The 484,579-nt window shown below is 39.1% G+C and overlaps 25 protein-coding genes and 4 pseudogenes across 31 annotated transcripts; 19 read left to right on the forward strand and 10 right to left on the reverse strand.

Annotated features, from left to right (window-relative positions):
• Positions 1-444: 444 nt before the first annotated feature.
• On the forward strand, positions 445-7,918 carry LOC139943189 (uncharacterized). The gene is made up of 7 exons (XM_071940005.1): positions 445-1,099; positions 1,732-1,893; positions 2,777-2,881; positions 3,707-3,821; positions 4,630-4,742; positions 6,039-6,278; positions 7,440-7,918. The coding sequence occupies exons 1-7, from the start codon at positions 877-879 to the stop codon at positions 7,523-7,525; spliced, it is 1,044 nt and encodes a 347-aa protein (XP_071796106.1). The 5' UTR covers positions 445-876; the 3' UTR covers positions 7,526-7,918.
• An 846-nt stretch (positions 7,919-8,764) lies between these two features.
• LOC139943190 (uncharacterized) lies at positions 8,765-13,249 on the reverse strand. Its single transcript, XM_071940006.1, has 2 exons — positions 12,754-13,249; positions 8,765-11,630 (listed from the first exon to the last, which is right to left on the reverse strand). Exons 1-2 carry the CDS (start codon positions 12,868-12,870, stop codon positions 10,938-10,940), a joined length of 810 nt encoding a protein of 269 aa, XP_071796107.1. The 5' UTR covers positions 12,871-13,249; the 3' UTR covers positions 8,765-10,937.
• Positions 13,250-18,526: 5,277 nt separating this feature from the next.
• Positions 18,527-20,786, forward strand: LOC139942981 (uncharacterized; annotated as a pseudogene).
• Positions 20,787-21,473: 687 nt separating this feature from the next.
• Positions 21,474-24,613, reverse strand: LOC139942976 (uncharacterized). The gene is made up of 2 exons (XM_071939795.1): positions 24,434-24,613; positions 21,474-24,166 (listed from the first exon to the last, which is right to left on the reverse strand). The coding sequence occupies exons 1-2, from the start codon at positions 24,542-24,544 to the stop codon at positions 23,342-23,344; spliced, it is 936 nt and encodes a 311-aa protein (XP_071795896.1). The 5' UTR covers positions 24,545-24,613; the 3' UTR covers positions 21,474-23,341.
• Positions 24,614-30,026: 5,413 nt separating this feature from the next.
• On the reverse strand, positions 30,027-33,451 carry LOC139943152 (uncharacterized). The gene is made up of 2 exons (XM_071939966.1): positions 33,141-33,451; positions 30,027-31,913 (listed from the first exon to the last, which is right to left on the reverse strand). The coding sequence occupies exons 1-2, from the start codon at positions 33,252-33,254 to the stop codon at positions 31,323-31,325; spliced, it is 705 nt and encodes a 234-aa protein (XP_071796067.1). The 5' UTR covers positions 33,255-33,451; the 3' UTR covers positions 30,027-31,322.
• Positions 33,452-36,638: 3,187 nt separating this feature from the next.
• On the reverse strand, positions 36,639-46,152 carry LOC139943105 (splicing factor 3A subunit 2-like). Its single transcript, XM_071939922.1, has 8 exons — positions 46,098-46,152; positions 44,908-45,112; positions 43,680-43,798; positions 43,287-43,399; positions 41,521-41,570; positions 40,046-40,186; positions 39,537-39,605; positions 36,639-39,199 (listed from the first exon to the last, which is right to left on the reverse strand). The coding sequence occupies exons 2-8, from the start codon at positions 45,031-45,033 to the stop codon at positions 38,411-38,413; spliced, it is 1,407 nt and encodes a 468-aa protein (XP_071796023.1). The 5' UTR covers positions 45,034-45,112; positions 46,098-46,152; the 3' UTR covers positions 36,639-38,410.
• On the forward strand, positions 44,074-55,201 carry LOC139943103 (putative GTP-binding protein 6). 2 transcript variants are annotated; one of them, XM_071939921.1, is made up of 8 exons: positions 44,074-44,125; positions 47,144-47,965; positions 48,357-48,446; positions 49,265-49,494; positions 49,952-50,160; positions 51,647-51,795; positions 52,832-52,990; positions 53,963-55,201. In XM_071939921.1, the coding sequence occupies exons 2-8, from the start codon at positions 47,232-47,234 to the stop codon at positions 54,117-54,119; spliced, it is 1,728 nt and encodes a 575-aa protein (XP_071796022.1). In that variant the 5' UTR covers positions 44,074-44,125; positions 47,144-47,231; the 3' UTR covers positions 54,120-55,201. The 2 variants fall into 2 exon arrangements, with proteins under 2 accessions (XP_071796022.1, XP_071796021.1); XM_071939920.1 differs by lacking the exon at positions 44,074-44,125 and adding an exon at positions 46,161-46,250.
• A 17,096-nt stretch (positions 55,202-72,297) lies between these two features.
• On the forward strand, positions 72,298-97,607 carry LOC139943064 (RUN domain-containing protein 1-like). Of its 4 annotated transcripts, none has more exons than XM_071939875.1 (15): positions 72,298-72,428; positions 73,499-73,645; positions 80,388-80,532; positions 82,422-82,514; positions 83,210-83,317; positions 84,541-84,693; positions 85,207-85,359; positions 86,168-86,269; positions 86,899-87,038; positions 87,998-88,106; positions 88,987-89,082; positions 90,197-90,316; positions 91,342-91,532; positions 92,090-92,184; positions 93,261-97,607. In XM_071939875.1, the coding sequence occupies exons 2-15, from the start codon at positions 73,527-73,529 to the stop codon at positions 93,365-93,367; spliced, it is 1,731 nt and encodes a 576-aa protein (XP_071795976.1). In that variant the 5' UTR covers positions 72,298-72,428; positions 73,499-73,526; the 3' UTR covers positions 93,368-97,607. The 4 variants fall into 4 exon arrangements, 3 of the variants coding, with proteins under 3 accessions (XP_071795976.1, XP_071795975.1, XP_071795974.1); XR_011786743.1 differs by lacking the exons at positions 72,298-72,428; positions 73,499-73,645 and adding an exon at positions 77,650-77,816 and having other exon boundaries at positions 93,261-94,629; positions 94,768-97,607; XM_071939874.1 differs by lacking the exons at positions 72,298-72,428; positions 73,499-73,645 and adding an exon at positions 77,650-77,816 and having other exon boundaries at positions 93,261-93,370; positions 93,547-97,607.
• A 5,315-nt stretch (positions 97,608-102,922) lies between these two features.
• On the forward strand, positions 102,923-106,207 carry LOC139943083 (uncharacterized). Its single transcript, XM_071939898.1, has 4 exons — positions 102,923-103,150; positions 104,216-104,362; positions 104,758-104,986; positions 105,808-106,207. The coding sequence occupies exons 1-4, from the start codon at positions 102,977-102,979 to the stop codon at positions 105,903-105,905; spliced, it is 648 nt and encodes a 215-aa protein (XP_071795999.1). The 5' UTR covers positions 102,923-102,976; the 3' UTR covers positions 105,906-106,207.
• A 6,271-nt stretch (positions 106,208-112,478) lies between these two features.
• Positions 112,479-117,490, forward strand: LOC139942534 (uncharacterized). Its single transcript, XM_071939358.1, has one exon. It carries the CDS (start codon positions 114,138-114,140, stop codon positions 115,854-115,856), a length of 1,719 nt encoding a protein of 572 aa, XP_071795459.1. The 5' UTR covers positions 112,479-114,137; the 3' UTR covers positions 115,857-117,490.
• Positions 117,491-117,666: 176 nt separating this feature from the next.
• Positions 117,667-124,072, reverse strand: LOC139942537 (tubulin beta chain-like). The gene is made up of 3 exons (XM_071939364.1): positions 123,805-124,072; positions 121,894-122,229; positions 117,667-121,356 (listed from the first exon to the last, which is right to left on the reverse strand). The coding sequence occupies exons 1-3, from the start codon at positions 123,859-123,861 to the stop codon at positions 120,409-120,411; spliced, it is 1,341 nt and encodes a 446-aa protein (XP_071795465.1). The 5' UTR covers positions 123,862-124,072; the 3' UTR covers positions 117,667-120,408.
• Positions 124,073-129,523: 5,451 nt separating this feature from the next.
• LOC139942536 (tubulin beta-4B chain-like) lies at positions 129,524-138,631 on the forward strand. The gene is made up of 3 exons (XM_071939363.1): positions 129,524-129,710; positions 135,124-135,459; positions 135,998-138,631. Exons 1-3 carry the CDS (start codon positions 129,654-129,656, stop codon positions 136,943-136,945), a joined length of 1,341 nt encoding a protein of 446 aa, XP_071795464.1. The 5' UTR covers positions 129,524-129,653; the 3' UTR covers positions 136,946-138,631.
• A 4,576-nt stretch (positions 138,632-143,207) lies between these two features.
• Positions 143,208-160,572, forward strand: LOC139943438 (inositol-3-phosphate synthase-like). Its single transcript, XM_071940249.1, has 13 exons — positions 143,208-143,318; positions 143,706-143,867; positions 148,432-148,561; positions 149,524-149,700; positions 150,347-150,420; positions 150,690-150,941; positions 151,636-151,794; positions 154,136-154,219; positions 154,960-155,040; positions 156,352-156,544; positions 159,080-159,218; positions 159,992-160,045; positions 160,329-160,572. Exons 1-13 carry the CDS (start codon positions 143,208-143,210, stop codon positions 160,570-160,572), a joined length of 1,860 nt encoding a protein of 619 aa, XP_071796350.1.
• Positions 151,656-205,879, forward strand: LOC139942530 (uncharacterized). 2 transcript variants are annotated; one of them, XM_071939352.1, is made up of 23 exons: positions 151,656-151,794; positions 180,124-180,299; positions 182,861-182,962; positions 183,599-184,009; positions 184,883-184,999; positions 185,730-186,077; positions 190,143-190,250; positions 191,093-191,209; positions 191,689-192,087; positions 192,493-192,603; positions 195,990-196,103; positions 196,718-197,053; positions 197,635-197,757; positions 198,271-198,618; positions 199,467-199,610; positions 200,289-200,411; positions 200,629-200,749; positions 201,479-201,550; positions 201,661-201,732; positions 202,006-202,077; positions 202,883-202,954; positions 203,197-203,295; positions 204,400-205,879. In XM_071939352.1, the coding sequence occupies exons 2-23, from the start codon at positions 180,218-180,220 to the stop codon at positions 205,595-205,597; spliced, it is 4,689 nt and encodes a 1,562-aa protein (XP_071795453.1). In that variant the 5' UTR covers positions 151,656-151,794; positions 180,124-180,217; the 3' UTR covers positions 205,598-205,879. The 2 variants fall into 2 exon arrangements, with proteins under 2 accessions (XP_071795453.1, XP_071795454.1); XM_071939353.1 differs by lacking the exon at positions 151,656-151,794 and adding an exon at positions 167,276-167,296.
• LOC139943440 (kappa-type opioid receptor-like) lies at positions 175,939-180,218 on the forward strand. The gene is made up of 2 exons (XM_071940250.1): positions 175,939-176,116; positions 176,218-180,218. Exons 1-2 carry the CDS (start codon positions 175,939-175,941, stop codon positions 177,087-177,089), a joined length of 1,050 nt encoding a protein of 349 aa, XP_071796351.1. The 3' UTR covers positions 177,090-180,218.
• Positions 205,880-217,342: 11,463 nt separating the features above from the next.
• On the reverse strand, positions 217,343-236,317 carry LOC139942532 (kelch-like protein 15). Its single transcript, XM_071939355.1, has 6 exons — positions 235,991-236,317; positions 231,450-231,569; positions 228,370-228,717; positions 226,965-227,225; positions 222,652-222,811; positions 217,343-220,950 (listed from the first exon to the last, which is right to left on the reverse strand). Exons 1-6 carry the CDS (start codon positions 236,300-236,302, stop codon positions 220,157-220,159), a joined length of 1,995 nt encoding a protein of 664 aa, XP_071795456.1. The 5' UTR covers positions 236,303-236,317; the 3' UTR covers positions 217,343-220,156.
• An 18,572-nt stretch (positions 236,318-254,889) lies between these two features.
• Positions 254,890-276,182, forward strand: LOC139943441 (scavenger receptor cysteine-rich type 1 protein M130-like). Its single transcript, XM_071940251.1, has 25 exons — positions 254,890-254,912; positions 255,800-255,976; positions 256,624-256,820; positions 257,662-257,797; positions 258,475-258,677; positions 259,326-259,490; positions 260,797-260,967; positions 261,486-261,812; positions 262,092-262,325; positions 262,943-263,044; positions 264,944-265,130; positions 265,845-265,990; positions 266,981-267,289; positions 268,004-268,330; positions 268,602-268,749; positions 269,147-269,340; positions 270,412-270,490; positions 270,779-270,853; positions 271,216-271,287; positions 272,016-272,087; positions 272,582-272,653; positions 273,414-273,485; positions 273,708-273,779; positions 274,307-274,518; positions 274,985-276,182. Exons 1-25 carry the CDS (start codon positions 254,890-254,892, stop codon positions 275,929-275,931), a joined length of 4,719 nt encoding a protein of 1,572 aa, XP_071796352.1. The 3' UTR covers positions 275,932-276,182.
• Positions 276,183-278,470: 2,288 nt separating this feature from the next.
• Positions 278,471-279,409, reverse strand: LOC139943442 (QRFP-like peptide receptor). The gene has a single exon (XM_071940252.1). It carries the CDS (start codon positions 279,407-279,409, stop codon positions 278,471-278,473), a length of 939 nt encoding a protein of 312 aa, XP_071796353.1.
• A 6,038-nt stretch (positions 279,410-285,447) lies between these two features.
• Positions 285,448-345,360, reverse strand: LOC139942987 (uncharacterized). Its single transcript, XM_071939801.1, has 20 exons — positions 345,311-345,360; positions 344,187-344,300; positions 342,735-343,127; positions 340,458-340,565; positions 339,347-339,466; positions 299,685-300,074; positions 298,218-298,331; positions 296,837-296,950; positions 295,620-295,970; positions 294,612-294,734; positions 292,824-293,171; positions 291,028-291,174; positions 290,473-290,592; positions 289,378-289,498; positions 289,014-289,085; positions 288,697-288,768; positions 288,245-288,316; positions 287,330-287,401; positions 287,048-287,152; positions 285,448-286,733 (listed from the first exon to the last, which is right to left on the reverse strand). Exons 1-20 carry the CDS (start codon positions 345,336-345,338, stop codon positions 285,518-285,520), a joined length of 4,200 nt encoding a protein of 1,399 aa, XP_071795902.1. The 5' UTR covers positions 345,339-345,360; the 3' UTR covers positions 285,448-285,517.
• On the forward strand, positions 323,355-336,483 carry LOC139942992 (cholesterol 7-desaturase nvd-like). Of its 2 annotated transcripts, none has more exons than XM_071939806.1 (7): positions 323,355-323,974; positions 324,864-325,052; positions 326,988-327,166; positions 327,600-327,652; positions 328,491-328,620; positions 334,567-334,737; positions 336,206-336,483. In XM_071939806.1, exons 1-7 carry the CDS (start codon positions 323,524-323,526, stop codon positions 336,362-336,364), a joined length of 1,332 nt encoding a protein of 443 aa, XP_071795907.1. In that variant the 5' UTR covers positions 323,355-323,523; the 3' UTR covers positions 336,365-336,483. The 2 variants fall into 2 exon arrangements, with proteins under 2 accessions (XP_071795907.1, XP_071795908.1); XM_071939807.1 differs by having other exon boundaries at positions 334,567-334,722.
• On the reverse strand, positions 345,340-359,147 carry LOC139943443 (uncharacterized). The gene is made up of 5 exons (XM_071940254.1): positions 359,102-359,147; positions 348,308-348,484; positions 347,385-347,498; positions 345,459-345,721; positions 345,340-345,369 (listed from the first exon to the last, which is right to left on the reverse strand). The coding sequence occupies exons 2-5, from the start codon at positions 348,387-348,389 to the stop codon at positions 345,340-345,342; spliced, it is 489 nt and encodes a 162-aa protein (XP_071796355.1). The 5' UTR covers positions 348,390-348,484; positions 359,102-359,147.
• A 9,121-nt stretch (positions 359,148-368,268) lies between these two features.
• LOC139942991 (uncharacterized) lies at positions 368,269-376,488 on the forward strand. Its single transcript, XM_071939804.1, has 6 exons — positions 368,269-368,378; positions 369,388-369,837; positions 371,194-371,424; positions 371,894-372,031; positions 373,075-373,248; positions 374,096-376,488. Exons 2-6 carry the CDS (start codon positions 369,471-369,473, stop codon positions 374,614-374,616), a joined length of 1,431 nt encoding a protein of 476 aa, XP_071795905.1. The 5' UTR covers positions 368,269-368,378; positions 369,388-369,470; the 3' UTR covers positions 374,617-376,488.
• Positions 376,489-381,229: 4,741 nt separating this feature from the next.
• LOC139942990 (uncharacterized) lies at positions 381,230-391,619 on the forward strand. Its single transcript, XM_071939803.1, has 6 exons — positions 381,230-381,355; positions 383,532-383,928; positions 385,306-385,536; positions 387,151-387,291; positions 387,688-387,861; positions 388,718-391,619. The coding sequence occupies exons 2-6, from the start codon at positions 383,586-383,588 to the stop codon at positions 389,263-389,265; spliced, it is 1,437 nt and encodes a 478-aa protein (XP_071795904.1). The 5' UTR covers positions 381,230-381,355; positions 383,532-383,585; the 3' UTR covers positions 389,266-391,619.
• Positions 391,620-391,763: 144 nt separating this feature from the next.
• Positions 391,764-479,273, reverse strand: LOC139942994 (uncharacterized). The gene is made up of 38 exons (XM_071939809.1): positions 479,246-479,273; positions 477,080-477,235; positions 475,634-475,737; positions 474,623-474,748; positions 473,124-473,249; positions 471,898-472,012; positions 470,982-471,305; positions 469,543-469,809; positions 468,689-468,796; positions 465,752-466,712; positions 464,406-464,592; positions 463,333-463,462; positions 462,173-462,259; positions 461,151-461,351; positions 460,262-460,537; positions 458,338-459,618; positions 455,764-456,027; positions 452,580-454,811; positions 451,257-451,480; positions 450,114-450,265; positions 443,079-443,197; positions 441,078-441,337; positions 439,385-439,691; positions 438,154-438,326; positions 435,996-436,231; positions 434,055-435,081; positions 408,708-408,816; positions 407,720-407,835; positions 406,896-407,039; positions 406,368-406,432; positions 405,090-405,291; positions 403,664-403,877; positions 403,118-403,153; positions 401,963-402,047; positions 401,218-401,398; positions 395,505-400,830; positions 394,660-394,920; positions 391,764-393,896 (listed from the first exon to the last, which is right to left on the reverse strand). The coding sequence occupies exons 2-38, from the start codon at positions 477,186-477,188 to the stop codon at positions 393,808-393,810; spliced, it is 16,224 nt and encodes a 5,407-aa protein (XP_071795910.1). The 5' UTR covers positions 477,189-477,235; positions 479,246-479,273; the 3' UTR covers positions 391,764-393,807.
• On the forward strand, positions 411,820-412,824 carry LOC139943301 (microfibril-associated glycoprotein 4 pseudogene; annotated as a pseudogene).
• Positions 414,896-418,499, forward strand: LOC139943367 (microfibril-associated glycoprotein 4 pseudogene; annotated as a pseudogene).
• LOC139943335 (ryncolin-1-like) lies at positions 421,657-422,784 on the forward strand. Its single transcript, XM_071940167.1, has one exon. It carries the CDS (start codon positions 421,792-421,794, stop codon positions 422,782-422,784), a length of 993 nt encoding a protein of 330 aa, XP_071796268.1. The 5' UTR covers positions 421,657-421,791.
• On the forward strand, positions 426,455-427,426 carry LOC139943172 (microfibril-associated glycoprotein 4 pseudogene; annotated as a pseudogene).
• A 224-nt stretch (positions 479,274-479,497) lies between the features above and the next one.
• LOC139942993 (uncharacterized) lies at positions 479,498-483,462 on the forward strand. Its single transcript, XM_071939808.1, has 6 exons — positions 479,498-479,668; positions 480,233-480,639; positions 481,109-481,258; positions 481,572-481,658; positions 482,152-482,210; positions 482,875-483,462. Exons 1-6 carry the CDS (start codon positions 479,617-479,619, stop codon positions 483,038-483,040), a joined length of 921 nt encoding a protein of 306 aa, XP_071795909.1. The 5' UTR covers positions 479,498-479,616; the 3' UTR covers positions 483,041-483,462.
• The last annotated feature ends 1,117 nt before the right edge of the window (positions 483,463-484,579 follow it).

Here is a 484,579-nt window from a genome sequence, read left to right on the forward strand (position 1 = left end):
GGAGAACGTGTACAAAACCAATGAAAGCTGTTGCAAAACAAGTTAACAAAAGAGGGGAGTATGGTCCATGGTTCGAGAAAGGTCCACTGTTGGAAAACGTGTACAAAACCAATGGCTGTTGCAACAACAAAAAAGAGTTATGGCGAGTTATTAAAACAAAAGAGGGGCAAAAGGAGGTCCACGGTTGCAGGCGTATAAGAGCTTGCGTGTGTACAGTGACAGTACAAAACGTATGTCAATTTCCCGTTTGTTTGTTTGTTTCCTTGTTTGTTTGGGTGCCTTTTAGTTAATGTTTATGTTTTTTATTTGTTTTATTTGTTTGCATGCAGGAAATGCAGGAAGGCAATCCACCAGCCTTGTTACAACCTCAACCGACCTTGTGAGTATTGAGGTGTTTCCTTTTGGTAAAACTACCAGTCGGTCAAAGCTCGAGATTTTAAAGATATTCAACCAAGTTCAAGTCATGAGGATACACGGAGCCCCTTGTTCTTTCTAGTTTCGCAATTTTGGCCTGAAAGCCCAATAATTGAAAGTCTATTGTGTGTTTTTAAATGTTTTTAATGTTGTTCTTGCAGTGTGGAATATTAACATTCGTATTCTTCGGGCCATGATGGTGGGATTGACTGATTTGATAAGTAGATAAATGCGTACAAGGAAAAACGTGCTAGATACCAGCAAAGGTTTTCGATGCCATCGATCAAACCGGAACTTTCTGTATATGAACACAATATCTTTTAGAAGTACTAAAACGGAAGCAGCAGCACAACTAAGCTAAAAGTTGAAGGCCAGTAATAATAATTAGAATGAAATAAAAACGTCCGAAACAAACAGCTCACCTTACTTTACCAAGGTGGACGTGTCCTCTAGCGCATCATAATGGCGTTTCATGTAGTAATTGTTCTTATGATGGTGGTGTGTCTCCCCAAGCACACCATCGCTCAGCCGTCTGTGGATACCACTAGCACTTGTGCCACTAGCTCGGGAGGTGCGTCTGGTACCCGCGGAACGCACACCATATCCACGGTCTTGGAACTATCTACTCCAAACGGGACTTCAAACATAGTCGCCAAACAGAAAGCAACGTGTAGCTTCTGCGGAGGTAAGAACGTCGCCATGAATGAATACGGGTGTTGTTAAGTATAGATTGTATAAATATAGGTAGAAAAGGGGAGTGATTTTAAAATGTCTGTATCTAACCAGGGCCCAATTTCATAAAGGTGTTTGCCGGTAAGCATATTTTTTTGTGCTTACTGTAGCAGAAAAATGTGCGTAAGCATAACCGTATTTCACCATGATTTCACAGGTTAGCAGAACATTTCTAGGACGCTCCGTAAGCACAAAATGACTGCTTTCATGTTTTATGAGATTGGGCCAAGGAAACAAAGCGTGCGTATCATAATAAATGTTGGAAAATATATATGATTTCCCTTGGACGTATTTTTGTGTAATTTTATTATACAACACGATTCGCTATTTTGTGATTTACGTTATTTTTGACTCGGCGAAATGGTTGACCGTATGTTCCGCAATGTGGTTAAAGAGGCAAATTTATTGATTGTTTTAATCAATATTCACTAATTGAAACAACACTGTGGGTGTTTTATACATGTGCAACTCTGGTAAGGGTTTAAAAGCAAACCAAAAACATATTTCTTGAAAGATCTGAAGGCAGTGTGTGCCCCCTTTAAAGTCAGGATATTGTCAAGTAACTTTGCATCTTTTGACATCCAGAGAATGCGCCGCCAACGGTGGAGGAAACATCATGTTCGTGTACTGAAAGTGCTCTGGTTCGGGAACTGAATGACGTCATAGCAACACTACGCGAGTCTGTCGATCGACTTACTGACCGCCTTGAAGGTCAACAGGTCGCTACCGTCCGGACAGATATTGAAGGTAAGGATAGACTTGGTTTCAAGTCTGCGATCGTGGCTTTTAGTCTACCCGATAGCCAATACATTATTGGCTTAAATATCGCCCTCTTGTTAGATTAACCTCCGTCATTAGCCTACGATCACAGAGAGGTTGGGGGGGGGGGGGGGGGCTTTCGATTCAAGACGGTAGAGCGTACAAGACGGGAAGTAACCGAACGCGGCTGTCCGGGCGCTCACGGTGACACGGCAAGAATCACGGTTCAGTGCAGTGCATAACAACCATAACCAACAACAACGTGTACAAAATGAAACCACTCTTTCGTGCTTACAGACCGGACGTTATTTCAACCCAAGACCGTTCTCAAACTCTGCAGATCGGAGACATATTCAGTTTCGCACAAGCGCAGATCGATATTCCGCTTCATTCCCGTACGGTCCCCTTCCTCCTCCCGTCCCGAATCGAAAGCTTCCTATTATATTGCGAGTTGTGGCGCGTGGTAGATACTCTGTGCGGGCGTTTTTCTTGGTTGATGCCGATGAATAACAGCGACCTCAGACTTGATATCAAGTCTAGTGTAAGGACAGCGGTGTGACCATTTTGTTTCTATGGGGTGGGGAGTGAGAGCAGGCAAAGACATAAAAAATGCTATAATATGCACCTGGGTTATTTACTGAACACTTCAAAAGGAAGAACATCGGATACTTCTTGTCGAAGAAGATGTATGAATGTATCAAACATTTTATTAGAACATTATCTTTCGATCTCATTTGGTTGGGGCAGTGGAACAGTTGCTCTGAGCTCGTCAGCGTGCGCGCTGTCATTGTTTACCATCAAAGATCAACGGGGCAATGGACGCCGTCTGTATGGCCAACGCCTATATTAACGTGTGTGTGTTTATATTTAGATTTCGACTACCCAGTCATTGAACTTGATGGGGCCCGTTGGAGACGATTCTGGTGGTACACAGCAAACTCAGCCTGGCCGGAGTCTGCCACGGACGTCTTGCAAGGTGAGTCTCTTAAAGACCTCCTATGGAAGCCCTTGTAGTGCCACGTCGAGTTTCTATTTTATATGACCAGTAAAAATTAGTGTTAATAACATGAGCGTGACACGCGAGCTTGCACCTGTGCTTATAAGACAGTTTCTTCATTCCTATTGGTCGAGAACAACGGCCGGGACAGTTGTGCAACATCACGCGATACGCGCGACGCGCACAGCATTCTCTTATAACGAGTTGTTTACCCGAGGGCCTTGACTGGGCCTAACCATTTCATAGCTGGAGGGGTGTTGTGTTGAATGAAATCATTGAACAATTACAATTTTTGCATTTATTTTACTTTGTGACCAAAAAATGTTGATGTATTTTTTGACCCAAAAGGTATTTATAAAATGGGAATCAAAGTGTGTTGAATTGGTTGTCAACTAGTGGTTTAAACCCACCGGGCCTGGTTCTTTATAATTTACCTCGACTTCGTCTCAGTAAAGTATCAAGAACCAGGCCTCGTTTGGTTTAAACAACTAGGTGAAAACCTCTTCACCACACATTGATTCCCTTATTTCTCAAAAACTACAGCCCCTCAGCAAATAATGTTTTAAGGGAAGGTTTTTTACTATCAAAATCTTCAAACCATGTCATTTTTATATGCATAATTTGAAAATTGTATCTTGTGTCCTACAGAAAGTATCCAAACCCTCTAATTATGGTGTTTCTCTTCTACGTCTTTCATGTGTAGTGTTCCTCTTTCACTGTTGTATGTTTAACTTCAACGTTGTAGTGTTTCTAGGAAGGACTCTTCATTTGATTTGCCTGAATTAACACTTTTTCTTTGTATAGATGCATACGGTGACTGCAATGCTAATTCGTCGTACTGCTTCAGTCGTCTGCCAAGCACACTCAATGAATATTCAACGGAAATGCTTGGAAGGGACTCTGCTGGAACTGTGTACAGGTGAAACACAATCAATTGAAAATATTATGATCGGTTTTAAGGCAATGGACACGATTGGTTATGTTGTCAGAGACCAGTATTCTCCCATGGAGTATCCCAACATAAGCATAGTATCATGTGAAAATTTTGACTGATTTTATCATCGACTTTGCGTGAGAACAAGGAAAGAAGAAGAAAAAAACACCCTTGTTACATACTTTGCATGCTTTCAGATGCATAATAAAAGGCTTCAGCTGCTTAAGTATTTTATTATTTGAGTGAAAAGTTACCTCAAAAACTACGTTACTTCGGAAGGATCCGTTTCTTATAATAATATTTACTATCAATAGCTCTCCATTGCTCGAATACCGAGTAAGTTTTTAACGCTAACAGTTGCTCTTTTGAGTAATTTCCAATAGTGCCTTTAATAACGGCATTTTTCTTATTTTAGTTTACATGTAATTAGGCCTAATTCCTTCATTCTGTAAAATGGTGGTTGTTTGGTAACTCTCCGTATACCTTTTGAGATATGTTCATGCAAAAAAAAATACACTTAAGTGTTTTGAAACTAAATGTAAGTTTATAATAAAAAACATGGCCTCCTTGAAATACAACCAGGGGAACATATGAAACACGGTCAAGTCAAAGGATTGGTTCTATAAGACAGTAGACCGCCTTCCGTCATGAAAACTATACAAACAACACAGAATTTAAAGGGATTTTTATCTGAATAACTCTGATCTTATACTTTTAAAATATCTTTCGAAACCAAAGTCATTTCAAAACAAGCACATTTTATTGCCCAAATCATAACATTGGTTTATTATAGGTGGAGTTTTAATCCCAACAATGACGTCGCTCATGCAGTTTGGCAAGCATTCCACTCTCACGAAGAAGTGAAGATCCTGAACGGGAATGTCTGGGCCCCAAAGGTTGTCAGCGGTAAGGGTTGCTTATAATACTAATAATGAGCAATTATAATTACCCGATATTATACAAATATTGAGTGGCTCAGAGTGGAATGGGAGGAATATTATCGAGCGATAACATTCCTTCCATTCCACGAATTAAAGCCACTCAATATTTGTTTTATATAACTGATATATAGATCTTTGTCATTTGATGTATTTTAATAAAAGTATAACATTATGAAAAATCACACAAATTACTTACAACCAAAAATCATATAGCGCCGCGTAGCGGCAACAATGCACAAATCGGATCACAACCTTTTGCACAGGTGCTCCTTTGTTTTAGCAGCGGCGCGGCGGCGCTGTACTGCTCAAAAACATTGGGAACAAGGATTATCCTAACTGTTGAATGGGAAATGCTATTTCCCATGGGCGAATAGGTCTTTTTGATCGCCGGTACGGATGGGAGTAATAGTGAATGTCACGTGAAGTAAGTTCCACCAATCAAATGACAAGGGTCTGTATGTCAGTTATATAACAATCTTTAACCATTACTGCGCAACACTGCTACTATAGCAACTGGCTATATTAAGTGTTTTTCAAAAATACTAGAAAAAGGTTCAATGACCTGTGAAACCACGGCTAAAATACCAAGTAAAAGCATCATACTACTGAGGATTATGAACAACCAATCCACTAGTGTAGACATTCTGATCTAAGCAAGGAAATTCTGTCGATAATTAATATACGAATAGGGGGGTCATTGTGACAGTTAAATCCTTTTTTTTATTTTTTTTATTATTTTTTTTAAATTATACGCTTTAAAAGAAAAACAATTTAAAGATCGTTAACCCGCTGGATTTTGTACAACATAAACTGGTCCGGTGTCTCGGGGTTAGGCGTAGTCTGTGGTGACTATTAAAACACTGGACACAATTGGTAATTGTCAAAGACCAGTCTTCTCACTCTTCTCAAAAACTGTGAACATTTTAGCTCAATTGGTCGTCGAAGATGCGAGATAATAATGAAAGACACAACACCCTTGTCACACGAAGTTGTGTGCTTTCAGATGCTTGATTTCGGGACCTCAAAAGCTAATTATGAGGTCTCGAAAACTACGTTACTTCAGAGGGAGCCGTTGCTCACAATATGGCATACTATCAACAGCTCTCCATTACTCGTTACCAAGTAGTTTAAAATGTCCAGTGCCTGTAATTAATCATGTCATTTTTAACGTTTCGAGGCCTACACAAAAGACCTTTTGCAGTCTGAGTATTTAAAAGTGATAATCTTTCATAGATAATACTTCGCCATTGTTTCGTTTTAGGACCGGCCCCATCAGCGGACCAGGACTCGTTCCAATATCGGGAAGAACACGGCGTGAAGTCCCTCCAAATTGATGACGACACCTGTGACTGTTTGACGTCACTCAGCCTGGGCCACGGTATGTGTTTGACAGGCTTCAGCACCGCCTACGGACCGGAAAACGTATATGGAGTGGATCTTCTCTACGATTCGCATTGCCAGACACCATCCCCTGCTAACGGTCTGTCCTTGTACTTTAAGGGTACGTATACACGCATCTCATATACTTTTAAAAGCAACGTTTTGGGAACCGTTCGATTGTTTTAATCCTTTACAAAATGTAGATTCATATACAACACATACTGACATTTGGAAATTACTTGTCAAAAGGTTGTCGTTTTTTTTAGGTATCGCCGAAAATCCGAAGCGAATAATTACATCAGGAAGAATAGTCCCTTTAATACAAAAACTGAGAAGCGTTACTGCAGCACCGCTTCTAATATGTAGGCTTTTGCTTTTAATTTTGTTGTATTTATATATTTTCACAGTCGTTCATGGTGGTCTGTTTCTGTTCCCTATTTTATTTTATTTAATCTTCAATGTATGCTTTAATTTTCTTTCCTAAGATGATTCTATTTTAATTGTTAACTTTGTACATATCAGATTGTTTTTATATAGGCTATATTATGAATATTTCTAATTGTTTTTTATCCTTTCCTGTAATTGGCGGCTCGTCCGCTGTTGGTTTGGTCAATAAATATAATATAATATAATATAATATAATATAATATAATATAATATAATATAATATAATATAATATAATATAATATAATATAATATAATATAATATAATATAATATAATATAATATTCAAAGTCTGTTTCATAACCACACAACTTCTAAGTGGAATGTTTTTTCAAACTGCTTAATAATTATTTCGAAATTTGGCTTCAACTCCTAATCAAAGGTATTTATTGCCATACATTTTAAGAGTGGTTACCAAACGTAACTTCCATTTAAAGACACTGGACACCTTTGGTGTATCTCAACATATGCATAAAATAACAAACATGTGTGTGGAATGTTATTCATAACAAATCTTTTTAGCATTATTATCTCCTATAAATCATGTTCACGTGGTAGGGCAGACAAAAGTCATGAGATATTATTTGATTCTAGGGACATCACGGATATGTCTTGAAATGGGGAAACAAATAGACACAATAAACCTTATATCAATCACCGACGTCTTGGACCTAGACTATAGTTAGGACTAACTAGTTAGGACAGTAACCACTGTCATTTATGGCGAGCTTGATTGGACACTAGAGGGCGCCGACTCAATTCATGATGCATTATTATTCTCATAGCACTAATCTAATCTAAACTAACTTTATATTTCTGGTCTCTGTATCAATTCAGATGATGACGATTGCACCGATGCACGATGCCCCGATGGCTTCCGATGCTCAGATGGTATCTACGCGTATAACTGCATCAGTGCTTGATATAATAATGAGAGAAGGGCCAATAGATTATATATAAGAACTAGAGAGCGCACTGGCCTATATACGCGCCCCGGTATGTGCGCAGGCGGCCATTTTCTAAGTTGACAAAACTGGCATCTTAGGCCGTGTCCGAAACGGCGACTTCGGCTACAGCTACGGCTAGATCGCGCGCGTCTGCCCTTCTTCAACACTGGTAGACGCGCTGATCTAGACGTAGCTGTAGCCGAAGTCGTCGTTTCGGACACGGCCTTACAGCGTGTGTTTGTGCTGCCATTTTGTAATTTGAACAAACAGCATCGCGTGAGCGTTCAATAAAAAAAACCTCAAACGTATGGTGGCCCTGAAGGGACATCGCATATCGCAAACGTGTGCGCATACGTATGCAATGTCGTGAAACAATTCGCAAATATGTGCGCACACGAATGCAATGTCGTGAAACAATTCGCAAATATGTGCGCACACGTATGCAATGTCGTGAAACAATTCGCGAATATGTGCGCACACGTATGCAATGTCGTGAAACAATTCGCGAATATGTGCGCACACGTCTGCGAATATTATTTGCGATGTCGTGAATTTTATTGCATACCATGTTGCATACCTTTGAATAAAATGTCTAATGATCTGGGGGGTTTCTTTCCAACAGTGAGATAAGCGGTAGTCATTGCAGCAGTAGTCTTTGCTGTGAGGCAAGCGAGGCGTGTGGTCGTCCTTGGCCTTGTGCCAAGTTCCTGGGTATACACATGCTTTACAGAGGGAGCCTACTGTAGCGCCACAGTACTCCCTAGATTGGTAACAAATTATCCACAACTATGACATCATCCTAATGGTATGCAACATGGTATGCAATAAAATTCACGACATTGCAAAACAAATCGCACTCGTGTGCGCACATATTCACGATTTGGTTCACGATATTGCATACGTGTGCGCACATATTCACGATTTGGTTCACGAGATTGCATACGTGTGCGCACATATTCGCGATTTGTTTCACGACATTGCATACGTGTGCGCACATATTCGCGAATTGTTTCACGACATTGCATACGTGTGCGCACATATTTGCGAATTGTTTCACGATATTGTATACGTGTGCGCACATATTCACGATTTGGTTCACGAGATTGCATACGTGTGCGCACATATTCGCGATTTGTTTCACGACATTGCATACGTGTGCGCACATATTTGCGAATTGTTTCACGATATTGTATACGTGTGCGCATATATTCGCGATTTGTTTCACGACATTGCATACGTGTGCGCACACGTTTGCGTTATGCGATGTCCCTTCGGGGCCACCATACAAACGTGTATTTCATATTCAACGCGCGTGCAGAATGTATCGCTTGTCATCTTGCAGTCCCGTGGCGTTTGTGCACGAAGCATCACACGTGCGCCCTCTAGTTCTTTTTATAACTCTATGGAAGGGCCTAATTTCATAGAGCTGCTTAAGCAGAAAATATTGCTGAGCAATTTTGTCTGCTAAGCAGTAATACCAGGCACTCATTGTACATGTGACATGGAAGTGGGGCTGTAACCTTATTTTGGTAAGCATGATTCCGTTGTGCTTTGCTACTTTTTGTGCTTAAAGGAACACGTTGGCTTGGATCTGTGAAGTTGGTCTACAAAAAGCGTTTGTAACCGTTTTTTATATAAAATGCATAATGGTAAGAAAGATGTTTTAAAGGTAGAATACAATGATCCACACAACATGCCTCGACACTGCGTGTTTTTTGTTTACTTTGCAAACTAATTACAAACGCTTTTCAAAGACCAACTCGACCGATCGATAAAGACTCTGCTAGGATCGAAACGTCAGGCCATTAACTATTTTGCAAATAATAATTAAAATAATACAGATTTGTTATGCGCACATATCCACCCTGCTGGGTGTTTAATAAGGCGCAGTTAAACCAAAAACAAAACGAAAGAAAACAGACACAATAGATAGATTATAGATAAAAAAAGTTTATTTAAAAAAAGGTGTAATCTCAGCACAGAGGCTGAATTATGTGTACACTTAAAACAAATTATAGCTACATTACGAAAATAATGGAATGAAGCCGATAGAAACAAAGCAAATAATATTAACATCAGGTAAATCAACAATAATGCAATAGAAACCCAAACAGCTATAAAGCATATAGTGTATGTCATCAACAGACCTTTATCATGCTGCAGCCATCTTGAACTTTTCCCATTGATATCAATATTACCAAACAGATCGGCTGGAAGAACACAATAGTCTGGTTCCTATTTGCAAAATGATTACTATCATCCATTATTGTCATTCGATGTCGAGAAACATGGCCAAGATGGAGGCAGCAATTGGTCTTTAGCATCATCTTGTAGAATTGATGTATTATTGTTTGTTTTGTTGTTGGTGTGGTAAATAAATGAAGCGGTAAAGCTTCAAAGCAAGAAAGATAAAAATAAAGCATATAGTGTATAATATACAAACAATTATAACCACGGAGAAACATACCTGGTGCTTTAAACAAATATATTTCATTTGAGCTCATCAAGTTCATGTGTTGAATGTCTGTATATAATAATTATACTTGGCGGTAACCAACTGCAGAAACACGCAGCAGAAAGCAGGGACTTGAAGAAACTCAAGCACAGCTGCTCCCTTCGTTCCGGGTGGGTTTATATGTACAAGGATTGCCGTAGCCTTTTGTCAAGGACTTCTTTGGTGGACAGCTTCGTAAATACAGCTATACTTGGTCTAGGTTACATCCAACAATGGATGAACACAGCCTGGGATAACGGCTTTACGAAAACGAAGTCACGAAAGTCTATACAAAAGGCTAAGGATTGCAACTGCTTCTTTGTATATTATGACTAGTATTTCTGCATCTTGGGTTTGCACTTCAGCTGAAGCCTTCTATGCATCTGAAAGCACAACAAGTTGTGCAAGAAGGTTGTTTTTAAGAGATGTTAAATTTGCATCGGGGTTAAAGAATATTAATTTTGTTTTTTACCCATACACCGATGTGTGTTAGCACTGTATACTCAGTACTTTCCCGATTCCTGTGAAAAAAATATCACAGGCATGTTCCTCGGGTGGGATTCGAACCCACGACCCTTGCAATTCTAGAGCAGTGGCTTACCAACTAGACTACGGTAGCTAGAGGCAGTTCGAATCCTATGTTTTGGCTGCGGGTACCGCAACGATATAAGAGATGTTAAAGGTTGTTTTTCTTGTATCATTCTCTTGCACCTCAATGACCAACAATTGAGTTCAAATTTTCACAGGTTTGTTATTATGCATAATGTTGAGATACACTAAGTGGGAATATCGGTCTTTGACAATTATTACCAATTAATGGTCCAGTGTCATAGATTTTGTACACAAAATGTTTTTGCGGAGCACCCAGTCTTTACACGCCCAGATGTAAGACACCTAGGAGCCAGACCATGACTGCATATAGCCCGGGTAACTACTGGAATGGTCTTTGTAGTCATCCCCGTCATCGCTGCTGGGGATCCATTCACTATCAGATACATCCGACTCGTCTCCATACTCTTGATCCGAAAGGGCGCCCTCTCCCGATAACTCAGAGCCATCTCCTGATGCCTCAGATTGGAGACTGGTATCGGTATCGCTCTCCTCTTCCCCAGGTGGATCGCCGACACCTCCGCGCATGTAGTACCCACCGTGAGGGAAGGACGAGCTGACCCAATTCCTCAATCCCTGGTAATAGTCATTACCTTCCGACGAGGAAGGGTCTGACGAGGACAAGGAATCTGGGTAGGAAAAGCTGTCGCTTGAGGGCGTGGGTTGGGCTGATTCGTGGACGGCCGTGTCGTCATCAACGTCAGAAAGGTCAGGGGTCACGGTTAGCCACAGCCCGGTATCACCGAGTTTGGTTCGTTTCGTTGGTTTAGGGAGATGGGTTGGGAAAAGGTTGCCCGCTACAGACTTGTGATCGGATGGCTCCGACTCGCTGGTCCGCATCGGTGTATCGTTGTATGCGGACACGATAGCGATGGCTCCAAGGGTACCAGCGACCAAGATCAGAACCGTCAGAAGGAAGACGCATGCGCAAATAGCCGCTCGTTTGACTCGCCATTGTCTATCGTTCTCAACAGCAACCTAGAACAAAATTCCAAATACATAGTTCAATGGCCTGTAAATACAACTTTACAACAGGATGCAGAGATAACATGTTTAAAACTTCAACAAGACCAAGATCCACGATCCTCCAACGCCTGATATGACAAGAATGTTCTTTTAAAACCCTGTACGGAGGCAAAATATGGCACACCAGGCAGTGGTTTTATATCATGTTTCCTTATTAAACCACTGGATGTATTTCTATTCCCCCTTGGACAGGATGCAAGTTCATTTCAAGTTACTCCCCACAGCTATTCGCTTGTAATTTGTGTTTACTCCTGGGTAGAGAGAAGCAATTATGGTGAAGTGCCGTGCTCAATAACACAAGTGTCGCGACATCACCAGACCATGATGCAAACCATACTATTTTTTATTTATTTTTAGAACTTGATGAGTGTACCGCCGTTTGCCAATACCCCCCCCCCAGGAAATATAGAAAAGTATACACAAAACAATCTTACAAAGTTGTGTACAATTACGCAGCCCGTGTCAACAATACAAATCATCAATCCTAGGTGGAAAGAAGCAGTTTATGGTAAAGTGCCTTGCTCAAGGACGCAAGTGTCGTCACTGGCCATACCGGGGTTCAAATCCACATTAGGTCAATAAATTACTGAACTTGAGAGTCGCTCGGCCACGGCACCCGATCCATAAACCCATTAATGGGATATCTTCTATTAAAGGGCACTGGACACCTTTTGGTAATTGTATTCTCACTTGGTGCACCCAATTCAAATATAGCAACCCTTCGAAATTTTTTTGACTCAATCGGTCAGCGAAGTTGCAAGAGAATATTGAAAGAAAAAGAAATACCATTGTTCAACAAACTTGTGCGATTTCATCTGTATATTATAATAAAAGGCTTCAGCTGAAGTTTGTTTATTATTTGAGTGAGAAATTACCCCTCTCCCCAAAACTACGTTACTTCAGAGGGAGCCGTTTCTCACAATGTTATACCATCGACAGTTCTCCATTCGTCAAGTAAGCTTTTATGATAACAATAATTTGGGGGTAATTACAAATAAGGGCAAAGATAAATTGATTGAATGTTCATGTACAATGCGGAAAATAACGTAGTAACAACCACCGATGTTTTGTTTACCTGTGTGTTGTCTACCATGAACACCACAGTGTGTTTCTGATCCAATGACGTCGTGCCTTTGTGCGCTTTCTCGTCCGGAATGGCGACCGATCCCGCAACAGTATGTTTCGGGAACATACTTGCAAGTTCAACAAGTTACTGAACAATATAATGAAACACACCAAATCGTTGGGTCAGGCTGTTTTCAATGGAGACTGTGATAGATGTCTGACTTAGAGCCACTCTTGTAAGAATGTTGGAGCTAGATGTAGGTCTGCGAAATAAATGCACCTACGCAGACGAATGACAACCTGCGCAATGGCACTCTGATGTGGGAACTTCCTAACTATACACAAACATAAACGGTTGTACCATCCCAACTTCGAATCGCCTGAGTTGAAGTTGTGACCTAACCCAGTTTGATGAGTGTTACAGTTGGGACAGCCCAACTACATCTGGGATCCAACAATGATCAATATGCACTGGCAGAAGAATCGGACCAGTTACACCATGACAAGTAGCCTTTTGTCAAGCCTTCTTGTTGGCTTTTACAGCTTCCAACCGGTATCCCGACCAACTCGAAAGAGAGACCACGCACAGAGTGGAGCATGCAGCCGACGCCAATCGGCTCGAGCCTATGTTCCCCCCTTCCAGTCGCTTGCGGGATCGCGGCTACATAGAGCTACATAAATTTAGAACAAAAATGTTAAAGCGAGGAACTGTGGGTGCGTTCGTTTAGCTTCCCTGGGTCTACCCCGGTGTGTGGTGTTTTCTTTTTCCAGGACGAACGTGTGCATATAATTACCCTCAATCGTCCTGGAAAGTTCCGCTACACACCGGGGTCAACCCAGGGAAGCTAAACGAACGCACCCATAAGTTGACTGTTGTCGACCATATTGGAATATAGTCTGGTACCCGGGATGGCATATAACAATGAAACATTAAATACAGTGGTCGACTGATGGTCGCTGCTCGAATTTGCCCAGAGCTGTCCAAGCAACGAATGCCTTGACAAAAGGCTACGTAGGCCACTTAAAGGTGGCGCAGTAGTGCGGTTGCACGATGTCTCGTGGGCATGCAGTAGTGGATTATGAAATTATTTTCCTCGTTTATAAAAACAAATTACTGAATATCACGTACACCCCACGCTAATCAGGAAAAAGAAACATTAGATGGTTGAAATTGGCGTTAGAGCCCACTACATCACAGAATCACTAGTTGGGGCCGTGTGTACCAACTTTAACACTAAAACTGGAACTGGGTCCAACTATAGTTGGGACGAGTCTACAATTGGGAATGAACTAACAGGGGGTGGGCTTACCATAACAGGGGGTAGGCAAATTGTGCAATAACGGAATACCCCCATTTCGGATCCGGAAACAGTTTGTATGGTGACTGGTATAATTCTTGCGGGGAAAAGTCATTCAACAATGACACAATTCCAAAATCCAATTGGTGAAAGCGCTGTATGTATATGTGTGTGCATTCTGTACAATGTCACGATCGAATCCCATGTATGTACATTTACAATTGCTTTTTCGTAGGGAAACTGGTATTGAGTCTGGTTTTACGATCAGTGAACTTGAACCATGAAAGTTTACTGAACTCAAGCAGGTCATAACTTGATCCCGAATTTAAAGCACGCCCAGCTATTGCACATAGTTGTACAATAAAGGTATACATTTTCATTTGTTCAAGTGAGTATCCCCATATGAGTATTCGGTTTTATTTAGTTTGTTCAAGTGGTCAATTTTTACCGGTTACGTGCATCAAAATAAAAATAAATGTTAAATAGGACACTCAAAAGAAAACAGAATTACCGGAATATGGTTGTCTCGATCATTGCATAAAGGACAGTAAATGTCGGAACACACAAAAACTATGTTTGTTTCCATTTATTGTGTACAAAGATAATCTGCTTTTTCTTAGTCTTGGTGCAAGACGTTTGCATGACTGAACTGACCTATAGGCCTAACTTAAACCAAATTGTGTAGTGCCACATCTTTGAACTATACCTTAAAGCCATTGGACACTTTCGGAACAGCAAAAAAGTTCACAGATTTACAAATAAAATACAGGGGCTTAAAGAAGGTAATAGTAAAAGACTTCTCTTGAAATATTACTCCATTGCTCTACTTTTTTAGAATTTATTTTAAATTAAAACAATTATCAATATCTCGATATTGAGTATTACGGATTTGTTTTAAACACGAGTCTTGTCATGACACGGCGAAGGCATGGTTGTCCTTTTACGTCGGGAAGAAACACGGTCATTTTTATTGAGTCAAAAATTCCTTACATAAAATGGCCGACCGTGTTAGTTCGCGACTTTAAAGAAAAACAGTGCAATTTCGAGTGATACTTGTTTGGATCATATATATACTTTGAAAATACCTTTCTAACCACATGCATTGCACAGCAAACGCTTTCAAACGCTTTTCCAAGACCAACTCGTCCGATTTAAGGCAACGTGTTCCTCTCAAACACGCACTTAGAACGATTGCACTAAGGCTAAACCCGGGCCCCTTTAAAAGTAGCCATTGAAAGTTCATCTCCTACTTAGCGACCTCACATTCCGTTCTAGGTGGGGGTCATATTAGAGGGTCACATACTAGCAAAGAGGTATCAAAAACAAGTGGAAATTTAGTATTGTATCCTACATCATCAGAGGTGACTGCTCAGGCTGTCGAAAATGATTATTATAAGAAAATGTTAGATGCTCAACGACCGTTGAAGGCAGTGGACACTATATTGGTAATTACTCAAAATAATTATCAGCATAAAACCTTAGTTGGTGACGAATAATGGGGAGAGGTTGAAAGTATAAAACATTGTGAGAAACAGCTCCCTCTGAAGCGACGTAGTTTTCGAGAAAAAAAAAGTAATTTTCCACGAATTTGATTTTGAGACCTCAGATTTAGAATTTGAGGTCTCGGATCGAAATTAAGCATCTGAAAGCACACAACTTTGTTGGACAAGGGTGTTTTTTCTTTCATTATTATCTCGCAACTGTGACGACCGATTGAACTCAAATTTTCACAGGTTTGTTATTTTATGCATATGTTGAGATACACAGAGTGATAAGACTAGTCTTTGACAATTACCAATAGTGTCGACTGTCTTTAAGACGCTTATCTGATTTGTGAAATGTTTTTGCCACTACCTAAGTATTAATGCCTTGGGAAATGAAAAGTAACATCCAGAGAGAAAAATCAAATATACTGAGTTTCAATTTTTCCAAAACTCAACTTAACTGAACTGGACACTCTTGTTGAATTACTTATTAAGTGAAGCCAGTATTCTCACTTGGTGTATCCCAACATACGCATAAACTAAACCTGTAAAAAACTTGGCTCAGTTTTGGTCATCGGAGTTGCAAGAGAATAATGAAAGAAACAAACTTGTTGCATAACTTTGTGTGTTTTCAGATGAATATAGAAAGGCTTTTAATCAGCTGATTTTATTTGGGTAAGAAATTACAATTTTTATTAAAAAAAACTCAGAGGGAACCAATTGTCACAAGTGTTATAAACAGCTCTCCATTGCTCGTTACCAAGTCACTGGCGATCAATGGTGACAGGTGGTGACTGGCGGTACCTTACACCGTTGTGGTACCAACGAGGCGAAAACCTTGTGCTGACGTTGAGAATCCTGACCCCCCCCCCCCCCCAATCCCACCCTAAGAGATATCGTGACCGTGACACAATCCCAGTTTTTCCTCAAAGTCTTGAACGCGGCACGTGTGGTGGCCTTAAAGGTACTGGACGCTATTACTAATAATAATTAGCATAGAAACTTAATTATTTGGTAATGAGCTGTTGAAAACATTGTGAGAAACAGCTCCCTTTGGTGTATAAAATGTTGTTTTAGGCAGAAGTGTTTGAAACAAAGCAATGTGATATATTTTATCTCGCTTGATTTTAAGCAAGGGACCCATTGCTAATAAATAGCTGTCGTGTAGTTAAAGGGGATCTTAGGAAAGACACCATGGACGACATGGCTTCTGTCCAAGCGTAATGGTACAAGTGTAAACGATACTTTGGCAGAGAATGAGGATTGGCAAGTGTCCGGTATCAAAATAAACTTGACTTCCTCTCATGGATGCAACACGGATGTGCCTGGTGGTGCCTTCCTCCATATGATACCACCCGATTTCCTAACTGGTAACTGGTGGCGTTTTCCTGCTAAAGATGATACCACCCGATTTCCTTCTGTAGGTGAAGAAACTTTCATTTGACGTTGTCGCAATAGCTTCCCCAGATTGCAAAGCAATGACCTGACCTCATTTTCATAGAGCTGCTTAATCATCAAAAGTTGCTTAAGCACAACCAAATTAAGCTAACAAGAGTTGAGGTTTACCAGCTAAAATAATACTGGTTATGTACAAAGTGTTAGTGGTATTCCGCTTGGTTGTGCTAAACAGAAAATTGTTAAGCAATTTTGTCTGGTATAGCTTTTGGAAATTTGGCCTTGAGTCGTAAAGACAATGGACACTTTTGGTAATTGCTCAAAATAGTTGCTACCAAGAACACTTGGTGAGGAGCTATAGAGAGCATTGTTGGTAGTATTAAACATTGTGAGAAACGGCGCCGAAGTAAATGTAGTTTTTGGTAAAGAGGTAATTTCTCGCTCAAATACATATTGAAGACTTCAGGCCTGGAGTCTTTTTAGGTGTACGTCTGTGCGCCAAGGGTGTTTTTCTTTAATTTCTAGGAACTTCGATAACGAACTGATTCCGGGCCCTTCTTGAAAATTGCCAATGGTTTTTACAGCGACTATAAATCACTATTAAAATGAACCGCAATACAAACTTACTTGGTTTAAAAGCAAAGAAAACTTTCGATAAAAGCATTTGAAAATCATTTCGAAGGTTTGTGGTTAAATAATATCAGTTTTTTATTCATTAAGATAAAATATGCGAAACGTTACTGTCAGAAATGTTTATAGGATTGTGTAATCCATTATGGAATACTCTTCCTGTATGGATATACTCCAGACTTTCGAAGATATCCAAGTAAAAACGCTCCCGCCTTTTGGGAAAGAAATGCTCATAGTTTAAATGAAATGGAAAAGTGACCTTTCCATTAAAGACACTGGACACTGGTAATTGTCAGAACCAGTGTGCTCACTTGATGTATATGAGAATTATGCATAAAATAACAAACCTGAAAATTTGAGCCAATTTGGTCGTCGAAGTTGCCACATAATAATGCAAGAAAAACACCCTTGTCACACGAAATTGTGTGCTTTCAGGTGGTTGATTTCGAGACCTAGAACTCTAATCATTCTAAGGTCTCGAAATCCAGTTAGTGGAAATCTCGAAAACTACGTCACTTCAGATGGAGCCGTTCTCACAAGGTGTTATACTATCAACAGCTCTCCATTACTCGGTACCAAGTAAGGTTTTATGCTAAAATTATTTTGAGTAATTACCAATAATGTCCACTATAAATTACTAGTTTACTTATTCATCTTTTGTTTGTTTGACACTACGAACAGTTTGTTTTCCCTTGTAACGTCTTTGACTATTATGGCTAGTTGTGTCGGACGTCTTGTAGACATGATCAAGGTCACAGTCATATGACGTCTTGGAAAAACTATTATGACTACGTCAACAGTTTTGTATTTCACTTAATATTGGCTTATTAGGAAATCGGCTGGCACCACCAGTTACCTCCTACCATTCTGGTGACCTTCTCCGTGGAAATCGGTTTGTTTTTCTACCGGACATGCGCCGGTGGCGTTATAGGAAACAATGACGTATGGACTTTCACTACAACGACATAAGGTTAAACACTTCCACAGTGCTTATAAACCCCGGTTGGAAATTGAACCACTGTTGAGTTTGTTGTTCGGAGGAACTTAAGTTTGTTTTGGTGGTCCACTGATTTCTTAAACTGAAGTGATGTTCCCCAAAGGGACCGTGTCAGCGGCGGGTGCACCTGCGAGAAAGCACCGGTCACTGCCCAGAAAGAATCCACTGTAGTCTACATGGTCGACAATACAGAGTCACAGGTACGTTCAATCATCCGGTGATTGTTGAATCGGTTTTAAACTTCCATCAAGAGTTAATTTTTCACTGTTCCACTTGGTTATCGATTCCTTTTTGCCGATACTACTGCTATAACAGTTGTTGTTGTTGATGATGCTGTTTTAGCCGTTGTCGGGTAATATTTTGATATCATCGTTGTTTTAGTTGTTGTTGATGTTTTTAATTATTGTTGTTGTTGATGATGGTGTTTTTGTTGTTGTTGTCGCTTTCGCTTTCGCTTTCGCTGTCGCTGTCGATGTCGATGTCGTTGTCAATATTGGTTGCCAACTTTCGGAAAAAACAGGCCATTCAACTATGAACACAAACTCCATGAACAAATTCGCTAAAGTGCCTTTGTTTTTCGGAAACCCTTTTAGTTTTAAAGATGTGTTGACCAGGTACTACAAATAGAGGATTTAGGGGAATACTAAGTCTAGTAAATATTCTAAAAACAAATTATTGTGTAAGCTGTAAACGGGTTGTATCTTCAATGTCAAGGCGTGTGGCTGTTCATGGAATTATGAACTCTCAAAGATTAAGCAGCTCTATAATATTTGGCCTAGTAAGTAATAACCGAGTATCCGTAATTCATATAATTGTTATGCACCTTTTGTTTCAAGTGTTGTTTCTGTCATCATCTTTTTATAGGTTGATGCTGTGAACGAGTCCTATTGGCGTACCCAACGAGCAAGGATTTGCGCATGCGCTGTCGTTCTGACTACCCTCATCCTGGTCGCTGGTACCCTGGGTGGGATATTCATCGTACTAACATATACGAAGGAAGTGGCAACCATTGACCCCACCCCAAGCCTCAACCAAGACCTTGAGCCTCTAATCAGTAACGAAGCGCCGTTGCCGAAGCTTCCCGAGTCAACTATCCGCATTAAGATCGACGATGGTGGACTTGTACCGCCAACGGAACCAACGACCCCTGACCTCATAGCTATCGATTACGTCACAGATGAGGTCTTGCTATCAAGCAGTATTGATTACGATGGGTCTTCACAACCATCTTCGGTCGCTTCTTACAACCGCCCAGGCAAGAATTACATCAGTTCATCCTACCCATACGACGGCTGGTACGCAAACGGACAAGAAGGTATTCCACCCTGGGATCGGAGCGATTGGATCGGTCCATCGGAGCGGGAAAGAGAGGAGGCCGAGGAGAAGGTTTCGGGAGATGATCAAGGGGAGACTGACTATGGCTCCGGTGAGGAGACTGTCTATGGCTCCGGTGAGGAGCCGGACTCACCTAGCGCTGATACAAGCGTCTGGTTCCCAGACAGCAGTAGCGACGCGTACCATTGGCGCTCGCTTCCCTCCGATGGCATCGTGGCCAGCAGCTTGGACCGCTCCGATTACGACATATCCGCATAAATTTTGAGAATGAACTCTACTCTTTATAAACTGTGTTAGAGTTTAAAGCCACTGGACACCTTGGGTGGTTGTCAAAAGCCAGTCTTCTCACTTAATTTATCTCAACTTATGCGCTTGTGCGCTTTCAGATGCTTGAATTCGAAACCATTGCTGAGGTTTCGAATCATTCCAAATGCTGTTGTGACAAATTACTTCTTTCTGAAAAACTACACTACTACAGAAGGAGCTGTTTCTCACATTGTTGTACTATAAACAGCTGTCCGTTGCTCGTTACAAAGTAAATTCTTATGCTCACAATTACTTTGAGTATTTACCAAAACACAATTATTTTGAGTAATTACAACACATGTTGTTTTTACGTTTTAAACATGTTTAAATTATCTTAATTTGTTTTTCTCCATATACACCGATGTGTGTTATCACTGCATACTCAGTACTTGCCCAAGTTCTGTGAACAAGGAAATCAGAGGGAAATATCTTTTGGGTGGGAATTTTCTTTCATTTTGCGTCATTGTGACGCACATTGGGTCAGTTCGACATGGTATCCAGGCCACACTGACCCAAAAATACTCAGTTTAACTGTTGTAAATACTTCTTAAAGTTCCATGTGAATAAAAGCATTGAAAAATAATATTTTAAACATTAACACTTGGCTATTCCGTTTATGTTTGACGTGTATAATAAGGGAAATGTGTTTTTAAACACATAAAATAATATTAGTGCATTTTTAACACGGCGCTTCAATTCGCTTATGTGCTTTTAGTGCCCTGTTTCTTGGGTCAAACATTTTAATTGTCAGTCTTTGTCAGCTCCCTGTGGAGTATACAACCAATGGGCGGCAACCTAAAAGATAGGTGGGACTGGAGCTTCCCAAGAAAACCTGTCCGCCTGAGATCCAGTCCCCTGCATACTAGATATGGTCTAATGTTTGGGAAATTAACATGGGCCGTTGGAGGGCGCTATCAGAAGTAAGTTGTACACAGTTCACCGTATGGGGGGGGGGGGGGCAGAATCACCTGCCACTCATATACCTCCCAACAAAATGTTCGTTTTAAAAAGTACCACACAAAGACGTCAGTTTGTTGTCAACAATCCCCCATAGAGGGCTTTCGACCCCTACCCCCCCCCCCCCCAGAAAAAAAAAAATATATATATATAAAAAATGTTTACAAACTACTTCTGAAATCGCCCTCTTTTGAATCATCCTCCTCCAGCCCATGTTGTATTAGAATAATCTGTCAAATTTACTTGGGAAACATTTCTGCAAAATCATGGGGGGGGAGGGGGGATGGGGCGACGCCTCGTTGGGGGTTTGGGAGGCAAAGCCCCCTGCAGCCGATTTCACGAAGCGCTAGGATTAATCCCATCTCGAGTTAGGACGAGTAACCCGTCCTAACTTAGGACGAGTTCAATGCGTCCTACGTATTTTGATACGGAACTGAACCCGTCCTGCGTCCTAAGATTAATCCTAAGTCAGGAAGAGTTTGGTGAAATCGACGGCAGAAGCTCTTGCGAACTAGATGACGCAGCGTTTTGCACGTTTACATGTTCATTTCCACAGTAGACTTGATTCAAATACATCATCACAACACGATGGTCAATTTCACTTTGCCAAACATTATAGAATTGACTTTATTATTAACATTGCTACAAGTGTTTAGACCATTGAACTTAACATAATAATATCCACACGGGTACTCACAGGCATGACACATAAGGATTTGATCCATACATGCTTAATTATCAAATAAATATCAATATGAGGATACCCGTTAGATAATAATAATAATATAATAATAATTAAAGATGCTATGTCAGATTTTTGGCCTATTTGACCCAAACATTTTGAATTAAAATTCAATAGGTATTTTGATGGGGATCGAGAAAGTTACAAGCTTTCATTTGAGCTATTGCTCGAAAAAGTCCGCCAATTTATAGTAGCAGTGAAATAAAGTGCTAAAAATTAATTTTTGTCGGGATCCCGACAATATATCACGTGACCAATTCTTATGTGTTTTATAAGAAACGTTTTAAATTTTTGTCATGTTCCTGACCATTAAAAGTAAAAGTTAAACTTTTTTTCGTTAGAGCGGGTGATACTCTTTGAAATACCATTCACTCAAAAAATCTATTTTTTTAATGTTTTGGGCCAAAAATCTCACATTAGCATCTTTTACCATTCTTATATAGCACATAACACACAGTAATAAAACATGTCCCTAAAGCGCTCTTGAGAAAAACGCAACAGAATACAAAGACAAGATGGGTAACAAACAAAATGGATGAATTAGTGTTAAATAAGTGCGTCTTTAAAGCAATCTTGTATTTGTGACAAGGTATAATAGCTTGAAGGCCCTGTCCCACCGCAGCGATAACGAGAATGATAACGATAACAACGCAAAGAGAACGCATTCTATTGGTTGAATGAGCGTGTGCGTATTCTGCGTGGAGCAATTCAACCAATGGAGTGCGTTCTCTTTCCTTTCGTGACTCGGCCTTAACTCTGTTTAGCATAGTTGTTGAGCTTAGCTATTTGTGTGCTAGGCAGCTCTATGAAAGTAAGCTCAGTGAATTAAGCTTTTAGAAATTGCCCATTGAGAGGGATTCTACCAGTTTTAAAATACTGATATAAAACAAATTAAATTTCAGTGTAGGCCCTATGCTTAAAGACTGTACAAGTGACACCCGAATTATTTCTGTGAACCTTGCTTCATAATAGGGAGAAAACAAATCTCGCGATAACACTGGTCCTGATTCTCAAAAACGAGCGTTACTTGCAAAACACAAATAGTCAATTTTTTAGTAGACCCTACTGGTAGTTTTTACTTAAAGGAAAGGTACACGTTTGGTAATTACTCAAAACAAATGTTAACTTATAAACTGACTTGGTAACAAGCATTGGAGAGCTGTTGATAGTATACAACTTTATGAGAAACGGCTCCCTCTGAAGTAGCATAGATTTTGAGAAAAGAGGTGTTTCTCACTAAAATAATAAAAGACAGAAGTATTTTATTCCTATCTGAAAGCATACAAATTCGTCCAACAAGGGTGTTTTTTTTTCTGTCATCATTTTCTCCCAACTTCGATGTCCAATTTAGCTCAATTTTTCACAGGCTTGTGATTTTATGCTTATGTTGGGATACACCAAGTGAGAAGACTGGTCTATGACAACTATCAAACGTGTACCTTCCCTTTAATTGTTTATTGTTTATTGGAGCTATCATATCGACCCCAGCTTCCCTCATCAAAACGGCCCCAGCTGCTGCTGGATTCAATGGTGCCAACGGAAAAACGTGAGCGCCAGAGGGCGCTACTACTGCTGTCAGCGTCAGGAGAGTCGTTGGCGCTAGTAACAACGCTAGGTAAGCCTGGCTCCTCACCGGAGCCATAGTCAGTCTCCTCACCGGAGCCATAATCAGTCTCCTCACTGGAGCCATAGTCAGTCTCCTCACTGGAGCCATAGTCAGTCTCCTCACTGGAGCCATAGTCAGTCTCCTCATCGGAGCCATAGTCAGTCTCCTCACTGGAGCCATAGTCAGTCTCCTCACTGGAGCCATAGTCAGTCTCCTCACCGAAGCCAAAGTCAGTCTCCTCCTGATCATCTCCCGAAACTTCCTCCTCGGCCTCCTTCTTTTCCCGATCCGAGTAGGCGATCCAATCGGTGCTCAATCCATTAGTGCTCAGTGAGACTGTGGGCAGAAGCTCAACGTCATATGTGACGTCATCGATAGCTATGAGGTCAGGGGTCGTGGGTTCCGTTGGCGGTACTAGTCCACCATCGTCGATCTTAATACGGATAGTTGACTCGGGAAGCTTCGGCAACGGCACTTCGTTACTGATTAGAGGCTCACGGCCGTGGTTGAGGCTTGGAGTGGGGTCCGTGGTTCCCACTCCCTTTGTATGTGTTAGTACGATGAATATCCCACCCAGGGTACCAGCGACCAGGATGAGGGTAGTGAGAATGACAGCGCAAGCGTAATTCCTTACTCGTCGGTTACGCCAATACGACTCGTTCAAAGCATCAACCTATAAAGACAGAAACAACACTTGAAATCAATATATTAACAAATCCTATATATTTCGGGTGCTCAGTTAATCTCTGGGCCGCAATAAGTCTACATAATAACTGGGTTTTTTTTTTTGTTCGCTTAACAACACAAATAGCGTCAACAACAACTTTATAGTAGGCATTTTGGTGAAACAGAATAAAGTAACCAAGCAGAACAGTGAAAATTTAACTCGTGGTTTAAGTTCAAAACCAGTACCAATTCTACGGATGATTAAAGAACGTACCTGTGACTCTGTATTGCCGACCATGTAGGCTACAGTGGATTCTTTCTGGGCAGTGACCGGTGCTTTCTCGGCAGGTGCACCCGCCGCTGACACGGTCCCTTTGGGGAACATCTCTTCAGTTTAAGAAATCAGTAACAAACTTTAGACATCACAATTGTAGAGCTCCAAACACCAAACTCAACAAAATGAAGTTGCTTTTACTCCAAACAGGGGTTTAGATAATGTAGGGCCTACAGCCGCCTACGTTTTGTGGCCAACAGTGAACGGTGCAAGTCCGGTTTCAAAGCAACAAGGATTTCCAGTCATGAGGTCATTATCGTCGGTGTGTAATTACTGTTGGTACCAAACGATGCCTATTGGACTTATTGGTAAAACAGAAAACTGTTGACGCAATAATTTCCCAGAAGTCATGACCGTGAATTTATGGTAGTCTTCAAGACTTTGGCACTGGACACATGTTGGTGGTTGTCACAGACCAACCGTCAATTTAACCAAACTCCTTCCTTACTAAGAATTCATCTTAGAGCGAGTTTAGTTCCGTATCCGAGGACGTAGGACGCATTGCACCAATCTTAAAGCCATTATACACTTTCGGTACAAAACCAATAATAAAAGTTCACAAATGTACAAATAACTTACAGGGTTTACAGAAGGTAATGGTGAAAGACTTCTCTTAAAATATGGTTCAATGAAATGCTTTACTTTTTGAGAAAACATTAAAACAATATCAATTCTCGATAGATAGAATTACGGATTTAGAAACATGAGTGGGTATTCCCGTTATTTTCTCCCGATTCCGATGACCAATTGAGCCTAAATTTTTTAAAGGTTTGTTATTTTAAATGTAAGTTGTGATACACGAAGTGTGGGCCTTTGGAAAATACTGTTTTTCCGAAAGTGTCCAATGGCTTTAAGGGTAGCATTGATATATTCCACGTAAAGGGAATTTACAGTTGTGATGAAAAACAGCCGGATTTTTCTTGTGAAGAAAGTATGACATTTTGTCGGAGCAAAGGCATAATTTATGTTTTAAATAAACATACCTAAAAAAGATAGAGTAAACCAATGTTCATCAAAAGTAAGAGATTGTCCTAAAGACACCAATGTAAAATAAAGTAAATAAATAACTAAATAGAGTGTTTGCTGCTTTTCAATGTATTTCTAACTGTTTATTATTTTGTCGATTCAACAGAGCAACTGACATACGTGATAGTGGTGTACCTTTAGATGTAGAAACACAACCCATGACGACATGTTCACAGAGATGCCAAGTCCAGAGGCCAGCTATGCGTGAGATTTTTCAAAGCTCACCACCATCCCCCCCCCCCCCCCCCCCCCAGTTTGCCAGTTTAGAAGGCCTTTTGAGATCGCCGCCCAACCTTTTTTTTTAATAAAATAAAAAAAAACTGCAGAAATTTAATTGAGGACAAAAAAAGTGTTCCAAAATGCATCAAAAACCTCTTCAGAATAATTAAACTCACGTGAGGTACACAGGAGATGTTGATGGTTAATGTGAAAGTACGATTGTGTCAGATTGTTTTCTGCCCAAAAAAAAAAAAACACTACAAATGATGTCCAAAATCCACCGCTCACTTCTTTTGCCTGTTGTGTCTTCGCTAGTGGAGAGCATTTAACGAATGTGCTAAACGAATTTTAGCTGAACCTGCTGGGAGAGCAAAAGCGTGCACAATCTGCAAATTTGTCCCCTGTTTGTAGGGCAGCTCAAGTTGATGATTCTGATAAACTGCGTGCAATCTGAAGATTGTGCAAACATTGTAGATCGTGTTTTTTGTACACACGAGCGTGATTTAGCATTTCATTGTCGTAAATTTTTATTTTTTCCCCGGTCTGGCCCCAATGCGTGAGAAAATGGTTGATGTGCGTGTGAGCGTGAGACAGAGCCCAAATGCGTGAGTCTCACGCCTAGGCACCAGATATCCAGATTATGCTTTGAGCAAAGTATGTAGACCTAATTCATTGGGAGACTTTTGGTACGCTTGGTGGCAGCAGACTTACCAGGTAAAATCCATCGATCTCGGTAATGTGCGCACGCTCATAACTAGTGAACAATGGAAATTTACCTGGTAAGTTTGCTGCAACCTACCTTTCCAAAGTCTCCAATTGGCACAAGTTCAAGTGAACATTTCCATAATCCATAATTTCTTTTTAATGTATAAAACTCTTAACTTCAAACTGCAAATTATGCAATGTTTGTCAATTCCTGTTACACTTTGCACACCATGTTCTACTGCAGTTTGTAGGTATTAACAGTAGGCGTTTTAGTCACCATTTGGGGAAGTAAAAAATTGTGTGTTCATTGCCTTTGAAAAAAAAATGACCTCGTTTAAATTGAGCAATTAAATAGGTCAAACAAACACATGAACAACAATAAATTTATTGACAATGTTTTATAAAGAATAAGGGATTTTCCTTTTGAATTATTGGAAAGCTAATTATACAAAGTTTGTATAAATTAAAATACATTTTTGAAATGTTTGTTGCTTTACAAACTTAATGTATTTTCTTACAACAAATATTTTTCAGGTTCAACCCAGGTTACGTGGGATTCTTTTGACGACGAACCAAGTATTGAGGCCACGGATTTCCAAACAGATGAGCCAAACGAGATCACGAAGGGTAAGGTCAATAAATGCAAATTACATAATTATATGAGAATTAAAGATGCATGAAAGTAAACAAAATAACATAATGAAATAGTTTATTATTTTGTTTTTATTTTATGTGTTATTTTTTTTATTATTAATTTATTTCAAATAATTATTTGATTATTTTTGTTTTCTTTCTTGATGTGGAGTTATACTACTCCGTTTATTCAAAAACAAACATCATCAACAAACATACATCAATAAAACAAGCTCCAATAAATACTGCTAATATATAAAAACAAGTTTGTATAAATTAAAATACATTTCTGAAATGTTTGTTGCTTTACAAACTTAATTTATTTTCTAACAAACAATATTTATCAGGTTCAACCCAGGTTACGAGGGCTCCTTCTTACGCCCCCAGTATTGAGGCCATGGATTTCCAAACAGATGAGCCAAACGAGATCACAAAGGGTAAGGTCAATAAATGCAAATTACATAATTATATGAGAATTAAAAATGCATAAAAGTAAACAAAATCAAATAATAATAATAAATTATTTAATTTCTAATTCATTTGTATTTTTTTCTGTTGTTTTTCTTCAAATATTTATTTATTTATTTACTTTTTTGCGGGGGGGGGGGGGTTAGAAAATTGGTTTATTCTTGGAAAGAGGGCCGCAGTTATGAATGTTTGAAAAGGAAGAGCGAATTCATACATGTAGCCTGCAGATAAATTGTGTGTATGGGGAAGACAGTGTGGCCACGAAAACAGTTCGGATAGGTTTTTTTTTTCACCAGGAAATGTGTGCATCAAACAACCTTTTAAGAGTAAGTTGAGGCCTTGAGCCAAACAGAGAAACGTAAAAAACCGGTGCACACTCACAATGTTTCAAATATCTAGAATGGTTTAGGCGCAGTCAATAGAAAATGAACAGCGAACATTTGGACACAAAAAAAAAGAGGGGGGGGGGGGGGGTCGGTGAGTGGTAGGCCTGTACGGGGTATTTAAGGGGGTGGGGTAAGAAAGTGTGGTGAGGAACAGCATACATCTTCCAGTTTTAAATCAGTTTTATTTTGTCAGTGTAAAATTACTTTATTTCCTTATGTTTTAACAGAAGTCTCTCTAAAGGATGTATATAAAGAGGTCGAGGAAATGAAAAGTCAGATTCAGAAACACAAGCTGCTGCTCAGGAAAATATTGAGTCACCTGCCAAAAGACTTCCCCTTAAAGTCATATGGGGATTTCGACTGAGCTGGAAGGGAAACTAGAAGACGAGACTGAAACAGCTTGCAAGACTTGCAATCACAAGGTTATGGGTTCGAATCCCCCTTGATTGAATACATTTGAAATAAAATTCAGCGAAGATCACGACTTTGCCATTTTCGCTCAAGTAGGGCCTACCTGTTCAAAAAAAGCAGATATTAAAGGCAGTGGACACTATTGGTAATTGTCAAAGACAGGCCTTCACAGTTGGTGTATCTCAACGTATGCATAAAATAACAAACCTGTGAAAATTTGAGCTCAATCGGTCATCGAAGTTGCGAGATAATAATGAAAGAAAAAACACCCTTGTCACACGAAGTTGTGTGCGTTTAGACGGTTGATTTCGAGACCTCAAGTTCTAAATCTGAGGTCTCGAAATCAAATTCGTGGAAAATTACTTCTTTCTCGAAAACTACCTGTTTAAAAGCAGATACTAATCATCGTCTGATTTTGAGAACATAATAATGATTTTCATTTAATAATGTCTTTTTCTGGTTTCCTAGTATACACGAGGTAGTTTTACATGCAAATGTTAGGGGTCAGATTTTGGGAGGTTACAACCAATTTATAAAACTAATTTTCTTATAATACATATTTTAAACTTTTTGTGTAAAATGTTGTTTTACCTAGATAGTGTATAATTCAATTGTTAACGTTTTTTACACTTCGACAAACTATGTACTTGACTTTCTCCTTATGATTAATTTGCAGAATTTGTATAATATTACAAATAGTGTGAGTCTCTACATTTTTATTGGTGTACATTTATATTTATATTCATTGTAGTTAAATGAACGCGTTGCCGGCCCGGCCTTGGATCATGCGAGTTGGTCTTGAAATGCGTTTGAAACCATTGGTAATGAAATGTTCAATAATGGTTAGAGAGATGATAATAAGGGAGAATAAAAAAAAAAGTAGTTTTGAGAAAATTATTGTTGGATCAGTCCAGGTGTCGTGAGGTTACAGCGGGTACCAGCCGCATCTCTGTCCGCAGAATTTGCGAACGGACACTAGAGGGGGTGAGAACACTGAGAAATGATTCATAGACCTTTTCGCAAATACCGGGGCGCGTGCGTAAAGCTTGGAATTAGGTGCATTGTGGTCTTGCTGGTATCCAAATTTGATCCATATATATCCCACAATGCACCTCATTCAACTGTCTGCGCTTGCGCATTGGTGTTTGCGATAAGGTCTATGCATAAACTATTTTCTTAGATTCAATTTGGTGGAAATTGGTCAAAACCTTATTTCTTCGAAACTAAGTTTAAAATCAATAGCTGCAGTGCCTCTCAAGGAGCAAGTTTGAATGATCATTAGGCCTAACGTATATGCTTAAAGGCAGTGGACACTATTGGTAATTGTCAAAGACTAGCCTTCACAGTTGGTGTATCTCAACACATGCATAAAATAACAAATCTGTGAAAATTTGAGCTCAATCGGTCATCAAAGTTGCGAGATAATAATGAAAGAAGAAACACCCTTGTCATACGTTAAGTTGTGTGCGTTTAGATGGTTGATTTCGAGACCTCAAGTTCTAAACTTGAGGTCTCGAAATCAAATTCGTGGAAAATACTTCTTTCTCCAAAACTATGGCACTTCAGAGGGAGCTGTTTCTCACAATGTTTTATACCACCAACCTCTCCCCATTACTTGTCACCAAGAAAGGTTTTATGCTAATAATTATTTTGAGTAATTACCAATAGTGTCCACTGCCTTTAAATAAACTTTCAGATTCAAATATGTGTTGATGGAAATTAGCAACACCATTTTTATTACTTTGAAAACTCCTTTCTCAAAATATGTTTCACCAACTCTCTGAAGTATTTACAAATTTGACGCCTCCTGTAAAGTCATAATTACTCTCATTGGAGACAATACGGGACCAACTGGGTCATGAACTTTTAGCGTATTTATAAATCTACGACGCCTCCTTTAAAGTAAATTTACTCTCAATCGATGACGTAATACGGATACCGAGTAGGCCTACGTGTTTATGGTAATTAACTTTTGGAGTATTTGCAAATAATTATATGACGCATCCTTTAAAATTAACTACTCTCATACGGAGACGTAAACGTTCACCAAGTTAGTTTGTATTGTCATTAAAGTTTGTTTGGAGTATTTACAAATAATGACGCCTCCGTTAAAGGCAACTTACTCTCAATCGGAGACATAATACGGTGACAACTAAGTTTTTATTGTCATTGAAGTTTGGAGTATTTAAAGATGCTACGTCAGATTTTTGGCCCCAAACATTAAAAAAATAGATTTTTTGAGTGAATGGTATTTCAAAGAGTATCACCCGCTCTAACGAAAATAAGTTTAACTTTTACTTTTATTGGACAGGAACCATGAAAAAAATGTAAAACGTTTCTTATATAGCACATACGAATTGGTCACGTGATATTTTGTCAGGATCCCGACAAAAACTAATTTTGAGCACTTTATTTCACTGCTACTAATAATTGGCGGACTTTTTCGAGCAATGGCTCAAATGAAAGCTTGTAACTTTCTCGACCCCAATCAAAATACCTGTTGAATTTTAAATCAAAATTTTTGGGTCAAATCGGCCAAAAATCTGACATAGCATTTAAACATAACGACGCCTCATTTAAAAGTAAATGTTAGTCTTATTCCGAGACGTAATATATGGTCACCAAGTAAAATTTTATTGTCATTAAAGTTTGGAGTATTTACAAACAATGACGCCTCCTCTAAACTCAACTTACTCTCAATCGGAGAGGTAGTACGGTCACCAAGTTAGTTTTTACTGTCATTAAAGTTTTGAGTATTTACAAAATGGACGCCTCCTTTAAAGTCAACTTACTCTCACTCGAAGACGTAAGACGGTGACCAAGTAAGTTTTTATTGTTATTATTATTAAAGTTTGGAGTATTTTACACAAAATGACGCCTCTTTTCGATCGCAGACGTAACACGGTGACTAAATTAGTTTTTATTGTCATTAAAGTTCGAAGTATTAATACACATAATGACGCCTCCTTTAAATGTTTGTCTTATTCCGAGACGTAATACGTTTCACTGTAACTGCTGCTCCTGCTGCTGCTGCTGCTGCTGCTGCTGCTGCTGCTGCTGCTGCTGCTGCTGATGCTACTAGACACACTGTCACTCAAAGTAAAGTCTGAATCAGTGGAACCATATTCGCCGTCCTGATCATCTCCCGAAACCACCTCTGTTACGTCACCGAGGTCAGAGGTCGCAGGTTCCGCTGGCAGTAGTCCATTGTTGTCGATCTCAGCGGATCCGTAGTCGCCCTCTTGGTCATCTCCGGAAGTGACTTCCTCGACACCGTCGACAGCTTTGAGGTCAGGGGTCGCAGGTTCCATTGGCGGTATCAGTCCACCGTTGTCGATGATTCGGATTGTCGGATCGGGAAGCTTCGGCAAAAACGGCTCTTCGTTTCCGACCTGAGGCTTACCGTCTCGGTTTGGTAGCGGGTCCGTGGTTACCACTCTATTTGTGTGTGTCAGTACGATGACGATCCCGGTCAGAGCCCCAGCGACCAGGATGAGTGTCACCAGAACGACTGTGCATGCGCAAATCCTTGCTCGTTGGGTACGCCAATATGACTCGTTCACAGCATCAACCTAAAACGACAGAAACAAAACTTGAATTAAATCATCCATAACCAAATTCAGAGGGTGAGGAGTTCAGCGCAAGGTACAGTGTAAAAAAAAGAAACAAATTATAATTTGGGTTTGTAAATTATTTGTTGACATCAAGGGTTGCGTTTTCGCGGTAGTAACGAGTAACTGTTTCGGTTGAATTGCCCATTGGTTAATCACTGGCCAATAACAGCAATAAACGGTTAACGCACCAGACGAGTTGGCTGTGGTCGGTCTTCACGGATCGGCAATTATATATTTTTTTGATGTTCCAAAACTGGCTTTTGTGTCGATGCTGGATGCTGGCTCTTGACAGTCAGAACCATGTTGCTTTATGTAACATTTAAGAACAAATAGTGTAAGCTAAAGCACAGAGCAAGAAAGAAAACCTTGCTCGCTTTTCCTGAAAGAGAATTTGAAACCGTTCTATTGGATATAACAATAACATCTAACCTGAGAAACACAATAGATCGGTGTTTTAACACAAACACAAAATATATCACCTTAGTTAAAAAATCCAACGGGTATGACACAAAAATACAGTTACACCATAAATAAATAAATACGATAGTTTGCCTATGGCAACGATGATGTAGTTTATTGAGAATAATGCCACATGGAGGTAACATCTATTTCTACCTGCTGGCAATCAACATTTACCCATAGTGTCCGTATCGTTTTCCGTACAGGCTTGGGCAATTAAAAAAAAAAAATAAGACGGCCCGATGTTGGGCCAACTTCAAAGGGTGTCGGTAACTTCGTAACTTTACCACTTTGTACACTGGACACTTCGAACCCAGACAGCAACATACTTCGTTGGGCAAATGTAGGACCAACAAAATTATATAGTTAAAGCATATACGTGACGTCAGACTTGATATACATGGATGTTGATCAATCAAATAACTCGACAAAGGGATGTGTCGACATTTCGTTCTTGACCACTTACACCTCGTACCCTGGACACTTCGTACCTTCTGGTCACTCTGTATCTTGAAATTTGTTAATCACTTCGTATTATATGTAAGTGATTAAAAATTTCAAGATACAAAGTGACCCGAAGGTACGAAGTGTCCACGTACAATGTGAAGTGGTCAAAATACGAAGTGTCGATACATCCCTTTTGTCGACTAATTTGATTGATCAACATACAAGCCTAGCGTATAAATGATCTTTGACAATTTAACTTGTGATGGAACTTCAGCCTACCTGTGCCTCTGCATTGTTATAGATGATATTGTCGACCATGTAGACTTCACTAGCGGTGACCGGTGGTTTCTCGGTCGGTGCACCCGCCGCTGACACGGTGCCTTTGGGAAACATCTTTTCAGTTTAAGAAATCAGTGGACCACCAGAACAAACTTTAGACGTCCCTGCAGAGCTCCAAACAGTTAACACAAAACTCGACGAATGACTGTGGTTGTTATTTCCTTTTGGTGTTTATAAACGTGCGTTTACCCACGCATCAGTTTCCTGGTTGCAAATGCATTGTTGTGCGGCGCAACTGGTGTTGAATATAGATCAGTACCCGTAGCCTTCAAGTCAACTCGTTTTCAAACACTTGTAACCAGTGCGCACTCCATTACATAGTGCAGCGCAGCGTTATTCGTTGGCAGACTTGAATTCAAGACTAATGGTCATCGGGTGGAGGTTTTGTTTGGGCATGTCCCAATCATGGTTACTGGGTGGACGTAACCGTAGCCTTCATACAAATCGTTTTCAATTCGGTATAGCGCAAATTCATTACATAGTGCACCGCTTCCTTGTCAGGCTTGAATTCAAGACTAACGGTCATCAGCTTGAAGGTTTCTAATAACAAAATTCACCAGTGAAGGTCGGTGGGTGGTGGTAACTACCAACCGGTTTCCTAATACGGGTCAAATACCTTCCTGTTGACGTTATTATAGAGCTCCTTGCTGGGGCGAACTTGCATAACGTTCGTGCCATGCAGTACCGGTACCATCAAGTAACCCCATTGGGTGCACCCCATGGAGAGAAGGCCATACGACAACTCAGGGGGAAAATATCGACCCCCAAAAAAAAATTCTTAGAAATTAAAGACATAAAGGCACTCCTGACTTGGTAATGTTTAGCATAAAAAAAAGAATATAATGAGCAATGGAGAGATATGTATTGTGAGAAACAATTCCCTCTGAAAGTAGTTTTTGAGAAGGAGGTTGAACTCACTCAAACATAAGACTTCAGGCCTGAAGCCTTTTACTTATAGGCATCTGAAAGCACACACATTTTGTGAAAAAGGGATGTTTTTCTTTTGCTATTATCTACCAACATGACAACATCATTGTGGAGTCCAAATTTTCACAGATTTGTAATGTTATGCATATGATTTACTCAGTGTACGGTCTTTCATATTACCGAATAATAGTGCTTTATTAAGTCGTGGCTTTCATGGCCAGGCTCCTTGGTGGATGAAACCACATGTCTACTTCTCGGACTGTGAGGCTAGGGGGTAACACTGTTTTAGCTTATTATTATTAATTATTGTTATTAAGCCGTCTACGGTTCTATGAGCTAGGCCTACGTGTAGCCTGGACTATGACGTCACACTTCGAGGCTCGTGATTTAATACGCCTATAATCAACTTTGACCTCCCATTCATTTCATTATGGCAACAACGGTCCTGGAGATTCGTAGTTAAATCCGACGTACATGCGTATATAAAGCCAAAACCTGTCTTTATCTTTGCTGATAAATATAGGGGACAGTAGGCGTAGTTCGGATAACTTTTTGGAGAGAAAATTTTGCAAAGCAACCTTTCTCTGAAATCGTCTTTTCAAAACAGAGATAAGCCATGGTTTCCTCGTCGGTTTACGTGCACTTCCAACATTGTTATATATAATAGCGGCTACAGAACGGGAAATGTTTTTGTTTGTTGCCACACACAATCTTACGGATCCGGTTTGTGGGGATGGGCCGGGATCTAATTGCTGATGTTGAACTAACTCTTGCTGAAATAATTCCATTGAAGGGTCCGGGCTGAACAAAGAATTACTCCCTTGTGGGGTCCTTGTTGATAAATAATTCCCCTGTGGGTTACATTGTTCTACTGTGTACAATACCCCACAATGGCACCCCCGTGAGCTCTACTGGGCGCTAGTAGGCTTGTGTGTATATTACTGTCAATAAGTTTGTCCGTAATGCATGCATGTGCGGAATGTACACAGTACACAGTCAACCCTCCTAATGTTAGTACAATATTTGTAAAGCGCATTGTACATCAAGATTAAAGCGCTGAAAATAGCAAAACCAATGGTCAGAACTATAACATACGACAAATTAAATCTGGGGAAAAAAACAGAGTTTCGAGGCTAGTCGCGAGGACGGCGAGACTCGTCCTCGAGATAAGACATAATTTTTTATAGTCTTGTGAAACCTATGCCCAAGCGCATAAGTCCGACACATATCGAAACTTGTTTATTTTATTACTTGTTTTTTTTAAAAGTACAAACAACTGTGACTGTTATGAATATGTGAGTGGTGGCATCCGTACACCGGATAAAGTTGCAAGACAAATATCCTCAATGTGGGTTATTTATCTGATGCATTTCCGTTAGCCCGATCAACAAGAATAAATCCTGCCCACCATAAACGAGGAAACAATGGCAGGAAAGATAATATGGGGCCTTTTTTAAAGTCCCGTTACTACAGTGCAAAATGCTATATATAAAAAAAAAAACACAAATAAGGATAGACCTTTTCGCAAATACCCATTGCACACGCCACACCAATTTCACAAAGCAATAAAATTCATCGCAAGACAAATTTTCAGTATCACCATGATCAATCTTAGATCTTTGTGACAGGTCGATTTTAGTTAGCGATCAAGCTTGATCGCTAGCTAGACCAGCATGTACCCTCATTCCACGCATATGCACCGAGTATTTTGAGATCAGGTAATTATTTGTCATGCTTATTAAAAAATATACGGAAAATATTAGTCTCTGAGCTTTTTACAGTAAATGGGAAATTATTCATTTGCTCTTGAACGGTAATCTTCTGCTCAATTTAGTATGTGGACTACTCCCTGGGCATCATGTCGATTTATTCCTCATCCTCCTCCACTACAAAACCAGTGTAATTTCCCATACAGCCGAGTTTACTATTGGACCATACACGACAGAAGGCCATCTTGTTTGTTTAATCGTCATGAGGCTACTTTTAGAAATAAAATAGTGACGCGAGCTCAAAGCCAAGTCTTAATTGCTGGTACACATTGCATTTTATCGAGAAACGGCCAGTATATTTGAGGCACCACAAGTTTGATCAAATATCTGGCAAGATTGGTCGGTGAACTTGGCTGCCAAGCACAATCCCAAGTTAAAGTTGCTCGTTCAAAAATATACACAGCTTATGCATACGATGTCACAAGCTCATAACAGTCCCCTCACTGAGGTCAATAAAAAGCTTTCATTGGCCAAGAGACGTCAAAGCGCGTACACGTTTCTATTGTTTGACATCAAAGATGGCGGCCATTGCATGGAGCCTTCGTTTAATAAAAGGGGAGTATAGTATAAACTATACCGCCCGTAATAGACCTATGTCATTTGATTGGATGATCGTAGTTCTCGTGACATTCAAATAATATAACTTATTCGTCCTGCTTGGCGACATCTTTATTTAAAAACAAAAACGCTACCACCATTTGAGATGAAGTTTTCACAGATTAGTTTTATTATCTACATTGATAACGAATTAAAACACTCGAAAGGATCCGAAATCTAAAGGTATTCTTTGCCTTTTAATCCTCGTTAAAAAAAAAAATGGATTGAAACTACTCTAATTTAAGTACAAAATTAAACTCAGAGTGGAATGTTGTCCTCGGGAGGACGTATCAAGATAATACACCCTTAACGTAATTACCAACTCACACCTGTTATCTCCATGTAATTCCTTTTCCAAACAGTGGACCATGGTGTTTTTAATTAGATCTTTAACAAGCCGTTAGTACTGCTGCCTGACCCAAGCAGACTGATAGCTAAAGAATTTAGCTTAATGACCAAGTAGTGAAAATGTAAACACGTACAATGAAATGTACAATTACTCACTAAAACAATGTACATGTATAGGGGTTAGCTTTTGAATGTTGTTTGCCAAACTGAAAAATCCTTCACTGGAGCTTTCCCGAAGGCCAAGATCAGGGACAACATAAGCCATTTCTCTAGTTTTTGAATGTTGGTTGCCAAACTCGAGAGACAACTGCAGCCAATTCTTTAGTTTTTGAATGTTGATTGCCAAACTCGAAAGGCCAAGATCAGGGACAACAGAAGCCAATTCTCTAGTTTTTTAATGTTGGTTGCCAAACTCGAGAGACAACTGCAGCCAATTCTTTAGTTTTTGAATGTTGATTGCCAAACTCGAAAGGCCAAGATCAGGGACAACAGAAGCCAATTCTCTAGTTTTTGAATGTTGGTTGCCAAACTCGAGAGACAACTGCAGCCAATTCTTTAGTTTTTGAATGTTGGTTGCCAAACTCGAAAGGCCAAGATCAGGGACAACATAAGCCATTTATTTAGTTTCACTCCATGGCCTGGTTTCATAGAGCTGCTTAAACACAAAAACTAGCTAAGCACAACAAATACATGCGTACCATACGGTCATCAGCTAAAACACCATTTCACATGTACATATGTGACTGGTATCCTGCTTAATTTTGTTTAGCAGAAACTTGAGCGATATTATCTGCTTAAAAAGCTCAATGAAATTGGATCCAGACCTGGAGACTTAATAATTGATTTAACCATGTTAACTGTACACATAATTCGCACGACCATGGTATTCAATTATATGGGTAGGTTATCAACTCAAAAAGGAAAATAATACAAAGTGAATTTAGTAACACAGATAAACAACTACAAAACAACAGACTCCGTTTCCTGTGGCTCTACATGTTTACAAAAGAGCCAGAGCCTGGACTTCCTGCAGGCACGATTTGTTCAATTGTGTCTATTTTACACTGACGATTTTATGGGTAAAAACCAAAATGAATATTCTTTATCCTCAAAACAAATTTAACATCTGTTAAAGGCACTGGACACTATTGGTAATTACTGAAAATAATTGTAAGCATAAAAACTTACATGGTAACGAGCAATGAAGTACTTTTGACAGTATACAACATTGTAAAAAACAGCTCCCTCGGAAGTAACATAGTTTTTGAGAAAGAGTTCATTTCTCGCTCAAAAAAATGAAAGACTTCAGACATAAAGCCTTTTATTATGCATTTGGAATCAAACAAAGAAATGCAACAAGAGCGTTATTTTCTCTCTTAAGTCTCTTGCAAATTCGATAAGCAAATAGGCCAATTTTTCACAGAGAATTTTCAAATTTTTTTTAATAAATTTTATTCAAATGTTGGTATACTCCAAGTGAGAATACATACATGTACTGGTCTTTGACTTGTTACCAAACGTGTCCAGTGCCTTTAACGGGCAATTCAATTAACACAATTGTATTATCATCTAATTCTCATCGTCATCATCTTGTTCCTGGAAGTTCTTCAGGAGTGCCATGGGTGTCGGGGGAGGAGGAGGTGGTACCGGTAAGGGTAGCCCACCCGACATCAAATTGGGTGGGGGAACTCCAGGAAACCCAGGGGGCATTGGAGGGGGCTTCATGCCAAACATGGGAGGCGGAGGCATATTGGGAGGAGGTACAGGAGGGGGTGGAAGAGAGGCGCCTCCCGAGGTTGAAAACACTGGAGGTGGCGGGGGAGGTATGGCCATCATTGGAGGTCGCTCCATACCCGGCGGGAGATCCTGACCGGGTGGTGGAGCCAACGATGGGGGGCCCATCGATGGAGGGCCCAATGCTGGGGGACCCATCGATGGAGGACCTATTGAAGGGGGGCCTATCGATGGGGGTGGTATTGGGGGTTTAGGAGGCGGTGCCATCAAGCTGGGTGGTCCTGAGGTTGGCACACCTGGAGGCTCAGGGGGACCCCTCATCTGAGGTGGCGGTCCACCCATGAGGTGGCGCGGAGGAGGACCACCTCTTGGACCCAGGAAACCATCGGGAGGTCCAGGGGGTCTGGGCGGTCCCCCGAATCTCGGCGGAGGGCCGCGGAAACCTTCTGGAGGTGGCGGGCCACCTTGTAGGGGTGGAGGAGGGCCACGCATGTCGGGACGCGGAGGTCCTTGTTGGCGATCGTCGGATGGTGGAGGGCCTCTCAAACGAGGTCCGGCTCCGGGGCCATCATTTGAATTTTGCATCGGCTTTGGTTCCATCTTGAAATGGAACTGTAAGAAAAACTAGACAGAAAAAACAAAGAAAAAAACACATTAAAATTGCATTCATGTTTTCGAACACTTAAGGTTGAACCTTTTCTAAACTTCCAAAACGAAAAATTAAAAAAGGCCACAATTCTGTAAAACACTTCATTTCCTCATGGTTGTACGTGTATATGATCAGTAAGGGAAAAAAAAAATGTTTAATTTTAGATTTTCCTATATTTCAGATTGTCCTACACAATAAAACAATTTTTAACAAAATGGGCATTTTATGACTAGGGCTATACAAGCAGTGACTTGGTCTAATGGCCTGTTTAAAACCTTCACTGGGTCACAGCCAGCCAATAAAGGACCTCACCTGCTTCGTTTCCTTGTTCCAGGAGGTCCAGAATTTACTGTCTGCTTTGTCCACTTCACGGCTGGGCACCTGTACAAAAACAAAATTGGGACATGATGTAACAAAAATTAGTGAGCAGTCCCATACAAGCCAACCATGCCTCCTGAGATGGCCAGACTTCGCTGTGGGAGAAGAGGTGCATCGACAATAACTACATGGAAAATATCTTCTTCTTTTTTTCTTTTTTTTTGGGGGGGGTGGGGTTACCCATTCACCGATGTGTGTTAGCACTGTATTCTTAGTACTTTCCCCGGGTCCTGTGAAAAAATATTACAGGCATGTAACTCGGGTGGGACTCAAACCCACGACCCTTGCAATTCTAGAGCAGTGTCTTACCAACTAGACTGACAAGATTGCCCGGTAGCTAGAGAATCTTTCAATTAGCTCTTGTCAGGGGCTCACCCACTGAGCACCACAGGGTTGACACGGGGAAGCTAATTGAACACACTCAATATAAAATATTGACTCACCTTGAAAGCAATGGTCTCATAAGGCTCTGCAGCAAACAGCAGGTACTGCCATTTCTTATCAGGGGGTTCCACTCTTTGTTCATACGCAGACATGAACCGATGACGGGGGTTCACACCCTCAGCAACTTCCGGGTAATCAATCTGGAAAATTTACAGCCAAAAATGTCAGAAAATTTTTCCTTTTTTTAGTAAGAACAAAATATAAGCCGAGTACGCATTTTTTAATTTGATTAGAAGGATTACATTATTTTTTTTTACATAAAGAGGACTGGAATTTCATCTTTGAAAGGGTAAGGTCGTTTTTATTTTGCGAAGGGTACTTTTAATGGACACTCATAAAAAGTATGGGAGTATTTTTAAGGGGCACCAAGGCCCAGACAAGGGCAACGGATGTCATGGCTATTGTGTAATTCTAGGCCTGAATACATGATTCCCTGCATTATACAAATTACGAATAATTGAATGTTTACGAGTGCATGGTGACAATATTTAAAAAAAAAAAATTGAATGTTCCACTAAAAGCCAAGGCTGAATGTATCCTCACCATACATGTACACTACCCAATGCAAAACCTTTATAGCTGTTTGTATATCATTAATAATCTAAAAAAGAAATCAACACTAGTTAGCATCTACCCCTGAATACAGAAATTGGTTAAAAGTTAAACGGACAACTGTATGGAAATTTGTTAATCATTTAAGATAATAATAATAATAGCAACTTATTTTTGATAAAGCGTCTTACATAAAAACATCTCAAAACGCTGTACAGAATTTGTTTACATAATATAAACATTAAGCTAAAAAGAGATAAGCAAAATACAGCAAGATTACATGTACATTGAACAATAAGAACAACAATACAAAAAATGAGATAAAACAGTAACACAACTTTGAGATACAGCAACATGGTGTAATAACTGAAATAAAACAGTAAGTATAAATTCACATTACACCTGTAGTAATAAGAAGATGAAATGAAATATAAAAGAGTGAAACACACAACTACATTGATCCAAGGATAAAATACAAACGCTAAAACATTATTACATTAACATAAAAACTGTAAAATAACTGTGTTACATGTATAATGTAGCAAGCTAAAAAGACACATTGCATTTAACTAAACATCTAAATAGCAATTAGCATAAAAGTAGAAATATTCGGTTTGCAATAGCACTCAAATTTTAGTGCATTCCAAGATTTATAATTTATTTACCGTTTTGGTTATTGAATAAAACCTTCAGAGCAAACAAAATGTCCAATTAAATAGTCCATTGATTGTCGATATACATATATTCGGCTCAATAAGAGGCAAGTTCGAGCTTTCTGTGATTCAAGCATTCCGTCGGAACGTTCCGATGGTCCAACAGAACCGTCCATGCGTTTACCATAGAATGCTTTTCCGATCCAATTATAGTGCTCCTACAATTCCGACATTTGAGATGCTCACTAAATTGAAAAATTTACACTTACCTGGAACAGAAGACTCTGTTGACCGGAGTTTGAATCCCGTTGTTTTGTCACTATGGAAACAAAAAGAATACATTTTACTCTACAGCATGTGAAGCTTCTTCGTGTTTGTGAACAATAATTTCATATTCTACTTATTACATGTGTATTGAGAAATAACAATGGCTTTATTGTTTAAGGTAAAATTAAAAATTATGTTCTGGTTGAAAGAATAAAAGATAAGAATAACTAGTTCTAACATCACACTTTACATTAGTGCCCTGGTCATATGTCCAATAACATTCCTTCACATAATCGTTCCTCAATTCCCTGGGGAGTATACAGCCCAGTGGTCGATTTCACAAAGAGTTAGGTAGGAGAAATACAAATTGCATGGATAGTTCTAAGTTAGGACGAGTAACTGGTCCTAACTCGAGATAAGACTAGTCCTAACTCTTTGTGAAATCCACCCCTGGGCTGCTGAGGTGCTCCAAAGGCATTTTCATACACAATATCAACCTCTACCCCCACAGGTACCCATTTATACCCCTCGGTGGAGCGAAGTTAGCAATTATAGTAAAGCATCTTGCTCAAGAAGTGTCATGACCATAGAGCTATATATATTGACTAGAGCGCTAACTTGCTTTGCGTTTTGAAGCCACCCTGGGCGCAGACATGTTTGGTGTGTTGCGTGAATTCAGAATTTTAAGAGAACACACATTGCCGCGATTATTTTACATTCGGCATGTGCGTATACGTACGCAACTGTCCACTCGCGTGCGTCCACGCTGCGAAAACTGTAACTTCGACTTGATTGCCGTACTATAAAAAAAGGTAAACGCGCCTTTTAATCATGACGCACATGATGCTCGCAGTTTGTGCGCCGATCAGCAGATTGTGCGTTCACATTCACTGCATTTTTTGCTTCGATGGCACATAAAAAAGAACAGACGCACGATCATGCAAATAGCCGTACAATTGCCGTACAAAATTTCAAGCTTTTGTATTGTTTGTACATAAACATGGATGCGCCCACACGGCTTCAAAACCTTAGTGCGTGTATAACGGGGTGTTAGCGCTCTAGTCAATATATATAGCTCTATGGTCATGACTGGGATTCAAACCCAAGCTCCCATTACTTAAAGGCACAAGACACGATTTGGTAATTGTCAGTATTATAAGTTATCACACAAGCGCGAGTGGAATACGGAAAAATATAGCGCTTCTGCGTCCCATATTCAACGAGGCCGAATGTATTTATCTTCAAGCAAACTTGGCGCGTGACATAGAACACACAAGACGCATGGTAGTGATATTAGCCGTGCAGTATAGGTTTTTATCACCACTCCATTCTGCCAATCTGATTGGAGAATTAGCGCGTACTTGAAGATAATCTCACTTGGCGTGTTCCAACATATGCATACTATTAACAAATCTGTGAACGATTTTGGCTCAATTGGTCATCAAAGTTGCAGGAAAATAATGAAACAAAAAATCAACTTTGTTGTGTGCTTTCATATGCCTGAAATGGCCTCTGGCCTGAATTTTTTTTTCAGATTCAAATATTTTAGTGAGTTACCTCTTTGTTTTAACTACATGTACCAAACTGTATGTTACTTCAGAGGAAATTAATGTTGTTATGCTAACATGTCCCTTGTAGTGTATTCTTGATGTATTTTTTATTAATCTTTTTATCTTCTCCATTTTTTGAGGTTTTGAGGAAATAAATAAATAAATAAAAATAAATAATATTATTGCAAGACTATATAAATACATGAGCTGGTGCTAACCTTTGTATCCAGGTCGTCCAATCTTGACAAACTTTCTGATGTCTACTTTTGCCTTCTCTAGCAGAGCTGGCTGGGCCGGAGCATCCTTGGCTTCCTTTGCTGCTCTCCTCGCTCTGCCACAAGAAATAAGAAATAATAATAGTGGCTTCTTGTATAGCTTGCACTCAGTGATGCTCATCTTTAGAAACGAAAAATTATGTGACTTGTTTTACTCATTTCTCAAAAAAATACAGCATCTATTAGCAAATAATATTTGAAGGGAAGTTTTCTACTGTCATTATTTTCAAACTGTGTGAGTTTAATGTAAATCTGTGGACATTTTGTTTCTTGTCCAAAAAAAGTACCCAAACCCTTTAAAGCAATATGTAGTATTATTCATGTTATATAACTCACAGATTAGACTGATGTTTCTTGCCCTGTGTATGGGCCAGATAGCTCCCTTCGTTATTATGTAAAGTCAGGCACAGCTTGCATTCATAAGAACCCAGATGATTCTTCATGAAATAAGGATCCTGAAATAAAAACCGAACACACATGATAATAATAATATAATAATAGTAATTATGTTGAACATTTCTAAAGCGCCATGTCTGTCAATGATGACACTCCTGGTGCAAAAAACAAGAACTCTGCTAATATACAATGACACAACACAACCAAAAGTTAGAAGACTATTGTTTCCGAAATAGATATGTTTTGAGATTATTTTTGAATTGAAGTGGGATGCTGTTCCAAAGAGATGGCCGGCATGTGCAAAACAGCGATCACCCCAGGAGTGCACGTAATGTAACGTGGAACGTTCAGGAGCAGATTGTTTGAGGAGCGGAGCTGTCTGGGAGGTTTGTACACATGAACCAAGTCATTGATATAATCAGGTGATGTGCCCTTCATGGAGTGGAAGATTACATGACATACAATAGATTCATTCCTGCACTCCAGCTCTTATAGATACAAGATCGCTGGGACTGGCCAAATAACCTCTTTATATAACAGGGCAGCTAAACAAAGAAGCACAAAGCAAAAGTGTGATTGTACATGTACTCTTTATTTATTTAACTGCAGAACATCTTTATATTAGTGGTCTTTTTCAAGGTTGTTACTACTTGTAGCTCACAGACCAATATTAGTGGTGTGCGATACATGTAAGGGTGAGCGGATTAACAAAATTAATCATGTTTTAATGTGCCAGCTTCAGGAATGATGTCAGGTTTCCAAACTGTTTGTGTTATGGGGCCATGCAATAACATGAATAAGTTGAATGGCCTTTTGACTGCGGATGTTCTTTTTTTTACATTTGATAGGGCTCCCTACTCCTTGTCATTACAATGTAGAGATGTCTCAGATCAATGCACAGTAGAAAACATTTTTATTTATTCTAGGGCAAATCTGTACTGGGTTACATGATGTATTTTGCTCATGAGAGTGCTGTGCAAAAATGGTGAGTCCTTGGCAGGCCTATGGCAAGCCATATGCCCAATAATTTGATCACCAATAAACACTGTTTATCAAATTATTTGGCATATGGCTTGCCATACAGGCCTGCCCAACATCGCCCACCGATCCATGGCTACAACAGTGCTCTTTATAAAGAGGGTTGACTGTACTGTCCCCACCCCTGTACCTTGTTTAGATCGATTGTTTCCAAGGCCAACTGCCTGAGTCGTTCCCTCCTGTCTCGGTTACTCTCAGACTCAGAGGCAACCCCTCCTCCTCCCGTCTTGCCTCCTGCTCTATTCTGAAAGTCCATCTTGGTCTTTCTTCAAGACTGATGGATGTAGAACGTTGGAAGAACAATGTCCTCGGGATAATTGGTTGAATGGTCAAACCTGCGGGGAGAAAGAAAATAATCATAACACTAACTTATCACTAAATCGGGGTAAAAAAAGTAAATTTTTGAGAGTTAGAAATACAACTGTTTCAACAGACTGAATGAAAGTAATATAGAAACATGACTCTTCCACGTTAATTGTTTTATTATCATGTTGAAATGTTGTTATAAAGTGCATTTAAAATTTGTTGTCCTCAGTTGTTGTCAGTTGTAATACTAATACGGTAGGCCAAATGCAATCATAGTAATCATCAGGGACAGGGGGGGGGGGGCAGAGAATGAAAGTGATCACTTGTGTAAAAAACACTGTGTGTGTGATTGTGACACCATGCATGGAGGTACTTAGAGTGTAGCCCCACTTGCGTGGCCAAGGCTAGCTGAATCTTGGCCACACAAATGGGGCTACGTACATGTAGACTGGTGTGCCCTGTGTTGTGTAGTGTGTCTACTGTGTGTGAGGCCCTGCCTGTCCCCTGTGATTTTTTTTTTATATTAATTATCCTAATAAATACTATTAATATAAAATAGGGGGCCTAAGTAAATCTTTATAATTTAATTTTTTTTATAAAAAGGGATAGAAAATATAGGTAGCATTTTTTGTTCATTACTAATACTACATGTAGCTCATGATTTGAATTCAATTAAGGGCGGATAATTGGTGGCGACGTGCGGAAGATTATCCGTTGATCGTATCAAGGCAGGGAACCAATCTACTATACAGCTGATTAAAACACATAAAATCGTCTGGTGCCTCGCTCATTAATCGTTACTAGTTAGTTCATGCGCGCTATGGCCTTCGCTTCAACAACAAATCTTCAAAAAAATAAAAATTCATCTTTATGATCTTAGGTTTATCAAACAAATTCTACAATTAAATGGCACAACTGGTAGTTTAAATGAAGCTATATGAACCTTCGAAATAATCATTTGCTTGCATGGTAACCATTTAGTTCCACCAACTCCAGTAAATAGCTAAAACTTACCAAACTTTCTTTCGTCCGATTCACGTTTACACGTGTGCCAAACGTTGAAGACTCACTGTTACTATCGCAAGAGGGCGCTTTCAACTCCCGAGCTAGCTAGCTCGAGAACTCCAATATTAAAGTTAGATTGAGAACAAGCTTGCCAAAAAATGGGTAGGTTTTTATTTTAGATTTTACGATTTTATAACCTTATGAATGTCATTCATTGCCTATTAAGACATGCATTATGTTGAGCATTAACGTCCCCATTTCACATGGGAAATTGCAGTGGAAATTGAGACAAAAAGGGGTCAACTTTGAGGTGTTACTGTTGGGTTGGGGGGTGGGGCGGGGCTGGGAACTATTATTAGGGGTGTGGGGGGGGGCTGGGGTAAGTGTTGATTGGCAAGTCAGTGCATGTGCACACCAGGGCCAGGAGAGGGGGGTGGGTGTATACACTGTAGTCAAGAAATAGTCCTCTAAATTGCATCATCAAGTCAGTGTCACTCACACATTGTTGCATGTACATGTAGGCAGCCACATCCAAATCCAATGGTATCACCATTTTAATTTGTTTTGTATTGTTTGTTTAGTCACCTTACAAATGTTACAAAGTTCATGATTAAAATAATTTTGATTCATACTCGAACTCACTCCAGTCTGCCAGTCCAGGGGACAGGTTGAATTTTGTGAAAAGTGTCTGTATCCTGCCATGTGCACATTGCACGTTTGCCGTTTTTCATTCGTTATGAAATAAAATAGTACTGTCCAGGGGTGGACTTCACAAAGGTAGTCCTAACTTAGGACTAGTCCTAGGCAATGCTAAGAGATAGGACTGGTCCTAAGTTAGGACCAGTAACTCATCCTAACTTAGGACTGGTCCTATCTCTTAGCATTGCCTAGGACTAGTCCTAAGTTAGGACTACCTTTGTGAAATCCACCCCTGATCTCATTTATTCAGAAGTGTGGTGACAGAAGTGTGCGGAAAGTATTCCCTATATTGTGCTTCCACCATTGTTGAAGTCAACATTCTACTAAATATATGCACCTTCTATTGTTCATTCCAGGTTTCCACTGTCTGATCCTGACTTTTGACTGTACCTACATGTAGCATCAGAAAAAAGAGAGAGCCCTCCCTTGTCATCCGTGTAAAGAATGTCTGCTGTGAGGAAACTACTCAGCGTGACATCTGCTGAAGTCAGAAACATACCTTGGAGTACAGTCTTTTGTCGTCAGCATGCCCCCCTAACTCGTTGCTTGAACAGCTCAGCAAGCCTCCAGTCTCATCGATGCCTAGTCACTCTGAATGCAGCTATCTTTCCACTCTTCCAAATCTCAACGACTCCAAATGCGTCTCAATTTCCGTCCCTCGTCTCAGCATCGTCATTCCACTCTTCCAGATGTCAAAAGAAAAAACATGTCACCAAGAAGCTGAAGGGTCAAGACTCTCTACCTAGCAAAAGAAGAAGCCAGGATGAGGATGATGGGTCCTCCTCGGACTTTGAATCTGATTGGGAAGCAATCCTCTCGCAGGAGGACCCGATCAAAGATATCGACCCTCCTCCTCTCGGAGGTCATCGCTTCTTTGTCCTTCAGCCCGACTTAAGACGCGGTCATGGAGCAAAGCGCCACACGCACCCTGATATGCAACTTGAGGAGGCCATTGCCCTGGTGGAGACCATTCCAGATTGGACGGTCGTGGACAGTCTGGTGCAAGCCGTTAAGGACCCTGCCAAGAAGTTTGTTTTCGGGAAGGGGACGTTTGCCGAGCTAACTAAGATTATCCGCTCACGGCTGGAGATCACAGGCGTTTTTCTGAGTATTGATAGACTTAGCGGGGTACAACAGAGGGAGCTGGAAGATGCTTGGGGAGTACAAGTCTTTGACAGGTGTGAGTTTAAAACTGGGACACTTTTTTTATTATTTTGGTGAAATGACGTTTGACCTTGACCTTGACCCTGACCTTAATCTTGACCTGTGTAGTTTACTGCAGCTCCAAGGGTAGGGTTAGTGCAGTTACAGGTTGAATGGCTTCTGACTGGCACTCCTGATCAAAGATATTGACAAAATTTGAAGGTAGAGTACCGGCACAAGAGTACAAAGAGTACACAGGTTCAAGTCCCACTCTGATTAAGATTTCTTTGTTCAACCAAGAATGTCTTAATTGACATTTATCCACATACCTGTGGTCAATTGATTGGTCACTGTTATTTCCTCCCATTCCTTTATTTCAAGATTGAAAATGCTCACAGTGCTACTCTTTCTCTCTATTTCTTGCAGATACGCCGTTGTTCTAAAGATTTTTAAAGACCATGCCCGCACAAGAGAGGCCCAAATGCAGATTGCACTAGCAGAGATTCCATACCTCAGGTACGAGACTTCATTTAAAAACTAATTGCACTTTCAGTTGATTTCTTAACAATGAAGTTCAATTCAGTTGCAACAGGTATTGCTTTATTTTTAAAATAAAAATAACACATTTCTGGATGATTGTTTCTGGTTGGCGTAGTGGTATCTTTCCACCTACTAGGATTCTGGTCCGAATCATGCCGGCGGCATTATGTGGATTGAGTTTTCAGTCACTGTGTACCTGAAGTGCGCTTGGGATTTTGCCTGGAATACTTCTCGTGGGTTTCATCCAAAATCTCAAACTGAAACTTGCTTGTTTAGGATGTTCTTGGCCAGTGTGTACTGGTAAAGTTTGTTCTTTTGCAAGTCCTTGGCTAACCAGAGTAATTAAATGAAATGAAACTCACCAAGTAAACACAAAGACATGGAAGGTAAACGAATAGGGAGCCAGTTACTTATTACCCCTCAACACTTTTATCTCTCAGGGCTGCAACTTTGACTTTGGGACAACTGTATGAATTAAGTGTTCCTGTGCACGTTTTCTCTGGCCGAGCTCCCAAGCCCCCTGGATTCAAGCTTTGGTGTTTTAGATTTCAGCAAAGTGTGGGTCCCAGTCTAGACACTTGTGAAGATCAGGCTTTTCCAAGTCCCGGTCTTGACACTTTTAAACATTATTATTTTAGATGGGGTTTACAATGCAAAGTTGTCGGTTCTGTGTGTTTTGTAATGCACATCAAGAATCGTAAAACACTTTAAATATATCACTTTTATCTGTCACTTTTATCTACCAGTCCTGTGTGATACCTTTAAATCTTTGTTTACCCATCCACATTCTCCAGATCCCGCCTCAGAAGACAAAACGACAACATGGACCAGCAAAGAGGTGGCCACTCTTTCATTAGTGGGGGCGGAGAGACCTTCTTATCGGTTCAGCAACGAGTCTTGAAAGAGCGGGAGCAGAAAGTCAGAAAGGCGCTGGACCAGCTGAAGATGAAGCGAAGTTTATTGCGAGGAGGAAGGGCTCGGAGAAACTTCCCCATCGTTTCTGTGGTAGGATACACCAATGCTGGTGAGCTGTTTAATAGAAATACAAACCGATGAAATGGAATAAATATTTATTATGGGAGAGAACAGTGAAAAACCATGCACACAATTTTCAGATGTAAACACATATGACTCGGACAATCTCGGACAATCTCTAGCTACCGGGCAATCTCAGTGGTCTAGAATTGTTTGAAAAAAAAACACCCTTGTCACACGAAGTTGTGTGCGTTTAGATGGTTGATTTCGAGACCTCAAGTTCTAAATCTGAGGTCTCGAAATCAAATTCGTGGAAAATGACGTCTTTCTCTTAAACTATGGCACTTCAGAGGGAGCCGTTTGTCACAATGTTTATACCATCAACCTCTCCCCATTACTCGTCACCAAGTAAAGTTTTATGCCAATAATTATTTTGAGTAATTACCAATAGTGTCCACCACCTTTAAGAGTTATTACCAAATAAATACTTTCCCTTTGAATCTCAGGGAAGACCACCCTAATCAAATCCCTGACTGGAGATGCAACAATGCAGCCTAAGGATCAGCTCTTTGCAACGCTGGACGTGACTGCGCACGGAGGTACCCTCCCTAACAGAATGCCTGTTATCTACATGGACACTGTTGGCTTTATATCTGATCTACCTCACAGTCTCGTAGCTTCATTTGCAGCAACGTTGGAGGATGTGCTGCTCTCTGTGAGTAGACTGGGCTATGGGTTTTTAGACATTGTGAGGTGTCAATGTATACTTGGTTTGCAGTTACACCATGCATGCCATGTGTATGATTTGAGACATTGCATGGAATCAATACATATTTGTTTGCAGTCACACCATGTGTATATTTGATTTTAGACATTGCATGGTGAAGGTATACATTGGTTTGTGGTAACACCATGTGTATTATTGATTTGAGACAATGCATGGTGAGGTATCAGTATATATTGGTTTGCGGTAACACCATGTGTACATGTATATATTTGATTTTGGACATTGCATGGTGAGGTATCAGTATATTGGTTACCGGTAACACCATGTGTATAAATTTGATTTGAGACATTGGTGAGGTATCAATATATTGGTTGCGATAACACCATGTGTATATATTTGATTTGAAACAATGCATGGTGAGGTATCAATATATTGGTTTGCGGTAACACCATGAGTACATGTATATATTTGATTTGAGACAATGCATGGTGAGGTATCAATATATTGGTTTGCGGTAATATTTGATTTGAGACATTGCATGGTGAGGTATCAGTGTATATTGGTTTGCGGTAACACCATGTGTATATATTTGATTTGAGACAATGCATGGTGAGGTATCAGTTTGCGGTAACACCATGTGTATAATTTGATTTGATGTCTACATGAGGCTTGCTGGGTAGATAATGTCTAGGAGACTTCTCTACTACCCAGGTCAAAATTCCAGTTGAACCTAGTTAACTGGGGTCAACTGGTTCAACTGGATAGTGACCAAACTCGTCCATTTTCCATATAAACCAACTGGTTTGGACTAGGTTTAACTGTGTTCAACTAGGTTGAAATTATAAACCAGTTTTTCCATACTAACCAACTGGTTTTAAATGTGTTTATCTAGTTTATCAACCGGTTTCAACTAGTTCCAGTTAAACCCATTTTAACTAGGTTCAACTGGAATTTTGTCCTGGGTACTGGAGACTTCTGAAATCTAAAAAGCGCTATCCTACTCATTAGCTTCTACTGCATGACCTGGGCGGAAGTTAGAAAATCGGCAGGGACTACTACTTTAGCCTAGTGGATCGAGGGGACTTCTCATTAGTAACTTATTTAACATGTATATGTACAATGTACATGTAGGTCAGCCCTTCTTCTTAATAAAGTGTTCCTACTCTTTTTCCATGGGCCAAATATCATCCTGCGGAGGTCGCAAGTTCAAGCTCTGCTCTCTAGTAATTTTTTTCGTTCACCCTAAATTAATTGTTTAGTTGAAATTTAGTTTACTCACTCTTTGTTTAACCCCAAATCATTTCAAAGTTTCCCTTTTTGGTCTCTTCAAGAGACCATTGCCTTGGATAGGGCGAGTTGGTCTATGAAACAGTGCTTGTATCCTTTTGTTCTGAAGTATCAAACATGTTCTCTTTTAACTTCCACTCTACGTTGCAAGTTTTCAGCACGATCTGTTTTGTTTTTCTCTCAGTAGGACATTATCGTTCATGTTCGTGACGTTAGCCATCCAGACACTGTAGCCCAGAAGGTGAAGGTGCTTCAGGTCTTGGCTGAGTTAGGCGTGCCCGAGACACTCATGGACAATATCGTTGAAGTCTGCAACAAAGTCGATAAAGTTGAAGGGTAATAATAATAACAATAATAGTTGGTTTTGATGTAGCACTTTATACACCAGGGCGTCTCAAAGCCCCTCCACATTATTACCCCTGGACACTGGGACTTAAAGGAACACGTTGCCTTGGATCGGACGAGTTGGTCAAAACAAAAGCGTCTGTAACCGTTTTTTTATAAAATGCATATGGCTGCAAAGATATTGTAAAAGTAGAATACAATGATGCACACAAACATGCCTCGAAATTGCGTGGTTTTCCCTTTACCTTGTCGACTAACACGTCGGCCATTTATGGGGGTCAAAATTTTGACTCCCATAAATGGCCGACTGTGTTAGTTCGCACAGTAGAAGGAAAACCACCCAATTTCGCGGCAAACTTGTGTGGATAATTGTATTCTACTTTTAAAACATCTTTCCAACCATATGCATTATATAAAAAACGGTTACAAACGCTTTTGTTTTGACCAACTCGTTCGATCCAAGGCAACGTGTTCCTTTAAACCATTCCTTAAATCATCTCAGGAGTATGCAGCCTGTGCTGCCAAATATGAAGCGCACTAAAGCTAAGTCAATCACAAAAACCATCTCTGCCTTTGCAGGTACCCATTTACTCATGGGTGGAGAGAAGCTTATGGTTAATTTAATCTCTTCTACTGGCCACTACCAGTTTTACAAAAGGAAAGGTGTTATTATTATGACAGTCAATAACTGACAAGTTAAGATAGAGTGTATAATGCATTTTTATTTATGCACAAGGGGCCAATTTCATTGTGCTGCTTAAATGTCGGATAGCAAATTACTGTTTGACAAAATACAAAGAATAAAATACTATGCTAACTGAAGACGACAAATATAAATAGATAGGTAGTAAAACATTTTTTTTTCTACTTATCTTTTTACATTTGTCGTCGTTAGTAAGCCTGCATGGTGTTCTTAAATTGATCCACGGATGGCATTGTTATTAAATCATTGGAGATTCTTTGCATGTGCCAAAAGATTTAACGTTTATTATTATGCATGTCTCATGCACAAACTTTTTCTCGATAGGGCGATCGACGAGGAGCTGGTAGAATCAGGACTACAAACATCTGCCGAGACAGGCTCAGGGCTGGACAAACTTAAAGACTGCCTCCAGAAGAGAATTCTTGAGACTACTGACATCACTGGCTGTCAGTTGGAAATACCGATGAGTAGTCCCCATTTAAGGTGAGTTGGCTTCAACATACACAGTAGATTTTTGGTAACCATTGGATAGGGGGAAGAAATACTGTATAGACGTTTTTATTGCAAAGTTTTTGCCAACCAAGGTTGGAAATATCTTAATGAAAAGCTATAAATACAAAGCAAAGGCAATGCCAACAAGCAGGGTTAGTTGATAGAGCCCTTGCATGTTCATCCAGAGACAATCCACTATAAAAAAAATTGTCTTTGTTTCACCCCGAATTATTTCAAATTTACCCAGTCAGTTATTATTGATGTTTGGCAGAGATTTATCAGTTGTTCTATTGTACGCTGTTTTCAGCAAATTGCTCCTACCATCATCTTTAGCGTATAAGCCATGGCTTAAACGTTGATTTTGCTCCTCAAAAGGTATCCTGTGAATTCTATGCCAAAAGGCTCACACAGGAAGGGTCCCTTGGTAAATTGTATGTAGCATGGATGTGAAATTTTACAATATGTTCCTCAAGTGAAAGGACAATAATTGTTTCTACTGTCAAGTTCTCTTGCAAAATATTTTCAAACATTGCTCCATTTTACAACCATGCTAAAATAAAGCAAGGGACCCCAGTTAAATTTCTGTCCTGTGAATAACACTTTATATGCTAATGGTTACTGTAGTCTTTGCTCATCATGAGTGTTCGATTTCCCCCATGAGCATCATGAGCATCTCAGCCTTTCGGTTTCCCCCTTTCGTGTTTCACACAGGAAGGGTCCCTTGGTAGTAGTATGGTTGTAAATTTAAAAAAAAATTCCTTGTGTGAAAGGACAACTGTTTCTACTGTCAAGTTCTCTTGCAAAATATTGTCAAACTCTGCTACATTTTACAGCCATGCTAAAATTAAGCAAGGGACCCCAGTTAAATTTCTGTCATGTGGAATAGCACTTTATATACCAATGGTTACTGTAGTCTTTGCTCATGAATCTTCGATTTCCCCCGTCGTTTTAATCTTCTTACAGTTGGTTATACAAGGAAGCCACAGTAACATCAACAGAAGAAGGAGATGATGCTGATATGCAGATGATGAAAGTAAACGCCATCATGAGCGTCTCAGCCTTCGCCAAGTTCATTGCAAAGTTCGGTGATCTAAGAACTACTGTCGTTGAAAAGTCATGAAGTATTTTCTCAAAAGAAAACAAAACTAATGCATGAGTCATTTCTCAGATTTATGAGGGTTGGTGTTCATGCGTGAATGCTGTATTCAGCGATGTGGTTTGTATCCGCCGTCACCTTGCTAAACATGGATGGATTTGAAGTTCTTGTGAAAGTACTGAAAACATTTATTGCTGTATTCAGCTGAACTTTAGCATGTTGCCTTTCATTTCATCTTTCTTGACAATTTACCTGTAAAGAAAGCTTTACGACACAAATCAAAATATAACTAGGCATCAAGGCACCGCGTGATACAAGAATGATGTTTTCGGGCTGTATTGACACCCATGCTTGGTATGGTTGGTATGGTAAAGATATTTCCCAGCCCTTCTAAAAAGCCCTAGGACTGACTCCCTCCCCCGCTTTTTTGTGTCGAATGGTCCAGTTTAGGATACCAAAAGGGCGTTAAACTTGCCTTGGGTATAGAAACTGGGGGAAAATATAATACATACTGATCATAACTCTTGTTTGTCAATGAGGACATGCGGCTTATAACTTCAAACTTCAAAGGGCGTTAAACTTGCCTTAGGTATAGAAACTGGGGGAAAATATAATACATACTGATAATAACTCTTGTTTGTCAATGAGGACATGCGGCTTATAACTTCAAACAAATAAATATGGTCTACATCAATAAACCATCAGTTTGGACAGTTCATCTTGTATTTTCATCCCAACCTGTTTAATATTACCTACAAGACCACACCATGGGTTAACTCGGCAGTTCAAAATGCCCAAAGTGATTGCAAGAGTAGAGTCTTGCAGTCTGGTTATCCTTACTTTTTAGCCTCCAAACAGAGTGAAATAATTCTACTTGGATGTTTTCTAAAACTTAAAGTGGTTGTTTTGCATTCTTGCAATGGATTGAGTGAATATTTTCACTTGTTGAAATGATGGAATATGTTTCAAGCTGTTGAAATGATGGAATATGTTTTATATTTTAATCTGATGAGATATTTTGTTTAATATTGTGCTTTTAAATACTGATTTATTTGTACACTCACTTTCATCCGGCAGTAAGACATACAGCAAGTATAGCCCGGAAGGCAGACAAAGAAATTTAAAATAAAAGATTGTGAGATTTCCTGTGATTGAGGTTGTCTATTTACTTGATTACTGACAAAATTAGATAGTAAACAAAACTACACAAAATGCATGACATAGTTTCCTTTGTAACGGAGGATCATGCTGGTCCTCGTTCTGTATTAAAAACCAGTAACCCTGGGAGTTACACAAGTGCATACAGGAATACATATATGTCCGCACTAGGTATTGGTTTCACCAATAGAAGTGTTAGAAGCTTGATTGTCATGGGGTTGGGGGGGGGGGGGGGGGGGCTTAAACCAGCACAGGCCATCTTTAGACCTGAAAGACCAGTAGCTCATTCTTGTTTAGAGTGTAATTGTGGGCAGGTCTCTGTGTAGCTGAGAAAATTTTGTGCACAAAGAGTCTGAGTGAAAATATTTTTCAGCCCCTCAAAGAAATAAATTTAAATAAAGACCCCGCACTTGGATTTGCGGAATGGTCCCTTGACTCGGTTCTGTTGTAACGTACCGGAGTTGGTAGTCATAACTGAAGTGGTAGGAAAAGGGGTTCCAAACATCCACCATCTGAGTGGATTTGGGATAATTGTTTCCACTCCAACATCATTTTAAACCCAGCAACTGTATTGATATTAATTTTCACTACACATAAGGGGTGCCTCTGTGCCCCTGACGGTAGAAAAAAAGTGTTCTTGCACAATCAAAATTATAATTTAAAAATTGAAATTATTGTTGAGGTTCTCAGCAGAGATTAATCATTTTAAGGCACTGGACACTATTGATAATTATACTCAAAAATTATGGACACATGAAGAACAAGCTTTGTTTTGATTGGTCCGCGGTGATGTCTGTCGGCTCTACAAACATCGAAACACAGACGTTTTTGGTCACTGCATTATCCAAATAGAAAGTACACCTGTAATTATCCTTGCAGATAAAGCTATATATGGGCCCAGTCTAATAAGCATGGTTGAGTCCCCCCCACCCCCCCCCCCCACCCACCTACTCCAGCCCCACACCTCTCGAGAGAATGAAAAACTCGCAAATGAAGATATCATCCCTTAATTCTTTGCTCCGCGTGCCTCCCTCCCTCCCTCCCAAACCAATTGCTTACGTCACTGGTATTACGTGACCCCCAATGCAATACAACCACCCCCTCCCACACCTTCCAAAATGCTAAAAGTTTCACGGACAACATTTCCACGACCGCAGAACATAAAATTCCTTCCGCGCACCGGTGAAAGTAGTGCGCCTATCCCGTGTAAAAATTGGAAAACGGAGGCCAAACGCAATGTAGTTTGCACAATTTATTTTATTTTGGTTACTTTTGAAGAAACTTATCTTCACTTTAATTATAAATGTACTTTTGTCTACATTTTTTTAATAACTAAATGACTCGCGAAGGAATATTATCATGAGTAAACGGTCCACGGAGGCAAATTTGGTGTTTTTCAATTAGTGATTAACACACGTTAAAAAGGATGTGACAACATTGTGCTCCTTCGTAGTTTTCTGTCATATTTACGGCATTTTTTCTCACAATTTTGTCTAGCTGTGGATTAAAGTGGACGTCTTAAATTATAGACCAAATGGAAATAGTCTGAAGCTGGAACTGGACGAATTTAAGGCTGAATTTCGGAAGTGAAAATGCTGCGCCATCTCACCCTTTCGCCCAAGTGCCGTGTGCCAACCGCCACCATGCAAAAGCACGGCAGTTAACCTAGCTGTTCGAGACAGTGAGACTGGCAACAAAACTGTGAGCAAAGACATTGACTGTTGCTTGGCGGCGAATGTTGTACTGAAACTTGCATTCAAACGTTTGTGCAACAGAAGAGACAGTTTTACTTCCAGAAGTTCTAGCAGAATGAGGAATATAATAGTATCGTCTTGGTCGAAAGCTTGCATCGAGTTCAAGACAAGGTCAAGCCTGACCAGGAAGGGGTGAGTCAATGAGTCGACACAAAACGGTTCTTTTTAGAACCACCTGTAGCCTACTCAGTAGGGCAGACAACTCTCATACAGAAATAATTGTCTAAATGTTTTTTTTTTTACTTTAAATCTCATAGGACAAGGTGTTTACAAGTCAGGCAAATTTCTCTCAAACTGTACTTTTCATGCTCAAAGTTTTGTTGGTTTAAAAATAACTAACACAGCACTATGGACGATTTTTGAACAATCTCTTGTAAAAACACTTGGTTTAGCTGCTACTAGTTTGTTGTCAAATAATATAAAAGCCCCCGACGTAAATTGTTGTGACAATGAAAATGATTGGTACTCATTTGCAAGGTTTCGCAATAAAGGAACAGCATGTACTGCCAATTTAAACTTGTGTTCAAGTAAATTTAGTTTAGCAATTCATTATGTTGAGACAGGGTTCGAAAGATGTTTTAACAGATAAATGGAAAAAAATGAAAAGTTTTAAAAAGGGTATTTTTATTCTTTTTACCTCATTTAAAAGGTGTTGATCTTTTAATACAATCAGACCATTATCACATTATGATGTAATGTTTGTACAAGTGTTAAAATTAAAAAGAAATACGTTTTCGTCGTAAAAAAAAGAAAGAAGGAAGACAAGTTTATTATAGTCTGAATTGGAATGTGGTATCCCTGCTCAGCTACTGTTGAACTCGCAGTGCACACGCGCCCGTCACTCACGAACTGAACAATGATGCGGAAAGGTTGTGACCATCTATATGCCAATAGCTTCCAGCAAACGCAACACTTCGTTTGGAACTGATGTCATTCATTACGTCAACAAAAGAAATAGTAATACATTTTTCAAAGGAGATGAGAACAAGAAGAAAACTACATTTATCTTCAACGCGCCTAATCAGGCTAATAGGATTACATACATGGTCTATTGAATTGCACAACTTTCAACGACTATGATAATAAGAAAACTGACTTTGGAACATTTCAGTTTGTTTATGCGCAGTGCGATGCAAAGGCAAAACTCAACACCAACATTACTGGACCAAACAATCAATTCAAACATTGAATTATACACACTAGACTTTAAATATAAATAAATGCCCCTATAAAGGGGAAGTTTAACAGCTGAAATATTATTTCCTTTTGAAATTAGAGAAAGTAGTATAAAAACGAAACCAGTTAATGGGTGCTTATCATAGTTTCCTTTTTGTTTTAACTCAAGTTCCAAGTGGTATACATGGAGTGAATGATTGAGATAATACTATTGGATGAACATGTAACCTCCTGTGGAGAGGGAATGTTTGTTTGCTAAAAGAGTGGATACATGAGAATAAAGCAACCACATGAAAATAACTTAAGAAGTAGATAAATACGTAGTAATTTAAATACAGCATTCTTGCTATAGGCTTACTTATACAGTTTTAGTATAGAGTGAATGATTGAGATACTTTTGGGTGAAGTGGCCTCCTGGAGAGGGAATGGAAGTTTGCTAAAAGAGTGGATGCACAAAATACTCTATAAAAGAACAGCAACATGAAAATGGATTGATGAAGTAAACTACAATTATTCTTTAAGGCCTATAGTTTTTTAGTCTATTCACTAGGTATTGTGTCTCTTCTCAGACTAAATCTTTCAAATTCTTCATTCAAAGTCTTGCTTCGAAGTCCTTTCCTCCTCTTGTTCATCGGTTGATGTTCTTATACTGAAGTTCATGCTGCCTTTCATAGCTTCATCAAACCACATCATCTTTCTTGGCTCTGAGGTCTTTAATGCACAGTATCCTTTCTGTGATCATGTCTCATTTAGACTCTTTAGCTTCATGTGGAAATATTTGTCTTCTGTGTGAATCGGGTATTCACATGTTTGTAATCAGCAGATAATATAAAGTTTTTCCGTACATAATGTTTAGAGTTGGAACAGTGGAATTATTTGTTTGATGTAGTCTGCCATTTGCCCCCTGGAAGTCATGAGACCCGCTGACATTTCTCTCTCTGCTCTTATGTATTAATCAACACAAAAATCTTCTTGTGTTTATTTCTACTGGATGCAGTTGATGCAACTGACACCATAGTCTATTGTTTGAAAAGAATTGCAGCATCCTTTCCAGTGAGCCCTATCTATAACTTATAAGTTCAAAATATTTAAGAGGTAAGTAAATAAACTAATCTGTGGTCAAGTACTTTTCTTCCTAAATACCATCTCCTTCTTAGTTTGTTGCATATTCATATGGATTCATATTTGTTAGTAGGTTTGGTAAATAAGTTTATGCAAGTAAAAAAAATAAGTGTCTGTGAGTGTAATAAGGGTAATCTATAATGCAGTTTACTCCGTGACATTTCAAAACAGCGTTCAATATAGGGACGTCCTTCTCACCTGTGGATGACTCTACTCACACACCCCCCCCCCCTCCAAACACTTCTTATAGTTCCCCATCTCTCTGCAAGTGACCCTCAGTCTCGTTTTCTGAGACACACTCCCCACCCCATGACATAATGTTGTGTCAGACATAAAACCACCCAAGGTAAGTGTAAGTGTCTAGTCTGTATATTACATGGTTATGTTTGTGTCAGAAATACTTACAACTTGTTACGCGTTTAGTGGTTAGCATTTTTGTATTATTAGTAGTTAATAAGGTACAACATATTAATAAGCATGATAGTTAAGCTAGAATGGTATTTGGTACATATTAATTTAACTATTTGTTTGTTTATGCATTTTTTTTTTTTTACATTTCTTGTGTCAGCCCCCATGACTCTTGTCTCATTGATGATGTAGGTAATATTTTTGGGTGCTGTCAATCCTTACTTCGTAAAAAAAAACCTCTTCTTCTTATCTGTACTGTGTAATTTGATTTCTTTTTCTATATTACACTTTCACGACAATCTGTTTTGTCAGGGGTAACAACTCAATGTAAGTTTCTGTAGCTTGGTATGGTTGCCAATGTCAGTTATGTCTTATAATTGTGATAATATCTTAGGCGTGCTCCGGGTGTAAACATAATATTGGTGTTAATTATTTTGTAAGTAGTAAATAATGTTCAATTATATCGGTATTAGCCTGGTAAATAAGTCCGTGTAGTCTATGGTGCAAATATCTATTGGGTTTTTTACATTTCCCCCAATTTGGAAAATTTTCCTTTCTCATCCCAACATCTCCTTTTGTGTGAAATGCTGAATAGGGAATTTCTTCTTGGAAAGCCTTTCTTTTGTCTTATCTTAAAAGTCTCTTCTCAATCTTGGGACTCTGTATCTCTTTGTCTAAGATGCACTCCCGCGTGTCAGGGATAACAAACTCAAGGTAAGTTTCTGTACATGTATGGGTTTGTTACAATAGTGTCAGAAATAATTATGTACAACTTGTTCTGTCTTAATCTTACTTGCGGTCTGATACTAAAACGGTATAGTTTTAGAGGTTAATAATTTTGTAAGTAGAAAATAATGTACAATTATAGCATGGTAAACAATTAACTTAGTAAGTGTACGTAGTTTATGGTGCAGATAACTATGGGCCTTTTACATTTCCTCCAATGTTGATACTTTTCCTTTCTCATCCCCAAATCTCCCCTTTTTTGTGTGAAATGCCGAAGAGGCATTTCTTCTTGGGAAAACCTTTCTTATGTCTTATCTTATAAAAATGTCTCTTCTCAATCTATGGTCTCTGGAACTCCTTGTTTAAAGGTGCACTCCTGATGAAAATTTACTTGTGTCAGGGATAACCAACTTAAGGTAAGTTTATGTACAGAATGTGTTGGTGTGTTTACCAGTGTCAGACATATTTACAACTTGTTCTGTCTTACAATCTGGTAATATCATATGTGTGGTCTGAGTATAAAACAGTATAATTTTAGCGGTTAATATTTTTGTAGGTAGTTAATAAGGTACAAGTTTATCAGTATTAGCATGAAGTCCATGGTGTAAATAGCTATTGGGCTTTTAATATCCCCCCCCCCCCCCCAATGTGGACACTTCTCTTTTCTCATCCCAACATATGTCTCTTGTCCTAAGCCTATTTGTGTGAAGTACTGATACTAGGGAATTTCTTCTTGGAAAGCCTTTATTTTGTCTTATCTTATATCAATGTGTCTTCCCAATCTATGGACTCGGTATCTCTTTGTCTAAGGGGCATTTCCGCATGCCAGGGGTAACCAACCCAAATCCTTAGTTTTTCGGTGTGAGATAATTACCAAACAGTTTCTTCTTATCTTATTTTTCTTATCTTACAAATGTTTCTTCGCTTCTCTATCTATAGATAGAGGAGAGAAGAGACGTTCTAAAAATAAGAAAAACATAGACTCCGGATCTTCTAGATGCAATACCCACCCAATGACATTATTTTGTGTTGTCATGGATAACTGATTCAAGATAAGTGTCCGTTTTTGTACAGGTGCACATAATTGTCTCAAATTCTGGTAATTTTTTATGTGTAGGCCTTTATGTATACTTTAATAATATCAGATATAAGTTCATTATTGTTAATACTTTGGGTTTTTATGACACACTTCCTTTTTTATCCATGTATTGTCCTCAATGGTCAGTGTAAGACCCTCGGTTTCCTTAGCTGCCACTTGTTTGTGCATTTATTGGTATGTTTAGAGAGTAAAAGGTTAGGTACAAGTCAGTATTACGGTATGGTAATAGTAGATGGTGCAAAGTGTTGTGTATTTTTTTTGATTCTCTTCTCCCCTTTTGACCAATTTCTTTTTCTCATCCCACTTGACTCTTGTCTTCATCGATGTAAGATAGTTACGAGACAGTTTCTTTATTTTTCTTATCTGCAAATGTGTCTTCTCTTCTCTATCTATAGATAGAGGATTAGAGACATTTGAAAATAAGAAAAAGGTGGACTCTAGACCCCCCCCCCCCCACCACACACACGAGATGTTGTGTTGTCATGGATAATCAATTCATGGTTAGTGTCTGTACATAAGGTACACATAATTGTCTCCAATTCTTGTATTTTTGTTACGTGTATTGTACATTGTACAGTATAAGTTCAATTGTTACGATTTTTAAATAGTTAAGTATAATTTATAAATACCAAGTATATCAAGTGTGATATACGAATAAGTGATTGCTTTTGTTTTCTCTCTGGTCAACTTTTCAACCCAATGCACCAGTGTCCTCCCTTTTACTTCAATAGGTATCTTTTCGGCTGCCCTAAACCACAGATCCTCTCCTGTCCTTATAAAGCCCACCTTGATGGATATGAATTTAGAAAGAAATAGATGGTGCACAATCTATTTTCTTCCTAAATTCAGATTCCTACTTCTCTGCTACCCTCTTCCGTCCATTTATTTCCGAATCATTGGCCTTGTCATGAATCAAGTGTGCGAATAAGGAACAAAGGATACTCTACACATTGGATGCTTCGCTTTAGAAAAGTAAACGGAGGATTAATTATCATCTTGAGATTAGGGAGATCCATGAAAATGACAACATTGAAGGACAGTGATAAACTCTTTGAAGACACTACTTTTTTTTCTTCAAAAGCTAAATATAGTCATAAATTATTTATTGTATTTATAATTAAATAAGTTCTCATATAGGCCTAATTAATTTGTAGCTCAATAGTTAATTAGTTAAATAAAATAATGATGAGTGAATGAGCATCGGTGAGTTAATGGATGGGCGATGGATGCATACAGGTTGCTATACAACAATAAAATGGAACTTGAGTCAATTATTCTTAAAATAAAATATATGTAAATAATAACCATGGCCACCAAACATAATACTTCCAAACAAACATTCACGCAAGTTACAACAGCAAACGCATCGCATTGCTAAATGCTAAAGCGCAGCTTTGGACATAATTTAGCATTCGCACGCTCAAAGATGGAAAATGAGACGAGGTTATCATTAATGTCTTAATGATACCCAAAACTTTTATTGACTAAGATCACTGATCTTCAGACTGTGAAACCACGCCCATCAAAGATATCTCCGACATCAGTGTTCCACGCCACGCCCATGTATGGGTTTTTCGTCACAGCCACCAAGACGAGTGGTTCTGCATGCACGTTGGACTATAATCAGCAGTGGAGATGCGTCATTTAACCATCAATAAGGATACAACATTTAACCAAGCCCACCGAGAAATACAGCCAATTAATCATCAATGTGATTGTGTCATTAACCCACGCCCAGTAGGATCACGTGAATGCATCTCTTGAAGGGAAAGGATGACAATTGAACATTAATTTGACTTTATCAATATTGCTTATATATATTCCAACTGTTTAGTGGAGCTTAACATGCTTAACATGTTGCTTTAATGTAGGGTAATCAATATTGTGTTAATGATGCCAATGCATGGAAGACACTATGTGCAATGTATACAACTCTCCGGAGCCAATGGGCCACCACGATCGCAATGTAACATCGAGGGAGCACCTGTCACCTGGAAACAACTTTATTATTCTAAAGGAGAAAACATTTGTATGTATGCAAATAGTGAACAACTAAGTACTTTAAAAGGAACGTTTTGAACAATGGGCCGCATAAATATCATTCCGCTATGCAATGACAAGCAAATCCAATCACTAAACATCGTACCATACCCAAAAACATTTACACGGACAATAAAACCGCTAAATTAATAATGTTCTTAGTTTGTTTTTAATAAACTGATTAAACAAAACATGTATGAAGTGATGAATGGTGAGAATTGGAATGTGGCTGTGTAAACAGTATGATAGTAAACATAGTAATAGTAAACATATATCTTTATTTGTAAACGAATAAATAATTGGTTTATAAGAAGCAGCTCTTGGAAAATAACTTTTTACCGAAGGGAAATTCTAGTAGTGCGAGGTTCTGGAATGGTCTTCGTGGTGCCGAAACTTGGGGTTGGAAAAGAGATCTTCCAAAGCTTCTTCGCGCTTACCAACCTGCGGAGAAGATGAGAAGGGCTGCCAAGTTGGCGTAGTGGTATCTTTCCACATCTTCCACACCTCTATAGGACCCTGGTTCGAGTCACGCAAGGGACACTACAAAAACGCAAAAGTAGTGCCGAGACTACTACGAGGATTTAGGTTTTCTGTCCCTGCCTGGCTAATTGGGTTTGTCATGGATTCATTTTCTGAGGTGTCCTCCCACATCTAATAATGAAACTCTTCTTTCCAGTTGGTTCTTGACTGGTATTGATAATTGGGTTCATTCTTGTCTTCTTCTGAGAGATAGAGTCATTATCTTCACAATCAGAAAAAAGTGAAACGATCAATCAAAGGTCTGATGAGGAATGTGTAAAGATAACTTGAACTTCTCTTGTCTGCTCAACTGTTTACATTCTGCATTCATTTGAAGATAATTTTATTTTACAATGGAGTAGGCCTTGCCTTAAGGCAAAATAATATCAGTTTAAAATAAAGTAGCCTATGTATCAGCATAAAATATAAACAAGAGTGCGTGCATGCAGTGTGAATGTTTAACTGGTTGGTTGACTGGTGGGTGACATTCTAATTTCAATAAACTGTTTATTAATAGTTGTTTTAACCAATACCAAGTTCATGCAATCAAACATGTTTCATTAAAACACAATTCATCGTCAACACGCGTGCTAAGCGAATGTTACATGGTAAATGAACAATATAAACATTAACTTTTGGACCATTTTGACACTCGATGGATTTAAACTTTAAGGAAATCAGGAATAGTATGCGCAAATGGATAAAGCTTGTTCTACTTTGCTTTAGATTCAAGACATTGACACGTTTTAACTGCACTGGATACTTCTGTGGATATACCTCACCGGACATACCTCACTGGATATACTTCAATGGATATACCTCACTGGATACACTTTACTGGATATACCTAATTGGATATACCTCACTCGATATACCTCAATGGATATAACGCATAATGAATACCTCAATGGATATAATTATCTCACTGGATATACCTCACAAGATATACCTCACTGGATATAACTTAATGGATATACCTCACTGGATATATCTCAATGGATATACCTCACTGGATAAACTTAACTGGATATACCTCACTCGATATACCGCACTGGATATACCTCACTGGATGTACCTCAATGGATATCCCTCACTGGATATACCTCACTGGATATACCTCACTGGATATACCTCACTGGATATACCTCACTGGATATACCTCACTGGATATACCTCAATGGATATCCCTCACTGGATATACCTCACTGGATATACCTCAATGGATACTCCTCATTGGATATACCCCAATGGATATAACTCACTGGATATACCTCACTGGATGTACCTCAATGGATATACCTCATTGGATACACTTTACTAGATATACCTCACTCGATATACCGCACTGGATATACCTCAATGGATATACCTCAATGGATATACCCAACTGGATGTACCTCAATGGATATCCCTCACTGGATATACCTCACTAGATATACCTCAATGGATATACCTCAATGGATGCTCCTCATTGGATATACCCCAATTGATATAACTCACTGGATATACCTCACTGGATGTACCTCGATGGATGTACCTCATGGATATACCTCACTGGATAAAGGTCCTACCTCACTGCAAGTACCAAGCAGAGATGGACCACAGCATCCACAATTTGTGAACCGTATAAACCACCAAGCCTTCGTTGAGAAAGAGCAGCAAATCACGAACAATAATACATGTAATAGTAAAACGATACCATCACATATTATTTTAAATGTGTTTAAAACAATAATCAGTTTAAACCACAAAGGAAAAAATCACCTTAAAAAATATCAATGTGAAGCACAAGGGAAAACATTATTTAAAAAAATGTACCATGTTATGTTATGTTGTAGTTTTTACAGTTTAGGTTAATTATTTTAAGGAAAAGTTATTTCCCAACAAGAAACGGGTGAACAACGGAATCGGGACATTTGAAAGTGAACAGTTCCTCAAATCAAGACTTTGCGCCTTCTACAATGAAGTTAAAAACAGCAACCAAATCTTCAAACGAGAAACTGAAAGTGACAGCACGCGAAAACACTCTTGCAAGTGGTTTATTTTATTGAACACTCGATAAGTACAATGGCAAGGACAGTATCCCGCCCCGAACAAAATCAAGCGCATACAAAAAACATGCAACACTTTTCAATTTAATACAGTCATAAAAACGCTAAGAAAAAAAAGAAAACAACATTTAAATTGTCGTTGATAAATTTAATATTAAGTTTAATAAAAACGTATGCGAGACATTGAGATGAGTTGAAAGAGATGGGTTTCGTGTGACGTGTAAGAGTGGATAAAAAAGGGTTTAAAAAACCAAACTTATAGGTAAAAATAATAAGTATATAATGTAAACTTAGGACTTCGGTCAGAGGTCAGAAACCAGATTGTTATTGGTGGGATGGAATCGCTCAAGGAAGGGAGCCTGTCTTCGCAGTCAATTTGTTCATCACATCTTCTCCTTGGCAAGGGATTTATTCCTCATCCTCAAGAATGTGTGGTCTGATTTGTTTTTTATTCAGACAACTTTTTCTTTCTAAGTCGTCACAATTCTCAAACTCTTTTCTGCTGTCTTTCCGTTTGCAAAGTACTTCAGTGTTCCAAATCTTTGAAATCATGGTGTCTTGATTCAAAATCACATTCAGCCTTTCACTAATGTGGATAGATGCACCAGGTAAGTTTCCTGTTATACTATGGAAAACTATAGGCACCAATTTTCTTCCTCTTGTGATCTTAAATTTATTCGTCTTTATGAAAGAGATTGAAGATACATAGACAAGTGTCGGTTTGTTGACCTTGAAAGGACAACTTTATGTTGCATAAACGGTAAGTGTGTATAGAATACGGGCACTCTTCATGCCAACTGCGGCACTATAGGCATGACTTTATTATCTTCTTCTTTGCAAAATACTCTAATGTTAAAACTTCTTTTGTTTCTGGCTGTGAATACAGACTTTATTCATCTTTGAAAATGGCTCAATATTATCCTTCCGTCTGTATTAAAACTTGAAACATTACATGAAGGCTCCAACGCCAGAAGGTTAACGTCAATGAGGGTTCTACTTCAAATCCATGCTCAGCGAAAAGATGTTCGCATGTAGACTCAATATTATTGTCAGTGTTGTCTTTCATCTTGTCAAAGGGAGAGTAAATCTTCAAGATGACAAGGATGCGGGCTTGTGGAACAAAACGTTTACTTTCTTATCACAGTAAAACGCATCTCATTGCATCATTGTCCAGCTCGGAAAAATAATGTCAACGAAACAAGGCCTGGCAATACATGCCTTTGAAACAAAAAGGAACCATTTTGGAAAGTGAAAACGTCATCTTTGGTAGTGGCACATAACCATCTGCAATTTTGAGGTCTGTTTAATGTAGAATATATTAACTAATTATGTCTAGGTCTAGTTTAAACGTAACACATCTTGGAGTGAGAACATGATACGACATGAGTGTGAGTGAGTGATACGGATGAAATGGCTGTATCAGCTGAATGAAATTTGATTGGTTGAAGGCGGAAGTGTGATCGAAATTTTCAACGAACACAATGGGGAGGGGTTAAATTAGTTTAAACGAACACGATTAAACTGACACTACATTTACAAACATCAAACACTAACCCAATCAGTCAATCAGATAACAACGTCTTGCGTGAACACGTGACATCCTTTAGAGTTTGCGCACTGCGAACAGGAATCAAGAACATTACGTCATCGCATGAACATCAATGGATACACCAATCAGGATCGTGACTCAGAGGATTCAGCGTCAAGTCATGAATAACCATGACCCGCTCTGGAAACTAAGGAAACTGTCTGATGACAGTGGATATAAGATCATGGAATACTGAACTCTGTGTCGAGGTTTTATATAACATTTATCGCCATGGAAAGTTATAAGTAAGTAATGCAAGGATAATGATCATAAGCGAGAAAGCTGTCGACATCATGTTGTGCATGATAATATCATCGAGAAAAATGTGGAAGCTTCAGTAAAAAAACTGTTTTATTTATTTATTATGTGAGTTCAGCAAAAGTCGACAATGGAAAAAGCCGCTGACAAACGGTTTCTTTAAAGAAATCTTTTATGGAGGCTTTGTGCAGCCAAATTTTGCTATTGTTTGCTAAAATAATGTTGTAGTGAAATTGTTCATAATTGGACTTTGAGTGTCAAAAGTGGGAAAGTATAGGTTGGCATGGAGGCTCTGTGCAGCCAAATTGTGTATTTAATTTTGTTTTATTGAAAGTATGTTGTTTATGAGTTTTTATTATATATTTATTTTGTTATTATATAGTGGTCTTGTATTTATGTTGAGTATCATAAGTGTGAAAGTCATGAAGCAGTTGTTAGTCGATGGGAGGTTCACTGACAACTGTTGTAATTCAAAAGGCCTTCGTAAAACATGAGTTACCAGTTACGTCGACATTGGGAGAAGTCACTATATATAAGAGAATAAAAATTCTTCCGGCGATAAAATTATTTGCCAAATTTGTGTGTTTTGTGTTTTGTTAGAAAATTGTGTTGACTGTGTACTGTGTGGGAGTCATAAATATTATGACGAGTGTGAAAATTATAAATAATATGTGACTTTTATGGTTTATACTAATAGTATGGTCAGTTCTATTTCAGGAAATATCAAAGAGGACGAAGCGTCTACTGAAAATTGCAAAATTAGCGCGAATAAAAAAATCTAACCTCTGCAGAATGCGGGGCTATTCGCTATCGGATAGGCCTACTCTACAGGACAATCAGCTCGGAACTTGTTGGAAAACCAGCAGAATTGTTGGTTAAAGCACAGTGTACTTCATCCAATTCAAGGTACTAAATTTGACATAAACCTATGTTTGAGTTATCCTAGGCCTAATTTTAGTGTTCGTATTGTCTAGGCCTATTATAGTTTTTCAGAATTAAGGCCTATGCAATTTTGTATCACAGTTAGGCCTGCAGGTTATTATAGTTTATAATGGGTAGTATGATACTTTTATGTTGTTTGTTTAAAAAAGATTTACTTAAAGAGGGAAAGATTTACTTGAAAAAGGAAAGAACAAATCGGTCAGGACAACATTGTAAGGTGAGGAAGAGGCGGCTATGTGGGGAAATGGAGGAGGCCGTTTGAAATATAAAAATGGTAGGCTTAGTTTATAAAATTGCCTAGCATAGCTATAATAATTGAGACATTTTTAGTAGTTTTAGGGAAGAACAAATCGGTCAGGACAACATTGTTAGGTGAGGAAGAGGCGGCTGTGTGGGGAAATGGAGGAGGCCGTTTAAAAAAAATTAGGTCTAGTTAATATTGGGTAGTATACATTGGTATACTGACTGGTACCTTTTTAACTTTTTTTTTTAGAATGATTTACTTTGAAAATGATAGAACAAATTGGTCAGGACAACATTATTAGGTGAGGAAGAGACGGCTGTGTGGGGAAATAGAGGAGGCCGTTTAAACAATAAAATAGGCTTAGTTTATATTGGCTGTAACATATTTATATATTTTTGTTTAGCACTTATCAAATTAATTTACTAGTTACTGAATAATTATATTTTGTAGTATACTTTTTTGAAGAGTAGGCCTATTTTTAGAAGATCATTCGAACACGAAATGTTTGCAATCTTTGAAAAATTTCTGTAATAAAATTCCTTTACGGAAAACAGATTTACCAATATTTCTCCTCTAAATACAATTATTTTCCCCGATACTAGGAATAAAGAGTAAGAGTGCACTGGAATGTAATGCTGTGTGCAAGATGTACTTGTGATGTGTTACAATAGCCCACTATCAACTTGTTTTGAAAAAAAGTAAGTCAAGAAAAGTAAGCATAGGAAATAATATGCACTTTGCATAAATTAAAAATGACAATTTTCGCCTTTATTGTTATTTTTGTTTATACAAATGTTTGTATGCATAATAGTAGTAACATTAATAGCTTTCACATCAATTTGCATACAAAACTCTCTTTGCAAAACAAAATATAAAAAAAGTGGAAAAGGGAAGTAAGGAACATAACAATATGCATAATTTGCATAACATTAACAAAATAAATACAATTTTCGCCTTTATGTTTACTATTATAAGTGCACTTTGGAGACTGGATATCATGTCACATCAAATTTTCATGATTTCTTGAAACCAGGAACCCCCCCCCCCCCCCACAAACAATATTTGTTTAAACATTATTCAAGGAATCAAAGGTGCCAATAATATATTTAAATTCAATTTGTTTAATTAAAATTACGTGCGTTTTAGGCACTTAGTGAAAAATAAGTATTAAATTATTGACTGCGCCTTTCAATGCTGTTCGACGGCTTTGGACTTGGCACCATGGGTCAGAAGGTGTTAGGGGGTTCACAGTACTCTACAAAAATTATTATGCTTAGCCCTGTCTTAGTAGGGGCTCCAGTATAAATGTATTTAGTTAGGATTACGTGCCGATTTCAATACACTAAAAATTAATTAAATATTTGACTGCCCCTTTAAAGCCATTATACACTTTCGGTAAACAGTATTGTCCAAGTCCCACACTTCGTGTCTCACAACTTATATATAAAACAACGAACCTGTGAAAATTAAGGCGCAATCGGTCATCGGAGTCGGGAGAAAATAACGGGAAAACCCATTCTTGTTTCCGCGCGTGTCGCCGTGTCATGACATGTGTTTAAAATAAATCCGTAATTCTCGCTAACGAGAGTTTATACTGTTTTACCGTTTTCTCAAAAAGTAAAGCATTTCATGGAGTAATATTTCAAGAGAGTCTGTCACCATTACCTTCTGTAAACCCTGTAAATTATTTGTAAATCTTAGAACTTTTTTTTTCTGTACCGAAAGGGTCCAATGGCTTTAAATTACTTGACGCCTTGGACCGGGCACGACTGGGGGTCAAAAGATGTTAGGGAGCTTGCAAATTTTACAAAGTTATTATGCAAATCCCGGTCAGGGGTTCCATAGGTTTACTTAAAGGCAGTGGACACTATTGGTAAAAACTCAAATATTAATCATCATAAAACCTTTCTTGATTACGAGTAATGGGGAGAGATGGGTGGTATAAAACACTGCGAGAAACGGCTTCCTCTGAAGTAACGTAGTTTTCGAGAAATAAGTAATTTTCCACGAATTTGATTTCGAGACCTCAAGTTTAGAATTTGAGGTCTCGATATCAAGCATCAGAAAGCACACAACTTCGTGCCACCAGGGTGTTTTTTCTTTCATTATTATCTCGTAAATTCGACGACCGATTGATCTCAAATTTTCACAGGTTTGTTATTTTATGCATAATTATGTTGAGATACACCAACTGTGAAGACTAGTCTTTAACAATATTACTAATAGTGTCCACTGTCTTTAACTTTAATTATGTGCGAAAATGAAATAATTATATTACTGTCCTGGCCCTTCGAAAATGTTTGACGCCTTGGACCGGGGGACCACATGTCAGAAGGTAAAAAGGGAGGTCCAATTTTGACCCAAAAAACAAATAATATTATGTTCCAGTATATTTGAATTACATGCACATCGATGAAATTAAAGTTGTGTAAAGTGTTGAACCCCCTACTATCTTTGGACCCGTGCCCAGTCAGTCCAAAAGGTGTCAAACATCGCAGGAGCAGTCGAATATTGAAGTTCTTGTTAGTGCTTAATACGATAATCCTTTTGAATTAAATATATTTAGTTTCAATACTTGTTGGTGCCTTTGATACTTTGAATAATTACCTTTGATACTTTGTTTTGAAAGTGTTATATATAAATGTTGACTAATATCAGGGTGTCTGATAATAGTGACCAGAGGCGAAACGGCACCTTTCTATATATGCAAATTATGCATATTTCCCCTGCTTACTTGTTTCTTCTTTTTGATATGTTGTTTTGTAGGGTTTTAAGAGACTGTTGCAAACGAAATCATTTCTGTTGCTTCTTTTTTTTCTAGTAAGGCCAAGCCATTTTTTTCGCTATAAGTTAAATAGCGCCCTCAATACTCCCAAAATTTGCGTGGGCACGCCTAGTCTTTTATACAAGCAGCTTATATTATTAACAATATTGGAAAATGTGTCGCAAACGAATAACAAATGAGTTAACTATTTAAAATACTTTTTTTTTTTTTAAATGAGACCTGTTTTGAAAATAACCTGAGGTGTTTTAGATTTATGTTGAGTTTGGTTTATTTTTATATTTAACAATAGACAAGTGGACTTGGCAAGTCTAAATCTTATCTCGAACAGAGACTGTTGCCGTCCGTCTGTTCGTGGCAAAACAAATTAAAATGTAACATATTTCCATGTTTTCCATAGAAGTGACCGCGAAAAAGTCCATTAATTCATGAAGGTTGGCAATTCTGTTGGTTACTGAAGTGGCAGGTAAGTTTTATTTTGTCATCGGTCATTGCTTATGTACAAAAATTACAATAAAAATAATAGTTTTTCAAGTTGCCCAGTTCTCGGACACATACATGTATTGATTGCAAACGAAACGTAACATAATAACGGGTTATCAAATATCAGTTAATTACTATTTTCTCTGTATAAAGTGTAATACTTATAGTTACGATCTATACTATCAATCATTCATAGAGCCAGCCAAGACAGAAAGAATCAAAGGGTGTCCAGTCAGTTTATTTATTATTAATATTAATTTACGCCTGTATTTTTGTACGGATACACAGACACAGAGTCACAAGTAACACATTCAATAAATGGGATTGTAATAAGTATTGTATGACCTAGTTTAGACCCAAGGATACCCCCCCCCCCCCATGCAATTTTTTCCCTTTTTTGCAATTTTTGTGCACCCTTGTTCGCGATGATTTTGTTATGGCATCTTTTTAAAAATTAAATTCAACTTACTCACACATTGTGACATTGTATTTTTGTATCAACATTATTTATGCAATAATTAAAAAAAATAGCACTAGTTCCACTAGGTTAGGGTTTAGCATGGTTAGAAGACTGGCTCGTTCCAAAAAATCTTTACAGATTTTAACCTGATAACGGTAACACATGGCTCTGGCTGCTCATCTCATGCCACGAGTCAAATTTTTTACACATATAATTATTTATAATTATTATTAATAATACTAAATTTGATTCACCAAGGATATGTTTGTTGCAATGTACGTCACTAATGTGCTAACCGCGGGTTAGCCAGCATTTACCCTTGCTTACGGTTACACTAAACTTAGTAATTTACTAACCATGCTAACACTAACTTTATGAAATACCAGAAATTCTGCCACTTCTAAGGTAGGGCCTTTTAAAATTAGGGGGCGCACCGTGATGTTCACGTACACATGTACAGTACATATGTATGTAAGCACAAAACGGCTGCTTAATTGTTTTATGAATTCGGGGAAGTAATTTCAGTTTCATTACCAAACAGACCCCTACAATGTACATGTAGATATTAAATTATTATTATCTATTTGTTGCAGGTGATCTCCAGAACGGACTAAGTCCAACATGATGGAAGAAACAGTCCTAACGGATGACTCCATGGACGATCAATACGATCGACCCAAGACTCGATGGGGACCGGTCGGAGCAGTTGCCAGCCCACCTGCTTCAGTGGGAGAAGAGAGGTAAACAATGCATTAGTGTAGGATAGTTATAATAATAATAATAAAGACTTGTTATGCCCACACACAAATCTGAGATCTCAGCGCCTAGAAACCCACATATAAAATAGGCCTACACCCTGCTGGGTGTTAAAGGTGCAGTAAGGTTTGCGGTTACACCATAATGATCTCTAAACGAGTTGGGGTGGTCCTGAAAAGAATCGTAGGTTTCAACTCAAAGTTTCAATGAGTACATGTACGTATGCTCTGATCGTACTCTGGAGAAAGGTGGACTCTGATGCTGCATGCTGCTTTGCACTGATGATGCTGATTAGCTTGGTGATGCTAAACTGACAAATGACTGAGTGTGTCAGTAGGAACGAGCACAGGGGAAATAAAGTTGAGTGTTTAGGGCACAGTACAGACGACCCAAAGCGTGTAGGCATGGGCGCTTAGTGGAATTTATTACTTGACTAGTCATGCCTCAAACAGTCGTGACTTCGACACTAGTCGGGGCTAATTTTTAATTCCCAAGTTGCACTGCGGCAAATGTTTGCCACAGGCGCAATTAGTAAAATTCTCGCTGAAAGAATTGAAGGATTTTGTCACTGATACAGTACACGTACGTCTGATTGTGTTTCGTAAGTAAAATATGTTGTCGTTAATAGTCTCAAGTGACGCAATTAGTTTTCAAAACAGGCACATGTAGTCGCAACTATTATTGTAGTAGTAGTGGTGGCACGATTAACCAAGTAGTTAAAAAGGGTAGTCTCTGCTCGGCTAAACAATGAAAAGTCGCGACTACGAAACCTTGTCGCCCAGGTTTACTGCACAGCCACAATCATTGGTACACATTTTGTTTGTGTTCCATTTTTATGAACAACAGTTTCAAAACCACTTAAAAGTACTAATCCCCTATGTGTGAGCGGTTCCTCAGTGTTGTTTGTACATGGATTTAAACAATCGCTGTGTCAATGTAATCGCTGTGTCAACGCTGTGTTGAGTAAAATGTGTTTGAGTTTGTCCAATACAAAGAGTTAGGCCCTACTTAATGTTTAAATTGTTCATTTTGGTGTCTTTGTATTGTAAAGTGTACCCGTGATTATGGCCAGGATTATTATACTAAATACTCTGTGATGGGATCAAGGGGTCCAATTTTACAGTGGGCCACAGGCTTGCAACCAGTAGTTTTAGCCTCGGGCCAGTAAAACTCACAACTGGACAAGATACATTTGTAAGTACAGCGGTCTTGAGTCTCCAATTGACTGAAACTACCTCTTTGTGTATTGAAGAAAGAAAATTATGTTTAACAGGAGGCTGCTCAACGTGTTACAAACTTTCAGGTCTGTAGTGTCAGTGATAATACTTTAAATGAATTGTTTTTAATTGCAAACATGCCCTATGGTTATGTTACAATGGCTAACCCGTAACTTAACTGATTATCACCCCTTACAAACATTCTGTCTTTTCATTGGTTTAGAGTGAATCACATGATACATGTATGTACAATGTATGTCTTAGTTTTACTGGAAACCTGGTCGTTTGCCATGTAATAGTAGACTATTAGGGCAATTCCACGTCATGGACATTACGTTTGGAGACATTTTTAGAACTTTGTTGGTCAATTAAACACACCAAGTAGCTTTGATTTATAGTTTTGTGTTTGATACTAGTATCTTGTGTCCTAGTAAGTCAAATGATATTATGTATTTGGAAAAGTTGTAACACGTTGAGCAGCCTCCTGTTAAACATAATTTGTAGACTATTAGATGGCACACCTAGTACCCAAACGTCTTTTTATCCTCTTGAACCCAATTAGTTGTGCAACTGTGTAGGCCATACATTTACATTGTACATGTACATGTATCTGAAATGCACGTACGAACAGTACTTGTACATGTACATGTACGAGGATGACAAATAGTCAGTTGGGATGTTATGAAACAAATCGCTTTTACTCCTGCTACAGTTAAAACTCCGCCTCCCTCTGTGATCCCTGGACCACTCTAGTTTCCGTCTGCTGCGCCTTAGGAAGATAGAATGCTCCGAGGATCACCTCGGAAGTCGAAGTTTTAACCATAGCACTCGAAGCAGTCAATATTGGTATAATACGGTTGTATGGCTTCTGACTGGCACCCCCAAACAAAGATGTTGACAAAATAGGGACACAGCTGACTAGCGCTTATTTGGTCATGGTGGTAGAGCGCCAGCACGTTAATCCGGTGGGCTACTACATTAATTTACAAAATAAGTGAACAATAAAATTATGTACTACATGTACGTACATGTAATGACCTGGACTATCATGAAGGTTGAAGCAATAAAAAGTGTCCATATTTATTGCATGCAAATTATCTCCTCTGAACCAGAACACCGTACTGTGTAGACAAAGGGGAGAATAAATTACAGTGTTCCCACCATATGGTTAGAATTTGTATAATTAAAAGTCTAACCAGTATAGTATTTTTCATGTGAAACTATTAATAATTGTTTTTAAGAACACATGGAACATGCAGACTGTGCTGTTGGACACACTTGATGTCTAATATCGAATTTATGATGAACTAGTATTAGCAATGTGCTCTCATGTGTTTGCCGTTTGGTTTTTGGAGTCACAAGCTGATGGGTCCATATGGTTTTAAAATTGCTAGACTTTCTGTTAACTGAGGAAAAGTTGATTGGTAAAAAGAGCACAGTGTGAACAATTGCCAACTCCAGGCAGCAGACCATGTGGCGGAGGACTGATGACTGACCCACACTTGGATAGGGCTGGAACCCCCTGATGTTACAGGCCTGAAGACTGCTAATTTCAGAGCTGAACATCATGTTCAGTTGGAGACAAACACCCTACCCAACATGCCCAATCCCAGTGGGTTTCAGTTTACAATGTAGGTTGGGTCTAAGCTCCATCCTGCGCGCTTCACCGAGCTACATGTAAGCCCAGCTAACATCTTCCTGTTCCCACACCATCAAGCCATGGAGGAATAAATTAACCCAACTTTTGTACCAGTTAATCTCCAAGGCAGCAGTACATGTACTTCAGCAGCATCTATGTAATGTATACAATCATTTAGCAACATAGTCCAGCATTCAGTCAATCAATCAGAGGGAATTTATTTAGCGCCAAAATCAACCAAAGTTGTTCAAAGGCGCTCAAGACAGTTGGATGAAATTAATTTTGATACACTTGTTGGAATAGAAAACATTTGTGGAGTTTATTGAAAATGTGAATAGTGTTAGCAACCTTGATGTGGTTAGGGAGAGTGTTCCATTTTCTCCTGAAGATGATCAGAGCATACTGATAAAAACATTGAGTTGTCAACCACTGCTTCCTTTCGGACGTTACTACATTGTAACACTACCCAAAACGATCTATAGTGTTTTCAAAAACGGTAACCCCAACTTCTGAAAAACCAGAACTTCTGAAAAACCAGGAGATATGCTAATTCATGTAGCTCAAATTTTGTCACACTTGGAGCGAATGGCTCCATATGGTCTTGAAACCAAAAGGCATCTTGTTGTGCTCGCGGAATTGGATAGAATGAGATGATTGATCAATCAACCAAGCATGGTGTCATCCAAAGTCAACGTCAATAACAATGTGTACACTACTTGATTGTAAATGTAGTACAAATGGCAGAGGCTGGTGAAGCATCATCAGCAATACTGAGACCGATACCAGACGTGGTTCAGTACCGACCGGAAGACTTCTGCCAGGTCACCTATTTGCCATAAGTTTAAAGAGAAGGTCGATGATACATGTACATTGTAACTTTGCATCCATAGCATAGTACTTTTCACCGCCATCTATGAACTTCTGAATTAACACAGCAAAGAATGCTTCAATTTCCTAAATTTTGTCAAACTTCGAGCTAATGGGTCCATATGGTCAACCAAAAGGCATCTTGTCATGCTCGCTGAATTGGATAGAATGAGATGATTGATCAATCAAGCATGGTGTCATCCAAAGTCAACGTCAATAACAATGTGTACACTACTTGACTGTAAATGTAGTACATGTAGTACAAATGGCGGGAGCTGGTGAAGCATCATCAGCAATACTGAAACCGATACCAGACGTGATTCAGTGTCAACCGGGGAGACTTCTGCCAGGTTACAGTCAAGGGGCCTTGCAGTCTTGCAGGTTGTACCTGGAGAACGTTCTGAAACAGAGAGAACATCAGAGCTGCAGTGTGTAAGTGGTTTAGGGAGAATCTTCCAATGTGGTCAAAAAAATTGTTCACTCTATGTACAAAATGCACACTGTGAAAGTGCATAAAGTAAAAGGAAAACAACATAATTTTGAGGGGGATTTAGGCCTACATGTGTATTTGTGTGGATCATTCTACTTTAAACAAAATCTTTCTAGCATCAATTTATTTCATACATGTAGCCTAACAAACGCTTTTCATACTCATAGCACTGCAGTCCTGCAGGTTGTACCTGGAGAACGCTTTGAGACGGCAAGAATATCAGAGCTGCAGTGTGTAAGTGGTTAAAGACACTGGACTTGGTAATTGTCAAAGACCAGTCTTCTCACTTCGTACAATGTATATCTCAACAATGTGCATAAAATAACAAACCTGTGCAAATTTGAGCTCAAATGGTCGCCGAAGTTGCCAGATAATTTGAAAGAAAAAAACACCCTTGTCACTCGAAGTTGTGTGCTTTCAGATGCTTGACTTTGAGATCTCAAAATCTAATTCTGAGGTCTTGAAATCTCATTTGTGGAAAATTACTTCTTTCTCAAAAACTACGTTACCTCAGATGGAGCCGTTTCTCACAATGTTTTATACTCAACAGCTCTCCATTACTTGTAACCAATTAAGTTTTAATGCTAAAAATTATTTTTAGTAATTACCAATAGTGTCCAGTGCCTTTAAGGGAGAATCTTCCCAATGAGGTCAAGAAATTTGAGGACTCCACAAAATGCTGACTGCAAAAGTGCACAAAGTAAAAGGAAAACAACATAATTTCGAGGGGGATGAACATGTAGGCCTATTTGTGTGGATCATTCTACTTTAAACAAAATCTTTCTAGCCCATCAATTTGTTTCATAGCCTAACAAACGCTTTTCATATTCATAGCAGACAATCTAAGGCATGTCCCTTTAAATGCACCGTCCAGATGTTTGGATGAATTCCATGAGGTTTATTGTATGACGCATTTGTAGTACAAAGTATACATTTGTACACGTTCAAACAGCGAGCCTACAATGTGTTAAATACATGTAGAGTACATTAGGGCTGGTCCCCAGTTATACATATAGGTCCCGAGTTGGAAAGTGTGCCCAAAACCAATGGGAGCTGTTGCCAAAAGTTAAAGGGGAAACAAATGACACAAGAGGAATTATAGGCCTAATTAATAAGAGACCAAAAATCCCAATTACAGATCGTGTGCACATGCTCTATTGTAGGCCTAACGATTTTGTTGTAATGATTTGTTAAGCTTTATTTGGATTTGCATGAATGTGTGTATACACAGTGTAAAACTGGTCAATATTGATTTGTCTGATTGAATAAAATATAAGCCCACATTTGTATTGTACCCTGGGAATAATGCATGGCCGTTTCTGACTACAATACAATGGCTATATTTGTTGACTACACATGTACATCTTTTAACAAACTTAGCTGAAAATCGGGCGCTTGCCCTGCAATCTAAGAGTTACTGCAGAAGTACATGTATGCCCTGAACTGAAAGCAGAGCCACAAAATAATGTGCTCATACATGTACGTGTAGATAGGAATGATGGAGGTAACAAATTATTCACAGACGGTGTTCATGTCTTTTAGTGATCTATCATGAAATAGGCATTAGATCAATCCTGTGAATATTGAAGCTTGTCCAATGTGTGTGGGAGCAGAAAATAGTAAAACCAACACGCACAATTTTCATCATAAAAACATATAAAATTGATCTTTTATTTTATTGGTTTCCAAAATTTTAGTTGTAATAACTGACATCAGCTGTGTTACATGTATTTATTTTTATTTGTATACACTTTCATTGATATGACTTGTTTCAGAAGAAATATGTCGTACAGTAAGAAAACTGGTTCGGTCTTTGGTCTGAACTGCTGAATTTTGAGGGGTACTAAAAACTACACCGCATTTATTTTGCAAGACCAGAAATAGAATGAGTTAAACAAGTACTAAGGACTAAGAGAAGCATGATACATAAATCTCACTTGTCTTATGTAAACTGTAAGTGTGTACTTTGATACTTAAGATAATTAAAATACATAAAATTCAATTAAAAAACACAGGACCACCAGGCTTGTCCTGTTCTTACATGTAGTTTACTGGGCCTTTGCTAAGATTCACTGGCCTGGGGCTAGCTGCAGTCAGTTCTAATTTTTGATTATTCTGCTGGTCAATACTTTGTTTTTTGCAAGGGCAAGGGCACCAGTGCATTTTCTCTTTGGTAAAGGCCACCCTACGTATGAGGAAACTTTAAATTTGTACCGAGCATTTCAAGGGCACCAAGGCAATCGCCTTTGTTGCCTTCGTGAAGTACGTACGTTTACAAAGCTTACTGCATTTAAATCAAAAGTTGTGGTACGTACGCAGCCTACATGTACTTTTGTTCTTTCCTTTCCCCTTTGTTGCATCTATAGGTCGGGTTGATTGGCCTTGTTGAATAATTTGACCGTGAGAGGGCGCACTACTACACGTTATCCAAAGAGTCGCGCCATGCATGCGATATGCAGATTCAATGCAACAAACTCATAATCAACGCTGTTTTTATTTCTCTTTGTTTACAGCCATGGAACAATGGTTCAGCAGTTGCAGCATCTTGAGGAGGAACAGGACCAGTTGAACTCTTCCCTCCTAGCTCTTACCACACACTTTGCCCAAGTCCAGTTCAGACTCAAGCAGATTGTTAACGCCCCAATTGATGACAAAGAGGTGAGACATGTACATACACAATGTAGAACTGGGGCCGATTTCACAAAGCAATACAATTCATTACAAGACAGATTGTCAGTATTATACATTGGTGATTTGTATTGTGACACCACACTTTGTTTAGCAACTATGATTGATTTGCAGTTTAGATCATTCTTAAAAATAATAATAACGACAACTTAGGCCCTATCTAACGCCAAAATCCGCCTAAAAGAAGCTCAAGGGGCTTCACAGAGAAACAATTTAAAAAGCAAAGGCCAAACAATGAAATCTTAAATCTTTGTAAAATCTGCTGATTTCACAAAAGATTGATCAATCTTAGTTGCTTAGTAAAATGTGATGTCACAATACAAATCACTATGGTGCTACTGAACATTTGTTTTGCGATGAATTTTATTGCTTTTTGAAATCTGCCCCTGGCCTCGTAATATCCCACAGCACCAATAGAAATTACCATGGTGCCATGTGGTGTTGCTGTGGGGCACTTACGTAGCAAGTTTCTGTACAAATTTACGTTCATGAAGTTCATGGCCTGATTACATGTACTTGTAGCTGTAGACGTTTTGTTATACATGTAGCAGGGCATTTACTGGCAGGCAAGATAGTGCACCTGAGTCTTATTGGGAAGTTTGTAAACCTTTTGTGCCATAAGCCTGCATACAAAGCACATCTATGTAGTTTGACTGTTAAAAAAAACAAATGGCTGAACCAGTTTTGACATGTTTGAGATGAACTTTTCTTCACATTAACAGATTAAACGTTTATAAAAATCCTGGCAAAGAAACTTGACTAACGACAATAATCCAATATTTTAAAAGAAACTACTACTTACTCATCTTTTTTCGTAATAACCCACAGCACCAATAGAAATTACCATGATGCCATGTGGTGTTGCTGTTGGGCATTTAGCAAGGTTTCTGTACAAATTTACGTCCATGAAGTTCATTGCCTGATTAGCTGTAGACCATGTAACTTTTGTTACATTGCAGGGCATTTACTGACAGGCAACTTAGTGCACCTGAGTCTTATTGGGAAGTTTGTAAACCTTTTTTTGCCATAAGCTTGCATACAAATCACATCTACATTCAACATGTGTAGTTTGACTGTTAAAAAAACAAGTGGCTGAACCAGTTGTGACATGTTTGAGATGAGCCCCCTTTCTTCACATTAAAAGTTTATAAAAATCCTGAAGAGACTTGACTAATGACAATTATCCAATATTTTAAAAGAAATTACTACTGTACATACTCATCTTTTTTTATGTCGATTATTTTTGGGTTTTAGCCTATATTTTAATTGGTCTTGTTTTTTGCCTTTTAGTTTTTATTGTCAGGCGCATTGAGGAATTTTTTATTCATAATGCGCCTCATAAATGCTTTTTATTATTATTATTATTATTATTATTAAAGTCTGGTGTTTTTCACTCGAGACATTATACTTGTATCTCACTGTGTAATATCTTTAACAAACGAGAAATGATCTTCAAAGGTCTACATTGAGTCAAGTTTGGTTCAGTATCAAAGAATACTAATTCATTTACTAGCTAAAGACAAGCAAGATAATTCTCTTACAACTCGTAATGAAAAAAAAAAATAATAATTCATCTTAAACTTTATAGAAAAGTGTCTCTCATTAGTTTCTTTTCTTGTAAAATAAATTCTTGTCTGGTAAAAAGAAATATTTTAGTTTCAAGCTCCTGCAGTCTTGTAGTATTTTACCCTACATGTAAATTTGAGCCCTGTGCTCCATGCAACGGTGGAGTCCAACTCGGGTTAGGCTGTTGCCATGTTTTTATCCCCTTATGGGAGCTTTGCCGAGTTCTTTTTTTGGGGGGGTCAACTACATACATATATGTACATGAAACAATAAGCTTGTCTTTCTGATTGTAGAATTTGCTGAAAGATCTTGAAGAGTTTGCCTTCAAGGGTTGCCCAGACGTCAGAGGTTGCCGGTCCCAAGACGCCCAACTCTTGGAAGATGCTGTGAGTATACCTTTGTATTACTATTTATTACCAATCCAACTCTGGAATATAATACAATCTAAGCCTAGGCGCCTAGTGCGACTAGTGCTGTTATTGCGACTATTGATTGTTAAGTCAAGTCACGACTACTTTTTTTCAATCACTCGGTTAGTCGACCACCACGTCTACTACCAAAAATTCACGTGACCACTACAAAAATAGTCGGGACTACCTGGTTGGTGAACCAATTGTATAGCTCGAGATTATTCAGGACAACATAATTTACTTATGAAACATAATCGGACATCAGTGACATAATCCTTCAATCCTTTCAGCACAAGTTTTACCATATTGCGCCTGCGGCAAACATTGTGTCGCAATGCATCTTTGGAATTCAAAATTGGTTGCCTAGTGTTGAAGTCGTGACTGTTGGTGTTGGAGGCCTGCTAATCAGTAACGCTCAATGTATCCCTATTCAATTTTATGCCCAAATGTTATGAGTGAAAAAGTTTGTCAGCCCCTTCTAAACCACTGCTTTTGGTTGGGCTTCTGGCTTAGGCTCTGTCTGCCTGTTTGAAGCACGATTTCTGGAAGTCCACATTACAACAAAAACTGACAGAGCCTTTAAGCCAGAAACCTTGCCCAAGCCGTGGTTTCGAAAAGAGCTTGTCTGTAGTCACACATTTGATAACCTTTGACCCTTGACCCCTGCACAGAGTGAGAAGGAGCATGAGAGTCGTATTTCTGAGCAGAGAGAGAAGCAAATGGAGCTCATCAGTCAATTGAAGAACCAGCTGGACGACTTGGAACAATTTGCCTATGAGGTAAACTGAATACTATTGCTCAATACAGTGCAAAGTTAGGCCTTCTGCTTAAAGTCTTTGGGCATGTTGGGTACTTTGTAACACAAAACACAATGTCCACAGAGTTACATAAAACTTACACCGTTTGAAGATAATGGTAGAACGCTCACCTTCAAATATTACTTGCTGAGGTGCTGTAGTTGTTGGAGAAATGAGTAAGACAATGTCACCAAAATAACTGTTTTTCTCAACTTTAGCATGTAAATTGTATTTTCGAGTCCTCAAAAACTACAGCACCTCATCAGCAAGTAATATTTTAAGGCAGTCTTTCTACCATCATTATCTTCAAACTGTGTAAGATTAATGTAATTCTGTGGATTGTGTAATGTGTTATGGCCTACAAAAAGTACCCGTACACTTTAAAGGCATGGTACACACTTTTGGTAATTGTCAAAGACCAGTATTCTCATTTATTTTGGTGCAAATATTTTTAAAAACATGTGCAAATTTGGGCTCAATTGGACACCAAAGTTGCAAAAGAGCAACAAAAGGAAAGAAAACACTTATTATTGTATATGAATGTGGCTGTCATGACTGTGTGTGCTTTCAGGTTCTCAGATTCAAATTTTTGAAAATTATCTCTTTCTCTAAACTTCATAACTACAGAGGGGGGTTGTTGTTTACAAAAAATGTTGTATATAATTTACAGCTTTCCAGTGCTCTTTACCAAGTAATTTTGTATGGACATTAAAGAAACATTACAGATTTGGTTTTGCTACAAAACATTTTCTGGCAGTGTGAGCACTTAATGTAATCCACCACATACATAAACTGACAAACTTGGAGAAGTGTGAGAGCGATCAGCCAACTTGGTCACGAGAGAAAAGAAACGGATTTGCAAAAAAAGAAGAAGAATAAAACGCTCACTGAGCGATAAACTCGAAACTAGATAAGTTATTTCTCATCAAATATGACATTTCAGACAGAATAATTGTCGCATCGCCTAAAATGCACACTTCACTGAATATTGTCAAAAATGCGCACTTCACTGATGACATCAGGTGAAAAGGGTCAATAGGATTGAAACAAACAGTGGGTTCCAATTACCAAATGTAAACAATCTCAAGCTCATTTGACGTTTCAGTCAGTTTGCTCTGACCGCCTCAGGAAAAACTGTTTTGCTACTAAAAATCTCCTGTCAGTGTTAGACTTTACATAGTCCTATTCTTGTCTGTCCCCAACAGGATGGTAGTGGTGAGCTGCCCCAAAACAAGTTAATGGAGAAGCAGGGCGTGATCATAGAGGAGCTGAAGCAAAAACTGGAGTTAAACATAGAGGACTTGGACAAGTTGAGCCCAGATGACCTGAGGCAATTAGTGGACAGTGCAATAGGAAGGGTAAGTCCCAAAGTTTGAATTTATCATTTGAAATACAACTCTTTGTTCAACCCAAATAAATATTTATTCACAAATAAATATTAAGTCCAGTTGACTTTATTGTAATCTATCCCAATATTATATTCATAAATATTTGAAACCAAATCCTGAAAATTGCCCTTATGGTTTATTGCTTGATATTTGAATTAGAAAAGTTACATCCTCTTTTAAAGGTGATCCCCTGGCTGCCGTGATGCTCTCATAATGACCACTCGGCCATGACACTCTATTAAATGACACTATATTACCCCATCAGTTAGGGAACTTCTTTGGCTATTGATCAGGTGATCACAACCAAAAGGAGAAATTAGTTAAGCGACCCTGTTTTGTTGCCGTTGGAGATTGGTTTGTCACTTTTATTGGCACCCAAGAAACAGTTAAATGGAAGTCACAAGTTTCACTTGACCATTAAGGAAAAAAATGTCAACACAGGACTCTAGTCTTACATAAAGGTTTTTGTTTTTAATTTCTCAGATTGTGAATCCTGCTAAGGTGAAGGAAACTGTGATCCATCAGCTGAAGAATCAGATTGGTGACCTTGAACGTTTCATTACATTCCTGCAAGGGGAGGTCACATCACCGGGACCCTTCTCTGCTGAAGAGTGTACATGCCCATTACACAGCAAGGTCAGACAAGATGTTTCAAACTCTCTTTCTCTTTCTGCCCCTCACTCTCTTTCTCCTGTCAAAGTTTTGGTGCAATCTGCAGTATGAATGCTGCGTGAGAGCGCTCTAAAACCTATTTTTATCACTTCCGAGTGTATACGCCTTTATCGTCTGCACAGTTTAGTTAACTGTCATATCCAATACTTAAAGGACCCTTGAAAACCCACCCCAGAAGCAACTGAAAAGTATGTTATTGTACACAGAAGTGACAGATTGCCAACAATTAAACTGTGCAGATGATAATTGCGTATATCCTCGGAACTGAGAGCACCCTTCACACTGCCAAAAATATGGCGAATTACAAAGCTGCCTACTCTCCTTGTTTCTGCATGAAACTCCCTGAAAGATATACCAATCTAGCCATGTTAGTATTAACAGATTTGAAAATGTTGTTGCTAAATCTTAAAATGGTGTTTGGAGCTTGGAGAAAAAAAAGTGGGAAAAATACAAGGATGAAAATAGTTATGCATGAAATGTCATTGCAGTACAATTAGGCCTACACTTTGTGAGAAAAAAAGTGTAAACATAATTTAATACTAGTAGTTTTTTAGATGAGGTTAATAAAGGCAATTTATGAAACTAAGGCACTTTATGAAACTATGAATAATGAAGGAGGAATGAATTCCACCAAGGAATTTTCTACTTCTTTTAATGTAATAACGGTACCAGTTACTCAAGCTTGTTTTATTGCACATCGTAAGCTTTGTTACTGTTATATTGATAAAGGTACATTGTTATTCATGTGTGTGATTTCTTTTACAATTTTTAGGAGGATGGTAACTCAGATGTTGATGGAGAGACACAGGGCTGTTGTGCTCATCCAAACTCTGCAAAGATTGGAAGTAAATTCTCAACAGCAGAGAAAATTAAGGTTCGTAAGAATTAGTCAACAATAATGCAACAATAATAATATGTTCCTGTTTGTCTCATTCCCTGATAAGACTACTTTCCCCACTAACTTCTATGGTCAAAGAGCCTTCCACTTTATTGCACCTTCATTGGCCATGCTGACTCTCTTCAGATTTTCATGGGACTCTTAAAGTCTCATCTTTTTTTAATCCATATTTTTTGTAACGGTCGCTTTTCGAATTTCGTTCTTTGATATATGATGTATTTAAGTTACATGTATGTGTTGCATGTGTTAAAGGAATATTATTAGCCCAACGAGCAGGGCATTAATGTAAAGTGCTTTGAGAGCAAGTAATGAATTCTGAGACCCAATTATGTGGCACTTGAAAAGGGTTACAAGGTGCTACGGCGCATTCAGCAGTCACAGCCAGGAACATCGGGGCGAATCCCTTCTCTATTATCTATGCCCTATTCGTTGAGCGCCTGGGCAAAAAATGTTGACAGCGCTCAGCACGACAGCACTCCCCAAAACAAGCAGTAATCAAAATGACCCTCATTTAAGTGGAAAAGCAGTCAAATTCAGCATCAATATATCCAAGGTCTATATTGAACAATATTTTATGTTTCCATTTTCCCTTTGGACTCTAACAGAACATGCGTGAGTCGCACATATCATCCATGAAGAAAGCTCTAGCCTTGCTGCAGTACATCGCCATCACACAGCTTGGATGCGGAACGGACAAACTTAAAGAGAGGAGGGCTCCCAAAGCAGATGCAACTACAGATTATTGGTATGGCTCTCAGCATTGCATTGTACATAAAAGGATTTGGGTACTTTTTTTTAACACAAAACATAATGCCCACAGATTTACACTCAACTTACTCAGTTTGAAGACAATGATGATATAAAGCTTTCCTTAAAATATACTTGATGAGGTGCTGTAGTTTTTGAGAAATGAGTAAAACAATGTCACACAATGACGAGCATTCGCCAAAATACAATCAATAATAAATAAATGCCAGTCAATGACAGCTAAAATATATCAAATAAACTTCTCATGCATAGGTTTAATGGTAACCCATAGCAAACAACAAAAAGTTACAACACTACAGTTTATACATAATACATACATGCCATTACACAGTACACAGTAAAAGTTCACAAAAAGGTCAAACATGTGGCTTCCATGCGACACACACACAGACGAACGCATTACACACGATTTATAAATAATCTGACCAAAGTAGAACCCTAAAAATCACAGTATATTCAGGTATATAAATGAGAGCCAAAAACAAAAAAATACTCACAGATAGCTCTATAAACTTATGCCTCCCAGATAAATGGGTTTTTGGAGCATGGCCAGAGCCATGCTCCCTATAAAAATAGAGAGAATTACCACTCAAATAAAATGTGCTCTTTCAAGAACGAAGCTATTGAAAAAGAGAGAGATCATCATGTGACAATCCTAAAAGTAAACTTTTTAGAAGTTCAACAATGATGGCGCACTTGGCGGATCATTACAGTTTGATTGCATGTAATTATTGTTGTAAAGCGTTGTGGTAACTTCGAGTACAAATTGTTTATAACTACTTAAATTATTATTATTATTATTGTCATTATTAAAATGAGGAGGGCACATGTTCAAGCTTGAAAAAAAATGGAATCAGTATGGAGGATGGTGGTTGTCCGGGGACTGTTGACATTCAAGTTTGATGATTAAAAAGAACTATTTGTCATTATTTGTAGTGATATGCTGAAAGTGCTGGATGCAGCTGTTAATCGTGTGATTCTGTTGGCACGGCAACAGCAAGATCAGCCTCCAGACGACAGTGACTACACCAGTGACTCCTCAGATGTAAGTCAAATTAGTCGTCCAACCATTTTGTTTATCATACATGTATGTATACACAAACTATCTGTCTCATGATTCATAGGCCTGTTAAAGGGAAATTATAACTTTGTTTTTTGGAACCGTTCGATAGTTTTAATTCTATATAAAAAAAGGTATACATAGTTATTGTAAAATACAAAGTTCCTCTTCATTCAGCATCCATGGTCGCCTTATCCTCAAATTGTAATGGGGGCGCACTCCTGGAGTCGCAGCCATCACCTCTTCTCTTTCAATCGCTGCTCTTCTAAGCTCTTCTACGGATCTACCAATCCAGCGCAGCTTAGGGCGGCCTCTGCCTAGAATTGTACCTTTAGGCAGACCATCTATAACTGCGCAGGGTAGGCCTCCTTAATACAACTAAACTGTGAAAATTTACTTTCAAAATATGATACCGTTTGTGAGACATCACAGTTAGGTACATACATTATGGAAGAAAGTATAGAACCTAATCCCTAACTGGACTACACAATCTGAGAATCGTTTCATGCAAAGCAGTTCGCAGATTGAATTGTTTTTGAATATCCTCCAACTTAAAACCACAAGAGAATTATTTTTAAAAATCCACAGCTGCAGTGCTTCTTAACAAGTAAGTTTTTATGGTAAATATGATTGAAGTAATTTTCCTATGGGATGATATAACCAACTCTGGACACTGCTACAAGTTCACAGATTTGTCAAATTGTGCCAAAATCCTTTAATCAACTCTGGACCCTGCTACAAATTTACAGATTTGTCAAATTGTGCCAAAATCCTCTAATCAACTCTGGACACTGCTACAAGTTCACAGATTTGTAAAATTGTGCCAAAGCTCAGCCTCAAGACCTTTTTTCTCTTGACACTACAGAGCCCAGTCAACAGGCCTCTAGACGACGTCACGGTGGCCGTCAGGAGGGAACTTGCCCCAGCACTCAGGAGTCTCCTCGAACATGGCATGGTTAAAGTAAGTTTATTTATCTTTTTGTTATTGCACGACAGGTATAAGAATGTGTTAGAATGTGCCATGGCATCGTAAAGTTTTCTTTGACATTCTCCCTGAAACAATAATGAGGCGAGCAGCTCAGCCTCTCCTATGTTATGTTCACCAAAAACATTACCTTTGTGTTTATTTATTTTTTTAAATTTGTGTATTTTTACATGAGAGAAATTAAGAAAAGCAAATAATTTCCTAATGTAAGAATGGAGTTGCATTTTGTTACTTGGGTCTGCAAAATATAGCAAAAGGTAGCAGAAAACCCTATGCTTGATGTACATGTACGCTAACTTTTGAGGTTAGCAAGCATTGTTTGCTCCAGTCAAGCAGACTCTATGTTTGTAAGCACTCTTGACTACCCAGATGGGAAAAATACCCATGTGAGTAGTGTGTGGAATACATTGTTGTTCATTTATTCATTTTTGTGAGTAATTCTTTTTAAATTTGCATCTTAATTACATCAATGTTCATTTCTTTATCTTTGCTTGTAAACTCCTTATATTAGTGTCTGAAATACATTGTTGTTCATTTATTGATTTTTTGCATGTACGTATGTAATTCTCTTTAAATTAGCATCTGACATGTCTGACGTCCATCCTTGTCAATTTGATTTTGTTTGCTTGTACATGTAATTCTCTAAATATTAGTGTCAAAAATACATCATTTATTTATTTATGCGTGTAATTCTCTTAAAATCCAAAATTTTGAATTTGTTATTTGTTTGTGTGCAGTTCTCTTTATACATGTGTTAGCGTCTGAATACGTGTACATCGCTGTTTACTTGTTTATTTGTGCTTGTAAGCCTAATTCTATTTGCATTAGCATCTGAAATACATTTTAATTGTCTCTAAATTTACATGATACACGTAAATGTATCGTTGCTCATTTATTTATATATTTGTGTGTGTGTGATACTTTTTACTTTAGCTTCACACTCACACAGCTTTACACTTGTTTTTTACATTTGTTGTGCGCCTTTGATCATTTTGTATGTAAGGGTCGCAATATAAATTTTAAACATTGTTATTCCAAAGACATTGCTCTTCATTTATTAACTTGTTCGTGTAATTCTCTCTGTATACAGCACAGTGTCACCAGCGGTGCTTTGATGACACCCATTACAGCATGCTTAGCAACCCATCGAAGTGCTTCCAGTCAAAAGGGCCATGCTTGGGACATCTTCGTCAAGTATTATGACATCAAGGTAATCAACCGCCCCCCCCCCCCCCCCCTGCATGCAAGCTTTCTGCCATTTTCTTTTCCCATCTGCTCTCATTTTGAAGCCACACACATGTACTATCAGAAAAGCAAACTAATTACTGTACTAGCCAATAACCCTATGGAAAGAAGTCAAGGAAGTAAGTACCATGTAGGCATACCTTTGAAGGAAAGCTTTGTGTTTTTGTAAGATTGTGTGCTTCATGCTTTTGTAAGATTGTGTGCTTCATGCTTGGTTAGTCAACAAAATAAGTATTTGGTACCGAAAGGGTTGGTGTGTATCTAATAGATGTTAAATTTGCATCAGCGATAAAGGAAATCTTAGGTTTTACCCTTACATGTACACCTACGTGGTACTTTCCCGAGTTCTGTGAAGAAAAAAAACACAGGCATATTTCTCGGGTGGGATTTGAACCCATGACATTTGTCACTCTAGAACAGTGTCTTACCACTAGACCACCAAGATTGTCTGTTAGCTAGGGGCAGTCGTATTCTATCTTTTGGCAGTGGGTACCACAGCAATGTTATTTTCATCAGGGATGATGAATATTATTTTGTTTTACCTTTACATCAATGTGGATGTTAAAGCACTGTATACTCAGTACTTCAAGAAAGACTTAAAGTCTCATTAGTTTCGCTAGTTTTTCTCTTCACTCGTTCTGAACATTACTTTTGTGCCGCTCCTGTTGTTTGTGTGTGCTTTGATTGGTTTTTGGGAGACGTTCGATTGTAAGATAATTATTGGTATTATTATTATTTATTACTACATTCCTGAAGGCCGAGTAACACTGCAGCAATAACAAAAACATAATCGATCACGACGCAAAGAAAACGCAATCTATTGGTTGAATTGCTCCACGCAGAATACGCAAATAAATGCCACATGTTCATTCAACCAATAGAATGCGTTTTCTTTGCATTGTTATTGCAACCGTTTTCGTTATCGCTGCATTATGACTCGGCCTTTGATCCTTCATAAAGTAACATTGATAATTTTCTCAATGGTTCCAGAAAGGAAAAGCCTTCGCTGCTTCCCCAGCCAGAAAATTGTCTCAAGCGTTTGACATCGACATCGTTGGAGGGACGGCAATCACAGCCAAGCAGACCCTACTGGCAGCCATTGATTACGTCTGTGGGTCACATGATCCATTAAAGAGAAGTCGAGAGGCGCAGTTCAAGGCTTTCGTCTCGGAAGCACTAAAGTAAGGAAACCATTTTTAATCAGTAATTTTTGCATTTGGAATAGGGATTATTCTTCTTGCATGTACATAATTGGTCCAGATTTTTGGCGAAAGTAATTTTTTTTACAGGTTAGTTTTATTGTACAATATCTATATTTATATAGTATTAAAACAATCAAGTGGTTCCAATAACCAAAATACTTTCCCTTTAAAGGAACTGGACACGTTTTGTAACTGTCAAAGACCAGTATTCTCACTTTGTGTATCCCAACATATGCATAATAAACGAGTCTGTGAAAATTTTGACTCATTTGCATCAAAGTTGCAAGAGAATAACGAAAGGAAAAACACCCTTGTTGCAAATTTGTGTGCTATTAGATGTCTAAAAATAAAGGCTTCAGGCCTGAAGTATTTTATTTTGCTGTGCAGTCTGTTTTAGGGCTTGGCCTGTGATTATGATACATTGTAGTTCTTCATTTTGTATTGCATTTGTTGTTGTTTTGTTGAGGTTGAACAATAAATAAAAACTAATAATAATAGTCTGCACTTCAATTTATTTCCTTTCTATTTTGTCACAGTGGGCAGAAGCTTGCTATTTGGTGTCGTCTTCTGAGTCGGACAACATCTCTGATTGATTACTACTACTTCCCATGGAGCTACATGATGAAAACCGGTAAGCAGCCATGTTTGATTGTTTGTTTTGTTTGTTTGTTTGTTTGTTTGTTTGTTTGTTTGTTTGTTTATGTGTTTGTTTGTTTGTTTGTTTATTTGTTTCTTAAGATGATCTTCCCATCAAGGGAACTTGGCAAACTCCCTCAAGGGGATTTAAACGCTCAGCTGGCTACAGCCAATCTCTCTCAGACATGTACAAACATTTTTTTGTACGCACTGGACACGTTTGGTTCTTGTCAAATACCAGTTTTAGTAGTAATAACAATGACAAAGTTTTATAAAGCACACATATCCATAAAAGTGCTCAGGGCGCTTTTACAAAGAAAACTCAAAGAAAATCACAAAGAACAAAAAACAGATCTATCGACATTAGGTGTGTTTTGAGAGATGTTTAGAAAGAGTGAATGGAAGTGGATGTTTTAATATGAAGCGGTAGTTGATTCCAGAGATGTGGTGCTGTAACAGAAACAGATCTGTCCCCCCCCCCAAGTGCGATAAGATGTGATTTCTTGAAGAAGATATTTAGTGTGATACGATTTGATTTCTTGAAGAAGATATTTGTTTGCAGAATGAAGGTTGCGAGATGGTTTCCCACTTGTTGAATCCCAGATACTGTTTAGATGGTCTTCCTGTCAAGTCAATGGAACTCGGCAAACTCCCACAAGGGGATATTAATGTTAAGCAGGCATGAGCCAATCTCTCTCGTCATACACGTCATACAAACAATGGTTTGAAAGCACTGGACACTATTGATAATTGTCAAAGACCACTTGCTCACTTAGTGTAACCAAACACAATTATGCATAAATGCTCAATTGGTCATCAAAGGTGCAAGAAAATAAGGAGAGAAAAAAAACCCCTTATCGCACAATTTGTGTGCGTTCAGATGCCTTGAAAAATGACTTCTCTTTGGTATTGGCCTACTATAATCAAACCTTGTAGACCCTTGTGGGGCTTGGTTTACCGGCTTGCACGATTTCTATTAGACATTTTGTTGTGTGTTAGTGTTAAGGGCGAACCATGGTTTAGATTTAAATTAGTTATCATTTATTTTTATTTTGCACATTCTCTTTCAAGGTTTTGACGGTGCAATGCAGATTCTGGACAAGTTGAGCGAAGTTAAATTCAAATTGAATGTAGACATAGCTGTTCAGCAGTTCACTAACATCAAAGACGCCTTCTGATTGGTCAGTGTTTATTTTGAAAGAGTGTAATTTTAAACGGTATTCTTGATTGGTCTAGAGATTCAGCAAACCATGTGGGGGGTTGGGGTGGCTATTACAAATATTTCACTCAGCTGCTCTTTTCAGAGTCAACGCTCCTCCCAAAAGAGATTTTAAACAGTGTTTCTTATTCATTGCAGGAAAGCTCAATTGAAGAATTTCACAGTTTCGCCACAAAAACTAAACATAATGTTTTACTGTTAGGTGTGCTTACAGGGTGAGTCATTAAAATACATACAAAGCAGCGACGGGCTGATATGTAAAAAGAGATCTGAAGTGCCCATTTAAAGAATCGTACACAGTGATTAAATTGTTAGGCTCCTGTAATAAGTAAGCGTTCATTATTGTTTAAGGGCTGTAACAGGGATGTTGTGTTCTTGCAAACGTCTCGTTAATAACCATTCACCTCTACCAAAGCTAACGCAGGAATTTTGCGTGAATCCTAGATGTTAAGAACAGTAACAATACGTAGAATTCAGCAGTAAAGCAGAGCCATGGAAATCGGCTCTGATATTTATGATTTAAATTACCTTGATTCACAATGAAGTTGTATTCAGAAATCTGTATATTTTGACTATTTATTGCTGCAATTCTTGCAATGTTTATTTAGGTATAGTACATTAACTGCCTGATATTGTTGTTGTTTTTATTGTTGTTGAGGTCATAACCCTTGCCTTCACTGTGAGGGATTTGGCGTAAACATTTAGGGAATGGAGCTGTAATATTTCGTTGCTTCATTTTCATAGACACTTTTAAATTGTTTGTTTTTGTGTTGGTGCAATTCGAAATCTACAAATGGTTTTTAAAGTGATGTGTCAATTTGGCTCAGCCTCTTTGTCGTATTTGTGGTGGCCCAACAATTGGATGGGTCTGGAGCTACATGTACTTTAGATTGGCTGATGCTAACAACAGTCGCGTAATTGTACAGTTTGACAGATTGTACAGTTGAGCAGATGGCTCAGTTGGGCCGATTGTACAGTTGGGTCGTATATACTGTAAGGCTGAATGTACATGTTTACATATAATGTACAGTTGGACCGATTGTACATGTACAGTTGGACCGATTGTACAGTTGGACAGGTTGGACAGTTTGGCCGGTATACAGTTTGGCCGATTTTACAGTTGGGCCACATGTACTGTAAGGCTGAATGTACATGTTTACATATAATGTACAGTTAGGCTGATTGTACATGTACAGTTGGACCGATTGTACAGTTGGACAGGTTGGACAGTTTGGCCGGTATGCAGTTTGGCCGATTTTACAGTTGGGCCATATGTACTGTTGGGCTGAATGTACATGTACAGTTAGGCTGATTGTACATGTACAGTTGGACCGATTGTACAGTTGGACAGGTGGACAGTTTGGCCGGTATACAGTTTGGCCGATTTTACAGTTTGGCCGATTGTGAAAGTGGGGCCATTGTACAGTTGGACTGACTGTAGAGTGGGGCCGATTGTGAAAGTGGGGCAATTGTACCGACGGGCTGATTTTACAGTTTGGGTGGAAACATTATGTTTGTACAATACAATTTATTGACCCTTTAGATCATAATGTCAAAGCATGTTGCTGAAACATCCCTTCTTAAAAAAAAGTGAGAACAAAAGAAGCTTGTTCAGCCAAAGATGTAACAAATTCCAACTGATGTAGTTTTTTTTGCAGCAGAACTTGCATTGTGCTGAAACGACTTAAAGGTGCACAGCGTTCATTTTTCTTTACTTTTTAAGTTTAATTTAAAAGTAGATTTTAGAGGTAGAAAAACGATTTTCTAGCTACATGTATTTCACAAGTTGAGAAACAGAATCTGTGTCAAAAGGTTGTGGTTATTGCGCTTTAAGAAGCAATTCGGAACAAGCCAATTGTAAATTGTTAGCTTGGCACATTAAAGTGTAACAACTTAAATAATTTTGTGCACCGAAAGAGACTGCAGTTTAAAAAATAATAATAGTATTCGTTGCCGTAACAATTTACAGATTTATTTGATAAAACCTGCACAAAATTAGCAAACATAAAGTAAATAAGAGAACAACACTGAAGGTTATGCTAGTTGTTTTTCCATACTAGCTGTTACACAGGAATGAAATAGTTATTGTAAAAATTAATTGATAAAGAAGATTAATATACTTTCAACATATCATCAAAATTATTTATGTTCTTCGCATTTCTCGAGCTTGAATTTTGCTTCTTTAAGATTGCATCAAACGGTACTTTTCTTTGTCTTTCTTCAGTTCTTAATTCTTGCAGCTTGAAATGAATTTAAAATTGACCTACATGTGTAGGCTGCCTTTTGCAGACTGACTGAATATATATTTTAAACACAGTCTTTATTTAATTGTCCAAGTCCACTTTGAAATGCTAGCAGTACTTTTGAATTCCAAGTTTTTTGTCCGGCCATACATTCTTTTAAATTGATTATCTTCAACAACAAAATGTTGAAAGTTAATGCTATACAGATGTGATTTGTGTTGTCACACAAAGAACTTTCTAAATCCACCGTTTTAAACATGTTTCTTGGTGATGGTTTTGTTTTTCATCTACGATTTGTTTAAACTTTTTTTTTTCTCAACAGAAATAATTTGAAGAGATTTGTTTTTCCATCCAAATGAACTAAAAACATATCGACAATTGTTTTTTTTTTGTTTTTTTTGCAGTACTTTGAATTCAAAGAGTACTATCTGTGCTTGATAACACTAACAGCGAGTGAAACATGTCGTTATTCACATGTTAATCATTTGTTCTGTGTCGATGACGTACTTGGTTCTTTCAAAATACTATACATACCTTGATGTTAATGTGGAAAACATTAGCTATGTTATTTAATTGTATATAAAAACATGAAAAAAGGTATATTTATGACCAAAATAAATGGTCTTACCAAAATTGAATTTTATTTATTAAGTAATTACTATGAATCTATTTAATTAAGACCGGTATTCAATTGCTCGTATTTGTAAATGACTTGACATTTTTAAAGGGGGTGTTTTCTGTCTTATACAAATAATGCAAGTCGACCTTGCTGATCAGGTCATCTCAAGGTCAAACATTGACCTCACTGAGGTCAAAGGAAGATCTATTGTTGGTTAGGTTGGGGCGTGAAGAAGACACTCTCTTCAATCATGTCAATTGTTTGACCTCAATGAATTGTCTGTGGTCGGCTTGAAACGTGAATGAAAAAGGCACAGAAACACATCATACAAAAATTGGGCACTCTGTCTTAACAAAACTGTCTTATTATTAACAGACCTTGAACTTTGAAGGGGCACTGCAATTTATTTTGTTTATGGTTAAAGACATTGGACACTATTGGTAATTGTCAAAGACCAGTCTTCTCACTTGCTGTATCTCAACATATGCATAAAATAACAAACCTGTGAAAATTTGAGCTCAATCGGTTGTCGAAGTTGCGAGATAATAATGAAAGAAGAAAAAAACCTCGTCACACGGAGTTGTGTGCGTTCAGATGCTTGATTTCTTCGAGACCTCAAATTCTAAACGTGAGGTCTCGAAATCAAAATTCGTGGAACATTACTTCTTTCTCAAAAACTACGTTACTTCAGAGGGAGCCGTTTCTCACAATGTTTTATACTATCAACCTCTCCCCATTACTTGTTACCAAGTAATTTTTTATGCTAACAATTATTTTGAGTAATTACCAATAGTGTCCACTGCCTTTAAGGGGCACTTGTATGAGGTGAGCTTGTATGGAACTTTGCAAAGGGCACCGTATAAGGACAGGGTACCATGACAACTGTCCTGTGGTTGTGGCTTATTCCGTGGCCTTTAAATGGTCAACTGTTTTCACTATTGCTTACTGCCCTCAAGTAGTAAATTCGTATTCATTCCATTTGCAAACTTATAACCAATTTTCGATGAGCCATGTTCGGCAATTTGTTCGGCAATTTGTTCGGCAAATGTTAGGTAACTGGTTACCCTTTGGATTGCACCAAGTACATTTGTATTATACAGTGTGAGGACCTACTGTAATTTACAAATTATTCATTAAGATTGTCTCAGTTCCTTTGGAAATTACCGCATTCCAAATTCTTCCATTGATATTTTGATCACAAAGTGCAATATTTTAAATAACTAGAGGGTATTTAGAGCTGTATTACTATTAGTGTAATTATTGGTATTTTAGGGTAGTATAATGTGCAAGTGAAAGAAGAAATGTATTTTCTGTGCCGGAATAAATATTGTGTTAGAGCAAATCAATGGGTGTCTAAAGTCTTGATTTCTGCTGTCTGCATTATTTGCTGAGTATCCTTACCAAAGGTTGTGGTGATACTCTGGCAAAAATTAAATAAACATTATGCTTTATTGTTGTTGTTAATTATCGGTTTTTTTCACTGCGAAAGCGCAGTGAAGTTTGTTAAATACAAAAGCATATGTAGAAAGAGTTCTCTAAGTTGAGATTCCGAGTCCATGGGTCATACAAAGGGTCACAGGGCATGTCAATCGGGCCTGTCTGTGGGGGATAGCACTTAGGGAGTGCAGACAACTTTTTTAAGGCAACTTTATTTTGTAAATAATGTCTTCTTATTATTGTTCGTACCAGCTTTGAAAGCAGTGCAAAGCAAAGATTTATCAATAATTAAACAATTATTATTTAAAAAGAAAATGAATTCGTGCCAGTAGTAACCATGTGTTTGGATTGGATGATGGCTCGGTTTAAGTAAGTGTGATTTATAACCACAATCGGCGACAGAACAGGATTAAACAATATGTTTTATATCAAAACCAATGTTAACAGCGACAAATCAGGTAACCAGCATTATCAAAAAAACAACTGTCCCACAAACGTGCACCAATTGTGCGGATTAAAGCCAGTGGCAATTTCAGGAAAACAGTGTTGTCTAAGGTCCACACTTCGTGTATCACAACTTATATATAAAATAACAAACCTGTGAAAATTTAGGCTCAATCGGTCATCAGAGTCGGGAGAAAATAACGGAAAAAACACACCCTTGTTTCCGCGTTTCGCCGTGTCATGACATGTGTTTACTATAAGTCCGTAATTCTCGTTGTCGAGAATTGATGGAATAATATTTCAAGAGAAGTCTTTTACCATTACCTTCTGTAAACCTTGTAAGTTATTTGTAAATCTGTGAACTTTTATTTTGTTCTGTTCCGAAAGTGTATATTGGCTTTAAACGGCGCAAGTGCGGTATCGTGCATTATGTGTGATGGTAAATTTTAATTTATCTTTTGTGTAGGGTTGATAAGCATGTTTTGCTTAACACCCTCCTATATATTTTGTACACAATTTTGACACCAAATATTGACAAATCAGAATATAAACCGAAAAGCATGTTTATGTGATGTTATAGAGATCCTAAAGTCTATACACTAATCGGACCATTGATGGTTTTGAGTCGGAATAATTGTTTTGGTTGAACCCTGTATCATTTGTAATATTCATCAAGTCTGCAACTGCAAGTATTGACCCCTTGCACGCGTATCGCACGCGGCGACCAATGCCACGCTCACCCATAGATATAGAATTAAATAACTAGATCGGCCGCGCGTACATACGCGCCATTACCTGTGTAGAAAATAAAATTGTTCGCCATGGACGCGGTAAAAATTTCACGTTCGAAAGGCGACGCGCAAAAATGAACACGGGAGATAGGCCTTTGACGCGCTAAATGTCACGTGCTGACGGCAAAAAGTCACGTGCTGACGGCAACGCACAGAAAATGTACACGGGAGATAGGCAATGGCAGCCCCCATGCCAGAACCTGCGTATTTACGCGCGGCCGATCTAGTTATTCTATTCTATATCTATGCGCTCACCATGTTGGTGGGCAGTTAGGTTTACGTGTATTAACGCCGCGTCGCCTAAAATGCATACTTTCACTGCATAACGCGCAGCATAGAGTCAATATAAAAACGCACAGTGAAATTGCCCACCAGTATGGCGCATTCAAGATTTTGCTGCTGATGACGTCAGGTGAAATGGGTCAATATAACACGGAAGAAACACATGCAAATTCACTCGTCTTCTATAAGAATGTATTCTATCAAAAGTGTTGCATTGGCGGACAAGGGGCGAGACGAGTCCTGCACGGAAGATAGGCCTGACTGCTGGTAACCACCACAAAAGCATTTATTTAAACTACATTGTATTTAGCACTTATACGCGAATGATGTACAATTCATAAATACCTCGCACAGTTTCGCTATTCCTATTGGTGGAGAGCGCGTCACGTGGGTGTGCGTAAACCTTTTGTTAATGCACAGTAAAAAGTGTTAACAGCATGGGCGTGACACGCGAGCTTATAAGACAGTTTCTTCATTCCTATTGGTCGAGAGCAACGGCCGGGACAGTTGTGCCACATCACGCACACAGCATTCCCTTATAAGGAGTTGTTTACCCGAGGGCGGCGGAGGGCTATTCCATTTCATAGCTCGAGGGGTGCTGTGTTGAAAGAAATTACTGAACAATTATAATTTTTGCACTTATTTTTCTTTTTGACTAAGAGGAGGCTCGGCCACACAGGCCCCGATAACGAAAATGAGAACGAGAACGAGAACGATAAAATTGCACGCCCTCGATTGGTTTAATAAGCATGGGCTTATTGCGTGGATTCAACCAATAGAATGCGTTCTCTTTGCGTCGTTATACAGTTACCATTGTCGTTACCCATGCAGTGTGACTTGGCCTTAATACAGCACGTTTTAGTTTGCGGATACGTCAGCACAGTTTTTGAATGAAATAATTTGAGTTTAATAACATAATTACCAGGTAGATTTCCATTGTTTACGTAGTTCTGAGCATGCGTACATTATCGAGAACAATGGATTTTACCTGGTTAGTCTGCTGCCACCAAGAGTTCCAAAAGTCTCTCATTGTTCTGGCGGAAATTTGGGTTATTTTAACAACCTATGGTGTTAATTTTGAATCTCAGTTCAGTATCTGTATGTTATAACACTCATGGTGTCAATATTAGCACGCCAGTTTTTGTAGTGTGGGAAATAGTATGGTTTTACCATCAGTTTTACTGTAGATATTAAAAATAATAAGTACAATTATTGTAAACAAAAACGGCCTTTGACTCTAATTATCCATTATCATGATTATCAAAATGGTGAGCCGCCGCGATGCCCGATAACCATGGGAAAAAAATATAGTCTTGCCATCAGTTTCTCTATAGAGAAACTTGTAATCATTTTATCAGATCATTTTTAACGAAAACAAGATTTCATTGTTATAGGGACAGCTAAGTCATTGTTGGTTGATGATTAAAATGTTGCATTTGCAAAAAACGTTGTTTTAAAACTTTCTGAAATAATAAATAAGTTTTTGTTTATAAGCTGCCAATTCTTTTTTCCTGGATAATTATCTGACTTTCGCAGCTGAAACGACGTTGAATTCGTTCATTCTTTCACTTGCACGAACCTAAACGTACAAAAGTAAATGGTCGCAACGAAAGCATTTCAACTTCTGCTTGTGGTCGGTACCATAGTTTTTTACCACAAGAGGCTAGATCAACGTTGTTCTACTACATCTAAAAGGGAAATCCGTTTGACTAATGGCTCCTCCTATAATATTGTATCTTGCGAACGAGTTGTCATCGTTGTTAACGTTTGAACCTAGTAACTTATTTCCCTGTATGGAACAAATTTGGTTGTTATTGTCTTTGTTACACCTAGTATCTGGTACATTTCTTTGAACCCTTCTGACCCAAAACGGGTGCTCTGGTCCGAATGGGACTCCATACCGACACACAAATTACTGCACCAACTTAAGCGCTGCTGCACTTGCTGTTACATCTGGCAATGAAAACCTTTCAATCTATTGTATACATGTAATCTCCTGTGTCCAGGATCCACTCATTCCCATATCTGTCTTGGGCAGTGGCCGAAGCAAATCTATTACCCGATACTGCTGTAAGGGAGCAATCCCTTTCTTTGAAGGGGACTTTCTTCTGGAACACCATTGTCACATCTCCTTATGAAGGAGCGTACATCTCGGCCAGAAGTATCTGCTAAGCTGTCCATCGTGTACTTCTTCAAGTGTCTCTTTCCTCAAATTTTGAGGCACCAGTAGCAGCAATCTTACTACTTAACTTCCCCATCGTCTGACTCCCGTCTCCAATTAACCAACCCATCTCTCACACATAGGCCCTAGTTGGTTTCCGATCAGACCAATGTGTCTTATGAACCGCTGTCAGGTGGGAAATTATCCTCCAAACCCGGACGGTCCTTGCCCTCCTTTTTGGCACTTACGACCAAACGTATGGTCTCGTTCTCCACTGAGCTTTTCTGAGAGCCTCCACCGGTATACATGGTTGGGCCGCTATGTCCCTGACTAAAAGTTTATCTCTAATTTAACCTCAATCTGACGCCCTCTCTGACGTCCCCTCTGACTCTTTCTTTTCTATAACTTCTTCCCGGCCACACTGCTTAAAGGGTCGTCTTGACAACCCATCAGCGTTGCCGTGCTTCTTTCCAGCTCTGTGCTGAGTCTCCATTAGAAATGAGCTCTCTGTCCCACTGCAGAAACTATGGGCTTACAATCTAAGTCTCTGCAGCTCACCCTCACACATTCTCTCTACTCATCTATGTTCTCTTCAGTTGCCTCTAAACCGCAAACATGTATCTCTTATAGGTTGCTCTCTCAACCTCAGAAATTTCTTTTTCTGATTTCTAAGAAAACCCAAAACTTAATTTCCAATGCAATTTGACCTAATCAGCACCAATCATCCCACTTATGACACAATTTTTTGCGGGTTTCCCGCGAGACTCAAAAAAACCTCTGGGCTCTCCCCTTATCTTGAACTAAATTGTACCTCAGGCCCGGGATTCAGGGAAATACATTTGAGTAGTCTCGGGCCAAGGGGATGCAGGCTCGTTTTGGTGGAAATCTACCACCCACATCGATACCTGGCTGTCAGTACACTCTGGGCATAGCGGGATATCTACTAGGGTTGGGAGAACACAAATAAGGTGACTCAGGCACAGCTCTTTGTGTAAGATCTATTTTGTTGTCTCCTTGTCCGATGGAAATTGTATTTCCTTTCTCTATTCTTTAACCAAACCTTATAACATCACCGGCAATTCACGCCGTGCATGTGCGTCGCATGCACACCCAGGCATCGCCCAAGTACATCGTGATTGGCCGCTGCCTTCCTGCCGTGTCTACGCCCGACAGCTAGCCTCCGGTAGCCCGCTCCTACCGGATTGACCACTCACGCTGCCGACCTCTCCGGCCTACTTCCACAGTGCAAGTTCATGAACCCTTCAAAATCCAGAAGGTGTGGATCCACCCTATCTTGTCACAGTATTTGTAGATGAGCTACATGGCAAATATTACCCAACATCTGCTACTAACTAAACTCTACCCTTAAAAAGGGTCAGCAAAAGTGACAGTGTCAATCATCCGCCAAACCACGCCCATTTTATGATGTATTTTGTGTACATTATCAGTACCTAATCAACTACAAGGTCAAAGTCTTTGAGACAACAAAATTACTATATCAATAAAAATGTTTCCACGACGATATAAAAGCAGGCATATAACTTTAAGTAAGACCACTTTCTCACAAAGTACACTCCATCTTGCTCCCAACATGAATGCCTTCATTCTCCTCGGCCTGGTGGCGGTCATCGCTGTTGTTTATGTAGATGCTCATGGTCGAATGTGGGAACCAGCGGGTAGAGGATCAGAATGGAGACGAGGTTTCCAGGTCCCAGAAGAGAAGAAAGATTACAATGATATGGAAGGCTTTTGCGGAGGAAGAACGGTAAGTAACACTATAATTTGCATGCCGGTGTAACGGTAGTGTCACGGGGAATTATGTGCCCCCCCCCCCCCCACCCGTTCAACGGGCTGAGGGGACATAATTTCCTAGGGGATTCTGTCCAGCCCGTAGGGATTTCTTTCCGCCAGGGGAATAACCTAACAAGAGACAGTTTATCCTAGGTGATACTGTCTCGGTGCGTTGTACCCTAGACATACAAAAATTGGTTGGGGGATTCACCGGGGGGAGGGGAACCTCCGTCCACATCGGTGTCATGAATCTTACTGTGCGTGTGTGGCCCATAGAGCTGCATATAAACTTATTAGACACGATGCTACTATTCAGTTGTTTCATTGATTTACAGTTTAGTCCGTGCTACTCCCAGACCAATTAAAATGCTACTGGTCAGGAAAATAATAACGGGAAAATTAACGAAATGCACGGGTTCACGTGGGACGGGGAGAGGAAGGGGGCATGGAGATTTGGACACGGTGATACGTGGGACGTGGGAGGGAACGGTACTTTTTGTTACGGGGGAACGATGGCATGTGGACATTAACTTATTATTTTAAAACGTCGCCGTTTTTTCCAACAATGTTACCATCACGCCCAAAGGTTTCCCTTTGCCACGGTAGTTTAGCACTGTACAATTATAGAACTCTGCAATGAGGACTATAATCAATTTGATGGTTCGCCCCCCCCCCAAAAAAAAAAAAACGCACTCAAAGTATAGGCTCAAACTGTCTTTGGGTTAGTGGAGTAATTTTGAGTGGGCGACACAAACGTAAAGATTGGATTAGGCCCCGCCTCTCTGTACACTCGGCCTATTCAACTATGGAAGGGGTGAATTATGTTTAATCAGTTATAATATTTAAAGTAGTGATCTTTTAATAGCGCCCTCAGAATCAGGAGGTGGACAGGGATTTTATAGATCAGAAAAAACTCATGATTACGTCATATCGAAGCTTTTCGTTCCCCAACAGCGATGTGGGGACTTGACAACGCCTTTTGTTTTAGCCATGTTTAACACTGAAAATAATCATATCGACTGTGTTTATGCTCTATTAGGTACAATGGCAGCATAACGGTGGCAAGTGTGGTGTATGTGGAGACAACTGGGCCGATCCAGAGCCACGTGAACATGAAGATGGTGGGAGATATGACGCTGGTATTATCACAGGGACGTACGCGTCCGGAAAGGTCATCGAAATCCAGGCAAGCTATAATGGGCATCCACCTTAACCAAAGGCGCTGGGATGGGCAAACGTATCGAAAGCTGCAAAACAAAATGCAATTGTACGATGTTATTTATTTGATTTGGGGGGTTGATCAAACAATTGACTAGAGTGGGGTTCGAACCAACGACCTCCGGAGTAACATGACGGCGCTCTACCAACTGTGAGCTATAATGCAGCCCTATGTTGGTGGTCTCTCTATTTTAGTTTTGTCAATATCTGCCGTGTAGCCAGGGATCACACACAAACTACTATAATCTGGGAAGCGGCAGCCAGGGGATCATCTTAAAGGGGATGCAACATTTTGTATAAAATGTAACCATTCAGTTTCCCTTGTTGTTTATATTGATGTTATTTATTTGTATACAATTTCAGCCGGATGTTACAGCCAATCATCTTGGTTGGATTGAGTTCCGTCTGTGTGCTAGAGATAGCCGAAGCACTCCTCTTACCCACCAGTGTTTGGACCAACACGTGTTGGCGGACGTGAAGGGGGAGACTCGTTTCTGGATAGGGAGTGCTAAAGGAGTGCTCAAATTCCAAATTCAACTCCCTGCTGGTGTCAGGTGCAAAGAATGTGTTATTCAGTGGAAATACAACACAGGCGAGTGCATAATCAATATATTAGAAACACTAAAGGGCCAGTCACACTGCAGCGATAACGAAAACAATAACGATAAAGACGCAAAGAGAACACATTTTATTGGTTGAATTGCTCCACGCAGAATACGCGCACGCCCATTCAACCAATCAAGAAGCGTTCTCTTTGCGTCGTGATCGTTATCGTTTTCGTTATCGCTGCAGTGTGATTCGGCCTTAACATTAAAAATCACAAAACGCCGTAAAGACAGTTTTTCATAAGTTTAAACGAGATGAGCAAAAAGACAGTTATAATACGTACACAATTATATTGTACAATAAAACCGACACAAAAACAATAAGAGTCGTTTAACACTTTAACACCACAAGTAAAAGCAATACAGAATAAACAAAAGATTCAAAGGTAACGCCTTCTTAAACAAAAAATGTTATTTAAAATTCCACAGTTGATACTGTCCTCAACTGAGTAAGAAGCTGACTTTAGAGAGCCGGACATCAACACTATAAAAAAAAACAATTAAAAACTAAAATTTAAAAAAATTAAAAAATTACGAAGGCAGAAATTGCTTTGCGTATAATGTTCTTTATTCATCAGATAAACTTTCATAATATTCGAAATTGTTTAAACGTTATGATATTTATTCATAAGCAAATACTTCTCACATTGCCCCTCATTGTGAATAATAAATGTGTTACACTTATTGACCGTAGAATAAGTTGAAACATTTTTTTACCGAAAGTAAATGTTTCAAAGGTAAAATGTATCAAACTTGACCATAATATAACAAACATATTAATAATGTTTTTTTTTCTTGTTTAATTCAGGTAATGACTGGGGTATCTGTCCCAATGGAAGCGGGTTGGTCGGCTGCTCTGACACACCAGAACAGTTCTACGCATGTGCAAACGTCGAAATTGTTTAAACATAGCGATAACTATTCACAACATTATTAATAGCAAATGGTAAAATGGTGCAAGAATGTTTGAAAAATTGTTAAAAACCAAATAGATTGGAGTTTTGATTTAATAGTTTATATTTGATTTTTGTGTGATGTTATCAAGGAAGAGACGAGTCTTGGGTTGGTCAGATTAATGTTCACCTTATCTGGAGTTATAATATATGTTGCAGATTAACAAGAGTGAATAAATTGTACTGTTGTTTAGTATTCAAATGTAACCAAAATAATTTCACCTGCAACAACATTCTAATAAAGAAAGCAATCCAAAGCATTTATTGTCTCCATTCATTGTGTCCTGTTTGATGACCCAAACTGGTTACAAGTCATCCACCAAAATTTGTGAAACTTGTTTTCGGTTATTGGGTTATCACAGAAAGGCTTTGCTTGAATTATTATTATTCCGTGAAATGCTTTACTTTTTTTAGAAAACAATAAAACAATTATCAATTCTCGATATCGAGAATGAACGGATTTATTTTAAACACATGTCATGACACAGCGAAACGTGCGGAAGCAAGGGTGGTTTTCCCCGATGACCGACGAGCCCTAAATTTTCACTGGTTTGTTATTTTATATATTAGTTGTGATACACGAAGTGTGGGCCTCTGGACAATACTGTTTACCGATGTTGTGCGATTGCTTTAAAGGGGACACTCAATTTGCGAAATCCGGGCCATGATCAAGCAAGCCTTCCTTCTTCCAGTTTTCGTATTTTTCCTCTTTTCCTCTTCTTATTGGGCTCCCTAAAAATGTATATATAAGTGGCACATTTATTGTTTCCTTAAAGGCAGTGGACACTATTGGTAATTACTCAAAATAATTATTAGCATAAAACCTTTCTTGGTGACCAGCAATGGGGAGAGGTTGATGGTATAAAACATTGTGAGAAACGGCTCCCTCTGATGTGCCATATGTTTTCGAAAAGAAGTAATTTTCCACGAATTTGATTTTGAGACCTCAGATTTAGAACTTGAGGTCTCGAAATCAACCATCTAAACGCACACAACTTCGTGTGACAAGGGTGTTTTTTCTTTCATTATTATCTTGCAACTTCGACGACCAATTGAGCTGAAATTTTCACAGGTTTGTTATTTTATGCATATGTTGAGATACACCAAGTGAGAAGACTGGTCTCTGACAATTACCAATAGTGTCCAGTGTGTTTACCCAAAGGCAGATACGTTATCGTTGAGAGCATTGGTTTCTATATTGTTTTACTTTGTCGCCATGCAGTTGTCGTTATAAATCACATTACTTCTGCATTCAAACAACATAGTTACCTTCTTTACGAACGTTGTATTGTTCAATTTCGAGTTCTCTGTTTTCAGCCTTATAACTACACATGGTGTACCATAAAGCAAATACCCAAAATACCTATTTTGTCGCGCAACGCCCCCTGTTGAAATAAACTGCTAGTCCAGGAAGCTAACTAGAGAGCGCTGGCTCTGGACGGCCTTACCGGAAAAACCCCGAGCGGCTAGCACCATTGGGACTGATATATACCGTCCCGATCTGATACAATTACACGGGATCCGAAATAGCATGCAAGTAGTTTCATTGAAGCGCTGCAATGGTTTTCTTTGAGGAACTAAAAATTTAGATTTCGCAATGTGCACTAAGACAACACTGTATCCTGTGGACCATTGGCTCGATATCCGTCTCACACATTAGGTCTGTAAGGATGTCCGGCCGACCATCGTTTTAGAACGAATCAAACTTTTCCCTCTAAAAGGACTGACAAGGACCTGGCAAAAAGTCTTTTACTACAAACATTGGAATAATAATGCACTGTCCGTCAAGGAAGTAATTTCGGTTGAACGATCTTACATGTATATCAACATGTACCGCGTATCAACTAGAAATCAAACCGTTGGAAACCAATGACGTCATTTCATTTTTGAAATGGCAGCTCAATTTCCTTACGAAGGTAAACCATTAGATACAAACTCCAAACAAACCGACTAAATAATCGGGTAATTGGTATCGAAAAATGACAGAATCGATCCCGCATCCAAATAATTCCCATTCAAATCATTAGTACGTCAGGTGAAAGTTCAAATTTCTTCACGTCCCGTTCGCAAATATTAAAAATATCGCTTCTTAGTTCAAGTTCGCTCTATTTGGTCATGGAATTGCACTCATTCTTCTGAGACAGTCTGTGAGAGTGCACTAAATCGTTTGTATGACAGTTCATGAAAAATAATAGATAATAATAATAAGACTTGTAATGCGCACGTATCCACCCTGCTGGGTGGGAAAGGCTAATTTCTCTTTCAGAAACAGACGATATTGTGCTATTTTTTGTTAGAATATTCCCACTCAAATAATTATCCTTATACTCTGACTGTACATTTACACGCAAACTATAATCGTAAGATATATAATGTACAAGTAACATAGATGATAAGTAAAGATGTCGTGCCTACATGACTTTTCTGCCGTTGTCGCGGTCTCAGATGTCCGCCGTGCTAGAAGCTCCGGATTACCGAATACGGCAGTATTGCGTCATTTCATACCTGCGCATAGCAAGCGAAAGTTGTCGATTTTAGTGCCTCGCTGAGTCGACTTTTTGGCTCGAGCTCGTGTAGCTGTCATTGCGACGTCCAGAATTAAATCGTGTGATGAACAAGTGGAGCGTCTACGAGCGTCTGTGGATATTCTGCCACAGCAAAGGGACTTTTCTGGAAACCGGACTGCTGCTAATTTTACCTTAGATATGAGGTTTCGTTTTCGGCTTCTCGATGCTCGTCCCTGACTAGAAATGTTGTGATGACTATGCTCATTTAGTTATATGCTGAAAACGAAAATGCTCATCAGTGCTTCTGAATGAGGAAATGACAGCACAAATATTTGCAGTAAGCATCAATATACTTTGCCCAAGTGTTGTGGCACAGCGTGGCACGAAATATTGCACTGGATGCATTGTTAGCCTTTAGACTCGGGTTGTTTTGTTATTGTAAAGAACAATTGTTCAGTTACCATTGTTCAATTGTCCAACACCATATAGCTAGAGGCAAACAGTTTAACAATCTTGATTAAACAATTTTTTACATTGCTTCAAACAGAGCCTAAACAGCTTCGCCTAAACGAAATAGTGAGATATCGTCATGCATTTGGTGGCTCTGCAAAGTGTGCTTGTCATCACTGGGTTTCTTGGTGGTGTTGAAGGGCAACTTTCAACAGTAACTTTAAGTCCGTATGAAGCAAATCCACCAGTTGAGTACGTAGAAGTGACTGAAGGTGACAATTTGACCATGACATGTGCTGTTGCGAACTATTGGCCACGGAATGTGTATTGGGGAAAAACTGAATTCAGTGTTTGGTTGACGAAGGACTCGGACGTTTATCCCGATAATTCACGTGTATCGGTGAGAATATTTCAGGGTGAGCATTATAACATTTATTCTTTGCAGATATCCAACATTTTAACTGAAGATTCTGGGACGTACTTTTGCCATGTTCCATGGAAAAATTGGGCAAACAGGGTAGGATATGTTGACATTTTCGTTAGGAACTTTCCCAAAGACAAACCTAGTTGTTATACGATTCAAGCTGCAAGTTCAACTTCCGTCTATTGTGACACGGTGAACAGTTATCCCGGAGTCAACGTGACATGGACGATTAACGGAGCAGGGGACGACGATATCCCGAACGGCAACGTTTTTTATCACTTTTACAGAGGGCGCGTGCGGACGGAGCTTCGGTTGAACTCCAATGTTTTGGGGAACCGCCGCACGAGGAAGTTTGTCTGTACCGTCACCAGCTCCGAATTCCCGGGGTTAAATCACACTTGCTCGGTCAACGTGATTTTAGGCAGAGACGTAACAACGGAAGCGTACTTCGTTGGGACTGTGCCATCCACTGCAACCGGTTCTCTGGACTCTGGTTTCACTGGTGTCGACAATGAAGAGACAACGTCAGAATCTCTGCCTGAAACTAAGGGTTCTGATGTCACACAAATCCCATCAGGTTCACCAGTTGTAGTTACTGATAACACGCTAGCTATTGCCTTAGTGATTCCTGCTCTTTTCATCGTACTTGCCACTGTACTGATTTGTGTTTTGAAACGCCAGAGGCAAAGGAAAAACCAACGGGGTTTTGGAACAAACAAGACCACATCACCGAACGACCAGACCAATCCCAGTGCAGGAGAAGTTGTCGACCCTTTTTCGTTGGCACAGCTTCAAAATGACACTTATGCTGACATTTCAAACTCGTCGAACAATACAGGTTTAAACGGGAAGGACGTATCCCCGCGAGCCGGTCAGTTTGACCCCACCAGCCTGCCTTATTCCGTCACCCCGCTTCAGAAACAGACTATCGACAGTGATGCCGGTATTCCAAGTTTGTCGTGTAAACCAACAGAGGATGTCGAGAACCATACTTTATTTCCGTTTGAAATCGAGTTAGACCTCAACGGCGATTGTGTCGTTTACTCACAGATACCGGATGAGTCTGCGAAACGTGACCTTAAGGGCCGGAGTTCTGATCACAAAACGGTCAAAGCAGAGCACTCTGAGGAACGCCAAGAGGATACTGGTTATGAACTTCTGAAAATTGACTGTCAGGATAGCAGTACATCCGTGCCGAAATTAAGGACGAACTTGCCTCGAAAGATTGTTGGACAAGCGCAACAAAATGGTTGGCCTGCAGATGAACTTGAAGGAGCCGACGACCATTTCATTCAAGATGAATCGGAGGAAGGGAGTGTCGTTAATCCTATATACGAACCTTTTGAGAAGGGGTATAAGAGCCAGTACCCTGTCCCTACAACACAGGATGAGAGTGGGAAATGGTCAAGTCCTGAAAACGCATTGGTCAAATCAGACAACCCTGCGGAACATCAAGTGGACAATATTCATTACGAAGTTTTAAACGGGGTTCGTATGGATAGCATGACATCTGCGCTGGGCATTCAGACGAACTCGTCACAAAGTCGGGCACCTCATCATGACGAATACGAAGGAGTCGACGACTATTTAATTGGAGACGAATCGGATGAAGGGAGTGTCGACAATCCTATTTATGAACCTTCTGGGAATGGGAAAACTAACTGAGATTCAACCTAGTTCAGAATTTATCTCAAAGAAATCTAAGCCGTTTGAAAATGACTTCAAACTTGCTGAGATTGAAAGTGTCGCTTTTAAGCACATCCATGTATTTTTGGATGATAATTAATCTCAGATCAATCTGACAACTTGAAGATGAAGTATTCGCTTCAGCACTTCGAGAAAACAAAGTAATTTTCAACGAATTTGATTTCGAGACCTCATAATTAGATCTTGAAGTCTCGAAATCAAGCATCTAAAAGCACACAACTTTGTGTAACAACGGTGTTTTTTCTTTCATTATTATCTCGCAAATTTGGCGACCATTACCAAACGTATACAGACCCTTTAATTCAGTGATAACAACTATAGTAAAGATGTCAGATCTTTTGCCGATTTGACCCCAAAATTTTGATTTAAAATTCAATAGGTATTTTGGTGGGGGTCGAGAAAGTTAGAAGCTTTCATTTGAGCCATTGCTCGAAAAAGTCCGCCAATTATTAGTAGCAGTGACATAAAGTGCTCAAAGTTAGTTTTTGTCGGGATCCCGACAATATATCACGTGACCAATTCTTATGTGTTTTATAAGAAACGTTTAAAATTTTTGTCATGGTTCTTGACCATTAAAAGTAAAAGTTAAACTTTGTATTCGTTAGAGCGGGTGATACTCTTTAAAATCGAAAGCGAAATCGAAATCAAATACATGGAAAATTACTCGAAAACTACTCCACTTCAAAGGGAGCCGTTTCTCACAATGTTTTATACTACCAACCTCTCCCCATTACTCGCCACCAAGTAAGGTTTTATGCTAATAATTATTTTGCGTAATTACCAACAGTGTCCACTGCCTTTAATGTTTGGGGCCAAAAATCTGACGTTTTTTTTTTTTTTTTTGTGCGAAAACAACCAGGAAGTTTGGCATCTATAGGTTAGGTTTCACAAGGAACTAAGTGTCAAAATACCACACCATACAAGACAAAACAGAAAGCTTTACGCACAAGCTATTTTTATGTTTCCTGTTTATATGTAACTTATTTTCAGTTATTAGTCTTTGTTCACTTTTTCGTTTACAGTTTTACAGAACAAAGAAAACACAAAAGATGAAGAAAAAAATTATTACAGGTAATAAACTGTCGAGGAATTAACACCATTTGTAATTTGTACTAATCCAACAGATAGTTAAGTAATATGTTAGTTTTCGATATATCTATTAATCGAGATTGGTCATTATTAAAAACAAAAATTATGTTCGGGACTATTAATTATCGATTGGTAATAATAGCCTATATTGTTAATTATCGAGATTGGTTTATCGAAATGGGTAATAAACAATATTGGTAATTATCGAGAGTTTTCAGTTTTGGTATCGACTTGATAATCAGTTAAATAATCAACAATATTCAATTTATCTTTTTTGTCTCACTTGTATTGTTTCTATTGACCTTTTCATCGACACCTCGATCCAACATCGATCCAACATCCAGCAATAACTGTTGCCACACCCGATCTTTACTAACGGTCGCCAGTTACTTCTCTCGCTCTTTCTCGTTATGAAACATAATTATGCCCTTGTGTATTATAGCCGTTTGTACTATTGCTAGTATTCAGCAACATTTGTTACACAGTAATTTTCTAAATTATATCTACCGTGTTTACGGTTTCGGTCATGCAAATAATCAAGTTCGGACCAGCAAAATATCTGTTTTATTGACAATAATCTTTGAAGTGGATTGAATTTAAATAAATGTTCAACATACAAATGTTTATGTACGGTCTTGGTTTGGGGATTGAAACTTCAATTTCCTTTTCGTCATAAGATAATCACCCGATCTTGAAATCGAACCGACATATCCGGGTAGAATGACATCTGAAACTGATGATAAGAAATCAGTTACACGACCACTGATAATACTATTTCCATTCGAAATACCGGTTAGACTTGTATACAAGTCGTTAATGGTTCGTCACGGTGATAGTCGAGTCGTGGTGAGTGGCGTGTACTGGTTCAGCCTCCGTGATCGAGTACTGTTCTCGCGAGATCACTGCTCCCACGCGGAGCTCGCCGCTGCGCACACACTCCCTACTCACAGCGCCAGAGCAGCAGTCTCCCTGCTGTGGGCCAGCAGTCTCGCTGTGGGCCAGCAGTCTCGCGAGAATACTAACCAGTGTTGCGGGAATCGCGGAGAGAGTTGGACCGCTGTCACCGCGACAGACAACGACTTGTCAACGAGTTTAAGTACCGGTTTTGGTTCCTCCATCACGAGTAAAAGTCTCTTTCAGTTCAAGGCCGTTTCATTCACTGAACACGGACGAACGAACTCTGTGTGGTGGTGGGTTTTTTTTATAGCCCACGTAACTAGCAAAAACAAGTGTACGTTCATCTATTGTCCGAGTACTCAGCTGTAAAGTGGGAGTTACCGATTTTGTTGACCCGTGTACGGTGCACGTAATGCACCTTTACGCACATATACAACTACATTAGAGCACATAAGTTGCTGCTTTTTCTGTTCTATATTCTGGAGTATAGCATGAAAAGTGCAGCCCTCATATTGTGCATGTCATAGAAGCAGTCCCAACTTCGTAAACTGATACTGATGAGACGCTAAGGCACTGCTTGACACCTGTGTTAACATGATACATGACTACTACTGCTGTAAGTTTGTATCCGTACCATGTATATGCAGTTGTGACTATATCACGTGCACCGTTCGACACTGTCAGACAACTGATCATCATGGCGTGTGATGATATGGACATGCAAATATAATGATCCGAACTCTGTGTTTAGAGCTCCATGGTTATAGAGAGCATAGAGAAAGCTTATAGAGTAAGAACATCAATAAAGCAGAGCCCCTGCGGTAAAAGGAACACGTAACCGAAGTTTTGTGTAAGCATTGGAGCATAGAGCAATAAACCCCTATGTTAGGGGGAGCGAGGTGAGTCTTCACACAAACTACTGTGGTTTAAAATATCGCTTTTGCGAAGTTTTGTTGAACGGCACAAAAAACTGCCATGAAAATTTCAAACCATTACCAAATAATACACACGTCACAAACCGTAACACCATGACACTCCTTTAGAACAACTGGCTTTGTGTACTGTACCGAGACTTGGGAGGAACTCACTTTGTACATAGGGAAATGTCGCCATGCATTTAGTATTGGCATTGCAATGTGTGCTCGTCATCATTGGGTTTCTTGGTGGTGTTAAAGGGCAAACTGTAACAGTGAGAAGATGGCAAGATGCTGGAAATCCTCCACAGGAGTACGTAGAAGTAACTGAAGGTGAAACTTTGACTATGGATTGTGCTGTGTCGAACTACCGGTTACGGGATGTGTATTGGGGGAAAAGCGGCAACATGGGAATTGTTTGGTTAACGCATAACTTGAACCGTGAAACAAGTGATTTACGTGTATCAGTGAAACGATTTAGGGGTACTTATTATAACAGGTATTCTATGCAGATATCTGACATTACACAGGATGATTCCGGAAATTATATTTGCTATGCTACATGGTCCGGTAATGCAGACCGAGCAGGATATGTTTTCGTGTCCGTTAGGAACTTTCCCAAAGAGCAACCAGTTTGTTCTACGAATGAAACTGCAAGCCCAACCCATGATAGTGTCTTCTTGAGGTGTGACACTGCGAAGGGTAACCCCGGAGTCAACGTTACATGGACGGTTAACGGAGCGGGGGATGACGAAATCCCGAGCGGCAATGTTGTTGAGTACTCAGACGGCACGGGGCGAGAGCGCGTGCAGTCGGAGCTCCGGTTGAACTCCACTGATTGGGAGAATCGCCACCAGACGAGGGAGTTTGTCTGTACCGTCACCAGCTCAGAATTCCCCGGTTTAAATCACACTTGCTCTGTCAACGTGACTGTAAGCAGAGACGTAACAACGGAGGCGTGCTTCGATAGGACCGTGCCATCCACAGGAAGCGGTTCCTCAGACTCCGGGTTAACACAAACAACCGAAACGACATCGGAATCTGCACCTGATCCTGAGGGTTCCGGTGCTCCACAAAATCCTAAGGGTTCCGACGATCCGCAAACTCAAGGTTCATCAGCAGTTGATAGCACACTTGCTATAGCCATTATAGTTCCAGCACTTTTCATTGCACTTTGCACTATACTGATTTGTGTTTTGAAACGCAAGAGGCAAAGAAAAAACGAACGGGAAAGGAAGACGAAGGGAACCCCATCCACAATCAACCATAACAAAGCTAGTGCTGGTGAAGTTGTCGTTCCTTACTCGGTGACACAGTTGGAAAATGACACCTACGCTGACATTTCAAGCTCAGCGAACGATCTAGCTACCAAGGCATCTCCAGGAGCAGGTCAGTTCGATCCACACTGCCGGCCGTACTCCGTCACCACGCAGCAGAAGCAGAATGTCGACAGTGGTGTCGACTTTTCCAATTCGTCGTACGAGTCGTATCAACCATCAGGGGATGTCGAACACCGTGTTTCCCCGTATGAAGTCGAGTTGGACCTCAATGGCGATTGTGCCGTTTACTCACAAATACCGGACGAATCTAAAACACAGGACATTAACGGGCAGCAGTTAAGTACTGATTATGAAGCGGTCCAATCACCGATCCCTGAGGAACACCAACAGGACAATGTTTGTCTATTCGGGACGGAAACACGAACGAACTTGTCACGAAGGAGCGGTAGTCAATCACCACAATCTGTTACGCTTGCAAATGAATTCGAAAGAGTCGACGACTTTTTCATAGAAGATGAATCGGATGAAGGGAGTGTGGACAATCCTATATATGAACCTATTACAAATGGACACAGTGGGGCGAATGTAAAGCCTGAGCCCAAGACTGATGACCAACATATATATCAAATGATCTGATCATGTTAGGGTTGGCATTGTTCAGTGATCGCTGATTGAGAAATGCTCATTAAAGGCAGAGGACACTATTGGTAATTACTCAAAATAATTATGACCATAAAACCTTACTTGGTAACGAGTAATGGGGAAAGGTTGATGGTATAAAACATTGTGAAGTAGCGTAGTTTTCGAGAAAGAAGTAATTTTCCACCTCAGAGATTTTGAGGTCTCGAAATCAAGCATCTGAAAGCACACAACTTCGTTTGACAAGGTTTTTTTTTCCTTCGTTATTATCTCTCAACTTCGACGACCAATTGAGCTAAAACTTTCACAGGTTTGTTATTTTGTGCATAATATGTTAAGACACACCAAGTGAGAAGACTGATCTTTGACAATTACCAATAGTGTTCAGTGTCTTTAGGTTTAACTGTCTCACCCAATGCTTGAAGTGTTTAAACCCACAGTTGTATGATATCCCAAAACTAACCTGTGATAAATTCATTGAAAAAGGTGATAGCAGTTTTTTTTTAGATTGTGCCAAATTTCTGCAATAGGTTATGTCCAAGAAGTAAGACAATTTGCTACTGGAACACACACTTTGAGAAACGTTACTGTCAGTAACGCTTCTCAGATTCAAATTAAGGTACAAAAAGGTGATATTTTTAGCTGCTGTACTTCTTACCAGTATTTCGTTGTTGACTTTAATTTCAGGGTCATATTACTAAAGGTATACAGACCCTTTAGGGGTCAATTAGAATGATGTGTTGATTTTGTTTTATTTTTTACCCACCTTCACTCCCATATGTTCAGTTTGAAAAGTGTACAAACTATAGACAACAAACGTACCCATCACGACGAGAACAAACTAATGCCACGAAATGAAGAAGATATTTATAAATCAATGCTCTTTAACACAGTGTAGGACTTGCCAATCTTGTGCTGGCTTTAAGCTAGACTTGTGGACATGTCGTTAAATGTTAAATGTTGCGAATCGACCATCTCCCAACTATCCCACGAGAGGGCTGCTCAGCGCGAGACTACAAATTACTGCTCACATGACTTGTTCGCAAGTCTAACTTCCGGGATGTAACCTTGGTATAGTTGAAACGGAAGAGGAAATTGCCAGATATTAAAAAACAAAGTTCTCAGTTTGTTTATGGTATATACAAAAAAAGGAAAAACATCTCAAAATAACAGCAACACAAAATAGCTTTGTTGATATGTAATTGTGTACCACCTTTTTGGATAAGACTTTGACAAAATGTGTACAAAGGTGCTCTGCCCTTCGTATAGAATGCTCGCGTATTATCGCTGTTGAGAAGGCACTGGACACTCTTGGTAATTACTCAAAATAATTGTTCTCATAAAAACTTACTTGGTAATGAGCACAATGGAGAGCCGATGACAGTATAAAACATTGTGGGAAACGACTCCCTCTGAAAAAGCTAGTTTTTGAGAAAGCTAGTTTTTGAGAAAGAAGTATTCTCACTAAAATAATAATTTGAATTGAATTTGAGACCTCAGCAGCAGCTGAGGTCTCGAATTCAAGCACAGCTGAAAGCATACGACTTGTGCGACAAGGGTGTTTTTTCTTCCATTATTCTCTCGCAACTTTGACAACCAGTCGAGTTTAGATTTTCACAGGTTTGTTATATCATGCAAGTGTTGAGATGCACCTAGTGAGTAAACTGGTCTTTGATAATTACCAAATGTGTTCAGTGCTTTGAGGTTATGTTTTGTGCTTTTTAGTTTTTAGGTTTTAAACCACGAGTTACACTTATAGCCTGTATTATTTTTTTAGATTCGTGATCATTGGTGGTTTTTAAACCATAACACGAAAAACAAGAACAGTCTTTATCTGAAAACAATGGTTATGACGTCGTGTGTTTGCTTTAATTTTCCATGAAAATGCACTATTTATTCCCAAATCATAGCTTATGAACCATGATATTTAACGCGTCGTAAAACATGTTATAAAGATAAGGCAATAATGAACCATGAACAAACGTGAAGTTTACACTTGCATTTGTGTCCACTTTTAGAAGTAGGACAAATTAGTGCACCGCTAAACGGTCTGGTGAATCCACAGAGGGCGCTATTGCATCGGTCGGCACCCCGACCCTAACACTCCTTGGATTCGCCCTGTCTAAATTCAACTGATTTTTTTGTATGAGCTTTCAACCGACAACAGCTAGGTCTGCCTTATTTGTACTCGTACGAAAACCATGCGCAAGCGTCATCTTAAGAAAAAAAGAAAGGAAAAAATCAATAATTGAGGGTTCCCCTTGACGGAAAGATTACATTTACATTTAAATAAACAGATAAACAAACAAACAAACAAACAAACAAACAAAAATACCTTTGGGCATATCCATCAAGGACTAATTGGAATGTTATTCGCTGAACATTATTTTAGTTTAAATAATAAAGAGAGGAAACTGGAAGCCAACAAAATAAACGACGTTTTCATAGTTTTGTGAATACTTAAGTTTTTTTAATTACTTTACCAAACTTGGATATGCCATATAAAAAGCCACCGAAAGAAGGAATAGGAAAAAGTATTTTTAAATTGTTAACTTTTTCAAATACATAATCATATTGATAAAAATAATATCACTGTTACGTTAATACGTTAATAAAGCACCACCATATTGTAAAAGCAAAAGTCTGAAGATCTTCATTGTGTTACAAATATCTTCACGTAGTACCAGTTCCATTATAACTGGTAAGCTGTAAGAACTGTGACAATAGTTGTTAAGCATTATTTACCTATTGATCTAAACTGATCTGTGGTGTACTGATGCCGTTTGTGTGGTTGTATTTGATGTTTAATGAACTCACTGAACCCGCTGTCTAGTCAGTATAACTGAAATCAGTTTGTTTACCTGATGGGAACCAGTAATTACAAGCATTTGGTTTTGATTGGTAACCCAACACTGCTATGGAAGCCGGTTTAATGGAAGTGCACATTCATAACGTTTATCATGTTAAAAATCCATAGTGAAAATATGTACGCCTTTGTCATTCTTTCTTAATGAAAAGGGAATATTATCTGAAAGTGTTAAATTAATGGAGTGTTTCTTGGTGGTTTGCGAATGTTCAGAATTATGTGAACATGAGAATGTCTGCTGACCAAATCTCGCATAACACTTTACATTGACAGATTAAAATATTTCAACTAGAGCAATAGTTTGAATTGTTCCGTATCGTGTTCGCTCTACTTGATCGATTTTCTTTCATAGCCTAAAGCGCCCGATCCAAAGGCAACAGGCCCACCCCTTTTAAGTACTTCTTTATTTTATAGTTCATAAAAAAGAAAAGGAAGAAAAGGGACGTTCAGACCCCGTAACAAAGTATAGGCGAGGGATCAGGCCAAGCAAGTTTTGGCCGGGATGGTCACACACAAAGAAAGTCAATGACCAGGGGCCCAATTTCATAGAGCTGCTTAAGCAGAATATGTTGCTTAGCAGTTGTTTGCTAGGCAGAAATGAACAGGATACCAATCACAAATTGTACATGTGACATGGAAGTTTTGGCTGGTAACCTTATTTTGGCAAGCGTTATTAGATTGTGCTTAGCTACTTTCCGTGCTTAAGCAACTCTATTAAATTGGGCCCCTGGTTATCCACTAAACGTAGGCAGCAGTAGCCTCGAGAATTTGTTTGGCAATACCGTGGGCATACACAGATTTGATGGTTCTGTACTTTGACAGACAAACTTTCACTTTAATTGGAATGTAGTCAGTGTCTGATTTGTGTCAAAAAATAATAAGTTGATACACAACATTTACTTAATATTGATAATTAATTTTTGGCCACTGCATTTGCCGCTGTCGCAATTGCTGATTATAATAGTTACCAATAGGTTAAACCAATGTTACGTACACATTGCAGAGCACAGAAAACACATAAGTTGACTATAGTTAAGGCAAACCCGAACGCTAAGCAAAACTTGGCGTCACAAAATGTTGTTAATGTGTGGTTTTAGACTAAGGGGATCCCAGTGGGGATCCCAGGGAGATCACATGGAGATCCCCTGGGGATCCCAGGAGGATCCCCTGGGGATCCCAGGGGGATAACATGGAGATCCCAGGGGAACTCAGTAGGGATTCCAAGGGGATCACAGGGAGATCTCAGGGAGATCCCAGGGGATCCCAGTGGGATCATTCCCAAGAAAATTACCCGGAAAGTGGTTTCAAAAAATGGGGAGATTTAAGAGTTATTTTCATAAGACTCCTTTTGTTGGCTAAGGCCACCATCACTGAGGCCAAACAATGGAAATGCGAATCTGTGTGCCGTGCCGGGCACATTATTTTACTAGTGATGGGTCTTCCCTTGACCTTAGTGAGGGCGCTGTTTGGGCTCGGACGTCATAAGGAATCTGTAGCCTAAGGCCATTTTCGAATTCACGGCTTTGGCTTTGGATTCGGCTTCAGGCTCCGTTCTATCGTCTGAAACCGGCTTTGAGCTTGTACGAAAAGCACGGGCCCATGGGGCCAACCTAGCCTGGGCCGAATCTGTAGCCGAAGCCGTGGTTTCGAAAAGGGCCGTAGTATTAACTTGACGCTGTTGTATTAAGCCTCGGCATCACCTTCCTCCTCCTCGTCGAACTCTGCCTCTTCTTCGGCCACGGCGTCTTGGTACTGCTGGTACTCGGACACTAAGTCGTTCATGTTGCTCTCAGCCTCAGTGAACTCCATCTCATCCATACCCTCACCAGTGTACCAATGCAAGAAAGCCTTACGCCTGAACATAGCGGTGAACTGCTCTGAGATGCGCTTGAACAGCTCCTGGATGGCGGTGCTGTTGCCGATGAAGGTAGCGGCCATCTTGAGTCCACGTGGTGGGATGTCGCAGACGGCAGTCTTGACGTTGTTTGGGATCCATTCCACGAAGTAGCTGCTGTTCTTGTTCTGGACGTTCAGCATCTGCTCGTCAACCTCCTTCATGGACATGCGTCCACGGAAGATGGCAGCCACGGTCAGGTAGCGGCCGTGGCGCGGGTCGCAGGCAGCCATCATGTTCTTGGCATCGAACATCTGCTGGGTCAGCTCTGGAACGGTCAATGCCCGGTACTGCTGGCTGCCTCTGCTGGTCAGGGGAGCGAAGCCGGGGATGAAGAAGTGAAGACGGGGGAAGGGGACCATGTTGACAGCCAGCTTGCGCAGATCAGCATTGAGTTGGCCGGGGAACCTTAGGCAGGTGGTAATACCACTCATGGTGGCTGATACTAAGTGATTAAGATCACCGTATGTTGGAGTGGTCAGCTTGAGAGTGCGGAAGCAGATGTCGTAGAGTGCTTCGTTATCGATGCAGAATGTCTCATCTGTGTTCTCGACGAGCTGGTGGACAGAGAGGGTGGCGTTGTACGGTTCCACGACGGTGTCTGATACTTTGGGTGATGGTACAACACTGAATGTGTTCATGATGCGGTCTGGGTACTCTTCACGGATCTTACTGATGAGTAGTGTTCCCATGCCTGATCCAGTGCCACCTCCAAGAGAGTGAGTCAGTTGGAACCCCTGCATGGAAAAAATACAAACACAAAATTAATGTCCATATTAAAAAAGTGAAGTGTTCTGTTTGAACTTTAGCGTATGCCTACTACCTCTCGAAATGACATATAAAGACTGCAGTGGCAGGAGTGTCTGTCTCACAAGACATGGTAAACTATGTGAAATAACTGTTTCTGGTATAGTAGCGACCTCTTTTGAAAATATACCTCCTTCAGTAATCGTTAACTTTCCATGAAGGAGGACAGCATCACCGGGACAGATTTTCCTAGACCACCGATAATTCCTTCACTACTTTTGTTACACTTTTGAATCCCGGGTCAGAACTGACCCTGATTTGGGGTCCTATCCAGTGGGCCTGACCAATTTCTGGGTCAGGCTGGGTCATTTCCGAGTCAAGCTAATCGGGGTAGAATTATGGGTCTCTTTTGACACGGATTTCAGTTTTAAGAACTTTTTGCTTAAACTTTGGAGTAATATAAGCAGCGGCTAATAGAATATTGACAGCTTGACCGAAGAATGTGGCAACGTATGGTCTGAACTTACCTGAAGGCAATCGCATCCTTCTGCTTCCTTGCGTACAACATCAAGAACAGAATCTACAAGCTCAGCTCCTTCTGTGTAGTGACCCTTGGCCCAGTTGTTACCAGCTCCGCTCTGTCCGAAGACGAAGTTGTCCGGCCGGAAGATCTGACCGAATGGTCCGGAGCGGACCGAGTCCATTGTGCCTGGCTCCAGGTCCACCAGCACGGCACGGGGTACGTACTTGCCTCCGGTGGCTTCATTGTAGTACACGTTGATTCTTTCTAGCTGCAGGTCTGAATCGCCGTGGTACGAGCCAGTTGGGTCGATGCCATGCTCATCTGATATCACTTCCCAAAACTGTTTTAAGGAGAAAAAAATCCATAAGTGTTAATTTTTTTCCAGAAAATTGTTCGGTTGTGGTGTAGGCAAGTAGGCAGGTAGGCCTACATGTACATTGGCAGTTGTTATTAGTGTTGTTGTTGTTGTTGTTGTTGTTCCCCTTTTAAGTAGTATTTAACTAGTAAAATGTTCATTGATGTCACATAATTTTTCATATGTCGATTACATGCACAGTGTTTTACTACACCATGATAATAGTCAAATTATTGTGCAATGCAATATTATAAATCGCAGTCGTGAACAAACTATGATAAATAACCAGCATCATCGAAATAAATAAGCAATGAGAAATGCTGGTCAATAACAGTTCCACTAACAGTTGAAATGATTGTATAAAGGGGGATAAACCAACAATATTGATGCACTCTGAAAGCAATTATTGTCGACAAAAAAAAAAAAAAAAACCTGTTAATTATCCTTTTTATGAATATCGACAGCTGAAAAAGTATACACGTCAGCCACAAGCAGCTTGTTCAAAAATGCGCAAATGTGGCTGTACTTTGCAGTAAATTTTAAAATGTGACCAAAAAGGAAGATTAAAGAATGACCCATCTAATGTTTTTGAACGTTTTCCATGTTAACATAATCTATACAGTGTAAGCTTTACGAGGAATTACTGTCCCCAAAGCAACCCCCGAAAAAAAATTACAAACAAGCAAACAACAAAAAAGCGACAACAACAGCAACAAGAGCAGCAGTATATGTCAACAAATGTACATACAAATCAAATACATAGTATTATTAGGGCATATGATGATGATGATGATGATGTCTTGTATAAATCCATAACAAAAAAACAAAAACAAACAAACAAACAAACAAACAAACAAACAAACAAACAAACAAACAAACAAACAAACAAACAAACAAACAAACAAACAAACAAACAAACAAACAAACAAACAAACAAACAAACAAACAAACAAACAAACAAACAAACAAACAAACAAACAACAAACAAACAAACAAACAAACAAACAAACAAACAAACAAACAACAAACAAACAAACAAACAAACAAACAAACAAACAAACAAACAAACAAACAAACAAACAAACAAACAAACACACAAACATACAAACAAACAAACAAACAAACAAACAAACAAACAAACAAACAAATAAATAAACAAACAAAAACAACAACAGCGACGACAAACATAGTGATTAATGTCTGCTAATTTTTGCATCACGGTTTACTTTTAAACGAATTCATTATAGTAATAATTATATCATGTCCAAATATTTAGCAAAAAATGTGCTTATCCTGCCAATAGTACCCTTCGAATTTTTCTAACACATATTTTTGGGCAAAATTTCTCCCCCCCCCCTCCCAAAAAAAAGGGCACATTTCCAAATGATTCACAAGCTAGCCACACTTTATATCACTCGACACAATACGCCCTAACTGTTTATGATAATGAAATTCACCACAAATCGAGGCTATTCCACAATAGCTGTATTCGCCACAAGGATAAACCATAAAATCCTCCTTAAAAAAAAACCAGATCTTCATCAAAGAAAAAATGCCTACCTTGGCTCCGATCTGGTTGCCGCATTGGCCAGCTTGGAGATGGACAATTTCACGCATTTTCTTCTAGTGGTATAAAATATTATCTGTTGTAGGTTTTCTAACGCAGTGGTTTTTAATCGAAGCTACTCTACTGATGCCGCCAGACAGTGTGAAAGATGCATGCACGACTCACAGTGAGAGATGTTGCATCTCATTGGTACAGAGAACTATGATTCATTCAGAAACATAGTGCGAAATATAATTAAACATCCACATAGAAGCTTCAGTCAAACCCAATTTTGTGTTTTTAAATGGAGTCTGGAAATCGTAGTTTGTATATTTCGTTTATGTGTGTAAAATCAGCTTAAGAGTGTTTAAAATTGGAATGAAAATTATGGCGTTGGGGATGTTATATCCATCCGCCGTGAGATGATGTTGGATGCCCTCTCATGCCGTACATAAGCGACGCAAGACGGCACAGTTGCCTCGCGTCTACCACGCCCTTAAGATGGGCCGAATTAATTATTATAATGCGGCATCATCTGTCATGTGTCGCGCGTGACTCACCGGCGAGAAATTCACCCCGGCACGCGTTTGGAGCAAGACTCGTGTGGCCTGATCTAATAATGCATCCGTGCATGCATGGATTTATTAAAAAGACAGCTCCATATGCTGTATATGTAGCTGATATTATAATACTTCCTGGTTAAATTTTGTGATGGGCTTTCAGAAATAATATTGTGAATACGTGCTAGTAGAGATACAGAATGTGTACCCGATTATGCCTTACAATGTCTGCATTCGAAGATTTGACTTATATAGGGCCATTTTGCAACATTTATCGTATCCATTAATTCATCTTCAATACACACATAAAAAGCTGCTCCACTCAAAATGGCCCGATTTATAGAGCTGCTTGATGTTTTATTGTTATATGTTTGGCATGTCTCCTTGTTTGTAGTATGCCTGTCTAGACTGTATTTTAAAAGCCTTGGTTTAATCTGACAGCCTCATGCTCTCTTTATTGTGGTTTACATAGATTAACTAATTTATTTTACCATCATCATCTGTGCTTATATTTTTGCTTAGGCCTATCTATATAATTTTGTGTATATAAATTATTTGTTATATCTTAAGAAGAGTCGGTGAATATGAAATGTATGTTGATTTGAAATAAAATAAAACAATAATAAGCCACAAATATACACATACGAAGAGTAAAAAACAAATTACATTCTTTATCCCCGATACAAATATAACATCTATCAGAAAGTATTGCTCAAAATTGCGTATGGGATGGAATGAAAATAAAATAACTCGAACCTCCATCGATTCAACCAAGATGGGCCAGAATTACATTAATGGGCGGTCAAACAACGGATCCATAGGCCCTTTTCGAAACCACGGCTTCGGCTTTAGCTCAGGCTAGCCAGGCCCTGCGGTTGTTTTGACAACTGCGCGTACTTCGCGTACGCGCTTATGTATGGTGGCCCTGAAGGGACACAGCCAGTCGTGAATATTTTCGCGACGTCGTATATTTATTCACGACAAGTCGCGAATATTTTCGCGACGTCGCGAATATTTTCACGACTAGTCGCGAATATTTTCGCGACGTCGTGAATATTTTCACGACTAGTCGCGAATATTTTCACGACTAGTTGCGAATATTTTTTACGACGTCGTGAATAATTCTGCGACTAGTCGTGAATAAATTCGCGACTAGTCGTAAATATTTTTTCCAGTAGCTTGAGTGTGTAATTCTTACACGGCACGCGTAGAGAGCCAATCTATATGACGATTGTAGCCAGTCGGTTATGTGTAATGGGCCCATGTTTTATCCAGTAGAATTGTTATCATAGTTCGAAAAAACAGTGTCTGATTTTCATCAATATTTCGGGGGTTTTCCAGGTTGAATTACTCCAAACCCAAATAATTCTGAATGCTAAAGGGATTAATCTTTCAGTTAAACTTGGTGGGGGATTACGTGATGCGTTGCACCCTGCCGTTACGGAACGAATTCGCGTTTCAAGTTGGAAATAACAACGCAAATTGCTCTAACATTTCAGGTAAAGATTTTCAAATTTATTTGCTGAAATTGTCAACACATTATAACTAAACTTATCATTGGGTTGTTTGTAAAATTTACCTATTGTTGATCCGACTACGCCGGGGTTAAAAATTGATGTTTTCATTTCGTAAAAAAATAGTTGTTTTCATGAGTGGGTGAGACGTCGCACTTTTAAAAGTAAGTTTTTCTAGCTTTTGTGTTTTTCAAAACGGGTCGTAAAATTTATGGTGTCAAGGTCATCGAAAATTACATATTATTTTGGACAGGAAGGTCGTATGATCATGATTTTTATTTTATTTAAAATGTTGAGATTTGCTTGTTGGGATTATTATGATATAAACTCAAAAAATGAAATGTACTCGATATTCATCATTAAGAAGGAGCGGGTGACATATAACGTTATGTTTTATCTGAAGAGTGAAAGTGCCAACGTTTATTGCCTAGCATAGGATAGCCTACTCCTGCTAAAGTACTAGTAAAACTATAACGTTAGGCCTAGGCCTACCGTAAGGGCCATACGTCAACGTTAGTTTTGTTTAAATAACCCACCATCGATTTGCAAGAGTCGGAATTCTCCTCCGGATCCATCATCGCACGGGACAGCTTTCAGCTTAGTCTTACTAAGCCGTCAACGTGAATACAGTAATTACACACTCAAGCTACTGAAAAAATATTCGCGACTAGTTGCAGAAATATTCACGACGTCACGAAAATGTTCGCGACTAGTCGTGAAAAAATTCGCGACTAGTCGTGAAAAAATTCGCGACTAGTCGTGAAAAAATTCGCGGCTAGTCGTGAAAAAATTCGCGACTTGTCGTGAATAAATTCGCGACGTCGCAAAAATATTCACGACGTTGCAAAAATATTCGCGACTTGTCGTGAATAAATTCACGACGTCGCAAAAATATTCACGACTGGCTGTGTCCCGTCAGGGCCACCATACTTATGGCTTCAGGCGAGGGGACGGAGCCTGAAGCCGAATCCAAAGCCGAAGCCGTGGTTTCGAAAAGGGCCATAATACACGCAAAAGAGTATTCAATACGACGTGGAGTGTGTCATGCATGAATATACGCGGTTTGTCAATATAGTCTTCATGTTTTTTTGCATAAACAAAAAAATGGTTGACTCATAGAGTATGTTAAAGGCACTGGACACTATTGGTAATTGCTCAAAATAAGTGTTAGCATAAAAACTTACTTGGTAACAAATAATGGACAGCTGTTGATAGTATACAACATTGTGAAACGTCTCCTCCTGAAGTAAAAACGTATACTAGTTTTTGAGAAAGAGGTAATTCCTCACATTTCAGCTGAAGCCGTTTATTATGCATCAGAAAGCACACAAAGTTATGCAACAAATTTTTTTTTTTTTTTCAATATTTTCTTGTAAACTCGATGACCAATTGAGCCCAAATTTTCACAAGTTTGTTGTTTTATGCATGTTGTGATACACCAAGTGAGAATACTTGTCTTCTTCAACAATAATTATCAAAGGTGTCCGCTGTCTGGTGCCTTTACGTGCAACAAACGGACAAGAATAATGGAATGGCACCCAAAGACAGGGAAAGGAAAATATAGGTAGACAGAGAAGAAGATGGAGAGATACATCATCAGGGTCACATGCAAAAGAAAACAACGTTGACCGGAGCTGCACGGAATATAAATGAATTGGCATTTATGTGAGGAAGGCTACATCTTACACTGGATGAACACAGCCTAATATCATGGTGATGATAACAATACTGTAGTATACATGTCTGGATGGTGTTTGAACCTTTGTAAGCTCAATAATCCATGTTAAATACCCATAATCTTTTATAGCACACGTATCCACCATGAATGTGCTCAAGGCCTTTGAACAAAGAGAAATTTTGAGACAGGTCTTGAAGTTTTTTATAGGAATTATGAGACCGATTTTTTAAGCACCTTATAAGGGTTACTCAAGGGTGATCTAGACGGGTTGCTATGATACTAGAGCACAATGAGTCAGTGTCATCCTTAGTAACAGACATGGCGCTCCAGAAATGTTAATTAATCTTCTCATTAATACAATTTGGCTGGGGTAAAGTGTCTGAAGGCACCCAAACCAAACACCCATGGCGTCCACCGTCAAAAGGGCAATAATGGCTCCAAACCGTGATTACCTTCACAGTAGGCAAAGAGAGGATATTATTTAGTATTATTAATTCGGCCATTAATTTTACAAAGTAAAATAACAATATTTGCTAAAAAAATCTTAGTTTTAGATTGTTTTTTTAATATGTTGGACAGAACTACATGTAGGCATACGGGCTAAATAGCATATAATGCACTGGTCCTGATTGGAGATGACTGGCAGCAATGATTTGATGCAAGGAACATGTGAAGGAGAGATGAGGGTAGATTTGGTGAAGAACAGAAATGGGGTGAAAGATGGCACAGCGGAGAAGTAGGAACAGACTGTTCAGTTATTCCATAAAGCAAACCCAAGCTTGCTCTATTTTTGGTTTTGGGTAAATTTGTCTGCAGACGCCCAAACCAAACAGTGGCACTCCCCGCGTTCACCATCAATGATTAATTAATGGCAGATGGTTCATCTGCTGATTGGTCTTTCTGACTTTCTGTCTTTCTGACTTCACAACAGTCTTACTTTCTATATTAACAAATGCCCAGAGGGAATGTTCAATTATTCCACTATAAAGGAAATACCTTGCTCTATGGTAATTTTTTCCATGGACAGACATGGACACTTTAGAAATTTGCAATAATTGTTAGGTTACAATACAATCATTATAAATTTGGTTTGTGTCAATTTGTCGTAGACCATGGTGGTGGTCAATTTGTCTGTTGTTAGACCATGGATGTGGTTAGACGCCCAAACCAAACAGTGGCACTCCAGCGTTCACAATCAAAGGGCTAATGGTTCATGTGACCATGGAGGTATTTCTACCTTCATGATGTGACGGTCTTATCGTGGAACTAGACAAAAAAAAACCTCAAACAACTCTAAAATGTGTTTCCTTCAGGGCTCTGCCACAGAGCAAAGACCTTGCTTTAAGGTTTCTATCAATGGAGGAAAGAAACACAGTGGCTCAGTGGAAAAAAAATCCTACACACTCTTTGTAGCCCCTGATCATTATGCTAATCCGTTGTAACAATATTTATGCTAATTGGTAAAATATTGATGTAACCTTGAACTTGTACCAGACTTGTATTTATTGAAATTCTCTGAAACCGCTGGTGGAAGCATTGTACCATGAAAATTCAGCCTTTGTCAAGAAACAACGCCAGTAGAATCCAGAATCCAATTCTCAATGTGTTATTATAATCAGGTCTGGCAGCTGGTTCTTTATAGACCCAACACTGTGTATTGCAATGCATTTTCACTGGTTCGCGACCGGACGTTATACAGCTCTATCTAGACGAGGAAACACCCGTGTAGGTTTTACCATAGCGGATGAATACCACATAATAATTACTTTTTCCTAAATCCCACTCGAAACATTCCTTAACTACCACACCATGCACACAAGGTGTTAAATTATGCTTACAATAAATATAATCCACTAAACTGTATTTCTATGTTGGTGGTTCAACTACAAAATCAAAGCAGGGTTGTAAACTGAAGACCTACTTTAATCTAACGGAAGCGCAAAGGGGAAAATCGTTCGCTGAGATCTGCAGACAGCCGCATACGCAGCAGGCTGGGTATTCCATTCACATCATTGGCATCAGGAACCATATTCACGAGTAACTATCTGAGGCTGCTCGCTCGTGTAAGAGATCATTTTAAACAAACAAGAATTCTTCTCACATAAAACAGAATGAGGGAAATTGTACATCTTCAGGTGGGGCAGTGCGGTAACCAAATCGGAGCCAAGGTAAGTTAATTTTCTTAATTATTTGTTAAATTCTTTTGTGGCCATCATCAGTAGACATATGTTTTTTATTGTCTTCTTTTTAATATGTAAATAAATTATGATAAGCAAAGAGAAAACCAGACAATATTTTAACTGTCAATGGCTGAGCGACCTTGGAGTACGTTCATGGTTTTATTACTGTTTCCAGAGCATCAGACGACCTGCCTGATAAAGTGCTTGTTATTTTATAGGCCTTACACATTTTTCACTACTGGAATTTCACCAAGTACAATTGGTTGACGTCTCTACTGGAGTGTTATATATTTCTCACAACAAATATCAGTCATTTTATTTTGAGCTATTTCCTGGTCATTGATCACTCTATATAGTTTCATATTTACTTTAAGTTATTTACTCAAAAGAACAAGTTAGTGTAAGGATGTGCCTATTGTTTCACATTACGGCCGGCTAGTAGGCCACCTACTTTCAATAGAGAACCACGTGGACAGACAGGTATTATCATGGTATTATATACTTGTACACTTCACCAGAGATGACCAGAGGGTGTCCACAAAAGGTATCATTGTGCATTCCTTGGCACGCAGGCAAGGAACTACACAATCTCCCGAAAAAATTCCTTTTTTAGTTGTATTAGCAACTTCTGCACAAAACAAGGATATCATGCAAATCTTGTGGTGAGAATCCCTTTAAAATCGTCCCTCGATCTGTCCTTGCTATATCATTATGCTCTGTTGTCTGTGTGTGTGCAAGATGTACTTGGAAAGTCCTGTCTTATCTGCCTGTGTCGCTGCTATTCTAAGCTTGTGACGTCATTATGACTGCTGCACAGCATGTATCTACCCATTGTTCGTTCACTTACGTCGAGACTAGTTTAGACATGATCATGTGCATTTACATGTGCACAGTACACGAATGTACACACGTGTATGCCTTTTACATGTGCGTGGATCATTATAAATTCAATGTCAGTTGGCCTGTCATCATCAGTAGGCTGCACCATAGAGCTCTATGGCTGCACGTACACCCCTGCGGCCTTCTCGTTTTGTAGTACACTCGAGGAAGCTTGCTATAAATGTATGCCAGACTCGTGGGAATTCCATTCACATATTCATTTGAAGGAGCGCATATATAGAATTCAAGGCTCTCAAATGTCCATGTTTGAAATCGTTCCCTTTTCCTTCTTAGTTGTACATGCAAAAAAAAACGCCGTCTCTTTGTGGAGTCAGACCAAATGTTGCTGTTTGGAATGTGTCTCCCCCCCCCCCCCCCTTTTGAGCTTTGAGATGTTCTTGCATGTTCTTCATGACAAATTTGTTAAAACACTTCCCTTTTGTGGAGTTTTACACAATTTGTGTTCTACAAAAAAAAAATACCCGAATATAATTATGTCACGAAATTTGTTCAAATTACATACAAAACATGTGAATATCTTAGGCCTTTCTTTTCATAGCTCATTAATTTGTTTATTGTGAATTTATTGTTCAGTGCATTGATAGGCCTGGTGTCTAGGATAGGTGCGCAACTCTGTATTAGTATTACTACTATTTACATGCAGCTAGCCATAGCTTGCTCTAACAATAGGCCTATTTAAAGAAAACAGCTCTACAACAACAAAGCCCAAAAGCACCTAATCTGAAAGCAACATGCCCCTTTAAAGTACTTGTATGAAGGCCTACTGTGTTCTTTTGAGGCTCAAGGTTGCCATTGAATACGAGTACTATTGCATAGTGATGTGAACTGTCCCCACAGGCTTGTACTTTCACACACAAAGCAAACCAGAAGAAAAAAAAACTCAAGCGTAAAAACATGTTGTGGTTTTTGGATAGTGAATTGTCCACTGCTTTGTGCAAAAGATATGAGGCTTTGCAAATGTGGAGGAAATATAAAATTACAATATAACGGTACGAGTCGTGTTTTTGAAGTGTTGATTTTGCTTTTTGGTAAAAGAAGCTTATTGTGAAAGAGTTACCAGTATTACAAACAGCTTCATTTACATCTACAGTGTTTTCTTTTTCACTTGTTTTTATTTTGTTTTTATTTATTTAATTTTTTTTTTGCTGAGAATTTGTGGGCGTAAATGTTAATAGTCGTTGAAACTAATTCCGTATAGTTTTAAAACAAAGCACAATTATAAATAGTAACATAAAATGTTATAAATAACTGTTAAAATAGTTCGCTCTTTTTAAAAACCGTTTTCGTCCAAAACATAATTCTTAAAAAAAATGCAATTTTAACTCTTCCCCTCAATCTTCGGTGTTTACTGTTTTATTTATCCATGAGAATTTCTGGAGTCTAATTAGGGCCGATATGGAGAAGACTTGTTGTAGAAATAAATGTTGGCTTGAATTAAAAGGCCAGGCAGGGTGAGTGTCCACATGTTTTAAAAAGTGGGTGTGAATTTTGGGATCGGTCAGTAAAATTCACAGAAAAAAAATACCTCGGTGATGCTATATAATGAACGTCAACGGAGTGCATGACTGTACTAAGTGTTATGCAGAGTAGCGATATTTCCATAGTGACTCATCCGGTAATACAATCGTGCAACTCATCATGCAGCCGATTCCAACGCAGCAACCACATAATGAAAGAAACAAAAAATCTTCAAGGCTGAGTGGTTTCAAAATAACAATTTTTACGTCTTAATGGCGCTGGACACGTTTGGTAATTATTGTCAAAGACCAGTATTCGCACTTGGTGTACCCCAACATAATGTATAAAATAACTAACCTGTGGAAATTTGAGCGCAATTGGCCTCGGCAGTTGCAATGCAAGATAATAATGAAAGAAAACACACTCACTTTGTGAAGGCTTCATCAAGCCTTTTATTATTTGAGTGAGCAAACCTGTCTCTTTCTCGAAGACTACGTTACTTCAGACGGAGCAGTTTCTCACAATAATTTATACTATCAACAACTCTCCATTACTCGTCACCAAGTCAGTTGTTATACCAAAAATTATTTTGAGTAATTACCAATAGTGTAAGTGCCTTTAAGTGGATTCTGCTAATTGCTCCTTCAGTGTGTTGGTTCCACGTTCCGCCAGCTTTTACTGATGTACTTGTTGATTTGTTGATTGTGTGACGTCATAATGGAGCTTGACGCACCTGCCACGTTATAAGTTGTTTTGTAATAATGGTCAATACAGTCATTATGTTTATGTCACACTCAAAATTCAATGACCATTACAAATCACTTGGTAAGATTGAATTGAAGCACATGCAGCTGTTGGTGTAGAAACTATTTCGACTGAAAGGATTTCCAGTTAATGATTTAAAGGCACTATGGATACTATTGGTAATTACTCAAAAATAATTTTTAGCATAGAAACTTATTTCGTAAAGAGCAATTGTTGATGGTTTTGAGAAACGGCTCCCTCTGAAGCAACGTAGACTTTTAGAAAGAGGTTATTTCTCAGTCAATTAAATAAAACACCTCGGGCCTGGAGCCCCAAGTTGTAGACATTGAAAGCAACAAGGTTGTTTTTCTTGTATTGTTCCCGCTGGCAAATTCGATGACCAATTGATTCAAAATTATCACAGATTGTTATTTTATGTATTTAGTATACAGCAAGTGAGAATTCTGGTCTTGGACAAATACCTTAATAAAAAGTTTTTGTGCATTTTTGTTATCTTAATTATCACTTTTGTTGTAGGGGCCGTTGGGTCTCTGTGCCCACCACCGCCAGTACCCGAATGGTAACACCCGCGCCTATACTTCACACGTTTTCCGTGGTCTTTTTTCAATATTATGGTATAATTTGACACCCGAAATGGCAGACCGTAGGGCATGCAGTTTGAGCCCCGTTGATTGTGGTTTGGCACTCCCCTCTGTGAGCAATTTAATAGCCACACTTTACTCGATCGAACCATGGAGCTAAGGAACTATGTACTCCAGTCGATCTCGTGTGAAATTAACTGTGGTAGTTCGTTGATGCATCATGCATCAATACATAGACCATACACAATCCAAGTTGAAACCCTTAGGGGAAATCCGGTACAAACAACTTTTTGTTGGGTTCCTTACTCCCTAAGGGGATAATAACAAGCAAATCCAAATCGCAAAACAGTATGAGAGATTTGAGGGCACCGTGCCCCTTCAAAGTGCCACACACAGTGGGACTGGCGGCCGAGCGCTAAATGACCATGGTCATACCGTATACTACTTAGTAGTACCACTGCGGATACGAACAGGCTGGCCCAATTTCATAATAAAGCTGTTGTTCAGCAGAAAATACTGCTTGACAAACTTCTTTGCTAAACAAAAAATTAGTGGGTCACCAGCTGCTGCATGCAATGCAAATCAGAGTAATTTTGGCTGGTAACCTATTTTTGCTAAGCGACTACTCTGAGCTTATTGCAAACTTATGTGCTTACAGGCTTTATGAAATCGGGCCCTGTGCAAACCATTTCGGGAAGTTTACATCCGCCCTAGAGAAGGAAGTTTACTCTTTTACAAGATCCTGAGGATCTAACCTCTTGATAACATTTTGACCTATAGACCTACTTTGAAAGTTTTGAATGTCCTATTATGATAATGCGTTCCCAGAGTTAACGGGATTCCAAGCTATAGACCTTTATCATGCTGCCAACACCTTGGTCATGTTCATCGTATTGAATAACAATAAGGAATGCTTATAATTATTTGAAAATAGGAACCAGACTATTTTGTTCTTCCAGCCTCGGATTGGTAACAGTGATATTAATGGGAGAAATTAAAGATGGCTGCACCGTGATGAAGGTCTATAGCGACGGTCGTTCAGTTTGGTGTACAGGGTTATGAGCAAAAGTAATGAACCACCGAATGCGCAAAATTGGCGAACTAGAGCTTTATCTCCTAAGTGTTGGAACGAAAAAAATAAACTCATGTGTGCCATTTCGGCAAGCAATTTTTTGTTGCTTGCTGAAATGGCGTCCAGTGAATATTCCACCTTTTAGCCAGTTGTACTTGCGCGTTCGGCGCTCTAAATATCTTTAGAAACTCTCGGGTCATCATTGACCCGGATGATGGGTCCCTTTGACTTTGAGCCTGATCCACTTATGAGTGCGTATGACACTTATAAATCTGTGTCAAAATGACCCAGAAAATTATTCAAACTTAGGCAGGATCCGAAGCATAATTCCATTTTAATGTTGACAAAATGAACTAATTTGGCTTGTAGACCAGTGCCTGTGGCCGATTTCACAAAGATCTTAGATTGGTCGTAACTGCAAATCAATCATAGTTGCTAAGTGAAGTGTGATGTCACAATACAAATCACTATGGTGATACTGAACATTTGTCTTGCGATGAATTTTATTGCTTTGTGAAATCGGCCCCAAAGATATGTGACCGGGGAACAACACCCCATACAACCACGACGCGGTAACTAATTGACTTACACTGACATTTTGTTTTCTCCTAATGTTGCATTGCAGTTCTGGGAGGTAATTTCTGACGAGCATGGCATTGACCCTACCGGCACATACCACGGCGACTCAGACCTGCAGCTAGAAAGAATCAACGTGTACTACAATGAAGCCACCGGAGGCAAGTACGTACCCCGTGCCGTGCTGGTGGACTTGGAGCCAGGCACAATGGACTCGGTCCGCTCCGGACCATTCGGTCAGATCTTCAGGCCGGACAACTTCGTCTTCGGACAGAGCGGAGCTGGCAACAACTGGGCCAAGGGTCACTACACAGAAGGAGCTGAGCTTGTAGATTCTGTTCTTGATGTTGTACGCAAGGAAGCAGAAGGATGCGATTGCCTTCAGGTAAGTTCAGACCACACACTGCCACATTTTTCGGTCAAGCTGTCAATATTATATTAGCCGCTGCTTATATTACTCCAAAGTTTAAGCAAAAAGTTCTTAAAACTTAAATCCGTGTCAAAAGAGACCCATAATTCTACCCCGATTAGCTTGACTCGGAAATGACCCAGCCTGACCCAGAAATTGGTCAGGCCCACTGGATAGGACCCCAAATCAGGGTCAGTTCTGACCCGGGATTCAAAAGTGTAACAAAAGTAGTGAAGGAATTATCGGTGGTCTAGGAAAATCTGTCCCGGTGATGCTGTCCTCCTTCTTGGAAAATTAACGATTACTGAAGGAGGTTACTTTTTAAAAGAGGTCGCTACTATACCAGAAACAGTTATTTCACACAGTTTTACCATGTCTTGTGAGACAGACACTCCTGCCACAGCAGTCTTTATATGTCATTTCGAGAGGTAGTAGGCATACGCTAAAGTTCAAACAGAACACTTCACTTTTTTAATATGGACATTAATTTTGTGTTTGTATTTTTTCCATGCAGGGGTTCCAACTGACTCACTCTCTTGGAGGTGGCACTGGATCAGGCATGGGAACACTACTCATCAGTAAGATCCGTGAAGAGTACCCAGACCGCATCATGAACACATTCAGTGTTGTACCATCACCCAAAGTATCAGACACCGTCGTGGAACCGTACAACGCCACCCTCTCTGTCCACCAGCTCGTCGAGAACACAGATGAGACATTCTGCATCGATAACGAGGCACTATACGACATCTGCTTCCGCACTCTCAAGCTGACCACTCCAACATACGGGGATCTCAATCACTTGGTATCAGCCACCATGAGTGGTATTACCACCTGCCTAAGGTTCCCCGGCCAACTCAATGCTGATCTGCGCAAGCTGGCTGTCAACATGGTCCCCTTCCCCCGTCTTCACTTCTTCATCCCCGGCTTCGCTCCCCTTACCAGCAGAGGCAGCCAGCAGTACCGTGCCCTTAGTGTACCAGAGCTGACCCAGCAGATGTTCGACTCTAAGAACATGATGGCTGCCTGTGACCCGCGTCACGGCCGCTACCTGACCGTGGCTGCTATCTTCCGTGGACGCATGTCCATGAAAGAGGTCGACGAGCAGATGCTGAACGTCCAGAACAAGAACAGCAGCTACTTCGTGGAATGGATCCCAAACAACGTCAAGACTGCCGTATGTGACATCCCACCACGTGGACTCAAGATGGCCGCTACCTTCATCGGCAACAGCACCGCCATCCAGGAGCTGTTCAAGCGCATCTCAGAGCAGTTCACCGCTATGTTCAGGCGTAAGGCTTTCTTGCATTGGTACACTGGTGAGGGTATGGATGAGATGGAGTTCACTGAGGCTGAGAGCAACATGAACGACTTGGTGTCCGAGTACCAGCAGTACCAAGACGCTACCGCTGAGGAAGAGGAGTTTGACGAAGAGCAAGAGGAGGAAGAAGATGTTGAGTAGGCTCCCAACCAGTGCCTGGATTACAGAAGAGTCTGCAACAAATCATACCCTCACAAAATCCAAAGAGAAGATCAATAAACGCCAAAACACCAATCGCTAAAATCAAGAATACCGACCCCTTTAGGAATGTGGGACTCATGAGACGCTAGGTGGCAGCAGACTTATACCAAGTAAATCCGTTGTTATTTGTAATGTGTGCATGCTCAGAACTACTTAACAATGGAGGTTTACCTAGTTAGTCTGCTGCCACCTAGCGTTCAAAAGTCTCACATTGAAATCTAGTTGGGTCGATTGTAATCAAAGCAGTGAAAGTATCCGAGTTTACAATAATTTTAAAATCACAATAAAGCTGTAAGTTTATCTTGTCCTTTCCTGTACGTGTGTTTATTAATTTTCACAATGACTTAATGTTTTGAAAGTATTTGTTTTCTTCTTCAAGATACTTTTTATTTTTTTTCTCGCTGGTGAAGCAATATTTCTCAACCAGCTCTAAGACGATTGGGATAAAGAATGTTGGCATACCATAAACTCTGTCATTAACCAATCAGGGTTTCAGCTATGAAGCCCTGTACTGTGTATTGCAGGATATTTATTAGTACTATCTTTTTTAGTTTATAAACACGTTTTCCGTTTTGCTTATTGAAATCAAGTGCAACGCAGTCTATTATTTATCAATTAATTATTATTTTATAAGGTACATGTTACACAACTAAATGTCTTTCAAGTGAGACTTGAGGGGGGTTGGAAGGGTACACTTTTGAACCATGTGCTTAAAACGTTGCAGTGAGGTCCGCTGTCGATACATGCTGACACGTCCATCCGAACCACATCGGACACATCAGTAAAGCTCACACGCCATGATATCCTAAATTAGACCATGCCACACATCCACACATATCAACGTGGAATTTGGATAGGAGGGGGCAAGACAATTGCCAGATTCCTTTTTATACCAAAACGAAAATGGGCTATCGGATCCATCTCGCTAGAGGGTTTTGAGTGAGTGGTAGTGGAAACAAGTAGACCCGAATGTATAGGACTTTAATGAATTAATAACAAACATGAACAATTTAGGCTCAACCGGGGATAAACATCACCACAAGCAGATAGTAAGACCAAAAAACAAACAAACAATAATATTTGCAATGTTTTAGAACAATCAAGTCTTGGTTATACGATACCCTGTTTTTACCTCATTCACAGAGGTAGTCAGGGAATTAGGTCAAGAGAAGTTTTTTATCGTGACAATCTTTACACCATTTTAAATTATGTGCAAAATCCGTAAACAGTAAATTAGTATTTTTTAAATCTTACCAATGTTGTGCCCATCACCCTTTTAGTTTCATTAAAGCATTCACTAAACAACTACATGTATATTATTTTATTGCCTTAACATTGTCGACACAAGCAACAGCAAAACGACGGCACGAAAACAACTCATGAATCTTGCCTATTTTTATGCTTCGTGCCAATTTTGTGAAGTGTACTAAACAAATAATGGCAACACAATGTTCGGACATCCCTATGTTCCGAAACGTAGTATAATCCTAACCAATCCGGGCGTTTAACACGATTGGTTTACGGAACATAGTGGTGTCGGAACGTAGAGCAATCACCATCGTTTATTGAAGACTTGTATCCTTTGTAGCTATGCAATGTAGAACAATAAAGCAGCCAAGGGAATCACGCTATTGTTTTGAAATCATGTTTTTGTTGTTCTTGGTTCCGGGATGGCCGGGCAGGGGCTAGCTTTACCTTTAACACCTCCTTTTCCCTCAGGAATTATAATTGGTTTTATTTTGGAGGCCAAAGGCAGGGGAGATTTGGGCTACAATAATCCCGGCCACAGATGTTTTCTCGTTACGTTCAAAGTGGCTCTCATTGTGCGGTCTGCGCTGCAAATGGGGAACTTTTAGGGCGCTTGGTGGCAGCAGACTCACCATGATTTAATATTGTTCTTAGTAATTTGCGCATGCTCAGAACTACGTTAACGATGAAGATGTTTCCGATATGTCTTCTGCCACCTAGCGTTCTTAAGGGTTAACATTGAGTTGGGAACAGTAGGGAGCGTTGTCCTGCAGTTTGGCCGGGACGTGTGTTTCCACCCAATTCTTTTCTTCTTTCAAAACCAAACTGAAGTCCGACGATGAGCACTTTAGTGTTTTATTGGGTGTGGGCAATTCAAATTCCTCACCGTTGTCCATTTTGTCTGTCATAATAATAGCCTTTGTCCCATGTGGGTGGGTGGGGGGGGGGGGGGGGTAATAACGTAGAAAACCATTAATCGAAGTCTAGCGCACGTATCTACCAACAATGTACTCAAGGCGCTTATACACGAGTGTAAGTTATGCAATCCATTCCGAGTCCCAATTGTAGCTAGGTTTACAAGGTACTACGGTGCATTCAGCAGCCACAGCCAGGAACCCTGCATCCACAAAATGGGATGGGCGAACCCCTTCTCTTTTCGATATAAAAAGTGCACTGGGCTTTTGGCTTTAACGCCCCATAGAAGCAATGGTTAAAATGCCTTGCGGGTCACACGGCTTGGGATTCGAACCCACTCTGCTGCTGACCAGAGTTTGCGCCGATTCTGTGCTTCGGTAAGCAGAGTGAAATTGGGCTTGATTAGTATGAAATAAAATGAACAAATGATTTTGAATGTAAATCGAATTGCCTGAGTTACTAGCGCCCTCTTGCGGCTAACTTTCGCTCATTGTCGAACGTCAGGTCAGATCAAGATCAAGTTTGTCTGCCATGCCAAAGTTGAATGGTGCGGCAACGGGTCAATTATTATAAACGTCAAATCGTTTGAACTCCAAATCATGACATTTTACGTTTAGTTTCCTTGTGGTTTTTAATTATTTGATAATAACATCGACATTATAATTACGGCCGCTGCAGTACACCGTACTACCCCGTACACAAAGTTAATCAAAATGAGTAATTAACAAATTAACATCCCTTGTATGATTTAAAAGTAATTTACAAGCGCTTTTATATAATTATGTTTAAATCTAAAACATAAAAAATATTAATTTTTGTTCCTTTTTATAATCCTTTGGAATATCACTCCGTTATCTTCCTTCTACCAGTTTTCACGGTATAATGCCTTTTTCTTTGAATTGGGAAAAAATAATGATGCTCCATATCATCAACCGATACCCTAATTATCGTAATTTGTTCATATGAAGTATGCAAACATTTATTAAAACTTGATGGACATTGAAATGATCACACACCGATCTTCGATGACTTCAACTGGCCCCATTTGTTTTGAGTTTTTCCTGTTTTCACAGCAAACGAGAAAGTATGGTTTCCCGGTGAAGCCATACATGGAAGAAACATCTGCAGTGACTACAAGTGTTCTTTGAGACTCTGTGTATGACTCTTTAGCCAGCAGTTGTCTTCATTTTATTCAAAATATCTTTTTATTAAATTTTTAAAATTACCATAGTAACTTGCAACAAAAATAATAATAATAATAAAAAGTGTGAATAATTACGGGCTTTCAAATCTGATTTTTCTTTATTTTTTTCTTTATTTTTTTCTTTATTTTTTCCTTAATATTTATAATAAAGCGTATAAATAAACAGTGACAATTGAATCAACAAGCTGATGTTTAAATTTTAATATTAATAATAATATTGATCGGAGGGTTAAAACAAAAATCTCAAAAAATATTAGAAAATGATATAAGGCACATAGCTTCTTAAAGCCTCTGTATTTTTTTTTCCAGAATGCTCAGCAAAATATTCAGTCACATGATTTGATCATCATGAATTGTGAATTGAAATAGTGTTTGATGAAACTTTTTCGGTGGGCAAAATATTTTTTATTAGGCCTCAACATTATGACATATTTTTGTACCTGGTAGAAATGCCTAAAATACAATTTTTTTTGCATTTACAAGTGCAAATAACCAGTGAAGCCTTACGTGTTTCTAAGTTTTGGTCAAGGGAGAGGAGACTCTTTGCTTGGCAAATAAAACCACACAATTGTTATCTACGGACTGTTTACATCGCGCACAGAGAGGTAAAAGATTTCGGGACACCTCGAAAACAGAACCTCCTATGAGTATACGTCTTAGCGATTATGTTGCACATCTCGGGAGAACCTTGGGGCCTTTAATAAACCACGTAGGCTGTGTTTCCAGCTCCGGTTAGGTGCTGTCATGGGGAGGTGTCCGGACATAATCCGTTTTCCTGCATTAAACGGAGCCCGCAGCCCGGAGCGGAGTTTAGAAAACGCCCCTTGTGAACATCGTACGATACTGTCTGAGGTAATCGATGTTTGACGTCTATGATGTGAAAATAGTGTATTGAATACTAGGAAAGCAGACTATACACTGTCACGCGTCCACGTTGCCTTAGCTAATGAATGTCGCGGTGACACTAGAGAGTTAGCCACATACACGGTGCACATTGGTTGCATAAGGACAGACGATTCTATTTTCTATAATATTATAAATAGATAGGTCTTTCTCGTACAATCTTCACCATTGGTTCACAGCAAATTTAGGAAGGCTCAGAGATTTCCAGTCCAGTGAATGTTACCGGAGGAGGATAGTGGTCGGAGCAACTCGCATTCAACCCATTCAGTTCAGTTCACAATATTGCGTTGCAGTCAACGGAACTTGGTGATTATACATTCTTGTTTTGTAAGTCATGTCAGTTTGTGCCATGGTTTGTGGGGACTAGCCCCTTTTATCTAGGGTAAGGGTGTTCTAGTTTGGATTTCACAAAGAGTGAAGACTAGTCTTAGCTCAACTAAGAACGAGTTACTCGTCCTAACCATGGAGCTATAAAAGGACTAGCCTAGCCCACCTTGTTGAGCTGTAAATGGCTCCGCTTTTAACATCAATCAATGGCTCCGCTTTTAACATCGGTCTTCTCATCCGAGACCGATGTTAAAAGCGGAGCCATATATACAGCTCTACAAGGTGGGCTAGGACTAGCTATACGTGTTTAATAATGTATACTCTAGCTATAGGACTACTACTGAGTAACCGACCCCAGGCCTTTCATTTTTTAGCCCCACCTGTGTCGTGTGGTCAACCCTCTACGTAAGCTTACATGTAGCTTGTTGGCCACACCGTGATGAACGAAGTTTCTTTCGTGAATTTCAATATTTTATACCACTTAAAGTTAAAGGCAGTATAGTGTAGAGTATCTGGCAGTAGGGCAAAATCTACCATGTACACATGTTACTGTTACTGTATTTACTGTAGTGTATAGTCTACATTTATGTATGTGTTTAAAAAAAAAAAATGACATGATTATACCCATGATTATTTGCTATGCAAACATTTTGGGCGAAATCGATCCCTCTCCTGCCTGGTTATGTTCTTATTAATTTATACATTGTAATTATACCTCAAATCAAATGTTTCAGATGTTAGATCAAAGGTCTCCAACATAGTTTACAATTAAGTAACAATCCAGCTTTTCCGGGCTTTCAGCAGGTGTTCAGTTTCACAAACAACTTTTACTTTTGTAGTTACTACATGTAGTACTAGTACTTATGTAGTAGGCTTAGTTGAACTGGGAATGAAATCGATGATCTTGAGTTTCTTGGCCAGCTGGACCTGGATTTTGTCTTCTTTTTGTTTGTTGATGCAGTGTATCCTTGCCCAAAACAACAGCAAAACAACAGTGTTGTTTTCCCCAGTTGGGAGTTTTCCGCAAACTTCTTAAAAATGAATTTCTCCCTGGGGAGTTTCCTCCCACATTTAAAAAATTAATTTGGATTTTCAGTTGTTTCTCTTGACCGGTTTATGACCCCCAGGAAAAGAGTCCTTTTTTTGTACATGGCTTCACCACTTTTTCATTCAATATGAAATAATACAGTGTCTAATTTACCTTCAATGAGATATCCCTTTTTGTAAAAGATAGTGAAAAAGTGGTGGCGCAATACAGAAAGTTATCCTGACCCCCACCCACACACAACTTGATAGAGAAACAAAATTTAAAACATTTGTAAGCATTTTTGAATGGCCAGAAATTTGATTTCAATTTTTTGTATTCATATTCTGCCCAGATAGAGAGCTGAAGACATTCTGCAGCCTAGATAAAGAGAGCTGTCATTCTGTAGCCTAGGGGTCAAGAGCTGTCGTTTTGTAGCCTAGGGGTCAAGAGCTGTCATTCTGCAGCCTAGAGAGAGAGAGAGAGCTGTCATTCTGCAGCCTAGAGGTCAAGAGCTTTTATTCTGCAGCTTAGAGAGAGAGAGAGCTGTCATTCTGCAGCAGGAGAGAGCGTGGTTAGGGATGGAAGCCTTCACTGTCGAGAGTCCTCTCGTCAACTACACAGATGAGTTCATCGAGTCCGACTACAGTTACCAGACGACGCGAGTGCACAAGGACAATGGAAGGATCAAGGTGGGTTTCGACAACTTCAAATTTGTATGGTAGAAATTGTTAACCTTTTCCCTACTAGTGCTAAAGACGATCAAGGTCAACCAAGTATTAGTACCGCAACGGTTTAAGTTAACATCAGGGATAAAGAATATTGTTTAGTTTTACCCTCAAGGCGCGGTCACACAGGCCGCAATAAGGAGAACGAACACGAGAACGTTAAAAATGCACGCCCTCGACTGGTCGAACAAGGTTGAAGGGTGTAGAGTAATTCAACCAGTGGGATGTGTTCTATTTGTGTCGCTATTGTTATCATTTGCGTTATCGCTGCAGTGTGACTTGGCATTTACACTGATGTGTGTAAGCATTGTATACTCAGTACTTTCCCGTGTTTCTTGTCTTGTCGTGTAGGTTGTTCCCGTAAACACCCAGGTGAAATTTCGTACCGAGAGGCGGAGGCCAAGGTTAGGGTGTATGCTGGTTGGATGGGGAGGCAACAATGGCTCAACAGTTACTGCGGCTGTCATTGCTAACCAGAAAAAGATGAACTGGCATACCAAGGAAGGAATCCAGGTAGGTGTTCATGGTCTGACCTTAAGGCCCTATGCGAATTGACGACTACGGCTGTTGCTAAGGGTGTTGTTGATAAGTATGGATCATACTTCCAAGCATAATGACGCGGAAATCTAGCCGTAGCTGTAGCCGCTAATTCGGACATGGCCTAATTTGTTCAAAGGCTTGCCAGCAGGACCAGTTAGCTTTTCATTTCCCTGGCCAGTCGGCTTTTGCACTAGTCCAAAATTCATGGATGCTTTTCAACACTAAACCACTAGCAAGTAGTAGTCCCAGCCAATTTCCTACATGTGTACCTTCCACAAAGGTAATAATTAAAAAGCAGGACATTCCTTTCCAGAACTTAAATCGTCTCCCTGTTTCTAAAATCTACTCCGCGGCAGTAGAATTTAAAAAAAAAGCAGGACCTTCAATGTAGTCAGATGTGTGGTTGGTATCCGGTGTACCTTGGTAAACCTCGCCTGACGTTGACAGGTTTTTGGGTGATTTTCTGCAAGTACTAGACACTGTATACATCTGTTTACAAATTTTCATTTCAGCCTTAAGCAGGACAAAACCAATCTATGACCTTTTCTTTATTAGTACCTGAAACAATCAACATTTTCGAGTAGATTCATTTGTTGTTCATTTGAAATCACTATCAAATTTCGACACAATAGTATCAGCTGAAAAAATGTACAAAAAACAAACAAAGGAAACAATGTTGCCCGTTTTGTACCCTCCAAAGTCACAGTCCAAAGGTTATCAGACCCATCAGTATGGCATTTACCCAAGTACATGCAGCAACAACATGATCAGGGAGGATATTCGTGATATTCTAGTTTCTACATCTATTTTTATCTTATTACTGATTTTGTTGATGACTCTTAGAAAAGCAGTCAGATTTGTGCCAAATAGGTGAACAATCTACATTCTTTAAAAGGCAGTGGACACTATTGGGAATTACTCAAAATAATTATTTGCATAAAACCTTACTTGGTGACGAGTAATGGGGAGAGGTTTATAGTATAAAACACTGTGAGAAACAGCTCCCTCTGAAGTGACATAGTTTTCGAGAAAGAAGTAATTTTCCACGAATTTGATTTTGAGACTTCAAATTTAGAATTTGAGGTCTCGAAATCAACCATCTGAACGCACACAACTTTGTGTGACAAGGGTGTTTATTCTTTCATTATTATCTCGCAACTTTGACGACCAATTGAGCTAAAATTTTCACAGTTTTGTTATTTTATGCATATGTTAAGATACACCAAGAGAGAAGACTGGTCTTTGACAATTACCAATAGTGTCCACTGCCTTTAAGGGAAGGTGAACTGTACGTTTGGTAATCACTTTTAAATTGAATGGCAATAAAAACTTGGTTATGATTGTTTATTAATTAGCATTCAATAGTATTAAATCACATTGAGAATCATTTTTGTTTTTAATTAATGCGGGTAGGGAAAAAGTTTTATCCCACAAAATTGTCTATTCCAGGATTATTCCTCCTGTGTGAACATAGCACTTCCTGAAATCTTAGAAACATGACCACTTTTTGAAATCAAGTTTCCACAGGTTAGCTTTACTGTATCTTCATTTATATGAAAAGCGCCCTCACTGGGGTGAAAGGAGGCAAATGATTGGACGAAAGGGCTCTGTTATTTTTTTGTGCGAAAACGTGCACATGAGCTCAGCAGCCCTGTTTGCATGGGGTCTATAGGATTCAAACAATCAAACTGTTCCATAAACCAAACGTATAGTTTCCCTTGAAAACATTTTTTAGATCAGACTTTGTACTAAATTTGTAAATATTTGTGTGTCTTGCATCATGTTGGCGAGGAAATTTCACCCCAATGTTGAAGGACCAATAAACTGAAAATAAACATTTTCAAATTGTGTTCAAGGATCAAATATCACTCCCCTGATAAGTAAAAAACAAATAATGATGCAACAATAAAGAAAACAGTACACAAAACAATTTATAAAACTTAATGACACAGAATCCAAAAGAACAAAGCAAGGGTGGGGGGTAGTGTATACACTGTCAAGCACCAATTTTTGATTGTTTGACTAATGATCTGACTAATGCTGATAAAAGAATTAGCGATTTCGGGCAATCATGCCCCCGATCAGCTGCCCACATCACCGGTGACTGTATTTTGAATCAAAGTACTTGATCTGAATTATGCAATTGAGATCCAGTATTTTCCAGGATGTGTCTTCTTCTTGTTTTTACCCCTTGCAATTATCATTTTTCCAAATTTCTTTAGACCCCCCTCCCCCCACAAACACCAAGTCCCACCTCCCCATCACATGGTGCTACCAAGTCTGAAATTTCATCTTTGAGAGGGCAAGGCCTTTTTCATTTTAAAAAGGTCACTTCCATTGGGAAAAAGTTTGAAACTTTTGAACCAAGGCGAAGACCAGGGCAACGGAGGGTGGCCTACATATGTACGGTGTACGTGAAATTCCAGGCCTGTGCTACGGGTCTTTTACAAAAATTCCAATATACCACTGTACATCAAACAGCAACACCATTTTGGCAAATGGTCAGACTGTATCATACCACCCACAACAAACTTTATTCACTCACCTCGAGATCTACTATACAGACACTGTACAGAATTTTCTAGATTGATCTTGTGGAAGCGTACACGTGTACTGTAGTAATTCAATAAATGTACATCAATTTATATGCAAATGTAGAACAATTAAAACAGAGACCTGTCAACGTCAATCAATCAATAAATTGATGAGTTTCATATTATTTGTCATAAGGCACAATGCCAACAGTTTTTCTCAATGTCTCCAAATGATATTGACTGCTTTCTCAATCAATGTTATTGATCTGATGGTTCCTGATCATTCCAAATATTTAACTAATCCAATTTCAAATATTTGCCTGAATTTATTTGCAATGGAACTGTTTGCTCTTAACGATTTAGTCAATAAACGGTGAAACATGTAATTCAAAACACATGTTGCATTTATTGACTAAATGTGGGAGTGGGATAGTTGGGGGGGGGGCTTACTTTTGGCTACAATTTTAATAAAGACTGCATTTGTTTGAATGATGGGCTCCGCTCCGGTCTCCAGTAGAGTGTGCAATTTTTGCAATGGTCGGGTCATGCTTGGATACTTTTTGTCAATATAATGCTTGAAAGTATGCACAACTATCCAGAAAGATAAAATTAAAGTACATTTATAATAGTGGAAGTTTTAGTTGACTGCAGTGTCTCCTTGCGGATAAAACAGCAACAAACTGTCATGTCATTTTACATCAAAGCTATGAACCCATTATGGGAGAAAATTCAAGATGGCTGCACCACGATAAAGGTCCATTGTAACAAGCCTTGCACTCTTGTGAATTTTCCCCAAAAAATTGAGCCTGTGGACAAATAATCTTGTGTTTTTTAATTGGAATGATATCATTAAAAAACAAACAAGATGATCAAATGTTGACTTTGACGCTGATAGGTATTGTTAAATTCTGTTGAGTATCAAAGTATATTTACAATATACAGATAGCAGATAACAATGTTATCTTCTCTATAGTGCTTGTTCAAATAAAAACAGATACACTAAAGGCTCTGGACACTATTGGTCGCTCAAAATTATTGTCAGCAGCAGGGCTGTATGCTTTGTTTTTGAAAGGGCAGAGGCACCATTTCATTTTCTCTTTGGCAAAGGGCACCCTATGAGGAAATTGTAAATTTCTACTCAAGCATTTCAAGGGCACCAAGGCAATGGCAAGGGGCAACGGAGGCAATCGCCTTTGTTGCCTCCGTGAAGTATCGAGCATGCATAAAAACTTACTTGGTAATGAGTGATGGAGAAACAAAACATTGTGAGAAATGGCTCCCTCTGAATGTACATGTGATTTCTCACTCAAATATTGAAATACTCCAGGGGTCGACTTCACAAAGAAAGTCCTAACCTACATTAGGACTAGTCCTAGGACTCTTTAAAAAATGTTAAAGGAACACGTTGCCTTGGATCGGTCGAGTTGGTTTATAAAAAGCATTTGTAACCGTTTGTTATAAAATGCATGTGGGTAGAAAGATATTGTAAAAGTAGAATACAATGATCCACACAAACATGCCTCGAAATTGCACGGTTTTTCCTTTTACCTCGTCAACTAACACGGTCGGCCATTATGGGAGTCAAATTTTTGACTCCCATAAATGGCCGACCGTGTTAGTTCGCAAAGTAAAAGTTAGTTCGCAAAGTAAAAGGAAAACCACGCAATTTCGAGGCAAACTTGTGTGGATCATTGTATTCTACTTTTAAAACATCTTTCCAACCATATGCATTTTATAAAAAACGGTTACAGACGCTTTTTATAGACCAACTCGTCCGATCCAAGGCAACGTATTCCTTTAACATGTTTAAGGCTAGTCCTAACTATTGTAATTTGAGATAAGACTCGAGATAGTCTTAACTTTTTTTGAAATCCACGCCAGGCCTGAAGCCTTTTAAGACATCTGAAAGCACACAAATTTTAGCAACAAGGGTGTTTTTATTCCCTTATTTTCTTGCATCTTCGATTAACACATCTGTGCTTTTGTTCCCCTTCCATTTCCAGCATGCCAATTTCTACGGCTCACTGACACAGACATCGACATTATCACTTGGCAGGGGCGAAGATGGAGACGTTAACATCCCCTTTAAGGACATTCTGCCAATGGTTGAACCAACAGAGATTTTGTTTGATGGTAAGCAGTAGGCCCTTAACTTGGGCAGCTACTGCGACTAATAATAGTGGCTTCTTACTTGTATATAGCGCTCAGGTCCAACACGCAGTGACGCTCATGGCACTTTAACATTATTACCCCTTGTCACTGAGCCTAGCTCCATGGGGAGTATACAGCCTGTGCGTCCAAATATGTAGCCCACTAAGCTAATCAATCACAAGAACCAACTCTACCTTTACAGGTGCAGGTACCCATTTACCCCTGGGTGGATAGAAGCTTATGGTACGGCGTCTCGCTCAAGGACACAAGTGTCACAACCGGGATTCAAACCCACACTTAGCTGAACAGAAACACCAGAGTTTGAGTTCGGTCCTCTTATCCACTCAGCCACGTCATCCCCTATTGTCGAAGGCGTGACTATTGATTGTTTTATTGAGTCGTGGCCACCGTTATTTAACTACTCGGTTGGTCGTGCCGCCACGACTACCTCTAAAATTGGCGCCACTTCCTGCTTGGTGAACCAGTTGTGTCGCTCACGACTATTCACAACAACATTACTTACGAAACACAATCACACATCAGTGACTTAAGTTGGAAATTACACAGACATGACAGAGGCCTTGGTCTCTGTTGTCCTGCAGCTGGTTTCGCAAAGCGCTGGGATTAATCCTATCTCGAGTTAGGATGAGTAACTCCTCCTACATGTAACTTAGGATACATGTAGGTTCATCGGGTCCTAACATCTAAGGATACGGAACTTAAGTCCTCCTAAGTCTTAAGATTAATCCTAAAGTTAAAATGAGTTTGGTGACATCGACGGCAGGTCTTGGCCATTGGTGCCCCTTAAACATTTGTTCAAAGACTTTAAGATTTTCAAATGGAAGTGCGCTTTGCAGAATGAAAATACCCTTGCCCTCTCAAAGATTAAATTCCAGTAATAAAACGACGATACAGAATTCACCTCTTTTGATTTTTTGTTTCAGGATGGGATATTTCGTCAATGAATCTAGCGGATGCCATGAGCAGAGCCCAGGTCCTAGAGTATGAACTTCAGCAGAAACTGAACCCCTACATGAAGAACTTGAAGCCTCGACCCTCTATCTATTTCCCATCATTCATTGCAGCCAATCAGAAGGATCGAGCAGATAATGTGCTTACAGGTGGGTGGCAGGTTATCCTGCGTCTTGTTTTTCTGTCGCCTTGTTGAAAGGAAGATTCCATCTTTCAACTTATAAAGATATTCACCCCATTGCACTCATTAAAAGTCATTATTTATAATACTGATCATAAAAATATTGACTCTTATATTTCGCAGTTCCAAAGAATGATCATTGCACTTCAAACATTCATACCTCTGGTCACTGGGCCATTTATTTCATTCCTTAAACTATCTCAGCTCCCTTGGGAGTATACAGCAGTGCTGCCAAATATGTACTGCACTAAGCTAATCAATCACAAGAACCATCTCTGCCCTCCATGCCCTAACAGGTACCCATTAACCCCTGGGTATTAAAGGAGAAGCAAATATAGTTTTAAAGTGTTTTGCTCTAGGACACAAGTGTCATGACCGTGATTCAAACCCAAACCCTGATGACCCAGCAACCAGAACTTAATTCCAATACACTAAACTACACATAGTTATTTGTGGATTATTCATTCTTCCTCCCAAAAAATAAATGAAGCTGTTACATATTATTTTAGTTACATTTCTATTAGGCTAGAAGCTTGTTATAATGACAACCACATCAATGCACAACTACGTTGTATAGCTGCTCATATATTATATTATATGTTGTTTTATTCCAGGCACTAAACAAGAGTTGCTGGAGACAATCAGGAATGACATCAGAGATTTTAAAATGGCTAAGAAACTTGACAAGGTGAGCTTTATTAAGGGTTTCTTGGCCAATTTTAACACAAAACAAAAGTTATTATACTTTGCTTTGTATCAGTTTTTCTGGTCCAGACTTTAATTGTTATTCTTTTCCAGCGCCTTGAGGCAGATTCTTTCTGCAATTGTTTCTGGGCTTAATACATTTTTCTTTGTTATTATTATTGTTATTATTATTAAACAATTTTTTTTCTTCAGCTTTTGCAAGAATGACTGGGTTGAGAGTTTGTAATTTTTTACTTTCTTGTTTGTTGGCAGGTGATTGTTCTTTGGACAGCCAACACAGAGAGATTCTGTGCTGTGGAGACGGGACTCAACATGAATGCCGAGGAACTCCTGAGCTCAATCAACAGAAACACCGAAGAGATTTCTCCATCTACACTCTTTGCAGTGGCCAGTATCTTGGAAGGAGTAAGTCGACTCTTGATTTTGATCAGTGAATGTGGTGTGGAGTGGCTGGAACAGTCAGGCACACTAGACTCGTGCTCTGGTGTTTGTGATCAGCAGAGTGTGGGTTCAAGTCCAGGTCTTGATTCTAGTCAAATTTGTGTCCTTAAGGAAGACACTTAACCATCCTTTAACCTTCAGATGAAACGTAAAGCTGTTGGTCCCGTATTTTGTATAATGAACGTAAACAAAAAAGTTTCAGGGTATCATGCCCGAGGGGTTGAGAGCATCAAATTCAAGTTCTGGTGGTTAAGTCATCAGAGTGTGAGTTCGAATCCCGGTCGTGACCATTGTGTCCTTGAGCAAGATACTTTACTATAATTGCTTCTCTTCACCCAGGGGTATAAATGGTTAATATTATTGGCACAGAGAGCTAAGACTAGTCTTATTGCCTAACTTAGGAGTAGCCTAAAGTTTTTAATACCCTACGTGTAAGTTCTTTTTGAAATCGACCCCAGGGCACTAAATGTATTAAGTGCAATGATACCCAGGATATACATAGTGCAGCTAGTACACCCATTAAAAGAGCTACCTAAATGTGTTTTGTTAATTCTGTGTTTTACTATCCCATTGTAGCTTTTACTAGACTAGACAACATGATGTACATGCACACCCTGCTTGTGATAACTGGTTAAGTGTAAACCCTGTTGTATCATAGGATTTTCCGTATTGATGGCGGATTCCAATGATTGAGACTTTCCGGGTAAACAAAACCTTCCCGAAACTAACTTCAACTCTTTTTCCTCTCAATCTCTAGTGTACCTACATCAACGGCTCTCCCCAGAACACGTTCGTCCCCGGAGTGGTCGACCTTGCCACCCAGAAGGGTGTGATGATCGCTGGGGACGACTTTAAATCAGGACAGACCAAACTCAAGTCGGTGTTGGTTGACTTTCTTGTGAGCGCTGGAATCAAGGTAAGTTTCGGAATTAATAATAGTAATAATAATAATAATAAATAATATCTATAGAGCGCCTTTTACAAAAGTTATAAAGCGCTGTACGATAACTACTAATAAATACAAGTTATAATAACTAAGCTTAGCATAGAAGTAAATGAGTCTTTAACATGGCTTTGAAGGATTCAAGAGATGAAGCCTGACGGATGTGAAGAGGTAGATTGTTCCATAATGTAGGTGCGCTGATGACTGTGAAGGCTCGTTGGCCATACCGGGTGTAGTTGTAAATATTATTTATTATTATTTATATCAGGCTTCCAGAGGCAAAAACATATCAGCGTATTAAATGCTTTTGTAAAAAGTGCCCGTATGACAGCAATATAGTGTCAGTAAAATTTCCCGGAGACAGCAATATTGCTTCAATATTGCTCCAATATTGCTCCATCCGAGCATTTTAACAAGTTTCGCTGGTTCCCATATAGTCAAGAGCGCCATCCGAGCATTTTAACAAGTTTCGCTGGTTCCCATATAGTCAAGAGCGCGCGCGCTCACTGTTGTTAACCAGTGAACGGAGCTGCAGATAATAATCCACAACAATGGCTGCTTCTACTAGCGACGCGAGATTCGCTTCGGTTTCCAATGAAGATTTTGATGAACTTTTGAAGAACAAAGACGCAGAAAACACCTTGAAGGCTACAAAACAAGCAGTACATGTTCTGAGAGCTTACCTGACGGAAAAAACAATCTTCAAACGAATTTTGAAAGAGTAGATAGCTTACGCTTGCGAGTGTTTTGTCAAAATTTAATGTGAAAGTCAGAAAAACAGACAGCAAGCACTACAAGACAGCGTCATTGAACAGCATTCGAGCAGGAATTAATCAGGTGAGCCAAAATAATGTTGCTTTGATCAAGTCCTCCGCCTGATATAAATAATACAAATAATAATATTGGATGGCTTTTTTCGGGGGATACAAGAATATATTGCACTCGCTATGACAATATATTCTTGTATCCCCCTCAAAGCCATCCCATAATAATCATTATAATTATTATTATTAATAATATTATTATTAACAATAAGGACAAAAACAGCAGTGGTCGTTTGTAGTGCACAAAGACACTCTTGGTGCAGGAGAGATGCAAAAGCAATGGGCCCTACAATGAAATAAACAGTTTTCAGATAAGTTTTAAGCTGGTAAAAGTAGTAACTTTTCAGATAGGTTTTTTAAGCTGGTAAAAGTAGTAACTTTTCAGATAAGTTTTTAAGCTGGTAAAAGTAGTAACTTTTCAGATAAGTTTTTAAGCTGGTAAAAGTAGTAACTTTTCAGATTAGTTTTTAGGCTAGGTAAAAGTAGTGACTTTTCAGATAAGTTTTTAAGCTGGTAAAAGAAGTAACTGTTCAGATAAATTTTTAAGCTGGTAAAAGTAGTAACTTTTCAGATAAGTTTTTAAGCTAGGTAAAAGTAGTAACTTTTCAGATAAGTTTTTAAGCTAGGTACAATGTAAAAGTAGTAACTTTTCAGATTAGTTTTTAGGCTAGGTAAAAGTAGTAACTTTTCAGATAAGTTTTTAAGCTGGTAAAAGTAGTAACTTTTCAGATAAGTTTTTGAGCTAGGTAAAAGTAGTAACTTTTCAGATAAGTTTTTAAGCTGGTAAAAGTAGTAACTTTTCAGATAAGTTTTTAAGCTAGGTAAAAGTAGTAACTTTTCAGATAAGTTTTTAAGCTAGGTAAAAGTAGTAACTTTTCAGATTAGTTTTTAGGCTAGGTAAAAGTAGTGACTTGTTGGTTTTCAGATGAGTTTTTTAGCTGGTAAAAGTAGTGACTTGTGAGAAGTTGGGAGGGAATTCACTCCTAAGTGATGGGCCAAAGTGTTAGAAGGATCGGGTTCCCCGTGAGTGGGGTGTATCTGGAATATGTAGAAGTTTGGTGTCTGATTATCTGAGCTGCCTGGGTGGTGCATGAGGCTCTGAACTAAACAAATTTTTAAGAGGTTCATCAATCGTTTACATGCTATTAATTGTAATACATTCTAAACATTGCGGCAGGATTGACTTGTAGAAGGACTTGTATTGATTATTGTTCTCGTAATGTACAAGTGTAATGTGTGAAAATTAACATTGTAAGCTGCCTCTTCACTGGTTGTATTGTAAACTTGGATGTGATCTTTTCACCTATTCAATAACTTGCTGAATAGCCATTTAATGTGGTACTTGTCTTATTTATCTTGTAGCTAGAGGCAGTTCAAATCCTATGTTGGTAGAAGTGGGTACGTCCACAATTTAATGTTAATTTGCATTGGGAATAAAGATGCAGTATACTGCCATGATTATTGGAATAATTTTTTATTTTATTTTATAGCCAACATCGATTGTGAGTTACAATCACCTTGGCAACAACGATGGCAAGAATCTTTCAGCTCCGCAACAATTCCGATCAAAAGAGGTATGTTAATAAAGTCAAATCTGGTAACGTCTGTATAACTGTTTTTCCCCATAGTATAGTGCACAATTGACTCAAGTCACCATTGCAGCTGAACAGGTTGAACACAAATTTTAAGATGTGTGCCATACATAAACACCTTCATCAAATCTGTTCATCTGGTTTACACATGTTTCAGTGTGTGTCTGTATCGCTCGGCTTGGCCTGCACGTTCATAGAGAGACCTGCTTTTGAAGGACTTTTTTTGACTTAATGCTGCGGGCCTAGTCATGGAGTACTTTTCGAGAAAGAAGTAATTTTCCACGAACTTGATTTCGAGACCTCAGATTTTGAATTTGAGTTCTCAAAATCAAGCATCTGAAAGCACACAACTATGTGTAACCATGGTGCTTTTCTTTCATCATTATCTCGCAACTTCAACGACCGATTGTTATTTTATGCATAGGTCATGTAAGTTGAGATACACCGAAGACTGGAAGACCGGTTTTTGACAATGACCAATTGACCCCTTGCACGCGCGTCACATGCGGCGACTGATGCCACACTCACCAAGTTGGTGGTTAATAGGTTTACGTGTAAACGTCGCGTCACCTAAAAATGCGCACTTCACTGAATAACACATGTTGACATTGACCACCAAAATGGTGCATCCAAGAATATTCTGATGATGACGTCAGGTGAAATGGGTCGATAGTGTCCCGTGTCTTTAACTCTGTTATACTGTTTTACAAAACTCTCTTCAGATCTCCAAGAGCAATGTAGTGGATGACATGGTAGAGTCCAATCCAATCTTGTACAAGGACAACAAGAAACCAGATCATTGTGTAAGTATCCTATCATGTGTGCATCATTTTATTATGACTGTACATCAATCAGGGCGCGCACCGGGCACGCGACTGTTGAGCACCGCGCACCATTTGCTGCGGTGTCTTCAGTGCCTAGATTATGCACAAAGACACTGTGTTGTTAATTTTTTTAATAGAGGGCGCGCCAATTTTGTAATGTCGGATTGGTCTATAGACCAAGTGACCTTTGTTTACAATAAGTGCGACCGTGCAATCTCCATAAAATAATATAAGACTTTATGTTATCTTCCATTAGGCTGTGTACAAATTGTGCCTGCAGGAAGTCCAGGCTTGGTGGCTCTTTTGTCTATACATACATGTACAACCTGCTAACAATCATGCAAGGTCATTTTGGCTCAAGCAAAAGAAATGTCCCAAGCATTAACTCAAGAAGGACTAACGGACTTAGCATATCTGAGTCTGACAACACAAGCCAAACTAGTAAAGGCGCTTTACAAACATTTAGTTGTATGTATAATATGTACATGCATATGTATGTATCTCAATTCTGGCACACTGTGATACTGTGTCATACAGGGCATAAGACTGGTTAAAGGAACACGTTGCCTTGGATCGGACGAGTTGGTCAATAAAAAGCGTTTGTAACCGTTTGTTATAAAATGCATATGGATAGAAAGATCTTTTAACAGTAGAATACAATGATCCACACAAGTTTGCCTCGAAATTGCGTGGTTTTCCTTTTACTGTGCGAACTAACACGGTCGGCCATTTATGGGAGTCAAACATTTGACTCCCATAGACATGATAAATGGCCGACTGTGTTAGTCGACGAGGTAAAAGGAAAACCTACAATTTCGAGGCATGTTTGTGTGGATCATTGTATTCTACTTTTACAGCATCTTTCTACACATATGCATTTTATAACAAACGCTTTTCAAAGACCAACTCGACCGATCCAAGGCAACGTGTTCCTTTAAGGATCATCCCAATGATCTCTTGCAAATGAAGAGCTGTCCATTATCACTGCAGGCCTGGAATAACAATCAGGCTAAGGGGGCAATGGCCTCCAATGCCCTGGGTTTGGCCTGAATGCCACTTCAAAAGTTTCCTCATAAACTTTAAGTTTTTCCAAAATACATGTACAATGTAAGTGCCCTTTTTAAAATGAAAATGGCCTCCGTTGCTCTTGGTCTTGGTGCCCCTTCAAAAGTTTTCCATTGACTTGGTGATTTTCCAATGGAAGTGCCCTTCGCAAAATTAAAACGACATTGCCCTATCAAAGATGAAATTCCAGTCCTGTCACTGTTGTGTTCTATAATCTTCTGCCAGGTTGTCATCAAGTATGTTCCCTACGTCAGTGACAGTAAACGTGCCTTAGATGAGTACACATCAGAGATTATGATGGGAGGGCGTAACACGTTAGTCATTCACAACACGTGTGAAGACTCTCTCTTAGCGACACCAATCATCCTAGACTTGGTGATTCTTGCTGAGATATGCCAGAGGATTTCTTTCAAGACAGGTAAAAGTCGTCCTCCCATTGGACTTTTTTTGTTAATAATAATAGTAATTCTGCTTCTATAGCGTAGGTATCCACAAAAAAGTGCTCAGGACACTTGCTCCATCAAAACGTTCCTCCTTGGTTGTCCTCCAACAGTGCAAAGATCAAGAAAAATTGAAAAATCCAATGTCTAGTGAATGTTACTGAAACGCTGAAATGTTTTTGAAAAAAGATGGGTCTTCAGGGTTGATTTGAAAGTGTTACATGTAAAATTTTGGTTTGATGGGTTCTAGAGATCGGAGTATAAATGGAACTGGCTCGCCATGTTATGATGTTCTCATGATTGCACAGCTCCTTTACTACCATTGTGTGCCAACTACACGTTCACTAATGAGATGCAAGTATACTTCGTGCATACATGTATTACAACAGTTAACGTACCAGCCGTTGATTTCACCAAACTCTTCCTAACATCCTACATTGTAACTTAGGATTAATCTTAGGACTTAAGACGAGTTATGTTCCTTATTCATACAGTTAGGACGCATTGAACCCATCCTAAGTTAGGACAAGTTACTTATTCTAACTTGAGATAGGACTAATCCTAGCGTTTTGTGAAATCGGCTGCACGACTTTTCTGTAGATTTACGAAATTAAATCCAATTGGGATGCATGGTAAACTTTTTAGAACATGTTGGTTCAAGCGCTTTGAGTACATGTACATGTACCTTGGGCGTAATGGCACAAGCTGCTTGCAGCCGCAATGTGTTTAAAACTTGTGTTTAAATGTGTTGATACTTGTATTCTAACTTGTATTTTTTTGCATTGATAATGTACCAAAAATATTTTTTAACTCTGTTTGCCATTCTTGAATCGATATGTAAAAGTGTTAAATCTCTGAAACACCTATTCTGAATTTGCAATTTGTATTTTCATTTATTTTATTCATGTGCATGTGTTTCTATTATTTGATTGTGCTTTTAAACACTTCCACTGGACTATTATGTACTTTTTCCATGTTAAAAATAACTGCATGTTTTCTAATTCTTGATTGCAGGCCAGTCCTTCTGTATATGACCACCCCCCCCCCATCCATTTGTGTTTTTGCTTTTTCTTGTATTGTCTTTTATATATTGTATAGACGATGTGACCTATGTTTACATTCAAACCGCCCTCTGCTGACAAAACACTATATACGTCATGTTTCGCCGGGCACTGAGTTGCGTAGTCATAGTATGATTGCGTACACTTTCTAGCTGGCTGCCAAAACACAAAGGTTTTGCCCGGCGGTATGCGCGCGAATCATGTTATGGTTTTCGTGTGACGTCAGAGGTCACATCGTCTATACATTGATACCTCACCATGCAATGCCTCAAATCCTATACTTTTATATATTATTACCATGTATTGATTAGTTTGGAATCACCAATCAATGCATGGATATCAGGGTTTGCTCTTAACTTTTCCAGTAAATACATGTAGGCCTATGACTTTATTTCAGAGGGAATTTTTCAACAAAATCCTCTTCTAGTACATGTAGGTCCTAGGGGTTTGTCTTTAACTTTTACAATGACAAGCCAGCAGGACTGGTTAGCTTTTGTTTCACTAGTGTTATATTTCAGTTTCTTGTTTTTTATTTTGTCCATTACAGTACCATGATTACTTATGCTATGTTAGCGCCCTAGAGCATGTCTACATGGCTAAGGCGCTATTAGTATTGGTATTATTATTATTATCACTAGTATTAAAGGAACATGTTGCCTTGGATCGGTTGAGTTGGTCCTTGAAAAGCGTTCTGTAACCGTTTGTTATAAAATCGGTATGGTTAGAAAGACGTTGTAAAAGTAGAATAAAATGATCTACACAAATATGCCTCAAAATTGCGTGGTTTTCGTTTTACCTCGTCGACAAACACGGTCAGCCATCTATGGAAGTCAATGGTCGACCGTGTTAGTCTGCGACGTAAAACGAAAACCGTGCAATTTTGAGTGATACTTGTGTGGATCACTATATTCTACTTTTAAAACATCTTTCTAACCATTATGCATTCCATAACAAACGGTTTCAAACACTTTTTATAGACCAACTCGTCCGATCCAAGGCAACGTGTTCCTTTAAGCATGGCTCATACTTCCTGCGAGTGCGATACAAACTTTGATGTCACAAAGTCACAATGAATAATTCCCATCAGTTGACTTGTGCTGAACTCCTGCGAATCATTCGCTGCGAAAACGACATCAAAATTCTTTTTCGCCTTTTTTTAATGTATTCGCAGGATAATAACCTGGGCTTCATGCTAGCTTGTGAACTAGTCTGTGCTTTATGTTTAATAGAGATGCTTTTTAACACTAAACGACTTGTAGTTAAAGTTCCACTGGTATATACATGTATATTCTACCTGGCATTTAGTCAGCGAACCAAAAGAAGGGAGAATGCTAATCTAGTATGACTTTCATAGGCCTAGTCAGTAAGATTATAGTTTAAAATTAATTATGAATGCTGTTTACTCTAATACCAATCCTGTTTATTCTAATACAAATTTTTATTTTGTTGAAGATGAAGATGATGAGTACCAGAGATTCCATCCTGTGTTGTCCATCTTAAGCTACCTGTGTAAGGCTCCGTTAGTCCCCAATGGAACGCCAGTTATCAACGCCTTGTTCAAACAGCGCGCCTGTATTGAAAATATATTCAGGTACAGCCAATTTTACTGATATTAACCTTTTAGAGGGGTACAATTTATTTCTGTCTATTCATCACCATATGCCACAGTCGTTACTTTTATAAATTATATTTTGTTTTTCTTTTGAGAATTACAATGTTGAAGGCACTAGACACCTTTTGGTAAATGTCAAAGACCGATCTTCTCGCTTGGTATCTCAACAATTGTATGCATAAAATAACAAACTTATGAAAACTTTAGAAAAAAATACCCTTGTCGCACAAGTTGTGTGCTTTCAGATGCTTGAATTCAGCTGAGACTTCAGCTGAGGTCTGAAAATCAATTCAAATACTTTGGGAGGAATTTATTTTTTTTCCAAAAACTATGTGGGAGCCGTTTCTCACAATGTTACATGTATTATCAACAGCTCTCCATTGCTCGTTACTAAGGAAGTTTTTATATCAACAATTATTTTGAGTAGTTACCAATAGTGTCTAATGCCTTTAACTAAGATGTTAAGTGTAGATGAGTTGTTTATAGTAAGCCTTATAGAGACACCCCTGCTGTTTTCCAGTAGATACCCTCTACTGTTTGTTATAAATGTGACATCAGACGCTGTGATGTTATCCCATGGTTTGTTCCCTGACATTTCAAATAAGGTGATAGTTATTTGCTGGTTGTCCGGACTATTTCTGACTAGGTCCCTAAAATGGTGGGTAATAAGCCATTTGCGAGTTAGATTTAAATATTGTCTTGTACAATGCCTCGCTTTATTACTATGCATCGCTTACATTTGAATTCCTCAGACTATCGAGACAGTTGCTACGCAACGTGATTAGGAGCAAGCTAAGAGACGTTGTGTAAGAGACGGTGAACACCCATACACAATTCTGAATAAGTGTTAGTGTGTATGGAACAATGACACCAGGGTTTGCTCTTCCTGGAGGTTGCTATACAAAAGCTTGCCCCTTACCGTGACGTAGCAACCGTCTCGACAGTCAAAGGAATTCAAATATAAAGGGTGCATTGTAATGAAGCAAGTCATTGTACCAGACATTAATCAAATTTAACTCGTAAATGGCTTGTTGCATCAGGTGAATGTTGCCAATACTCACAGTTAGGAAACTGTTTCTATCTTTTCAGGGCATGCGTTGGATTGCCTCCTCAGAGTCACATGACACTTGAACACAAGTGTGGCGCCCTCTCTGGACTGAAGAAGGTCCATCACACGAGGACGAGCCACAAGCAAGTGAACGGGCACGTAAACGGAATGACCAATGGCAAAGGTGTTTCGGACAAACTGACCAATGGGGAAGCTAGTGAAGCAACTAATGGCCATGCGCATTTGTCTAATGGTTTAAACTCCGTGAGCAATGGTGTTGTATGATAAAAAGCCATAAAAACATAAACAATATTTCTTTATACATATATTTAAAGATATGGATGAAAATTTTATTGTGATTTTTTAATATCGTTTCCCAGGTTGTTTCGCAAACTAGGGTGTGATCCCTGGCTAATCAGCAGTGTGATAAGTTGAATGGTTTCTGATTGGAACCCTCCAAACAAAGATATTGATAAAATAGAAAGACCGCCAACCTATGTAGGGCTAGATAGATCAGCCGGCTCATTAATTCAAAGTTTGCAGGTTCAAGTCCCACTCCAGTCAAGTCTTTTTTGCTCAACCAAAATTATTAAAAACTTAGTTTTTGTCAAGCTTTCTGCGTTATTAATTTGTACAGTTTCTCCTAGATGTTACTTACATGTAGATCAGCAGATCTCAACAGGGCCTAATTTCATCAACATTTTAATAACCTTATTTATATATAATAGCGCTCTTTACAATAGTTAATACTAAGCGCAATACATAAAATTCTGCTTAGCAAGTTTCTTGGCTAATCACGAAATGACCTGGGTACCAGTCCCAGCAATGGTGACTCTATGATGTTCTGGCTGGTAAACCTAAGCTAGCTTTTTTGTGCTCGGCAAGTTTTTGTGCTTACAGGCTTTTTAAATTGAGCCGAGGACTCGCTTTCATTTTGTCACCTACCACGGCGTTCTGGCACTTCTAAAGCATGTCTCTTTTGGCTGTAAGTGCAAAGTCCATTGTGTTTTGAGCATAGTATCTTTCCGCTGCTCTTTCACTTCTAGAACCCTGGGTTAAATCCCGCCGGAGGAAGTGGAATGGTACTTCAGTCCATATCTGACTGCTTGGGTTTTCCCTGGAATAATTTTCTGGGGTGTTCCTCCCAAATCTCAAAAACTGTACGGTAACTTCCTTGTCTTCTCTCCATTGGGTTCTTGGCTAGCATGTGATTCTGTTAACTTTGGGAGTCCTTCGCTTCACAACCAGATTAAATAAATACAATGATATTACAAAATGAACCAACAGCCATGCAATTTGGTAAGTGTCTGGACTTATGTGAGGTTTGGACTATAGTTAAGTCTCGTTTTTAGCTGGGACCAATGATGAAACAGTAACCTACGTATATGTGTGCTTCATGGCTTTATTAATAATAATATATTGTGCATAATATGTAATACTTTAAAATACTCTATGCGCTTTACAAAGAGTATTTATGGTTAACAATCACTTTGTACTATAAATAGGACAAATACCACCATTACATGCACATAGTTCTCTGAATGTTTTCGATAAGGATAAAGACAGGCACTGGCCTTCCAAACCCAATAGTCTCATTGGATGCTATGGGGTTGCGTGTACTGGTGTACACTGGCGTACACATGGGCATGCAAGGTCAAGGGTCAGTATGGCAGGAAACCACCAGTTTGTAACTATAGGCCAGTATCTGGTGTCCCGAGGAATGTGAGATGTTCTGGCGAAAATGCTTTTTAATGGTGAAGCCAACTTGGCTTTCCATCAAATGTCCCACTTGAGGGCGCTGTTGCCATATTATATCACTCAACAAATTATGCACCTGTCATTCCCACTTAAATCACTAACTAAATGGGTTTCAAAGTTCAAAAACAGCTCCGTTAATCTATTGAAAACAAATAGGTGCGTTTTCTGATGCGCCGTAAGGGATAAAACGCCACAAGTGAATGTAACTTTAGTGTACTCATTTGTACATCATAGCATGGTACATTGTAACCGTCTGGGGTGCCAATACTGACCATTTCAGTTCCACTGTACAGAATCCTATGCTGCAATTCTTAGCAGGGGTTTTCGCTTTGACTATGTTGCCCACTTTTTACATTCTTTGGCAGGATTTGTCTTTACTGCTTCACATTTTATGCGTAAAGCCCGATTCAATATACATGTACTTCATGTGATCTTGAAGCGAATTTTGACGTCACAATTTGGCGTCACACAGCGAAAGTGTATTAATTAATGTGAACTTGTGGTGACGTCAAAGTTCATATCTCATTCGCAGGAAGTATGAACCAGGCTTTAAGCAGGGACCAAGAAAAAACTGTTTTAGTTTACGGTTTGTCCAGCTTGCTTTGATAATGTTTGGCATAGTTTGCTAAAAATCCGCAATCATATTGTTAAAACAGTAATTATGGACGGTCGTGTGTTGGACGCCCACTGTCTTTTCGGCCTGTGCACCACAATACTTAAAGATGCTATGTCAGATTTTTGGCCGATTTGACCCAACAATTTTGATTTAAAATTCAATAGGTATTTTGATGGGGTCGAGAAAGTTACAAGCTTTCATTTGAGCCATTGCTCGAAAGAGTCCGCCAATTATTAGTAAAAAAAATTAAATTTTTGTCATGGTTCCTGACCATTAAAAGTAAAAGTTAAAGTAAAAGTTAAACTTTACAAAATTACTTTTTTTAATGTTTGGGGCCCAAAATCTGACATAGCATCTTTAAAGTTTTATTTTATTACTTCAAAACATCATGTGTTTATAAGATATTTATTTGAAAGTTTTACTTCAGCTTTTAATTCTCAGTAGATACTTTGTGCGTGAAATATTATACTTTGTCATTGTTTTACGAAACTTTATTTTAGTTTTCGCTTGTTTGTTGTTTTTGTCTGTTCTGATATTTTCATTGACAGCAAGATATTTATTTATACTTTTGTTGGACATGCGATTTTGTTAGTAACTTATTCAGAGTGAAATGTGAAACATTGCCTTAGGTCTGGACATTACACGGATATGTTGTTTTGTTGAAATTCAGCACAATTTATAATGTTATTATAATTCAGGATTGAATTATACAAAAAAAGCTACCACATACCGATCGAGAATTAGTTCCCTTAGGTTGTTTTGTTGTATATTCGGCCTATCTACATTTATATTGAGTTCAAACATATGAACTGGTAAAACAAAAAAAGATATAGGTTCCCTTGAACACACATCTCTGTAGAGCAACATCTGCGGTTGTTTTCTCAAAATGATGAAGATCTAATAATGTCAAGGTAAACATTATTTGTTTGATTTTGTGCATTCGTTCAGCTCATAAAAATGTTTTCACCATTGCACTTTACCACCGGTGACTTTACATCAATTACTTGTGTAATTATTTATTATCACAAGTACTTTTCAGGTATTTCGTGCATATCTGTGTGTGCAATGTCGCATTATGTAATAATATGAAATGTGGACATTTCCATTTCAGCGAAGTTGAGTATTATGGAAAGGCCAGATTCCACAGAGTCTCGCAAAAATTAACGAACGAAATCATTCCAATAGTAGTGTGTAACTCGCAAAGAAATCGAAGTCGTTTGATATTGTTTTCCAATAAAGGAAAAAGAAGAAAAAAATACCACGGGAATGTGTCACACTGTAAAAAAAAAAAAAAAAAAAAAAAAAAAACGCCCTTCTAAACAATGTGTATGGCGTCAACTGACACCTTCTGGCATATTTTAACTTTGAAAAGTTGCGATGCGCTCAAAGTGTACTATATTTATCAATATAGAATTCTTATTTCAATAGTTGAACCAATAAAGACAAAATGACAGATAATTATGACATGTGTGTGCGGAACATAAATCTACGAAGAATACTTAATGTGCATAGAGCTAACAATGAATTGGACAATATTTATTGAATGCTAGGTGGTTTGTGATGAATTGTTTATATTGGCAATTACCAATAGTGTCCAGTGTCTTTAAGTTTATTAAGAACTATTGGGCGGTTTTTATAATTTGTTTGTGTCATTTGTTATTCAATAAAGTACGGCACATACACAACAGTAGGTTTTGCTATAGTTTGGAGTGTTTCTTGCATCTGTTGCAGAGTTCTGTGCGTCAAATAATCTAATATGAATACGCAATTGTTGTTAAACACACAATGTTCGAGTACACCCGAAGGAACAAAATGTATGCTATTCCAATAATGAGATATGATTTATTCCAACTTAAAAAAAAAAAAAAAAAAATAATAATAATAATAATAATAATAATAATAATAATAATAATAATAATAATAATAATAATAATAATAATAATAATAATAATAATAATAATAATCATAATCATAATCATAATCATAATCATAATCATAATCATAATCATAATCATAATCATAATCATAATCATAATCATAATCATAATCATAATCATAATCATAATCATAATCATAATCATAATCACCATCATGTTCACCATGTGGTGTCAAAAGAAGAAAAATATCGGATAAATAATAATATAATAATATCGAAGTCTTATATAGCGCACGTATCCACCAAACAAGGTGCTCAAGGCGCTGAGTATATATACAAACTTTCAGAAAGATAGGTTATTGCAGTGATGAATTCTGAGACCCAATTATTTAGCACCTTATAAGGGTTTACAAGGTGCTACGGCGCATTAAGCAGCCACAACCAGGAACACCGGGGCGAACCCCTTCTCTTTTCGATAAGTGCACTGGGTTCTTTTACATGCGTTACACAACACATGGGACCAACGGCTTTACGTCCTTCCGAAGGACGAAGCAATGGTAAAGTGTCTTGCTCAAGGACACAGTGTCACGGCTGGGGATTCGAACCCACACTCTGCTGATCAGAAACACCAGAGTTTGAATTCGGTGTTCTTAACCGCTCGGCCACGACACTTCCACTAAAAAATTAAATCGAAATGTAAATTGTTTTTGAGGAAACAAAATAACATTTGGAGGAACGCAAAATAATTTTGTGAAACTAATTTTGTATGAACTTGCATATATTTCGAGGGAACGAAATCCCCCATTAATTAATTTGTGATTATTCCTTTGAGGAGTTCTATATTTTGATATTCGCGATTTAAGAAAGAATAAACGGCTCTTTCATGGCAAGACAGACTTCAAATATGATTTTGTTGTTAAAGCAAGTACGTTATACCTGTTTGCCATCAACAAAAAAGGACAGATATGTAAAGCGAGGCAGATTTAGATGATTTTAATTAAATATTCACACATTCAAACATCTCTTTGAAACTTTGAATTGGCAAAGTGGCATCAGTTTACTATCAAACAATATTGAAAAATGAACTAAAAATAGGAATTCAGAGTAGCGTATATATATATACTCATCTTGTTTTTACAATATTAATTTCTGCTCAACTTGTAGTATCATATTGGTTCAGGAAAATGCACTAAAAATAATAGTTATTGATTATCACATTGTGTAAACATTGCTGAATATTAATATTGACTCATCTAAGTGATAATTTTAAGATACCATCCTTAAACCACCTGTTTATTTATGAGGCCCATCTATTAATTGACTCCACGCGGTTTTGTTTGCATACACTTTTTTTTTTCCTTTTTGCTTTGAATCAACATTTCTTATCTCATCATCATTTATCACAACCCGCATTAAAATGAACATTTGTGTACAAACATAATTTAAGAAATTAATAACCATTGGTACTTAGGTGATGTACTCGTAACAAAAAAGTGAACGCTAATATCAAGTTAATATTACCAACTATAATTGGGAGTTTTCAGGGGGGAGAAGTCCCCAATTACACAAACTATTAATGATAAATAGATACCATGAAATTTGAACCTAAAACAAACAAATAAATACCACTGAAACAAATAAATACCTCGGTACGTCACTTGTACATAAATGCTGTACGTCAATCAAACAATGTAAAATAAAATAATAAAACATTAATGACCATTTATCTTCCCTCTTAAAAAAACGTATTTGAATAATTGAAATAAATTACTACATAAATATTAGCACCATTAACTAAACCAAAAGTTTATAGTTAGCCTGGCACTTTACTGACTCGTTGTACATCGTCCATTGGTCGTGCTGTTCATCCTTGACGACCAGGCTAATTAATCAACTGAGCAAAGTTCGACGAATATTCACATGCGACAAAGGGCGTTGTGCGTTAATTATGATATTTTTATTGCTGTGATATTGAAGTTGAAGTACAAGGTTGTGAGCCGACCGCACTGCCCTGTTTTTAACAACTCACTTATTCGGTCTATGGTCCATTGAGAAGGACGGTGGTAAACCAATTACGATAGAGAGTGCGTTCAGTTATAGGGAAGCAGAGCAGATTGCAGATCGAAGTTGGTTTGGTCAGAAGCTGGAATAGAAACACAGCAATATTTCTAACACGAAAAAGATGAAGGGAGATTTGTTTTAACAAGTTGTGCAATGTTAGCAAGGTTGGCATTTGTTGTGTTCTTGAGGTGCAGGGACATCACAACCCTATTACCGGAAAGACAATTGCGTCGATCGAACGTCAACTCAAGCTTAAAAAGCTCATGGTTTAACGGCTTTGTTGCACAGTTTTGTGTTTCGACAAGTTGAGGTTCGTGGACATTACAACTCCAAATCGGAAAGACAAGCGTCAATTGAACGTCAATCGAACGTCAACTCAAGCTTAAAAGCTCATGGTATAACAAAGACAAGCGTCAATTGATCGTCAACTCAAGCTTAAAACTCATGGTATAACGGCTTTGTTGCACAGTTTTCTGGTACGACAACGTGCGGTTCGTGGGATTCTCACCGTTGTCAATGGAGGTTTGTTTAGAGTTTGTCGTTTCTTGCAAACTCAACACTAACTTTGACTAGTTCATTGAAATCGATTAGTAACACTAAGAAACTCAACTTTACATCCTCAATAGTACGTTCGCACCTCCGAACAACATCCGCAACCTCGCTGTTCTTTCTACTGCGCATTCTCGTAACGTAACCAGGTAGGCAATCTACGTTTGTGTTTTGTAAGTACTCCTGTTAGATTTAAACACACTGGCAATAATACATAATTATTTGGCGGAGAGAAGGTGGGTGCACGCGTTAATATTGGTTTCTTTTGATAACATGTTATTTAAAGCCATTGGACCCTGTTGGTAAACAGTGTTGTTCAAGGCTCACACTCCGTGTATCACAACTTCTATATAAAGAAACAAACCTGTGAAAATTTAGGCTCAATCGGTCATCGGAGTCGGTAGAAAATAACGAGAAAACCCACCCATGTTTCCGCACGTTGCGCCGTAACATGACATATATTGTATTTAAAATAAATCCGTAATTCTCGCTAACGAGAATTGATATTGTTTTACTGTTTTCTCAAAAAGTGGAATAATATTTCAAGAGAAGTCTTTCACCACTACCTTCTCTAAACCCTGTAAGTTATTTGTAAATCTGTGAACTTTTATTTTTTTTGTCTGTACCGAAAGGGTCCAATGGCATTAAAGGTATTTTTCCCTATTTCATTTTTCTTTTTCTTCATAGTTTAATGGAAATCATTGGGGTGGGGCTTTTAAAGGCAGTGGACACTATTGGTAATTGTCAAAGACTAGCCTTCACAGTTGGTGTATCTCAACATATGCATAAAATAACTAACCTGTGAAAATTTGAGCTCAATCGGTCATCAAAGTTGCGAGAATAAATGAAAGAAGAAAACACCCTAGTCACACAAAGTTGTGTGCGTTTAGATGGTTGGTTTAGAGACCTCAAGTTCTCGAAAACCACTCCACTTCAGAGGGAGCCGTTTCTCACAATATTTTATACTGCCAACCTCTCCCCATTACTCTTTACCAAGTGAGGTTTTATGCTAATAATTATTTTGAGTAATTACCAATAGTGTCCACTGCCTTTAATTTTTTGCACTATTCATTGTGTGCATTTCCGTTATTTTCGGGTGGGGTAGGGGGCACCTGAGTATTTGTGTTTTGCAAACTCAAGGTTGGTTTGGTTGCAAACTTGAGAAGAACCGTAATATAGCAACATGTCTTTAAACGAAACAAAATTATAGAGACTTTTTTAACAAAGTTGGACAAGATCGTCCATCGATCGTCCTTCAAAGTTAGTCCTTCGGATGGGACGTAAAGCCGTTGGTCCCATGAGTTGTGTAACGCATGTAAAAGAACCCAGTGCACTTATCGAAAAGAGAAGGGGTTTGCCCCGGTGTTCCTGGCTGCGCCGTTGCACCTTGTAAGGTGCTAAATAATTGGGTCTCAGAATCCATCACTGCAATAACCTATCTTTCTGAAAGTTTGTATAAACTCAGCGCCTTGAGTACCTTGTTTGGAAGATACGTACGCTATATAAGACTTTGATATTATTATTATAATTATTTTTATTATGTTAAGCAAAGTTTTTATAATGTACTCTTGAGCTTCGTGGGCTTTCCCAACAAACCAAACAGTAAAGACAAGCGTCTTGGTGGCACGGTTTGCTTATGCGTAAAGCGGATCGCCTCTCACCGCAAGGTGACACTGGTTCGATACCCGACCAGGGCAACATTTGAGTTGAGTTGTGCGTTTGTTCTCTGCTGTGCCACGAGGGTTTACAAGACTATCCGGTTTGCTCCCTCGGGGAAAAATCAAACACTTTCGATTTCTGGCTGGGTTGATGTGGCTGGCATCCAAAGGCGCCCTTGCATGCTTGCTTCTCGAACACGTTGTGGCCGCGTCCGTCGCAAGTAAGGATGATTAACAAATATGATGTTATTATTAGCAACCGTGGCAAGCGTGAGTCGAGCGTCAGTACAGTTTACGAACTTATTGGTTTAGCGGTTTTCTGTTGCAAGATGTTCTGGTACGATAACGAAGAGGGTTCGACAACAGCATTATGCGAACTGTTTACTGTCGTCATTAACCTGTGTCAAGAAACAAGACGTGGTAACGACATATGTTTGCTTAGAGCACGGAGTAAACAGAAGACGCGGAAGACGAAGTAAATGAATCTGACGTTAGCCGAGATGGATGGTATTGCGAGGGACAGAGGGGACGTATTGAACGAGAGGATGAAAGTCAAACATCCTCTGCCATTAAGGATAGAAAACGGGAAACAATCACTTTCCTGGAAATTGATACAGGTGACATGCTTATCAGGCCTGCAGATAATACATTTTTTCAATTATTCTCTGATCAATCCATTTCAATATGACATTACTCCAATAATCTTTGGGGACAAAAATAAATGAGAATGTATCAGTACATAAAATGGTAACAAAGTCAAAAGCAAGTATACAAAATTATAAATAATGTTAAAGTAAATAATAAATAAATAACTAGGAATGAACTATGTACAAGAGAGGAGCGCGAGGAGGCCGTTAGAGTAAGGCGAGGCTTGTAGAAAACGGCCTTTATACAAGACAAACGAACAATAAAACAGCGAACCACGAAACAAAAACAAGACAACACAAGTGGATGAGGTTGGCTCGGTGGTTTCGTGCCCTGCCTTTCATCTCTGTGGACCCCATTTCGAATCAGACAGAGCCCTCCCTGCTTAGGGACTTTTGTTTTTCAGTCCCTACGTGATTGCGTGCTTTCCTCCCACATTTAAAACTGAGCGTTTCATATATAGTTTATGTTTCATCCTTTGTATGACACTAATAATTGTGCTGTTGGTTTTTGGACGCGTAATCAAGAATTAAAACTAATCAATCAATCAGGCTTTTTGTAGAGTGCTATCTTTCCAGTTGCCGATTCCAATGCGCTCTTATCAAAGTTAAGGAAACGTTTAAAGGCAGTGGACACGGTTAGTATTTACTCAAAATAATTATAAGCATAAAACCTTATTTGGTAACGAGTAATGGGGAGCTGTTGAAAGTATAAAACGGCTCCCTCTGAAGTAACGTAGTTTTCGAGAAAGAAGTAATTTTCCACGAATTTTATTTTGGAGACTTCAGAATTAAATTTGGAGGTCTCGAAATCAAGCATCTGAAAGCACAAAACTTCGTGTGACAAGGGTGTTTTTTTTTCTTTCATTGTTATCTAGCAACTTCGACGACCAATTGAAGTCCAATTTACACAGGTTTGTTATTTTATGCGTTGATGAGATACACCAAATGAGAAGACTGGTATTTGACAATTACCAATAGTGTCCAGTGTCGTTAAGACAGAGGAGTTTGCATATCTCATGCGGAGATGAAAAGTGCTATAGACAATTTAAACACCCATTGTTCGAAACACACCATAACAGTTCAATTCAATCAAAATATAAAACTTTATTCCATACTCTTGTAGAAAAAAAAACAATTGTGGGAATTAAACAGTACATAGAAATTTAACGAATCTAAAGTGCATTAAATTATACAAAAACAATATAATATAAAAGCAAATAATAAATTACTAACTAGGAATTAACTATGTACAAGACAGGAGCAAGAGAATGAGGCTGTTAGCTAAGCCGTGACTTGAAGACAACAGCCTTTACAGACGAGAGAACAAACAAAAACAAAACAAACAAACAAACAAACAAAAAAACATCGAAGAAGAAACAAGGACAAGACAATTACACAATGACAACACAAAATGCTGACGACAAAATACAAAGAATATTAAACCAGGCTAACTGAAGACGACAAAAGAAAATAGTATAAAGAAAATCTTCAAACTGAAACAGTTGCATGTTTACCGAGTATAAAAGGCTTTTCACTTTGTCCTCTGCTTTGTCCAACTTTAATATTTAACTCGGCCACATTTAGGTTTTATTTGAAATGGGTGATTTTCCAACCGATTTATTTCTTCACAGCCATCACGAAGCACAGATTGATCAAGACTTAGACAGGCTAGGTGGCGATATTGCTTTTGTTCATGCAAAGTGCTTCTCACTCGGCAACCACGGTATTTGTGTCTGAGAGCGACTACACGATTTACAAAATTATGTTTGTTTCACTGGAAGATAAATGCAATATTGCCGATTAAGATTGATGTGTTACTTTCATACACTAGGTCTACACATAGATTGCTTTTCATTAATGTAGGTACATTTATCATAACTTAAAGGCACTGTCTTTCAACTAACCATGTTTACAAGATTCATCATGGACTAGTAAACATGCAGTTCCAATCCATCGTCCAACCAGCACAATTTCTTGGAAGATATGACCAGCAGTTTAAAGACACTAAACACTGGTGGTAATTGTCAAAGACTAGTCTTCACAGTTGGTGTTGCTCAACATATGCATAAAATAATAAACCTGTGAAAGTTTGAGCTCAATTGGTCGTCGAAGTTGCGAGATATTAATGAAAGAAAAAGACACCCTTGTCGCACCATGGTCACACGAAGTTGTGTGCTTTGAGATGCTTGATTTCGAGACCTCAAATTCTAAATCTGGGGTCTCGGAATCAAATTCGTGGAAAATTACTTCTTTCTCGAAAACTACGTCACTTCAGAGGGAGCCGTTTCTCACAAAAATTGTAGCAATCCCTAGAATATTGCATAACCAATACATAAATACCGACACAACGACGAACGGAGTCTGGCATATGGAAAATATGACACAACGACGAACGGAGTCTGGCATATGAAAAATTTGACACCATTCACAACCAGCATTTTGGCGACTTGGTTTCTGATTTGCAACGCCCTCTTGTCTTTGTTTAAAATTCCGTCAGCACTCCCGCGTTTATTCAGCATAATTATGATTCTTGTGTACATGTAAATGTGTACATGTAAATCATAACAGTCAGATGGGGAATGCCAGTCAACGGGCCATCAAAGTAATTTACCCAAGGGTAAACTGGTGAACAATTTGTTATAAGAACTGTTGTCAACTCCGGGGGTGAACCAATATCAGACCATCGTAGACAGGATGGTTGAAGAACAGGATGGTTGAAGAAAAGTCAAGATTGCATCTGCAATTCCTACCAGCCAGCAGCACGTGACTATCTTTAAGGTTCGGCGCCGTCCACACATCTTGAGATGTGTCAGAGGATGACAGAGGGCGAGATATCTTTCGTAAGACATCATTGTTATGAGTGGCATTTGTGTATAGTAGCCAATAAATGCCACAAACGTTATACGATGCAATGTTCTGAATGCGTACAAGAGTAATCTGGCCGCACGGGTGACGAGAAATACCAGAATATAGAAAGAAAAAAAAAAGTGATCAGGAAGACGCAGTCTGCAAGTGCCAAGTGTACCAAGTATATAGTCGTGTCCGATCTTACTTTTGGAACGCGGAAAACTACAAACAAAAAAGTAGAGTTGAATATGACACCGAGACACAGGATAACGGGTAGGACGATAGTGACAATGATGCTATCAGTTGGGAGTATAAAGCAACTTCATCCACGGTCATATTAATCGTGTCCACCACACTGCACTTGTCTGATGCTACGTCTGATCACATGATGTCTTAAAGGGTATACGTACTTGTTTCCTAACAAAAAACCACAATTTCCACAGATTTACATTAAACTTACACAATATGAGGTTTATGATAGTAGAAAGCTTATCTTGAAATTTTACTGACTGAGGTGCTGTAGTTTTTGAGAAATGAGTAAAAGTAATAATTTTCGTCTCAGTTTTAGCATGTAAAAACGTATTAACCAGTTATGCTGTGGTTTTGGTATAATATCATAACTGGTTAAGGGGATTTTACATAATTAGTCTCATGAGACCAAAATTATTTGTTGACTTGTTTTACTCATTTCTCAAAAACTTCACAACCTTAGTTAGTAATATTTGAAGGGAAGCTTTCCACTATCATTATCTTTAAACCCTGTAAGTTTAATGTAAATCTGTGGACATTTTGAAAAAAGTCCCCGAATCCTTTTAGCTAGCATCAGCTCAACCATGAACGAAAAAGTCCTTCTGTGCTTAACAAAATGTTCAGTTTGCAGTCGGCAATGTCTCACAGCAAGTTCCACCGTAATAAACATTTAGGCTAACTATGACTGGCTCTCAAAGTCTTCCTCAATAAATGCCTACAAAGTCACCATCACAAGAAGAATTTCCAACATCTCGTGAACGCTCAGACCGGACAATAATTTTAGCTGCGCACTGACATTATCGTTTTCAAACAAATTAAGGGCTCTTGCACAATCGTAGACTTGAAGCCCATTAGAATGCTGTTGTGTTGTTTACCTAAAGCTGTTGCTTATTTCTGTCCTAAGTGACAAGTGTAAAGCTGGATCGATTTTAATAATTGCATGCTAAAGATGTCCTTGATTGTTTACTCTTAGAAATGACAATTAAGGTGATATCCATTAGTAAACTTAGTAAACAGAGCTTGGTGAAACAAAATGCCCTTTAAGCAATAAGTAAACAGCCAAAGTCACCACTCTTCTATTTCATTAGGTTGTTAAACATCGTGTTGTGGCATATATGTCACGTTCTGGTGTCTTACGCCTCAATTGTTTTAATCCACATACTCACACAGGTGTCGTGAGCAAGACAATTGTGACCTCGACCGAGCCGCTTGTATCATTGAGCAAGGCACAAGTAGGTCCCTGAGCGAGCAACTTTGTGCCCTCGACCAAGCCACTTGTGTCCTTGAGCAAGCCTATTGTGTTCTTGAGAAAGAAACGCGTGTGTCCCAGACCGAGCTACTTGTGTCCTTGGTGAGAAAGCCACTCGTGTCATTGAAAGAAAACAAAACAATTGTGTCCTTGAGCAAGCCACTCCTGTCCTGTACCAAGTCTACTATGTCCTTGAGCATAGCACGTGTGTCCTTGATCAAGCAATGTTGTGTCCTGAGCAACGCACGTTGTCCTTGAGCAAGGCATTTGTGTCCTTGAGCAAGACACACGTGTGTCCTTGGGCAAGCTACTTGTGTCCTTGAGCAAGACACCCGTGTCATTGAAAAAAAGCAAATTGTGTCTTTGAGCACGACACACGAGTGTCCTTGAGCACGACACACGTGTGTCATTGGGCGAGCTACTTATGTCATTGACCAAGCCACTTGTGTCTTTGAGCAAGACAAAATGTAATATTGACCATGCCAGTTGTGTCCTTGAGCAAGACACAAATGTGTCCTCGACCAAGCAACTTGTGTCACTGAGAACGAAAAGTGTGACCTTGACGTAGCCTCTCGTGTCTTTGAGCAAGACACAAGTGTGTCCTTGACCAAGCCTCTTGTATCCTTGAACAAAACAAAATGTGACATTGACTAAGCTACTCGTGTCTTTGAGGGAAGAAACAAGTGTGTCCTTGACCAAGCCACTTGTGTCCTCGAGAAAGACAATTGTGAACTTGACCGAGCCGCTTGTGTCCTTGAGCAACACACATGTTTGTCCTAGAGCGAGCTACTTGTTTTCCATCACGACATTAATGGCATGGAGTAAGAGACTGAAACCATGGTCAAAGACATTTGTGTCGTTTGGCAAGACATTTGTGAACTTGGTCAAGAAACTGGAGTCATGGACCAAGTAACTTGTGTCATTCGACAAAAGATTGATGTTCTTGGTCAAGAGACTGGTGTCCTTGGACAAAAGATTGTTGTCCAGGACAATGAACTTGTGTCCGTGAGCAATAGACTTGGGTCCTGAATCAAGACGCTTGAGTCATTCGGCAAGAGACTGGTGTCCTTGGTCACGAGACTGGGGTCAAAAGATTGTAGTCCAGGATAAGATACTTGTGTCCGTGAGCAATAGACTGGGGTCTTGGATCAAGACGCTGGAATCGATCAGCAAGAGCAAGAGATTGTAGTCCAGGACAAGACAATTGTGTCCTTTGGACTGGAGCCCTGGAACAAGGCACATTGTCTTTGGGCAAGAGAGTGGGGTCACGGACCAAGATTGTGTTGTCATTTGGCAAGAGACTGGCGGACGGACGAAGACACTTATGTGTCCTGGAGCAGTACACTTTTGTTTTGGCAAGAGACTATCATCTTTGGGCAAAAGACCGGAATCCTGTTCTAAGACACTTGTATCATTTGGCAGTGTTTTGATTAAACACAAATAGGCCTACGTCTTGTTTAAGGAAACATTTGTGTTTATCTGGATTCGAACCCGTGATCTGTATGCCCAAGCTATAACGTGACAGATCGTTTTGCCACAGCATGATGTTTGGTATCCCCATGTTACAGAGGGGTAGTACCTTGGGATGTTTACTTAATACTTGAAGTAAACTTTGTACTAAGCTGTTGTTCGCTGACACAATCTTTAAGTACTTACATTTCTGGATACCACATTAATTAAAAGTGAACAATTTACGTTGCTAATGGTCAATTAGTTTAATCGATACAGGTATATGCAGATACACAAACATTACATAGGAGATTTTGAGAACCAACTGTTGTAGTGATATTTAAGCAACGCAACTGCAAATTCAATAGGTTTTTAGTATACGATTGTGTAAGAGCTTAAAGCATTTTTTTTATTTTAGTAAAACCACTTATAGAAAAGTGTACACAGTCTACTGTTATATATTGAGCTCATGGATTACTTCAGAAGCGAAATACATGTCATTGTATGGTTCGTTCTGAGCGTTGATGAGTTGCTTGAGGAAAGCATTGAGAGCCAGTCATAAGTTGGTCTGATTGTTGTAACGGGAGGAACGTGCTGCTATAGACTTCCATGAATACGACCTGAGCGTTTTCGTTTAGCAGAGAAGGGCTTTGTCGTTTATGGTTGGGTTGATGATAGACTCGGACATCATCATGAAATCAGACGTAGCATCAGACGAGTGCAGTGTGGTGGACACGATAAATATCACCATGGATGAAGTCAATAAATTGCTTTATACTCCAACTGATAGCATCATTGTCACTATCGTCCTACCCGTTATCCTGTGTCTCGGTGTCGTATTCAACTCTACTTTTTTGTTTGTAGTTTTCCGCGTTCCAAAAGTAAGATCGGACACGACTATATACTTGGTACACTTGGCACTTGCAGACTGCATCTTCCTGGTCAGTGTAGTGTGCGATCGTATGTTTAAGTATTTCTCTTCAACCTTGCGACACGGTTGCGACACGTGTATTCGTTTGTGGTATTTGTTGGCTATTTTACACCAATGACACTAACAACAATGATGACTTTTGAGAGATATCTCGCCCTCTGTCATCCTCTGAAACATCTCAAGATCCGTGGAAGGCCCCGAACCTTAAAGATAGTCACATGCTGCTGGCTGGTAGGAACTGCATGCGCAATCTTGATTGTGCCCAGCAGTGCTGTTCTTCAACCATCATGTCTACGATGGTCTGATGACGGTTCGCCCTCAGAGTTGACAACAGTTCTTATAACAAGTTGTTCACCAGTTTACCCTTGGGTAATTTACTTTGATGGCCCGTTGACTAGCATTCCCTATCTGGCTGTAATGATTGGTAACATTTACATGTACACAAGAATCATAATTATGCTGAATAAACGCGGGAGTTCTGGCGGAATTTTAAACAAAGACAAGAGGGCGTTGCAAATCAGAAACCAAGTCGCCAAAATGCTGATTGTAAATGGTGTCGTATTTTTTATATGCCAGACTCCGTATGTTGTGGTGGTATTTATGTATTGGTTCTGCGTTGTTCTGGGCATCCCTACCTCTTTACAGACATTGTTTGACTCGACCGAAGTTTGGATACTACTCATTCCGACACTCGTCAATACTATTGTAAATCCCTTCATCTACGGTGTGATGAACGCACAATACCGGGCAGCGTTTCTTCAAGCTTTCGGGTGCAAAGCTTCACCAAATGGTCAGTCATCACGTAGTGCTCAACAAATGCGGGCAGTAAGTGCAACACTCGGCACTGCCACGCGGGACAGTGATACTGCAGATCCTAACACCACCATCGAGTCCAGAGGAACACGACTTTGAAGCCACGCTCCACCAACGAAAAGTCGCTGACAACTAGGGGCCTCTCCCGGGCCTCGGCTTGGGCTCATAGTTTTTCTCATATTTTTGAGCGTGCACCTAAAATCCAATCACGCATCCCTGTATAAAAAGGTGTAATGTTTCTCTAAGTGATTAATATTCTCTTGACTTTGCATTTGTATTTGCTTCGTCCTTCGGATGGGACGTTAAGCCGTTGGTCCCATGTGTTACGTAACGCATGTAAAGGAACCCAGTGCACTTATCGAAAAGAGAAGGGGTTCGCCCCAGTGTTCCTGGTCCGATCGGCAACAAATTGCGCCACAGCACCTTGTAAAAAATTACATGCAATGCATGGTGCTATCAGAATTAGGTCTCACAATTCAAATGTAGTCCCACATCTGGCAGGAAATACTGTATGTTACAGCGCCAGGAGCGTCACAGAGTGACGGACATGTGCGCTATTAATAAGAAGCCACAATTATCATTATTATTATTGCGAACATTGAACAATTGTACTAATATATGGTAATTTGCACCGGAGATAACAATTAATGTAAATTTTAGTTTAACCATTCACAGAGCTCGGGGAAGTACTGAGTATACAGTGCTAGTACAAATCGGTGAATATGAGTACATATACAAATAATTATTGTAAATAAATCTTTTGTATTAATTAGGATGTCCCCGTGGCTACTGTTTTACAATAATTGTCTTTAATCCAATGTAAGTGTATTGTTAAAGGTATTGGACACTAATGGTAATTACTTAAAAAAAAAAAAAAATTAGCGTAAAACTTACTTGGCAAAACTGACTTGGTAACGAGCAATGGAGAGCGTTGATAGTTTACAGCATTGTGAGAACCGGCTGCCTCTGAAGTAAAGGTACTTTTTGAGAAAGCGGCAATTTCTCACTCACATAATAAAAGACCTCAATTAGGAGCTGAAGCCTTTCATTTACGTATTTGAAAGCAGACAAAACAATGCTATAGTATGAGGGTGTTTTTCTGTCGTTATTCTCATGCAAATTTGATGACCAACTGAGCCAAAATTTGCACAGGCTGGTTATTCTATGCAAAGTGTTGGGATACACCAAGTGAGAATACTGGTCTTTGACAACTACCAAAGGTGTCAAGGCTTTTAGAAGCTTCCGGTAATGATTGCGATGTAGTCACAAAGCTGTTGCCACAAGGCAAATGACAGGCATCCATGCGTTCCTGACATCGTCCAAAAAGAAGTATTCAATCACATTATTCTGGTTCCAGTTGAATGAGCTAAATCAATGAAAACCTTAAGTGTCATAACTTCATAATTGTCAACATCCCTACCCCTGTGACCATCAGCTGATCAAATGATTGGTTTTTCTGTCAGTCATTGGTTCTATCTGGTGATCAGCAGCTCGCCATGGCAGCTTCGTTGTTCTAGTTATATTGTATCATTAATTTTGTATCGTTGGCAGGGGTCTGGTTTTACACATCTTTTGGTGACAGTTTTTATACCTTTGACAATCCCTGTACAACTTGTAACTGTTGTGTATGTCTCAAGAAAAAAAAAGAAAAAAAGAAAAATAATAAAAATAAAAATAAAAATAATCATAATAATACAGATTACTCAATATTTTCTAGGGGATATTGAGTCGACACTTCAAACAAATCACCTGTTGCAGTGTTTCTTTCTTCAACAATGTTCTCTCCATTTATCATCGCGACAGCCGACTCCATAACTGTATGACACAACAACACTTACTCCCCCTATAAGAAAGTGGTTGGTCAGGGTGCCTTTGGTTATAGCGGCCCCAACCTATGGAACGACCTCCCTCTAGAAGTCAGCCAGTCTGACTCAATCATGACATAACAAAAACTATCGAAGACTGAACTGTTCAGAGCTCATTACTTTTTTTAAATTCTTTATTTGTTCAGTGCCTTAATCCAGTGTATACGATATGTGTGCTTCAAGGAACGTTATATTATAATTGTTATCAGTGCAGTTGGTTGCCTCAAGTTCTCCCCCCAAAATGTCCTGTGTAATTATAGGTACTTTACCAAATTGTTAAATATTAACGCTATTTAATTTGTCAATAAAAAGGTGTTTATCAATTTAAAAATGTAATTTATAAAGTTGTTGGAAAATGGCCAGAATAAAACATAATTTTTCTCTAGCAACTCACACCTGTTACCTTCATGTAATTCCTTTTCCAAACAGCTAACAGTTGGATCTTACACAAGCCAGGGGCCAACTTCATAAACCTTCATAACAAAATTTTGCTTACCACGTTAAGGTTTCCAACTATACACTATGACTAGTATCCTGCTCATTTCTGCTTAGCAGACAATTGTAAGCAAAATAAGGTCTGCTCACACAGCCCTAGAAATTTGTGCCCAGTATGGCTTCTGACTGCCCCAGACAGTTTAAATTGTTCATCCATTACTTTTAATGGCTTAAGTAAAAACGCCCACTTGGTGACAAGGATGTTAACTGTAAATGGACGGTTTTGTCGTCCGTCTAAGATATCATCAACAAATAAAGCAAATGGAACACTTGTCTTCATATTTTGAAGTGTTTTAGTTAAACACGAAATGTTTGTTTGAAGTTTAGTACAAAATCATAATGAGCAACTTGTTGGAAGCTGGACGACGTGGGACGAACGCAAAGGACACACCCGAGCCTACAGCGCAGTACATTTTTACTAATTGGTAGTACATAATACCCATAAAGGTACTTCTATCTCCATCCATTAACCATTTGAATATAGATAAAATAGGCAACTAAAATATGAAACTGTTTAGCCAGTGGCTTTATTACGCAAAAGAAATAGGTCAGGATGTCGGGGTCGCAGTGTGCAGATGACTGTTAAGCTTGCGTTTGAAAATATTCATAACAATTTCCTCTCGTATTTCCAATATTCAGGTCAAATTTAAACATAGATGGAAGGACTGAGAGCCGGGTAATATTATTATATTTATTGTGAGGTGGCCGAAATGTTGCCCAGGTTGAAGATTTACAACTTGTAATTATCCCTTCTTCACATCTCTTCTTACCAGAGAAACTAACACAGGAACTGCTAGGATCATCAGCTCTGTTTGACGGAGCTGCCAGCACCAGACTATTTCTGGTACAATTAGAGCCACTGTTGAAATGAAAGGAGGTACCTACTTAACATGGACGTCTGTTGTCCTGACCAGTGTGGTGATGCTTCAAATGATGTGTAATACACAAGGTAAGGCTTGAGATGATGAGTTCAGGGTCATGACACATGGTTGGTAGAGCAGAATGTACTACCTTCCACACTTTTTACGGAGCAATTACCGAAACAGGGTTCCCGGCTTCACCGTAAGAGTGTTGTCATGGGACTGAGCATTTGCTGGTTATTAAGCAGAATGCACTACCTTCGCGACCTTTTACGAAGCAATTGTGGTCATAGTGCCTTGTTCAAGGATACAAGTGCCATGACTGGGATTCGAACCCACACTTTGCTGATGACAACACCAGAGCTTGGGTCTGGTGAATTAGACAGCTCGGCCACGACACGCTAAACATGTCATTGTAGACGATATGCAATACACAAGCGTCACTCGTGCTTGTTCTGTGTTCTGGTTTGCTGAAACACGGTCACGTGGGGTGAACTCCGGCGATCGCCTGGTTACAGCGCCCCTCTTGGCGTGAACCGTGAACAGCAGCTACAAAACTTCCTTTCTGTTTCAGATTTATGTTCTTATTTCCCATTAAAAACCGATGTGTGTTATAACACATATTGACTAGCATAATTTGGTAACTTGTGTGTACATCTATTCCCCCTCGGGCCTGTGAGTGACCAAAAGAGGGACCCAAAATAGGTCCCTTTTCTGGTCACTCCAAGTCCCTCGGGGGAATAGACGTACACTAGTTACATCATTGCCACTCAGTAAGTATTTGTCTAAAGTCATGGAAATCCCAACTATGAAAAACTACACTTATTTGTGCTTGGTAATGTGTGCTTGCTCTTACTATGTTTATTAATTGAGCTGTACACAAAATGTTTTGACTGCCTGAAGTCATTGCTGCAATGTGGCTTTTTTGTGAACATTGTCGTGAGAATAGTAAGGGTACATACCAGATAGGCTATACACTGTAAAAGCTGTCTTTGGAGTTTCAAAAACACATGTAAGCATACGGTTTGTACCCACTTTTTCACACATTATAACCATGACGTCCCCCACCCCATTAGGCAGAATCATTGTGTGTGTGTTTGAATGCTACAAACCGTTTGAGCCGGTTCCAAAATTATTAGTATTAAATTTGTTTAAAAATGTGTACAACATGTGTTTGAACTCCAAACACTTTTTTAGGGTGTAATAAACCCCCCCAAAAAAACATTTTGAGCAGGTGTCAAAATGTTGATCATGCTTATCAATACAAACTTGTTTAAAAATCGGGTACTACTCCAAACACTGTTCCAGTATGTAACACCTGAATCAATGTTGCTATAGTTTGAATTTGAAGTACTTTGAGATCGTGCGATTGGTTGCCAATAAGATCCCGATCGGGAGTTAATAAATGACTTTGCCCTTAGCGCAGCTTTACAGCGAAACGCAAGAATGCTGTTAATTAAAAAAAAAACAAGCTGTGGTTGAATGATCGTGCAATTGTGACCTCTTTCATTATTATCTTGCAACTTCGACGACCATGATTGAGCTCAAATTTTCACAGGTTTGTTATTTTATGCAGATGTTGAGATACACCAAGTGAGAAGACTGGTCTTTGGCAATTACCAAAGTGTCCACACAGTGTCTTTAAAGAAAGGGGGATCTGTATAAACAAAAAAACGAGGGAGAGCAAGAATTATCTTGGTGCGTTGATGGTTCAGCCTCAGGTTAATTTAGACTGAAAGAGTGGTGATACATTACATTTTGGGGAATTTAAAGGAATGTTACAGTTGTGTTTGCTAATAACAAGGTTATGCAATCCACCATCATGTAAATAAACTGGCAAGCATGTATAAGTTTGAGATTGATCGGCCATCAGTGTCACAAGGAAATAGTAAAAAACCGAGTACACATGTTTTTATTCAACAACAAAATAATAAAACGCTCGCTAAGCGATGAACTCCAAATCTTCAAAACTTCAGATAAAAATATGTTTAAATTGATGTTTTATACTATCGTTATCATTAGACTGTGTAAGTTTTCTGTAAATATGTCATCTTGGACGAGTTTTTTCTTTCTGTAATGTTCCTTTAATTGAATTCAATACCATTGGACTCCCGCCTTGTAAATGTGCAGGCCATGCTGCAATGAGTGTTCAACACGGTATATAATTTCCATGTGATTCAAATTCTGTATTGTCTGAGTAATAGGTCACAGTTTGAAAGATACGCCAACAATTCGTGACCACAACATCAAAATATATAAACTTTGTGCAAAGCATGATATTATCAGGGTTTGTTTTGTTATTAAAACTCAATTTAAAGATTTGAAAATCTACCGACTTTCACCCATTCAAAAACCAATTTTCGAACTTAACCTTCAAAGGGACCACCAGACTCATTTCAAAGTCGTTATGTTCGGCATTTTTGTTTTAGCTCATTGTTTTGTTTATAAGTGTTTGCTTAGTATTCTTTGTACACTAGCATTATTCATGGACACTTGCCATTAAATGTTGTTCAGTTGTGGCTCGAATCGTCCACGAACCTCTAAGGTTGACTTAACAATATTTTAGTTCTAAGCACATGCAGTGTGTTTTTGTTTTTGAGATGAATAACGTTGGTTGTGTATTACGTTTCCTCCTGTTTTTCCCTGCTAGATATTCAAGTAAGCACTGCTGAATCCCTTTTTGCCGACTTCCCAAGTGAGTCTTCCGATTGCTCGTCAAGTTTCAGTGAAGGCAGCTCTTGCACGAGAAATGGTGAGAAAAACATTTCATTTAAATTGAGTTCAATAGAAGACTTTCTGTGACGATAGGTGGCAGCAGACTTACCGGGTAAAGCCGCTGTTCTCAGAATTATGCGCATGTTCAGACTACGTAAGCAATGGACATATTTTACCCGATAAGTCTGCTGCCACCTAGCGTTGGAAAGTCTCCAGTTAAATTCAGCTAAATCAATAGAATTAAATTCCAATATAATTCAATAAGGTTTAATTCAATTAAAATTCCATTCAATCTTCATGCCAGCATTTAAATCATTCCTTAGTTTGCGCACATACAAATACTTACATTGAATCATTTACAGTAGACAAGTAAGCAGGATAATTAAAACATCACCAGTAACAAACGGTTTCATTAAATTAATGGAAAACCACTAATAATTAAAGGCCAATGCATATGACGCTGAAAGAAAGGTGACATACTAGAAGAGGGTGAAGGGAAACACTATATAATGACAATTAGGAGGGGCTGGAAAACTTGATACCAAGCAGATGTGCAACATCATTGCTCAATTTCAACATTTCATTGAGCTTTGTGTTCTATGACGTTATATAATCGCCACGCGTAATTCCTTTATGACATTTTGTTCATGGTGTTGTTGTGTGCTGTCATCAGGGGCATCCATTGTATACCGATGCAACAACAGCACCGTCTTCCTCTCGAGCAAGACGCCGAAACTTCTCGTCCGGACCCCGCCATCCGACAACACTTGCATCTCCACCATGACCGACTGTGTGTGGACAATCACCAGCGACCCGGGCACAACGGTTTACATCGGGTTCGCCTACCTCTTCATGAATGTCAACTTGTCTTACACGTTTGTGGTAGGAGAGGGTTCTGAACCCACGAGCTCCAGCAGTGAACTATACAAGCTTAAATTCAAGTACGGGGATGGCTGCGACGATGGTAGAGAGTACTTTGTGGGGAGTAACCGAGCCTGGGTCCGGATGTCTGTGAACACCTCGCCCCTTGAGTTCCATGACTGTATTGTAGTTTCGTTGGCGTTTACTCAGAAGGCAGGACCAGGTGAGTCGGGATCGTTTGTTCTTCTTTCAATTGCCTGTCTCTTTTATAATATTATTATATAGGATTTGTGGCATTACATGGTGATGTATCAAGGTATACTGAATACGAATACGTTTGTTATTGGCATTGAACATTCACATAAGTTTTTAAATAGAAATGTTGCTGTTTTGATATCACACATTTTACAACCCAGTATGTTTTTGTATAGCAACGTCTACCTTGTACACAGCCCTGGTGGCCTTACACGTTCGTATTATTATACTACAGTAACTGTCTACCGCACAGAGGAATAGTATACAAATATTGACTGCTTCGAGTGCTATGGTTAAAACTATGACTCCCGAGGCGAACGTAGTTTTAACCAAAGCACGAGTAAAAGCAATATGTGTTTTATGACACCACAAACATTTCTAAATACTGTACTATTATAAGTTACAGACCTGAAAGGCTAAATGCTACAATCCACGGACGACGCAAATACAGATTGCAAAAACTTTTACTGTGCTGCTTGTTTATAGTGTCGTGCAATCCGAAATGGTTACAGAATATTAATTTATCATCCCCGAACACGCAACGGACGTCTGGGTACTGTACGCCGTGTGATAGTCTTCGGACTAGCGCACGGCAAACCGATGCACTATCACACGGCCGTCGTCTAGCAAAACTAAGACATGTCATGTGACGCGCTCTAAACCAATGAAGAGGCAGAATGTTTGTAAGGGGTGTTGTAATCGTATATAGAGCGACCTTGTACATTGATATTGGCTACGAGAGATTTTGAACAGTTTATTTAAATTGTCTAATATCAAATTTACTGCCATTGGATTAAAGGCAGTGGACACTATTGGTAATTACTCAAAATACTAATTTCAGGTATTTGTAATGAGGGGACACGTGAGTTATGCAGTGAACCTCCCGGCTGTATGCCCTATGCCGCAATCTGTGATGGGCGAATGGATTGCGAAGACTTCTCCGACCAAGTTAATTGCAGTAAGTTTTCTGAATGAAGTTAAAGGCACTGGACACAATTTGTAATTACAATAGTTGTTATAACCATAAATACTTGTAATACTTGGTAACGTATTTTTCGTTGTGAAATCAGCGATTGACTGGGGATTCAAACTTAAAACCTTGTAATTTCAAGTTCGGTGTAGTATAAATTGAACTTGACAATTGTCTGCCTGTTCCCCTAGTTAGCAGCTGACCGACAGCGTCTTCTCACAGTATTTCATTTTTTGGGGGTCTTAAGCCCCTTGTAATTATTTGCAGCTCTATAAATACAGTATTATTATTCCTACTATTAAAGGGCAGGTTCACGCGTTTGGTAATACGCAAAACAAATGTTAACTTTAAACTGACTTGGTATTAAACGAGCATCGGAGAGCTGTTCATAGTATAACACATTGTGAGAAACGGCTCCCTCGGAAGTAGCATAGATTTTGAGAAAGAGGTAATTTCTCACTAAAATAAAAAATACTTCTAGCCAAAAGTGTTTTATTCATACTGAAAGCACACAGATTTGTCTAACAAGGGTGTTTTTTCTCTTATCATTTCCTCGACGCAACTTCGATGACCAATTTAGCTCAAATTTTCACAGCCTTGTCAATTTATGTTTATGTTTGGATCACCAAGTGAGAAAACTGGTCTTTAACAATATTACCAAACGTGTACCTTTCCTTAAATAATTTGTTTAACTAAAAGTATCTTCACTGGTGCACAGAATACTGCGGGCTTACTGATGTGAGTCTAAACACCGGGGTACCAGTCACACTTCATTTCCCGTCCAGCGTGGATGATCCAGCACAGATCGGGCTCACTACTGACTGTATATGGAACGTCACTGCTCCCCAAAATAGCATCATAGAGATTAACATGGTAGCTACTGCAAAGTACGGACCTGATATCTATGTGAAACCCACCGCTGGGGGCGCTGACGACGATAGTCTGATTGTTTTGAGGAGTAATACCTATGACGTCATGTACAGTAATGCCAGCGCTATCAAGATTTATGCAGATGCTATTGCGGCGATCTATTTTAAGATTCAATTGACTGCTTATACGGAGAAAGGTATACCTTTTTATGTTTGTATGTTAAATAGTCTAGGCGATGGGTGCAAAATACTGTAACAATTGCTCAGAAAGTGATAAAAGCATGAAACTTGGCACAAGTATTTTTCAACCCATACTGATTATTTTTAGGGGTGGAGCCATTGAAAAATGCATTTTCCTTAGCAACGGTTGCTAGGTAACTCATTTACCCTAGCAACAGCGCTTTTAAGTCTCCCTAGTGCACCCGGATAGCCTCGTCCCATGTTCCAGAACATCAGAACTATCAGTGGACATGTTTCAAAGACAGTCAGTGTCATCAGGAAACAACACAATACTGTAAGTGTCACCAGAAAACAAAAGAAACAATTGTTTTGTTGCTAGGGAATGGATAAACAGAACAAATAGTCTATCCACTGTTTGTTAGAATGTTTCTTCTATTTCACATTGCCTCTTGTCTATAGAAGAGAATAATTAATGGGTAAAATAAATTTCAAGGTTGTCATAATTGTTATACAAAACAATTTTTTTAAATATTTAGTTGCTTAGTAACGTGTTTATCATAGCAACCATCCGAGTACACATAGAAGACTGCCTGTGAACACAGGTTTCACTTTCACTGAACTCATTTATTCTAATACTGAAAAGAACTGTTTACCTTATACGTGTACCAGGAGAGCAATGGTATTTTACACCTTAAGCCTACATGGAATCCAAACATTGTTGCTACGTACTAAATCAAAGGTATCAAAAAGAAACTGGCAACTGACAATGTTGTCACTGCTTGTGCATTAAACAATGCATTGATAATAAATAACACTAAACAGTGAAATTGAGGGTATAACAGTGTGTGTATATGTAGCCTTTTGGCCCTTTCACACTGTATGTATATGTTATCCCTGTGTGAAACAGCCCCAGGATGCCCCGAGACTTGTTTTACCCTGCGATGACCCCATCTCACTTTCACTCTGTGTATTCCATGTGGTTCCGGTTGCATGTTTAAAGAGTACCCCAGGATTTTACGGCTTATCCCTGCTCCAGAGCAGTTGGAGCAGGGGTGGCTTTTCACCAAGGTTTGCCCATTCGCAGCGGTAGACAGACTAGGGCAGACTGAGGAATAAGCAACCATAGTGTGAAAAGGCCAGCCGTTAATCCCTGGGGGCAAACCCCGGTGATTAGAGTAGTGTGAAAAGGGCTTGGCTCCAAAACGAGTCGGTGTGGTCTCGACCAGCAAAGTAGAGCACAATTGGGCAGAAAGTATCCAAGTATCCAATATGTTGATCGGTGATGCTTGGGAGTTGTCTGCTGGCTGGATTCGTTTGCGCTGGTGTGTATCAGTATGGTGGTCAGCTGCTGCTGCAAATGTCATTGATGAAGACAATGAAGTGTTTTGGAACTATTTTGCAAGCAATGATCTTGACTTCCAGTTGATGAGATGATCTTCTTGTGAATGCTAGATGGTTGCTTATTTTGTTCAGGTGTCCCAGTATGCCATGTGATTGGTGCTCATTGATTCTAGATATGTAGATATGTGACCAGCCTCCCCGGTGCATACTTTCCCATATAGGCAGTGAGTGCAGTAAAAACAGTCTTGTCTTGGGTGTCTTGCTTTTCCTTGAGTGTATGAAGTGCTGCATGAATCAAGTTGGGGAATGTGTGGAAAGTCTTGACTTAAGCTTGACTGAAGATCACGTTGGAGCTTGCGTGATGGTCATTCTGGTGGGAGGATTGTCTGATGTGCAAAGATCTTGGTTCTCGATCGTTCAAGCTCTTCCATGAACAAATTCACCAGGGGACCGAGGATAGAGGGATCTCGTAGCCGTCCCATAGGTTTGCTCGTACAACCGGTCCCTCAATTGGAAGCTTGGTGAAAAAACGCAGGTGATGAACATATCAGTGACTTCTTGAAGAGTGAGGCTTGTACAGTCAGTCATTGTGGGATCAGCTTGAAGTGTTGTTTGGCGATTATGTGCTTCTCTCGTATGTTGGTGAAGAGAGAGACTTCCTCAAAACTGACAAGAATGTCGGGTTGACTGAGTTGAGTGTCCTTATGGTGTTGACGATCTGCCAGTTGGTGATATGGTGATGTGTGAGGCCCACTAAGGGTGAGACTTGAGACGTCTGATGTTGGTGAGACGTTGGTGAGACAACTGGCTGTGTTGTAGGTTGGTGAACCCCCTCCCTGGATGCAACGTTAGGGCAGAGAGAAACATCAGCATTGTGTATCTTGAGTTGACCGAAGAAACGAGGGCAGGAGGACAGTACTTTGGTGTGTCTTTGGCTTGGGACTAGAAGTGAGCAGGGAGCTGGTTGAGGGATATGCAACATACATGCTTGCTAAGAGACTGACCTGTGCCCCTGCGTTACAAGACCTTCAATGGAGCTTCGACATCCTCCTGTGTCAATTCAATTATTGGGCAGTATCAGTGTTGGTTCCTATCAAGATTACACATATCTCCTATTGGTGGACTGACAATAGATGCACTGGTTAAGAGTCGTACAACTCAAAGTCAGCCGTACACAATGAACGAACCAACACAAGTAGTTTCAGTTCAAGACATGTGGGCTTGTTGGGCATGTTGGGTACAGGAGACATAGGATACCTTCAAGATTGATTCCACAATGTCAGGGGCTGCCACTTCTGCCTCTCGGAGAGTTTCCCACCAACCACTATCTTCAAATCAATGACCAAAGACTTTGTTAAAAGTCATCTGTTGACGTCCCTAAAACGTAGGACAAACTACATGTAGTTCTCACCACACAGCCTCTTTATAGACAATGTACTGCTCTCATCTTGACAAACGGGGCTGATAAACAGTTATAACTGGAATCTGGCTTAGGGTTGACATGTTGTATGCACGGCTGTTTGAATAGCTTTAAAGCAGTGACCCGTCATTGAGGGGTGTGGTCACCTAAGCAAAAAGGGGCGGCATAGTGTCGATGGATGATGTCTGCTATTAGGGGCTGATAAACAGTTATAAGAATCTGGCTTAGGGTTGACACGTTGTACGCACGGCTGGGTGAATAACTTCAAAGCAGTGACCCGTCATTGTGGGGTGTGGTCACCTAAGCAAAAAGGGGCGGCATAGTGTCGATGGATGATGTCTTCTATTAGACTGGCGTGTTGATACCAACATGTACATGTTGCTTAGTAAAGTAATTAAGCAATCTATAGTAACATTTTTGAGTGAAGTAAGCATCTAAGGATTTTTTTTTTTAATATTTAAAATGCTTATTGCATAATAATCGTTGTAAAAAATAGTATGTATAGACATCCTATGTACTGGTTGCTAAGGAAAATGTGTTGCCTAGCACCCATGTTAAGCCTTCTGTATTGAATTTGTCAATCGCTCAAGATTGATATTAAAATGAAATATTTAAGTTACATTTGTCTGTGGGCAGTTTTTGTGCTGGTTGCTATGGAAAACTTAGTCGCTGTGGGTAATATGTTGCCTAGCAACCATGTTAAGCCTATTGTATTTGCCATTTGCTCCAGATTGATGTTAACATGATGGGTAAAGATAAACATGCATAAAAAGTTTAAATTTGTATTTTTAAATTGTCTGTGGGCATGTTTTGTTTTAGTTGCTATGGGAAATATGTAACATAGCAACCGTTGCTATGCTGGATACAATTCTCGGTGGCTCCACCCCTGAAAAGGTTGAGAATGTTGTTATGATCATTTGTGCCAAGTTTCATGCTTTTATCACCTTCTGAGCAATTTTTTCACCAATCGCCTAGACTAAAAGGCAAATGATACATTGTTGCTTTTGGGACCGTTGCATTGTTTAATCCCGTATTATATTTGTGTTAGATATCACCGAAATCGAGAGCAAATAATTAAATTTTCACGCAGAAAGAATAATCCCAAATAAGAAAACGCAAACAAGGAAGGAAACATATCTACTTTAAAAAAAGAATGCCAACAACCCTCTTTAAAGTGAATGCACAAGAGTAATACGTTTGGTCGTATCAAGGATTTTCCCTAGAGTTATTTTATCCTGCCACTACAATCATGTTTCTAAATTGTTGAAATGTTTGCGTTCTTGTAACATCCCCTCTTTGTCTTTGTCTTTTCCCCTTTAAGTTTGTCATGCGACTGACTTTCAGTGCCATAACCAGCAATGTGTAAATGAGACCTCTGTATGTGACGGTATACATGACTGTGCGGTTCTAGAAGACGAATATGGTTGTGGTGAGAATCATCATTTTATTAAAGGAACACGTTGCCTTGGATCGGACGAGTTGGTCTATGAAAAGCGTTTGAAACCGTTTGTTATGAAATGCATATGGTTAGAAAGATGTTTAAAAAGTAGAATATAATGATCCACACAAGTATCACTCAAAATTGCACGGTTTTCATTTTACGTCGCGAACTAACACGGTCGGCCATTTATGGGAGTCAAAGTTCCATAAATGGCCGACCGTGTTTGTCGACGAGGTAAAACAAAAAACACGCAATTTAGAGGCATATTTGTGTAGATCATTGTATTCTACTTTTACAACATCTTTCTAACCATATCGATTTTGTAACAAACGGTTACAGGGCGCTTTTCAAAGACCAACTCGTCCGATCCAAGGCAACGTGTTCCTTTAAAAAAAAAATATTTATTATATATTATTATTGGTTTATTAAAACACATTCAAACATCGCAGCTACAAGCTGAATTGAGTTTAAATAGAGAGATTCATAAAAAATCGAAATATAATTTGAGAAAATGACTGATAAATCCAATAAGTGATATAATTCGGGCTTGTCCCTATTAATAATACTCGGTTATTATGTCCCATAAGGGGTGTATCAAAGCGAGTAGTGTTTTTCCTGCAAGGTGTGTGAAGCTACAATTTGAAGTATGAGCACCATGTAATGGTTTACAGGGGACTGTGGCGCAATATAAAGTCAACTAAACCGGGAACACACGGGACCAACGGCGTTTTAGTCCCAGCCGAATTCTAGAGCACATAGAAAACAACTAATGCGTTAGAGGGTTAAACGCCCACTTAAAGCATGTCTCTATGCTCTTTTCCATACATGAGATAATTGCTCCACTACCGATAGCTACATGTGCCCAGGGGATCAGAGTTGCATCAATTCCAACTTGGTGTGTGACGGTACGGGTCATTGCCCAGGATTTACTGACGAGTTTGATTGCGGTGAGTTCAACATTGCCCATGATTAAACACACCAACAGATAAAGCTGCAAATGAACCCTATCTTAAAATATTTTTTGTTAGGAGGGGTGGATTGGGGAGATGTCACCACGGTCAGATGCAAACGATGGAGACAAAACAAGTCTCAAAGCCTTCCGTAAATACGGTGTAACATGTCATTCTATTTTGGACACTCTTTCAGAATGAATTTGGAAAAATAAACTTTTTCGGATATCAATAGAAAATTGATATCGAAAGTTTATCTTAAAAACTCTCAAAGGATTTTTTTTTGGCACCAATCATTCGGTCAAACCTTACACCTTATACCACAATTCTGCCTACTGGTTTTGAGAATTATTTTAACTTAATATAGCCCAAAGTATCCGCCCCCCCCCCTCCCGAATATCCGAAACCCAATAAAGCAACCATTCCGAAGGCAACATGCCCATTAAACGTTTGACTCTAAAACGTATCTAATTCAGGCAGATGTGGTGACCCGTACATTGAGCTGAGCAGTGAACCGGCTCGAATCGTTCAACCGGTAAGCGTTACGGTCGACTGCGTCTGGATAGTCTCCACCTCAAGCCGTAAATTATCCCGCATCAGGCTCGACATCCTGCAACTGATGATGACTCGCATACATCGGACATCATCACCGATCTCGAAGGTTTACCTAGCGAGTCTAACTATTGGCACTGGGAGTGTACCGTACGTTGGGGGCAGTGTTGTCCGCAGGCTGACCCGCACCAAAGCCTATCCACCGGTATTGACCTTCGATGGCCCCGCAATATGGATAATCGTCGATGTAGATAACAATCCAAGTCGACCTACGCGAGGAGTACCGTCCATTGAGCTGAGTATCATACAACAGGCGCCCCATAGTACGTATCACATTTTGACAGTTCTTTAAAAATAATACATTCATTTTACCAATCGTTCATTTTAGTTGTAATCTCAAAATTGCAGCTTACAGCTATATTAATCAAAATAATTATTGCTAATGTAGATTGCTACATATTTCTAAAGCATGCAAAGTTTCAAACCCTACTGGGACGTGCCGTACACAGACTTTGATAGAAATGCTACCCATCCATGCCTATACCTATTTCAAGAAGAAAAGTGGATTTAAAATCATTTTTAAGTCAAACGATTCTATAGTGTAGACTCTGTTTCTTTTAATGGGAAACAAAATGTGTTTTCGGTCTATGGGATGCAGACCCGTTAGGAAGAAAGAAAAAAAAGTTCCCTAAAACAAATGAAATAAAAAAAAATATTGTGTATCCCAGATTGCAATGAGAGTCACTACGCATGTTCATCCGGGTTGTTGTGCATTCACAAAGATAGACTTTGCGACGGTCAGGTTGACTGCCCAGAATTCGACGACGAAATTGGGTGCGGTAAGTCTGAGGTCGTTTATATTTACTATATTTTTGTACAGACCATTAAAGACTCATTTGAAAGGAAATGGCAAATCGTGATCTTTGTTGAATTGCATTTAAAATGTTTCTTTCAATAAAGAAATTTGAATCATATGAGTATAAATAGATCTTAAATGTGTATATACAAAAATCATTTCGAGTACCATTATCCTGTGTATTTCTGAAAGATTCGCGAAAAGCTCCGTTATTACGTCTCCACTCGTGTTACGTCATTATGTGGGAGCTCTAACTATTGTATAGCCGCTTTGCTGCAGCGTAGAGGAATAATAAAGCAAACTTCCACACATATGACGCCAAAATATTGTTTCGTGTTCCTAGTTTTTCAAAAACTTGAGGTTGGTGCCCAGTGGCGTAACTAGACATTTTCATTTGGTGGGGCAAGTGGGGGCAAAGATTAATTTTTTTTTTTTTGGGGGGGGGCCAAAGAAGTGCAAGATTATTATTAAATGTGTTAACTGATATATAGTTGATACTCACCAATGCAGTTCTAAAACAGTCTACATAGTTAGCAGGTAACAAAAGATTGCGAAAACAACAACATCTTAGAGAACTTGTCATTTTGTATAAGATAAAACTTTTTGACTGTATAAAAGGATGAAATTACCAACTGTGGTCACCAAGTACCAACTTAGAGTTGTACACGGCATTCTCAAATAGGCTTTGTGGGTGTGTAAATACCCAAAACATAATAATATTAGGCCAAGTAAAAATAGAAAAATAGAAATGTTTAGCGTCCCCGCCCGCTTCCTTTTTACAGGACACCTCTTTTTTTTTCTTAATTTTTTTTTATGCAAATTTTTTTTGTTTTTTTTTTGAAAAAGGGTTATTTTAAATGATCTCAGCAAAAAAAAAATCTGAATGTCTTGTCTGAATGCCTTGACCAAACTGTTTCATTAATGTTTTGTGTATTTCAGCAGCAGAAAAAACAGTTGATATTTGACATTCATGGCGGCCATCTTGAAATAAAAAATAAAAAGCCCCTCCTTCCTTTTTTTTGAGAAACCCAGACACTAAACATGTTTCTTTTTTTTACTCGGCCTTATTGTAACAAGTGTAAGCCATCAAAAAAAAAAATACAGGATCGAAATTGTGGGTGTTTAATAATCACATTTTAGTTATGAAACGGATATTTAAAATAGGCCTACCTCTCAATTGCACCGCTTGCTTCAAAGGAGAAGAAATGGTCTAAGCAACCTTTTTCGCTGGCCATTGTTTGCTGTTGTAAATTTCTCTGTAGTGCATCTGACCATTGAGGTAGAAATTTCTTCCTCCATGATCTGACTTTGTGTTTACGGAGCTATTAGTATTGGTCTGCATTCAGACCACCACGTATTTAACAGAACTTTGTCACATCCTGCACTCTCTGTAACCGCAAAACCACAACAAACATTTACCGCCAATACAATCGCGCGCGCGTTTCCACGCATTTTTCATGTTATAGTCCACATAGGGCCTACTGATATGAATAAAAGTTTTCCTTTTTACGACAGCATTATTTTGTGCAGCCTTAAACGATTTATATATAAGCCCTATGTATAAGAATATACTTATCTCTGATTTCATATGGGGGGCAAGAGGGGGGGCAAGGGTTCTGAGCGGGGGGGGGGGGGGCGCCGGCCCCCCCTGCCCCCCCCCCTGCCCCCCCCCCCCCTCTGGTTACGCCACTGTTGGTGCCTCATTTTTTGATAGTACGAAAATGTACAAGTAGCCATAATGAAATTTAAATGGTATTCAACACAATATAAACAGGTTTAGAAAGAGATAAGATCAACTATAAATATAAATAATTTTAATAGTAAACTTGCGGGTACAACCATGGGTAAAAACTCTTTTGAAGGAGTGGTGGCTCTGAAAAGAGCCGGTTTGGTCTCGACGTTTCGAACAGTATACTCTGCTCGTCTTCAGGAGAGGTATAGAAAGCATTCCCGTGAAAATAAATTGCTCAAGTACCTGTTTAAAACGTTTTACTTTACGCAAACAAAGCAGGATACCGTTCATAGATTGTGTTTTTGATATGGTAATTTGGCAGACAAAAATTGTGTTATGCTTTGGGGGTTTTTGTGCTCTTTAAAATTTGGTAGTGATTTTTTGGAGCATCGGCTTGAATTCACAAAGCACCAATTTGTTCGCTCTGCCCCAGCGGTCAGTCTATCAATGACCGCTGGAATGGGCTAATCAGCTGGGGCAGATTCATGACCAGGAAGTTTGTCATGCATGGAGTGCGTTTTGGCGACCCCAACCAAAAACTGTTTCGGTTGTTGGTCGTTGGTTCTGCTGTTCTGACTGAACGATAACCGAGTTGTGAGCTCAGTTACCGTATTGGTTATGACGTCAGAAACAGTTTTTGGTTGGGGTCGCCAAAACGCACTTATGAAGTGCTCAGCAATAATGGTGCAGTGTGAGTGTGATGCATGATGTGACTGCGCATTTCTTTTTTGATAGGCCAATGAGCGTGCTTGATACGTGTGCCCATCCCAGCGCCTTTTGTTAAAGCAAGGCGCTGGGGACAAGCGAACAATAATGTGTAACATGACACCAAACTTTCATAAGCAAGATTGATTGATACTCATCATTTTGATAAATATTTGCTCTTTGTAAAATAGAGCCCTGGTGTAAGTGCCACTAACCGCTATAATTAATCATTATGATGACTTGCCTCCGTGATTTGCTTAGCCGTAAGACTGACAAACTGCCGAGGATTAATCTTTGCTTTTAATTTAATTTCTGGAGTTTCATTTATAATCTGACAGACTTCGTACACTGTTTATATTAGTATTGAGGACATTGGACACTGTTGGTTATTACTCACAATTATTGCCTTGAGGAAGAGGTAATATCTCACTCAACCAATTAAGCCCACATTATAACATGTTTGTTTTAAGGCATGTTGGGATGAAAACTCGTCTTTGACAATAAAACAGTGCCTTTAACTCTCAAATACTTGGGCGCTGGGGAATTTTTCACAAACCACTGAGATTCGTCATCTGAAAGTGACAAGGCAATGGTGCCCTAGTTATTTGTATTTGTAACACTACATTTTGCACACTGAGCTCGGGAAAGTACTGAGTATGCAGTGCTAGCACACAACGGTGTATGTGGGTAAAGCCAAAATTAATAACACCACTTTGCTTAGCAACACATCTTGACAAATATCCAAAGACTAATCTTAGCTTCGAAATTAAATTGTGTAGTGTCATCATACCATGCCAGACTTGGTGCACTATTATTAAGTATATAATCTCAACCTGTTGACTTTAGTAATAATAAAGCACGAACAAAACACATCCATCCTTTATGGACATCAATCTCCCTACTATACAAACACTTGTTCCCCGCTCTTCCAGAACCATGCGATGGAAATCAATTTAAATGTACCCGTAGCAACGGCTGTTTGGACCCGGCGTTGCTGTGTGACGGAGAAGCACAGTGTCCGGACAGTTCCGATGAAGGGAAATGCGGTGAGTATTTTTTCTGGATTTTTATAATAAATAAAAACCCAAACGCCACCGTGTTGCTGTGATATTATTTAAGGACTTGCGAAATGAACGTACATTTTTCTTCAATGACTATAGGAAAGATTAGAATTATTTAGAATTATTTATTATTTATTCAGCCAACGTTAACAAGTTAAAAACCTAAAACATCGGAAATTGTAGTGTACCTCGAGCTCTCTAGATTAACAATCACAAAATACATTTAAAAACATTGCGAAGAAAATACAAAAATATATATATATATATATACAAATATACATAAAGATTAAAAGTTCAAGGTTCATAAAGCACTCATTCAAATATTCACAACACAGGTTTGAAGAAGTAAATGTAAAGCAAACGAACAGTGGGAAGTGACCTATTCCGCACTTGGGGTATCCCAACATTATATGCATAAAAAACAAACCTGTGCGATTTGTTTTACTCAATTATTGGTCATCGGAATTGCAAGAGATTATTAAATGAAAGAAAAAACACCGTTGTCGCACAAATTGATGACTGCAGACATGTAAGCCATCAGAGTCTTTTAACAACTTGTTAAAATGTTTTGATTATTTTTATGTTTTATCGTTCATCAGCCCCGTGCGGAGAAAACTACATTGACGTATCGTCGAGTCACCAGTCTCTGACTTCACCGTTTTACCCATACCACTACCATAACAACATTCACTGCGAGTGGTTTGTCCACGGGGCACCAGGCTATGACGTCGTCGTCGTGATCCTAGACTTCTACACCGAGAGAGACTTTGACTATCTGTTAGTGGAGTACAATTCGTCAATGTTTGTCAAACTATCAGGCAAGAGTCACCTTCGGAGACTATCGTTATATACACAAGAAGTGAAGCTGTCTTTTCTGTCAGACTTTACCGTAGCTGTTTCCGGTTTCTCTCTGAGGCTTGTGCAAATGGAAACAGGTATGTATACACCTTTACCATCCTGCCGCCATATTGGTCGAGTTTCCGTATCAACTGACAGTAATAGTTGCCTATAATAGTCTCGTGCGTATAGGAACCAGACCATTTGTTATACATCTTCATCATCTTGGCACCATATTGGCCATGTTTCCCGTATCATATAACTGCGATGGGTGCTAATAATCATTGCCCACATAGGAACCAGACTAGTTTACCCTCCCATTATCGGTTTGGTCAAGCTGATTTTGTGTAATGTCTTTAATATGAAACAGTCTTTCCCATTGGTTATTATTTGCTCCCCTATAGTTACGATTAACCAATCATCGTTCATGTTACACCTGATTAAGATTGAGATTTAGAAGCATTGTGTTTATTACTTTGCGCATCCATGCAACACCGGAGGGAGTAAACCGCTGTGCCGTATACTCATAGCTCAGTTGGTAGAGCATCTGCCCGGAGTATCAGGGGTCTTGGGTTCAAATCCCAATTTGATTTTTCTCTCATTCCATGTTAGGTTAAAGTGTTCAATGTTATATAATTTTGTTATTTCTTTGTGCATGTGCACCTGTTTGATATCCAAGCATCATGTGGTGATCTAGAGGTCCCGTGTAACGGTACGACCCATCTACAGTGTATATTGGAAACGCTGGTGTGCAATGCTGAAGGAGATTGCCCTGGGGCTACAGATGAAGTCCACTGCCCAGGTCTGTATTCCATGATGTGTTATTATATGTGCCGTATGTGTTCCCAGTGAAAACAAAATGCAATTTTTGTTGCTTTAATGGGGGACCTTGGAACGCTATGTGGCATAAGACTCACCGGGTAAATCAATTGTGCTCGGCAATCTGCGCATGCTCTTAACTACGTAAACAATGAAAATTTACGTGTTGAGTCTGCTGCCACCTAGAGTTTCAAAGTCTCCCAGTGAACCTGAATAACGTTTGGTAACAGCGGACCAGTCAGTATTGTACAAAAAACAGTAGGTAAACGACCTTGCCCTTGCCCCTCAAACTTAACATTATGTTACCCAGGCGTTTTCTCTTAAAAAAAACCCTTAAAAAGCCAGTTGCTAGCTGACAGCTAGCTCAGGCACTTAAAGTTACCAGTATGTGCCTATAGTTACTTCAGCAACTGTCCCTGGTGTCTTCAATCTGAAATAACTTAGTTTCCTGAACTCCATAAAACTCCAACTCCTCCTTTTCAAAAATATATTGTAGATTTTTGTGGCGAGACAAAAATCCACCTCGGAGTAGACCCACACAACATCACGTCGCCCAGGTTCCCCAACCTCTACCCTTTGGAAACAGAATGCATATGGGAGATCAACGCAGCCGATACAGACGTTGCCATCAAACTCGAGATTCATGAGTTCCATTTGGAGCGGGGCTATGACTATTTAGAGATTCGTGACACGAATCGGAGTGAACATCATACGTCAACCGTGTTCCTGACCGGCACTACACGAATATCCGCCATTCTGTACCGTAGCAGATTCCTCACTATGCGTTTCACCAGTGATGAAATAATAGCAAAGGGAGGCTTTCTGATTACTCTAAAAACAGTTGGTAAGAATTCTGCTTGTTTATTTGTTGTTTTTTGTTGGGGTAGGTAGTTAAGTGGTCGAAGAGGTTAGGAGATAGTTGGGAGAGTTTGGAAAGTTGTTGCGAGAGTGTTGGAAGTTTTCGGAGAGCGTTTGTCATTCTGTAACGTAGCAGATTCCTCACTATGCGTTTCACCTTTGATGAAATAATACCCAAGGGAGGCTTTCTGATTACTATAAAAACAGTTGGTAAGAATTCTGCTTGTTTATTTGCTGTTTTTTGTTGGGGTAGGTAGCCAAGTGGTCGAAGGGGTTAGGATATAGTTGGAAGAGTTTGGAAGGTTGTTGCGAGAGTGTTGGAACTTTTTCAGAGAGCGTTTGTCATTCTGTACCGTAGCCGATTCACCAGTGATGAAATAATAGCCAAGGGAGGCTTTCTGATTACTCTAAAAACAGTTGGTAAGGATTCCGCTCGTTTATTTGATATTTGTTTGTTGGGGTAGGTAGTGTTGGCAGTGGTTGAGAGAGTGTTGGGGTAGTTTCGAAAAGTTGTTGCGAGAGTGTTGGACGTTTTTCGGAGAGCGTTCTTTACCGTTGCCGATATCTCTCCATGCGTTTCACCAGTTATGAAACAAAAACCAAGGGATGCTTTCTGATTACTCTAAAAACAGTTGACTCTGCTTGTTTATTTGCTGTTTGTTTGCTGGATAGGCAAACATATACTGTTGGAAGTGGTTGGGAGAGTGTTGGGAGAGTTTCGAAAGTTGTTGCGAGAGTGTTGGAAGTTTTTGTTAAATCGATTTTTCTCATCGTGCTACCGCAAACCTGACGTAACAATTAATATACTAGTAATGTTATACTTATCTTTCTCAGATAATGACTACACTTTGTTCAAGACATGCCCTAATCTCTATAAATGCCCGGCTACGGCAAACCCTGTGGATTTCTGTCTGGAAAAGGACGCCCACTGTGATGGTTTCGGTGACTGCCCGGACAGCAAAGATGAGATCAGTTGCGGTATGTTTTGTGAGACTTTTGGTGACAGGAGGCACAGAGACTTAAGACGAATAAAATTCCTCCATTTCCACAAGGATTCTATAAGTGAAAACTGATTGCATCATAAAACAGAAGTTTACCTGCAAAAGCCCGTTTATGGACCGAGAGAATACCACGTTTGTAGAAGAAAAAAAAAAAACGTTTACTCCTGTGGTTTTTATAACTGTCGGTGCGATAGCTTCCGGTATCGAGAGTCTCCTTTTTATGTTAAAGATGCTATGTCAGATTTTTGGCCACCCGCTCTAACGAAAAAAAATTTAACTTTTACTTTTAATGGTCAGGAACCATGAAAAAAATTATTGGCGGACTTTTTCGAGCTATGGCTCAAATGAAATCTTGTAACTTTCTCGACCCCCATCAAAATACCTATTGAATTTTAAATAAAACTTTTTGGGTCAAATCGGCCAAAAATCTGACATAGCATCTTTAACCTCCTCCACTAGTTCTTTGTATCCTCTTTGCCCAACCCCCGTTCCTTCCCCTTCATTTAGGGTACGATGTCTCTGTTTGTGTTACTTAATCCTTTGAACATTTGTATATCCTATGTTCTCTTGAATTGTCCATGTAATTTTTTTTTCCCATAAAATGACAAATTAATTAAATTAAGAACACAACTACAAACTGCACTTGTTTCTTCAGGGACTGTTGATTGTGACGAGAATGAATACCAGTGCGATGGGAGGCAACAGTGTCTCATGTGGGGCTCTGTATGTAACGGTATCCCAGAATGCGAACTCTTCCAAGATGACGAAACAGACTGTGGTAAGTATTGTATGAAACTTTGCATGGTGTGGATGAATAAGAGAAACTATAAATAAGTAGTAAACTTGCGGATACAACCGTGTGTAAAAGGATGTTTCTATTAATTAATTAATTAAATGTCTGAATTGTTATGATGCGGACAACAAAGTCTTAAATGTTAACTTCTATGACATCCAAGGTCAGTTTTGATTCATCATCCATTCCTATTTTCCTGTAGCTACTCGCGGGTGTCCTGAGCACTGTACATGCTTCATTGGTGACAAGGGTTTACACGTAAAATGCAATAATGGCTGGACGCATGACACAGTGGAGAAGCTCGTTGTTATAACAGGAGTATTGTGAGTAGAATATTTGTTTTTAAGAGGTTTAAACAGATAATAATTATGTAGACACTAATAAGCTAATAGACAATCGGCAGAAAGTTTTTCCAATTCGTTAATTAAGTTTTAAAGACACTGGACACTATTTGTAATTGTCAAAGACCAAACTTCCCACTTGGTGTAGCTCAACATATGCATAGAATAAACTACCTGTGAAAATTTGAGCTCGATTGGTCGTCGGAGTTGCGAGATAACTATGAAAGAAAAAACACCCTTGTCACACGAAGTTGTGTGCTTTCTGATGCTTGATTTCGAGACCTCAAGTTCTAAACTTGAGGTCTCGAAATCAAATTTGTGGAAAATTACTTCTTTCTCGAAAACTACGTCACTTCAGAGGGAGCTGTTTCTCAAATCGTTTTATACTATCAAACTCTCCCCATTACTCGTTACCAAGTTAGGTTTTATGCTGATAATTTGTTTGAGTAATTACCAATAGTGTCCACTGCCTTTAAGGTTGAAGCATACTTTTTCCCCCTTTTGTTAACAAAAGTTTAAGAAGAAGGCCTTTGTCGAAAAAAAATACTTATGATAAACGAACCACCACATTATAAACATGCTTTAAAACTAGCATTCCCGTAAAAAGATGACGCCTGAAATAAGTTACTGCTACGAAGTAAAAGACCCAAATGTTGTGAGGATTTTATTTAAAATGCTGCTTTTTGTTTGTTCTCTTTTTATAATTAACAGAGACTTGATAGGTGGAAATATAACGACACTGGATGAAGGGATCTTTAAGAGATTGGTGAATCTCAAAACATTGTAAGTCTTTTTACTTGTTTGTCTTATTTCTTCTCTACTTGTTAGAACCCTCATTATGCAAAGTATATTTATTATAATTATCATTGATTGCTGTTGTTCTTTCGTGACAGGTCTTTGAGAAATAACAATATATCCAGAATTGAAATGAACACCTTTGCAGGTCTGAGTAATCTGACATCATTGTAAGTTATAATTATTTTAAATTATAAATTATTTTAAACACTAAACGCTACTTGTAAAATGTATTGCTTTATTTGTATATTTTATTACTACTAACGTTACTAACATTGTGACCCCGACCTCTTGTTCTCTGCCTAAAATGAATGAAACTATGTTCATGAAATAATTTTACGATTACCAGTTTTATATTTATATGTTTTTACAGGGATATATCGGAGACTATGTTCATGAAATAATTTTACGATTACCAGTTTTATATTTATATGTTTTTACAGGGATATATCGGAGAACCACTTCACTAGTTTACCAGGAGGTATATTTGAACAACAGGTTAAGCTTACTGAGTTGTAAGTTATGTAATCGTTATGTTATCGTTATAAAGGGGAAAGCCCCGCTGCCTAATTATCCCAAACCAGTTATGCTTTTGCGCCATCTTTGATTGTGTTGACAATGTCATTCAAAGACTGACTGTGGATAGTAGCTCCTTTACCCATTGGTGTCCTTGCTCCTTTGAAATCTGGTATTTTTAGATTAAAATAACCATTGGTTTTACTTGGCAAATGAATTGTTACCTTTATTACCTTTATTAATTCGTGTGATTTTCCCACTAGTGTGACTTAGTGTGATTTTGTTGTGACTATTAATTTTGCCGTGCTATACACACACAGACAATAATTATATAGGCCTGTCATACCCAATTGAAAACTACAAAGAGTGCTGAAGTGATTATTGTTTGTTTGAAAAACACTGGTGAAAATTACATAATTTGGTCAGAAGTACCTCCTAAACAAAACTGGCTTATCACCCAGCGATCCCTTCACATTTGAGCCTTAGCACCGTGAAAGCTATGCAGCTGTTCCCCTGCTTTTGCTTGTTTCTTCGAGCCAAGTCCAAATTAACCATCATCGTTATCGTGATGCCCCCAGGCTGGATCTCAGGCGGAATCTCAACCTGTCCTTTATGCAGGCAGCCAACTCTGTTGTGGGCTCTGCCCCAGCATCTCTCTGACATAGCTCAACCTCTGTCTTCCCTTCACCTTCACCCAAAGTAGTGGATTCAAAAAGATGAATAATAAAGAATGTGATTTTTAGATTGACTGTAATGTTTGTTAAACAACTTCACCGTTTTCACAAATCTCCTTCTGTTTTGCAGAGGCTTGCGTTCAGTGCCGATTCATCTGATTGAGACAAACGCCTTCAAGGGATTGAAGTGTTTGGAAAAGCTGTAAGTTACCCCTGGACACAGTTCAGGACAATAGGCTTTGCATTTCTCGTGCTTATAAATATTGAAAACGTGAGGAAAACAACAGCAAAAAAACGAACACTCCAGAGATTATACTTTTTTGTACACAATTTTGTGGACAAAAAAACCCGAGCAGTGTTTTATTATTACAATTTCAAACTAAATATATATGTTTTGTTTAAATTAAAATCTGATAACTTGGAAACCACCATCATTCATTTCAGAGTTTTGATGCACGGCAATGGCTCAATAGATGACACACATGAGTTTGCAACAGAGGTCGAGGCTGGAGCTCTGACAGACCTACTTGCTCTCCAAACTGTGTAAGTACTTATCTGTGACTCAATTTTGGTCCATAAATTCCAGGTTTGAATTGACCAGGATCCGATCCTCGTGGGATCTTACTCATTACTGGGTCAGTGTGACGACCCAGTGTCCCAGGGAATTCGGTGTGCTATGGGCCATGCAACTAGGTCGATATCACACTCTTGTTATTATGGATCGACCAATTAGAATCAATGATTAAAGCCTACTTATAAATACAACTTTTTTTTGTTCTTTTTTTTCTTTTAAATACAACTTTTGTTAAACTCTTTTGGGGTCAGCCTGACCCACAAATTTGTCAGTGCCCCTGGAACCAGGAATCCGGTAAATTCTTACCATTGCTTAATTTTAAAAAGTCCGTAAGCACAAAATAATGCTAAGCACAAAATAGTGGTGCATAGCAGCTTGCCAAAAATTAGTTATGTGTGCATTGGTGTTGCTGGTTCACCAATCAGATTTAGTTTAGCAAGTACATTTTGTCAAACAAGTACTTCTTGTGAGAAGCTTGATGAAATTTTGCCCGTCACCTTTCAGAGAATGTTGAGCACAAAACTTATTTTGTGGGTCCTTAGAATAAAGGAAAAAGCGATAACATAGGAGACATGTTGATGTCCCAAACCATTATACTTTATACCCTGAGACCATGACACACATAGCGAAACTGTGCCCAATATTATAACGCCTGAGCAAAACAACATTCTAATGTTTACATTGATTTACCTTGAGCCCTACTACACTTTTCGCTTCAGCAAAACAAATCGCTAGGCAGTATACACTCTAGAAACTCCCGGGTCAGAATTGACCCAGATTAGGGTCCCAGGGGGCCAGACCCACTTCTTGGTCAATGTGACCCGGAATCCATGTCGTTGTGACCAGAAATTTGGTTAAAAGCGGGGATTTTGACTCGGATACCGAGTCACATTGACACGGATTCCGTGTCAAACTGACCCAGAAATGGGTCTGGCCCTTTGGACCCAAATCCGGGTTAATTCTGACCGGGAGTTTTTTAGTGTATTTTCTACAGACTTATGAAACTCGGCCCTGTCCTCATCAGCCAAAAAATTTTCACTGCAACATCATGAAGACCTTCTTGATTTTTACAGATATGTTGACGACTACAAGCTTTGCTGCGACTTCAATGCCTTTCTCAACAACAGTAAAGACTGCGTCACCACTCAGCTCCAGTCTCCCCTCTTCAACTGCGGCAGGCTCATGCCCAATGCCGTCCTCCAGGGATTCATGTGGCTTCTTGGCTTTAGCGCCCTCATCGGCAACGCAGTGGTCATTGCCTGGCGAATCAGAGAGGACAGTGGGAAGGGAAGCAAGTACGTACACTCGTTCCTCGTATTGAACCTCGCCATCTCGGACTTCTTTATGGGAGTTTACATGATCATCATCGCAACAGTGGACGAGATCAAGAAAGAAAGCTACTACCTGGTGGCCACACAGTGGAGAAACAGCGCCCTCTGTAAAGCAGCTGGGATCATCTCGGTGCTGTCGTCTGAGGCATCGGTGTTCTTCATCACCTTGATAAGCATCGATCGCTACATGTGCATCGTGCACCCTTTCAGTCGGGTCCGGTTGAGGGAGAGATCGGTGTGGTTCACGGCAGGGTTTATCTGGATCATGACGCTCGGATTATCCGTCGTTCCTACTGTGTTGATCACCAAAGACTCCAACGTATATGGACTGTCAGATGTTTGTATTGGACTGCCTCTGCTTACAACGCCATCGGGGTATACCTTTAAGGAGCAGGATATTGGAGACCAGTTGACTAATGATACCTACTTGATACCGGTGCCGGAAGGGAGCAAGCCGAGCTGGTCCTACTCCATTGTGCTCTTCCTTGGCGTCAACCTCTCCTGTTTCATCACCGTGACGTACTGCTACATCGCCATCTTCGCCAAGGTCAAGAGGTCAATCCGCCGCGTCAAACAGGGCTCCCATAAAGAGGAGGAAATCAAAATGGCCTCCAAAATGGCCATCATCGTGGGCTCAGACTTTCTCTGCTGGATGCCGGTCATAGTGCTTGGTATCCTATCACAGACCAGTGTGATTAAGATCGAGCCGGATGTATACGCCTGGCTAGTGGTGTTCGTCCTTCCTATAAACTCGTCCCTCAACCCGTATCTGTACACTATTGTGACAGTCATCAGCCGTCGTCGACAGTCGTTCCCTGCCTCCATTCGAAAAAGCTCTAAAGCTAAGCACGGAGCCACGGATGTAGATCTCGGGGGAAAAAATGACCTTTTTACCTTAACAACCAAGACAGGGACTTTGTCCACGAGTATGGATTTATAGGAGAAAAACTGCACACGTTAATGAATTCTGTCTAATCTTTTTGGAGAGTCGACTACTGAGAAATGGATTCAACATGTGCATTGATGGCTGTTATGTGAAGAAGCTACAGGAAAGTGATATGTTGGCTGCCCCGTACATCATAATGCAAGGATTACATCAAGCAAAACCTGAAAGACTGTTGTATCACCTGGGAGCATCTATCTGCCAATCATGAAGCCTTGAGATCATCTATAAGGCTGGGCAACGAGACGGGCGCAGAACTTCAATGATCTACGCTGGATGCTTTCTTTTGCGCAATAGACCTTTATCATGCTTTCACCTTGGTCATGTTCCTTGTTTCCATAACAGTAATGAAAGCTAATATGCATTGCGCAAACATGGCACCAGACTATTATTTCGTCCAGCCTCAGAATGAGTTGAATGGAGTAAGATCAAGTTGGCCAGTGCACACCGTGATAAGGTCTATGCCATTGCAGCTACCACGTTGAGATTCGGACCTTCACCCAGTGGTAGGAGGCGTGACTGTCTGACTGACTGCAGAAATGAATTCAAACTAGTCATGCTTTAAGAATGTGATGTACTGGTCCGTCCTGTTCAACTGCAACTGCGATTGACCTGCCCGCTGCCAGAACAAGTATTCGTGTCGCTGTTGCGACCCGCTTCATAGTTTGTATTTTATAGTAGTGGTATAAACTGGGCCAAAAATTTCATATTGCTGCTTTTTTGCGTAACAATATTTTGCTAAGCACATAAATGAGCACTGGATACTAGTCAAAAATTATACATGTGATTTGTGGCTGTTTGGCTGGTAACCCTTTTCTGGTAATCAATATTGTGCGCGTAGCTACTGTTGTGCTTATAAGCAGCTCCATAAATTAAAGCCCTGGGCCCAAATTTATGCTAAGCACGACATTAATATGCTTAGCATGAGATTTTTGCCATGATAAAAACAAGATTACCAGCCTAACTTCCCACGTGATTTTCAGGATAAGCAATTAAACAACAGCTGAATACCAGTAACAAGCTTTATGCACCAAATGGAAATTTTGGTTGTTAACCCTGTTTTTATGAAGAAAGAAATTTCATGCTAAGCAAAATGTTTGTGCTCATATAACAGCTTTATGAATTTGGGCCATGGTCATTTTGGCTTTGCTCGTTAAACCGTGACGTCAGCATCAGAAGGTTCATCTGCAAAATGTCGCAATTATTCGAATGTATAATAAAATCATTGTGAGATATTTGTGTATTCCTGTATGATTATACCAAAGAGTAACGAGGGCTTTACGTTAATATAATAAGGTCAGATTCATGTTGAAGATGCACTAGGTTTGCACCAGACAGGCAGAGTTGTTGTAGAAGTTGGAGAAACAGAGCATTTTTAATTCATAAATATTTTGATGACATGTTTAGCTTGCCAGTAAAGTTAATGCGTATTATGTGTTGTGAAGTAGGCTTACTTATCTAATCGTTGTTAACCTAGTTAAGTGTTAAGGGTGATTTGCGTACAGTTTGCATCCTAATGAAAGTATGTTTTATGAGTCGCTAAACATTGTTTTAAGCACCGTACATGTATCAATTAAACGTAGGTCTACATGGGCTTAAAGGACTCAAAAAGTTAAGATTTGTATTCAATGTCACAATACACAGCATTAGTGTGTTCGAGGCGATGGATGGAGACACAATGAATGTACTGTACTGCTTAAATTTTGGGTGTATACAGACACACTTTACCAAAACCCAACAGTACCAAAGTATTGTGTCCACCATTATCTCAAAATTACCTTTTTGTGATAAAAATAAGAAAATTCTTTTAGTGCTTCATGTCAATGTGTCCAGGCAATTACCATCCTCCCTTTGTTCTCTCATTGAACTGCTACTATTTAAGGTTACAAGAAACTAATGGAATTAATAAGTTTGTTCACTGTTTGATGAGACCCTCATTAACTGTCAGATTTTTTCAGGGAACATGACCGAGTGAGGGCGGTACATAGGCCCGCTGAACACGGCTACTATGAGTAATTTGTTAGAGAACACCAAGACCCAGCACGTGGCCCCCTACACTGCCCACCGTTTCGGTAGTTTTCAAACACTAAAGCCCACTTTTCTCTATTAAGTTCTAGATTTAGGATACAAGTGGTTGTTTAAAAAAAAATTAATTTTACGTGTTGAGTATTTGTTTTCGTTAATTGTTTTTAAAGAAAAACCGTACGGCATAAGCATTGCTATAGTTATAAACTGCGCCAATAAAGTATCTAAACACTTACAAATGGTCAGATATATCGGAACCTGAAATAGTATGCCAAAAAATAACTATTCATTTCGATTCGCCGTTAATTTCTGCACATTTTGACACCTCTTGTGTTGCGCTACGATGTTGTTAGGTGGATTTATGGGCACTTACGTGGCTTAAGGTTGAGTTTCAAAAGTTGCAAAAGCCCCTATTCAAGCTAAATCGTTGTATTGTGACGAGTAAGATCAGCCTTTATTTTACCCGCTGATTATAAACGATTTTTTTGTCGCATGTTGGATAAATCGGTTGCGATGAACATCAGCAACAATATTGTCAGTAACCAAGCAAAGGGGTCAAAGATGGGAGGCATACATCAATATGGGTTAAGAGCCAGAATCCCTGATTATGGTAAGACAGTGAAAGGTGTTTTAAGATAACATGAAAAATGGCTCAACTGACCAAACGGGAAAGGGGACGGATCGTTGGTTTGATAGAAGTCGGTATGTCGATGCGAGCTGCAGCTCATCAGGTTACAACGTCACCACCGACAGTCAGTAAATGGTGGAATCGCTACCAAGATCAGGGAAATGTGGACGACCTGCCAAGGATTTGCCGTCAGAGGGTGACTTCTGCAGCAGAAGAAAGTGAACAAGTCCATCAGGCCTGACACCACTCTCGAGGGATTGCGACGCATCCTGATCAGGAAATGGCAGGGGATTGACCAGGTACAGATCAGAGGTCTCATTGGGAGTATGAGAAGACGACTCCTTGCCACTCAGGACAGTGTGATGGAAGACACTAAGTACTGAGGACAGGATATCAGCAGTTTTAGAGTTAAAGATACGACAACAAATTTCATGGTCAAGTAAACGAAACGAGTTTGTGTCTTTTGTCTTGATTTTGTCTGTGTGTGTGATGCTTATGTGATTCCTTTCTGGAATTGGGGTGAATAGGGGCTTTTGCAACTTTTGAAATTCGACCTTAAGCCACTTAAGTGCCCAAACAACATCGTAGCGCAACACAATAGGTGTCAAAATGTACAGAAATTAACGGTGAATAGAAATGAATAATTATTTGTTTGTATACTGTTTCAGGTTCCGATAAATCTGACCATTTCTAAGTGTTTAGATACTTTATTGGCGCAGTTTACATTGGTGTGGTTTTAACAACACAGCGCATCAATTATGACTATTACTTGTTGGCTACAGGAATAACAATAATATTGTAATAAAAGTAGATTTGACCATGATGTATTAATTATATCGCTGCTGCATGCTCTTAAATTGTTTCATTAACTAATTTTACTTCTTGTATAAAAATACCGGAGAGAATTAGGGCTAGCTGTTTGAAATGATGATAGGTTTTCTTTTAAATCGTCCAGTTTTCGTCAATTTGCATGTTCCCACCTGCCCTTTTTTCCTAAACACAGGAGGCACAACTGACGCCAGTAGTATGCATTTAAATAATATAACTTTACACTGTGCTGTATCTTTGTGTTGTGTTGTATTATGAAGTACACGTTCAATTGTTATATCATTAACTGCAAGGTGCAATAATAAATAACTCGAAGATGGCCGCCCCCATGAACGTGTTGAGAGCTGTATTCGGTGACTTCGTTTTGATAACTTATGTTGTGGTAATATATCACACTGCTTGCCTTGCACATTTTCAGGTGCACAGAGTTATAGCTTTGTTCACATTTTTAGGTGCATAAGGTTTAACAGGCCAGGGGTGGATTTCACAAAGAGTTAGGACTAGTCTTATCTCGAGTTAGGACGAGTTACTAGTCCTAACTTAGGACTAGCCGTACGTTTTTGATATCTCTTAGGACTAGTCCTAAGTTAGGACTAGTCCTAACTCTTTGTGAAATCGACCCCTGTACACATTTTCAGGTGCACAAGGCTATACATTTTAAGGCACAAATTGACAAGAGCACTAGGCTATAAACTTGTTCACATGGCTGGCTGTGATGGTGGTCCAACGTCGGCAGCTGACAGAGAGCATAAAAAGGGCAAATTGCCTCAAAATTTAACTGAAGGAAGCTCTTCATGTGTATAAGACAGTCTCCAAGTTACAGAATGTTGGAACAATAGGATGGGTCTCAAATGTTCAGTTACATCTTGATTTTAAACCGTCGTTATATCCGAACTAAGGCATTATCTCCAAAAGTAACCATCGTAGACGAATAAAACCAAGATTTTCTTGCTCCTCGCCCTCTGTTACACCTATATATCAAATTTCAGGCGATTTGGAAAACGACAATTTCGGCCGATTTTTGAAAAAACGACAAGGGGGTAAGCTTGACGTTTTTTCAACCTCGAAAACTTTTTCTCTCCGAATTGCCTCAAAATTTAACTGAAGGAAGCTCTTCATGTGTATAAGACAGTCTCCAAGTTACAGAATATTGGAACAATAGGATGGGTCTCAAATGTTCAGTTTACATCTTGATTTTAAACCGTCGTTATATCCGAACTAAGGCATTATCTCAAAAAGTAGCCATCGTAGACGAATAAAACCAAGATTGTCTTGCTCCTTGCCCTCTGTTACACCTATATATCAAATTTCAGGCGATTTGGAAAACAAAAATTTCGGCCGATTTTTGAAAAAACGACAAGGGGGTTAGGTAAGCTTGACGTTTTTTCAACCTCGAAAACTTTTTCTCTCCGAATTGCCTCAAAATTTAACTGAATGAAGCTCTTCATGTGTATAAGACAGTCTCCAAGTTACAGAATGTTGGAACAATAGGATGGGTCTCAAATGTTCAGTTTACATCTTGATTTTAAACCGTCGTTATATCCGAACTAAGGCATTATCTCAAAAAGTAGCCATCGTCGCCCTCTGTTACACCTATATATCAAATTTCGGCCGATTTTGGAAAAAACGACAAGGGGTTCTTCGTGTGTAAGTTACAGGTTGATGGAATAATGGTATAGGTCTCAAATATTCAATTAATCTCTCTTGATTTTTAGGCACTGTTATAATAAAGAAGTAAGCAAGATATTGCGACAAGAAAACGAACAGTCGGGTACCCTATAGTTGGTCTTATACCAATGCTTCGTACAAAGCAATTTGCCGCGTACACATGTGTTTTCGAAATCGTCTCCAAGCATGCAGTTGACACTGGCTGTCTCCGTGGACGATATTTAGAGCAAATTTGACGTGGTTTAATCTTCAGTGAACTGTTCAGGCAAGACTAACGTATACTCGTTTATTCTGATTCAATAATAAGTCTTCAAACTCCCTAAGAACGTTGGTAATAGCAATGTCTGTTATTTATGTTTCTAGTACGAGTACATACATGTACTGTACACTGCGTCTATTATAGCTGGTGCTTTTGTATGTAGGTCTACTGTTCACAACATAATGGGCGATGGTGTGTTATCACTCATAATTCTCGGGGGGGGGGGTCAGTATAGTTTGTTGTCTTTCCGTTGATTATTCAGGGATTTTTTTTATTGTATTTAATTATTCACTGCAGACGTGTACGTGTACATAGCCTATCTTCATCCATGTTCCAAAATGTATACTTAGAATGGGCTTTAAGTCTGGCACTGTGACTATGATAATTTCATAATAATTATTGTCAACATTTGTGTTACTTACAACAGCACACAATTATATACACTTGACGTTTTAATTATTGTAATGATTAAAATAATATTGTGTACACACTGTTTTCGCTGCTTAAATTTGAATGAGTTGATTGTCTGGTTTATTTTTCTCTTGACTAAAAGAGCATTTTAATTAAAGTGAAACGTAGAAACTTGAATATTAAACAAATAAATGGAAACATAAGAAGAATCCGTGTCGTTTCTTATCTAGAGTAAATAACCTAGATTATCAATAATTTATTACTACAGTAATTAATTATGGTTTTGTTGGCCACCTGATATTTTTTCAGTTAGGTATGCTGATTCTAGTCCCGTGCATTTTCTTTATCCCAAACACCGTCGCAGTGCTTTAACTCTGTTGTACCCAGTCCCAATCACGACATCGTATCCGTTTATAACGGTGTGTTTTGAGCATGATGCTATATACTATAACAAAATGCAAAAGGTACGGGTTCGACCCAGTGCTCTTTTTTCTACGCATAGAGTTGTTCATTCTACGGTTATCGTTAAACTCGACCCCATTGTTCATAAGAAGAGACGTGGCCCGGTGGTAGAGCTCCAGATTCTGAAGCATAAGGTACTGGGTTCGAGCCCCGGTGTGTGTCTTTTTCTACGCATAAGAACATTGGTTTACGCAGTACCCTATGGCATACGGACATAAATTACGAGTGAGTGGAATGCGTAAGCTAGAATAAGTTTTGATTGAAAGTTGTTAATTTTAAGGTATACATTTAAACTCGAACGCAACCAAAGTAAGATGAGTAGTGGCCCAATGGAAGTGCTCCCGACTCTACACCCAACGGTACGGGGTTCGAATCCCGGTATGTGTTCTTTTTTCTACGCTTGAGAACAAAGGTTTACGCGGTGCCCTATGACAGAGGGAAATCCTTGCTTTACACTTGGTAATTTGCGAGTGGAAGGCATAAATACGTTTTTATTTAAAGTTTTTAATTCTAGGATGTACAATTAAACTCGTACGCAAATGAAGTAAGAGTGGTGGTGGCCCAATGGAAGGGCTCCGGACTCTACACCCGATGGTACGGGGTTCGAACCCCGGCCTGTGTCCTTTTTTATACGCTTAAAAACATTGCTTTACGCGGTATCCTATGGCGAAGGGAAATCCTTGCTTCACACTTAATAAATAATTTGCGAGTGGAAGGCATAATTAAAATAAGTTTTGATTTAAAATTGTTTATTATAGGGTTTAACATTAAACTCGAACGCAATTGATGTAAGAGTAGTCGTGGCCCAATGGAAGGGCTCCGGGCTCTACACCCAATGGTACAGGGTTCGAATCCCGGTCTGTGTTCTTTTAGTACGCTTGAGAACATTGGTTTACACGGTATCCTATGGCATGGGAAATCCTTGCTTTACACTTGGTAAATAATTTGCGAGTGGAAGGCTAAAGCTATAATACGTTTTGATTTTAAGTTGTTCATTTTAAGGTATACAATTAAACTCGAACGCAACCAAAGTAAGATGAGTAGTGGCCCAATGGAAGTGCTCCGGACTCTACACCCAATGGTACGGAGTTCAAATCCCGGTATGTGTTCTTTTTCTACGCTTGAGAACAAGGGTTTACGCGGTGCCCTATGGCAGAGGGAAATCCTTGCTTTACACTTGGTAAATAATTTGCGAGTGGAAGGCATAAATACGTTTTTATTTAAAGTTGTTCATTCTAGGTTGTCTATTAAACTCGAACGCAAATGAAGTAAGAGTAGTGGTGGCCCAATGGAAGGGCTCCAGACTCTACACCCGATGGTACGGGGTTCGAATCCCGGTCTGTGTTCTTTTTCTACGCTTGAGAACAAGGGTTTATGCGGTGCCGTACGGCAGAGGGAAATCCTTGCTTTACACTTAAATAATTTGCGAGTGGGAGGCAAATAATACTTTTTGATTTAAAATTGTTCATTCTAGGGTATAACATTTAACTCGAACGCATATAAAGTAAGAGTAGTGGTGGCCAAACGGAAGGGCTCCGGACTCTACACCCGATGGTACGGGGTTCGAACCCCGGCCTGTGTTCTTTTTACACGCTTAAGAACATTGCTTTACGCGGTATCCTATGGCATAGGGAAATCCTTGCTTTACACTTGGTAAATAATTTGCGAGTGGAAGGCATAATTAAAATAAGTTTTGATTTAAAATTGTTCATTCTAGGGTATAACATTAAACTCGAACGCAACCAAAGTAAGATGAGTAGTGGCCCAATGGAAAGGGCTTCGGACTCTACACCCAATGGTACGGGGTTCGAATCCCGGGTGTTCTTTTACTGCGTTTTAATTAAACATTTTTCATACGAAGGTTTAAAATTTAACTCGAACACAATTTAAGTAAAAGGAGACGTGGCCCAGTGGAAGGGCTCCGGACTCTACACCCAAAGGTACGGGGTTCGAATCCTGGGGGTTCTTTTACAAAGTTTTGATTTAAAGTTGTCTATACGAAGGTTTAAAATTAAACTCGAACACAATTTAGGTAAGAGGAGACGTGGCCCAGTGGAAGGGCTCCGGACTCCACACCCAAAGGTACGGGGTTCGAATCCTGGCTGGTCTTTTACAAAGTTTTGATTTAAAGTTGTCCATACGAAGGTTTAAAATTAAACTCGAACGCACTTTAGTAAGAAGGACCAGTGGCCCAGTGGAAGGGCTCCGGACTCTACACCCAAAGGTACGGGGTTCGAATCCTGGGTGTTCTTTTACAAAGTTTTGATTTAAAGTTGTCCATACGAAGGTTTAAAATTAAACTCGAACGCACCTAAGTAAGAAGGACCTGTGGCCCAGTGGAAGGGCTCTGGTCTGAGAACTGAAAGGTCCCGGGATCGAATCCCGCTACAGAAAAGTTCCAGACGTTTTAAAAATATTTTTTTAATGAAAAAAAATAAATTTATATAAAAAAGAGCATAGGTTCGTTTTAAGTTTTAAGTTTAAAGTTTCTTTCCTCAGCGAGTGCTAGCGGTGAGTGCCACTGCGCGGTGGGTGCCACTGTCTGGCGGGTCGAGACTTCTCGGACGGCAACCGCGCTGCCACCACCGGGGTTCGAACCGGGGACCCTTCGCTACGGAAGCCGACACCCACCTACGACACCCACTTGGGTCCCCCCCAAGATCATTCGCATTTTAGACCTGATAAACCTTCGGTCCATACTTTACATAGAAAGCTATGGCATGGGATTTCAATGCTTTATACTTAGTATATAATTTGCGAGTTGAATACTTTTCATACGATACTATGGCATGGGAATATCAATGCTTTATACTTAATATATAATTTGTGAGTTGAATACTTTTCATAGGATACTATGGTATGGGAATGTCAGTGCTTTATACTTAGTATATAATTTATACTTGGTATATAATTTGCCAGTGGAAAACCTTACACACGATGCTATGGCATAGTAAAATCAGTACTTTATACTTAGTAATTTACGAGTGGCCTGCGCTGTTGGCATGGTTGTAGGAAACATATAGGCATATGGAGGACTCATTGGTTCGGACTTAAAAAATATTTGAGTTGAAGGAACACGCTGTAGGTATGGACCATTTACTTATGAAACATAGTCATATGGGGAACACTTTGGTTTGGACTTGGACAATATTGTTGAGTTGAAGGCACACGCTGTAGGCATAAGTATAGACAATTTAGTTTAATTGGGAGGCACGGTTCGCATGGTACTATGGCATAAGGAAATCCTTGCTTTATACTTGGTAAATAATCTGCGAGTCAAAGCAAAGGCATATGCATTAACTTAGGAGTAGGTATATGGGTAGACAGGGGGACTTAAAAATATACTGCGATCGGAAGGCATACACTGTAAGTATAGGCACACAATAATAACCAGGAAACATAGGCATACAATGGACTCTTTTGTTCGAACTTAGAAAATAATTGAGTTGAATACACACGCTGTGGGTTAGAGAAAATAAGTTTACGGGGGAAACGGTAATGTTGTGAATTATCGGTTTGACATTATGGGAATTGGGGATTGTTGCTGGGGAGGGTGGCGGGGTTTGGGGTTGGGTGTAGGCTAGCTGGGATCAACATGACGACGGGAATAAATAAAAGTGTTGATTCCACCAGTGTTCTTGGTGGGTACTCGCCGTGTGTCGTAGTATTTGTTTTAATGTGTACAATAGTATTTGAGACACCGTTATATAAAAATATATAAAAAAATTATAAGGTGGACTACTCAAATACTACACTGTGAAATTTCAGGCGATTTTTGAAGTTAAAAATTTTCGGCCGATTTAGGAAAAACGACAAGGGGTATAACTTGACGGTTTTTCATGCTATTCGCCTCAAAATCTAACATTATGTAGAAGACAATATACAATTTACAGGCTGCTGGAACAAATTGGAAAAGTCTCAAATATTCACTATAATCTTGGTTAAGCTTAAGCTACCGTTACATCGAAAACATTGCAATAATTTATAACAAAAAGTTGCTAAGTTTACGACTCAAACCTCCACTACACCTTTGCATGAAATTTCAGGTGATTCTAAAAGGAAGTGTTTGCGATTGGTTTTAGAAATAAAATACGCCTGTATTTAAACTATAAAAAATACTTTATTAATAAAAAAAAAATTAAAAAAAAAATTTTTTTTTATCTATACTATAAAAATTACTGTTGTCATAAAAAGAAAAAAACAACAAGTTGGGCAGTTCAGAGTATAGTAAAGGACTGCAGGTGCCAAACGGTTTTACCATCATCAATTCTTTGGATAATACCACAGCACCGGTCATTTGGGTGAGTAAAGTTTAAAAAAAAAAAAAAAAAAAAAAAAAAAAAAACTAACATTTTAGACTTGAAACAAGTAGGTCTGGCCCCTACAGATTTATCCAAGATACAACAATCTACGAATTGAAGAAAAATTTAATCGAAAAACTAAGCTACTCAGGAAAGTCGATTGTTTCCTCTGATTGACAGCAAGTTGTCATTGTTATGCAATGACCGACCAGTGGGCACAACTTCCGGGTTGCCGTTGTTTATGTAAGCTTCGGAGGGTGGAATAGAAATGCGACAAAATAACCCGTGTTATGACAACCCAGGTGTTTAAACGTCTTCCACGAAGCCTACTCCTATTCTACACTATGAACTTAAATAAACTACATGGTAAAGCTTACCCATAGAGACATTAAATCACATCAAATCATCTTAAGTATATCCACGGTATTGACAACTTCTCAAGCATGGCTGGTGGCCATTTTGAATCTCGCGTCACGGCATGAAGCCGTCGAATACCCAGACCTCTACTGTGCGTTTATAGGGTGTTAAGCTGTCGTCGGGTACCTTTCGTTTGCTTTGGCTGGTTCCAATCACCGGTGCCTGTCCAAGACCACATGGGTACGCAACTGGCTCCCGCAAGATCTCGCGGAATGATTCAAAATGAGAGAATTGAAGACTGGAATAATTAAAAGTGATAAATAAACGTCGTTGTTGTAATAAAAGGTGGTATTAAACCAAGTAGCTTACCGCTTGTTAGAAATTTGAATTAATTTAGCGCAACGATGACAGAACTTAGGTATAGGGGTCTATTTTTTGAAATAGTTTATTTATTATTTGCAGGAATAGGTAAGGGGTAACTTTCCGTATGGCGCCACCACTTTTTCACTCATTTATACAAACAATTGCGGAAGTATTGACATTTAGAAACCAGGCAAAATTTAATATTTAAAATATCTAGAGGTCTAGTATTCTTTATCAAATGTTGGGATTAAAAATATGAAAATATTACAAGACCCAAGTCCAGGATTTGCTTTCTCAAATTGTGTTAAAACATTGAAAATATCCCAAGGGGTAAGTCCAGCATTTCCATCAAGTATAGGTTCAAATTGACAAGATACAAGGCCGAACCAACATGCTTTTTTAAAGGGGTAGGTCCATTTTAATCATCATTGGGTCAAAAATGTTAAATATTAAATGGGTACAAAGTCCAAGTTTGACTAATTATTGGGACATCTTCGACAGGAGGAGAAATAAACAAGAAACAAGATGTTTTTTTACTGCATTTTTATTGCAAATTTATTATTATATTAATTGCTATAGCCTTCTACACATTTTCAGGCAAAATTTGAGTACACAAAGCATTTTTTCAGTACACAAGCTATACAATGTAGCCTGAAAATGTGGATTTGGTGTACTTGTGTACAAGGCATTGTACAGTTTTTCAGGCAAAGATTTACACATTTTCAGTTGCCTTGTGCACTTTTCAGGCAAAATTTGACACGACTCAAGTTGCACAAGGCCACGACACTTTGACATGCAAAATTTGACAAGTCCACAATGCTAAAGCCTTGTTCATGTTTTCAGGTGCACAAGGCTTTATATATTCATAGCATTGTACACCTTTTTCAGGCTAAATTTTACACATATTTCAGGTGCACGTGGCTATAGCCCTGTACAATTTTCAGGCAAAGTTGACACATTTTCAAGTGGCTTGTAAATTTGTTTAGGCAAAATTTGACACATTTTCTTATACCCTTATCAGGCAAAATTTGACAAGTACACTTTTGTACACTTTCCAGGCAAAATATGACACAACCCTTGTACACATTTTCATGTACACAAGGCCTTCTACACCTTTTCAGGCAAAATTTGTACACTAAAAGCCTTGTACATATTTATCTACTTTTCCCCTAAAACGCCTTGTGTGTTCATCAATTTTTGCCTTAAAATAGTGCATTTTAGGGCACAATTAGACAAACACACAAGGCTTGTGCATTTAAGGACAAAATTAGATAAATACACAATGCTATAACATTTTAAAGCATTTTAGGGCAAAATTTGATAAAATTTGACCCATCGAAATTTTAACAGATTTCAGCCTATTATATATTAAACATACAATGGCAGGCTTACCACAACACAACCACCAAAGAGAGCCATAGTCTTATCTTCTAACGTACCTGTTATAATATAAGTCACATCAAAAATGCTTTACCTTTTTAATATAGATTATTAAAAAAAATTGTAATACAGTAAAAATATGTACATTTCAAAATTGAAACTTAAAAAAAGGAAAATAGATTGCTCTCTATGTACATGTATGAGGAACCAAAGCTGTCGCTAATACTGGTATGGCACACTTATTAAGACCTATGCCAAATTCATCGAGCTGCTAAGCACACAAATTTGCGTAGCATGACATTTTTGTCTTGATAAACTTGATAAAAAAATGTTATTGATAGTAACAAACAATATGCAACGAATGGAAATTTTGTTGGATCCTGTTTTTATCAAGAAAGAAATGTTATGCTAAGCAAATTATTGTGCTGACATGTACATGTAGCAGCTTTATGAAATTTGGCCCTGGGCTAAAATATGCAAAGCATTCAGACTCATATTTTAGATGAGTTGGCAATATCACCATTGTGGTGATTTCAATTGTGCCATCGTACTTGCAAGCACTATGAAAAAACTCAATTGAAGAATTTCCAATTTGGGCCAAAACAGAATGTATGTATGCTTTTCAATAATGCTGTGTGTTTACTTTGCATTTATTGGGTCATTTAAATGGATGAACAGTTGATCTGCCTGGGCAGTCAGCCAGCCTTGCTGATAATTAAGTACAATTCAGTCAAATTAAGTCCACTGTTTGAATAAGGAAATTACATGGAGATACCAGGTGTGAAATGCCAGAAAAAAAAGGGTGTATTTTTTCTGACCTCTTTCTTTTAAAATGGAGCTTTCCGATAATTGATAATTTCATCTAGCTTAAGATCAATCTTAACTGTTTGTGAAATTGGCCCCAGATCTTCCAATTTACACCTATACATGTACACCATGATCAGTGTAATCTTGATTGCACCACTTTGGGCGTCATGGGTTAGTATACAATTTAGGCGATGCTACGTTAACATGCTGAACATACATGTACATGTACACGTGTTGTACAAATTGGGAGTGTACTCTAGCCGCATGTGACATGCGTAAAGCGGGGTCAATAATGCACATTTTGTACTGTACTATGGCTACGACTACGAACAATTTGAAAGCATCTAAATAAAGGAACATTTTACAAGACTATTATCATCTCTCTGGAACCTTATTTTGGTAAAGTTCACTACAAATACTCAACACAATGTAACAGACAACATGAATGGCTTAAAGACAGTGGACACTACGTGTGTAATTGTCGAAGACCAGTCTTCTCACTTGGTGTATATCAACATGCATAAAATAACAAACCTGTGAAAATTTGAGCTCGATTGGTCGTCGGAGTTGCGAGATAACTATGAAAGAAAAAACACCCTTGTCACACAAAGTTGTGTGCTTTTAGATGCTTGATTTCGAGACCTCAAATTCTAAACTTGAGGTCTTGAAATCAAATTCGTGGAAAATTACTTCTTTCTCAAAAACCATGTCACTTCAGAGGGAGTCGTTTCTCACAATGTTTTATACTATCAACCTCTCCCCATTACTCGTTACAAAGTGAGGTTTTATGCTGATAATAATTTTGAGTAATTACCAATAGTGTCCACTGCTTTTAAAAGTACTATGTGGTCATGGGGCCTTTAGTGCCTCAGGGGACACTTGTACCTAGGACATAGGGACCAATTATGTCCAGAGTCTGGGTGACAATAGTGCAAGAGGACCTATGGAAATGGAGCATTGCAGCAAGGGCCTACAGGAACACTGGTGCTGTAGCCCGCATTATAAGCTTGAAAATAAGAAAAAAGTTATTTCCATAAACCTGTGCCAATCCTTTGACAGAGGGCTAACTAAGACATATCAGACTTTTTAAACCTGTGTGCATCAAACGTAAACAGCGTGATGCTAGCGCCCTCTGTCTGCTTAATGAGTTTACTCCATGAGTTCAGATTCACGTCATACACCTGACCGTCCTTGACATCGATCCTACTGTCCAAACACTTCCCGTTGACCATCAAGTAAACACGCTTCCCAATACGGAAGGGCCTCAGTTCACTCTCGGGTACGTGCGATTGATTGTGAGTGTGAAGCTGATCTATAACGTAAGAGAATCCCTGACTCTCATCGCGTGTTATTATTTCATTCACAATGGGGCAGTAGTCCCACGGCTCCTTCCTCCCAAGTTTGCTTGTCTCCGTTTTGTAAGTTACTAAATACAGCGATGAGTCCAGATAAACAAGTTGTCCCGGCTTTCCGGTAGTTACAGAGTCACAACTCTTCCATGTGTTCGTAATTGGATCTAACGAGTAGAGATGCTGACCAGATTGGTCTTCATTTTGAGAAGTGACAAAGATACGTTCGTGATAGGCCACTGCGGAGGGATGGATCCCTGACATGTCGACTGGTATTGGAGCCACCGTTTCCCATTCGCCCCGACGTAGATCGTAACGTTCCGCAGACTGAACCCAAGCGTCTTTATCATCCTGTCCACCAATGGCGTAGATGTAGCCGTTTAGATGGACCACGGCAACGTGTCTGCGAGCAACCTTCATCGGTGGAAGGCGTGTCCATTTGTTTGCGACAAGGTCGTACACGTAGAAATACTTCTGAGTGCAGGACTTGCGATACTCTGTGAAGACTCCTCCTGTAAAGGCAAATTAAATGGAATTAATGGTTACAGATCTATTCCAATTCAACTCAATTACACATTTATTTACTTCCATGACAAATATCAACAATTACATGTAATTAATATGGGGTAAAAGCAAAATTTATTACAAGTAGCAGTAAACACATAAATGTATAATAAGATCATGGGGCTGTTTTAATAAGCAGAAGCTTGTAAAAAAAAACAGACAGACATGCAAACATAAGAATAAACGACTTTGAGACATGACAACTACTCTGACAGTGACACAAGTAGATAAATAATATAATAATATTATTTGGTTTTTATGTAGCGATTTAATACACCATATCTCAAAGCGCATCCAACATTATGACCCTTTTCACTGGGCCATTTTATTCCTTAAACCATACCAGCTCCCTGAGGAGTATACATCCTGTGCTGCAAAATATGTAGCACAGTAAGCTAAATCAACCACAAGAGCCATCTCCCCTCACAGGTACCCATTACCCCTGAGTGGAGAGAAGCAATTATAGTAAAGTGTTTTGCTCAGGGACACAGGTGTCATGACCTGGATTTGAACCCACACTCTGCTGAACAGAAACACCAGAGGTTGAGTTCGGTGCTCTTACTTGCTCGGCCAGGACACCCCAGATTAGAGGAAATACAACAAGTAAATAATTAGGGCATGCACGAAAATAGCTCGCTTATTTTTCACATGTTAATGGCAAAAATTTCATGCCATATACATTGCTTGTGACTGGTATTTAGCTGTTGTTTACTTAGCATAATAATTGAGTGGAGTTTTGGTCAGTAATCTGATTTTACTACATGTTAAGCAAGGATTTTTTTGCTTAAGCAAAATTTTGTGCTTAAGCAGCTCTATGAAATTGGGCCAAAGATTGAGAAGACTAAGGGGATGTGATTGAATTACTTAGGGGGGGAAGCTAAGCTCTATGTTCTGACGTCAAACTGTACAGGTTTTTTCCAAGTATGCCTTGTAATTTTGGCAAACAGTTCTTAATATATTCCAAAATCAAAAACAGCCTGAAGAGGACTTTGGAGGCATTCTGATCGACAGCAGCACACTACACAATTGTTGCACTCTGTGATGGATGTTCAATAAATTTAAAATATTGTAAGTGTACATTGTACATGTACATGGCTACTGAAACAACTGGGGCCAATTTCATAGAGATGCTCTTAAGCAAAAAATTTGCTTAAGCACGAAAATAGCTCGCTTATATTACACAGGTTACTGGCCAAAATTTCCTGCCATATACATTGCTTAAGACTAGTATTAAGCTGTTGTTTACTTAGCATTACAATTGAGCAGAGTCTTGGCCGGTAATCTGATTTTACTAAGCAATGATTTTTTTGCTTAAGCAGAAATTTTTGCTTAAGCAGCTCAGGTAATCATGGTAATGTATGAAAGGTACATGTAAAACCCATTGGTATGTACCCAAGGGGTCACTCAAGTTCCCCTGGGGTCGATTTCACAAAGAGTTAGGACTAGTCCTGGGAGATATTAAAAACCTAAGGCTAGTCCTAAGTTAGGACGAGTAACTCATCCTAACTCAAGATAAGATTAGTTTTAACTCTTTGTGACACCCACCCCAGGGCCATGTACATGAGTCTATCCCAAGAGGGGTTCTCGAACGATATGACTACCGTGGTATAATAACCCTCTATGAAGAAAACTTTGTTGACGGCACTTACCGACAAGGAAAAGTTTGCCGATGACGGAGATCAACCTGTGGTACGACACCCCATCAAACGGCAAACCTGGAAACCTTGGCATCTGCAGCCATTCCTGCTTGTCCTGGTTGAAGAATCGAGCAAATCCTGTTGTTGTTTGTCCTCCTAGTGCCAACAGTGACTGCAAGGATGACAACAAAAGGAAAGTTTAGTCATTAACCCCCAAAATTGAAGTTTTAAGGTAGACATCAATGACAATAAAGTTCAAGTTCTGAAGAACCATCCTTGCGAGCCAACTCAGCATTAATTTTAAGTAGAAATCAAGACAACCACAGATAAAGCTTGGAGTTCAAAATATTACCTACATGTAGACCAGAATCTTGCGTATATTGAATGAGCAAAGTTTGGTAAAGTTTAGCATTCTTGCGAATATGTATAAGGGAAAAGCGGGTAAAGTTGCTCAAGGAACAGTTGTTTACAAGTAATAACCTTAAAAGAATTTTTATTTGCCAAATTGTATTCAACAATTTTCTAGAGTTCCATTCACTTTATTTTGTATTTGTATACGGCTAAGGTCAGATGCTAGCCGTTGTCGTTGTACAAGGTTAAATTGAACTATGACCCGAGAATTTTCGCTTGTGTAGGGCAAACAACTGTGGTACGATGAGTTGCTTACATGTACAAGTGCAATGTACTTGAACCTCACCCCACAGAAGTGTGGGTGGGTCTACGAGCGAATACTTACCTGTAGAGCGAATTCTACAATTGCATTGTTCCCTATGCCGGCAAGCAATTAGCTAAGAGTTTTACACACAAGAGAGCCCTCAAGAGTCCTATTCCCGACGCCCTGTGACATGCACACCATGTCGGCGTCCTCTTTTTTGTCAAGCGTTAAACGCCCAAGAACTCAAGAGTTTGTATAGTGGGGAAGGAGGGAGGGTGCTCTACAAGTAAGTATTCGCTCGTAGACCCACCCACACTTCTGTGGGGTGGGGGTCTACTTCACTCTACTTACCTGTAGAGCGACTACTACAATTGCATAGACTCGCACCGAGTAGGCGGTGGGTATACTCAAGCTATCGTATGTCTACAGGGGCATAGGACATGGGGCAAGCCTAAGAACCCCAAATGGGGGGCCCAGTGTTCATCGCAGGCAAGCGGAAGCCATACATGTAGGGTCCGAAGGCGGGCCACGCAGAAGAGGACCGTACCATAATCAACACGTCGGCCCAGACGCGTGGAACCACGAAGCGAGGCGCGCGGCCCTGGGGGCCCGCGAGTCGTGCGCAAGCGGAGTATCGCCATTATGGGATAAGAACATAATAGGTACACCTCGTTAAATTTTAAATGCACAAAGGAATATATATAATAATACATGTATATAAGACGAAAGTGGACTCACCAGTTTTATAGTGATCTGCCGTCTGCCTGGAGGACGCCTTCAGGTAGAGTTCGAAAACGTGTTAGGGCACTTCCAGCAGGCCGCCTTGGTTATGTCAGCTAAAGGAACACCTTTAAAGGAAGCCCAAGAGGCGGCTACCCCCCTAACATCATGCGCTGGAATCGGATCTTCAGTCGCCCGGCATGGAACGGATGGTGGTTACGATCCAGCGGGAAATGGTACACTGCGATGCCGGCCGAAAAGGGGGTGTTGTTGTTTCTAAAGGAACTCAAGAGTTTGTATAGTGGGGAAGGAGGGAGGGTGCTGTAGTTGAGGTCCCAAACCAGTGCACACAGGTATCCCGACCGGATGCCCCCCTGGTGATCGATGTAAGCCACGACTGTGGCGTTGTTGCACCTCACCAGGACCGCACGGCCCCTGACTGGAAATGCCGCAGTGCGTTGGAGACTGCCAACATTTCCAGAACGTTGATGTGGGATGATTGGTTTTCGGAACCCCACACACCTGCGATCTGTCGCGGGTTGGCCCCCAGCCGAGTAGCGATGCGTCGGTCGTGACTGACACTAACTAGACACCAGTAAAAGTGGGGGACTAGTGGTTTGGCACCGGGTGGTGGATAGGGTGTCGGATGGGCCTGTAAAAGGAGAGCAGGTGAAGTTGAATAGGTCTCTCACTCAGCCTGAAAAAATCCACCAAATCCACCATACTGGCCATGAGGCCCAACAGCCTGAGCCAGGCCAGGGCCACCACTGCCGGGAGGAAGAGGGCCACGCACTGCCGATGGTTCAGCAGGCGTGCCTCTGATGGGCGGGCCAATCCCTTGCGCAGGTCGAGGGACGCACCGAGAAAGGTGGGAACCTGCGAGAGGATAGGGTGGGATTTCTCGGTGTTGATGATAAACGCTTCGGATGGATGAACTTGTTGTGGGGTTTCAAGTTCAGAATTGAGTGCCACATGCCAGCCTCCTTCTTGGGAGTCAAGAAGAAGGTTGACATGAAACCCGTCCTTTAAGAGGAGGGCGTCTATTTCCCCCTCGAGGGAGCGACGCTTTGCCAAGTCGGACGGTACAGTTGTTGACCGACTTGAGGGGGTAGTCACATGCCCTTGACCATACGGGTTAGTGGGTGGGTGTTACAAACCGGGAGGTGGGGGGGGATCAGGTCCCCACCCTTGTGGCGTTTGCCATGGTGAGACCGACTGGAGGTCGAGCTGCTCGAGCTTGGGCTGTGAGGGCGGGTCTTCTTGCCCTTCTTTGAGGGGCATCCCAGAGTGGGCTCCTACGTAACATCAGAGGCCGGGTTGCGGGGCGGCAATGCCTGAACAGCGGGTTCCGACAGGGCCCCAAAGGAGCTGTTCCCCGTTGCCAATCGCCCCGGCGGCTGAGCCTTATAGCATAGGCGATGGCTGCCTGGTCAAGCCGGCCGTACACTTCACCCCAGGACCCCAAGAAATTCTGGAGGCGGCCCCCCCGCTGGTCGGTCGGTTGCGCCACACCCCAGTATATCGGGGGACGGGCGCTCGGAAACCACGGCCATCCCTGGGTACCGCGGTACTTGCGTGTGCACTATGGGGGGCCAGGTGCACTGAGCCGTGGTGGGGTAACCCCTCCGGCTGTGCATACCCTGTACGCAGCCCTGGGTGCACCGAGCCGTGGATGGGTACCCCCTCTGGCTGCGTGTGCCCTGCTGGCTGGCCTGGGATTGATGGGCAGGTTTGGTAGTGGAGTCCCGTATTCCCACTCGTCCCTTTTTGATTGTTGCCCCGGTACTTGGCGATTTTTCGGCCTTACCGGGGCGCTTCCCCTTCTGTCGGGTGGATCCCGCTGGGGACGGTGAGACCGTAAGGTCCCCCGCCCGGCTGATATTTGATCCATCCGCCCCGACAGCCGACGATGGCTGGGGGGGGGGCTGGCTGGGGAATTGCTTGGGCGGCGACGTAGTGTCACCGCCGCAAACCCCCCGAGGACTCAGGCTGTCTCGGAGGGATGTAGGTCCCTCCTACGGCGACAAGCCCTTTCCTCCCAGATTTTGTATATGAACTCATAATAAACACTTCTCAAAACAACTCAACTCTTCAGGCTATCCTCTACCGGATAGCTGCTATTAATTTACTTCACTTAACAAGCACAAAGGCACTACTAAATCTTACCGATTTATACAGACTTTTCATAAAATTTATACAAATTTTTCACGTCAGATGGCTCTGCCTGCTAAGAGAAAAAGAGGACGCCGACGTGGTGCACATGTAACAAGGCGTCGGGGATATAGGACTCTTGAGGGCGCTATTGTGTGTAAAACTCTTAGCTAATTGCCTGCCGGCATAGGGAACAATGCAATTGTAGTATTTGCTCTACAGGTAAGTAGAGTGAAGTAGACCCATGCTTTGTGCTAAAGGCGCAGTTGGATGAGTTACATGAGTTACCGTCGTTAACTTCACTGTTGTGTGTTAATAGCAGTGAGCATTCACATGACTAATGAATAGTGCTGTTCTTTCTTGTTAAGTGCTCCCAGGCTACATTTATTTGGCCGATGGTTTTTGAGAAAGAGGTAATTTCTCACTCCAATAATAACATATTTCAGCTGATGTTTTTTTATGAAAGGTCTATGCATCTAAAAGCACAAAAAGAATTGTGCAGCAAGGGTGTTTTTTTCTTCAGTATTGCCTTAGACTAACAATTGAGTAAAAATTTCCACAGGTTTGCTTTTTTTTATGCATATTACATGTATGTGTTCGGATGTAGACCAAGTGAGAATACATCTAAGTCTTTGACATACTAAACGTGTCCAGTGCCTTTAAGTCTGCTTTTTAGTGACTCGAACTTGAGGAAGCCAGAAACACAAATCAAACCCTGCTACTGACAATTCCCGGGCTTGGGTCCGGATCTTGGATCACGCAAGTCTCTATTTCTACAACCAAGGGTAAAAAACCTTACCTTCGTTGAGACACGAGCGGTAAAGAACTCGGGATGTTTGTTGACAAGCTGGCCGCAGACTGGGCTGTTTAACGCAATGTGTTTAATCAGCTGGTCAAACACTGACTTGCATTGTGGAATGGACAGGATCTTGCTGTCCATCAAGTCATCAAGGTCTTGAGCTGAGATAAGACCCAGGCGTACTTTCTTAACCAGGGCTGCGGCGTGGTGGAGACGCGAGGATGGTTTGTGGTGAAGCCAACTTACAACTGCCTTGAGGACCTTAAAATTGAAACAAACAAGAGCAAAAAATGTCATGGAAGATACAAATTTGCCGCTGTTAAAGTTGTTTAAAAGAATCTTAGTTACCCTTCACCTAGTCTTGAAGTCAATACGGTAATTGTAAAGCGCGGTGTGTAGTTACAGCGCAGTGTAGCTACGGGGACGATACACACACCCTCGATCCCAGTATGTTTGTGTGAGTCAGTCACGACTGTTGCATGTGTAACATCGCACTGTGACTGTTGCATGAACGGCAGACAAATAGGCAGCGTCTAACGACTTGTCATCAAGTCTACCCTTCACCAAGCTGCAGTTACGAAAAGAGTTCAAATGGTGACAGTATGATTGACTGACTTATAGACTGAATTTAGATAGACCAACAATAGCAACAATATGATCAAAAAATATGGCGCAGATTGACCAAATGTGTTGAATGATTTTTTTCTTCTAAGAAACAAAGACCTTGTCCCCATCCCCACGGCAAGCATTAATGTCTTACTTTTTAAAAATTTTAAAAACCTTAAAATCATAATAATTTGGAGAAAGACTTCATCACAGTTGATTTGCCAACCCGCAAGACATCCCAAACCAGTTATAAATGTTGTGGATAAGTTTGAGAGAAAGTATCAACCAGACTAAGCAAGTGTTTTACAAGATAACTAAACCACAAGCCTTAAGATTCTTATCTACTGGAAACCAGGTTAGCCAAACAGCGGACTGCTCAGAGGCATCTTTCAACATACTTGCGGGACAAAATGAGCTTAGTGCGGTGCAAACATATAACCATGAAATCCTTAACGGGCTGTATCTACAATGACCTACCCTTTGGAGATAAACTTTCCCAAAACAAATCCTAAAATAGTTTTGAGAAGGTGCCAAACCAGATAGTTTTCTTCCTACATGTTGCAGCCTATATTCAATGGCAGGAAGCAACTGCATGTACTAGCTCTGGGCCCCATTTCAAAAATCTGTTAAGCAGAAAACAATGCTTAACAAAAGAATTTGCAACAATGTAAACTTTATGGTAATCAGTTTCTATACAGCTACGGCTAGATCAGTGCGTCTACGAGTGTTGAAGAATAGGCAGACGCACGTGATCTAGCCGTAGGCGTAGCCGAAGTTGCTGTTTTGGACACGGCCTTACCTGAACTTCACCAGAAACAGCCAAGTCCTCTCTCATGAGAAACAGGCCCAGATTATGAGCAGTCATGTGCTCCAGAAAGTCCTCCGTCTGCGACACCTCACCGAAGTTACTCGCTATGTGATGATCTGCGACCTTCTTCAAGTCGTCCAGAGCGTAGTTTCCTGCCATCGAGGCAATCTTGAGGTAGTCGTCGAAGGAGAGTTCTCCATTTTGAAAAGCCTGGTTGATGAAGATGATGCAACTGTCGATCGCCACTTTGATGCTGAGGTGACAGGCACAGGCTAGTACTTCAAAGACGTTATCCATGCTGAGGTTTAGGTTTGCTGAGTACGCAAACTCTAGTAAGATCTAGCAGGGCAAAAAATAAATAAAGAGAAAAGATGTTAAGTTTAACATCGGGGATTGCTTTAACCCTAACACTTGATGTCCCAATTTTAGGCTCGTAAATAACGCCCGCAGTTCAGCCCCTGAGGTCAATCCCCATTCATAATCACCTTTCACATTCAGTTCACATGGATAATCACACATGGCAAGCATAACTTTCCATTAGGCCTGTGCAACTAGGGCAACTTGTGTTGTAGTGTCGACTACATGTACCCCTTTTCAACTACTCGGTTAATCGTACTGGTACGACATGTTACGACTACAACAAAAATAGTCACAACTACTCAAAAATAGTCGCGACTACCTTTTGCCTCTTTGGTAAAATTGTGTCGCTTACAGCTTTTCCCAAAACACAATCGGACATCAGTTGAACAATACTTCAATCATTTCAAAATTAAAAATTAGTTGTGACTAGTGTCGAAGTCGCACCTATTTTACACGCGACAGTTCGAGTTAATAAATTTCACTCGTCACCCAGGCCTACTTTCCATATCTGTGCTATGATTGGTCCGTGGCGATGTTTGTCAGCTGCACCCACTACACCTCGGACCAATCAAAACACACATGGAAAGCTTCAACACTGCACGCTTATACAATGAAATCATTATATCCAACGAAATCACTAGTTCTATAATACCAATACCTGTCTTATCCTTGCGGACAAAGACATGGAACCAGTAGACTAGTATTGCTAATGCCTGCATGTGAATTATGGTCGTGTCCGAAGCTGCAACTACAGCTACGGCTATAATTAGGGCCTCAGCCTATTATACAAATATTGACTGCTTCGAGTGCTATGGTTAAAAACGTCATAGTTTTTAACCATTGCACGAGTAAAAGCAGTCAATATTTGTTTTTTATAACACCCCTTGCAAAGATTCTGCCTGCTCATTGGTTTAGAGCGCGTCACATGACATGTCTTAGTTTTGCTACACGACGGCCGTCGGTTTGCCATGCGCTAGTCCGAAGACTAGCACATGGCGCCGTGCGCTAGTCCGACAGACTAGCACACGGCTTGCAGTACCCAGACGTCCGTTGCGTGTACGAGTATGATAAATTAATAGTCTGTAACCATTTCGGATTGCACGACACGACATGCAACACATTCAGCAAAAGTGTTTGCAATCTGTATTCGCGTCGTCCGTGGATTGTAGCATTCAGGTCTGTAACTTAATAATAAAAGTACAGTATTTAGAAATGTTTGAGGTGTTATAAAACAAATATTGACTGCTTTTACTCGTGCAATGGTTAAAAACTATGACTCCCTCGGTGATCCCCGGAGCGTTCTATTTTCCCTCGGCTTCGCCTCGGGAAAACAGAACGCTACGGGGATCACCTCGGGAGTCATAGTTTTAACCATAGCACTCGAAGTAGTCAATATTTGTATAATAACACCCCAAACATTTCTAAATACTGTACTATTATTATTAAATTACCACCTGATAAATATACACAGACACGGATACAAGGATTTGTTGTTGTAGTGAACTCTGCCAAGAGTTAATTTATTCCGTACTCTGAATTCGGTGGTAAAACGCCCATTCATAATTATATAAGGGATTTCCCTTTATTTAATTCCATCCAGTGATATCCACACTCATAAAGAAGTATACCAGTTCCCATTATAATACACTTTGCGACCAATTCGCAAAGGGTCCCAATCCCTCACTTTGCGAACGGTAAATTTCCAATCCGCAAAGGTTCCCACTTCTCGGCGATTTGCCAAAGAAGGTACCAGACTAATTACAATTATTATAATTATAAATGCACTCATTGACTGGAGAAAACTCCGGGTCAATGAGGTTCCCACTTCCAGCGAGTTGCCAAGAAGGTACCAAATTAATCTACTTCTTTATATACAATCACATCATTTTATTACCACCATATTTATCCATATCAATTCACATAAATGAATTTACCACTTCCTCACAGGCTACAATGCCTATTAGCTTCTTGTTTATAGGAACAACCTAAACTTACCGCTTTAAGTGTAAGTTGTAAGATTATCAGTCATATCAATCTGTACCACGTATTCCGTAATACCCTGACCCTTCCATTAACCCCAGGGAGGGAGGGAGGGAATTTTGCGAAACTATACAATCTATCTTAACTCCTCGGTGGCAGAATATTCAATGACGGTTCCCAGAAAGACAAGCACCCTTTCCCCAAATGCATTGCTTTGGTTGGTTGAAAAGAACAATGGAACCACGTCTGAATGCGCCCTGACAATCCCAATCGCTTATAGCCCCGACTGTGCAACCTGACTATAATTATGCATATTTCCTGGTGTTAAATCGGTTTACTGCGTTACGCATTAAACCCTATTACAGACCCGAATGCTACAATCCACGGACGACGCGAATACAGATTGCAAACACTTTTACTGTGCTGCATGTAGTGTCGTGCAATCCGAAATGGTTACAGACCATTAATTTATCATCCTCGTACACGCAACGGACGTCTGGGTACTGCACGCCGTGTGCTAGTCTTCGGACTAGCGCATGGCAAACCGACGCACTATCACACGGCCGTCGTCTAGCAAAACTAAGACATGTCATGTGACGCGCTCTAAACCAATGAGCAGGCAGAATACTTGCAAGGGGTGTTATAATCTTCAACATACCAGACGCGCTGATCTAGCCGTAGCTGTAACCATCTGTAACCAAAGTCACCGTTTTGGACCTGGCCTAACTTACCTCAAAGCCCTCTGCTGATAGGTCTACGTCATCCTGCAGCGTGATCTCTGATTGGCTGGCTTCCTTAAGACCTCCCATAAACATGGCTCGGAATACATCACTCAGTGCTGCCAAAATTATCTGTAAAACAAGGAAGGGAAATTAAACCAGTTCTGAATGAAAGACTTTACTCTGTAAAGTCCCACATCTTGCAGGAAATACTGTATGTTACAGCGCCAGGAGCGTCACTGAGTGACGGACATGTGCGCTATATAAGAAGCCACAATGATAATATCATTAATTCTTTGCTTTTTGCCCAAGTACCTTCAGGTAAAATAATTTCACCAAACAAAATCCATGTTCGTGTCATGTTCAAAAATGTTTGGAGCAGGCAATCACCCAATAATCATCGTCAACATCAAGATAGTTAGACATTGCCTTTAGGCAATAATAACAAACGCTGAATTAATTTGCTGGAACATTCTTTTTCATGTCGCTAAAAATATGTTTACACCACATGTAGCCTAGCTCAGTTTCACGATCGTTCCACAGTACTAAGTATTAGTGGTGCTGTAAGCAAAGAAAACTGCCTTGACCAAAGACTACTCGTTGCGATTGCACATCCCCAATAATCATGTCGCTGACTACTCCTACATGAGCCTAGATTAGAACTACGAGGTTTGTTCCGTTCTTTTTTGACAATAGCGGAACGAACCTCATAGTTCTTAATCTTAGCTAGGTAGGAGTAGGTGCTTGCAATGTTCATTGAGTGATTACCTAGTAACTGTAACTGGTCTGAAATTTGAATATAAATAGGCTTTGTTGGTGGTTGGTAGTAAAGTAAATCTTGAGTATTTTATTCTCATAAAAAAAATCTTTCCTTGAAAACCAGACCCGGGGGGGGGGGGAGGGAATCGTGAGGGAGTCAAAAGCGTCCTTGTGAGAATGTATTTTGAAATGTAAGCGTAGCTGCAAATCTTGAAACGTAAGCCTAGCTTGACTCGGGATTGAAAGTGTAATTTTTGATTTTAGCAGAACAAACCTAAATGATGTATATGGATTGTATGGATATGGAGTAGCTGCGTGCTTGGAACGTAACCATATCTTTTGGAACGTAAGCATATCTTGGAACGTAAGCATAGTTGGGTATCTTGGAGTGTAAACGTAGCTGCGTATGGATCGTAAGCATAGCTGAGAAGCTGTGTAGCTTAGAACGTAATCTTATCTTTTGGAACGTAATATCTTGGAACGTAAGCGTAGCTGGGTATCTTGGAACGTAAACGTAGCTGCGTATGGAACGTAAGCGTAACTTGACTCAGGATTGAAAGCATACCTTATGTATATATAGCAGAACTTGAGAAGGAACGTAAGCAAAACTTGGAATGTAAGCATAGCTTGGAATGTCATATTTTGGAAGGTATAAGCGTAGCTGGATATCTTGGAACGTAAACGTAGCTGCATATGGAACGTAAGCGTAGCTTGACTCGGGCTTGAAAAACGTACCTTTTTATATTATAGCTTAACTTGAAGGAACGTAAGCGTAGCTGAGTAGCTGCGTAGCTTGGAACGTAACCAAATAATACCTCAACAATCTCAAAAATAACACTTCATTCACAGAATTAAAAAATATTTTTGTTGACAAAATTATGCTTTAAAGGGAATTTTTTTTATCATATTTTTTTCAACCTTTTATACAAAATTATTTTTCACCTGTTCTTTTTTCGATCGGGGGCTCCGGTTTTTTTAATCCTTTTTTTCTTCTTCATAAAAAATGTTTTAAGCTACTCACACAATAACACTGTCAATATAACAAAATGCGGTATTCCTACGTTTTGACATCATCAATCTTTTTTTATTGTTTCCTGAAAACTCCAAGCAAAAAGAAATTAGGAGCCATGAAACAAAACAGAGTATTGGAACATTGGAACGTTGCGATCATAAGAAATAACGGATTTGACACGAGGTGTACCGACTGACAAACCCACGATGACAAACATGTACTCTGATGTCTGGCTCCCAACCCCTCCCAAGCTCACAGCGAGACCCGTAAGCTGGTAGTTCATAGCGCCCGGGATTACACGTCCAGCCCCCCATGAGACACGGCATGTGCGGTACGTGATATGCCCCGAGGCTTACGTTCCGATTGCTCCACGCTGTGGGGCCATATAACAAGGTTCCGTTACACGGACTCTTTGAATGCGAATCTTACGTTAGATTTTTCACCATTATTTACATTTTGTAGCGATAATTTGAACACATGATCTTTTTCGTCAATTACTTGTTAATAATTTTGTAAAAAAAAGATTTAAATTTGGTTTGGTAAGTTACTTTTAGACGGCTGGAAGTAAAACTAGCCCGGAAGGTCACGTGATTGTTTGTACCACTTTTTGGTTAGAACAATCACGCGACCTTCGTTTTTGTTTTAAAATGCTCAAAAACGGCCAAATTTGATGATTTTTTTAAAGGACTGTTCTTCTTCATTCCTGGAAACCCATTGAATACATTTCTTAGTCTATTTTGTAGCCCAAATAGCCCAATTCGGCCGGTGTGTCCCTTTAATAACAATACTGGTGTCATGACAAAAACTGTCCGCTGGCAATAAGTGTCCGCTTATCGTGTTCTGATTGGTCAAGCGTCCACGAAGCACATTGCTTGCGGAAGCCTGCTAAATAGTGTCCGCGGTTAGCGTGCATCATCATAGCGTGCCTTTTTAACCTTTTAGTTTTAGTTTTACATTTTTTTTTTTTTTTTTTTTTTATGCTTTCCTGCTTGTGTTTGAATATAATATTCGTATTATTTATGATCATTTGGCACTTTCACAATTCGTACTTTTAACCTGCACTTTTTAATTACTTATTAAGTAAAATAGTAAATACTAACCATGACATACTTTTGACGGTCTTGTCTTTACTTGAACGCTTTCTTCGTTGTATTTTATTATACATGTCTTGTATTTACTTGAACGCTTTCTTCGTTGTATTTTATTGTAAATAATTCGTAAGAACATTTTAGCACTTTCACAATTCGTACTTTTTAAACCTGCACTGTTTACATGATAAGATACTAATCTTGACATACTTTTGAGTGTTCTGTTCGTCTATTTTTGGCTTGTATTTACTTTTAATATAAATCAGCACTGTGCAGCAGGGCGCCCAGACAGTTTTTGTTGGGCGGACACTATTTGTCACGTAATAATACATGTCAAATAGTGTCCCGGGTCTACTGCGCATGCTCAGCGGACACTTATTGCCAGCGGACAGTTTTTGTCATGACACTGGGTTTCCAACGGGCTCTGTATAGTCACCTTTGCAAAAAAAAAAAAAAAAAAAAGGGGGGTGGAGCTGCGAGTTTGACCGGATAACTAAAACGACATATATCCTCTGCTTACCAGTTTTCACGCTATTATGCCTTTTTCTTTGAATTGGGAAACAAATAATGATGCCATATATCAACCGATGCTCTAATTATCTTCATTTGTTAATACGAAGTATGCAAACATGTATTAAAACTTGATGAACATTGAAATGTTCTCACCACACACCGATCTTGGATGACTTCAACTGGCCCCATTTGTTTTGAGTTTTTCCTGTTTTCACGGCAAACGAGAAAGTATGGTTTCCCGGTGAAGCCATACATGGAAGAAACATCTGCAGTGACTACAAGTGTTCTTTGAGACTTTGTGTATGACTCTACAGCCAGCAGTTGCCTTCATTTTATTCAAAATATTTTTTTATTAAATTTTTAAAATTACCATGGTAACTTGCAAAAAATAAAAGAAAATAAAAAAAATATAAAAAGTGTGAATAATTATTGGCTTCAAAATCTGATTTCTATTTATTTTTTTTCTATTTTTTTTTCTTAATTATTTATAATAAAGCATATAAATAAACAGTGATAATTGAATCAACAAGCTGATGTTTAAATTTTAATATAAATAATAGTATTGAATTGATACGAGGGTTACAAAATAAAAATCTCCAAAAATATTAGAAAATGATATAAGGCACATGGCTTCTTTAAGCCTCGGTATTTTTTTTCAAGAATGCTCAGCAAAACATTCAGTCACATGATTTTGATCATCATGAATTGTGAATTGAAATAGCGTTTGATGAAACTTTTTCGGTGGGCAAATATTTTTATATGTCCTTAACATTATGACATATTTTTGTACCTTGTAGAAATGCCTAAAATACAGAACTTTTTGCATTTACAAGTGCAAATGACCAGTGGAGCCTTAGGTGTTTCTAAGTTTTGGTCAAAGAAGAGGAGACTCTTTGCTTGGCAAATAAAACCACACAACTTTTATCTAGGGACTGTTTACATCGCGCACAGAGAGGTAAAATATTTGCCACGATTTTAGGGACACCTCGAAAACAGGACCTCCTACGATATAAACTGGCATGCCATGGGAATGAGTTTGAGACACTGCCGACATGCAATGACGGAAAACAAAATATTATGTAGCCTCTTTAGTCTTTAATAATGCTGCTTATTTTTCTTTCCTGTGATGGGTGACCCAGTTACAGCATTGACAATAATCACTCCCGTAATATGTAACCAACCTTATGTGCTCCAAACCGTTTATCGTCCACCGTTACAAACACATCACACAAGGCCCCCTCTCGGTGGAGAATGTCCAATTCTGTAGCCAAGGCAAACATTTGTTTCTTCTTTGCGGATTCTCTCAGCTCCTGGGTCGTTGAAACCATTTTGCCGTCCAGAATTCGGTCCACATTCATCTTTAAGAACTGTCGCAGCAAACTTATCTGTTTAATGTTGGGAATGGTTCCACTGTAACAGAAAAAAACATGGTTAAAAATCGGGTACACGGTCACCGTTGAACTACAGTGCTGAACGTAGAAGAAACTCGGCATGCATTACTTCCGGTGTGTGACCTCGTCCCCGTGTGACCTCGCTTGACCTCATTAATATTTATAACAAGCGTGTTGCATATTTATGAGCAGAAGTGGTGTTGCGTTTTGTACAATAAATAATTCGCCCAATCTGCTTATTCTCTCCGCCCGAGGTCGAGAAAGAACATTTTGGGTCAACATATTAGTTTCAGAGTATCCCCATCTATTTTGCTAGGAATCAGTAACTATTTCGCCTGCATGATCCTCAGGGATTTTGACTAGTTCTGATATTATCTAGCAACTTTGAGGGCACAAAAAGACTTAGGCCCGAGATTGCACATTTTTAGGATTTTGACCAGTGTCATGTGTTGTATAATTATCAAGTGCAGAATACACTATTTTTTTCCATAGTTTTTCAAATTTTCCAACTTCACAGCGCCTTGATGTATTATAACAAAGTCTTATAATAGCGCTAGTAGGCCTATACATTTATACAGAAAAGGGATTTACAAGGTTTACAGTGTAGGCAAAAGACTCATACTATTTATTTTGTCTAGACCACCACTTATAAAAAGGAGCACTAAAGCGAGTTGTATATTTTCTGTTACACGAGTTGTGTTTTACTTGTTATGTCTCCAATTTAGGCCTACCAGACAAATTTGGGAGGGGCGGGGGCACTTAGGCTACCCTTGCTGCCTGCCGCTTGCCCCTCTACTTGCGACCACTTGTCAGTACCAATGGTGGTCACCTCCATACCCCAAACCCCTGCTCACAGTGCTTGTTTTGTGTTGCAGGTCTACCCGCGTCTGCTTGCAACATAACCAACTGGAAGAAATTACAATTGGAATTCACTCAAAACAGATATGTATATTATTTTGTTCTTATGTAATTAATTAGGCAAGAGCGCGCCATCCCATACACCCATAAATAAACGTACAGTGATCTAACAGGGGCACTTCTTTGCATTATTATTGGTCAGTAACGGGCCTACTTCATGTGCATGCGCAGAAAATTAACTGGTTTCTCTGCAAATAAACAAAAACGCTGTTTGACGATTCACATCTCAGTTCTGAACGGAGAAGTTTAAGATGAAGATGCCGCAATGAAGTCTCTTCTTCTAATTCGTAAGTCACACCATTACACTTTGTTTTATTTTCATATAACTGTTTTACTGTTGAGCTAAATTGTGTTGGCCTATATCAAAAAAAAAAAATCATACTGGGGCTAGTTGAGTTTCTTTCTTTGACCGTTTCGGCAATTCAGCAAGTTCACTAAAAGTCAGCCACGAGGGCTAATACTTTGGTTTTCAATGTTGTGTCCCATGATCGTGTGCACAAACTAACGAAAGTGTTTGTTCATGATTTTGGCCGTGTTTCAAGTATTCTCATCATTGTTGTCTTCATCATGTCTGTCTTTGTTCTATTTGTAAGTCCGTTCGTTCTTGTCCCCGTTTATTGTCTGTCCCCAGGCATCCCTACATAAGCATCGGCTTCCAGATGATGCCTCCATACTCTATTTTTCTAACCCTCATTAAATAGCTTTGTTTATTGGTTATTCCTTAAAAACATTGTTTGTACTCTGTTTTCACGAAGTATGGAAATAAATAGTTTGAATGAATGAATGAATGTTAATGCTTTCCTCCGCGAGGCCTTGTCGTACTTTTGCGTTATGTTCTCATCAATACAAGAATTATCACGATTGTGCACCCAACTAGCAATACTGTTTACGTTTAAAGGCAGTGGACACTATTGGTAATTACTCAAAATAATTATTAGCATAAAACCTTTCTTGGTGACGAGTAATGGGGAGAGGTTGATGGTGTAAAACATTGTGAGAAACGACTCCCTCTGAAGTGCCATAGTTTTCGAGAAAGGAGTACTTTTCCACGAATTTGATTTCGAGACCTCAGATTTAGAACTTGAGGTCTCGAAATCAACCATCTGAACGCACACAACTTCGTGTGTCAAGGGTGTTTTTTTTCTTTCATTATTATCTCGCAACTTTGATGACCGATTGAGCTCAAATTTTCACAGGTTAGTTATTTTATACATAATGTTGAGATACACATCAACTGTGAAGGCTAGTCTTTGACAATTACCAATAGTGTCCACTGCCTTTAAATAAATCCATTGAACATCCGTGGCAATTATTACATGAAGCTGTTTACGATAAGCAAACATTATTTTCAGTGGTACCCTATTGACCTATAAGCTGGTTGAGAAAAAAAAGTTATTTCATCAAGAAGACGTTTGTCAGAGTGTATCTGAAATGGACCGTTGTTGCGTCACTTTATTTATCGCTTAGCCTACATCGTTTTCGCGGTCGTAACAAAAACGTTTTTGTTAATCACTGCACCGAGTCATAAATATTGGTTAGTGAAAGTCACGAAAACGCAGCCCTAACATCGGGCAAGTTTATCCGCCTTTTCTTATTTGATTTTAAAGGCAGTGGACACTACTGGTACTCAAAATAATTATTAGCATAAAACCTTACTTGGGAACGAGTAATGGGGAGAGGTTGGTAGTATAAAACATTGTGAGAAACGGCTACCTCTAAAGTGGCGTAGTTTTCGAGAAAGAAGTAATTTTCCACGAATTTGATTTCGAGACCTCAGGTTTAGAATTTGAGGTCTCGAAATCAAGTATCTGAAAGCACACAACATCGTGTGACAAGGGTGTTTTTTTCTTTCATTATTATCTCGCAACTTCGACGACTGCTATGAACGAGCCCAAGTTTTCACAGGTTTGTTATTTTATGCATATGTTGAGATGCACTAAGTGAAAAAGACTAGGCTTTGAAAATTACCAATAGTGTCCAGGGTCTTTAAGTAGTGAGCGAACATAAACTGTAAGCCTATTTACAAGAGCTACTCCGTGTAATCTGACTAAAAATCCGACCACTTTAGGTTTCATAAAAATGCCCTGCGCGTAACAAGAACCGACAACAAGGAGCAAAATGCGAAAAAGATGGAAATTGTGGTCTTTGTGAAAAATATAAAAGTAGGTAGATCAAAGAGAATAATTCTTATTTGTTTCTTAATTAAAATGTATGATAAAACATACACTGTATCAAGCGCCACTCCGTGTAAGTCCACACAACATCCTTTTACTTACTTAAGGCGTCTTGAAATTGGCCACCGCATACAAGAACTGACAGCAAGCTTTTTTTGCTTTGACATAATAATTAAAAGAAGCGATTGCAAAACAGAAAAAACAAGGAGCAAAATGTGGAAAATATGAAAGTAGGTAGATCAAAGAGAATAATTCTATTTTTTTTTTCTTAATTAAAATGTATGATAAAACATAAACTGTATCAAGCGCCACTCCGTGTATAAGTCCACACAAAATCCTTTTACTTACTTAAGGCTTCTTGAAATTGGCCACCGCTTACAAGAACCGACAGCAAGCTTTTTATGCTTTGAATGTAATAAGCGATTGCAACTGACAGAAAAAAAACCCATAATAATTATGTTTTTCTTTTCTTCAAAAGTCACTCTGAGTAGGTAACTCAGGGAGCACAATTCACGTTTGATTAAAATGCTTAAAAAAACATAAACTGCTCAAAGGGCCACCCCGTGTAAGCCGAAACAACAGTCGACTAATACTTTTAGTCTTAATGAAATTGGCCTCCAAAAAGAACCGATAGCAAGCCAGCATTATTTATTTGTTTCTGGTTTAAAAAGAAGCGATTGCTCAAAGGATGAATCAATATAAAAGTTAAACAAAAATGGTTGCCTATATTGGCATAATTTTGTTTGTTCGATTACAATGTAGTTATAAAACATAAACGTATCGAGGGCTACTTCGTGTAAGCAATCCGTCTACTTACTTTTAGCTTCAGTCAGCCATAATTGTTTTTACTTTGACTTAAAGCAGCGATTGCAAAAAAAGATAAAACAAAATAAAATTTGGTCAAATTATTAAGTTTGATCAAAATGTAGTGATAAAACTGTATGCTTTGGCCACTCCGTGTTAGCCCACACGAAATCCGTCTACTTACTTCAGGTTTCATGAAATTTGCCCCCGCTCACAAGAACCGACAGCAAGCTTTATCATTATTTTATTTTGCCTTAATAAGAAGCGATTGGCGAAAAAAGTGGGTAGAATGGTTGCTTAGTTACCACAATTCTAAATGTTTTATGAATGACGTGGTTTTAAAACTCCGTATCGTGGCTGCTCCGTTAAAGTCAACACCAAGTCCATCTAGCTCTGTTTTAAAGCAAGCTAGCATTATTGTTCTTGCGCCTTATATTAAGAAGCGGCTGGCCAAAAGATAAAACAAACATACAGGGGGTCAAAATGGTGGCTAGCCCAGTTATCTATTCATCGCTAAATTTTATTCAAAACAGCGTTTCAAACGTTTGAATAATATTAAGTGATGAACTTGTGTACTAGAACACACACTGTCAACAATTAAAAAACTTAAGTATGTTTGTCTTTATAACAAGTTTTGGCTCGAACAAAAACAAGTGACTGGTGCAGGACTTGAACCAACGAAATCCGAATTAACGTACCAACTGAGCTATCTAGCCAGGCCAGATGTTCCTTTGTTCTAACACGAAGTATTAAAAAACCACACAGTTTCCCTAATGTTTTATTACTTGCTGCAATATGGGCCCAATATGGCCTTTATAACACCCCCCCCCCCCCGATTCCCGGTAGTCTGTATTAATTAATAAGATACTTGTTTGCAAGACACTTTGCAGACATTAATTTACAGAATCTCTGCCCAGACTTCATCACAATGAAGTTACTCAAGGCAAAAATTGTTATATTATTGACAAAGGTAAACATTGTAATTTTGCTGACAACAAGACGCTCTATACAAGCGATGCACGCGGCGCCCCTTTGTTTTTTCGAAACAAACTATTATGTATGCACGTACAAACAAAAGAGCAGCATTAATGATATTGACATATTATTATCAGCTAATAAAAAAACACAAGCAAACTCTCTTAATGGTTTTTGCGTGGCACGGCGGAGCAATATTAAAGGAACACGTTGCCTTGGATCGGTCGAGTTGGTCTTTGAAAAGCGTTTGTAACCGTTTTTCACAAAATGCATATGGGTAGAAAGATGTTGTAAACGTAGAATACAATGATCCACACAAACATGCCTCGAAATTGCGTGGTTTTCCTTTTACATCGTCGACTAACACGTCGGCCATTTATGGGGGTCAAAATTTTGACTCCCATAAATGGCCGACCATGTTAGTTCGCACAGTAGAAGGAAAACCACGCAATTTCGAGGCAAACTTGTGTGGATCATTGTATTCTACTTTTTAAACATCTTTCCAACCATATGCATTTTATAAACGTTTTATAAATGTTACAAACGCTTTTGTTTTGACCAACTCGTCCGATCCAAGGCAACGTGTTCCTTTAACTGTTTCGTTGAGACACGCACGGCTGGTTTTACATGTGATTTCCAGGCACTGCACATGTTTGGTAATTTTCCACGACCAGTATTCTTACTCGGTATATCACAACATAAAAAAGCATAATTAATCAACAAATCTGTGGAAAATTTGACTCAATATTGGTCATCGAACTTGCAAGAGGATAATGAAAGATAAACGCCCTTGTTGCACTAACTCTGAGCTTTCAATAATACGCATAATAAAACACTTCAGCTCAAGTATTTCTCTATTTGAGTGAGGAATTACCTCGTTCTTAAAAATAACATTTTCTTTTATAGTAATAATGTTACTCTAGATGGAGCCGTTTCTTATACTGTTTTATACTACCAACAATTATAACACAACTGCGATAACAACTTATTCAGAGTAATTACCAATGTCTTTAAAAGCCATTGAACACTTTCGGTAAACAGCATTGTCCAAAGGCCCACACTTCGTGTATCACAATTTATATATAGAATAACAAACCTGTGAAAATTTAGGCTCAATCGGTCATCGGAGTTGGGAGAAAATAACGGGAAAACCCACCCTTGTTTCCGCACGTTTCGCCGTGTCATGACATGTTTAAAATAAATCCGTAATTCTCGATATCGAGAATTGATAATTTATTGTTTTAATGTTTTCTCAAAGAGTAAAGCATTTTATGGAGTAATATTTCAAGAGAAGCCTTTCATCATTACCTTCTGTAAGCCCTGTAAGTTATTTGTAAATCTGTAAACTTTTATATATTTTTTTCTGTTCAAAAAGTGTATAATGGCTTTAAGGCACAAACAAAATAACGATAGCTCGCTTTAGGGCTGGTTTTATTTGATTGGTGAATGTAATTTTGTTCATAAATCTACTTATAAGAAGAGGCAGCTCGTTGATGGGCAAAATGTCCAGTGTGGTTATACAGCAATCAAGTCACAAGCCCCTTCTTTGTTATTTGTTCCTGGGAATAGACATGCTCATCAAGCCCTCTTAAACATTAAGCTTTGCAAAATGACATTTTGAAAATGGCAACAGTGCACTTTCGCTTCTGTCTCCTTCAAGAGAAGAGATCGGATGGACGTACAACCCGTGCATATATAGCCTCAATTAAACAGTTCATTGCCCTGAGCTAGCAACACAAACACCATTAAAGCAGGATTTGCATGTAGTTTTTGCAATACATTTGTAAGGAATTCACCTGCGTTTTGCGCGTAAATTCATGTCTGTGTAGTGAGGTATTGCTGCAAAATGCTTATAAATTATATGGTAAAAATTGGTGTGATTTAATGTCGCACAGCCATGGGCCATGCCGTTTAGGATGTGCACGCGGCGACCTGATGTTTTCCCCCTCTAAAGTGATTTTATTTACGCATTTACAAACAAAAGAACGACATTAATGATATTGACATAAACGAATAAAAATCAATTACGAGCAAAACCTCCTCTAATGGTTTATGCGTAGCACACGTGAAAATGAACTGTTTAATTGAGGCTTTGAGCCTTTTCGAAATAATTACGGTTTCGGCTTTAAAATCGGCTCAGTCCCGCAGTTGTTATGGCGATTTGAGCGTGCTTTGTGTGTATATACGCGCTCATGGCTTCAGACGACAGGACGAAGCCTGAAGCCGAATCCAAAGCGAAAGCCGTGGCTTCGAAAATGGTCTATGAAAGCGCGGCTAGTACGTCGTTATCACTTCTCAGCCTAAATAGGTTGTTGAAGGAGAAAAAAGCAACTTGCTAAAGTACGCCATTTTTCAAAATGTCATTTGCAATAGCTAAGAGCGCTTAAAAATATCTGATTTTTGAGGAACAAATAAGAGAAAAGGGATAAGCGCGGCTAGCACTTCAGTTGATCTCTTCTCTGCCTATTTGGTTGAAGAAGATAAGCGACTGCCCCATTGTAATTACCAAAATGTCATTGTACTAGCTTTAAGATTATTTTGAGTAATAACAGATTAAAGTACCGGCGCTCCAACTGAGCTATCCAACTCTATATGTTTCGTTTTGTCTAAACGCAAACTACAGAAGAAAAAAAAAACCAGTAGGCCTATAGGCCTGTTTGCAAGACGTAACATTTTAGTAATTGTACAGACTCTCTCGTAGATATACTTCGTGTAGAATGAATGCAGACCAAAATACTTATAAATAACGAGGTAAACATTATTGTGATTGATTTGTGCAGACAACCATAGTAGTAGGGATGCAGTGGTGCACGCGGCGTCCCTTGATCTTGTCAAACCAAAGTCGTTCTATTTGCGCATAATAAACAAACAAAAGATTACATTTAATGATAATATACACACACAAAAACACATAATGGTTTATGCTTAGCACAGGGCAATGAACTGTTTTACTGAGGCTATGTAAGGCGCGGCTCGTACTTGCGTCACTCTCTCCTCTAAGTCGGTTGAAGGCATAGAGTTATACATAAGAACTAGAGGGCGCACGAGTGATGCTTCGTGCACAAACGCCACGGGACCGCAAGATGACAAGCGCGTCATTCTGCACGCGCGTTGAATATGAAATACACGTTTGAGGGTTTTTTTATTGAACGCTCACGCGATGCCGTTTGTTCAACTTACAAAATGGCAGCACAAACACACGCTGTGAGATAGCTGTTTTGTCAACTTAGAAAATGGCCGCCTGCTCGCGTACCGGAGCGCGTATATAGGCCAGTGCGCGCTCTAGTTCTTATATATTTATTATAACTCTATGGTTGAAGGAGATAGAAGCTAGTCTCGAAGTACTTGCCATTTCCAAATGTCATTTGCAGTAGCCTTACAGCACTTGAACATGTCAGATTTGGAGGAACTGACAGCACAGAAAGGATTAGTGTTCGTGATTACTGTTTTCCACATTCGCCCTTCAGCCAGCTGCCTCTTCATGTAAAAGATAATACATGAATAATGAATACGTTCACCTTTCACGTGTTTAGTGTAGAAAGGGACGAATCGCAACTTCAATTAAAACTTAAAGGAACACGTTGCCTTGGATCGGACGAGTTGGTCTTTGAAAAGCTTTTGTAACCGTTTGTAATAAAATGCATATGAGTAGAAAGATGTTTTAAAAGTAGAATACAATTGATCCACACAAACATGCCTCGGAATCGCACGGTTTTCCTTTTACCTCGTCGACTAACACGGTCGGCCATTTATGGAAGTCAAATTTTTGACTCCCATAAATGGCCGACCGTGTTAGTTCGCAAAGTAAAAGGGAAACCACGCAATTTCGAGGCAAACTTGTGTGGATCATTGTATTCTACTGTTAAAACATCTTTCTAACATATACATTTCATAACAAACGGTTACAAACGCTTTTTATGAACCAGCTCGTCCGATCCAAGGCAACGTGTTCCTTTAATGTTTTTTTACGGTGTAAGCTGTGTAAAGGCAAAGTATATCTCTGATTTCCAAATCCATTTAATTGTTTCAATCCTATATAAATGTAAATGTACACGTTTAAACTTATATCTGAAGATATCATTTGAAAAGGTGGTATTAATTTTTTTAAATGTCGCCGACAATCTTGAGCGAAAATGTCCATGCAGGAATAATGACAATACAATTATTTTCTCCTGATAACGAGCAGAGTGTACTGTTCGAAAAGTCCAGTCCACACCGGCTCTCCACACCGGCTCTTTTCAGAGCCAACACTCACTCAAAAGAGATTTATATTACACAATACAATACAATACAATAAATACAATCTGCAAGTTTGCTATTAATATCGATGGTTACTCTTATTCTTCACACCATTCAAAGCTTCAAACCCAATCAACACCTAACATGACACCAAATTAATTAGGAAAAGCGTAACGCGGTAACGCTTCTCAGATTCAAATTTCCGGGCATGCTATCTTCATAACCACATTGCTTTAAAGTGAAACTTTTCTCATGCTTTATATGCTTTAAATGCTTTATAACGCTGACGTAATGCTTATAACCAAAGCTTGTATTGCTATTAATTTTAAGAGTTAATTACTCAACGTATACCGTCCATATTGACACAAACTAATAAAACAACTTAAGCAAGCACTCCTTTATGGTTGCTATGTTTACATGGTAAGAGGCTATCGTGGCTTGTGCTTATGTCAGTGTAATCTCTTCAACATGTATATTGAAGAAGACAGCGACTTGCTAAGTGCATATTGCCATTTTTAAAATGTCATTTGCAATAGTTTAAGAGCGCTCAGAAATTACTATAAGAAAGACAGTAATAAAAGAAGGGATAAGTGTTTGCAGTTGCTACTTACATTCGCCCATCAGCCACCTGTCTTTTCGTATAAAGAACAATGAATAATAAATACATTCACCTTAAGAAAACATGAATTATAGGCCTAGTGTACCAAAGGGATTAATTGCAACTTTAGATGAAACTTTATGTTTGCCTTTCTAGCGGAGAGCTGTTTATAAGGGCACTCTATAATTATAAGTCCGTGCTTATTATTATCTGTTAGTACTACACAAGCTAACGATAAAACCATCTATACTTTTAGAACGATACGTGCAAATGTCAAAAACAATAAAATGTTCTTTCTTTATTCATGGACTTTCACTTGGACTGCTACTGTCACATTAATTACTACACGCCACATTTATGAGATTATCTGGTTTAATAAATAAAACTAGTGCGGGGAAATGACCTCAGTTAAACACTTCGATTCCAACCGGATTTCTTTAGAGGCATGAACAAGCCCAAACAAAAGCATCAGTTTAATTATAGCAAGACAACGAAGAGTGCAGCAACAAAAGCGGCGAAATTTTAGTCAAACGGAGTTGTTTAATACAAACAATAATAAGTTGTATACGATCTAATAAGGGTAAAAGAGTGAGGCCAAGGGGGTGGTTAATAAAGGTCGGTTACTTGACCAAAGAGGTGGTAACTGTAATAATAATAATAATAATAATAATAATAATAATATGGATTTATAATGCGCACTTTTCCAGAAAACCGATCAAGGCGCCTACACAAAATGAAAACACTATACAATGGAAAATGAAGAACAAACAATACATAATGAAACCCAATGAAAGTCTAAGTGAACAAGTGTGTTTTCAGTTTCCTCTTAAAGTTGTTGAGAGATGTTGTTTGGCGAAGTGAGACTGGGAGCTTATTTCAAAGGGCAGGAGCAGCTTTGGCGAAAGCACGGTCTCCGTAACGAATTGCTCTAGACCTTGGCTCTACCAGCAAGTGAGACCCAGACCGTAGAGCACGACTGCTGTGCTTAGTGAAGATGAGTTCACAAAGATACTGTGGGGCTTGTCCATGCAGAACTTTGAACACAAGGAGGCAGATTTTGAAGGTGATCCTCTTTGCGATGGGGAGCCAATGTAGGTGTCTTAGGACTGGCGAAATGTGATCGTATTTTCTGGCTTGGACAACGACTCGAGCGGCATTATTGTGAACACGTTGGAGACGAGAAGTAGATGTAGCTGGAAGCCCAGGATATGAGCAGGCTGTATGCAAGATTCATTGTAATGCGACTAACGTATATGGTAACGAACAATTAAGAGATGTCGATAGCATAAAACATTGTGAGAAACGGCTCCCTCTGAAGTAACGCAGTTTTGCGGAAAGATGTAGTTTCTCACTCAAACAATCAAAGGCCTCAGCTGAAACCTTTAATTGTGCATCTTAAAGAACACAGTTGTGCAACAAGGGTGTTGTTGCCTTTTCTTATTCTTTTGCACTTTCGATGACTAAATGAGCCCAAATGTTCACAGGTTTGTTATTGTATGCATATGATGGGATACACTAAAAGAGAATACTGGGCCCAATTTCATGGCTCTGCTTACCGTAAGCACAGAATCGGCGCTTACGGAAGCAGGGAATGATGTGCTTACGGCAAGCGTATTTCACGGGTTAGCGGCGAATTTTGGCTTGAGCGCGTGCGTACTCCACGTTACTAGGCATTCTACGCTTACAAGGCTAGCGCAGAAATTCGGTGCTAGCACGTCAAGCGGGGAATCGTGATCGTAAGCGCAGAATTTGGCGGTAAGCAGAGCCATGAAATTGGGCCCTGGTCTTTGGCAAGTGTTGAAGAGGTCCAGTGGTTTTAAAATCACTACGCCACACCAGTTTCATCTTTCCAAAGCATTCAATTCAACACAGACGTGTAAACTTTGTGAAGACCTACGCATCCATTGAAGAATATTATCACATACAGACCTAACATGTAAAACTCAAGTCCAATTCAAGACTTCAAAAAGAAAAAAACTAAATCGATGCATTATTTCGGTCTAGTGGTTCGAATCTTCGACTCGGTTTGTGTGAAAAGTAGGTGACTTTATAAAGTCATACAGTTTCATTACGTCACATTTTGCCGACTGGTGTGTTGTTTTTAGGTCAAGGTCAAGTCCTTCAAACTGCGAGACATTTAAAGTGGCGAAGGTAATCTTTTGATGGGGAATTTAGGCCGAAAACGACAGCATTTTCCCATTCTATTGGGCTTAAATCCTTAACAGACGAAGGACGACCGATATAAAAGACGAGTTATATTTTGGCCAGGCGAGCTGCTTTTTAGTAAAAAGACACGTTGCCACCAGTGTGACTAATTCGTAAACAAAAAATCCAGTGCAAGGGTTCGATTTCCCCTTGAGCCGGTGTTTTTGCGCAGGGTTACGTGTTGCGGCATTACGGCAATCATCTGTATGTGAAAACTCAACTGTGCATTTTGATGATGCAGGATTGACAATTATTTTGCGCACAGTCAGAAAATGCCATCAGAAAGATATTTGGCTATAGGTTGATCGGATATTAAATTGTCTAATACAATTTGACTTTTGATTCGGTTGTCCTTGCTTGTTATATGACGCCTATACACTTCAAGGACGAATCTTCAATGACCATGTCGCCAATATTGTTCTCATCCATGCTTTGACTGTTCTTCATGATGCACTATAAGTCTGATACACTAGCAGCTTTATTGTTTTTATACCATTATTTTACGTGACTTGGTTTGTAAAACCTAATTTTGCATAAACAGGTGACCTTGAATTATTGGGTTCTTTTTCGGGGTAATGGTAATTGTCAAAGACCAGTCTTCACACTTAGTGTACCTCAACATTATGCATCAAATAACCAACCTGTGAAAATTTGAGCTCAATTGGTCGTCGAAGTTGCGAAATAATAATGAAAGAAAAAACAACCTTGTCACACGAAGATGGTGCATTTAGATGCTTGATTTCGAGCACTCAAAATCTAAATCTAAGGTCTCGAAATAAAATTCGTGGAAACTTACTCCTTTCTCAAAAACTACGTTACTTCAGAGGGAGTTGTTTCTCACAATGTTTTATACTATCAACAGCTCTCCATTACTCGTAACCAAGTTAGTTTTTCATGCAAAAAAAACAAAACATTTTGAGTAATTACCAATAGTGCCCACTGCCTTTAAGCTGCAAGTGTTGAAGCCGTCATGCATAGGTTTAGCGCTTACACCAATATGAATCTGAAAAAGACTTCAGGCCTGAAGCCCTTTTTAGGCATCTGAAAGCACACACATGTCTTTTTTCTTTCATTGTTTTCTTGCAACTTCGACGACCAATTAAACCCACATTTTCACAGATTTCTTATCTAAGCATATGTTGGTATTCACAGTTACTGAAGGTGTCCAGGGGTCGATATTTCACAGAGAGTTAGGACTAATTATGACTAATCCTCGGAGATATACAAACAAACCAAGGCTAGTCCTAAGTTAGGACGAGTAAGTCGTTTAACTTGAGGTAAGACTGGTCTTATAACTCTTTGTGAAATCCACCCCGTGCACTTATGCACACAGGGGTCGATTTCACAAAAAATAGAACTAGTCCTAACTTAGGACTATAGTCCTAGGAGATATACAAATTTCATGGATAGTCCTAAGTTAGGACGAGTAACTGGTCCTAACTCGAGATAGACTAGTCCTAACTCGTTGTGAAATCCACCCCTGCATTTATGCACACTGCTTTATGATGAGTGAACCCCACCCTCGCCCCTTATACCAAAGGGTCCCAATACTTCAATTTACGCGGGAGACTTGCACCCCCCAAAATGTGGTTATACATTGGTGTCTAATTGTCACGACAGTGAGCGACATGGTGTTTTCTTTATATCTGCTTAGAGACTTTCCTCGTTATTAATGTTTAGCGAACAGGATTTGGAGCTGCTATGTAACATTTTGTTCCAGATTGAAAGTAAGCAATTCATTATTAAGAGTACAAATCATATGATCTTTAAAAAAATATTGGAGCCTTATTGCAGACTGTAATAGATGTTTACTTTGAAAACAGTCTCTGTAGAAATTTTAGTTTATCTAAACATTTCAGTCTCTCATGCATGTGAAAGAAAACATGGAAACAAGGCTATGACTGCCGTACTGTTTTGATAACTATGTGGAAACCATTTTCAGGAATTAAAGTGATCGGTATACGTTTTGGGAATTATTATTAAAACTTATGGTAATACAATCTTTTTGTTAGAAGCCTACAGCGGCTTCGATAGTATAAAGCATTCATTTGAGAAACATTTCACTTTGAAGTAATGTGGTTTGAAAGTTTTTATGCAACAAATTTGAATCGGAGAAGCGTTTTACTCGGTAACGTTTCACAGATCGTTTATCTCCATAAGAATTATTATTCCCCTTTGTCTCAAAAATGCAACTACCTTTTGAAGTGAAACTTTCACAAGTTAATTCCAATGTTACATTTATACATTCTAACTACAATATGTATGAAGTTAACATTATCCCAAAAAAAAAAAAAGCTAGACTGTGTCTTTAGAAGTTGTACCAACTCAATGATATAGCCTAGAGATCATCTATTTAAAACAAATTGATAGTTATCTATACAACAATATAAACAACAACAACACTTGTCTGATTAATATTTAAAACAAAAAATCAACAATGACATTGCTGTATAATTGTTGTATTAAAGTGTATGGTTATGTCGCCTGAAAAGAAAAAAAAAAACAGAAAAAAACAACACTTGTTTCTAATATCAAGATAAGAAATGTTTTAGACCGTGTAGTGTGTCATGTCACTGCCTGGAAGAAGAACTTATAAATAATAAGCAAACGACTTTAAACCAGAGGTCGTTGGTTCAGGTCCTGCTCTAGTCATTTTATTTTTTTTTTGCTCAACCCCAAATCATTTAAAACTTACTTCTCTTGTGGAAAGGCTATACATTAAAGGGAAGGTACATGTTTGGTATTTGTCAAATACCAGTGTTTTCACTTGGTGCATCCCATCATAACCATAAAATAACAAGCCTGTGAAAATTGGGCTAAAACGGTCATCGAAGTTGCGAGAAAATTATGAAAGAAAAAAAAACCTTGTTGGACGAATTTGTGTGCTTTCAGATAGGAAAGAAAACTAGAAAACTAGTTGAGTGAGAAATTACCTCTTTCTCAAAAACTACATTACTTCAGAGGGAGTCGTTTCCCACAATGTTTTATACTATCAACAGCTCTCCAATGCTCATTACCAAGTAAGTTTTTAAGTTAATATTTGTTTTCAGTAATTACTAAACGTGTACCTTCCCTTTAAATGAATATTACAGAATTGGTAAGTAAAAACTCGTCTGAGATCACATGTTTACATAAAACTCACACTGTCTAATTGTGATGATAGTAGAAAACATCCATTACAATATTTCTGTCTGAAATGTAATATTATTTTACTAGCAAAAAAAAAACTCATTCCCCGATACGAGTTTCGCTCAGTGAGCGTGTTATTCGTTTGTTTAATCGATGTCATGCAAAATGTGTTATCGGTTTTTCACTATTTTCTCGTGATCCAGATGGCCGATCGATCTCAAACTTCTACAGGTTTGTCAGTTATGTATATGGTGGATTACATAGGGTGCTTACACTGCCAGCAAATGTTTTTTTAGAAAGAAAAAAACCCTAACCCTAACCTTATGTAATGTTCCTTTTAATATTAACGAGTTCCGATGATGTGTTTTTATTTCAGTTGGCGTTGTGTTTCTTTGTTCGTGTTCTGATCGCAGTGTGCTGGCAGATACAGATGGTGAGTTTTTTTTATTAAAGACAGTGGACACTATTGGTGAATGTCAAAGACCAGTCTTCGCACTTGGTGTATCTCAACATATGCATAAAATAACAAACCTGTGAAAATTTGTGGTCAAAGATGCGAGATAATACTGAAAGAAAAGATACAAACGAATGATTCCTTTTTTGTGACATTTCTCACCCGTCCCCTTGAACAACGCTCTAGCCATAATTGACATAAATATCTATGTCTCACTTTCTTTCGTGAAAAAAACCAAAACAATAACAATATCTTCCACTCTGACAATTTAACAATTATTTGCATCATTAACCACGCTCCAACCAACGGTTTAATAAACAAAAGCAATTAATTATCGTTGATGGTTGATTGGATTTGCTTTTAACCCACGAATCGCTCGTTACATGTACACAAACAATTCCCCCTCTTCCATCCAGTTTCATTCAATTATTAATTTTTTATTTGGAAATGACTAAAACAATACAAAAATTAAATAATAAAAAGTCTACACCCAATCATCTAAGATGACGCTGAAAAATTAATAGATAAACAAATTGCTTGTGTTCCATCAATGACTAAATCAAACAACATCTCGTCGCGATTGAAAGAGGAAACTGAGCAAACAATGCCCAATCGCCAGAGAGAGACACAAGTATAACCCAATAACTGTTTGACTTCCAGAAAAGAATAAATAAAACTGCATCAGAATGTTAAGACACAAAACGATTCCCAAGAAAAATGAACACTATTAGTAATTGTCAAAGACCAGGCTTCTCACTTGGTTTATCCCAACATATGCATAAAATAACAAACCTGTGAAAATTTGAACTCAATTGGTCGTCGAAGGTGCGAAAATAATTGAAGAAAAACGCCCTTGTCGTACAAGTGTTGTGTTTTCAGATTCTTCAATTCGAGAGTCCTAAAAATATAATTTTACAGTCTCGCAAATAAAATTCAAATATTTTAGTGAGAAATTACTTCTTTTACAAAAACTACGTAACTTCAGGGGGAGCTGTTTCTCACAATGTTTTATACTATCAACAGCTCTTTATTGCTTGTTACCAATAGGTTTTTTTGCTAACAGTTGTGTAGTTACCAATTGTGTCCAGTGTATTAAACCTATCTAATGTTATGGGTCTAGAATCAGGGGAACCAATGCCTGTAGGCTATGGGATTTTCATTAAATGTCACCTATGCATGTATACAAACAAAGAGCTATCACATAACACAATGTAAAGAAGCACAACCCAGAAATTAGGTTGTTTTATAAAAATGAATCAACATGGCGTTCAAAGTGACCGAACGGATTGGACGGAGCTAAAATGTACAACCTAGAAATTACACAATTTTAGTGATATATCTTTTCATTGTTTAATTCAAATTGGGTCGGTATATAAAGAGCATGTGCGTGGAGAACTGTTCCTATCTAGTTAAATGCTTATAACAAAATTTGGTCCATCACATTCAGAGAGACTTGAATGCCTCTTCTTAAAGGCTCTGTGTACTTCTGTTCTAGCACAAAACACAATGTCCAGAGATTCACATTAAAAATACAGTTCAAAGATAATGGTGGTAGAAAGCTTCCCTGAAAATATTACTTACTGAGGAGGTACTGTAGTTTTCGAGAAATTGGTAAAACAAAGTCACGAAAATAATCTATGACGAATAATTTATTCATAAAATTAAAAAGTATGAAAGAATTCGACAATACTTAAAGTTTCTTCCTTCACTTTCTTTGCTTGCACAATGCACAACGTATAAATACAAATAAGTAAAAAGAGGAAGAAAGCAATATACATTGCGTGGTTTATTCAAACGGAACAGTTAATTCGTGGCCAAACCGTACGCATAACTGACCAGAGGCAGAAGTCGGAGATTGAAGGCCTATCCAATCGCAAAATGAATTCTTAAATTGAAAGACAATTGTTAAAACAACCGAAATTAAGGAGGGGTTGGCTTGGTGCAGCTCAATTATTGCATACAGTAAACCAGTAGACTTTGGGAATTGGGAACCCTTGTTATTTTTAAATTGTTTTGTTTTTCTCGTCAAACCGGTAATTTTTATTGAACAGATGTGCTTTTTCCAACGACACTCTGCATGTGTACGAAATTTCTTTAAAGGAACACGTTGCCTTGGTCTATTACAAGCGTTTGAAACCGTTTGTTATGAAATGCATTGGTTAGAAAGATGTTTTAAAAGTAGAGTATAATGATCACACAAGTATCACTCGAAATTGCACGGTTTTCCTTTTACGTCGTTAACTATCACGGTCGGCCATTTATGGGAGTCAAAATTGTGACTCCCATAAATGGCCGACCGTGTTAGTTAACAGGGTAAAAAGAAAACCACGCAATTTCGAGGCATATTTGTGTAGATCATTGTATTCTACTTTTACAATATCTTTCTAACCGTATACATTTTACAACAAACGGTTACAGAACGCTTTTCAAAGACCAACTCGACCGATCCAAGGCAACGTGTTCCTTTAAAGGCACTGGTCAGTTTGGTAAAGACCATTATTCTCAATTGGTGTATCTGAATAATGCAAAAATCACAACAAACCTGTGAAAATTCGGGCTCAATTGGTAATCGAGTTTGCAAGAGAACAATCAAGGGGAAAAAAACTTACAATACTTTGTGTGCTATCAGATGCATAAAACGCTTCAGTTGAAGTATTTTACTATTTGAGTGAGAAATTACACTTTTCGCAAAAACTCCGTTACTTCAGAGGGAGCCGCTCCTCACGATGTTTTGTATTATCAACAGCTGCGCTCCATTGCTCGTTACCAAGTAAGGTTTTATGGTGAAAACTATTTTGACTATTTAACAACAGTGTCCGCTGCTTTAAGGTACATCAAAGTAAATTTTATTTACAAACCAACAACACTCGAAGTACAAGCAAAAGTACCACAACAAGCAAATGGAAGAAGAACACAAATTGCCGCTGCAACGAGCACTCACGACGATGAAACAAAATTAAACCTTGATGCTGATTAGTATTTTTATGAGATAGTATCACTCATCACTCCCTACAGAAACAACCTTCAAGTGACCGCGCCTATAGACCTTTATCACAGTGCAGCCATCTTGAATTTATCACAGTGATATCAATGTTACCAAACCGAGGCTGGAAGAGCAAATTAGCCTGGTTCCCAATTGCAAAACGATTATGTACATGCATTGTTGTAATTCGATACGAGGAACATGATCAAGATGGGGGCAGCTTTGCTTTTACGGCAAGCATTGTTTATAAAGAGCAATTCTGCTAATAGCCGCCCTGTAAGCAAAACAACATCTGCTTTCATGGTTTAGGAAACATATGCTTATAGGCTTTATGAAATTGGCTTCATGTAAGAAGAAAACAAAAACCAACCAAACTGCAATAGTGTTCCTCTTTATTTATATTTGTTCCATTTCCTTTATTTTATGTATTTTTACACAAAAGGACAAGTTGGACAGCGGCTGTCAATGTGTACAAAAGTATTTTTTTTAAACTGTCATCTTAAGATGACTGTACAACCAGGCCCCTAGCTGCCAACGAAAATGGAGATTGCTCCAAACGCTTTCAATAGACATTAAAACAAAAGCAAATCCTGGCAAAAGCAAGATCTCTGCACTTATCGTATGCAGTAAAGTTTGCTGCCTCTTCCCAACCTGTGTGAAATTGCCTCGTGTGAATGGCTTTTGGTGATTATTATCAAAACACTGTTCATACATAACCCTAACAAATTGCGACCTCGGCGTTAAGAGCATGATTCCATAATTGAATCAGTGTGTTTGAATGGTTGCCGTTGTTTTGAATAAGAAGTTGTCATTGTGAATTCAAAGCACGTTCTGATCCTTAACAAAATACGTAATTCCCACTACCTATCTCACTGTAGTTGTTCTTAGTTGTAATGTGTATGCTTCGGATTACTCGTACCTTTTTGGAATTATTAGATGGCACTACACTAAAGTGGGGGAGGGGCAGGGTTGAACGTGCCCCTCCAATTGATGTATGTTGTATACTCCTCAGGGAGCTGAGAAAGGTTAAAGAAATGACCAAGGCACTAAAGTAAAGCGCTCCAAGACGATCATTGTGAAATTTGCCATTAAAATAACTTGTTGTTGTTGTTGTTATTAGGCATATTATTAATTATAGCAACCCATTGTTAACAGGTACCTATGTAAATGGTGATATCAGACTGACGGGTCATGGCGAGGCCCGTCACTATGGCAGGGTTGAGGTGTTTATGGAAGGCCAATGGGGCTTGGTGTGCAGAGATAGATGGGACCTCGCCGATACCGATGTCTTATGCAGGTCAGTAATGGGTTTTTGCGGGTTTTGCAGCAGAGGTTCTGCAAGCGTGCGGATACAGATACAGATACGGATAATATCCGTAGCTACATGTATCCATATTATTATGATAACCGTATCCGTTCACGTTCACGACAAGCATGACGATAGAGACCCCGCCTTTTATATATACACTGCATTTTCTCATCGTTTTGCTTGCAAATGCCTAACAATTTTCTATATATATCAAGCACGATACCAGTAAAAGCAATTCTGTTGGAAATGTTCTTGCGATTAATTATTTGAATTTCGCGGTGAATTAGTCCAGAAATAGCGATTGGATAGTGAATATTTTCATCCCGGTCTCATCCCTTGGTTGGCCCTCTCCTTGCCAATATCTTACGAATATATTACGATATGTTATTATTATTTATCATTATTATTATATTACGAATTCTTACCAGCGCTTGCCAATGCATTTACAAACGGTTTACATCTCGCTTCAATCTTAATAGGAGACTTTTGGGACTCTTGGTGGCAGCAGATATACCAGGTAAAATCCATCGTTCTCGGTAATGTGCGCATGCTCAGAGCTACGTAAACAATGGAAATTTATTTGGTAGGTCTGCTGCCACCTAGCGTTTCAAAGTCCCCCATTGTTTCATACACAGACAACTCGGATACCCGGCTGCCCTAGCGTTCTTCGTACCGGATATTTTACCAGAGAGCTCGAACCTAGAGTTCCTACTCAGTGATTTCAACTGCAACGGCGATGAGCAAAGCCTTCTCGAATGTGACCACTCAGGACTTGACGACTGGATTTTCTGCTTCAGATTCGACGTGACTGGAGTTATATGCGATGCACCAGGTTAGTATTAATTGTTTACTGGTTTCATTTTATATTTTTCTGTTGTGGATCTTAGGGTAACTTTTTCAGGATCTTATTATACATGGTTTTTACTGTTGCAATTGTTTGCTTATAAATACCTGTATTGTTTTTATAGACACATTTAGTAATTCTCATTTTCGTGATTTTACTTTTTGTGGTTCAACGTTATATTTATTCTTTTTGTGAAACGCCTGGGAGCAATGGCGTTTTTGTATTCGGTCCACTACCAGTTGAACAAAGCGGATTTTGACGTCATATGATTGTTTTTACTGCGAGATTTCCGCAGGAGTTGACCACAAGTCAACAGATGCAAAATATTCCTCGCGAATTTGAAACGTCAATATTCGTATCGCGTTCTCACAGGATGTAAGAACCGGGTTTTAGAAGAAGAGACGGGAGGTGGATAAAAGCACGGACTCAAGTTCTGGTGGTTCATCGGGATGTGGGTTCGAGTCCCCGTAGTGACACTTAAGCTTTGAGCAAGACATTTAACCGTTGCTTCTCTCCACACAGGAGTAAAATGGGTACCTGTGAGGGCAGTGGTTTATGTGAGTGATAAGCTTGGAGCGCGGTAACTCGCATCACCGGCTGTACACGCATACTCCCCCGTAGCAACTGTTGCGTCGTCGTTCGCATTCGCAGGAAGTATGAGCCGCGCTTTTAGACCCCCCGGTGAAAACTTCATGCGAAGCGATATGCCTTGCGTCACAATTACCCAAAACAGTACGTACCAATTATTGCGTCATCATTCGCATTCGTTCACAGGCTTTCTTCGTATACGTAGCCTTACGAAAATTGTCCATTGCCATGTACTTTACAGGGTACCCCGAAGGTCAACTGGAGCTGTTCGGTTTCAATGTCGACTATGCGGGAATTATTAAGATGCAGATGGCTGGAGTTTGGGGCTCGTTCTGTGCGAACGATTGGAGTATTAGCGAAGCAACTGTGGTCTGCAGGTAAAACATTCAAACCATATAATATATGGGCATGGACTCTTTCAAATGAAACTTTCAAGGCGAGGCAAACTTTTTTTGTTTTTTTTACCATTCGATTGTTCTAATCCTAGATACAAGTAGATAAATGCAATATGTAATTAAACTGTGCACAGATTATTTCAAAAGATAGTTTTTCTGTTTTTCCGTTGTTGCCTTTGTGTGTACAGGCAGATGGGTATCCTGTGGAACTCGTGTATGGCCAGGAGATAATACGAAAACGATACCTAAGGATTGATCAAAACACACAGGACAAACATGGTCACCAGAGGGCGCCTCTAGCCTTGTGTGTTTGTTTGTTTGTTGTTGGTTATCGTACAGGCATACTGGGTATCCTGTGGTACTCGTGTATGGCCAGGAGCCAATACAAACGATACCTAAGGATAAATCAAAACACATAGGACAAACACGGTCCCCTATTGAGGGCGCTTTAGACTTGTTTTAGTCCCCTTACTCAACAGCACGCTGTTTGTTGTTTCGTATTCACACAGCTTGGGTATCCTATGGCACTCGTGTCTCAAGGCCAGAAGCCAACACGAAGACGGTATATCATGATCAATCAAAACACATAGGACGAACATAGACTTATTTAAGTCCATTACCCAAGAGTTTGTTTGTTTGTTTGTTGTTGTCGTATACAGGCAGCTTGGATATCCTATGGCACTCGTGTCTCTGACCAGGAGCCAATATGAAAACGATACTTCGTTGTATGATGGTACTGAGTATTTTCAGTTCGCACCGCAGTGCCAAGGCAACGAAAGCAGACTCATCGACTGTTCTTTTAAGAACATTTTTCCCCAGTGCAGCTTTTTCAAGACGTCAGGTGTTGTATGCAGTACAAATGGTAAGTTTAAGTGAGAAGAGTCCGTTATAATTTTTAGGGGATGTTAAAATATATCCTGCCATTTGACAACTGGCAATGATTATCTCAATCTACTAGTCATATACCGAGAGATAAACTAACTGATAGCAATGAGAGACCTTCCAACGCTAGGTGGCAGCAGACTTACTGCGTAAATTTCCATTGTTTACGTAGTTCTGAACATGCGCATAATTCTGAGAACAATGGATTTTCCCGGAAAGTCTGCTGCAACCTATCGTCCCAGAAAGTATCCTATACCAAACTCTTCCAGATGTTCTAATTATAGGCGTATGTCACTAATATAGGGGCAGACCAGCAAACATTCGCTTAATATGATAATTTGTGACAACTTCGTGTGACAATGATGTTCTTTTCTCTCACTATTCTCTCGCAACTCTCGAAGTTGAGCTAAAACTTTTCACAGGTGTGTTTTTTCATGAATATGTTGAGATACACCAAGTGAGAATACTGGTCTTTGGCAAAATACCAAAGGTGTCCAGTGCATTAGAAGGCAAACAAGCCTTTCGTTGGATGATATTGCCCTAAGGCACAGGCATTTTCATAGGTTTTGTTGGCCCAGTAACTCTCCACCATAAAATACAATTAAAATTCTACTATTTTTTTAATCAGATACTGGTGATGCGAAGCCGACTATAGACATCCGACTCGTTGACGGTCAAAACGAGCAATCGGGCCGAGTCGAGATCAACGTAGGAGGTTTGTGGGGGTCGATATGCGATACTGACTGGGACATGGCAGACGCCATGGTCATTTGCAGACACTTCGGTTGGAAAGGTACAGGTGGCTATGTATATACAATCTTGGATGAATCAGCTTCAAGGGAAACTTCAAAATTAACTCGCCCAAAATCAATAGAGTACATTCACAAGTCGGTTTGCGACGCCCACCACAATAGACATTCTCAAAAATACATCCTTGTGGACCATTGATTTGTTCCTTCATTTGTCTTTGCACTCAACAGTTTTCCATAGACTTTGCACACAACATTTCTTCATGGAACCGGTTTGTGGGAAACTGTACTCTTCAAAGGAACCCTTTTTCAAAGAACTCCCATGTGGCGTCCATTGTTTTGAAATGAGACTGCCTTGTGGGGTCCCTTGTTTAAACTGAGATGCCCTTGTGGGGTCCAGTGTTTGAAAGGAGATAAACTTTTGGGCTACATTGTTCTGGTGTTGTCAAGAACTCACAAGTTTCAGTGTTTAAGAAACACATGCCAATCATACAATGTTAAAGCCAGCCACTATGGTCACGCCAAAATATACGTAATAATATATTCGGTTTTTATAAGCGCTTTATACACCGTGTATCAAGGCGCTTCCAACGTTATAACCCTGATCCCAAGGCCTTTCCATTCCTTAAACAGCTACCTGAGCGGAATGTTTTCAACAGAAATTGTATTTTTACTTGTTTATAATGAACTTGTCCACCGTTTTAATGTAATTTTGATATGTGTACACTTCTGAACTTTTCGTAATTATCGATTAAAAAGTTAGGCCCCTACCTAAAGGTTTTTTGAAAAAGTAAAAACACTTCTGCCGTTGAGAGCGGGCGTCAAAGGACAATGCCGCTGACGTCATTTGTGGGAGTTTGCGTTGTTATACATCCACGCTACAACAAAGCTGCCTTATCTACTTATGACGTTTTGAGAGTGATTACGTAACGGTGCTTTTCGCAAATCTCGCATAAAAGCTCTGGACAAGGGCGTACAAAATGATTGTTTTTTTTACACAATTGAAACCTATTTATAATCATATGACTCGATTTCCTCATTCATCGAAAACATTTGAAATGGAATTCAGCAAAGTTCACGACTTGACATTTTCGTTCAAGCAGGTCTTTAAACCATCTCAGCTCCCTGGAGAGTATACAGCCTGTGCTGTTAAAAACAACATCTTTCCCCACCCCTGGGTGGAGAGAAGCATTAATAAAAATAACAGGGACTCAGGTGTCACGACCGGGATTTGAACCCACACTCTGCTGCAGAGCTTATCCATTTTGCCATGACACCCCATTTAAATTAAATTTAATTCTTGCAAATACACTTTTTCTTGTTCGTGTGTTTGTTCGTTTTGACTTGAAGCCTCAAGAGCTGTGCCCGAAGCAAATTTCCTCCAGGGAAGTGGGCCAATTCTTTTGGATAGACTGGGATGCTTCGGGAACGAGTCCTCAATCTTAGATTGCGAACATCGAGGTCTTGGCATCAACAACTGTCGGCACTATCAAGACGCGAGTGTTATCTGCACACCAAATGGTTTGTTTTGGAACAACTTGTTTCTTTATATTAATTTTGGTTTTTACCCATACGCCGATGTGTGTTAGTACTCAGTACTTTCCCGAGTCCTGTGAACAAAGTGTCACACAGGCATGTTACTTGGTTAGGATTCGAACCCAGGACCCTTGCAATCGGGAGCGGTGTCTTACCGACCTGAATATAGAGACAGTTCGAATCATATGGTTTGTCAGTGGGTACCGCAACGTACCCATATCTTATATTGCTAAGTTGACTCTTCAGATTTTAAAGACCCATTTGTTTCAATCTTCACTTTATGAGAAATGGCTTGATATTATATCATTTCATTGTTTATGTTTATTTTTCATGGACCACTAACTGAAAAATGATAAAATTGTCGAACTCAGGCCCGCTTGTAGCCTTTGTAAAAGACGTCCCTTTCCCAATTACTCGAATTCCGCCGTGCCAGCAATACTGAGCTTTTGACAAAGCCTGAAAGAACACCACTCGTCACACTTTTTTTTTTTTTTTTTTTACAGAAACTACATACGATTTCCGTTTGGTTCCGACCCAAGAAACCAAATCGTCCGGTCGACTCGAGTACATGATCAGTGGGGTTTGGGGACGCATCTGCTCGCTATATTGGGACGAGTTTGACACGGCAGTTGCCTGCCGTCACTTTGGCTTTAAGTCCGGCTATGCGGTACAGTGGGGCACGGTGTTTCCGGTGATGGGTCATGTGCCAATCCTTATAGATTACTTGACGTGTAACGGAACAGAGACATCACTGTTTGATTGTGGAAAAGTGGAAGACAACATTTACTGTACCAATGAGGAGGACATTGGCGTCATCTGTAGTGCATCGGGTACGAAAACGAAGCATATAGTTATTGTCATTCATTTATGATGTATCAATAAGGCAGCTGACGTCCACCTTCTGCCTACAAGATCTGTGCAACGGATAGGGCTTTTTCTTTTATTGATCTCCTGTAACTTCGATAACCAATTGAGTCAAAATATTCACAGGTTTGTTATGATTTATCCATAATGATGGGATAGTGACAAAACTGGTCTTTGACCACTTTATTACCCAAAGAGTCCACGCCTTAATAAGTTGAAATTGATTTAACCTTTTGTTCGTTTAGACACACCACCGCCATGGCCGCTACGTCTGGTAGGCGGACCTAGCAATGCCTCCGGAACATTGGAGGCGAAGGTGAATTCAGTCTGGTTTACAATCTGCCATCAAGGTTGGGATATCCGCGATGCAAACGTCGCTTGCAGGCAGCTTGGATTTCAAGGAGCATCCGGAGCGATGTGGAGCGCTGCATTTGGCCCCGGAACCGGCCGGATATTGCTGAATGAGGTCAATTGTAAAGGTGAATTTTTATATAACCAATAAGTAATATTTATGATAACTCACCTTAAGTATCCCTGCTTTCTGCACCTTTTGTGTTGTCAGTGGTACTTTACTGGACACGCTGCGCCGTTGGTAAATTTTCCCTCGTGTTCGTTCTTTCACCTTCAAAAATAATAAAATAAAAACAGTTTGATGTATTGATAGATTCTAAAGATGTTGAGCATATCAATTATAAAGAAATGCACCGTCTCACATGTTTCGTCAGTATAGTTTTTTAGACACTCGACACTATTGGTTATTGTCAAAGACTAGCCTTCACAATAGGTGTATCTCAACATATGCATAAAATAACAAACCTGTGAAAATATGAGCTCAATCGGTCATCAAATTTGCGAGATAATAATGAAAGAAAAAAAACACCCTTGTCACACGAAGTTGTGTGCGTTTAGATGGTTGATTTCGAGACCTCAAGTTCTAAACCTGAGGTCTTGAAATCAAATTTCCAAAGAGCCGTTTCGCACAGTGTTTTATACCATCAACCACTACTCATCACCCAAAAAGGTCTTATGCTAATAAATATGGTGAGTAATTACCAATAGTGTCCACAAAAATATTTTTTTTTTGTTTTTTTTCTAGGTGACGAAAGCAATTTGCTAGACTGCAACCTCGGTGTTATTGGAAACAACCTTTTCACTTGTGGACAGAACGAAGACGCTGGTGTTATTTGCTCATCAAGCAGTGAGTTTCATAACTAAACACAAGTGCTTATTTCGACCTGTAAAGACTGTTAGACACATCGCCTACGCAAGTTAACACAAAATGGGATAGCATTTTTGGTTGTCTTGTTAAAGTTAAAGATACTTTGATCAATGTTCACTCGACAAAGTTTTTAGGAGTTTTAATTGATGATAAGCTGACCTGGAAAGATCACATATCCTCTGTTTCGAAAATTGTTTCTCGCAACACAGGCGTTTTGTCTAAGCTTCGTTCCTTTCTTCCCACACACACATTACTTTCTCTCTACAACACTCTTATTCTTCCCTATCTTAACTATTGTAATATTGTTTTGGCTCATTCAAGCACTAGCAAACTTCATTCTCTGTTCTTAATCCAAAAAAGGGCTATCCGTATCGCTTCTATGTCTCATCGTCGTGACCATACCGCGCCCTTGTTTGCTAACTTGAATACACTCACACTCACGGATATCAAACTTCAAACAGCCATTTTCATGTTCAAATACACAAAAAATATTCTGCCCCACACTTTCTCCAATTACTTTCCTTCTGTCAGCAACACGCACCTTTATAACACACGCTCCTGTAACAATCTCTATATCCCTTTTGCACGTACTTCTTACACAATGAACACTCTTCGCTATCATGGGCCCCGCCTCTGGAATTCAATCGATAGGCGAATTCGCTCCCAGTCCTCTGTTGGTCGATTCAAAGCATCCTTCAAAAAACACATTGTCTCCCATTATGTAACATAGTTGTTATTCTGTCATTATTTTGGTTTAGTTCTATCGTCGTTGCCGTCTTATGGTAATTGTATTGTTTGTTTGTTTGTTTGTTTGTTTGTTTGGTTTTGTTTGAGGTGTTAGTTTGAGGTGTTTGTTTGTCTTGTTGGGTGTTTTGTTTTTGCGTTTCGTTTATCCGTCTCGTTTTGATGTTATTGTTGTTACTATACGCATTGTTTTATAATTTAAATGATCTTATTACCTTCCTTTGTTTTGTAAAGGCATCCCAGCTTACAAGCTTTGCTTTAATGGGCCATGCCTCCATACAGTTTTCAGTCTTGTAACATCCTATTGTTTGTATTTGTATATTGTGTTTGTATGGAAATAAATGTTGATTGATTGATTGATGGCGATTGCTGTTTTCATGTTAAATACGAGTCAAGTCTTAGAGAATATTTTTAACAAACATACCAGGTAGCTATTGCCGATGTATTTTGATGTGGTGCTAGCCATCACTCCTTACATCAACGTCTCACGCTGTTATTATGTCTGGTATCGCTTGCCATTTCGGGAGTCAATGGGTTGCGTGTATTGCCGATGTGACAGGCATCTATTCCCCCCTGAATTGATGTGCCCACCCTTACCCATTACATCGAACTGTATATCATTCTGTCTTGTCTGATAGCGCCATCTCTCGGCTCTATTCCATGTGGGTACTATTGTTTTATTGTATAACAGACCATAGATTCTCACACACGATGCATTGTATAACTTTTTGTATAATTTGTTTATCAAATTTTGTATTGTTTACCCTTTATTGTAAATGTTGCAATTCAGCATGTGGCTGCTTGTGACATTTTTTTTATAACCCATTCTATTTGGACCCAAAATTGGCGCAACTATGATTATTGTAACGATAAGGTAAGGAGAATAAGCCATTTTGAGATATTGAGATAACATTACAATTTGCACAACTTGATTTTGGGTTAATTTGTCTGTATACACACCCAAACTGAATATTGCACTCATAGTATCCACCATACATCCACAAAGCTATACGGGTCAATGCATTTTTTTATCTTGTATTAATTTCATATTGGAAAATGGGAGGAGCGGACGGGGAGGGATCAGTCAGGGGGAAACATACCTTTTTTTAACTATTGGTTGCTAATTGCTTGCAGTAGGTTCAAGCGCAACGTCCTTGCGACTCGTCAACGGATCCACAGATGGTTCGTCTGGACGACTTGAGGTCAACATAGAGGGCGTGTGGGGAACAGTTTGTAGCAATTCTTGGGATATGGATGATGCGCGGGTCGTGTGCAGGCAGCTGGGTTACCCGTCCGCTGTCAGGGCTACCAGGGATGCTAGGTAGGAAACATCAACAGTAGTTTACATTAATAATACTTTTAACTTTTTGTAATTGTTAAGAAGGGATACCTGCACATGTTGTCTCCATTTTGAATAGGGCTAAATCTACTTGGGTATTGTTTTGTTTTGAAGATGACATTATTTTATTTGGTACCTCGCGAATCACATCCTATCTAGAAATAATAATTAATGAATGGGTCGACTCCATTAATGCTCATGGTCATTTCATTTAACGTATTGTCTTCAGCCCTATGATTCCCAAGACAACACCTAAATACTTTTCGAGGCTCCAATTTCAAGCGAAAATGGCAACCCTAACAAGTGCACACAGTAAGTGTGAACAAACGTGCCCAAATCTGGTTTTGGTCGCACTTCCGCACCATTTTGCAGTTTGCTCCTGTCAAAAAGAGTATGTAGTGGGCGGTTACCGGTTATCAGTTCCCAAAATGGCCGTTTTGCCCCTAGACAATTTCCTTCATTACGTGTCAGGCTATGTGCTCTTGATAACATTGAGGTTTATAACGAAGACAATGCATGCCTATATGAGTAGGTTCATGTAGCGGGCAGTTACAAGCGTCCCGTTGGGTATAGGACACTGGACCCCTTCCTTCATTTTGTAATAGGCGATGCGCTGTTGATAATTTGTACAGAGAGCACGCTACGAAATATTGACCCAACTGTTAGTAGCATTATTAATATTATCGAAATCTTTAGTTTCGGTGAGGGCAGTGGATTTGTACTTCTAAATGAAGTAGAGTGTTCCGGTAAGGAGAAACATCTACTCGAATGTCCTCAGAGTGATCCTGGAGCTAACAGATGCAGACACCGTTCGGACGCTGGCGTGGTGTGTACTTCAACAGGCAAGTCGGCTCAATATTAGACAAACCTTGTGTGTATACGTACAGGGCCCAATTTCATAGAGCTGCTAAGCACAAAAATTTGCTTAGCATGAAATTTCTTTCTTGATTAAACATGATTATCAACCAGTTTTAATTTATGCATATTGCGTGTTACTGGTATTCAGCTGTTTTTTTTTTTTTTTGCTTATCCTGAAAATCATGTGGAAATTTGGTTGGTAATCTTGTTTTTATTAAGGGAGAAATTTCATGCTAAGCAATTAATGTGTGTGCATAGCAGCTCTTTTAAATTGGCCCCAGGTGGGTCTACTCTCTCCCCAGTTCCAGTGGTTTTGAAATCAAGGAAACGAAACAGCTTTGCTTTTGATTGATTTCATATAACACACACGTTTCAGTGCGGTACTCGTGCAGTACACTAGTAATAAACACTGTCGGAGATCTTTGGCTCGGCAGCGCGGCCCAACAACGCCCTTCTAAACTACCCATGACAACGAAATTAGTCGTCCGGCGCAAACAAAAATTGTAAATAGGGGCGCCACCGGGACGAGGCTACAGAATACCTCACTACTGTAAGCCATAATTATGCTTACCAAAAAACCATGAGCGATATTATTAGGTGAAACTATGGACATATCAATTAGATCCATCGTGCTTGTGCATGTGCGCATGTTAGAACATTCTAAAATACAAACTCTTTCCATGTATCAATAAGTCTGCTGCCACCTAGCATTCCTAATCATCCCAATGTTCTACGCTGACTTTTGGTGACAACTGTATGTATTAATATGCAGTGCGATTAGAGAACGACAAGTCGGGCTACAGTGGCACTACATACTCGCCAATTACATACAATGTTCTTTTGACTGTGTCATGCTCCAAACTGCCCACATAACCGAATTTCTACTGGCATTAGTCTGCTGCCACCTAGCGTTACTAACTCGTACAGTGTTCAATAGTGACCTTTTTGTGAATGTTTGTATTACTTATTTGCAGTGCGGTTGGAGAACGGTGACGCGGATTCCAACGGCCGTGTTGAGATCAAAGTGGACGGCGTCTGGGGGACAGTCTGTGACCACGACTGGGACCTCAAAGACGCCGATGTTGTCTGCAGGGAGATGGGGTTCCCATCGGCAGTGTGGGCTCCTAAGGATGCATGGTACGGACAGGGTGATGGCCCAGTACACAAGACCAGACTGGCATGCACGGGGGACGAGTTGTCACTGACGGAATGTCCATTTTCAACCGCGACTGGTGAAGATTGCCCTCATGGTCGAGATGCAGGGGTTGTGTGCTCCGCAGAAGGTGATATAGGCCTACACTGGTCCACTGTTCTGATCATTTTTTTTTCTTTTCTTTTTTTACCTATATTAAACATCGCATGTGCCGGCATCATCCAGGAATCTCACACAAAGTCATGTTACAACCTATGAAGCGGCAGCCAAGTGATCACCTTAGGGTGATGCGACTTTTTATTTCAAATATTCCAAAAGGGAAACCATGAATGACATCGGAAATTTGGGTTCATGCTGCCTAAAAAAATGCTGTATTCGATAAACTTAAGTGATATCAGCTCTGTGTGGTAGGCCTACTCAAAAACGGCTGTTTATGTAAGGAACCGTTTTCAACGCTAATTAGGGCGTGGTAGAAATGTCACTTACCAGTTACTATTATGGGGAGCATCCTCCACTTCAAAAGCGCCCATCTTAACGCTCTGTAAAATAAAAGAGTATAAAAATCGGTTTGACATAATGAAAATACTCGTTGGTAGAAAATATAAATATATAGTAAACAACCGTGTGTAAATCTCTTTGGTGGGAGTGTTGGCTCTGAAAAGAGCCTGTTTTGTCTCGACGTTTCGAACAGTTTACTATGCAGACGAACAGAGCATACTGTTCAAAACGTCGACACCTCACCGGCCCTATATTGCCCCCCCCCCCCCCCCCATATGGGTAAAACCAACGTTAATAATCTTTATCACCGAAGCAAATCAATTGAAATATATTGTAACATTGACAGAGGATGGGCTGTCGGCATCCCAACGATTAATACGCCTCATAGACGGCGAGGAGTCAGCCTCTGGTTTCGTGAACATGTATCGCAACGGGAAATGGTTCTACGTACTGACGGGATTCGGAGACACATTCGATCTAGAGGTGGCTCACATAGCCTGCAGGCAGGCCGGGTACTCGTCGGCCTTGTCGGCCGAGACACAGGACGTCGACACGGAGATCCCCTTCGCGTTTATCACGTGCTATGAAAACGCCGCAATACTTCAAGATTGCCACGTGCATTTGACGTCACTTCTCACCGCACCAATGGGATGGGTGGTCTGTGAGACGAACGGTGAGAAACATCTTCCCGGGTTAAACATTAACAAAATTTCAACTTATAGCCTTTATGTGCTCATCTCCTTATTAGTGAAATCGTCAAGATATAAGACTCTGAGGCGAAGTTGGATTGAGACAATAGTCTGGCTCCGAATCTGGCATCCTTAGTTTCTGAACATAAGTGTTCAACAATCTAATGCTATATGCACTTATTTGCAGAAATATTGTTTATAATAATACAGCAATAATGACATTGTGATAATATTGAAATTTGTTTTATATAACAGTGACTTCAATTGGAGACGTCCCCTTTCGTCTTGTAGAGGGAACTACTACCGGGAATTCCTCCGGGCGCGTTGAGCTTCGAGTCAATGGCCAGTGGGGAACAGTCTGCCAGGACGACTGGGACATTTCAGACGCCACTGTCATTTGTCGGTAAAAAAAAAAGTATTTACAGAAAAGGAGATAGCATCGAATGCATTTTATCACCAACTGTTGTGCTTTTAAATAGCTCCATACGCACACTTTGTGCAAATGTTGGTTCTTGTATCACGTCTTCTGTGGCGCCGGTATTTAAAAAAAAAAGTGCTCATGGCGCTTGCTTTCCCTTTTGGTTGTCCTCCAGCGGTGCAAAGATCTAGACAAATTAAAAAAATCCAATGTCTATTGAATAAATGTTTTTGGAATGAGATGGGTCTTCAGGGTTGTTTTGAAAGTGTCTATAGCTGTCGCACGTAAGCCTAATGGTGAACGGACCAGTGATAATTCGGCGCTCGGCTGTGAATTTGTACAGCAATATTTACTCAGACACATTTTTCCCCGTTTTGATTAGACAACTTGGCTTCCAAGCGGCTACGGCCATCGTGTTAAATGCCGGGTTCGGTCCAGGGAATGGCCCGATCTTCATGGACGATGTTCAGTGTGACGGCAGCGAGTCGTCACTGCTTGACTGCCAGCTTGGACAGCACCTCGGGAGCCACGACTGTTGGCACTCCAAGGATACGGGTGTCGTTTGTACTGATGAAGGTATGGTAACCATTGTCCATGACCTTCACAAAACCACGGCTCAAGGTTCGGTTTAAGCTAGCTTGGCCCCGCTAGGCTTAGTAATTGCGCGTGCTTTGCGCGCGTGCTAAGTTAGGGCTTCAGGCGCGAGAGATAACGGAGCCTGAAGCCGAATCAAGAGCCATGGTTTCATAAAGGGGTCAAGTTAGCTGGCCTGGCCATGCCGCCTCCGTCCGCTAGGAGCAATTTAGAGTAAGTTCGAGATGGCACATTTAGTCGACCCGTGGTTGAGTACTGACCAGCGACCTACTCGTGCAGTGACGCACTCACTTGAACGACTCGTTTAGAAGCCTAGTCAATCATCGGTACCACGGTATCCAACACTTACATCGGCTCCGCATTTTCACTATAATCCCGCATCGAAAAGAGTGAAAACCACCCGTTTTGTCAGCAACACCAGGTTTGCAAAGAGCCATTTACCTGGCAACTCTTTTTAGAGTAAAAGACGGGTACTTCAACTCGATTTAGAGTTAAATTCGTTCCAATTTCACTGAAAAAGAGTGACATAGATTGACTTTCACTTTCAAAAGAGTGGAACTGACACCACTCGGACAAGAGAGTGACACTTTCACTCTTTTACATACGGGTATAGTGTCACTGGCCCCCCTCTTCGCTTTACACATGTTGGCATAGAACAGGCTTATGGGGCCAGTGAAGAAACCATGGCCATGAGGCTGATTCCAAATGGTCGACCAATAGTCAACCAATAGTCAATCATCCTGGGTTCGAGTAAACAAAAAAAGTAAACCTTTAAAGTTAACCATGGTGCACACTCAAACATCCTCTATATTGTACGCGTTCAATATAGACTTTTATTACTGCGGTATTCGTTTGCTTCATGACCACCGAATGATCATGTGACTGATATGCATAACTTGGACTGTCGTAACAAGTTAACATGCAAGTTTCGCGTAAACAAAAACAATGTTAGGACTTTGGTGGCAACTTTGAGTGACGAACGATTGCATTCCTTCATCCGTGGATGCTTAAAGCCATTACAATAATATTTCAAATATATCTTTGACAAAACAGATGGAAATGGACATTACGTGGAGTGCATGACGAACTGCTCCGATCCGCTTGTGGTGTACCCAAATTCGACATCTTATCTGTAAGTAGATTTGTTCTCCCTTGTTTTCATTTGACTGTGATATATCTACTTTTGATGCGTATAATTTATTTGTTGTTTCGCTCCTTATTCCGTGGCAGTAGAAAAACGGTCAAAGACAAGGTAAAGCAACGAAAGGGATCGTAGGACATCGTTTGACTCCTTTGCTACTTGCCCTATGCATGCACTGTAGTTAGTTGCATCCAAGATGCCCGTAAAAAGGTGTCTCTTGTGACAAGCCCCTCACAGTAATTTCTGTATTTATCATTTTTGTTCTATCCGGTTACACAGAGATATAGCGGGTAGGTCTTCTATTCCGGTCGTGTCTGCTGGAGATTTCAAGCGATTCTTCACTCTCCAGTACATGTAAGTAGAAATACACTAACTTTTTAAACGCACTTTAACCTAATGTTGGTTTACAAGTAAATATTATATAAAAAAAAAAAAAAAAAAAATATTAATAATAATAAACAATGCGTTTTTTCATGGGAGCTAATGATGGCCTGACGCATTTGTCGGTGTGTTTATTGCACGGCTGAAGTACAGCGTGCGTGAATGTGTTTAGCATATTTTGATGGGAGAAGCTTCAATCTTCAGTCTTCAATGGTGGATTCCTTATTCAGCTAATTGCATTCGCAAGGATTTATAATGTACTTTACACCGTTTGTGCGACCCAATTCCTGTGAGATATTGTAATACTAATTCTAAATAATTGTTTTTATTTTTAGCGATTTAAGCCGAACGAGCATGCAAACTCTTGAAGCTGGCTGTTTCGATGGACTGACAAACCTTTACTCTTTGTAAGCAAATAAATTTGAACATTTGTCTTTTTCTTACCCCACAAAGGTTTCTGTAGACAAAATGCCTAAAAACCCACACGGGTTTGAAAAATTAGATTCCTTTAGAATTAACAACAGATTCTTCATCAGTTATTTTTTTTTAAATCACAATTACATTACTGTAAGATTATTACAGTTTTGTTAGGGCTGTATGAAGACAAGAACCTAATTAAATCAGAAAGATTGTTTTCGTTGCAGTTTTTTTTTCTTCTTAAAACCAAAATGTCACTTGATAACAGAGAAAGATTGCTTTAAGTGTTATTGCTTACGTAGAGACACGGGAAGGAAACCAGTCCTCTAATTATTAAAGGATGATCATTCGCCAAAATACAATCAATAATAATGAAAAGCAAATCAAATGACGTCTGTGCGGCACCTAAATGTAGCCCGAGCCCTAAATGTAGCCCCAAAAATGTACCTTAGGTCGGGGCTACATTTAGGTACATGTTTGGGGCTACATTTAGGTCAGGCTACATTTAGGTCTCGGGCTACATGTAGGTGCCGCACAGACGTCTAATACATGTACATAAAAAAACTCTCCTGTGAAAGTTTAATTTATCCAATATACAATAACACAGAATATGCTAAACAATGCAACAAGTTGAACAATGAGGGCGCACCATGGGACCACTATATTTGTTTCAGTGGATTTACAAACAAATTGTACTTAATGTTTTTGTTTACTGTAGGAGACTCGATGTCAACGATATTTCAGCTCTCAACTATGGTGCATTCAATGACTTGAAATACACTCTGCTGCTGTAAGTCATACTAATTTAACACAGTTACAGATTAGGTATACCCAGTGGCAAATTAAATGCGGTAGTAGACTCTTAGAACAAACTCTATCTGGCAAGTAGATACACACATGGTGTTACCGCAAACCAAAAATATTTTAATACCTCACCATACAATGCCTCAATTCCTAAGTACCAAGTATGTTCGGCTAAAGTTTCAGCGACGAAAACAGTCATTGTTTCCTACCGAAATCAACATCAGACAAAGGTTGTAGATGGACAGCCTGCGATGAACACAATGGTTCGCAGCCGACAGCCAAATTAATCTGCAATATTTGTTTTACTTTTTTAGGCAAAAATGGGTAGTTGAACATGGCGTTCATTTTTAAAGAGCATTTCTGCAAATTCTTTGATTGTCTTTGATAGCTTCTGTAGCAATGTAATTATACATTTTACGGACATTTATGTTGTGGTTATTATAATCAATCATTTTATTTTCTGTTGTCGATTTTCTACAGAAATTTGACAAATAACTCCATCACAACAATCGACAATGGAGCTTTCGATGGCCTGTCTTCACTTGTTGTCCTGTAAGTAACAGTTATACCCGTACTCGGTACTCGGTACTCGGTACTCGGTATTCGTGTACTACTCGTGTACTACTCGTGTACTACTCGTGTACTACTCGCGTGCTACTCGTGTACTACTCGTGTGCTACTCGTGCACTGCACGTGTACTGCTCGTGTACTACTGGACAACATTACTAACACTTAAAAGTACTTGATACTCTGCCGTTGGATCCTGTACTCGATATCACAATTCTCGGTATTCGGACACGTTGCCCAGGTACCTGTACTCGAGTACTTATACTAGGTCACTTAAGCACTTGACAGTACTTGATACTTCACAGAAGAAAACAAATGGCTCATTATTATCCATGTGCAACGGACAAGAATAATCAGGCAAATGAAGAGGCCATTAGTGGCAATAATCAGACTTGTTCAAACCATCGAACAAAAGCCATTGAGAAATTATATTTTGTTTTTGTTTAGACCTTTCGCTCTGACGTCATCAAATTGCCTCTTGTGGTCAACCAGTGTTGTGACAATAGAAAACACAACCCAAGATGGGCCAATGAGCAACCTTTCGCGGAGTGCTCCCCACTCTGACTTTAAGTGGATGAGGTTCATTGGATATGAGATGAAAACAGAGAAAAATACCTTCTGTCAAAGACCACAGTCCAATGTTCAAGACAGTGCGCCGTACATTACTGGTTTCCTATGAATTCATTCTGTAAATTATAACATTTTATAAAACGCTTTGTTTTTGGGGTCTTTGTTTATTATCCAGGTTCCTCCGGAATAACAAAATTACGAGACTGCACCGTTACGGACTCACCGGAATGCCACGTCTTGCTCATCTGTGAGTATAAACGAGAAAAACCTACGTACATTTTCTATAGAAAAAAACTACAAGCATACTACTCGGGTGGGGTTCGAACGCAAGTCCTTTGAAATTGAAGATCAGTGTCTTACTATTTAAAAATGATATAGCTTAATACCGTTGATCATTATTTCTCTAATTGATATAATATTATTCAAAATATGAACTTTAACTAAAGAAGAATTTCTTTGAATTCGACAGATTTCTTGAAGGAAACTCTTTTCAAACTCTAGACCAAGATGCATTCCAGGATCTGCCGAACCTCCAGAAGGTGTAAGTTTTCTTTCGTTCTCAAGTCATAATTTTGCTGCTCTCCACCCAGGAGTACAAACTAAGCTAGTTTTGGGTAGGTTGAAAGCTGGAAATGGCTAGGCCACGTATACCAAAGAGAACATTGATTGACTGCCTGACATGCCACCAGAGGGCAAAGGGAAAATTGAAAGGCCGTGAAAAAAAGCATGGTGGTGTTATAAAGAAGAAGGTATTTGGGCAGCTACTCAAACGACCTAGGCGGTAGCCTCACTTTGTTGCCTTCAAACTTTGTTAATAGTACGTGCATACAGGCACAGGTCGAAACCTATGGTTCCCAACCAATGGAAGACTTTGGAACGTTAGGTGGCAGCAGACTTACCAGGTGAATTTCCGTCGTTTACGTAGTTCTGAGCCTGCACAAATTACCGAGAACAATGGATGCTACCTGGTCAGTCTGCTGCCACCTAGCGTCCCAAAGTCTCCTAATATGACATTTGTTTTAATATAAAGTTTCCTAGTTTTGTAGTTTCTCTTGTTTGAATGATTAGATATGCAGACGACCGCAGTTTGTGCTGTCTCCTAGCAGAGGGTTCTAGCGCAGAGTGCGTGGTGGCCAAACCCCAGTCGGCGTTCTTCACTTGCAATCGCTTGCTACCCAAGAAGGTCATGGTGGGTATCATTTGGTTCCAGGCAATCGCTGCTGTATTCGGTAACTTGGCGGTGATTGGCTGGCGTAAAAAACACTTCAAAGAAGGCAGAGGTAAGATAGAAACTAACAATGACTTAAACGTATGTAGAAAATTTTAATCCTTCCTTCCGTGTCATGGTCTAGCGGTTAAGAGCACCGGATTTAAGCTCTGGTGTTTGATCAGCAGGGTGTGAGCTCGACACCCGGTGGTGACACTTATGGCCTTAAGGCAGACACCTAACCATGAGACAGCCACTGTACATACCTATCACTGAAAGTCCGATATCCAGTGTCGAAAAGGAAACATTGATACTCGCTGTACAAACCTATGTGAATGTCCAACATTCAGTATCAATGTACACGATAAACACAGTATTACTACAACACTATAGTTGAAAGTCCACTATATCCATTTTCTAAAAGGCAACATTGGTATCCGCAGTACATACCTTTGTGAAATGTCCTATATCCAACATCAAAAATGACTCTCATTGTCTTGACAGCAATGCTGAAATCTTTCCCCTTTTTTCAACTTCAGGTCAAGTGCAGTCTCTTCTCATCTTAAACTTAGCTGCATCCGATTTCTTAATGGGAGTCTATCTAATGATCATTGCTGGTGCAGATGTCTTCTACGGTAACGAGTTCTACCTGTTCGCCAGCCAGTGGCGCACGGGGCTTGCCTGCCAAATAGCCGGCACGCTCTCCATCCTCTCGAGCGAAGCCTCGGTGTTCTTCATCACTCTCATCAGCATCGACCGCCTGCTTGGCGTAGCTTTCCCCTTCAGCAAGCATCGCCTCACCGTTCGCTCCACCTACATTGTATCTTGTTGTCTCTGGTCATTTGCGTTAGCCCTAAGCTTAGCCAGTAACATCCTTGCAGCTCTTGGGTACAGTGAGCTTTATGATCTCTCCAATGTATGTGTGACTTTCCCCCTGTCCAGGCAGCCGGCAAGGTACGTCACCCAGACGGAGGTGTTACCGATACCGTACGGCGCTGAGGGCATTGAGATCGACCACTTGGTGCAGGACGGTAGCAAACCTATTGGTTATCTCGCCATTGGTATATTCCTTGTCCTGAACCTTATAAGCTTCTTCGTTGTTGCTGTCTGCTACGTCATCATCTTCGTCAAGGCCAGGGGCTCCTCAAGGAAAGCTGGCAGAAACGTGGAGATGTCGGAGGAGATTCGAATGGCAACCAAGATGGCCATATTGGTTGTGACGGATCTTATTTGCTGGATGCCTATCATCATCATGGGGGTGCTGGCCCAGGCCGGGGCAGTCACCATCCCGTTGGAGCTTTACGCCTGGGCGGTGGCAGTGTTTCTCCCGATCAACTCCTCCATCAACCCCATCCTCTACACGGTGTTGCAGTACCTGTTAAGCCGCTCTAAGAAGGCTAAAGCGAAGAGAAGCGGAAGCAGTGGTGGAAGGATTAGCACCATCTCAACAGATACGAAGAACTCATCTATGAGTGTTACTAAGTGAGGGATTATAAAACCAGCACCTTGTTTTCAATTGAGGCTTCAACACAATTTCATTTCCTTTCTCTTGAAGACGAGTAGAGTATCCTGTTCGAAACGTCGAGACCAAACCGCCTCTTTTCAGTGTCAACACTCACTCGCTTTTGTGTTCCATAACATTGCACTGTGTTCGTGGTATTATTGAATACAAGTGTATCAATATATTTGTTATCTTGCTTGAAAACTATTTGTGAGTTGTATCTGGAATGGCTCATGTTTTCCCATGAGGTTTTAACTTTTTAATAATGTCACGTCTTAAGAGTTTAATTAAATCACTTATTGGTTGCACAAAATCACTGTTAATAACTCGAGGTTAAGACTTGCGTTCTTAAAGCTACTGGACACCTTTGGTAATTGTCGAAGACCATTCTTCTCACCCGATATCTCAACATATGCATGAAATAATAAACCTGTAAAAATTTGAGCTCAGTTGGTCGTCGAAGTTGCAAGATAATAATGGAAGAAAAAACTCCCTTGTCACACGAAGTTGTGTGCTTTTAAATGCTGGATTTCGAGACCTCACACGAAATCGACACTTTTGTTTCTTGGGAAATTACTTTCTCAAAAACTACGTTACTTGATAGAGAGCCTATTCTCACAATGTTTTATACTACCTACAGCTCTCGAATGCTGGTTACCAACTGAGTTTTTATGCCTACATTTATTTTGAGTATAACCAGCAGGGTTAGCTGCCTTTAGGTTAACACTCTTTAAACTAAAAACACACACACACAAAATATAGTGTGTGGTTTCAGAAGTTTAATAACAATTAATTGAACAACTTTTGCTATGGCTGGTGAAAATCATGCTTCTTTTATGTACATGTTAAGCTGTGTTTAATGTTTAATGTCTATAATAGCATTTGATGTTAATATCACGTTCTAAAATCTGAAAAAAACAAAACAAAGTAAGACGGTCTTGCGAGTGTCCGTGCCCGATCGTCCAAAAACTAGGTTTTCTTCAAAGTACTAGTATAATCTCAAAAAACAAGTGTCTTTATAAAGTTACAGGGTAATTGTTATTCAAATCAACATATCATATTATATCGTAATTTTGTCACACGTGAACTTCTTGTGACTAATTAGGAGTCAATACAAGTGTACGTTTACACACGTGCATTTAAGCGTATAATATTGTGCAAGTAAATGGTGTAAGGGCTTTGTATCGAGTTTGTTAATAAAAAAGCTATAAAAATAAGGTTATTATTTCTTATTATTGTTAAGTGCTATACACGATTAACAGTTTGTATAAAAATGAACTCAAAGGGCATATAACAGTATATTAAAACTACAAGATCAAAATTACCAAGTATAAACGGTGTAAAGGTATCCTATAATAAATAAAACACTGTGCACCTCAATTACTTGTTGTTTTTTAGTCTTAATTGTAAAAGTTTAACCAGTTTCGCAGCTAGGTCTAAATGAATGATTGTCATACTTTATTAGGACGCAATCATCAACGTGAAATGCATTTGACGTGCATTTCGCACTAATGCCTAGGAAGACGCTGTGTAGGGCCTACCCGGATCTAAGATAACGCATCAATTTTTCCTACGGGCGCGTACGTCCAATATGTATATACATCTGCGACTTAACTACCACGTCAGCAACCCCACTTGCAGTGGCTGCGCCTGAGGTCTCGTTTTGGGTTCGAATTGTGACGAACTCATGCATAAATATTAAGAGAGGCGTATTTAAAGGAACACGTCGCCTTGGATCGGTCGAGTCGGTCTTTGAAAAGCGTTCTGTTACCGTTTGTTGTAAAATCGGTATATGGTTAGAAAGATGTTGTAAAAGTAGAATACAATGTTCTACACAAATATGCCTCGAAATTGCGTGATTTTTGTTTTACCTCGTCGACACACACGGTCGGCCATTAATGGGTGTCAATAAATTGACTCCCATAAATGGGTGACCGTGTTAATTCGCGACGTAAAATAAAAACCGTGCAATTTTGAGTGATACTTGTGTGGATCATTATGTTCTACTTTTAAAACATCTTTCTAACCATATGCATTTCATAACAAACCGTTTCAAACGCTTTTCATATAGACCAACTAGTCATATCCAAGGCAACGTGTTTCTTCAATGCAGTTTGGCGCATCGATGACGCAGTGATTGCGTTGGCGGTGTGGCATGTTTGACAGGCAGTCGGGTATTTTAACAAAAGTGACACCAATGTATACACCAATCATAAGAAAAAGGAAAGCAAATACAGTTTAATCAATTCTCGTCCCCAGAACTCTTTAAGACTAGTAGAAAAGTCCAGTTCTGTTTAACAAAGATGGTAGCAACATGTTTACGATAAAAAATAAATAAAACAATTCAGAGTCCTGTGAAGAAAAAAAAACCCAGTCATATATTCGGTTGGGATGCATGTGAGTATAGACTGTCTACTGAGTATACAGTGCTGACCCTTCCCGGTGTATGGGTAAAAAAAAAGTGTTTAATCCCCGAGGCAAATTTAACATTTATTGTTATCTATTGCTCAGTGTTATCATTAATTTAGATAACCACTGGTGCCACTGACCGGCTACGACAGGGAAATCTCTCTAAAACAATTGTTATTGCCACTTTGCGGAAGGATGGATTAAACAGACAGTAAATCCACACATTGAATATACTGTTACTAGTACAAAGCACTGATGTTGAAAATTTCAGCCAATCCGGGCCGAGTTCACCGTTGAAAGATTCAACTACCCTAACAAGCAACCATGGGGTGTAACAACCAGCAAGTGTCAACGTCACAACCAGGAATGTTTTAAGCGCTTTGTTTCCGTGGTGATGGTCCGCCCCGTTGTTGCCGTTTTGATTCAGACGCTGCTCATGATGGCGGCTGATTTTTATTAAGTGATAGTAAATACCGGACATCAATATTGTTGGGATTACGTCGAAACAGAGAAGGTTAAGAACATCGAAACAAATCGAGGAGCTGCCATAAAAACAAAAGAACGAAGATTCATAATATTCGGCAGATATTGAGAATAAAACCTGTGCCAACGGTCCGTATGGGGCGCAAAGAATCGAACCAATAGATACGAATGCTATCGCACGACGTCTCGTACACCATGTTAGGTATTGATATGGCCTGGTGACCGCTATATACCGTTCAATATTCAGATAGGTAAGCGAAAGTATCAAAATTGAGAAAACAACTTCCATAAGCGTTGCAGCAAGTTGGCAGGCAACGTCACCAAAAGGCCATCTATCCAGTGCAGATACAACTACAACGAGTACTGATGCTATACCAATAATAAGGTCACATACGGCCATTGATGTCATTAGAACCTTGGTGCTTTCGGCTATGTTGGTCACACGACGTGTCACAGCGATTGATAGAATATTCCCAGATAAAATCAGCAGTGCAAAGATGGCGTAGAAAATAGTACGGAGGGCAATGACGACAGGAGACAGACCCGGGGAATATGTGGTTGTAGAGTTCATAATTCACAATAGAACGTCCTGTCTTTTCCATCAAACCAACTGTCCAGATACTTCGAAATCCTTCCCGACCCTTCAAAGTCGTCTCTACTACAAAAAGTTGTTTCCCTCACTACAACTCTCCCGAATCACTTGTTCTGGTGGTTACTGTCAAAACAATTTGAGAGAACTTTCCCATCAAAGGAATACTTTGGCGCATACGAGCACAAAATGGAAATTTACACGGCTCTCCATAATTAACTGATGTTATTCTCAAAGAGACAAAGTCTACCCAAACGGGAACGTAGCAGAGGAGTTGTGATCATACAAAGCTCCTACTCTTGTTTAGCAACCAGATCCTAAACTCATCTGCTGAAATCCGCACACGTCCATTGGCTAACACCATATCAAAAAGTCATGAATAAACATAAGCAACAGCCAGAACCCATTCTTTGTAATTAGCATATTTCAATAGAGCACTTTTAAGCAACATTGTACTCAAGACGAACACACCCACACACACAGACTACATCAAGTCGTTAATGAGCACGTCCACGATATGTTTGTAATCAGGTGGACGTAAACCATTTAGATCATTAATCAAGTGTTTCAGTTAGAGTCATTGCTGACGAAAAAGAATGAGTGTGATCCACAAATTGACGAGAAAGTTTAGGTTAGCCGAAGGCGAGTTCTTCATTAGTCACAAATCTACACTTTAGAGTCCCTTCGCTGACCCCCACTTTTTCCCCACAAAGTTTCATTGAATTGGATTTCTCAACTATAAAACATCAGAATATTAATATATCTTATTTCGTATACTTTGTCAACGGTTGGTCACATTTTGTAACTATTTTGCGAAGTGTATGTCAGTATAATGTGTTTGCAACAGTATCGATTATAATGCCAGTTTTTCAAAAGGTGTCTTTTTACTAATTTTTTATGAGAACACGTTTTTGGTACTGTTCGTGAAGCATTTTTTCCTTGTAAATAATGTATGCATTACATATTAAAAAAAAAAAAAAAAACATGAAAATAGCTTCGCAAAAAGGACAAAAACATAACTGCAATTGAGCAGGTCGGGGAGATGCATTTTCACAGCGTATTCAGTGCTGCCAGGTACGTTATGACATCGATGTAGTTACAAACTACAGTACATGTATAATGGGCTATTTAACTCAACATTGCCAAAAATAATGAGTGCAGCACAATTTCACAGACAGACAGACTACTTCAAAACCAATTATTTTGAAAGGCCCCAGCAGGTAGTGTCATAACAAAGAAATGAGTTGATAGATTGCGACAGACTCATCATCATTAGGCTTATTTGTACCTTTGCATGTCATTAATAAGCATGGTTAGAAAGAGGTACTTCCTAAGTTGTCGTTTCATTACAAGGCACTGGACACATAATAATAATAATATCGAAGTCTTATATAGCGCACGTATCTACCAAACAAGTTACTCAAGGCATGTTTACGATAAAAAATAAATAAAACAATTCAGAGTCCTGTGAAGAAAAAAAAACCCAGTCATATATTCGGTTGGGATGCATGTGAGTAAAGACTCTCTACTGAGTATACAGTGCTGACCCTTCCCGGTGTATGGCTAAAAAAAAAGTGTTTAATCCCCGAGGCAAATTTAACATTTATTGCTCAGTGTTATCATTAATTTAGATAACCACTGGTGCCACTGACCGGCTACGACAGGGAAATCTCTCTAAAACAATTGTCATTGCCACTTTGCGGAAGGATGTAAATCCATACATTGAACATACTGTTACTAGTACAAAGCACTGATGTTGAAAATTTCAGCCAATCTGGACCAAGTTCACCGTTGAAAGATTCAACTACCCTAACAAGCAACCATTGGGTGTAACAACCAGCAAGTGTCAACGTCACAACCAGGAAGACTACTTCAAAACCAATTATTTTGAAAGGCCCCAGCAGGTAGTGTCATAACAAAGAAATGAGTTGATAGATTGCGACAGACTCATCATCATTAGGCTTGTTTGTACCTTTGCATGTCATTAATAAGCATGGTTAGAAAGAGGTACTTCCTAAATTGTCGTTTCATTACAAGGCACTGGACACATAATAATTATAATATCGAAGTCTTATATAGCGCACGTATCTACCAAACAAGTTACTCAAGGCGCTGAGATATTCAAAGGTTCAGAAAGATCGGTTATTGCAGTGATTAATTCGGAGACCCAATTATGTTCACATTATAAGGGTTTACAAGGTGCTATGGTGCATACAGCAGCCACAGCCAAGGACACCGGGGCGATAAGTGCACTGGGTTATTTTACTATGCGTTACACAACGCATGGGACCAACGGCCTTACGTCCCATCCGAATGACGAAGCAATGGTAATTGTCAAAGACTAGCCTTCACAGTTGGTGTATCTCAACAAATGCATAAAATAACAAACCTGTGAAAATTTGAGCTCAATCGGTCATCGAACTTGCGAGATAATAATGAAACAAAAAAAACACCCTTGTCACACGAAGTTGTGTGCGTTTTATGGTTGATTTCGAGACCTCAAGTTCTAAATCTGAGGTCTCAAAATCAAATTCATGGAAACTACTTCTTTCTCAAAAACTACACAACTTCAGAGGGAGCCGTTTCTCACAATGTTTTATACCATCAACCTCTCCCCATTACTCGTCACCAAGAAAGGTTTTACGCTAATAATCTTGTTATTTTAAGTAATTACCAATAGTATCCACTGCCTTTAAGGACACAAGTGTCACGACTGGATTATTCGAACCCACACCCAGCTTCTCAGGAACACCAGAGTTTGTATTCGGTGCTCTTAGTCGCTCGGCCTCGACACTTCTGAATTGTGCAAATGATGTGTAACAAATATATAGCCTATTAAACTCACCTGAGCTTTCTTTTCAGTAGTCAGCGTGTCCGTTGCACTCACACGGTATACACCGAGAATAGGGTCCACCACCGGGAGGATCACGACGGAACTTGCCGTCGCACGACTCGCAGAATTGACGGATGTAGCCGGTTGGACAACGGCAGAGCTCAACGAAGTCTACGCGCTGTGCTCCGACGCCGACTGCTCGACGTTCGCGTACTGCAGGGAGCTCAAAGTCATCTTAGGATGCCTTGTGCTGAGATGAAAAAAGGAGGTGTAGTGGATTTAAAGAAGCATCTGACTATAGCAATCGAACCTGATCGTCTGGAATCCCTCTGGCGGACATCCAAATCGCGGTAGGAGGAAATTGTGCTACCCAGACACCATCACTGATGGTGTCTGGGTAGCACAATTCCATCACCAAAAGACACAAATCTTAATCTAAACGAGACTAAACAACTTATATGAGGGATAAAGCAACTTGACACCATTTCAATAAAGGTGCAGGATCTGTACTGCATTAATCCCACAACAGTCAAAACATCTGAATGAGTTTTTTAAACTTTGGAATGCTAAAGATCCACCTTAAAGGCAGTGGACACTATTGGTAATTACTCAAACTAATTATTAGTATAAACCTTACTTACCTTTATACTTGGTTAGTAAAGGGGAGAGGTTGATAGTATAACAGAAACAGCTCCCTCTGAAGTGACGTAAATTTCGAGAAAAAAAAGTAATTTTCTACGAATTTGATTTCGAGACCTCATATTTAGAATTTGAGGTCTCGAAATCAACTATCTAAAAGCACACAACTTCCTGTGACAAGGGTGTTTTTTTTCCCTTACATCGTTATCTCGCAACTTCGACGACCAATTGAGCTCGAATGGTCACAGGTTTGTTATTTTATGAATATTTTGAGATACAGCAAGTGAGAAGACTCGTCTTTGACAATTCCATTAGTGCCCAGTGTCTTTAACAAACGTTGTAAAATAATGAGAATGAGAGCAGATTATCTACTTACATTTGTCACCATTACGTTGCTCTGATCATAATAGCAGTAAGGTTGGACAGTAGACGTTGGAAATCAAACACAGACGGTCGCTGCACTCATAGTGCCTGCTCTTCCCTCAACCTAAAAACAAAACAGAAAACTAATTTGCCATTTCAATTGTTTTTCTCAACAAAACGCTATTAATTTATATAATTTGTTGTTTGAAACAGATTGTTCAATCTTTTGCCCGGGGGAGGGGTCTAACAAATGCCTGCATATGCATAATTAAACAACCTATCACATGCATTACAAGACAGCTTTTAATGCACCGGGAATATTGACTTGTTATGCAATTTAGGTTGACCACAACATATAAATGCCTAATTAAAACAATAACAATCAGGGCCCATAGCAATTTAATATTATAGCCTGTAAGCACAACAAATTTCGTGCTAAGCATAGAAAAGTAATGCTTACCAATTGTGAATGGTGCCCCACTGGGTCTGGTACTTACAGATGTGTTTTTAAGCAGTATTTTCTGCTTAACAGCTTTGTGAATTTTGGTCTTGATTAACTAATGAAGAAAATGGTTGATTTGCTTACCATGAGCTCTACATCAGTATACATAAACACAGCTACAAACATTGATGCCCTGATTGATGAACATATTCCAAGTGACAGGTTGGTTAAGTGATGTCTTGCCTCGCCTTTCACCTCTAGGACCCCGGTTCGTATCCCACCGGGGGCACTATGTGGATTGGGTTCTCAGTCGCGCGTGACTGCCTGGGTTTTCCCTATCATAACTCACTGTGGTTTTCTTCATCGTCTTATTTTCTCGTTTGGCTCTAATTACAGCGTAGAGAATAATATCCAGTTCCAGATCCAGATGGACGCCCATATGATGTTACAATCACCTCAAAAATTAATGCCTCCAGAAATAATAATTCATAAACACGGCAAAAGATGGAACCAGCTACCTTACTCCACCAGGTTTGCGCAGTGGTGTCTTGTCTCGCCTTCCACCTCTGGGGGTCGGGACCCCGGTACGAATCCTACCGGGGCACTATGTTAATCGGGTTTTCACCAAAGATTATAGAGCGCTATATAATCTTTGGTTTTCACTGTGAACTGGCTTAAAATGCACACTACTAGATTGTTAAACGCCTGTCTTTGATGCTAGTTTGATGAATGGAGGAGTTGAACTGTATGCAGGACTGTTACGTAATACTGGGAGCGCGGCAGTGGAGGTTTAAATCAGTGAAAGCGTGTAATCGGTCATTTCTTTATAACAAGCTCTTTGGAAATAGGTCACGAAATTTCCGTTCAAGATTACTTTTGCAGGTGGCTTATTCGTGTCACTTATTAATACTTACTTAGCCGCTAGGAATAAAAACATTTTCGGTCATGACTTTGATACTGGTTTATGCATGAAACAAGAATTCGGAAGATTGGGGGAGCGGCTATAAAATACTTTCATTCCCGTTTAATTTTTGCTAGTTCAATCAAATAAGCATTGCCAGTTTCAAGTGGCATGGCTTTATTAAAATATCCAAACTGGACTAGCGGCACACTCACACATTGTGAATTTTTACTCCTATTACGTAGCAGCATTTAAATGAGGTTAGTGTTTGTTTACTTCACATACATGTTCTGCTTCATAGTTATATTTATATTGTTTAACCATGGTTAAACCTTTGTGTAGTTATCTACCGTAGTGGTATGTATTTATTTATTCGTCTATTTAGTGCTGTTTTCCTGTTTTGTTCTGTAATCTTGTAATGGGCACATCCGCCACAAGCCTCGGCTTTTAGGATGATGCCTCCATGTGACGTGAATGTGGAAAAAAATGTTTTATTGATTGATTGATTGATTGATTGATTGGTTACAGAAATTGCTAACGAATGTTTTAATCACCCTAAGAACTTGATTTATACCTAACAATTATGTGACATCACAATAAATTTTTCGTGGGCTGCTGGCGTTTAAAGACACTTCATACGCACTAAAACATTTTTGTCTGTGAGTGAATTATGTTATTCTTTAACAAAAATGGATAAATCATCCACAAACATCGATTCAGTAAAACATGTTTTTTCTTTTATTGTTGGAATATTTACAACCTCAACCATAATTACAACTAGGTTTACGACCCTTTAAACATTAAAATGAAATTGACAATAATTACTTTATAGTTCAGAGCAGATGGACTGTCAATCTTTTTAATTAGATGATCATGTCGTGGAATTTACAAGTCTTTAGTTTTCCGTTAAAATTAAATTTTATTTGTCAAATTCTGCATGTTCATGCTCCTTGATGACGCTGTTGTCCAACACCCTTGGTCGTCCTCGTCCGGTAAGTTATCCGGAACTTTCTGAGCCGGGTCCGTCTTCATTTTCTTCGGTAACTTCACAGTGGACTGGACGGACTGGTTCCGACGACTCACCACCGTGACTATAGTGTAGAGATACGGGTTGAGTGAGGAGTTTATAGGTAGGACGAATACCACGAGCCAGGCGTATACATCTGGCTCGATCTTAATCACACTGGTCTGTGATAGGATACCAAGCACTATGACCGGCATCCAGCAGAGAAAGTCCGAGCCCACGATGAAGGCCATCTTGGACGCCAGTTTGATCTCATTCTCCTTGTGGGAGCGTTTCACCCTTCGGACTGACCTCTTGACCTTGGCGAAGATGGCGACGTAGCAGAGGGTGACAGCGAGGAAACACAGGAGGTTGACACCGAGGAAGAGAACAATAGAGTAGGACCAGCTCGGCTTGCTCCCCTGAGGTACAGGTATCAAGTAGGTGTTGTTGCTCAAGGCATCAACGAATCCCCCTTGTTTGAATGTGTAGCTCTCGGGTCTGGTCAGCAAAGGTAGCCCTATGCAGACATCAGATAAACCGTAGATGTGCGAGTCGCTGGTGCTGTAGATGGTAGGCATGAGGCTCAATATCAGGGTGCAAGACCAAATCCCAAGAGCGGATAGCCACACTGATTTCTCACGCAGCCGGATGCGACTGAAAGGATGAACGATACACATATACCGATCGAGACTGATCAAAGTGATGAAGAACACCGACGCCTCTGACGACAAAACTGAGATGACCCCAGCTGCCTTACAGAGGGCGCTGTTCCTCCACTGCGTAGCCTCAAGATAGTACTGCTCTTTCTTTATCGCATCAACCGACGCAATAATGATCATGTAAACTCCCATTAGGAAGTCGGACATGGCAAGGTTCAAAACGAGGAAGGAATGCACGTATTTGCTGCCCTTTCCACTGTCCTCTCTGATTCGCCAGGCGATGACCACTGCATTGCCGATGAGGGCGCTAAAGCCGAGGATCCACATGAATATCTGCAGGATGAGATTTCGCATGAGCCTGCCGCAGTTGAAGAGCGGAGACTGGAGCTGTATGTTTACGCAGTTGTTGCTGTGGTTTAAAACCGATTCAAAGTCGCAACACAGACGGTGGTCGTCAACATACCTGAGTGCCAAAATAACTAAATTGATAGTTCATGATAATCAATGATAGTGTTTTAATACTATTAATATTAGTTATGCTCGGTTTTTATATAGCGCTTTACACACCTTCACCCCTTAAACCACCTCAGCTCCCTGGTACTCATGGATACCCATTTACCCCCAGGTGGAGAGAAGCAATTTTAGTTTGTGTCTAAAGGACAATATTGTTCAGTCTTCTTCCGTGAACTGTGTGGATGAAAATCATTTGCAGTTTTCCGAGATCTATTTTTTATTTGGGTGTACCTGAGGTGCCAAACTATCAAGCAGGATACTTACACTACTTGAAGTGACTTCAGATCAGCTAGAGCCCCTGTTTCAATCTTAGCCGCCGGCTCGTCGTAGTTTGTTGGGTTCTGGGTGCCATCACTTCGCATCAACACTCTGTGGGAATAAATAGCCTAATGTACATTGGTACATTGTTGTGAATGTATTAAATATGTCTTACTTCATGAAAGGTAATTTTCCAACCACAAAAAAAAACCCACAACAAATGGGGGGGGGGGTGCAAATGGATACTTACGCCCAAATGTAACAAATGTAATAATTTGTTAAACTTACAGTCTTTCGAGACGTGACAATCCCGTAAAGGCACCAGATCTAATGTGCCGGATGGGAACATGCCGTATGCCTCTGAAATAAAAGGAACATTTAAAAGCTGGTATTAAACTTGCTCACCATACAAAATAGTAGCTGTAATACACATGAAAGAATGTCTGAGTTTCAGATGTAAAAGAGAAAGAAAAAAAAAGGAAAACTTTCTCAGACAGGCAGGGACTAGAAACCGTAAACCCACATTATGCTCATGGTGGGGTTTGAACCCAAGTCCTATTAGAGGTAAAGGGCTTGGAAATTAAAACCATGCCAACCTGACAGCATACCCGATCGAATTCATCGTACGTGTCTGGTGGTTGAGGGCTGGACAAAATTTGTTGTAGGAAATAGCCCCATCCCAGATAAAAAAAACTGGGACAAATGTAGAAACAAAATCTTGCGTTTCTGCCATCAAAATTCAGATCATCTTTGTGTCGGCTTTATTAACATGAACGTATGAAGGATATTATACAAACAATGACTGCTTCGAGTGCTATGGTTAAAACTACGACTCCCGAGGTGATCCCCGGAGCGCGCTAAGGAAAAATGAAACGGTCCGAGGATCACCGAGGGAATCGGAGTTTTAACCATAGCACGAGTTAAAGTAGTCAGTAATTGTTTAATAACAACCCATCAGACTATCCTCGTACACCTAACGTTCTTATGCGCGTTTCAGAAACACAGATGCAAAACTGATTGTGTTTGGATAGGGTAAAAAGAAATATAGGTACTGCACGCCGCGTGATAGTCGTCGGACTACCACGATGAACTATCACACGACCGCCGTTTCTAGTAAAACTAAGACATATCATGTGACGCGCTCTTAACCAATGAAAAGGCAGAATATTTGTAAGTGATGTTATAAAACATAATAATGCTTACAGTTCAGTTAGCATCGTTAGCCCGTTGAAGACGCCGCCTAACAACTCGCCAATGTTATTTTCAGATATGTCCCTGTGCGGATATTCAAAATAAAGGGTTTACTTATACTAGACATAACAACCCAGCCGTCGATTTCACGAAGAGTTAGGCCTCGTCTTATCTCGAATTAGGACGAGTAACTCGTCCTAACTTAGGATTAATCTTAAGGTCTACATGCTACAGTGCAGGGTTGGGACTCGTCCTAAGTCATAAGATTAATCCTAAGTTAGGAAGAGTTTTGCGAAATGGACGGCTGGTATTGATTGATAACCATAACTAGCTTTTAAGTGTTTGTCATCTTTTATTTTGAGCAGGCTTTCGGGGAAACACAACATGTTTAATCGAGCCTGTTACTAATATTATTGGATCTAAATGAAATAATTGTTGAAACAATAAGGAAGAAATTAACTTACAAAGAAGTGAGATCATTTAGACCCTCAAAGGCATTCAGTTCCATCCGCATTATACCGTTGTTTCTCAAAGATCTGTGATGAAGTGTTAAAAGGCACAAAAACACAGTTCAGAGGTATACGGGAAGTACATACAAGAAAACCTGTGATAAAAGCCACTGGACACTAATGGTAAATACTCAAAAAAATATTTAGCATATGAACTTTCTTCTTAACAAGCAAAGGAGAGCTGTCGATAATATAAAACATTGCAAGAAATATGGCTCCCTCTGCTGACATGTGAAAAAGGGTAAATATTTACATGTTGAAGGAATACTTACAGCGTGCGCAGTAACACAAGTCTCTTGAACATTCCACCTGTCAGCACCGTGACGTTACCTCCACCTAAATCACTGAAATGTTGGCAAACATTAAACGATCAAGAACTTAAACAGGAATTTCATTCAAAATGTATTCATTAAAACAAACTGACGTCAGTTTGGAAGGGCGCCCTCGCAAATAAAGAGGTCAAAGGGAAATTGTTCATTGGCCATCTTGCGCCGCATGTAAACAGACGTCAAAGATGGCTGATGAATGACGCATTGTAAATACCAAAATTCGCAAGCTCAGAACAACGTTAACATTCCAATGTAATCTGGCAAGTAAGCTGCCACGTAGCATACCAAAGTCTCACAATATACTCACAGTGCAGACGTTCTTTTAACAAGTTGCCCGATCGTTGAGGGCGACCATCCGTTCTGGCAAGTGACGTGGAGATCATTGTCGACGAGGGAGCAGTTACAATCTGGAGGACAGCCGCGGACATCTGTATTAAAGTTGTAATAACAAGATTTATAACCAATCTACAAAACATAACAATTATGGCTCAAAACTATCCTGGTTTCAAGGTACGTTGACTCATTTCTGGGTAAGACGGCACAAGAAAGTAGTTCTTAGTTTGGATTTTATTTCGGTGTAAATTTTGTCAAATTTCTGGGTAGTTTTACGACCAATTCTGTCCCGAATAAGGGTCAGGCTCCAGGGGATCGGATACAGGTCGATTCTAACCTGGAAACTAAATATCGTTATAAGGTTTCCGTTGTTATAGTCCCTTGCATTTTGATGGACATCACTTCTACTTGTAGGGTATGACAGTCACACACACGTTTTACGAACCAAGGGCAGATATAATAATTATACATTTTTCCTGATTCCTCCATCTTGGTAAAGTTCCTCATAGCAAATAACAATAACGTATTCTATCAATCATTTTGCAAATAGGACCAGACTATTTTGTTCTTCCAGCCTCGGTTTGGTTACATTGATATCAGTGGAGGAAAGTCAAGATGGCTGCACCATGATAAAGGTGTATCGTCAATTGAGGTCCCTCAATATTTTGCCTCAGTAAAGGCGCTGTTTGAAAATTTGACGTCAGATGCAGTCGTATGCGCAGATCTCTTGTTTAACCCAAGCCATGGCGGTGTGGCAGGAGAATCTGCACCCCCCCCCCCCCAATATGGCGAACTTCGTACAACTTATTCTGACAGCGCCCTCTGTTGAATCCTCCTCCTCTAGCCTTTGTGAATTTCCCAATGGAGACAGAATGTCCGGCGGACGGAATTCCTGGGACTGCGGCAAATGCAAGGAGTCCGTTAGTGAAAACGGGCTCGCTTGTGTGCACAATGCACGACTCTCAGACAACGATAATCGTCTTTTAATACCAGTGAGGGCGCTGTTCAAGCATGTGATTTTATAAGGCATGATGTTTTTTTTCCAACCGGCGAATCTGTGTTTACTTACCGCAGTTGGTTTCGTCATCCTTAAACCGCTCACAGTCTGGTGTTCCGTCACACACCGACTCCCACAGCAGGCACTTGTACTTTCCCTTGCATAGGTAAAGGTCCCCGCAGGTGAGATTTTCTGTCGAAAAAAAAATAGTACAAAAGATAGTACAAAAAAAAATGAAAACATGTGTAGCGCTCCTGCAAGGTATGGAGCTGTTTTTTGACGTTTGGGATGTTTTTTTCCTTCTTTACATAGCATGTTCTAATGGTATATAATGTGATTTGCCTCAATATGCAGCCAATCAAACTAAGAATACCTGGGCAAAATCCTTATCTGTGTTCTTTTACGTGCGTTACACAACACACAGAACCTATAGTTTTACGTCCCACCCGAAGGACGCAACAATAACGGTTAGGTATCTTGCTAAAGTTTCTTCACCTGGACTCGAACCCACTCTCTACTGGTCAGAAACAAAGGAGCTTAAGACATCTGCTTAGCCACGACACACTGCAGATCATATTCACAGCCGGTTCAACATAATTCGTACACCAATCTATACCGTATTCTTACCGCATTTGATCTCGTCACTTTTATCTCCGCAGTCGACGAAGCCATCGCAGTATGCGTTGTCATGTAGACACAGTGTAGTGTCATGTCGATGGGGGCAATTGAACAAGTGTGTTTCTGTTCCATGACAATCTGATCCGTTCATTTTTGCTAGAGAAAAAGACATTTTAGAACATAATGAATACTTAGTTGAGATCACTGGTTCAAGTGCCCCTTTAGCAAATCTTTCTCTTCTCACCCCAAATTTGTACTAAAAATAAAATCGGAAACACACATTCTACACATAGATGTTATTGAATATTTTTTATTCACTAATAAGAAAAAAAAATATGTAAAACATTACGGGTTCATAACACAGTAACTAGGGACATGTTGCCTTAGATCGGGCGAGTAGGTCTATAAAAAGCGTTTACAACAAACTGTTAAAAAATGCATGGTTGGAAAGATGTTTTAAAAGTAGAATATAACGATCCACACAAAGATGCCTCGAAATTGCATGGTTGTCCTTGTACGTCGTGAACTATAATGCAGTCGGCCATTTTGCAATATTCTGTAATTTTTTGAAAGACAACTTCGTGGGTACAAAGACATTTGCTGATTTTTTTATTTTTAGACACACGTATCACTGGTTGATCATAGCCAATGATTATTGGCAAAGTACACCTTTGGTTTTTGGAACCGCCCGATTGTCTCAAACGGTGGTCGTATTTTTGAAATATCGCCGATATCACGGTTGATCATGGGCAAGGGTTTACAGATGGGATAAAAATATGAGAATAATGGTCCTTGAAAATGGGAGACTTTGAAACGCTTTATTGCAGCAGACTTACCAAGTTTGGGCTTTAATTGGGGAAAATATTAGTTTTCGTTTTCTTGTAATGCTTTTCATTTTGCTATTAAGCGCTTTGAGGAATGCCAATTCATATTGCGCTATAAAAATACTGTTTTATTATTATTATTATTATTATTATTATTATTATTATTATTATTATTATTATTATTATTATTATTATTATTATTATTATTATTATTATTATTATTATTATTATTATTATTATTATTATTATTATTATTATTATTATTATTATTATTATTATTATTATTATTATTATTATTATTATTATTATTATTATTATTATTATTATTATTATTATTATTATTATTATTATTATTATTATTATTATTATTAATATTATTATTATTATTATTATTATTATTATTATTATTATTATTATTATTATTATTATTATTATTATTATTATTATTATTATTATTATTATTATTATTATTATTATTATTATTATTATTATTATTATTATTATTATTATTATTATTATTATTATTATTATTATTATTATTATTATTATTATTATTATTATTATTATTATTATTATTATTATTATTATTATTATTATTATTATTATTATTATTATTATTATTATTATTATTATTATTATTATTATTATTATTATTATTATTATTATTATTATTATTATTATTATTATTATTATTATTATTATTAAGTAAATTTCCATTGTTGACTTAGTTCAGAGCATGGGCACATGCCGATGACAATGGATTTTACCTGGTAAGTCTACTGCCACCAAGCATCCCGAACGTCCCCTATAACAAAATGTGTCCAGCCGTCGATTTCACCAAACTTCTTCATAACTTAAGGATAATCTTAGGATTTGAACCCAGCCTTAGTTTAGGTCGTCATAACTCGAGAAAGGATTAATGCTAGCGTTTCGTAAAATCGGCTGCATTATACCCCTACACGTCAAAACTAGTCTGCTCACCCACTGAACTTAGGACGAGTTCAAATCCTATGTCAGACACACTATCGTCCGTCGACATCTCCATCCAGATGGTATTGCTCCTAAACACAATAGATGCTATCTTAGTCGTACCGGTTAATCTCTTTACAAGACCGTAGTTGCTGTCGTTACCGACCCCTATGCGGAGGTCGTCGTAGCTTTGCTCTAGATGGAAATCTTTAACGGCTAGAATGATGTTCTGTTTCCGGATGGTGGTGACGACCCATAGACATGATGTCTTGAAAGGGTAGGTGCCGTGGTGATAGAGTGGTGAATACAGCGTATGCGGCTGATCGGTAATGAGTTGGATAAAGGTCTGACCACAGATATCTGACAAAATTAGGATTCAATAAAAAAAAATCAAAGAATCATCTAGTTCAAGTTAAACAGTCAGATTTGTTCTCCCTAAGGTTTGTTGATGTTTTGGGGGAGTTTGATGGGGGAAATACATACTTATGTAAGCGATCACAATTAAGAGTACATGGTTAGGTCTGACATAATTTTTATATTATACATAGATACATACATGTACAAACCAGCATTTATATGCGGCGCCTTTCTCCTAAGGTTAAAAAGCGCATACGGAAAATGCGACAAAAAAGTCAAAACTAAAGATATCCCAATGAACAGTGAAATTAAAAGAAAAAGTATTTCTGTATAAATGAGTCTTAAAGGGCGGCTGCAGTTTTTTTTTATTCATTTAAACGATTAAACATGACTTTTTAAACCTGAAATATTTTTTATTATTTTTTATTAAATGCGCAAGTATTTTAGAAATGGTTTTCAAGAGATTAAACGTTTGTATAAACGTGACGTCATGTCGGTAACCCGAGCCGTCGGGCCCCCTGGCTGTGTGCATATAGAGACGTGTGCACTGTGTGGCCTGGTACCTAGGTGTGTGTAGTTAGGGACCAAACTCTTTTTGCCGACGATATGTTTGCATTCCCGACGTGACGTCGATGGTAGGGGCGGTAACAATCCACAAACGGGGGGGGGCATGACTTATTCGCTCATTACGCAAGTCAGATATGTCGGGAATAAACAAAACACATTTTATTGATGTTCAATACATACATCAGAAATAAATGACAGCAAAATTAACTGTTTTATTTTAATTCACTGCAGCATCCCTTTAAGTAGTTTTTGAATTGTCCAAATGTATTTGCATGGCGAAGATGTGATGGTAATGTGTTCCATAGATTTGAAGCATTAGCAGAAAATGCACGTGAACCTGCTGTGTACAGATGAATTGAGATTCGGCCAAGAGGTTCTCTGAGGAAGAGCGGAACGCAGTGGGATACGGTTGAAGCATGTCAGATGTATGATGGTGACTGTTGAGCAAGGGATTTGAAGACGGGTACACAACGTTTGATCTCCTTATGAACTAGTCCTTCGTTTTCCCCCAGTGCCCACAGGGTGAACAAATCATTGATGACTGATATGATACTGGTCTTTTTCTTCAGCCGCGCCAAGCATCTGGAACTCTCTTCCACTTAATCTTCGATCTTGTCTTTGTACCGCAAAATTCACGTCTCTTCTCAAAGTTTATCTTATGTCACAGGTTTTCAAGGATTAATTTTGTTGTGTTTGTTTTTTCTTTGTGTTATGTTTTTTTTTTTTTTTTTTTTTTTTTTTTTACTGCGCCTTGAACACCCAGCAGGGTGGTTATGTTCGCATTACAAGTCTTACTATTATTATTTATTATTATGACTACTCTGGTTAAACAAGACAAAACCATTACGCAAATAATGTTATCTAAAAGCAAATAACCTGAGCAGAATTCTTCGTCCGTAGCACCTGGGCAGTTGCCCCTGTTATCGCAAACCTGTGATGTCAAGATACAGATCAAGGCAACCGTCCTGTTACATTCCGTTTCTCCCTCACCGCAAGACACTGTGGATACAAACGTGAAAGAGTAACATTTTCCAAAACATCCCAACCTGACAACAGATTTCAAGCGGGTTTACTTATGTATTTATGCAACATCTTATATATATATATATATATTTATTGACCAAACCAACAGCGAACGAGCCGCCAATTACAGGAAAGGATAAAAAACAATTAGAAATATTCATATAGCCTATATAAAAACAATCTGATATGTACAAAGTTAACAATTAAAAAAAAAACATCTTAGGAAAGAAAAATAAAGCATACATTGAAGATTAAAATAAAAATAAAATAGGGAACAGAAACAGACCACCATGAACAATTGTGAAAATATATTTAAAATAAATTTTAACCACAAAAAGCAAAAGCCTACATTCAATTATAAAATAGAATGAACGATAAAAGACAAGGGAAATACATTTAATATCAAATAAAATATAAACAAATCGATGTAAACAATACCGAATAAAATAGAACAAAACACTGTAATAAACAACATTGTGGTATGTTTATCGTGCCTAGGCACACCACCCAGCCAAACTTGGACAGCATCCAGCAACGGACTCCGGCATTCTCCTGAAGACGATCGAAACATACTGATCGAAACGTTGAGTTGTTAACCACCGTTTTTTTTTCAGAACCAACACTACTCAAAAGAGATATTCACACGGTGTTTCTGCTAACCTCTCCTTTTTTTCATGTATTTTTATACAGTTTTTAACATTTAAAAATTCGGTTTAAACCTTTGTAATATTCTAGCAGTTTGACCAATGGACATGAAGGAAGAACGGGATGTAAATAAACAAATACCAACATTTAAAACATGAATGTAAATTGTATCGTTTTGGAGGGCACAGCAAGGAAGTCTCCATCTTGTTAACTTACCTGATTCATTCTGATGCAAGATCAAATCAAAACCTCGCTTCACATCCGTAAAATCTGAGAGAAAAAACAACGTGATTTCCTGCGAATGAAGCGAGATCCTAGTCGGGGTCTGTTCCCCGGTCACATTCAAGATCAACGGCAGAGGAGACACGCTGCGTAGGGAGAGAAAGTCGTAGTAATACTCTGTTTCGAAGTCTAGGAACTCGACGATGACTTTGTTGCCCGGTGATGCTTGGATGAGCCATTCACGGTACGTGTTGACTGGGTACTCCCAAGATGGGTGGCCATATCCAATCGAAGTGAGACGACGCTGCCCGGGTGATAGGTCAATGAAGTTATCACCCCATGCTCCTATGTGAAAATAAATAAGGCTGTGCTCTCAACCAAAGACTATAGAGCGCCCCACGGCGCAATATGCGGAGCTCAGGCTGAAATTTGAAATCCCACTGGACGCCATTTGGGCAATTAACTCTTTTACAACAATGAATCAGTACAGATCTGCACAGGAAATGACCATTCATATATCAATGGGAAACGAAACATTCACTTGCTGAAATGGCGCCCATACCTATTTCTCGTTCCAACTATGGGTGCGTTCGATTAGCTTCCCAGGGTCGACCCCGGTGTGTGGCGTTTTCGTTTTGCAGGACAAACGTGTGCAGATAATTACCCACGTTCGTCCTGGAAAAAAAAACCCGCCACACACCGGGGTCGTCCCAGGGAAGCTAAACGAACGCACCCAATAGTAGAGACTTCAGTTCGGCATCTTGCGCCTCTGGCGCTCTATAATCTGTGGTCTCAACCAAGTTAACACTCATCACTTTACTGCCCTTGTTTGCCTTTTTTTCTTAACTTCTCTCATAAATAAGTAGGATTTGAAACTTTGCATGGTGGAAATACGATATGGAAAGGTTTGCGGTAACACTATGTAATGACTATCTCTGACGAGTTGGGGTGGTTCTGAAAAGAACCATTGGTAATAAACTAAACAGGCTTCTATGTAGTCCTTATTTATACCTTGGAGAAACAAAGTGGAGTTCAATGGTCAGGCTTGGCCGAATGTTAGTAGTTTCAAATCGGTTTCAATTAGGTAATGTGTGCGTGCTCAGAACTACGTAAACAATATAAATTTACCTGTCATGTCTGCTGCCACCTAGTGTTAAAAAGTCTCCCAATTTATACAGAACTATCTATAAGAAAGAGCATGTCAATCTTACCACAAAATCTTTCGTCAGAGCGATCCGTACAGTCATAGACACCATCACATATAAATGACGTACTAACACAAAGCTCATCACTGCTACATCGGAATTCGTGTTCAAAACATAAATCTATAAACCATAAAAATAGCAATGTTTTCTGTCAGGTTTTAATGAAGTATAATGTCAACAAGCAATTGTGTTTTATAATATATTTCTATTATAATTATTGATGGTTTAATAAAATTGGCCAATGGCTAAATTGCGTCAATATATAGAGTAAAATATTTAAAAACAATAAACATTAGGCAATGAACAATAGACGGACCGCAACATGCGTCAAACGTTTTTGTATTAAAGGTGTGTATCAAAATGGCTGCAAAATGATTCAGTTCGATAGCTTCAATATTAGGCACTGGACACATAATTACTCAAAATATGTATCAGTGAAAATTGGTAACGTTTAACAAGGAACTTTTATATTAAAAAAATATAAAAAACAGCTTCCTCTAAAGTAACGTAGTATTTGAGAAAGATATAAACTATCACTAAAATAAAATTATCTGAATCTGAGAGATTTAATAGGCAAAATTTGCATTATGACAAACTCTGACCATGTACAAGATTCCGTGCCTGTTACATTGAGGTCATTTTTGAGAAACGTAACTTAAATTTTGAGTAGCCAGGATAGGCCGTTTATTCGCTGGAGTTTTTACAACTTAGACTAGTCCCCTGTGTCAAAGGGAATCCATATTGACTCCCTAAGTCATATTTGAGAAAAATAACTTAAAGGAACACGTTGCCTTGGATCGGTCGAGTTGGTCTTTGAAAAGCGTTTGTTATAAAATGCACATGGGTAGAAAGATGTTGTAAAAGTAGAATACAATGATCCACACAAACATGCCTCGAAATTGCACGGTTTTCCTTTTACCTCGTCGACTAACACGGTCGGCCATTTATGGGAGTCAAACTTTTGACTCAATTTCGAGGCAAATTTGTGTGGATCATTGTATTCTACTTTTACAACATCTTTCCAACCATATGCATTTTATAGAAAACGGTTACAAGACGCTTTTTATAGACCAACTCGTCCGATCCAAGGCAACGTGTTCCTTTAAAGTTAGAGTACCCAGGGGTGGGTAGGCCGTCTACTTGCTTGATTTCTAACAACTTGGACTGGTCCGCTGTGTCAAAGGGAATCACTATAGACGATGTGACCTATGTTTGCATTCAAACCACCCTCTGTTGACAAAACACTGTACACGTTATGTTTCGCCGCGCAAAAAGATGCGTAGTCATGGTAAAGATTGCGGTATGCGCGCGAATCATGTTATGGTTTTCGAGTGACGTTTGAGGTCACATCGTCTATTAACAAAATTCCTTGGGAATGGTATCTTACCGCAACCCACTTCGTCCTCACTCTCTGGGCAGTCTGACGTACCGTCACAAACTTTGTCTTCACTGACGCAGAGGAGTCCAGATGAGCAAGAGAAATCATCGTCGTATTCACAGTCTGATAAGGAAGAAAAAATGGGTGTAAGGAACGAAGTGGGCGATATCTAAATGATGGAATTGAACAATGCAAGAAGATTGGTAGACTTGACTTAAAGTCACCTGGAAATAGATTTTATTTTTCTTTCAAACATTCAAGTATTTGCTTACGAACAATAAAACAATTTTTTTAGTAATTGTTTGTCACGATTTATATGTTTTAAAAATATATAAAGTTGTTTGGAGGCTGACTCCGCCTACCCCTTTTGTGACGTCATTCAAGGCAGACTTTGCCTGCAATGCGTATAGTAAACACACGTGCAAAGTACATGTACGTCCAAGTCGTGAGTTGGTACATTTCAAAAAGTGTTTTTCTGCATTCAGCAGCAATACACCTGGTCGGCATTGCCGGGAAAAAAAACAAAACATTTTATTTTTGAAACGTACAAACTCACGACTTGGTCCGTACATGTACTTTGCAATTGTGTTTACTCTACGCATTACAGGCAAAGTCTGCCTCGATTGACGTCACGAACAGCGCCCTCTCGGGTTGGGGTCTACTCTTAAGTTTGTAAATAACACAAGAACTGATTTTTTAAAACCTTAGTTAACTGTTTATTCACATTCAACTCATCAAAACACATATAATTAGTGACAAAAGCTTTATTTTGAAAAAATACCACTTCCAGGTGACTTTAAGGTCCAAAGCAGTGCGAGGCCCTTCCTTGCCCCTCCGTCAGAAAATGTTTGTTCCGATCGCGACCGCGTTAGCAACATTAATTTGTCGGCGATCGCGCACTTGTACTATTATGCCTGTACTGTGGCTAAATACTGGCGCGTTACATGTGTGTTAGAAACTTCGCTCGAGAAGTGGACTTCAATCAAGTCTAGTAGTTTGGTGAGCGTTGATAATTTGATAGGGAGAGTGATTGGGGTTGGCAGGGGTAGGTTCTTTGGATTGGTCAGAGGACGAGTAAGATGAGTGAACAGCGCTGCTGAGTGACACTTAATTTCAATGTGCTTTTCTTGTTTGTAAATCACATGTATATTACTCGGGTGGGATTTGAATCCACGACCTTTGCAATTCTGTAGCAGTGTCCTAACAACTAGACCACCGAGATTGCGCGAAAGCTAGGGGCAGCTCGAATCCTAGCTCTTGATTGAAACCAAGTGGTATAGACATGTATCATGCTGCCTCCATCTTGGTATTGTTCCTCGTATCGAATAACAATAGTGAATACCTCTAATCGTTTTGCATTGTTTTTTAATAGGAACCAGACTATTTTGTTCTTCAAGCCTCGGTTTGGTAACATTGATATCAATGGAAGAAAGTCAAGATGGCCGAACCATGAAAAAGACGTCTATGTAGACCTACTTTTGATGGTGTATTCTTGGACTGTGAACTTGACATGCGGCCTGCCCCCGGTGACAAAATTGTTGGCCTTCATCTCAAGAGTAATCCATAGGTCGGGGCCATCAAAGGTCAGTAAAGTGGGATACGACACAGACTCTTCTAGCGAACGAAGGCGACTGTCCTTCGAGACCACGTGACCGGAACCAAAATTTAGCTCCGCAATCTGCTGGCCTGACTGGTAGTGGTCGAATTCGCGAATGGGCAGGTCCTGGATGTCGATTCTGATGCGAGAGCTCTGGTTGCGGGTTGAGGTGGAGACTAGCCATAGGCATTCGACTGTGATATCGACCGGTTGGTGGACCTCTACTGGTTGGCCGGGGCTTAAGTTGATGTAAGAGTCACCGCATCTACCTGCAGATGAAAAGAGGCAGAAACGTTTGATGAAAACCGAGACAGAAATGTAATATTGTTATTACACACCTCTTGCTTGTTTTGAATTCTGGTTGGCTGAAACACGGTCATGTGGGGGTGAACCAATTTAGTCTAGTGCGCGAATAGTGCCCGCCGGGCACTAGTCTTTGAAAATAGTGCCTGGTTACAGCGCCCTCTCTAGACTTGAATCGTGAACAGCAACTAAAAAACTTCCTTTCTTTTCTAGATTTCTGTTATTACTTCACATGTTAAGACCGAAGTGTGTTTTTTTTTTTTTTACAAATTGTCTGGCTTAATTCGGTAACTAGTGTACGTCTATTCCCCCAAGGGCCTGTGAGTGACCAGAAGAGGGACCTATTTCCCGAAGCCAGTCTGTGTTTAATAGCTTCTTCCTATTTATCCACACCATGCATAGCTTCAAACAATACTTAAAACGTAGTTTTGTTTTTCGGTCAAACTGTCTCTTAACTTCCGCAAAGTTTGTTACCTTTACAAACATAACATGTGAAATCAACTTTACAAAAGGAGTTATCGTAGCCACGTATCCCTAAAATCTACTTGCTGCAGACCGATAACAGTCGTGGAATACCTTAGTCACACTAGATCCATCGAAATGATGCATACTCCTGACTGCATTCGGAGTGCAATCTAAATAATATTGTTAAGGCATTCCAATATTGAGGGAGCAAAGACTACTTGCAAAGACAAACATTTTGGTAATATATACAGGTCAGTTGGTGTTCGTGCAATACCATTTTGCAATTACATACCCATATTGACAAGTTTTGATGATTTTGATATTGGTTGAACAGGTCACGAACCGGCAGCAACTGATAAAATGTCAACTCTTTTCGAACAAAACAAATATTTGTTTATCAAAAGATTTCAACGGGAGCAAGAGTTCAGCACACAAAGTCCCTGCAAATTCACTAACAAATCTACCACTCGAAAAGTTGTTATTTCGACCCCCGTTGAATAGTTCGTCAAAGGACAGTTTGGGGTTCACCACCTGTGAGCAAGGACGTCAATACCCTTTCAGAGATGTGAGTTTTTTACTTTTGTTCAAAAATCGTGTCCATAATATCATAGTGGCTGTATTTTCAACATGAGCCCATACCTTAAAACAAAAATAAATTTCCGATTCAATGTTCTGTTTTAAAGGCACTGCACACTGTTAATTAAAACTACTCAAAAAGATTATAAGCATTAACGAGCAATGGGGAGCTATTGATTGTTATAAAACATTGAAAAAAGGTAGTTTTTGAGAGAGGAATAATTTCTCACAAAAACAATAAAAGACTTCAGGCCCTAAAGTCTTGTATTTGCTTCTGCAAGTATGGAAAGTTGTGAGTTTCTTCCATTGTCCTCTTGCAACGGCGATGACCAACTGAGGGGAAATTTGTTAGGTTAAGCATTTTGTTGGGATACACCAAGTGAGTTTAATGGCCTTTAGAAACAAAAACAATCTTTTCATCGAAAGACTATAATATATTGAAATTGAGCAAAGGTGCAAAATTACTATAAATTAAATAGGTCACTCGAAAGTTCTCATGCTATTATTGCTCATGCTAAATAAAGTATAAAGGGGCGAGTCTGGGCTCACTGTACATTGCCAGTTTATGAGTTTTTACTTCTTTTCAGAAACCCTGTTCAAAGAGTTGGTTTCAAAGTGACAATGGCGACAGTTCTTCCTTCCTTGATGCTACTGATGGCTGCAGTGTTTGTAGCCATTGGTGTTTATGGCCCTACACAAATGTATCAAGACTTTTTTACAAAATTGAGGAATGCCAGTCGTGGTATACGCAGAGAAGAATTGGTGTCCTTACTTCACGAAGGACTAGGCTACCTCAACATCACTTCACTGATGGTCTTTTCTCTGCTGATTGGTTTCCTTTACGCTACACGACGTGCCTATAACTACATCTACAACCCGTTGGAACACTATTGGAGCGAAGCAGAGCTTGCGTACAACATCGACAGACCACCGAAAGGTAGAACCACGGATGAGATTGTACGGGAGATGAAGCAAAGGCGGGATATTGGGGATATTCCTCCCGTCTATCCCAATGGGTGGTACATGGTGATCAGAAGTGACCAACTCAAGAAAGGAGAATCAAAATGTGTGAATGTTCTTGGTAGGTGAAAAACATGAATCAAAAGGTTTCATAATAGCACGGCAGAAGCCTTAAAGCCATTGGACCCTTTCGGTACAGAAAAAAAAAGTTCACAGATTTACAAATTACTTACAGGGTTTACAGAAGGTAGTGGTGAAAGATATCCCTTGAAATATTATTCCATGAAATGCTTTACTTTTTGAGAAAACAGTAAAACAATTATCAATTCTCGACATCGATTAAAAATTCAAATTCGTGGAAAATTACCTCTTTCTCAAAAACTACATTACTTCAGAGGGAGTCGTTTCTCACAATGTTTTATACTATCAACAGCTCTCTCTCTCTATTGCTCATAACCAAGTTAGTTTTTATGCAAACAGTTATTTTGAGTAACTAGTGTTTCCACTGTCTTCAAGTGATAGGGGACAGTTAAACCATTAAACTCTTCAATTTAACCATTTAACCCTTCTGAACGTACCCTTCCTTGACTTTGTCAATTCAAAGTGGTGTCAACTTTCACATTACATTGTTTTTAAGTGCCGAGGAAAGGCCATTCTTATCAGATTGTGTAAACTATGATTAGACCTGATAACGACCTCTGTCCCCTATGACAACTCAGAATGATACTGCAGTTTGGAACCAGACCTTACTTAAAGGCAGTGGACACTATTGGTAATATTGACTAGCCTTCACAGTTGGTGTATCTCAACATATGCATAAAATAACAAAACTGTGAAAGTTTGAGCTCAATCGATCATCGAAGTTGCGAGATAATAATGAAAGAAAAATAACCATTGTCACACGAAGTTGTGTGCGTTTAGATGGTTTAGACCTCAAGTTCTAAACCTGAGGTCTCGAAATCAAATTCGTGGAAAATTACTTCTTTCTCGAAAACTATGGCACTTCAGAGGGAGCGATTCTCACAGTGTTTTATACCATCAACCTCTCCCCATATACTCGTCACCAAGAAAGGTTTTATGCCAATTATTATTTTGGGTAATATTATTACCAATAGTGTCCACTGCCTTTAATCAAGAGCAGTCAGCAATGATTAATTAAACAAATACAAAGGGGTCCACAAGATAAAAGTCATGATATTAAAGGCAGTGGACACTACTGCCAATTACTCAAAATAGGTTTTAGCATAAAAATTTACTTGGTAATGAGTAATGGATATATATTGATAGTTTAAAAAATTGTGAGATGCGACTCCCTCTGAGGTGACGTATTTTTCAAGAAAGAAGTAATTTTCCACGAGTTTGATTTCGAGACATCAGAATTAGATTTTGAGGTCTCGAAATCAAGCATCTGAAAGCACACAACTTCGTGTGACAAGGGTGTTTTTTCTTACATTTTATTATCTCGCAACTTCGACGACCAATTGAGCTCAAGTTTCCACAGGTTTGTTATTTTATGCATGTTATGTTGAGATACACTCAGTGAGAAGACTATTCTTTGACAATTACCAATAGTGTCCAGAGTCTTTTAAGAAGTTATGTCATTTAAACTACGGAGGGAGGAAGAAAACTGAAACATGAAATGCACATCAAAAGCATGTTTAATAGTTATTTTCTTCTAAATACTTTGATAATATAGTACAGATATAAATATTGAGACTAACCAGCTTTAGGATACTCAAAATAGTTGTTAGTAGCATATAAACTTACTTCGTAACGAGCAATAAGCCTTTTTGAGATATGGTGATCACAATGCTACAACACTGTAAGGTTTGGGTAAATTTGTGTGTATACTTTCGCTATTCTCTTGCATCTTTGATTGAGGCACAATTTTCACAGACTTGTTATTTGATGCATATGTTGGGATACACCTAGTCTTGGTGCAAGACGTCCCTGTTTTGTATTTCCACAAATTTCCGCCGCCCATAGAGGGCGCTATCACTCCACCAACCGCTATCACCCACGAACCGCTATCGTTCCTGTGATAGCGGTTCGTGGGTGATAGCGGTTGGTGGTGTGATAGCGCCCTCTATGGGCGGCGGAAATTTGTGGAAATACAAAAAAAAGGACGTATTGCACCAAGATTAGGATACACCATGGATACACACCAACTTGAGAGTACTGTGGTAGATTTTACGAAGAGTTAAGACTACTTTTATCTCGTGCAAGGACGAGTTATTCGTCCTATCTTATATAGGACTTGCCCTAATGTGATATCCAATACCACTTTCCTAAGTAAGGACTAAGCCTATGTAAAATCAACCCTAGGTCTTTGGAAACTACCAAAGGTATCTAGTACCTTTGAGCCAGAACAAAAATCCCCAATTCATGAAACTAAGTCAAGTTATTTCCAAAGTGATTCTTAAAGACACTGAACACTATTGGTAATTGTCAGAGACTAGCCTTCACAGTTGTGTATCTCAACATATGCATAAAATAAAAAACATGTGAAAATTTGAGCTCAATCGGTCTTCGAACTTGCGAGAAAATAATGAAAGAAAAAATAAACACTTGTCACAAGAAGTTGTGTGCGTTTAAATGCTTGATTTCAAGACCTCTAGTCTGAGGTCTCGAAATCAAATTCATGGAAAATTACTTCTTTCTCGAAAACTATGGCACTTCAGAGGGAGCCGTTTTTCACAATGTTTTATACCATCAACCTCTCCCCATTAATCGTCACCAAGTAAGGTTTTATGCTGATAGTTTTTTGAGTAATTACCAATAGTATCCACTGCCTTTAAACTGTATAATACATCGTTATTTCTCCAATTATGAAGGTATGAATCTTGCGGCATTCCGTGGAGAGAGTGGTCGTTCTTACATCGTAGATGCCTACTGTCCTCATCTTGGAGCTAATCTTGGGATGGGAGGTAAAGTAGAAGGTGACTGCATCGCTTGCCCATTCCACGGGTGGACGTTCAGAGGAGACGATGGCAAATGTGTCAAAATTCACTACGCGGAAAAAGGTAATGTTCCTTGTTCTTTTTGTCGTGTTAATGTTATTATTATCAACATTATTATTTATGTTTTTTGTTCATACTTCTCTGAAAAATTATTTTTAATTTGTTGTACTTTTTTGTTTTTAACTTTTAATGTTATATTTTACTTTATTTTGATTACTATTATAAACCATTTATTTCTATTTAAAGAAAAAGTATTTGTTTTTGTGGGGGGGGGGGTCCGTTCTGTATCATGCAGACATCGAAATTCAATTTTATCGTCTAGACTTTGCCCATACCAATTTCACGTTGGCGATGTGGTGGTATAATTATGTGCAGCTTCAACCTGAAAACCTCACTGTTTGATTAAAGAGATACAAACGTCTCTCATACATACTACATACTGACAATCTGCAAGGGTTCAATCTACTTTTTCAGAAGAAAAATTAAATTTACAACTTAACTTCGCTTTCACGCGCGGCCGAGTTTGCTAAGGTAAACAAAGACAATCTATTCTCATTCAGAAGAGAAACAAAAAAATGTACCTGAACTTCTTTTTCGCAGTGCCCGAATTTGCTAAGGTTAAAGGCAGTGGACACTATTGGTAATTACTCAAAATAATTGTTCGCATAAAACCTTACTTTGTAACGAGTAATGGGGAGAGGTTGATAGTATAACACATTGTGAGAAACGGCTCCCTCTGAAACGAAGTAGTGTTCGAGAAAGGAGTAATTTTTCACGAATTTGATTTCAAGACCTCGGATTTAGAACTTGAGGTCTCGAAATCAAGCATCTGAAAGCACACAACTTTGTGTGACAAGAATGCTTTTCTTTCATTATTATTCTCGCAACTTCGACGACCATTGAGCTCAAATTTGTAGATGTTTGCTATTTTATGCCTATGTTGAGATACACCAAGTGAACAGACTGGTCTTTGACAATTACCAATAGTGTCCAGTGTCTTTAAATTCAATCTAAATTTATTTGAAAAAAAAAAATTACAACTTAACTTCGTTTTGACTTGTACCTGACCTTCTTTTTCGCACTGTGCCCGAAGTTGCTAGGGTTAAGGTCAATCTTTATTTATTCAAAATAAGAAAACAAATACAATTTTTAATTTTAACTGAACTTCTCTATTACAGTGACCGGATTTCCTAGGGTAAACAAGATCAATCTATAGTTATTGAAAATAAAAATAAAATGAGAAGTAACCTTCTCTTTAACAGCGCCTGAATTCGCTAATGTAAACAAGATCAATGGATTCAGAAGAAATACAACTTTGTATCTGAGCTTCTTTCTTACAGTGCCCGATTTTGCTAAGGTAAAGACACATCGATCTCTGGAGATCAATCATCTGATCATGCTCTGGTACCACGCTGAGGGAGATGAGCCTTCCTGGTTTCCCCCTGAGTTCGAGGAAGTCAAGAGTGGTCAATTTATTTACCAAGGATTCGGCGTTGCCTTCTTTGACTGTCATATACAGGTTATTGTTTTCAATTATTGTCAAAGGTTTACCCACCCCATCCCCAAGAAAATTAAAAATCGAAGACACTATTATTACTCAAAAGATTCCAGTACAATGGACAAGTTAAGCTTCGTAAAGTTGGGGATGTAGTGCTTTCTGCTCTACCAGCCAGGCTTCTAATGGATGATACCCAAGCCTACATCCGTATGGACTGTTAAGGGGGTAACCCTGTTTCAGCCTTAGGAGTGGGTGGCAATGCCCCTTGGAAAAATAGTAGAGTGTAGCCCACACCTTGAAGTAGCCTTCATGCCAAGTGATAGCGACTTGCATTAAAAAAAGTATTGATTAAAAAAAAACATCTTTAAAACAAATATAACATTGCACAGGAATCCGTTTAAGAAACAGAGGTTAGATACAATTTGCCATAAATACATCATTTAATAATAATAATAACAACAACAACAACAACAACAACAACAACAACAACAACAACAACAACAACAACAACAACAACAACAACAACAACAACAACAACAACAACAACAACAACAACAACAACAACAACAACAACAACAACAACAACAACAACAACAACAACAACAACAACAACAACAACAACAACAACAACAACAACAACAACAACAACAACAACAACAACAACAACAACAACAACAACAACAACAACAACAACAACAACAACAACAACAACAACAACAACAACAACAACAACAACAACAACAACAACAACAACAACAACAACAACAACAACAACAACAACAACAACAACAACAACAACAACAACAACAACAACAACAACAACAACAACAACAACAACAACAACAACAACAACAACAACAACAACAACAACAACAACAACAACAACAACAACAACAACAACAACAACAACAACAACAACAACAACAACAACAACAACAACAACAACAACAACAACAACAACAACAACAACAACAACAACAACAACAACAACAACAACAACAACAACAACAACAACAACAACAACAACAACAACAACAACAACAACAACAACAACAACAACAACAACAACAACAACAACAACAACAACAACAACAACAACAACAACAACAACAACAACAACAACAACAACAACAACAACAACAACAACAACAACAACAACAACAACAACAACAACAACAACAACAACAACAACAACAACAACAACAACAACAACAACAACAACAACAACAACAACAACAACAACAACAACAACAACAACAACAACAACAACAACAACAACAACAACAACAACAACAACAACAACAACAACAACAACAACAACAACAACAACAACAACAACAACAACAACAACAACAACAACAACAACAACAACAACAACAACAACAACAACAACAACAACAACAACAACAACAACAACAACAACAACAACAACAACAACAACAACAACAACAACAACAACAACAACAACAACAACAACAACAACAACAACAACAACAACAACAACAACAACAACAACAACAACAACAACAACAACAACAACAACAACAACAACAACAACAACAACAACAACAACAACAACAACAACAACAACAACAACAACAACAACAACAACAACAACAACAACAACAACAACAACAACAACAACAACAACAACAACAACAACAACAACAACAACAACAACAACAACAACAACAACAACAACAACAACAACAACAACAACAACAACAACAACAACAACAACAACAACAACAACAACAACAACAACAACAACAACAACAACAACAACAACAACAACAACAACAACAACAACAACAACAACAACAACAACAACAACAACAACAACAACAACAACAACAACAACAACAACAACAACAACAACAACAACAACAACAACAACAACAACAACAACAACAACAACAACAACAACAACAACAACAACAACAACAACAACAACAACAACAACAACAACAACAACAACAACAACAACAACAACAACAACAACAACAACAACAACAACAACAACAACAACAACAACAACAACAACAACAACAACAACAACAACAACAACAACAACAACAACAACAACAACAACAACAACAACAACAACAACAACAACAACAACAACAACAACAACAACAACAACAACAACAACAACAACAACAACAACAACAACAACAACAACAACAACAACAACAACAACAACAACAACAACAACAACAACAACAACAACAACAACAACAACAACAACAACAACAACAACAACAACAACAACAACAACAACAACAACAACAACAACAACAACAACAACAACAACAACAACAACAACAACAACAACAACAACAACAACAACAACAACAACAACAACAACAACAACAACAACAACAACAACAACAACAACAACAACAACAACAACAACAACAACAACAACAACAACAACAACAACAACAACAACAACAACAACAACAACAACAACAACAACAACAACAACAACAACAACAACAACAACAACAACAACAACAACAACAACAACAACAACAACAACAACAACAACAACAACAACAACAACAACAACAACAACAACAACAACAACAACAACAACAACAACAACAACAACAACAACAACAACAACAACAACAACAACAACAACAACAACAACAACAACAACAACAACAACAACAACAACAACAACAACAACAACAACAACAACAACAACAACAACAACAACAACAACAACAACAACAACAACAACAACAACAACAACAACAACAACAACAACAACAACAACAACAACAACAACAACAACAACAACAACAACAACAACAACAACAACAACAACAACAACAACAACAACAACAACAACAACAACAACAACAACAACAACAACAACAACAACAACAACAACAACAACAACAACAACAACAACAACAACAACAACAACAACAACAACAACAACAACAACAACAACAACAACAACAACAACAACAACAACAACAACAACAAATAAAACAAATAAAACAAGAAGAAGAATAATGAAAAAGAGCACTATTATAATGCGCCAGTATCCATCAAGTTTTAACGCTCCTGGCACGGAACAAAATAACAACTAGGATACAATGATATAGAAGCATTTTATAACAGCATATTAACAAAAAACAATACTAAAACAACATAACCTGAAACTAATGACAAAAGAACAACACATTTGGAACCCTCTGATCAGAAATTAAAACTTCAAACTATTTGAATCTGTTGCAGGATGTTGTTGAGAACAACGGGGATACCATACACCTACCCTACTTACACACAACGTAAGTAATTCAATGTTATTTCTACACTTGTTGCCGGTGCCAATGCCAAAGCAGTTACCACCGATGTTAACGCCGCCATTGTCGCTAGCGCTGTCACCACCATTGCAGCGACGTCACCAACGACGTTGTTACTAACACCATTGCTGACGCCATTTCCTCCGCCATTGCCACATCAGTTGATGTCGTGGTTACCACTACCAGCGTCAATGACGATACCCGCCTCTAACGCCGCCCTTGCCGTTAACGCTGTCGCAACCGTTGCCACCGCCATTTACCGCAACGACACAAACGTCTTTCTTGCCGCAACCGCTGACGTCATTGCTGACGCCGTTTCCAACGCATCTAAGTGTTGCCCTCGCAGTTGCTGATATTGTCACCACCGCCGTTGTGGACCAAAAATACCGCGACTAACAACGCTGACACTGCTTAAGTTTGTCTGCTTACACTTATTTTTAGTAATTACCAATAAATTCCAGTGCCTTGAAGTACTTTTATTGTTCATAGTTTGAAAAAAAATTATGATTATTTTTTATAGAAAAGAACCTATGAAAGGAGCGGAGGTTGAGTATACGTGGGAGGTTAACGCAGAACAGAAACACATCGTTGTAGCTCACACAAGAGGGAAAACAGCCGGAAACTTCAAATTTCAATCAGTTTCAGACCAGGTTAGAGAAGCTAAACACACTTTTATTTGTATTTAATAGTGTCTTGTAAGAAGGTACGAAGTGTCTTGAGTTTAAGAAGGTACGAAGTGTTTTGTGAGAAGGTATGATGTGTCTTATAGAGAAGGTACGAAGTGTCTCGAAAGAAGGTACGAAGTGTCTCGAAAGAAGGTACAACGTGTCTTGTAAGAAGGTATGAGGAGGTGCGAAGTGTCTTGTAAGAAGGTACCAAGTGTCCTGTGAGAGGGTACGAAGTGTCTTGTGAGAAGGTATGAAGTGTCTCATAAGAAGGTACGAAGTGTCTGGTAAGAAGGTACGAAGTGTCTTGTGAGAAGGTATGAAGTGTTTTGTGAGAAGGTACGAAGTGTCTCGTAAGAAGGGTCGAATGTCTTGTGAGATGGTACGAAGTGTCTTGTGAGAATATAAGAAGTGTCTTGTAAGAAGGTATGAAGTGTCTTGTGAGAAGGTACGAAGTGTCTTGTTATAGAATGTATGAAGTGTCTTGTTAGAGGGTATGAAGTGTCTTGTGAGAAGGTATGAAGTGTCTTGTAAGAAGGTACGAAGTGTCTTGTAAGAAGGTACGAAGTGTCTTGTAAGAAGGTACGAAGTGTCTTGCAAGAAGGTACGAAGTGTCTTGTGAGAAGGTATGAAGTGTCTCATAAGAAGGTACGAAGTGTCTGGTAAGAAGGTACGAAGTGTCTTGTGAGAAGGTACGAAGCGTCTTGTGAGAAGGTACGAAGTGTCTTGTTATAGAATGTATGAAGTGTCTTGTTAGAGGGCATGAAGTGTCTTGTGAGAAGGTATGAAGTGCCTTGTAAGAAGGTACGAAGTGTCTTGTAAGAAGGTACGAAGTGTCTTGTAAGAAGGTACGAAGTGTCTTGCAAGAAGGTACGAAGTGTCTTGTGAGAATGTACGAAGTGTCTTGAAAGAATTTGCGCGAATTATCTTGTGAGGAGGTGCGAAAGGTCTTGTAAGAAGGTATGATGATTTTATAAGAAGGTACAAAGTGGCTTGTACAGAAGGTACGAAATGTGTTATAAGAAGATACTTAGTATCTTATGAGAAGGAACGAAGTGTCTTGTAAGAAGGTACCACGTGATAGTCAGTGTATGAAGTGTCTTGTAAGAAGGTACAAAGTGTTTTGTAAGAGGGTACGAAGTGTCCTGTAAGAAGGTACGAAGTGGTATACGAGGTGTATTGTGAGAAGGAACGAAAGGTCTTGTTTATAAGAAGAAACGAAGTGTCGTGTATATAAGAGGTACGAAGTGTCTTGTAAGAATGTACAAAGTGTCTTGTGAGAAAGTATACGAAGCGTTCAGGTAACGAAGTGTTAAAAGTCACTTGTATTTTGCAAAGGTACGAACTGTCAACACCTAGACGACGATCAAGTTTACTAATTAAATCAGGCGGGGTAGGGGTAGGGTCAGGGTATGGGTTATTGTTAGGTTTCGGGTAGGGGTTAGGGTTCGAGTCACAGTAAAGTGAGCCATGCATGATTATTCACCACTCTAGTAAATTCTATAAATATTGTGTTACTCGTTTTGTTACTTGTTTTACAACCAGATGTAGGGAAGCAGGTCCGCGGACCAAAGTAATTATGTTGCTTTTGTTTCTCCTAGCCCATCTGAAGTATTTTCGTATTGTCAAGTATTGTTGAAATGGCTGAATAAATAATAATAATAATAATAATAATAATAATAATAATAATAATAATAATAATAATAATAATAATAATAATAATAATAATAATAATAATAATAATAATAATAATAATAATAATAATAATAATAATAATAATAATAATAATAATAATAATAATAATAATAATAATAATAATAATAATAATAATAATAATAATAATAATAATAATAATAATAATAATAATAATAATAATAATAATAATAATAATAATAATAATTTAGATAATGTTTGGAAGGAGAACATAGAGAAGGAGATTAAGAAACTACGTGGACAACTATCACTCCTGAGTGAAGTTGAACGGAATTCCAACATCAAAGACAGGAAAAGAAAACATCTGGAACGAAAATTTAAAATCAAATATAAGGAAGACATATCAACTGCCAAAGAAATACTCAAACAACGGATCCAAGCAAAGGCACATAGACTCAGAAGATTTGACAAAAGGAGCAAGTTCTTTTGGCAAAACAAGATCTTTAAAGAAGATGCAAAGAAATTATACCGTGAGCTTAGCAATAAGAAGATAGATGTCACCGAGCCACCCACTATAGAAGAAGTTGAGGAGTTTTGGAGTAAGATCCTTGAAAACAACAAAATGCATAACGTCCGAGCTACCTGGATCCAACAGCAACAGGACCAATACACAGATGTAACGAGCCAAGAATGGTCAGATATAAACACCATTGAGACCACTGCAGCTATCAATAAAACCAATAACTGGAAGGCACCGGGATTAGACGGAATTGCGAATTTCTGGATCAAAAACTTGCCTAGCATCCACGAAGATCTTGCATTGGCCTACAACGACATAGTCAAACACCCAGAGAAATGCCCCGAATGGCTGACACGAGGAACTACATTTCTGCTTCCAAAGTCGGAAGAGACTCGGAACCCTAAGAACTATAGACCAATCACCTGCCTGCCCACAATGTACAAAATCCTCACCTCCATCCTAACAGAGAGGACGTATAGCTTCCTTGATGAAAACAACTTGCTACCAGTAGAACAGAAAGGGTGTAGGAAAGGAAGCTATGGCTGCAAAGACCAGCTACTGATCAACAAAACCGTAATGGAAGAAGCCAAATTTAAGAAAAAAAACTTATCAACAGCGTGGATTGACTACAAGAAGGCATTTGATAGTGTACCTCATTCCTGGATAAGAAAATGCCTTGAAATCTACAAAATATGTCCAACTACTGTCAACTTCATCACAGCAAGCATGATGAACTGGAAAACCACCTTGAATCTCCACCATGCAGAAGGGTCGTTAACATCAAGACCGATTAACATTAGATGCGGGATTTTCCAAGGAGATTCACTATCACCACTACTTTTCTGTTTAGCGCTAGCACCACTTAGCAACCTGCTGAACAACAGTAGTTACGGATACACATCCGAAAATGGCAAACTTAACCATCTTGTCTACATGGATGACCTCAAGACATTTTCCAAGGATGACAACCAGCAAAAGGGTCTGCTCACCATTGTGAAGACCTTCAGTGACGACATCAGGATGGAGTTCGGACTCGATAAGTGTGCCAAAGCCACATTCATAAGGGGAAAACTCACCAAAACAACAGACCTAGACATTGACACTGTCACTAAAATCAAGGAGATGGACCAAGAGGGTACATACAAATACCTTGGAATAAATGAAGGTAACGGCATACAACACTCAGCCATGAAGGAGAAGGTCCGGAAAGAGTATTATAGAAGAGTGCGGATGATACTGAAGAGTGAACTTAATGCAGCCAACCGATTTGAAGCTATCAACACCATTGCAATACCTGTAGTATCGTACAGTTTCAATATCATCAACTGGAAACTGTCGGAGATTAAGAGGATGGATGCAAAGACACGAAAAATAATGACCATGAACAGGATGCACCATCCAAAAGCAGACATTGACAGGATGTACCTGCCAAGATCAACTGGAGGACGTGGCCTGATCCAGCTTGAACTGACCTTCAAAACCTCCACAATCGGTCTAGATGCTTATCTGACGAAAACTAATGACCCACTCCTCCAAATAGTGAAACAACATGATGACAAGAAAAAGCTCTACTCCATCAAAAAAGAAGCAGTAAAATTCAAAAGAGAACTTGACTACTCAGAAATCACACCATCAGATAATGAAGCAACAACTATCTATACAAAGCGAGTAAAGAAGACAGCAAAAACCAAGGGTCATGAACAACTACAGAAAACCTGGGAAGACAAGGTAATGCACGGGAAGTATCCAAAAAGGACGAAAGAAGCAGATGTTGACCAACTGAAGACACACCAATGGCTTAAAAACACCGGGCTGAAAGCAGAGACGGAGGGCCTTATCATTGCCGCCCAAGACCAGAGTCTCGCCACCAGATCATTTCACCATCGCATCATCAAAGATGGAATAGACCCACAATGTAGGATATGCGGAAAATATGAAGAAACCGTAGACCATATTATCTCTGGATGTCCAGAGCTGGCGAAGACGGAGTATATTCATCGACACAATAAGACAGCGGCGTACCTTCACTGGAAAATTTGCAGGCATTACAACATAGAGACGACAGGGGAGTGGTACAAACATCAGCCGACAACGGTCACAGAGAATGATGTAGTCACCATCCTCTGGGACATGCCAATCCATACTGACAAAGAGATTAAAGCCAACAGACCCGACATCATCATCAAGGACAAGAAAGACCAGAGGTGTATACTAATTGATGTGTCAATACCTTCCGAACGAAACACCTCAATTAAAGTTGCCGAGAAGCTGTCTAAATACAAAGACCTTGAGATCGAGATTAGCAGAATGTGGAGTATGAAGACCGAGACAATCCCAGTGGTCATCGGAGCTCTGGGACTAGTAAAGAAAGGACTGGAGAAATTCATTGAACGTATCCCTGGCAGCATAAGCATCAACTTAGTCCAGAAGATTGCACTCCTCGGCACAGCTCACATACTACGTAGAATTCTGTCATTTAAATAACATCACCCCTTTAGCGCCTCAGATCCAGAGTCTGGATCCGGCTCTGTAGGATGTATCGTAGATAGCATAAAATAAACTTCTTAATAATAATAATAATAATAATAATAATAATAATAATAATAATAATAATAATAATAATAATAATAATAATAATAATAATAATAATAATAATAATAATAATAATAATAATAATAATAATAATAATAATAATAATAATAATAATAATAATAATAATAATAATAATAATAATAATAATAATAATAATAATAATAATAATAATAATAATAATAATAATAATAATAATAATAATAATAATAATAATAATAATAATAATAATAATAATAATAATAATAATAATAATAATAATAATAATAATAATAATAATAATAATAATAATAATAATAATAATAATAATAATAATAATAATAATAATAATAATAATAATAATAATAATAATAATAATAATAATAATAATAATAATAATAATAATAATAATAATAATAATAATAATAATAATAATAATAATAATAATAATAATAATAATAATAATAATAATAATAATAATAATAATAATAATAATAATAATAATAGTAATAATAATAATAATAATAATAATAATAATAATAACCATCCCCTCCTACAGATAGGTCCGGGACTGACCTACCTCTACTTCCCCGGCCGATCTACACGAACACACATCATATTGTGTCATACTCCTGTAGGACCAATGAGGATCCAGAGCATGGCCGTCGGTTACGCTGGTACAGGTATCAGGGAAAGATTTTGGGCGAAGTACGGTGTCAAAGCGGTTATCCAAGTAGTAAGCATGTCTGTCTGTTTCTTTTGTATATTAATACTAATAATAACAATTAAAATAATAATATCTAAGTCTTATACAGAGCTCGTATCTACCAAACAAGGTACTCAAGACGCCGAGTATATATACAAACTTTCAGAAATATGGGTTATTGAAGTTATGAATTCTGAGACCCAGTTATGTAGTACCTTGTAAGGGTTAACAAGGTGCTACGGCGCATACAGCAGCCACAGCCAGGAACCCTGGGGCGAACCCCGTCTCTTTTCAATAAAGTGCACTGGGTTCTTTTACATGCGTTACACAACACATGGGACCAACGGCTTTACGTCCCCTCCGAAGGATAAAGCAATGGTTAAGTGTCGTTGCTTTTGAACGGCTTGAGGATACAATATTGTGCACGTACAAGGGCTACATTGTGGGAATTTTTTTTTTTTTTAAGGAACTCCAATCCATCTCTCTACTATAAGTATGGCTGTCAGTACAAATCGAGTCCGAATTTTCACAGCTTTGTTATTATGCTTCTTTCATGTTTGGATTCACCGAGTGAGAATACCGTGGCCCCCTTTTTTTTTAGAGCTGCTTAAGCAAACAAAACTTTAATGAGCAGAAATGAGTATGAAACAATTCACAGATTTACAATTGATGTTGTACTATGACTGCTATAAGCTTATTATTAATGAGAAACTATTGTTCTTATCTACATATTTGCGCTTAAGCAGCTCTATGAATTTTGGGACTGGGTAGAGTTTTAAAGAGTTCCTTAAACAAAAAAACATTGTTTAACAATTGTCCACTAAGGAGAAATGAACAGGATACCAGTCAAAAATGGGTATCTGTGACATGGTAGTATGGCTGGTAACAGTATTCTGCTAAACATTGTGCTTAGCTTCTTTTTGTTTGCTTATGCCCAAGCAGCTCTATGAAACTGGACCCTGGACTCGATGACAATAGATATTACCAAAAATGTGTACAATGACTTTATTCTCCATCTCACAAGATTGTTTTGTCATGTTCCTCTTATAGGAAAGTGCTGACCATCCCGTCTGGGCCAACAAGATATATAAGAGCAAACCGATGTTGGTTAAGGAAGACCGTGATATACTCAAACACCGAAGATGGTTTGCACAGTTCTACTCGGAGAATAGTCCAAGATACAATCCAAAAACTTCATTGGAGTGGTAGAAAACAGGTTAACTTTTAACGGCATTTTTAAAATTTTTGTTTGTTGATTTAGCTGTTGCAAACTTACCAACCAAATGGACCAATGGTATAAATGCAAACAATAGTTAATGACCTGACGTAGCAGTCTTTCTGGAAGACTAAATCAGTTCATTATTTTAGCCTTCGAGAAAGACTCTGCTGGGGTCGAAAGTTTCAGGCCATTATCTTATTTTCGCATATATTTCTTTTCTTCATATTTACAGCTTAAAATTCCATTATAGTCCGATTGCTATCGAAACCAGATTTTTGACCAGGAATTGTGCTTTTACCATGTTAACCTGAAGTTGTGAAAAGATGCCGTATATTTTGATGAATCAACCTAATTTCTCTAGGCTATCATTTACAAAATTTATAAATTCCACTTGGTTGGAAGCTGAACCGAAGTGAAGTTCCCGCACAAATGCAGCGTGGCGACGCTGTTGCTTTTACGTAACTGCATTTGATTGGTTGAATTAGGGGGCCCCGCCAAATGCAAAATGACACCCCGGGAAAGCCCCCGGGGTAAAGTCCAAGGTCATAAAAAGACAGACTGGACAGGGTTTAGCAAGCCCACCCAACATGACAAAACTCGCCAAGGGGGCACCACAACAGTTGTCTGTGTCCAATGAATAATGTATTTTATCTGTGGGTGATACAATGAACGATCGCACAATTTTTGTCAAGTTTGAGTTTCCAGAGATATCCAAAACTATCCCCTTTTTTATCTCTACCAAAGGTGCCTAGTGCCATTAATCTAGTCACCTTTTAAACCCGAAGCATTTTGATAAAATAAAGTGGTTTTCATTGTCCATACCCCTTCAATCAAGCCGTATCGGGTCAAAGAGTATTGCAGAACAAGATTTTGTTTACCCATAAAAAAAAACTAGGCCGAGGAACAGGTTTATCAGAAAGATTCTGAAAGCTCAAACTACAAATTATCCACTTGAAATGTTTTACTATATTTAATTATATTCACCAAAAAAAATACAATGTGTGATGTCTGGGAAACATTTTATTTAGTGAGCAAATCGTCGCTACACTCCTAAACTGAAGAGTTGAATCCAACACTTGCATGAGTTCGGTGAGTGACTACACTTGAAAGTGTTGGATCCAGCGTTCTGTGGTTTAATCTAGCATTTAAATTTTTGATCCAACGCAAAAAGAGTTAATTCAACAATTTAAGTGATAATTTCAACATTTCTTAACCAAAAATCCTTTGAATTGTTGGATCAGCTTTTAAACGTTAAACTGGCACTTAAATTGTTGACCGAATCTTTTAAAATGCTGGATTTAACACATAAATTACTGGATTCAACACATTCAAAGTGTAGTTACTCACCGAACTCATGCAAGTGTTGGATTCAACTATTTAGTTTTTAGAGTGAACTTCAATGTAAGGCTCAGTTTAAAATTGTGGTATTTAAGATTGAAAGTAAAAATAATCGTTTATAGGTTTAATCTGGAGAAAAACCGTGTCCAGTTTCGTCCGCCCCACACAATCCCTCCATTTTACTCAAAACGCATGCTAGATTTAATATTGAAATAAAACTTAAGCTTTTATTATTCTGTCGTGTGTGTTTTTAACTGCTACGATAATCAGTAGAAATTGCATTAGAGAAGCGCTTAATATGTTTTTTGCGCAAACAAAAATTATCAAGCGAGGTTAGTACATGTTAAATAGCGTGACTAAAGAAAATAAACTCATCACAGTGTTGCTTTTCTGTTTCAAAAATTTGACTCCACAAATTGCGTATTGTGATAGTTAACAACATAAATGTTTTAACATTTATGCAATTTCGAGACATTTTTGTGTGGATCGTCTTCATATTTAATCGTTTTAACCATGCATTTATTATAACAAACATTTTCAAACGCTTTTCATAGACCAACCCACCTCGCCTTTTCTTATTGATGTAAAAATCAAACTCAATTTAGCCTCCTTATAGACAGTGTACACTATTGGTAATTGTCAAAGACCAGTCCTCTCACTTGGTGTATCTCAACATCATCATAAAATAACAAACCTGTGAAAATTTGAGCTCGATCGGTCGTCGGAGTTGCGAGATAATTATCAAAGAAAAAAACACCCTTGTCACACGAAGTTGTGTGCTTTTAGATACTTGATTTCGAGACCTAAACTTGTTCTAAACTTGAGGTCTCGAAATCAAAATCGTGGAAAATTACTTCATTCTCCTCAACTAGGTTTTATACCATCAACCTCTCCCCATTACTCGTTACAAAGTAAGGTTTTATGCCAATAATTATTTTGAGTAATTACTAATAGTGTCCACTGCTTTAAGGTTGTGAAACTTTTATTTTTGAAATAAAGAAGTTGATAAAGTTAATAAGATCCGAGGCAACGAGTCCCTTTAAGATGTGAAACGCTTCATAAAAGGTATTCCATGATTCAATACGTACAAACATTATCTTAATATAAGGTAATTAGTTGGTTATCTGTTTATTGTAAGTTATTAAAAAAAATTGTTGTATCTGTAATTATGCTTTTTGTATTTGTTAAACGCTTGATTGGAGGCCTTGCATAATATTTTTGTAAACGCTATGCCATATTTATGGCGCTAAACAACAAGAAGCGTGTTGTTGTGTGTTTTTTATTTTATTTTTTTTTTTTTTATTTGGGGGGGGGGGCAATGGCGAAGCTTAAGACAAAGTTAAGCGCACAGCCAATGTTGTTGCTATGTAGAGAACTTTCCTCCAATCAGAGGCGTTGACGTTGTAGCGCGGTCCGCTAGACCCAATGAACACTTGCCATACCGTGACCCTGTCTACTCAACATGACACTGTCTACTCAGGGATCGCGTTGTTAAAGCCAAGCTGCACTTTGGATATTCTTTGTAAACAATACTTTAAAGGATGAACGCATGGTTCATGTGTTCCATAAACCTGATTATGTTTTGTGTAAATAATCTTTGTAGTTCGACAGTTATAATTTTGACGAGAATTTCGATATCCGAGGCATGTTCAATCTTAAGAAACTATGGGAGATCATCCTAAGTGTTGCTCATAATCTGCAAGACGGTTAACTTTTGATTGTACTAAACTCAGTCAAAAAATAAAAAAGGGAGTTCTGACAAATTAATGATGTCAGAATGAAAAATTTCGAATTGTTATTAATTTACTGTTGTGGAAGAGAGACGTTTTCAGTACACTTACAACAATGTTCAAAAATTGGGGGAAACATTTTGCCATAATATTAATGAAATATTGTTTACGTACAGTCATAAAGTAGTTTTATGAAATTTTAAGTGACATTCATGGCCCATGCCCTCAAACAAATAAATCAGATCAAAGTTTTTTAACGACAGTTAGAACAGCAGAAGCTGCCGAGGCGAGCTGCCGAACGCCCGATAAAGAATCAAAGAGTAACAGGATAACAATCATTTGATTAACTGATGTTCATAGATGTGGGGACATTATTAATAAGTTTATGTAGTCGACCATTGCTTACTTGGTTTGAACTGCGGGAAAGGGGCTCATCAGTAGGGGGAGCTGATTACTCTCTTAAAGACAATGGACACTATTGGTAACCACACTGTCAAAGACAAGTCTTCTCACTTGGTGTATCTCAACATATGCATAACATAACAATCCTGTGAAAATTTGAGCTCAATTGGTCATCGAAGTTGCGAGATAATTTTGCCTAGTAATGCAAATCTAGATATTTTGTTAGGTTGTTTGACACTGATTTATCCCCTTCCCAAAACCAGTTGCATGGTCCAAGGAGAATCTGTTCAAGACCACGCTTAAATTAGGTAACAAACATGCAACATTTTGTCTCTACATTTCCTTTTATACACAAGTATGATTTCTCCACTCATTAAACACCAAAAGAGCCCACATCATCATAAGCTAAACCTTCCAAGACATCACTCTGTTACATAATGCATACAGTTCCAGCCTGCATGACTTATCTCTTTGTACTGAATGAGACACCAACTAAACCGCATCTCTGCCACTTACAACATGACCTAAAACACTCTTTGTGTCAAACAGAGAAACAAAGCCTTATAGTTGAACTTGAATTAGACCATATATTGACTAGCTCTATGAGTTAGACCCACCACAGTTGTTCCATAGTGTCATACATGTACACCAGAAAATCCATACATGCATTGGTTCAATTCAGTGCACATCACACACACTCATTAAATTAGTCAGAGGTACATGTATACACATGTACATGTACCAGAAATGTATAAGCTATTTAATTTCCAGAAGAATATACTATACCCTGAAAATTTTTAAAGACAGGGAAGCTGTTTAATTTCCAGAGGGTAATAATGTTCTCGGAAAACTTTAAAATGGTTAAACAATTTCCATTTGCAAACTATGGAACCAACCACATTATGGCTGTGAGACAAATAAACTGCAAATGATGGGGGAAACAAATTAATGTACACAACAAATTATCAAAAAGTCTAAATGCGGACGGCCGGACGGACGGACAGACGGACGGACGGACAAAATCGGTATAACATAGGCTCGCATTTTTCAAAAGCAGCTCGCCCAAACAAAACAACCTCTCAAACCAAGACCAAACCTGTAGCAAAACTGTATCACAAAGATCAAACAAGCTTATCGCCTCAAATTAACCATCCACTCAAAAGGTTGGCTTACTTTATCACGATGCATAAAGGTCAAAAGGGCGAGTCTGGGGCAAACTAGTGAGCTTTAAATAGGAACACGTTACCTTCGATCGGACGAGTTGGTCTATAAAAAGCATTGGTAACCGTTTGTTATAATATATATATGGTTAGAAAGATGTTTTAAAAGTAGAATACAATGATCCACACAAATTTGCCTCGAAACTGCGTGGTTTTCCTTTTACTTTGCGAACTAACACATAAATGGCGGAGCGTGTTTTTCGACGATGTAAAAGGAAAACCGTGCAATTTTGAGGCATGTCTGTGTGGATCATTGTATTCTACTTTTACAACATCTTTCTACTACCCATAAGATTTTGATAACAAACGGTTACAAACGCTTTTTCAAAGACCAAGTCGACCGATCCAAGGCAACGTGTTCCTTTAACTTTTAGATATACGTATACAGAATTGATAATTCAATCATTATTTAATAGTCAAACGTTTAGGGCATAACTTCCGTCCAGACCCTGGTAAGATATAGTTGTTTCAAAGTGACAGTGGGGTATGGGTTACACTATTGGTAATTTTCAAATACCAGTCTCAAGGATATGCATACAATAACAAACCTGTATGCAGTTGGGCTCAGTTGGTCGTAGAAGTTGCGAGTGAATAATGGAAGAATCACTTCTTTTTTCGTACAAGTTATGTGCTTTTAGATGCCTAGAGTTCGAGAGCTCAGCTGAGGTATCGAATTCAATTAAACTATTTAAGTGGGAAATTACTTCTTTCTCAACGCTCTCCATTGCTCGTTACAAAGGAGGTTTTTATGAACAATTATTCTGAGTAATTATACCAATAGTGTCCAGTGTCTTTAAAGGCAGTGGTAATTTTTACTCAAAATAATAAATAAGCACAGAATGGTAGCGAGTAATGGGGAACTGTTGATAGTATAAAACATTGTGAGAAACGGCTCCCTCTGAAGTAACGTAGTTCTTCGAGAAAGAAGTAGTTTTTCCACGAATTTGATTTGAGCCCTCAAAATTAGAATTTGAGGTCCCGAAATCAAGCATCTGAAAGCACACAACTTCGTGTGACAAGGTTTTTTTTTTCTTTCTTTTATAGTTGTCTAGTCGTAACTTCGACGACCAATTGAGCTAAAAATGTTCACAGGTTTGTTATTGCATATGTTATCACCAAGTGAGAAGACTTGATAATTACCAATTGTGTCCAGTGTCTTTAAGGGCTATCAGTCATGTATATGACCCCCAAAAACCGGCATTACGCTGCAGCACACTGATCATGGCACGAGCCCCATAGTGCACTAATAAAACAAACTTCATCAGGGCAATGGTCGGTACTGTTTTAGAAACAAGACAGATCCTCTTGTATGATAGACTTGGCCTTGTATAAAGGTTTCGCAAAGTCACTGCAACCTTTCAGGTCACAGATCAAAAGGTTTGTTTTTACACGTTGCATAAAAGGGGCGAGTCTATAGGACTCATTAATGAGTAGCCTGAACATCCGATGTCACACTTCGAGGCTCGTGAATAACGCCAGAAAGTGGCCTCTATCCTAGGTCAATCCTCTATTTAAAAAGACAGGGGCCCAGCCTTACACGTGAGAACATCGTTGCCTTTCAGAGCTGTGAGTTTCATATCTGTTCAGAAACCGTGTTTAGATTGTTGTAAAAATGGCGACGGTTCTTTCTTCCCTGATGCTGCTGATAGCTGCAGTGGTTGTGGCCATTGGTGTTTATGGCCCTACACAAATATATCAAGACTTTTTTACAACATTTAGGACTGCCACAGAAAGTCCTCTCTTTACGTCCTTACTCAACACAGGACTAGGTTACATCAACATCACTTCCCTGTTAGCGTTTTCTCTGCTCTCTGGTTTGATTTACGCAACACGACTTGCCTACAACTTCCTCTTCAATCCAATGGAGCACTATGGAAGCGAAGCAGAGACAGCATACAACATCATTAAACCATCCCCGGGAAAGACCACGGAGGAACGCATGCGGGAGATGAAACAAAGGCGGGATATTGGGGATATCCCTCCCGTTTATCCCAATGGATGGTTCGTGGTGATCAGAAGTGACGAACTCAAGAAAGGAGAAACAAAATGTGTGAATGTTCTTGGTATGTGAAAAACATAAAGCAAACTGTTTATTAGAAGCACCGTTAAGCCTTTTTGTATTATAGATTATTCAATCACACGGTGTCTATGCTGTATGTTAATTTAACCAGTTATTAACTGTTTAATTTTGTTGTTGGAGTAGTTCAAAGCAGTGTGTATGGTAAACTATCATGTCATCAATGTTTTAGTTCACCTTGGTAGAAAACGGGCGTCGGAAAACCATGGGAGAAGTTTACTGTACATGTGGTAACATAAAACCGCAGAGACTTGGGAGAAAACTCCCCTGAGACAGCGGTTCAGTCTTTGTTGTAAAACGTCAGCAGGTGACCGACCTTGCCCTGGCCACTCAAACTTAAATAATGTTTCCCAAGCGCGTTTTTCTAGGAGTCAAGGGAAATGCTTAGCTGCTAACTGGCAGTTTAATGCACCTTCGTTTGACAAAGTTTTTGACTTGATCAAAATGGATTAAGTGAGTGATATTAAACTTTTAGTGTGAAATTATGAGAAAAATAAACAATTGGGTGATGATGAGAAATACTTCAATGTTTTCGAAAATGGCTTGTCAAGCAAAAGAAATTCAAGCAAAAGAGAAACGACTCCAAACATGTCGAGAAGAAACTCCCACGATGATTGCTAAACTGTACAACGTCGTCTTAATTGTTTCTCTCCCACTGTCATAATGGCGATGCATTTTTACTGATACGTCAATGCATGTTTACTGTTTGAGAAGTCCTTTAAGGGTCCTATTTTTTAAAGTTTTTTTTTTTTGCTTTTACCAGTAATAGCTTTTGAATTATTGTCTAATTTTGTTATGTGCTTGTATACATTTTGAGGAAAGCGCACAATAATACAAATCAAATGTATTATTATTACTATTTCTTCGTTATGAAGGTATGAATCTTGCGGCATTCCGTGGAGAGAGTGGTCGTTCTTACATCGTAGATGCCTACTGTCCTCATCTTGGAGCTAATCTTGGGATGGGAGGTAAAGTAGAAGGTGACTGCATCGCTTGCCCATTCCACGGGTGGACGTTCAGAGGAGACGATGGCAAATGCGTCAAAATTCACTACGCGGAAAAGGGCAAGTTCACCTGTTGTTTTATTTACCTTGTTAGAAAAATTGTTTTTAACAAAATCACAGCGACTTAGATTGCTACCTCACTAGTGACCTGTAAATTATGGTAGGGTATATTTTTCCCAGTACCATCTTTACAACAGATATAGTTCCATGTTTTATACAGTTGCTATTTCAATATACTGTCGTCTATGTATGTTTGTTCTTATTTAAATGAGTTTACGGGTCCCTATTTGGCGGGCCTGTGCGTGCCTGTTCGTGAATTCCCTTTTGCACCACAATGTGCTTTTGTATGTGTGCAATGGGTTTCTTATAATGTGCCCATTTATCCGTCACTCAGTGACACTCCTGGCGCTGTAACATGTATAATTTCCTGCAAGGTATGTTGGTCTGCACTTGAATTATGATACTTACAGCCATTGGACACTTTCGGTAAACAGTATTGTCCAAGGCCCACACTTCGTGTACCAAAAATTATATATAAAGTAACAAACCTGTGAGAATTTAGGCTCAATCGGTCATCGGAGTCGGGAGAAAATAACGGGAAAACCCACTCTTGTTTCCGCACGTTTCGCCGTGTCATGACATGTGAGTTGTTTAAAATGAATCCGTAATTCTCGCTATCGAGAATTGATATTGTTTTGATGTTTTCTCAAAAAGTAAAGAATTTCATGGAATAATATTTCAAGGTTAGTCTTTCACCGTTTCCTTCTGTAAACCCTGTAAATTATCCGTAAATCTGTGAACTTTTAATTTTTTTCTGTACCGAAAGTGTATAATGGCTTTAATCCTTTTTAGCACCATGTAATGGTTTACAAGGTGCTGTACTGCCAATCAACCTAGGAACAACAGGTCGAATTTCTCTCTTTCCGATAAGTGCACTGGCATATTTCACGTGAATTACACAACACACGGGACCCACGGCTTTATGTTCCATCCAAAGGACGAAGCATCATGGTTAAGTGTTTTGATTAAGGACACAGGTGTCCCGACTGGGAATCGAACCCACACTCTGCTGCTCAGAAAAAAACAGAGTTTGAATCCGGTGCTCTTAACCGATAGGCCATGGCAAGGTGAAACTAAACTAAACTAAACTTTAAACTGTTGGAAAACAAGTAGAGGGTCAGCTGGCACACTATAATCACATCCTACTCCGAAATCGCAAAATTGTTTAAACCACTTTTCAGTCATACAGTCATACAATGTGTTTATTAAATCGGAAAACTACGAGCCTTCAGTGAGTGAGTGTACACGAGGAAAGACTGTACAGACTATGACACCGAACGGGGGCACTGGAAGAAGCTTGAAAAGAGATAGCGTGAACGTCTGACGTCACATTTAAAGGCTTGTGCCAGAGACCGGCCTCAGACTACGTGCAAACTTATTTTTGACCTACCCTCATTTCACATCCGCAGTCAAATTCTTTGGCGGACGTGACAGGAGTGTACTGTTTGGAAAGCCGATCCCTGCACGTCTGTCCAATGATATCGTTGTATCCAATGGAATCACTGGATCTGAAGAGACCCATTCTAGAACAACAAGACACGCAGCTATTCTTAGATAAACTTAGCGATGAATACCCGTGTCGAGGCAAATTCCCTACTTTCAGTGAGTAAAATCATATCTGCCACAGAAATACAGTCCGACGGCAATCCAACCAAAAAGTGACGACGAACAACATGTCCTTGGATAACTTTGACAAAAGAAGACCCCAAACCAAACCAAGTTCATCATTGCCATGGAGTCATTTTTCCCTTCACGCTAAACTTCTCGGCCCAGGCAGCCAAGCTTGAATATATTCAGTAAGAATGGTTGCATTCGGGTCCATTATGAGGAAGTAATACTTATAAAGGATCGCAACTGCATTGGGCGATTAAGAACAGTCTATACTTTTCAGAAGAAGAAAAACAACCAAATAATAATATACAACTCATTTTACAGTGCCCGCATTTGCAAAGGTAAAGACACATCGATCTCTGGAGATCAATCATCTGATCATGCTCTGGTACCACGCTGAGGGAGATGAGCCTTCCTGGTTCCCCCCTGAGTTCGAGGAAGTCAAGACTGGTCAATATACTTACCAAGGATTCAGCGCTGTCTTCTATGACTGTCATATACAGGTTTATTTTTTTTAATTATTTTCACAATCATTCAGGCACGATATACATTGAGGCTTGACCGAGTCATGGGGAAATTCCCATGTAACAGTGGGCCAGTCTATGTTGTAAAATAAATCAGCAGGTGACTGACCTTGCTTTGGCCACGTAAACTTAAAGTATGTTTTTCAAACGTATTTAATACTAAGAGAAAATTTGATTTAAATTCGCACCAAGAACCATCGTCTGGAAAAAAAAAAATGTTTGACACGATGAAAATGGAATTAGTGAGTAAGATTAAACTAGTGTGAATTGGTGACAATGGTCGATTATGAAAAGTACGTGATTTTACCGACCATTCACAAAGCTGTTTGCCCCCGTTGGAATCTTTTAAGGACCTCTATCTAGTCAGAAATTAAAGCCTTTTACTAATTGGATTAGCTCTTTAATCTTGCAGGATGTTGCTGAAAATCATGCTGATAAAGCACACTTTAATGTCTTACATGCATCGTAAGTATCATTACATTTTCTTGTACACTTCACCATGATAGTGTCTTCATTGCTGTTTTCTTTATGTATTTGTCATTTACAACTGCTAGAGAACAGTTATATTATGTTTTAGTATAAAATAAAGGCACCAGGCGTGGATTTCACAAAGAGTTAGGACTAGTCTTATCTCGAGTTGGGACCAGTTACTCGTTCTAACTTAGGACTCTTTGTGAAATCGACCCCAGACGCTTTTGGTAATCACACATGGGCATTACATGATCTTCGTAAGGTCGTAGTGTTGTGTGAACACGATGATTCATCTCTGATCGATGGCCAGCTGTGGCCAACAGTGAATTTGTTTTGTTCCAATACTTGATGTTTACAAGTTCTTTTCAGATAATGTTTAAGAGAGTGAAGCATACTTTGAATAACTAAGTATTGCATACAAAGAAGCAACCATGCGGCTGTTAAATCACTGGTGGCAGTGATCATTGTTCATTGATGCTGGGACGTTCTAACTCCTCTCATGGTATTTTCTCTACGGTTATTATATTGAAAACACAGTGGGTACAAAATGTATGGTTACACATGTGTTGAAATTAACACAGTTTGCGTTCGATTAGCTTCCGCCGCTGTGACGAACATGTCACACCTTTCGGTGTCGATTGACGTCATGCACCTCGGGCCAGCCCCAAGTGACCATCTCCACAAACATGGAACTTTGGGTTGACCCGTGTTACGTGAAAGCTATTCTTACGTACCGGTGGCAGACCGGGGTCGACCCGGGGAAGCTAATCGAACGCACCCAATGTAAACAGTCGGTTCCCTTGTGGTTTCTTGACGTGTTGTTTTTCTTCAGAAAAGACCCGTGCATAGGTTTTGACTTTAACCTGAAGTGTGAGTTTAGCGAGGAACGTAAACACGTAAATGTTGTCTCCACGACAGCGGTGAGGAAAAACGAACCATTGAATAAGTGGATGCTAGAAGAGGTGAGCGGGGCAATCAACCAATGAACAATAATTTCCTTTTTTTTCAAAGCATGTGGGTATTTTTTGCAACACAAAACATAATGTCCACAGATTTACATTTAACTTACTCAGTTTGAAGATAATGATGGTAGAAAACTTCCCTGAAAATATTACTTACCGATGTGCTGTAGTTTTTGAGAAATTAGTAAAACAAAAAAAATCACAAAAGAATATATATTTCGTCTCAGGAGTCAGTGAGATGAACATTATTTAGCATGTAAAAACGTGTTAAAGGCAGTGGACACTATCGGTAACTGTCAAAGACTAGCCTTCACAGTTGTTGTATCTCAACATATGCATAAAATAACTAACCTGTGAAAAATTGAGCTCAATCGGTCATCAAAGTTGCGAGATAATAATGAAAGAAGAAAATACCCTTGTCACACGAAGTTGTGTGCGTTTAGATGGTTGATTTCGAGACCTCAAGTTCTAAATCTGAGGTCTGAACATCAAATTCGTGGAAAATTACGTCTTTCTCGAAAACTATGGCACTCCAGAGGGAGCCGTTTCTCGCAAAGTTTTATACGATCAACATCTATCCATTACTCGTCACCAAGAAAGGTTTTATGCTAATAATTGTTTTGAGTAATTACCAATAGTGTCCACTGCCTTTAACCGGTTATAGTATGTTATGGTAAAACACCATAACTGTTTTTTAGGTGTTCGGGTAATGAACCCGAACACCTCTTATTTTTGTTCGTTTTTTAGGTGTTCGGGTATTGAACCCGAACACCTCTTATTTTTGTTCGTTTTTTTTACTTCTTCTTCTTCTTCTCAGCGTCCCTTGTCCGCTAACAAAAGCGCCTTTCCAAAACTTGAAACTTCACACATAGTTAGCGATCTGGTAGGAGAAGAAACCGTGTGAGTTACGTCATGATGACGTCATCAATTCTTGAGTTATGAATATTCAAAGTTTAATAATTCAAAAAATCATAACTGATCTACATGAGGGATTCTTACAATCGAAACATCATCGTAATCGTCATTGTAAACTCCGTAAACGCCTCACAGACATGACCCCATTTTGATGTTGTCTTCCGGCTCAAAAGAGAGGTTGAAAATTTCAAAATTCACGTCTAAAGAACAACGTAAGCCCCATTGGTATGTGCATAAACATTGCACGTAGGCATACACACAACGGGTAGTGTATTAGCGGTACAGCAGAGCACGCTCCAGTGATCATCCATTCTGCTTATTAGCGGCGATTGTCCGCTAAAAAAATCACACTTCCCAAGCACATATAAAGTTGAAACTTCACACATTGTTAGATATTTATAAGGAGAAGAAACCGTTTGAGTTATGTCACGATGACGTCATCAATTCTTGAGTTATGAATTTTCAAAGTATATTATTTTAAAAACAAATAACTTTTGATCTACATGATGGGTTGTTACAATCGACATGATCTACATGATGGGTTGTTACAATCGACACATCATCGGAAAGTTCGTTAAAAACTCCGTAAAAGCCTCGCAGACGTGATCCCATTTTGATCTCGTCTTCTGGTTCAAAATCGAGTGTGAAAACTCATAATTTCATGTATAAAGAACTACGAAATTTCCCCATTGGTTGTGCGTAACACGTGATGTGGCGTACACGTGTAATGTATTAGTATAGGCATAGTTTATTTGGTAGCATGCTGCCAAGTTTATTGTACTCTGTGCCATTGCGTGATATGCATAGAGCTATTTAGCTCCATTTAGAGCTGTATAGCTCTATTATGCAGAACGATGCGAAAACGATTTCCTCTCAATCTTCGGCGTCAAATTGTTCAAATGTTACCCTTCTGATGGCTTAGTGGTCAATGTGGAATTGAAGACGAAGTTTCGCTGAGATGGCCACCTACTTCAGAGATTCATGGGACTTTTAATTATGTGAGAAAACAACAGTACAAAATGACGAACATTGGTCATGTTTTGGTTAAACACCGAGATAGAGACGCTACATCGACCGACCACTCCCCCCGGGTGAAGGGCGTTTTGGGCCCACGGAATTCGCGTCAGTATTACAATATCTATCGCTTCTTGAACTTAGCATAATCATGAATTGTTTTGATTATTTGTTAAAACAACTATCCAAGTTATTCTGAGTTAAATATTTTGAAAAAGAAATCTCTGGAATAACATAAGCCCTTTTAAACTTTCTCTTGTAGGAAAGGACGTTACGTAAACTAATCTATTTCTACTTCCACGCACAGACATGGATGTTACAATACAAAACAATCAAAGAAAACAGAATGGTTAAAGCATATGGCCCAAGCAATTAGGAGTGGTCTTGCTAAAATAAACTGCCGGATTAAACAAAACTTTAGTACAAACAAGTAAATAAAACAATCCAGATTTTCATCTTCTTCCTTTCTTCGTCCCTTTTCCTCGAACAAAAGCACACTTCCCAAACTCGTATAAACTTGAAACTTCGCACATAGTTAGATATGCATTAGGAGCAGAATAATGTGTTAGTTAGGTCATGATGACGTCATCCATTCTTGAGTTATAAAAATCCAAAGTTTATTATTTCAAAAAATCATTATTTTTGATCCACGTGATGGTTCTTACAATCGATACATAATCGAAAAGGTCGTTAAAAACTTCGTAAAGGCCTTGCAGACATGACCCCATTTTTACCTTGTCTTCTGGTTCAAATCAGATTTTGTGTGTATTTTCGTCAAAAATACATTTTTGTGTTTTGACTACTATTGTACTGCGTTGATCACACCGGTTCTCGTCCGATCAGTGAAGTTAGGCAACATCGGACCCGGTCAGTACTTCGATGGAAACCCGCGAAACGAGTTGTTGATGTTGTTTGTTTTTTGTTTTTGGTTTTTTTTTTTACTTCTTTTTAAAAATATTATATCAGCTTCGTTTATAGTCTGTTTTCAATGCGTCTTCAACAAACATTTCCCTTTCGTTTAGTTAGTCTCTTCTCCAGTCATCATTATTCATAAGTTCCTATGTCCTCAACCAAAAATGCTATTTTGACAATCTATAAATCATATGAAAGGGCTTTACGTATAGAGTCTATTTTTAAGGCGTTTTTACCAAACATTTCCCTTCCGGTTAGTTAGTCTCTTCTCTAATCGTGATTATTCATCAGGTCCGATTTCCTCAACCACAAAAGCTATTTTAACAATCTACACATCATATGAAAGGGTTTTACGTACTTATGTTGGTGACCTTCCCTTGACCTTTTGACCTTTCTAAACCGCATGTAAAATGCTTTGAAAAGGCCTATTTTCATGTTTTTTTCCGTTGATAATTGTCCACCAGGGTGTATTTTTGTACTCCCGGAAGCCGAACACCGTATTTTTGTAATTAACAAAAATTCTATGTCTAGTTATATGCTAAATCTAATACTTAAATAATGTTTGTGACATTGTTTTACTCATTTCTGAAATACTATAGCACCTCAGTAAGTAATATTTTAAGTTAAGCTTCTACTATCATTATCTTCAAACTGTTTAAGTTTCATGTAAATCTATGGACATTGTGTACCAAGTACATATACCATTCCACTCCTCAAAACACACTCACAAGTAATTTAGACATTGCGGTAAGAACGGAATATTGTTTAAGAATACTTTCTATCTGAGTAAGTATACCAAAGGGTATAAACAAGTCATTTCATGGAAGAATAGTAATAATAATAATAAAACCATTCTTATATAGCGCATATCACCGTGAGGTCCCTATGCGCTGTAAAAGGAAATCAACAATTATTGTACAAAGTAAACAGAAATGTTTTCAACCGGGTTTTGAATTGTTCTGCTGTCTCAGCCTGTTTAACAACCTCTGGAAGACTGTTCCATAACTGAACTGCTGCATATTGGAAAGAGCGGGGAACCGTACGACTTGGTTTTGATAACTGGGGGGGGGGGGGGGGGGGTCAGAAGGGATTTATTTGAAGATCGCAGATTCCTGGTTGTTTTGTACTCCTGAACTAAGCTTTGAAGATAAACAGGGGCAATACCATGGATACATTGATAAGTCAGAACTTATCAAAATGAGGACCTTCATTTCATATACCAATAATCTCTACCACTTAATCTTAGATCTTGTCTTTATACCACAAAATTCAAATCTCTCTCTCTCAAAAACTTATCTTATGTCACAGGTAATTGTGTCTGTTTTCATTCGTTTAGTTTTTTACTATTACTGCGCAATGAACACCCAACTGGGTAGATATGTGCGCATTATAAGTCTTTTTGTTGCTAGTCCCCTGACACTTGGTAATGCTAATACGGAGGTTGCGCATGCAAACGGATAAAGCTTCTTAAATGTTTAAAGCTTCTTTTTTGTAATTTGCCTATTTGTATCTTGTATATTTCTCTAATTGTTTATTTTATTGTTTAAAATGCGCTTAGAGGCTTTTGCATTAGGAGCTTTACAAAATGTCTTATTATTAGCTGTTCCGACCTACCGTCGGAACAGGTTTTGTTTTCGTCTAGATTTTTATTGTTTTTATTATTATTCTTTGTTTCCGCCTAAAAACCCCATTGCATTTGTACACGTTTTTTGTTTATTCCTAATCTCCCAAACCACAAGGTCAAAAGAGTTAAATCATAATATATCAAATTGGAGCTTAGAACTTAAGCTTAATTCTAAATGTGACAAATGTTAAAATTCTTAATTAATTAACCACGTGACCCTCATTTGCATATTTAATTGGGAAATCTTTGTAGCACCATATCTCAAGAAGTTCACGGCAGATTCTTACCCTGTTTGTTTGTATAGACTCCTTGGGGATTGGAGATTAATTTTGAAAAACCGTGACCTCAAGTTGACCTCTACTTCCGGGTCAACCGGAACTGGAACTATATATCAAGTACTATACAACCAATTTCAAACTTTTTTCAGTTTAAGACCCCTTAGGCGTTGAAAATAAACTTTGAAAAACCGTGACCTCAAGTTGACCTCTACTTCCGAGTCACCCGGAAGTGTGACCATATCTCAAGAAGTACATGGCCGACTTTTAGACTGTTTGTAGTTATAGACTCCGTGGGGATTGGAGATACATTTTGAAACACCGTGACCTCAGGTTGACCTCTACTTCCGGGTCAACCCAAAGTGGAACAATATCAATTTTCTAACTTTTTTCAGTCAGAGACTCCTTAGGCATTGGAGATTAGCCTTAGGTTACCATGACCCCATGTCGACCTCTAATTCCGAGTCAACCGGAAGTGGCACCTTACCTTAAGACACTTTTCAGCATTTTCAAACCTTTTTTTCAGTTATAGACTCCTTGGTCATTTTAGCACATACTCCAAGCGTGTCTTGTTGTTGTTGCTGCTGCTGCTGCTGCTGGTGCGACGGACATGTCATCATTATGACGTCATACGCTACTCGATATATCCGCTATACGTGCAGACGACACTGATGTCCTGCCTGAACGAGTAATAAGTATGTTACGGATAGCTAAACGTATGCGTATGCGTATCCGTTCGCCCGTGAAACGTCCCTAATATTAACCAGTTCACCACGAAAACTACATGGTTCAGCTCCACCCTACATACACATTCTCTTGACACCTCGTACAACTAGACCAGGTCTATCGATCTATCAGCAATAAAAAATATGCTCCATGTTCCTCGAATTTGCCTGGCCAGTTACGGGGACAGGGCTTACTTCAACATAGCACCAAGACTCTGGAACTCACTTCAGGAATACCTCAGACAAATACACAACATCACTCTCTTCCACCAGAAACTCAAAACTCTTGCTTGCTTTCAAACATCTTGACAAAACTTGACCGGCGCCTTTGAATGTTTTTCTGTTTCAGTAAAGTGCGCCTTATAAAAGGTGTTGATTATTATCATTATTATTATTATTATTATTATTATTATTATTATTATTATTATTATTATTATTATTATTATATTTTTCACAATTAAAGTGCAATGTGTTCATATAGATCGGGCCAGGATTGAGTTACTACTTTGACGAAACACAACGAGCGCGTTTTCTAGTGAGTAGTACTCCAGTCGGACCGATGCGACAAAGGACTATGGCTGTGGGTTATTCCGGTACAGGAATCATTGATAGAATCAAAACAAAGATTGCTATCAAGGTATTCTTACAAGTAGTAAGTCAAAACTGTTTAGTAATTCGTCAAAATGTAAAGGAACATTTGACGGAATTGGTTTTGCTAATTGAACAGTTGCTGGCAGTGTAAGCACCTTATGTAATCCACGATACGCATAAACTGCCAAACCTGTAGATGTTTGAGAACGATCGGCCATGGCTTACGATATTTTCCTTCCTACACATTCTTTTTGACGACAGGTTTGTTTTTTACTTTTGCCCTTCCCTTGACGGCCTGTGCTTGTTTTAATCGAATTGTCCGAAGAATAAAAACAATAATAAAGAAAAGAAAAAAAATGAATAGAAAATCTGCCCCTGTTAAATTAAGCAATCCAAAGATACACACGAACTATGTTCCTTTACTGTGGCGTTGTCGTTAACCTGTTAAAAGGCACTGGACACCTTTGGTAATAAATTTTCAAAGACCAGTTTTCTCACTTGCCGTATCTCAACTATGCATAAACTGTGAAATTTTTGACTCAATGGTTCGTTCAAGTTGCAAGAAAAATGATAACAGAAAAAACACTCTTGTTGTACAAAATAGTTTGCTTTCATGTTGGAATAAAGGGCTTCTGGCCACAAGTCTTTTATCGTTTTTTTTTTCAATCTTTTTTTTTTCATTTTAGTGAGAAATTACCCCATTACGAGTCGTTTTCACAATGTTTTATACTATCAACAGCTCTTCGTTGCTCGTTACCGAGTAAGGTTTTACGCTCACTGGCCTCCTTGGTAATATTGTCAAAGACCAGTGTTCTTACTTGATGTATCCCAACATAATATGCACATCGAGACTAATCTGTGACAATTGGGACTTAGTTGGTAATCGAAGTTGCAAGAAATTATGGAAAGAAAAAACACCATTGTTGCACAACCTAGTTTGCTATCAGATGCTTAAAGAGGGTGTTTTCGGATTTAAATGTTATTAAGTTCTTTAGAGGGGTCCCTATCAACAGCTTTCCTTTAATCGTAAGTAACTGTTCATGCTAAAAAATATTTTGAGATTACCAACAGTGTCCAGTGCCTTTAAAACAATCTTAAATTTCTATGTATGGTTATATGATGAATGTAAAAACCCAACAATGTAAACTACATTGAGCAGTCGAGCTACCCTTAACCCACCCAAGTGTGAAGTCAAAAGTCCAAAATGTCATAGTCCCGACCCTGGATAGGTTTGGGTACTTTTTCTAACACAAAACACATCGTCAAAACAATTACTTTAAACTTACATAGTTTGAAAATAATAATAAGGCTTCTGTATGGCCAGAAGTCTTTCATTATTTAAGTGAGAAATTATCTCCGTCTCAAAAACGACGTTACTTCAGAGGGAGTCGTTTCTCACCATGTTGAAAACTATCAACAGCTCTCCGTTGCTCGTTACCAAGTAAGGTTGTATGCTAATAATTATTTTGAGTAATTAGCAGTAGTGTCCACTGCCTTTAAACAACTATTTTATCCTAATTCTCTGATAGGCAAGTGCTGACGTTCTGGTCTGGGCAAACAAAACATATAGGCCTACGCCGCTTTTCGTGAAAGAGGATCAACTTATAAAGGAACACCGAAGATGGTTTGCTCAGTTCTACACCAAGAATAGCCCCAGATACAATCCCAATGCTTCATTAGAATGGTAGAATGGTCTGCCACAAACCAATTACATTACAACATTCAAACTTCAGTTAAAGACACACCTGGGGTGGATTTCACAAAGGTAGTCCTAACTTAGGACCAGTCCTAAGTTAGGATGAGTTACGGGTCCTAACTTAGGACCAGTCCTATCTCTTAGCAATGCCTAGGACTAGTCCTAAGTTAGGACTACCTTTGTGAAATCCACCCCTGTTCTGTTAAAGGGCTGGGTACTTTTTACACAATGTCCACAGATTTACATTAATTTTAACAGTTTGAAGAATGATAATAATAGAAAGCTTTTCTTAAAGCATTAATTATTTAAAGACCATTTTGGGTAAAATATATTGGTGGCCTAGAATGTCCTATATCGGCCTCTTTTCACAATTTCATCCCGGTTTTTTTTTTAAGGCAAACCAGCTAATCTCTGGGGTATTGCTTTTCTCAATAAATCTTCTGAATAGTGCTTAAAAAGTCCATATTTTCCAAAACTGGAAACTTCCTTCATTGTTTACTTTTTCAGTGGAATTACTGGCTAAATGTGCTTCAAAAATTGTAGTAATTAGACTCCGCACTCTCATGCTTTTGCACACGTCACGTGACACACATCCCAGAAAAGTATGTGGGAAACACTTATGAATGCGTGTGTCCCGCATGTATGTGTGTGTCGTGCATGTTGGCCCCAATTAGTGTTTCACATTGTTATTGTATTGTGAAGATGTTTACTGATGAAAGATAAATGACATCGGGCTATCGCTAAATGAGGACACTAAAGTTGTTTTATCAAAGCTTAAAATAACCCATTGTCAGCTGTTAACAATGGTGTATATTATAGTCGTATCTACCATACAATGGTGCTGTCGTCTGATGTACTTGACATAGACCTACATACTCGTTTCTCATCTGTTGTTTTTCTGATTAAATAGCCTGGGACACACAACAAAGTGTCCACAGCATTACATTAAACTTAAACAGTTTAAAGGAAGTGAGATTTTATTAAACTTGAAGTGAGGATACATTATAATTTATTCCTCCTTGATTAAACTTATACAGTTTAAAAGAAGTGGGATGCAGACTTAATGTCAGATGTAGTCGTATATGGCGCACGTATCTACCAAACAAGGTCCTCGAAGGTGCCGAGTCAGAAAGATAGAACATTGCAGTGATGAATTCTGAGACCCAATTATGTAGCACCTCTTAAAGGTTTACAAGGTGTTACGGCGCATACAGCAGGCAACCAGAAACACCGGGGAAAACCCCCTTCTCCACTCAATAAGTGCACTGCCATGTGTTCTTTACATGCGTTACACAACAAATGGGACCAACGACTTTACGTCCCAACCAAAAGACGAAGCAATTGTTAAAGGCAGTGGACACTGTTGGTAATTATTCAAAATAATTATTAGCATAAAACCTTTCTTGGTGACGAGTAATAGGGAGAGGTTGATGGTATAAAACATTGTGAGAAACGGCACCCTCTGAAGTGCCATAGTTTTCGAGAAAGACGTAATTTTCCACGAATTTGATTTCGAGACCTCAGGTTTAGAACTTGAGGTCTCGAAATCAACCATCTAAACGCACACACCTTCGTGTGACAACGGTGTTTTTTTCTTTCATTCATATCTCGCAAGTTCGATGACCGATTGAGCTCAAATTTCCACATGTTCATTATTTTATGCATATGTTGAGATACACCAACTGTGGAGGCTAGTCTTTGACAATTACCAATAGTGTCCACGGCCTTTAAGTATCTTGCTTAAGCACACAAGTGTCACGGCGGGGGATTCGAACCCACACTCTGCTGATCAGAAACACCAGAGTTTGTATTCGGTGCTCTTAACCGCTCGTTCACGCCACTTCTTGTTACCAAATGACTTTTTTGTAGGTTGCTGTGTAATGGAGATCAATTAACATTTCTTGTACTGAATTAATCACTTATGATCATTAAAATTCCGTTTTGAAGTTAAACATTATTATGTGTTTGTATTTTTTTTTTTTTTTTTTTTTACGCAACATTTAATATTTTTGAATTTTCTAGCACAAAGATGACGTTACCATTGCGTTAGTGCTCATGTTCCGACAAACACTAATCAAGGTAGAAAATAAAGAAGTAACCTGCCCTAGTCGTTTGAGAGGTGAGGGAGGACGAATATTATTCTACTGAAAAAGAGGAGAATTAAAAAAACTCTACAAAAGCACAATGTGACCTCTCATAAACACGTCTATTGCAACCAGAAAAAAAACACACCAGTATTCTTACTTTTCACGAGCGATTTGCAAAGATTACAGTCAAGATCATATATTCACCATGTATCCAAGCCCTTAAACACGTCGCTATGCAGCGCAGTACAACCATGAGCAAGTTCGATCAAGGGACTAAAGTTGAATAATTATTGGCGACCATTGGGCGATTTTGCCTGATACCCAGGATGTATTTCATGCATAGCTAAACCATGATGGAACATTGACAATGGTTGCTGATAGAACTTGTTCCCAGGTACCACCGCGACAGTGTCAGCAGACACCAAGAGTTTAAAGATCGGTGAGGAGTTGCTGTACTGTGGGAACCAGTTAGCCTGAAAATCTGACGTCACACTCTGAGACTCGTGAATCGCCGGAGAGTGACCTCGAGCTTAGGTCGATCCTCTCCATATTGACCTTTCACCTAAATTCATTTTACACACAGTCGAATCCTACACCAACATTACATGCAAGTACAAGTATTGTACATTATATACAGCACGGCAAGGCATGTTTTGATTGGTCCGAGGTGATGTTTGTCAGCTGCACTAACGATCACCTCGCGGACCAATCAAAGTACATCATTAAAGCAACGTCACTGCACGTTCATTCATGACATCATTGTTTCCAATGAAATATCTGACTCTAAAAAAACAGGTACCTGTCTTTATACTGTGGATAAAGACATGGGCCCAGTCTAGGGACCAGTCTAATTTAACTACTGAGATAATTAGAAGCATGTTACTCACCACATCCAAACTCGTCTTCCATACCATCGCACCTTGAAAAACCATCACAAATATAGTCAGAAGGAATGCAGTGTTCCCCATCAGGACACATGTAGTAATTGATGTACGAGCAATCGGGGTCTGTGGAAACGAGCACAATTTTACTTTTGGTAATTGTCAAAGACCAGTCTTCTCACTTGTTGTATTTCAACATATACATAAAATAACTTGGATAATTTTAGCTCAAATCGTCTTCGAAGTTGCGAGATAATAATGAAATAAAACAACCCCTTGTCACCCGAAGTTGTGTGCTTTCAGATGCTTGGCTTCAATACCTCAAATTCTAAATCTGAGGTCTCGAAATCAAATTCGTGGAAAATTACTTCTTTCTCGAAAACTACGTCACCAATTCGGACACCGCCTAACACTCGCAAGATTGTTATTTTACAGGGCGCCCTCAAGTGATATTAACTTTGGTATTATTTTCATTGTGTCGGGAATGTTTTGTTTTTTTGTACATGCTTTAGGTTTACTACGCGTTCATTCTTTACAAAGTAAGTGCAGAAAATAGGAGTTAGCTTAACTGTGATATGCAAATAATGGTTATCGCAAGCGCAGAATTTTGTGGTGAGCAAGCACAGTCATAACATCGGGTCCTGGTTTGAAGACTGGGGAAAAAAAACAAGAAGTCTTCGGTCTTCATCTGATACTTACCATCTTTACATGTTAAAAAAGAATCTCTTAGTAAATGTGACAAACAAGTCTAGAATGGAATAAACTTTATACCTGTTCACATCGGAGATTCTTCTTCCATACAAACATTCAAATCACTTCCAAAACCTTTTTTTTCTGTTTCTGTCTAGCATCTGTTCATGTTCTAGGTTTCTGTGAGGCGCTTTGATCTCGTTAAAATGCGCTATATAAATACACAATAAATTCTAAATAATTTCCCGATTTTTTCTATGATCATCTCCCTTAATCCATTTCCCCTCTTTTTTTCTATAAATGGAGAATGTTTTTGTTAGTACTTGACTATGCCTCTGAAGAAGGTCCGGTTTGGATCGAAAGCTAAGGCAATCTACCCTTACTACTCATTAATATTAATATTTTTTAATATTAATAATGGTCTTACCGCATCCATATTCATCCTCTTTGACGAAGCAGTCTGGGATGCCATCACACAATGCAGAGCCAGGCAAACACTTCTGGTTGTAGCATTGAAACTCACCTGGATCACATTCTATATCAAAGAAGAAAAAGATACAATCGAGGTTATCAATCAAGAGGTATTCGAAGCCTAAACATCTGACGTCACACTTCGATAATTCCTCAAATGCCCAATCAATCGTGCTCATAAAACCTCATAGTGCCAATGACCCAACTTCCCTGTGACCGCGTAGCCTACACTTTAATTGTCGTATCGTTCCCCAATAAAACCCAAAACTTTTTACAGGGTGTCACAAAAAAGGGTAATCCGACTGTTAAGGGTTTTATGGCCAGCAGAAACAATGTCTGAAGGCCAGAATAAAATGGGTTCAAAAGTGAACCAGCTGCATTTTTGCACCACACCTTCAAGACAGTGGTGCTCCATGATCTTTTGATGCATGACTCTGGAATGTAACCCAATGTATCATTGGAAAACACAAGGCTTCGGCTAAGGCTTCGGCTTTAAGATGATGCCATGCTTTTTGCTGGTAAACATATACTCTGGCCATAAAAACCCTTTACAGGAGGATTACCTTTTTTGAGACACCCTGTAGCATTGTAATCACTCAGAGAAGAACAAAATGAAGCGCAATCAAGTGTGTTTACACAATCGTTATTATTCTCAAGAATTGATTTAACATGTTCGTGTCCACTTAGTACATGTATCCAAGCCATGTGTTAGTGATCAATCAAGAGATATCCACGTTTAATGGTAAAGAAGGATACAAAAGTCACTAAAGCCTGATCTTTTTAAAGGAACACGTTGCCTTGGATCGATCGAGTTGGTCTTTGAAAAGCGTTCTGTAATCCATTTGTTTTTAAAATGCATATGGGTAGAAAGATGATGTACAAGTAGAATACAATGATCTACACAAAATATGCCTCGAAATTGCGTGGTTTTCTTTTTACCTCGTCGACTAACACGGTCGGCCATTTATGGAAGTCACATTTTTGACTCGTTTTCCTTTAAAGGATTTGGGTACTTTTTCAAAATGTCCATAGATTTACATTAAACTTACAGGGTTTGAAGATAATGGTAGTGGAAAGCTTCCCTTCAAGTATTACTTACTGAGGTGCTGTAGTTTTTGAGAAATGAATAAAACAATGTCATAAAAATAAGTTTGTAAATGATTAAAATAGTTTTCGTCTCATGAGACGAAAATTATTTTCATGACATTGTTTTACTCATTTCCCCAAAACTACAGCACCTCAGCATGTAATATTTTCAGGGAAGCTTTCTACTATCATTATCTTCAAACTGTGTAAGCTTAGTGTAAATCTATAGACATTGTGTTTTTTGCCCTACACAAGTTACATAGACCCTTTAAGTAGGATCCGAAACATTGCATGGTTGGAGTACATATAGTTAGGTTTGCGGTATAGCAATCATTTGTAAATCTCGTTTGAGTAGAGTTAGTTCTGAAAAACGGTGGTTGACTACTTAACAACTCGGTTAGGGTCTGATGGTGTCCTGCATCCTCCTAAAGACGGCCAAGGCAAAACTCCAAAGAGTTAAGCACAAAAAGTAGCGGAAAGTTTATGTCACATGTATAATTTGTGACTGGTATCCTGCTCATTGCTGCTTAAGCAGCCGTAATATGATGGGCCCTAAGTTAAATGCCTGTATAGTCATTTTGAAATACAAAACTTTAATAGGCATGTCACAAGACGTTTACACTGCTATGGTTTTTAAATCTTGGCTTAAAAAGATAGTTCAGAGCATCAAAACATGAGCTTTAATTGTCAAACAGCAAGCCATGACCAAAACAAATTATTAGTCACACGTTATCATCGATGATTTGCCCTTTTGGAGAATCTTTCCCAAAACTTACCATGGAATAGTTTTGAAAAAAGGTAGCTACAGTGTAATTCTAAGAAATTGGCCCAAAGCTTTGGGCTCGCTCTCGGCTACGACTAGTCTTGGTTCCTAGACCATTGGTGTTGCGCGGTCACACCAACGTTCCGATCTATGCACGGCAAAAACTGTACACGCTTTGTAATGACCGAACGCTAGCGGGCGCTCTGTGAGAGATCCGAAAATCAGAAAAACAGAGCGCCCGCTAGCGTTCGGTCATTACAAAGCGTGTACAGTTTTTGCCGTGCATAGATCGGAACGTTGGTTGTGTGTGACCGCGCAACACCAATGGTCTTGGAACCAAGACTAGGCTACGACACGCCACGAGATCAAGCCGAATAAACTTACCCTTCTCTTCGTAAGCCGTCAGTTTGAGTTCAAAAACGTTCCCCCTGTCGAACGTTGCAGAGATGATATCGCTATGTATCCAAATACTAGTCACAGGTGTGTACATTATTCCCGGATCCCGAATGGGTTTCCGGATCTCAAACAACCGCTCGGATTCGTCGTTAGCTCCGTCCACGGCGGAACCAATGTGGATGTCCGGACCGATAAAATTCATAGCGAGGATGTTGATTTCGATGACGGTGTGATCCGGAGCACTGACGACCCAGAAGCAGTCCATTTTAGGCGGATGCCAGATTGAGTGCGACGGATATTCCGGTAAGTACCCCGGAACACCGTACTTAAGGACGACCGGAGTATTCGGAACGAGAGTGATATTGGTATCGCCACACATTTCTGTGAAAGAAAAAACATATGTATTGATCTTGATCTTGATTGAAAAATTTAACAGCTCCTTTCTAGGAACAACACTCAATAGGGTCAGGTCGGGGAGGAGCTCCTGGTTGCACTTATTTTTATGCGCACCTATTAGTGTCTGGATGCCGAAACTTAGTGATGCTGATTGCGGTGTATGGGAGTGAATTCCCGTCTTTTGCAGCATTTGGGGAAGTAAAACGTTCTGAAAAGGTGTTTGCTCTTGAGGATGGGAAGTTGTGGTGTATAAACTTTTGTGTGTCTGTTCTCGTTTTTTATTGAAAGGATTGTATCATGCTGAACAATATTTATCAGGACCAAATGTAGATTCTGGTTCACAAATCCAAGATCACAGAACAACAGTACCATGAAACATATAAGAAACACACTCGTATTTTTGACCGCGTGGGGCGCTCTCAATAGTATTTTTATCACTTCCAGGGGTATTTGCAATTCGTCCTGCAAGTAAGTTTTAATAGGCGTCCTGTCACTTTTGTTGCGTCGTGGATTATAACGGCCCATTTAAAGATCTTATTGTCCTCGAAGGATATGATGTCTGTGATGGTAATGTGTTCCAGTCTTTAGTAACTATTTCGGGTATGAATGAAGTAATACAAATAAGTTTGAGAGCAACCTCACTTTTCCAAAACGGCGCATTGGTTACAAGTTAACATGTCGCAGTTTTGGCGGAGAAGCAAACACAAGAGGGTATAAACCTTTATCACGGTGTGGTCATCTTGATTTTACTCCATTCCAACTCATTGTAACCAAATTGAGGCTAGAAGAAATAATAGTATGGTGCCATGTTTGCGCGATGAATGTTAGCATCCATTACTGTTATTGGAAACAGGGAACATGACCAAGATGGGGCAACGTGATAAAGGTCTATAAACGGACTCGTTGGTGGTGTTTGTGGGTTTGTTCGTAGGAGTGTCTGTTTGTTGGTGTGTTAGGGTGTTGTGATGTTTTCCAACATGCTTCAAAGTGCTTCAGTTTTCTTTAAAAGTCAACGAGGGAACAAGTCAGTCAGCTCACACTTACTGCAGTCGAGTTGGTCCGAGAAATCCCCACAATCTATAAAAGTATCACAGCTAGCTTCGGCAGGAAGACAAACTGAAGAATATGAGCACAGTGTTGTACCACTATCACAAATACCTAGAAGTTGGCATTGAGAAAGACACAAAAAAATAGTGGAGAATGATTTTAAAGATCATATTTATATGCACCTAACTTCAACCGTTACTAAAAAAAAGGCACTGGGCACGTTTTGTTAATATAATATTATTGTCAAAGACCAGTATTCTCACTTGCTGCATGCCGACTTAATGCATAAAATAACAAACCTTTAAAAGTTTGAGCTCAATTACTGGTCATTGAATTTGCAAGAGAAAAACGTAAGAAAAACACCTTTGCCTGCTTTCAAATGCATAAAAAAAGGCTTGAGCAAATACCTTTGTCTGCTCCTAGTTATAGGAGTTCTTACATGTTTATAAAAATTTAATCAAATTTTTATCTTTTTTTGTGCATTCATGCCTGGAGCTTTTCTTCTCTTCTTTTAAGTCAGTGTTTTTTGTTTTTTTGTCATTGTTAACAATAATGAATGTAAACACGCCAATTTAAGTCTTTTTAACTTCTGTCGTGTATTTTGTGATATTTTTAATAAACCTTAATGAATTGAATTGAATTGAATTGAATTAAGAACAGGGTGAAATACAGGTGTCACATGACAGTGTACATAATATGTCATATTATGACAGTGAGAAACATTTTGTAATGAGTTACTACTACTATTATGTTTGTTTGATTTCAATTTTTTTTTTCACTGCAAAAACTATGTTTTTTAAGTTCATTTTAAGTAATTCCGGTAGTGAAGCCAATGTAACCTTATTAGACTTGGTTCCAAGTCTTTGATCGTGGCTTTTAGTCGTCCTGATAACCGCTACAAACAGCGCCCTCTTGTGGGGGCATTTTCGTGTCTGAGCTGCAGAAGAATAACCGCGATCTAAGACTTGAATCAAGTTAGTCTAATGTAACCTTGTCCATATTATAGCCATTAACCCAATGTACAGAAAACAATGAAAGAAGTTTTAAAATTTAGAGAAAGACTTTGCTGAGGTCGAAACTTCAGGACACTAACTATTTCATTATTTTTTTTAAATACTAACCTGGTTTTTCTCGTTGAGTGAAACTCATCTCAAACCAGACACAGTCTGGATATCCCTCGCTATGTGCAAATACCCTAACCCAGGCTTGGTTGCTATCCACTATATAGACCCTCCCATCATCCAGTCGCCGTTTGTAGAACAACCCCACCTCGACGACCACACTGCTCCCATCGAAGGGGTCATGACCCCTCCCTATGACAACTTCATCGTACAGGCTGTACGAGTACGTGTTGTGCGCTCCTCTTTGGGCGTGGACTTGGATGTAAATAGAGGTGCCAGGGTCGCTTGCGATGAACCACGCGCAGGACAGACTGGTGCGGCACTGGTTTTCATCTATTCCTGGGGGTGCTTGAACTGTGAGGACTGGTGACGAGTCGTTTAGGAGAATATCGGCGATTCCGCAGAAGAGATCTGAGAGGCAAAGGTCAAACGAATTTCAATTTCATATTCAAGAATACATTTTCCATACTCTCATAAAAGAATAACAACAGTTACATGTATTACGGAGTAAAGCAAAACATTTCTTTAAGTAAGAGTAAACATGAATAAATAAATAGAGTACAGGGCCGTTTTGGTAAGCATGAGCTTGTAAAAAACAGCCAGACAGAAAAGAAAACAAGACAACCAGACAGACAGACAGACAGACAGTTAGACAGACAGACAGACAGACAGATAATACATGACCCAACAAATTCGTAATAGAAGCGACAAGATGGCAGAACAGTTTAAGCTGAAAATAAATAAGACAAGTATTGAGGAGATGGATGTGGTTCAATTACATAGGATGGGAAGCTAAAGAGTAAGTAAAGAAAAACATTAAAGGAACTGCGGACACTATTGGTATTTACTCAATAAACTTAGTGAGAATACTTGTCTTTAACAATTACCAAACGTGTCCAGTGCCTTTAAATGTCTTGATTGACAATGTATCGACGTAATGACATAACGGTTACTGTATGAGAATGACATAACGGTTACTGTATGTGAATGACATAACGGTTACTGTATGTGAATGACATAACGGTTACTGTATGTGAATGACATAGCGGTTACTGTATGTGAATGACATAACGGTTACTGTATGTGAATGACATAACGGTTACTGTATGTGAATGACATAATGGTTACTGTATGTGAATGACATAACGGTTACTGTGTGTAAATAACACGATTATTGTATGGGAATGACATAACGGTTACTGTATGTGAATGACATAACGGTTACTGTATGTGAATGACATAACGGTTACTGTATGTGAATGACATAACGGTTACTGTATGTGAATGACATAACGGTTACTGTATGTGAATGACATAATGGTTACTGTATGTGAATGACATAACGGTTACTGTATGTGAATGACATAGCGGTTACTGTATGTGAATGACATAACGGTTACTGTATGTGAATGACATAACGGTTACTGTGTGTATTAAATAACACGATTATTGTATGGGAATGACATACAATACTGTGTGTAAATAACACGATTATTGTATGGGAATTACATAACGGTTACTGTGTGTAAATAACACGATTATTGTATGGGAATGACATAACGGTTACTGTATGTGAATGACATAACGGTTACTGTATGTGAATGACATAACGGTTACTGTATGTGAATGACATAACGGTTACTGTATGTGAATGACATAACGGTTACTGTATGTGAATGACATAACGGTAACTGTATGTGAATGACATAACGGTTACTGTATGTGGATGACATAACGTTACTGTATGTGAATGACATAACGGTTACTGTATGTGAATGACATAACAGTTACTGTATGTGAATGACATAACGGTTACTGTATGTGAATGACATAACGGTTACTGTATGTGAATGACATAGCGGTTACTGTATGTGAATGACATAACGGTTACTGTGTGTATTAAACAACACGATTATTGTATGGGAATGACATAACGGTTACTGTGTGTAAATAACACGATTATTGTATGGGAATGACATAACGGTTACTGTGTATAAATAACACGATTATTGTATGGGAATGACATAACGGTTACTGTACGGGAATGACATACAGGGTTACTGTATGGGATTACCTTCCAGAAAGTCAGCACACTCGTCTGAGCTTGAATCAGACACCGATGAGCAGTTCGGATACTCATCGACGTAAATAGATTGCGACGAACCCACGGGATAATCAAGCAGAGTTCCTGCACAATCACAAAGTAGTTCATTGTAAAGTTATAAGTAATTGGGAAATTTTTGAAGGGGCACTTCAACCAACACGAAAAATAGTTTTAAAAAAACAAAACTCTGAAATTGCGTAGAGTGGTGTTCTACAAGTGTCCGTTCTGTTAATGCCATTTTCTTTGGTTGCTAAAGTTGTTAATAGTACGGTCTTAGCGTCTTTGACGAATATCACGCTTCATGCTAAAAAGAACTGTTTAACAGTGAGCTAACGGGTTTTTTAAAGGTTTTTTTTAAGTGGAACATGGAACCCACGAGGAATTGTTCTGCTTACCGTAAGCACAGAATCTGCGCTTACGGAAGCAGGGAATTCTGTGCTTACGGCAAGCGTATTTCACGGGTTAGCGGCGAATGTTTGCTTCCGCGTGTGCGTACTCCACGTTACTAGGCATTCTACGCTTACAAGGCTAGCACAGAAGTTCGGCGCTTGCACGTAAGCGGGGAATTATGATCGTAAGCACAGAATTTGGGGGTAAGCAGAGCCATGAAATTGGGCCCTAGACCCCACAAGGGAATACATTAGAAAAGGGAATAATAGAACAACAATAGCATGGACCCCACAAACCGGAACCGTCAGGCCAGCGGGTTGGTACGGATCTCCTCAATGACAACATGCTTGAATATAAGGCCGTGTCCGAATTGGCGACTTCGGCTACATGCAGCTACGGCTAGGGCGCGCGCGTTTGCTATTCTTCAACACTGACAGACGCGCTGATCTAACCGTAGCTGTAGCCAAAGTCGCCAATTCGGACACGGCCTAATATTATCTTACCTTCCGAGTCGGCGATCGCAGTCCATGATCCCACAAGAAGAACACAGGTGCAGATCCACATCGCATTGACGCACCCCTCCATAACACAAGCTCTGTCAAATGAGATATGCTGATGATGTAAAGTAGAATGCTGGGATTGGCAAAACGCCGTTTGGATGACCACGTGTTGTCACAGACCTGTAAGTAATAAAGTCAGGAAAATGCAACATGTAGGGATATTAGATTTATTTTCTCCCCTTACGAAATATATTACAAGGTTGTGTGCGGCATGACTGAAGTGTTTGACTAAAGCTTTCAAAGTCAAGTGAAAGTATCCTAACCAAAACAGTTGTAACTGTCAAAATATATATATATATATAAAAGGAAAATAATGAAATAAATAAATTCACTTCACAGCCAATTATACAGGAAAGCCCAGGAGTACAACCATTCCCAATAAAGGATCATTGTACTCCTGCAACCGATTCACGAAACGCTAGGATTAATCCTACCTCGAGTTAGGACGAGTAACCCGTTCTAACTTGGGATGGGTTCAATGCATCATACGTCTTCGGATAGGGAACTTAACTCGTCCCAAATCCTAAGATTAATCCTAAGTTAGGGAGAGTTTGGTGAAGTCGACGGCTAATGTTAAATTAAAACATCCAACCCGGAGAGGAAGGCATCGAGAAAGAACAAAAAATACTAACAAAACGGACAGATTTGAAGTATCGCCGGTGTTCATGGCGCCTCCCTAATTTGCCTCCAGGAGAAACAGTCTCGGCAAATTGGCCATGATGCGACAGGCTAACTGATTAATAGCAGCTATAACCATCGGGTCCAGGAAATCCACGTTTAACTTGACATTTCAAATTAGAAATTGAATTAAATGGCACTAGAAGCGTCTACGCAACTTTGCCTTCTCTTACTACGGACAATAATAAATAGGGATGAAACTAAAATGTACCACTTTAATGACAAACTATTCTGCATAAGCTTTCATCCTATGAAACGACCATGAACCTTATCAGATGCAATTATAGCCGAATAAGTAGTTGCGGATACAAAAGCTTATATACATAGAAACTTATTAATTGGATAGTTAGTCATTAATGTTTGCCTCTTTGCAATTACTCAGACTAATACGGCTAATTACCCTCCACTTATTTTATGTACATTACGTATATAGCTCATACAAGGGAAACGTCCCTTGCACCGTCTTGCATGTATATAATGATGTATAACTTCGAAAGACCTTTCGATCGCAACGTCACAGCCTGAGGTTTTGCCAACCAAGGTTGGAAAACGTCTTGTGGGGTTAGGAACTACACAGAGGTTCTTCACAACTCGAACAGTGTTTCCTTTTTTCTGACTCCAACTAATTTCCTCGAAGTCATTTCATCGGCGATGATGCAGCTGCAGCTGAGAATTCGACTACATCAATTGTTACATGAACAAAATGTGTAATTTCCTGTAATCCCCAACCTCTTGCTCACTTGATGTTGTAGTCTGCAATAAAATGCCTTAATTACATTTGTTATTTCTTTTTTGGTTTTGTTTTTTTGCCAATATTGAAATAAATGTCTAAACTACATATTCATCCTACTTTTTAACACTAGTTATTTTCCCCAAACGGTGGCAAACATAACTTTATTAGCAATAATAATATACCTATCTGGATGTGAAGCATGATTTGCGGTATCACCATGTATGTATCTATTACTTGGCATAGATGTTCTGTTGAGAACTTGTATCGTATCACTGCCGCGGAGTAGAGTTTCGGAATTCGGCAGACTTCCTAGTTATTAGTTCCTGCTTTTTAATAACTACCTGGGCGGAAGATAGAAAATCAGCCGGGACTAAAGCTTTAGTGGATCGAGGGGTCATATCTCCAATTTGGTTGCTTTTATAAAATACTTCAGGCATTTGTTTTAAAACAGACTTGCTACTTCATCTTCTTGCTGACTCTCAGTATACGGCTTTTCCAGCAAACACTCAACATAAATGGCGCTAATTTAATTTGTTGATAAAGTGGCCACTGCTCTTGTCAATTAAATAAGTAAAGTCGGTGTCTTTATAGTCCGAAGAACTTAACACCATTGATCACTCCGTTGTCCTTGATAAACCTAGTTTCTACGGCATAGGAGGTGTTGCCCTCAAATGGCTTTCTTGTGGATCCTTTGTCGCGGTCGTAACCAATAACTGTTTGGGTTAAGCTGTCCATTAGTTAAAGGAACATACACAATTGTGTTTGCAAACAAAACAGTTGCTGTCAGTGTAAGCAAAATCTGTAGAAGTTTGACATTTTTCGGCCATTTGGGTCACGAGAAAATAGTGAAAAACCGATACACATTTTTGCATGACATCGATGAAACAAAATGAATAAAATGCTCAACTGAGCGATAAACTCAAAATGGGAAATGCATTGTAATTATTTCTCATCAATTTCAGACAGAAATATTTCAAGGGATGTTTTCTATTATCATCATCATTAGAACGTCAAAAGTGGATCTTAGACGAGTCATTTTTGTCTCTGTGTAATGTTCCTTTAATCGTTGACCAACGACCGACACAGTTATTGGTTACAGCAGCAAAAACGAACCCTTGCAAGTAAAAATCTTCTGTTTACTTCCTTCAAAAATCACAACTCTTCTTGGCGAGAAATCTCTGAGAATCGTTGGCTTCACAACCAGAATGAATTAACTAAAATAATAACTTAACAAGACTGCGAAACATTTCTATTGTCGGGTGTAGGCTTTTCATGAAAACTTTACTTGCCAATGTTAAATAAACAAATAGTCATAAGAAGAGAAGAGCAATATACACAAATTCAGACAAATTGAAATTTCTTTTTCTTAATGTAGCACATTGCTACAGAATGTGCAGCCTTAGTGCTTCCTCAATTTCGGAAGCAAAGTGCAAAGTAAATCATAAAGTACTCGAAGTCTTGATGCAACCAGGTATTCAATTACTATCTCCAGTACAAGACTACGGAAGACTCAGTATAAATCAATACCTCTGGTTTAAGTGTAAAATATTGCCTTCCTCTTTAGACGGTTGCCACTTTTCAAGAATTTGTGGCATGTTTATTTTGTAGATTCGTGCTTGATTTCTTACTCGTGTCTTATTAGAGCACACACACTTTGCGAACAATGCATGTAGTCTATGAAGACACACAGCCGTCGATTTCACAAAGAGTTAGGATTGTCTTATCTCGAACTTAGGATTAATCTTAAGGTCTGCGTGCTACAGTGCATGGTTGGGACTCGTCCCAAGTCCTAAGATTAATCTTAAGTTAGGAAGAGTTTTGTGAAATCGACGGCTGATAGAATACCTCAAACGCTTGACTTCGGTGGTTTATCAATTAACTTTAAACTTCTGACCAACTAATTTAATGAGTTGCTACTTAAATATTTACTTCATAAAAATCACTGAATTAAATCAATAGTTGTATGTGGCCTCAGGTTGTTATACTTTTTGTTGTATCTCTTTTTTATGACTCTCGGTCAGCTGCTCAGATCATTCTGATAATCGTTTTTATTTAATACTTTGTCAATAATGGTCTAGGGTCGTCCATGATTGTCCTGTTTCCTGAAATATGTATGTAATGTATTGAGGTTGGGACTTGCACAAGTCTAATGATTGTTAAGTGACGTCACGTAGCGCCGCCTTGTTTAGCTCATGTTTACATGTCAGCAACACGGAATGTTGTCCAGCTAACAATAAATGCTTTGAAGTTCAGAATTACTAATACGATCGAGTGTTTCAAGTACTTATAAATATTAGGAGCAGTCTACTACAATGTACCTTTTATTGTAATACATATTTTGGTATTTATAAATATTTTGTCAAAGAACAAGCTTCCTGACAGTATTTGTTACCCTTTCACGGAGCTCAAACAGCAAACCAAGTATACCACGGCATTGTGCACAATAAAACTCTGCTACGGTGCCATGAAATTCGCGTGATTCTATACGGACCGTAAGTGCATTAAAAGGCCGGTTTGAGGTGTAATGGAAAAAAAACCAAGCATCTTCAAAGGCGTTTATTATCGCCCGAGTGACTTAAAACCGGCCTTATCTACGCTGTAAAGCAGTTAGGTGAAATGGGTCATGACAGTTTACAACATAAGAGTGACAAACCTCACACTTTGAGATGTTATCATTCGTGAGCTAGTTTCGTGTTTTTTTGTTTTGAGGCATTGCTCGATAAGATAAAATCGATGACATATTATAGTATAGTGTATTAGAAGAGCTTTCGATAGAAAAGCATTTTGACAATAATTTCACTTCAAGTTAAAACAAAACTGTGAACACCTGGTTGGTTTATAAATACGCCTCTCTTAATATTCATGCATGACGTTATAGTTCTTACCCAAAATGAGGCTATAGGCGGGCCTCGTTTTTGGTTAGAATTGTGACATACTCACGCATAAATATTGACAGAGGCGTACACAGTGTGCAGTTTCTAAAAACATACAATTTAAATACCCTTTTGAAAGAAGAACATTAAATTTAAGGGCTTGGATTCGCTTGCAACTTCGATGACCAATTGAGTCAAAGTTTTCACAGATGTGTGATGCACAATTTTGTTGGGATACACCGAGGGGCCGATTTCACAAAGATCTCAAATTGATCGTAACTTCAAATCAATCGTAGTTGCTAAGTAAAGTGTGATGTCACAATACAAATCTCTATGGTGATACTGAAAATTTGTCTTGCGATGAGTTTTATTGCTTTTTGAAATCGGCCCCAGCTGGGGTGGATTTCAGACTAGTCTAATCTCGATCGAGTTCGGACGAGTTACTCGTCCTAACATGGGACTAGCCATACGATTTTGATATCTCATATAGGAATAGTACTAGTCCTAAGTTAGGACTATTCCAAACTCTCTGTGAAACCAAATGCCTTTTATAGTGCCATACAAATACATTCATACATACAACGTTGTGTGAATTAAAGCAAGATGAACCGGTGCACTAAAGAAAACTTTACTCCGCCACGAATTGCTGTTAATAATTAAGTCACATTCACTCATTTCTGAAAGAGTTAAAGTACATTCTAAATCATAACAAGAACAATTGTACTAATCGACAAAATTCACTCTAAGCCTGTCACGCACAAACACTCCGTCACATAGTCCTGCCAGAGGATACATACTATAATTTGACAGAATCGTGCACTTTGAAGTGAAGCATGAAACTCAGCACACATGTACTTTTTATATTATATGCCTCTCTAAATATTTATGCATGAGGTACGTCACAATTCTAATCCAAAACGAGGTGATGGGCGCAGCCACTGCAAGTGATGGGGGAGTTGCGCCCATAGCCTCATTTTGGGTAAAAATTATGACGTCATGCATAAATATTAAGAGAGGCGTATAGTGCCATCTAAGTAAAAGAAGTAGTTCCATTAAAGTGCCATGTTATTCTCATATTGTCATACTGTGAGACATATTTTGATTAAAGTCACCTGGAAGTGGTATTTTTCAAAATAAAGCTTTTGTCACTAATATATGTGTTTTGATGAGTGGAATGTGAATAAAAAGTTAACTAAGGTTTTAAAAAATCAGTTCTTTACAAATCTAAGAGTAGACCCCGACCCGAGAGGGCGCTGTTCGTGACGTCAATCGAGGCAGACTTTGCCTGTAATGCGTAGAGTAAACACAATTGCAAAGTACATGTACGGACCATGGAGGAATAAATTAGACCATGGAGGAATTCCTCCATGTACGGACCAAGTCGTGAGTTTGTAGGCCTACGTTTCAAAAAAAAAATAATTGTTTTTTTCCTGCAATGCCGACCAGGTGTATTGCTGCTGAATGCAGAAAAACACTTTTTGAAATGTACCAACTCACGACTTGGACGTACATGTACTTTGCACGTGTGTTTACTATACGCATTTCAGGCAAAGTCTGCCTCGATTGACGTCACAAAAGGGGTAGGCGGAGTCAGCCCCCCAAACAACTTTATATATTTATTTAAACATATTATAAATCGTGACAAACAATTACTAAAAAAAATATACTCTTATGTTTGAAAGAAAAAAATTATATTTCCAGGTGACTTTAATAGTATTGTCTGTTTCTTAAGTTGTGGTATCAGGTGATAAGTTGGGTAGTAATTTAGTTCAAATCCATCAGAGCCCTGCTGGGTGCTACTTTTTTGTTTGGTCTTCTATATGTGTTTGTATATGTTTTCTTAATCGTTTTTATTTTTTGTAGTTCCATTTTTACCTGTGAAACTAATAAATGAAATGATGAAATAAAATCTCTACCTATGCCTGTGGTGGCCCTTGACAGTCAATTTTTTGGTTAAACTGCAGCAAATTCTGATATAAAACTACATTTCTAGAAATGTTTGCAACATATAATCTTCCCTCCTCTGGCAATGTAGTATGTTTATCAAGTCAAATAGTTCATAAAAAGCATGATTACGGTCCGATATTTTTAAAATGATGTCTTTATTTTTCAAAATGACAGTCTTACAGCCAAAACGTCCAAACCGAAGTACATGGAAATTTCCACTTTTCCGCTGGACTGATTCGATCAAATGAAGAATGTAGGGTGAGAAAAAAAAACTCCTCGGTGTCTCTTATGCGTTGAATAGAATTGGGCCGAGAGGAATCGGTGATTTGAACGATGTAATTATGTTCTGTGCCCAATTGCATAGAGCTGCTTATTAGGCAGTGGACACTATTGGTAATTATTAGCACAAAACCTTACTTGGTAGTATAAAACATTGTGAGAAACGGCTCCCTCTGATGTGGAGTGGTTTTCGATAAAGATGTAATTTTCCACGAGTTTGATTTCTAGACATCAGATTTAGAATTTGAGGTCTCGAACAAAATATTGCTATGCACATGAAAAAATGTGCATACCAGAATAAGCTTACCAGCCAAATTGCCATGTTACATGAACACATTGTGACAGGTATCCGGCTCATTTCTACTATAATAGTAAAAACAAAATGTTGAGCAATATTTCCTGCTTAAGCAATTTTATGATTGGGTCCCGTAATGGTTGGTCATTTTGTGTTGGTGATTAATTCGATCCGATGGAGAATGTCGATCGAGGAAAGAAACTCAATGGAATTTCCCTCCAAGTGTCTCTTAATGCATTGACTACAACTGGTCCGAGATGAATCGATGATTGAACGATGTCGTGTTCTGGGCCTATTGTATAGAGATGCTCATTGTAATGGTTTGTCACTTTGGGTTGATGAGCATTTCGATAGAGTGGAGGATGTGAAGAGGAAAGAAACCCAATGTTAATTTTACTAAGTGTCTCCTAATGCGTTGACTCGAATAATGTTAATAATAATAATTAGGTTAATGTTAATAATAATAATGTTAATAATACCTTTGATCTTGCTATTCTTATTAATTGACCATTGTTAGTTGCATTATGATGCAACTTGCTCTCTAATCCTACCCTTTCATGTTGTCCGGCATTGTTGTCGAACAATACATTTACCACTTTTATGGTCCAGTAACCCATCCTTTCATTCTAAACATCCTTTGTCCTTGCCACTCTACTCCTATTGGTTCACAGCCACACATTGTCTCTGAAATAGAAACTTTGATTGGCTGTTATTTTCCCGCTTCTTTTGGATCCTTTCCTCAATCCCTTTCCCCCTCTCTTTTTCTATAAATGGGTATGTATTTGTTTGTACTTGTTTTATGCCTCTGAAGAAGGTCCGGTTTGGATCGAAAGCTAAGGCCATCTACCCTATTCATTATAATAATAATAACAATAACAATAACAATAACAATAACAATAACAATAACAATAACAATAACAATAACAATAACAATAACAAACAATAACAAACAATAACAAACAATAACAATAACAATAACAATAACAATAACAATAACAATAACAATAACAATAACAATAACAATAACAATAACAATAACAATAACAATAACAATAACAATAACAATAACAATAACAATAACAATAACAATAACAATAACAATAACAATAACAATAACAATAACAATAACAATAACAATAACAATAACAATAACAATAACAATAACAATAACTATAACTATAACAATAACAATAACAATAACAATAACAATAATAATAATAATAATAATAATAATAATAATAATAATAATAATAGTAATAATAATAATAATAATAATAATAATAATAGTAATAATAACTAGAGATTGAGAGTTTGTGAACAAACTCAAGGTGTTCGGTTTCCGGGAGTTAAAGCCTGGATTAAAAAACAAATATTACACCTTGCTTTGTTCTCAAGATTTGTAATAAATGATTCAAATTGCAAAAACTGTCAAAACAACATGATTACTCTAGTAAAAGTGTATGTTTGGTGACGTCATCGGTAATATTTGTTTTAAACCAGACCTTTGCCAGACTTGTTTGCTGTGATGGTAAAGCATCAAAGGATGTATATTTCAACCTAAAAGGTAATAAACAACGCCCTTTCAAATCATTTCACAGTCACTTCCGGTTTAAACAGGTCAAAAGGTCAACGAAAGTTCACCAACATATCCATTTCTGTAAAGTACGTAAAGCCCTTTCATATGATGTATAGATTGTCATAATAGCTTATGTAGTTTAGGAAATATGAACTTAGGAAATATTGACGACTGTAGAAAAGACTGTAAGGGGCATGTATGTTTTAACCGCCTTGAACGAAGACTATTCTTCATGAAGCTTTTTCGCGCTCTATGGATGATCACTGGAGCGTGACTCTGCTGCACCGCTAATACACTAACGTTGTGTGTATGCCTATGTGCAATGTTTATGCAATGGGGATTTACGTTGTTCTTTAGACAAGAATTTTGAAATTTTCAACCTCTTTTTTGAGCCGAAAGACAACATCGAAATGGGGTAATGTCTGTGGGACGTTTACAAAGTTTTCAATGACGATTCCGATGATGTTTCGATTGTAAAAATCCCTCATGTAGATCAAAAGTTATGATTTTTTGAATTAATAAACTTTGAATATTCATAACTCAAGAATTGATGACGTCATTATGACGTAACTCACACGGTTTCTTCTCCTAATAAATATCTAACTATGTGTGAAGTTTCAAGTTCATACGATGTTTGGAAAGATGTTTCTGTTAGGGGACAAGGGACGTAGAGAAGAAGAAGAAGAAGAAGAAGAAGTATCAATAAAAAAAAAAAACCGAACAAAAATAAGAGGTGTTCCGGGCTGTTGGCCCGAACACCTAATAATAATAATAATATTGAGGTCTTATAATAGCGCACGTATAATACCAACAAGGTACTCAAGGCGCAGAGTATAACAAAGAACCTTTTAGAAAGATGTTATTGAAATTATTGAAGTTATGAATTCTGGGAACTATATTATTTAGCACCTTTTTTTTCGATAGTGCACTGGGTTCTTTTACATGCGTTACACAACACATGGGACCAACGGTTTTACGTCCCATCCGAAGCACGAAGCAATGCCTTAGTGTCTTGCTTAAGGAATCATCTGTCACGGCTGGGGATTCGAACCCACACTCTGCTGATCAGAAACACAAGAGTTTGTATAAGTTGCTCTTAACCGCTCGACCACGACACTTCCAATCGGGCTTAGAGGAATGGGTGATTTCATAAACGATGTCATTACTATAACTACCCGATCGTCACCACGACAACGGGAGGTGTACTTTCCTGACACGAAAGATGACCAATCTCTAAAATATAGGGGGACTTCTAAACAAAACAAAAAAATCGGCTGTGTAACAACTCGAGTGATAGTAGGAAGATATTGTTTTTAAATTGAACCTCATAAAGCACATCCATCACTTAAAACTGAACAATACACGAAACTTATGTATTCGTGTTAATTAATAAGTGCATAGAAGGTCATTGGGTGCGAAATAATTTACACACCAGTACATCCTTTATATGAGGTTTTCCGTATAATAGGATGATATATTAATGGCAACTTTACAATGTGACAATCCTTTCTGATCCTCTGCTGAAAAATATTTGTCAGTACGGAAATAAAGTTGTAGTTCCCGTGAACTAGAATTGGTAGTGCACGTAAAGAGGACAAGAACACTAACGTTGAAGAGTAAATAGTTAAACCCGGTGTTTCTGCATGGTTCAACCATGTTCACATTTTCTGTCGGGCTTGAGAGTTAAGGCCGAGTTATAGTCGGTCGCGCGATGGTCGGGCGTCGGAAATCTTGACGCGCGATCATAAAAAGACACGGTTTTTAGGCCTCAGTCTTAGGATTGCGCGCAAGATTTCTGTCGCGCGACCATCGCGCGACCGACTATAAACCGGCCTTTACATTGTTTAATATTAATTTTGGTTTTTGACCCATACACCGATGTGTGTTAGCACTGTATACTCAGTACTTTCCCGAGTTCTATAAAACACAGGCATACTCACTGGGATTCGAACCCACGACATTTGTATTCTGGAGCAGATCGATTCATAAGTTGTATTATAACATTGATTAATTCACGATTAAACGGCATCGTGGATTGTACTACAAACAATATTTAATCATTATCGCACACATAAACAAAGTTATACACGGGGTAAACGTTTACTTCTGTAAGCTTATTAACAGCAATTTCAAAAAAATTACAAAACAAAAACAATCCGCATCAAAAACAAATATTCTATAAATACTTTGTACTTCATCTTCTTAATAATGTGTATGTAATTTGGTAGTTCGGAACTGATGAATAGAACACCATTAGCCAAAAAGGACGATAGGTATTTTCTTCGGTTCGAAATTTTGAGACGCAAACATTTCGACGATAAATTTCAAAGGAATCAACACTTGTATTTGCACTTACCTGTTTGGTGTATGCAGTTTAGTTTCGCTCAAATTTGATAGCTAGAATACAATTCGCCAAAGATGTTAAACTGCAACAGGACGAGAACAAAAATCAGAAATTATTCATGCACTCGTTTTCTACGCCAAGTGTCTCTTCTTACAACAGAACCGATAACTAGAATAACATAAGCCAAAAAGGTTGAACCACAATCCGAAATCTGCAGTTTCTTGAGACGCAATTTCTTTTAAGGATTATTCGATTATTCGTTAACTCGTTTTCTGCACTGACAAGTGTCGATGGTTGTTCAGGTAAATTCTGCTGTGAGACCATTCATTGTTTGCCAGGTCCACCGAAATGTGTTGCGTTTCATTCCTGCCCAATGTCAATGATGGATTGCGATAGAGTCACTGACAGTAGTCTTTCCCTCAACTCGTCTATGTTGCTGTGCAATGTCTAGCAGCAACAGAATTTTAAAATCGCAGTCAGTTGGTTTCCCATTCGAGAATAAAAAGCATACTCTTGTGAATCGATATTCCAAAACAACGACTGTCGATGTGTTATAAGTTGGCGTCTCCAAGCAGGGTTCACATGCAAAACTTATGATGGATTGCGATACAGTCACTAACAGTAGTTGTTCCCTCGAGTCGTCTAGTTGTTGTGCAATGTGTAGCAGCAACACAATTTGAAAACTGCAGTCGGTTGGTTTCCCGTTCGAGAGAAAAAAAATACTCTTAGTGAATCGATATTCAAAAAAAACAACAGCAGTCGAAAACTAAGTTGGCGTCTTGAAACAGGTTTCCTGCGCAAAACTAATAGTCTGCAATGGCTGTGAGTGGTAAGATATGAATGTCCTTATATATACCATGTTGAATTATGCCTGCCAACAAGGGCTCGTGTCGTCCATATAGAAAGCAGACTGGAGGTGATCAAATAAAATTGTCACTGACATAATGTGACAATGTGTGCACCGCACTTTGACAACTGGTTTAGGTTCGTGTGGGCTATTCCCGGAACATGCTCCGGTGGTCTCCCTAATAGTCTGGTCCCTGGACTTTATTTGCATAAGGAGAAAGACAGACACTGGCTTTACAGACTCAATGATTTCATTGGATACAATAATTTCATTGGATACAATGAATTCATTGGATATAATGATTTCATTGGATACAATGATTTCATTGGATACAATGATTTCATTGGATACAATGATTTCATTGGATACCATGATTTCATTGGATACAATGATTTCATTGGATGTAATGATTAATTTGATACAATGATTTCATTGGATACCATGATTTCATTGGATATAATGATTTCATTGGATACCATGATTTCATTGGATATAATGATTTCATTGGATACAATGATTTCATTTGATACAATGATTTCATTGGATACAATGATTCCATTGGATACAATGAATTCATTGGATATAATGGTTTCATTGGATACAATGATTTCATTGGATGTAATGATTAATTTGATACAATAATTTCATTGGATACAATGATTTCATTGGATATAATTATTTCATTGGATATAATTATTTCATTGGTTACAATGATTTCATTTTATACAATGATTTCACTGGATATAATGATTGTATTGAATACATTGATTTCATTGGATGTAATGAATAATTTGATACAATGATTTCATTGTATACCATGATTTCATTGGATACAATGATTTCATTGGATACAATGATTTCATTGGATATAATTATTTCATTGGATATAATGATTTCATTGGATACAATGATTTCATTGGATATAATGATTTCATTGGTTACAATGATTTCATTTGATACAATGATTTCATTGGATATAATGATTGTATTGAATACATTGATTTCATTGGATGTAATGAATAATTAATTGATACAATGATTTCATTGTATACCATGATTTCATTTGATACAATGATTTCATTGGATATAATGATTTCATTGGATATAATGATTAATTCATTGGATACAATGATTTCATTGGATATCATGACTTCATTGGTTACAATGATTTAATTTGATACAACGATTTCATTATAATGATTTCATTGGATACAATGATTTCATTGGATAAACGTGCAGTGAAGTAAGCTTTCCATATCTGCGTTTTGATTGGCTTGGGTTATGTTTGTGAGTTGCACTTTCGGTCGTCTGCATGCATTATAAGAATACATGTATAAGTAGTTGTAACAATTTTGATTTCAAAACAAAAACAATTGCGCTTAAATTATCGACAGGATTGTGTTAAAAAGAAGGTAAATGGAAGGTAAGCCTTTGTTAACCACCCATTAAAAAAAGTTATCTATAGGCCCTACTTACTTTTTAAGAAGAACAGCAGCATTGTAATACATCATTTTGTAATTTAAATTCAGTTTGAAGAATGGAAAAATATATCTCCTTTGTGCGTATCTACATTTATACGGTTGTGTGGTTACAGCCGACACCCAACAACCAAAATATAAATTAATTAAAATCACAAGAAGCATTAACGTGTCCGCATGGCCTCAATATTTTACAAGGAGGTATGACAAATCACGAGTACCGAGTTCCGGAAAAACCCAGAAAGAGATTCGCTCCAAATTTCATTTCGGATTCGCAATCCCGAAGCCGCAATATCAACAAACGGTTTCCTCGGATGATGGCTCGACAAATCTGAACTTTAGCCTGTTTTAATACAGAGTCCGCTCTTTGCTGTTCTATATTATTCACACTGCTCGGCTGGGTATGACACATATAAAGTTCGCTTCTCTCTTCCTTTTCTCCTTATTTACTTGTTGTATCATCTTGAAATGTAATCAGATTTGATTTTCTGAAAGCCTTTGGATGGTTAGAGTCGCACACATCTTTGCACTAACATTTTTTTTTTGTTGACATTTTAGTCTTAATATTAGTTTACCTCGGGATGGTATATTTTCATTTTTGTTTTGTTTATGAATTTTCGTATGCAATTAATATATTTGAACTGTGGCCCACATAAATATGAAATCAATAGTGTCCACTGCCTTAAATGTGTGCGGATTACACATCCCCTACATGCAACGTTTGCACAATATACATAACGTCATGTTATTCCAGACAAATAACTCATACATGTATATATTTGTTTTCCTCTTTAATAAGAAACAATAATTAAGTATAGGCTTTAGCGGTGCAAATACTCAAACTGAATAGCCTTCCAGATGTTATTATAAGCATGTATGGTTATATTAATTTACACCGTACATTGTTTTTCTGTCCTACCTATGTATGGATGTGTCATTGTTTTTCGAGCAAACGTATTTGTAACAACATACCAGCAACAACCATTGCACATGATATTATTTGGAATGCAATAATTATACGCTGATTAAACTGGTTTTGGTGTTTTAATTAAATTTCCAATAATAACATATCATTGTCACCAGAGAATGAACTCCCCTGTCCAATTATACCATGCAGTGAGTCTATGACTCGAAATTGATATTGTTTTAACAGTAGACTACATAAATGCAGTTTTCATTGAATGTGATGTGTTCCATGTCTACAAGATACTCTTTAAATCTTAGTCAAAACAAACCTCCATCCCCATCCCCTTAATAAAAATTATTATCTAGCCATCACCCCCCCCCCCCCCCCCCCCCCCCCACACACACACACACACACACTTACAGCCGGGGGAATCCGCTTACTTACATACTTGTAAAACGGACAAAGTAATGCACAAACACTGTTATCGCAATAATTGAGGGTTTTTTTTCTGTTTAAATTATATTCCAGTATTTGTCTTTGTTGTCTTTTCACACTATTTATCTTGGAAGCTGGAATGCATCGCTAACCCGGTAAGCTGGGGATTTACTGTAACAGTTTTAACTATAACAATTTGGGACATTCAACGACTTGTCCACAAGTCTACTGCAACGTTTGTGTTTCGTATCGTAAAGTACCCAAGCCTTTTTAATAACATCCCTGGACAATTCCAAGAAAGTAAAAAAAAAATACATATAAAACAAAAACGTTTTTGGGGGTTGAACAAAGAATTGACTAGAGTGGGATTCGAACCAACGACCTCCGGATTAACGTGCCGGCGCTCTACCAACTGAGCTATCTAGCCCTATATTGGCGGTATCCCTATTTTGTCAATATCTTTGTTCGGGGGTGCCAGTCAGAAAAACAAAAACGTCTAACACACTAAGTCCACGTACATGCAGTTGTCAAAAGCCTATCAAATGAAATCAATTTCCCCAAAAATATGACTAGTTTGAAACTAAAAGCGTGTACCGAGTCGTGCTCAATGGCGCCAAACGCAAATGCATTTATAGATTGGCCAAATAGAGCGACTGAAAATGCATGGCTATGATGGATGAAGATTGCTTTCCGGGCTGGATAAAATATGTTCAGATGGGATTGAAAGGGGTCTACTCGACCGTAGCATTTCAACAGGGTGACTCAAAAAGAAGTTGACAGATATTTATGATTTAGAAACAAAATAACAACTGACACTCAAAACCCTATAGTGAAGCACGTAATTAAAACACATTATTTCCTGCTATAAAAAAAAATGAAACAAAATTGACAAATATTTTAGAGAAGCTATGCCTGTTTTACTGAAACCGGCATATAAATCAAGAGGGCGCAGGTTCAAGTCACGCTCAGTCATTTTTTTTGTTCAGCCAAATTTGTTTTTATATTTAAATTACTCATTCAGTTTCCCTTGTTGTAACCTATTACTTGAAGTATAATACCCGATTTGTTGTTTTATTCTGCGAAACTGGTTTCTATTTTATATATTTTTTTCGTTATATTATCATTGCTGTCTTAAAAAAAATCTGAATATGCTATTCGGCTGATATTTCATTATCAAACTCCCCTTCGAGGGATGTACATATTACTTGCAAGGACGCATAATACGTTGGTCAGCACAACAAGGATTTCAATTTCCTTTCATTTCTCATTTAAAGACAGTGGACACTAATGGTTAATGTCAAAGACCAGTCTTCAATAACAAACCTGTGAAAGTTTGAGCTCAATTGGTCGTCGAAGTTGCGAGATATGAATGAAAAAAAAAAAGAAACCTTGTCACACGAAGTTGTGTGTTTTCAGATGCTTGATTTCGAGACCTCAAATTCTAAACTTGAGGTCTCAAAATCAAATTCGTGGAAAAGCTACTTCTTTCTCGAACACTACGTCACTTCAGAGGGAGCCGTCTCTCACAATGTTTTATACTATCAACCTCTCCCCATTACTCGTTACCAAGCGAGGTTTTATGCTGATAATCATTTTGAGTAATTGCCAATAGTGTCCACGGCCTTTAAAATGTGTCCAATTGTTTTGGTCGTAAAACAAGAAGGTTTTCCATTAATGATAATTTCGACATTACAATACACAATAAACGGGTTGCATTGTGAAACCTCATGTTGCAAATAACAACCCCATATACATCGCATGCTGTAGAGTGCCACTCAACAAAATCTACGTTACGTGCAAATGAGCAAATCCACTTGATAAATCTAAACCATTATGAATGATTGAAAGCATGTAAGCATGTGGCAACGACAAGGTTAGAGTCGTACCCAAGAAATGTTGACTATTAGACACGATTTTGCGCCAAAACGTAGGTCATTTTGTAGGGGTTTGATGGGGTGTTTCAAAAATAAGACATGTTAACCTCTTGCTTTTTCTGTATGCTTTCTAACCCCATTCATGTATTTCCACTTCACTGCTTATGTTTCACCTAGTTACCTGCTCATATTTGTTGTGTTGTCATTTAGCCTTCGAGAAAGACTCTGCTAGGGTCGAAACGTCAGGCCATTAACTATTTTTTGCATTTATACTCTCGGTCCATTTGGTTGGTAAGTTGTTTGCAACAGCTAATTATATTTTCTCATGTTAAAGGTAAGGTACATGTTTGGTAGTTACTCAAAACAAATATTAACTTAAAAAATGACTTGGTAACGAGCATTGGAGAGCTGTCAATAGTATAAAACATTGTGCGAAACGAATCCCTCTGAAGTAACGTAGTTTTTGAGAAAAAAGGTAATTTCTCACTAAATAATTAAAATACTTCTTGTTATTTTATGGTTATGATGGGATACACCAAGTGAGAACACGGGTCTTTGACAATATCAAACGTGTACAGTGCCTTTAAAACTCTTTACGTGAGATGGAATAACAGATAATGAATCCTTCAATCACGTAGCAAGCTATTTCTCTAATGTGTAAAAAACCTGGGGCAACGCTTCAAGGTTCAATGTTTTTAGGATGAAAATTGGGGGGAAAATATAATAACACGTTACTTCAAGTGAAATGACTCTCACAATGCTTATTATTTATCGAAAGTTGCTGTATGTATGCCTACTTCTTTCTCACCAGGTAAATTTTATTTGCGATTAATTTTAATGGTGATTACCAACCTTTAATTTACAGTGGACTTTCATTCAAAAAGCTGACTTCCTATAGCTAGGATGGAATATGGTGCATTTCATGGCATTTTATAAGCATTGTTAAAGGCACCTGATAATACAGTCTTTAAAAACAACTCAATAGAGGGCGCAACTCCTTCTTTTGAAATCGCGTAGCGGTGGAACTTTAAAAAAAATATCAATCATTTGTTTGTCTTTAACTCAACTGTCAACTCTTTTGTCCCCATCATTGTTTTTGTTCCAGAGAAGATTATTTTATTTACAAAGCACTTTTGATGCATATGCTGCCATCCGGTAAACATTATTTCAGAAAGAAAAATAATTGTTTCCGTTGTGTTGTCTTAAAATATGAGCTCATTCATTTACTTATTTTGATGCACAGTGGGGACTTTGCCATATGCTGCCAATAAGCAGGCTGCCATAATATTGTTTCCGTAACTCATTCATTAATTTATTCATTAATGGTTTGTTATACAAATTTACAAATCGTGGCATCAGCAGAATTGCAAGTAAATTCCCCCCACCCCCAAAAAAAAAAAAAAAAAAAAATGATATATTTTTTTATAGAGATTATCAATACTATACACGATGTTACCACAAACTTTACTATATCGTTTTTTTATTTTTTGTACCATGCAATGTTTTAAATCATTTTTATTTTCTAACAGTAGGCCCATTCAAAAAAAATAAAAACTGAAAATAGGACCTACACTCTGGTATAACACTGAGTTTTTAGAAGAAAAGAAAACAAAACTATTGGAACAATATTGCACAAGGAAAAACTAGTTTGGTAGCATAACAGAACTGTATTAAAAGGAACCATAATCAACAGTAACATTACTCTTAATAAAATCCCTCTACAAATCTCTAAGTGCACATTGATTTTGTCTTGTGTTTTCCGAACGTGCTTCGCTTGAAAACAATCAACCATCCAATGGTGGTAGTTTCTGGTCCAGACGAACATATGGAAGCAGAACGAATAATGGCACACGAACAAGTAATACCCCTCATCATTAAATGGAACGTCCCATTAATTAATAACTGCAACAGGTGTTGAACGTAAGTGGAGAGCGGCGCTTGTTGAATACACGAAGTTTATTTAGAAACCCTCAATAAGAGCGATTTATTATGAAGGTCTCTATTGGTATATTTTTATTTCAATGTCATTTTTTTTATAATGGAGAGAAATTTAATTAAAGACCATTGTTCTCTTAACAATGAAACACTGCAACAATAAGTGTACGGGTAAAACCAAAATGAATAACAATTAGTATGTTTAATTACATCAGTTCAGTCGCAGTAGGGTGTACGAACAACTGACAAAATTGCATCCTTTACAAGCCTAACTCGTGTTATTGTCCTGACACGTGTAATACAAATTATTTTTGTTTAAGATAAGAGGCTAACTTCATTGGATGTTTTTCTTTACAATGTAATTTAAAACTATTTTAATATCATAGTGTTTTTCTTCTTCTTCTTCACCTTCAAAATACTTAATGACCCCATCAGTTGGATTTTGATTTAAAGGGTCAAAGGTCATGTGTTGATGTTAAGTTTATGAGAAAATAATATGCCTTTTTTCGTTTTGACTGGAAGAATTGTCGTCTTGCACCTTAGGCCGTGTCCGAATTGGTGGCTACGGCTGCGGCTACGACCGTTGCCAGGGGTGTTGCTAAGGGCGTCCTATACTTCAATGCATGATGACGCGGCGATCCGGCCGTAGCCGTGGCCGTAGCCGCCAATTCGGATCCGGCCTAAGATTGGATATTTTAATACATAGGCTACATAATTTTACCGCAGTTGGTTTGTAAACTATTATTGAAAGTATGAGTTAACAATATGCAAGTTTAATATTTTGGGATGACAGGTTTTTGTTGTCATTATGTTGAATTAATTGACTTACTCCGCTCTGTGGTATGAAACTTCATTTTGAGTAAAAGGAAATTATAAAAAGTAGTGTATGGCAATTTATAAAAAGATAAGTCTTGGTGCTATGGACATCCTCAAACACAATTATCTCTAGACATTTTAATGTCACAAGGTTAGGGACTCGGAATTGTGCGTCATTTAAAAAATGTTTTTTATTTTTTTACTTATCGCATCCCAAATCTAGGACTTAAATTGTGAACATTTAAAAATTATGCGTACATTTTTAAGTGGGCCTATATTATTATTTCAAAGTACACTTCAGCACCCAGCAATTTTTACAATAAGTATGCCTATCATCACTTTTATAAGTACCAGGAGCTATAAATTAGCGTGTGCATTCGACATGACGGTATAATCCACAAAGACAATTATTTCTAACAGACATGCGTTCCGCATCGTTGATAATTATGTCAGGTTTAACTATACCGTGGAATTAGCTCAGTGGCGCTGTCGTGTGTTTTTACTCGAGTCTGTGTATCGCATTACATATAGGCCATTTTCGAAACCACGGCTTCGACTTTGAATTCGGCTTTAGGCTCCGTCCTCTCGTCTGAAGCCCTGCGCACGCGCAATATTGTCAAAGCAACTGCGGGGCCAAGCTAGCCTGAGCCGAGTCTGGAGAAAACGCCGGGGATTCGAAAAGGGTCAGAGACTATAGGCGCAAGGTAAATGCAGCACGGACTAGTGCCAAGTCTACGTCCAGATGTTATTAATTTTCAATTAATTGTGTTAACAGTGGGCTTTGTACACAACCAAACGGCTGATATCTTTAATGATATTAACGCCAGAGATATTATATTGGTTATCGGTAATACGATCCCAAGGCCAGATCGCTGCCAGTGGTATATGGGACATCCAAGTTGGCACACATAGTTATCGGTATATGCAATGATAATCACAGTTTGATTTTGCCTACAGTACAGTTCGTTGTTTTTGCAATTGTGCCACATCACACATTGTAAGTACTTTCATTTATGTTGGTGTTCAAGGTTTCATATTTTGTTCATTATTTCCTAGATGTATTTTTTCTTTGTTAACATGGTATATCACGTATTGTGTTAATATTGTGTGTCTGCTGCCTTCATGGCATCATTCGCTGATGTTTTCCCAATATGGTAGCAATCCGATCCATTCGTATTCGAATTCTACTTCTAAAAAATGTTGCGCATGGAAAATGAATGCCACTTATTTTCCGGGAAAACCGCCACTTATTTTCCGGGAAAACCACCACTTTGAAACATATTGTAAGTATATATAAAATGTATATAAAATAGTATAATATGAATTGAGAAGTTGTTTTCAATTTGAAAAAAGTCGGTAAGATCGTCTTCAGGAGAAAGACTTTGGGATTTCGAAGAGGACACAAATGGCTTTTAATCAAAATAGGACTGATTACCAGTTCATCAGTTTATCTTTTGTTTTATTAACTTCACACCAAAGATTTTAGTAAGCTTTTATTCAGCTTGTGCATGTAGCAACATTTATGTATTTATATCGCACCTTTAAAATGACAAACACGCATGCTATCTGAATTAATGTAAGTTTAAGTTAAAGGCAGTGGACACTATTGGTAATTACTCAAAATAATTATTAAAATAAAATCTTTCTTGGTGACGAGTAATGGGGAGAGGTTGATGGTATAAAACATTGTGAGAAACGGCTCCCTCTGAAGTGCCAGAGTTTTCGAGAAAGAAGTAATTTTCCACGAATTTGATTTAGAGACTTCAGATTTAGAACTTGAGGTCTCGAAATCAACCATCTAATCGCACACAACTTCGTGTGACAAGGATGTTTTCTTCTTTCATTATTATCTCGCAACTTTGATGACCGATTGAGCTCAAATTTTCACAGGTTAGTTATTTTATGCATATGTTGAGATACACCAACTTGGAAGGCTAGTCTTTGACAATTACCAATAGTATCCACTGCCTTTAAACCCATTTATTTATTTTTTTTATTTTTTTTAGGCAGTCACTTTTGAAGGTAAAGAAAGACAGGCCCGACAACAACCTCTGCTGCAGACAACCTCCACCCCATTGAGTTGTCTACTATGACAGACTTCCACCTCAGAGGTACCGGGCTCGAGGACCACAGCCTCCTGAATGAGGACCAAGTCGTCACCAAAAAGAGACACCAACTCACGGGAGGCACCGATCGACCCTCACGGAGACGCCGTCGGATTTGCACATCGTGCCGGTGTTGGATCGTCGTGGCGCTGCTCTCTGCCATGTGGCTGGCATTCTTCGGTCTATGGTTGTATTACAGCTACTTTGCCATTCCTTCTTCGGGCAAGCCTGGTGCTGGGGAAGTTGGGCATAACACGGAGGCAATGCTGGTTGTGTTGCCCGAGTCTCTCGCTGATGAAACGGGGGCGTACTGCCTGGACGGAAGCCCACCGTCGTACTACTTCCGTAATGGTGAGATATTAACAATTAGTTTTCTGAAAAATATTCGGTTATAGTTGTGGAGGCTGGTGTAACTTCAGTGTTACAACTTGACATTACATCAACATATCCACTGAACTATCCTATAGTTTCCCCAACCACCACCACGAAGAATGCAACACTGCTTGTTAACATGCTTTTTAGGGGATTTGAGGCATTGCGTAATTATTTGGTCTGCCGATTTCCTACATTCCGCTCATGAAGTATTTTGTGATTCTAAAAACAAGACAGTTCTTTTCAGAATTGAAAAATCTACCGAAGTCCAGAAACAAAATCTACTTCGCGGAAACACAATACACACCAAGACAAGTTCTCAAAAGAAAGTTTTTACACCAAGTCACTGCGTTTGCAACTAAATCATCAAGCTATAAAGGCAGTGGACACTATTGGTAATTACTAAAAACAATTATTATTATTATTATTATAAAACCTTACTCGGTAACGAGCAATGGGGAGAGGTTGAATAGCATAAAACATGGTGAGAAACAGCTCCCTCTGATGTGTCGTAGTTCTCGAGAAAGAAGTATTTTTTCCACGAACTTGATTTCGAGACCTCACCTCAGATTTAGAAATTGAGGTCTCGAAATGAAGCATCTGAGAGCACACAACTTTGTATGACCATTCCTTGCTGTGTGGTATGACAAGGGTGTTTTTTCTTTCATTGTTATCTCGCAACTTCGATGACCGATTGAGCTCAAATTGTTACAGGTTTGTTATTTTATGCATATGTTGAGATACAACAAGTGAGAAGACTGGTCTTTGACAATTACCAATAGTGTCCACAGTCTTTAAGTTCTAATAGTTCTGTATCGTGGATGTTTTTACGTAAAAAATTATGACATGTTATTTTTATAAATTACATATTAAAACATATTTTGATGTTAACGTTTTTTGCTAATCATAAGAATGTTTAGATATTTTTCGTAAAAATCATGACATTTATAAATTATTTCAAAACACTAAATGTTTTTTCTAATCAAATCACTATTGAGATAGATCTTCACTGTAACTCGATCACTATTTACATAAACGAAGCAGCGGCTGATTTCACAAATTAATACAAGCCTCATCTTATTTAATGATCAATGAAGCTGATGAAAAGATTTAATTGGACCGATCCATCAATCGCCATCATTCTATTGGCCAATCGCAGCCGCGAACGCGCGCCAAAAAGAACTAACTCACTTAAATCCATAAGCAGTGTAAACAAGTATATTTATTACCCGCCCTTCGGGTTTGCTTTGTCTTGTGTGTTTGTTCGTGTTTTTATCATGTTTTTCTTCATTTTTTTATATTATGAATGGCAATTAACTTCCTTTTTCCTCCCAGCTTCTTCCCAAGAGCATGACACTTCTTGGCTCGTCTTCCTCGAGGGTGGCGGGTGGTGTTATAATGCAACGCACTGCGCACAAAAGAGTGACACATCATATGGGTCATCGCGCATGCTCAATGCCAGCAAAGAGTTTAACGGTGTCCTATCCGCTAATTTCACGGTGAATCCGGAATTTTATGACTGGAACGTGGCTGTAATCAACTACTGTGATGGAGCATCTTTTTCAGGTAGGCCTAACCCATGAACCATAAAGAGCATTGGGTTTTTTTTTTCAGTTTGAAATATTTTAGTTTACGATAGTAATAGAAAACCAACACCAAAATTTGAAAATTTACTTGAAGACAAATTATACCATTTGTTTTTGGAACCGTACGATCGTTTTAATCCTGTATAAATACAGGTGTATAGAATAGAACTAACATGTGGAAATCAAAAGGTGTCCACGTTGTTGATATATCGCCGAAAACCCGTAGCCAATGTCCGTGAATGAGAAATAATTCGTATCATTCACAAAACAACTTAATGTCAAGTATAAGACCACGTGTAAACTGTTTTTTAGGTTTACCAAAAAGAACACAAAATAAACAAATGATAAAAATTGAGATCAACAAATGTGTGGATAAATAATTGTTTGCGTATTGTTCCTTCATAGTTTCCTCATTAATAATTTGTAATGTCTTATACTCCACTATAAAGGGAATCGTGATCTTCCATTTGAGGTCGGCAATAAGACCATTTACTTCCGAGGAATCCGTGTGCTGGATGCAGTGATCACACATCTACTCTCAGCAGGCATGGCACAAGCTGATCAAATACTCCTGTCTGGTGCATCGGGTAAGCATTACTTGTTTCATTGAAAACCTTTTGGGTCAAAGTAGTCGGTTTTTAACCGAGATTTTCGCGTTTAACATTTTACTGGTGTTTGTGGTGTCTTTTTGGACGACGCGTCGCGACGACGACGCAGAGCTGGTGGTTTCTTGCCAGCTGATAAGATGAAAGTTTCTGTCAGTTTAAGATGGAAGTTTCTGTCAGCTTAAGATGGAAGTTTTGTGTTAGCTTAAGATGGATGATGTAAGCTTATAACATGGAATTTCTTGTCAACTATTAGACGAAGGTTTATTTTCAGCTGATGGAGGTTTCCTCTCAGTTTATAATAAGCCTCAGACTAGAAAACAAATATTCTTCGTAGCTGATGGATGGATGTTTCTTCTCAACTTGTATAAGATGAGGGTTTCTTGTCAGCTTATGCTTTGTAGGCTTTTAGTCAGTTTATAAGATGGAAGTTTCGTATCGTCTTTTTTATAAGATGGCTGTTCTTGTCAGTTTAAAAGATGGAGGTTGCATGGAGGTCGAAATAGAGTTGTCAGTTCGCAAGATGGATGTTTCTTATCAAATAATAACATGGATGTTTATTGGCAGATGATAACAAAGAGATTTCTTGGCATTTATTTTACAAGGCTGAAGTTTCTTATTAATTTTGAGGTTGTTAGTTCGCAAGACGGAGAATTCTTGTCAGCTTTTAGATGGAGGTTGGTTTTCAGTTGTTTTTGTCTTAGGTAATGCTTGCTTACTTGCTTAACTCGAGTGATGTCCTCGAATCACGACGGTTCCCCATGCATTCCTGTCCCCCATAGCCGACTTTAAATTTGCTGATTCCAGACCGTGTCCATTTTAAGTATCTCAGTGTAATTTAGTGCAGGTCTTCCAGGTTTCCTCCTCCCATGCTTAGGGGTCCACAGAACAATATCAGATACTGGTTCGTCTTTGCGCCTGAAGCAGTGGCCAGCAAAACGCATCCTTCTCTGCCTGATTTTTGTTGAGAGCTTTGGCAGGTTCCCATAATGTTAACCATTTTTTGTCACATTTGTATAACGCAGCTGGAGGTCTGTCCGTGTTCTTGCATGCAGACCACGTCAAGGAGCTGATACCCGAAGAGGTATCATTCAAAGCAATGGCGGATGCTGGGTTCTTCTTAGACGAGAAAAATATCAGCAATGAGGACATGTGGCGCAACATGATGAAAGGAGTGTACGAACTGCAGGAAGTGCAAGGTATGAGCGATCCTTTTTGTATGACGCTGGGGCGTCCTTTTGCAAAATCTTTCACTATAAGTATGATATAGAAGAGTTTGCGGTAACACCATGTAATAACAATGCAAACTCTTCTATATCTTATTTCCACCATGCAAAGTTTCAAATCCTACTTACTATAAGTATAAGTATGGTTTGTGAAGACCTTACTCATCTAAGTTGTAACGAGACCCTTGCGACGCTATAGGCTGTTGGCTACTAAAATTTAAAGGTTTAAACAGGTTTTTTCTGGATGTTGTTTACGGGATTGGTGTTTTGTATGCCAATTGCCTAATGTGTGATTGATTTTGCAAAATGTTTGTAGTGTGTATAGTAATAGCGGTTTCTTTCATGTGCGTCACACAGTGACGCCCAAAAGGTTCTTCAAAAGTCAGTATTTTCCTACAACTGTGCAGCTATGTTTGCATAATTATGACAAATTCCTTTACATTAGCACCATGTAATGGTTTAGAAGGCGACGTGGTGCATTACAGACAATCAAACCAGCAACACCAGGACGAACTCATTCTCATTACGATATTCGTTTACTGGGTTCGTTCACGTCCATTACACAGCACACGGGACCAACGGCTTAACGTCCCAACCGAGGGACGCAGCAAGAATTGTTTTTAAATTTCATGCTTAACACAGTTGGCACGACTGGGACTCGATCCCACAAGCTGCTGATCAAAAACAATATTGTGCTAGGCAAAAGAACGACAGGGGTATAATGGCTAAAGTGTAAAGCAAATTTGAAAGGGGAAATTGGTGTTGTGCTTAAACTTCACAAAATATAGTTTAAAATAAAAGTGTGTCTTTCTATTTAAAGGGAGCTTGGATGAGGATTGCCTTCTTGCTAAAGGCACCGAGAAATGGGAATGTTTCTTCCCTGAATACGCCTATCCCTATATCAACACGCCCATATTCATCATCAACTCTGCCTTAGACTACTGGACTCAGTTGCACATCTTAAACCTCAACTGCAGACCCGGCCTCTGCGACGAAAAAGCCCAGGCATTTTTCGAGGATCACCGGGAGTATTTCTTACAACGCACGGACCAGGTGAACCGCTACGACAAGGATGGCATGTTCATCTCGACGTGTTACGCGCACAGCCATGCGTACTACGACGTACCGTGGATGAACTACAAAGTGATTGGAAAGGAGACTAGGCAGGCGTTCGCTGACTGGTACTTTGGGAGGAGTACGCCGGCGAGATCGCGATACGTAGACTGTGACTCGAGTCTGAATTGTAACCCGTCGTGTGCTGAAACGTGGGGAGCGGAGTACTTTAATAGCACGGTGTGTTTGGTGTTAACTACGGACGAATGTTTCAACTTATTGCATTAAAGCTTATAATCATTAAAGCCATTGGACACTTTTGGTAAACAGTATTGTCCAAGGCCCACACTTCGTGTATCACAACGTATATGTAAAATAGCAAACCTGGGGAAATTTTGACTTAATCGGTCATCGGAGATCGGAGTCGGGAGAAAATAACGGGAGAAACCCACCCTTTTTCTGCACGTTTCCCCGTGTCAAGACATGTGTTTAAAATAAATCCGTAATTCTCGATATCGAGAATTGATATTGTTTTGATATTGTGTTAAAGGGAACATGTACCTTTGGTTTTGGGACCGTTCCATTGTTTTTATCCTGTATAAATGTAAAAATACATCTCAGTAAAAAAATAAGCTCAAAAGTTGGTAGAGTTTTTGAGAAATCCCCTAAAATTCGGAGCGGTTTAGTCCATGCATGAAAAATAATTCATAACTGGAGTGCGAAAGAGAATGTTGTTGGTGGTGGTCCGTAATAAGTGAATGTTTATTATTAGTGATTGTGCAGCATTGATGCTTTGATGGCAATGCGTTTTTCATGTAGATATTCTTAGTTTATAATAGAAGTTAGACAATCATCGGTGTAGGCTAGTGTCATTTAATAAAAAAGGATTGCATGAAGGGACATACTTTTATTACAAACATGTTATTGAGATGGATGTTTTATTAACAACCAAACCAATAACCCATAAACAAAATAATATTAAACAGCACAGTTTGCCTTTTAGTATTTAATCATTCTGAAGCCCATAGTGGAAAGTTTAATTTCTGGGTTGTTTTTCCTCTTTTTTTTTGGTGGGGGGGGGGGTTACATGTCTTCTTTGTAGTCCTATTTTAACTAGGAACTTGAACGATTTTTTACGGGAATGCTATTTAATCTTGTTTTTTAATGTTTTTATTTGTAATTACGATCACTTGCTGTCGCTTTCGTGCAAGTATGTCTTTAACCAGCAATTTGAAACATACTGCTCTAAGTCTCCGGTAGAGACTTTTATTTAAAATCGGACGTGGCCTCATCGGACCTCTACAGTCTTACTTTTTTTATAAAAAAAATGCGTATTTAAAAAAAACAATCATTTATCATTGTACAGTTTATATCTTACGGTACGGCTGGAAACTATTGGTAATTACTCAAAGTATTGTTAGCATTAAAGGAACATTTCAGAATTGGTTTTGCTAGCAAAGAAGTTGCTGTCAGTGTAAGCACTATATGTAATCCACGATATGTACATAAACTGACAAACCTTTAGAAGTTTGAGATCGATCTGGGTCACGAGAGAATAGTGAAAAACCGATTACAAATTTTGCATTGCATCGATGCCAAAACAAAAATGAACAAAACGCTCACTGAGCGATAAACTCCAAACGAGATATAAGATTATTTATTTCTCATCAAGTATGAGATTACAGACAGAAATATTTCAAGGGATGTTTTCTACTATCATCATCATTAGACAGTGTAAGTTTTATGTAAATCTGTGTTCTTCACGATTTTTGTTTCTTGCCAATTCTGTAACGTTCCTTTAAAACTAACTTGGTAAACGACGAGCTATTGACATTAAAAACATTGTGAGAAACGGCTCCCTCTAAAGTTATTACTGGTTTAGAAGAAAGAGGTAATATCAGTGCCAAACTGTTTGGTAATGTGTGTGCTCTGCAGTGCTATTAATAAAAGATGTATCAAGTTCACGTTCACATTATTATGGATGGGCGTTCCCATGACGAAATAATGTTTTTGTTAAGATATTTTGTAGTGTTAAAAAGTGTCAAAAACTAAGCAAGCCAAATCAATAAACTAAAAGCAAGGATGGGGAAAAAACTGTATTGTCTATAATATAATTATTTGAGGATCATCAGCCCTATTACTTTAAACCCATGACCCCACGACTATATAGGCAGTAATTAATTAAATTTGGTATCCTCGTATAACGGAAACAAACAAACTCGCGTAAACCATTTTTGTTGTTCAGCTGTGTGAATGCTTTACCCTATTGCCTTGAGTTTGTTTAGAGATGAAATATATATTGTACTTAACATTCGGCCGCCGGGTAGTGAGCTCGATTAACTAATAAATTAGTAAATTGGGTGTCCTCATAACAACAACGCAAAAAACAACAACAAAAACAAACATGGAAAAACAGTTTTGTTTTCCCGGACACTTCGTTCAGCTGTCTGAATACCTTGTTACCCTTTGTTTACAGATGCAACATGGTTTACATAAAATTCTTCGACTGGGTAGTGAACAATACATGAGTTATATGTGAGCAACGTTGCAAGTAAACTAACCTGATTAAAAGGTCATGACCTCTCTTTCCTTTGTCCAGTGTTTGAATAACAGGTGCGTACAAACAATGGAAAGCAGTTGGAGGCTTGAATAATAGTTTGGCACGAGCCAATGTTGTCTAGTTTTAGTCATAGAAATAGAACCCGGGTTCTATTTCTATGGTTTTTGTACAAAGGGCTTGACTTTGGGTTAAAAAATCTACAAGATCGCTGTATCAGAAAATATTGACTGGACCATATTTGTGTATACAAGACCAGACTCAAATTGGAGGGGAAAATACATTGTGAAGAAGTTTTTATCTCATCTGTCTTTAGGGTAATAGTTGTTATCCAATAGAATTACAAGGTATTTTTAAGACTCAAAGTCAATTATAAATATTGTTTCATGTTCAAGATAATACAGAGTGGCCCAGGAAAAAAATTCCCATTGAAAAAAATCAATGGGATTTAATGGGATCCCATTAAAAATTTGAATGAGATTAATGGGATTCAATGGGATTGGGGTGGAATTTGGGACATATTCAACGGGATCCAATGGGATTTAATGGGATCCCATTGAAAATTTGAATGGGATTAATGGGATTCAATGGGATTGGGGTGGAATTTGGGAGATATTCAACGGGATCCAATGGGATTTAATGGGATCCCATTGAAAATTTGAACGGGATTAATAGGATTCAATTGGATTAGGGTGGAATTTGGGACATAGTCAACGGGATCTAATGGGATCCACAGGGGATCCCATTGAATCCCATTGAAACAATGGGATCCCATTGAATCCCATTCAAAATATCAATGGGACTCAATGAGAATTTTTTGTGGGGGTACGTGCATTTTTGATCACAAATTTGACAACACTGCTGGACTTGTTTGGTCAAAAGTCTACTAAAATTTAAGCCATGGTACATTTGGACACCGTTGTCAAACAATTATGTTTCTTTAACATCTGCCTAGAATTTTTACACATGACTTTACGGGTCTTCGAGAGTTTTTGGTACGTTTGTAGATACAGTTTATTGGATAACTCCTTACTCACTGTGAATGAAGGTGTGTGTGTAATAATATATCCATCTGTAGAAATTCATTTTCATTAGTCGTCAAGTTTTTGAGATAGAAATGGCGAAAAACGCAGAGTAATGTTTTGATGAGTCGCGTAAATACATGTACATGCTAACTATCATTTTGGATAACTTTCCGTATGGCGCCACCACTTTTTCACTTGTTTTTACAATCTCATTGAGGTAAATTGGGAACTGTATAATTTCATATCGAATGAAAAGGTGTTGGCGCCATACGAAAACTTTTCCAGTGCTTACACTGCTAAGAACTTTTTGTTAGCAAATACAATTTATGTAATGTTTCTTTAACAAAAGTATACCATTGAAAAATAGCTCACCGTTTCCATGTCGAGTTGACCAATCCTTGCATTCCATCATTGGAAACAACCAGCTTTGCTGATTGCGTGTTCTTCACATCCTCGCACCGCCTTTTGCCATAGAATCGACAAGTCGACTTTAAAATGGCCTCCACGAACATAGCCGGGAAGACACAGTAAATTCCTTGTAAACCCATCTCAACTTGTTGGTTTGCTTCGCCATAAATCCACATACAGAAACTTAGAGGTTCGGATATTCCTCGCTTGATTCTTGAAAAGATTCATCCTAAATCATGCCTGGTGCCCGACTATTCTCCCTGCGTGTTCTGTGTTAAATGTTGGTCCCGGAAGGCAAGGTGAAACAGCAAATTTCCTCTTCCAAAATTCAGCGTGGTATATGTCCTTTTTCCAACTGTAAACTATTCAAGTCTGATCTATAGCAAACAACGAATCCAATTCACTACATGAGCTGCCAAAAATGTTGGTTGAATGGCCGTAATTTCAGTCACGCAACCCAGACAACGACGGGCATTACGTAATTTCTGTCTACTCCACAAAGTATGCAGACAACAAATGAAAATGCAAAACGTTAAGATTTGTTGTAATGCGGTTCACTCTTGTATTCCTACGCAGTATGTTTACTCCATTGGAACCCCTATAAAATAGTAAATACTGTTTACAAAAAGGTTGTTAAAATTAAAGAGGTCTGACACCGAAACAATTAAGAAGAATTGAATAGTTTTATTTCACTTAATTATTAAGAAATACTGAGAACAAGTTACAGGAGTGGGACTATTTTCTGCACACTGCGAGAGGATTTCAGTGCTGTGCGGTCGGAGCAAGTTGTCCGTGAAACTCACATGGAAAAGCATAAGAACCACGGCTCTCATTTTTTCTTTTCCATTCATTCAGTAACATTACAATCAATAACAGTACACGGAAAAGAAAGTAGAAAGTAAAGAATGAACTTCAGTAAAGACTGAACTTCAAATCAGTAATGTCAAAGTTCAGCACAGAATCGGGCTGTGTATCCATTCGCTCTTGATCGTTCTGACATCGTGAAGTCCGTTGAACTACAAGTAGAAGCTTCAAGTAGGCTAATCAGAAAGGCGGTGAGTGGACTAAAAGTCAGGTGAGTCGTAGACTTGATGACAAGTCGTTAGGCGCTGCCTATTTGTCTGCCTTTCATGCAACAGTCACAGTGCGATGTTACACATGCAACAGTCGTAGGTAGCGCGAGGCAGCTCTAACTGACTCACACACACATACTGGGATCGAGGGTGTGTGTATCGTCCCCGCAGCTACACCGCGCTGTAACTACACACCGCGCTTAACAATTACCGTCTTGACTTCAAGACTAGGTGAGTCGGTGCGTGCGCTGTCGGTGAATTGGCCGCGGTGTGCGTGAAAAGGGAACGAGAAACGTCTTGCACCAAGACTACGCTGATGTAAGCGACAACTTCAGGCTGTCTTTGGGAAACTATGGAGGAGGAACCGCAGGTAAAACGTTAAAGGTGGTGACTCCATACCTAATGCAAAACAAATTTTAAACTCTGCTCTTTGCGGAAGTGTATATAGGACATACCAGAAGAAAACAAATCGGGCTCCACTATTCCGCCTGGGCGGAATAGCAATCCGCGGAAAAGTATTCCGTCCAGGCGGATTACTATATCCCGCCAAGGCGGATTACCCTTCCGCCCGGGCGGATTACTATTTCGCCCAGGCGGATTACTATTTCGCCCGGGCGGATGACTATTTCGCCTGGGTGGAATCTGCCCGGGCGGATAAACAGTGAAATAAGGATGTCTTTTGGTATGTGTTTACATTCGTTTTGGTAATCCGCCGGGATAGTATGATCCGCCAGGGTGAATTAGAAATCCACCAGGGCGGAATGGTAATCCGTCCGGCCGAAATAGTATTTCGCCCATGCGGAATGGTAGTCCGCCCTTGTGCGGAATAGTAATCTAGCCGGCGGGCGGAATGGTGGGGCCCGATTTGTTTGAGCGGGAACAAAATGACCACGTGTGTTATTTTTTCAGGTGACTAGTTAACCCGCCAAAATAGAGAACTCCTGCGTTTAACGCTTTTATATTATGGTTACTTTAAAGACACTGGACACTATTGGTAATATTGTCAAAGACCAGTCTTCTCACTTAGTGTATCTCAACATATGCATAAAATAACAAACCTGTGAAAATTTGAGCTCAATATTGGTCGTCGAAGTAGCCGATATAGTAGAAAAAACACACCCAATTGTCACATTCATGGTGTGTGCAATCAGATGCTTGATTTCGAGACCTCAAAACCTAATTCTGAGGTCTCGAAAACAAACTCGTGGAAAATTACTTTTTTTCTTGAAAACTACGCTATTACAGAACGGGGCCATTTCCAACAATTTTTTTTGTTTTACTACCAATGTCTCCCCATTACTCGTTACCACAAGTACGGTTTTATGCCAGTACTTATTTTTTAGTATACCAATAATTATAGTGTCCAATGCCTTTTCAGAACGAATTGAATTCAGCATTGCAAAACGAGACAGCTGGAGCATACTATTAATAATAAGTAACTCCATGACAAAGTTATACACACTATTGTTTATTATTATTTTCTAAAAGTGTCGAGAAATATGCCTACTTAACTGCTATAGTGCATGCTTACACACATCGAGTAAAATAATTTATGAAACTTAATTAATATTCTTTATTTCCGATGCAAAATTTAACATCTACTTAAAACATAGATCTACATTAGATCGATAACGTAACCCTCCTCCCGACTAACGGGTACGCCGTCGGCAGGGTTAAAATTGTTGGCTATTATTTTGATTCGCTCGTCCCCCCAGCGCCTTGCTTTAAAGACTGGCCGCTGGATTGGCAGGGGCCGAGCGAATTATTGATGGAAGTGCCGACGAACCGCAAGCGGGCGCTATTTTTTGTTTTCTTTGTAAGCGTTTGTCTACTGATGACAGGTGTATTGTATTGTACAGACACAGCACAGACTGCGTCGTTGTCACCTGCACAGTAGCTGTACATTTTTGTAAGTTAAGTGTGCTTGGATTTTCCCGGAGTAAAGGCAAGCAATGTTATGAGAGGTATGTATCATTAATGTTTGGTGGCCAACGGGAACAAATTTAAAATAATGAAATTGTCTTGGCACTGTTACTGTACTGTACTCAGTACTCCCGATTTATTATTATCAATTAATAATATTACACTCACAGTCACATTCACATTTTAATTGTCTCAGCTCTCCTAGACCTAGTCCTATAGTATGAAACGAAACGGGCCATGGTCCTCCTGAGCCCTGTGTTTGTACAATCATGTATGGTTGTACATCTATGATCTACCCGGTACTGTAATATTCAATCATATTCAAGTACGAACATCATGAACCACCCCCCCCCCCCCCCACGGAGAAAAATGAACTGAGTGTCACTGTCAGAGTGGCTGTATACATTTATTTTAGGCCCTGGAAAAGTTTCCGTATGGCGCCACCACTTTTTCATTCGAAATAAAATAATATAGTATCTAATTTACCTGATTGATATATCCCTTTTTGTAAAAATGAGTGAAAAAGTGGTGGCGCCATACGGAAAGTTATCCTAGGCCCTTTTCAAAACCAAGGCTTCGGTCTTGAATATGTTTTGGCGACCCCAACCGAAGCTTAATTGCTTAACCGAACCAATAAGGCGGTTACCGATTGATATGAACAGCATCTTCACCGCACCTCAAAATCTAATTGCGATAACGTAAGCCTCCTCCACTGTCGGCAGGAGGGTTACGTTATCGCAACTACTCATAACCGCACACGCAAAAACTCTCAACCGATGACCAATGTTTCTTGGTTGGGGTTGCGGTTAAAACGCACCTCCGTCCTCTCGTCTGAAGCCCTGTGTGCGTGCGCAAAGCACGCGCAATTGTCAAAATGACATTGTCAAAACAACTGGGCCAAGCTAGTCTGAGCCGAAACCAAAGCCAAAGCCGTGGTTTCGAAAAGGGGCCTCTCATATAGTTGCGATAATGTAACCCTCCTCCCGACGGCTGCCAGGGTCGAGAGGAGGGTTACGTTATCGCAACTACCTCGCATACAGTCTCAGTATCACCACTCAGTGTAGTGTACTGATACTGAGTGAGTTGGATCTAAGAGTCTGCTAACTGCTGGTCTAAAATAAGGGAATCAATGTGTGGGGAAGAGGTTTTTAACTAGTAGTTCTTGATAATTTTACTGAGACGAAGTTGAGGTAAATTATCAAGAACCAGGCCTCGGCGGGTTTCAACCACTAGTTTAAAACCGATTAAACACACTTTAATTCCCATTCATAAAAACTTTTCCGGTCAAAAAACATCAACACTTTTTGGTCAAAAAGTAAACAAAATGTAAAAATTTTAATTTTCAATGATTTCTTTCAACACAACACCCCTCACGCTATGAAATGGTAAGGCCCTCTGGTAAACAACTCCTTATAAGGAGATTGGTGTGCGCGCTGCATGTATCGCGTGATGTGGCCCAGGTGTTCCAGCCGTTGCTCTCGACCAATAGGAATGAAGAAACTGTCTTATAAGCACAGGTGCAAGCTCGCGTGTCGACGCCCATGTTTCAACACTTTTTACTGGTGTTATATCATCCGTTCAAACACCCCCACGTGATACCCTCTCGACTAATCAGAGTGGACAAAGTGTTTTAGGTATTTATGAATAACCAATAAATGCTACCAGCTTCCCCAGCCAGTCTCCAAGTAGAAGAAAATCAATCAGCTAGGAGTTAATTACCAAAAATTTTTCTTGAAACCCATTGCATAAGGTTTATTGCCAAAAGCAAAATATCAAGAGAGTGCGCTGACTAAACTCAACCCACACAAAGATTAAGGTCATGCTTGTGCATGTCGTGCATGACAACATACAACGTGGTCGTCGAATGCCCCCCTCTGCCTACCAACATGACCAATAACACTTTGCGGTTCTGAATCGCGATAAAGCTTATGCGGGCAACAATCTGTCTTGAAGTGTGGGGGATGAGAGGGAGGTGGGGGGGGGGGGGCACATATCTAAGGGTGGATTCATACCAGATTAGTTTAGGGGGGACCAAACTGTCCAAAATGGAGCATGCGCGTGCGAAGCTCGAAGCTTTTACGGTGTGGGGTCCATGGCCCGCTAAAAACTTAAAGGGCCCCGGAAAATTTTGCATTCAAGATGCTCTGTGGTGCAATCAAGTGCATCTTATAGCTATATTTAAGGAATTAAATTTTTGTTTCTTTGAAACACGTGTAGATAAAGCATGTTTTGCAACCGCAACAACATCAGAGAAAACAACACAAGCAATACATGTCTGCTGAGAGCTTCAAGCAACAACTTCAAAACCATCAACTACTGGACAAAAACATGACTAGGGGGTTAGCTACAAGACATCATTTCCCTCTATGGCATCAGCTAAAGAGATCCAGATTCAAAGGCATCATTCTGGCCTTCATTGCGATTGCTGTAGTGTTGTGTTTTTTTTACCTGAGACCTTGGCGCATTAAATGGTGTTCATCCACGACACTGTTCAGTAAAGTATTCGTCAAGCAAAACCAGAACTTGACTTTGGTGATCTTACCAAAGGAATTAGCCGATGAGAAAGGAGCATACTGCCTAGACGGGGGTCCACCATCGTATTATATTCGTGAAGGTAAACCAAACTGAGGCTGGACGAAATAATAGTCTGGTGCCATCTGCAATGGATGTTAGCATTTATTGCAGTGGAAACAGGGAACATTACCAAATTGGTGACAACTTGACCAAGGTTCAACCTCAAAGCTGACAGTCGGGGCCCAATTTCATGGCTCTGCTTACCGTAAGCACAGAATCGACGCTTACGGAAGCAAGAAATTCTGTGCTTACGGCAAGTGGATTTCACGGGTTAGCGGCGAATTTTGGCTTCTGCGCGTGCGAACTTCACGTTTCTAGGCATTCTACGCTTACAAGGCTAGCGCAGAAATTTGGCGCTTGCATGTAAGCGGGGAATCGCGATCGTAAGCGCAGAATTTGGCAGTAAGCAGAGCCATGAAATTGGGCCCGGGTTGGTTCAGTAGGTTGGGTTTTTAGTCCCTACCTGTATTGTTTGCATTCCTAGGGTTTCCTCCCACATAAACAAAAATTGAATTTCTTCATAATTCTATCTACACTGTAGGTATCTTCAGGCATACAGGACATATTGCTACAATGTAGTCCCTTTGAAGGGTCCATTGCTGGAATAATGTAACAGTGAAGGCAATTTACGGGCAACAAGTTCCAGGCAATCTCCATAAAGAAAAGGCATTCACATTTGAATGTTCACCTATTTCTCTTGTGGATCGTAAGACAATGTTTGAAAACTGACCCGTGTGCTACCTAAAAGTGCTAACTACAGTTGGTTGCCTCCAAGTTGCCTGCAAAAGTTGCCTACGCTGACAAAGCCCTTATGAAACTTTTTTTGGTGCAAAACAATGTTTAATTTCATTCTCAGAAACAAAATAAAAAACAGTCAGAATAAATTGCAAGCTATAAACCTCAAGATATCTGTTAACTTGGTATACAAAATACAGAAAGATCACGATAAGAAATGTGAAGTAGTACCTGAGGAAAACCCCAACATGAGAATTACATGTTCAATTACAAAAGCGAATGAAAACTAAAGCAATCAAATAGACATGACGTCATTGGATTTCAACAACTACAATGTAATGGGTCCATACTTCCAAAGAGGAATATTTCGTCAGTCAAAGCGTCAAATTCAAGGACATTTCGATTTACATCATTGAAAATCAGGAATGAACCAAAACATTGCTCTCAGAATAATGTACCGGTAATCGGATGTATTGATGGTGACAGATTTTGCCCGTCATGATAACGTAAAGGTTAGAGACTAAACAAAGGTCAAACATGAAGACTACAAAACTGTTAAGACATTTTCTCGCTCTTTGGTTTTAATTAATTTGCTTTATCTCCTCACAAAGAGGAAACTGTAATAAATTTTCATATTTTCAGGATTGCATATTCAAATACTATTATCCCTGTTTGTTTTCAGCCAAATCAAACTCTACGCGGCACTCATGGCTGGTGACACTTCAAGGTGGGGGCTGGTGTTGGAATGCTTCAGACTGTTACAATCGTAGCCTTGGCCCACTTGGCTCTTCCTACAAACTGCCAGCCCAGACTCCGTTCTATGGCATCATGTCGGCCAATTACACAGTCAATCCTGAATTCTACGACTGGAATATGGTGATGATTAACTACTGTGATGGGGCATCCTTCTCAGGTATGCTTTTCGTTTTAAAGGCAGTGGACACTATTAGTAATTGTCAAAGACTAGCCTTCACAGTTGGTGTATCTTAACATATGCATAAAATAAAATATCTGTGAAAATTTGAGTTCAATCGGTCATCGAAGTTGCGAGATAATAATGAAAGAAAAATAACCCTTGTCACACGAAGTTGTATGCGTTTAGATGGTTGATTTCGAGACCTCAAGTTCTAAATCTGAGGTCTCGAAATCAAATTTGTGGAAAATTACTTCTTTCTTGAAAACTATGTCACTTCAGAGGGAGCCGTTTCTTACAATGTTTTATACTATCAACCTCTCCCCATTACTCGTCACCAAGTGAGGTTTTATGCCAATAATTATTTTGAGTAACTACCTATAGTGTCCACTGCCTTTAAAGGAACATTTCAGAATTGGTTTTGCTAGCAAAGATGTTGCTGTCAGTGTAAGCACTTTATGTAATCCACCATAATACATAAACTGACAGACCTGTAGAAGTTTGAGATCGATCGGCCATCTGGGTCACGAGAGAATAGTGAAAAACCGATTACAAATTTTGCATTGCATCGATGCCAAAACAAAAATGAATAAAACGCTCACTGAGTGATAAACTCCAAACGCGATATAAGATTATTTATTTCTCATCAAATATGAGATTACAGACAGAAATATTTCAAGGGATGTTTTCTACTATCATCATCATTAGACCATATAAGTTTCATGTAAATCTGTGACCTTCACAATTTTTGTTTCTTACCAATTCTGTAACGTTCCTTTAAAAGACACTGGAACTGGACACCTTTGGTAATTGTCAGAGACCAGTCTCCCACTTGGCGTATCTCAACATATGCACAAAATAACAAATTGGTTGTCAAAGTTGTGAAATAATAATGAAAGGAAAAAAAAACACCTTGTCACACAAGGTTGTGTGCTTTCAGATGCTTAATTTCGTGACCTCAAAATCAAATTGAAATATTTTAGTGGAAAATAACTTTTTCTCAACAACTACGCTACTTCAGAGGGAGCCGTTTCTCACAATGTTTTTTACTATCAACAGCTCTAATTGATCATTAACAAGTAAGTTTATATGGTAACAGTGATGATCGATAGTGTCCAGTGCCTTTAAAGGCAATCATTTGTTTTTTTAAATGGCTCGCTTGTTTTAATCCCATTAAAATATGGACACAATAAAACTAACATCAAAAAATGTCATTACAAAAGTTGTGACTGCTGAATGCCCCATAGCACCCTGTGAAAACCCTTATATTAAGGTGCTACATAATTGGGTCTCAGAATTCATCACTTCAATAACCTATCTTGCTGTATAAAATGTAACATAGACTGTTCTCTGTCCTTATTCTATGCATGTAATCGCCTTGTTGGTACGTGCGCTAATAACTAGACTGAACATTATTATCATTGTTATTATTAATATAGGAAAATTCCATCATAGAATTTCAGACTGGAGGATTGAGAACACAGTCAAGACTGACTCCGACTAGCGCCCTCATGCCGCCAAAAATACGGTCAGAGGTTTCTGGACGATTAAGAGTGCACTCTAGATTTCTTTGGCTTCCAACTGTTTCTTGTTTTCTTTTTTTGTCACCTGCAGGTAATTTGGAAGCACCTGTCAGATACAACAACACTGCCGTCTACTACCGTGGGGCTCGTGTGCTGAAACTAGTCATGGCCTACCTGATTAAAACAACAGGGTTACGAGTGGCTAAAAAAGTGATATTAAGCGGTGTTTCAGGTAAGCACATAATAAGTAATAATATTAAAAAGCATTTACCAAAAATCTGCCTTAAAAGATGCTCAAGATGCTTAATACATGGTTAATTACAATTATTATAATAGTAGTACCTTGTAGTTTGTATCTTTCTCTCATTGTATTTTGTTGTTCTCTTTATGCGCTTAGAGGCTTTTTGCATTAGCCACTTTACAAAATGTCTTTATTATTATTATAAATAGTGGCTACTCAAATAGCGCTCAAATTCATCACGCTGTTAAACAATCAGATTAGAGGAATCAATGAGGTATATATAAAACAAAATATTACCACCAACAGGAAACCCTAACCATTGTTTTTCCACTTTAAACTCCAAAACCTATTTTAAAAAGTTTAGTTTACTTCTGTTCCCATGTACAGCCGGAGGCTTAGCAGTGTACCTACATGTGGACCAAATTCGTAGCATTTTCCCAGAGAAGGTAAACTTTCATGGCATCGTAGACGGAGGTTTCTTCTTAGATGAGAAGAACATCTCTAATTATCTTCACTACCGAGCCCACATGAGGCAAATCTTTGCCATGCAGTTAGTTGAAGGTAATAATGCTATAAAATGCTAACAATGCTTTTACCTCATTTGTTTTGTTTGTCTGTTTTTGTTTGGTGTTTAATAATAATACTTGTAATAGCCAGTTTTTATATATAGCGATTTTCACACCTGAAGGGCATCTCAAAGGACTTCCAACATTATTACGAAGAAGAGTAGGGGTTACATGTACACAGCAAAAACCTTTGAGGTCTCCCCAGGCTTGTGAGCTACATGTACAGTGACTAAGTTCACTTATGAGGCATGCTTGGTTTCATTTATATAATACACCAATAATTAGTAGGATTTGAAACTTTGCATGGTGGAAATAAGATATAGAAGAGTTTGCGGTAACACCATGTAATGACTATCTCTAAATGAGTTGGGGTGGTTCTGAAAAGAACCGTTGGATTAACTCGACGTTGCGATCAGTATGTTCTGATCGTCTTCTGGAGAATGCTGGACTCTGATGCTGCATGCTGCTTAAGTACTGGGCGGCGGATTAGCTTGGTGATGCACGAAGGCGGGAAATACGGGCGGGAAGTTGAACTCGATGATGCATGGTGAAACCAATAATACTTTCTCCACTGAGCTTAGCTCAGCTTTGTCCCGCCTTCAGCCACCTTCAAGCAAAGCCTCCAAGGCAGTACTTAAGCAGCATCTACATGTAGCAACAGAGTCCAATATTCTCCTGAAGATGATCAGAGCATACTGATCAAAAAGTTGAGTTGTCAACCACCGGTTCTTTTCAGAACCAACACTATTCAAAAGATGGTTCTACCACAAACCTCAGCTAATAATATTACAATAACTAAATAATAATAAAAATACGACTAAAAGACTAAATTCCTTTTCATTATTTTACAGACAGCCTAAACAGGGGTTGTCTCTTCGCCGAAGGAATTGACGAATGGAAATGCTTCTTCGCCGAGTACACGTACCCCTTTATCAAAACTCCCCTCTTCATCATCAACTCAGCCTATGATTATTGGCAGCAGTGGTTCATCTTAGACCTCCGTTGCCATCCGCTCCAATGTCCAGACAAACTCAAATACCTCAAGAGGCATCACACAATATTCCTCCAAGAGATTCAGCGCGTGTACCATCACCCGAATGATGGGATGTTCATCAGTTCTTGCTACGCGCATAGCCACGCTTTTCACGACTCGACGTGGACCTCGTATAAAGTTGGCGGGAAATCTGCCAGGGAAGCTGTCGGGGATTGGTACTTTGGTCGGACGCCCCCGGAGAGGTCCAGGTACACTGACTGTAACACGAAGTACAACTGTAACCCAACGTGTGCAAACTCATGGACTCTAGAGTTTTACAAGAACACCACGGATCGCATGAAGAACACAACGTCAGATTTTTTCTACAGCCCTCACAAAAGTGATCATCTTTATGTGAAGAAGTAATGGGAGACAGCTAGGGATGCTACAAACCCGGCCATATCTCGTTGCCCCCCCCCCCTTTCAATGTTGGTTCTGATTGCACGGTCTTCGGCGTTCCAGTCAACATTGAGCGGGGGTCGGGGGAGAGAATGATTATCGTCAGTGGGAAGTGTACAGGGAATGGTTTTCTGTTACCATAGGAAATGCCCAAGCATTTTGGCCGGGATTGTAGGTGGCGATAGACTTGAGCTGCATCTGAAGTGGCTGCTTCTTCTTTCGAGTCCATCATCTACTCTTCTAATGTTTGGACAGGATTGAGCGCATCTCACAGCCTTCTTGTTTGCTGCCATCAGGTCTTCAAGTCAGCACTGCTCCTCAAGGGCTAGGCATCATGGTGTGGCATAGTTTGGAGTGACGTGCCACAATCACACAGTGTCATTGGTATACTCTCATTGTTCATGTTTGTCGTACATCGTCCATCCCCTGTACGTAGACAAGCAAACTGAAGAAAACATTATTTGAAGATCAATACTTTTAAAACACCGTTGTCTTTCAAAATTTCATAGGTTTTTCAAAGATTTGTTTTAGTGGACACTTAAATTGAAATGAACTTGATAAAAACACTGCTTTTGAATGCTTTAAAATTGATACAAAATAACATATTTTTAAACATAACAGTAAAAAAAGTGTTATTGTTATAAACAACTCATGTATACACATTAAAGTAAGGAACTTGTTGGTGAAAGCAAAATGAAAGCAAAACCCGAAGAAAAACATTCCAATATCATTGTATTCACTACGTGTGTCACTTCTTAAAAATGCATCAACTCACTGGTTCAAGAACTCACTGGTTCAAGAACTCACTGGTTCAAGAACTCACTGGTGCAAGAACTCACTGGTTCAAGAATTCACTCATCTTCTGGTGCCAATGAATACGCCCTTTTTTACAAGTTCTGTTTGTAATTTCTATGTAACTCGTTTTTTTCATTTAATACACCAAAGTGTATAAAGCACTGCATACTCAGTACTTCCTGCGAGTTCGGTGAAAAATAAATACGTTACTCGTCTTAACTCGCGATAGGATTTTAAGTCAATACTTAAAACTATCGTACTTAGTCGTTCAACATGGTTCTCGTTATGATTACGGGTTGATGTGTGTGAAGGAACTTGTCTTTAAATTGATTAAGATTTTTTTTTGCAATTTATCCTCTAGAAGTACTTTCATGCAAATTTTCTGGTAATATTTTTTTTCCCGTTTGTAAATATTTTGTTGCACTGTTCATTTTTTGTTATCATTTTTAATGATTGCACCTGTTGTTTTTTAATGCTAATGAAACATTTCATAAAGAGAATGGATGAGAAAGCCTAGATTCCTGGATAGAATGAACGAACCGAAGGCAAGTACATTGCAGTCACGAATCTACACTTTAGAGACTATTTTCCCCAAACTTGTATTTTGTCAAATGATGTTACACAACGCTGGAAATTGACCAACGCTGGGAACAATCAAGGTGATGTACACCGGTGTACATCACTTTTCATGTTACCCGGCCCATCGAGCCATGTAACATGCATTTTTGTTGCATGGCACGTGATTGGTTCTTGACCAATCAAACTTCACAATTTGTACAGAGGTATAACAAGAACGTATGTCACGTTTCTGGTTTGCATAATTTATAAGCATACATGTACATTTCAAAGGCCACCAGGGGCATTGCGGCAATTGCCTTAATGAAAAATCAGGCTGGGTAAACTCTGCCAATCTTGGAGGAATAGAAAAGGTAGTTTGAAATAACAGCTGAGGTACAGCTTTAGATGTGGTTAAAAACGAAAGTCAGGGACCGAGTGAAACTTGAAATAAACTTTTATTTCTAAACTTGTAAATTTGTGTCTTTTTCAGATAACAATCTTTACAGGTACAATTTCAAACTGAAATATCTAAACATCTCATCTGTCGAATATGAACTATAAAATAGTCCACCTTCCTCTACGGGAGGTATACAATTAAATTGTTAGAAATTATTGTGACACCCCATGGCAAAACAAGACGTTTCTTGGAAATAGCAAAATGGTATTAAAAGTGAAGACAACTGAAATATCAGCCATGAAATCAACGTGATGTGAGGTTTCAAACATTTTATGCTGAGAAATACAAACCTTATTGGTGATTATGGGGGAAATATTTAAAAAGCCCATTTTTGAAGTGGGAGGAACTGCCTTGTTTTGGCATGAAGCGTCACAATTGGAACAAGCTATTTAAAATTTGTGTTAACTTCATTTTATAAAAACACAAAGGTCAAGTATACTTTTTTAACAGATATATTTTTGTCATGGTTTTATGGTTAACTTAATTAATACTAATTGACTTTGATTTAAAATTCAAAAAATAAAAATAAATCCCTAATCATTCAGTGTAGACCATGCAACCTTTGTGTACAAAAAGAGCGACTTTGAACATTCCAGGGGACTTTCTGGCAGGCAAGGTACAACATCCATGTACACTGATCATATCAGAAATGTTTACATTCATGTGTCAAAAATTCCACATAAACTCAAAAGTTTTAACTTAAAGGCAATTCGAGGCATGCATGTGATGTCACGGTCTATACAATAATGGAACCATAAACTTTTTAATATTTACAAATCTAAGTTGTGCTTTAATTAGTTAGAAAAAAAGAAAACAATTCAGATTAAGAATAAGAATTTAAAAACCCAGAATTATAAGACACAGGTGCCTTTTAAAAAGTTAATCTTATTTTTAAAGCCATTGGACCCTTTCGGTACAGAAAAAAAAAAAAAAGTTCACAGATTTACAAATAATTTACAGGGTTTACAGAAGGTAATTGTGAAAGACTTCTCTTGAAATAATAGTCCATAAAATGCTTTACTTTTTGAGAAAACGGTAAAACAATATAAATTCTCGTTAACGAGAATTACGGATTTGTTATAAACACATGTCATGACACGGCGAAACGCGCGAAAACAGGAGTGGGTTTTCCCGTTATTTTCTCCCGACTCCGATGTCCGATTGAGCCTAAATTTCCACAGGATTGTTATTTTATATATAAGTTGTGATACACGAAGTGTGGGACTTGGACAATACTGTTTTACCGAAAGTGTATAATGGCTTTAACATCCTTTATTTTAGGACCTTATCAACTTATCCATTTTTGTGTTAATTTTGAATCTTGTGATCGGGGAAAGCGGATTTAAAACCCTTTCACATGACAGCAATTTAACAAGGGTCCCTTGCTTAATTTTAGCATGGTTGCAAAATTTCACCTATGAAAGGAAAAAAATAATTATACTGTCCATAAAGTATGGACTAAATTTCTCAAGGGAACTCGGACAGTCCAAACATTGTCGCCCTTTCACACGAAGTGCAGGCTTGCTCAAATATAGCAAGGGACTCCTGCTAAACTGTTGTGTGAAAAGGGCTGTAGATTGCATACTATCAGTACTACTACTAATGTTTAATGTGCCTTGCAGATGTTTTACTCTCGGTGTAGCTTGGGAGTAGCTTGTATTCTAAAATGATTGTTTGTTTAACATTAAACCTACAGTCTGGCGACTATAAATTAATTTTTCTAGTTACAGCCGCCCGTTGTTTGTGTACTGTTTCTAATGAAGTCATGGGAGTGGTTTAGTGTTGTAGCCACGGTGGGGGTTGCTGGGCGACCCTGGCCTGGGGTCGATTTCACAAGAGTAAGGACTTGTCCTATAGGAGATATTAAGACCTTAAACCTAGTCCTAAGTTAGGATGCGTAACTAGTCCTTACTCGAGATAATACTAGTCTTGAAAAATTTTTGCCTAGCACTCCAAGCAAAGTACATTGTGCTGTCCAGCATAGATTTCTCCCAGATATCCACAGGTTGCTTAAGGAACAATAGCAACAAAACCTTTGAAAATTCTTCATAGTGCAAAACTCAATGTCTGAAAACAGTAAAACCCAAGATGACAACCAATGCAAGGAGTAAATTGGTCTTTGACAACTACTTATGTCAAGATGCTTTAATACTTCCAAATACTTCCAAATTTCCAAATACTTTTTCCGGAGCCACGTTTTCTGCTTGGCTTTAGACGTTCAGCCTGGGTGTTCCATGGCTATAATGCGGATGAGCACTCTCAAACTTTGTATCACTTCCAAGGGTATAATCATTCATACCAAAACAGTTACTAAAGACTAGCCTTGTCCAAGGCTCTTTACGCAAGCACCAGCCCGCTGATGCATAGATACATGTACGTGTACTATACCGCACGGCACATAACGGTACTTGATACCGCAGAGTCGAAGCATGGCTTTTGAGGTATCAACGAGGTTACAAAATGAGGACCTCGTTGATACCTCAAAAGCCATGCTTCAACCCCACGGTATCAAGTACAGTTATGTGTCTTAGGCTAACTTAAGACTGGAACACATTACCACCACAGATATCATATCCACCAAGGACAATGAGACATTTAAAGTACATACCCCGGGAAGTGATACAAAAATAATACTAATGAGAGCGCCCTCATGCGGTCAAAAATACAACGCACTGAAGTATTTATTTTTGAATCCTGAATCAGGGTTGACTTTTACAGCACTGCCATGTACCAACGACCTCCCAGTCGCTGGTAGCGTTGTCCAAGCGATGAATTCCAACTCCAGAAACTAAAGTTTGAAGGGAAATAAGAAAAGTTTAGTTTTTATGAATTGCATATACAATGGAAGGTATTATACAGACAAAATAAAGCAATATTTTTTTAAGGGGTATAACTTGTATGTACATCACTGGTCGGATAGGTACATCTGCGAGTTAAACAAAACAACAATAATACTATAGGCCTATTAATTATTTAAACAAAAGCTTCATATCATATTTACATAACAAAGCACTGTACCGTTACAAATCCACAAATTATTCAGACATATAGATTAAAGTAATAACAAACAACAACAATTAATTACAAAGTTACAGTTGACTTTTGTGATTTCCCATGAACGTAAGTAAGGAAGTGTCAAGAAGCTATAACTTACTTTCCTTTTCCGGTCAGAAAGTCTGTTTAAAATTACTATTAATTATTGGAAAAATGCTCTCCCTGTCACATGGACATCACAAAGTGCTTGACAATTAAAAATCCACAAGTTATGGAGAAATAGAGATAAAAATAGTCAAAAAAAAAAGGCCTAATAATGTTTAATTTATTGCTCTTTGTAAACGCTGTGATATGGTTTTACCATGAATAGCGTACCTAAATGCTTAATAATAATAATAATAATAATAATAATAGGGTGCCCTTTGCCAAAGAGAAAATGCCGTGGTGCCCTTGCCCTTTAAAAAACGAAGCAAACAGGCCTGCTTTCTGAGTTTTTGTGGCCAAACTGGGAGAAAATTCCTTTATGGCATTTCCCATAACGTGAACTGTCGACTTACCTCCCCACGTATCGTTCCATTGGCTGGAGGCGAAGACTACCTCTCTAGGCTCCATCTCTAAGAGGATTTCCTCGCTGAGACTCATGGACAAAACGAACGACTCGCTATCCCTTGCAGCATCCAAGACATCGGGCTTGATGGCGAACCACGACTCACCAAAGTCGTGGCTTCGCATTATGGCTAGGCCATGGTGTGAGAGGGCGTAGAGGGTGTTTGTGAGAGGGTCCACACCCAGGAGGTTTCCCACAGTCGAATGAAGGGCTGCCGTGTTAACAATTAAAGAGGACAATTAAAACGATTTGCTAGGTAACAGAAGTTTGGAAGTTTGCAGTCCCCGCCCCCCAACAAAAAAAGATAAATAAAAGTGACATAATGAAATGAATTGCTGTTTAAGGGGAGAAATGAAACATAATATCATTGAATCATTATCAACCCTTCAAAAACCATTAACTTCTGTACAATCGTCACAAGACGCCCCGACATAGCGAATATTATACATTTCTTTCAACAAAATTTGGTCAGCCAAAATATCAAAAGAAATAACATGAAACATAAAATTTAGTTTTGTATTTGAAAATTGGGATACTGTGTTTTCATACTACTTTGGACAATTTTGCTTCTTTTACCTCTTTATGCAAAAGGAAGTTAGTGAAACCTTGGAGCGATTGGCGGCTGCAATGAGCATTTTGGTACGCTATGGTCTCTAAAGGGTTAAGAGTTTCAATGTATTTAGTAATAAAGAGAGGCTTGAGCACAAATACGACTTTTGACTTGGCTAGACTTGAGCAAAGATTACTTGCGACTTGACTATGTTTGAGAACAAAGTTGACTTAGTTAATACCAACCTCTCCAATGTGTTGCCTCATAGATCTTTTCAGGCTCGACACATCCACAAGCGCAAGAGCAAACCTCAACCTCTTCTATAAAGAGGCAAGACCCGATCCTGTGGCTCCAGTCAAGGAAGGTGCAGCTCAGATTGATGATAAGCTCCGGGTGATGGAAACATTCACAGCTGCAGTTGCAGGTTCTGGGCTCTTCGCATGTGGTGTTGTCGCAGACCTGAAAGCAGTTGTTGATGGCTGACGAGTTGTCGCAGTGGAATTGGCAAGTTGTTAAGTTTGCGTATTGAGGGAGTGCGCATTTATCGGAGCAACTCAAAGGCGTCACCACTGAGGTGCGGTTCATGGTGGTTAAGTTTGTGGAATCGCAGCTGCCGGTGGTTACATTTGAGCATGATGTATTTGTAGCTAATGCATTCCCACTGTCAGAGCCCTCGATAGTAGAGTTGTTGATAGTAGAGTTGTTCTGGATTTCTATTGTCCCATTTGCTTGGCTATGACTAGGCATACCATCCTGCCTGTGGGAGCAGCCTGAAGTATTTGATGAGCTGCAGTAGTTCACGGTGTTGTTACAATCGGCGAAACACTCCCTGTGTACGTCAGGTCTTACTTGCTCACAGATCCCAACACAGTTACCAGAGCAGGAATTGATACAGGATTCCAGTGAGATACATGTGGTAGAATTTGATTGACTGGTAGAGTTGCTTACGGTAGAATTGGAACAGGTGGTAGAGTTATTTATGGTACAATTCGAGCAACCGGGAGAGTTACACATGGTAGAATTTAAACTAGTAGAGTTGGATGAGTCAGTTTCATTGTAATAACCTGTTTCCATATTCTCCAAGTTGGTCGACTCAAGTGTGCAGTTTCTTTGTGTAGCATTAGAGCTGCTGTAGTTATTACACTGGACGTCACAGATCTGAAGAAGAAGGCTACAATTTTGCAAGCAGCTTTGGTAGTGTAGATACTGCATGTTGCTTACACAAACTGGGTAGTCGTAGTCTATTGGGCCTAATGTGTTGGATTCATTACTTGCGTCAGGCCACTCGGTCGTGTTGCCCTGCAGTTGTGTCTGGTTGACGCTGCCAGTCGTACCATTCTCTGCATCTGCAGAGTCGTTGATGCTTCTTCTGTGTATCCTGTGACCAGAATCGAATGGTTGTCGACTTTCCGTTTGAGGCTTGGCTGCCCATTTCCGATTGATGAAATCAATGACATAATTATAAAATTTCTTGCCATAACCCTGTCTATCTTTAGTACCATCTCCTCCACCTAGTGACGAGTCCATCCAGCCTGAAAAGAACCTGGACGGTTCAGATGATGATGTTATCTGTTCTTTCTTACCAGGAGTGCTAGACATTCTCATGGTATGTGATTCTCGATGAAACTCACCTGCTTGCCTCTCACCTTCTTTCAAATCCGAGGTTTTGACTCCAGTCTGGCTACCTTTCTTTCTCAAACTCTTAATTGACTCCTTTAACAACAACATCCTACCGTAGACCTTTACCCCTTTAGTTTTCTTAAGGTGCTCTTTTAAGTATCTCTGCTTCATCTCCTTATGGATAATGATGTTGGGGAAGTATGTCTTCCTTGGATGACCATTAAATCCTCCGAGGCCTGTATAAAGAAGCTCAACAGGCAAACTTCTTCGCCTCCTCTGGTGACCAACACACAAGTTTGAATACTCGGAGCAGTTTTCCTGAGAGGTGCAGTTTGAAGATATGAACTCTTGCAGGCAAGCCTGGGTACAGTTTGTGGCACTACAGTTTGCATTCTCCAAACATGTCTCATTAGAAGCATTGTGACAAGGACTGAGGCAAATGTGGTAAGCTGTACAGTTTGGATGAATGCTGTTATCTCTCGTAGTGCCGTTGATTGCTGTTGCATTGATGTAGGGTGCTCTTGAGCAGTTGGCATAGCTCTCCTGACAAGTTGGTAGGCAATCAGGACACGTTGTGCAGTTTGTGCATTCAAAGTCACAGTCAGCTTTGCTGCCTTGACAGTCTCTTGTGCACTGGTTGAGGAATATTAAGGTATGGCAACTTGTGTAGCACTTGTGATGATCATAAACACACTGATTGGCACAGGTTTCAAAACATTCTGTGTCATTGAGGCATTCTTCACAGTTATCAAGACAGATATAAAGAGAGTTATTGCAGGACGATACACAACTGTTGAATGACTGGTACATCAAGCAGAAGCTTTTGCATGTCTCATTTTTAGTTTCAGTACTACAGGAAACAGCAGTGGTGTCATTGGAAGTGGTGTTATATGTCTCACTGGCATTACAAACTCTGACCTCTGACACTGATTCATTCAGGTCCAACTCAGAACATCTGTCGAAAGAGCAGTTCTGCAAGTCTGTCAAATTTGCAGATGTTAGATCCATGCAAGAATAATAACCAAGACTGCAGTTCAGGACACAATGAGTGCTAACATCTGCACCGGATGAATTGTCTCTTGAGCAGTTCTGCGCACATTTTGTAAAAGTCTCTTTGCAAAGCTTGACTTCGCCTGGAAGACAGAGCTCACTGCACACCTCCTCACTAAAGGAGCAGTTGGTCTGGCAGCTATTGGTACAACTACAGGAAGTGCAGTTGTCAAGACAGGTTGTCCGACTATCTTCGCATGAAACTGGGAAGCATATCCCCAGACACGTTGACTTCTCGCTGTTACATTTCCAATGGCAGTCATCTCGACAGTCCAGGCAGTCGAGGCAAGTTTCAAGACATGCATCATTCACTTCTTCACAGGGTAAACTGCAATTCTCAAACACCAGGTCGTATGTGCACTCCATGTTGCACACTTGGTAGATCTGACCACAATCCTGATAACAACCCAAGGACTCATTGAGCACCACTGATGTGTTTTGCATCACACAGTGGTCGGTGCAATTCTCAAACTCTGTCAAACAGGTGTTGGAGCAGTTAGCAAAGACATATGGAAAAGTGGTTCTGCACTCCTTCACACAATGGCCTGTCTTTGAAGTCGAGGACATTGTTAAACTTGATGCTGTGCTTCCTAGAACTAGTTGAGTAGTGTATGTTGAACTACTGCCAACAGGAATGGGAGTCGTAGTAGAAGCGGGAGTAGTAGAGTTTGGCAAGTCAGTTGGTAGTGTTTCTGTAGGAGTACCTGAGGTACTGTTAGAGCTGCTTGTGTTCTCATGTTGGGTCCAGTTGGAACAACTGGACATGCAATCGGAGAAGCCGCCCTCAAATGTTCTATTCAATGTTGCATTGCTGTAACCATAAGCATAGGTGTGACACTGCGCTGAACAGTTATCGCTGAAACCAGTCTCTGGAAAGCAGATGTCTGAGCAGCTTCTGATACTGAGCAAGTCGAAACAAGGGACAAGGCAACCAATGCTTGTGGCAACACAACCTTCTAGGCAAGTCACATTCAGAAATGTCCTTGTACTTGATTCTGAGGTATTGACTTGTCCACTATATGTGTTTTGGAATCTGGTGATGTTGACTGTCAGGTTCTGGAGGCATCCAGGTAGACATTCAGTAAAGTCTGCACTACAGGTCTCAGTACATGTATTCACAGGATCAACTGTAGGCTCAATGCATTCAGTCATACAGCTGTTAGTTGCAGCACTGCAGTTTGACCTGCAACCATCAAGGCATATTGCCTCACATCCATAGCAAGAAGACGAACAGTTTGAATACTGACTGAAGCAAGGCTCCTCACATGGGCACTGATCTCTACAATCTTCAAGGAACCCATCACAGTCTGTGCGACAGTTAACCAATTCAACAGAGCAGTTAACTGGGGTGAGCGGCAAGGTTGTTGGTGCCATAGTAGAGCTGATATTCCTCGCTTCAGTACAGTTTCTTATTAGTTCTTGACAGGTTGAACTGTTGGAAGTACCATTACAAAGTACAGACTCATTGAAGCAGTTATTCCCATAGGTCTGATTTCGTGGGATAGTCTGGTTCGTGTCTCTATGGGCACTGGCAGTTGCATTACAGTTGCCAGACTGATTGAGGCAATTGGATCCGTTGTCTGAACCTAAGGTTTGATTCCCTGCAATAGTCTGGTTCCTGTCTCCATAGGCACTGGCAGTTACATTACAGTTACCAGACTCATTGAGGCAATTTGTTCCATTGTCTGATTCTAACGCCTGATTTGGAAGACTATATCCTCCACATGGATGGCAGTCCTGTCTACATGTTTTAAGCCATATGTCACAATTGGGCCGACAATTCACAAACGGCATGATACAGTCCAGGTTACATCTGTCGAACTGATCTGCACAGGAGAAGCTACATGCTTGAAGGCAGAGAAAGTCTGCTGCACAAACATCTGTGCAGTTCTCAATACAGAATCCTCGATTCAATATGCAGTCCTCGAGACAGCAATGCTCATCACAGGCGTCAAATGTCGAAAAGCAAACTGAGGAGCACTGGCTATGGCACAAAGTGTCAAGACCAAGGGAGCAATCTTTGATTAGCTTGGTACTGCAATTCTGAGCTTGAGTCGTGTTCAAACTTGTGCAGTTTCCGCTTGTGCAGTTTGTGGAATTTGAGTATAAATGTTCATCTGCTGTTTTGTTCTTGGATGTCGTATTGCCTGATGAATAATCTGTACAGTTGACAGCTTCTATTGTAACCTCACAGATCTCCAAGGCACAAGTCTGATTACAGTTTCCTTCACAGTAGCTCAGCTCATGGTTGCAGTCCGCTGTACAAGGTATGGTCGGAGGGTCGCAGTCTGTGCTGCAGGAGTCAAAGGTCATTATGCAGACATTCTGACAGCCAGACGAGCAGATGTCATCCTCCTTACAAGTATACAGACAGTTATCAACACAGATAGTTTGATTGAAACCACAGTCATCCATACAGCAACCCTTCCGGCAACGGTCCTCAACGCGGACGCAATCCCAGTCGCAAATCTCTGTGCAGTTTACCTCGACACCGGGGTAGTGTACCTCCTTTTGACCCTTGCAAACACCCTCGCAGACCTCCTGGCATGCACCCCTGTCAGAGGTGCAGTTATCAGTGCATGTGTCGGGTGGTTTGAGGCAGTCGAATGCACATACTCCGTGCATGAGAAAGCAATCTAAGGTGCAGTTGTAATTGAAGGTACAGTTGTAATCTGAGGTGCAGTTGTATTCTGAGGTGCAATTCATCGAGCCAACATCCCCTGCTACTGTGCAGTTGCTGCAATCAAGGAGGCAGCCTTCTGATTCAAAACTGCAGGAGTCTAGACAGCATTCTTGGGTACAGTTTAAGTGAGTGCCTGTGCAATCAGAGAGGCAGGCTTGTAGCTGATTGTAAGTACAGGATGTACAGTTGTGACAGGTGTCCTCACATGCTGATTTTATCTGCAAATTGTGACATGGCCAAAAAAGGAGTAAATTAACACCCGACAGATTTGCAAGAAACAGGGGAAAAATAGACACAATTACTTGGCTGTGATGCCCGCAAAATTCTGTGTTTAAAATGTCAATCTCCGTTTACTGTGCAAGCGCCGAATTTCTGCGCTAGTTATGCAAGCAAAGAATACCTAGTAACCTAGAGTACACACAGACACAAGCAACAGCTCCCTGCTACCGCATGCACCGATTCCTTGCCACAGGTTATTTTTTAGATGTTAGTTTCTCTACAATTATGTAGGTTTTGAACAATCAAAACATTTCAAAGCCGAAGGTATACATTGCCTTTAACCACATGGAATAGTTTTTTATTATCAAAAGAATAGAATATCAAACCTCTAAGCAGTCTGGAACACAGCCACAGGAGCAGTTTTCAGGCTTGGGTTCAAACTGTGAGCAGTTCTCCCCGAGGGTCAGATCCCAGACGTAAGTACAGTTGCAGAAGTCATCACAGGTTGGTGGTAATTCCACCTCGTAGGCCGGTAGGTTACCCGTCATGAAGCATCCTCCTTCATAACTGCATGCAGTGGGGCGGAGAAGTTCAATTTATTATCACTATTATAATTTATGTTAATTTGTGGGTCAGGGTTAAGGAATATAATTTGACTGTTGACCTTACACCGATGTGTTTTAGTAAGCACTGGATACTTGGTACTTCCCTTCTGTGAAAAAATCCCTCAAACCTTTGCCTTGCTAGAGCAGATCTGTCTTACCACTAGTCCACTGGCTAGAGGAAGTTTGAATCTTTAGCAGCAGCTACAAGAACTTATAGATTTATTTTTCCTTTTTTTTCGTGGGTTCCAATCCCCTGAATGATTTGACTGGGGATTTTTTTGTTCAAAGGACGGAAAAAAGGGGTTTCTTTTTCTCCACTATTTAATGGAGTTGAGGGTGATTTTTGTCAAAACCATTTATTGTAAGTAACATGTTTAACCATAAATCTACTAAAATTGATTTCACTATGAGTTGCATATAATAAAAGATACAGTATACAACCATTTGAAAAACTGTTAATGTGGTGGATGCAGAGTAAAATCGTAAGAACTCCGTCTCTGTTAATGCAAAATTTTATAAAACTCACAAATGCTTGGTGTTGTTGTAGAAACAGGCATACATTATATTGTGCTGTTCATAATACAAAGCGCTGTATGTTGATAACTTGAGATCTAAAGTGAGAAAGATACAATGAAAAAAGAAAATTACTTTTATTTTCGATGTGAAACAATAGGTTCCAAAAAGACTTGGGACACATTTTGAAATGTACAACTTGTTGAAAAAGATTTAAAATAGTCATCTATTATGCTAAAATCCTTAAAAGTATTTTACTGGCAAGGGCCCAATTTTACAGCTCTGCTTTACCGTAACTAAAGAGTCTCCACTTATAGAGGCAGGGGAGTCCACATTTGCATCAAGCGTAACACGGGCTAGAAAGGATTTAATTGTGCCTGAATGTATTCCATGATACTAGGCACTGGCCACTGACACAGCTAGTGAAGAAAGTAAGCGCTTGCACAGTGAACGGTGGTCTTGAGCACAGAAGTCGAGGTAAGCCGACCTATAAAATTGGGCCCTGATGTTTTTACCCTAGCGAGTCTCTTCTAAAGGCTTACAACACAACCAACACATATACTACAGGTAAAAGTAGTAACTGAATAATCATAATAATAACAGCATTTATACAGCACATTGTGAGTCACCATTCCTCAATGCGCCTTAACAATAGAAGCAAAAGTGAAAACCGTGATCAAATTTTAACAAAATACACCTACATTGTTATTAACAAAAAGAACAAATTAGGCCTAAATTAAAGTGTTGTAAATTACACACAGTTTTAGATTTAAAAAATGAACACACAGATAGATAACATTTATTTCACTTAAGACAAGACACCAGCTGCCACCATTCACAATGATGATAAAAACACACGAATAGGTTCCAGTAAACATGAAAACAATCAAAAGCAAGTGATAATGTGCATGAAACCACTTTGAAGGATACTGGGGAGTACATCACTGAAACAATATGTAAACTTACAGACACCTGAAATAAAACAAATATATTAAAGGGGCACTGTCGTTGTGATCACAGCAAGTCTGTAGCCAGACATTAAATTCTGATCTTTCAAACAGTTACTGCACAAGCACGCGCAACAATAATGGCAGCGCCCTTTAAAAGTAAACAAAAAAATAAACACTTATTCTTTTGCAAGTTAAAACATTTACAAAATAGGTCTTACCTGAACGCTCAGGTCTTCCCATGTATGTCGTAGGAACTAAAAGTAAAATAAAAAAATAACAAAGTAATTATGTTATTGATAATAATAATAAAACAAAGCAATGACAAAAAATAGCAGTAATAATAATACAAGACATTAAAGCGCGACACAAAACATAAAACAATAAAATACATTAAATACACAAAGACCAGTCTTCTCACATGGTGTTTTTCAACATTTGCACAAAATAACAAACCTGTGAAAATTTGAACTCAATTGGCCATTGAAGTTGCGAGAGAATAAAGGAAGAAAAAACTATCTTCTCTTTTTTTGGGGGGGATGTTTTGTTCAAATGAAACAGTTAAGATGATAAAACCGTTTTCTCATCTTGATATTTCTAGTCTCTTTTTATTTTGATTCTGGTTTTGTAAGTAAAATCCCCGTCCAATCAAGAGATTCTGAAATACAAGTTCTGTGGTCTTGTTAATTTTCCCCCCAAAGTCGATCCCTGCACACAAAACTGTGTGATCTTTAGATCAAAAGCTATCACAATCTTTAAATATTTACCTTCAAAACTGATCTTAGTTGGTATAACATCATGAAAGTGCGTCAATACGTTATGTTTGAACTCATCCTCGTGTGGGTTGTAGAGATCCCATGAGTAGTAATACGTCTCAGCAAGCGCTACCATGTGGTACTCCCCCTGAGGTAGCGCCCTCGCTGGGTCCAGCTTGATTAGGAAGTGGAATGAGATCATATCCGTATTTCGCAGAGTAGGCACCTGAGAAATAAATTATCAACTAAACACATTAGAAATATAATAAAAAAAGGGATTGAGGTTATCGTTTAATAGCTGATGTTGTAAATTTGCATCGGGGTTAATATTCATTTTGGTTGTACCAATAAATGTACACTGATGTGTGAAAGCAGTGTGTACTTTCCTGAGGTCTGTAAAAAATTCACAGGCATATTACTCGGGTGGGACTCGACCCAAGTACTGTTTATAAATGAAAGATTGTTTATGAATTAATATCTTGGAGAGTTTATATACTCTGACTGATTGAAGGCTGGTCCAAACCTCATAGAGCTGCTTAAACAGCAATTACGTGCTTCCAACAACTTTGTGCTTAGCGAAAATGAACAGGATACCAGTCACAGATGATACATGCGGAAGGGTATTTTGACTGGTCGGGTCACCTTATTCTGGAGGCCATATTTTTGTTGTGCTTAGCTAGCTCTTGTGCTGAAGATGCTGTATGAAATTGGGCCTTCAGCTGCCTCCAGCAAATGGTTACGTTAAGCTTGGTGGTCTAATATAGAAAGACACCTACTCAGGAATGGCACAGCTCCGGGGTTCAACTCCAATCAGAGCAATAAGTGCCAGCAACCGACTGGTTGTGCCTCATTCTGAGGATGACTAGTGATACTAGTCGAAAGTAAGCTTGGGCAATATCACGATATTATGGAATATAGCGATATTAATTTGGAAACGATTTTGATATCGGATGGATTTGGTTTTAATCGAAATATCGATTAATCGCAATACATCCCGATATATCACGATGTATTTGCTAGCTGAGACATCTTGCACCCCGTAGGTTTGGAGTAAAACCAGAAGAATAGGTCATTAGAACACCTCTCTTATGCTATGATTGTCTCTTCTACAACTTCCACTTGGAGTTTTAAGACTGATGATGTCAAATGTCATTAATCTCGATTATATCGAATATCGCGATATATTGTCGACGACATATCGTGAATAAAAAAAATCGATATCGCCCAACCTTAGTCGAAAGCTTAACAAAATTTATGTACGTATTGGCTGTGTTTTGTAGAAAATTAATTTGATAAATTGACATTTTACCAGCCTGATGAACTTCTTTCACATAAGCCAACGTTTTGGTATTTTTCACAGGACTCGGTAAAATATTGTGTAAACAGTGGTTGACGCACATCGATTTATAAATTAATATAAAGAAGCAGTTACACTTACAAAAAATTGGAAGCCTTTGGTAGGGTCTGTGCGTAGGGCCTCGGCTGGCTGCAGAGCGTTGTATTCATGAAGAGAGGTCTTGTGGTTAGTGAGGTTGACGTACTCGACGTACGTTGGGAACATCCAGACGATGGAGATGTCTCTAGCTGTTATTGTTGATAGAGGGTTATGGAACACCTCAGTGTAGAACTCCAATAGGTCTCTATAACAGAATCAGAATATGGGCCTGGTGAATTTTGTACTGAGGTCACCCCTTTTTGAGACTCGCAGTTGGGTCTGTCAAAAAGATTGGTATTGTTTTGTATTTAACCTTTTAGAGATAATCATCATCACAAAACGCCCAGACATAATTAAATTTTTGTCAGTGAAAATTTCAATCAGAAAATGTAGTTTTGTGTTTAGAAATTGGGATACTTTACATATTTTTTTTACATTGGAAAATTTCATATCAGGATATGACCTTTACTTTGACCAGACGAAGGCCAAACCTTGCGGCTGTTTGAGGCCGCTACGGTGTTTTGATACAAGCCGCTTCTGGCCGCTATTGTTTCCAGAGGGTTAATGGTCTAGTTCTGGCCATCAACATAATACTCATGGAAATGGACCTACACAGTTCCAACATTGAAATTATATGATGGCCCTTATCACTGGCACTCTATGGGAACAGTATTGTCTCATCGCACTGCCTCTAGCCACTGGGCAATCTCGGTGGTCTAGTTGGCATGACACTGCTCTAGAATTGCAAAGGTCGTGGGTTCGAATCCACCCAAGTAATATGACCGTGTTTTTTAAGTAAGTACTGAGTATACAGTGCTAATACACACATCCATGTATATTGGTAAAAATCAAAATGAGTATTCTTTATCCCCGATGCAAATAAACATCTATTAAACATTGAAATTATGCCATGGACTTATGTATGTAATGTAACAGTATTGGCACTCTAGCATGTCTAGCTGATCGTTTTGTGTTTAATGATCTTGTTCTGGTGACCAGTATATTATACATAGGGTTTGTTCGCATATGGTTAAGGCAATGACAACTTCTAGTGGCTGTGACGTCATCACTCTTTGCGCATTTATGACCTTCTACTATTAGCTTCTTGAAACCCCTGTTTGGGGCCAAATGTTATCACAAATATACAATTAACTCTTGTTAATAATTCTCTAGTTTGCAATGGCAACAATACTGCACAGAATACTCCATCAATGGATTGGTCAACCAGACTGAAAAACTTATTTAAAAGTTCTTTTGGGATAAAGATTTGTGTTGACTTACCCTGGTACAAACCCTTCAATCTCTGGCGCTACCCAGACGTTCATATCTAACCAGATTGTTCCAGCCTGTCAAATAAATAAAATAATGTACACATACCAATTTAGTTTTTACTCAAACACTGTAATGTTAAAAGCACTGAACACGTTTGGTAATTGTAAAAAAAACAGTCTTCTCACTTGGTCATGAAGGTGTATCGCAACATAATTATGCATAAAATAACCTGTGAAATTTGAGCTCAATTGGTCATATCGAAGTTGTGAGAGAAAAAACTCCCTTGTCACACGAAGTTGTGTGCTCGAATGTTTGATTTCGAGACCTCAAAATCTAGTTCTGAGGTCTCGAAATCAAACTCTTGGAAAATGTTTTCTTTCTCACAATGTTTTACTATCAACCTCTCCCCGTTACTCGTTACCAAGTAAGGTTGTATGCTAAAAACTATTTTGAGTAGTTTAATACCAATAGTGTCCACTGCCTTTAAGCAGAATGCTTTTGTACCCTTATTATTTTTATTATGATTGTTGTACTTACTTCAAGTCTGTATGGGGCAGATGGCAGGATAGTAGGGGTGTGTTCCTCACCGTGATCGTAGGTAACAAAGGGTTGTAGAATCTCAGTGATTCCTTTGGTAAGCAGAGGGGTGATAGACAGAGTGATGTCAAAGCTGAATACGTCCTGTCAAGAGCAAGATTGTTAGTTACATAGCGTCTAAACTCGGGTAAATTTGAGTAGGGCACAAATGGGGTGCACTGAATCTCATATGAATTCCTCCTTTGGTAAGCAGAGGGGTGATAGACAGATTGACGTCAAACCTGAATACGTCCTGTCAAGAGCAAAATTGTTAGTTATTAGCAGTGTCTAAAACTCGAGTTAATTTCAGTGGGGAACAAAAGGGGGTGCACTAATTTTTCTAGGGGGGGACTTCTGGCCAAAAGCCATTTTGTGAGTTATATTTGAATAGTGCCTGGCACGATAACTTGCTCAGTCATGTTAGTCACAAGTTACCGCTCAAATTTGAATTCCTCAGACTATAGAGACAAACAGGTTTCAAATGCTTTTCATAGACCGACTCGTCCGATCCAAGGCAACAAAGCCTATAGTGCTTACAGTGTGTACTTCCCGCGAGTGCGAATGGATCATTGAAAGTCGCAGCTCTGGTTCTGCTAAGCATGTTTCGTGAGAGTTCAGCACGCCTCAACTCTTCCGAAATATTCTTTGCACATTTGCAGGAAGTATGAAAAGTGCTTTTACTCTGGTTAGTTTTAGGTGTCAAAGGTCAAAATTTCAAATGGAGGGGGAGGGGCAGGTAAATCAAATGGGGAGGGGGTACACACTGTACCCAATGCGTTCTTTACCTCTTGTTCATCGTAGAGTCCTGCATACCATTCACATTGCTGCCTAGCTATAGAACCTTCCAAGGGGCCGTAGATCAGAATAAAATCTGCACCTCCACAGGTCATGTTAGAGTTACCTGCCAAAAAGAACGTAAACTAATAACAGTCAAAAGGAGTCTTACTCTGTGTATATGAAGAGCTTGCTGATAATGTTATGGTTCATCAAATCAACCTATTAAAATAATAATGATTTTTTTAAACAAAGAATTGACCAGGGGATCAACGACCTCCGGATTAATGTGGCAGAGGTCGTTGGTTCGAATCCCACTCTAATCAATTCTTTGTTCAACCCATAAAAGTCATTTCAAAATTTACCCAGTCAGTTTCCCTTGTGGTTTATATTGACAAAAATACTAATAATGATAATACTAATACCGGGATTTATAGCATACCTCTTCCAAAGGATACAAAGTGACAAGTATTTTTACTGCAAGGCGAGTGGGTAACAGTTTTTTAAATTACGAGACCCCAACCATATTAGCACCAATGGTTTTTACAAGGTGCTATCAGCCAAACAGCAGCCACAGCCAGGAACACCAGGCGAACCCCTTCTCTTTTTCGATAAGTGCACTGTGGGTTCTTTTACATGCATTACACAACACATGGAACTAACGGCTTTACATCCCATCCGAAGGGCGAAGCAATGGTTAAGTATCTTGCCTAAGGACACAGCTGGGGACTCTAACCCACACTCTGCAGTACCTACCTCGCAAATATTTTGTGAGGCGAATTTCTTGCACAAAAGCATAAGGTAAAGACAGAGAAGTTATCAGGGCAAAGAAGTATTTAAAGTCATGCAAAATGTATTATCATTTTTTTTCTTCAATATTTTCTCTTGACCCAGATTGCCGATCGATCTCAAACTTGTACAGGTTTGTCAGTTTTTGTATGGGGGATTATATCATAATGCTTGTCAGTGAAGAAATATTCTTATATTAGCTTTACCTACCTGTGCATGGTACATCACAAAAGTCAACAGTCACAGGTTCAATCGCGACTAGCTCTTTGGTTACATTCCGCCACTTCAAGAGGTCCTCACTGCAGTTTCCAAGATAAATCTATAAGAGAAAACAAAGAAAAAATAACAAAACCAGTCAGTTTCAGGAATTTGGAGTAAAAATGAATTTGTAGAGTGTCATGGCCGAGTGGTTAAGAGCATCGCATTCAAGTTCTGGTGGTTAAGTCACCGGAGTGTGGGTTCGAATCCCGGTCGTGACACTTGTGTCCACGAGCAAGATACTTTACTACACAGATAATTGCTTCTCTTCAGCCAGGGGTATAAATGGGTACCTGTGAGTGGGTAGAGGTTGATGCTGTGAATGAAAAATCCTTCAGAGCGCCACAGCACCAGGGGCTACAGGTACATATTATTCCCCAGTGAACTGAGAAAGGTTTGAGAGATGGTATAGGGTTAATGACTAGGGCACTATAATGGGTGCGTTCGATAAGCTTCCCTGGGTCGACCCCGCAGTGCTCACTCGGGTGCACCCCTGACAAGAGCTAATCGAACGATCACACTCGCCCTCTCGTGGTGACGACATGCGCCTCATGTCACCCCCAAGTGACCCACTCCACAAGCAGGGCACTGGAGGCTGACCAAGGTGAGCCTCGTAAAAGCTATTTGAACGTACCGGGCAGACTGGGGTCGACCCAGGGAAGCTAAACGAATGCACCCAATGTAAAGCGCACTGATGGTTTATTGTAAAATTTCTTATTATTAATTTGCTATTATTTGTTTTAGCTCAAAAATTCCTTGAATCAGTCTAGGAAAATGAATATCATTTTATGAGTTATAATGCCAAGCTATAGTACTGTACGTACTAATATATGCGTTTGTATTAAAAAATAATAAGGTTTATTGTGTTTCAGAACCGCAACGCGTTATGGGTAGGCAGAGGAGGGCATAGGCTGACCGCGGTGTACATTTCAATGTCATGCACTACGTGCACATGCATGTCCTATATCTTTGTGTGGGTTCAACAGCGCCCTCAACTGATCCTGCAGTAGGCCTACCTTATTATCTAGGAACTTTTCAAAATGGGAGGCTTGGCTCAAGGGCTTTTTGGCTCTTGTTAACCAGGCAACTTATTAAGGACAAAAAATGGCGTAGTAAACAAAATAAATTCTCCTGCCATACCACAGTTAATCACCAGGATGTACCTTTAAGTGGCATACATGGCATAGGACTAAAAGGCACTGGACACTTTTGGTAATTACTCAAAGTAATTGTTAGCATAAAAACTTACTTAGTAACAAGCAATGGAGAGCTGTTGGATAGTATAAAACACTGTGATAAACAGCTCCCTCTGAAGTAACGTAGTTTTTGTGAAAGACATAGTTTTTCACCCAAATAATAGTTGAATTGAAACAGGACCTCAGCTGCGGTCTTGAATTCAAGCATCTGAAAGCACACAGCTTACAGTGCTACAAGAGTTTTTTTCTTCCATTATTCTCCCACAACTTCGACAACCAATTGAGTTCAAACTTTAACAGTTTTTTATGCATGTTGAGATACACCAAGTAAGCAAGACAGATCGTTGACAATTACCACAGGTGTCCAGTGCCTTTAACTGTTAAAGGAACACGTTGCCTTGGATCGGACGAGTTGGTCTATAAAAAGCGTTTGAAACCTTTTGTTATGAAATGCTAATGGTTAGAAAGATGTTTTAAAGTAGAATATATTGATCTACACAAGTATCACTCAAAATTGCACATTTTTCATTATACGTCGCGAACTAACACGGTTGGCCATTTATGGGAGTCAAAAATTTGACTCCCATAAATGGCTGACCGTGTTAGTCGACGAGGTAAAAAGAAAACCACGCAATTTCGACGCATATTTTGTGTAGAAAATTTTATTCTACTTTTACAACATCTTTCCAACCATACCGATTTTATAACAAACGGTTACAGAACCCTTTTCAAGGACCAACTCGATTGATCCAAGGCAACATGTTCCTTTAAGTATTATACAAAGGCATATTGATTGAATACAGTCTACACAATAATCTCAACCTGAAGGTCGGGCATAATGAAAGCGGATACTATGCAAATAGTTGACTCTTTTGTCACCATTATACATGTACAATGAAGCTACCAGGAAACTCAAAGCTGTCTTGTATTTTAGGAAGTGCCTTAATTACCAAAATGTACCCTATGCTGAAGTCACGTACGTTGGTACATAGGGCATTATACACGTAAACAAGTTAAGTATTATATTGTAATTATTGATCATGCAATTAAAGGAACACGTTGCCTTGAATCGGACGAGTTGGTCTATAAAAAGCGTTTGTAACCGTTTTTTATAAAGATTAATGCGTATGGTTGGAAAGATGTTTTAAAAGTAGAATACAATGATCCACACAAGTTTGCCTCGAAATTGCGTGGTTTTCCTGTTACTGTGCGAACTAACACGGTCGGCCATTTATGGGAGTCAAAATTTTGACTCCCATAAATGGCCGACTGTGTTAGTCGACGAGGTAAAAGGAAAGCCGTGCAATTTCAAAGCATGTTTGTGTGGATCATTGTATTCTACTTTTAAAACATCTTTCCAACCATACGCATTTTATAAAAAACGGTTACAAACGCTTTTCACAGACCAACTCGTCCGATCCAAGGCAACGTGTTCCTTTAACACAACCATCTCAACTTGAAGAAGGTCAGACCATTGTGATGGAAAAACCCTGCTCTACTGGAGTACAATGAAAGGGCTAAGCTATAGAAGCATTAGTGAAAAGGTTTTCAATAGGCAATTAGTCAGGAAATTAATACACCACAGGCGTAAGCAGAGCGGAAGGAGCAGAGCCAATCAAAACACGCTACAGATGATGATGGTGTTTGTCTTCAAGCTTTCGTCTTGTGCCATTTTTCTTTCTTTTGCTCTCTCTCTCATTGCTGTGAAATGGTGATGTCAATGGGTGGAGTTTAAAATTGGTTGCGACCGCAGATGTGGTTCATTTAATCTGTCTATGAAGAACCGTCAGTGTCAGGACATCTTTTCACAGTCAGTTAAAGGGGGAAAATTAACACACAAAACATCTCTCTGATAGAATCCACGAACATTCATCATGGAAGTTATGATGATCATAATCTTGGTTAAGACTTTGATGGTACAAACTTGCCAGGGTGAAAACCAACAACGGTTCAGCGAAACGTTCTACTTGGCTGAAAACAAAGCCTTACTGAATCATGTGTTTCAGTTGAAGACTGTATCTTCTCCTGTGATCTGTGGACGAGACTGCTCTATGGATCCACAGTGTGCATCATTCAACTATCACATCATAAGAGGTATTTGTGTGTTGAATAATGCCAGCAGAGCCCACAGCCCTGATGACTTTGTTGAGATTCAAGGAAGTGCCTACTATGATGACAACTTGGACACTTTATCATTTTCACTACCCAGCACTACCACTACAAAAAGTTACAGTAGTTGTCTGGAGATGTATCAAGCTGGTTACCGCATCAATGGTTTATACACCATCTTTCCTACAAGTCTGACAGATGGGTTACAGGTTTACTGTGATATGGAGACAGATGGAGGAGGCTGGATCGTGTTCCAAAGGAGGCAAGATGGCTCTGTTGACTTTGACCGTACCTGGGCTGATTACCAATCTGGGTTTGGTGATCTACAGAATGAGTTCTGGTTGGGGAATGATATCCTGCGTGACCTTACTGGATCAGGTCAATGGGAGCTCAGAGCAAATATTGAAGATTGGGAGTCCAACACAGCTTGGGCGTCCTATGGTGAGTTTGCTGTTACAGGAGCCAAGTACACTCTCCAGGTTGGTTCATATGATGCTCAGAGTACAGCAGGTGATTCAATGGCAGTTAGTAATGGCCATTCATTCTCAACAGAGGATCAGGACAATGATGCGTGGTCTAGTGTCAACTGTGCCAAGCGATATGATGGGGCCTGGTGGTTTAAAACCTGCTTTCGTGCTCATCTGAACGGTAAATATTATCCAAGCCAAGATGTGACACAATCACATGGAATACAATGGAAAGAGTGGAAAGGGAAATACTACTCCTTGAAGAAATGCAGCATGAAAATACGGCAAGTTTTGTAACTATCAACTCATTGACCGAGGACAGGGAACGGTATGGAATGACTGGAGTGGGGATTATTACTCCCTCAAGAAATGCAGCATGTTAATACTGAAAGAACAAAAAGTTAAACTCAAACAATTACCAAAGGGTTTTTGGAACATGAATGGAGTGACTTGTTGAACTGAAAACTTTATTTTCATTGCTGTAAGAAATGCCCCCAGACCCTCCATTTGAACAAAGGGATCGACAACACATCAATGGTAGGGTTTTCATTAGCCCTGGCGGCCTTACACTTTCGTTTTGTACTACAGTGACGTCCTGGACATCAGGGTACATTTCTGGGGCGGAAATTTTTCACAGCTTCATAATTCAAATCTTACCTGCAACAAGCCACTAATTTCAACAGATTCACACTCCATGGCAGCATATGTTTTTCTGCGGTGGGTTTTGATCGTCATATATTCTTCACAAATCCGTCATTTTCATGAAATAATGCAGCTCCCAACGTTAAGGAATTCCCATTTTTGTTTGTACTCTCACAGTCTGCCGTGTGTACGCAAGCAGGCGACGCGCACATTTTGAATTGTGTTGTTAACACTGTGCAGTCAATATACGGTGACCAAGAATTCATGCGTCTAAGCTTGCATCATGCGTCTTGCACGCGAATGTACATGTATACGCGTACGCACGACAACAGACAACACTGTGAGAAAACGATCGAAACGGGAATTTTTTAACGTTGCAAGCTGCATTATTTCACGAAAATGACGGATTTGTGAGGAAAATATGAGGACCAAAACCCACCGCAGAAAAATGTATGCCGCCATGGAATGTGAATCTGTTGAAATTAGTGGCTTGTTGCAGGTAAGATTTTAAGTTATGAAGCTGTGAAATTTTTCCGCCCCAGAAACGGGCCTCAATAGTTAGGACTCTGTTCCTGTGTACAAAGAAAGAGTCCTATATAGGGCTAGGTTTTTATTAATATTAAAGGCAGTGGACACTATTGGTTATTACTCAAAATAATTATCAGTACAAAAGCTCACTTGGTAACGAGTAATGGGGAGAGGTTGATAGTATAGTGACAAACAGCTCCCTCTGAAGTGCAAAGTTTTCGAGAGAGAAGTAATTTTCCAAGAATTTGATTTCGTTTAGAATTTGAGGTCTCGAAATCAAGAATCTAAAAGCACACAACTTCGTGTGACGAGCCTGGGTTTTTTTCTTTCATAGTTATCTCGCAACTTCAACGACCAATTGAGCTCAAGTTTTCACAGGTTTGTTATTTTATGCATGTTGATACACCAAGTGAGAAGACTGGTCTTTGACAATTTACTAATAGTGTCCACTGTCTTTAACATTAACAAGAAAAACAAAAACCCCAAAATAGCTCATTGCCGAAGCAAATCAAGGTCTATTTGGCAATGGTTGAGAACTAAAACCAGGAACTTATGGTTTTTGAGTTCTCACAGAACACGGGAAAGTAATAAAGTACACAGTGCTACACATTTAGTGTATATCGTGCAATTAACACACCATTTCATCTTGAAGGTCATCAGGCCATTGTGATGGAAAATACCCTGGAAAGGGAGTACAATGGAAAGCCTTAAGTTAGAGAAACAGTACTAAAAATGTTTTCAATAGCCAATTAGTCTGAACAAATATTACACTACAGGCGTAAGCAAAAAATCATGAGTGAGGAGAGCACAACCAATCAAAACCCACTACAGATGATGATGGTGTCTTGTGCGGGTTTTTTATGTCTTTTTCAAGAAGAGCACAGCTAAGCCAATCAAAACCTGCCACAACTGATGCTGGCATTTGTCTCCAAGCTTTTGGTTTGTGTGGTTTTGTTTTTCTGTCTTGTTCTCTATCTCTCTCTCACTGCTGTGGAAACAATGGCGCCAATGGGTGGAGCTTCTGCATTAAAAATAGCTGCAAACCAAAGATTTGGTTCATTTGATTTGTTTGTGTCAACGAGTAACTGTTAGTGTAAGGACAACTCTTGATCGAACTCTTAACCGATGGTTAGAGGAGAAAATAAACACCAAATATTCTCTCTGATAGAATCCACGAACATTCATAAGGGAAGATATGATGATCACAATCTTCGTTCTGATTTTGATGGTACAAACCTGCCTAGGAGAAAACCAAAAACGTTTTATCGAAACCTTCTACTTGGCTGAAAACCGTGCCTTACTGAATCATGTGTTTGAGTGGAAGACTGTATCTTCTCCTGTGATCTGTGGGCGAGACTGCTCTATGGATCCACAGTGTGCATCATTCAACTATCACATCATAAGAGGTAGTTGTGAGTTGAATAATGCCAGCAGAGCTCACAGTCCTGATGACTTTGTTGCAATTCAGGGGAGTGCCTACTATGATATCAACTTGGATACTTCTTTATTTTCACTACCCAGTACTAGTAGTTGTCTGGAGTTGTATCAAGCTGGTTACCGCATCAATGGTTTATACACCATCTTTCCTACAAGTCTGACTGATGGGTTAAATGTTTACTGTGATATGGAGACAGCTGGAGGAGGCTGGATTGTGTTCCAGAGGAGACAAGATGGCTCTGTTGACTTTTACCGTACCTGGGATGAATACCAATCTGGGTTTGGTGACCTACAGAATGAGTTGGGGCTGGGGACTGATATCCTGCGTGACCTTACTGGGTCAGGTCAATGGCAACTCAGAGTAGATATTGAAGATTGGCAGTCCAAAACAACTTGGGCTTCTTATGGTGAGTTTGCTGTTACAGGCGACAGGTACACTCTCCAGGTTGGTTCATATGATGCTCAGAGTCCAGCAGGGCAATTCCATGAAGAAGTGGACATGACTTCAAAATTTAGAATTGTGTTTTTTGAGTAAAAATTAGGCTTATATTGTAGCATATACATCAAATATTCAGGAAAAAATGGTTTCAATGTCATTTCTTTGCAAGAAAGTTACAAAAAAATAATTTTTGTGCCAACAATGTTTTATCATGAAATTATGTGTAAAAAAGTTGTGCAACTTCAATTTACTACTGAAGGGGGAAGATAACAAGGTATCAAATCAATCTAGTCATATTTATTCATTGATTGGACCTACACATTGGCTGCAATCGTCAAAATTTGTGTTTGTGATAGATTCAGACCATCAATATGTGAAGCTTGTACCCCCATTAAACCTTATGTAACGTAACTAACCAAAACTTCCAATTGTTTCTGCCTGTAGAGAAGGCAATCAATTAAAATGTTTATATCTTGAATTTTCCTACTTGGTGCAATCCTTAATTAAAATAAGGAAGGAAAAATCATAAAAATTGTACCATGTGGAAAATAGAAGCAGTCAAAAACTGTAACGTAACTAACTATGTAACGTAACTAACCGGACCGTAACGTAACTAACCGACATAAAGACTATTAAGATGCTGCTAAGTTGACACAAGCATAAGTTTTCAGCCATGTTGTAGAGTTTAAACAAGTTAGGGAAGTGTGATACTGTTCTTTGACCCACAATTCAACTTCTAGCAATGTTTTGTTTGCCATGTGCCTCATTTTGTCTGTATGCATATTATGTATGCAAGATCCATGCGCAACACACCTGTCCTACAAGTTCATCTTCTTCAACTTTTGTGGTGCACTTTTTGGGGTAAGTTTGATGACAATAAAGTTACATGGTGTAATCCACATGAATTGTATTTTAAAGGGTTATCTTAAAGTTGTATTTCTCTTCTATATACTAAATTAATGAGAGTTTGTGTACAAGTGCTGCATGTGTATAATTCTAACATTGTTCATCAGGTACATACATATGTGTAGTTATAAAAATTGCAATTTTCAAAAAAGTTGATTGACTTTGTTCCTTATTTTTATGTCCATAGATCAAACTGGCCATTTTCAAACAAGGAAAAGCAATTAGCAACACTAAGAAAACATAAAGGCAGCTAGTCACTACAAAAAAATACAACTAGGAGAAAAAGGCAGTGGCCGTCCAGACATTTTGTGACATAAGAAACAGCGAGAGATTTTGCTGTCTAATCGTCAACAATATCAGCTTGTATGTAAGGGGGAAGCAAACTCATTATAAGCTTGTTGCCCTGTGCAAACAGACCATGGGATGCGATTAGTGTGAAAAAAACAAAAACATTTTGATGTGCATCTCGTAGAGATTTTTTTTAGGACAAAGCACAAAAAACAGTAGGACCGGAACGTGTTCAAAAGGTTTAATATTATAATAAGTCTTCCTTTGTACATGGATAATCAAAGGCTTTAGTTATTAATTAGGGAGGGGGTACATGTATGTAGTAGAAGGGCAAAGAGGAACTGGTGTTGGTAGGTCAGGGTGGGGTTAGGAAAGGAGGGAGGGTGTGATGAAGAGAGAGAGACTGCCCATTTAAGCATTAAGCTGAAAAGCATTGTGGAGCGTGACAGCTGTACTTCAAGAGCAGCACAAGATTGAAATTCGCTGGACTTTCTTCTGCACCTCCCATGGCAAAGGTCATGTGGATGGCATGGGAGGGGCAGTGAAGCATCTTCTGTAAAATGGCCCACTCAAAATGTTTGTATCTTCTATACGAGGGACAAAATGATTTTCAAGCTAGATGTGCCAGAAAATGTCAACAATCGCGAGCATTTCAAAATTTCTGTTTAACTGTAAGATTAGTGTCTATGACCAAGAGTCAAGACAAGCGACTCATTTAACATCCTTTCTATTGTTTTGTTTTCTTTGGTATCTATGTAAGAGAGAAATTCACTTGGTTTATTGTGACTTTAAAATACTGCATGGCTTATAAATGTAAAGGAACAAGTTTATATGTTACAGATATAAACATTTTGTAATATATGTGACCTGGGTTAATGATATGGCGAGGTAATGGCTTTTTATACCTTTTTTGCAATTTTGTTACCAAATATTACTTTATTCCATTGTTTTTTGCTTAATTGATTTGTATATAGTGTAGTATTGCATACTAGTTACTAATATAGACCAGATTAGAGCTGTGAGTGAAGTACAAAGGGTGTATCACAAATAATATTAGTCACGGACAAAGTGTAACGTAACTAACTGTAACGTAACTAACCATGATTTTGGGGCAATGCCTGGAACTGATAAGAGTTATTTTATTTTTTCCCCTACCAAAACACTTGCTAGTACCCTTGTAGTTATAGAAATAGTAAAGTTTGTTTCAGCTGTACCCTGTTTGAGGAAACTTTTTGTTCAAAGACATGCATTTTTTTTCCATGTCCCTTTTTTGTAACGTAACTAACCAAAATTAAACTGATCATAACAACGGAATAAATGTGTCTAGAAGTTTGTAATTTTGTTGTATATTAGGTCTAACCAAGATGTAGCCATGGTACAAAAATGGAGACTTGATAGGCTTTCATGTTAATATTGGAGATCACAGAGCTGTGCTAAGCAGCTAAAAGTGTAACGAAACTAACCGTGGAATTGCCCAGCAGGTGATTCAATGGCACACCATAATGGCCATTCATTCACAACGAAGGATCAAGACAATGATGCAAAATCTTTTAACTGTGCCGAGCAATGGGAAGGTGCCTGGTGGTATAGTAACTGCTTTCGTGCTAACCTTAACGGTAAATACTATCCACAGTGAGATGTGCCATTTGGACATGGAATACAATGGGTCATTCAGAAAGGATATTACTACTCCCACAAAAAAAGCAGCATGAAAATACGGCAAGTTTTGTAACTATCAACTCATTGACCAAGGACAGGGAATGAAATGACTGGAGTTGGGATTTTTACTCACTCAAGAAATACCTGCATGAAAATACAACAAGAAATTGAAACTCAAATTCTTACCAAAGCATTAATTGACTTGTTGAATTGGAAAGGTTATTTTCGCTGCTCAAAGAAATGCCCTTAAACTCTCCATTCAAAAACAGAGATCGAGAATACACATCACTGGTAGGCTTTTATAATCACGTTTTATATGATCAATTAATAAAAAAAAAAAAAGGGCCTATAGCAGTATTTTTAAATTCTAAAATTGAATTTCATTCTGATCTACGAGTAGGCTAAAAGATTATTATAACAACATCTTGCCTACTTCAAAATAACAAACTATCTGATGGGATGATTACACATTCAATGAATATTCTTGCAAATTTGTATTTTCTGTGATCATTAAATTGAAGTAGGTCAGATAAGAAGTGTTTGACTATTGCAGTGAGATAAACAAAATCATATTGAAGAATATTCTTCACTAGAATTTGTCATTTGACATTTTATGATAGAATTAACCAAGTGTTGCAATGTATTGTGAAGCCAAATAAGTAAAAGTTAATTTCAAACTTTTACAAGCTGTCAGCAATTTTGTTTTGAAATTTGAAAACTTTTATCAGTTTTATTGTTGAATGGAAGATGAAACATACGTTTCGTAGATCTCATAACTACTTGTGCTATTTAAAGCACTGTTGACACCTTTGGTAATAGTCACATTTGACTAACTGTTCATCGAAGTTGAAAAAGAATAATGAAAGAAAAACATAATTGTTGCGCAAATTTGTGTGCTTTCAGGTTACTACTAAAAAGCTTCAGGCCTTGAGTTTTTTTAATACTTAAGAGTGAGAAATTACGCCTTTCTCAAAAAAAAAAAAAGGTGTTACTTTCAGAGGGAGTTGTTTCTCACAATGTGTGATATACCATCATCAACAGCTCTCAGTTGCTACATAGCTACCAAGTGAATGTTTATGCTAAACATCTTTTTGAGCAATTACCAATAGTGTCCAGTGCCTTTTAAAAGCAAGTGATCCAATGTTTAAGTGCACAACAGCCCTTGGTAGTAGAAATACTACAAAGCACCCAAGTGTGGTTTACAGAGGTACTTAAGTGATTTGTTTGTATAGGATTTAGAATTTAATTATTGACATTTTAAAACTATTGTGGAATGTTGAGAAGAAAATGTGAAAACAGATTGTTGTTGTTAAGCAATTTTCACCCGAGAAATTTGACTGGATGGTTCATGAATGGACAATAAAACACATGTATCTATACTTTAGTTCAATGGAGGCCTGGCCTGAAGGTATGGTAGAGTCTCAACGATTCAACAATCAGATTTTGTCATTGTTTAATCACACGGTTGATGCGGATGACCAGCTGAATTTTGCGGTAAAGAAATTGCTCTAAATAAATGACTGCAAAGATCAGCAAAATCATTTGCTGAAACAATCAAAGTGAATTTTTTTAAATTTACAATGCTTAATCAGAAGTGTGGACTGGAAATTCAAAACATGTTTTTTCTGTAGTCCGGTTGAAAAAAAAACCATTTATTCAAATGTTCAACAGAGTGTTTAAGAAAAGACTTTTTGAAATGGTATTTTATCTATTTGTTTTATGTTATTTGTAATTGTTTAGTTGCACAATAGCCATTGGTTGTAGAAATAGATGGCATTTATGCTCACAGAATGTTATCGAGTGGTGATTAGTTTTTGTAGGACTTCAAATTTAATTATTGACATTTTAAAACTTGCCAAGTTCCGTGAAATGTTCAGAAGAGAATGTGAAAATCAGATTGTCGTACCACAACTTTCCACACTGCTTCATACAAAGAAAAGTCAAGAGATTTGTCCAGTCTTGAAGCCTTGAAGGAAAGTAGCAGTAGAAATATCTCTTGGAAGAGTGTTCCAAACTCGTGGAGCAGCCACACAGAATGAGCGGTCTCCCCACGAGTTCCAATAAAGGACATGTTCGAACAATAGTACATGGCACATTAACTGATTATAGTGATACAGGTGATCTAAGTGGATTGTTTTTGTAGCCTGACTTAGAATTTAACTATTGACATTTTTAAAACTGTGTTTTTAAGGATTTTTAAAGAAGCAAAGTCAACTTTGTGGACTGGAAAGTCACAAATTAGTTAATGTTTTTACCCGGATGACAAAAACAATACCGGTATCAGAAACATTCAAGAGTGTTTAAGATAAGACATTTTATTATATTATATTATTTCCTTTTTAATTCTCCTTATTTAATCAATCTTAATGTATGTAAACCTGAGATAGTGAATAAAACCAAAAAACATTTGTTGAATGACAATTAACTTCTTCAGTATTTTAGGAAGTCTCTTAATTGCCAACACGTCGCCTACACTGAAACTACATAGGGCTTTAATACCCAGGTAAGGTATTTTATTGTAAGTATTGATTGTACGATCCAAACAACCGTCTCAACCTGAAGGTCTGGCCCAAGCACTCTTTTTTCTCTCCATTGAGCTGCCGGTAAATTCAAAGTCTTCTTAGTTTTTTAGGAAGTCCCTTAATTACCAAAACGTTGCCCACACTGAAATAGCATCGGGCTTATCTGTCAAGTATTTTATTGTACTTATTGATTGTACGGCCCACACGACCGTCCAAACCAGGTCTGGCCCAAGCACTGTTTTTTCCCTCCATTGAGTTGCCGGTAAATTCAAAGTCTTTTTTTAAAGTACTTTAGGAAGTCCCTTAATCACCAAAACGTTGCCCACACTGAAATCACGCAAGGCTTATTGTTAGTATTGGTGCGGTCTACATGACAAGCTCAACCTGAAGGTCTGGCCATTGTGAATGAAAATATTTAGCCTAAGCATGGCGATGGAATACAATGAAGGGCTTAAATTATAGAAACGTTACAAGTTTTCAATAGGCAACGGTATTATTTGTCCTAACAAATATTACAGACGTCAGCAAGTAATCTTGAGCGAGAAGAGCACAGCCAATCAAAACCTGCCACACATGATGCTGGCGTTTGTCTCCAAGCTTTTGGTTTGTGTGGTTTCCTTTTTCTTTCCTTTTTTTCTCTCTCAATGCTGTGTATCGGTGACGTCAATGGGTGGGGCTTACTGCGTTAAATTTGGTTGCAACCAAAGATTTGGTGCATTTGATCTGTATGTGTCTAGTAACTGTCAGTGTCAGGACAACTTTCCACAGACAGTTAAGGGGGAAACGTAAACATCAAATTTTCTTTCTGATACAGTTTTAAAAAAAGATCCACAAACATCCATCATGGAAGTTATGATCATAATCTTGTTGCTGATTTTGATGGCACAATTCTGTCGGAGTGAGACTCAACGACAGTTCACTCAGGATTTCTACTTGGCTGAAAACCGCGCCTTACTGAATCATGTGTTTGAGTGGAAGACTGTATCTTCTCCTGTGATCTGTGGGCGAGACTGCTCTATGGATCCACAGTGTGCATCATTCAACTATCACATCATAAGAGGTATTTGTGAATTGAATAATGCCAGCAGAGCCCACAGCCCTGATGACTTTGTTGAGATTCAAGGAAGTGCCTACTATGATGACAACTTGGACACTTTATCATTTTCACTACACAGCACTACCACTACAACAAGTTACAGTAGTTGTCTGGAGATGTATCAAGCTGGTTACAGCATCAATGGTTTATACACCATCTTTCCTTCAAGTCTGACTGATGGGTTACAGGTTTACTGTGATATGGAGACAGATGGAGGAGGCTGGATCGTGTTCCAGAGGAGACAAGATGGCTCTGTTAACTTTTACCGTACCTGGGCTGAATACCAATCTGGGTTTGGTGATCTACAGAATGAGTTCTGGCTGGGGAATGATATCCTGCGTGACCTTACTGGGTCAGGTCAATGGCAACTCAGAGTAGATATTGAAGATTGGCAGTCCGAAACAACTTGGGCTTCTTATGGTGAGTTTGCTGTTACAGGTGACAAGTACACTCTCCAGGTTGGTTCATATGATGCTCAGAGTACAGCAGGTGATTCAATGGCACACCATAATGGCCATTCATTCACAACGAAGGATCAAGACAATGATGCAAAATCTTTTAACTGTGCCGAGCAATGGGAAGGTGCCTGGTGGTATAATAACTGCTTTCGTGCTAACCTTAACGGTAAATACTATCCACAGGGAGATGTGCCATTTGGACATGGAATACAATGGGTCATACAGAAAGGATATTACTACTCCCACAAAAAAATCAGCATGAAAATACGGCAAGTTTTGTAACTATCACCTCATTGAACAGGTACAGAAAATAAAATTGGATGACTGTAGTGGGGATTATTCCCTCAAGAAAGACGGCATGAAAATACAGCAAGTAATTTAACTCAACTCATATACCTGAGGGTTGTTGGAAAATGAATTGATTGACTTGTTGAACTGAAAAGGTTATTTTCTTTGCTGTAAGAAATGCTAAGAGACTATCCATATGGACACAGCTGAGATCAACAACACCAACGGTAGGGTTTTTAATCACGTTAACACTATCAATTGAATTATTAAAGGAACAGAAAGAAAAAAAAAATTGCTAAAAATAAAAAAACAACTCATTGCCGTATGAAATCATGGACAGGGAATGGGTGCGTTTTTTTAGCTTCCCTGGGTCTACTCCGCGGCGCTCACTCGGGTGAGCTCCTGACAAGAGCTAATCGAACGATCACACTCGCCCTCTCGTGGTGACGGCATGCACCTCAGGTCACCCCCAAGTGACCCACTCCACAAGCAGGGCACTGGGGGCTGACCCGGGTGAGCCCCGTCAAAGCTATTCGAACGTACCGGGGCAGACCGGGGTCGACCCAGGGAAGCTAAACCAACGCACCCAATAAAATGGAATGACTGAAGTGGGGATTATTACTCCCTGAAGAAGTGCAGCATGAAAATACTGCAACTAAATTAAACTATTAAACTCTTACTTATTGTTGTTGGGACATGAATTGATTGACTTGTGGAACTGGAAAGGTTATTTTCTTCGCTGTATGAAATGCGTAAGACTTTCCATATGAACACAGAGATCAAGAATACATCAGAGGTAGGCCTTTTTAATTACGTTTAACATATCAATTTTTTAAATAGTAGGAAAGAAAGGTGAAAAAAAATACAACAACCAAAATTTCTGAAAAATTCTAGTGAAAAGATCAACTAACAATTAAATTTTAAATGAAAAGACTAAAATGTCTTTGACGAAGGAACTGTTGACTGCTTGTTGGTGGTGGAAGGGACATTACAAAAACCTTCACAGCACTATTTAACCATCATTCTAAAGCTGATTTCCCTTCAGTTAGCAACATCAGAAATAGGAAATCATTGGGTATTATACAGACTGTTTGACAATTACAATGAGATGAAAAATTATCATATATAAAAATTGTAGAATTTTCTGCTCTAGAATTTGTCATTATAAGTTTTATGATAGAAAACAAAGTGTTGCAATGTGTTGTGAAGCAATCTTAGGTAGCAGTTTGTTTCAAACTTTTACAAGCGGTCAGCGATTTTGTTTTGAAGTTTGAAAACTTGTATATATATATAGGCTTTTATGGAAGATGAAACTTGTTGTGGATCCTATAACTGCTTGTGCTATTCAAAGGATTGGACACATTTGGTAGTTGTCAAAGTTGACAAAATTGTTAATCGATGTTGCAAGAGAAGAAAGAAACAAAAATCATTGTTGCACAAACTGCTTTCAGATGCTTAATAAAAGGCTTCCGGCCTGAAGTATTTGACTATTTGAGTGAGAAATTATCCGTCTCAAAAAAAACGATGTTACTTCAGAGAAAGTCGTTTCTCACAATGGTTTATACCATCAGTAACTCTCAGTTGCTCGCTACCAAGTGAAGTTTTAATGCTAAAAATCATTTTGAGTAATTACCAAAAGTGTCTAAAACACTTGAGTGGTTTACAGTGGTACTAAATCACTTAAAAGTGATTTGTTTTTGTAGGACTTAGAATTTAATTATTTACATTTTAAAACACTTATGCTAAATATTGTGGAATGTTGAGAAGAGAATGAGAAAAACAGATTGTTGTTAATCAATTTTCACCCAAGATATTTGACTGGATGGTTCATGAATTGACAATAAAACACATTTATCTAGACTTTAGTTGAACGGAGGCCTGGCATGAAGGTATTAGAGTCTTGGCATTTCAACATTCTGATTTTGTCCAGCATTATAAAATCAAACGGTTGATGCCAATAGCCAGCTAAATTTTGGGGTAAAAAAATGGCTCTAAAGAAATGATTGTAAAGATCAGCAAAAATTACTCACTGAAATAATCAAAGTGTATTTTCAAATTTTTGAAGCTGAAGTTAAGATTGTGAACTGGTAATTCAAAACATTGTTTTTTTTTGTCGTCAGGCAAACAAAATCGAACAGTTATTACAAAACATTCATCAGAGTGTTAAAGAAAAGGCTTTAGGAAATGGTATTTTATCTTTTTATTTATTGTATGCTGCACAATGGCTGTTGGTAGTACCGTACAAGTTCAATAGTACATGGCACATTAACTGATTATACATGTAGTGATACAGGTGATCAAGTGGATTGTTTTTGTAGGACTTAGAATTTAACTATTGACATTTTTAAAACTGTGTTTTTAAGGATTTCTAAAGAAGCAAAGTCAATTTGGTGGACTGGAAAGTCACAATAGTTAATGTTTTTACCTGGATGACAAAAAATATATCGGTATCAAAAATATTCAAGAGTGTTTAAGATAAGACGTTTTATAATATATTATTCCCTTTTTAATTATCCTTATTTTATCAATCTTAATGTATGTAAACCTGAGATTAAAAACCTGAGTGATTAAAACAAAAACATTGTTGAATGACAATTAACTTCTTTAGTATTTTAGGAAGTCTCTTAATTGCTAACACGTCGCCTACACTGCAATTACATAGGGCTTTCATACCCAGGTAAGGTATTATATTGTAAGTATGGATTGTATGATACAAACAACCGTCTCAACCTAAAGTTCTGGCCCAAGCACTCTTTTTTGGTCTCCATTGAGCTGCCGGTAAATTCAAAGTCTTAGTATTTTAGGAAGTCCCTTTAATGCCAAAACGCTGCCCACACTGAAATCGCGTATTAATTGTATTAAGTATTAATTGTATGGTCCACACGACCATCTCAACTTGAAGGTCTGGCCATATGAAGGAGAATATTATGCAAACACTTGACTGTTTTCTTTCAATTAGGGCTGCCGTCAAATTCAAAGTCATCATTTTAAGAAGTCACACAGCGCTTACATGTACTTGTGAAGTATTATCATTATTGTAAGTATTGATTGTGCGATCCACACGACCATCTCAACTTGAAGGTCTGGCCATCGTGATGGAAAATACTCTGCCAAAGCCAGGAAATGGAGTACAATGGAAGGGCTTATATTAAAGAAACGTTACTGCCAAGGTTTTCAATAGGCAACGGTGTTATTAGTCCTAACAATAATTACAGACGTCAGCAAGTAATCTTGAGCGAGAAGAGCACAAGAGCCAATCAAAACCTGCCACAAATGATGATGGTGTTTGTCTCCAAGCATTTGGTTCGTGTGGTTTTCTTTTTCTGTCCTTTTTTTCTCCCTCAATGCTGTGTATCAGTGATGTCAATGGGTGGGGCTTACTGCGTTAAAATAGGTTGCAACCAAAGATTTGGTTCATTTGGTCGTCTGCGCCAAAGAATAACTGTCAGTGTCAGGACAACTTACCAGCAAAAGTTAAGGGGGAAAATTCTTTCAACATATTCTCCAGAAGACGATCAGAGCATACTGATCGAAACGTCGAGTTAACCCAACGGTTCTTTTCAGAACCACCCCAACTCATTTAGAGATTGTTATTACATGGTGTTACCGCAAACTCTTCTATATAACATATTCTCTCTGATATAGAGTCCATTGAACACTCAACATGGAAGTTATGATCATAATCTTTGTTCTGATTTTGATGGTACAATCCTGCAAGGGTGTTAACCAACGGTTCATCGGAGTGTTCTACTTGGCTGAAAACCGAGCCTTACTGAATCATGTGTTTCAGTGGAAGACTGTATCTTCTCCTGTGATCTGTGGGCGAGACTGCTCTATTGATCCACAGTGTGCATCATTCAACTATCATATCATAAGAGGTAGTTGTGAGTTGAATAATGCCAGCAGAGCTCATAGTCCTGATGACTTTGTTGCAATTCAGGGGAGTGCCTACTATGATGTCAACTTGGATACTTCTTTATTTTCACTCCCCAGCACTAGTAGTTGTCTGGAGTTGTATCAAGCTGGTTACCGCATCAATGGTTTATACACCATCTTTCCTACAAGTCTGACTGATGGGTTACAGGTTTACTGTGATATGGAGACAGATGGAGGAGGCTGGATCGTGTTCCAGAGGAGACAAGATGGCTCAGTTGACTTTTACCGTACCTGGACTGAATACCAATCTGGGTTTGGTGATCTACAGAATGAGTTCTGGTTGGGGAATGATATCCTGCGTAACCTTACTGGATCAGGTCAATGGGAGCTCAGAGTAGATATGGAAGATTGGGAGTCCAACTTATCTTGGGCTTCTTATGGTGATTTTGCTGTTACAGGTGACAAGTACACTCTTCAGGTTGGTTCATATGATGCTCAGAGTACAGCAGGTCATTCAATGGCAGACCATAATGGCCATTCATTCACAACGAAGGATCAGGACAATGATGCAAAGTCTTACAACTGTGCCGAGCGATATGAAGGTGCCTGGTGGTTTAATCACTGCTTTACTGCTCATCTGAATGGTAATTACTATCCACAGGGAAACGTGTCATATGGACAGGGAATACAATGGGCCAAGTGGAAAGGACATCACTACTCCCTGAAGAAAAGCAACATGAAAATACGGCAAGTTTTGTAACTATCTAATCATTGAACATAGATACATGTACATGTAGGGAATAAAATGGAAAGACTTGAGTGGGGATTATTTCTCCCTCAAGAGTGCAGCACGAAGGTACGGCAACCAAGTCATTTAAAAACTCAAACTCTTACCAACGACTTGTTGGAACAAGAGTTGATTGACTTGTTGAACTGAAAGGTTATTTTCACTGCTGAAAGAAATGCCCATACGAACACCTAGATCAACAACACATCAACGGTAGGATTTTTAATCATGAAAACATTATGAATTGATAAAAAAGGAAAGAAAAAAGATCACAAAAGCTTTAAAATGAAACCACCTCATTGCTGTTTCAAACCAAGGGGTATTTGGCTCTGGTTCAATAGAGGTTATTTTTAATGCTGAAGGAAATGCCCCAAGTCTCTCCATATGAACACAGAGATCAACAACACATCAACAGTAGGGTTTTTAATCACGTTACCATTTAACAATAACAATTGAAAAAAAGAGCTAAAAACAAAACCAACCCATAGTTATATCAAAACAATGGTCACTTGGCTCTCGCTAAATAGGGAACTGATGGATTTTGAAAAAAAGTTGAGAACAAAAACTTGGCAGAGTAAACAACTTTTCTTAACAAACTTCAAAATATTGGCTTCTGCCACACTACCGTTATTAAAGGCAGTGGACACTATTGGTAATTACTCCAAATAAGTATTAGCATAAAACCTTTCTTGGTGACAAGTAACTGGGAGAGGTTGGTGGTATAAAACATTGTGAGAAACAGCTCCCTCTGAAGTGCCATAGTTTTGGAGAAAGAAGTAATTTTCCACGAATTTTATTTCGAGACCTCAAGCTTTTTATGGTGAGTTTGCCATTACAGGTGACAAGTACACTCTCCAGGTTGGTTCATATGATGCTCAGAGTACAGCAGGTGATTCAATGGCATGGCATGATGGCCAACCATTCTCAACAAAGGATCAGTACAATGTTGCACCTCGTTACAATTGTGCCGAGGTACATGAAGGTGCCTGGTGGTTTAATGACTGTTTTTCTGCTTATCTGAACGGTAAATACTTTCCACAGGGAGAGGGGTCTTATGCACAGGGAATACAATGGGCCAGGTGGAAAGGATATAACTACTCCCTGAAGAAATGCAGCATGAAAATACGGCAAGTTTTGTAACTATCAACCCATTGACCAGGGGCAGGGAATAAAATTCAACAACTGGAGTGGGGATTATTAAAAATTGCATCATGGAAACACGGCAAGTTTTTTCGAATTCAAACTCTTACCAAGGCCAGGGTTTATGGGACATGAAGTGATTGACTTGTTGAACTGGAAAGGTTATTTTCTTCGCTGTAACTAAGTAACATGAAGAATGCCTGAGACTCTCCATTTGAACACAGAGATCAAGAACACATCAATGGTAGGCTCTTTTAAACCTTGTTAACACTATCAATGTTTTAAAAAAGGAAGAGAAGAAAGGTAAACAAAAACTACAACAAAAACATTTTCCAATAAATTCTAGTAAAAAGATCAACTAAAAATTCAATTTTAAATGAGAAGGCTCCAATTTCTTTGATAAAGGAACTGCCGACTGTTTGTTGGTGGTAGAAGGGACATTACGAAAACATTCACAGCGGTATAATTTAATTTAACATCATTCTAAAGTTGATTTCCATTCATTATACAAACATCGGAAATATGAAATCAGATATAAGATACCGACTGTTTGACTATTGCAGTGAGATGCAAAATTATTGTTTTATTGTTGAATATTCTTAACTAGAATTTGTCATTTGACATTTTATGAAAGTAGCATTTACCAAGTGTTGAAATGTGTTGTGAAGCGAACTAAGGTAAAAGTTTATTTATAAACTTTTCAGAGCGGCCAGCTATTTTGTTTTGAAAGTTGAAAACTTGTATCGGTTTCATTGTTGAATGGAAGATGAAATATACTTGTTGTACATGTAGATCCCATGCTTGTGCTATTCAAAGGATTGGACACCTGTAGTAATTGTCAAAGTAAACTAAATTGTTAATCGAAGTTGCAAGAGAATAATGAAAGAAAAAATACCCTTGTTGCACAAATTTGTGTGCTATCAAACAAATGCATAAAAAAGGCTTCAGGCTTGAAGTCTTTTAATATTTGATCAAAAAATTACCTCTATCTCAAAAAACTATGTTACTTCAGAGGGAGGCGTTTCTCACAATGTTATTACATTGTACACTATCGACAGCTCAGTTGCTCATTACCAAGTAAGTTTTTATGCTAAAAACCATTTTGAGTAATTACCAATAGTGTCCAGTGCCTTTAGGCAAGTGATCCAATGAAGTACATATATTTTTTTTATAATTCATACCTCAGACAGTTTCGCTGTTCCTATTGGTGGAGAGCGCGTCACGTGGGTGTGTATAAACCTTTGTTTATGACCAGTAAAAAGTGTTGAAACATGGGCGTGACACGCGAGCTTGCACCTGTTCTTTTAAGACAGTTTTTTCATTCCTATTGGTCGAGAGCAACGGCTGAAACAGTCATGCCACATCACGCGATAAGCACGACGCGCACAGCATTCCCTTATAAGTTGTTTACCCGATCTGGCCGAGGGCCTTACAATTTCATAGCTGGAGGGCTGTTGTGTTGAAAGAAATTATTGTACAATTAAAAAATTTGCATTTATTTTACTTTTTGACCCAAAAGTGTTGATGCTTTTTGACCGAAAAAGGTATTTATCGGTTTTCAACTAGTGGTTTAAACATGCCGATAATTTACCTCAACTTCGTCTCGGTAAAGTTATCAAGAACCAGGCCTCGTTGGGATTAAACCACTAGTTGAAAACCTCTTCACCACACATTGATTCCCTTATTTATAACACATTTTTGTGTGCAAATATTGTGTAATTGTTTAGGTGCACAACAGAAATACCAAGCACTTGAGTGGTTTACAGTGGTACAATGTACATTACATGTAAGTGATTTGTTTTTGTAGGACTTAGAATTTATTTTTTGACATTTTAAAACATTTATGTTAATTATTGTGGAATGTTGAGAAGAGAAAGAGAAAAACAGATTGCTGTGCAAGAAATTTGACTGGATGGTTCATGAATTGACAATAAAACACATTCATCTAGACTTTAGTTCAACGGCGGCCTGGCCTCAAGATGGCAAAGTCTCAACGATTCAACAATCTGATTTTGTCCAGCATTGTTTAACCAAACGATTGATGGCGATAACCAGCTAAGTTTGTTGGTAAAGAAATAATTTCAAAGATCAGCCAAATTGTTTAGTGAAATAATCAAGGTGTGTTTTTAAATTTACAGAGCAGAAGTTAAAATTGTGACCTGGAAATTAAAAACTTTTTTTGTCAGAAGGAAATAGAATCACACAACTAGGCCTATTACAAAATGTTTAACAGTGTTTAAGAAAAGATTTTTTGAAATGGTATTTTCTCTTTTAATTCTATTGTGATTATAGCTGCACACATGCTGTTGGATAGTAGAATTACATGGCACGTGAACCGATTATATTGATATAGTAAGTGATCTAAGTTATTTGTATTTGTAGGACTTACATGTAGAATTTAACTAGTGACATTTTAAAACTTGCCAAATATTGTGAAATGTTGAGAAGAGATGTGAAAATCAGATTGTCGTACCACCACTTTCCACACTGCTTTGTGCGGAGAAGAGTCCAGAGATTTGACCATGGATCAAGAACCTCAGTCTCCTGACGATGACTAGAGCAAGCTAGTCGAAACGTTGAGACCAATTCAGAACTGACCCGCAGCAGTACAGTTAATTACGATCCTATACTATAACCTAAAGTAGTAGTCCAGTCTAATTACTATACCATCCGCCCTGGTAATAGTTAAAAAGCAGGACAGTTCTTTTCAGAACTGAGAAGTCTCCCGAACCTCCAATTATCTACTCCACGGCAGTAGAATAAAGCAAGACAGTTCCCTAAGAACAACTCTACCTGGCAAGTAGATTCACACATGGTGTTACCGCAAACCAAATATACATTGATACCTCACCATGCAATGCCTCAAATCCTATATGATCAAGAATCTATCAAACCTTTGATTATGTAGAGACATTAGTTCATCCAATAAGACCAAGTGTGAAAGTACAGTAAACGGTTGACAATCTAATTTTGTTTTAAAAGCATTGTTTAACCATCGGTAAACCAAAAAGCCATCTGAATTTTGAGTTAAAGAAATTGTTTCTAGGAAATTATTGCAAAGATTGGTGTACATGTACATCGCAATATGAGTTACTGAAATAATCAAGATTAATATGTTTTTAAATAATTAACGGCGCGGAAGTAAACTTTGTGGACAGGATGTCTAAAGGCTTGTGTTCTATCTGATGTCAAACCCAAATCAGAAATGTTCAACTGAGTGTTTAAGAAAAGACTTGTTAATAATATATTCTCTTTTTAATTAAAACTGTTTTCTTAATCTTTAAGTGTGTAAACCTTAGAGTAGAGATATGAAAGTCACCTTTTGAGCTATTTTGACATTAGCTTAAATCCAGGGCCAATTTAAGAACAACTAAAGCTATCAAGTCCAACGTATGGACTGGAAATCTTTATTAAAAAAATGTTCCCCTATACATGTATTATCTTGATGGGAAAAAGTGTATCAGATGTTCAACAGAGTAATTACAACATGTTCAAAGGAGGAATTTTCAAAAGTGTATTTTCCACTTTTAATTAATTGAATTGTCTTAATTTTAATTTATTTAAAGCTAGAATTAGTAATTTAAAGAAAACAAAACTTTTTGCATGACTATATACAGAAATTCACACAATCAGGGCCAATTTTAGAACAATGAAAACCAATTAAGATTTTATGACCCGTGCCGCAACAAAGTGTCATGACCAAACGGTATAAGCATCAAACTAAAATCACAATGATCATGTATGTCCTCAGAGTTTTGGTTTGAATCCCTGACATGTTGTTTGTATTCTTTGCCAAGACACTAAACATTAATTGTTCCTCTTCACCAGGAGTATATTGGTACCTGTCAGTGTGGCCACTGTACATGTTTTGTGAATAACTAGCAACTTGGGCAACAATTTGTCAACAGTCGGAGAGAAATACTTGCAAAGATCAGTAGGTCGGCAAAATTATGAACTGAAATGGGCTTATCACTGTGTTTTTATATTTTGAGCTAAGCAGTTTGTGGACTGGAAAGTCAAAACAGTTATTGTTTTTACCTGGTTGACAAAAACAATATCAGAAATGTTCAAAATTCCTGAGCGTTTAAGAAAAGACTTTTTGAAAGCACATATGATTCTCCTTTTTTTTACCTTAATTTTATCTGTATTACCGTATTTTCCTGCGGATAAGACGCGTCTTATCTGACTTTTTAGACCCCCAAAACATCGATGCGCCTTATCTTTCGGTACGCCTTGTCTGCTGACGATTGTCTTATCCGCAGGAAAATATAGTAATGCTGTTTATGTTATGTAAACCTTAGATGAGTGAATAAAAACAAAAACATGTTTTGAATGACATACGTAACTGTCACCTGTACCTGTGAGTGTGGACCTTGTAAACATTGTTGTGAATGATTAATGGCAACATGTATGCCCATTGGGATGCTGGTGCTGCATACTCCACAGGAGTTAAGATGGTTCAAGGAATACCAAAGGCCCAACAGGGGTACCAATAACCAAGGTGTTCCTTGGGTGAGATTTAAACCCACAACCCCTTGGGTTCATGGGATAAACCCCCAGTAGCAATTATTCATCTTACACTTATGTTTATCCCATTTTGTGACAAGGAATTCCAGAAACTGTGGGCCTACCGCGGTTTGGTTAAGTGTGCTAAAGTATACACATGTAAGATAAATTTATTACTCTACTACATGTACATGTAGTCCTGCCTCATATAGTCGCTACTTCGACACCTACATGTAAGTAGTCCCAACTAATTTTTAGTTTTAATTCTCAAGATGCTTTGCGGCATACATTGTACTCTTTGCTATGTTTGCCGCAGGCGCAAAATAGTAAAATTCACAAGGAAACGAATGGGTCGAGGCTGATGTCTGATTGTGTTTCGTAAACAAATTATGTTGGCGTGAACAGTCATGAGAAACACAATTGGTTCACCAAGCAGGAAGTCACGACAATTTTTGTACTTGTCATGGCGGCATGCGTATTCAAGTAGTTGAAAAACGGTTTGTAGTTGCAATTCGACCAAGTATTAGTTTAGACTTTGACACTAGCCACACTAGTCGCCCAGGCTAAGTGTTAAGCACTGCCCAAAACTTTCCCTGAGTCCTGTGAAAAAAATCCATATTACTCGGCATGCTCGGGTGGGATTCAAACCCACGGACTATGTATGCCACTTCTAGAGCAGTTTTCATACCAATGGATTAGTATAATGCAGGTTTTGATTTCACAAAGCACATTCAGAGTTATCAATGAACTAGCCAATGAATTTGTTTTAATTGCTAAGGGCAATTACAAACTAAAGTAAAACCGTGTAACAAAAAAACAAACAAAAATAAAAACAAGTAAAAAAATAAAGCAATTTAGTGGTAATATTGACTGTTTAGCAAAGAATGAATCTTCAGTACTTTGTGAAATCAAGCCCTTGTTAATTTATAAAAGACAAGGACTTAGGTCAACTCACCACATCATAGCTCTCTGCGACTAACTGACTGCAGTTCTGGAACAGATAGCTCTCAAGCACCTCATAGAACTTGTGTTCACACCTCTGTTGCACACATGAGGTATTGCAGTTCACAACTGCCTCCTCAATACATCTGCTCTCATTGCCTCCTGTCGAGTTAGCCTCACACCTCATGAGGTTCTCATACAGGCAGGCGGTACAGTTGGGCAGCTGCTGCGAGGTGCAGTTAGCAGTTGTTACATTGTAGAGGGTGATGGTCAGATGGTGGCAGGAGATCGCTGTGTCGTTCCAAATAGTCGCGGAGGTGTTTTGGCAAACCTCTGAGCCGTTGACAGCGCAGAGGACTCGCCACTCCTCCATGCATTTCTCAGCCTCGAGCTCCAAACAGGTCTCATATGAGGCATTGTGGTTGACGAATATGTACCCATAGTCCACACATATTCTCCTGGCTTGTTCGGCACAGGTCTCGTTAAACTGATTGACACAGCTTCCTGCGTAGGCGTCAACGCAGCAAGCTTGCGCTTCTTCGGAGATCATGGTATCATACAGATAGAAGCTCTCTCTGGCTGTCTTCAAGCATGCATCCTCAGCAGTACCTCTGCAGTTTACCTCAGCAAGCTGCAAGCAGACTCCATTGTGCACATTGGTGCAGTTTGCCTTGCTGTCATTCAAGCAATGTGAGTCCTCTATATTGCCACACGCAACCTCAGCTTCTTCCTGGCAGAGCTGGGCGAAACTTCCACGGCATTCTGTCAACGTCTCATTCCGGCAGATCCTTCCCGAGTCTAGCAGGCAGGATTGGTAGAGCACCTGATCCATGCAGATGTCGACCACTGTGTAATTGTTCCATGCGAGTCTGGTCTTGTTGCAGTCAAAGAAGACCGTCTGATAGTACGGCTCAAGGAAGGTGTGATTGTAGGGTGTGTACAGAGAATGAGCGGTGTCGGCATATCGACGGAATGTGGTGTGGTTTCCACAGTGACAGTCGGAGCCATTTTTTGTGGCCGAAATGTAAAAGTTGTCCTCCCTGTAATGAAACAGTAAAGGAGTGGTACTTTACACAAACATGTAATAATTTATGGTAGGGTCATAGATTTCGTTTACGTAGGGTCATAGGTTTTCATTTACGTAATGCTGATCAGATTTACAGGCAAAACTATAAAAAAACTATAAAAACAAATAAATAAAAGTCTCTACTTGCTAAGAAAATATAACAAACTTTCACGAATGGTAAAATCGATCCAAGTTCAGGTACCAATTGTATCTCTAGCTTCAGCATTCACCAACAGATGCAATAGTTGATAGCACCCCGAGTTGTCCTTCGGATGGGATGTAAAGCCGTTAGTCCCTTGTGTTGTGTAGTGCACGTGAAAGAACCCAGTGCTCTTTAATCGCAAAGAGAAGGGGTTTGCCCCTGTGTTCGTGGTTTGATTGGCTGCATATTGCACCACAGCACCTTGTAAACCATTTGCTTTAAAGGAATAGGTCTCATACTTCAAATCAGAGTCTGTGCTTGCAGGATAAACTACTGTGCAAGTGGTAAGCCCATTATAGGTGTGATAAAAGCACTAATACACATGCACATGTAAGAACCAAGTAATCCCCCCCACAGAAGTGTAGAGTCGAATTACTAATTTGCATAAGGCAATAATGCTAAGACTTTCACACCCACACAATAGCGTCTTTCACCGTCCTACCCACAATGCCCCGCAACATGCCTGCCACAAGGTCATCCTCTTTTCGATGAGCCACGAGTGGGTAAGGACGTGATAAACCTGTGTCCGACAGTTCACCATTTTTGTGATAAATAAAAACGCCTTATCCTTTGCTGAGAGCTTTTTATAAAGACTAGAAGTTGTAGAGCGATAGTTGTTGTTGTAGAGAGTTTGAGAAATAAAACAGTCTGATTTATAACTGTGGTTGGTTTGACAAAGATCGTACCTGCATAGTTTCTGACACAACTCCCTTGTCATGACTTTAGAGAAGTTGAGGTTCTCAGGGTGGTCTGTCGTGACTTTGGCAACATCGAAAAAATGTTCCAGATCATGGAAGCAGCCGATAAGGATGGCCTTCTCGTAGTTGGTGCCGTTGACCGAGATGCAGCTAGGATCGGTTGGATAAGGCTGCTGGTCTCCTTTCATGGTCTTGAAGCGTTGCTGAATGGTGGAATTTAATTCCTGTTGCAAGATAAACAATATTTACTTACACGGTTGTATATGTATTAAAGGCAGTGTACACTATTGGTAATAACTCAAAATAATTATTAGCATAAAACCTTTCTTGGTGACAAGTAATGGGGAGAGATTGATGGTATAAAACATCAGGAGAAACGGCTCCCTCTGAAGTGCCATAGTTTTCAAGAAAGAAGTAATTTTCCACGAATTTGATTTCGAGGCCTCAGATTTAGAACTTGAGGTCTCGAAATCAACCATCTAAATGGACACAACTTTGTGTGACAAGGGCGTTTTTTTTTTTCATTATTATCTCGCAAGTTTGATGACCGATTGAGCTCAAATTTTCTCAGGTTTGTTTTTGTATGCATATGTTGAGATTCACCAACTGTGAAGGCTAGTCTTTGACAACTACCAATAGTATCCACTACCTTTAAGAGGATCGTTCAGAGTCATTTCTTAATTGGTATCACCTATTGACTAGCTTGCTCTATTCATCTTCATGAGACTGCGTAGTCTCTTGATTAGTCTTGGACTGTTCATCCCCTTACGGGTGAATGTAACGTTAGGCTTCTGCCTTTATTAAAGACACAGGGGTCGATTTTACAAAGAGTTAAGACTAGTCTTATCTCTAGTTAGGACATGTTACTCGTCCGAAGTTAGGACTAGCCGTACATTTTTCATATCTCCTAAGACTTGTCCTAAGTTAGGACTAGTCCCAACTCTTTGTGAAATCCACCCCTGGATACCTTTGGTAATTGTCAAAGACCAGTCTTCTCACTAGGTGTATCTCAACATATGGTTAAAATAACAAACCTGTTTAAAATTTAAAATTTAATTGGTCGTTGAAGTCGTGAGAGAATAATGACAGGAGTTGTTTGCTTTTGGATGCCTTCAATTCGAGACCTCAGCTGAGGTCGCGAATTCAGTTCAAATATTTAGTGAGAAATTATTTCTTTCTCAAAAACTGAACTTCAGAGGGAGCCGCTTCTCACAATGTTTTATACTACACGTATCAACAGCTGTCCGTGGCTCGTGACCAAGTAAATTTTTACGCCAAGAACTATTTTGGTGTCCAGTGCCTTTAAGACCAAGTCCATCTTGATCACACCCCAGCACATATATGTAAGAGTCGACCCTGTATGTATGTATTAAGAGGATCCTTAATTGGTCTCAACATAACGACTAGCTTGCTCTATTCATCGTCAAGAGACTGCATAGACTCTTGAATAGTCTTGGACAGTTCATCCCCTTTGCCGCAGCTTTGTTACAATACTGTAGACCGATCCAGTAGGCTCCGCCCGGGTCGCACTTGTGAGCGAGAACACGTGGGGCTCTCCAATGCCTTTCTGCACAACTCTGGCCCACGCGCCAAGATACGCGCACGTATGTCGGACCTTAATGTCGGACCTTCATTGCGTTGTGATTGGTCAATACGCAATGGGGCGGAGCTTAATGGATCAGTCTAATGAGTTGCTCATTTGCAGTTACTTGTTATGAAAACACCTAATCGAATGTACATGGTATGAGAGAGTGGATAGTTGATAGCACCCTGAGTTACCTTGGAAGTCGCAAAACGAGTTCCTGAGGCAAAGCTGAAGGATCTACATGTACTTAGTAGCTAACTGTAAGATTTAAATGGATATTATGGGTGCGTTTTATTAGCTTCCCTGTGTCGACCCCGCGGTGCTCATTCGGGTAAGCCCCTGACAAGAGCTAATCAAACGGTCACACTCGTCCTCTCGTGGAGGCTCATGCACCTCAGGCCAGCCCCAAGTGACCCGTTCCACAAGCAGGGCACAGGGGGTTAACCCGGGTGAGCCCCTGAAATGATGTCAAAGCTATTTGAAAAGACTGAGGCCAGACCCGGGTCAACCCGGGTAAGCTAATTGAATGCACCCTATACATGTCGGAAGGTGCACACTTACCCTCTGCTTGGTAATTGTGTTCGGCTGACTGTAGATATCTGGCAACTCGGCAAAGAAGAACTTATTGCCATGGATATCCGTCGTCAAGGACTCATTGGATAACTTCTCTGTCGGAAAGCTGATTCGGCTACCCATCTTGACGATCCGGACAGAGTCAAATTGGAATCCATTCCCTTCATTTAATAAAATATACAGGCAGTTTTGTATAAAACTATTTTCTAATTCAAAATGTTATTGTTCTGGTTGTCGTACATGTAGATACTTTGTCGTTCAACAAGAAATGTTTACCTTACATCAATTTCCCATCAACAAAACTCACCGGTTTCCCTGTGACTTTTATCAGCTGTTATTGGGAAATTAATTGTTTTATAAAGATTCACCCTGGAACCCACTTCCTAAAGGCCAGTGATCCTGACCCAAAAGCCCAATGCTACAGTTTCCTATACGATTCTCTCAAGATATATTGGTAAATTTTTATGATTCAAAGGTGCTTTCATATTAAAGGAACACGTTGCCTTGGATCGGTCGAGTTGGTCGAGTTAGTAGAAAGATGTTGTAAAAGTAGAATTAATGGCCGACACAAATATGCCTCGAAATTGCGTGGTTTTCTTTTTACCTCGTCGACTAAATGGCCGACCGTGTTAGTTCGCAATGTTCGCCTTCGGCCTCATTGGATATGGGACGCAGGGGGAAGCGCTATATTTTTCCAAATTCCACTCGCGCTTGTGTGATAACTTATATCCTGAACGTGACCTCTCGATCCTTTCTGGGGTTGACAGTCACCTCATGGGTAATTCCTCACATAACGACCATGATTGCTTTCTAATAATTTTAAATGAGGGACTGAATGCTCACCAAAAAAAGTGCAGAAAAATTGTCACTTGATATGAACGTTTCAAAATTACATGCTGATGCAGAACCCTTGTTCCCTGCAATATGGAATTATGATCGACAGCACAATGCGCCACAGCACCTTGTAAACCATGACATGGTGCTGTAAAGGAATAGGTGTTATATTTCAAAAACACAGCTCCACATACATGTACATGTACCAAGTTCACATGCAGGGGTGTGGTTAAGAGCTGTATAAGAACTTAATATTATTAGTCTACCCTCTGTTGCATATCAAACATGGTATATATGCAGATGTCTTGCCAGGGGTCTTTTTCTAAGATGTTTTTCTTATTTACAAAATACCATTTTTAGCAGTGCATTATTCAAAGCCACAAACCTTCAGGAAGTGCCAGCAGAACCGTCATATTACAGCTGATCTTAGGAACAACAACTTCCATTCTGAACGAGACCTCTCGCTCTTTTCTGAGGTTGACAGTCACCTCATGGGTGACCTCGGACGAGGAGTACACCTCAAAGTCAATGGCACTGGAGCCTCCCGTCAGAGGCAGCATGAGGAAGCGGGAGCTGGGGGCAGGTGCCGTGAGGTTGAAGGTGATGTTCTTGGGCATACGGTAGAGGCGAGACCCCGGGTTTAAACCGACTGGAACATTGTAGGGTTTGGCCGAGTTGTACCACATGGAGACCTGTAGGAACAAAGCAGGCCAATTCATCATGCAATTAACAGTGTTTTAACCAAGTAAGTTTTTATTTCCTAGAGTGTTTACAAAAGGCGTAATGAAAATTGGCCCAGATACACTCACTGGTCTAGTGGTTAAAGGCCATAGACACTATTGGTAATTGTCAAAGACCAGTGTTCTCACTTGGTGTGTCTCCACATATGCATAAAATAACAATCCTGTGAAAATTTTATGCGAGATAACTATGAAAGAAAAAAACACCCTTGTCACACGAAGTTGTGTGCTTTCAGATGCTTGATTTCAAGACCTCAAATTCTAAACTTGAGGTCTTGAAATCAAATTCGTGGAAAATTACTTCTTTCTCGAAAACTATGTCACTTTAGAGGGAGCCGTTTCTCACACAGTTTTATACTATCAACCTCTCTCCAATATTCATTACCAAGTGAGATTTTATGCTGATAATTATTTTGAGTAATTATCAATAGTGTCCACTGCCTTTAAGCCAACTGCTCGAACTTGGTCTTGGAATCAAATTCTACCCGAGAAGTAAGAATGTAGACTTATTTCTCAAGACTCAAAAAGCTCCAAGTATACAGTGCTAATCAGCCATCGATGTAAGGTGAAATCTGACATACTAATTATGACAATCAGACAAAATGCTCGCTAAAACATGGCACGCGGTAAAGGTGACAGACGGCTGGCGCCCTTAACCAGGGACCCGCGTTTGCAGCGCTCGTGTGAAAGGGGCTTTTGATCCTTGTAAAACAGGAACTCTTCATTGGCTGAGTTCGGGCGGTGTGTTCTTGGCCCGAGTGGGCTGCTCTCACGCTCGAACGATGAGAACATGACCCGAGAATGATTCACTCGGAACAAGATCACACACCACCTTTCATCGGGTGGTTTCGAGAACAACACTTTACAAAAATGGCAGCACAACACAACATCAACAATCAAGAGAACAAGTAAATTAGATGCAAAATGACTCTCAAATAGGTTTTTAAAGTTAATATTGATAAGTTGAAAGGTAATAGTCATCCCCAAAAAAACAATGAAAGTGTGGTCTCTTTTCTACTGTCAGGTTTCCAACTGTTAAAAAACATCCTATTTAACTGACGAACCACATTGTCACATGACCAGTACCGAACCTCTTTTCGTGGCGCTTTTATCACATCGTCGTTTGAGCGGATGAAACAAGAACAGCGATCCAACTTGTTCTCGAGCATCCAAGAACACACCGCCCGAACTCGGCCATTGAGTACAATGGCTGACCAAATGGTGTAGGCTTGTTAACATGGTAACAGACTTTTCCGGCCTTATTTCTAACAAATTTTCTGAATTTTCCAAGGGCATAAAAATAAAAAAAGTAGGAAGAATGAAATGTCTGTTGAATACCTGAGTCTTCCATGACATCCCGGCATACACCTCAACCTCAGGGTGGATACGATGAGGCACCATAAACCTCTCACACATCTGAGCTTGATTAAACCGCAAGATGTAAACCTCGTACTCATGGAAGTTAAGCTGCTGCAGGGAGGGTATGTTCTCCAGATCATGGACGAACGCTGGAGGAGGGTGACTGAAGAAGTGGGAGTCTTGAATTAGATCTGAGGGTAGGTCTGAGTGGACCACGATGAAGAGGTCGAAAGCATTGCCTGGTGGATACATGTACATATTCATTTTAGAGTTACATTCTATTCATAAATACCTCAGACAGTTTCGCTATTCCTATTGGTGGAGAGCACGTCATGTGGGTGTGTATAAACCTTTGTTTATGACCGGTAAAAAGTGTTAATTCATGGGCGTGACACGCGACCTTGCACCTGTTCTTATAAGACAGTTTCTTTATTCCTATTGGTCGAGAGCAGCGGCTGAACCAGTTAAGCCACATCACGCGATACGCGCGACGCGCAAAACATTCCCTTATAAGGAGTTGTTTACCCGAGGGCGGCGGAGGGCTTTACCATTTCATAGCTGGAGGGGTGTTGTGTTGAAAGAAATCATTTAACACTTATAATTTTTGCATTTATTTTACTTTTTGACCAAAAAGTGATGATGTTTTTGACCGAAAAGGTATTTATGAATGGGAATCAAAGTGTGTTGAATCGGTTTTCAACTAGTGGTTAAAAGCCGCCGAGGCCTGGTTCTTTATAATTTATTGACTTCGTCTCGGTAAAATTATCAAGAACCAGGCCTTGTTGGGATTAAACCACTAGTTGAAAACCTCTTCACCACACATTGATTCCCTTTTTCAAGGTAGGATCGTAATAAAAATATTACAAAATACCAGAGAAGCACGGGTGGAATTAGGAAAAATACAGCGCTTCTACGTCCCTTATACATGTACAACGAGGCCAAAGGCCAAGTTGGATATGGAACTTTGTTATACACTGATTCTCTGTCAAGACCAGGCGATTGCGAAAAAACTTGCGACAGTGAGTAGGCTTTCTTTTGTTTGAGTTGTCTAACAAAGGAACGAGTCCGATCACAGGAAGTGCCTGTGAAATAATTTATCCATGCTCCCCTATCATTTTCATTATCATTACTATATAACATTGTCATAGTGTATTAATTTTGGTTTTACCCATACACCAATGCGTGTTAGCACTGTATACTCAGTACTTTCCAAGGCAGTCGAATTATTCACTCCGAAAAAAGACCGCCGCTGTATAAAAACCCACCCATATTCACTGTGCGTAACATCGCACGACACGATGCCCCCATACACTATCCGCATGCGTCGGCCGTCAGGCTGACAGCCTTGTAGGGTCTGTGTTGAAGCCACTGACCTCATTACTATAATAAGCGAAGAGTTCCCACGGTCAGCTCATTACCATAATGCCCGCGAAAGACGAGACATGGTCTACATCACACACGAGCATGATATAGGGTCCAAAGGTCGTGATAAGGGAAGTGCCTGATTGGACGTCAAAATGAATAATTCATTTGCCTCACATCCTGTGTTGTCTGATAGGTCTGACGAAAGATATACATATTCATGGGCTGCATACTAGCATATCCGAGAGCCCCCCCATTTTTTTCGACTTGTGGAAATTTTTCAATACAACAGATTAAACCCGGAAGTTACAGACCCGACAAGGCTGTCGGCCTGACGGCCTCCGCATGCCGTTAGTGGTACGAGTGCGGATGGGTCATGCGGTGTGTACGGGTGGGTTTACAGCGGCGTCTTTTCGGAGCGAATAATGCGACTGCCTTGAGCAAGGCTATACTTTCCCGAGTCCTGTGAAGAAATATCACAGGCATGTTACTCGGGTGCGATTCGAACCCACGACCCTTCAAATTCTAGAGCAGTGTCTTACCAACTACGTAGACTACTGAGGTTGCCCAGTAGCTAGAGGCAGTTTGAATCCTATGTGTTGGTGCATTGACACCTACCTGTGTAGTCAACATGGTGTGTGACAGTCAGCCCATAGTTGAGGATATCACCGGCTGTTCTACCAACTGCTGTGCACCCCTCAAGCTCATTGGATGTGTACCCAGAATAACAGCGGCACCTACAAGTATAAATGTCAAGCATTTATATTCAAAGTTAAAGAGCAATGCATATTAGTTTTGTTTACATTGATTTTTCACAGCAGTTTATTTTGCACATCAGAATAATAAAACTGAACAAGTTTTGAAGCCAGTGGACACTATTGGTAATTGTCAAAGACCAGTCTTCTCACTAGGTGTATCTCAACATACATGACATATGCATAAAATAACAAACCTGTGAAAATTTGAGCTCGATTGGTCGTCGGAGTTGCGAGATAACTTTGAAAGAAAAAAACACCCTTGTCACACAAAGTTGTGTGCTTTCAGATGCTTGATTTCGAGACCTCAAATTCTAAATTTGAGGTCTCGAAATCAAATTCGTGGAAAATTACTTTTCTTGAAAACTGCTCCACTTCAGAGGGAGCTGTTTCTCACAATGTTTTATAATACCAACCTTTTCCCATTACTCGTCACCAAGTAAGGTTTTATGCTAATAATTATTTTGAGTAATTACCAATAGTGTCCACTGCCTTTAAAGGTAGGGTCATAGAATGGCAAGAAACTCCAAAAACTATTGACCATGAAAATGTATTAGTTTGGGTTTTTACCCATACACCAATGTGTGTAAGCACTGTATTGACCCATTTCACCTGACGTCATCAGCAGCAAAATCTTGAATGCGCCATACTGGTGGGCAATTTCACTGTGTGTTTTTATATTAACTCTATGCTTCGCGTTATGCAGTGAAAGTGCGCGTTTTAGGCGACGCGGCGTTAATACACGTAAACCTAACTGCCTACCAACATGGTGAGCGTGGCATTGGTCGCCGCGTGTGATACGCTTGCAAGGGGTCAATACTCAGTACTTGTAAACAAATATCACAGGCATATTATACTCGGGTGGGAGTAGAACCTATGACCCTTGCAATTCTAGAGCAGTCCCAGCAGGCACACGACGTCTTTCTGACGTCATATTATGGTTGATTTTGAGTTGCGATGTCAGATTACCAAAAAGTGACTAAAATACAACGTTAATGTTAATAATTAAAAATAAACTAACTAATAAATAATAAACATTAAATGTTGATGTAACGTCAAGTTTGGGGTATTCTAAACCATGTCATTAATTGACAATATGCCAACATCGGTTTGTGGTCGGAAAAATTACGTTGTATCATGGTCGATAATAGACGTCCTACAAACTTTCACATAGAACCATTAGCCGACCATCATCCGAGGTCGGGATTTGACGTCATGTTTTGGGAAATTTGCCGACGTCTAAATGACGTTCATTTATTGACCGTCTGTCGACGTCGGTTTCTGGTCGGAAAAATTACGTTGTATCATGGTCGATAACAGACGTCCTACAAACTTTCACATAGAACCATGAGCCGACCGTCATCCGACGTCGGGATTTGACGTCGGTTTAACGTTACTATGACCATCTTGTGCCTGCTGGGGTGTCTTACCAACTAGACCACCGAGATTGCCGGGTAGCTAGAGGCAGTTTGAATGCTATGTTTTGGCAGCGGGTACCGCAACGATATACTACACCTAGATGTTATTATCTTTTACATGAAAATTTACTTGGTGAGAAGCACTGCAGCTGTTGACATGGTTGATAGTATTAAAACCTGTTAACAGAGGAAACGCTTATTGAAACAGGATCAACAGTGTCAACAGAAACAAAGCAGTGTCATGGCCGAGCGTTGAAAAGCACCGGATTCAAGCACTGGTGTTTGATCAGCAGGGTGTGGGTACGGATCCCGGTCGTGACACTTGCTACATAAAATTGGGGAGGTAGTGCTTTCTGCTCTACCGGCCAGGCTTCGAATTGATGATACCCAAGCCTACATTCGTATGGACTGTGAAAGGGGTAACCCTGTTTCAACCCTAGGAGTAGGTGGCAATGGCCTCTGGAAAAATAATTGTAGCCCACACCTTGAAGTGGCCTTCAGGCCTTGTGTGTCAGGCCACTTGCATAAAAAAAAAAGTAAAAAAAAAAACAAGACCTAAAAGGGATCAAAAAGGCCAACAAAATCACGGCTTGAGACATGATGTAAACTGTATCAACAGCGCTAACAGAAACAGAGCATGAGAACTAAACAGGGTCAACAATGTCAACAGAAAGAAAGCATTGAAACCTAAAAGAGATCAACAGCAGGTCTACTAAACAACGCATGAGACCTAAACAAGTCAACAGTACTAAGAAAAACAAGCATAAGACCAAAACAAGTCAACAGTACTAAGAAAAACAAGCATAAGACCAAAACAAGTCAACAGTACTAAGAAAAACAAGCATAAGACCAAAACAAGTCAACAGTACTAAGAAACACAAGCATAAGACCAAAACAAGTCAACAGTACTAAGAAAAACAAGCATAAGACCAAAACAAGTCAACAGTACTAAGAAAAACAAGCATAAGACCAAAAACAAGCATAAGACCAAAACAAGTCAACAGTACTAAGAAAAACAAGCATAAGACCAAAACAAGTCAACAGTACTAAGAAAAACAAGCATAAGACCAAAACAAGTCAACAGTACTAAGAAAAACAAGCATAAGACCAAAACAAGTCAACAGTACTAAGAAAAACAAGCATAAGACCAAAACCAGTCAACAGTACTAAGAAAAACAAGCATAAGACCAAAAACAAGCATAAGACCAAAACAAGTCAACAGTACTAAGAAAAACAAGCATAAGAACAAAACAAGTCAACAGTACTAAGAAAAACAAGCATAAGACCAAAACAAGTCAACAGTACTAAGAAAAACAAGCATAAGACCAAAACAAGTCAACAGTACTAAGAAAAACAAGCATAAGACCAAAACAAGTCAACAGTACTAAGAAAAACAAGCATAAGACCAAAAACAAGCATAAGACCAAAACAAGTCCACAGTACTAAGAAAAACAAGCATAAGACCAAAACAAGTCAACAGTACTAAGAAAAACAAGCATAAGACCAAAACAAGTCAACAGTACTAAGAAAAACAAGCATAAGACCAAAACAAGCCAACAGTACTAAGAAAAACAAGCATAAGACCAAAACAAGTCAACAGTACTAAGAAAAACAAGCATAAGACCAAAAACAAGCATAAGACCAAAACAAGTCAACAGTACTAAGAAAAACAAGCATAAGACCAAAACAAGTCACAGTACTAAGAAAAACAAGCATAAGACCAAAACAAGTCAACAGTACTAAGAAAAACAAGCATAAGACCAAAACAAGTCAACAGTACTAAGAAAAACAAGCATAAGACCAAAACAAGTCAACAGTACTAAGAAAAACAAGCATAAGACCAAAACAAGTCAACAGTACTAAGAAAAACAAGCATAAGACCAAAACAAGTCAACAGTACTAAGAAAAACAAGCATAAGACCAAAACAAGTCAACAGTACTAAGAAAAACAAGCATAAGACCTAAACAAGTCAACAGTACTAAGAAAAACAAGCATAAGACCAAAACAAGTCAACAGTACTCAGAAAAACAAGCATTAGACCAAAACAAGTCAACAGTACTAAGAAAAACAAGCATAAGACCAAAACAAGCCAACAGTACTAAGAAAAACAAGCATAAGGGCAATTCCACGTCATGGACATTACGTTTTGAGACATTTTTAGAACTTTGTTGGTCAGTTAAACACACCAAGTGGCTTTGATTTATAGTTTTGTGTTTGATACTAGTATCTTGTGTCCTAGTAAGTCAAATGATACTATGTATTTGGAAAAGTTCAAATTAATTAAGGAGTCAGAGCACTACTAACGAGCGTCATGGACATTACGAAAAACGGAAGTGGGTTTTGGGTACAACACACTCAATGCCAAAACTCTGTGAAGTTAAAGTTCAAAATTTTTAGAATACCTTTTTATTTGCTAAACAGGGAAGTAGTTAACATGAACAGTGATAATATTTTTAAGAAAACCTGTCAACTTTCTTGTTACACGTCTTAATAGAGCGTCATGGACATTACATTTTGGGTTATTTTTAGCGTCATGGACATTACGTCAAACTTGTAAAATGATGCATCATGCTTTTACCCTGAATTTGTAAACCCATGTGCTGCCTTGCTCTTAATATGGGTTTTAAACTATAATGAACGTCCCTATCTTAATGTTTAACCTCTTCCAAACATTTTTAAGAACCAAACCTCCCCCAGAATCTCACTTAAACCCCGCCCCTCGGTAAGTCCCCTTTTTGCACTTTCCGTCCACATCCAACCAGGCTGGCTTCTGCTTTGGAGTAGTTATGATAGACCAAAGATGTAGGTATACATGAAGTAAGCTTTTTTTTCCAATTATCTTTAACATAATTCCCTTTTATGTGTTTCTCACAAGGTGATTGTTCATCTTGAGTAATATACTGAACATCTTGCGTCAACATTTTGTGACGACAGTAAATGGAAATTAAACATCAAAGGTTTCTGTAATTTTCAAAGTTGATCTGGATACTGCTATGTTCAAGACTGGGTGAACAATTCCCAGAAGATCAGTTAAAATGAGTTGGGAGGACTTCTTGGGAGGAACAGGTCAAACGTAGATGCTTCCTTAGTTTTCCAAATACGAGACAGTCATTGAGGTCATCCTCTACACGTTCCACCTAGATTGACATGCAAAACAAGAACGGAGAACAACAAATGAGGGAAAGATTGGCTGCATGGGGCTTTGTTTATCACAATCATGTTTCCATGTTTTGTCTTGTTTTCTCTCTATACTTTTTCTGCCTCTCTACTCAAGTCTTAGCCATTCTGAAATTATGTAAAAATAAAAAATTACTTTATGTATGACGTCTTTGTATCCAAGCTATCCACAGATGTGTACAAATCTGCATTACGCCTAGGCCTTGAGAAGTCTTCTTTGATGATAAAGTGTGTTTATTATGTCCTACATTCATTTAAACTTGTCTCAGCAACAGTTCACATACATTTCAGTATGAAAATGTCACTTGAATGTTTTTAGGAAAGATCAGTTCCATGAGAAAACTCACCTGAAAATCTCGGATTTGGGCTGTCAGTTTGTAGAATCTGTGCACGATGTTGCCACTAAACGCGCTGCTAAAAAAGAGCTTGAAACAAATTTCTGATGAAGTCTATGACAAATGTTCTCTTTGACTAGTCCAGGTTTACCTACAATAGGTCCAATTGATAAATTGTAGCATTTACCTTCAAAAAGGTAAGTTTCATGTGACATGTAATGTCCATGACGTAATGTCCATGACGCTAAATGTAATGTCCATGACGCTCGTTAGCACAGTTGTAATTAATTTTTTATTAATTTTCTAGCATTATAGGATTAGCCCCTAAAAACTAGCTTTGCGTATGAAGTCTCATGAAAATATCTCTTACTGGCTTTAAAATATGAAACTAAACACCATGCAATGTCATGGACATTACATTTCATAATTGGTAATTAAGGGCTAATTAAAACGAGTGGCAGCACCCTGTGAATAAATTGACAATGAAGTTTCTTTAAAATTGTGAATACTTACCACCAGTTATATGTTTTAAGCCAAGAATAATTGAAATATCATCTAAAATGTAACCAGGAGGGCATTTTAGACAATTGTGCCAAACATTTCCCAAAAATCATGAATTTGGCACAAAAAAAACTTTTTTAATAAACGATGAAAAACATGGAAAACCAAGGAAAAAAAATGAAACAAACATAGATTTGAAATCACTAGGTATCACTCTTTCTTGCTACTTTAAATTTAAATCCACAAATTTGACTTCAATTTTTTGGGCCGAGGACACTTTTTGGTGGAATTGCCCATAAGACCAAAACAAGTCAACAGTACTAAGAAAAACAAGCATAAGACCAAAACAAGTCAACAGTACTAAGAAAAACAAGCATAAGACCAAAACAAGTCAACAGTACTAAGAAAAACAAGCATAAGACCAAAACAAGTCAACAGTACTAAGAAAAACAAGCATAAGACCAAAACAAGCCAACAGTACTAAGAAAAACAAGCATAAGACCAAAACAAGTCAACAGTACTAAGAAAAACAAGCATAAGACCAAAAACAAGCATAAGACCAAAACAAGTCAACAGTACTAAGAAAAACAAGCATAAGACCAAAACAAGTCAACAGTACTAAGAAAAACAAGCATAAGACCAAAACAAGTCAACAGTACTAAGAAAAACAAGCATAAGACCAAAACAAGTCAACAGTACTAAGAAAAACAAGCATAAGACCAAAACAAGTCAACAGTACTAAGAAAAACAAGCATAAGACCAAAACAAGTCAACAGTACTAAGAAAAACAAGCATAAGACCAAAACAGGCTGCTAACGGAAACAACGCACTAAACTTGAACTGTATCAACAGAATGTGGGTTCGAATCCCCAGCCGTGACATTTGTGTCCTAAAGCAAGACACTTGACCATCCTTCGGATGGGACGTAAAGCCGTTGGTCCCATGTTTTGTGTAACACATGTAAAAGAACCCAGTACACTTTTCGAAAAGAGAAGGGGTTCGCCCCAGTGTTCCTGGTTGTGGCTGCTTAGTGCGCCGTAGCACCTTGTAAACCCTTATAAGGTGCTAAATAATTGGGTCTCAAAACTCATCACTGCAATTACTTATCTTTCTAAAAGTTTGTATATACTCAGCGCCTTGAGTACCTTGTTTGGTAGATACGTGTGCTATATAAGACATATTATTATGCATATTATTATGCATGAGACCTAAAGTGGATCAACAGCGCTAACAGAAACAACGCATGAGACCTAAAAAGAGATCAACAGCACTAACAGAAACAACGCATGAGACCTAAAAAGGGATCAACAGCGCTAACAGAAACAACGCATGAGACCCAAACCGGATCAACAGCGCTAACAGAAACAACGCATGAGACCCAAACTGGATCAACAGCGCTAACAGAAACAACGCATGAGACCCAAACTGGATCAACAGTGCTAACAGAAACAACGCATGAGACCTACTCTGCCGTGGCACAGTCATCTATGGAGTCAGTGGCTGTAATACATGTAGTGCCTGCGTTACAGTCTTCAGAGTCACAGCATGTGTTCTCATTACACGTATACTCCGCCTCCTGATTTACTACCTGCTCTTTCTGCCATGGGTGATCTAACAACTAGAACGGAGTAGGGTAAGGGTACAAATGTGTGCCTCATTTACACTAGTTTATTTCAAGGCAGTGGACACTATTGGAAATTACTCAAAATAATTATTAGCATAAACCCTTACTTGGTGTAATAGGTTGATAATATAAAGCATTGTGAGAAACGGCTCCCTCTGAAAGTTTTCGAGAAGAAAGAAGTAATTTTCCACAAACTTGATATAGAATTTGGCACTTATGAATGAGAATAAAAGAGAAGCGACTCATTCTGAAACGACCGTCACCTCGGGCCTTTATAGCACTGCCACAACCCTGTCGGTTTTAGACGGCCGTTTAAGAACTCACCACCAAACATTAAATAGCAAGTGTGTTTATTTTGAATTACTTGGGTCATTAAACTTACTGGATGAGCTGTTAATCTGCCTGGGGCAGCACTGGTATGATCCAATTAAGTCTACTATTTAGAAAAGCAATAACATGGGGATAACAGGTGTGAGTTGCCAAAGGAAACAGATGTCTCTTTTCAGCCTCTTTTTGAAATGGAGCATTCCCAAAATAAAACTTGGAAATTCTTTAATGGAGCTTTTTTTGTAATGCCGGCACATTCAAACGAGTCACACTCACCCAAGTGTGTTTACGCCTGCACCCGAGGGCCTCCTATTGTCCCATTTTAATTTATACTCTTTTATAAGTTTTTAAAACAGCTCCCATTGGTTTTGTAAACGTTTTCAAACTGTGGACCTTACCCGCACCGTGGACCCTATTGTCCAGTTTTTGTTACTTTTTTTTGCAACAGCTTCCATTGGTTTTGTATACGTTTTCAAACAGTGGACGTTACCCGAACAGTGGACCCTATTGTCCCGTTTTTTAAAAACTTTTTTGCAACAGCTCACATTGGTTTTGTACACGTTTTCCAACCGTGGACCTTGTTTGAACCGTGGACTTTTTTGTCCTCTTTTTGGTTATATAGGTCCTCGGTTTGAATACATTGTGTATACCTACTCACCTCAACTCTCAAACTCAACTGTGGTTCGACGACCGTCATCACTATGCTATCATCAACCAATAGCACAGGGATGCGGGTGTAGTCACTGACATACGTAGCGGACATCGTGAAGGGGACCTCCACACCCTGTACCCAGTAGGGTTCATCTTCGACACGGAAGGTCAGCAGGAGATGAATGAAATCTTGTTCATCGGCAATGTTGTCTGCTTCGTTCACTATGACTCCTGGTGGTAATATGGACATAACAGGTGTGAGTTGCAAAAGGTAAAGGATGTCTCTTTTTAGCTTCTATGTTTATTGGAGCATTCCCGTTACTATAATAGTAACAGCGTTTAGTAAAGTGCTTTTTACAGTGGTCGCAAAGTGCCACAACAAAACAATTGACGACCACAGAGGAAACATAGGGAAGGTACACGCTTGGTAATTACTCAAAACTAATATTAAATTAAAAAAACTGACTTGGTAACGAGCATTGGAGAGCTGTTGACAGTTAAAAACATTGTAAAAAACGGCTCCCTCTGATGTAATAGTTTTTGAGAAAGGGGTAGTTTCTTACTGAAATAATAAAAGACTACTAGCTAGAAGTCTTTTAACGCTATCTGAAAGCACACAAATTCGTCCAAAAAGGCTGTTTTTTCTCTCATCATTTTCTCGCAACTACGATGACCAATTTAGCTCAAATTTTCACAGGCTTGTTATTTTATGCAAATGTTGGGATAAACCAAGTGAGAAGACTGGTCTTTGACAATTACCAATATTGTTCAGTGTCTTTAAACAAACAAGAGAGTTTCAAGAGGCTTTTTGAACTGGGAAATGGATGTCACACTATCTAATGAAAGAAGGCAATGAGTTCTAGAGAGTTAGTCAGCGATGTTGTCTGCTTTGTTACTACAACTCCTGTTTGTAATAATAATAATAGCTTTGGATAGTATAAATATTAAAAGGTGAGAGTACCAATATTTAAAAAACCCATAACGGACTTGACCATCCACCGTAATCATGAAATTGGCTACAAGTGTTGGATTTATAAAATTTGCATCGGGGATGAAGAATATTCATTTGGGTTATTCACATAGGATTCGAACTGCCTCTAGCCACCGGGCAATCTTGATGGTCTAGTTGGTATGACACTGCTCTAGAATTACAAATGCCATGGGTTTGAATCCCACCCGATTAATATGCCTATAACAGGTGATTTTTTCACAGAACTCGGGTAAGTACTGAGTATACAGTGCTTAACACACATCGGTGTATAATGGGTAAAAAAAAAAAAAAAAATAATGTTGTATTTTTTCCCAATAAAGATTTCAAAATTATACATGCCTGGAGTGACAGAGATTCCAGTATCCAGGAATCGGCAGTTGTTGTACTGGGATCCCGGGAAGAGTTTTCCTGCAATGTCTACTTCAGGATACACAGAAGGCGTATCAGTCCGGTTATAGATCCTCTGTGACAGCAAACACTGGGCGCTACCGGCGGTGAAATTCTGCATCACTGCCTCGATTGAGAAGTTCAGAAACTGAAGCGTGATTTCCGGAATCCACAGAGTGGCCTTCATGCGGACGTAGTCGCCGATTGAGAAGGTCTTAGGAGGGTCTCCGAGCTCGGTGGTGAAAAAATAGTGGGTGTTGGCCGTTGTGAAGTTCAGGGAGGTGGAGATGGTTGGCGCATCGATTTGGACGGTGTCCGAGGCGGCGATCGAGGGGTAGAGTCGGCCTGGGAAGTCAACGATACTGCTGTCATACCAGGCGATGCCGGTAGCGGTGATGAGAGAATTGGCGACAAAGTCAAGGTGGTTGCCAACTGAGAGGTTGAACATTCCCTCGAAGACGGCACCCGGAGGATCGACAGGGAGGAGGGGTAGATGAAATTGACCGATGAAGTTGTCGTAAGTGACATCGCAGAGGTCGGAGTGAGCGCAAGACGGTACCAGTTTAGCTGCACCTGTATTGCGTGTGAAGTTGACAGCGTCAAGCTGCAGGGTCACGTTGAAAGCAGGCGCGTCAGATTCTTCCGTGTGGGAGATCTGGAAGTCGAAGATGACCTGATCGATGCTGTCCACGATGCTTGGTTCTGGTCGACGCGTGAATGTAATCTGGAGTGACGGCTCAATGATGATCACCTCATGGGAGGCTCTGGTGATCATTTGATCGATGATAGTAGCGTTGTGGTCCCAATGATCAAGGATGAACTGAGTCTCGTTATCAGGCGGCACTAAACAGTCACAATCAAATACTTCATACGCATGATGCTCGACACAATACGAAGGGCTGACGTGATACACAATTTTATCAATATCAATACAATCACATTCGAGCTCGTATGTGTAATTACTGGTGTTAATGTCGGTTAAGTTGACTGTTATATTAGAGTTTGATCCATTGAGAAATGTACTACTGAACCATGAGGAGTTTGAAAGACTTGCGTTCTCGAATTGAGGAAAGCTTTCGACTTCTTGGGTGTAATTCTTTGGTTGGTACCATTCCATGACGTCTGATATGTTCCATGGATCGTTGTAGATCTTGTGGCATTTGCACATACTGTCGTCTAGAGGTAAGGTGTGCGTGTGCTCAATATTAGAGCATTGTTCATCGTCGCTTCCTATGCAGTCCTGTTCAACGTGAATGCTACATGTGATCTCGCAAGAGCAATCGAACCCAAGTTGTGTTGTTGCGTTTGTTGAGCTATCATTATGTGTGCTGCTTGAGGTTGTTTGGACGGGTGCAACTGTACTAGTCTGGTTTCCAGCATCAGCAGCAAGATCTGTGCCGCATGAGCAGTCACTGCGATTAAACGTATGCTGGAACATTTCCTCGACTGATGTTATCGTCCAGTTCAAACACTGCAGTAGCGTCACTTTGTTTTTGAATGACTGCTGGATTTTGGCCGTTAGACCATCAGGATCACATGAGCACGGGATTCGCTTGACACCTTCCACAGTTGTGTTTTCGCAGGCGCAGTTAACCGAGACTGGTACCGTGTGGTGCGTCAAGGTATACGTGAGGTTAGTGCAAGTGTAGTTCCTTTGGTACAAGACCAGACAGCTGTCCACATGGTGCTGTAGAGGCGATGTCAGACCCTGAGCCAAGAGGGTGGCATTTAAGGCGACGCAGTCGCAGGAGTCAACGTCAAATTCCTCCAAGGTGGCCACATGTGGTGGATTCAAGAAGTACCTCAAGACCCCGAAACAGAAGTTGATGCAGTTACAAGAGTATCTCTCCTCAAAACCAGCGTCCTCGTTGACAAAATAACTGGTGCAGTTGCACACGCCATCAGTCATGTTATGCAGATGCCAAGTCTCGCAAGAGCATTCCTTTGGGGTCGCTGCGTCCAGGTGGTCCTCCAAGAGCTTCTGACAGGTGCAGTTCTCGCGGAAGATGTCGCTTGGAGGAACAGGATAACTCAGGTAGGAGAAGGCGGATGTGGCATTGAGCAGGAGAACGTCGCCGCGGGATAGATCGGGAAGATCGAGTATAACCATGGTGACAGTTACTCTGATTGTGCTGCCACCCATTGAAAGGTTGGCCGGTAGATGCTCGGATATGTAGAAGACACCTGTTGGATAGGAATATAATCTCAAAATAAACAAGTTGAAATTTGGATGAACTTTATCCACAAAAACAATTGGAATGGAAAATTTTGAAATTTTACGCTGAAACAGGTTCACTGTATTTTAGACTCGGAGCAAGTTTTGTGCGCATTGAAAACATGGTTGGAACACTCATACTGACGTAGGAAGAACATCATGCGTGCACAATTTATTATTTGTTCTATTAAAAAAACAATATTTCTCTACTGTTTACAAAATAGACAATTAATTTTGGTTTTTACCCATGCCATAATACACAGATGTAAAATGCCTGTGAATTTTCACACAGCTAAGGAAAGTACAGAGTATACAGTGCTAGGTAAAACCAAAGTTAAAGATGCTTTGTCAGATTTTTGGCCGATTTGACCCCAAAATTTTGATTTAAAATTCAATAGGCATTATGATGAGGTCGAGAAAGTTACAAACTTTCATTTGAGCCATTGCTCGAAAAAGTCCGCCAATTATTAGTAGCAGTGAAATAAAGTGCTCAAAATTAGTTTTTGTCGGGATCCCGACAATATATCACGTGACCAATTCTTATGTGTTTTATAAGAAACGTTTTAAATTTTTCCCATGGTTCCTAACCATTAAAAGTAAAAGTTAAACTTTTTTTCGTTAGAGCGGGTGATACTCTTTGAAATACCATTCACTCAAAAAATCTATTTTTTAATGTTTGGGGCCAAAAATCTTACGTGGCATCTTTAATATTCTTTATCAAGGGTCGTGGGTTCGAATCCCACCAGAGTAATATGACTGTGATTTTTTTCACAGAGCTCTGGAAAGTAAAGAGTATACACTGGTAAACACACATCGGTGTATATGGGTAGAAGGCAAATTAATGTTCTTTTTCCCCGATGCAAATTTAACATCCACATGTATTAATATTGGCCATGTTTCCTCAAACCTTCACATACGTACCTGGTTGGAATGGACTATGCAGATTCCCACCAATGAAAGTACACACACTGCCCTCTCTGGTGGACCAGATTTCAGTGTGGACTACAGAAGCCATTCCCAAAAGAAGCGTCTCTTCCTCATCACATACGTCAAGCATAGAGGGCGCTGATGTCGAATTGCTGGAGTTTGGGGATGGTGACGTCTGGAGAGGTTCGAGGTTGTCTCGGCTTCTGCACGTCAAGTACGGATCTTCCTTAGCAGTGACATTTGTGCCGTTGAAAAACCCTGGGAGCAAAGTACAATAGGATCAACTTTAAATGCCAAGTAATAAACCACAAGGAAAAAAAGACTGGGAGGCAATTCCATGGACAGTCGCATTACACCTTCGGGTCTGATACTTCACAGAGGCAATGAAGGCTATTGCCTCCCTGTCCCCTGGTCATTGCCTTGGTGCCCTTGAAATGCTCAAGTACAAATTTGCAATTTCCTCATTGGGTGCCCTTTACCAAGAAGAAAATGCCTTGGTGCCCTTGCCCTTTCAAAAACGAAGCACACAACCCTGCACCTTTTGTGGCATTTCTTGATCTTGGTGCTAGTAGATCTATGTGAGATATTCTTTCCACTACTGATTTGTACTTGACACCCAAGGTTTTAATGTGATGATATCAGAAATGTTGTAGGCTTTGTGCTCTGGATCTTATAACATTGTAAAAAGCGGTCAGTCACATCATGGTCACAGATTTACAAATAACAGGGTTTACAGAAGGTAATGGTGAAAGACTTCTCTAGAAATATTATTCCATGAAATGCTTTTAAGGGGTACTTTTTGAGAAAGAATTAAAACAATATCAATTCTCGATCGAGAATTACGGATTTATTTTAAACACATGTCATGACACGGCGAAACGTGCGGAAACAAGGGTGGGATTTCCCGTTATTTTCTCCAAACTCCGATAACCCATTGAGCATAAATTTTCACAGTTTGTTATTTTATACACAAAGTGTGGGCCTTGGACACAACTGTTTACCGAAAGTGTCCAATGGCTTTAAAGAGATGAATTTACTGGAGCAGAACTTGAACCTGCAACCTCAGGATTAAAGTGCTGGTGCTCTACCAACTGAGCTACATGTACATGTATCATAGGGGTCATCCCGTGTCAATTCAACACGCTTTTGGACCTGACCCTCACGGATTTAAATGAAATTCGGTGTGCTGATTGGACTCCCTGAGAAATGCCCAAATCCCACCAAATTTTATGTAATTCGGATCATTATTTTGGGAGATACGGCTTAATGAACTTTTGACTTATTAGCATGACCTGCTACATGTACATGTATGTTTGGACAATCATATCTCCAAAAGTAAAATACCTACAGAGATAATATTTACATCATTTTGAAGCTTTAGACATGGCCCACATTTGAAATCAAACAATTTCCACACACCACCGAAAAATACGCAAAAATTTGACCTTTGACCTTGATTTGCGAAAAATGTGTATTTTTCAAAATGCAAGTTTAAGATGTAAGCAACAATATTCTGATGAATTGACACAGAATGACCCGTAGACCGATGTTGGCGATCTCCCTATTCACAGGTTGAATGGCTTCTGACTGGCACCCCAAACAAAGTATTGACAAAATAGGAAGACTGCCAACAGAGGGCTAGATAGCTCAGTAACAGATTATTCTTCCTTCGTACGGATATCAACAACTGCTCAGGATTTTCGGTAATATCTTAAAATGCTACCACCTTTTCCAATGAAATTTTCACATTAGTTTGAATTGAGATTGAAACAACTGAACGATTCCAACTAAACCAAGGTATACTTTGCCTTTAAAGACACTGGACACTATTGGGATTGTCAAAGACCAGTCTTCTCACTTGGTGTATCTCAACATACGCATAAAATAACAAACCTGTGAAAATTTGAGATCAATGGGTCGTTCAAGCTGCGAGATAATAATGAAAGAAAAAACACCCTTGTCACACGAAGTTGTGTGCTTTCAGATGCTTGATTTCGAGACCTCAAAATCAAATTCTGAGATCTTGAAAACTATGTCACTTCAGAGAGAGCCGTTTCTAACAATGTTTTTATACTATCAACCTCTCCCTTTACTCATTACCAAGTAAGGTTTTATGCTAATAATTATTTTGAGTAATAACCAATAGGGTCCACTGCCTTTAAAGCCATTGGACCCTTTCGGTAAAAGGTATTGTCCAAGGCCCACACTTCGTGTATCACAACTTCTATATCAAATTACAAACCTGTGAAAATTTGGGCTTATAAAATAACGGGAAAACCCACCCTTGTATCCGCACGTTTCGTCGTGTCATGACATGTGTTTAAAATAAATCTGTAGTTCTTGTTAACGAGAATTGATATTGTTTTACTGTTTTCTCAAAAAGTAAAGCATTTCATGGAATAATATTTCAAGAGAAGTATTTCACCACTACCTTCTGTAAACCCTGTAAGTTATTTGTAAATCCGTGAACTTTTTTTTTTTGTCTGTACCGAAAGGGTCCAATGGCTTTAAGGACTGAGGTCTCACATACACGACTGGAAGTGGTCAGTTATTGGTTTGCCTACTCACCGGTTGGTTGAGGTGCCGGAGGCGGTGGTTCATAATAGGTACAGGCACAGGTAGCATTCCAATCCATGGCACCCGTTTCATTGTACACAGCCTCAGGCAGGATGCAGTGGTGAAGACTGGCCGCCTGGCAATACACTTCTGCAAACTCCTCACAGGACAGGACTGTTGAATATTCATCAACTGTTTGATTGGCTGGTTGGCTCTGGTTGACAGCAGTCTCATTTGCATAGGTAGGGCTTGGGGTTGTATACTCATCAACTGTTTGATTGGCTGATTGGCTCTGATTGACAGCAGTCTCATTTGCATAGGTGAGGCTTGGGGTTGTATACTCATCAGCTGTTTGATTGACCGATTGGCTCTGAGTGACAGCATTCTCATTTGCATAGGTAGGGTTTGGGGTTGTGTGTTCATCAGCAGTTTGATTGGCCGGTTGGCTCTGAGTGACAGTGGTCTCATTTGCATATGTGGGGCTTAGGGTTGTATGATTGGTTATTGGGTGTTGGGTGGGTGCGGCCTGGGCTTGGGTCTGGTTCCTGTCTCGACTAAAGATATGACTCCATTGAGTTGTTAAGTTAGCATCAAGGTGACAGCCTTTGAGGACAGTCTTAAAGCAGATGTCGTACGACGCGTCATCATAAACACAAACCTCAGTTTGACTTGTAATATTTTCAGGTGCATAAGTGTCGTTAGTAACTGAGCAATTTGAAGTATTATTGTAACCACACTGGGTGCAGTTCATACTAGTCCCATTACACACCGTTTGATTCCTTGTTGACCTAGTCCCTCCATCCACCTCGACCCCTGTGCAGTTCTCCTTTGGTATCTCCATACAGGTTTCCAACCAATCAGGATACACCCTGTAGAATATTCCATTACCCGATAGGGGGTTCGTCGAGCAGAAACAAGCATCAGTGATGACAGTCTGATTGGGGAAGCAACCCTGCCTCACAAAGGTTCCCTCGATTGGAAACGGGCGACGAGGCAGCTCCTCCCGGAGCTTCATGACCTCCCATGTCTTCAAGGAAACCTCAAACTGCGGGAGGTAGATAGTAACGGAGAGATTACTTGGGATTGGGGGTACGGGGATCACCATGGAATACATGACCTGCTCGTTGATTGTGACCGTGTTATCCGGTGTCTGTGGATGGGACGTACCATCGAAGACGAGGGTAGCATTGCGGATGTTGATGACGTTGTCACTGACTGCCGAGTAATGGTACACACGACCCCACTGGTAGAAACTGTAGATGTGGTACTGTGAGGTGGCCAACAGGGCCATTCCTGTCAAACAAAAAACAATTTTATCATTTACGCAGGTTAGATGTGGAAGTGTCGCGGCCGAGCGGTTAAGAGCACCGAGTTCAAACTCTGGTGTTTCTGATCAGCAGAGTGTGGGTTCGAATCACCAGCCGTGACACTTGTGTCCTTAAGGAAGATGTTTCTGTTAAGCAAGATGTTTCTGTGCTAAGCAAGCTGATATGCTTACAGCCTTTATAAAATTGAGCCTCGATCTTTTTTCAAAAATTTAGACACAGGGACCCAATTTCATAGAGCTGCTGAAGAAGAAAACAAAACTGCTTAACAAAACCTGCTTAGCAAAAGTAAGCTGGATACCAGGCACAGATAGTACATGTGAGATGGTTGGTGACTTCATTCTGGTAAGCATAATTTTGTTGTGTTTAGCTATTTTTTTGTGCAATAGCAGCTCTTTGAACTTAGGCCGAGGGGTCGATTTCACAAAGAACCTTGGACTAGTCCTACCTAAGGACTAGTCCTACCTTAGGACTAGTCCTAAGAGATGATAAAAAATTAAGGCTAGTCCTAAGTTACAATGTAGGATGAGTAACTTGTCCTAACTCGAGATAAGACTAGTCCTAACTCTTTGTGAAATCCACGCCAGGTCACTGCTAGGGTTTTAACAAACCTTCTGTCAACTTGGTAGATATCTGAATCAGAAAAGTCCCTTCGAGGATCTCCCCAACAGCCATCTTAAAGACATAGAGCTGGAGTTTCCCGTCGGCTTCATACATCCCAAGCTCATCAATGATCTGAGTCTTGGGTACATGGTCCGAGAGGTTGCCAGGAATAAAGTCTTGGTAGACTGCCATATAGGGCAGATAGATCTCAATTAGGATGTGATGGGCGGGTGTCTGGGAGGGTTCCGTGTGGGTAAGGTAAAGATAGTACTGGAAGACGTCACCTTTAAAGACAGGAAAATAAAATGGAAATGAATGGGCGTGATGGTCTAGCTAGCGATCAAGCTTGATCGCTAGCTACATGTAGACCAGCATGCACCTGATTCAACAGTAAGTGTTTGCGCAATGGGTATTTGCAAAAAGGTCCGTAGGAATTGATGTTGGGAACCAAAGTGCGCCCTCAAAGTTGAAGTCGTCACCGTCTTCAGGAAGAGCCACATTTGTCCAAGACATTGAAATAAAAATGGAAATTAATGTTGGGCGGGTGTCTACCTGGGAGGGCTCTGTGCCCGATCTAAGGCAACGTGTCCCTTTCACGTAATGAGGGTACTACTGGTGGGGTTTAACTAACAAATGATCAGACAAACAAACAGTCAGACAAACAAACAGTCAGACAAACACACAGTCAGACAAACAAACAGTCACACAAACAAACAGTCACACAAACAAACAGTCAGACAAACAAACAGTCAGACAAACACACAGTCAGACAAACAAACAGTCAGACAAACACACAGTCAGACAAACAAACAGTCAGACAAACACAGTCAGACAAACAAACAGTCAGACAAACAAAAAATCAGACAAACAAACTATCAGACAAACAAACAGACCTACCAGGGTCACCAGCGAGCGTTTCATTTGTAAGGTTATACATGAGTATCATCTCAGGCTCCCACACATGGACTGTAGCCTCCTGCACCAGATCCTTGCCGTTAGAGTAAGACACCGTCGTGGTCAGAGTGTGCTCTTTGTCCCTAGAAACGAGGTCCGTTGTGTTCTCCAAGACCACATTGAACTCTAGGATCAGATTGTCTCCTGTGTAAATTAATCAAAACATTGTCAAATAAATAAACTTGGATGTTATACTAATAATAACTGTGTTTGTAAAGCGCCAAATTGCCAAAGGATTCAAGGTGCTGAAGGAAGAAGGAAAACCAGACAGAACACGGACAATGACGACCAGCTAAGAAGAGGGAAAGGGAGGGTGTTGAGAGCACCTTTGAAGGCTTGGACACTGTTGAAGTTTCTGGTTAGGGTAGGTACAGAATTCCATAATCAGGGCGCAGCAATAGACTAGGCCTTATCACCTGCAAGTTTATGTGTTTTATGGACTGCGAGGGATTTACCGGTAGAAGATAGCGATCTAAGTCTCTGTACTTTGTAAACAAATGTAACCCAAGGCACTGAGAACTTCTTCCAAGGTTTCTCAGACACCTAATTTCTATAAACGGCGGATAACAACATTCTCATCCCCAAGGACTGTACTTAGGGCCCTATTTCATAGAGTTGCGTAAGCACAAAAAGCACAAAAAGTAGCTAAGAACAACCAAATTATGCTTAAATACATTGTAAATACCAGAATAAGGTTACAAGCCAAAAATAGTCGCGACTACTGGTGTAACCAATTGTGTCGCTCACGACTATTCAAGACAACATACTTTACTTACAAATCACAATCAGCCATCAGTGACACAATGCTTCAATCCTTTCAGCTTGAGTTTTACTTTTTTGCGCCTGAGGTAAACATTGCCACAATGCAACTTGAGAATGAAAAATAAGTCGCGACTAGTGACTATTTGAGGTGTAACTAGTTGAGTAGTAATTTGAGTAGTCGCCTAATATTGATTGATTTTTACCTGTACTGTCCAGCTTGTTGTCTGCGAGATTCTCCACTATTCCAAAGTCAAGATCAACGACCGTCCTTGCAGGTATGTCCCAATTATCTGTAGATGTAATGGCATCGTAGGTTTGGGTTCAGTAACATAGAATAACTTCATTTGTAGCGGAAGTGTTTTAAAGAAACATTACATTACAGAATTAGTATTTGCTTACAAAACAGTTGCTGGGAGTGTAAGAACTTTATGTAATCTACCATATAATATAATAATAATATAATAATAATATCGAAGTGTTATATAGCGCACGTATCTACCAAACAAGGTATTCAAGGCCCTGAGTATAATAAAAATACAAACTTCCAGAAAGATAGGTTATTGCAGTGATGAATTTTGAGAACCAAATATTAAGCACCTGAAAAGTGCACTGGGTTCTTAAACATGCGTTACACAACACATGGGACCAACGGCTTTACGTCCCATCCGAAGGACGAAGCAATGGTCAAGTGTCTTGCTTAAGGACACAAGTGTCACGGCTGGGGATTCGAACCCACAATCTGCCGATCAGAAACACCAGAGTTTGAATTCGGTGCTCTTAACCGCTCGGCCATGACACTTCCATGTTAAGCTGACAAACCTTTAGAAGTTTGAGATCGATCGACCAGCTTGGTCATGAGAAAATAGTGAAAAACTTGTAACACATTTTGCATATGACATCGATTAAAAAAAGAGATTAATAAATTGGTCACTAAGCGGAATACCAAATGGGAATATAATTCTTTTATTTATACAGCAACAAGCAGCTGAGTACACAGCAACAAATGCGATACTCGGCTAAATCAATCACAAGAACCATCTCTGCCCTCACAGGTACCCATTTACCCCTGGGTGGAGAGAAGCAATAATAGTTAAGTGTCTTGCTCAGGGACACAAGTGTCACGACCGGGATTTGAACTCACACTCTGCCGAACAGAATCAGCAGAGCTTGAATTCGGAGCTCTTAACCGCTCGGCCACGACACCTCACTGAATATGAAATTTCAGACAGAAATAATTCAAGGGATGTTTTCTTCTCATGTCTTTGTGCACAAAACTAGGCACAGATACACCGCAGCAGTGGCGCGCGATGCCCAGCACTTGCGCGCCCGGATTGTTGTGTAGAATAAATTTTTGATGACTTACCAACATGGCTGTTTGTTGTCTCTACTGCAATAGTGCCCTGGTCCTCTAAGGTTAGTCTGGTACCCTGATGAATCACATGTGCATAGTACACAGCCAGAACCTGGCCTGGCATCTTCAGTCTTATATCCAGCTGTAGGGTAGGAAGCATCACAAACAATTGAATGTGTATTCAGTTTGTTTATGGTAACATCAATGTTTGCAGTGTTTATTCAAGATCTGGTATTTGGTCAGCAGAGTGTGGGTTCGAATCCCGATTGTGACACTTGCTATGTAAAATTGGGGGGGGGGGGGGGTAGTGCTTTCTGCAATGTTTATTTTGGGTAGCCCTTCGGGTGTGAAAAGTGCTATATATAAAAAACTGGTTAGTTTATCCACAGGTTGCTTGTTCAAGTCCCACTCTAGCCAATTTTTCTTTGATCAACCCAAAATGATATAAAATTTACCCAGGCAGTTTCCCTTGTTGCTTACTACTTGATAATCTCAAAATGTAGTCGCACCTACATGTACTAAGGGAATAAAAGGGTACGACACTGCAAGGTTTAAAACGGCAGTTTAAGAAAAGTAACTACCCTCTTATTCCCATTCATAAATGCCTTTTTGGTTAAAAGGGTAATAAAGTAAGAAACTCTGTAGAACATAACCGTTTTCCGAAGTCCTTGAGTTCTGTACGTGTGTTCCATTTTTATGACTGAGACAGCTTTTGGATATATATGCATTCGTGGCGTAGTTAGTCCTGGTACAAGTCGTTTCTCGTTTTCCTTTCACACACAGCGCATCCAACTCACCAACAGCGCCCGCATCGCCCGTAACGAGAAACGTCTTGCACCAAGACTAGCGCGTAGTATGCATCTTATTGTATCCGAAAATAACCAGTTATAACTAGCTCCAGCTGGTCTTTATCAACTGTTTAAACACCCCCATGTGACGCGCTTTCCACCAAAATGAATAGCAAAACTGTCTGAGGTATTTAAGAATGTATGTTAAAGCGCCTTGAACATCACTGAGTGACGGATATGCGCGCTGTAAAAGAAGCCACTATTGTTATTATTATTAAAGAATATTGGAAAACAAACCTTGGTAGTGGTCTCGGAGAATGTAACATTTAGGATGAATGTTGCGTTTGAGCCAACAGGCATGTAGTACATGGTGTCGTTCTGTCCCACTAGATCCTTAGGGTAGAGTACATAGTGTATGCCCTGGAGGGTAACTGCCGGGCTGTGTCCCGCTAGATAGGGTAGGATCAGCGCCTCTGTACCCTTCCTGAAAGGAACACAAAAGGGGAACATTTACGCCCATTATTTCTTTGCCCGCTAGATAGGGTAGGATTAGCGCCTCTGTACCCTTCCTGAAAGGAACACAAAAGGGGAACATTTACGCCCATTGTTTCTTTGCCCGCTAGATAGGGTAGGATCAGCGCCTCTGTACCCTTCCTGAAAGGAACACAAAAGGGGAACATTTACGCCCATTATTTCTTTGCTCGCTAGATAGGGTAGAATCAGCGCCTCTGTACCCTTCCTGAAAGGAACACAAAAGGGGACATTTACGCCCATTATTTCTTTGCCCGCTAGATAGGGTAGAATCAGCGCCTCTGTACCCTTCCTGAAAGGAACGCAAAAGGGGAACATTTACGCCCATTATTTCTTTGCCCGCTAGATAGGGTAGGATTAGCGCCTCTGTACCCTTCCTGAAAGGAACACAAAAGGGGAACATTTACGCCCATTATTTCTTTGCCCGCTAGATAGGGTAGGATCAGCGCCTCTGTACCCTTCCTGAAAGGAACACAAAAGGGGAACATTTACGCCCATTATTTCTTTGCTCGCTAGATAGGGTAGAATCAGCGCCTCTGTACCCTTCCTGAAAGGAACACAAAAGGGGACATTTACGCCCATTATTTCTTTGCCCGCTAGATAGGGTAGAATCAGCGCCTCTGTACCCTTCCTGAAAGGAACACAAAAGGGGAACATTTACGCCCATTATTGTCTTCACTGCCGGTTTTTGTTTTCGTTTTGATGGGGTATCGTGGCTGAATGAATAAGAGCACCGAACTCAAGCTCTAGGTGTTTCTGTTTAGCTGAGTGCGGGTTTGAGTCCCGATCACGACACTTATTTGTGTCCCTGAGCAAGACACTTTTGTTTTAATTGCTTCTCTCCACCTAGGGGTAAATGGGTACCTGTGAGGGCAGAAATGGTTCTTGTGATTTATTTTAATAGTTTAGTAGTGCATATTGGTTACACGGGCTGTATACTCCGCGGGGAGCTGAGATGGTTTAAGGAATGAACTAAATGGCCAAGTGACCTGGTGTTATAATATTAGAAGCGCTTTGAGACGCCTTTCGGGTGTGTAAAGAGCTATAAAAATCAACTATTAATAATGTTTTAAAGGGTCACAATCACAATGCTTGGTTATACTGTGACATACCTATAAGACAGCATCACATTACAGATGATCTCTTGATGGGTCAGCATGGAGTTATTCCACATCAAGAAGGTCTGGTTCCCCAAGAGATTCACCCCAGGAGCAAGCATCACCAGGTGAATGTGGTACGTCGTCTCCGTTGTGAAGCTCAGGTCCGAGGAGCTGTTAGTGGTCATGTTCATATCCGGTTCCAGGAAATCCATCTCCAAGGTGCCCGGGATGATCTGAAGATCTGGACAGGAGACGTTCATCCAGATGTCGTTCACGTCAAAGTCCAAGGTGTGAGAGAGGTCAAAGGTGAAGCGGACAAGGTCAGCAGAATCCGGGGACAGGGTGCGGTCAGATGCAGGTATGAGTGGAACAAACGGTTGGTCTGTGATAGTCACTTTGGGAGAGCTTCCAGTGGAGAAGGCATCCCTGGTGAACTTGTAAACCGTCTTGGCTTTGAGTTCCAGCTGCTGACCAGGAAGGACCTCGGTCAACACCCGGGAGTAGAACCACATCATGATCATGTCAGCACCAGAGTTACGCTGATCCATGACATTGATGAAGGGTTCGATTTGGAAGACTAGCTCGTCGATGATCCCAGAGCCCTCCTCAGAAGATGCAAAGTGGGCGACAATTCCGGGAGACCTCTTCTCTGTCATCACCTCCCGTGTAGTGTCCATGGTGACAAAATGACCCGCCCCATCGTGAGTCTCATTAAACATGGACCCACTCGTCGTTGCCACCAAGTTTGCCCCAATCGTCCACCACGGAGTTACGTTGAGGAACGCCATGGGAATTACGCCCTCGATGGCGGGGAAGGAGATGGTAACCTCAATCCCATGATTTATAGCTTCGGGATGTCGAATTATGAGCCTGTAGAAGAACTGCTCATGTTTCAGAGCAAACTTGACCTCTGAGAAGGAGGCAGTCGGTTGGAGGTAGAGGTTTGGTCTCCTAACCGTGTAGTCCAAGGAAGCTGCAAGTAAAATGACAGACATGTATGGGTTTAACCAAATAGCAACTGCACGTATTGTATACAATGGTCATTTACTCGCTGATGGAATCCTATTGACCCATTTCACCTGACGTCATCAGCAGAAAAATCTTGAATGCACCATACTGGTGGGCAATTTCACTGTGCGTTTTTATATATAACTCTATGCTGCGCGTTATGCAGTAAAGTGAGCATTTTAGGCGACGCGGCGTTAATACACGTAAACCTAACTGCCCACCAACATGGTGAGCGTGGCACCAGTCGCCGCGTGTGATGCGTGTGCAAGAGGTCAATATAATATACTTGGAAACCACTCTCAACAAACATCTTGGTATGTTTGTTTATCTGTGAACAATCTTGTGTTGCAAGTTTTATTTATTTGGTAGACCATAAGATACTTTTACTCACAGGAAATGTTTCGATGTTTGACCTTTGAACGAAGCTTACGTCATTTTTTTCAATGGCTACAGTTATTTTTTTTCATTGCATTGGAAAGGGTAACTACCGCTTGTTCGATCAAGGCCCGACACTTGAGGGCGCTATTCATTAAATTGCTGTGTTAATGCACTGAAAACATGAACTGTTTCTTGGGCAGTTTCGGGCATAACAGTAAGTAGAAGGGCGAGCGGTTTCGGGCGAAACAGGGACTAAAGGGTTAAGGCATTGCATGATGAGGTATCAATGGGCGTACGATAGCTACATTGTGGCAAGGCTCAAATTTTACACTGGACCATAGGCCCGAGGTCAGTAGTTCTAGTGATGGGCCTCAGCTGGGTCCAATCTCATAGAGCTGCTAAGCACAGAAATTTGTTTAGCATGAAATGTCTACCTCGATAAAAACAGGATTACCAACGAAATTTCCACATGATTTTCAGGATGACCAAACATCAGCTGAATACCTGCAACAAGCAATATGCAACAAATTGAAAATTTCTTGGTAATCCTGTTTTTATCAAGGAAGACATTTCATGCTAAGCAAATTTTTGTGCTTAGCAGCTCTATGAAATTGGGCCCAGTTCAGCAGTCTTGTGTTTTTCAATGTAACAAAATAAACTATAATACATATAACTGCCTCTAGCTACCGGGTAATCTTGGTCGTCTAGTTGGTATGACACTGATCGAGAATTTCAAAGGTCGTGTGTTCGAATCCCACCCGAGTAATATGCCTGTGATATTTTTTTTCAAAGAACTAACACACATCAGTGTATATGGGTAAAACCAAATTGAATAATAATCATAATCAAGATGAGAATACTAGCATTGCCCGAATCGGAAGTGTCGTGGCTGAGTGGTTAAGAGCACCGAATTCAAACTCTGGTGTTTCTGATCAGCAGAGTGTGGGTTCGAATCCCCAGCCGTGACACTTGTGTCCTTAAGTAAGACACTTAAATATTGCTTCGTCCTTCGGATGGGACGTGAAGGCATTGGTCCCATGTGTTGTGTAACGCATGTAAAAGAACCCAGTGCACTTATCGAAAAGAGAAGGGGTTCGCCCTGGTGTTCCTGGCTGTGGCTGCTAAATGTGCCGTAGCACTACATAATTGGGTCTCAGAATTCATAACTTTCAATTACCTCTCTTTCTGTATAAATGTATATAATTATACTAAGCGCCTTGAGTACCTTGTTTGGTAGATACGTGCGCTATATACAGGGTTGAGAGTCATTACTAATGAAAAAGTCTGAAACTTGGATCCAAATTCAAAGGTATGTTGAAATGATGCAATTTCTACCGTTTTGTAACCCCTGGGGTTATAAATTTCAAGGAGCTTTGTGAAACAGTATCCAAAGCACTAGAGAAGTAGACCAATGAGCAGGATTTCTTTATTAGTGGACAAAAATATTGCCTGATTTTCTTCACCAGGCAGACATAAAAGTCTGAATTCAGCCAAAAGTCTGAACAATCTCATCCCTGTATATAAGACTTTGATATTATTATTGTTATTTTATTAAATCTTTACCGTTAAGTGATGTAATCTGCTCTTCTATAGGTCGAGTTTGTTGACTGATTGTAGTTGCGAGGACTGGTGAGAAAATCTGATTCACATCTATAAAGTTAGGCAGCTCACCTGCAAATAATGAAATAAATACAAGTAGAATTTGAAACTTTGCATGGTAGAAATACGATTAATGGTTTGCGGTAACACCATGTCATGATAATCCCTAAATGAGTTGGGGTGGTTCTTAAAGCCATTAGACACTTCGGTACAGAAAAAAGAAAAAAAAAAGATTTCTCTTGAAATATTATTCCATGAAATGCTTTACTTTTTGAGAAAACTTAAAAACAATATTTAAATTCTCGATAGCGAGAATTACGGATTTATTTTAAACACATGTCATGTCACGGCGAAACGTGCGGAAACAAGGGCAGGTTTTCCCGTTATTTTCTCCCGACTCCGATGACCGATTGAGCCTTAATTTTCAAAGGTTTGTTATTTTATATATAAATTGTGATACACGAAGTGTGGGACTTGGACAATACTGTTTACTTAAAGTGTATAATGGCTTTAAAAGAAGCGTTGGTTTCAAACTTCGATCAGTATGCTCTGATCATCTTGAAAGATTAGAGACCATAAAGACATACATGTACTAGGTGGATGTTGATAGTATCAACTCTTTGGAGAAAAGAAAAACTTACACACCCACGATAACCACTGTCAGGTTAAAATCGTGCCAGTTTATCGGTTCCGGCGGTGGATAGTAGAAACCAGTGGTGTTGACGTTAATGCAATCCTTGAAAAATTAGTGACCATAAAAACATACTTGGCGGCTGTTGATAGTATCAACTCTTTTGAGAAAAGAAAAACTTACACACCTACGATAACCACCGTCAGATTGAAATCTTGCCAGTTAATCGGTTCTGGCGGTGGATAGTAGAAACCAGTGGTGTTGACATTAATGCAATCCTTGGCATGGACGTAGTCTAAGGTCGTTGGGAGCTCCCTGTAAGGATTGTAGGTTGGCTCCGGAGTAGTGGGTACAGGCTTCAGCTTCATGAGCACAGTACGACAGGCTCGATCGATGTCCTCACTGATGAATATATCCACCGTGTAGACTGTGCCATTACGGTCCTCTTCATAGGCTGGGAATAATATAATATATAATAATGAAGTCTTATGGTCACATTTACCACTTTTATGGTCCAGTAACCCATCCTTTCATACTAAACATCCTTTGTCCTCGCCACTTCACTCCTATTGGTTCATAGCCACCAATATTGTTTCTGAAATAGAAACTTTGATTGGCTGTTATTTTCCCACTTCTTTCTGGATCCTTCCCTTAATCCCTTTCCCCCTCTCTTTTTCTATGAATGGATATATGTATTTTTTTGTACTTGTTTTATGCCTCTGAAGAAGGTCCGGTTTGGATCGAAAGCTAAGGCCATCTACCCTATTTATTATAATATCAAAGTCTTATATAGTGCACATATCTACCAAACAAGGGTGCTCAAGAGAGATAGGTTATTGCAGTGATGAATTCTGAGATCCAATTATTTAGCACCTTATAAGGGTTTACAAGGTGCTATAGTGCATACAGCAGCTACAAGCAGGACCACCGGGGCTTAAAAATGTTTAAGTGTCTAGCTGTTAAAAGGACACAGGTGTCACGGCTGGGGATTCGTAACCTACACTCTGCTGATCAGAAACACCAGAGTTTGAATTCGGTGCTCTTTACCGCTCGGCCACGACACTTCCATAACAACACACAGGATGAGTCAAAATGAAGCTGACCAAGGTTTATGATTTAAAGACAAAACAACAACTGACACTCAAAACCCTAGTGAAGCACATAATAAACAAGCATTCTTTGCTGTTAATCTGAAAAAAAGGTTGACACAAATTGATCCTTTCTAAGAGAAGTTATGCCTGTTTTACTGACAGCACTCATGTTTGTAGCTGTCCATGGAATGTTTATAATGCTTGACAGAATCTAAACATCTGACTTTGTGGGGAAGTGGGTTCAAATCCCGGTCGTAACACTTGTGTCTTTGAGCAAGACACTTTGCCATTGCTTCTCTTTACCCAAGGGTAAAATGGGTGCCTGTGAGGGCAGAGATGGTTTATGTGAATGGTTAGCTTGGAACGCGGTAACTCACAGCACATGCTGTATACTCCCAGGGAGCTGAGTTGGTTTAAGGAATGAAATATATGGCCCAGTGACCAGGGGTTTGATACTCCCTTCAGGCTGTGATAGGCACTATTATATATTATAAACATTGATTATTTATTATTATCATTTCCTAGAACTACTCACTCCATATCTCCTCAGTAGACATGTTACAGAACTCCTTGTTGAACGTCGCTAGGATTGGGGCTTTCGTCGGAACAGTCCAGTCATACTGAGTAAAGAATAGACCTCTATCATTTACCTGGATGCAGGTTGTGTTGGGCTGGACGGGACAGAGGAGCTCGTGAGGTTCGTCGGGGAAGGCGGCCATGAGGCGAGAGAGACACTCATAGGGTTGGACAAAGAAGCATTCAGAGGTTGTGTTGTGTGGGAGACACCGAGAGATGTTGAAATGGTAGCAGAAGGCAGGATCCCAGTTCTGCTCCTCAGAGGTGTCAAAGAAGACACAGTCTGAAAAGAGAGTTTAAAGGTATTGGACACTATTGGTACATGTACAAGTAAAACCAATTGTTAGCATAAAGACTTACTTGTAAACGAGCGATGCAGACCTGTTGATAGTATAAAGCATTAAGAGAAACGGCTCCCTGTGAAGTAACAAATTTTTTGAGAAAGAAGTACAATTTCTCACTAAAATATTTGAATGGCATCTGAAAGCACACTGTATAAAGCCTTCACATCCGTCAGGCTTCATATCTTGAATCCTTCAAAACCATGTTAAAAACTCATTTACATTTATGTTAAGCTAAGTTATTAACTTGTGTTTATCGTACTTTCTGTACAGCGCTTTGTAACTTTTGTAAAAGGCGCTCTATAAATATTATTTATTATTATTAGTTAGCGGTGTTACTGATTGTAGGAACAATTAAATTAGATCAGGGGTGGATTTCAAGAGTTAAGACTAGTCTTATCTCTAATTGGGACGAGTTACAGATCCTAACGTAGGACTAGCCGTACGTTTTTAATATCCCCTAGGACTAGTCCTAAGTTAGGACTAGTCTTAACTCTTTGTGAAATCGGCCCCAGTTCCTTTAAACTTGCATACCTTCATAGCTGGTCTTGTAGCAATTCTGACCAGGTGTCCACCAGCAGTCAGGAAGCCTCCATGGTTCCGTCAAATTAATCCACAACGGCTCTGAGATGTCAACCTTTATCTCAACCTGGGAAAATAACAACCAAATTCAGCCTGTTATTGGTCGTAGTAGTACTAGCTATTAACAGTTACTAGTTCTGATAGTAGTAACAGTACTATGTAAGTTTAGTAATCAGTCTCCTGACGATGACTAGAGCAAGCTAGTTGAAACATTAAGACCAATTCAGAACTGACTCCGCGGCAGTACAGTTAAATACGATCCTATAAGCTAAAGTAGTAGTCCAAGTCTGTTTTCTATACCATCCGTCCTGGTAATAGTTAAAAGCAGGACAGTTCTTTTCAGAAATGAGAAGTCTCCCGAACCCCCGATTATCTACTCTGCGGCAGTAGAATAATGCAAGACAGTTCTCCAAGAACAAACTCTACCTGGCAAGTAGATACACACATGGTGTTACCGCAAACCAAATATACAATAAGTATTGTTATTTAGCAGTAACCGAATACTGGTAACAGTAGTTGTGGGTGGACCCACACCCATTGGCCAACCGCGCAAGACGTGGCAGAGCTCTGTGTCGAATGGCATACAAATGCTTGGAGTCAATACAAGGGTTGGATGGGAAGGGCCAAGTGGAGGAGAGCCATAGGGAGAAAGCAACCCAATCCAGAACAGACTGGACAATGGCCTTAAAACCGACATGATGATGAGAAAAGTGGAACGAACATTTCAGACCAAACCAAAATTCTACCAGCAGACAATAGACCATTCCCATGAAATATGTAAATTGCACATAGCGCGTGCGCACTAACGTTTTGGTTGGCAAAATAAGGGAACATTGCGCTGTTTTGTACACGACTAATGGCTGCGTGACGCAGACGCGATTGTGCGTCTGCTTAGTGCACAACTCTATGGTGTTTGCCAACCAACAGGGTCTGTACGCATGCGTGAATGTAATTAGCATTTTTCATGGGAAGGGTCCATTGTAGGGTGTCGTGGCCAGGTACCCATTTACCCCCGAGTGGAGAGAGGCAATTATAGTAAAGTGTCTTGCTCAGGGACACAAGTGTCACGTCCGGGATTCGAACCCATACTCTGCTGAACAGAAACACCAGAGCTTGAGTTTGGTAATCTTGTCTGCTTGGCCACGACACCCCATTAGAAAGCAATAATGGTTATTCACCTTGCTTTGATCTTGAATCCAGTTGACAAACATTGGGTTTATTCTAGTCTCATTCATTTCAAAGGAATAGCTTGATAGACTGATGTTGACTGAGCTCTCATCGAAGGCCAAGTATGGGAAATCAACCTGAGAATCACAATTAGAAAAGTTAGTACCACTACATGTATCATAAAAATACAGACATTTTGTTTCCATTGGCTCATAATAATAATAATAATAATAGTGGCTTCTTTTCTGTCACACAGTGACTACAGTATTTCCATCAAGGTACACAAAAGTACTTGTTATACCTAGGGAACAAATTGTGAAGTTTTATTGGTTGAGAACCAATCACGAAACGTGCAACAAAAACGCATGTACCATGGCAGCACAGCGGGGCAGTTAACATGAGTTTTGTTAACCCGTGTACATTAACTTGAGCGTTCCCAGCGTTAGTCGGTTTCCAGTGCTCCGTACGAAACGGCTGCGGGTTCAAGGGAACAGTGAAGAATTGTTTCTTATTAGAGCAACTGTTCGTCTGCTTATTAAACTGTGCATACTCGCTGTAAATAACTCACCGTAAATAATATTTGAAGATGACAGCAGAACTTTGAGATAGGAATAATCATGTTACCAAGGTATAACAAAACAATTGTTGCACGCTGTGATAGGTGTCCGTGGGTTTTGTACAACCTCGGAAGAAAATGACACCCTCGGGTGTGCAAAACGCCATGGACCCTGTCACAGCATGTAACAATTGTATAATGTACATGTAAGTGGGACTTTGTTCCTTAATAGCACCTTAGTTTACAGCTCTCCTTTGCTTGTTACCAAGTTATTATGCTACCAATTACTTTGAGTAATTATCAATGGTGTCCTGTGCTCTAAAGCCATTGGACCCTTTCGGTAAACAGTATTGTCCAAAGGTCCACACTTGGTGTATCACAACTTATATATAAAATAACAAACCTGTGAATATTTAGGCTCAATCGGTCATCGGAGAGGGGAGAAAATAACGGGATAAACCCACCCTTGTTTCGCCGTTTCATTGTGTGTCACCGTGTTTAAAATATTGGTAATTCTCGATAATAATAATAATAATAATACACAGTTTTTATATAGCGCTTCACACAAAAAGCCTCGAAGTGCTTTACAAGAAAAAAAAATTAAAAAACAATATTACAAATTAACATAATTAAAGATAAGCATATAACACACAGAAAGCGGCAGAAAACAACAGAGAACTAATTGAATAAATAGGTTTTGAGGAGTGATTTGAATTGATTAGCAATTGATTAGCAATATCAAGAATTTATAATTGTTTTACTGTTTTCTCAAAAAGTAAAGCATTTCAAGGAATAATATTTCAAGAGAAGTCTTTCACAATTACCTTCTGTAAACCCTGTAAGTTATTTGTAAATCTGTGAACTTTTAACTTTGTTTCTGTTCCGAAAGTGTCTAATGGCTTTAACATGGTCCTCATACATGTATGTACTGTAGAGTAAAAATCAGAAAAGTACCTTGAATGTTACATTGATGGCCGTGTGCTCTGGTTTTACAGTATGTGTCAGGCGCCAGTTGTACATCAACGCACTACCTCCATCGATGTGATGGGGTACTGTGTCACCACTAATCCAGAAATCCACCTGTAATGTCAATCAAATATTATACAATCAATGAATATTAATGAATACAGTGGTGTGAATACTTTCACAAGTTGAAAGATGGAATATACTTTTCAACGAGGCGGAGCTGAGTTGAATGGAACATACCATCTTTTAAAGAATGACAATATTCCACACGCCTCGAAGTGTGTCGTCAGCTGTTTAGGCTTTGGAAGACTTTGGAACTCTAGGTGGCAGCAGACTTACAAAATTCCATTGTTTACGTAATGCTGACAATGCCCATTTTCCCTGAGAACAGAGGATTTACCAAGTAAGTCTGCTTCTCCATAGCGTTCCAAAGTCTCCCAATGAGGTTTATCGTCACTAGGCCTGGGCGACTCGTGTCAAAGTGACGACTTTTAAATTCTTAATTTAGTCAGGACTACCATTTTTCATCTACTCAATTAGTCATGCCGCCACGAGGACAACTAGAAAAAATAGTCGCGACTACAACAAAAATAGTCTTGACTACCTAATTGGTCAACAAATTGTGTCCCTCACGACTATTCATGACACTTTATTTGACAGCATAATTTAATTACAAAACACAATCAGACATCAGTGACACAATCCTTCCAGCTTGAATTTTACTACATTGCGCCTGCGACAAACATTGTCGCAATGCATCTTGAGCATTAAAAATTAGTCACGACTTGTGTCGTAGTCGCGACTATTTGAGGCCCAACTAGTCGAGTAGTAACCTGAATTTTACTGCATTGCGCCTGCGACAAACATTTCTGAAATGCATCTTGAGTGTTAAAAATTAGTCACGACTTGTGTAGTACATGTAGTTGCGACTATTTGAGGCCCAACTAGTCGAGTAGTAATCGTCACTAGTCAGCTAGGCCTAATTATCAGTGTATTTACCACAGGAATAGGAGCAAGGTCACTGGAGTCATCTGTAGTCTCTTCTGCAGCCATCAAGCGTCTTGAGGTGAACCGAGGGCCATAATTATCCACCTCATGCTTATCTGTGCAAAATAAGATAGTTCAATAGACTGTGCAAGTCTCGCGCGGATTTGAACTTCCGGGACCATTGTGGTCCCAACCTCATGGAGTTTTACGTTGGGGAGATTTTGTTTCGTCCATTACTTTAGTTTAATGTAGTTTATGACCATAAAAATGACATATGTTGTTAAAAATGTAATACTAATTAACATCTTATATGAAAATAAAAATAAAGTCAACATAATAACGAAGAAAAACCGATATTTAAACTTGACCTCAGGTCAGGTTACTTGAGAATTTGTGCCCATCTCCGATCACGAAACGTACACAGATGCTTGTTTTGGTCGCGCAGGGTGAAAAGCTTTTTCATTGGTCGTTTAGGTGTCGGCTTCCTCTTTAAACTGCGTCACGCGTTTATCTAACGCCCTTGCGATCATGGTGCGTCCGCGTATAAACCAGCTTTGAGTAGTTTCACATTCGGGCGTACATTTACAAATGGGGTGTCAAAACATTTAAGATCAAACAAACATCCTTGTCCCAGAGTTTTACTTTCGTCTATACATAGACTTTAACCGATAATTGTGTATTTGTTTAAAAAGCTAAAACTAATTTAAACAAGCTCTATAGGGTATTTTTTTTGTTCAGATTCAGCATAAAGAATAAATTAAAGTAAAGATTTGATTCATAAAAAAAATTAAAGTTCTTCAGTTGTCGTGTTTTCTCGCTCCAGTGCGCGCGAGACTTGCACAGTCTATTCAATTTACGTTAAAGGAACACGTTGCCTTCGATCGGTTGAGTTGTAAATCCACAATTATCCGAGTGTAAATATGTATTTGCACCCTATGCGGATATCCGGTTAAGGAAAAAAAGGCATTCACGGTTATGGATAGGAAAACCTATTCACCATTAACCGGATATTCAAATAATTTGCCCAGGCCTAGTAGATATTGATACAATTCAGCCTCCTGAAGGCTTTGAAGCTTTTATTTCTGGAATAAACCAAACAATAAACCAATCAATAAATTAAACATTATCTTCCTCGAACCGGAGTGTGATAAAAAGCCATAGTAGTAGTACACGTACTCTCAGTTTTTATACTGCACTCTGCGTATTGTGAGTGTCAGTGCAAAAATTACATTTTAAACATTTGTGCGTGTACGTTTTTCCTCATGAAATAATGCTCTGTAATTTTAAACTTTGAGGTTGACTTAATGAAGCTGGAAGATAAATTTATTATCACACGCATGCTTGTGAAGTTTGATAAAATAAAACGCATTTCGTCCCATATCCAACTCAGCCTTCAACCTCGTTGGATATGGGCTCAGAAGCGCTATATTTTAAATATAGGGTGTGAAAGAAACCTACCTGTCCTGATAAGGAAGTCTCCCAGAATGAGACAGAGCAACAGACCAAACAACGCCAGAGCTGTCCGTTTCCAAAGACTCATATTGTCAGGTTGTTGCCATGGCGACATTTCTAAGCAGTCAACGAAGCAGCCATCACCTCTTTCTCTATGCTGAACTGTTAGAAGGAAGGAAAAATATCTACTAGTGGCTTCTTATAGAGGATGTGATCCATGTTTACATTCAAACCGCCCTCTGTCAAAATAAAAACTGTATATACGTACATGTAGTACGTCATGTTTTGCCGGGCAAATAGACGTGTAGTCATGGTAAGATTGCATACACTTTCTAGCTGGCTGCACAAACACACTTGAAGGTTTTGCCCGGCGGTATACGAGAATCATGTTTTGGTTTTCGAGTGATGTCAGAGGTCACATAGTCTATAGCTCCAGTTCGTTTGGCAGTGACGCTCATGGCGCTTGTACATTATTACCCCTGGTCACCCGGCCTTATACATATCATTCCTTAAACCATACAGCTCTTCCTTGCCCTATGCTTAAATCATCTCAGCTCCCTGGGAAGTATACAGCCAGAGCTGCCAGTTACCGCCCTCCACGCTGATCATTCTCATAAACCATCTCTGCCCTCACAGGCACCCGTTTACACCTGTGGAGAGAAGCAATGGAATAGTGCCTTGCTCAGGGACACAAGTGTCACTACCGGGATTCGAACCCACACCCTGCTGAACAGTAAACCATAGCTTGAGCTCAGTGATCTTATCTGCTCGCCATGACATGGCTAATCATTGCGACACACACACTGTAGCCAGTAGGACCAATTTATCATTGAATGTCGAATGCAATTTGACCCATGTTTTCGCCTGAGGACGCAACAGGAATTGAAAATTTACAAAGAGAAGTTAACCCACTTTTAAAAAGAGCCCTTTCAAATGTAATCAAAACTTTAAAAAGTGATCGATTATGACATGTATGATGAAGTCCAGAGTAAAAAGGTCATGTAGCATTGCTACATGTACAATAACTTTCAATTTTCTTTTTGGTGTATTAAGCCTAGAGGCTACTACTACAGCCTTTAAAGTGCAAGGATTTTCTAAATTCTATCAAGTTCTATCAACAAGGGAAACAATATTTATCCAGAATCGCAGAGTACGGCAAAATAGTGTTTTGGATTTGCCGGTAAAACATCCCGATAGGTGAAAGGTGAAGATACACGCCGGCTGGAGAGGGGAATCAGGCCAGTCTCTGGCATTATTCATCATGCAACACAAACCTCAAGTCGAAGTGTGACGTCAGATGTTCAGCCTCAGGCAGGATGACTAAACATGCTAAAATTAAAATTAAACATGCCAGACTATCTCCAGGATTTAATTCAACACTATCCACCTCCGCGAAAACTTCGTTCCAGTTCAAAAGGTCTTCTCATAGCAGCTCCAGTTCACACAAAGTTCGGTCAACGTTCCTTCCAATATGCCTCACTGAGACTCTCCCCAACAATCTCCAAGACTGTGCCACACTAGAACACTTTAAATCACAACTTAAAACCCATCTCTTCAATTACAGAAGCGCTTAGGTTAGAGACTTTATTTTGTATTATGCGCTAAGAACTGTTTATTAATATTATTAAAAAGACGTGACTAATGAAAGACTTGCGGAGATTTACTACAACAAGAGGGAGAACTTTCCGTATGGCGCCACCACTTTTTCACTCATTTTGAATAATCTTCCGCACGTCGCCACCAATTTATCCGCCGTTAATTTACTCCAAAACCACAGAATTTTTGTCTTACCTGAGATTGACTTTGAGAAGAAGGGTGTTACCAAATATTTTTACACATCCAGTAAAAAAAGAAACAAAGAAAAAAAAAGGCCGGAAGTTGGTGACGAGGTCGTAAAATTTTCCCCTCATTTTTACAAAAAGGGATATCTCATTGAGGTAAATTTAATACTACATTGTTTCATATCGAATGAAAAAGTGGTGGCGCCATAACCAAACAAAACTTTTCCAAATTAACAAACAAATTAAAATTAGTAAATACTTTCTTGAATAATTTATATTTTTTGTTATAACCAACTCAGAAATGCATGAACCTGATGTGCATAAACTTGAAATGCTGGAAATTCCGCATTTCGTCCCTAATATGCAGTACAACATTTCAAAAAATACTTACAACTTATATTGTAGACAACCTCATCTGACAGGAGAGTTGTTCAAGTTTGACGCCAATGAGCTCGTCCTCGTATCCACGTTTCGTTTAATAACAGTTTATCGTGTAAATTCAACGTGGGGACAATGTTTTAATAACGAGGAAAAAAATATCCTGCACGTGCTTAAAAGCGCCCTCGTGCGACAAGGGGTTTTACGTGGGTTTTTTTGTGAAGCGACTCTTTGAACCAAGACTAGCAGAGAAACAAGATGGCGACCTACATGAGACACGTGAAACATACAACGTACTGGAAATCTTCGTGTTGAGAGATCTATTCTTAGTCCAGAGAGAAAATAGGGATCCGAAAATAGCGTAGTTAACCATCATCGCCTAAAATGGAGGATATTGATCTACAACAACGACTTTTGAGTAAACTCAATCAATATGGTATGGTAACTGTCAAACATTCTGTGAAATTTGTAATTTGTTGTGACTGAACTGAACTGAATGAAAATTAACTGAGCTGAACCTACCTCCATGGCTGAACTGAGTCAACTCAAAAAAATATAAAATAATAATAAATATGGAAAGGTTTGCGAATTGCGGAACACCACCATGTAATGACTATCTCTAAACTCAATTTGTTTATCTCCCGTGACCTTTTGACAATAAACCCGGGTTGAAAAGGTCAGAGAGGATAAACAAATTGCCTTGTCAGCAGTAACGGAAATGCGCAGTTGCAATAGTGAATAGGCTTACTCGACGTCAACAAATATAACAACATTTTATTCTTATTTTATTATTTTATCTTGACTTAACTTAATAACTTGCATTATAATGAGTTATAAATAAGTTTTTAAAATTGATTTAAGTTAAATTATTATTAACTTTTTCGTCTTTGTTCGACCTCGTAAAAAATTAGTACGGTTAGTTTGTTTGTATTGGTCATCAATGCCTTATTTTTATTTGGCATTTAATTTTCTTAAATATTGAATCAATATTTTTCAACAGGGGACAGCTTGCTGGATGGAGACAGGAAGACCAAAAAGAAAGCAAAAACATCAACAAAACTGCCTGAAAAAAATACACTCCGACCATCAAACGATGGCGATCACCGATCAATCAATTCTAAATGTTCTTTGTCTGCAAACAAATCACTTTCATCAACAAAAAGCAGGAAACGAAAGAAAACTAAAACACCATGCGACCAAAGTGACGATATGTCCAGAACTAAAGCTGCAACGGTTGCCATGGATTTTGAGGAGGAATTGAGGCTTTTTAAAAAGGAGCAGTTGGAGAAGACGAGACTAGAGAAGGAAGGGGCGGAGACGGAAGAAAAGAAGGGAGGAGTAACAACGAAGAGACCTCCCCCGGAGGTCATTGTGTTTCAGGATCCAAGCAGAAGGAAAAAGAAAAGGGTTTGTGGCTAGATTTTTTTGTCCGAGTAACGAACTAACTCAACGTGGGTGACGTGGGTTATTCCGAGGTCTGGAGTTGATCAGGGCCCAATTTCATAGAGCTGCTAAGCACAAAATTTCTTCCTTGATAAAAACAGGGTAACCAACCAAATTTCCACGTGATTTTCAGGATAAGCAAACAACAGCTGAATACCAGTAACAGGCAATATGTAACAAATGGAAATTTGGTTGGTAATCCTGTTTTCATCAAGCAAGAAATTTCATGCTAGGCAAATTTTTGTGCTTAGCAGCTCTATGAAATTGGGCCCTGGAGCTTGCATGCTTTTACGCTTCGCACTCAGAGTTCATTTTATTTTCTTTACAGCCTATCACATCCCTGTGATTATAAGCACTTCATTGTACCAGACTTTCTTCAAATCCAACTCGCAAATGGCGTATTTAATTTGAGGATTTTTGAATTTCTTTATAGGTGCAAGAAGAGGAGCAAGCCGAGGCAGATGAGGACAATTTCAACCTAAAGAAGGCTCGCTACGAGGTCAGACAGTTTGGTCTTTCAGGGTTTTCCTTTGAAGACAGAGAGAAGTGTGAAGCAGATCGAGCCGTGACCCTTGGTGCATGGGTGAGCATATTTGGGCGGTTTATTCTTGGATTTTGTTTAACTTTAATTTGTTGTATGCAAGTGCCAGACACACAAGTCCTGAAGGCCACTTCAAGGTGTGGGCTACAACTAGTTGCGATAACGTAACCCTCCACCCGACGACCGCCACAATCAACTTTTTTTCTAGGGGCCGTTGCCACCTACTCTTGGGGCTACCCCCTTAACAGTCCATAAAGATAGTCAAGAATAATTTATATGATGATAATAATAATGATGCACCTTAGAAATAGTTTTCAAGTTAACAAATGTTTGACATTGTTTTTGATTATTTCAGGCTCCAAAGCGAGAGTACATCAACTACAAGGAATTAATCTCAATACAGAAAGGCAAGAAGGAACAAGCGAGACAGCAGCGAGAGATGGTAATATATTATAAGAATATTAATAATATTGAAGTATTATATAGCGCACGTATCTACCAAACAAGGTACTCAAGCATGTCAAGGCGCTGAGTATATACAGAAAACTAAGGGTGTCTACATGTATGATACATGTAGGAGTAATAACGATAGAAGTGACAACTATTTAAGGACCTACTAAATTATTTTAGTATGTAAAATTTACCAGCATTAACTGGTTATGGTCAAATACCATAACTGGTAAATATGTTTTACATGCTAAAACTGAGACGAAACTTGTTTTTGTGACATTGTTTTACTCATTTCTCAAAAACTATAGCAACTCAGCGAGTAATATTTTAAGTGAAGCTTTCAACTATCTTGCTTAAGCGGTGTCAGCTTAATGTAAATCTTTGAACATTGTGTTTTGTGATCATAAAAAGTTCCCAAACCTTTTATAGTGGTACTACTTTTATGTTCAATATCTGTTTGGTGCCATGTGTTTTTTTCTTTGAAGGATCGTAAAATGGGCTACAGCGTGGCTAAGAAACCAACCACTGAGAAGGTCAGAGTTAAGTAAGTTGAAGTTTGATTCATAGCACAACATGTATAATAATAGTGACAATGTGACATCACATGTTGACAAAAGAGCCACAGAGCCTGGACTTCCTGCAGGCACAATTTGTACACAGCCTAATGGAAGAAATAAGAAACTCTTATATTTTATGACAATTGCACTGTCTAATTCTTCTCAACTTTTGATATGATGAAAGGGGGCACATCTCAAAACTTGTCCAGCTTTATTTTTCATACTTCTTGGGTTTATGTGGAAATTGTGACACAAAATGTAAACTTTCCCATAGGACCTGTGTTAAATTGTGCCAGGCAGAATATCAAAGAATGTACAAGGGTCACACTTATTGTAAACAAAGTTCACATGGTATATAGGTGCATATCTGTGACCCAGCGCCCTCAAGGCACTTTGGCGTACATTATTTTCTTAGCAAGGCACATGTATGGTGGATTACAATTGAATTATGAGATCTACTTCTTTTACATAGCAGCATGTAATGGTTTACAATGTGCTGTGGCGCAATTTACTGCAAATCCAGCCAGGAACACCGGGGGAGTAGGTTATGGCTTATTATCACACTCCAGTTCGAGCATCTGATTGGAGGATTAGCGCGTACTGGAAGATAGTATTATTTATTATTATTTCAACAACTGATTTACTTCACAGAAATCAAGGATTTTGGCGGGACCCTACGCAGGACAAGAAGTTCTTCATAGACGGCCAGATTGGGAGATACAAACAAGGTGTTCAGGTCGTCAGTAAGAATGAAATAACCGCGGTCAAATCTAGCAGGGGGAAGCGATCAGGTCGGACAAGCAAGATCAAATTCTAATCCACTAAGCATAAAGTTTTACTTGCTAAAGAGCAATGGAGAGCCGTTAACAGTATAAAACATTGTGAGAATCGACTCCCTCTGAAGTAACGTAGTTCTCCAAAAGAAGGTATTTCTCACAAAAATATTTGAATTTGAGAAAGACTTCAGCAGCTGGTTTCAAGAAACTACACAACTTCGTAAAGTTTTGTGAAAGTGGCTGCTGCTCTGAAGCTTTCTTCAGACATCTGATCGAAAGCACACAAATTTGTGCAACAAGGTTGTTTTTCTATCATTATTTTCTTGCAACTTCGCCCAAGTTTTCACAGGTTTGTTAATTGCATATCATCATGCTGGATTACACAAACTGAGAATACTGGTCTTTGATAAACTGTATACCAACCAAAAGAACTTATGGTATAAATGAATGCTATTTTGCTTTTTTAAACACCATATTATGTTGACCGTGTCTTTAAAATTGTGTTAATATTGAATGAAATGAACAAAACGGTAAATACCAGTTAACAATTAAAAATCATGTAGAAATCTATTTATTATTTTACATATTTACAGTGTTTACAACTGCAAAAGAATATTCTTCTGTACATCTTCCTTTGAAATATAATTCAGACAAGAACCATCTCTGCCCTCACAGGTACCCTTTTACCCCTTGGTGGAGAGAAGCAATTATGGTAAAGTGTCTTGCTCAGGGACGCAAGTGTCACGACCAGGACTCAAACCCACACTCTGCTGAACAGAAGCACCAGAGCTTGAGTGCGGTGCTCTTATCCGCTCGGCCATGACTCCCCACATAGTATTTTAATGGTTTGAGTACATTATGACCTGGCCACCCTGCCTAATAATAATAAATATTATTAATACGCAGTTCTTATAGATAAGTTGCAATAGACGCCATCTTTACGGGCAAATTGCATTTAAGCTTGCAGGCGCGTCAAGCGCTCAGTTTATTAACGCAACCACGCTGTTTTAACAATCAGGCAACGCGTTTTCTGCACGTGCTGCACGCCGTTCTCGCGCAAAACACATGGCTATGTGTTCCAAATTGCCCGTAAAGATGGCCGATTTACGTCATGTGGGAACTATCTATAGTGCTCTATACTCCTGACGGGTGTCTCAAAGCGCTCAGTATTTTTCCTGCGAGGCGTGTTGAAGTATGGGACCTATTCCTTTACATGGCAACATGTAATGGTTTGGTGCTGTGGCGCATATGCTCAAACCAGAAACACCAGGACGAACCCCTGCTCTTTACAATAAGTGCACTAGGTTCTTCAAAGCGCTCAGTATTTTTTCCTTCGAGGCATGTTGAAGTATGAGACCTATACCTTTAAAGCACCATGTGCTGTTTTATAAGGTGCTGTGGCGCAATATGCAGCCAATCAAACCAGAAACACCAAGACAAACCCATTCTCTTTACAATAAGTGCACTGGGTTCTTTTAGGCATTACACAACACCAGGACCTCAGCTTAACGTCCAATCCAAAGGATGAAGCATGTGGTGAGGTGTCTTGGTTAAGGACACAAGTGTCAGGACTGGGATAC

The sequence above is a fragment of the Asterias amurensis genome, chromosome 10, assembly GCF_032118995.1.
Source record: "Asterias amurensis chromosome 10, ASM3211899v1".
Lineage (NCBI taxonomy): Eukaryota > Metazoa > Echinodermata > Asteroidea > Forcipulatida > Asteriidae > Asterias > Asterias amurensis.

Excerpts from the sequence above, each read along its gene's own strand:
- LOC139943189 (XM_071940005.1), top strand. The coding sequence starts at position 877 with ATGGCGTTTCATGTAGTAATTGTTCTTATGATGGTGGTGTGTCTCCCC. Across the intron at positions 2,882-3,706 it reads TGCCACGGACGTCTTGCAAG|ATGCATACGGTGACTGCAAT; the intron begins GTGAGTCTCTTA and ends TTCTTTGTATAG. Across the intron at positions 6,279-7,439 it reads TCTGTCCTTGTACTTTAAGG|ATGATGACGATTGCACCGAT; the intron begins GTACGTATACAC and ends GTATCAATTCAG.
- LOC139943190 (XM_071940006.1), bottom strand. The coding sequence starts at position 12,870 with ATGTTCCCGAAACATACTGTTGCGGGATCGGTCGCCATTCCGGACGAG. Across the intron at positions 11,631-12,753 it reads TCATGGTAGACAACACACAG|GTTGCTGTTGAGAACGATAG; the intron begins GTAAACAAAACA and ends ATTTTGTTCTAG.
- LOC139942976 (XM_071939795.1), bottom strand. The coding sequence starts at position 24,544 with ATGTTCCCCAAAGGGACCGTGTCAGCGGCGGGTGCACCTGCCGAGAAA. Across the intron at positions 24,167-24,433 it reads TCGGCAATACAGAGTCACAG|GTTGATGCTTTGAACGAGTC; the intron begins GTACGTTCTTTA and ends CTGTCTTTATAG.
- LOC139943152 (XM_071939966.1), bottom strand. The coding sequence starts at position 33,254 with ATGTTTCCCAAAGGCACCGTGTCAGCGGCGGGTGCACCGACCGAGAAA. Across the intron at positions 31,914-33,140 it reads ATAACAATGCAGAGGCACAG|GTTGATGCTGTGAACGAGTC; the intron begins GTAGGCTGAAGT and ends CTGTCGTTTTAG.
- LOC139943105 (XM_071939922.1), bottom strand. The coding sequence starts at position 45,033 with ATGGACTTTCAGAATAGAGCAGGAGGCAAGACGGGAGGAGGAGGGGTT. Across the intron at positions 43,799-44,907 it reads AAACAATCGATCTAAACAAG|GATCCTTATTTCATGAAGAA; the intron begins GTACAGGGGTGG and ends TTTTTATTTCAG. Across the intron at positions 43,400-43,679 it reads AAGAAACATCAGTCTAATCT|AGCGAGGAGAGCAGCAAAGG; the intron begins GTGAGTTATATA and ends TTCTTGTGGCAG.
- LOC139943103 (XM_071939921.1), top strand. The coding sequence starts at position 47,232 with ATGTCTGCTGTGAGGAAACTACTCAGCGTGACATCTGCTGAAGTCAGA. Across the intron at positions 51,796-52,831 it reads AAAGTCGATAAAGTTGAAGG|GGCGATCGACGAGGAGCTGG; the intron begins GTAATAATAATA and ends TTTTCTCGATAG. Across the intron at positions 52,991-53,962 it reads ATGAGTAGTCCCCATTTAAG|TTGGTTATACAAGGAAGCCA; the intron begins GTGAGTTGGCTT and ends ATCTTCTTACAG.
- LOC139943064 (XM_071939873.1), top strand. The coding sequence starts at position 77,650 with ATGGCGGGAGCTGGTGAAGCATCATCAGCAATACTGAAACCGATACCA. Across the intron at positions 86,270-86,898 it reads CAACAGCAGAGAAAATTAAG|AACATGCGTGAGTCGCACAT; the intron begins GTTCGTAAGAAT and ends GGACTCTAACAG. Across the intron at positions 91,533-92,089 it reads TTCGTCTCGGAAGCACTAAA|TGGGCAGAAGCTTGCTATTT; the intron begins GTAAGGAAACCA and ends ATTTTGTCACAG.
- LOC139943083 (XM_071939898.1), top strand. The coding sequence starts at position 102,977 with ATGAATGCCTTCATTCTCCTCGGCCTGGTGGCGGTCATCGCTGTTGTT. Across the intron at positions 103,151-104,215 it reads GCTTTTGCGGAGGAAGAACG|GTACAATGGCAGCATAACGG; the intron begins GTAAGTAACACT and ends ATGCTCTATTAG. Across the intron at positions 104,363-104,757 it reads GAAAGGTCATCGAAATCCAG|CCGGATGTTACAGCCAATCA; the intron begins GCAAGCTATAAT and ends ATACAATTTCAG.
- LOC139942534 (XM_071939358.1), top strand. The coding sequence starts at position 114,138 with ATGCATTTAGTATTGGCATTGCAATGTGTGCTCGTCATCATTGGGTTT.
- LOC139942537 (XM_071939364.1), bottom strand. The coding sequence starts at position 123,861 with ATGCGTGAAATTGTCCATCTCCAAGCTGGCCAATGCGGCAACCAGATC. Across the intron at positions 122,230-123,804 it reads GCAACCAGATCGGAGCCAAG|TTTTGGGAAGTGATATCAGA; the intron begins GTAGGCATTTTT and ends TCCTTAAAACAG. Across the intron at positions 121,357-121,893 it reads AAGGATGCGATTGCCTTCAG|GGGTTCCAACTGACTCACTC; the intron begins GTAAGTTCAGAC and ends TTTTCCATGCAG.
- LOC139942536 (XM_071939363.1), top strand. The coding sequence starts at position 129,654 with ATGAGGGAAATTGTACATCTTCAGGTGGGGCAGTGCGGTAACCAAATC. Across the intron at positions 129,711-135,123 it reads GTAACCAAATCGGAGCCAAG|TTCTGGGAGGTAATTTCTGA; the intron begins GTAAGTTAATTT and ends GTTGCATTGCAG. Across the intron at positions 135,460-135,997 it reads AAGGATGCGATTGCCTTCAG|GGGTTCCAACTGACTCACTC; the intron begins GTAAGTTCAGAC and ends TTTTCCATGCAG.
- LOC139943438 (XM_071940249.1), top strand. The coding sequence starts at position 143,208 with ATGGAAGCCTTCACTGTCGAGAGTCCTCTCGTCAACTACACAGATGAG. Across the intron at positions 149,701-150,346 it reads AGCAGATAATGTGCTTACAG|GCACTAAACAAGAGTTGCTG; the intron begins GTGGGTGGCAGG and ends GTTTTATTCCAG. Across the intron at positions 155,041-156,351 it reads ACAAGAAACCAGATCATTGT|GTTGTCATCAAGTATGTTCC; the intron begins GTAAGTATCCTA and ends ATCTTCTGCCAG.
- LOC139943440 (XM_071940250.1), top strand. The coding sequence starts at position 175,939 with ATGAAATCAGACGTAGCATCAGACGAGTGCAGTGTGGTGGACACGATA. Across the intron at positions 176,117-176,217 it reads TTTTTTGTTTGTAGTTTTCC|TATTTCTCTTCAACCTTGCG; the intron begins GCGTTCCAAAAG and ends CGTATGTTTAAG.
- LOC139942530 (XM_071939352.1), top strand. The coding sequence starts at position 180,218 with ATGAAAGGAGGTACCTACTTAACATGGACGTCTGTTGTCCTGACCAGT. Across the intron at positions 190,251-191,092 it reads AGAAGACGAATATGGTTGTG|ATAATTGCTCCACTACCGAT; the intron begins GTGAGAATCATC and ends TCCATACATGAG. Across the intron at positions 198,619-199,466 it reads GATTACTCTAAAAACAGTTG|ATAATGACTACACTTTGTTC; the intron begins GTAAGAATTCTG and ends TATCTTTCTCAG.
- LOC139942532 (XM_071939355.1), bottom strand. The coding sequence starts at position 236,302 with ATGCCGAGTTTCTTCTACGTTCAGCACTGTAGTTCAACGGTGACCGTG. Across the intron at positions 228,718-231,449 it reads TATCAGCAGAGGGCTTTGAG|ATCTTACTAGAGTTTGCGTA; the intron begins GTAAGTTAGGCC and ends TTGCCCTGCTAG. Across the intron at positions 220,951-222,651 it reads CGGCAAACTTTTCCTTGTCG|GAGGAGTCTTCACAGAGTAT; the intron begins GTAAGTGCCGTC and ends TTGCCTTTACAG.
- LOC139943441 (XM_071940251.1), top strand. The coding sequence starts at position 254,890 with ATGGGGGCAGCTTTGCTTTTACG. Across the intron at positions 257,798-258,474 it reads GAAGCAACTGTGGTCTGCAG|GCAGCTTGGATATCCTATGG; the intron begins GTAAAACATTCA and ends TGTCGTATACAG. Across the intron at positions 263,045-264,943 it reads TGTTATTTGCTCATCAAGCA|TAGGTTCAAGCGCAACGTCC; the intron begins GTGAGTTTCATA and ends AATTGCTTGCAG.
- LOC139943442 (XM_071940252.1), bottom strand. The coding sequence starts at position 279,409 with ATGAACTCTACAACCACATATTCCCCGGGTCTGTCTCCTGTCGTCATT.
- LOC139942992 (XM_071939806.1), top strand. The coding sequence starts at position 323,524 with ATGGCGACGGTTCTTTCTTCCCTGATGCTGCTGATAGCTGCAGTGGTT. Across the intron at positions 323,975-324,863 it reads AAAATGTGTGAATGTTCTTG|GTATGAATCTTGCGGCATTC; the intron begins GTATGTGAAAAA and ends TTCGTTATGAAG. Across the intron at positions 327,167-327,599 it reads TCTATGACTGTCATATACAG|GATGTTGCTGAAAATCATGC; the intron begins GTTTATTTTTTT and ends TTAATCTTGCAG.
- LOC139942987 (XM_071939801.1), bottom strand. The coding sequence starts at position 345,338 with ATGAGTTTCACTCAACGAGAAAAACCAG. Across the intron at positions 298,332-299,684 it reads CCAAGAATACACCATCAAAA|ACTGTGAATACGACGATGAT; the intron begins GTAGGTCTACAT and ends CTTCCTTATCAG. Across the intron at positions 294,735-295,619 it reads CTTGCATCAGAATGAATCAG|TGTCTTGCGGTGAGGGAGAA; the intron begins GTAAGTTAACAA and ends TTGTATCCACAG.
- LOC139943443 (XM_071940254.1), bottom strand. The coding sequence starts at position 348,389 with ATGGAGGGGTGCGTCAATGCGATGTGGATCTGCACCTGTGTTCTTCTT. Across the intron at positions 347,499-348,307 it reads TGCGATCGCCGACTCGGAAG|GAACTCTGCTTGATTATCCC; the intron begins GTAAGATAATAT and ends GTGATTGTGCAG. Across the intron at positions 345,370-345,458 it reads GGAGCAGTGTGGTCGTCGAG|CGAGGGATATCCAGACTGTG; the intron begins GTGGGGTTGTTC and ends ATTTGCACATAG.
- LOC139942991 (XM_071939804.1), top strand. The coding sequence starts at position 369,471 with ATGACAGACTTCCACCTCAGAGGTACCGGGCTCGAGGACCACAGCCTC. Across the intron at positions 369,838-371,193 it reads GTCGTACTACTTCCGTAATG|CTTCTTCCCAAGAGCATGAC; the intron begins GTGAGATATTAA and ends TTTTCCTCCCAG. Across the intron at positions 371,425-371,893 it reads TGATGGAGCATCTTTTTCAG|GGAATCGTGATCTTCCATTT; the intron begins GTAGGCCTAACC and ends TCCACTATAAAG.
- LOC139942990 (XM_071939803.1), top strand. The coding sequence starts at position 383,586 with ATGTCTGCTGAGAGCTTCAAGCAACAACTTCAAAACCATCAACTACTG. Across the intron at positions 387,292-387,687 it reads GATATTAAGCGGTGTTTCAG|CCGGAGGCTTAGCAGTGTAC; the intron begins GTAAGCACATAA and ends TCCCATGTACAG. Across the intron at positions 387,862-388,717 it reads TGCCATGCAGTTAGTTGAAG|ACAGCCTAAACAGGGGTTGT; the intron begins GTAATAATGCTA and ends ATTATTTTACAG.
- LOC139943335 (XM_071940167.1), top strand. The coding sequence starts at position 421,792 with ATGGAAGTTATGATCATAATCTTGTTGCTGATTTTGATGGCACAATTC.
- LOC139942994 (XM_071939809.1), bottom strand. The coding sequence starts at position 477,188 with ATGTCGCCATGGCAACAACCTGACAATATGAGTCTTTGGAAACGGACA. Across the intron at positions 471,306-471,897 it reads CTACAAGACCAGCTATGAAG|ACTGTGTCTTCTTTGACACC; the intron begins GTATGCAAGTTT and ends CTCTCTTTTCAG. Across the intron at positions 454,812-455,763 it reads GCATAGTCCATTCCAACCAG|GTGTCTTCTACATATCCGAG; the intron begins GTACGTATGTGA and ends CCTATCCAACAG.
- LOC139942993 (XM_071939808.1), top strand. The coding sequence starts at position 479,617 with ATGGAGGATATTGATCTACAACAACGACTTTTGAGTAAACTCAATCAA. Across the intron at positions 481,659-482,151 it reads CGAGACAGCAGCGAGAGATG|GATCGTAAAATGGGCTACAG; the intron begins GTAATATATTAT and ends TTTTCTTTGAAG. Across the intron at positions 482,211-482,874 it reads ACTGAGAAGGTCAGAGTTAA|AAATCAAGGATTTTGGCGGG; the intron begins GTAAGTTGAAGT and ends TTTACTTCACAG.